Below are 560,773 nucleotides of genomic sequence, written 5' to 3'. Positions count from 1 at the left end.
GGTAAAAAGATTCAAGTGTAAAAGTGTCTCAGGGGTAAAAAAGGTCTATCGTTTAAAAAAAGTCTCATGGCTAAAAAAAGTATCACAGGTAAAAAAAGTCTCATAGTTATAGAAAGTCTCATAGGTTCTAAAATTCTCACAGGTAAAAAAAGTGTCATGGGCAAAAAAGGTCTGACAGGTAAGAAAAGTCTTATGAGCAAAAAAGGTCTCAAGTGTAAAAAGTCTTACGGGTAAAAAAGTCTCATGGGTAAAAACATTCTCACGGGTAAAAAAGGTGTCAGGTGTTGTAAGTCTAGCAGGTATAAAAAGTCTCACGGATAAAAATTTTCCTTGGTAAACAGTCTATTGGGTAAAATGTCTAGATGTATAAAAAAAGTCTCATGGGCAAAAAAGGTCTCACAGGTAAGAAAAGTCTTATGGGCAAAAAAGGTCTCACGTGTAAAAAGTCTTACGGGTAAAAAAGTCTCATGGGTAAAAAAAGTCTCACAGGTAAAAGATCTCACTGGTAAAAAAATTCTCATGGGCAAAAAAGGTCTCACAGGTAAGAAAAGTCTTATGAGCAAAAAAGGTCTCAAGTGTAAAAAGTCTTACGGGTAAAAATGTCTCATGGGTAAAAAAGGTCTGACAGGTAAGAAAAGTCTCATGGGCAAAAAGGTCTCACAGGTAAGAAAAGTCTCATGCGTAAAAAAAGACTCACAGGTAAAAATTCTCAGTGGTAAAAAAATTCTCATGGGCAAAAAAGGTCTCACAGGTAAGAAAAGTCTTATGAGCAAAAAAGGTCTCAAGTGTAAAAAGTCTTACGGGTAAAAAAGTCTCATGGGTAAAAACATTCTCACGGGTAAAAAAGGTGTCAGGTGTTGTAAGTCTAGCAGGTATAAAAAGTCTCACGGATAAAAATTTTCCTTGGTAAACAGTCTATTGGGTAAAATGTCGGACGGGTAAAAAAAGTCTCATGGGCAAAAAAGGTCTCACAGGTAAGAAAAGTCTCATTTGTAAAAAAAGTCTCACAGGTAAAAATTCTCACAGGTAAAAAAATTGTCATGGGCAAAAAAGGTCTCACAGGTAAGAAAAGTCTTATGAGCAAAAAAGGTCTCAAGTGTAAAAAGCCTTACGGGTAAAAAAGTCTCATGGGTAAAAAAAGTCTCATGGGTAAAAAAATTCTCACGGCTAAAAAAGGTGTCAGGTGTTGTAAGTCTAACAGGTATAAAAAGTCTCACGGCTAAAACTTTTCCTTGGTAAAAAGTGTATTGGATAAAATGCCTGACAAGTAAAAAAGGTCTGACGGGTAAAAAAAGTCTCGTGGGTGAAAAAGTCTCATGGGTAAAAAGATTCAAGTGTAAAAGTGTCTCAGGGGTAAAAAAGGTCTATCGTTTAAAAAAAGTCTCATGGCTAAAAAAAGTATCACAGGTAAAAAAAGTCTCATAGTTATAGAAAGTCTCATAGGTTCTAAAATTCTCACAGGTAAAAAAAGTATCATGGGCAAAAAAGGTCTCACAGGTAAGAAAAGTCTTATGAGCAAAAAAGGTCTCAAGTGTAAAAAGTCTTACAGGTAAAAAAGTCTCATGGGTAAAAACATTCTCACGGGTAAAAAAGGTGTCAGGTGTTGTAAGTCTAGCAGGTATAAAAAGTCTCACGGATAAAAATTTTCCTTGGTAAAAAGTCTATTGGGTAAAATGTCTGACGGGTAAAAAAAGTCTCATGGGCAAAAAAGGTCTGACAGGTAAGAAAAGTCTTATGGGCAAAAAAGGTCTCACGTGTAAAAAGTCTTACAGGTAAAAAACTCTTATGGGTAAAAAAAGTCTCACAGGTAAGAAAAGTCTTATGAGCAAAAAAGGTCTCAAGTGTAAAAAGTCTTACGGGTAAAAAAGTCTCATGGGTAAAAAAAGTCTCACAGGTAAAAGATCTCACTGGTTAAAAAATTCTCGGGCAAAAAAGGTCTCACAGGTAAGAAAAGTCTTATGAGCAAAAAAGGTCTCAAGTGTAAAAAGTCTTACGGGTAAAAAAGTCTCATGGGTAGAAAAAATCTCACGGGTAAAAAAGGTGTCAGGTGTTGTAAGTCTAACAGGTATAAAAAGTCTCACGGCTAAAACTTTTCCTTGGTAAACAGTCTATTGGGTAAAATGTCTGACGGATAAAAAAAGTCTCATGGGCAAAAAAGGTCTGACAGGTAAGAAAAGTCTTATGGGCAAAAAAGGTCTCACGTGTAAAAAGTCTTACAGGTAAAAAACTCTTATGGGTAAAAAAAGTCTCACAGGTAAGAAAAGTCTTATGAGCAAAAAAGGTCTCAAGTGTAAAAAGTCTTACGGGTAAAAAAGTCTCATGGGTAAAAAAAGTCTCACAGGTAAAAGATCTCACTGGTAAAAAAATTGTCGGGCAAAAAAGGTCTCACAGGTAAGAAAAGTCTTATGAGCAAAAAAGGTCTCAAGTGTAAAAAGTCTTACGGGTAAAAAAGTCTCATGGGTAAAAAAATTCTCACGGGTAAAAAAGGTGTCAGGTGTTGTAAGTCTAACAGGTATAAAAGGTCTCACGGATAAAAATTTTCCTTGGTAAACAGTCTATTGGGTAAAATGTCTGACGGGTAAAAAAAGTCTCATGGGCAAAAAAGGTCTGACAGGTAAGAAAAGTCTCACGGGCAAAAAAGGTCTCACAGGTAAGAAAAGTCTCATGCGTAAAAAAAGTCTCACAGGTAAAAGATCTCACAGGTAAAAAAAGTCTCATGGGCAAAAAAGGTCTGACAGGTAAGAAAAGTCTTATGAGCAAAAAAGGTCTCAAGTGTAAAAAGTCTTACGGGTAAAAAAGTCTCATGGGTAAAAAAAGTCTCATGGGTAAAAAAATTCTCACGGCTAAAAAAGGTGTCAGGTGTTGTAAGTCTAACAGGTATAAAAAGTCTCACGGCTAAAACTTTTCCTTGGTAAAAAGTGTATTGGGTAAAATGCCTGACAAGTAAAAAAGGTCTGACGGGTAAAAAAAGTCTCGTGGGTGAAAAAGTCTCATGGGTAAAAAGATTCAAGTGTAAAAGTGTCTCAGGGGTAAAAAAGGTCTATCGTTTAAAAAAAGTCTCATGGCTAAAAAAAGTATCACAGGTAAAAAAAATCTCATAGTTATAGAAAGTCTTATAGGTTCTAAAATTCTCAGTGGTAAAAAAAGTCTCATGGGCAAAAAAGGTCTGACAGGTAAGAAAAGTCTTATGAGCAAAAAAGGTCTCAAGTGTAAAAAGTCTTACGGGTAAAAAAGTCTCATGGGTAAAAAAATCTCATGGGTAAAAAAATTCTCACGGGTAAAAAAGGTGTCAGGTGTTGTAAGTCCAGGAGGTATAAAAAGTCTCACGGATAAAAATTTTCCTTGGTAAAAAGTCTATTGGGTAAAATGTCTGACGGGTAAAAAAAGTCTCATGGGCAAAAAAGGTCTGACAGGTAAGAAAAGTCTCATGGGCAAAAAAGGTCTGACAGGTAAGAAAAGTGTTATGAGCAAAAAAGGTCTCACGTGTAAAAAGTCTTACGGGTAAAAAAGTCTCATGGGTAAAAAAAGTCTCATGGGTAAAAAAATTCTCACGGCTAAAAAAGGTGTCAGGTGTTGTAAGTCTAACAGGTATAAAAAGACTCACGGCTAAAATTTTTCCTTGGTAAAAAGTGTATTGGGTAAAATGCCTGACAAGTAAAAAAGGTCTGACGGGTAAAAAAAGTCTCGTGGGTGAAAAAGTCTCATGGGTAAAAAGTTTCAAGTGTAAAAGTGTCTCAGGGGTAAAAAAGGTCTATCGTTTTAAAAAAGTCTCATGGCTAAAAAAAGTATCACAGGTAAAAAAAAGTCTCATAGTTATAGAAAGTCTCATAGGTTCTAAAATTCTCACAGGTAAAAAAATTGTCATGGGCAAAAAAGGTCTGACAGGTAAGAAAAGTCTTATGAGCAAAAAAGGTCTCAAGTGTAAAAAGTCTTACGGGTAAAAAAGTCTCATGGGTAAAAAAATTCTCACGGGTAAAAAAGGTGTCAGGTGTTGTAAGTCTAGCAGGTATAAAAAGTTTCACGGATAAATATTTTCCTTGGTAAACAGTCTATTGGGTAAAATGTCTGACGGGTAAAAAAAGTCTCATGGGTAAAAAAGGTCTCACAGGTAAGAAAAGTCTTATGGGCAAAAAAGGTCTCACGTGTAAAAAGTCTTACGGGTAAAAAAGTCTCATGGGTAAAAAAAGTCTCACAGGTAAAAGATCTCACAGGTAAAAAAATTGTCGGGCAAAAAAGGTCTCACAGGTAAGAAAAGTCTTATGAGCAAAAAAGGTCTCAAGTGTAAAAAGTCTTACGGGTAAAAAAGTCTCATGGGTAAAAAAATTCTCACGGGTAAAAAAGGTGTCAGGTTTTTTAAGTCTAGCAGGTATAAAAAGTCTCACGGATAAAAATTTTCCTTGGTAATCAGTCTATTGGGTAAAATGTCTGACGGGTAAAAAAAGTCTCATGGGCAAAAAAGGTCTCACAGGTAAGAAAAGTCTCATGGGCAAAAAAGGTCTGACAGGTAAGAAAAGTGTTATGAGCAAAAAAGGTCTCAAGTGTAAAAAGTCTTACGGGTAAAAAAGTCTCATGGGTAAAAAAATTCTCATGGGTAAAAAAGGTGTCAGGTGTTGTAAGTCTAACAGGTATAAAAAGTCTCACGGATAAAAATTTGCCTTGGTAAACAGTCTATTGGGTAAAATGTCTGACGGATAAAAAAAGTCTCATGGGCAAAAAAGGTCTGACAGGTAAGAAAAGTCTTATGGGCAAAAAAGGTCTCACGTGTAAAAAGTCTTACGGGTAAAAAAGTCTCATGGGTAAAAAAAGTCTCATGGGTAAAAAAATTCTCACGGCTAAAAAAGGTGTCAGGTGTTGTAAGTCTAACAGGTATAAAAAGTCTCACGGCTAAAACTTTTCCTTGGTAAAAAGTGTATTGGGTAAAATGCCTGACAAGTAAAAAAGGTCTGACGGGTAAAAAAAGTCTCGTGGGTGAAAAAGTCTCATGGGTAAAAAGTTTCAAGTGTAAAACTGTCTCAGGGGTAAAAAAGGTCTATCGTTTTAAAAAAGTCTCATGGCTAAAAAAAGTATCACAGGTAAAAAAAAGTCTCATAGTTATAGAAAGTCTCATAGGTTCTAAAATTCTCACAGGTAAAAAAAGTCTCATGGGCAAAAAAGGTCTCACAGGTAAGAAAAGTCTCATGGGTAAAAAAATTCTCACGGGTAAAAAAGGTGTCAGGTGTTGTAAGTCTAACAGGTATAAAAAGTCTCACGGATAAAAATTTGCCTTGGTAAACAGTCTATTGGGTAAAATGTCTGACGGGTAAAAAAAGTCTCATGGGCAAAAAAGGTCTGACAGGTAAGAAAAGTCTCACGGGCAAAAAAGGTCTCACAGGTAAGAAAAGTCTCATGCGTAAAAAAAGTCTCATGGGTAAAAAAAGTCTCACAGGTAAAAAAATTCTCATGGGCAAAAAAGATCTGACAGGTAAGAAAAGTCTTATGAGCAAAAAAGGTCTCAAGTGTAAAAAGTCTTACGGGTAAAAAAGTCTCATGGGTAAAAAAATTCTCACGGGTAAAAAAGGTGTCAGGTGTTGTAAGTCTAACAGGTATAAAAAGTCTCACGGATAAAAATTTTCCTTGGTAAACAGTGTATTGGGTAAAATGTCTGACGGATAAAAAAAGTCTCATGGGCAAAAAAGGTCCCACAGGTAAGAAAAGTCTTATGGGCAAAAAAGGTCTCACGTGTAAAAAGTCTTACGGGTAAAAAAGTCTCATGGGTAAAAAAAGTCTCATGGGTAAAAAAATTCTCACGGCTAAAAAAGGTGTCAGGTGTTGTAAGTCTAACAGGTATAATAAGTCCCACGGCTAAAACTTTTCCTTGGTAAAATGTGTATTGGGTAAAATGCCTGACAAGTAAAAAAGGTCTGACGGGTAAAAAAAGTCTCGTGGGTGAAAAAGTCTCATGGGTAAAAAGTTTCAAGTGTAAAAGTGTCTCAGGGGTAAAAAAGGTCTATCGTTTAAAAAAAGTATCATGGCTAAAAAAAGTATCACAGGTAAAAAAAATCTCATAGTTATAGAAAGTCTTATAGGTTCTAAAATTCTCACAGGTAAAAAAAGTCTCATGGGCAAAAAAGGTCTGACAGGTAAGAAAAGTCTTATGAGCAAAAAAGGTCTCAAGTGTAAAAAGTCTTACGGGTAAAAAAGTCTCATGCGTAAAAAAATCTCATGGGTAAAAAAATTCTCACGGGTAAAAAAGGTGTCAGGTGTTGTAAGTCTAGCAGGTATGAAAAGTCTCAAGGATAAAAATTTTCCTTGGTAAACAGTCTATTGGGTAAAATGTCTGACGGATAAAAAAAGTCTCATGGGCAAAAAAGGTCTGACAGGTAAGAAAAGTCTCATGGGCAAAAAAGGTCTCACAGGTAAGAAAAGTCTCATGCGTAAAAAAAGTCTCACAGGTAAAAATTCTCAGTGGTAAAAAAATTGTCATGGGCAAAAAAGGTCTCACAGGTAAGAAAAGTCTTATGAGCAAAAAAGGTCTCAAGTGTAAAAAGTCTTACGGGTAAAAAAGTCTCATGGGTAAAAACATTCTCACGGGTAAAAAAGGTGTCAGGTGTTGTAAGTCTAGCAGGTATAAAAAGTCTCACGGATAAAACTTTTCCTTGGTAACCAGTCTATTGGGTAAAATGTCTGACGGATAAAAAAAGTCTCATGGGCAAAAAAGGTCTCACAGGTAAGAAAAGTCTCATGGGCAAAAAAGGTCTCACAGGTAAGAAAAGTCTCATGCGTAAAAAAAGTCTCACAGGTAAAAATTCTCACAGGTAAAAAAATTCTCATGGGCAAAAAAGGTCTCACAGGTAAGAAAAGTCTTATGAGCAAAAAAGGTCTCAAGTGTAAAAAGTCTTACGGGTAAAAAACTCTCATGGGTAGAAAAAATCTCACGGGTAAAAAAGGTGTCAGGTGTTGTAAGTCTAGCAGGTATAAAAAGTCTCACGGATAAAAATTTTCCTTGGTAAACAGTCTATTGGGTAAAATGTCTGACGGATAAAAAAAGTCTCATGGGCAAAAAAGGTCTGACAGGTAAGAAAAGTCTCATGGGCAAAAAAGGTCTCACAGGTAAGAAAATCTCATGCATAAAAAAAGTCTCACAGGTAAAAATTCTCAGTGGTAAAAAAATTCTCATGGGCAAAAAAGGTCTCACAGGTAAGAAAAGTCTTATGAGCAAAAAAGGTCTCAAGTGTAAAAAGTCTTACGGGTAAAAAAGTCTCATGGGTAAAAAAATTCTCACGGCTAAAAAAATTCTCACGGCTAAAAAAGGTGTCAGGTGTTGTAAGTCTAGCAGGTATAAAAAGTCTCACGGATAAAAATTTTCCTTGGTAAAAAGTCTCTCGCGTAAAAACTCTGACAAGTGAAAAAGGTCTGACGGATAAAAAAAGTCTCATGGGTGAAAAAGTCTCATGGGTAAAAAGTTTCAAGTGTAAAAGTGTCTCAGGGGTAAAAAAGGTCTATCGTTTAAAAAAAGTCTCATGGCTAAAAAAAGTATCACAGGTAAAAAAAAGTCTCATAGTTATAGAAAGCCTCATAGGTTCTAAAATTCTCACAGGTAAAAAAAGTCTCATGGGCAAAAAAGGTCTCACAGGTAAGAAAAGTCTTATGAGCAAAAAAGGTCTCAAGTGTAAAAAGTCTTACGGGTAAAAAAGTCTCATGGGTAGAAAAAATCTCACGGGTAAAAAAGGTGTCAGGTGTTGTAAGTCTAGCAGGTATAAAAAGTCTCACGGATAAAAATTTTCCTTGGTAAACAGTCTATTGGGTAAAATGTCTGACGGGTAAAAAAAGTCTCATGGGCAAAAAAGGTCTCACAGGTAAGAAAAGTCTCATGGGCAAAAAAGGTCTCACAGGTAAGAAAAGTCTCATGCGTAAAAAAAGTCTCACAGGTAAAAATTCTCAGTGGTAAAAAAATTGTCATGGGCAAAAAAGGTCTCACAGGTAAGAAAAGTCTTATGAGCAAAAAAGGTCTCAAGTGTAAAAAGTCTTACGGGTAAAAAAGTCTCATGGGTAAAAAAAGTCTCATGGGTAAAAAAATTCTCACGGCTAAAAAAGGTGTCAGGTGTTGTAGGTCTAACAGGTATGAAAAGTCTCACGGCTAAAACTTTTCCTTGGTAAAAAGTGTATTGGGTAAAATGCCTGACAAGTAAAAAAGGTCTGACGGGTAAAAAAAGTCTCGTGGGTGAAAAAGTCTCATGGGTAAAAAGTTTCAAGTGTAAAAGTGTCTCGGGGTAAAAAAGGTCTATCGTTTAAAAAAAGTCTCATGACTAAAAAAAGTATCACAGGTAAAAAAAGTCTCATAGTTATAGAAAGTCTCATAGGTTCTAAAATTCTCACAGGTAAGAAAAGTCTCATGGGCAAAAAAGGTCTCACAGGTAAAAAAATTCTCGGGCAAATAAGGTCTCACAGGTAAGAAAAGTCTTATGAGCAAAAAAGGTCTCAAGTGTAAAAAGTCTTACGGGTAAAAAAGTCTCATGGGTAAAAACATTCTCACGGGTAAAAAAGGTGTCAGGTGTTGTAAGTCTAGCAGGTATAAAAAGTCTCACGGATAAAACTTTTCCTTGGTAACCAGTCTATTGGGTAAAATGTCTGACGGATAAAAAAAGTCTCATGGGCAAAAAAGGTCTCACAGGTAAGAAAAGTCTCATGGGCAAAAAAGGTCTCACAGGTAAGAAAAGTCTCATGCGTAAAAAAAGTCTCACAGGTAAAAATTCTCACAGGTAAAAAAATTCTCATGGGCAAAAAAGGTCTCACAGGTAAGAAAAGTCTTATGAGCAAAAAAGGTCTCAAGTGTAAAAAGTCTTACGGGTAAAAAACTCTCATGGGTAGAAAAAATCTCACGGGTAAAAAAGGTGTCAGGTGTTGTAAGTCTAGCAGGTATAAAAAGTCTCACGGATAAAAATTTTCCTTGGTAAACAGTCTATTGGGTAAAATGTCTGACGGATAAAAAAAGTCTCATGGGCAAAAAAGGTCTGACAGGTAAGAAAAGTCTCATGGGCAAAAAAGGTCTCACAGGTAAGAAAATCTCATGCATAAAAAAAGTCTCACAGGTAAAAATTCTCAGTGGTAAAAAAATTCTCATGGGCAAAAAAGGTCTCACAGGTAAGAAAAGTCTTATGAGCAAAAAAGGTCTCAAGTGTAAAAAGTCTTACGGGTAAAAAAGTCTCATGGGTAAAAAAATTCTCACGGCTAAAAAAATTCTCACGGCTAAAAAAGGTGTCAGGTGTTGTAAGTCTAGCAGGTATAAAAAGTCTCACGGATAAAAATTTTCCTTGGTAAAAAGTCTCTCGCGTAAAAACTCTGACAAGTGAAAAAGGTCTGACGGATAAAAAAAGTCTCATGGGTGAAAAAGTCTCATGGGTAAAAAGTTTCAAGTGTAAAAGTGTCTCAGGGGTAAAAAAGGTCTATCGTTTAAAAAAAGTCTCATGGCTAAAAAAAGTATCACAGGTAAAAAAAAGTCTCATAGTTATAGAAAGCCTCATAGGTTCTAAAATTCTCACAGGTAAAAAAAGTCTCATGGGCAAAAAAGGTCTCACAGGTAAGAAAAGTCTTATGAGCAAAAAAGGTCTCAAGTGTAAAAAGTCTTACGGGTAAAAAAGTCTCATGGGTAGAAAAAATCTCACGGGTAAAAAAGGTGTCAGGTGTTGTAAGTCTAGCAGGTATAAAAAGTCTCACGGATAAAAATTTTCCTTGGTAAACAGTCTATTGGGTAAAATGTCTGACGGGTAAAAAAAGTCTCATGGGCAAAAAAGGTCTCACAGGTAAGAAAAGTCTCATGGGCAAAAAAGGTCTGACAGGTAAGAAAAGTGTTATGAGCAAAAAAGGTCTCAAGTGTAAAAAGTCTTACGGGTAAAAAAGTCTCATGGGTAAAAAAATTCTCATGGGTAAAAAAGGTGTCAGGTGTTGTAAGTCTAACAGGTATAAAAAGTCTCACGGATAAAAATTTGCCTTGGTAAACAGTCTATTGGGTAAAATGTCTGACGGATAAAAAAAGTCTCATGGGCAAAAAAGGTCTGACAGGTAAGAAAAGTCTCATGGGCAAAAAAGGTCTCACAGGTAAGAAAATCTCATGCATAAAAAAAGTCTCACAGGTAAAAATTCTCAGTGGTAAAAAAATTCTCATGGGCAAAAAAGGTCTCACAGGTAAGAAAAGTCTTATGAGCAAAAAAGGTCTCAAGTGTAAAAAGTCTTACGGGTAAAAAAGTCTCATGGGTAAAAAAATTCTCACGGCTAAAAAAATTCTCACGGCTAAAAAAGGTGTCAGGTGTTGTAAGTCTAGCAGGTATAAAAAGTCTCACGGATAAAAATTTTCCTTGGTAAAAAGTCTCTCGCGTAAAAACTCTGACAAGTGAAAAAGGTCTGACGGATAAAAAAAGTCTCATGGGTGAAAAAGTCTCATGGGTAAAAAGTTTCAAGTGTAAAAGTGTCTCAGGGGTAAAAAAGGTCTATCGTTTAAAAAAAGTCTCATGGCTAAAAAAAGTATCACAGGTAAAAAAAAGTCTCATAGTTATAGAAAGCCTCATAGGTTCTAAAATTCTCACAGGTAAAAAAAGTCTCATGGGCAAAAAAGGTCTCACAGGTAAGAAAAGTCTTATGAGCAAAAAAGGTCTCAAGTGTAAAAAGTCTTACGGGTAAAAAAGTCTCATGGGTAGAAAAAATCTCACGGGTAAAAAAGGTGTCAGGTGTTGTAAGTCTAGCAGGTATAAAAAGTCTCACGGATAAAAATTTTCCTTGGTAAACAGTCTATTGGGTAAAATGTCTGACGGGTAAAAAAAGTCTCATGGGCAAAAAAGGTCTCACAGGTAAGAAAAGTCTCATGCGTAAAAAAAGTCTCACAGGTATAAATTCTCAGTGGTAAAAAAATTCTCATGGGCAAAAAAGGTCTCACAGGTAGGAAAAGTCTTATGAGCAAAAAAGGTCTCAATTGTAAAAACTCTTACGGGTAAAAAAGTCTCATGGGTAGAAAAAATCTCATGGGTAAAAAAGGTGTCAGGTGTTGTAAGTCTAACAGGTATAAAAAGTCTCACGGATAAAAATTTTCCTTGGTAAACAGTCTATTGGGTAAAATGTCTAGACGGATAAAAAAAGTCTCATGGGCAAAAAAGGTCTCACAGGTAAGAAAAGTCTTATGGGCAAAAAAGGTCTCACGTGTAAAAAGTCTTACGGGTAAAAAAGTCTCATGGGTAAAAAAAGTCTCACAGGTAAAAGATCTCACAGGTAAAAAAATTGTCGGGCAAAAAAGGTCTCACAGGTAAGAAAAGTCTTATGAGCAAAAAAGGTCTCAAGTGTAAAAAGTCTTACGGGTAAAAAAGTCTCATGGGTAAAAACATTCTCATGGGTAAAAAAGGTGTCAGGTGTTGTAAGTCTAGCAGGTATAAAAAGTCTCATGGATAAAAATTTTCCTTGGTAAACAGTCTATTGGGTAAAATGTCTGACGGGTAAAAAAAGTCTCATGGGCAAAAAAGGTCTCACAGGTAAGAAAAGTCTCATGGGCAAAAAAGGTCTCACAGGTAAGAAAAGTCTCATGCGTAAAAAAAGTCTCACAGGTATAAATTCTCAGTGGTAAAAAAATTCTAATGGGCAAAAAAGGTCTCACAGGTAAGAAAAGTCTTATGAGCAAAAAAGGTCTCAAGTGTAAAAAGTCTTACGGGTAAAAAAGTCTCATGGGTAAAAAAATTCTCACGGGTAAAAAAGGTGTCAGGTGTTGTAAGTCTAACAGGTATAAAAAGTCTCACGGATAAAAATTTTCCTTGGTAAACAGTCTATTGGGTAAAATGTCTGACGGATAAAAAAAGTCTCATGGGCAAAAAAGGTCCCACAGGTAAGAAAAGTCTTATGGGCAAAAAAGGTCTCACGTGTAAAAAGTCTTACAGGTAAAAAACTCTTATGGGTAAAAAAAGTCTCACAGGTAAGAAAAGTCTTATGAGCAAAAAAGGTCTCAAGTGTAAAAAGTCTTACGGGTAAAAAAGTCTCATGGGTAAAAAAAGTCTCACAGGTAAAAGATCTCACTGGTAAAAAAATTGTCGGGCAAAAAAGGTCTCACAGGTAAGAAAAGTCTTATGAGCAAAAAAGGTCTCAAGTGTAAAAAGTCTTACGGGTAAAAAAGTCTCATGGGTAAAAAAATTCTCACGGGTAAAAAAGGTGTCAGGTGTTGTAAGTCTAACAGGTATAAAAAGTCTCACGGATAAAAATTTTCCTTGGTAAACAGTCTATTGGGTAAAATGTCTGACGGGTAAAAAAAGTCTCATGGGCAAAAAAGGTCTGACAGGTAAGAAAAGTCTCACGGGCAAAAAAGGTCTCACAGGTAAGAAAAGTCTCATGCGTAAAAAAAGTCTCACAGGTAAAAGATCTCACAGGTAAAAAAATTCTCATGGGCAAAAAAGGTCTGACAGGTAAGAAAAGTGTTATGAGCAAAAAAGGTCTCAAGTGTAAAAAGTCTTACGGGTAAAAAAGTCTCATGGGTAAAAAAATTCTCACGGGTAAAAAAGGTGTCAGGTGTTGTAAGTTTAACAGGTATAAAAAGTCTCACGGATAAAAATTTTCCTTGGTAAACAGTCTATTGGGTAAAATGTCTGACGGATAAAAAAAGTCTCATGGGCAAAAGAGATCCCACAGGTAAGAAAAGTCTTATGGGCAGAAAAGGTCTCACGTGTAAAAAGTCTTACGGGTAAAAAAGTCTCATGGGTAAAAAAAGTCTCATGGGTAAAAAAATTCTCACGGCTAAAAAAGGTGTCAGGTGTTGTAAGTCTAACAGGTATAAAAAGTCTCACGGCTAAAACTTTTCCTTGGTAAAAAGTGTATTGGGTAAAATGCCTGACAAGTAAAAAAGGTCTGACGGGTAAAAAAAGTCTCGTGGGTGAAAAAGTCTCATGGGTAAAAAGTTTCAAGTGTAAAAGTGTCTCAGGGGTAAAAAAGGTCTATCGTTTAAAAAAAGTCTCATGGCTAAAAAAAGTATCACAGGTAAAAAAAGTCTCATAGTTATAGAAAGTCTCATAGGTTCTAAAATTCTCAGTGGTAAAAAAAGTCTCATGGGCAAAAAAGGTCTGAGAGGTAAGAAAAGTCTTATGAGCAAAAAAGGTCTCAAGTGTAAAAAGTCTTACGGGTAAAAAAGTCTCATGGGTAAAAAAATCTCATGGGTAAAAAAATTCTCACGGGTAAAAAAGGTGTCAGGTGTTGTAAGTCTAGGAGGTATAAAAAGTCTCACGGATAAAAATTTTCCTTGGTAAAAAGTCTATTGGGTAAAATGTCTGACGGATAAAAAAAGTCTCATGGGCAAAAAAGGTCTGACAGGTAAGAAAAGTCTCATGGGCAAAAAAGGTCCCACAGGTAAGAAAAGTCTTATGAGCAAAAAAGGTCTCACGTGTAAAAAGTCTTACGGGTAAAAAAGTCTCATGGGTAAAAAAAGTCTCATGGGTAAAAAAATTCTCACGGCTAAAAAAGGTGTCAGGTGTTGTAAGTCTAACAGGTATAAAAAGACTCACAGCTAAAACTTTTCCTTGGTAAAAAGTGTATTGGGTAAAATGCCTGACAAGTAAAAAAGGTCTGACGGGTAAAAAAAGTCTCGTGGGTGAAAAAGTCTCATGGGTAAAAAGTTTCAAGTGTAAAAGTGTCTCAGGGGTAAAAAAGGTCTATCGTTTTAAAAAAGTCTCATGGCTAAAAAAAGTATCACAGGTAAAAAAAAGTCTCATAGTTATAGAAAGTCTCATAGGTTCTAAAATTCTCACAGGTAAAAAAAGTCTCATGGGCAAAAAAGGTCTGACAGGTAAGAAAAGTCTTATGAGCAAGAAAGGTCTCAAGTGTAAAAAGTCTTACGGGTAAAAAAGTCTCATGGGTAAAAACATTCTCACGGGTAAAAAAGGTGTCAGGTGTTGTAAGTCTAGCAGGTATAAAAAGTCTCACGGATAATTATTTTCCTTGGTAAACAGTCTATTGGGTAAAATGTCTGACGGGTAAAAAAAGTCTCATGGGTAAAAAAGGTCTCACAGGTAAGAAAAGTCTTATGGGCAAAAAAGGTCTCACGTGTAAAAAGTCTTACGGGTAAAAAAGTCTCATGGGTAAAAAAAGTCTCACAGGTAAAAGATCTCACAGGTAAAAAAATTCTCGGGCAAAAAAGGTCTCACAGGTAAGAAAAGTCTTATGAGCAAAAAAGGTCTCAAGTGTAAAAAGTCTTACGGGTAAAAAAGTCTCATGGGTAAAAAAATTCTCACGGGTAAAAAAGGTGTCAGGTTTTTTAAGTCTAGCAGGTATAAAAAGTCTCACGGATAAAAATTTTCCTTGGTAATCAGTCTATTGGGTAAAATGTCTGACGGGTAAAAAAAGTCTCATGGGCAAAAAAGGTCTGACAGGTAAGAAAAGTCTCATGGGCAAAAAAGGTCTCACAGGTAAGAAAAGTCTTATGAGCAAAAAAGGTCTCAAGTGTAAAAACTCTTACGGGTAAAAAAGTCTCATGGGTAAAAAAATTCTCATGGGTAAAAAAGGTGTCAGGTGTTGTAAGTCTAACAGGTATAAAAAGTCTCACGGATAAAAATTTGCCTTGGTAAACAGTCTATTGGGTAAAATGTCTGACGGATAAAAAAAGTCTCATGGGCAAAAAAGGTCTGACAGGTAAGAAAAGTCTTATGGGCAAAAAAGGTCTCACGTGTAAAAAGTCTTACGGGTAAAAAAGTCTCATGGGTAAAAAAAGTCTCATGGGTAAAAAAATTCTCACGGCTAAAAAAGGTGTCAGGTGTTGTAAGTCTAACAGGTATAAAAAGTCTCATGGCTAAAACTTTTCCTTGGTAAAAAGTGTATTGGGTAAAATGCCTGACAAGTAAAAAAGGTCTGACGGGTAAAAAAAGTCTCGTGGGTGAAAAAGTCTCATGGGTAAAAAGTTTCAAGTGTAAAACTGTCTCAGGGGTAAAAAAGGTCTATCGTTTTAAAAAAGTCTCATGGCTAAAAAAAGTATCACAGGTAAAAAAAAGTCTCATAGTTATAGAAAGTCTCATAGGTTCTAAAATTCTCACAGGTAAAAAAAGTCTCATGGGCAAAAAAGGTCTCACAGGTAAGAAAAGTCTTATGAGCAAAAAAGGTCTCAAGTGTAAAAAGTCTTACGGGTAAAAAAGTCTCATGGGTAAAAAAATTCTCACGGGTAAAAAAGGTGTCAGGTGTTGTAAGTCTAGCAGGTATAAAAAGTCTCACGGATAATTATTTTCCTTGGTAAACAGTCTATTGGGTAAAATGTCTGACGGGTAAAAAAAGTCTCATGGGCAAAAAAGGTCTGACAGGTAAGAAAAGTCTTATGGGCAAAAAAGGTCTCACGTGTAAAAAGTCTTACGGGTAAAAAGGTCTCATGGGTAAAAAAAGTCTCACAGGTAAAAGATCTCACAGGTAAAAAAATTGTCGGGCAAAAAAGGTCTCACAGGTAAGAAAAGTCTTATGAGCAAAAAAGGTCTCAAGTGTAAAAAGTCTTACGGGTAAAAAAGTCTCATGGGTAAAAAAATTCTCACGGGTAAAAAAGGTGTCAGGTGTTGTAAGTCTAACAGGTATAAAAAGTCTCACGGATAAAAATTTGCCTTGGTAAACAGTCTATTGGGTAAAATGTCTGACGGGTAAAAAAAGTCTCATGGGCAAAAAAGGTCTGACAGGTAAGAAAAGTCTCACGGGCAAAAAAGGTCTCACAGGTAAGAAAAGTCTCATGCGTAAAAAAAGTCTCATGGGTAAAAAAAGTCTCACAGGTAAAAAAATTCTCATGGGCAAAAAAGATCTGACAGGTAAGAAAAGTCTTATGAGCAAAAAAGGTCTCAAGTGTAAAAAGTCTTACGGGTAAAAAAGTCTCATGGGTAAAAAAAGTCTCATGGGTAAAAAAATTCTCACGGCTAAAAAAGGTGTCAGGTGTTGTAAGTCTAACAGGTATAATAAGTCCCACGGCTAAAACTTTTCCTTGGTAAAATGTGTATTGGGTAAAATGCCTGACAAGTAAAAAGGTCTGACGGGTAAAAAAAGTCTCGTGGGTGAAAAAGTCTCATGGGTAAAAAGTTTCAAGTGTAAAAGTGTCTCAGGGGTAAAAAAGGTCTATCGTTTAAAAAAAGTATCATGGCTAAAAAAAGTATCACAGGTAAAAAAAATCTCATAGTTATAGAAAGTCTTATAGGTTCTAAAATTCTCACAGGTAAAAAAAGTCTCATGGGCAAAAAAGGTCTGACAGGTAAGAAAAGTCTTATGAGCAAAAAAGGTCTCAAGTGTAAAAAGTCTTACGGGTAAAAAAGTCTCATGCGTAAAAAAATCTCATGGGTAAAAAAATTCTCACGGGTAAAAAAGGTGTCAGGTGTTGTAAGTCTAGCAGGTATGAAAAGTCTCAAGGATAAAAATTTTCCTTGGTAAACAGTCTATTGGGTAAAATGTCTGACGGATAAAAAAAGTCTCATGGGCAAAAAAGGTCTGACAGGTAAGAAAAGTCTCATGGGCAAAAAAGGTCTCACAGGTAAGAAAAGTCTCATGCGTAAAAAAAGTCTCACAGGTAAAAATTCTCAGTGGTAAAAAAATTGTCATGGGCAAAAAAGGTCTCACAGGTAAGAAAAGTCTTATGAGCAAAAAAGGTCTCAAGTGTAAAAAGTCTTACGGGTAAAAAAGTCTCATGGGTAAAAAAAGTCTCATGGGTAAAAAAATTCTCACGGCTAAAAAAGGTGTCAGGTGCTGTAGGTCTAACAGGTATGAAAAGTCTCACGGCTAAAACTTTTCCTTGGTAAAAAGTGTATTGGGTAAAATGCCTGACAAGTAAAAAAGGTCTGACGGGTAAAAAAAGTCTCGTGGGTGAAAAAGTCTCATGGGTAAAAAGTTTCAAGTGTAAAAGTGTCTCAGGGGTAAAAAAGGTCTATCGTTTAAAAAAAGTCTCATGGCTAAAAAAAGTATCACAGGTAAAAAAAGTCTCATAGTTATAGAAAGTCTCATAGGTTCTAAAATTCTCACAGGTAAGAAAAGTCTCATGGGCAAAAAAGGTCTCACAGGTAAAAAAATTCTCGGGCAAATAAGGTCTCACAGGTAAGAAAAGTCTTATGAGCAAAAAAGGTCTCAAGTGTAAAAAGTCTTACGGGTAAAAAAGTCTCATGGGTAAAAAAAGTCTCATGGGTAAAAAAATTCTCACGGGTAAAAAAGGTGTCAGGTGTTGTAAGTCTAACAGGTATAAAAAGTCTCACGGATAAAAATTTGCCTTGGTAAACAGTCTATTGGGTAAAATGTCTGACGGGTAAAAAAAGTCTCATGGGCAAAAAAGGTCTGACAGGTAAGAAAAGTCTCACGGGCAAAAAAGGTCTCACAGGTAAGAAAAGTCTCATGCGTAAAAAAAGTCTCATGGGTAAAAAAAGTCTCACAGGTAAAAAAATTCTCATGGGCAAAAAAGATCTGACAGGTAATAAAAGTCTTATGAGCAAAAAAGGTCTCAAGTGTAAAAAGTCTTACGGGTAAAAAAGTCTCATGGGTAAAAAAAGTCTCATGGGTAAAAAAATTCTCACGGCTAAAAAAGGTGTCAGGTGTTGTAAGTCTAACAGGTATAATAAGTCCCACGGCTAAAACTTTTCCTTGGTAAAATGTGTATTGGGTAAAATGCCTGACAAGTAAAAAAGGTCTGACGGGTAAAAAAAGTCTCGTGGGTGAAAAAGTCTCATGGGTAAAAAGTTTCAAGTGTAAAAGTGTCTCAGGGGTAAAAAAGGTCTATCGTTTAAAAAAAGTATCATGGCTAAAAAAAGTATCACAGGTAAAAAAAATCTCATAGTTATAGAAAGTCTTATAGGTTCTAAAATTCTCACAGGTAAAAAAAGTCTCATGGGCAAAAAAGGTCTGACAGGTAAGAAAAGTCTTATGAGCAAAAAAGGTCTCAAGTGTAAAAAGTCTTACGGGTAAAAAAGTCTCATGCGTAAAAAAATCTCATGGGTAAAAAAATTCTCACGGGTAAAAAAGGTGTCAGGTGTTGTAAGTCTAGCAGGTATGAAAAGTCTCAAGGATAAAAATTTTCCTTGGTAAACAGTCTATTGGGTAAAATGTCTGACGGATAAAAAAAGTCTCATGGGCAAAAAAGGTCTGACAGGTAAGAAAAGTCTCATGGGCAAAAAAGGTCTCACAGGTAAGAAAAGTCTCATGCGTAAAAAAAGTCTCACAGGTAAAAATTCTCAGTGGTAAAAAAATTGTCATGGGCAAAAAAGGTCTCACAGGTAAGAAAAGTCTTATGAGCAAAAAAGGTCTCAAGTGTAAAAAGTCTTACGGGTAAAAAAGTCTCATGGGTAAAAAAAGTCTCATGGGTAAAAAAATTCTCACGGCTAAAAAAGGTGTCAGGTGCTGTAGGTCTAACAGGTATGAAAAGTCTCACGGCTAAAAGTTTTCCTTGGTAAAAAGTGTATTGGGTAAAATGCCTGACAAGTAAAAAAGGTCTGACGGGTAAAAAAAGTCTCGTGGGTGAAAAAGTCTCATGGGTAAAAAGTTTCAAGTGTAAAAGTGTCTCAGGGGTAAAAAAGGTCTATCGTTTAAAAAAAGTCTCATGGCTAAAAAAAGTATCACAGGTAAAAAAAGTCTCATAGTTATAGAAAGTCTCATAGGTTCTAAAATTCTCACAGGTAAGAAAAGTCTCATGGGCAAAAAAGGTCTCACAGGTAAAAAAATTCTCGGGCAAATAAGGTCTCACAGGTAAGAAAAGTCTTATGAGCAAAAAAGGTCTCAAGTGTAAAAAGTCTTACGGGTAAAAAAGTCTCATGGGTAAAAACATTCTCACGGGTAAAAAAGGTGTCAGGGGTTCTAAGTCTAGCAGGTATAAAAAGTCTCACGGATAAAACTTTTCCTTGGTAAACAGTCTATTGGGTAAAATGTCTGACGGATAAAAAAAGTCTCATGGGCAAAAAAGGTCTCACAGGTAAGAAAAGTCTCATGGGCAAAAAAGGTCTCACAGGTAAGAAAAGTCTCATGCGTAAAAAAAGTCTCACAGGTAAAAATTCTCACAGGTAAAAAAATTCTCATGGGCAAAAAAGGTCTCACAGGTAAGAAAAGTCTTATGAGCAAAAAAGGTCTCAAGTGTAAAAAGTCTTACGGGTAAAAAACTCTCATGGGTAGAAAAAATCTCATGGGTAAAAAAGGTGTCAGGTGTTGTAAGTCTAGCAGGTATAAAAAGTCTCACGGATAAAAATTTTCCTTGGTAAACAGTCTATTGGGTAAAATGTCTGACGGATAAAAAAAGTCTCATGGGCAAAAAAGGTCTGACAGGTAAGAAAAGTCTCATGGGCAAAAAAGGTCTCACAGGTAAGAAAATCTCATGCATAAAAAAAGTCTCACAGGTAAAAATTCTCAGTGGTAAAAAAATTCTCATGGGCAAAAAAGGTCTCACAGGTAAGAAAAGTCTTATGAGCAAAAAAGGTCTCAAGTGTAAAAAGTCTTACGGGTAAAAAAGTCTCATGGGTAAAAAAATTCTCACGGCTAAAAAAATTCTCACGGCTAAAAAAGGTGTCAGGTGTTGTAAGTCTAGCAGGTATAAAAAGTCTCACGGATAAAAATTTTCCTTGGTAAAAAGTCTCTCGCGTAAAAACTCTGACAAGTGAAAAAGGTCTGACGGATAAAAAAAGTCTCATGGGTGAAAAAGTCTCATGGGTAAAAAGTTTCAAGTGTAAAAGTGTCTCAGGGGTAAAAAAGGTCTATCGTTTAAAAAAAGTCTCATGGCTAAAAAAAGTATCACAGGTAAAAAAAAGTCTCATAGTTATAGAAAGCCTCATAGGTTCTAAAATTCTCACAGGTAAAAAAAGTCTCATGGGCAAAAAAGGTCTCACAGGTAAGAAAAGTCTTATGAGCAAAAAAGGTCTCAAGTGTAAAAAGTCTTACGGGTAAAAAAGTCTCATGGGTAGAAAAAATCTCACGGGTAAAAAAGGTGTCAGGTGTTGTAAGTCTAGCAGGTATAAAAAGTCTCACGGATAAAAATTTTCCTTGGTAAACAGTCTATTGGGTAAAATGTCTGACGGGTAAAAAAAGTCTCATGGGCAAAAAAGGTCTCACAGGTAAGAAAAGTCTCATGGGCAAAAAAGGTCTGACAGGTAAGAAAAGTGTTATGAGCAAAAAAGGTCTCAAGTGTAAAAAGTCTTACGGGTAAAAAAGTCTCATGGGTAAAAAAATTCTCATGGGTAAAAAAGGTGTCAGGTGTTGTAAGTCTAACAGGTATAAAAAGTCTCACGGATAAAAATTTTCCTTGGTAAACAGTCTATTGGGTAAAATGTCTGACGGATAAAAAAAGTCTCATGGGCAAAAAAGGTCTGACAGGTAAGAAAAGTCTCATGGGCAAAAAAGGTCTCACAGGTAAGAAAATCTCATGCATAAAAAAAGTCTCACAGGTAAAAATTCTCAGTGGTAAAAAAATTCTCATGGGCAAAAAAGGTCTCACAGGTAAGAAAAGTCTTATGAGCAAAAAAGGTCTCAAGTGTAAAAAGTCTTACGGGTAAAAAAGTCTCATGGGTAAAAAAATTCTCACGGCTAAAAAAATTCTCACGGCTAAAAAAGGTGTCAGGTGTTGTAAGTCTAGCAGGTATAAAAAGTCTCACGGATAAAAATTTTCCTTGGTAAAAAGTCTCTCGCGTAAAAACTCTGACAAGTGAAAAAGGTCTGACGGATAAAAAAAGTCTCATGGGTGAAAAAGTCTCATGGGTAAAAAGTTTCAAGTGTAAAAGTGTCTCAGGGGTAAAAAAGGTCTATCGTTTAAAAAAAGTCTCATGGCTAAAAAAAGTATCACAGGTAAAAAAAAGTCTCATAGTTATAGAAAGCCTCATAGGTTCTAAAATTCTCACAGGTAAAAAAAGTCTCATGGGCAAAAAAGGTCTCACAGGTAAGAAAAGTCTTATGAGCAAAAAAGGTCTCAAGTGTAAAAAGTCTTACGGGTAAAAAAGTCTCATGGGTAGAAAAAATCTCACGGGTAAAAAAGGTGTCAGGTGTTGTAAGTCTAGCAGGTATAAAAAGTCTCACGGATAAAAATTTTCCTTGGTAAACAGTCTATTGGGTAAAATGTCTGACGGGTAAAAAAAGTCTCATGGGCAAAAAAGGTCTCACAGGTAAGAAAAGTCTCATGCGTAAAAAAAGTCTCACAGGTATAAATTCTCAGTGGTAAAAAAATTCTCATGGGCAAAAAAGGTCTCACAGGTAGGAAAAGTCTTATGAGCAAAAAAGGTCTCAATTGTAAAAAGTCTTACGGGTAAAAAAGTCTCATGGGTAGAAAAAATCTCATGGGTAAAAAAGGTGTCAGGTGTTGTAAGTCTAACAGGTATAAAAAGTCTCACGGATAAAAATTTTCCTTGGTAAACAGTCTATTGGGTAAAATGTCTAGACGGATAAAAAAAGTCTCATGGGCAAAAAAGGTCTCACAGGTAAGAAAAGTCTTATGGGCAAAAAAGGTCTCACGTGTAAAAAGTCTTACGGGTAAAAAAGTCTCATGGGTAAAAAAAGTCTCACAGGTAAAAGATCTCACTGGTAAAAAAATTGTCGGGCAAAAAAGGTCTCACAGGTAAGAAAAGTCTTATGAGCAAAAAAGGTCTCAAGTGTAAAAAGTCTTACGGGTAAAAAAGTCTCATGGGTAAAAACATTCTCATGGGTAAAAAAGGTGTCAGGTGTTGTAAGTCTAGCAGGTATAAAAAGTCTCACGGATAAAAATTTTCCTTGGTAAACAGTCTATTGGGTAAAATGTCTGACGGATAAAAAAAGTCTCATGGGCAAAAAAGGTCCCACAGGTAAGAAAAGTCTATGGGCAAAAAAGGTCTCACAGGTAAGAAAATCTCATGCATAAAAAAAGTCTCACAGGTAAAAATTCTCAGTGGTAAAAAAATTCTCATGGGCAAAAAAGGTCTCACAGGTAAGAAAAGTCTTATGAGCAAAAAAGGTCTCAAGTGTAAAAAGTCTTACGGGTAAAAAAGTCTCATGGGTAAAAAAATTCTCACGGCTAAAAAAATTCTCACGGCTAAAAAAGGTGTCAGGTGTTGTAAGTCTAGCAGGTATAAAAAGTCTCACGGATAAAAATTTTCCTTGGTAAAAAGTCTCTCGCGTAAAAACTCTGACAAGTGAAAAAGGTCTGACGGATAAAAAAAGTCTCATGGGTGAAAAAGTCTCATGGGTAAAAAGTTTCAAGTGTAAAAGTGTCTCAGGGGTAAAAAAGGTCTATCGTTTAAAAAAAGTCTCATGGCTAAAAAAAGTATCACAGGTAAAAAAAAGTCTCATAGTTATAGAAAGCCTCATAGGTTCTAAAATTCTCACAGGTAAAAAAAGTCTCATGGGCAAAAAAGGTCTCACAGGTAAGAAAAGTCTTATGAGCAAAAAAGGTCTCAAGTGTAAAAAGTCTTACGGGTAAAAAAGTCTCATGGGTAGAAAAAATCTCACGGGTAAAAAAGGTGTCAGGTGTTGTAAGTCTAGCAGGTATAAAAAGTCTCACGGATAAAAATTTTCCTTGGTAAACAGTCTATTGGGTAAAATGTCTGACGGGTAAAAAAAGTCTCATGGGCAAAAAAGGTCTCACAGGTAAGAAAAGTCTCATGCGTAAAAAAAGTCTCACAGGTATAAATTCTCAGTGGTAAAAAAATTCTCATGGGCAAAAAAGGTCTCACAGGTAGGAAAAGTCTTATGAGCAAAAAAGGTCTCAATTGTAAAAAGTCTTACGGGTAAAAAAGTCTCATGGGTAGAAAAAATCTCATGGGTAAAAAAGGTGTCAGGTGTTGTAAGTCTAACAGGTATAAAAAGTCTCACGGATAAAAATTTTCCTTGGTAAACAGTCTATTGGGTAAAATGTCTAGACGGATAAAAAAAGTCTCATGGGCAAAAAAGGTCTCACAGGTAAGAAAAGTCTTATGGGCAAAAAAGGTCTCACGTGTAAAAAGTCTTACGGGTAAAAAAGTCTCATGGGTAAAAAAAGTCTCACAGGTAAAAGATCTCACTGGTAAAAAAATTGTCGGGCAAAAAAGGTCTCACAGGTAAGAAAAGTCTTATGAGCAAAAAAGGTCTCAAGTGTAAAAAGTCTTACGGGTAAAAAAGTCTCATGGGTAAAAACATTCTCATGGGTAAAAAAGGTGTCAGGTGTTGTAAGTCTAGCAGGTATAAAAAGTCTCACGGATAAAAATTTTCCTTGGTAAACAGTCTATTGGGTAAAATGTCTGACGGATAAAAAAAGTCTCATGGGCAAAAAAGGTCCCACAGGTAAGAAAAGTCTATGGGCAAAAAAGGTCTCACGTGTAAAAAGTCTTACGGGTAAAAAAGTCTCATGGATAGAATAAGTCTCACGGGTAAAAAAATTCTCACGGGTAAAAAAGGTGTCAGGTGTTGTAAGTCTAACAGTTATAAAAAGTCTAACAGCTAAAAATTTTCCTTGGTAAAGGTGTATTGGGTAAAATGCCTGACAAGTAAAAAAGGTCTGACGGGTAAAAAAAGTCTCGTGGTTGAAAAAGTCTCATGGGTAAAAAGTTTCAAGTGTAAAAGTGTCTCAGGGGTAAAAAAGGTCTATCGTTTAAAAAAAGTCCCATGGCTAAAAAAAGTATCACAGGTAAAAAAAATCTCATAGTTATAGAAAGTCTTATAGGTTCTAAAATTCTCACAGGTAAAAAAAGTGTCATGGGCAAAAAAGGTCTGAGAGGTAAGAAAAGTCTTATGAGCAAAAAAGGTCTCAAGTGTAAAAAGTCTTACGGGTAAAAAAGTCTCATGGGTAAAAAAATTCTCACGGGTAAAAAAGGTGTCAGGTGTTGTAACTCTAGCAGGTATAAAAAGTCTCACGGATAAAAATTTTCCTTGGTAAACAGTCTATTGCGTAAAATGTCTGACGGGTAAAAAAAGTCTCATGGGCAAAAAAGGTCTCACAGGTAAGAAAAGTCTCATGCATAAAAAAAGTCTCACAGGCATAAATTCTCACAGGTAAAAAAATTGTCATTGGCAAAAAAGGTCTCACAGGTAAGAAAAGTCTTATGAGCAAAAAAGGTCTCAAGTGTAAAAAGTCTTACGGGTAAAAAAGTCTCACGGGTAAAAAAAGTCTCATGGGTAAAAAAATTCTCACGGCTAAAAAAGGTGTCAGGTGTTGTAAGTCTAACAGGTATAAAAAGTCTCACGGATAAAAATGTTCCTTGGTAAAAAGTCTCTCGCGTAAAATGTCTGACAAGTGAAAAAGGTCTGACGGATAAAAAAAGTCTCATTGGTGAAAAAGTCTCATGGGTAAAAAGTTTCAAGTGTAAAAGTGTCTCAGGGGTAAAAAAGGTCTATCGTTTAAAAAAAGTCTCATGGCTAAAAAAAGTATCACAGGTAAAAACAAGTCTCATAGTTATAGAAAGTCTCATAGGTTCTAAAATTCTCACAGGTAAAAAAAGTCTCATGGGGAAAAAGGTCTGACAGGTAAGAAAAGTCTTATGAGCAAAAAAGGTCTCAAGTGTAAAAAGTCTTACGGGTAAAAAAGTCTCATGGATAGAATAAGTCTCACGGGTAAAAAAGGTGTCAGGTGTTGTAAGTCTAGCAGGTATAAAAAGTCTCACGGATAAAAATTTTCCTTGGTAAACAGTCTATTGGGTAAAATGTCTGACGGATAAAAGAAGTCTCATGGGTAAAAAAAGTCTCTCAGGTAAAAGATCTCACTGGTAAAAAAATTGTCGGGCAAAAAAGGTCTCACAGGTAAGAAAAGTCTTATGGGCAAAAAAGGCCTCACGTGTAAAAAGTCTTACGAGTAAAAAAGTCTCATGGGTAAAAAAATTCTCACGGGTAAAAAAGGTGTCAGGTGTTGTAAGTCTAGCAGGTATAAAAAGTCTCACAGATAAAAATTTTCCTTGGTAAACAGTCTATTGGGTATAATGTCTGACGGATAAAAAAAGTCTCATGGGCAAAAAAGGTCTGACAGGTAAGAAAAGTCTCATGGGCAAAAAAGGTCTCACAGGTAAGAAAAGTCTCATGCATAAAAAAAGTCTCACAGGTAAAAAAATTCTCATGGGCAAAAAAGGTCTCACAGGTAAGAAAAGTCTTATGAGCAAAAAAGGTCTCAAGTGTAAAAAGTCTTACGGGTAAAAAAGTCTCATGGGTAAAAAAAGTCTCATGGGTAAAAAAATTCTCACGGCTAAAAAAGGTGTCAGGTGCTGTAGGTCTAACAGGTATGAAAAGTCTCACGGCTAAAACTTTTCCTTGGTAAAAAGTGTATTGGGTAAAATGCCTGACAAGTAAAAAAGGTCTGACGGGTAAAAAAAGTCTCGTGGGTGAAAAAGTCTCATGGGTAAAAAGTTTCAAGTGTAAAAGTGTCTCAGGGGTAAAAAAGGTCTATCGTTTAAAAAAAGTCTCATGGCTAAAAAAAGTATCACAGGTAAAAAAAGTCTCATAGTTATAGAAAGTCTCATAGGTTCTAAAATTCTCACAGGTAAAAAAAGTCTCATGGGCAAAAAAGGTCTCACAGGTAAAAAAATTCTCGGGCAAATAAGGTCTCACAGGTAAGAAAAGTCTTATGAGCAAAAAAGGTCTCAAGTGTAAAAAGTCTTACGGGTAAAAAAGTCTCATGGGTAAAAACATTCTCACGGGTAAAAAAGGTGTCAGGGGTTGTAAGTCTAGCAGGTATAAAAAGTCTCACGGATAAAAATTTTCCTTGGTAAACAGTCTATTGGGTAAAATGTCTGACGGGTAAAAAAAGTCTCATGGGCAAAAAAGGTCTGACAGGTAAGAAAAGTCTCATGGGCAAAAAAGGTCTCACAGGTAAGAAAAGTCTCATGGGTAAAAAAAGTCTCACAGGTAAAAAAATTCTCATGGGCAAAAAAGGTCTCACAGGTAAGAAAAGTCTCATGGGCAAAAAAGGTCTGACAGGTAAGAAAAGTGTTATGAGCAAAAAAGGTCTCAAGTGTAAAAAGTCTTACGGGTAAAAAAGTCTCATGGGTAAAAAAATTCTCATGGGTAAAAAAGGTGTCAGGTGTTGTAAGTCTAACAGGTATAAAAAGTCTCACGGATAAAAATTTTCCTTGGTAAACAGTCTATTGGGTAAAATGTCTGACGGATAAAAAAAGTCTCATGGGCAAAAAAGGTCTCACAGGTAAGAAAAGTCTTATGGGCAAAAAAGGTCTCACAGGTAAGAAAAGTCTCATGCGTAAAAAAAGTCTCACAGGTAAAAATTCTCACAAGTAAGAAAATTCTCATGGGCAAAATAGGTATCACAGGTAAGAAAAGTCTTATGAGCAAAAAAGGTCTCAAGTGTAAAAAGTCTTACGGGTAAAAAAGTCTCATGGGTAAAAATATTCTCATGGGTAAAAAAGGTGTCAGGTGTTGTAAGTCTAGCAGGTATAAAAAGTCTCACGGCTAAAAATTTTCCTTGGTAAACAGTCTATTGGGTAAAATGTCTGACGGGTAAAAAAAGTCTCATGGGCAAAAAAGGTCTGACACGTAACAAAAGTCTCATGGGCAAAAAAGGTCTCACAGGTAAGAAAAGTCTCATGCGTAAAAAAAGTCTCACAGGTAAAAATTCTCAGTGGTAAAAAAATTCTCATGGGCAAAAAAGGTCTCACAGGTAAGAAAAGTCTTATGAGCAAAAAAGGTCTCAAGTGTAAAAAGTCTTACGGGTAAAAAAGTCTCATGGGTAGAAAAAATCTCACCGGTAAAAAAGGTGTCAGGTGTTGTAAGTCTAGCAGGTATAAAAAGTCTCACGGATAAAAATTTTCCTTGGTAAACAGTCTATTGGGTAAAATGTCTGACGGATAAAAAAAGTCTCATGGGCAAAAAAGGTCTCACAGGTAAGAAAAGTCTCATGCGTAAAAAAAGTCTCACGTGTAAAAAGTCTTACAGGTAAAAAACTCTTATGGGTAAAAAAAGTCTCACAGGTAAGAAAAGTCTTATGAGCAAAAAAGGTCTCAAGTGTAAAAAGTCTCGCAGGTAAAAAAGTCTCATGGGTAAAAAAATTCTCATGGGTAAAAAAGGTGTCAGGTGTTGTAAGTCTAACAGGTATAAAAAGTCTCACGGATAAAAATTTTCCTTGGTAAACAGTCTATTGGGTAAAATGTCTAGACGGATAAAAAAAGTCTCATGGGCAAAAAAGGTCTCACAGGTAAGAAAAGTCTTATGGGCAAAAAAGGTCTCAAGTGTAAAAAGTCTTACAGGTAAAAAAGTCTCATGGGTAAAAAAAGTCTCATGGGTAAAAAAATTCTCACAGCTAAAAAAGGTGTCAGGTGTTGTAAGTCTAGCAGGTATAAAAAGTCTCACGGATAAAAATTTTCCTTGGTAAAAAGTCTCTCGCGTAAAAAATCTGACAAGTGAAAAAGGTCTGACGGATAAAAAAAGTCTCATGGGTGAAAAAGTCTCATGGGTAAAAAGTTTCAAGTGTAAAAGTGTCTCAGGGGTAAAAAAGGTCTATCGTTTAAAAAAAGTCTCATGGCTAAAAAAAGTATCACAGGTAAAAAAAAGTCTCATAGTTATAGAAAGCCTCATAGGTTCTAAAATTCTCACAGGTAAAAAAAGTCTCATGGGCAAAAAAGGTCTGACAGGTAAGAAAAGTCTTATGAGCAAAAAAGGTCTCAAGTGTAAAAAGTCTTACGGGTAAAAAAGTCTCATGGGTAAAAAAATTCTCACGGGTAAAAAAGGTGTCAGGTGTTGTAAGTCTAGCAGGTATAAAAAGTCTCACGGATAAAAATTTTCCTTGGTAAACAGTCTATTGGGTAAAATGTCTGACGGGTAAAAAAAGTCTCATGGGCAAAAAAGGTCTCACAGGTAAGAAAAGTCTCATGCGTAAAAAAAGTCTCACAGGTATAAATTCTCACAGGTAAAAAAATTGTCATGGGCAAAAAAGGTCTCACAGGTAAGAAAAGTCTTATGAGCAAAAAAGCTCTCACGTGTAAAAAGTCTTACGGGTAAAAAAGTCTCATGGGTAAAAAAAGTCTCTCAGGTAAACGTTCTCACAGGTAAAAAAATTCTCGGGCAAAAAAGGTCTCACAGGTAAGAAAAGTCTTATGAGCAAAAAAGGTCTCAAGTGTAAAAAGTCTTACGGGTAAAAAAGTCTCATGGGTAAAAAAATTCTCACGGCTAAAAAAGGTGTCAGGTGTTGTAAGTCTAACAGGTATGAAAAGTCTCACGGCTAAAACTTTTCCTTGGTAAAAAGTGTATTGGGTAAAATGCCTGACAAGTAAAAAAGGTCTGACGGGTAAAAAAAGTCTCGTGGGTGAAAAAGTCTCATGGGTAAAAAGTTTCAAGTGTAAAAGTGTCTCAGGGGTAAAAAAGGTCTATCGTTTAAAAAAAGTCTCATGGCTAAAAAAAGTATCACAGGTAAAAAAAGTCTCATAGTTATAGAAAGTCTCATAGGTTCTAAAATTCTCACAGGTAAAAAAAGTCTCATGGGCAAAAAAGGTCTCACAGGTAAAAAAATTCTCGGGCAAATAAGGTCTCACAGGTAAGAAAAGTCTTATGAGCAAAAAAGGTCTCAAGTGTAAAAAGTCTTACGGGTAAAAAAGTCTCATGGGTAAAAAAATTCTCACGGGTAAAAAAGGTGTCAGGTGTTGTAAGTCTAGCAGGTATAAAAAGTCTCACGGATAAAAATTTTCCTTGGTAACCAGTCTATTGGGTAAAATGTCTGACGGGTAAAAAAAGTCTCATGGGCAAAAAAGGTCTGACAGGTAAGAAAAGTCTCATGGGCAAAAAAGGTCTCACAGGTAAGAAAAGTCTCATGGGTAAAAAAAGTCTCACAGGTAAAAAAATTCTCATGGGCAAAAAAGGTCTCACAGGTAAGAAAAGTCTCATGGGCAAAAAAGGTCTGACAGGTAAGAAAAGTGTTATGAGCAAAAAAGGTCTCAAGTGTAAAAAGTCTTACGGGTAAAAAAGTCTCATGGGTAAAAAAATTCTCATGGGTAAAAAAGGTGTCAGGTGTTGTAAGTCTAACAGGTATAAAAAGTCTCACGGATAAAAATTTTCCTTGGTAAACAGTCTATTGGGTAAAATGTCTGACGGGTAAAAAAAGTCTCATGGGCAAAAAAGGTCTGACACGTAACAAAAGTCTCATGGGCAAAAAAGGTCTCACAGGTAAGAAAAGTCTCATGCGTAAAAAAAGTCTCACAGGTAAAAATTCTCACAGGTAAAAAAATTCTCATGGGCAAAAAAGGTCTCACAGGTAAGAAAAGTCTTATGAGCAAAAAAGGTCTCAAGTGTAAAAAGTCTTACGGGTAAAAAAGTCTCATGGGTAGAAAAAATCTCACGGGTAAAAAAGGTGTCAGGTGTTGTAAGTCTAGCAGGTATAAAAAGTCTCACGGATAAAAATTTTCCTTGGTAAACAGTCTATTGGGTAAAATGTCTGACGGGTAAGAAAAGTCTCATGGGCAAAAAAGGTCTCACAGGTAAGAAAAGTCTCATGCGTAAAAAAAGTCTCACAGGTAAAAATTCTCAGTGGTAAAAAAATTGTCATGGGCAAAAAAGGTCTCACAGGTAAGAAAAGTCTCATGGGTAAAAAAAGTCTCACAGGTAAAAAAATTCTCATGGGCAAAAAAGGTCTCACAGGTAAGAAAAGTCTCATGGGCAAAAAAGGTCTGACAGGTAAGAAAAGTGTTATGAGCAAAAAAGGTCTCAAGTGTAAAAAGTCTTACGGGTAAAAAAGTCTCATGGGTAAAAAAATTCTCACGGCTAAAAAAGGTGTCAGGTTTTGTAAGTCTAACAGGTATAAAAAGTCTCACGGATAAAAATTTTCCTTGGTAAACGGTCTATTGGGTAAAATGTCTGACGGATAAAAAAAGTCTCATGGGCAAAAAAGGTCTCACAGGTAAGAAAAGTCTTATGGGCAAAAAAGGTCTCACAGGTAAGAAAAGTCTCATGCGTAAAAAAAGTCTCACAGGTAAAAATTCTCACAAGTAAGAAAATTCTCATGGGCAAAAAAGGTCTCACAGGTAAGAAAAGTCTTGTGAGCAAAAAAGGTCTCAAGTGTAAAAAGTCTTACGGGTAAAAAAGTCTCATGGGTAAAAAAATTCTCACGGCTAAAAAAGGTGTCAGGTGTTGTAAGTCTAACAGGTATGAAAAGTCTCACGGCTAAAACTTTTCCTTGGTAAAAAGTGTATTGGGTAAAATGCCTGACAAGTAAAAAAGGTCTGACGGGTAAAAAAAGTCTCGTGGGTGAAAAAGTCTCATGGGTAAAAAGTTTCAAGTGTAAAAGTGTCTCAGGGGTAAAAAAGGTCTATCGTTTAAAAAAAGTCTCATGGCTAAAAAAAGCATCACAGGTAAAAAAAGTCTCATAGTTATAGAAAGTCTCATAGGTTCTAAAATTCTCACAGGTAAAAAAAGTCTCATGGGCAAAAAAGGTCTCACAGGTAAAAAAATTCTCGGGCAAATAAGGTCTCACAGGTAAGAAAAGTCTTATGAGCAAAAAAGGTCTCAAGTGTAAAAAGTCTTACAGGTAAAAAAGTCTCATGGGTAAAAAAATTCTCACGGGTAAAAAAGGTGTCAGGGGTTGTAAGTCTAGCAGGTATAAAAAGTCTCACGGATAAAAATTTTCCTTGGTAAACAGTCTATTGGGTAAAATGTCTGACGGGTAAAAAAAGTCTCATGGGCAAAAAAGGTCTGACAGGTAAGAAAAGTCTCATGGGCAAAAAAGGTCTCACAGGTAAGAAAAGTCTCATGGGTAAAAAAAGTCTCACAGGTAAAAAAATTCTCATGGGCAAAAAAGGTCTCACAGGTAAGAAAAGTCTCATGGGCAAAAAAGGTCTGACAGGTAAGAAAAGTGTTATGAGCAAAAAAGGTCTCAAGTGTAAAAAGTCTTACGGGTAAAAAAGTCTCATGGGTAAAAAAATTCTCATGGGTAAAAAAGGTGTCAGGTGTTGTAAGTCTAACAGGTATAAAAAGTCTCACGGATAAAAATTTTCCTTGGTAAACAGTCTATTGGGTAAAATGTCTGACGGATAAAAAAAGTCTAATGGGCAAAAAAGGTCTCACAGGTAAGAAAAGTCTTATGGGCAAAAAAGGTCTCACAGGTAAGAAAAGTCTCATGCGTAAAAAAAGTCTCACAGGTAAAAATTCTCACAAGTAAGAAAATTCTCATGGGCAAAAAAGGTCTCACAGGTAAGAAAAGTCTTGTGAGCAAAAAAGGTCTCAAGTGTAAAAAGTCTTACGGGTAAAAAAGTCTCATGGGTAAAAAAATTCTCATGGGTAAAAAAGGTGTCAGGTGTTGTAAGTCTAGCAGGTATAAAAAGTCTCACGGATAAAAATTTTCCTTGGTAAACAGTCTATTGGGTAAAATGTCTGACGGGTAAAAAAAGTCTCATGGGCAAAAAAGGTCTGACAGGTAAGAAAAGTCTCATGGGCAAAAAAGGTCTCACAGGTAAGAAAAGTCTCATGGGTAAAAAATGTCTCACAGGTAAAAAAATTCTCATGGGCAAAAAAGGTCTCACAGGTAAGAAAAGTCTCATGGGCAAAAAAGGTCTCACAGGTAAGAAAAGTGTTATGAGCAAAAAAGGTCTCAAGTGTAAAAAGTCTTACGGGTAAAAAAGTCTCATGGGTAAAAAAATTCTCATGGGTAAAAAAGGTGTCAGGTGTTGTAAGTCTAACAGGTATAAAAAGTCTCACGGATAAAAATTTTCCTTGGTAAACAGTCTATTGGGTAAAATGTCTGACGGATAAAAAAAGTCTCATGGGCAAAAAAGGTCTCACAGGTAAGAAAAGTCTTATGGGCAAAAAAGGTCTCACAGGTAAGAAAAGTCTCATGCGTAAAAAAAGTCTCACATGTAAAAATTCTCACAAGTAAGAAAATTCTCATGGGCAAAAAAGGTCTCACAGGTAAGAAAAGTCTTGTGAGCAAAAAAGGTCTCAAGTGTAAAAAGTCTTACGGGTAAAAAAGTCTCATGGGTAAAAAAATTCTCATGGGTAAAAAAGGTGTCAGGTGTTGTAAGTCTAGCAGGTATAAAAAGTCTCACGGATAAAAATTTTCCTTGGTAAACAGTCTATTGGGTAAAATGTCTGACGGGTAAAAAAAGTCTCATGGGCAAAAAAGGTCTGACAGGTAAGAAAAGTCTCATGGGCAAAAAAGGTCTCACAGGTAAGAAAAGTCTCATGGGTAAAAAAAGTCTCACAGGTAAAAAAATTCTCATGGGCAAAAAAGGTCTCACAGGTAAGAAAAGTCTCATGGGCAAAAAAGGTCTGACAGGTAAGAAAAGTGTTATGAGCAAAAAAGGTCTCAAGTGTAAAAAGTCTTACGGGTAAAAAAGTCTCATGGGTAAAAAAATTCTCATGGGTAAAAAAGGTGTCAGGTGTTGTAAGTCTAACAGGTATAAAAAGTCTCACGGATAAAAATTTTCCTTGGTAAACAGTCTATTGGGTAAAATGTCTGACGGATAAAAAAAGTCTCATGGGCAAAAAAGGTCTCACAGGTAAGAAAAGTCTTATGGGCAAAAAAGGTCTCACAGGTAAGAAAAGTCTCATGCGTAAAAAAAGTCTCACAGGTAAAAATTCTCACAAGTAAGAAAATTCTCATGGGCAAAAAAGGTCTCACAGGTAAGAAAAGTCTTGTGAGCAAAAAAGGTCTCAAGTGTAAAAAGTCTTACGGGTAAAAAAGTCTCATGGGTAAAAAAATTCTCATGGGTAAAAAAGGTGTCAGGTGTTGTAAGTCTAGCAGGTATAAAAAGTCTCACGGATAAAAATTTTCCTTGGTAAACAGTCTATTGGGTAAAATGTCTGACGGGTAAAGAAAGTCTCATGGGCAAAAAAGGTCTGACAGGTAAGAAAAGTCTCATGGGCAAAAAAGGTCTCACAGGTAAGAAAAGTCTCATGGGTAAAAAAAGTCTCACAGGTAAAAAAATTCTCATGGGCAAAAAAGGTCTCACAGGTAAGAAAAGTCTCATGGGCAAAAAAGGTCTGACAGGTAAGAAAAGTGTTATGAGCAAAAAAGGTCTCAAGTGTAAAAAGTCTTACGGGTAAAAAAGTCTCATGGGTAAAAAAATTCTCATGGGTAAAAAAGGTGTCAGGTGTTGTAAGTCTAACAGGTATAAAAAGTCTCACGGATAAAAATTTTCCTTGGTAAACAGTCTATAGGGTAAAATGTCTGACGGATAAAAAAAGTCTCATGGGCAAAAAAGGTCTCACAGGTAAGAAAAGTCTTATGGGCAAAAAAGGTCTCACAGGTAAGAAAAGTCTCATGCGTAAAAAAAGTCTCACAGGTAAAAATTCTCACAAGTAAGAAAATTCTCATGGGCAAAAAAGGTCTCACAGGTAAGAAAAGTCTTGTGAGCAAAAAAGGTCTCAAGTGTAAAAAGTCTTACGGGTAAAAAAGTCTCATGGGTAAAAAAATTCTCACGGCTAAAAAAGGTGTCAGGTGTTGTAAGTCTAACAGGTATGAAAAGTCTCACGGCTAAAACTTTTCCTTGGTAAAAAGTGTATTGGGTAAAATGCCTGACAAGTAAAAAAGGTCTGACGGGTAAAAAAAGTCTCGTGGGTGAAAAAGTCTCATGGGTAAAAAGTTTCAAGTGTAAAAGTGTCTCAGGGGTAAAAAAGGTCTATCGTTTAAAAAAAGTCTCATGGCTAAAAAAAGTATCACAGGTAAAAAAAGTCTCATAGTTATAGAAAGTCTCATAGGTTCTAAAATTCTCACAGGTAAAAAAAGTCTCATGGGCAAAAAAGGTCTCACAGGTAAAAAAATTCTCGGGCAAATAAGGTCTCACAGGTAAGAAAAGTCTTATGAGCAAAAAAGGTCTCAAGTGTAAAAAGTCTTACGGGTAAAAAAGTCTCATGGGTAAAAAAATTCTCACGGGTAAAAAAGGTGTCAGGTGTTGTAAGTCTAGCAGGTATAAAAAGTCTCACGGATAAAAATTTTCCTTGGTAAACAGTCTATTGGGTAAAATGTCTGACGGATAAAAATGTCTCATGGGCAAAAAAGGTCTGACAGGTAAGAAAAGTCTTATGGGCAAAAAAGGTCTCACAGGTAAGAAAAGTCTCATGCGTAAAAAAAGTCTCACAGGTAAAAATTCTCACAAGTAAGAAAATTCTCATGGGCAAAAAAGGTCTCACAGGTAAGAAAAGTCTTGTGAGCAAAAAAGGTCTCAAGTGTAAAAAGTCTTACGGGTAAAAAAGTCTCATGGGTAAAAAAATTCTCATGGGTAAAAAAGGTGTCAGGTGTTGTAAGTCTAGCAGGTATAAAAAGTCTCACGGATAAAAATTTTCCTTGGTAAACAGTCTATTGGGTAAAATGTCTGACGGGTAAAAAAAGTCTCATGGGCAAAAAAGGTCTGACAGGTAAGAAAAGTCTCATGGGCAAAAAAGGTCTCACAGGTAAGAAAAGTCTCATGGGTAAAAAAAGTCTCACAGGTAAAAAAATTCTCATGGGCAAAAAAGGTCTCACAGGTAAGAAAAGTCTCATGGGCAAAAAAGGTCTGACAGGTAAGAAAAGTGTTATGAGCAAAAAAGGTCTCAAGTGTAAAAAGTCTTACGGGTAAAAAAGTCTCATGGGTAAAAAAATTCTCATGGGTAAAAAAGGTGTCAGGTGTTGTAAGTCTAACAGGTATAAAAAGTCTCACGGATAAAAATTTTCCTTGGTAAACAGTCTATTGGGTAAAATGTCTGACGGATAAAAAAAGTCTCATGGGCAAAAAAGGTCTCACAGGTAAGAAAAGTCTTATGGGCAAAAAAGGTCTCACAGGTAAGAAAAGTCTCATGCGTAAAAAAAGTCTCACAGGTAAAAATTCTCACAAGTAAGAAAATTCTCATGGGCAAAAAAGGTCTCACAGGTAAGAAAAGTCTTGTGAGCAAAAAAGGTCTCAAGTGTAAAAAGTCTTACGGGTAAAAAAGTCTCATGGGTAAAAAAATTCTCATGGGTAAAAAAGGTGTCAGGTGTTGTAAGTCTAGCAGGTATAAAAAGTCTCACGGATAAAAATTTTCCTTGGTAAACAGTCTATTGGGTAAAATGTCTGACGGGTAAAAAAAGTCTCATGGGCAAAAAAGGTCTGACAGGTAAGAAAAGTCTCATGGGCAAAAAAGGTCTCACAGGTAAGAAAAGTCTCATGGGTAAAAAAAGTCTCACAGGTAAAAAAATTCTCATGGGCAAAAAAGGTCTCACAGGTAAGAAAAGTCTCATGGGCAAAAAAGGTCTGACAGGTAAGAAAAGTGTTATGAGCAAAAAAGGTCTCAAGTGTAAAAAGTCTTACGGGTAAAAAAGTCTCATGGGTAAAAAAATTCTCATGGGTAAAAAAGGTGTCAGGTGTTGTAAGTCTAACAGGTATAAAAAGTCTCACGGATAAAAATTTTCCTTGGTAAACAGTCTATTGGGTAAAATGTCTGACGGGTAAAAAAAGTCTCATGGGCAAAAAAGGTCTCACAGGTAAGAAAAGTCTTATGGGCAAAAAAGGTCTCACAGGTAAGAAAAGTCTCATGCGTAAAAAAAGTCTCACAGGTAAAAATTCTCACAAGTAAGAAAATTCTCATGGGCAAAAAAGGTCTCACAGGTAAGAAAAGTCTTGTGAGCAAAAAAGGTCTCAAGTGTAAAAAGTCTTACGGGTAAAAAAGTCTCATGGGTAAAAAAATTCTCATGGGTAAAAAAGGTGTCAGGTGTTGTAAGTCTAGCAGGTATAAAAAGTCTCACGGATAAAAATTTTCCTTGGTAAACAGTCTATTGGGTAAAATGTCTGACGGGTAAAAAAAGTCTCATGGGCAAAAAAGGTCTGACAGGTAAGAAAAGTCTCATGGGCAAAAAAGGTCTCACAGGTAAGAAAAGTCTCATGGGTAAAAAAAGTCTCACAGGTAAAAAAATTCTCATGGGCAAAAAAGGTCTCACAGGTAAGAAAAGTCTCATGGGCAAAAAAGGTCTGACAGGTAAGAAAAGTGTTATGAGCAAAAAAGGTCTCAAGTGTAAAAAGTCTTACGGGTAAAAAAGTCTCATGGGTAAAAAAATTCTCATGGGTAAAAAAGGTGTCAGGTGTTGTAAGTCTAACAGGTATAAAAAGTCTCACGGATAAAAATTTTCCTTGGTAAACAGTCTATTGGGTAAAATGTCTGACGGATAAAAAAAGTCTCATGGGCAAAAAAGGTCTCACAGGTAAGAAAAGTCTTATAGGCAAAAAAGGTCTCACAGGTAAGAAAAGTCTCATGCGTAAAAAAAGTCTCACAGGTAAAAATTCTCACAAGTAAGAAAATTCTCATGGGCAAAAAAGGTCTCACAGGTAAGAAAAGTCTTGTGAGCAAAAAAGGTCTCAAGTGTAAAAAGTCTTACGGGTAAAAAAGTCTCATGGGTAAAAAAATTCTCATGGGTAAAAAAGGTGTCAGGTGTTGTAAGTCTAGCAGGTATAAAAAGTCTCACGGATAAAAATTTTCCTTGGTAAACAGTCTATTGGGTAAAATGTCTGACGGGTAAAGAAAGTCTCATGGGCAAAAAAGGTCTGACAGGTAAGAAAAGTCTCATGGGCAAAAAAGGTCTCACAGGTAAAAAAATTCTCATGGGCAAAAAAGGTCTCACAGGTAAGAAAAGTCTCATGGGCAAAAAAGGTCTGACAGGTAAGAAAAGTGTTATGAGCAAAAAAGGTCTCAAGTGTAAAAAGTCTTACGGGTAAAAAAGTCTCATGGGTAAAAAAATTCTCATGGGTAAAAAAGGTGTCAGGTGTTGTAAGTCTAACAGGTATAAAAAGTCTCACGGATAAAAATTTTCCTTGGTAAACAGTCTATTGGGTAAAATGTCTGACGGATAAAAAAAGTCTCATGGGCAAAAAAGGTCTCACAGGTAAGAAAAGTCTTATGGGCAAAAAAGGTCTCACAGGTAAGAAAAGTCTCATGGCTAAAAAAAGTCTCACAGGTAAAAATTCTCACAAGTAAGAAAATTCTCATGGGCAAAAAAGGTCTCACAGGTAAGAAAAGTCTTGTGAGCAAAAAAGGTCTCAAGTGTAAAAAGTCTTACGGGTAAAAAAGTCTCATGGGTAAAAAAATTCTCACGGCTAAAAAAGGTGTCAGGTGTTGTAAGTCTAACAGGTATGAAAAGTCTCACGGCTAAAACTTTTCCTTGGTAAAAAGTGTATTGGGTAAAATGCCTGACAAGTAAAAAAGGTCTGACGGGTAAAAAAAGTCTCGTGGGTGAAAAAGTCTCATGGGTAAAAAGTTTCAAGTGTAAAAGTGTCTCAGGGGTAAAAAAGGTCTATCGTTTAAAAAAAGTCTCATGGCTAAAAAAAGTATCACAGGTAAAAAAAGTCTCATAGTTATAGAAAGTCTCATAGGTTCTAAAATTCTCACAGGTAAAAAAAGTCTCATGGGCAAAAAAGGTCTCACAGGTAAAAAAATTCTCGGGCAAATAAGGTCTCACAGGTAAGAAAAGTCTTATGAGCAAAAAAGGTCTCAAGTGTAAAAAGTCTTACGGGTAAAAAAGTCTCATGGGTAAAAAAATTCTCACGGGTAAAAAAGGTGTCAGGGGTTGTAAGTCTAGCAGGTATAAAAAGTCTCACGGATAAAAATTTTCCTTGGTAAACAGTGTATTGGGTAAAATGTCTGACGGGTAAAAAAAGTCTCATGGGCAAAAAAGGTCTGACAGGTAAGAAAAGTCTCATGGGCAAAAAAGGTCTCACAGGTAAGAAAAGTCTCATGGGTAAAAAAAGTCTCACAGGTAAAAAAATTCTCATGGGCAAAAAAGGTCTGACAGGTAAGAAAAGTGTTATGAGCAAAAAAGGTCTCAAGTGTAAAAAGTCTTACGGGTAAAAAAGTCTCATGGGTAAAAAAATTCTCATGGGTAAAAAAGGTGTCAGGTGTTGTAAGTCTAGCAGGTATAAAAAGTCTCACGGATAAAAATTTTCCTTGGTAAACAGTCTATTGGGTAAAATGTCTGACGGGTAAAAAAAGTCTCATGGGCAAAAAAGGTCTGACAGGTAAGAAAAGTCTCATGGGCAAAAAAGGTCTCACAGGTAAGAAAAGTCTCATGGGTAAAAAAAGTCTCACAGGTAAAAAAATTCTCATGGGCAAAAAAGGTCTCACAGGTAAGAAAAGTCTCATGGGCAAAAAAGGTCTGACAGGTAAGAAAAGTGTTATGAGCAAAAAAGGTCTCAAGTGTAAAAAGTCTTACGGGTAAAAAAGTCTCATGGGTAAAAAAATTCTCATGGGTAAAAAAGGTGTCAGGTGTTGTAAGTCTAACAGGTATAAAAAGTCTCACGGATAAAAATTTTCCTTGGTAAACGGTCTATTGGGTAAAATGTCTGACGGATAAAAAAAGTCTCATGGGCAAAAAAGGTCTCACAGGTAAGAAAAGTCTTATGGGCAAAAAAGGTCTCACAGGTAAGAAAAGTCTCATGCGTAAAAAAAGTCTCACAGGTAAAAATTCTCACAAGTAAGAAAATTCTCATGGGCAAAAAAGGTCTCACAGGTAAGAAAAGTCTTGTGAGCAAAAAAGGTCTCAAGTGTAAAAAGTCTTACGGGTAAAAAAGTCTCATGGGTAAAAAAATTCTCACGGGTAAAAAAGGTGTCAGGTGTTGTAAGTCTAGCAGGTATAAAAAGTCTCACGGATAAAAATTTTCCTTGGTAAACAGTCTATTGGGTAAAATGTCTGACGGATAAAAAAAGTCTCATGGGCAAAAAAGGTCTCACAGGTAAGAAAAGTCTCATGCGTAAAAAAAGTCTCACAGGTATAAATTCTCACAGGTAAAAAAATTGTCATGGGCAAAAAAGGTCTCACAGGTAAGAAAAGTCTTATGGGCAAAAAAGGTCTCAAGTGTAAAAAGTCTTACGGGTAAAAAAGTCTCATGGGTAAAAAAATCTCATGGGTAAAAAAATTCTCACGGGTAAAAAAGGTGTCAGGTGTTGTAAGTCTAGCAGGTATAAAAAGTCTCACGGATAAAAATTTTCCTTGGTAAAAAGTCTATTGGGTAAAATGTCTGACGGATAAAAAAAGTCTCATGGGCAAAAAAGGTATCACAGGTAAGAAAAGTCTCATGGGCAAAAAAGGTCTCACAGGTAAGAAAAGTCTTATGGGCAAAAAAGGTCTCACGTGTAAAAAGTCTTACGGGTAAAAAGGTCTCATGGGTAAAAAAAGTCTCACAGGTAAAAGGTCTCACAGGTAAAAAAATTCTCGGGCAAAAAAGGTCTCATAGGTAAGAAAAGTCTTATGAGCAAAAAAGGTCTCAAGTGTAAAAAGTCTTACGGGTAAAAAAGTCTTACGGGTAAAAAAAGTCTCATGGGTAAAAAAATTCTCACGGCTAAAAAAGGTGTCAGGTGTTGTAAGTCTAACAGGTATAAAAAGTCTCACGGCTAAAACTTTTCCTTGGTAAAAAGTGTATTGGGTAAAATGCCTGACAAGTAAAAAAGGTCTGACGGGTAAAAAAAGTCTCGTGGGTGAAAAAGTCTCATGGTTAAAAAGTTTCAAGTGTAAAAGTGTCTCAGGGGTAAAAAAGGTCTATCGTTTAAAAAAAGTCTCATGGCTAAAAAAAGTATCACAGGTAAAAAAAAGTCTCATAGTTATAGAAAGTCTCATAGGTTCTAAAATTCTCACAGGTAAAAAAAGTCTCATGGGCAAAAAAGGTCTCAAAGGTAAAAAAAGTCTTATGAGCAAAAAAGGTCTCAAGTGTAAAAAGTCTTACGGGTAAAAAAGTCTCATGGGTAAAAAAATTCTCACGGGTAAAAAAGGTGTCAGGTGTTGTAAGTCTAACAGGTATAAAAAGTCTCACGGATAAAAATTTTCCTTGGTAAAAAGTCTATTGGGTAAAATGCCTGACAAGTAAAAACGGTCTGATGGTTAAAAAAAGTCTCATGGGCAAAAAAGGTCTCACAGGTAAGAAAAGTCTTATGAGCAAAAAAAGTCTCAAGTGTAAAAAGTCTTACGGGTAAAAAAGTCTCATGGGTAAAAAACGTCTCATGGGTAAAAATTCTCACGGGTAAAAAATTCTCACGGGTAAAAAAATACACGTGTTATAAGTGTGACGGGTAGAAAAAATCTCACGGGTAAAATGTCTGACCAGTAATAAGTCTCATGTGTAAAAAGTCTGATGGGTAAAAAAGTCTCAGGGGTAAAAAAGTGTCATGGGCAAAAAAGGTCTCACGGGTAAAAAAAGTCTCATGGGTAAAAAAGGTCTCACGGGTAAAAAAAGTGTCACAGGTAAAAAACGTCTCGGTAAAAATTCTCACGGGTAGAAAAGTGTCATGGGCAAAAAAGGTCTCACGGGTAAAAACAATTTCAGGGGTACAAAAAAGTCTCACGGATAAAAAATTCTCAAGGGTAAAAAAAGTGTCACATGTTGTTAGTCTGACGGGTAAAAAAAGTCTCACGTATAAAAATTCTGACCGGTAAAAAGTCTCTCTGGTAAAAAGTCTCATGGGTAAAAAGTCTGACAGGTAAAAAAGGTCTCAGGGGTACAAAAAGTCTCAGGGGTAAAAAACTTCTCTCGCGTAAAAAGTCTCACGGGTAAAAATTCTCGCGGGTAAAAAAGTCTCAAGCGTAAAAAAGGTGTCATGGGTAAAAAGTGTCATGGTTAAAAAAAGTCTCATTGGTGAAAAAGTCTCATGGGTAAAAATTCTCACAGGTAAAAAAAGTCTCACGGGTTAAAATGTCTCAGGGGAAAAGAAGTGTCACGGGTAAAAAGTGTCATGGTTAAAAAAAGTCTCGTGGGTATAAAAGACTCATGGGTAAAAATTGTCTTGGGTAAAAAAATTCTCACAGGTAAAAAATTCTCACGGATATAAAAAGTCTCACGGATAAAAATGTCATAGGGTAAAAAAAGTCTCAAGTAAAAAGTCTCACGGGTAAAAAACATCTCGGTAAAAAGTGTCACAGGTAAAAAAAGTCTCATGGGCAAAAAAGGTCTTACCGGTAAAAAAAGTCTTATGGGCAAAAAAGGTCTCATGTGTAAAAAGTCTTACAGGTAAATAAGTCTCACAGGTAAAAAAAGACTCACGGGTGAAAAAGTCTCAAGGGTAAAAAAAGTCGCAGGGGTAAAAAATGTCTCGGTAACAAGTCTCACGGGTAAAAAAGTCTCAGGGGAAAAGAAGTGTCACGGGTAAAAAGTGTCATGGTTAAAAAAAGTCTCGTGGGTATAAAAGACTGATGGGTAAAAATTGTCTCGGGTAAAAAAGTTCTCACAGGTAAAAAATTCTCACGGATAAAAAAAGTCTCACAGATAAAAATGTCATAGGGTAAAAAAAGTCTCAAGTAAAAAGTCTCACGGGTAAAAAACATCTCGGTAAAAAGTGTCACAGGTAAAAAAAGTCTCATGGGCAAAAAAGGTCTTACAGGTAAAAAAAGTCTTATGGGCAAAAAAGGTCTTACAGGTAAAAAAAGTCTTACAGGTAAATAAGTATCTCAGGTAAAAAAAGACTCACGGGTAAAAAAGTCTCAAGGGTAAAAAAAGTCGCAGGGGTAAAAAATGTCTCGGTAACAAGTCTCACGGGTAAAAAAGTCTCATGGACAAAAAGGGTCTCATGGGTAAAAAAAGTCTCTGGGGAAAAAATTCTCACGGGTAAAAAGTCTCATGGGTAAAAAAAAAAGTCTCACAGGTAAAAAAGTCTCAGGGTTAAAAACGGTCTCATGGTAAAAAGGTCTCACAGGTAAAAAAGTCTCATGGGCAAAAAAGGTCTCACGGGTAAAAAAAACGGGGCACCCGTTCCCGATGCGCACGACCGACGGGAGGTCCTTTGTTGCGGCCGCCGTCCCTTCTGTCCTCGATGGCTATCGCCTCGTGGAACTGGAATTGGGCAGCATGCCCTCTCCTCTCCTCTGCCCTGCCCGACACGGCCCAGCTCGACACGGCCCGGCTCGGCCAGGCTCGACTCGGCTCCGCTCGACTCCGCTTGTCTCTGCTCGGCTCGGCCCGGCTCGGCTCCACTCGGCTTGGCTCCGCTCGGCCCTGCTCGGCCCGGCTCAAATGCCTGCTCGTCGCTCTCGTGCGGCTCAGAGGCTATACGCTCCATCCCCGGGACACTGTGCCTCCACGGCATGCGGATAGGTAGGTCAGACCAGGCCGTTTCTGACCTGGCGCCCAGCCCGCCTCTCCATACGCCTCCCCACCCCCCCCACCCCCCCCCACCCCCGCCCCCTGCAGTGGTAAGGTCCCGGTGGGCTCTTTTCTTTGCGGAGGAGCCTTCCGGAATGCCATGCAGAGCAGCCGAGACCAATGCCCTCGCGGCCGGGCCGCCGATGGGGAGGGGGGGGCGTGGCCAGGGGCGGAGGCCAGGTGTACCTGGCAGCGGTAGGTGGTAGAGGCAGAGGCCAGGTCTACCCAGATGCGGTAGGCGGCAGAGGCGGAGGCCAGGTCTACCTTGGCACAGGTTGCGCGTCCTCTAAGAGGCGGTGGCGGTCGCCGGCTCTCCGCGCGCCCTGCTATTGGCCAGTGACAATATCCTGGAACCGACGGATGGACGGACGGACCCGGCAGACGGGGACGGCCTCAGTCAGCCTCGCTGACCGTCAAGAAACGGGCCCAAGAAAGCCCCACCTTTGGGTGGTCGAACCGGAGCGAACGGGGCACCCATTCGCGACACGCACGACCGACAGGAGGTCCTTTGTTGCCGCCACCGTCCCTTCTGTCCTCGATGGCGATCACCCCGTGGAATGGGAATTGGGCGGCATGTCCTCTCCTCTCCTCTGCCATGCCTGTCCTGCCCCGGCCTGGCTCGCCTTGGCTCCGCTCGGCTCGGCTTGGCTCGGCATAGCACGGCTCAGCTCGGCCTGTATCAGCCCGGCTTGGCTCGGCTGCCTGCTTGTCGCTCTCGTGCTGCTCAGAGAGCTGTGCCTCCGCGGCAGGCAGATAGGTAGGTGAGACGAGGCCATTCCAGACAGGGCGCCTGGCCCACCTCTCCATTCGCCCCCCCCCCCCCCCCCGCTCCTGCAGCGGTAAGGTCCCAGCAGGCTCTTTCCTTTGCTGGGGAGCTTCCCGGGATGCCGCACAGCACGGACGAGACCAATGCCCTCACGGCCGGGTCCCCCATGGGGGCGTGGGTGGAGGTGCACGTGGCCAGAGGCGGAGGCCAGGTGTATCTGGCAGCGGTAGGTGGTAGAGGCGGAGGCCAGGTCTACGTTGACACAGGGCATGAGTCCTCTAATAGGCGGTGGCTCTCACTGACTCTCCGCGTGCCCTAATATTGGCCAGTGACCATCGCCTGGAACCAACGGACGGACGGACGAACCCGGTGGACGGGGATGGCCTCAGTCAGCCTTGCTGGCCGTCAAGAAAGGGGCCCAAGAAAGCCCCAACTTTGGGCGGTCGAACCGGCGCGAACGGGGCACCCGTTCCCGATGCGCAAGACCGACGGGAGATCCTTTGTTGCCGCCACCATCCCTTCTGTCCTCGATGGCCATCGCCCCGTGGAACGGGAATTGGGCGGCATGCCCTCTCCTCTCCTCTGCCCTGCCCACCCCGGCCCGGCCCGGCTCGGCCCGGCTCGGCTCCACTCGGCTTGGCTTGGCTCGGCCCTTCTCAGCTCGGCTCAGATGCCTGCTCGTCGCTCTTGTGCAGCTCAGAGGCTATACGCTCCATCCCTGGGATGCTGTGCCACTGCGGCAGGCGGATAGGTAGGTCAGACCAGGCCATTTCTGACCTGGCGCCCAGCCCGCCTCTCCATACGCGCCCCCACCCCACCCCCCCACCCCACCCCCCCCGCAGCGGTAAGGTCCCGGTGGGCTCTTTTCTTTGCGGAGGAGCCTCCCGGAATGCCATGCAGAGCAGCCGAGACCAATGCCCTCGCGGCCGGGCCGCTGATAGGGAGGGGGGGGCGTTGCCAGAGGCGGAGGCCAGGTGTACCTGGCAGCGGTAGGTGGTAGAGGCAGAGGCCAGGTCTACCTCGGCACAGGGTGTGCATCCTCTTAAGAGGCGGTGGCAGTCGCCGGCTCTCCACGCGCCCTGCTATTGGCCAGTGACAATATCCTGGAACCGACGGATGGACGGACGGACCCGGCAGACGGGGACGGCCTCAGTCAGCCTCGCTGACCGTCAAGAAACAGGCCCAAGAAAGCCCCACCTTCGGGCAGTCGAACCGGAGCGAACGGGGCACCTGTTCCCGAAGCGCATGACCGACGGGAGGTCCTTTGTTGCCGCCATCGTCCCTTCTGTCCTCAATGGTGATCGCCCCATGGAACGGGAATTGGGCGGCATGCCCTCTCCTCTCCTCTGCCCTGCCCGCCCCGTCCAGGCCCGGCCTGGCTCATCTCGGCTCGTATCACCCCGGCTCGTCTCGGCCCGGCTCAGCACGGCTCCACTCTGAGACTCGGCTCAGCTGCCTGCTCGTCACTCTCGTGCGGTTCAGAGGCTATACACTCCCTCCCCGGGACACTGTGCCACCGTAGCAGGTGGTTACATAGGTCAGACCAGGCCATTTCTGATCGGGTGCCCGACCCACCTCTCCATTCGCACCCCCCCCTCCCCTGCAGCGGTAAGATCCCAGCGGGCTCTTTCCTTTGCCAGGGAGCCTCCCGGGATGCCGCATGGAGCAGCTGAAACCAGTACCCTCGCGTCCGGGATGCTTTTGGGGGGGGAGGAGCGCTTGGCCAGAGGCGGAAGCCAGTTCTACCTCGGCACAGGGGGCACATCCTCCAAGAGGCGGTGGTGGTCACCAGCTCTCCGCGTGCCCTGCAATTGGCCGGTGACAATCGCCTGGAACCGATGGACGGACCCGGCGTACAGGGAGGACCTCAGTCAGCCTCGCTGGCCGTCAAGAAACGGGCTCGAGAAATTCCTGCCTTTGGGCGGTCGAACCGGCGCGAACGGGGCACCCGTACCTGACGCACATGACTTAACCTAAACCCAAACATAACCGTAACCATAACTATAACCATAACCCTAAGCTAACCCTAACCCTAACCCGAACCGTAACCCTAAACACAACCATAACCCTAACTGTAACCGTAACCGTAACCGCAACCGTAAAACTAACCCAAAGCTTCTAACCGTTACCCTAATGCTAACCCTAACACTAACCATAACCCTAAGCGTCTAACCGTAACCATAACACAAAACGTAACCCTAACACTAACCCTAACCCTAGCCCTAGCCCTAACTCTACACGTCTAACCGTAACCCTAACCCAAACCCTTCATGCCCTGTGCTGAGGTAGACCTGGCCTTCGATTCTGCCGCCTTTCGCAGCTGGGTAGACCTGGCCTCGGCCTGCCACTTAGCGCTAAGGGGCACAGCTGGCCTATGCCTTCCGGCATCTTCTCTGGTGGAAGTGTGCATAGGGTGTGCCGTGGAGCATTTTGGCTCCGGCCGAGCGCAAAAGTCAGCGGTTCCCCATTTCAGCCCAGAAAGCAGGTAGCACAACTTTTGTGGTGTGCTTCACATGACTGCCATTGCAAAATGAGAACTACCAACAGAAATCCCTGCTGGAACCTTCTCTGGTCGAGCTGTGCATGGCATGTACCTAACATTAACCCAAACCCTAACACAAACCCTAAGCGACTAACCCTATCCCTTTACCTTAATCGTCTAACACTAACCCTAACGTTAAATTTAACCGTAAACCTAACGCAAACCCTAATCCTAACCCTAACCCTAAACGTCTAACCCTAACCCTAACGCTAACCCTAACCCTTTACCCTAATCGTCTAACCCTAACCCTAACGTTAAACCTAACCCTAATCCTAACACAAACCCTAATCCTAACCCTAACCCTAAGCGTCTAACCCTAACCCTAACCTAAACGCGAAGCGTCTAACCATAACCCTAACGCTAACACTAACCCTAAACCTAACACAAACCTTAACCTTAACCCTAAGCGTCTAACCGTAACCCTAACCCTAAACATAACCCTAACCCTGACCCAAACATTTTACCCTAAGCGTCTGACCCTTACGCTAAACATAACCCTATCCCTAATGCTAACCCGAACCCTAACCCTTTACCCTAAGCTTCTAACAGTAAACCTAACCCTAACAGTAACCCTAAACACAACCCTAACCGTAACCGTAACTGTTACCATAAACCTAACCCTAACCCTAAACCTAACGCTAACCCTAGCGCTAAGCCTAACCCTTATGTGGATAACTGGCTAGCTGAAAAAGTTCACATAGACATAGTCCAGCTGGCTGGACAAAAATGCACATAGCTCTCAGCTTATCTGAAGTAAAGCAAAAATACAACAGGAAGATTTTGGTGGGAAAAGAATGTTGCAGGTGGGAACAGATAACTACGGAAGAGAAACTAGGGGCAGGCTTGGTATTTAGGCAACTAACCAATAATGAGCTTAACTTTTGTAATATGTATGAGCTAATTATAAGAAGGCATAAAAGGTGACTGTAAGGTACAATAAATGAAGTCTGCTGATCACTCATATTGAGTGACTGTGTCTTCCCTCCGTCGCGACACCCTTACCCTAACACTAACCATAAACCTAACCCTAACCCTAACCCAAAGCATCTAACCCTAACCCTAACCCTAACCCTAACCCCTAACCCTAAGCGTCTAACCATAACCCTAACCCTAACCGTAACCCTAAACCCAAACACTAACCATAACTGTAACTCTAACCCTAACCCTAACCCTAACCCTAACCATAAGCTTCTAACCGTAACCCTAACTCTAACCCTAACACTTACCCCAACGCTAAGCATCTAAACGTAACCATAACCCTAACCCTAACCCTTTACCCTAAGCGTCTAACGCTAACCCTATCCCTAACCCTAACACTAACCCTAACCCTAAGCATCTAACCATAACCCTAAACCTAACACTAATCATAAAACGAAACCTAACCCTAAACCTAACACTAAGCGTCTAACCGTAACCCTAACAATAACAGTAGCCCTAAACCCAACCATAACTGTTAACCATAACTGTAACCCTAAACCTAACCTTAACCCTAAACCTAACCCTAACCCTAAGCGTCTAACCATAACCCTAATGCTAACCATAACCCTAACCTCTAACCCTAAACCCTAACCCTAACCGCAAGCGTCTAACCATAACCCTAACCCTAACCGTAACTCTAAACCCAACCGTAACCCTAACCGTATCCATAACCGTAATTCTAACTCTAACCCTAAGCGTCTAACCCTAACCCTAAGCGTCTAACCATAACCCTAAGGCTAACCCTAACCCTGACCCTGACCCTAACCCTAACCCTAAACCTAAACCTAAACCTAAACCTAATCCTAACCATAGGCATCTAACCACAACCCTAATCCTAACTGTAACCCTAAACCCAACTGTAACCATAACTGTAACCGTAACCGTAACCGTAACCCTAACCCTAACCTTAACCCTAACCCTAACACTAAGCATAACCGTCTAACCATAACCTTTTACCCTAAGTATCTAACCCTAACACGAATGCTAACTCTAACCCCAACGCTACCCCTAATGCTAACCCTAACCCTGACCCTAAAGCCTAAGTGTCTAACCTTAACCCTAACCCTAAGCGTCTAACCATAACACTAACGCAAACCCTAACACTAACCCTAACCCTAAGCATCTAACTGTAACCGTAATCCTAAACCTAACCCTAAAACTAACCCTAACCCTAAGCGTCTAACCGTAACCCTAACCTTAACTCTTCCTGCTCAGTGCTGAGGTAGACCTGGCCTCCACCTCTGCCGCCTTTCGCTGCCGGGTAGACCTGGCCTCAGCATGCCGCTTAGCGCTAAGGGGTTGAGCTGGCCTCTGGCATCTTCTCCGGTGGAAGTGTGCATGGGGTGTGCCGTGGAGCATTTTGGCTCCGGACGAGCGCAAAAGTCAGCCGTTCCCCATGTCAGCCCAGAAAGCAGGTAGCACAACTTTTGTGGTGTGCTTCACATGACTGCCATGGCAGAATGAGAACTACCAACAGAAATTCTTGCTGGAACCTCCTCTGGTCGAGCCGTGCATGGCATGTACCTAACATTAACCCAAACCCTAACCCTAAACCTAACCATTTACCCTAAGCGTCTAAGCCTAACCCTAACCCTAACCCTAACCTTAACCCTAACCCTAAGCGTCTAACCGTAACCCTAACGCTAACTCTAACACTAGCCCTAACCCTAAGGGTCTAACCGTAACCCTAACGCTAACTCTAACACTAGCCCTAACCCTAAGGGTCTAACCGTAACCCTAACGCTAAACCTAACCCTAACCCTAACTCTAAGCGTCTAACAATTACCCTAACCTTAACCCTTCCTGCCCTGTACTGAGGTAGACTTGGCCTCTGCCTCTGCCGCCTATCGCAGCTGGGTAGACCTGGCCTCGGCCTGCCGCTTAGCGCAAAGGGGCACAGCTGGCCTCTTCCTCTGGCATCTTCTCCGGTGGAGGTGTGCATGGGGTGTGCCGTGGAGCATTTTGGCTCCGGCCGAGTGCAAAAGTCAGCGGTTCCCCATCTCAGCCCAGAAAGCAGGTAGCACAACTTTTGTGGTGTGCTTCACATGATTGCTATTGCCAAATGAGAGCAACCAACAGAAAATCTTGCTGGAACCTTCTCTGGTCGAGCTGTGCATAGAATGTACCTAACCCTAACCCTAACGCTAAGAAAGCCTAAGAAACCCTAACCCTAACCCTTTACCCTAAGCGTCTAACCCTAACCCTATCCTTAACGCTAATACTAACCCTAACCCTAACGCTAACTCTAACCCTAACCCTAACGCTAACCCTAACCCTAACCCTAACCCTAACCCTAACCCTAACCCTAGTACGCATGCACAGTAGCGTTATTGGCAAACTAAGGGCAGCACATGCGCAGAATTGGCTTGATGCCGTGGGGCGTGGTTTCCATCGGCGCATGCGTATTATGAAATCAGCTTTCACGCATGTGCCGTTGGTTTTCTGGCAAAAGTAAGTGCAGCACATGCGAAGACTCAGTTTGACACCGTGAGGCGTGGTTTCTGGTAGCGCATGCGCATTATGAAATCGGCTTTTACGCATGCACAGTCAGATTTCTGGCAAAACTAAGGGCACCGCATGCGCATAATGGGCTTGACGCCTAGAGGCATGGTTTCCCGTGACGCATGCGCATTATGAAATCAGCTTTTACGCATGCACAGTTGAGTTTCTGGCAAAGCTATGGGCAGCGCATGCGCAGAATTGGCTTGACGCAGCGGGGCGTGGTTTGCTGCGGCGCATGCACATTACAAAAGAACCTTTTAAGCATGCACAGTGGTGTTTTTGGCAAAAGTAAGGGCACCGCATGTGCAGTATGGGCTTGAAGCCGCGAGGCGTGGTTTCTGGCAGCACATGTGCATTACAAAATCACTTTTTATGCATGCGGACTGGGGTTTCAGGCAAAACTAAGGGCAGCGCATGCACAGAATCAGCTTGACACCACGGGGCAGGGTTTGTGGCTACATATGCATATTACGAAACCCACTTTCACGCATGCATAGTAGCATTTCTGGCAAATCTAAGGGCAGCTCATGAGCAGACTCGGCTTGATGCCTAGGGTCGGGGTTTGTGGCTATGTATTTGTATTACGAAATCTGCTTTTTCACACGTGTAGTAGCCCTTCTGACAAAACTAAGGGCAGCGCATGCTCGATGCCGTGGGGCGGGGTTTGTGGCTACATATGCGTATTATGAAATCCGCTTTCATGCATGCGTAGTAGCGTTTCTAGCAAACTAAGGGCAGCGCATGCGTAGAAGTGGCTCGAATGCAATGACCCAGGTTCGCGTCACGCCGTCGGTAGAATCTTTCCCGCACAGAGGCCACGCGTTCGAGCCCCGTGGTCTGGTACCAATTTTTGTTCGCCAGAGCCCTCAACCGTGCGGCTGCAGTACCCAAATCTTTTCGCTAGATGGCAGCAGCGTTCCACCAACCGGGTGACTGCAGTACCCAAATTTTTTCGCCACGTAACAGCAAGCGCTTTACCAACCGGGCGGCTGCAGTACCCAATGTTTTCGCCGGATGGCAGCAGCGCTCCACCAATCCTATCTGAGCACTGGTACGGTGAGCACGGTCCGAGATCCCAGCCCAGTTTACACCACCGGAACACGGGAGCTGCTCGCTGCGGCTTCAGGGTTCACATAGCTCTGCCCTTTCCCCACTCGCAGCCCAGGCATTAATACTTATTGCCTCCATATACAAATGCACCCACGTGGCTCAAGCTGTTAAATCCTTTCTGTATGACATTCCATTTTGCTGTGGGAAATAGGGGTGCATTTGCTCTGTTTGCATTACGAAGCATGTTAGTAACAGCGATTTTAAATATATTTTTTTCAAATAGAAGAGATTTTGCAGGAGTGCACTTTCTGAGTTGGAAAAAACGAGTGGTGTGAATGTGTTGCTTGGGAAAAGCTCATACAAGTCTTCCCCTGCACAAGTAAGCCATTATGAGCTGTTGCACGGTTTAACCTCTTGAGCTCATAGCCGTTCCCTGTGACGGGAAAATGAGGTGTTACAAGAATGAAGGGGTGCAGCGTACGCGGCAGGGCTGGAAGGTGGGACAAAGGAGCGGGGTCTTTCCTCCGCCTGCCTCTCCCCGCCCCCCCCTTCCCCAGGTAGCCGTACTCGGCACAGCCCGCACCCCGCCGGTGGCCCCCGCAGAGCCCCGGGGGCCGGCAGGCTCAGAGAAGCCCGCGGCAGCACCGAACCCCTGCCCGCCCCGGCGCAGAACGGGAGCCCCAGCCCCTCCTCGGCCGGCTCCGGGCCGGGCCGCGCTGCCCGGCGGGGCGGGGCCGGAGCCGGGGCCGGCGGGCGTGGGCGGGGCCGGCGGCGGGCCCGGCCCGGCCCCTGAAGGTGGGTTTATTTCCGGCCCGCGCGGCACCCTGGGGCGGCCTTGGCGGGGCGGGGCCTTCGCTGGGAGCCTGGAAGACTTTCGGGTCGGGACGTGTAGCGGCGTGCTGCGTGAGCGGTCGGGCTGAGGGCGGGCGGGGGCCGGTGGGCGACCCGGGCGTGGCCGCCGGGCAGCGGCCGGCTGGGGGGGACGTGGCGGGCAAGCGCTCGGACGCGGCAGGGAGCGCCTGCTGGCGGCGGCGGGCGGACTGAGGCGGGCGGCCCGGCCCGGGGCCGGAGGGGCTGCCGGCGGTTCGCGTCTCCCCGGCAGTGACGGTGGTCAGCGGGCTCCTCACGGTGCTGCCTTTTTTTTTTTTCTTGGAGCTGCGCTGCTACCTCAGCGAGGAGGTGAGGAGCGGCGGTGGGGCGGCCCCGGTGCTCCCTTGTGGCCGCGGGGCCCGGGGGGGGGTCGGCCCGCGGCGTCCTGCCGCCCCCCCGCCGCCTCCGGGCTGCCCGAGCAGCCGTTGCAGCCGCCGCAGCTCTGCGCGGGGCGTTGTCTTTCCCCTGGCCGGGGCCGTGGCAGCGGGCAGGGGCTGCCGGCCCCCGCGGGCCGCAGAGGCTGCCTTGGGGCCTGCTGTAACGCTGTCGCAGGGGGGCGGCTCAGGAGCCTCTTCCCGCCCCTGCGAGCGGGCAAGAGAAGGAAAAGACAGGCGGCGGTGGAATCCCCACCCCTCGCCCCCGACTGCTGATTTCCCGAAGTATTACAAAGCGCAAGCGTTGAACTACCGGGGAGGGTTGGGAGGCAGCAGCTCTGGTGTCTCGCTGATCCTGTGTCTTTACAGTCAGCTCCTGGGCCAGAGCAGCCGAGGGGAAGAGGCCTTTGGATTTACTTCCCAGTGAAACGGGGCTCTTTTGTTTTTTCTTTGTACCTAGGTTCATCTGGAATTGTACATTGACAAATCAAGGGGAGCTAAACTGAAGGTCAGTCTAGATGTTACTTTTCCACTGTTGGGGCTCTTGCTGTGTTGAACGATTATACTGAACTCTGAAGCAAGTGGAAAAATACTGAAGAAATAGGACGAGGTCACGACCAGAACAGTGGAATGAAGAAAGAGAAACAGATTGCAGATGTTTGCACAAAACCAAGGCCAACAGGACGTGATAAGAGGAACTAGGAAACCGCAGAAAGGAGCCTACGTGCCAGAATAAGCAGAAGCAGAAATCTTGCCAATAAACAATTGTTAACCAATCATATTATTATACGCTTGTAAGATAGCCAATCATATTATAACACGCTTATAGAATGCCTTATAAAAGTTTACTTGGTTTGTATAATAAACGGATCAGATCTTGAACTCCATGAGTATTCGTATCTGACTCCCGCTCGCCCGAAATGCCCGCAGCATTCCACATATGCCTTGTGCTTGTGAGTCGGACTGCTGACTACGGAGGGATAACTTTTGTACTTGCCGAGGGCCCACGAGGCTCCGTGTGCCCGCTGCTTCTGAGTGCTGCGCTGCTGCTTGGGCAACAGCCAGGGAGGAGTTGGTGATACCTCGTGGTTACGCAGCCAGGCCTGCTGGGCGCTTAAACCAGTGCGTCCAGTCAGGCAGTATTATTTTTCTAGATCTTAAATGAGCCTGAGGTATAAACCCACTTACACTTCTGTATGGCGGTGTACTTTGTCAGAGAGCTCAGTCACACTGATGGAGCTGGCACAGCTCTCTTGTGACTCCAGATTTGACTATCTTGTTGAAAGGCTCGAGAGCCTGCTTTGGAAGTCACTTGACAAGGTATAGCTTTGCTGTGATTTTTGTACTTGAATTCTGACTAATGCCAATGCCACTTGTTAGCTTTTCTCCAGCAGTTATAAAAGCAGAATGAGCGTTAAGAATCTGATTACCTTTTAACTAAATTCAAAACCAAGTTGAGGGATGAAGTGACTGGAAGTCCTGCAAGTCTGGCTGGGTATTACTGCCATGCATGTTATCTGCCTGTCTACTGATCGTTCCTGCCTCTTGTTCTGTTGTGGTAATTCCTTTGGGTAATGCATTGGGCTCTAGATGTAGTGCATCTTGACTTCCTCCTGAACCCCCAAGATGTTATCGGTCTTTGCCTTCCTCACATTTCACAGGGTGTGGGAAGGCCAGAGAGACGAAGCCCCGGCTGTTCTGTGCGGAGAAGCTATCAGCCTTCTAAGAGAGCATGTAGCCAGCAAGCGCATCATGGTGCTTTGGTACCAAGCTGATACCACAGGCCTTCATCTTTTTTTGTAAAAAGGGATCACAAGGAAATGTGCTGATGTTGAAGGGGGAAAGGTGGTGGGGGAAGAAGTAGGAGGCAGCTTTCAACCAATTTTAGCCTTAACCCCTGTGTTCCTAAAAATGGTTCTGGTCTTTGAGGGGTTTGCTTTTGGCTTTTTGCCTTAAGCGCGTGTACCTTTCAGGGTAATGTTTTCTTGGAAGTTGGAAACGGTTCTTCTGGGACACCAAACCAAACCCCATACCTGGGAAGGCCATTTAGCCATTTATTCCCTGTTGGTCACTTGGCCCTAGCTGTACACGCTCTCCCGGTATGGCACATTCTTACCCTGCTGGCTGAAAAATTCTGTCTTTTCGTTTCCTCAGCTTGCCACAGGCCATAACACTTGTGTGTTCATAGACTGCTTTCCTTGCTCGCTGCTTTCAGATTTGAGCGTCGATGCCATGGATATAACAGGAGAGCAGCAGCAGGATGTAGAGCACAAGCCATTTAAACGATGCTTGGATAAAGCTGCCCATCGTGTGACTCCAGAAGTCGACAGACATGGTAAGATGCTATTCTGCCATTCTTGGATGGATGCTCTCATAGCCTTTCCATCACTGTATGCCTGCTATGAGATTTGTGGGAACAAGGGACGGTTGAATTCACAGCATTTTAAACACCACAGACTCTTGAAGAGTTTATAGGACACAAATCTATTACACTGGCAGATCAGACAAGCTCCTCTGTGTGTGTGTGTATATATATTATACTCGGTACTTTTGTGAGGCAAGTCCCTCTGAAATTGGGACAAGGACTCATTGATGCATTTCAGGAGCAAAGCTGCTGAGTGAACAGGCTTTTCCTACTAGAAATCAAGCAGCTGCTCTGGCAAAACTTGACTTCGGTTGCATCTTTAAATCCTAGGAGGCTGACAAATGGGACGAGCTGGTTAAAGAGCCTCTCTCCAAGGAAAGCTCTGCTGACTTGACCCTTAAGCCTAAACTTGCATCTTACTATGTTTGCTGTGTGTGTGTTAATGCATACCTGATAAATCAACTGAAATCTATTAATCAGTTACAAGTTGGAGTAAGTGGTCCTTGGCTACATAAACCTCTCCTCTGCCTTTTTTTGCATGTTATGACTTACTGTTGTACTTCAGTACAAACCGGGAACGATTCTGGTAGTGTTGCAATCTAACAGTAATGCTGTCCCGACTTCGTCTTTCTAACATGTGAGGTCCTTATTATCTGTTCTGGGAGATAGTGTAGTTCTGTGTATTGGCATGAACTAAACTTGCTGATTTGTTGTAACTCAGATTTAACTTTTCTGTTCTTAAAAGCTGAAAGGCTAAACTAAGCCAAGAGCTGAATAGTGGGTAGGTACGAGAGCTTCTCCTGTTGTCACAGAATTGAGGTGATACCGTTCTTACTGTTGTGTCATTTAGCAGTCTTTCTGTATTCAGAGGCTGTGGCATGACGAATGTAATGTCTGGGGTCAAACCCTGCTTTTCTGTATCTAATTCTTTGTTATCACATGTAGGCCTCCTGCCTTACTTGTGTTGCTAGCCTCCACTGGGATTACTCGGTCTGAACCGGTTGTTCTCACTTCTTATATTATCAACGGAGAGGAAGAGAAACTTGCAAGGAGCAAACAGTCTCATCCAGGAGAGGCATTTTGAAAGCAATCAAATTACATTGCATGCAACGAGCAATTTCTTCTGCTGTTTGGAAAAAGTATATAGCTAGTTTGATTTCTACCACATGTGTGGTAAGTTAGATTGGAAGTGTCCACCCACCTTTGTGAAACTCTATGATTATCAGTTTCTGTTAGTAACACTTGATGTTCAGTCAGTTATTCAAATGGCAACTATAGCCATAGTGTGATAAAGGAAAAATCCACACAGACATGGTTACCGCTGGGCTTGCTTTAGTCACAACTCAGAGCTGAGCCACCACCCCAGCGAGTGGCAGAGAACCAAGGAATACAGCACAGCTTATATACACTTATCAGATCATTAGTCAATGTCTGAAGTTTTTAGGAGTTTCCTTTGGTCCTGTTGGTTCTGTGAATCCATCACCTGACTTTGTCCCAGTTGATTCACCTGCTCAGTTCCAGTCTATGCCTTGGTTCCAAGCTCCTCCTTGGATCGTGATCTTCTTTCTGCCTGCTTTAAGTCACACACTCCTTCAAGCATGCTTAATCTTTGAACAGGCAGCTCCTATTCACATATACCAATTTTTCTAAAAACACCTGTGTTTCTGAGAGCACCTGTGTCCACAAATTGAACATCTGTTGCTTCTCTGTTCTCCCACCGATTAACTGGAGTTGGTTTTAAACCAGCCTTGGATTAGGGCTATGCTAGGGATGAGGCCTGGTTCTGCCACTTAGCTGCTTCAGCACTTTAAATTTCTTATTTAAAAATACATTTTCTTTAACATTAACCTTAAATTTAGCAAAGCATACCTAAATATTATGGAGTAGTATGTGGAGGCTTTTTCTGATCATAGTTACATTAAAATAGTTAATAGCTTAATGATTTCTATGGTAGGTTGCATTCTGTGCTGGGATGTCATCTCATTAATTTCCATTGGATGGCGATAGAGGATTGAATTTTTAATTTTTTTAGTATTATTATTTTTATTTCCTGTTTCCTTCCTTTTAACATGGGTCGAGTTTTCCAGTGTCATGTGTCATATCTGTATGCAAATCGAGGACCATGTTAACAGCACTAAACTTTGCATGTGGAGTTTTATGTACTGCAGTTTCTTTATTGTATATAAGCTGTGTGCAGTACCTCTGGGTGCTCTCTGAGACAACTTGACAGGCAGCTACTGATTACATTCAGAAAGCTGTTACTAGTTGCTGTATCTTGAAAGACTCCATGTGTTGTACAGGTGTTCTTCTTCAAATGGCAGGAATCATGGCTTTGACAAAGCATAGGAATTAAGCTGCATTCTTCCTGACACTATCTTTTAGTGTAATTACAGGATCAAAACTCATACTAGTTGAATTCTTAAGTGTACTCTCAACTTGTTTGAATGTTATAAGCTGTAGAAAGTAAGTCTCATACAGTGGTTTAAGAATGGGTATATTTTCCTAAAAGTTTTTATTTGCTTGATCATAACTAAACTACCATAAAGAAGCGAGGTTAATGATTGATTTTCATGCATATTTCATACTTTCTAATTAAAATCTCTTTTTTTCTGTGGCTAATACAGATGTCTTTAATACTCACTTCTGTCCACCTGTTGAGACTGGGAGGTATAACAAAGAGGGTCCCGATAACATTTTGTCCCCTCAGCAGTGTCTGACTTATCACCTGCCCTGGCCTTTTTGAGGCTCTTAAGAGGGTAGTGTGGCAGTGCCTAGACAGTGAGCCTTAGAGGGCTTTTGTAATCCAGCAGACTTGGTCCTGTCCTTCAGGATTTGTGAGTGAAACAGCCTGGTTTTAAGGGGCCTCTTCTAATAAGAACCCATGTTTTTGAAAATTTTAGACATGCAGTTCCTTGGCTCATTTATTCCGAACTCCAAAGTTTGCAGACCTTTGGTATTTTTTTTTTGGTTTTTGGGAAAACCAAGGTCCTGTTTGAGTTTTCTGGAGGCATGTCTTGCCCTTTGGCAGGTTTCAGCTGTCACCAGCTCTCATCTCCTCTGTTACAAGTTCCTCTGCAGCCTTCTGCACTTAAGAACATAAAACTCCATGAGTTTGTGCCCCAGCTGTACTGCAGCTGCACGTTCAACACACAGAGAGCGAGAGCTCTCTGACTCCTTGGCGGCTGTGGTCTGGGAGCCAGTAACGCTACTGGGCATGCACCAATACAGGCTGGGAGGTGAAGGGAGCCACAGCAGGCCTGCAGAGGGGGACTTGGGGGGTACCGGTGGGTCAAAAAATGGACACGAGCCAGCAACCTGTGCTCACAGGGCAGAAAGCTGACCATATCCTGGGCTGCATCCAACGAAGCGTGACCAGCAGGTCAAGGGAAGTGATTCTGCCTCTTTGCTCTCGTGAGACCCACCTGGAATATTGCATCTGGCTCCAGAGTCCTTGGCAAAGCAGGTCCAGAGGAGAGCCACAAAAATGATCAGAGGGCTGGAGCACCTCTACTAAGACAGGCTGAGAGAACTGGGGTTGCTCAGCCCGGAGGAGAGGCTCTGTGGAGACCTTATTGTGGCCTTTCAGTACTTAAAGGGGGCTTGTAAGAAAGATGGGGACAAATGTTTTAGTGCAGCCTGTAACAATAGGACAAGGCTTAGTGGTTTTAAACTAAAAGAGGGTAGATTCAGACTAGATATAAAGAAGAAATTTTTATTAAGAAACTTTCATTGTAATGGGCTTCTGCTCAGCATTGCCTTCGATAACACAATCCTCAAGGGCAAAACTGGCCTGACCTGAAATGGAGAATTGCTATGCTCCCTTTTAAGCACAATTTTTCCTAATTATTTCCAGCGTGTCCTTTGACATGCTGGGATGTAAGTACATCTACACTCATTCTCAGTTTAAATGCCACCAGCCAACATCTACCACTGAACAGTTTCTAAATCTGCAACTGAACCGGCCTGTTGGGTTTTCCCTGCTGCCTTTGGAGGAGCCATGCTTCTTTGGATGCCTCCGTTACCAGTGAGGCCTATTGTGGGATTGCAGTCTCTCTTTTGGCCACAGCAAACTATATACTGAAGGAGGAACCCCTACAACATGGATGTGCAGTATAACGTATGTGGTATGGGACCTTTATAGGCATTAAAGAAAAAAAAGACCATTTGTAGCTAACTGAGCCCGCTTCAGGGAGTTTTGTTCCTCCTAAATCTTCTCATATCTCCTCTGCCACTGTATCTCTGATAACTTGTCTTTGATTCTTAGCCATTCTCCAACCCCCTTCCTATAGTATTGGTTGCTTTCTGAGAAATACAGATTATTAAAAACAAATAAACAAGTACATAATGTGGGATAGAGGTCTAACTATTGAGCTAATGGTAAATCATTAGTAACAGTAATAATCAGAAGGCGCTTTCTAAAGCATGATACATTCATTACCAAGCTTCAAGCAACTAAATACATTGATCTGGAATTTGCTCTATTTCCAGCAAAACAAAACATGTTCAAGTGAGAAATTCAGCTACACCCTCAGAATGTAATTAATATATGATTTTTCAGATTGTATTTAATTTATAAATATGAAATTTGCATCTGGGAAACAGCATGCTCATTTGCATGTGATAACCATACCAGAATCCCAAACAACACTTCTGCAATATATGCATCAAGAGGGGAAAAAAAAACCCCAAACAACCAAAACGGTGAGATCAGCCCTCAGGACTACTCCACAGTCATCAAATGAGCCAGCGTTCATCAATCAAGGGCATTCAGTTTTGCTACAATTTATTACACAGGCTTGTGTTCTGCAACATAAATCCTATCTATTAAAGCTAAAAGGTTGGGGCAGCAACTGCTGGGGAATACCATCATAATGAATTGCTGTTGAATTTATGTTTTAAATTTCATCCAGTCTTATGTTCCAGGCCCATAAATATTCAACGAGTCTTGTAAGTCCTTGGAAAGAAAATATTAGACCCATACAAGCAATTTTAGGTATAATTATCTTTCAAGCAACTTCACTCAAATTGTTTTGCATTTAAGACTAATCCTTCTGTTGTCCTGCAGCCCTAATTATAGTATTTATCTTCCCCCTTCAAAGCCCTATTTCTTATCCTAGCAGCTTTTTAAGCAAGGCACACCTCGATGAAATACAGATAAAGCTCCAAAAACAGCACTTGTTCTGTTTGCAGGAAAAACCTGCATTGTGCACTTACCCTGCGGCTAATTCTGTATTTCAGGATCTTGAAATGTACTGTTAATTAATGCAGTTACACGCATTTTATTTTGCAATTAATTCTGCCATTGAATCCACAGGAACTGAATGAAAGAAGTGGACCTGTACAATGGGTATACTATGCTCTTTCTTTTCTTGGCACGATTGCTTCAGAAGTGGAGGCAGTTTGGTAGTGTGTGGCAAAACCCAGCTAGAGCCTGTGGTGCGTAGAATGAGAGCTTCCTGAATTAGGATTTAATTTTAATTAGCCCTAAAGCATACATATTACAATTTTTAGAGTTAGTTTCTACATTCCCATTTACAGACTTAACAGTGTATTCTCTATGAACACTGATTCTGAGTTAAGTCTTCCCATTTTTGTGTGGTCCCACGCAAAAAGACCAGCAAGAATTCACCAGTCTTGGCTCTGCTGTTCTCCCCAGCAAGGAGAGCCAGCACTGCACTTCCTGCCTCTGCTTCTGCCCTGCCATGGAGAGCATTAACAGGTGACTGCTCTTACCCCTTACAGAGGGTCTCAGTAGGAAGCAGGGGGGATCTTTGCTCCCTAGAGTGAACAGAAAATTTGTGAGACTCTTGTCCTTTGCCGAACGCACAATCAACAGCTGGCTCTGAACACCAGCCTTTGGAAAACTGTTTGTACTGAAGTTGCTTACCTTAGCAACAACCAGAGTACCTTAGAGGTGGACTATACAGTGTTTGGAGGGACATAACGTAGCTTGATAGAACTGGGGAAAGGATTTAGTTATATCTCTCGAAGGATTTAAGGAAAGCAATAGTCAGGCTTTTCTCTTTGGACCCATTACAGCTAATTTTAGAAATGGAGAGGGTTTCAGACTTACGAAGTTGCAAATGAAAGAAACAGCAGCGGAGGGAGGAACCGGAGGATGACTGTGGCAGTAAGGGTATTGGCACATTCTTTCAATATTTTAGAGTGATATATCAGAAGATTTAAAAGTATTTGTGCTCCTAATGCAATTCATTTACTGTCAACTTAGCCTGAGTATTAAGCAACCCAATCATCTGCAAATGCTACCTTCATGTTTAATGAATACACAAGCACTTCAGTCTTCTGTTTCAACATATTTTCTCTTGTCTGTTGGGCTCATAACCTAACCTGTCCTGTCCCTTTGTCCCCTCAGTCTTTTTAATCTTTTGGTCAAGAGCCATTCCACATGAAAATAAAGAAACAGTTTTGTCAAAGGCTTGTCAGCAGAGATGGGTGCTTCCATGTGGAAATCAGTCGTTTAATGGCTCAGTGGGATCTGAGCATTTTTTTTTTTTTTGTTAAGTTGCCCAAAGTAATTTCATCACCTCAGGATTTATTTCACTTCCACCCTTTTCTGCCTGGTTGGTCCAAGCCCAGTTGCTTTAATGTCTGAAACTTAACCCCATCTAAGAGCAGGGCTCTACAGCCTTGCACATGTCCCAGTATTCCTAGATGCCACAGGTACCTTTAATTCTGTCTGACGTAGCCAAAGGAAAGTCTTGATCTTCCAAAATCTTGATTGCGTTTAGAATTTTAGAGTAAAGGATACTATAAAAAAAAAAAAAAGACACATGGTCCCCAATATAAGAGCAAACTGTAAGATAAAACCAGGATTTCAGATTTTTTAAAGACAGTCTACATTTTCTAGAGAGCTAGATAATTTTAATGTACAATTTAATCCTCTTCAAATGAACCATATTTTCATCTAATAACTATTCCATGTCATTCCTATGACATCTGATTTTAGGTATTGAGGCCACTTGAAATCTCTCATCCTTTCCAAAAATGTAGGCCAGCATTTCTTTTGTCCAGTGCCTGAAAAATGGTTCTAGAAATTCATTTTGCCTAGAGCATTGCCTTTAAGTTAATTTAAAACATTTGTTTAAAATTAAACAATATATTTTAATAAGAACAGCAGAGAACATCTGGTTACTGAGGAATTTTAGTTGTGGACACATGACCTGAAACAGCGTATAGAAAGAAATCCCTACAGCACCTTTTAACCCTTCCTTCTCCAGAAGCAAGTCATATAACCTCTTTATGATATTTATGATTCTTGCATTGCAATTTCCATTGTTGTGTATTTCAGCACAAATCTTCTTAAGGCATAAGTCCTGCTATAACTATAACCTTGCTAGATAGAGGTCTCGTACTTCATTTATTTGATGCAATCATGTTACCTCAGGCACTGAAACTAAAAGCCCCTCTACTGCCTCAGAAATTAATCCCTGCCATTGAAAAGCTGTGCTGTTATTTTAGAGGCTTTAATGAAGTGAAATGATCTACAGAATCTTTAATTTAATTTGAGTAATATATCACAAGGTTATATGCTTGGAGCATAGCCTTTGCCATCCCTTACAACCTCCTAGCTTCTTCCCTATTTTTTTTTCTTTTAAAAATAAATTTAACAGTAGGAGTTACCTGAAATCAAATTAAAACAAATATAAACTCCTGCTTAACTTGTACAAGTGTTCACAACTTACCTCACCCACTGCAATGCATGGCCAAATCACTTTGCTGTTTGTGAACCGCCATGCTTGCCAGGGGCAGTGCCTACCCATCCCCTTCACTAGCCCTTGCTCTCGTGGGTCCATCTGGTGAACACAGCTACAGATGAGGAGCAGCAGAAGTGTTCCCCAGGCTTTAGCCACAGTCCAGCTTGCATTTTCCCCCCTCAACAGCACTTTGTTTCTTTGTTACCAATTTTTCTTTATTTAAATACATTTAAAAGTATTAAGTAATGCATCATTTTTGCTCTGCTGTCTTGAGAAGGAAATGTAACTTGGTTATTCTATAAAAATTAACATTAGGTAACCTTCCTTTAATTGAATAAAAGTTTGTTTCCTGAATCACAGCAAACCAGGTTTCTACTTTAAGCAAAGACAACATGATGGCTTGATCTCAAATCCCACAGAAAACTGTATCCATCCTTAACTTTGCACAGTGTAGGTGTGTAAGAATCAGTATGTTTATTGGGACCTTCCTAAGGTGTCACACTGGATCACCTGATGTAAAATGTGTTCCTGAACCAGTACAGTTTTCACACAAACAAATAACATGCATGCAAGGACTTCCATTAATGTGTCTTAATATTAGAAGTTTTCTGGGAAGACAGAAATTCAATGATGGGAAGCAGGGAAAAACCAATGAAAGATAGGAGATGAAATGGGCATTTCCACGATGCTCTTGCAGCAGGTGTCACATAATATAGATGCTATTCTCCCAAACGTCCTCTTAGTTTTGCCTGGAAATGCATGTGTTCCTGTTCCCATCTATTTTTGGGAAGGCCAGAAGTGCCCCAGAGCACTATAATTATCTCCGTCAGAAATGTCAGAAGAGTTTACAGCTGAAGTAGGTGTCTGCCCAAACAGGAAAATCAGGTACAGCCTCGGCTGTTGAAGAGGTATGACAATCAAGTTGCTGCACACAGTTATCAGGGGAAGATCTGGGAATCTGGCTGTACTAGCAGAAGAGATTTGTGTAGCATCTCTGCTTTAGAAAATGAGTCATATTATCCCTCTGGGCTTTAGCTTCAAGCTATTAAAGGCCGAGAAGATAAACTTATTTTAACCAAAACCTTCTTGCTTCATCTGTTGGAAGGAGGAAAAGCAGACAAGCCCTTCAACATAAATGCAGTAATGAGGATACACTTGTGATGCTTTCCCTGCTTTTCTCTTTATTTATTTCCAGTCTTCCCTGCAACACATTCCAAGGTTAGAACCTTTCTAGTGAGTAGCCTGATATAAGTGGTTTTAACAAGCAAAGTCAAATTCTGTTATGGCAGCGTTAAAATTTAATTACTTTGAGTTTTATGTGTGACTGAGTATCCATATATGGCAAGAAGTGAAAACTACATTTTCAACAACATATTTCAACTGGCAGTATCTTGTTGAGAAATGCAAAAAAACCCCAAAACATTATTAAAGAGAGTAAGCCTTGCAAAGACATTTTGGAAGGACTAATGGCTTAGACCTTGAGTTCAGATTTGGGGAATGCTGAATACCAAATAGATGCCCAGCTACAAGCAGCTTTCATGTGTGTCTTTCCCCTGACACACCAGGGCCTGATATTCACTGGAATTCCCATCTCCCATTGATTTTATTAGGAATATTGGCTGTGCGGTACAGCTTTGAAATCAGACTTTTGTGTCATAATCCAGGCACTCAACACTAACTACTGCTTTAAAACTGAGGATTTAAAGTGTTCCATCTTGTTAGTTCACCTGTATTTTTCAGAGAAACAGAAAATTCTGAGAAATCCAGATTTTGCAGAGTTTGCGACAACACGCTGCACATAATCTCAGAGCGAAAGGCTCCTTCTCTGGCCTTGGGTACACCAGCTTCCTCCTTGGAGTGAGGGATAGTTGTGGGCTGATATGAAAGCTGCAAGTATCCATTTGCAGAGCAAGCAGATTAACACCGTAAGCCACCGAATCATTTCCACTGTGTATATAGGCAACTGCATAAGCAAAACACCCATGTTTTGCTGCATATTATACTCCTTTATTTTTGAATACAACAGTTCCCTTGGCATTGGTAGTAAATGAACAGTAAGTTCATTTCATCTGAAAGACTAAACAAACAGGCACTATCAATGAGAATAAATCAGATTGCAGCAGTACTTTCAGGTAGCTGGTAAAAATAATATTTTAATCTAACTCAGCTGTAACTGCCATGAACTACTGGGAAGGTTAAGGCTGTGGCTCAGTATCCTAGTGAGAAAACACACAGAATTATTCAAAGCATGCAATTTAGTTGCCAGTCACTTGACTGGGATTAAAAGCAGAAGATGGCAGAGCTGCTACCCCTGCCACCAACAAAACAAAGATTAATGGAATATTCTGAAAGACCAGCCATTTAGCAAATTTAATTTATTTTTTTCTTATTATTGTTTAGTCCAAAATGAGGAGTAAGCCCACTTTTAAGACTCTGGACTAGGGTTTGTGAGATGTGAGTTCAGTTCTCAGCTGCAGCATGGACTGCCTGGTGTGGACAAGCTTGCACAGGAGATGACCGGCCCCATTTCATGGGACTCCTTGTAAGGCAAAAGTAATGGGAAAGTTTGAGCTGCTCAAATGCTCTGACTCTAAAACCACAGTGATTGCTGCAGGTAGCACTATTTGGATGTGCTCTGCTGTAGCTAAAATTAGAATCTAGCTCTGAAGGATTTAGTGCTCAGTGAAGTCTGTGGGAACTGTATTTCAGTGAACTCTGTCAGGCCTTTTCAGGGGCAATGAGCAATATACAGTTTGAAATGTATTCTTTGTTAATCTCAGTGAAATGAGAAATAACATGACTGCAGTCTGTGCACTTGCACCAGATTAAAACCAGTCCTTAGCATGCCTTAGATGTAACACAGTTCCTATTCAAAGGAATAAGAGCAGAGAACGTTATTTTTTGCCTTTTCTTCCACAGAGAGCCTTACCCAGAGACTGCCGCCTTATTTTTTTGACGCCAACATGGTCATCTAATTCAAACTTATGCAGAGCAGAGACCTTCTCACTTCCTACGTCCAGGCTGGTGGCAGCACCTGAACCAGAACATTGCTTCCAGAAAAACATCTGAAACCACAAGTGACAAACCTGTTGCAATCCTTGATGACTTGTTCCCTCACTACAAGAAATTAGTTTCTGGTTCTGCATTGTAGAGCTACAGCTTCATACCCTGATGGTCATGTCTTTGCCTATGGATTAAAGAATCTGTTAAATTTATGATTCCCACCTGAGTGCTTAGGGGTTGTGATCAAAGCACCACGAAAGTTCCCTTTGATACATGGCATGGATTGCACTCTTCGACTCTCTCTCCAAGATGCTTTCCAGTCTTTCAATCATTCCCCTTTCTGAATCCTCATCAGTTCCTGAGCCAGTGTGTGTGTGAGACAACAGCTGGTGCAAAGAGGAAGGTTAAGTCCTACGCTTCTGAAAATGTTTCACTTGTCTATTTTGCTGCCCAATACCTGCTAGACCTGACAATTCAGCACAGCTATGCTGACTACATGGGTCTGTTGAGGACATCAGCTTTGCCAGCTGTTCAAGGATTGGACACCCACTCTACCTCTGCTTTCCGAGCTGCAGGACTGGTGGGCTGGGCTGACAGCCAGCTTGTAACTCCATCCATCCTCATGAGCTCCACTTTCCAGGCAGCTACTGGGGACCAAGTCCTCTCTCCAGTTCATCAGTGCATGGCCACTAACCCTAATGTTGCAGCTCCAAAACCAAGAGGAGAATTAGCTCCCCAGCAAGTTTTAAGAACACAAAACTTGTCCATTTGTGATAGAAATGCACAGCCCAGCCCTGTGCCTTTGAGAACTGGATCTGCAGCAGAGGTGTAGAGAGCTTTATGGCAAGTGCTGGAGGCCACAATGCCTGTGAAGGACCTTGAAGGGTAAAGAAGAAAGAAAGTAAGATAAGGTTGGCTGAACACCTGAAGAAAAACGGGATATGAAGCAAGGCCCGAGTGGATGTGCAATGCCATGTCTCAGCCGCTGGCTGAAAACATGAGACTCACAGAGATAAGAAGAGAGGAAAAATATGCAAGAAGTTCAGTGCATTTGTAGCTTAGTAATTAACTGTAATTATATGTAGCCAAGAAGTGTGTGAACAGTATTGATTAACCAGTTTTAATATGTTGCATGTGAACAATGAATGAGGATATGTAAGCATGGGGTTTAGACTAATAAAGGGTCTTCTGGTCGGATTCTGGAGTCCATGTCTTAATCTCCTCACAGAGGTAGCGCACAGGGTGCTCTCAGAGGTCTTTTAAGTCTTAACAACCTGAACTCTTTGCTAGAGAATATCTGATGCCAACTAGACCAAACTTATCAAAAGGATATGGTAATAAAAGGCCGATTTTGATTGTGGATGTCAGCACAGGGTTGGAGGGTTCTAATAACAGTGATAACAGGTATACTACCAGCAACTGTGTTGGTAGTCATTAAAAAAAAAAAGAATAAAATAAGAAAAACTTAATAAAATAGTGTTTTCTAGGCAAGAGACCAGTTGGGAGTGTTGCACTTTTCTGTAAAAATTGAAAGAGACTATCCCCCAAATCAAACTGCTTTGCAACTGAAATAGGCATTTGTAATTAAAAGGAAAAATAGCAGGAAAATCGATTGCCATGTACATGGCTGCCTTCCCCCCAGCAGTAAGCTGCCCACCCTCACTGGGCTGGGGGTGGGTGTGGGGCTGCCCTGGGACAGAGTTTGGCTGTGCATCCCCCCCTGCAGCCCCCAGCCTGGCCCAGCCCCAGGGCTCCCACCCCTGCTCGCCTGTCTGTCTCATAGCCTGACCTGGGGAGCAGCTGTTTGCTGCAGCCACAGCTCAGAGCACGTGGATGAAAGATGTTCTGGGCACAAATCAGTGTGATCACAGCTTGGTGAGGGTAAAAGATGCACAGGCTCAGGAGGGCCAGGGAGCCCAAGCAAACCTGTAAGAAAACATATGGAAATCACAATTTTTTATTAGCGCTACTATCACAGAAAATAATAAACAGCCTTCACCTCTCCCATCACAATTAGTTCTTTCTGTCTCACGTTTGTAGTAGTAGTTGTCCCAAAGGTTCACAAGAATATTGCTTGAAGCAGCTCCTTTTGGACTGGCCTGAGGTCTCCTTCCTCACCTCTGTGGGTCTGCTTGAGGCCCACTGGCTTAACTGCTACAAGAGTTAAGAGCCTGACTCCTCCACTGCAACTCTTTACTCCCAGGGACAGTCCAAGAAAGCATATTCTCCAGCAATAAAATTATAGCGTTGTGTTTTGAATTCATTGAAGCCTAGCGTTACCTCCAGATTGCTATTTATCTTCCAGTCCAAACAAGTACATACCTTTCCTTGGGTATTTTGGCTTTAGATGATGAACAGTAAAGATAAATATAAGGACAAATGGATGAAACCTACTATCTGTTTATACAGGATGGGTAAACATAGGACTAGCTCTATTACTGCAAGAAGCTTAACTATGTACCTGTCGCAGCACTCTCCAAACTATCAAGCTGCAACAAGGTCTTTTACCATCACATACCAGCACACTCTTCATGCCAGCCCCTCTGCTGTCTTCTAGTCTCTCCTCATCCAGGGCACTCACATGCTCTCTCTCTTCTCTCTGCTTTTTCCTCCTCTCTCTTCCTTGGCTGCTCTCTCTTCATTGGCTGCCCAACCACTTAACCAGCCACAGCTGCATCTTATCTACACTGGCCAACCTGCCACCCCTGAAGCCAGCCCACAGTTGTGTATTATCAATGCTAATTAACCCAGCTTCATTCCTCTACATGTACCTACATTGAAAAGCACATGTGGTTGCAGAGCCAGAGCCTAATCTGGAGACATAGTTCACTCCTGAGTGTCCTGGCCAAGACAATGCTCAAGACACCACCACAGCCCCATAGATCCAATGTATTTATTTGTTCTTGGTGGTGTTGTATTTATTGCTTTTTATCCAGACAACCATCCACAGAAGTCCGGACTCTTAATTCCCAAGCAGCTGACATACACTCCATCAGCTGTGGATGCCCCCAGAATCACAATGTTCTGACATTTTAATGTTGAATTGCCAGAAAGCATTCTCTGTGGCATAATTCAAGGAGCAGCATGGGCTTCTCTGCAGCACAGCTAGGCTTCATGGAGGCTCCTGCCCATCACTCTCTCTCCACTTACATGGACTGAACACTTCTTAACCCTGAAAAGTTTTGGCTTAATTGACTGCTCTTTCTGAATCTTTTTGGAATTACTTTGCATTTGTTTCCTCACTTCTTCTAGCTGCTGCTGTTTTACACTGTAATACCCTGCTCACAACGGCAGGGTTTCTAGCAGCACCCCCAAACGGGAGGCTGGACTCCTTGCAGTGTGACAGGAGTTCCAAAAACCTGCAAGATCTGATCGCTTGGGTCTTGCCCACACCAGAAGCGATGCCACTTGTGACTGACACAGCTGTGCGCCGCCTTGGTGCAAACACAGACAGACTGGACCACAGGGACTTCACACACACGGGGTTATTCACATATGGGAAAGGAAATCATTCAGTAGTGTAAGTCCTTATAACGTTATAGCTGTTCATAACAGGGACTGAAGAGCTGAAAACACATTGCGCATTCCTCCAAATCTAAACTGGTGTGGAGAGCACCCTGTGGCTGAGTTAAATGCTGCTTATTAGGTCTGACACTATCAGGTTCCCACATTATCACTATCAGAACCCCCAGTCTCTGAAAGATCACGTCAGTTGATGCTTTGCTGCTCCCCAGCATCGTCAGTCTACATCTGTGAAGCCCCTCTAGGAGTTACCATGAGTTTCCCCTTTCAGAAGTGTGTGCTGGGGCAGCTGGAGGCTGCTGCCTTCACTGTGCCATAATGACAAGGTGTATGAGGAGAGCTGGGAGGAAAGGGAAGGAAGGACACAAGTAATCTTGTAAAGCTGCTTAAAACTTAGCCAAACAACCAGCGCACGGGAGCCCTTATGATTTTGCATCTTAAATATTGTGTGGACTGTTGTTCTGAGGAGGCAGGATAGAAATCCTAGGAAAAAAATAACCTGGGAAGAATTGTAGTGGGTTCATTTTTTGAGCTCCATTGTACAAACTCGTTTCTTTAACATCCATCCTGTCAATGGAGAGTTTGAACAGCTGAGCCAAAGTCTACCCCTTCCCTTGGAGCAATTTGCAAGCCACACCTGGGAGGAACACTCCCCGACATCCCTAGCAGCTCTGACAAATTTTGCAATGCCAGGTAAACAGCAGGACCCGAGCAAATGGAGAGGCTGTGTTACATCAGTCTCTTCTCAGATCACAAGCACTTGGAGCATTAAAAAGAAAAAACAAAATAATTCATGAGACTGATCTGTTGCATCTATGAAAACACTAAAAGCTGCGAGGGACTGTAGTTCGTTTTTCAGTGCCAGTAAATAGGTGTGTTTGTATCTCCTGTCTTCTACATACAGGTGGGGAATCAGCAGCAAAAGCCATTACCACTGTTACCTTTGCTTGTAAATGCCCCGTGTGCTGCTGCTCTAATTTTCTCTATTTCCCTGTAGGTCTGACAGAGAGAAAACAAGTGGCTGGCGCTTACCCTACGCCCCACCCCACCCCCCCAGCTCTGCCACCACAGCAGGCTCAACAAGTGTCCTTCCCACCTCAGGAGACAGATCCTGCACCCATCGGTGCTGTTCGTCAAGCCTCTCCTAACCCAATTGCAATTCACTGACAGCTTTACTTGCAAATTCCCTCTCTGCACAGCTCATACTAAGAACCTTAACATTCCTGCAGATTCAGAAAGGGGATTTCCAACAAGCATTAGGAAAATTAAACTTCTCAAGAGCTGTCTCAATCTGACAAGGTATTTCTAGCTCTTCAAAGTATGGTAAATGAAAATATTAAGATGAGGATGGGTAAGTTTGTAGTAAGAAAATTATGAATTACGGCTAGAAACAGGTACAGTATAAGTCTATTTCGCATACATGTAAGGCATACATATATGTATATATACATACAAACACATGAGTATGTATTGTTTAAGGCTTCCTTCTGGCCTATAATACAAAATTATAATCTCCCACCCTTTGCTTCCATCCAAAGCCAAAGCAGCAGGTAAGACTAATGAGTGAGGCATTTCCTTCAGAGATTCGTGCTTTGCAACCGCATTATATACGCCCAACACCAGCCCCATTGGGAGCAGACCAGGAGCTCGTGATTAAACCAGCAACCTTTCACCAAGGACACGTACTGTGCTGGTGGGAGCCCGAGCCAGCCCAGGCTGGGCTGAGGCAGGCAGAAGGCAGGTGAGGCACAGCCCAGGCCCTCCCAGGCTGAGCTGGTGAAACCCAGAGCCCTGCAAATCCTACTACAGACCGCACTGCTCCTGACAGCTCAGGTCTGCTTTCAGGGGTAGCTGGGCACTCTGCAGTACACAGACAGGCTGTTGACACCCCCTGAAGCCCAGAAATGGCAGTGTTTATTGCTGTTCCCCTTCCCAACAGGTCAGGCCTCCCTTGTCCCAGCTTAGCTAAGTCCCCTTTTGCTCCTTTCCCCCCCTCTGCCACTTTCTTTTTCTCCATCCTCTACAGAGCTTCCAAGCCTATGTCCCACATGGAGGAGAGGCCATTCATAGCCCAGGCCATTGCTGGGGGGTAGTGATGAGAAGCTGAGCCAGGCTTTCAAGATGTAAGGGCGTGACTCCAAAGAGGAGAGGGTAATGTTATGTTTTTAGGAGCATCAAAGCAGCGCAATTCAGCTGTTAGCAAATTTTTCTGCACTCTGGCACATCTCTTGCTTCAAAACCTTGAAATTCCCCTGGGTTAAGACCTGATTTGAGTAATGGTGCTCAGATTGTCTGTCTGTCCTCTCTGTCTGCTGTTGCTTTGCAGCCATCATTCCCAGTAGCCTCACAAATCATTATAATTAGGTTGGAAGAGCATCCTCTTCAGTTACAGTCCCTCATCACTGATGCTTTAGGAGTGGGGGACACTGGTGCTATACTAGACCAGGGAACAAAACAAAAAAATCCTCTTGGCTCTTCAGGGGCCGGCATGACTGTGTGGGGGCTATGCAGTGTAATGAAAAAAGTATTTCTGAGCTTGCACCTGCAGCCTGCCAAAAATGCCTCTTTAGGCTGTATGAATTGGTCTTGCAAAAGACACGTTATTGAGTGCTGTATTAAAGCTACCATCAAGCCTGTGCAGAGAGCTAGGTACAGAACTAGGTCTAATCAATACTTGGGATTTTTCAATATTACAAAATATTTTGTGTTAGGACATGGCAGCCTGACACTATTTATTTAAGGGAGAAACACAAAAGCAATTGATTTGACCTTGATATTCTGACTGGCAGAACAGAATGGAATGCCAAACACTAAGAGCAAAGGTATTGATGAGGCCTGAGAGGGAGGACTGAGAAAAATACCCTGCAAAAATTATTAATGGCAGAGAGGAGCACAGTGATTTGGGTTTTTGGCTTGATGACAACAAGATGGAAAATGGGTGTCTGCAGTCAGTCAGACAAAGGATTTGCTGGAGAAACAGGGGCACATGGGATTGTGCAATAGCACTTTCCACCAAACAACATGGCCCTGCTTGTGCAGCAGCACAGGCAGGGCACAGTCCTGCAGACTTTAATCTAAGCAAACAATCCAGAAGGCGCAATAGAGGAAGCAGAGGCACATGGATTGTCAGTGCTGGGAGAAGAACTAAAGCTCTTGGGGACCCACTTAGCACCTGCTCTTAAGCCCACACTTCTCCATTAATACCCAGTGAGATACCGAAGAGGTTGGGCAGCCCTGAACGCTCACACAGGCAGAGGCAATTGGTGGGTGATACCTGTCAGTTCTGCAGTGGGGCCTCATGGCATAGCACAAGGGGTGAGCTGCTCAGAGAAAACTTGTGATTTTGATGGCTCACTGAAAGAAAGTTGCTCTGTGCTTTTCTCCTGAGCACGGCCACACAGGGATGCAGCTGGGGCTCCCAGGACCAGCTCCTGGAACTGGCCTCTGTATAAGCAGGCCAAGATGCTAATATGCAGGAGCAGATGGGGGATAAGCTGCAGTGAAAATCTGTAGCTACCACTGCACCCATGCTTCTGCTACAGGCGGCTAGACACATCCAGCATGTGCTAAAGAAAGCAGTGCTCATGGAGAGTATAGCTGCCTTACTTCTATCCTTATTTCTCCTCCGTTCTGTTCATCTGTGCTTACTGAGCGAAATATTGAAAATGGGACTCTTAAATCATCTTTGCAGTCTCCTGTCATCTGGGCTGAACAGTGAACCTCTCTGGTTTTTAGGTCATTAATATATTAACTGACTGTAGAAAGCGCTAGTTTAATTATTAGGAACAAAGGTCTGAACATGAATAAGCAGAGTCTCTGTTACACTTGAAAATTGCAAAATTTCTGTGCTCGTAATACTGGTTTGAGTTCTGCCACTGAATTCAGGAACCAAATAGGTAATATCCAGCCACTGTCGGTGTGCTGGCACAGCATCAGAGTTAGAGAAGTGTCTGTGATTGCAGAAGGGGAATTCAACAGGTGGCCTCATTTGCACCCACCAAAACAAGGAGCAAGTGAGTTCTGGTAGATGGTGCAAACAAATGTGGTTCAGTACTGAACATGTCCCTCCAGGCTCTGGGGGCTGTCTTAAGGAGACAGATGCATGAACTTGTCGTATGTAATCTACCAGCCATCCTTCCAATGTGACAGGAATTTTTTAATGAGCATTAGCAGTACATACAAACAGAGTAGCAGTGCTGCTTCTCCAGCCATTAATATTACATATGTGGGCTGCTTAATTTGCTGTTCCTTCCAGAGCTGGAGCAGGAAGTCTGCATAATGAAGGATTCGTTGACAGAGGTCTTCATATCAAATCAGCAAAAAGGTTGAAAATTATACAGTTTCAGGCATACTTGCTTGACTCATGTAACCCTGGCCCTCCTAACACTCCTGATTACAGGCACAATATAGCAGGTGCTGTGCTCTGCTCTTCTCAGGCCATTATTGCTGCCATTTTTGAACTTCATCTATTAAAGTTCTCACTAAGCCGCCAACCAGTACACTCACTAATGTCACAGGAAAGAGGCATTATTTATGCACGAGGAAGATGATGGCTGTTGGAGACCAAACATCCATTCAGAAAAGTGCTTAAACATATGCCTGATGTTAAGTGCATAAGCAGCCCCTCCTACGAGTTTTCAAACAGTGAGAAATTAACTGGAAGCAAAGCACCAATCCCATCTCCTCAGCACTTTGCAAGTGGTATCCTACCTTGTTTTAGAGCTCTCCTGGTCTCCTACCTGTCCCCAGGAGGCAGCTCATTCTGAGGCCAGACGTGGCAGCGAAGAACAGTTAGTTCTGCTGCCCCTGTGTAAGGAGCTCAGGTTGGCACCATGTAACTCTCCTGCAGGACACAAAACTCTCCTACTACAAGACAGGTACGCTGTTGTTGCAGCATAAACAAGCTATCAGGCTGCAACAAGGCTTTATCATCAGCCAGATTCTACTGCACATCTGTCTCTCCTTCCTCCAGAGACCAGACTACACTGCTCCTCCTCCATCCAGCCACCTCTCCTACACTCCTCAGGGCTATTTAACTACTTAGCAGGAATGAGCTACAGCTGCACATCATCCGTGTCAATCAACCCTCTGCCTTCATTCCTCTACACACTGTACTTCTGACAGTGTGGGCTGGTAGAACTGATTTTCTATGGTAGGCATTGTACCATACGCAGTTAGCATGTGTTGCTGCAGTGCTCTAATGCTGTGCATGGATCGGATATAGTACTATGATAAACATACAGAATGATGTGACAGAGTTCCTGGGCTTTCAAGGACTAAATAAATTCATCTCTGAGAGGTTGGGGGTTTTTTTAAATGCTTGTGCCGTGTCCTAAACACAATATTTGGCAGCAATAGCTCCTTGCATGAGTTAATTCCTCAGTGATGCTTACTGGACTCTGCTTGATCAATACATACGTGAGCCCAACCAACACTCTCTCCTAAGTGACACACCTGAAACACTTGGAAGTTGTAGTACATGAGTCTTTAGCTCTCACTAAGGATCTTCCCCAATGAAGCAGCCCCTCAGACCACAGGGGAATGAGAGCAGCCAGTCTTAGAGAAGCTGAGCATACACTGAGCAGAAGTGTTTCCAGTGTGCTCATTTCATTTACATCTCATTTGTCATGGAAATGAGGTGTGAAAGTAGTTTCTAGAGCTACTTAGTGCAGGCTGCACATCGATTTAAAACCTATTCTGTTTTTTCAAGTCACTTAACTCTGTAGAACTATTGTTTCAAAACAATTATTTAGCTGCGTTGCTCAGACTTTGAATTCCCTGGTGTATTAATGCAGCTTGGTGTAAACCACTACATATTTTAGACTGCTGAAGGGGAAGCTTTTAAAATGAAGGAAGACAGTAAAGAACCAGCTTACCTGATTTATAGGACAATCGAGTTTCTACTCCTGATTGTATTAATACATAAAGAAAAGCCAAACTGCATCAGCTATATTCTCTTCTGTTAACATGCCTGTATCGGTCTAGCTACTCACATGAAAAGAGACTTAAACACGAACATAAGAAGGCAACAGCAAAAAAAAAAAAAAATTAATTAACACACAGAGAAGACCTATCGCTATTAGCAGGGCTCCTTATCAGGCTCAAGAGATTGCCAGTGGGAGCCGCAGCAAAATGTTATACGCATGCAGCATCTAAACACCATCACTGTTTTTATGAAGGGGAACAGAATGTAGCCCCCTTCAAGTGCCAAATGGGCATCTCATATGATTGCCTGAAACACAAGCTTTCCCTCTCAAGATACTCCATGATGCAGAAACTCACTCAAAAATATGGGCCCTGCACTGTGAAAAAAGTGAACATACCCACACCCCAACAGATACATTAAAAAAATTTCTATAGGAAGTTGATTTATTGTGCTACTAGGAGATTAGTTAAGAGTGTTTGCTTGTATACAGATGGCCACAATCCACTCTGGCTTCTCCTTGAGCAGAGCTCAGGATGCTCAGTGACTGAAACATTAAAGGAGGGGTGGGGAGAAGTGATGTCTCTATGCCCTGGTTTTGCCATAGATTTTCTGTAACTTTGGGCAAATCACTTAACCTTGGTGTTCTCCATGTCAATAAGGAATCCATCTGGCTCAGAGCACTCCATACTATTAATTATAGTCCTCCATGGATAATAGCAAGCTACAGCTGTGGAAGACAGCAGGGATCTCTGAGCAAGCAGAAAGGCATGAATCTGAATGTCAGTACCCTTAGCATCATAGCTGGTGGCTGTTTTGTCCTAGCTTATTTTGGCGGATTGTGCTACCAGATGAACTTGCTGTTAGTTATTCATGTTCCCCAGAGGCAGCTAATGCAGAAATCTGGGTTTACCATAGCAACTCACTGGTAAAGCAATTCTGACAGCCTCCTCCCAGCACGGCTTGTGCCTGCTCTTTCTGAAGGAGAAAGACTGGCCGTGCAGTGACACTTTTGCAAGACAATCTTTCCTGCATGCACACATCTGATCTGCACAGACTGCCTGCTGAGATTTGGCCACTTTTACCCTGACCTCCACATCGCTGAGGGTAACTCTGTGAATACAATGTAGCGATGTGTAAAAAACACCCAAAAGAGGGGGCTAGACCACCGTTGAAACTGCTGGGAGGCTGCTTGTGCTTTGATACACCACCAAGGCTGCTTCCCTCACCTGAGCGCTCATCCAGAGCTAGTCTGGGCCCTGCGCTGCAGCTGTCCTTACTGTTGCACTTTGTCCTTGAGCTTGCACAGGAGTAGTCCAGGCCATGATGAGAGGTACTGAAAAAAAGCAAAAACCATCTGATGTGCAAATATTGCTATCCAAAATTTTGGGCACACTTTATTCACACCAACTTACTTTTTTTAAAGTGTGTTTAAAACGTATTTAGCCAAATGCAGATCTTCCCAACAGCTCCAAAATCAGAAATATAACAGGCTTTCAGGTTAGAAATATGCATGTGGATTTATTTGCAAATAGTTTCAAATCTTGGAAGGGTGACTTGGTGCAAATACATCTGTAGCAAAACATGTTGTTGATGTTTTACCTTCTCCCCCTAACATTGCACAACGTAAAACTTTTGAGACTAGATGGTGCCCTAAGCCTTAATTCAGCATTCCATCAAAGGTCAAGTCTCCATATTGCTGCCAGTCTCTTTTAGGATAAACGTTCAGACAGTACAAGGGAAGAGGCATTCAGAGTAGGAAAAAAGATGAAACCACTAAAATGCAAATTTTATTCACAGCTGGCATGTTTATAAATATATATATTACATTCTTACAATCTACAGTACATTCTAAATATAGAGGGATTCAATCTAAGTGTTTGTGGGAGGGCGGATGTGTATTAAACTCAGCAACCTAGATGCAATGACAGAAAGAGACTTACTAATAAAAGAAGGGCGAGGACTCACTCTGGAAAATACAGGAAAACTTCAAATACAGGCTGGATTTTAGTTACTGCTTTGGCACTTTGCCACTGGTCGTTGGAGATTGCTTTTGGACCTCACAAAAAATGTCATGGTTTTAGGGCTGGAGGGCACAACGGATTCAAAGGATAATCTCTGAAATCCTACCGTATGTACATCCTTATCAGGGGAAAACAAAAGATAATCATCACCTCTGGGAGAAAAAAAAAAAGTTATCCACCGCATTTAGCTGTTCAGGTTTCAATGCTGAATGTGCAGCATTCCTGTGACCTTCAAATGCCCTCTAAACGTGTTGAGTAGGGGTCTAGAGAAGCACAAGCAGAAGGACCTGAAAAACTTGACTTCTCCCAGGGAAGGGGACAGACGAAGAGGCAGGTGCTGTTGGTGTCTGAGTTCAGCACAAGTTACACTTACCCAAGAGAGTGGCCAAGTTTGGTAATTGACAGCATGTAAAGCAAGTAACAGCGTGGTACCAACCGTATCTGCGCTTGGCAACAGCACACCGTAGAGAAGCGAGTGCGCATGGAAGGGAAGGAGGAAACCACATGCTTCCGAGGTTGACTGATGCTCGTAAGTGCCCTCAGGTTACCAAATGGGTATTGCTCCAGGGAAATGGCTGGGAATACAAATCTGAAACAGGACAATCAAAGTGGACTTTTAAAAATAGCTTGCTCTCTCAAACTTTCCAGAACAGACCTTCCTTTATATGAGTGATATTCTAAGTCTAGATTACACCTTCTCCTATTTTACAAATTATGAAATACTGAAAATTGGCTGGCAAAATTTATTACCTTGGCATCTACTTAAAAAGAGAGTTTCAGTCTTAACTGTGTGTATTTATCTATTCTCAGTGCTTGGGAGGCAAACATGCTGGTTAGTCAACAGCCCTGTTACTCCTTGTCCCCCCCCCTCCAGAATCTTTGGAAACTCGTGACTTTTCAGCTCTGGGAGCTCTTTGCTAACACTGTTGGGTTTTGTCAGCTTTAAATTAATGTTCTTGGAGGCATATTCTCTGCCTATGGATTGAGTGATAAGCTCTCTTCATGGATCTATTTATTCTGACACCATTTTTGCTTTTAACTAAACCTTGCAATATTGAACAGTACAGCTGTGCGAACTTTGTAATATCCACACTGCACTGGAGTTTGTTATATTTATTGATCTCCTGGGAAAGCTCACAGAATGCAACCATATTATTTTGCTAAGTTGGGTTTTTTTTCCATGTTATCATGCATCAAAAAGCTACACACATCTCTCACTTCCAACTCTGAGCACAGAGAAGACTTGACTTTTAAGAGCTGTCCAGGATCTCTGCTCTCCCAGCTGCTTTTGGATGGCTTCTTGGGGCTCCATTGAGTTAGTATTCACTAGCTGATTCTTGTTTTCAATACAGTGTTTTGCCCCACTACCCGAAATTAAAGGCAGAAGGTGAGTGAAAAACAAACAAACGAACGAACCAACCAAAAAGGTCTTTTGTGTCTCATTACACATTTTCATGTAATCTCTCCATATAGTTTTTACGCTCTTTGCACTCCCCCAGGTCCATATCCTGGCAGGACCCATTTAATGTCATCCTCACTCCTCATCAAGATCGAGTTGACAGTTGGACACCCATCATCAGAGGAGATGGTGGTAAAGGTGGTGAATTTAACCCGTTTCCTCTTAGAGGTAGGAAAAGTAGTTGGTTCACTTTTCTGTTCTTTCCCTTCAGTAAACGTGGACTCAGTAGACCTAAAAGACTGTCCATTAATATTTTGGGGGGCATTTGTGTTGAGGAGATATTTGCTCTCTTCGTAGTCCACTCCTCTGTCAATGGCTGTGATACGTTCATCCTGTTGGGTTGAGAAATTCACGTGATTCTCCAGAGGTTCTGTCCTGTTGCTTAGCCCAACCCAGTCACAAGAGTGGCTCATGCCTTCTTGCTCTTCAAAGGGAGCTTGTTTGTTTCTGTACTTCAAAGCAAAAGCGACACAATTGATAAGGAAGACCAGAATTGCCAGGCAAAAGACTCCCAGAAGAGCATACATTCCTACCTCCAGATCGCTCAGTCCCCTAGGCGCCTGGACTAGGTCATTCTCTTCAAAATCTCCATTGTTTCTTGGCAGATCCACCTGTGCAGGGAAACTAGTGAAGTCTATTGGGATGTTCTGCAGGTGACTGTCATCATCCAGGAGGCTTTCTCTGTCTTCTTTTTTGTTTAAAATAGACCTTTGAGTGGTGGTTCCTTTGCCTCGCTCAAGGCCCATTGAGGAGCTGTAGTACTGGCCATCTAGCCCAGGTCTTTCCTGCAAACTGTTTTTTTGATGCCAGTCACTGGCACGATTATCTAGGTGGACACCAGCACCCCTGTGTTTACTGTCACTGATGTTAGCATTAGCATCACCCTGTCCAAACTTGACTCTAATGCTACCACTTCCAACAGCTAGGATGCTCTTTCTTTTGGATTTCTGGCATGACTCACTGATCACCATCTCTACCTTCACCAGTGTCCCCTGGCCTTCTGTCTCAGCAGCAATCACAGGCCACTTGGGGTCATGGTGAATGGAAATTACCTTCTCATCCAGAGATGTAACTGACAAGGAGAAGTCTTTGGAGTCAAAAATATCCAGGGGCATGACGGATCCATCACTGAACTGGATCCAGCAGCTCATGGCTGCTTCCTGTAATACATAAAACAAATACACTCAGAAAGAACATTGAGGGAAATATATTCTGTCTTGGTCTACTCCATTCTCCTCACGAGATCCATATACCATTTATAACCAGAAAAGAAATAAAAGGGAGAGCAATAAAATTAGTATCTTGCCAAGATACAGAGAAATACTAGTTTAAAACACCCACTGATAGTAAGATTTGTTCCCCCAAAGGTCCTTAAAGGAGGTGTATCCCCTGGGCTCTGCAGAATCTACTTTCGGACCATAATAAATTGCATATCAGAAAGCATTACTAGTGACTAAGATCACTTATTGTTGTATACTTCAATGAAAAAAACCCAACAACATGATTTCTAAACTGACTATAATACAAAGGCTACTCTTGTTACAGACAACACATGTTAAAAAATACCCGCTATAGCAAGTTGGTCCATACATGGCTTCACACCTCCAGTCCTTGATTTTTGGCTCTCAATTTCAATATGCATTTTGTACAACCAGAGAAAACCAATCAGTTCCTTCTTTAGGAAACAGCCAGGGTAATTTTCATGCTTGTTAGCAATTAAAAGCAAGACAATAATAAACATTTAATCTCATGTCACAGCAATGCAGACTGTATACTTCAGAATGCATGGAAGCTTACTGAATGTAAATGGGTCACACCTGAGTACTAATTCTGTACTTGCATGTGTGTAATGATGCAACATTCCTGGGAATTTTGACTTTTGGTTTCTAACTTGAAATATTTTAAAGTATTCTTAGATTTTCAGTGCTTGCCCATTTCTGAAAGTCATGTCCTCTAAGGACTCTCAAATGGCTCTTGAAAATTGTGCTACCTGAAAAAATCTTGGCATTCACACATCAATCATTTACAGACAAAATTCAGATTGCTCTCCTGGAATCTAATTCCTGTTTCTGATGGTCTGACTTGCTCTGTTTCTGCTGGCATCTTTGCAGCATATTAGACACTGAAGAATCCACACCAGACAGACTCCTGGCTGGATGAGCAGATTCTTTGCTATCTAAAATAAGGTGAGCTCTTGCATGGTAAGAGTTGGGATCACTCGGCTCTGAGAGAAAGCCTGACAGACAGACAAACACCCAACCAACAGATTAATAACTGTACTTGCGGGAAGTGTGATTCTAAAAGTCTTGTTTCTTTAAATAAGTAGTTTTTCAAACAGATGATATTTACATTCTAATTCAACATATAAACAGAGAATAAATACATATGATTATCTTTTAAATTGTTTCTAGCACATAGTCATTCACCTGTTCAGATCACGGAGAATAAGCCTCCCATCTTTTTGGATTGTATCATGCATAATCTGCTGGCCTGATTCTGAAATCCTTACAGCCATAAAGCTCCCCATGCTTCAATGGGAGATTTGCTTCTGTCTCAGGACAGAGCCCTAAGACTTTGCTGACACAATCATAAATCCTGGCTTTGTATTTATTAATCTTTGGATGTTTCTTGAAGGCCGCATAGAATTTATGTCATCAGCTCTCACCCTCCCACCATGTTGCTTAAACCTGCATCATCATGAAATAATTTTGCAATGCTTTGCTTATAGAGATTGTCCTCAAAAATCACGTACTAAGCAATGGAAGGAATCAGATGCCTTTCACAATGGTATCAGTCCTTTAAGGCTGGAGCATGCACACCTTCCTCACTGGTTTAATGGTGATCCAATGTTGTTCTGACTGTACCCCCGCATTGAGAGGGGTACTCATCTAGACTCCATTTCTGGGAACTGAAATGCTGAAATGCCAGTGCTGGGCAGCATATGGGAACTAAATGCCAGCACCACCAGCTTTTGGGCTGATTTCAAGATAGTTTGTTTAACTCCCCATGTCAGCAATGGATTAGCTCACTGGCCTTATTTCTTGCTGCCCGGTATTGATTTCTGAACTCCAGGAAGACTATGGGAGCCTGATTTTGATCACTCCATAAAGACAGTGGTACCGCATTATTTCTCATCTTGCATCCCAGGGGTAAGACCCTATGATGAAGTAAAGCATCTCAACAGTTGGCCAGCTTGTAAAAGTGCACGTCCCGACCATTTACCTTTACAGCTCAGAACATGGTTAAGTGTGAAGAGCCCAGTGCATCCTTGTTGTAAGACCAAGACTGATGGATTTTGGTTGAAAAAAGAAGTTTAAATTTCAAATGTAGACAGAAACACAGAGACAAATATCAAGCACGGACTGATGAGGACAAGACAAAGTCCAAAAGCCCTTGGTAACTGTTGATTCCCCAATACAGGACTAAGAATAATGGGGGTGGGGGGGAAGATTTGGTTCATGAAATCATGAATCAGGAAATGAGTCACTGATGCTGATTCATATTCTAGTAATGAATCAGAATGAAAGGGATGTTCCCCAACCGCTTAAAATGCTCACAGAAAGTTAAATAAAGGAACAACTGTTTGGCATAACGCAAAACCCTTTCTCCTTTACAGATAGACTTAAAGGGTTGATTTGGATACCTGTGGTGGTAGGCTGAACTTGGCAACCTGGTTGGCAATATGTCCTGTGATCTAGTAGGTGCTGGATGGGACAGAAAGGGATGGGTTGTGGATGGGTGTGTGTAAGGGGACTGCTGCTGCTTAGTTACAATGCATCGTTGGGTTGCATGTGTTATTTACAGGATGCAGCCACGACAGATGGAGTATGTCTGTTTGTTGACGAGTAGTTTAGACACAGTGCCATGTTTATGAGCAATTTGGTTTTCTGTTAGGGCACCTGGTGGTGGCCTTCAGAAAAAAAGTGCCATAAAGAAAATGTATTATCAGCATATTACTAATAAAAATCCGCTTGATTCCATCAGCTAGTAGGGCCACATGTCATGAACCAGAGTGGTATCCTTCCACAACACAGTACATGTGGGCAATAATACCTGCTTCGGAGACCGGAGCAGCTCTTGTGCTACTGCTGTAGCAAAGATGGCCTTATTGCTTCCTGGACTAAGCTGCAGGGAAAGCGACAATCCAGTCACCAGCTGCACCCCCAGGTCAGTTATTGTCACCTTCTCATCCAGAACTGTCACTGTCTTCTCGGCCAAGATAGCATCTGAAAGGGGGGACAAGATCTGAAAAGAAAAACTGAAGTTAGCAACAGCCATTTTGCATAGTACAAAGCAAAACAGCTACACGAAGCCACCGTAATACAGATAAGTGATATTTATGTTGATGGGTGAAATTAATCTTAGCAGATTAAAAAAAGGCTAGTCATATTTTATAATTCTTCTGTAATAAGAGGGTGCTTCTAAAATCTTTTACCAGTGTAATTGTGATCAGGTATGCCATTCACCTCTGTGACAGGCTAACCACATCTGCTTCAGGTGTATTAACTATTTGTAAATATAATCTTTATGTGAAATGCAATTATTTTATTAATGATCATTTTTAGGTAGCATATATATATAATGCAGTCTGTAGATTTCTATAAAATCCATCGAATAAACAGCATTTATTTTTATCCTATAGAAAGAAAGGCTAATGTAGTACTATAATAACCACTCATGGTACTGTATACAAAGTAGATGGTGAAAACTTGTTTTGGTTAAAAGATTGCATGGAGGTCAGTGCACTGATACGCGCCATTCAAAAATGCTAATTAGCAAGCAAGTTGAATTTAATGATCCATATAGAGTACAGAGCATTTTTCAACCAGTTTATAAGAGGGATTCTTTAAATCTAACTTGCTCTCACCTTTTTTCTTTGGATTTTTATTTCCTCAGTTTTGTGGGCATTTGTTGGAGTACTGTAAGTCCCACAGCTTTGGAAAGTCATTCAGAAAATCTTTATAGATTTTACAGGAAGTCACAAATCTCAAATCCCATTTCTCCAGCCCTGACAACCTGTGTTATGCATAGGCATGGTGGCTATTTTATGGTCTGACAGTTTAGGGTGATGAGCAGGTTTAGAGAGCTTGATTTTTTTGTCCTGTTCCAGTGCTTGTTAGCATGTTTTCTACTTCACAGTATCACTGAATTAATATATATCTCTCTCTCTCTTCTATTTTTCTTTCCTTTTTTTTTTTTTTTTCTTCTTTTCCCCTTCTGGGACCCCATTTCCTAGGCCATCATTTCTCTGCACTGCAGGAAGAACTATATGTGAAAAGCTGCCAGTGAGATGATGCATAGGTTTAGGTGAGTGACTTCAGAGCGGGAACACTAAGGCACAGCCACATATACAGCAGGCATATTGGCTGAAACTAATGAAGCTAAATCTGCACCGCTGGAGAACGTTGCTTAGTTGTCGCTAATCAGTCAGTCTTCTAACATCATTTTGTAAGTGCCAATTATTATTATTGCTTTGTGCATCTTCTGAAATATACCCTAACATTTATATTTTCTAACATGCTCCTTGAGCTTGCAAGGCATGCAGGAGTTTGATCCCATGGGACTTAGATTCCAGCATCAGCTCCTCAAAGAAGCACGAGTTAACTTTTACTTTACCCTTCACTCTGTCAATGTAGGCTTTGAGAAGACCAAGCTGTTTCACCAGCTGCATGCCTTGTGATAGCCCATATACTAGCTCATCGTTCAAAAAAAGCCTTAGACAAAAACAATCAGAAAAAGCCTTCAAGATTACAGGTTGGACTAAATTTCCTAAAACTGCAATCTACATTACTTCAGGGCACAAGATAATAAGAAGAAACCATCTCTTCTGTGTCTTCCAGTCCTTGCTGCAATTCTGCTCCATTCAAAAATTGTAGCTCCAACTTCTGTTGCTAATGCAAGAAGCTGCTATACACCTCATCGAGTACCTCAGTACCCAAGGTGGTGGGTGGGTTAATGGAGGAAAAGGAGTAAGTAATTAATTTTCCCTACCTGAATTGTTGTCATTCTGAGCTCCTGCCCAATCAAAACCTGTCCGTCCTGCAGCTTAGCAATTCTTGGCTTCTCCACCTGCATGAAGTCACTCACCAGATCGGCAATGTCAATCTGCCAGTCAGAACCCAGTAAATAGCTCAGCTGGCCACCAGAGTCTGAGGCTTCGGCCACAAACTGTGTGAGGACTTGCACCATTGCATGTTGGTACTGAAGGGTACAGCCTCTTCCCTTACATTCATCCTCTTCCTCATCATCACTGTCCCTGGCTGGTCTGGTAGAACACCAAGAACAAAAAAAATAATTTAAACTGATGCTGGGAGAGCTTGCAACAGGAGAGCTATTGCTGATGTAAGTCTGCAGCATAGTTACTGGAACAAGGGGGCCTCTGCCCCCTTCTGTTGCTCTGCTGATGCTGCTCCATTCAGTGCATTTCTGAAATCAGTGGTGTTCCCCCAATTCTATCGTGTTTCCCTTGTCCATAACTGAGGCCCCCAGGCTGCTCAGATGTCCAAAACAGCTGCTGAAATCACCAACTGGCCTGCTAGCTTCTCTACCACATTGTCCACTCCAAATATCGCTCATTATTTTTCACATTAGTCCTTACTTTGAAGACCTTTCCTTGAAGGCCTTTTCTTTTCTTTGAAGACTTTTTTCTTTATGGACATTCTTTGTGTTGCCACAGAAATCTCCTTTGTATGCACATCTGCACACATGCATTGTCTCTTTCTGTATGGCATTTAGGTTGAAATCACATGTGCACCAAAATCCCCATCTCTTTGCTGTGATACTAACAGAATCACAGAATCATACCTGGTAATAAATGATGTCTTCAACAGCGGGTGGGAATAGCAAGTATCTACTTTATCAGTTTGTTCTTGTTCTTAGTGACACTGGCAACAGATACAAACAGTCTAGATATGCCTACATCTGTGCTCTGTCCTGTCATTCACATGCCACTGATGTATGGGCACAGACAGAATTTTTAAAGCTGTCATGCATCAGTGTCTTGGATCAGTGCCACTGTACACTACAGTGGTACGAAACAACTACGTACTAATTGTGACCACTGACAATAAATAAATGAACTGGCAGGACCTGTGAACCAGGCTGGAGAATGACCAGCCTTGCCAGGGCCAGTCATTGTTGATGTCTTCCTGCTGCCTCATCGCTGATCCCGCCTAACTCAACCAACTGGCTCTTTCCACCTCAGTCCTTAGCACTACAGAAGAGAATTTATTTCCAATGTAGGATCACGCAACCTGCAGTTTCCATTTCCCTCCTAATTCCAGTGCAGGAGTCTGTTGAATAAATGTCCAGTGACCTTCAAGTTTACACGCGAATTGCATTAAGGCCAAATGAGCATGTTCAGATTCGCTGGCTCTTACCGGTCTTTGGCAAGTGCACAGCCTGTAATGAGCATCCTCTAATGAAACCTACCTCTTATTAGAGATGATGGGGACTCACCACCCCTTGATCTGATTTAGTTCTGTGTCAGAGACCTCTATCTGCAGCAGGAGACGAGGAACCCAGACTGTCATTTCTAAAGGGGCACTCAGATGCTGGTAAGTAAAATTAACTACGACATTCACTTTGCCTTTCATTTCCTTCCCATTGACAAAGACATAGTCACATCTATCAGAAACCTGAAAAAAGGAGAAAGGAAAAAAAAATAATGAGCCTCTTCACAAATTATAAAGTATACCACATGCTGGGAAAGTGAGTGGGAGAAAGAGGCAGGATAAAGTTTTAAACTAGCTCTGAGTTCAGGGGACAGCTAGGAATAGCAAGATAGGTACCTAGTATGCCCTTAATAGCCTGTATAATTTGGCATAATTTTACCAGGCAGGCTTTTTGTGCTGTAAACATTTCCAATAGAATCTAAGATAAAAGAACAGCTTCTTTCTGTCCTTCATTCCCACTCCAGCACTAGGATTGTCCCAGTATAATGGCACTGACAGAGCATTCTTGTCTTCTTCCCAGAGCTCAGTCAGACTCTGCTATCCTTCTCTACTTTGTGTGCAGCCCCACATACTGCAGGGAGGAACAGGTAACTGCCTGCACGAAGAACTGAGTAGGGGACAAAATTATCTAGTCAATCCCAAATTGGGACAGTATTCTTCAGGAGTCCTATTACAGGTGCCAGGGCTTGGGGTGGTCACATCAACCAAAAACTGATCACAGGGAAGAGCTCACTGAGGCCCAGTGGTGTTCACTGGGGCCAAACAGCCTCATCTCTGCTGCAAGCCTCGCAAAGGTCTTACACAATGTTCTGCTCAAGCTGGTCCTGATGTCATTTAATTTATTACCTGCAGCTCTGAACATCACTATTGCTGAGTTACTAAATCTCACTCTAGCAATTTAGCAGCCATTGCAAGGATCCAGGTGACCTGGCAGGACCTGTTCGTTACAGCTAGTTAAAATATGTAAGTACATGTCAAATAATTTATTAACTACCACTTTACCATTCTGAAGATCTCAAGGAATGATCTACTAAAACCCTGAACTCTTTTCACAATCTATTACCAGGCAGGCCTGCCAAGTCTCATCCTCATCTGAATTCAATGCCATTGTTTACTTTTCTGTTTAAATGCTAAATTAATTTAAGTCGTATTTAAATATCACCAGCTTTTGTAGCATAATCTGCATTCCTAATATTATTATCTTCAAACAACAACCCCCCCTTAGAGACAGATCCATAGCAAATCCATTGCCATCCTTGCTTGTCTGAGCCTAGGTAATGTACCAAAAATGTATCACTATGACTCTTGCAGTATCTTTCTGGTAAGCAATGTCCATTTTGAGGGCAAAAATCTTATAGTTGCCATTGGTTTCAGCAGGAAAGGAAGGAGTTTATTTGCAGGCAGAATTACATTTCTTGGGATATTCTCATGTTAGCATGTTTTACAGTAGTTCTTAACAGCTCCTGTCAGGATCCAATCTCATTGTGCTGCAGAGCAACAGAACCTAGTTGCTGTCAAAAAGGCCTCAAAGCATGGGGGTATGCAACACAAGGGAAGGACCTCACTGCAGGCAGCTGAGCACAGACAAGTCCCGGCTGTGGCACTGATATAATATGCACTTCACCATAATGCTGATTCAAACTGGGCTGAGCTGAGGAAGAGGAGACTGCAAAACTCTGGGAAAAACTTCATGTGAGCCTGCTGAAATGGCTATAGGAAAGGCTGGAAGCATAAGCACATTCCCCTTCTGGGAGCAGCGCATCTAGGCAGCAGCAAGATTGCAGACATTATTCCTGCATCCCTGCAGAAGGCACAGCAATGTGAGCATAATATTTTCAGGGTGAGAAGTACATCATACTTCCTACCTTCAATGTCAAACACCCTGTCTGACAAGCAGCAACTCAGAAGACCTTTGGGCAGTACCTGATGCATCTGCTCCTTCTCTCACACCACACGTACCTTGCTTCTCTAAGTGGAAAGTTGTAGTGGAATGAAGCTGGGTTAATTAGCATTGATAATATACAGCTGCGGGCTGGCTTCAGGGGCGGAGGGTTAGCCAATGTAGATAAGATGCAGCTGTGGCTGGTTAAGTGGTTGGGCAGCCAATGAAGAGAGAGCAGCCAAGGAAGAAGCAAGAGAGCAAAGAGTGTGCCCTGGATGAGGCTAGGCCAAGCTAAGCTAAGCCAAGCCAAGCCAGCAGAGAGGCTGGCATGAAGAGTGTGCTGGTATGTGATGGTAAAAGACCTTGTTGCAGCTTGATAGTTTGGAGAGTGCTGTGACAGAAAGTGTCTACACCTTGCTGGCATTGCACTTACCCCTGTTGCATTTTTGTAATTTAAGTGCTCTTCTCAAACCAGACAACTCTCCCATGTGTTAGTAAGCTTGCTTTGCTGCTTTCCACCTTTGTTCTTTTTCTGTGGGATGCCAGTGAGAAGAAAAACTGGACAGAGTCTCAAAGTGCTGACTTCTGCCTGAGAGGCAACAGATCAAGGCTGAAGTGGCTCCAAGGAAAACATTCAGCCTGGGAGCTAATGGCCCTGAGGTCCTTCCCTTGTCTTTGTGCTCTGCAGGCTGGACTATAAATACAAGCAAACAGCCTGAAGGCAAGGATTTTCTTTAGTAGCACATGGGGCCAGGTAATAGCTTTCCATGTGATTTCCTCACCACCTCTGCTTCCAGCTAGCAACACCTCATACTTGTGAATCTTTGCTAATTAGCACATCAGGCAACCAAATTTCCCACTGGGTGATCAACCTAGGACTGAAACACTTCCTGGTGATTTAAGGTAACAGGTAAATTTCTGAAGTCATAGTTGAAGGATGTTTCCAAACCACCCACAGTGTCCTCTGCTGAGCAGAGTGCTGAGCTGAGTGCTGAGCTCCTGCCCACTGCTCTACACTTGCAACAGGGCTTCTCGCCGGGGACCTGCCAAACGTCCTCCTACTGGCTTCACTGTCTGAGCAGTGGCTTTGGAAGCACAGATAGATAACGCAGGTGGGGTATTGCTGTTATTTTTATTACTCTCTGTGTGTGTGAAGAGCAACAGGGGATGGAACAAGGCTGAAAGTCTCCCAGGCAATAGGGGTAACTGCTGAATTATGCTAGTAAGAGATGGGAATCACACTCTCAGATTTTAAATTCATTAATGCTCAAGCAATAAAAAGGGAAAGAAAATTTGGCAGGCAAACAGACCTCAGTTCCAACTTTATCAGGGTTTACTAGAGAGAGTTATAAAAAGAATCCATCCCTAAAAGCCTATTATATGAATGATTAAATACATACCATGACCTTGTGCTTTCAAGATTATGATTTATAAAACAAACTGATGGTCAGGAGAAGAATGACTACACTTGGGATACCCACTTTCTCCCATTTTCCTTTCTGTAAGTGAAGACAGCAACAACTATGAGCTCATTCAGTTCCCAGCCAACCCTTCACTGTTGGAATGAATAAGCATCACTGTTCTGCTGCAGTTTGCATGCAGTCCTAACAAAACAACATCAAAACATCATGCAAAGTACAGTACATTTTCATAAATCAGGCCAGGACATTCAGAAACAGGTCATCAATAAAAAGGCAGATTAGGCATGTCTGTGTTACTGCAGACACATCCGAACCATCCATCTTCCAACACAGGAGGACTAAAAAGATGTCAAGAAAGAAGACAAATTGAGCTTCTCTGCCTCTTTTTTGAGATTAGTTCTCTAAGCTGTTTGTTGGAAATGAGTGGCTATTTTGTGAAATTAGTTTGATGGGACTCAGCTGAGCATCTGCAGGACAAATATACACATGAGCAAAGACCCATCAAATGCAGCATAGCAGCTGGCAGCCTCGAGGTGGAGAGAGTGACCGGGTACCCCCTCACATGGCTTCCCCCTGTTAACATTGATGGGGAAAGCACAGAGGAGCTTCTGCTGCCACTGCCTGTTCTGAGCCCACGTCTCCTTTTCAATCTGTAAGGGATTTCAATTCCTCAGTCTGTCAAGCAGCTCCTTTTCTTTAGTATTAATTCTTATAAACAGCCTTTAACTACCAACCCTCCTTCCTGTACTACTGTTCTTGCTTTACACGCCTCGCCACATACAACAGAAATGGCTGCGGCTCCCAGTTTATTAAATGCATGAATGGAGTGACTGCACATACCCTCAGATGTGCGTGCAAGAGTCTGCAAACGGAAGAGAGTGTCTGTACTAAATCGGCCAAGAGCTACCCAACAGTTAGGTATTAAGGAACCTATGAGGTTGCAAAAGCTTGGTCCCAAAACACAGATTTCTGAAAATTATTAAACATATCATAAAATGCAATAGGAACTACAAAGGGGCTGGGCAGTTTGGGAGGGAAACCCCATTTGTTTTCTTTCCAAAACCTGGGAACTCTCACCCATATCTCTTTTTCCTTTCCTCCTGCCTTTGAGTTTTGGTATCTCAGGGATGGCAACTTCAGTTTTCAGTAGAGGTGACAAGGAAGGGCTTAGGAGAGACAGAGTAGTTTTTCTTTTACTATTAACGTACTGCTGGAATATATGTCTCTGTGTTGTGGCCACCGTAATTCAAGGACATTATAAGGCCATTAAACCCTTCTGGTGCTGTGCTCCCTTGCTAAAACCTTTCTGGGCTTTGTGTCACTGGAGCTTTTCACACATCTATGCTGCGCTGAATTACGTTAATTAAGGGAGGCTGTACTTGGTGCTCACAAGATGCTCTAGAAATTCAATACAGCGGACTTTTATCTCTTGAGGGGACTGGGGTCTGAATGGCTTTTTTGGGCATGAGCTTGGTAGGTTACAGAAGTGCTTTGTGTTTCATTCAGCTCCTGCAGCTCCACCTTTTCCTGACATTTGTGAACAACTAAGGCAGCTTCCTCTGCATCGTGCACGCACATTTAATCCGTGTGCCAGGGCAGCTGAGGTCAGAGGTCCGTCCCTTATTGCCAGCACAGCACAGAATTAGGAATGAGATTTCTAAGTGCGCCAGGTACATACCAAACACATGGCTTCTGGCAAGCTGGATGTCGAGTTTAACCGTCAGTGCTACAAAATGTGCAGGGTGGAATATTTCAAATGTGCCCATCATTGCATTTAATCCAAAGCCCTAGCCCTACTGTCAGAAACAGGAATAAAGTCACTGCTGCTTCCTACCACAAAATCCATGCTGTACATACACATTCCTCAGCCCCACGTGCAGCTCTGTACGTCAGGTACCCCAAAACTGAGCCCAAAACTCAGGTGGTAGCCTTGCAACTGTGAAGGTAATGCTGCTGTGCCACTTCAACCCAGGTCTGTTTGCTTGGCAAACACATATTGACCAGAAAAGGAGGGGGGCATTGCTGGTCCAAGGCGCTTCTTTTTTACATTTACCTAAAAAGCCTGTGTTGTTTGAAAAGAAGTCACTGCTGTCTGTTAAAACACCCCACATTCTGTATGCTCTTCAGGTGTGATCAAAAGCAAAAGAAATTAAGTTTTTCTTAATTTATCTTACTTTATTTCACAGTTTGCCAGACTATCTGTGGAAGGAAACACTAGACTCTTCGAAGCCTTGTAGTAGCAGGACTTCAGCCAGCCTGGGAAAGCCATGGAAAGAAGCAAGAGGCCCCCTCAAATCACACATGATCCCTATCACTGACCTCCTGTATCCAGTTCTCCAGAGAATATTGTTCCCATCCCTTTCCTAAAAGGATCTTACTGCTTTTCTCATTACTTTTTTGCAGAGGCTGTCTAGGGTAGATAAATATTTGTGTGGCTGACCATTTCTCTGGTCCCATAAAATCCATGTTAGCTTTGGGCTGAGAAGAATCCAAAGATCTAATGGGAGGGAGGGAAAGGGGAATGTACATCGTAACTCCCAGAAGAGGTACCCAGCATTTCACTGTTAATTCTCAGAAACAGCTGTAACAGTCTTTCCCCAACTCATTACCATTATTAAATCCCCATGGGATAACAGTAAAATCCTCACAGGAAACTGCTTTTCACAAAGTCACAGCTAGTAAGTCTTTGAAAATAAGATGTACCTAGACCAGTTCTAGTTTAGAAATTTCAAGGGTGGTCAATTAGGAAAGTAAGTCTCTGATACTTCTACATAACATCTGTATTTAGGAAACACTCTAGGACTCTGTCCCCAGTCCATGTTCCTGTAAGTGATCCTTCCCCCATACAAGCACTCTCTACTTACAGTATACACTTTAAACACAGCCCTGCCACCTGGGCAAGCTCATGGGATCTCTTCAGCACTGCACACATTTTTCCTTGGTCTACCAGCATAAATGGTTATATTTAGTAATGCAAGTTATGTTCATGAGTCCTGCCTAAATCACTACTGTCAGAATAAGAATGGAGGAGTCTCTTATAACCATTAAAAATGAATGAGGAAGAAAATAACCAAGCAAAAGCAGCTCATTTGAGCTATAAAAGACTCCAGAACACAAGCTGTGTACCAGGGTACATAAGGATGACGCTGTTATTAGCTCTGTAAGTCATAAGTCACTCAGGGAAGGTGGAGTCATCTTTAATCACCTATGCTTAACCTGAAGTGTTGGAGTGAGATTTGTTACCATGATAACTGAATCCTGCCTGAAAGTATGGAAGGCAGAGGTAAGTGAATATAATGAAGAAGTAGCACAGCGGGTAGATCAGCACCAAACTCACTATCCACCTCAAGAAGGGACCTGTCCTAGTTTGGGATTCTCTGAGGACCCTGAGGTTAAGAAATCACCATCCTCAGATCTGATGACAGCAACTGATGTGTTAACCACTCTGGATGCTGCTGGAATTAGGAAAAACCACTGAACAGCTGCTCTTGAGGAATAAATAATTAAAGCACCTCCTGTGTGGCAGAGAAAGATTTATTTATTTTATTTTCCCAGAAAGAAACAGTAAAGGCAAATGGCTATCACATCAAGTTCAGGGATGCTCTTCCTGTTCCTCAGTTACTCAGGGACTTACACTTTCAGCAGGGTAAATATCCCATGCTGGGCTGCTCCACACCTGCTAGAAGAAGAATGACTTGGCTTGAACCCTAGCGACTGGATTCCAGTCAGATTTTAAATCTAGCATCACCTTGACAGCTTTCTCCATTCGGGGGATTTACACTGCATAAGGTCTTCTTAATTTTAGATATTTTGAATTTTGACTGTGAGTCTTAAAGTATCTGCCAAAGTCTGAAAAAACTCTTTCAAGGTTGGTAAATGATGAGCTGTGTTTACAAGGCTTCATACCTCATAATTCCTCCGCACCTGGTTCTCTGCCCTGTGCAGAAAGGTTGTGCCTTTTTCAGAGGAGGTGACACATCTGAACTCCGCAGATTCAGAAAAACCAGCGGGTGCTCTGAACTTCGAAGGCCCACATCTTCAGAGTGTCCATGCTTTTCTGCTGTGGTTTTCCTACTGCAGCATGACACCAAAAATACTGCAACCCACAACCGTATCTGCTTTTTCACTCAAACATCCCCCTTGCTTTCTAAGGGTCTTAGGAGCTTGTTTCCTGCCAGGCATCTCCAAAGTGTCACGATGGAAGCACACCTAGCACTGCTTCAGAGGAAGTTCAGCAATAGACAGATATTAACAGAGACCTGTGCAAATGAAAAATGTTTTTTACTGCACTAATCCACCTGAAGCCCATCATAGAGCACATCAGTTAAGAGAACTGTGATACCAATTGATTTCTAAGATAATTCTTCGTTTGTTCCACATCTTTGTGGCAAACATCAATATATTATCCTCAGCAAAATATGCCTGAGTGAAATATGCAATGGCATATTTTAAGAGGACTTACAATTCTGGGCAAGCATCCAATCCTAGCTGCAAGTTTAATACTTCCTTAGTGAACGTTATGGATCTGACACAATGTTTGCAGCATGTTGGTGTTACTAACTGATAAATCCCCCCCTAAAAGTCACTTCTCAGGAATCACCTTTTGGTTTATTAAATCAAGATTTGGTGTATAAGATTTTGGTGGATTTTTCCCTTCCATGTTGCTTTTGCACCTGCTTCCACTACCAAGAACAGTCAAATTTATCCCTATGCAGGGATTTGCACAGAATCTATACATTTTTCAAAGACGTAGTGAGAGAAGAGCAGCTGCCACACAGTCACTTGTGGACACATTACTAAGCCACTGTACATGCTGTCCTCGCCTATGACTTAGTGCCTGCCTATGGGCTACCCGTGGTCTACAAAGAGCTTCTTTCTTGTCCCCACTCAGCCACCATGCTCAGGACAGCCAGGAGCCACCTGGGGATGATGTGTTCCCAGTGCTGAGTGGCTCCTCTCCCATGGGACTGGCAGTAGAGCTGCCTGGGGGGTGAATGCTTCACTTCATGAGGGCTTTCAAGACACCTACATGTGGTTTCATTTTGGGGTCATGAAATTCCATTTAATTTCAATTTCAAATGATTAACATCATGTAAAAATACCATAACATCAAGAAAAAAGTTATTTTAAAATGAAAAATCAAAACATTTCATTTTGTAAATGTCAAAACAAGCTGTTTCTTTGAGACAACAGGAAGCTGCTAGCATCCTTTTCTTCCTTGTTCTGTCAGATGACATTCCAAGTAAATTAGCATAACTTCATGAAGCTGTTTTACAGAACTACAAATTCTGACTGAATACAGTCTGCCAAATTTTCCCCAGTAAGCTGTGATCAGCTGGGGCCACAAATCAAAACAAAACCATCACAATGAAACTCCGCTCAATTAAAATCCAATCATATGAAATCTGCAGTACCTTCAGTGCAATGAATAGTGCTATTCTCATTTGCAGGAAGGAAAGCAAAGGCACAGAACAACCTTTCCGAAAGTGTGGGATTAATTCACAACTCCATCACACACTTACTAGATGACTATGTGTCATTTATTGAGATCCATACTCTCAAGGATATTGAAGTGTTAACTCCCACTGAGCTCAAGGTGAGTTTTGTGGCCAAATCTCCTTAAAAAATCTGGCCTTTAATCTCCCTTTGCTGTATTTGTAAAACAAAGATACTATCCCCTTGTTTTACAGGGATTTTGCAAAGCTTGATCTAAAAGAGACAAGAGCAAGCTCAGGTGCTAGGATTACACAGGTATGTCCTTCTGTTGATTAAAATTCATATGTAGATAGAGGACAGTCCTTCACTTTTTTCACCTGCACCAGCAGTCTATCACAGCCACACTGAGGGCACGACACAGTTCTGTAGGATGTGGCATAGACAATAACTATGTCCCTGGCAAGCAGGCAGTGCACAGAGAAATCAAATGGCTTCATTCACTCCTGCTGTTATCTACTCCTTTTGCTGCCATGGCCATCCCTCATTTGCTGTTGGCTAGGCTGCAATTCCTGCTTTCCAGCTGGAAAAGGAAGGTGGCAACTTCCTGCCCACCTGCTGCTCTTCATATTCAGTAAGCAGCTATCCTGTCAGCACAGGACAGGCAAAAGGATGACATGGCTTTGGCATCTGCTCCTCTAAATCAGTGGGACACGGAAATGTCAGCACTGTCACGTAGGAGAGCTTTAGACAGGTAAGTACTGTCTGACAACTAGCCAGAATGCTGCTGGGCTCAAGCCACCACCTCATGCCTCAGATTTTAGAAGCCACAATTGTTTGTAATGAATGTGACAAGACTTTCTCACAGACATCAAATTATGCCTTCCTATTTCTCTCTTGATCAGAAAACTACATGCACTCTGTAATCACTCACTGCAGTCATCCAAGCAAGGGGGGAGAAGAATGATAAATATAGCCAGTACCCCAAGCTTTTTATTACTAAACTGAGAATGGCATTTCTCCCCTCCTTCCAGTAAAGCTTAAAGAGGAGTAACGACAATAGAACAACTTTGCATGTGAAAAGAAAGGAGAAAAGGCTGCTTGTTTGTCTCTGGGTAATAAATATCTGACTTCCAAGTGAAGCAGAGCCAATGAAGAATGTGACAAATCAGATGGACTAAACACTGAAACCGTGCTGTAAAGGGGACGGTCAGTCTTCTGCCTTTGTCAGATCCAGTCAGTGAAGCAATGCTGTGGAGAGGAAGGTAATCAAGATGCAGACAGCCTGAAATAGCCTGTTCTAAGGGCTGCTCATACCGTATGCGGGAACCTCCACCTTCGGGAGCAGCTGAGAGGACAAGGGACAGAACTGCGTGCAATATGAATCTGACCAAATATACGGGAAGACGAAGTATGTCATACAACTCCTATATTATCCCAGGGCAGTTGAAGGACCTTAGAAGATGCTGAATCTCCCCACATGCAAAAAGGGCTGGTGGAGGAGCCCTGCCAGGCGCTGGTGTGGAGCAGTCCCACTTCTGCCTGGCTCTCACAGCATGCTGGGGCTGGAAGTGCTCCCAACAGCACACTGGCACGTTGGTTTCAGACCCAGACTGTGAAACTAAACAAGCAGCAGCATTAAGCTGCAGTCAGTAACTTTGATTTTGTCTGTACTTCTCATGACAGTAAAACTAGGTGTGTGAAGCATGTAAGTAACATATCCAGGATACTTGATACTCCCCTTGTCTATAGGAACCAGAAATCTCTGCCAACTCCTTTCTGTTCCACAGGCAATCCAGCATGCAGTTCAGCTGAAGGCATCAAATTTTTTTCACTGTTTTCTTTCATTCACAAATGGCCAAATATACGACTATTGGCTCCCATAATACTTACTGATTTTACACTTGTCTGTACTATATTAAGCAACAAATCTCTATTTGAATGAATGTACCAGGTATGTGTTTTATGCCCTCACATGCTGACCACAGAAAGCATGCATGCCATTCCCAGTTGCCTGCTAGAACAACAAACATACAGCTGGAACATCAATGTTAGAAGAAACATTTTACTGGAATGCTGCTTGTTCTGTACAAAAGCAAAAGGTTCTTTTAAGAAAAGAACCTGCATGAAAAAGAGATTTCTCATCTGTGCACCCCAGCCAGGGAGAGTGCAGCTTCCCAAAATGTCTCCTTTATTGCAGCAAGCTGTGGGCTTGTCCTCTCACAGGGACCAAGGCTTGTCCCTGTCTCATAAGGTGGAGATGTGCTGGTAGCACAGCTGGGCTACAACATCGACTGTTTACTAAGTCTTTCCTAATGGGGGAAAGTTTTCTTTCATACACGTTCAAGCCCTTGGTTACTCCCAAATTAACATCTCTCTGAATTCCCCCTCTGTGTTTGGGCTGAGTGGACTAGGGGCTCTCACTGGCATCCACCACCGAGGATCCCACATCTTGCTTTGCTGTGGCCTTGCAACAGGTTATTCCTCAGTGCAGCATGGTTTCTGCAATGTGGAGGCTATTCACCTTTGATAGTCACCACAGCCAAATACTTCTTCCTCCTAAAAATGTTTCCTTAACATATTGTAGCAGCACTTTATAGTCACAGAGGAGATGAGAACTCTGACACCCAGTAATGTTCCCTTCATAAAGCTCTTACAACATCTAACCAAGGCAGCAAACCTGACTTTAATTTACTATTTGAGATAAAGAGCTGAATCACAGAGATCAAATCACATGCCTAAGGTTCGCAGAACATTTGTGACCCAGCTAAGACAGGAATCCCAAAATCCCAGGGCTCTCCTACCACAGTACCCTGCTACTCAAAACTAGGGCAGAGCCTGGTCTCGGAGTGAGGAGTCCCCTCGACCCCACTGCCTGTGGGAGCACCATGGTTTTGCCATTGGCATGCATGCTGCTGCCACCCTCATGGCTTCTCGTGGCTTCAGTAGCCATGGTCCCTTTTATCTTTTTGGGTGATACCCTTGCAGCATAACCACATAGGCAGATATAAGGACTGAAGTGTCTGAATCTCTGCCATATTTGCATAGTACAGTATTTCCATCGGCTATGTCAAGTTTTCTTTTTTTTGGCACTGCCATCGCATATATTACATTCACATTAACAAGCCTGTCTTTCTAAAGAACTCCTGTTTTCATTATCCTGAGACACACTTCCAGTCATTTCTCATCTGTCCTTACCAGGTCATTTTTGATATACTGTACAAGTGCAAAGGACAGCTATACTTCATAAGCAAATTCAAATGACTATTACATATATGCTGCTTTTGAGGGTGTAGGTGGGCTGGAAGTGAAGCATGCGTGATGTGCTGAGTAGTAAGTATTGCAGCTCCTCTGCACACCCTGCTGCACAGACAGGGTAAGATCCCACAGCTAAGCGAGCTGTGGGATTTAGCTCTCCTACTTCAGACTGAGCTCCTAGGTCAATTCCCAGTGTCAGCCAAGATGAGAATTTTTAACAAACAGATCTTTTAATGAAGAGAAATCCCTACCTCTCCAGCCAACTAGTTTCTGCCCTGAGATATGAGTGCTAAAGGCCACTGAAAAGTCACTGTCCACCTACAAAAAATTAAAATCATATTCTGAGATCTGTATCTGCTATTCAGAACTGAGAATGCAGTATGATTCAACACTGCCTCCAATTAAATTTTTCTCTGTTAGAAAAAATAAGATCCTATTTTACAAGGTTTTCATAATTTTAATGGAAAACTACTAAAAAACTAAAAAATGAATAAAATGGAAAAATTAGCACCCTTACTGTGGCTTTAAGCATGACTGCTATGAAACTTAGCGTTGTTTTTTCCAGTAAAGAGGGAGAGAAATAGAGAAGCCAGCTTAAAATACATTTTCTTTAAGGCTCTAAGAGTAATGTAAATCCTTACAGACTGTTTTGGACTTCTAGTTAGAAAAAGGCACTGGGCTGATATATTCTCTGCCTTCTTGGATTCACTCATCTTTCATCTCCATCACTGCATTGCAGACTGGAAGCATTTCTACTTTTTTGACAACATTCTCATTTTTCCAGCTTCCAAGAAATCTTTAGACTGGGATTGTCAGTTCTAATTATGCAGCTCGTGCTGCAGCGACAGATGGTTACTGAAGACTCAGAAATGACACTTTGACATTTGTAAACGGATTATAAAGTTTGGCCCATATTCTTGACAATAAACAGCCGGAAAGGAGGGAAGACAGGAGAGTGGTGAAGGCAGTCACATGGAATTTGGAAGACCTGCTTATGTGGGCTCCTGCGCCAAGCCTTCCCAATTGCATGTCTGCAACGTGCACCTGGGCTGACGATGGGCATGCCAACCCTCAAGCTGGGAGATCAATGGAGATTTACAACCGATCTAACCAGTTGAGCACTAAAAGCAATAGTTATACATGCACAGTGCTGTGCCCATGTAATTTAGCTCCACACCTTCCTCCATAGAGTACAGTAGTGGGCAGACTCACGAGCTCGGGCTTTTCTGTGCCATAGGTGACAGTATGCCACAGACATCACAGGCACAGCAGGCACGTCTCTAGCCCTCCAGCAACAGACTGGATTGGCCACTCCAGGAGCCCGTCTTTAGTATTGCCATTTTACATCCATTAAGTGGAGACAATAGCACCTGTCATAGGATGACCTTTATGTCTGGAGGATTAAGGATGCAGTATTTCTGCTCAAGGATTTAATCCAAACCACAGACTTTTCTTTGACTCTGGTCAGCTCTAATCATCCTACCCTAAAGGGCCAGTGTTTCCACCCTCAAACAAGAAGTGTACTGCTCTTCTAATTTCTTCCTAAAGAGTCCTGGGTTATACATGAATTTTAACTAGGGACACCACTGAGAACTGATCTGACCTAAGCCAAGCGTGAGACCAGACCTCCACAGACTTAAAGGAGGCAAGAGCCACACAGGAGAAGTGAATGAAAAGACCCTGCAGTGGGAAGAGAATGCCAAGATGAAAGGAGAGGATTTTGAACTCTTCGGTGCTCTCAGACTTCAGTGTCCCACAAGTACAGATCTGCAGGAAACTCCTTGAGTTAAGCCATGTCTCAGATGGTACTTAATAGAACAATGACCAAATGCTGATGAAATTACTTGTGTAACTTAAGACACCATCCTGAGCAAGGACATTGCATTTCAGTCACTCCAACACAGGGTAAAGAAGGTTAAATACGTGTAGCAATGGCAGGCTTTAGAAGTTAAAGCTACAAGGAAAAAGAGATTTCCATCTTGGTAATAGTATGACTTCAAAGAGTCTTAAAGATTCAGTCCTCTTTCTGATACTGAGTTTGCACAGGCAAAGTCTAGTTCTATTCCTCTGGCAAATATTCAGATATCCAACATTACCACTTAGAAAAAAAAAGGAGAAAGCTGTTGCAATGTGCATATACTCATGCATGCATGCATGTCATGCTCTGGAAAGCTGGCCAACACCTTGCAGTGACTGGAGAAAAATAATCCAACAGCAAAGAATGAACAATTTCTCAGAGACCTACACCTTTTAAGCCAAAAAGCACTTTCAAAGAAGCATATATAAGCAGGATTGAGCTCAAATAGCAGAGCAGCAGCCATAATACAGAAGTACCAGTTGAAAGCTGGCATCAGCCAACACGGACAGGCTGAAATTCCAGAAAATGTTTTCCAAATAAAGCTGGCTATAAAAGTGACTACAAAGTTTGCACTGAAATGGGAGACAGCATCCTTCCGCACTGGAGTTGTGGGTGAGGATGCTGAGTAATGAGGATTTCTGTCCTCACTCAATGCACTAACATGACCATCTCTTCCTCCAGTTGCCTATTTCTGGACAACTGAAGACAAATGAGTTTCCACACTGGACTGCAAAATGGCACATGGCTGTGAGCTTGTCACCCCACAACAGGGGTAAGATGTGACACACGGAGGTTGGACTGTGACCATGCTTGCATGCGTCACAGCAGATTGGCATGGCTGGGGGGCTGACTGCCCAATACGCTTGTTTTTAAACCACTTCCCTCTGCTACTTGCTTGTTATCAACAAGGCTCCAGGCAGGGCTGTCTATCCATTTCCCCTCTGCTACGTACACGCTCTCTTTGCACTCATTTAAGGAAGATGTCAAGCCCTCAGTGCCTATTGGTTTCCTTCTAACAGGGAAACAGCAATGAAGCAAGAGGTGTGCACATGTGTGTATACACGTGCACGCACGCACAGCTACACAAGGCCAAAGCTGGCAACAGCATGGGAGTGATGCTGGCATTCCCAAGTATTCCACAGACTGGGTAGCAGCACTGTTTCCATCAGGCTTAAAGGAAAGTATCATCGTCATTCTAACACACCTCCCACCATCTGCAAACACCACTGCTACTAGTGCGTAACTTCCCTTTCACATCTCTAAGTAAGCCCCTTGCGGCAGTGCTGAGCTGAACCCAGGCCCCTCCAGCATCTCTCTGGGGACAGAAATAATCCAAAACCACTTGCTCCCCACAGTGAACAAAGGTCATTATTTTGACAAATTAGTTACATCTCTCTCAGTCAGCAACGACGACTCTGAATTATTCAGCATGCATCTGTCTTTTTCCCTTACAAAAATGGCTTGTAAAGCAATAAGTGTATTTCAACTGAACGACTTCTTAAAGATGTAAGACAGTTTATGTTCACCCTAATGCCCCTTGAAGTCAATGGGAGTCTTTCATTTATTTTCATTTATTTAGTTTCATTAAATTTGCAGATGATGCCAAGCTGGGATGAGTTGTAAGTACTTTGGAAACCAGGATTAGAATTCAAAATTATCTTGATAGTGTAGAAAATGGTCTAAAAGAAACAGATGCAGTTCAAGAAAGGTAAGAGAAAAGTATAAAGTTTGATATAAAAAATTAAGTATAGGATGGGGAAAGACTGGCCTGGTGCCAGCAGTGAACAAAAGGATTTGAAGTAGAGAGGATCAGAAACTCTCCAACTCTAGGGATCACTGAGAACTGGAAGACAGCAGGATTCGCATCTGCAGTAGTTTTTAAGACCTGCTTAGACAAATGACTGTCAGGAACGCTGTCCATAGCTGCTGGATGAATTGTTCATTTCAGCTCAGTTTGAAAATTTCAGCGATTTTTAAGCCATATATTCAGGTATGTAATATGCAACTTCTCCTGTCTGTTGTCCATGCATACTATCTACAGGAAATGCTGCTTTCAGCGTAGAAAGGGAAATGAGCATTCCATCTTTGTTCCTCAGATTCAATATTGATCACAAGAGCAAAAGCATGTCCTGATGTACTGGAAAATATATTTTGCACACTAACAGAGAACACAATGCGACCCATGTGAAAGCCACCACTTAAAGCTCTTCTGAACTTCTAAGACAGGAGACAAAAGCAGACTGCAGTGTTCAGCACCCTTTCTGATGACCTGGAGTGAACTAAAGTCTTTGTAGCAATGTAATTTATGTTGCTAGAATGCAATTAAGTAAGTTTGCAGTACAAAAAGTAAATGTTACTTCATACTTCCTTCTTTCCTTATGAGATGTGATAAAATGCTAAATGTATTATTCTCACCTGTATTTGTAGCAACAATGGTGATAATTTACATTACTTTGTGAGGTATTCTGACCCACAAGACAAGCCATTGCCTGACAATTGATTGCATTTCATTAAATCAAGAAAATTCAAGGAAAAAACATAAAGAGATGGGAGCAAAGGCATACTGTTTTCCTCATACAGCTCAACAAAGGTTTGATTTAAGGCCAGTTGAATTATTATGGATCAAAACTGTTTCATTTCTGTGTCTCTTTCTTTGTTCCGTAAAATAACATAATAACAACGATGATGATGGTGAAAATTTTATATTTGAACTTTTCCTATTATCTAATAGTGTCTCAGCATTTTGCAACCAATAACACTTTGTAAAGCACATCATAGTGAAGTCTCAGTGTTTATGATGTAAACCATATGATGTCCATGTGTGCATTTTTTCATATAAATACGTATCTATATAGTATATATATTTTTCATATAAATATGTATCTGTATAGTATAGATATTATTATCCTCATTGTGCAAATGCCAGAATGAAATGTTTATGAAGCTTTCCCATGGTCTCAAAGTGCTGGAGAATGCTATCTGCAAATGCTATCTGGGCCTAGAAAGGAAGTCTTATTACTCTAAGGTTTGAGAATAACCAACCAGACCATGAAAGCCTGCTATACTTAGCATAAATAGGAAAGGCAGGCCACAAACTATCTCCTCTCACAGACATATTCTAGAAAAAAGAAAAAAAATAATGAAACAAAATCCACACTCATGGAATAGATAAAAGTCCAGGTGAGGACAGAAGAGATGCAGCTTCTATTTCATATCTGCCCATAAAAGGTTTGTTTTCCGCTCACTTTGTTCATTCATTAATGTTTTATTCACAGCTGTTTAGACTGTCACAGGACAGTCTCTGATACAGAACTGCAGTTCCTGGTCATTGAGACTTGGTGCTGTTGGGAGATGTAGATCCTACATTAATATAAATGTACTAAAAGAGACATAATAAACATGGTAACAGTGAATGTCTGTCTCATGTCTATAGCTCTTACAATGAAGAAGACAACAGGGCAGATGTATAGGATTTAGGCTATGATGTGCTTGGGGCTAATAGTCAGCAAAGGAAAGACAGCTTTGAAAACACGCTGAGGGTCAGTGTAAGATTAGAAAAAAATTGGCTTTTCTCACCATCAACAAAGAGAATGCCAAATTGTGCTCTAGCTCTCAGCCTGTTGGGCCTGTTGCAGCTAGCAGGGTTACGCGGCAGTGCAGTCTAGGTGCCACTGGGTCTTCTGGTGAAGAGAGTTATCTTTGCTGCTAACCTGAGCCTAAACGTCTCCTTAGCTTCCTTTCACCTTCAAAGAAATGACATGAGGAACACATTCAATCAAACATTCAGAAGCTGATTTCAGTGAGGATGGGGAATCAAAGGTGGAGGATAATCTGAAAGCATTTTGTAAGATTTTAGCTGCTTGTTCCCCATTGACTCTGATGGGAGTCACACTGCTTTGCTCTTCCAAATGCTTTCACACTCTTTCCACACTTAAAAGCACTTGTACCATATATCTGTTTGCTGTTAAATCGAGGTGAGTCCTGAACTATCTTCAAACAATCAACAAGAAAGAATAGCCAGACTGGAGATTCCACCGGAATATACACTGTCCTGTTGTGTTGGTGGGTCTTGCTTGTTCTCATTGTTTAGGAACTGGTGATGTTAATAATAACTGCACAGCTGATACAGAAGTCCTGGTGCAGCTGTATTTCACATTAAGACACCAGGGTACGGAAGCTACAGGAATGAGCAGATGTGGGTCTGTGTACTCAGTAGCTGGATCTCTTGCAGCTAACTCCTATTAAAAGCCTATGATGAACCCTGGACACTCGATGGAAGAGCTGTACAAGTCAGCAGCTTGCCTCTCCCAGCCCAGGCTGGAAGAAGCAGAGCAGCTCCATGCCTGCATTCTGGATGTAGGCAACAAAGACATGAAGAGAAAACAGATGAAGTCATGAGGAAGTCTTCTAATCTGGATCTGCCCTTGTAATTGGAAAAATGGCCTAACTAGATAGCTAAATATTCCAGGTTTGCACAGCAATGCAGGGGTTCTCAAGGACACTAGAAGGACCTGGGAACAGAGGCCCCAAATGATCAGATGTGGACATCAAATTCAGCTAGTTCATGCTGAAAATCCCCCTCTGGGAGTCAGGATTACACCACAGACAAAGGGTGGGTGACTATTCTTGTGTCTAGCTCATTACAGGTTTTAAACTCAGAAGCATAAGAAAGGGACTTTTGAAGACCTGGATTTGCATCGTTCTGCAGTACCCTGGAGAAATCTCCACCTCCTTTCAAAGACAGATATACCCACCTCCAAAGAAACCCTTATGAAAATATGTAACAGAATTGTTGAGCAGCAGTGTCACTGATGCAGTGCTCAGAGACATGCTACATCTTCACTACTCCCTGAAAGAGTAGCTGCTGTTACTTACATATGAGCTGGCAGAAATAAACCTTCTAAAATAAAAGACCTCCTCTCAAAAATAGCACATATGGTATCGGGGAGCAGAAAGGGGAATTAGCAGAGTTCTACATTCAGTTATTGTTATCTATTTGAACGAGACAGGTGACAGAGCCTTAGTCCTGGACCATCTCTCATTCTGCTACAAATCACACAAATTCACAGCCACAAGCCTAAGACCAACGAATTATTACAACAAGCCTCAGGCACTGACTCCTCGTTCTTGACTGACTCATGCCTAAGTAAGCTTAGAATCAGAGCAGAGACACCTGTCCAAGGGATGCAGGCTGTTTTCTGAAAAGCAGTGCCTCCAGAAGTACTGCCACAGCACCGGCTGATCTTCAGCACTTCTCTTTGCAGGTACAGCTCAGGAGCGAGGAATAAAGCTGGCAAAGAAAGAGCATTTCATGAGGCTGGTGCTTTTTAGTACAGCAATGAGTATGCACATTTGTGAACTAGAGTAGAGGTCTGAGTCCCTCACATACACCTACGTGAAAGAACAGAGTCATTTTCCTTACTTTTTAGCAGGATGCCAAGATGACTTCTTTTCTTAAGCTTAAGAAATTCCCAGGAAGTTTAGTGGAAGTTTTTATAGCAAGGCTCTTCAGGAATTGCTAGTTCAGGAGTTAGGTGGATACATGGGTGTTTCACTTCTTTACAGGGAATGGAAGTAACACAACAGTGCAGCCTGTCAGATCTTCTCTGATATGTCACAGATAGACTTGCTCTTCTTTTGTAAAGACCTCATGGCCAAACCCCAGGAACACTCATGTATTCAGTGTCAATGCAGTGCCAGACATACTCAGCCTTTAGTGCTTCACTTGTACTGATTCGCAAGTTCCCCCACATAAGCGTACCCTGGCCTACCATGCAGACACCTGGAGCAGCTGGGCAGCTGCCCCATCTCCTCTCGGTTTCTAGACAACACGAAGAAACTGCACAGGTCCAACTATATGCAGAGTTCCCTATATTAATGCCACTGGCAGGAGCTCACGGTGGTTTCATCCTTCACACTCACCAGTGGGCTGAGTAGACAACTCATGATAAGGGCTAAATATTACTGCAATTGTACTGAGCTCAACCTGATACTGCAATTGCAACTGCTCATAAACTTACCCTGTTTTATTTATAACAGAGCAGAGACTGGGCTTATTTGGTATCTCTCGATAATCATCCACTTGTCATTGTGACTTCCAAGCAGCAGGTTGCGAAGTCCACTGGTGTCCCATCACTCTCCTCCCTTTTCCTGCTGGAAGCCCACCTGTGCCATCACTCAGCTGTGCTCAATTTCAAGACCACCTACGAAAAAAGTTGCATGTATCTGATGATTGCCACTCATCCATTCTAAGGGAGAGTAAGGCTGAGAAAGAGGGAGCACTTCTTTGTGTGGTATGGCATTCTGTGGCCTCCACAAAGCCTTCTAAACTTCTCCAAGATTTATTTACTGTGAGATTTTTAGGCGAGTTATTTAACTCCTTATTTCCCAGTCAGGTGAATAAGGGTTGTCTGCATCAGGAAGACGCTATGAGGGGCTTGCTAAGATTATTCAGAATTTTTTTCAGACACCGAGGTGATCCTCACCATGCAAAATCATGTTATAGAAAGAGAAATGCTAATTACAGCAGATGTATAGTTGCCTCCCTGGGCTCCTCTGCTGTGTCTCACCCAGTCTCTGTGTATGTATATGCATATTCCAGTGGGCTGAGATACAGCAGTTAAGAGGAGGCTCCCAGATCCTTTTTATTTGTTTGAAAAGCAGGACTCCACTTAAGAGAGGGAGAAGGAAAATGAAAGATGTAATATTTACAAAAGAACTATGACTGCTGCAAAATCTCAGTGTATAGTTGCTTATTCATGCCTACAGCACTGCTGGAGACAAAGCTGCACTTCAAGCTTCTTGGCTTCCATGGTTTTTTTCATAAAGCAGTACTAAAAAAGACTTGTTCTTTCACCCGCAGATATTGAGGGGAGATCTTAGTGCAGTTTCATCTGGATCTTTGAGTCTTCCTCCCTCAGGCATGTAAAGACAAGGCAGATTATAATTTCTTTGCACTTACAGATAGATATGTGTGGATCCTGAAAGGCTTTCACAAGCTAAAATAAATCTTTCCACATTAGCAGACACTTAGATGGAGATGTCACTCACATGGCACCTGTGTATGTCCTACCTGCTTTTTATGTACAAAACACCATCCACAGAAGTAGCCTGGCCAACTCATTTCACCAGCAGTGCTTTCTTCCAAATCCTCATAGCTGCCTAGCATGCGTATGTTGCTATTTAGGCTCTCTGGATTACAATTTCTCATTCCCATATCTATTTGTAAATCTTCTGGCAAAATTTCTGAGCAAAGATAATTTTCAAATGGATCTATGTAAGCTGCTTCCTCTTTTGCGCAGCTTCTTAATAGACTCTGTACTGCAGAAGCAAGTTCCCTTGTAATGTTATTCCTCATAGAATTAAAAATTTCATCTACTTTAAGTAAATCTGGCTGCTTCAGCTAAAAGTTGTGTAGCCTTAGGGATTCTTTATCAGATGAGCAGATTATCTTTTTTAACACCTTGAGGTTTTGACTTTCATATCTTCCATGAAATCAATCTCCCTTTCATGATTTATATTTATGCCAATGGCCAATTTTATTAAAACTCTCTCTTCTGCTTTCTCAATTTCTTCTGTTATTCTTTTTTGGGCCTATAATGTCATTTCAGTGGCTAACTCATAGGTTGTCACTTTACATTTACAAACTGAAAAATGAATGTGCATTATTTATTTTTATGAAAATCCATGATAACTAACTCACTGATTCAATTTCTACCAAAAAGCTTTATGTTTGATTCCATGATATCTGGCCTCTAAACTCCACCCCTACAAACAAACTTTTACATCTATATTTACATATTGGGGTCATTACAATTCTTTTATCTCCCTGTCCCAATGACTTCAGAAGCTATAATGGATTTAGGTGTGAGTTTGGTTAGCAACTGCTTTTTTCTGTATTTCAGACTACATTTCACATGAAAGGAAAAAATATTACTCTAACAAATGAAAGACTTGATGTAACCCCAAAAAAAGCCCTAGGCTAGCTAAATAAGTGTTTAGTGGAACAGACACTTAAGACTGGGAGACCATGGTGGTGCCCCGTTCCCTAGGAAGCTGGCATTCATTTTATCCCAGTTTATATCTTCATAACAAACCCACTCTCAGTCGTCTGCCTCTGTTTTACAATGATACCAGTGCAGGCAGAACTGGACTATTTTCAGCAGGCTTTTTCCTTATTTTCCTTCTTTGATGAGGAGGGAGTATCTCCAAGTATCATCAGAGGTATATTCAGGTCAGTTTTGGTCCGCTGGCTCTGGCCTACCTGTACTCCTGTCATGCTGTCAAGAGGAAAGCAAACATATGAGGCTTTTCCACTTACAGATAACTGGTCAATGCAGTGTCAGCTTCTGACTGAGTTGGAGGTGTTCACATGTCATGGTTTAACCCCAGCCAGCAACCAAGCACCATGCAGCTGCTTGCTCACTCCCCCTCACCCAGAAGGAAGGATGGGAAGGAGAATCGGATAGGAATGTAAAACTCGACAATGACCGGTGACCTTAAAACACATTGAAAACCTCAGCCTTACAATCTTTTTTTTTTTTCCCAATCCTTCACTGGATCCTTTTACTAAAAAAAAAAAAAATAGATGAAAAAACAGACCAGACAAAGATAATTATTACCAAATCTGGGGATGTCCATTGCAAAATAAGGGGTAACTTATGGCACTAAAGGATTGACATTGTCTTGAAATAATGTATCAACCTCTGGCAAAGGCATATGATTAAACATAACTGTTTTTAACCTACAAGTCTGTAAACAGCTGATCATTTCACTCTTGACAGTGTGTAAAGCAGATAACTCATCTTTTGCTGATGAGGTGAGTGGGAAAGAGACCAAACCCTTCCATGGTGGATCCCCCCTCCAGCAGCACAATAACAGCTTATTAATTTGTCTCCTGTGCTGTTAAGTCCTCTCCCAGCTAATGTGCTTCTGGGATCATCTTTATTCATGTCCCCTAGTAATTTCTGATCTATCTTTTCTACCGTTTTCCTGTGTTGGGCATGCTTTATGACATTCAATGTCTTATTTTATGCACTCAAGTTTTCTGAGAGCCTTGACTGCAAGCGAACAACCAACCAGCCCATGAAGGCAACTCTTATCAGTAATTAGCCCTGCTGGAGATGAGACAATAACTGTCAGATCTGGATACTACAAAGTACAAGATGAGGTTACACGTACCTACGTACAGCTATCCTAGCAGCATGAGTTCCAAAGAAGTAAGTATCAATGCATGCAGCCCAGCTGAATCTACTTAGAGGAGAGACAGCAGGAGGTGAGATTAGACACACACATTGCTTAACCTGGGAACAAAGGGCAGAATTCGGAGAACTACTTGCCAAGGTGTCTTCAAAAATTAGTATAGTACATATACAACTGTATTGCCAAAGGGGCTGCTTCTTATCCTGTCTGCAGGCCTGTTTGAATTCCTTGTGATGATATTCTCAGCCCTAGGGAAACAGTTGCTTTCAAGATTCGTTACAAGCCTGAAACTCAGCTCAGCATCATCAAAATATGTGAAGAACTTTCAAGGAAACATGGGCTGACATGGCTACGGCACTGAAACAGCTAAAATTGGCTCTGGCTGATCTTTGCTTTCACCATTAATCTGATGCCAAACTAAACCATCCAGCGATGGTTGGAGCTGTGCTTAGACACAGAAAAAAAAAAAAAAAACACCAAACCCAATAAGGAATAAACTTTCTCTTCTTTTCATCAAATAAAGTGTAGAGCAATCCTATTACCTACACTGGGTTAACTCTGGATTTTCAGTGGCAGAAATGAGATCAAATCATTAGCAGAAATTGCATGCATGCATATGAGACTGGCCCTGATTTTTTCCTTTAGTGACAGTTGAGTGCAATCAATGTAATGCTTACAGACAACGCATTAAACATACTTTAGTACACATCTATTGTGCCTTTAGATGCTTAGTCACCAGGGCAAATGATACTTTCCTTCATTACTGAAGTTTCACTTCTCCCTGTCTGGCTTTTTAGTAGAATGAAATGGAGCATGTAATAGAATGTCATGTTCACAGGTTTTGTTTTGATGTCAGCTGCAGGTCTGCACAAAATCTCAAAGACTACAACAGCTTTTCACACGCTCCCAAATGCTGAAAGAAATTGCTGAAGGCACTCAAATCCTGAAGTCTAAAGAAGATGTCCTAAATTTACTCAAAAAAATATCCTTTACAGCTGCAAAATAATTGCCTACTTGCAAATGATCAGGTTATTTTTAATAGTTATTATATGGAAGAGATTATAGAAGTTGGGAGAAAACATCAGCTTTCTATAATACCCACCTGCTCTAAATACACAGTTACACTTTCAACTAAAATTGAAGAGCCATAAAGGCCAGTTTTTGTAGGTGATTAGGTTTCTAATTCCCAATTAAATTAATTGGATTTGAATGCCCAAATAGCTTCAGAAATCAGGCTTATCATCCAATAACCAGTTAAACAAGGTGATGCTGCAAAACAAAGCTGAAACAGGAAAGCTGTTCAGCATTTCTATGGGTAGCTGATGTGGGGAAAGCAATAGCACTGGTGTCACCTACAAATACAACACGCATGCCAGTCTTAGAAAAGGCAATAGACAAGATCCTGTCACATGTAAAGCATAAGAACTACTACAGGCAAATATTTTTGTTAATAAACTGGACTCAGGTAACATCTTGTATTCTGAGATCTCAAAGAACTTTTCAGGTGTGTTTTACTTGTTTACTTTCTTAGCTCTTGGAAATCCTTCAGAAGTGCTACATCAATTTTATAAGTAACTGCAAAGAGAACAAGTAAATGGGTAGCCAAAAGTCACTATGAAAAGCTAGGGAAGAGCTGAGAGCACAAGCCAGGACTATGTTGCACTCGACAGAATGAAACAATGCAAAACCATCTGCCTCGGAACATATTCACTCTTAGGTATTTAAGGATAGCAATTTTTAAAATTTGATTATGCCACACCAAAAACATCTCTGGAAAAGGATGAATTGATCTTTCATAGGATACATTTGCTCTGCCCAAGCTGACATAGCTCCCTAAGTGGAAGTTGAGCACTTCTGCAAATCTTAAATAAGGAACTGCAGCATCTAGACATGCAACCAATGGTGTTCATAAGACATTAGGATACCACTAGATGTTTTATTTTCTCAAAGCTGTCAGAAAAGTTTAGCAATGGGACGGATATAAGAAGGCTAAAACTGGCAACCCAAAGGGTATAGTAAGGGCAGAAACACAAGAGAAAAATATTTAAGACACAGGAAGCACAGGAAAAAAGCAAAAGCAACAGCAACAGATAGTATGGAACAGCCACTACAGGAGAACCACAGGTGTGAGAGACAAGGCTGAGTTAAGATGATTTGTGTGGGCTGCATATCCACGTCGCTGAACGTTAGTGACAACGGCAGTGACAACAGCAGCTAACAGAGTCAAGCACTGGAAAGAGGAGTCTATCCAAAGGTGGACACATCACTTCCCATCCCTTGTCTTTACGTTCATTTTCCTGCACGTACATGGACGGGAAGAGAGACATGAAAACCTGCTCTGTGGATACAGATATTTCACCATTACAGCAGTAGCAGGACACTGATCTGCAAGATTCCTTGCTGAATTCAGAACTGCTCTGGCCCGCACTCAGAAATTCAAGTTCCGCTCTGCATGGTACCAAAGAAAACTTGTCACCCTCCAGATTTGTGTTTACGTTTCTTCTCTCCTTATTAATTAATCCTTGGTCTAGTAAATAGTGAGCATGATTATCAGCCTAAAGCAGAATAGAAAAATAATTTGAAAAGTACCCTGTCTCAGTGGATCAGCCACAAAGATCTGAAATTTACCTTGCCTAAGTCAATTCATTTATCCTGTGGCCTGATGTACGAAGTCCTTGCCTTTTAAGCTTCAGGCAAAGAGGGTTACATGCTCGCCTCAAGAAGGTCCTAGAAATTAATGCAAAATGGTCCAGACAGTGGATGAAAGGGAAGAAATCTTCAGTCAGCAGACCTGCACAGACTCTGTTACATAAGAAATCTAGGAATATTTCTAAATCCTTACTCAGCCACTAATACTTTATCATGATGGTAATTTTTATGTGCTGTGATTAAGTTAAATTTAACAGGAGTGCTTCCTAAAAAGTCTGTGCTCTGCCCTAGTTAGGGTTATGTTTATTATTAACAATCATAATGATGTTGCTTGGATAGTACATTTTATGTAAAGACCTCAATGCATTTATCAAGGATTTAGTGTTAATGCTCTTTATCTGTCAAGGTAATTCAGAACCATTATACATCTTATGTACGTGTCTATGCTGAGACAGATCAAATAAATGACATGCCAAAGATCACAACAGCACACCGATGTTACAGCTGAAAGCATATGCCAGAGCCCACGCTATAACCAGCACATTTCAATGCAGCATCTGTAAACCCATCCAATGGGTTATCCAGTTGTTACCCAATCTTATTAAGGCAGAGGCAAATGAAATGAAAATCAAGTGTCACACACTGTATGTATACTGAGACCTAATTAGAATATGTAACGCCCCAAACCCCAGCACAGGTTTAACCACTAGAGCATACTTCCTTTCTTCATTAGCAATGAAGAAGAGAGAATTCAACATGATTACCAGTCTGGCATCATGATGTCCTTCTGACCTCTTAGCCTCCCTAACACTCCCTTCTCCTTCATATATGTATGCCCTTTGTTCTTCCAATTGCCTCTGAGAGCTCTAGGAGTCCTCCAAGTATCCCACAGCTAAGACTCATGATATTTCAGATTTGACCAGCAGTTTCTTGACTAACACCAGATCACTAGCCTCATCTTCAGCTAATATTAACCAATATAGTACTAATACAGTCCCGATATCTAGGCATATTAAGTCAGCTGAAAATACCATCACGTGTATTTTTATTTTAATAAGACCAATCCCTTCCATAGCTAACACAGTATCTGGGAAGTCCTGCAAATGATAAGCAAAAAATAATGTAGTGGCTATGCTGTATCTGATATGTCCAGAAAAATCTTAAATTGGGCTGAGAAGACAGTAATATATATGGCCTATTGTAACTTCTTACTGTGTGGTAACAAAGCAACACAGTTTTGTGTCATGATCTGGAGGATGGCTTAGAGCAGGCACAAAGAGCTATAAATACCATATCTTCTAAAAGAAAGCAGCAGACGCCACTAGAACTGAAGACACGAAGTGCCTTAAAGCTAGAGGAACTTCTTAAGAGAAAGAATCACAATTTATAATCATTAATGCATGTCCATGTTTTGCAGACAGGTGCCATCGGATGATACAAGCCAAATTTACCTTGCCTTTATATGTATAACATGTGCTTCAGTCACATACTGCTGCCCTAGCCCAGCGGCAGAAAAAAATAATTTCCCTTTGTATTCAGCTTGTCTGTTCCTTACTTCCTCGGCACGTTTTTTCTAGACATCAGCCAGCCTCTTTTCATTGAGTTGATGGAGCGTTTCTCAATATGGGGATTCAGTGTTGGGTTTTGAAAGCAGCTGAAAACAGTAAGGTGATTTTGACATTCCTACATGGGTATCTTTTGCTGTACAAATCTGACGCTCGGAAACAGGTGAGCCACTTGGAAGATCTTCTTCACTACAGTTTCTGAGCATATTCACTAGGAAGATACACAGGCACAGGGGCCAGGATAAGCCTTTTACATGGACGGGATCAGACTAATGATGTGACAGCATGGGAATGCCTGCGCAAAGCTGTAATTTCACATGTCATTTAAGAGAATACACAACAGAAAGAAACACTCCTGGCCACCTCTCACCCCCAGCTACTGATTCCCACTCCAGTGTCACTTTCCCAGTGGTGGCATCTGAAATGAACTCAGTCAAGGAGCAATGAGCTGAGCAGGCAGACAGCTCATTCACCAAAAAAAACTGATTCATTTTCAGTCATGTGCACTCATGGCCAGCAGAAAGACAGTGATGGCAGCTCTGTATCAGTTAATTTTAAACACTTGCACAATCACACCTTAGCAATTGTTTAACGTATTAGGGGCATTAATTGGCTGGGTTCAGCAAATTATTAAATCTGCTCACTCAGATCCCCTTTGGCATCACGGTTTGGATATTCGTCAGATTTTGCCTCATTCTTTTAATGGATATAGAAATATTCCTCTCAATAAAAGAATGGAAACACTTACAGAAAGAGATTATCATCCCTGGCTCTGCAAGAACACATATTCTTTCCCATTAAACACAAAGAGACAGATTTCTGGGTATCTTCTGTAGAATTCTGGGGAAGTCTCAATTCAGGAATTATGTGATTTTTTCCATTACAGAGAAGTATTGTATCTCATAAGCTTATAGTCTTTCATAAATATAAACTGTTGTCAACAGCAACTGCAGCAGTCACACTGGGATTTTCAGTATGGATGATTACAAAGAGGAAAACAGCTCCACAAAAACCTTGTTACTTCTCAATATTCACATCAGAATTATGAATTAGCAAAATATGAAAGAGACAAATCCAGTAACTTCAACAGCTTTAGGTGAGTTTCAGATGATTCCTGGGAGATGCAGGATTGCTATATCAGTTCTACATTCAGAACTCATCTTTGCCATGCCTGCTCTTCATACCAGAGAGGGATTAAAATTGTTCCTGCTCCCTTTATAACCAACATCAACAGCACAGGGACTGAATTCAGGAGTTATTATTACAACTTTTTTTTTTTTGATAGTTCATTTTTCTGAGTTTGTCCTGTCTTCGGATTACTAGAACAGATCAGAAAAAGTATTTTCTTTTTCACTGTGGCTTCATCCTAAAGTGAAAAAGTTCAGAAAAAATCTATTATCAGGAATACTGAAACTGAGTGGAAATGACAGGACATGATTTCATCATTTTCTATCAAAAATAAATGTTTAGACACCACAGAAAATAAAAACATTTATTTGCTGACTTAAATGTTTGTTTCAAGACAGATCAAAATTATTTGGGATGGAATAAGGCAGTTCAGCTGGTGAGAGAAAGCACATTATATTGTGGAAAACCATGGCATTAACTCGATCTTCACCAAACCCTCAAGGCAGAGATTTTCTCATTATAAAATTCAGACCTACACAACCATATTCTATGTTAGCGTTCAATCTAGACAAAATCCCATTTGCTGATGGGAAAGTATTTTCTTTGAAATTGAACAAACTATGCTGACTACATCTGCTTTTTCCTTCTATTTGGATCCTCTGAACCCTGAGAGAGCAAAACCCATGTGACAACCTCACCAGAATGTGATACTGCACATTCTGGTTAGCTAGTTTAATAGAAACAGGAGCTTGCTCTTCCTTGTTCTTCCTCCTCCCCCACTTTGCTTTGCCCGCACTGCAAGATGGTTTCTCCTCCTTCTGTCCTCCTTTCTCCCTCCACTAATTCACTGGAGCAAGCACCAGGAAAGCATGAATACTTGGCTCAAATCACTCTTAGCTTGTCTTAAGCTTGAGAGACCACAGGGAAAACGGGACTCCTCATACTCCCTTGTTTCAAACTTTTGCGTATCTTTGCAGTACCTCCATTTTGGGGGCCCATGCCTTTGACCTGCAGCTGTGTTTTCTTTTCCAGTTGAAAGCTGGAACTGAAAACTAGTGTAATCACACGTACCCAAGGATGATTTGTAAAAAAAATATCAAATGGACTGCCACTAGCAATATGGTTGTGGAATCTGCAGCACTGTGAAACTGCCAATGCTAAACTAAGGAGCAGATAAAATCCTGGACTCCCAATTATCTTCTCCCTTTGAGTTTTACTCTGTCACTCCACTGACGTTAGAAGACTTCCATTTTTCCCTGAAGTGCACCAGTGTAAGGAGGAAAAGAAACAGCTGTTAAAAGTTTAATGTTTTAAAACACTGCCTGCTTCAGGCTATTTAAAATACTCTGACACTTCAGTTTTTGTAAAGTCTGTCACTTGATTAAAAATAAGTGATTTTACCACTGATAAAACCACACTAAGTGTTAATAGTCTGCAGTAATGTTTTACAAATTGCCAAGTTGCATTGTCATCCCCTCTTAGTACAACCCAAAGTGAACAGAACAAAGCAGCTACCCACCCGTCGCAGTAACTTCCTATCACATAGCTGTGGCTGGAGCAGTCTGGCTTTGCAACTCTACAGCTGCTTGATAAACAGCGAGCAGGGATAAAGCATTACTGCTTCACTGCTCACGCAGAGCCAGAAAGATGAGACTCTGCAGAGGACAAGCACAAATGCCTGGCAATCATCCCACAGCCAGAACTGGTTGCAGAGCTCTGGGAAATGGGAATTCAGAGTGAGAGGCCACGCTGTAACATCCTGCACTGCCTCTGCCTGTGGGACACTGCTCCACAGCTCTGTGGTCAGTCCTAGGATGGGCAAAGGAGACCAGAAGTAACAAGTCCCCTTTCACACCATCTGCCTCAGGAGTTCGCTTGTAATACAGACACAAGTTAGTATGCCTGCTTCTCATTTGCATTCATACCTAAGCTCTAAGAAAAGTATACAATGCTCTAGAAGTAAATAAGCTAAACGTATTCTGTTAGAAAAGTATGCAATTTTGGATAACACACAGATTCTGAACACACAATTCACAGTATAATATTAAAAAAGGGGCAGAGGAACACTGTATCCTGTTCCCTGCATTGGCACCATTCATCATGCGACTTCTGGCAAGCGGCTTCTGGACAGAGAGGAGGATATATTGGAGCTAACTGATCAAACAAAATGAACTTAAAGGTGCTTTCATCTCAGGGCAACCAAAATGCAGATTTTCAATTAACTCATCAGTTTGAAAACCCAGAGCATTGGAAGAGACTTTTAGGCTTTGTTGAGCCTTGAAAAAATGGACATTTTGAAATGGCATTGTCTTTTCAAAATGAAGGATTAAAAGATGTTGATTTTTCCTTTCCCCTCATCCTTGATTTAAATCATCTTGAGAATTTAATCCACCTCATCAGTTCATCAAAAAAAGTCTGCTCACCAATCTCCCTCTTTTTCATGAGGTCATTAGGAGTTTTAGCATCTACCTCAGTGGTCAGAACTTCTTCATAGCACTTAGGAAACCCTCACCTTACCTTTTCTGTGTCTCAGATTCCTCATTTGTGAAACAGAGCCTATAACATGCCTCCATTTTTTAGCATGGTTATTCTGTCTTGGTGGACTGAATCATTTCGATAATGATCATTCAATAAAAATATTGTTTCAATGGACTAAATTATGTCCTGACTTATTCAACCGAGTTCATGTAGACACAGCCTGGCAGAAAACAAGTTGGTGTGGATTTTGGTCCAGCTCTTTAAAGTCTTTTGAAGTCTATGATGAAAGAAGTGAGTAATAAATGTGGCTCCTGAAATTAAAAGAAGAATGAAGTATACTAATTCTGCAAGGAGAATGCGCTTAAGCTCATCATTAATCAACACCAAAAAAACAGGAGTAAAAGCTGAGCCACGAAGACATAATCAATCTGTTAGATGCTACCTGACTGATGCACTGAAAAACGGCAACAGTAAAGGCACAATGTAACCTTAATCTTTATATTTCAATGACCATTTTAAGCACACTTGTTCTTCTACTTTATATTCACCACCCTAATGCCCAGAGAACAGAATCTCTAATTACTGTTGCATGCTGAAAGCTGGCCAGTGATTATGTATCTTTATCTTCATTACATAAGATGTCTGAATAAGACTTGGTCTGAAACAGAGCAGGTAAACTGTAAACTTGAGGACACATTTTCAATTAAGATCTCACTTTAAACCGGCGACTCATTTTAATGCTGCTGAAACCTGCCTTCCTACTGCAGAAGAGTGAACTCTAGGGGGATGTTTACAGTAGCCCTGACTGTCTGACTAGCAATTTCCTATTTTGACATAGGGCCTACCATTAGCCTCACTGTGCAGCGGTGCATATATATATATATATATATGAATATATGAATATTAAATGCACAAGACTTTATTGGTATATTCATATACTTACAATTAATGACAGAGATACACTTAAGCAGTACTACCACTTTAACCTCTTTACCAGGGTTATAGCTGAGCATATTGTATACTAAACCACTGCAGATTTGTATCAGACAAAACTATTACACAAATATCCAATGAACATCCCAAATTATTCTTATAAACTAAAACTTCAGGAGACAAAACTGATCTTTTAAAATATCTTCCAAATTATAGACTGCAATAGGGAAGGGAATAAAATTATCATTGATATCTCCTGAAGTCCAGGGCATGCCATCAAATAAGAATGGACAGCTGCCTGAAAATCCATGCCATCTGGCACTCATGTAATATCCTATATTTTCCTCCTTTTTTTTCCTTTCTATTAATCATCTTGTAAGGCATTAATCCAGCATACCACCTTGAATCTTTTCACTATTTTAAAAAGGCCTACATTTTCCTCCTCTTCAGCTAGCAGCCATCTTATTTTTTCATTATCAGAGAATCCATGCTTCAGTCATGCATAACTAATTTCAAATCTTATTTAGCATCAAGTCTCAGAATTAAGAAGCTAAGTAACAGCTGTTTAATTAACTCCTTAAGCTGATTAGAAAGCATTACAGAAATCCCCCTCAAGGAAGAGTTTAACTGTCAAGAGAGCCTAAGGCCACATTAATGCTTCTGTTTAAATTTAGTAAGCTTCTAAACCAATAAAATCTAAATGCTTGACATCCTCACGGATGTGGTCAAATTCTGCTTTTTTCCTCATGTTACCACTGCAAGGACCGGAAACAAAACTAGCAACACAGAAAGGATTTCATAAGTCAGAAAGCAGCAGCTGAACAATAAAGCAAATAGATGAATCTCTCCCAAGGAGCTGCCGAGTTCACACTATCTAACACTTGATTATACTGGATTAGTACTCAATGCTGGAGTAAAGCTGAGCTTGTCCTTAAATGCAGAGTCTTCTCCCAGCTTCTGGTTGCAAGTGCAAAGGTTTGTTCATTGGTTCTTAAATCCACCTTTAATGATAAGATTATGGAAGCTGAAGTACAAGTTTTAGAAGCAGCTGGTGGAGCTAGATACATGGTGGCTCAGAGAAACTGAAAATGCTCCAAAGCAGATTTTCTCAGTTGTAGTACACTATTTTCAGAGCTCTGAGCTTGCAAACAGCTTGAAATAAATAAAATATATTTCTAATTTCTTTATTTGCCCTGTGGTTTCCAAGCCTTTAGGATGCACTGAAAAAACCTGAAAAATTAGCTGCAATTATCATAGGTCCAAAGGATTAAAAGAACTGTGGCCAGAATTAACACAAAATAATGTGTGAGTCCTTTAATATAAAGCAAGCACAAGTTGAAATACTGCAAGTATGAGAAACGATGGTGAAACCTGAATGCAAAAATGTAAAAATACTGATATGAACTTCAAAGTTAGCTGTTTGGTTTAATGTGTGCACCTTTCATTCTGAAGAGTGAAATCTGAGGTCACTGGGAATGGGAGAGAGGAGAGGGATATAAAAGCAAATTAATCACATTTGATTTAAGCACTTGCTACTTAATCAGTTCCCTTTGTTCCTCAGTACAGGCAGGAGAGCTCCACAATCAGATGTGCTGAGAGAGTTAAAAAGGAGTATCAACAGAAACCCAAATTTGTGTTTCTCTGATTGTATCTACCTGCTGACTCCTAGTCTTCCACACAGCTGCTAGAGAGGGAAAAATGGATTATTTTCCACCATATTTTATATATTATTTCCACTATATTATTTTCACACTATAAAAATGTGATTGCAAAACCATTGTTTAGAAAGAAATGGGTGGCAGAATCAATGTCTAAATAAATTTTTCATTCTTTCTTCTTCAATCTGTGATGGATTGAGAAGTTTAGACTGTCATGCAATGGAGGTGACTTATCTTCAGCCACACTCTCACGCCTCCACTGGGGCAGAATTAGTGCTTATGGAGTGAGCAGACTTGGCAAGGATGAACAGTGAAACAAAACCTCATCTTCATATAAAGCACAGCAATCACAATTTTCCAGTCAAAAACAGAGATCAGCCAATGACTGGTTTACGCTCAAGGGAAAAAGCAACAGGTTAATCACAAAGACTGACTGCCCCTCCTACTGTCACACACAAGGCATTCAGGAAAAATACCTAATTATATTTAATCTGAGAGTTAACTTCTGCAAAGCCTTTGAGCTATTTTGTATTCTTGGTAACTTTCATCTCTGCATAGACAGAATCTATCAGTTCTAAGTCTGAGGGGGGGAAAAGAAAAGCTAAATATTTAAGACAGTGCTGGGTGTATTAAATAGGGAGAGAAGAGCAATATGACAGGTAGGTGTTACAAAGGAAAACTGCGATTATTAATAAGATGACCAGCAGTGAGAGGCTTCTCATTACACAGCCTGTGATGTTCAGTAAAAAGCTCAAGAAGGAAAGAAATACATCTTTGAGGCAAAATCCAGGTGCTACTGTAGCTGCCTTGGTGAAGTGAGGCTGCCGTTCAGGCTTGTAAATTCCCTTGTTTCACATTTGTATGTTGTTACGACTAGGCAATCCTGGTTTGTGGACATCGCCAGGATGTAATTCCACGTCTTTAAGTAACAAAAAAGCCAGGAAATAAATTACCTAATCCAAAGAAAGAGAAAAATGCCTTTGCCTGTTGAAACGCTTTCCTTACCTTTGTCTGTCTCATGTATCTAGACTGGAATTGCTCAAAACTAGGATCTTCTGGTTTTGGTTTTTTTTGGGGGGGCGGGGGCGGGGTTGGTACTTGTGTAGTGTCCATTCCATGGTTCAGATCTGAGGTCAAGCTTCTGAACCAGCTAACAATAGGTAACAGTTTTCTTGAAGGTGAAACATGTCCAACACAACGACAAATGCAAGAACAAAGTCAGGATGATAGATAGGACGTTGCCTCTGTTTTCGGTGCCAGCTGCTCTTTACAGCCCCGCTGCTGTGATAAAGGCACACAAGGTTTTAATGTTCTTAACAGTGACTTCACAGAGCAGAACTGTGTCATTTTAAGCCTGTACCCTCTGCTAACGATTTCTAGGAGCAGGCAGCACACAGGCAAACTACCTAGAGAAGGTAATGAACTATTTAGCAATGGGACAGTTTGTAACGTTACCAGTAAGCTATCCAAGCCGTATGGGATCCCCTTTACACTCAGGTAGCTAAGGAGTCAAATCCTCCTATGGGAGTTTACTTTTTTCCAGCTGTAGAGTCAATGCAAATTTTAATTTGTCTCAGGTTTAAAATGACAAAGTCCCTTTACTGCTTTGATGTCTAACATTTAGGAATTGTGTTAGCATACCTTTGGCAAGCCCTCCTTTGCTGTTCTGGTGGTTTGCAGTGCTACGTAGGCTAACATGATCCCACGGAACTGTCATGCACCTTCACTCCTTATCAAATTTGGTCAGAGAGCTATGAAGTCTGTGAATTGTCAGGGTGCAGTTCTTCAGAGAAATTGCTGATTAATTCACAGGCTCCAGACTGTAACTGCATGAAGCTGCATGTGCATACTTGACTTTGGTCTCTAGACAGGCCGCTTTAGCTGATAGTCAACAAGGTTTATTCTTAAAATCAAACAAATCAACTTTGGGCAGATTTCTTCTTTGCTTTTCCTAAGCAGGCTGCCAGCACTTTTAGACATAATTGCAGGAGGGAAAGGCATGTCTGATTGTCAAAAGAAGACCTTTCAGAAAAGCAGAGCTGGGAGATCTGGCCTAAGGTACATGGATACACTGTGTCTGAGGCCACTGAATTATTGCTGTTTGCAAGCTCAGAGCTCTGAAAATAGTGTACTACAACTGAGAAAATCTGCTCATCACAGCATAATCTGTGATGTTTTTGCCCCATCTTACCTAGCTGCTCTATTATCTCCTACAATTTCCCCAGCTTTTAATGTCTACCAGTCACTTCCTTCACCAGAGACATCCACAGGGTCAGTTTCTTCACAACCCTCTTTAAAATTCAGCCCTGCCATAGTGATGATGGGATATTGCAGGTCTCGAAGAGACATATTTGTTCCTTTCCTCCCATCTCTCACAACTTTGGTTTAACTCTGTGAGATCAAGCAAGCCCTGTCAGCAAAACACGTAAATCAAGGTATACATATGGTGTTTATAAATACAGAGAGAGGTTCAGTTCCCTCCATGTCTACAAAGTGCTTCTCTGAGAGGAACGCCACTTAGCATTGTCTACAATAACAACAATCCTAATACATTTATCAACTCTAACTTCATTTTCACATCATTTTTAAAAGTTCTGCTCTCACCCCTGCCGTTTTCCAGAGATGAAAGCGGGGAAGCGGCAAGCTTGGGAGAGTTGCTTAAGCCGCCACACAGAGCCACTGGCAAAGCCAGGAGCAATCCCTGGAGCGCTACCATGCCATTTCCCCTGCTGCACATGGAAAATCCTGATAGCAACATAGATGATGCACCAAGCATGGTGGGAAGACAAGGAGGAAATGATGCAGTGGACAATGAGAAAAGAGCAGATTTGCAAGGATGAAATCTGCCCCAATGTGGCAATTAATGTAAGCTCCCATGGCAGAGCCAGAGTTCAAGGGTCAAACTAGTTTTTTGTATTTCTAAAGAGAAAAAAGAGGTTTGTAAGGAACAAAAGAACTCACGTTCTCCTGGTCACTGTGCAGAGGAGAAGTGACTGAGCTGCCCATTCAAAAGTTTCCTTAAAGACTGGCCTTTGGTAGTTTTCATAGCGCGTTCATATTTAGGAATGTCAAGCAATAAGCAGACTGAGCTAAACTGGGACCATCCCAGGGGTCCTGGAAATCTGCCTCAAACCTAAGAATTCATTCATGAGCAGACTAACAGCAGAGCAGTGGGGAAGCCTGCAGCCAATGGGCTCTGCTGGGGTAGCAATTAGCTCTTCATTTGAGCTTTGAACAGAAACACAAAAATAAACAAAAGGGACATTCAGAAAAAACACGATGTTCCAGCTCCCATATGGCAAATGGGGCCAAAGCCTGCTCTGAGACACGTGACCATGACATGTGCGAGGACATCATAATGCCCAGGACAGAATTTGGGTCACAGTATGTCCTTAGAAAAAATCCATGCAGTGACTGGATAAGGACACTGGTCCCTGCCTGTAGTGGCTGCAGAGGATGTACTACCCTCATGCCACTGGGGGTAAACTTACCCATTCGCTGTTACCGTTTGCTGAGAAGGGCATTAACACTGTATTTCTAGGAACAAAAGTAGGCAAGTGTCATTTATCCACATGTACCTTTGGTTAGAACACTGCCACACCTACAGCTGAGGAACCCAACACTTCATCTCTTTGCAAGAAAATGTAGATATGTTTTTTTTCATATAACACAGCAACCAAAATTATATTTCCAAGCACCTCCCTGATTACAGGTTCCATGCCCACAGAGGTATTTTGGTGCCTGGATTTATGTGGCACTGCTGATTCAGAACCTTTTCTGTGTGACTAGCCTGTGACAACAACTACTGCCAGATCCTTTGCAGATATAAATGGGTGCAACTTTGCTGATCTTGAAGATATGCCAAGAAATTGATCCATACATTTATTTCCTGTCATACATAAAGGCTATAGTGCTGGGCAGTATAAGAATCTGAATGAAGATAAAATCTTTTTACGTCTGATGAAGCAGGCAGAGAAAGAAAGTAGTGAGTCTGCAAGCTCTGCTTTCATCATTTAGCTTTTGCGGATTTGTGACAAACTTTTTTCTGCAGGAATCTGAACTGATACAGACTTACTAAGTAGTTAAAAATTAATACCAATTGGGAAATAAAATCCCTAACAGTACAACAGAAAAGCAATAAATTTTAAAAGTAGTGAGAGAGAAGTATGATCAGAAATGCTTTACAATAAAAAAAAAAATAATAACAGAGAAAAAGAGTGGCTGGACATTTGTAAAGCTGGTTGTAGCAGGTTGAAAACAGGGAATCCACAGAGCCATTAGAAAAAAGACATGAAGAGTCTTGTAATAATATCCTGGGGAACATGCATGCTGCAGATTCAATGCCTTTAAGATTATATTGTACATTCTGCAACTATTGTTTAATGTCTAATCCTTCTGGAACGATTGGTAGAGAACTTGCATTACTGTCAGTCCAATGTCCTCAAGAAAATAAATCTGGACTTGACATCAAATTACGTGTTTTGTACCCAGGACATTTGGAGTATTTTCCTAATCTGATGTATACAGAGATCTGAAGCCAATAATTCTTCTGATGTTGGTTTAAGAGTAACAGCCTCCTTTCCTTCCTTCAGCTTCTTCTCATTTTAAATACAAGAAAATAATCATATGAAAAAAGCACTATATTAAGAACTAGTCACTCTATAACAGTCATGCTGATAATAAATTCTGTTATTTGTAGCGTTAGATTACTAAAGGAGACTGTTTCCAAGGTCAAACATCTAGAAAGGCCTGGGACTCATACTGCATCTGATGACTTCAACAGCAAAATTCTCACCGATTTTAATGAGTGTAAACCTGACGACTAACAGACCATGTATCTTACTGACATATAATAGTCCATAACCTTAACAAAATGAGGAAAAAAAAATATCTCAAGGTCCTAGCCTTTTTTTCTAAATTTTAAAAATTAAGAAAGATATGCTTGAGGGATGAGTTTTTTCCAGATAACTTGTTCAGAGGTAAGTTTACAGTTAGGAAGGAAGGGAAAGGTACTGAACCTTTTATCAATAGTTTATAAAGCCTTGATCTGATTAATAACTGCCTCCAGATGCCAACACTGAGCCTGGTGTGACCATTTATCAGCTTGTTACCAGCTATACAGACTGCTTCTAGACATTCACTCCTGTGGGACCCAAGTCGATAAACGGCCGCAGTAGGTTAGGTACTGGTTTGTGACAAGCTTATTTTTTGGGTTAGAAAAGGAGAAAACCTTTAGATGACAGAATAAAAGCTTGGTTCTTCTTCAAGGTGCCACCAGACATAGGGGACTGAAATAATCTTACTTTTGCTTTTATTTGCTTTGGCTTTCCTGTTTGCTCAAAATTTACTACAAGCTAGGGGCCCTGCAGTCAAAAGCTGCACAAAGCTCCTGACATACCTTGATAAAACGATAGTTTTGCTCAACAAAAGCCTGTTTTCAAGAATCACAGTTAGTGTGATGGCTTGCACTGACTTCAGTGAGATCTGGTTTGAGCAGAGTTGGTAACTTACGAGTGGTTAGATGGTAACCACAATCTCCCCATCATTCAATGCTGCTTTCATGCCTTTCTGCTTTCTACATTAGGAATTTCCCCCAATGTCCCCAGCACTTCAGCTCCTTCTTCTTAAAAGCCAAATGAATCTTTTTGCTTTCCCTCTCTCTAGCCTCCTTCAACTATTTGTTGTTCATGTCTAGGACAACTGAGAAGGGCCCCAAAAGGGCCATAAAGGTGATGCAAGAAAAGATGACTGAGAGAGGCTATAAGAGAGATCCAAGCGAAGGATGATCAGTAATCTGGTGAAAGGGAGCCAAGACTGAAGATTCATAGTCTTGCACCACAAAAGGGGAAAATCATCACATGGCAGGCATCAAAACAAACAGAAGACGATGTTTTTCCACATAATGTAGCTGATTGAGGAAGTTAATTGCCATGGAAAAGAGGAAAGTTTTCATGGACTGATCTCCATGACTATTTAAAAAGCAATTAAATAAATTAATGGAAGAAAGAACTAGATGCTGAGATACACACCCTTGAAAGCAGCTCACTTTGCTCTTAGATCACTCCACAGCATCTGCCATCAGCCACTGTTGGACACGGGGAAATGGATCAGAAAAACCTTTGGCCTTAGCCAGTGTGATTCTCTAGATAGAAACCATATTCTAGTTACTGTAACTGTACTTTAAAAGCAGAATTAAAACTTCTTCCCACAGAATTGTTCTTCTATTGTCTTACTTTCAGAAACTCATTTTATGGAGTTGAGGAATTGTACTGGTTAATGGAATGGATTTGGGCATTAGTGGAAAATACAAACCCTCAATATCCAACATTAAATTATTCCTGATTAATTCTTTTATGGGCTTGGACTTGCAACTGATTTAATACTCTTGGATAATGACTTCTATTGTAACTGTGTCTTTGATTTTTAGTTAACCGTACAAAGCTTCTAATTCAAATCTAATATTACCTTTGTCAACACTGTCAACTCTGTTTAGAGATTCTGTTCACATTAAACTCTCATGCTCAGACCTAAAAGTCTGCTTTTCCGTAACTGTGTGAACAGACTTCACATGAAGTTTATTTGTTCTACATAATCATCTACAAAAATGTCGTGTTCAGCATCCTGAACACTGCTGTCTGCCAAGTAACCGCATTGTCTTAGCGCTACTGCTCTCATACCACCTCACCTAACTCACATGACTCCCCGATACCAACTTGGCAGGTCATGTCAGTAAGTCTCCTGATCTTTAGCTGCTTCACTGGAGCTACTGACATGGTTTAAGTTAGGACATGCACAGAGCTTCATCTGTTATTGGGGGCAAGAACTTCATCTCTGTTCCTGACTAATGAAAATCTGGAATAGCTCTCTCTGTAATACTTTATGATTGTGCTGAGATAATGACACTGATACAGTGATAAGTATAATAAATTTATTTTTGTTCTCTCTGGCCAGAGAGAAGCTTCTCCTGCAAGAGGCTTTATGACAAAAAATACCAATAACCTACGGACTCCATTTGCTTGGGAGCAGATGAATTTTTGACAAGACTGTGTCCTGGCTGTAGCAGCATCACACATTTGTCACAAGACTATGGGACAAGCCCAAGCACAACATTTTCAAATTTATGTGCCATTATTGACCTAAATCCATATTTATAGACCTAATGAAGTGACTTTATTCCATTAAAATTCTATATAGCTGAGCTGCCTGGGAATTGTGTGTTCAGCATTTTCAGTGATCAGGCTGGATATGACTTTAGGTGTCATACTTGAGCCATTCACACCACAATTTGATCCTTGCTTTGAAAATGTCAGTTTTTCTACTTTAACTTCTTGTAATTAGATACACATTTGCCTATGGAGAGAAGATACTGACAGTACTTAAAAACTCCCTTGAAATCATTGTTTGGATAAAGGGTGAGACATAATATGTAAATTGCAAAGTGCCAGCATCACTTTGAAAACTCTTACTTTGTGACAAATTCTATCTGCATATGCATTTTTCAAACCCCAGCCCTGTTATGTTTCAGGGATCCCTTAAAATCTGTGCATTTTCTGCCTGCTGCTAGTCAGCCTGACTGTAGCACCTCTGCCACCCATCACTGTAATTTCTAGAACAGCTCGCAGGGTCACCCAGCACTCTCTTTTTATCTTGGGGGTCAAGCACACCCCACAGTGCTCCCAGGCCAGTAACAAGGATCTGAACTGAGTCCTGAATGATCATCTACCATGTGACAACTTGTTTCACTACTGCAGCACGACCAGAGAAGCTTCACAAGAGAGGCATGTGTCACTCTTTCCGACACAGACGGGTACGGGTCTGATACCACCCAACACAGCTGCTCTGACAGGCTGCCATCTCTTTCAGCCAGAAGTTAAACAGTCCCTGCAAAATCCCAAAAGCTGTCTTTCCAGTGGTTTCCATTTGACTCCAAAAGATACAAAATCCCCTTTTAATTAGTGTAAGGCTTAATGGAAAAGGTTGGTAAAGCTACCTATAATAAAATGGAATGCTTTTTTCATTGCTTACCATTTCTACAAAGGTTTGCCTTAAGAGTATTAAACACTGTCCTGTTTGACCTGCTAGTTAAATACCAACTCTACAGAGCAAAAGCAATTGGCACCTCATCTTTTGCATTCACTATATTCAGCTCTACTAGATTTGGAAGGTTTTTCATACTAATTTTTAGGCCTTTCAGAGGACTGGGATTATACCGAAGGGCTTTTTTGCCTGTAATGCCTAATGCATTACATTAAATGGTACAGATTTTTATTTTAGAGAGGATGAATTCACAGTTTTGTAATCAATGCCATATGCTGGGATTTTCCGGTCTACTTTGCTGTTTATGATACCATCTGTCTTACAGATAGAGGTTCAGAACAAGTTTAAGGAACAGGGCAGCAATTATCAAGTGTGTAAGCAAAGGAAGAAGAGGTGACCTAGACACTGACTCCAACTTCAGCCACATATATCCTGAAAGGCCTGAGGAATGGTTATGAAGTCTAAGCTTCTCAATTCCCTGTGTTTAGCAGAAGGATCATAATTCCCTGGCCTTGTAGGGTATTATGTAACTGTAATGAAATTCACTGTGATGAGGCACATCTGAAAAATATGTATTTGATGACCTAAGTACGTAGGTGCTAGTGAAAGTCAATTCTCACAAATGTTAAACAGTTTCTGAGAATACATGAAGATCTGGCAGAATTTCTAGAGACTTTTTGAAGCTTTCAACTACTTTTCCATTAGGATTTCCAAAGGAGTTCAACTGAGAATCAAAAGCTTTGCAGAAAAGCGTAACAAAAATGAGAACACAAGAATGATGTGCTGCTGCTCTGCCTCCACTGGCTGGCACCTCAATGAACTAAAATTGGGAACATCAGGTCTCAAGCTGTGCCCTGATTCTGCCCAGTCACTGAACTGCTTCTGCACCTGCCTGCATCCCAGCGAAAAGGTTAACGAAACCAAGAAAATGGAGCCTAAGAAAATAATTATGATGTGCTTGAGGAAATATGGAAATAACCATGAGCTGCTGCATGTAACAGACTTTTTGAAATCAAATTATTTGTATTCAAATATGTGCAAAATCAATGATCATTTTTGGTTTTGATCAGCTCAGCCTGTTCTTTGGGGAAATCAATTTGATGCTCTGGGTGTAAACATTCTTTCAAAATGCTTACCATAAAGCAATGTTTTACTTCTGCTCTCCTTGGCACCAGAGCAATTTTGAAAGCATTCCCATTGATAACACAAACAAAACAGACAGACCACTTCATCAGGAGGATCAGAAATTGCAATCAGAGAAGTAACACTTAAAATACAATTTAATCTACATTCACCTTACCACCTGGTCTTTTCCAGGCCATGTGTGGGTGGTCTGCAGAGACTTTAAGAAGGAACAGATATATTTATGACTGCTAAAGATTACAGGTAGCTTTAGATAAAAGGTGGTTTGCTAAGCTACTGACCCAGACCAAAGTGAACGCAAAGATCAGTGCCAGAAGCTCATTTACAATGAACTGATTTACAGGTGTTGTATAGAGAGAGTTAACAGGAATGCCTTTGATTGTAACAGAAATAGGACTGCTTAAAATAATGTGTTGTTTCTGTGTGTAACTCTGAGATGAACCGACAGTCATTTGAAGTCCACACTGCTAATTCATCGTTGCTTGTTACCATGTTAAAAGCCTAGAGAGGTGAAGGAAGCAGGGATGGGATACCTGCCACCTCATTCAGACTCTAGGCACCACACAAATAATCATTTCATGCCTCTGTTACAAATGCCAGCTTCTTAAGGAAGGGCATGGTTGTTTCTCATCCAGCCCAAGGTGCTGGGGTGATTTAGCATCAAAGACATTTCATGAACTAGTGCCAGCCAGCGCGTCGTGGTTTAACCCCAGCCAGCAACTAAGCCCCACACAATTGTTTGCTCACTACCCTCCCAGTGGGATGGGAGAGAGAGCTGGAAGAGTAAAAGTGAGAAAACTGGTGGGCTGAGACAAAGACAGTTTAATAGGTAAAGCAGAAGCCACACACACAAGCAAAACAAAACAAGGAATCCATTCGCTACTTCCCATCAGCAGGCAGGCGTTCAGCCATCTCCACGAAAGCAGGGCTCCATCATGCAAACACACAGTTGCTGTGGAACTGATATTCTTATCTTTCATATATGTCATTTCTTGGCTGTAACATTACATCAGTGCTTAATGCAAAACTGCTGACATGCCTTGAGCTGTCACAGCAGCATGAGGAAGGCAGTGACAGTTGCTGCGTGCAACAGTATGTGCTAGTCAGGGCTTTTAAAAACTGTAATTCACCTCTGCCTATGAAATCAAACAAAGCTTGCATATTTGCTGCAGCACCTTTACTTGTTCACACGAGATTTTCAAAGTTAGCGTGAATCCCAGGGGCATGCTTCTGCTCTCCACTTCTTGGGATTTCTTCATCTAGAGAGTGCAAACAGTATGGAGTTATCAGCAGGACTGAAAAAGCCAAGATGAGTTTGGTGTTAAATAGCAGGATGGGGGACACGCGATGTGGCAGGCTGACCCTGGCTGGCCACAGCCTGACTGCACAGCAGGGCCCGCCCTGGGACATCCCTCATCAGTGACTGGATTGCTCTCCGGTGGGAGTGGAGATGTCTCTACAACCTCTTAATAAAAGCACAGCTGTGCTGAAACAAGTCAACACTTAATGTACTCACCCGTCCACCTCCCAAATGAAGGTGTATAGGCAACATGTTTCTCTGGAAATGATGTGCTCAGGGCATCAGGTTTTCTTATCCCATCCTTTCATGGCATCACCTTTAAAAACCACCAAGAAAAGGTCAGTTGTGGTGTTGGCTTGGGAGATTCCTGTGCCTGCGGGAAGTCAGGAGTTCACAGTACTAAGTACCTCTTTGGACACAGACTTTCCTGACGTCCCCCGCCTTCAGACATCTCCCAGGACCCCGAGCAGCATGTACAGGTGCAGGGAGGAAAAGAATGCCAGGGAACAGACCAGAGACACTGGGGGGAGGCAGCAGGTAGAAAAAAAGAAGAAAACCTAAAAAGAGACAGATACAGACGAGAACAGAGATGTAAAGGGAAAACCAACCCTGGGCTGCAAGACAGAAACGGAAGATGAAGAAAAGAGAAGTAGAGGGAGTAGGACAAAAGCAGAGAGAGTAAAAGAGAAGGGAACAGCAGAATGAGAGATAAAGGCAGAAATGAAGAGGGAGCAGGACAGAAGAATAGGACGGAGAGCTAGGGAATCAAAACATGATGGGTTTGTATGGCAAAGTTTGGGGAGGAGGAGGAAGAGGAGGAGAAAGAAGAAGAAATGACGTGTGATCAACTGACAGCAGCTGTCGTTCCCCATCCCCTGCGGGGAAGAGACAGGGAAATCGGGAGTAAAGTTAAGCCCAGTAGAAGTGGGGGCTGGAGGGAAGGTTTTTTGAAGATTTGCTTTTCCTGCTCATTCTCCTGCTCTGACTTGACTGCTAATCAATCGCACTGATTTCCCCAGGTTAAGTCTGGTTTGCCCACGGAGGTAACGGCGGAGTGACCTCCCCATCCTTGTGCCGACTCGTGAGCTTTTTGTTATATTCTGTTTCCCCTGTCCAGCGGAGGAGGGGGAGCGGTAAGAGCAGCTTCGGTCCAGTCCGGATCCCACACACACACACACAAAATCACAGCAGCACAGGGAAGGGGAGGCGGGGCACAGGAGGGGCAGGGGGGCCTGGGACACACAAGAGGGGAGACAGGGTCCCACGGACCAGAACTCACCACAGCTCTCGCTTTTGGTACCGCTGTGAAAATGTTCAGACGCGTCTTTCCCCCTCTCTCCTCCCTGCCTCCCGCAGAACGCCGGCCGCTCGGCTCCCCCACCCCGGTAACCCCCGGGTGTCTCACAGCTCTTCCTCGCAAGACGCGGCCTCCCGGACACGGCGCGTCGCTCCCTCGCGCACCGGGGGCCGCCCCACCCCGCGGGTGACACACGGACCCCGCGGGTGACACACGGACCCCGCTGTGCACGCTGGCACCCGGCTGCTGCGGGCTGCGGGGCTGGTCCCCCCCCACCGCAGGGCCAGGCCCTCTGTGCCCGCAGCAGGAGGCAGCTGCTGGCCGCCTGCCCTCGGGTTCCTTCTCCTTCGCCTCTCCCCGGCCGGCCCAACTGCTGCCCACAGCCGGGCCGTGCCCCCCGGTCCCCTCCCGCACCCGCGCCGCGGGGGGCGAGGCCGGGCAGGGACAACCCCCGCCAGCCCGAGGCGGCGCGGCCCCGGCAGAGGGACAGAAGCACAAGTGACCGTGACCGGCGCCGCTCGGCCCTGCCCGGAGCCGCTCCTGCCGCAGGCCCTTCCGAGCGGCAGCGGGGGTCCGGCTGCCGCCGCCACGGCAGCGCCGGGGGCACCTGGGGCTGGGGCCTGGCTGCGGGGGCGATGCGGCTGCGGGGGCGATGCGGCTGCGGGGGCGATGCTGCAGCGGGGGCAGCGGCACGGGGCGAGCGGGGCCGCGGCAGACTCGAAGGGTCTGGCGAGCTGGGGAGGCGCCGGCGCCCGGGGGGCGGCCTCCTGCTTCCCCGCCTCCCTCCCCTCAACCCCCGGACCCTCCGGGGCCGCCCGCACCCGGCGCGCCGCCATGCTGCTCCTGCACCGCGCACGCCGCGGGGGCCAGCCGAGCGCCAGTCGGCACCGTGCTCGGCGGGCGGCAGCGGCGGCTCCTCACCGGGCGGCAGCGACGGTACCGCAGTACCGGTGCTGCGGGGCGGCAGCGGGGAGCCGGGCGACGCCCGAGCTGCAGCACCGGCTACCTGCCGCTGGCGTTGTCACTAAGAGTGCGACCGTCGGAGAACTGCCGGCCTATAGAGGGCGACCTCCGGAGGACTATGTTCGGTTCTGCCCAGTCGGTCCGCTCGGCTGAGATCGGCTCTGTTCGGCTCGGTAGGGCTCTGCTCGGTTCGGCTCGGCTGAGATCGGCTCTGCTCTGTTCGGCTCGGCTCGACTGGGCTCGGCTCCTCTGTGGTCGGGTCGGATCGATTCGGCTCGGAACCGTTCGGCTAGGCTCGGCTCGTTCGGCTCCGCTCGGCTGAGATCGTTTGTGAGCGACTCTCTTCGGCTCGGCGGTAATCCACTCGTTTCGGCTGGGATCGGATCGGCTCCTTTCGGTTCGGATCGGTCGAGATCGATTCTATTCGGTGCGGCTCGATACTGTTCGACTGAGATCGGCTCTGCTCAGCTCCGCTCGACTCGGCTGGGATCGACTTGGCTCGGCTCCGTTCGACTCGGCTGAGATCGGCTCTGTTCGGCACAGCTCGGCTCCGTTCAGTAGGTCTCGGCCCGGCTCGCCTCGGCCGGGATCGGATCGTCCCCTTTCGGATCGGATCGGCTCCGACCGATTCTGTTCGGTTCTGCTCGTTTCGCTTCGGTTCGTATCCGATCGGCTTGGATCGGCTCGGCTGAGATGGCTTCGGTTGGAGTCGCTTCGGCTCGGCTCGGCTGGGATCTGTTGTCTACGGCTCGGCCGGGCCGGGCTCGGCGCAGTGCCAGGCCTCTGCGGTGTGACCGGGCTGCGGTGGCGGGACAAAGCCATCCCGCTGGGCGCAGGAAGGACAGCGGTATCGGTCCGCCCTGCCCGGGAGTGGCTGCCCGGCACGGGACTGGTGCCTCGGCCCACCCTTGCACCGGCACCGGGCAGGCTGCTAACGGTCCCCAGCTGCCGACCCCGAGCGCGCTCCCGCCGGTTCTGGGGGCTGGAAGGAGTGTTCCCCCCAGGCAGATGGGCACAGGTCCACGCGGGGCATTCACCTTCCTCTGCAGCACTGAGCACAGCTTCTTGCCAGGGCTCCTCACGGCTGCTTCTGGCCAGCGGTTCCCTGCAGTTGCAGGACCAGGAGACCAGCTGTGCCCTCCATCCCTCCGCCTCTCTTCCCTGCGCCAGGCTGGCGGGGGAACCTCAAGGACATCTGTGCATTAGGTCACCTGGGGGTCCTCTGCCCTGTGCAGAACCTGGCCTGCCTGGGAGAGCTGTGGGCATGATGCTGCATCAGGCAGGAGCTGCCGCTTGCCGCCCGGCTGTGCACGCAGTACGAGTACCGCACTGGGCTCCTCTGCCAGAGCTGCTGTGTGTGCCCCAGTGACCACCCACAGCTAAGGACCTGGCCTCTCAGATAGTGCACTGTCACTGACGGAAACATGAGTGAAATAAGAACTATGCCTTGTCACAACTGCTCCACATTTGAATAGTAAGGTTTGTGCAATAGAAATTAGGAAGACCACACCAGTACATAACCCTGACTTACATCTGTGCAGGATGGAGGTGTGCTGCAATGCTCATGGGGCTCCTCCCGGGTTTTCTTTTGTGCTTCCCAGAAAAAATAGCCAGCTCTGCTTTGACAATGGTGTGAATCCAAGAGAGACCTATGGAAATCTGACCTTGATCCTGCCTGCCTGGAGAACCTTTGGCACAGAGCACAGAAGACATGACCATCGGCCCCAGAGGGTGGGAGGTTACAGGGTGACTGTGTGTGGTCTGGCCACAGTGCTAAAGGCAGTCCCAAGGTTTAAGAGCTTGTGAAACTGCCCTGGCCCTTCAAGTTGACTGACATGAACACCAGGATGAATTAAAGCAACATTGCTGGTGCTGTGAGTATCCAAAATACAAACATGCCACTTTCGGAGCAGCACTTGCCCTTTCTTCTGGGATTACTCCAACAGCACATTTCTGAAAGATCAGCTGCATTTGCTGCCCTGTAACTCCAGTTTTCTAGGCCATGTCACTCCCCGTCCACGGGCTCCCTCTGCTGCTCACAACATTTTGGTGCTACTGCAGAGTCACCATCCCTGACAGCAGCACAAGCACAGGACACCATCTTTGGCCAGGGACAATGAAGCTCTGGAGTCCCAGTCCCCTTCATGCAATCCCTTGTGTTGGCCTTGTCTCCAGGCCCTAGGGCTCACTCCATAAATAGCTGCTCTGTGTTACTGCCCTGCTCTGTCACTGCTGTCACTCTTTAACACCCTTGGACACAGCTGGCCTCATCCTGCTGCTGGTGAACATCTGCAGCTTCTTCTCTGGAGGCTCCATGTTGTGGCTGTTCCTGACACTCACCCTCTGTAGAAAGTGCTGTAGAGATTGTGTGCCTGTGTCTATCTGCCTTGTTTCTAGGCTGGACCTACAAATGGGAACCACAACAATCATTTTGTTGGACTAAGCCAGGAGAAGCCCAGGGTCTGGTTGCACCTGACTCAGCTCTAGTGGGAAGGAGAAATCCCCTGGGGCCCAAGGCCAATTGCATTTGGCTCCTTCCTTTACCAAAACTAGGGAAACTACTTTTATCAGGAGCTATGCAGGGTTCAAGGAGGAAATCTCAAGTCTTTAGGCTTGCTCTGCACTTGCTGCCCCTTTGCTGAGCCATATGATGATGTTGATGTGACATGGATGGCTGTGGTCCAGGGCAGACAGGCTGCAGCCTTGCCAGCAGAAGGACCAGACAGGGCTGCTCTGCTCCAGGTGGATCTGGCTGCACCAGGGCAGTTGGGGTTGGCCCTAGTTCTGTCCATGCTGGGAGTAATGCAGACACACATGCTGTGACTTGTTAGCCTTATTCTGCAAATTAATGATTCACCTAGCACAATACAACACAAAGCTGTAGGTACCCAAACCTCCCCATCAGTTGTGGAGGCTCGCAGTCAGAGCCAACATGCACAATGTTAAGCAAACCTGAAGCATGCAGAATTTTTTTTTTCTTGTCAGGCTGCTTTGGTCCTTCATGTCATTTCCAAAAAGATGAAAATACCATCACATGGTTTACTTTGGACAGCAAAAAAAGGGAAACTTTCCAGAAATGCCCCAACTCTGTGACCTTTTCTACTATCCAGCTTGCCAGCCCACGTGATTTCAGCCAAGCCTCAACACATGCTGACAAGTGGGTCCCTGCTTCTGAGCTGCTGTTCCTTATGTTGTCGGTCAACCCAGGTCCTGCTGACTCATCACTTACTCGACCTTCACCTGGAAGTGCAGTGATATGTATCAGCCAGGTACTAGATCCTGCTTGCAGACCTGCTTCCTTCTAGGTAGTTCCCATAATTTAAAGGCAGGCATTCACCAGGGCAGTAAAACCAGCTGCCTCCCAGATACACAATGGCACTGAGAATTGCCTAGGGGTTCAGGGAAAACAGAAAATGGTGGGAATTTCCTCCTAGCATCAGTATCTGACCTCTTACAAAGAACTTGTGTGTGTTGGGGATGTTTTGGGGTAGTTTCCATCTTTGTTTTTCTTGTGCCTTGGGTCTTTCTGTATTTTGTTCTAGCCATGGCTGTTTAACAGAGAGCATAGCTGGTTATTGCTGGAAGCCACTCCAGAAGCCCAGCACACCTCCTTGCTGAGGGTGGAGATTGTCTAGTCCCCAGCTCAAGCAAGGTCGCTTAGACCAGGCTGCCCAGGACCTTCAGGGTGCTCCTTAACCCTTGAGAAAGACCTCAAGGAGGTTGCACTCTCAGCTGGAGACCTGGGGCAGGAGAGGATTCCTGTGAGCTGCAGGACCCGCAGATGACCATGGAGCCTGATCTGACTCCCCATCATCTCCGCAGCCAAGACCTTCACTGAAAATAGCTGATAGAGCCAGCCCAGCTTCTGCACTGAGAGCAATTGCAAGAGGGAAGATATTTCCCTCTCTTTAACCCCTTCCCCCATAAACTTATATTAGAAAATATATTCTAGAGGGATGGCCCTTTCCTTAAGGAGCTCCAGGTACATGCCACATCCCGACCTCAGCGCAGCCTCCCCAGGGTGTGGAGCTGGGCATGTGGGCCTGGCTGTGCAGGCAGAGTGTGCCCTACCTTTCCTCGCCCAGGGTGGGCTGAGCACCCATGGACACCAGTGCAACTCTAGCCTGAATCACTGCTCTCCCATAGAACCAGGGCTGCAGGGCACCTGAAAGGCAAGCCCACCACCTTGGCCTCTTGTCCCAGGTGGCAGCCAGGGAGCAGACAGATGCCAAACAGCCTGACTCCATAAGCCAGTGCTGCTGGCTGATGGAAAGACTGAGCTCTGCTCCTGCCAGCCCAGTCTTTCTGATCCAGCAGGCTGGGGAAGAGGTGCTGGGGGAAATCCTGGCTGCTGTGTGCTGAGGGTGCCCACAGGAGTGTGACAGGGTGGACTTGGCATGGGGTCTCTGTTCCAAAAAAGGGGACCCAGGTAGGACAAAGATGTGACATGGAGGCATGGCTTGACCCAGGCTCTCCTATGTAGAGGCAGGTGACAGATGTGGTGGCACCCAGGCAGAGGCCATGTCAGCTGCCAACTGGGGAGTACCAATCCACCATATCTTGTCAGGGGATGGAGGGACTTGTGGGTGCATGGCAGAGTCCACATCAGCCCTCCAGAGTCTCCCATGGGTCTGCAAGCCTAGCCGAATTTATAACCTCAGCTCAGGTGTGAAGTAACCACATCATCCCTTTACTCACTCCAAGTCTTGTTTTGTCTTCCAGCCTTTGCAAGAATTTTTTTTGCATAAAGAAGTTGTTTCCCTGTTCTGCCTTCTGTGTCCAGAACCATGGATGTCCTGGATGCCCTATTGAACAGGATTGACATGTGTTCATCCTTTCTTCTTTGTACCTCCACAAAGTTGTAAGTTCCATCTTAGAGTAGTAGAAGGCAGAAAGACTCATATCCAGTACTGCACCAATTCCTAATGCAATACCATCATGGATGCGGCACATGTCCCATGGAAGTCCTTGAGCCACTCGGTGTTTACATGCGGGACCTGGCTGGGGTTGTCCAGGGCTCTGCAGAACCAGCTCCCTTCCCTGCTTGCACTGTGAAAAGTTCAGGTTCCTCTGGCTCTGCTCCATGCAGAGTAACAGCCCCTTCTCCGGAGAGGGAGACCTGTGTCCCCCTTCCACTGGTGCCTCTCCTGCAGGGACACAAGCAGGACAGAGCTGGCAGCATGCACAGTATACACGCTTGCATGCTTGCATGCCTGTGAGGAGCCAGTGCTGCTGTCTGGCTGGGGCGAAGGGCAAGGCTGGATGTGGGGGCAGCCAGAAATGTGTCAGCTGTGGGACATGGATGAGGCCACAGGTCTGGTGGTCACCCACACAGTCTGGACATCCAACCCCTGCTTGCAGGACATCCCCGTAGGAGGCATCACCCCAATGCCCGTGCTGGCCTGGCAGTGCAAAGGGAGAAGGAACAAGCCCTGCGCAAAGGGAGAAGGAACAAGCCCTGCTGTGACCCAAAGTTTAGGGCAGATAAGGTCCCACTTCTCCCCTCCTCCAGCCCAAGGAAGCCCAGCTCCATCCACGACCAGCTCAGTAGCCTCCACTGGCCTCGGTCCAGTATAGATGTCTTTCCCAATGGAAATGTCTTGCCCCATATGGAAAGTGGTGTGCAGAGCAGGGGGGTAGAATCACTTCACCAGCCCATCCCTGTACTCCTGCCAACCAGCCGGGGACCTGCTGGCCACTCTCACCACACGGGACTGTGGCTGCTGGCATTTCTTCCAGAGCCCAGTGCTCCCCCACTGCAGGCTCAGTGGTGCCCCAAGCACTGCAGCAGCACAGGCAGAGCAAGCCCTTGGCATCGCAGCCCTACGCTGGCCTTGCCTGCAACCTTGAGCCACATCAGCAGAGCCATGCGTGGGGCTGCATGGTGCTGCCATCAGGGCAGGCAGTGCAGGGCTCAGCCCCACACCCTGGCTGGCTGGACCCCAGCCTCACCTCAGCAGCCAGCAGCAGGGCAGAAGTCACCTGGTTAGACAGTGAGGTGCTGTGTGGCATGGGGCCAGCCATGCCCCCACCACCAGCTGCTTGGAGGGTGAAGGCCAAAGCACTGGGTGTCCCTCCTTGTCCCCTGTTATCTTCCAGACAAACCTAAACTGGATTCTGAGCCTGTGATGCACTCACACACTTGGCAGCCAAGGCTGCACTGTGCTGCTAGTGTGGGGCTCTCCCCGCGGGGCCCCCATGGGGCTGCAAGCACAGCCCTATAGCATGGGGCAGCCCCAAGTGTGCTGGGGGTGCAAGGGCACAGCCCGGGCATGGGGCAGCTCTAGGACACACTGGGAGTGCAATGGATAGCACAGTGCAGTGTGGCAGAGCCTGCAGCAGGATGCCAGTGTGGTTCCCAGTGGAGTGGCTCAAGGCTGGTTCTCTCCTGGGGCTGGGGTATCCCCTAGCAAAGCCCTTTCCCAGTGCTGGCATGCCAGCCCCCATCCCACTTGGTGAACAAAGCCTCCAGGGTGGAAATGTCCTTCCATGGGAAGGGGCCACACAAGCCTAGAGGTGGCCCCCACAAGGTGACACAGCAGCTGGGAGATCTTTGTGACACCTCAGGTGATGTCATGGGTGGCACATACCAGCCATATCACAGCTGCAGAGTGGACTTTGCACTGTCTCTGGCATTGGCCTCTGTCCACGCTGTTAGGGAAATCCTGATGAGGTGAAATAAGGCTCCACTGCTGAACCCTGTCTGCCAGCTCCTGGCTGCCCTGCAGCACTCCTGGGGGTGTGGGGCTCCACAAACTGTCCCCCCTGACCCTCTGACATGCAGAACCCCAGCAGGGCAGAGCATCATCCTGAGCAAGTAAATAAAGCCCAGGGTGGTTCTGGAAGCATGAGTTGCACCAGAGGAATCACAGAATCATGGAATGGTCAGGGTTGGAAGGGACCTCTAGAGATCCTCTAGTCCAAGGGTCCTCAAACTACGGCCCGCAGGCCGGATATGGCCCCCAGGGTCCTCAATCCAGCCCCCCAGTATTTACAGAACCCCTCCACCCCCACCCCCCGCCGGGGGTTGTGGGGGGAAACCACGCAGCCACAGATAACCTCCTGCCACTTCATCCATGCGCCAGCCCCCTGTTTAAAAAGTTTGAGGACCCCTGCTGTAGTCCAACCCCCTGCTAAAGTAGGTTCACCTGGAGCAGGTTGCACAGAGTCATGTCCAGGCTGATTTTGAATGTCTCCAGGGAAGGAGACTCCACAGCCTCTCTGGGCAGCCTGTCCCCGTGCTCTGTCACTCTCAAAGGAAATAAGTTCTTCATACTTGGAACGAACTTCCTGTTTTTCAATTTGTGCCCATTGTCCCTTGTCCTGTCACAGGTCACCACTGAAAAGAGCCAGGCCCCATTCTCAACACTCGCCCTTAGGATACTTTTATATATTGACAAGATCCCCTCTCAGTCTTCTCCAGGCTAAACAGCCCCAGTTCTCTCAGGCTTTCCTCACAAGGGAGATGCTCCAGTCCCTCCATCATCTTCATAGCCTTCGCTGGGCCCTCTCCAGTAGCTCCCTGTCTCTCTTGAACTGGGGAGCCCAGCACTGAACACAGCACTCCAGATGTGGCCTCACCAGGGCAGAGTAGAGGTGGAGGATCACCTCCCTCAACCTGCTGGCCACACTCCTCCACATGCCCCCCAGGATCCCATTGGCCACCTTGGCCCCGAGGGCACACTGCTGGCCCATGGGCAACTGGCTACCCACCAGCATTCCCAGGTCCTTCTCCTCAGAGCTTCCCCCCAGCAGGCCAGCCCCAGCCTGTGCTGGTTCAGGGGGCTATTCCTCCCTGGGTGCAGGACCCTACACTGGCCTTTGCTGAACTTTGCGAGGTTTCTCTCAGCCAAACTCTCCAGCCTGCACAGGTCTGGCTGAACGACAGCGCAGCCTCTGGTGCACCAGCCGCTCCTCCCAGTTCTGTATCATCTGCAGACTTGCTGGGGGCACACTCTGTGCCTTCAGCCAGGTCAGTGATGAATAAGTTGAACAGGACTGGACCCAGAACTGACCCTGGGGAACACCGTGAGATACAGGCCTCCAGGCAGGCTCTGCACTGCTGATCGCAGCCCTCTGAGCTCTGCCATTCTGCCAGGTCTCAACCCACCTCACTGTCCTCTCATGCAACCCACCCTTCCTGAGCTTACCTATGAGGATGTTATGGGAGACAGTGTCAAAAGCCTTGCTCAGGTCAAAGTAGACGACATCCACTGCTCTCCCCTCATCTACCCAGCCAGTCATTCCATCACAAAAGGCTATCAGGTTGGTCAGGTGTGATTTCCCCTTGGTGAATCCATGTTGACTGTTCCTGATGTCTTTCTTTTCCTCCACATTCTTCGAGATGACCTCCAGCATGAGCTGTTCCATCACCTTTCCAGGGATGGAAGTGTGGCTGCCTGGCTTGTAGTTACCTGGGTCTTCCCCCTTGCCTTTTTTAAGACTGGAGTGACACTGGCTTTCCTCCTGTGCTCAGGCACCTCTCCTATTCTCCATGACCTTTCAAAGATGATGGAGATTGGTTTGGCAATAACACCTGCCAGGTCCCTCAGCGCTCGGGGGTGCATCCCATCAGGGCCCATGGATTTGTGGGTGTCAGGTTTACTTAAGTGATCTCTAACCTGTTCCTCCCTGGCCAAGAGAAAGTCTGCCTTTCTGCAGGCTTTCGCTCTTGCCTCCAGGCTCTGGGAAACCTGAAGGCCAGCCTTGGCAGTGAACACTGAAGCAAAGAAAGCATTCAGCAACTCCACCTTCTCTGTATCCTTGATCAGCAGGGCACCCACCTCATTCAGCAGTGGGCCCACATTTTCCCTACTCATCCTTTTCCTGACAATGTACTTGAAGAAGTCCTTCTTGTTGTCCTTTACATCCTTCACCAGATTTAATTCCAAACAGATCAGTGCGTGGACAGAGGGTGCGCGGGACGGTGTGCCCGCGGCAGGGGGCAAACAGATACCGCGGTGCGGGGTGCTCAGGCGGAGCAGCCGGGGCAAGGAGCGCACAGGAAGCGGGTGCCCGGCTGGGAGGTCCCGGCTGTTACCGCGCGGGGCGGGGCCGGCGCGACCCAATCAGCGCCGGGTGCGGACTTAAAGGCGGGGCGGGGCGGGGCGGGGCGGTACCGGCACCGGCACCGGCACCGGCATCGGCATCGGCATCGGCATCGGCATCGGCATCGGCATCGGCACCGGCACCGGCACGCTGTGGTGCGGAGCCGGAGACTCGGCGGGGAGCGCCAGCGAGCTGTGTACGGTAGCGGTCGCGGGCGGTCGCGCTGTATCCCGGCGGGCGGGCCGTGCTGCCCGGTGCTGCCCGCAGGTCTCTTCCGCGGCCCCGACCGGTGCTGCCGGGAGCGCTGCCGGGAGCACGACCGGTGCTCGGCACAGATCGCGGCGCTGCCCGCAGCTATCATCTGCACATCGTCTCGCGCTGCGATGCCAGGTGCGCCGGCGGCCGGGCGGGAGGCAGTCATGGGGGGCTGCTGCGCTGCTCGCCGCCTCCGGCCGCCCCGAAGGCTCCGGCAGTGCCTGCGGGCCCTCAGCGACACCGTTTCCAACATCATCGGCGTCACCTTCTTCAACCTGATGGAGGTGTCGTGCTTCGTGCTGGAGGAGAGCGAGGCGTGTTTCCAGTGGCACTGGTGGGGAGGGTGAGTGTCCCAGGGGGTGTTTCTCCCCACCCACCCACCCCCGCCTCAGCTTGCTGTTGCAGCCCTGTGGCTTGGTACTGTCTACTGCTGTGCAGCCCTGAGCATGCCCTGCCTGGCTGCAGGGGAGTGCAGCTTGACCACTGCAGGGCCTCATGGCTTGTGGTGTCCCCAGGTGTGAGTGTTATGGTACAGTACCCCGGGCCAGGATGGTGCAGCAGAGTCGGTACCACTACAGCCTGCCCACGGAGGAGATGTACAGCCCTGCTGGGCAGCCCCCAGGCAAGGGAAGGAAGTCTTCTAGAGCAGGGCTAAAGCTGCTGCGACAGCGACTGGGGCAAAACTCCAAGTTCTGCCAGGCACAGAGACCTGCTACAGGCCAGCAGTTGTGGGGCCCAGGTATCTCGGCCCCTGCCATGGACAAAGCTGAGCTCACAACCAGGTACCTAGCAGCTAAGTGGGGGCTGGCGCGCAGCTCCGCAACAGCAATGACCATGTTGGAACAGGACCTTGCTGGAGGAAGATGAGCACCAGGAGGAGCACAGCAAGGGGCTGGGGGCTCAGCACACCCTGCCTGCATGGCCTGCCCTCAAGATGGTACCATCCAATCCCACCCGGCCACAGAGCAGCATGGCACCACCCTGGTGTCTGCTGTGGGGGCACATGGGCAGCAGGGTGATTCTGTGCTGGGGGCAGAGTGTGCACCACAGTCAAGGTGTCCTGAGGCCTCAGCCTGCTGAGGTTGTGTGCTGGGGATGCCCCTCACAGCCCTGCTGTCCTCAAACCCAGGCAGCATCTGCAGGTGCTACAAGCACCTGGATAAGTGTGAGTACCAGATCACACCCTGCCAGGTGAAGTACCAGCTGCATAACATGGACACCCAGACACTCTTCCACTGCAACTGCACTCGCATGTCCAGGAGGAAAAGGCAGGGCTTTTCCCACCATCACAGGGCACTGTGTGCAGACAGGTTGGGGTCAGATGAGGTGGGACCGCTCCCCCTCCTGTGCCTGCAGGCTGGCACGGTTCCTGTGCAGGGCAAGTAACCTAAGCGACGTGGAGGTCCCTGTCTTGGCTGACCACATTGCCATGGACTGCTTTGTTCTGGAGCCACCCACTGCCTGCAGCCTGGGTGAGGAGGGGTCACAGCACAAGTGTGGAGTGTCAAAGGTATGTGGCCTGTGTGGGGCTTCCTACCCTACATGGGCAGGAGGGTATGCCCTGGCAGGGCTGGGTGCTGACCCGCAAGCTTCACATGAAGCTGGCATTGCAAGCACTACCCCCTGCCCTGCTGTGCCATGAGCAGGGCTGGCATGGAAGGCAGTGGATGCTAGTGCTGTGGTGGTAATGCTGATGCTGACAGCTTTGCTTCTCTGGCAGCTGTATCACAGCAACCCAGGCTGTGCTAGTAGCTGCACAGCATCTCAAAAAGACCTTGAGGTGCTGGGGTCCTCTACATGTGACCTCCAAGGCTGAGCATCTAGGCTGGAAGACACAGGACAGCGGTGGCACACTCTATAAGCGATGCCTGCAGCTGGCCTTGGAACAGAAGCTGGCCACTTGGCACCATGCAGTGCCTCAATGACACCCAAAAAGCTCTGCCTTATGTGGGGAGGAAGACTTGCTGTGGAGCTGCATGATGTCTGGTCCTTGAGACAAAGGATGGCACTGAGCATGGCTGCTGGCACGAGTGTGTGGAGCTGGAAGGCCATAGCTGGAGTGGGTGGAGGCAGAGGAACTAAAGGGACTGAAGCTTCTTGAGGAGCTGTGGCTGCTGTAAGCGTCAAAGCAAGGAGAAAGGAATAGGAGACCCTGGGAAAGGCAAAACCTCACCCTCTTCCTTCCCTGTTGTAGGAGGGGATGCTCTGAGCATTGGACCCCCCAGTCCCCACAAGTCACTTCTGAATTTGTGACCCTTCAGCGGGGGGGGGGGGGGGGAGGTGTACGACACACTGAGGAGTGATCCTGACACCCTTCCCTAGGGAGGCCTGGTGTCAGCCCTGGAGTGAGGTGGGGGACAGCAGCCAGGGACAGGCCCAGGACCCTGCCCTGGGAGTCAGTCACTAGGTGTAGCAGAAGATAAATAAAGGGTGGTCTGAGCATGGTCTGTGTGGTGCTGGCCCTGCTGGCCCCAGTTCATGCTGGACCCCCACCCCCTGCAGTAAGCACAGTGCAGCTGAGGTGGGCAGGATGGTTTATTCTGTTGCTTGCACTACATCCAAGGCTGAGGCACAGTGATAGCAGCAGGGAATGAGCAAGCTTCAGTCTCAGGGGTACCATGGGGTGGTCCTGACTATGCCCATCACCATTGCTGCCAGAGCTCTGGCCTGGCCTCCTGTCCCCCCTCAGGTGCAAGGCCAGCACTCCTCCCATAGGCCTGAAGGGTCCTGCACTTTCAGTTTCACAAGGGGGCCCCTGCCCTGTGCTCAGCCAGCCTTGCCCTCCCCTGCGCACCTCTCAGCCCTACCAGGTCCAGGGCAGCAGCTCAGGCTGGGGGAGGGGAGGCCCCTAGCTGCCAGGCACACAACAGGGGTGAGGAGAGATTGCAATAAATAAGGCAGAGGGGTGTCTCAGCAGAAGAGGGGCAAAGGAAAGCACACAACAAGCACACTACGGGGAGGTGAGAAGGGGGCCACAGCCTCAACGGCCCATGGTAGAGCTACAGCTGTCCAGCTCCTGGGGGCTGCTCCCCTCCTTTGGGGAGGTGCTGCAGCCTGGAGGGCTGGTGGGGCTCATCCTCTGGCAGGGGTAGCCCTGGTCCACACTCTCCCTTCGCCGACCCATGGCCTGGTCGATCATCTCCAGGCGAAGTGCAGGCAGCAGGCCTAGGTTCCTGGGATCAGCCCTGGCCAGGGGGTTGTCAGCAGAGAAACACCAGGGGCCACCCTGCTCCCGCACAGTCTGGTAGAAGGAGCTGCTCTCCTGGCTGTCAGCTGCCCGCCCTAGCTCCTTGGCTTTGGCTCCACGGCAGCCCCGCTCCTCCTGGGGCAGGTGGATGGTAGGGACGTCCCCAGGGAGGCCGTGGCGGCTCTGGGGTGAGGGGCTGCGGCTTGTACCCCTGTCCCGGCTTGATGGCCGCAGGATGAGGCCCTGGAACTTGGCCAAGCTAGGGCTTCGGCTCCGGTGCCGTTTCATCTTGCCCGGGCTAGGGCTACGGGATTTGGGGGCCAGTAGGACAAGCGTGCTGTCATCTTCCTCTTCTGAGCTGCTGCCTGAGCTGTCCGTGGGGCTGCTGCCCTCCTCTGACCTGGGCAGGGAGATCTGCACCCCTGTATCAGCACAACTGGCTGATCCTCACAGGGGTGAGGGGCACTACAGCAGCTGGCCTCCTCTAGCCAAGCATCCCTATACCCATTCCCCCCCGCCTCCCTCACCCTTGCCTCTTGGCTGTGCTGACCTGGAAAGGCTCAGTTACACCAGCAATGCTGCTGGAGGCGTTGCTGTAGTATCCAAGGATGTACTCGCCCTTCCCCTTGGGCAGCGCTTCCTCTGAGAAGATCACCTGCAGCACAGACTGCTGATGGGTACCAGGGCTGGGCACTAGGGTACCACCTCCCAGCAGAGCACCCCAGGCCCAGCCAAGAGCTGAAATCTCTGACACCAGCACATCAGGCCTGCCCAAGGCTCAGCCCAAAGCAGTAAGGAAGAAGCCTCCTGACCCATCAGGGGCAGCAAAAGGGCCATTGTCCCCCCCACACTGGGGCATGCATGCCCAGTGAGACAGCAGGGCTGGCCCCAGCTCACCTGTGCACACAGCTGCTTCTCTAGACAACGCTCTCCATCATCACTCCTGGCCCAGACATATGACACATAGTCTTTAGGATGCCGAAAGCCCACCTGTGTGCATGTACATGGGAGAGCACAGTTGAGTAGTGCTGAGCAGGGCTAATGTTCCCCCATCACCCACACCCAGCCTTAGCTATCCTCTCACTCAACCCCCTCTCCTTGCACAGGGAAACCAAGAGCTGCCTCACACCCACCCAGCAGTGCCAGGCTTGGGACCCAGAGAGTAGGGGGAAAAGGGAACTGCTGGATCTGAGCCTCCTGAAACAGGGCCAAGCCCTGCTAACTGCCAGGGCTTCCCAGGGGAAGAGAGAGTGCAGAGCAGAGGTCCGTGCCACGCACTCCTGTCTGCTGGTGAAGGGTAGCTCAGAAAGGGCCCTACAGTGTTGTGTGACACCCCACACTCCCTCCAGCCCCAGAAGCCCCCAAGCTCCTACCCGATAGAGTCCTATCCAGTCCCAGGAGCTCCGGTGGAAGCCAGCAGCCATCTTGTACCTGACAACTGCTTGCTCAGGCCTGCTCCATTCATCAGCCACATAAATCTCAACTGGGGGCTTGTCTGCCTTGGAAGCAAACTGTCAGAGACGTACATGGTGAGCAAGGGCATGCCAAAGAGAGCTGCCCCTGCTGTCCAGGGCACCAGTATAAGGTTAGGCCCTCAGGCGGACACCAACAGCAGCCCCCAGCCACAGTGGCAAGACAGCCAAGCTTGCCAAACAAAAATAAAATAAGCCCTGCACACACTAGCTGGACATCTCACCCTTGTAGCTCCTGTCTTGTGTGCCCATTGGCCCTGGACAGCACTCACCTGCACTGCAAAGATGGCAGCTACTGGCTTGTGGTCACTGACTGTGTATTCCATGTGGCTGCAGTAGCAGAGCTGGCTCACTGACAGGACACCCCGGCTGGGCCGGCGCCCGCCTGCACCAAGCCCAACACCAGGAGATTTGATCTTCCAGAGGATGCGGTCAGTCCAGGCAGGTTTTCGTTTCTTGGCACTGCAGGGCACAGAGGGGCATCTCTTGCCTGGCAGGGGGCAGTGGGCTCCACCCCAAGCTGCCTCCCCCTGCACTACGGCACGCACGGGCAGGGGATGCGGCTCATCTTGGCACACAGCTCAGTGTGGCTGCAGGGACAGACCTGCACTAGCACCAGCACAACAGTTGCATCTCAGCCTGCTGTCCCCAGTCCAGCCCAGGCCCATCCCAACACTGCTCCTCCCATCCACCTGCACTGGCATAAGCCCCTGCCCTGCTGGCACCAGCACCCACCCTGGCTCTGAGCCCCACCACTCCCACATCCCTCAGCCATGCCACCCACATGCTTGAACTCTGCTTTCCTACCTGCTGTCATACTTGTTGGTGCCCACATCAAACTTGAAGGTGGGTGGAAAGTTCAGGGGTCCCTCCTGAAAGCCACTGAGGACAGGCCAAGTGCTCTTGGCAATGTTCAACTGCGGGAAAGACAGCAGGTTGGGGAACAGACCAGCCTCCAAGGCTAGAGGCCTCTGCAAGCCTCTGAGGCCCCTCCATCCCCAGCACACAGTCATCCCTGCCCCACTGCTACCAGCCCCACACTGCTCGCAGGGTTTGTCCATGCCATGCCAACAGTTAAGTGCATGGACCAAATAACCCCAGCTCTTTCTAGCACAGTAATAAAGGAAGTGTGTGCCCAGCTCTCATGAAGACCATCCTGGGACTGCACTGCCCCTTCCCCACAAAGCCAGGGCCCTTTTTGCCCCATGGGCAGCAAGGGGACATGCCCTGTCCCACAGCTGCATGGGCAGTTTTGGCAAGAGCCAAATGCCATTCAGGGCTTGACCAAGGTTTGGCTTGGCCCAGCCCTCTCACCTGGTCCTTCTCCCAGAGCTGGCTCAGGATGTTGCTGTCAATGGCATACTTCACAAAGCGGATGTCCAGGCTCTCGATGCGGAAGTTGAGGTCTCCAAACCAGAACACGAGGCTGGGGATGAAAGGGAGGGTGACAGGGTAGAAGAGCTAAGGCTACTGGAGCCAGGCAGCACAGGAGGGGGAAAACCATCCTCAGCCTGTGGATGGCCTCAGCCTACAGCTGAGTGCTCTCAGGAGCACCAGTGCAGGTCAGCATTCAGCCAACAGCCCTGCCAGCTGCCAGCCCTGCCTAAATTCCTCAGGTAGGACCAAGCACCATTAACCCAATGGGCCTGACTTCCCTGGGCAGAAACTGAGGGTGGAAGTTTCCACTGTGAGGTACCTACTGGAGATAGAACTGCACAGCCAAGACACTGGGGCAGACCCAGGCCCTCCACCTCACCAGTCCCAAACCCCAACAGCACCAGTACGGCAGGAGTTGCACCAGGCCTGGGTATGCCCCAGGGGAGACCAAGGAACCCTCTTAACACCTGTTCCACCATGCTGGGTACCCCACTGCGTCACAGGACAATTTTGCTGCTCTGCAGGCAAGACCCCATCTCCAAGCTGTGCTGGGATTTGGGGGACAGAACCCAGACCCATCTGGAGGGGGTCAAGGACTGAGGCTGGCACTAGAGCCCTGGCCCAGACTGGGGAGGAAAGTGGTGAGGTACGCACTCATGGTCCAGGATGCCGCTGGCCGCATGCCCCTCAAACTGCTGCATATGCAGTATGGTGGCAAAGTCCTCCTTGCGCTGCTCCGCCTTCTCCAGATGTGCTGGCAGGTGGCAGTTCAGGAAGCAGACCATGTGGCCGAAGATGGAGAGACGAATGCTCACCCCACCCTTGTTGCCCTGCACCAAGAGGATCCCATGACTCCTTGGGAAGCCAACCCCTTGCCACCTCCCCCGGGGCCACACTCACCCAGTAGCCTCCTAGCCCTGTCCTTGTGCAGTCTGTCTGGATGTCCTGGAGGAAGGGGAGGTGGTAGTACTTGGCAAATACCAGTAGTATCACACCTTGCATCCGCACCGTGCTGACCTGGAATAGGAGCAGAGGCTGAAGCAAAAACCTGTAGGTACAGGGACAGCTCCCCCAACCTGCAGGCCACAGGGGCACCACCACCATCCTCTGCACAACACCCACCTTGCAGATGACTAACAGCACATTTAGTTCAGAGATCTATGCACACCCTCTCAAATACTGAGAGCTGAGGTAAGCCCAGCAGTGCTAAGGCTCACCTATAGTCTGGGACAAGTGCCCTAGGGAGCAGAACCTGCCCTGGAACCCGCAAACTACTGCCAAGAGCACAGTCTTGTGACAACCCACATTCACCTCCTCACCCTGGTGCAATGCAGCAAGCAACAAGAAACATCCCCAAAGCACCACAGGGAAAGCCTAAGGTCAGGAAAGGGAGCAGTGTGGCATAAGCTAGACAGCATGCTGATAAGACATACCACTAGCCCTCAGGTCAGCTCCTACACACTGGATGGCTGCAGGCTGCCCCTCCGGCAGTCTGTCCCTGCAGCTGGCTCTCCCACCACACCTCCTCCCTCTGTCCTTGCAGTCCAGCTCTCTCATCCTGTGGGGTCCACCTGCCTGGCAGGCAGGGGGAACACCAGCTGCCCAGTCCCTTTGGGACCTCCTTACCAGGATGAAGTGGAAGGGGCTCAGCACATCCATGAAGAGCTCACTCCACTGATCTGTGAAGAGGGCATCCTTCAGGCGCTTGTTTATCTTTGAGTTCACTTCTTGCAGCCTGGGAGGAAAAGAACAGGTCCCTCAGCCACACCAGGAAGCGTCTGTGTCCCAGCCAGCAAGAGCTCCCTGGGAGAGGTGCCAAAGCACAGTGCTGGGGAGCGGGGCCAGGGCAGAAAGGTTCAAGGGAGGACCCTGGGTTTAGAACACAAACCAGCCATACCTTTGCTTCAGTGATGCTGGGCCATGTGCTAGCAGAAGGCACAAGTAGCCCTGAACCCATGAGGCCTTGGCCCTTTTTAAAGCAGGAGCAGTTGAGCTGCACAGGGGCTGGGCAGCAGTCTAAAGCCTATCTGCAGGTGCAAGAGGGGCTTACAGGACATTTCGGCTGCACTGGTCTCTACAGAGAAGCAAGTCTCACTGGTACTTCAGCACAGGGTGTCCAGATGCATCCTAGCCATCAAGCTCAGAGCAGCAGCAAACAGAAGGTTAATAGTGCTCCTCCCAGCTCAGCAATTAGTGAAGAGAGGGAAGGAGAACATCCACAGAGAATGGCAGAATCAGGAAATTTCTTGCCCAAAAATACCAAGTGTGAAGGGCACAAAAACACAGGTCAGAGGAAGCACACAGCCAGGCAGAGATGCCCTGGAGGTGGGGAGCAGCAGGACACCCTGCCCCAGCAAGTCCCTTGCTGTTGGCTGTACCCCCTACCCCATACATCCAGGCTCAGGTCTGCCTCCACAGCCCCATCCTGCTTGCCCACAAGGCCAAGGGGACCAGGACACTGATCCCAACAAAGCATTGTAGCTCCAGCTTTAGCTTCAGCCTTACACCACTTTCTCCCAGCAGCAAGGAGCACTGGCGAAGTCCCTGGGAGCCTCCTGGAGGCAGATCAAGCTCTCTTACCTCACACCCACAAGCAGAGGCTGCTTCTCACTCCCCATACAAAGGCAGCACACCCCTGGTCCTTAGCAGGAATACACACACACCACAGCAAGCCTCGAGGGACCAGTCTGCCTTTAGACTCTGGCAGAGCTTGCCTTGCCAGCAACACCAATAAAGCCTTACCGCACCAATGTGGCTCTGCCTTGCCAGCAAGTAAGTATTGCCAGGGGCACAGAGCCAATACAGCTGTGAAAGAACAGCAGATCAGTGCCCTTGAGGCCTGCATACCATGGGCAAAAGCCAAGATGAGGAAAACACTCTCAGGAGACTCTGGCAGGCAAGTTAAATGCTTCTACAGACCTGACCCCAGGACTACCAGGGCTCATGGCAAAAGCAGCACTTGCCAAGCCTGGCTCTGCATGGCATAGCCAGCTACAGGCTCTTCCAGGGTTCAAGGCTATTCAGGATTCAAGGGTTTCGGTCCTTCTTAGCACTCCCATCTTACTAGGAGCCAACTCTTCATTGCCTTTTGTGATGTTTTACTGTTTGCAACGCACACATGTCTCAGGGAGGCTGGGGCTGCAGCTCTTCTATTCCCCACCCCCCAGGGCTATGGGCATCCCCCAAAAAAGGATGTGGTGGGGCAGGGGAGGGGGCCCTGCACCTCACCCTCTTACCCAATGGCGATCATGTCTGCATCATTTGTCTCGCCCGTGTTGAGGTGCAGCAAAGATGTTACATCATTCGGGGGCATGGCTGTGCCCACATTCCAGGTGACCACTGTGATGCTTGGGAGGACAAAAGAAGAACAAGCTAACACTGGGGCTCAGAGGGTTCCCTGTCCCTCCCATTCAGCCTCCAGCTGCACAAAGCAAGCTTTCTGCCTGCAACAGAAGCAGCCACAGCTAAAGCTTAGACAGGGCACGTACACCAGGTCCTTAACTTCCATTTGAGGGAGACAGGCCCTTGCCTTGGAATTCTCCCAGGGTCTGCACTCCAGCACATGACAAGCCCCGCTGTAACTCAAGCCCCAGTGAAGTTCTAGAAACCAGCACAAAGAGCCCTCATTTTCATCACCACCAACTGACACAGGCAGGCTGGCACAGCAGGCAGCCTGCGAGACAAGGTGTCCCCAGAAAACCACTTCCCCTCCCTTCCCCAGGAATCGTGCATCCCTTGGGCTCCTGGGGAAAACAACCCAGACCTCAGCCCCCAGACTCTGCCCTAAAGCACAGCCAGCCTCAAAGGCCACAGACGGCACTGCATGTGACAGCAGCTCTGCAAGCCCCAGCGGCACTGTCCTTCACCAGTGCAAAACCATCATCAGTCACAACACATTAATGCTGTTATGCAGCATGCACCAGCAGCCCGCGGGCTCTTTCAGCAGCACTAGGACAGGTCTTGGTCACAGAGGGCACGTTTCAACAGCAAGGGCCAGCAGTGCCACATCATTTCCAGAGCTTGATGACAGCGGGGGCAGATGGCACCTGCTTCACAGCCCGCACCTCCGCCACACCACTTCGCACAGCGCCCACTGCCCTCAGCACTGCCTGCACAGGCAGCAGGCACCGCTCGCCCTCCCCTCCACCTCGAGCCCCGTTTGTTCCCAGCCCCTCACCCCTGACCTCCTCCAGCTGAGCACCATCCGCAGCAGAAAGGAAGGATGGATGGAGCAACCCCTGCCCACAAGAGGCTTCACAGCAAGGCCAGCCTCAGCCCGGCATTGCTCCCCCCGCTCCCCCGCGCAGCGACAACCGCTCACCGGAACGAGTCGTCCTCCGGGGCTCCCGCCGAGCAGCCGAGGGGCGCGCCGCAGGGCTGGCTGGGGCCCGGCAGGCCGAGCGACCGCCCGAGGTGGGACAGCTCGTCCGGCTCGGGCTTGGGCAGGGCTGCCCAGCCGCCGGCGATGAACTCGCTGGAGACGGCTTTGGGCAGGCCGGCAGCCCGGGGCGAGGAGCCCGCCCAGGCCGAGATGTGGTCGCTAGACTCGGCCTTGGGGAGCATCTCCCTCCGCTCGGCGGGCGGCGGCTTCCCGGGGCCGGGGTGCTCCGGGGCGCGGAGCTCGGGGAAGGCGGGCCGGCTAGGCGCCGGGCCGGAGGCTGCCGGGGACGGCGCGCCAGGGCGGGCCGAGGGGGCTCCCGGGCTGGGGGGCAGCAGGGCTGGCAGCGGGAAGGCGAGGGGCCCACCGTGCGCCTCAGCCTGGGCCCGGCCCACCTCCAGCGGCAGGGGCTGGGCCGCCCGGCCCGGGACCCGGTCCTCGGGCCCACCGCGCTGAGCGCCCCCGGACCGCGGGCAGCCGAAGGGGAAGGGGTCGCAGCCGGCGTCCGGCCGGGAGCTCCTGCGGGCTGCAGGGACGCTGCTGCCGCCGCCAAGGAAAAGCGGCGCCGCCGGAGCCCCGCCGTCGGGCGAGGGCCGGACCGACCCCCGGGGGCCGAAGGGCACCGGCCGCACAGGGGGGGAGGTAGCGGGCGTGGGGCTCCGCGGGGGGCCGGGCCGGGGCCCCGAGGCAGCGGCTGAGCCCTGGTCTGCGCTGCCGCGCCGGGCCGGCTCCATAGGCAGGAGGCTCAAAGGCGCAGCCGCGGCGCCAGCCCGGCCCCGCCCGCACTCACCTTGCGCCGCGCCCCGGCCCGGCCCGGCCCGGCCCCGCCCCGCCCCGCCCTGTCCGGCCACGCCCCCCACGCCCCCGCCACCTGCGCCGCACCTTAAAGGCGCAGGAGCGGCGAGTGCGATGGCGCCGCCTCGCACGCGCGCACCTGCCGCCGCCCCGCCTTGCGCACGTGACGGCCTGTGCCCCGCCTCCTCCTCGCCCCCCCCCCCCCCTCCCCGCGCCGGCGCCGGGACTGGAGCGTGCGGCGACACCGGGCGCTGGGGGGAGGGGAGGGGAGGGGAGGGGACGCCCCTGCGCGTGCACGACGGCCCTTGCAAGTGCGTATCTGCCCTTTTGCGTGCACGTCTAGCCGTGCATGTGCATACCTACCCTTGCCACGTGCACACCTGGCCTTTCACGTGTGCATCTTCACTTCTGCGTGCACACCTGCTCTCCTGCGTGTGTGCATAGGTGTGGTTTTGTGTGCGCAACTGTGTCCACTCCAGTGTGACTGTTGTGTCATCGTGCACATGTGCACTGTTGTGGGTGTGTTTGTAGTTGTCAGTGCACATGCACACTCGGGGCAGCTGCGTCAGGTGCTGCCTGTGCAGCTGCAGGTGTACCTGTGCACAGTGCTGCACCTGTGTGCAGCGCTGCTGGCTGCTCAGGTGCAGCTGTTTGTGCAGGCAGGTGTGACAGTGTGCAGGGGTGTGCTTTGGGTGCATACACACCTGTGTGTGCCTGAAGGAGAGGGGGGACCTGATGACACAGGGCATGGTGAGGACGAGGGTCCCAGACCCCTCCTACACCTCAGCCTCTGCCAGCAGGACTGGCCCTGAGGAGCTGCCAAGCCCAGGGAAGGACGGAGCACGATGGCAAGTGGATCTTGGCAGAAGAGCACCAGGTCCCTGGGCCCTGATGGGATGGTGTCACTGTCCACTCAGTGGACTCGTGATGGTTCATTAACTATGATCTCAAAGCGCAAAAATCAAGGCGACCACGCCAAGGGGTTATGCTTCAATTAAACAGCACAATTTTATTGTTTGCCTGTAAAGCGGCGTGCGATAGGTAGAAAGACAGAAAGTGAATAAAAGGTAAAGTAAAAAGAAAAGGAAAGAGGATTATAGCTACCACCACGGGTCCAAGGCATCCCTATGGTCCCAGGTCCAGGCAGCATCCCGCCGGTCCTTCCAATTGTTGTGATCCTTGGTGGGGAAGATCTCCAAAGTTCAGTTTCTAAGAAGGCATCTTTTTATGCCAAGCAACACACCTTGCTCATCCTCTGGTCCATGGACTTCCGCCAGTCTCCGCCCTCTCGAGCCAGGTTATCTTGCCCCAGAGGCAGGTGGCTTCAGACCAGGAGGCGTGCTCTTGTATTATTCTCAATAACCTGTCATTAATCGTGGCAACTGGGAGAGGACTGGAGGAGAGCAAATGTCACTCCTCTCTTCAGGAAGGGCTCAAGGGAGCAGCTGGGGAACTAGAGGTGGGTCACCCTCACTCCCTGCCTGGGAAGGGGATGGAGCAGCCAGCCCTGGGAACCATTGTCAGGCACACGGACAACATGAAACTGATCGTGAGGAGTCAGCACAGCTTCACTGAGGGGAAGTCCTGCTTGGCCAACCTGGCCACCTTCTGTGATGAAGCGAGTGGCCTGGCAGATGAAGGGAGAGCAGTGGCCGTTGTCTACCTGGACTTCAGGAAGGCCTTTGACACCGCTTCCCATCAGATCCACCTAGAGAAGTTGCTGATGTATGGGCTGGATGAGCAAATGTTGAGGTGATCTGAAAACTGCCTGAATGGCTGGATCCAGAGGGTGGTGGTCAGTGTCGTAAGGTCTAGTCGGAGGCCAGTAACTAGTGGTGTACACCAGGGGTCAGTACTGGGTCCAGTCCTGTTTAACATCGCCATTACTGACGTGGATGATGGGACAGAGTGCACCCTCAGCAAGATGACACCCAACTGGGAGGAGCAGTTGATATACCAGGAGGTTGTGCATCCATCCAGAGGGACCCAGACAGGCTGGAGAAATGGACTGGCAGGAACCTTATGAAGTTCAACCAGGCAAAGTGCAAAGTCCTTCCCCTGGGGAGGAACAAACCCTGGCACCAGGACGTGCTGGGGGCTGCCTGGCTGGAAAGCAGCTCTGCAGAAAAGGCCCTGGGGATCCTGGTGGACACCATTCAGTGTGTTCATGGGTCACAGAAGGTGAATGATGTCCTTGGCTGTTGCAGCAGTGTTGTCAGCAGGTCAAGGTAGGTCAAGGAGGCACCAATGAGGCTACCCCTGGAGTCCTGTGTCCAGTGCTGGGCTCCCAAGAGCAAGTCCAAGAGGCATGGGCCTACTGGAGGGAGTCCAATAAAAGGCCACAAAGGTGATGGACTTTTCCCATGAGGAAAGTAGGAGAACTGGGACTCTCCAGCCTGGAGCAGAGGAAGCTCAGGGTGGGGACCTCATAAATCTACATAAACACCTGCAGGGAGGGTGCAGAGAGGACAGACCCTGGCTCTTGTCATTGGTGCCCAGTGGCAGGACCAGAGGCCATAGGTACAGACTCGAACACAGGAGGTTCCCTTTGCACATCAGGAAACACTTTTTCCCTGTGAAGGTGACAAAGCCCTGGCACAGGTTGCCCAGGGAGGTTGTGGAGTCTCATACCTTGGGGATACTCAGCACCTGACTGGACACGGACCGGGGCAACCAGCCACAGCATGGACCAGCTGGGCCCCAGAGCTACCCCAGCCTCAGCCAGGTTGACATCCTGTGGTTCTCTAACCAGTGGCATGTGCAAGTGTGCAGGTGTTTTGCATGTAGGGGGGGTGGGGTGTGCAGGGGTGCACACAATTTTGTGCACACATAGCCGTATGCGCATTCAGTTGCATGTGCATGCTGTCAGGGTGCACAGCATGTGCGTGTGCATGCTGGGCAGATGTGTAGAGCTTTGTGTGTGCGCGCACACTGTTGCATGTGACTGCATGCTGGTGTATGTGTGTTTCTGTGTGCTGCTGTGTATGCTGATGTACCTGGGCGTAGGCATGCTGTGAGCAGTTGTGTGGGGGTAGCTGTGTACATGCATTTGCACTGTGTATAGCTGTGTGTACGTAGAGCTCTGTGCATGCAGTTGTACATGCAGAAGAGTGCATGAGTGTGCACAGCTATGTGTGTGTGCAGCTGCGTGCCATTGTGTGCATGCACAACAGACAGCTGTACATGCATGCACTGTCCTGAATGTCACCGTGTTTGCAGTGTCTGCCTATGCTCATGTTTGCATTCTGTGCAGGGGTGGGGGGGGCGGGGGGGGGCGGGCGTGTTTGCAGTTCGCGGAGGGGGCTGCAGCCTGTGTGTGCATTCACAGTCTGCGATGCGCATGTTTGCAGTGCAGTGCGCACGTGTGCCCACCAGTGTGTGTTTGCAGTGTGCATGCGCATGTCTGTGGTGCGGGTGGGTTTGCGGCATTCACGGCACGCGTGTGTGCAGCATGTGTGTGCGCTATGTGCACTCGTGGCACGTGTGTGCGGTGTCAGTGTGCGTGCCATGGTGCGCGCAGGGCGTGTGTGCGCACGGGGCGTTTGTGATGCGCTCACGGTGCCTGTGCGGCCGGTGCATGCCCATGGCGCGTGAGACGCGGTGCACGCGTGCCGCAGGGGGCGCGCGTGTACGCGGCGCGTGTGCCTGGGCGTGCCGTCGCGCTGCGCCTGCGCGGGTGCGCACATCTCGTGGGTGCGCAGCGTGCTCGCGCTCGACTGCGGCCGCCCGCCGTGCGCGCGCCCGCGGGGGCGGGGCGGGGCGGGGGTCCCCGCGCGCGAGGCCCGTGACGTGGCGGCGCGATGCTGCGGGCGCTGGCGCTGGCGCTGCTGGCGGCGGCGCTGGCGGCGGGGGGCGGCCCGGGACCCCCCCGGCTCCGCGGGGCCGAGCTGCGGGACCTGGCGCGGGGCAAGGTGGAGGTGAGCACAGGGCGGGCGGCGGGGGCTGCGCGCGCGGCGGGACGGCGCCGGACTGACGGGGTGTCTCCTCCCGCAGACCTGCGGCGGGTGACGGCTGAACCGCCTGCGAGAGGTAGGTGCTGGGGGCCGGGGCCGGGCCGGGGGCGGCGGCGGCGGCGGCGGGGGCCGCCCCGCCGCTGAGCCGGGACGGGCCGCGCCGCCCGCTGTGCCCGCAGGTGAAGGCCTTCGTCACCCAGGACATCCCCCTCTAGTACCCGCCAGCAGCCCGCGGCAGCCCCCTCGGTGCGCATCCCGGGGTGGGCGGGATAGGACGGGACAGGGTGGGGGGCAGGGCGGGACGGGCTGGGGGACAGGGCAGGACGGGTCGGGACACGAGATACGGCGGGACGGGCTGGGGGACGGCGGGACGGGCTGGGGGACAGGGCAGGACGGGACGGGACACGAGATAGGATGGGACGGGCTGGGGGACGGCGGGGCGGGCTGGAGGACAAGACAGGATGGGACGGGACACGAGATAGGATGGGATGGGCTGGGGGATGGCGGGACAGGCTGGGGGACAGGGCAGGACGGGATGGGACACGAGATAGGACGGGATGGGCTGGGGGACAGGGCAGCTGGGGGACAGGGTGGGGCAGGCGAGGATGGGGACAGAGGATGCAATAGGATGGGACTGGGCGGGATGGGGCGGAGGACAGGATGGGATGCAGTGAAGGGCAGGGTGAAACAGGATGAGGGATGAAAGGGGATTGGATGAGGCATGGAGGACAGGGTGGTTGGGATGTGATGGAGGATGAGATGGGATGGGAGGGAATGGGATGTGACAGAGGACAGAATGAGATGGGGGACTGCATAGGCCTGCCCGGTACTGTCTGCTCCTTAATGCACCACCCAGCCATAACCTGGAGATGAAGCACTTGCCTGGTGCTGACCCCGAGCTTGTGCTCCTCAGTCACCGATACAAGGAACTGGAGGTGAATGGGCAACATGGCACACACTGCCACAGCAGGGTCTGGGTGGCTTGTGGCCCACAGGCACCAGGCTGCAATCCCTGTCTGTGTGCAGAGAATCCCCCTGAGTGACATGACCCGGGAGGAGATCAACCAGCTGGTGCAGGAGCTGGGCTTCTACCGCAAGGAGACACCTGATGCCCCCGTGCCTGAGGAGTTCCAGTTTGCCCCTGCCAGGCCTCTGCCCACACTGCCACCCCCCCAACCTTCTGCTGTTGACAGTAAGACTTCACCCGAACGTGACATGGGAGAACACCCAGACCTCTAGCAAGGGGTGCTGTGCCCAGGAGAGGGTCCCGCAGCCATTCCTCAGCATACGGAGACAAGGGCATTACAGCACCAGGGCACAGCGCTATGGACTGGTGAAGGTGCCCCTGCAGTTGCTTGGTGCTGTGTAGCCTCTGCCCCAAGGATGCCCTGAGCAGCTCCAGCCTTGAGCAGGGGCTTCCTGGGCATTGCAGACATCCTAGGGGTCCCGTGTGCCTGTTTTTGTCCTCCCTCCCCTGCAGCCCAGCATCCCTGGCTGGTCAGGGGAAGCAGTGTTCTCTGTGCTCCCTCACCATGCCCCAAGGTTTAGCTGATTCCTGGTGCTGGGCAGCGGTATCCTACCTGTGTGGACAGGATGAAACCCTCAGCAGAAAGCCACAGGTGCTGAGGGTAGATGTGCTGAGTCCTGGAGGTGGGAGAGCTGCCCCCAGGGGGCCTTTACATCCCAGCAGGGTCATCTCGTATTGAGCCTCCATTAAAGCCCTTGAGTACAACTGGCTGCACTGTGTTCTTTCCAGGGAGTCCTTGGTGGGGTCTATTCCACACTGCTCTGTACTGGGAGGAGCTAGGTGCTCCAATGCTGCTTGCAGAGGCAAGAGCAGATGGCAGGGTGACAGCCGCCACTGGTGAGCCAATAAACCATCCCACAGACCATCCGTGCTATTGCTGTGCCACCCCCCTCCCTGGTGTGATGGCTGGGCCACCACCTGGTGGGTTAGCCTGGGATGAGCCACTCTTGCAGGGCATGGGAACTGGTGCAAGCCCACAAGGGGGTCCTGCAGCAGCGAGGCCAAGCCCAGTGGCTGCACTGGCCCAGTGAGGACATCCAGTCCTCGGCTGGGGAAGGGAGCAGGGTGCAGCTGCACTGTCTGCAGACCTGGCTCTGTGCAGCCTTGGTGGCAGCATGGGGTCTTCTTGTGCCAGGACTGAGGGTTGCAAACCAACAGCCCTTGGTCAGGGTTGGATGCTGATAGTGCTCCTTGGCTCTGGGCATCCTTCCTGAGCAGGAGAAACAGCATGTGCCTGGCATCCTCCCAGGCTGGGTGAGCAGCAGGCCTGCAGGCAGAGGGGTCCAGGAGCGGGCAGGGCTGCCAGCACTCCCCCAGGCACCGTGGTGCACACTGCACCGGTGGCACAAAGTAGCAACGTGGCTGGGGAGAAGAACCTGAGGCAGAGACATTAACCTATAGAATAAACCTTTATTGTCTGGCTGGTGTTGGTACATGTGTCAACGCAGGTGTAGAGATGGTGACAGAGCAGGGAGCAGCGCTGAGCACGCGGTGCCAAGCTGGGGAGGAGAGCAGGGGCTGCTGTCCCAGCTCGCTCTTTGGGCTCCTTGCTCCCCTGGGAATCTCTTACCTCCCCACCTGCTCTCCAGCACACGGGTACTGCAGCCCCCCAGGGTGCATGAGTGCAGTGGGAAGCAGGGTGTCAGCACATGGCCATGAAGTTGTCCCCAGGGAGGTGGCACCAAGCAGGGCCAGCTATGGGGAGAGGGACTTCCTTACAGGGGGCCAAGGAGAACCGCTCACAGGTGCGCTACCTGTAGGATGCACTGTGACACTGGCTGAGGCTCAGCCCTTGAGCCATGCCAGCCCTGGGCCCAAGGACACAGCCCTGCCTGAGCCTCCCCAGAGACCCAGGGGTGCTGCCCGTGGGACAAACAACTCCTGGAGAACAAATAACTTAACACACTGGAGCACAGGAGGCAAGCCAAGCTGGGGAGCATCCCTGGCAGTGCCAGCCTTGCCCTGCCTTGTCCTGCCCACAGGGTCAGTCCACAGCCAGTAAGGGCAGAGGGAGCTTCAGCAAGGCAGAGGCGTGGGGTTGCCCCAGTGGCAGAGCCCACCCCTCCACCCCACCCCCCCCCCCAGCGCTGGTACTGTGGCCCCCCCAGGACCCTCCCAGGGCAGGCAGCTCCCCACCTGCTGGCAACCCTGAGGGCAGGGGGCAGCAGGATGGCAGGCAGGGCAGGCTCTAGCACTCTTTCTGCCGCATGCGCAACTCATGGCGACGCAGGTGGTTGTAGAGGGACTGCACATAGGTGAAGACGCACTTGGAGTCCGGCTTCTTCCCCATGATCATCATGTCTTCCACCTCCACCAGGGGCACGCAGTCCACCAGCGTCCTGCAGAGACGCAGTCCTCAGCACGGCCCTGGGCGGGCTGCCCTGCTGCAGGGACTGGGATAGGGGACATACGCTGCCCAGGGCCTGCTGGTACCAAGCACTGCTGCCCTCAGTCCCGGTCAGCTCCTGCCCAGCCCTTGGCACCCACAGTCCTGGGAAGAGCACATGCTGCCTGCAACAGGGGCTGCCTGCATTTCTTGCCACCCTTGGTGCTCTCTGCCCCAGCTCTTGGTGCTGGCAGTCACCCACTACTGCTCAGGCTGTGCCCACCATCCTCCTCCTCCAGCTGATGCCAGTGCATTGCAGGGAGAAACCTGCCTGCCTGCCTGCCGGCATACATCCATGCTGTGGCCCCAACACAAACCCCACTAGCTGGTCCAGGGAAGGACAAGGGGGGTCACAGTCACATGCTGCCCATCACTCCTGCTGCAAGCCCCAGCCCTGCTCTCCTGCATCCCGCCAGCCTACCAGCCCAGTTCCCATTCTCATCCTGGACCAGAGCCTGGGGGGTGCCTGCCCCAAGCACAGGATAGCACCACTGGCAGGGTGGGCACTGCCCAGGTCCGACCAGCTCAGTGGTGGCCTGTGCCTACCAGCTTCCAGTGCTAGGGTCTAGCCAGGGCCATGGCCAGCAGGTGCCAACCGTGGGGGGCCCTGACAGAGCAGCCATGGCTGCCCCCTGATCCCTGCAGCCTCTGGGCTCTGCAGTCACCCCTTCAGCAGAATGGCAGCCCTGCCCTCACTCTGCCTGCACCACCAACTCAGCGTCCTGGGCTACACATGCCATCTCTCCCCCAACTTGCGGGAGCTGCCAGCACAGCTTGGGTAGTCACTGCTACAGCCCAAGCGGGCATGGAAGGGAACTGGCCACCTCCATCCACCAAACTGGCCCCACCACCTTTCTGCTGGGGGCTAGTGGTAGTGGGGGTCCACAAGCTACCCTGCCACTGCTGCCACCCCTCCAACCTGGGTGCCTGCACCCCTGCCAGGCTGTGTGGCAGGTGTCAGCACCTATCAGGGGACAGACAGCACCAGAGCATCCCAGGCTGCTGTTGCCAAAAATGGCTGATGCAGCTCTAAGTGCTTGGGGCAGGGGCTGTGCCAGCACCTGGGGGCTGCTTGGCTCAAACTGGCAGCCCCCACTGATACCATGGCTGGTGCAGCTGCCACCCTCTGGCAGGGGCTCCGCCTCAGTGACAGGGTGCACTGGGCAGCTCTGAGCGCAAACAGGATCAGAAGCCCAGGCTGCCACCCACCACCACCACACCCCCACAAGCCCTCTTCCCTGTCTCCCCAGGCTGCAGTAACCCCGCTGCACACCTTGGCCCTCCAGCACAGCCCACCCAACTGCACAGCTGAGAAGGAACCCTCCACAGCTGGTGCCAGCCCCCTGGGGAGCACCAGGTCCAAGGAGAGCACCCCAGCCTAGGGCTCTGATGGGACCCTGCTCCTGTGCCCCACTGTCCCAGCTCTCCCACAGGGCCCCTGTTGCACTGAAGTTGATGGGCTCTGAGCCCACAGCCTGGTTGGCCCTGGCCCCACCTCGTGATTTGGCTGCCCTGAGAAGGCAGGAGGCTGTGTTCAGGGCCTTAGGAAAGCCCCCGCCTGAGCTCGAGAGGCCCCCTGCCAGCCCTGACTCAGGGAGCGATGGCAAAGCAACAGCAGCGCAAGGAGAGCGGCTCTGTCCTTATAAAGCCAGCATTTGGGCCCCGGTGTGCTGGTGCTGCGTGGAGCCCAGGGGAGCAATGGCTCCAGCGCCAGCTAGGATGCCCCTGAAGACAGACACAAACACTGCAAGACGAGGCAGGACCCAAGCCTTGAGTCACACTTTCCAGGCTCCCCGCTCCTGCCCATATATGAGCAGGCAGCACCGTGTGGGCAGGTCACCATCGCCCATGCCTGGCCCTGCAGCAGCAGCTGCTGCTCCCCTCCCGCAGCCAGGGCTGGCAACCCGCACACACCCCAGGGTGGGGGCAAGGAGACAGCAAGTGCAAGCAGTGATGCCAGGGCATCCTGGGGAGGGGCTCACTCACACCCAGGCAGCACAGCTCAGGCTGCTGCAGAGCACCCAGAGCGGCATCCCCCGCAGCTAACCCCCTGGGTCAGGCTCAGCCAACGGGGAGGAAGAAGCCACAGCAGCACCGCTCCTGCTAGCGCTCTCCCTGTGGCTACAGAGCCAACAGCCCCGCAGGGTGACACAGCCCCCCCTTCCCCAAATCCCCATGGGCGCTATTCTGGAACCTCTACCCCTCTCCTGACAACACCTTGGCCTCACTGGTTGACACCGCCAGGACTCGCCCCTCACCCACCGGCATTCCCCAGCCTCTTGCCCCAGCTGCAGCAGCTGCTCCCTGACCAAGCAGCAGCTCTGAGGCACGGGGAGATATTTGGAGGGGAAGGTTCTCACCATCGCTCCCAGGGGGGTGAAAATGGGCTACGACTTTTTGGTTTTTACCAGCCCCTTCTGGACCAGGCAGCGATAGAATTCCTGAATGTATGTGTACACACACTTCCAATCTGGCTCGCGCATCCGGACCATGTCCTCCACGTCCAGCAACTGCGGACAGTCCGCGTGCTTCCTGGGGGCAGGGAGAGAGAGGGGCAAGCCAGTGACCGCAGCCCAGTCGGGGAGGGGAGGAAGAGAGAAAACAAGAGACACAGATCAATGCAGTTCCCGTCCCTCCCCCGGGCAGATGCTGCTCTGCTCTTGCATGCTCTGGGGTGCGCAATGCGGGGGCAGGAGGGCTCCAGGCACCGCCACGCCAAGGCCATTCAGTGACATTGGGGGGGCACAAGCAAGGGAGGGGGAGGGCGGGTGAGCAGCGTGGAGAGGCGTGAGGTCCAGAGAGAAGGACAGACAAAGGCAGAGGAGGAGTGAAGTGTCTGGTGCGCCAGGTGCTCAGGGAGCGGGTTCCAGAGCAGAGTGGCGCTCTATATAGCCCCTATATAGACCTGCTGGGAGGATGGGGTGGCAAGCCCAGTCCTCCTGCCCAGCTCCACTTGGAACCCCACAGCACAGTCCTGGTGCAGGAAGCTCGGGAGAAGACGCTCACAAGAGCTGGAGGAGGAGGAGGGACAAGAGGGCACCTGGCTTCCAGGCCGGAGGGATCAACGGCGCTCTCAAGTCCATGCCAGGTTCCCCAATTAAGGCAAAAAGTCCATTATCGGGAGCACCAAGAGCCAGGCACATGGCCCCTTCTTGCTCCACTGTTCAGCACCACAGCACCCAGGGAGCTTGCAGGAGCTCCCAGCTCACACCACCACCCTGGGCACCGGCTAGGTTGGGATCCCCACCTGCCCAGCCCTGCCCCTGGGCAGGGTGCAGGAGGGGAGGAGGAGGGGGGGGGGGGGAAGAGAGACAGAAGGAAGGAGAGAGGGGCTGGCTGCCAGCCCTCCAGCTGGATGCGCTCCCATCTCTCAGCACCCAGGAAAACCAGAAGCAAAAGGGGAAGGGAAGAGACTGAAGAAGCTGCAACGGCATTTGAGCCCCTACAACTGCAAAGGGAGGCACCTAGTACAAACAAACCCCACTCCCCAGGGGCTGTGGTCCCACACCCAGCACCCCAGGAGGGGATGTACGGCCTGTGGCTGGGTGGGCTTGGGAGACTGCTGCCCTGCCTTTGGGTGGTTGCTCTGCCCCACACCCAGGAAGCCCAGACCCCCATGCCCACCCTTGCCACCCAACTGGGCTGCACTGGCCTCGTGGCCCTGTCCACATAGCCACTGCTTTCCCATGGTGTCCAAACCTTGTTGCACAACACAAAGGGAGCGATACTGATGGGCACCCACCTCCAGCACCATCACCCTGCCCGTGCCCCTCCCTCACCCCGGGCAATGAGCAGGAGAGCTGCCCCAAGCCTGTGTGACTGCACAAGAGCTACATACTCTGCGGAGGAGAAGGCCACCTCAAAGTTGTGGCGGCGGTTCTGGGGTGTCAGCTGGCTGTAGTCAAACGCTTCAGGAAAGAAGTTGTGGACCAAGGCGCAGAAGGCCATGCCGTCACTCCAGCTGGACGAGAAGTTCTGGATGTCCACATGCTGCAGGAGCAGGAGAGTTAGTGAGGGGCAGATCGACCGGCCCCGGGGAGGGGGACTGAAGGTGGCACTCACCTCATAGCCCCGGGTCTTGGCTCTGCACCAGTCCAGCAACATCTGCTTGATGCTGTTGGCATTGGGCACGCCAAAGCTGGAGGACCGCTGCACAGCGGTACGTGCTGCCACAGGGTTTGGTGAGCTGCAGCAGAAGATGTGGGGTGTTATCTACGTGGCGCTCACTGCCCTGGCTGGCCTGTCCCCAGCCCAGCCTCACCTCCCACCCTCCTTCTGCAGCTTCTCCATCATGGCCTTGCGTGCCTGTGAGGCCGATGTCTTTGGCAGGCTCTGAGCTTTCATCAGCTCCTTCTTCTTCTCAGCCTGACGCCGCTCCAATGCGGCCAGGCTGCTCTGCCTGGAGGCACTCTCGTCTTCACGGTCAAAGATACTGGGAGAGAAACAGATGAAGTTAAGAGGGGCTGCAGGCAGCCCAGGGAAGGGCATATGGTGGCCTTGGCCCATTGCCAGTCCTAGCACTTTGGAGACCTCCATGTCCCTGGGAGAGAAGGGGGGTGGGCTTAGTGTCCCCGGCTGGCAGACAAGTCTCCAGGCCCATGGGGACCACTGGAGACAGCGAATGTGCCCCAGTGACCAGGAGCTTTGCAGACATCCCCACACAGGGACACTGCAAGCTGGGCAGAGAGGGTTTGTGCAAGCAGATGGCTGACAGGGACCATTTGGGGCTGGTTCTGGGGAGGCACCACCACTCACCTGCCAGTCTTCTTGGAAGAGGAGCTGTAGGATGATTTGGTTTGAACAAATGTGCTGTTGCCACCTATAGAGAGAGAAAGAGAGAGGCCTTGGGAGGGAGCCAAGGGAGGCAGCACCAGGCAGGTGTGGGGGGCTCTTCCCATGCCACAGGCAGCGACAGCTCAGCAGCAGTAGTGCCCCTGGGGTTACACCCCGAGGATGCCACAGGGAAAGGGCAGCAAAAGCTCTTACCATCTGATCTCTTCACGTAACTTGACTCCATGGTTGTGGTACGGGAGGTCTTGGTGCCATCATCTGCAGGGGGCAAGGCTATGGGATCAGCTGGGGCAGGGGGGCATCAGTACTCATTGACACCCACTGCTGCCAAGCACCCTCACATCAACGTAGTGCAACAGGGAGAAGTCCCACCAGGGTAGACAGAGGGGTACAGTTGGCACAGGCCCCGCCAGGCAGAGCAAGGAGCAGGGAGCTGGAGCATCCTTCAGCTCCCTACAGTGACTCTTGGCTTGAGCCACCCAGAGACTGGGAGAGCAAAGGTGTAGGGGACCAAGGTGCAGACAAGGCTCCTGCTACCCCAAGAGGATGGAGGATCAGGTGGGAAGAACCAGAGCAGATCCCTTAAAAGTTCCCCAGGCAGGCTCTGGACAAGCCAGAAGAGATACAGCAAAACACAGCCCTCAACCACAGTCCTACTTCTAGCACAGTCAAGCCAGACCCAGGACAAGCAGCAAAAGTAGCAGAGAGAAGCTGAGATGGTAGAGCACCAGGAAAGACTCTGCATGGCCTCCCGAAGGGCCAGCACACCAGCCATGCTGGGCAAGCAAACCCTGTGCCCCCCAGCCCAGCCCATACTAGACTGGACGAGACGCTCGGTCTTGGTGACGGTGCTGCGTGCCGAGCCATCGGCTGACTGTGTGCTCTGCGTGGTGGTGGTCTCTGTAGCATGGCCAGTCCTCCCTGCTGTAGCCTGGTTCCTCATCTCCTGCAGCTGCTGGTCCCGCTCCTTCTCCCGCTGGTCTGCAAAGGCAGGTGGGAGATGGTATCAGCAGTGAGAAGCAAGGGGGGTGGGCACAGTCCCTGCCACACCAGGGGTCCTGCCAGCTGCTGCCAGTCCACAACCAGTTCATAGGAAGGATGATGCCTTCAGCCTGGCACAACCAGGGATGCAGCAGAAGACTCAACACACCCTCCTGCTTCACCACAGCTGAATAGCCCTGCTCGAGCACCCTGCCAGCTTTACCTACAATGCCATTGCCAGAGGCCCAACTTCTGCTGGGTTCACCATACTAAGTACCTCGCTTGCGCTGGCGCAGCTCCCGCATGGCATTTCGGATCAGTCGCCGCTCCTCAAAGTCTGTTGTCTGATCCAGCTGCAGGAGGAGGAGGTGGTCAGCATCACCCCTCTGCCACCAGCTCAGGGTCCCACCGCCTTCCCCCAGGAGCCCAGTGGCAGAGGAGGTACCATCTTATCCAGAACATCCTCATCCTCGATCCTGTTCAGCTCCTCGATGTTCAGCTTGCGCCTTCTCTCCAGCTCCCTCACTTGGACCTTCTCCATGCCATTGGGCAGCTCTGGCTCCAGCCTTGGTGCCTGGGGCTGCTCCACCACCTCTGGCTCCATCTACAAGGATAGGACTGTGCAACTGAACCTGCACCAGCTTGGCCACCCTGCACGCAGCTCAGGGTCCAGGGTCCCCATCACCCTGACACTTGCCCAGTGCCGCTTGCAGCAGGGACCCTGGAGAAGACATGCCACATGCGACAAAACAGCTCACAGCCAGTGGGGCACCATGGGCAACTGCAGCGACCAGGATAGGCAGGGAAATGCAATGTGCCCCCCTGCAGCACTGCCTGCCCCAGGAGGGCATGACAGTGTCTGACCTGCTCCCAGTCTGGTTGCTTAAACATCCCCAGGTACTCCCCACACCCCATCACCACAGCCGCCGGGGCCCTCCAGCAGGCAGGGTCTGCTCTGGTGCTGCAGGCTGGGCAGCACCTGGTGCCCAGCAGCAGGAAAGGTGCTGGCAAGGCCAGTGTGTGCTGTTAGCGGCACAAGGGATTTCCAGGGAATTAAGGGACTTAGCAGAGAAAAGATCTTGCGCAGGAGATCAAGAGCCTCCCCCGCGTCCCTGCTCAGGATCTAGGCCAGCCTGGCCCCTAACAGAGCAAAGCCAGGACACCAAGTCCTTTTCAGCACGACCCCCCAGCAATGCACAGCAGGCAGTGGGCCAGGCCCGGAATAGGGCACGGAGGCAGCAGAGAGGCGGTGCCAGCATGGGACTGCAGCAACCCTGCCACGCACCTGGCCCCATCCTCTGTCCTGCTGCCCTGGCTCTGCATCTGGTCCACCACAAAGCTGCTGGCCGGTGACACTGGCCATGTGCCACCACCTGCACCTCACCATTGCTGTGTGCGGGCGGGGGTGGGACAGCTGCGGGAAGCCCGCCTGCCGGGCCAGCGTGCCAGCAGCACAGAACAGGTGGGTGCCGTTTGCAGCAAGCCCAAATGGCAGCAGATCCCAGTGACACTGCATCACCATGCACCGCAGCCACAGTTCCACCTTGTGCCAGCAGCTTCACCTTAGCTCCAGGCACCCTCAGGACCCCTATGGGCCGGTACCAGCCTCTCGCCCCCCTGCCAGGCGCTGCCGTGGGGCAGAGCTGCCTGCACTCACGCCACTGTCGCTCTGGGAGAGGTGTGGGGCCGATTGCTGGCGCATGCTGGAAAAAGCAGGCGGATGAGCCACGGGGTCACCAGGCTCCTCAATGCCCTCAAAGGATGTGCAAGGGTCCAGTGCTTCCAGGAAGAGGGTGCTGAGGTCCTCCCCGGAGGGCTCCTGCAGCCGCAGCCACAGCACCAGCAGGTCGAGGCGGTGGCTCAGGCGTGCCAGCTCTGCCCGCAGCTCCAGGTGCTCCTCCTCCAGCGCCCGCAGCGCCAGCACCAGAGGCTGCACCCGCCGCAGCACCTGCTCCAGCTGCCCCTCCACCACCACCCAGAAAGCCCCCAGCTCCTGCCGCAGCTCCACCAGCTCAGCCGCTCTGGCCTGCGCCAGCCTCTCCAGGCTAACCCCTGGCATGGCGGCAGTGCCGGTCCAGCAGGCGTTGTGGCAAGCCCCTCAGCTGTCCTCCACCCTTTATAGGGGCTCTGGGTGCACCACCCCCATCTGGAGGCCGGCACAGCAGGGCTCCACGCCTGCTGGGCTATTCTTGTCACAGTGGCTGGGGGTCCTGTGCAGGGGTACCGAGGCAGGCACAGACACTTGGCAGCATTTCCAGCCCTGGAGCCAGGTGGCTCAGTGAGGGGGAGCCCTGACAAGCGGCCCCCCCAGCCCCAGATGGCTGCCAGTGCCCCCGAGTGCCAGCTTAGCATGGCCGGGGGGCACAGCGCATGGGTTAGAGCCCCCATGTGGGATCAGCCCAAGGACATCATTGTGTCAGATGTGCTCCAGGGCTGGGGACCACTCACGCCATGTGCGCTTTCGTCCAAGCGCCCTCCTGCTCCTGGCTTGCATCACCCACAACACACCAACATCTCCAGCCCCAAGCTGGCACCAGGGCCCCAGCCACCAGCCATGATTTTTGGGGGCCTCCATCCCATTCCCCCTGTGCTGCCTGATGAGTACCTCAGGGGTGCAGATCCCTGCACAATGGGCACAGGCAGCACCCCACCAGTGAGAGGACATGCCACAGCAGTCACTGTCCCCAGATCCCACACCCCACTGGTCCCTCTGACCAAGCCCTACCTGGCAGGGCTGCCAGCACCACTACCGCTGCTGCTGCCGCCTCCTCGTCCTCCCTGCCCGCTGGGATCACACCTGGAGGCTGTGTCTCCCGCTGGGCAGCTGATGGGTCCCAATGCCCCCACCCCACCAGGCAGCACCGCTAATACCTTAATGAGAGCTGACGGGCTGCTCAGGCCAAGCCTGCCCAAGCACATTAATGCGGGGAAGTCACCCCTCTGCAGGCAGCGAGCTGCCCGCGGGCAGCAGGGCCTGCCAATTAGTGCAGGCAGCACTTGAAAGCAGACTTGCCAGGCTGTGGGTGCTACCTGCTTCATGCCAGTAAGGGCTGAGCCGAGGACGGAGCAAGACAGCGGAGCCAGGGCTACCAGTGGTGCCATGCCACTGGCAATGTCACGTAGGTAGAGGCAGCTGGGAGAGCCAAGCGCATGCAGGGCCACAAGCAAGGCAGCGCTGCACTTGACATCCCTGCTCCTGCCAAGGCTGCATGCATGAGCGCCTCGCATTACCCTAGATGGCCAGGAGCAGATAAAAGCACTTGAAGGGCTGCAGGCACGGGGCTGCCTCCTGTGTACACCCAGCTCCACCACCCGGGGGGGGGGGGGGCTGCGTGTGCATCCCTCTCCCCCCCCAAAACAGAGCAGAAGGTTTCAGTTTGGGGGTTTTCTTTGTTGTTGTTTTTGTTGGGTTTTTTGGTTGGTGGGTTTTTTTTTCCAGTCACACCCAAGAATCCCACCTGGGCCAGGCGGGCTGGGGCTGCTGCTGACTGCAGTGCAGGAGGAGGCAGGACCCCAGCCCACAGCTCCAGGGTAGATCAGAGACTCTCAGGGAACTTCCCCTGGGGCAGGGACCCCAGCGCCATGACCAAGGTCCATTGCCAGGAGGGAAAATAGAGGGATGGGTGGCAATTGATTTTTCCCCGAGCTGCTCCCACACTAAAGGGAGTTTAAAACAGAGGGAGACCCACAAATGGCTCCCAGCCCACCTCTCCCCCTGGCACCCCGAGAGTCTGCATACATGGCACAGTCCAGGGCACTGGGGACTCACGTGGCTAGGACTGTGGGTATACACATGGACCTCAGGGTCTCTTTGTAAAAAGGAAAACAGGCACAGCTTCCAGACTGTACCGCCAGTGCCAACCCACCCAACTTAGTCACTGCTCCCCCACCCCAAGCCCAGAAGCCCCCAAGTATGACCCCATGGCACCCAGCCCTTCTGGGCACTCACCTTGGTGACATTGCTGCTGATGCTGCAGAGGCTGCTGACGCTGCTGGGGACAGTGGTGATGCGGATAGGGGTGCTGCGCAGCCCCAGGGTCACCTCTACAAGAGGAATGAGAGGCACACAGGGTTTGCCCCAGCCCCAGCCTGGCAGGTTCAGCTCCACACCTGGGGAGCGGCTCTGGACAGGCTGCCTGGCTGCAGCACGCACCCTGCCTCAGCAGTGGGCATTGAACTCCGGCACAGGGGAAGGGCTCAGAATACAACCAAGGGACAAGGAAACCAGGCCACTTTCCCACCCTGGCTCATCCTCCTCCCCCCATGAAAGGGTACTTTCCAGTGCTCCAGCTGGAGCCAAGACCCCCTTGGTGCAAGGGATGGGCCCAGCATCCTGAGCCAGCCACATCCACAGGCAGGCAGGGCCAGATCAGACACTGCGCAGCAGCAGGGATGGGACAGTGCAGGACAGCATGGAATCCCCTGGACCAGCAGGTCAGTGGGGACAGTGGATGGGGCAGGCCTGCAGGGGTTGGGCAGGGGGCTGGGAAAGGACCCAGAGCATGAATGTGGCAGGAGAGCAGGGAGAGTGACAGGCTGCAGGGCCAGTACTGAGATGCCCCGAGCAGGCTGAGTGTCCCTGCCAAAGGGTGAGGGCTGCCAGGCACACTTCTGCCCATGGTCCCTGCTCTTCTGGCAGTGCAGATGCTCAGCCTCCAGCACCCAAATGCCAGCGCTTCTGCTCACATGTCCCATCAATGCCTGCCTGGCCTATCACTACCCAACCTGCTCATTGCTGCTCATCTCCCTGCTGGTCTCCACCTGCTCACTGGTGCCTGTCGCTCTGCCAGTGCCCAACTGCCCACTGGCACCCATTTACTCCACTGCCCACATCATCCTGCTGGGAGCACTGTCCCACATTGCTTATGGCTCTGCCAGTGTCCACCTGCCTGCTGTTGCCCACTGTCCCTATGGTGCCTGCCTCCCAAATGTGGGCCCACCCGCCCACCTTTCCCAGTCCTACCTCCCACCTTTCCCAGTCCTACCTCCCTGAGTGATGCCACTCAGGCCCGCCATCCCTACAGCGCACTGCTGCGCAGCTCATCTTCCCCACCCCGTCCTCAAAACGGGGGCTCTCTGCCCCTGCCACCCACCCCCCCGCTGTCTCCCGAGGGACACCACCTGCCTGCACCACCCCGTCTCCCCCGCCCCACCCACCCACCCGGTGCCCCAGCCGCTGGTCGCCCCTGCACGGTGCCCACCTGCCCGCTGGCTGCCGGGGGTGCCTCTGCCGCTGGTCGCCCCTGCGCGGTGCCCACCTGCCCGCTGGCTGCCGGGGGTGGCCACGACGCAGGGTGCGAGGGGCCGCACGCGCCCATCCTTGATCTCGATGGTGAAGCAGGTCTTCATGCCGTCGAGGCCGGGGCGAGGACTGGCAGAGACCGTGGCCGGACGCCGCTCTGCGCCTCTGCCGCCGCTGCCCCGCGCGTTTTGAGCGGTCCCCGGCGGTGCCGTGCGGGGCCCCCGCTGCCATTGGCCGGGCCCGGCCCGCCCCCCCGCGCCGCCCGCCCCCGCCGGGGTGAAGCGCTGGGCGCGTTCCCGCACCGAGGCGGCCCGCGGCAGGGACGCGGCGGGGCTGGGCTCTGGGGGGGGGGGGACACGGGACAAGCACGGTGGGGTCACCGGTGGTGCGGCGACCCCACCAGGCACGCTGCGCCCCAGGGTGCCCAGACCGTGCGTGGGGGCGCAACCCCCCTCCAGTGCCCTGCCACCACGCACATGCCTCGGTGCTAACGCAATGCATGCTGCCCGCCCCCCCCGCCCCCCATGCTGCCCTTCCCTCCAAGCTCCGGCCCCCCTGCTTCCACTGGGGCCTTGGGTGCTTGTGCACACGGGTGGGGAAGGGTGGATGCTGGGGAGGGGAGGGGGGACAGGGGCAAGAAAGCAGGTGGGCAGCCAGCACTGCTCAGCCAGCAGCAGCCAGCAGTGTCCTGCCACTGCAGAGCTCCGTGCCTGCCCAGGCTCTCCCACCACTGGGAAGCAGAGAGAGCAGAGGCAGCTCCCACTGGGACCTTACCTGTGCGGCCAGCCAAACGCAGACAGGAGGGCGCTTGCTCCAGCTGGTGAGTGTTCAGGCAGACCGGGGTCCCTGCTACATCCTGGGTGGTCACTGCTACTTGGGAAGGGACAGGCCAGATATGCAAGGGGAGCAGAGGGTGAGCAAGGCACAGGGTGCTGTTGCCATCCCTGCCCTCTACCCCATCCCCCCTCCAAGTCTCTGGGGCCCCTCTCCCTGTCATCCCACACTGCCCAGAGCACAATGCCAACATCCACCACTGCTCAGAGGCTACCGTGCACCGCAGGCAGCTGGTTCTGCCCTGCAGTGCCAAACTACACTGCAGAGGAGGGCAAGGCAGATGTTGGGGTACCCACACCCCAGCATGTCAGTGAGTGGTACCTGGGGTCTGTGCTGGAAGATTGGGGTCGCTCTTGCACCCACCAGGCCCTGGCATAGCAGGGCCAGCCCTGCATTGCCTCGGGAGGGGAAGGTGAGGGGGCCCAGTGGCTCAGCCCCTGCCTGGGGGCACCCAGGGTGCAGGCAGGCACTGAGCAGGCAGTGCTCTGGCCTGGGGCCAGAGATGCTGATACCTGAGTTTGCAAGGGGCAGGGGGGGGGCTCAGCCTCTCCCCAGTACCCAGGTTTCAGCCCCTAGGTGAGACAAGGAGAGTCAGATACTGTATGTTTCCCTCTGCCCTGGTGCTGCAGCCCACCACCCACCAGCATCTCCCCAAGGTTTCTGCCTTCCCAGATGCCAGCAGCCCCTCAGGGCTTCTTGGAAGAAGAGGATCTCCACCTGCAAGGGTGGCTGCAAGTGGGAACCCTGACCCTGGGGACAAAGAGCTGCCTTCTGGCCCTCCCCCCCCCACCCCCCTGTTCTCCCAGCACAGCCATGGGGATGGTTTTCCCAGCAGTAGGAAGATGGCAGCTGCTGGCCACTGTGATCCCTCAAGGCTCCAGGGAGGAGTAAGGTGCTTGGCCCTGGCCGGGCCAGTGAGCATAGCTCCAGGGGGGTCAGGGTCAGCAGACGCATGACTCCTAGCCTTATTGGGACAAAGAATGCAAAAGGCCAGGGTTTGCTGCCTGCACGGATTCCCTTTCATGGCCCTGCTGCTGCCCAGCCTGGAGCTGAAGGATTGGTAAACAGCCCGCCTGGCACCCTGCTCTTCCGGCACCCAGCTGGGGCAGGCACTGTCACTGCACAGCTGGGTGGCAAATGGCCACTGGCTGTGGATGGCCCTTGGCCTGGCCATGTCCTGCCCTCACATTCCTGTCCCAGTTGCATAGACTTAAATCACATCCCCAGGGCTGACTCCTTTTCCTGCACTTTTCCATCCCGGCGGATGCATGCGCCACAGGGCAGGGGGGCAGTGGAGGTGGACATGACACAGGCACAGCCCCAGTACTCCCTCCCTGTGGGGCTGCACTTACCCACTGATGCCTCCCCACACCTTCTGGTTGGCTCTGGCACCTGACCACGCACCCCAACACCGAGCTGCAGGGACTGAAAGGGGCAAAGCAGTCAGCTGAGGAGAGCACACCCTCCCCCCCAGCCTTCCCTCCCACCACCCGGCTGCCTTCACCTGCAGGGCTGCCAGCCCCTAGTGAAGAGGGCAGTGGCAGCCCTGGACCGTGCTGCCAGCTCCGTACCTGGCTGCCAGCACTGGGCTGCTCCACCTGGTGGCTTTGCCCTCCACCGGGCTCCTGGGCTGTGGCAGGGCTGCCGGGGCTCCCTTCCTTCCAAGCTGCCTGGTGCTGCCCCTTGGGCTGGGCTGCATCCAGGGAGCACGGCTGGCCCTGCGCCGGCTCCTTGCCACCATCTTCAGGCTCCAGACCAGGCTCCTGGGCCGGCTGCAGCTCCAGGACCACAAGGGTCCCCAAGACCACAGCTGCAGGAGAGAGAAGAGGCTCTGCATGGGGAGAAGCCTGTGGCTACCTGCAGGAGATCCCTGTGGCTACCTGCAGAGCATCGCGGCTCCCATGGCCCCGCCAGGTGCTCGGCTCCCCTGCCCACACCTTTGGGAGATGTGGTACTGCCCTCTCCATCCTCCTGCCCGCAGCTGGCCCTGGCACTGCTCCAGCCCCAGGCACGCACCCAGACAGAGCTTTGGCACTGGCATTCACAGGGACTCACCCTGGGTGCTGGGTTTCTGGGGGTCTCCCGCCTGCTGTCTGCATAGCTCCTGCATCCCAGCTGGGACATGCTCCCGCTCCACCATGTCGTCTTGCCTGTGGGCCTGGAGAAAAGCAGGGTGTGAGCGGGGCCAGCCCCACTCTGGTCTCTAACCAGGTCACCCTGTCCCACCCCTGCCACCCAGCCAGGGATATGCTGCAGGCCGTGGCCTCTTCCCATGCCACCCAGGTCCCTACTGGCATGTTGCCAGGGATGGACAAACCGCTCCCTGCACAGGGTTCGCTGCAGGAGGCTGGTAGTGAGACGAGTGTCCCCACACCCTGCTGCCTCCACCAGGCAGGGAGATGCTGTATCCACTGAAGTAGGGGCCCAAACCCTGTGCAACACTGCAGCTCCTGGTACTCCTCTGCATGGGGCTGATAAGCACCAGGGCATGGAGCAAGGAGCTGGCTCTGGGGTCCCTCTGTGGCCCCGGCCACAAGTACACCAGCCTTGTCCAGCATGGCTGCCAGGAGGGGAAAACAGACCCTGTCTAGTGCCCCTGAGGCAGGGATCACCCAGTTTTGCATCACCCTGTCCCTGCCCCGCAGCACCAGCAGCTCTGCTCAGCAAATGATGCGATCCTCTGTGCACAGGACCACATGCAGGTGACAGGCATGTCCCCAACATATGCTTGAGCAGGACCAGGCACGGTGTTCTGTTGTCACCAGCCAGACCACAGGGTGCCACAGTCCTGGCTGTGCCAGTGCCTCTAGGAACACTGTGGGCTCCAGGCACCGATGGCCCTGGAGTCAGAGTGAGAGGTTGAGAGCAACCCATACCCTGAAAAAGCACAGGGAAACCAAGACCCAAACCCAGGCACCACTGCAGCCGCCGTTTAAGGGAAATGGCCTTGGGTTTGGATCAATCAGCCAGAGTGCAACAGCCCCGCCAGCTGCTCGGGAGATGTCCCAGCACAGCCAGGACTGGGGGCAACATGCCAGCACATCCGGATGGGGAAGGCAGACAGTGCTGAAAGGTGGCACAGGGCCATGGTCCTCCCTGCAGCCACTTGCCATGGCCCCAGGGTAGGCAGAAGTGGAAGCTGGGGTGAATGGAGGCAGATGTGGGGACCTACACCTTCCTGCTTAGCTGTGGTTATAACCAATTCTTCTCCCTTCCCCACCCTCTCCTGCAAAGGGCAACCTCACATGGTGTCCCTGCAGCAATTGCCTACCACCACAAGAGCCACAGTCCCCTGTGGGGTCACCACTGCTGCATAGGAAACCCAGGCATGTGCCATTCCTTTCAGCCCTGCACACCAGCTCAGCTTTCCCCCACCCAGCGAGCCCCCACCATGGCTGGTGGGCACCAGCCTTGCTCCAGAGTGAGCCCCAGCACCTCAAGAGCCAGCAGGAACAACCAGCATGGGGAGGGGGATGGGGGGATCATGGTTTCTGCCTGTGCAAGGGGATTGATGCAGGCAGCTGCTTGCATGCAGGATGAGTGGCTGACATCTCCAAAGAGCACCATCGCCAGAGCCACAGCAGGAAGGGGTGCACCAAGCACACTGAGGGGTCTCACAGACCACTCCCCCACAGCACTCACACCCAGGCTGCATCCTCAGGGAGAAGCCTGGACACCCAGACTTGAGCCCCCAGCTTACCACCACTGCAGCCACACTGGCACAGCCCAGCTGCATCCCCCAAGCCCCCAGCTCCACCTCCCCAGTTCCCTCAGGTGGTGTGCCTGACATGCCTGGGAGTTTGTGCCACAGGCAGGCTGGCACAAGAGCCCAGGGAGGTTTTCAGTAGTTCTATCCCCCCAGCAGCACCCTGCACACTCACCACTGAGCCTTTGGCCTCCTGGGCAGGGGGCTGCTCTGCAGCACCCCTGTGGCCACTGTCTTCTGGCCCAGCCAGCACCGGCTGCTCTGCATCATCCTGCTGGCTGGTGTCCCCACTCCTAGATGTAGCCAGGGGCTCAGCACTGCCCTTGTCATGGCTCTCCCCACTCACATCCAGGGCTGGCAGCTCAGTATCACCCCTCTGGCTGTTCTTCCCACTGTCAGCTAGGGCTGGTGTTTCAGCATCATCCCTCCGGCTGCTTTTTGCATCCCCAGGCACTGCAGGAGGCTCTCTGCTGTCCCTTCGGCTGCTCTGCGTGTTCCCAGCCAGGGTTGCAGCTGGATTGGAAGCAAAGGCAGTGTTTAGGAAGCTGCCCATGTCACAGGCTCACCAGTGCAGCTGCTCTGGGACCCAAGGATGGTGCCTCACCTTCAATCTCCTCAGCCCGCAGCTTGCGGATGGCAGCTCGAATCAGCTTGCGCTCCTCATACTCACCTGCTGCCCGCAGCTGCAAGAAGGAAAGACCCAGGAGAGAAGCAGGGTCAGCCCCGGCACACAGTCAGCCCCGGCACACAGTCAGCCCCGGCACACAGTCAGCCCCGGCACACAGTCGCTCACCAGTTTTGTCAGTTCCTCCACATCAGTGATGGCTTCAAGCTGCTGGGACAAGGCAGCCAGGGCTGCCTGCTGCTCCTCCTCCAGGCACTGGGACCTGCGCAGGGGCGAGAACAGCCAGAAGGGAGCTGCCATGGGTACTCAGAAGCAAAGTCCTCTCGTAGGCAGCCAGCAAATACAGGCAATGGGCACCTCCCACGCACCAAACAGCTTGGCGCCGGGCTGCTCCCACCCTCACACCCACCCAACTCTGTTCAAGCCACAGTGGGGCCAAGCATTGTCCCCTGGAGCAAAGTGAGACCCCGGCCCCAGTTCATAAACTCACCGCGGCCAGTTCTCTTTGTCGTCCTGTCGGTGGCTGCCACGCTCCGGGCGGAAGCGTTTGGATGCCAGCGCCTCCTCGTCCCGCTCCAGCTCCTGCCGCTGCAGCTCCCTGATGGCTGAGCGGATGCGGCGCCGCTCAGTCAGGTCCAGCGTTGCCTCCAGCTGGGTGTGACAGGGCAGGGCTCAGCACTGGCACCAGTGGCTGTGGCCCCCCAGTTCAGTCGTGGTACCGCCCTCCGCTGGGCTGCTGTGGCTGCCCACACACCATACAATGGGGCCGTCTGTCTGTCAGGGCCCACGCATACACTGCCCGGCACTGCCTGGCCCTGCAGGGAGCGGGCACAGCTCCCCCCGGGGGGCAGGATGCTGAGACCAGCCATGGCAAAGAGGGGCTGTCATGGTGGCATCCAGACCTCTAGGCATGCGAGGGGCAAGGAGACGGGGCACATGGCATAAATGCCCATTGGTGGTCCATGCAGCCTCCATGGGTTGGTTCGCTGCAGCTCTGCCTCCCAATGCCACCAGCACAGGGATGAGCCGCTCCACGCAAGGTGGGTGAGACAGCAGAGTGGGACAGCAGAGTCTGTTCCCCTCCCACCCCCACAGCCCCCAGGAGGTGTTGATTTGGAGGGTCCCAGCACCCCACTGAGGAGAGGTGCCCCTCAACCCCCCTGCAGCCCTCCCTACCCTCACCCAGTACTAGGGTATGGCAGGCAGCTCTCAGAGCCAATCCATGAGCAGGATCTGTCCTAAACCAAAGTCCAACCCTCTGTATGTAGGAAGCGTGGCCACGACCCCCCCTACAGCCCACCCATGAACATCTCATGGGTGCTTCTCAGCCCACACAAGGCCACGTGCCAGGACCTGGCACAGGCACCCTGAGCTGCTTCCCCTCTTCCAGATCAGGTCCCCAGCCCCCGTCCTGCCACAGGCCCAAATGCTTTGAGGGGGCCATGCACAGGCCCCTCCCAAGCTGAAGAGGGGCAGAAGGCAGCCAAATCTGCGGGGAAAGGCCAGCCAGGGCAGGCACAGCCCCACTGTCCTCCCATCATCCTGCTGTGGGACATCAGGACCGAGCCCAGGAGGCAATTTCCCATGGAGCTCATTAAAAATAAACCCTGTGACCCCCAGCAGCTGCTGTCAGCAACAAGCCCCAGCATGCTGGGAGCAGCTGCAGCTACGCCATGGCACAAGAACATCAGTCCCCTCCCTCCCAGTCCCACAGGCCACCACCAGGCCACCCATCCGGGCTCTTCAGGTTCCACTGCAGTGGGAATCCAGGGCTGGTCCCTCAGCTGTACCCAGGCTGAAGAGTGCTGAGGGCCCCAATCCACCACCCACCCACAGAACCCCCCTTCACAGAGCCCCCACAAAGACATTGCCTTTCACCTTGCCTGCTTGGGGTTTGGGGACCAGGGGAGGATATTTCCATCCCAGTGAACCCAGCCCCTGCCAGCCAGGGGCATTATCCTTCCCCAGATGGATGCTTGGCAGGAAACCCTAGCACAGGGGTCCTCAAACTACGGCCCACGGGCCGGATACAGCCCCCCAGGGTCCTCAATCCGGCCCCCAGTATTTACAGACCCCCCCCACCAGGGGTTGGTGGGGGGAAACCAAGCAGCCACAGATAACCTCCTGCCACTTCATCCACGCGCCGGCCCCCTGTTTAAAAAGTTTGAGGACCCCTGCCCTAGCAGGATGCTTGGCAGCTGGGACCACCGACCCCTGGGGCAGCTCCTCCATGCCAACCCAGCACTGAAAATGCATGCAACTGCAGGGGCATGCTCCCTCCCACTCTGGCAGCCCCCACCCCCCCACCCCCCTGGCTGGCAGTGCCATGCGCCACTTTTCACATCCCGCAGCAGCATGTGTCTGCCTCCTGGCCAGAGCTGGGGCTGCAGGCCCCCGAGCTCTTATCCAGAGCTGGCACCTCTGCCAGTGCAAGGGCAAGGAAGCAGCTGGGAAGAGCAGGAGCCACTGCATTGCCAGGGCAGGGGGATGTCAGGAAGGAAACCAGCCCCTTCGTCCACATGGGCCTCCCATTTCCCGTTTGCACTGGGCCTGCCTGCCCGGGGCAGCCATCTGCACCCTGGGGATGCTGCCACAGGCAGGGATGCTGGCTTCCAGGAGAAAGGCATAAGATGGGGCCCTTCCTGATCCAGCAGAGACAGTGGACACCCTGGCTGACCGGGAAGCCCAGCTCCACAGTGCACGATGGTGGCAGCAATGGGGGTGGCAGCAACGGGCTGGGGGAGCAACAGAACCTGGTCCAGCCCAAAACAAGGGGCTGGAGGTGGAGGCCCCATGGCAAGCACGGCTCTCCCCACAGCCATGCAAAGGCCTTGAGGACAGAAAAACACTACTCTGTCACATGCTAGGAGGCCAAAGCCCTGGTCCTTCCCTAAATAAGCTGCTGGTGTTGCATGGCTTGTCTCCAGCAGCTGGGTCAGAGCAATGAGGAGGGGGGCAGCAGCTGCAGAAGCCAGAAGTGCAAGGAAGGGGGGGGGGGGGGGAGCAGGCATGATGGGGCACCCACCCCACACATCCCAGAGCAGGGGGAACCCTGGCACCCCCGTGCTACATGACACCTGTCTATTAGCTCCAAGGTCTGCCCTGCGCAGGAGGCTCCAGCTGGGACCTGACCTGCACCCAGGTCCTGGAAGTCTTCTCCCCACAGGAGAAATGGCAGCAGAGCGGGAGAAAGAGCCTTGTCCCAAGCCCACGTCAGCAGGGAGCCAGGATGAGGCAAATGAGTGGCTTTGGAGGCTCCATGGCCAGCAGCAAGGGGAAGTGTGCCGGAAACCACAGCTGGATTCAGGGGTGGGGAGGGTCCGAGAGGCCCAACCCTGCCGGCATGGGCAGGCCCAGGGATCAGCACATGCCAGAGCCCCACCAGCCCTGCCCAGCCAACGGCAAATTAGTGGTTATGAGCAAACGCCTGCCTCAGCACACACACAACATGGCTTTGTGAAAAGGGTGCTGGCAAGGCACCCATCAGCTGCTTTCCTGATGATGCTCAAGCAGAGCAGTGTTCAGAGCCCCAGCACAGCTGGCAGATCCTCCAGGAGGGCTAATTACTGCCCTGCATCCATTTGGTTCCCAGAGCAGCTGAGCACAGAGCACTTGGGAAGGCTGGAGCCCGGCCACTGGCAAACTGCTCTGGGAACAGGAACCAGGCACATCAAACACCTCCTGCAGCCCTAGACTTTGCTGTCACTTTTGGAAGGAGCCACAGAGTGTGGCTTCCTCCTGAGCAGAGGAAAGCAGGAAGGATTGCTGGGTGACAGGGACATAGCAGAGATGCAATGCTCCTTGGGGTCATTGAAGCCTTTCCCAAAGGCCACCAGGTATAAGAAGGGGAGCTCATGGCTGTGACTTTCCTAGCTCAAGCCTGCCCTGTCTCTGCCTGCAAGGGGATTTGCATCCTGCCTGTCTAATTAACCACACTGAGAACTGGAGGGGCTGGGAGAGGCAAGCACTCCCCAGCCTGGGCCAGCAGAACACAGCCTGGAGCTCGGCACAGCCCTGAGCAAATAATCCCCTGCTTCCAGACAGTCAGCTAAGGGCCACCTGGCAGCAGCACCCAACCCACATTGTCCACTGCAGCTCCCCCCCTGGGCTCCTCCAGGCCTTTGGTCATCTTCATGCTGCATCACAAGTTCATCCCAACTGGTCTCCCCAGGACTGGGGTAGCAGCAGGCAGCTGGGGGGTGAAACCACGTGGATGCCTGTGTGAGGCAGATGGGGGGCAGAGGCTCACCAGTAGCTCTCAGCCCAGCCACAGTTCTGACAAGGGGGCTGCAGGAACCTGCTCACATCCCCCAGCCTCCTACCTCCAGGACCCGCAGGGATCTCACATACTGTTGCCAAGGTCTCACTTGCTGGGAGAGAGGAGGAGAAGCAACCTGGAGCAGAAGGCTGCAGAGAGCAGAGGGAAAGGGAGGAAGCAGTGGGAGAGGCAGTTTTCCCTTATATGGGCTAATCCTCTTCCAGCTGAGTGGAGCCAAAACCTAACCAGAAAGAAAAATAATTCCTTCCCTGCCTCACGTCATCTTGGAGCAGGCTTTCCCCAGCCCATGCCACAGAGGCACAGGGAGATCCGAGCCATGAGACGGGTGCTTTGGGGACACAAAGCCCCAGTGGGTCAAAGACAAAGCCCTGGGGAGAAGCGGTGCTTGCTGCACGGGTGAGATCCACCTTTCCAGGCTGCTGGAGACCCAACCGCACTACAGACCTGGCACCCACCCCATCACTGCTCCTGGGGCTCCTTCTCAGTCCAGGAACAGCTGCTGGGACATGACTGAGCTAAAGCACTGGCCGGACAGGGAGAAACCCAGACCACCCATCCCCACACTCCAGGGCCCTCCATTGACCCCAAGAGGACCTCACAGAGAGCGGTGGGCTCCTCGGGCCACCACCAACGGGCAGGTCTGTGCACTGCCACCCAGAGCGGGCTGAAGGTGGCCCATCGAGGGGCTCTGGCAGCCCCGTGCAGACCCCCTGCCCATGGCACAGCGCCGCTCCCGCCCCCCGCCCGCGCCGCGGCACCCCGACTCTTTCCTGTTCCCGCAGACGTGCCTTCCCGGCTGACTCAGCTTCCTGCCGCAGCCCTTCCCAGCCGGGCCAGACCACCCCGCGCTCAGCCCCGGCACCCAGCAAGCCCCCCGCCCCGACCCCCGGGGCTGGGGGCAGGCAGGAGGGCTGCCCGAAGCAGGGCAAGCGTTTTGTAGGTCTTGCCGGTGCAAAAGCCCTGACTGAGCAGGTCACAGTCCAACACCCGGGTTCCCACCTTTGGGACACAAAGGCGCTCGTCGTCCCCCCCCCCGAGCCTACGCAGCCCCGGCAGCCGCGAGGCCGGGCTCGGCTCTGACTCCCGAAGAACTAAACGGAGCAGGAAAGCGGCTCGACCGTCGCTGCAGCAGCCGCCACACACGGAGATGCTCAGCCACGCGGGCAGGGCACGGGGCGCAGCTGCTGGCACAGGCCAGCCCCGGGCAGCACGGCAGCGGAGAGCCGGGGCAGAGGCAGCCGGCACCGGTAGCGCGGTGAGCTGTTAACGGAGGCGGCCGGAGAGAACGTCCCGGGCGGGAGCCGCCGGCCAAGGGGACGGGGCCAACACGCTCAGTTGCAGCCTGAGCGCGGGTGCGAGCGCAGCGCCGAGGCCACCAAGCAGCGGGGCCAGAGCCTGCGGCGTCCCTGGGCAGGACGGGGCCGTGCTAGAGCTGCCCTGCGCCCAGAGCTCCGGCCCAAGACAGCTCGGGCCCCTCCGGTGCTGCTCTCCGGCCCCACCAAGCACTGCGGCGGGTCCTGGCCAGCGGCCCCCGTCATCCCCCAGGCTGAGGGGCGGCGGCAGCTCCAGCACCTACGGAAGGCGCGGCCTGGCCCACGATACGGCTAAGCCCCCGGGGCCAGCCCGGCTGCCCGCCCTGCCCGCGCCCCAGCCAGCCACCTCTCGCCCGGCCTCGACGGGGCGCCGGGCACCGCCGGGCACACTCCGGCCCGTGCCCCCGGGAGCCGCCACGAGCCAGCAAAGGCTGCGGGCAGCCCACCCGCCGCGGGGACTCACCAGCTTCCGCAGCGCTCCCTCGTCCATGCCGAGAAGGTTCTCCTGGGACATCCCGGGGCCGTGTCACCGCCGCCGGCCGGGACTCGGCAGCCAGCCAAGACAACAAAGAGGGCTCGGCTCGGCTCCCCTCGCTTTAGGTCCGGCCCGGCCCGGCCCGCGCTCCCCACAACCCCGCGGCCGCCCGCGGATTCCCGCCAACGCGCCCCGCCCCGCCCGGCGCCCGCCGCCACCATTGGCTCTCCGCGCCGGGCGGGACGGCACGGCCCCACCCCCGCTCCGCCCCCCCGCGCAGGGGTAGCGCCACCCCCGTGGCCGCCGAGAGGGGTTCCGGGCCGGGGTGGGGGGCTCGGGGGGGCCCCGGGCCCGTGCGGCCGGGTCGCTGCACCGGGCACTCCGGGCTTCTCCCCACGCAGCCGCGGGTGCACCCCTGTCCGCGCCGGTCCCGTGCGGAGAGCCCGGGCCTGGGCCGGCGCGGGGTCACGGTGCAGCGGACTGCTCCCCCGGCGCTCCCTGTCGCGACAGCGTCCGGCAACACCTGTACGTGCGTGTCGCGTGGGCCGGCACGGCGGCCCTGCGCGCGCAGCCCTTCCTGCCGGTGCGGAGGGGCCGGGGCTGGGGGAGGGCGGCCCCCCCACCCTGGGCCAGCTTGGCAGAGCCTGCAGCCCAGGCCGGCTCCATCCATCCACCCCCCAGTCTGTCTGTGCCCCTGCCCGCAGGAGAAGGGGCCGCACCCCCTCCAGCTCGCGAGGTGCCGGGGGGGGGGGCGGAGAGCTGCCCTGGGGGAGGCTGCACCATGAGGGGCACCCCTGCACTTCTGAGTGGCTTGCTTTAGCCTTTTCCTGACGCCTCCACAAGATTAATTTCCAGGGTACTGCCAGAGCCCCCCACCCTGCAAGAGCTGCTTGGGGACATGGTTGTGTTGCCTTCCATGGTCTGTCCCAGTGCTCGCTTGCACTCAGGAGCTGCTGTCGGTGTCCTCAGCCCTTCCTGGCCCTACACCATCCTGCAGGACGCCGGTTTGGCCCTTGACCTCTCAGCCCGACCTCTGCTGCCACTCACTCACAGTGAGCTCCCTCTCCCAGCCAGGGGTGGGAGCAACAGGGGATATAGGGGTTTAGGGCTGTACAGGTATAATATATATGCTCCTCTGGGCAACCATCCAGTCCCAGATGGCAGTGCCATAAGGGTGGCCAAGCCTGTGTGTCAGGGCGAAGGAAGGATCCCATGGAGACCCTGAGCTCCCCACCTGTGAGGCTGCAGCCCCACTCGTCTTTGTGGGGCTTAGTCTGGTTTCTGGACAAAGGCCAGGAGCACTCCCTGGAAAGGACCAAGCCTGGCTTGCTCCTGCGATCGCCTGGAGGTGGGTGGTGTGGGTGCTGCAGAGCAGGCAAGCCGCCACCTGCTTCCAGCTTCTGGGAGAGGGGGCAAGGAGCTGCCTCCCTGCTCTGCCCAGCAGCCCGGAAACCAATGGGCTTCCCCAGAGCAGGTCACTGAGATCCAGTTCACTGCTCTCCTGGGAGTTTCCAGCTCTCTGGAGAGGTGCATGGGATGGAGCAGGACTGCAGCCTCCTCTGCCACGAGGGAAGACCCACCACTGTAGGCCAGAAAAATGGGGCATGGTGGAGGTGCCTAGAGGCTCCAGCAGTTTCCATGCCAGGGTACAGCTGGTTCAGACGTCCTACTCCAGGCCTGTTTGATAGTGTGGGTCTCCAGCTGGGCTGGCATCCCAGAACCCTCTGCTCCCTGCTCCACTTGACTCCCTGGCAGCTCTCTGCTCTCCAACCCTGAGCAGCATTGGGCTCTGCTGGAGCACAAAGGCATCTTCCCAAGTAACTGTGCTAAAGCCAACACTTACAAGCACTGTGCTGCCCAACAGGTCCTTCCTATCCCTCTGCTAGCCTCAGGAGTGACACAACATCCCCTTGCTGGATGAGCCCTCTGCTGCTGCTGGGCTGCTGCGCACTGCACAGAGGTTTCCACTGCCTGCAGCTCTGCTCATTATTACACAGCCCTTTGGCTGAGGTTGTGGCTGGGGAGCAGGTACCAGGCAAACACCCAGCCCTGGGCAATCAGGCAGCACAGCTGGCAGAAGCTCTCCTTCCTTTGGGGGGTGTGTGGGGCCCCAACTGGCAACCTTGAGCTGGTGGGTATGCAACTGGTTTGCCCCCCAGCCCCTCTGCCAGTGGGCTGGCAGCATTGATGTTGGGCTTCCTGCACAAAGCACCCAGCTGCAGAGGCATACTGAGCCATGCTGATAAAGCAGCTTTGGATGCACAGCTGTCAGCATGTGCAGTGGTATTTATCCTGCCACTGCTCCTGCAGGTATTCACTTCTACTGGTTTCCTTTACCCCAGGTGATGACCTAGCCACATCCTCGCAGACCCACCTCAAAGCACCAGTGCAGCAGGGGGCCACAGCCCTGCTCTGCTCCACGCAGCATCCTGCTGGGGCTCCCCAGGGTGGTGAGGTGTGTGTGCACCCAGCCAAGCACAGCCTTGGGAAAGCAGACCTCCTTATTCCTTTGAAAGTGGAGCGAGGAGAGATTTACAAAACCCTCAGGGAGCACAGGGACTTGGGCTCCAGGCCTGGCTCTGAGGAGAGCAAGGAGGGCTGTGGGCATGCACAGGTGAGGGTGTGATCTCACCCACTTGCAGAAATCACAGGGTCGCTGTCATGTGCCAGTGTAGGTGGGCAGATTGCCAAGCAGGCGGGACAAACCTGCACCAGGGACCAGGGGCCTGGGGCTCCCTGACCTTTGGGTTCCCTTTGCAGATATGTAATGGTAGATACCAGTGATGGAATTTTATTGTACCAGCTTGTGTCTGGGACTGGTCTGGCCCAGAGTTGGGGACACCTGCCTGACTTAAGGGTAGGACAATGCACACCAGGGTGGGGACCTGGCTGCAGCACCAGGGAAGGAGAGTTCAGTTTCTTTTGAGCCTGTGGCCTTTCCCCTGGGCATGGCAGCAGAGAGAAGTACAGGGGCAGTCATTACCACCCTGCTGTCCTGCCAGTGCCACCCTGGCAGTGCAGGGCTGCACAGGCTGCTGGAGACCTGGCCACATGTTGAGGAGGGTCCTGGGACCCCTCTCTCCACCCTCCTTCCACTTGCTTCAGCAACACGGAGTTTTCCCAGCCTTGTCCCTCCTCTCCTAGGAACACCTGACACTCACAAACCTGTGTTGCTCCTGCTCACCCCACACCCAGCACTTTGTGACCACTCCCAAGGTCACAGATCAGCTGGACCTGCTGGCCCCATCTCCTGGAGGAAGTCAGGGAGATGAGACCTGCCACCCCAGGGGGATGCTTCGTCCAGGCACACACGCCTGGCTGACAAAAACAGCTGGACATGCTCAGGGAGGAGGAGGGGGGGAGGAGGAGGAGGATAGCTGCACCATGCTGTTTGCCCATGGCAAGCACACGTGTAGCCTGACGCTGCCACTCCTCTGTGTGCTGACACCAGGGCAGCTCCTGTGGAGCACCCTGCTATTATAAACAGTGATGTCATGCTGGCTGATTTTTGGGGCTCCCAGACCCGCTACCCAGGGCACTCCATGGTGGAGGGCCCTGGTGGCACCCAGCTCCCAGGCAGGGGAAAAGCTCCTCTGAATCCCTGGGTTGCGAAAGCAGCAGGGGTCTCAGTGCCTCCTCCTCCTCCTCCTCCTCCTCTCCCTCCTGGGGACTACAGCATTGGTTATGAGGATGTGCCAAGATCTCTCCAGTCAGCAAGTCCCTGGGCACCACGTAGCTGGGTTAGGGCTGAGACTGGCATAAAGACAGGCAGCAGGACCTGGGGGTGGATGTAGTGCTGTTCCCCCATCCCCCAGAGAGGGCGCAGGACCTGGTGGGTGCATCCTACAGAGATGTGGCAGGACAAGGGATGGGTGGAGGGCTGCCCCCCAGCTCCCCCCCTGGAGTGTGGATGGAGACTGGGCAGGGCAGGGTGGATGGCACGGACACACACATGGGAGGGTGCCTGTGAAGTGGTGGGACAAGCAGTGCAGTCAGAGCTGGGAGATGGCAGCAGCATGGCAGCTCTGCCGCGGCCAGACCAGCCCTAGGACCATCCGCCTGCACAGAACTGGTGAACTGTTGCTATTTGCTTAGGACAGTGCACTTGTGCCTAAGCATGTGTCCCCATTTCTCAGCTGTGACTCACATCCTGCTGGAAGCCAGGGCAGGATCAGGTGTGATGGATTCCTCACATCCTCTGCTGGCATGGGCACTGGGCAACCTCCTGCCTGCCCTGGGGGTGCTGCATCACTTGGGATGGAAAGGAGCCCTGTGACAAGGAAAATCTCACTTCTGGCATGCCACACTGCCTGTGGAGGAGCAATGCTGTTGCAGGCACCAAGGACACCAGCTGTCATACCTGGATGGCACATACAGGAACCAGCATGCAGAAAGCATGCGCTGCTTCTCTATGAACTAGAAGCAATTTGCGCTAATTGTGGATCTCCAGAGCTGTATCTGTTGTGTCTCTCTACCTGCACACAATGGGCAGGTTGGTCCATGTGTCTCCAGGCTCTGGTCTGTCTGCTCATGCTGCCCACAGAGGTGTGTGTGCACTGGCCTAAGGTTGGGTGTGCGTGGCAGGGGGCTGTGGAGTGAGGGCATGGTGAGGGTTGGCATGTGCTGCACATCTTGCTGTGCCAGGGGCCTCACTCTGCACTGGTGCCACACTGCAAATGTAAGCAACTGCTGGCAAGTGCCCAGGGGGCTCAGCCTGCACAGGCCACACACCCGCACTCCTTGGCAGGAGCCTCTTGCAGAGGGAGGACCTTGTGCTGCACACGCACGTGCTAAGTCAGCCAGTGTGCCCTCTGCCTGCACAGTGCCTGCCCTGGTCCGACTCATGTCCTGCTGCAGGGGCTGCAGCACCCGGGCACTGAGCTTCTTCCCTGCCACAGCCTTGGCTAGCAGGAGTTAAACCCCATATGAGTGAATCCATTGCCTGGATTTTTCCCTCTGCTCACCTTTGGCCCTTGCCCTGTGCAGAGTCCCCTGGGGATCCTGTGAAGTAAGCACAGCCTGTCCCACTCCATGATCTGCCAAAGGAGCCAGAAAAGGGCGCAGCAGAATTGTGTGGACCGCTCTACCAGGGCGTCCTGCAGCACCACATCCAGCATGGCAGCCTGGTTCTGCCCTCTGCTGCAGTGCCTCTGACGCTGACTGTTCCTCTCTGGGGACCTCTTGGTGATGAATCCACCTTGCCTATGTCCCCAGGAAGGAGAGGTGAGGGAAACGCTGTCAGTCTCCAGTGCTGCAGGGGCCCAGCAGCCCAGGGATGGATGACGGCACTGCACAGCACCCTGCAGTGCAGGATGCAGCCTCAGGAAGGACACAATGTCTGTTGGGAGCAGATGGAGCTCAGAGGCAGAGACTGGAGCAGAGCTGGCATCTGCTCAGGACACGGCCCCTGAGGTTGCAGCCTACTCCCTGGAAGTGGGCCTCGGGTCTGTGGTGCTTAAGAATGGTCAGGGCCTTGGTGTCAGCATCTCCAGTGCTGGCAGGACCACCAGCCTGTGAGGAAGTGTGGGCATCTCCTTTCCCTGCTCTATGTTGGCATTTCCAGAGAGATCTGCCCATGGCAACACAACATGCCCAGGCTGAGCACATTCTCTGTTCTGACTGCAAAGCTGCCACTGCTGGGTGTCCGCAGAAGCCCTCTGTGGCCTTGCTCCCCGCAGTGCTGGCATTTGAGCTTGCTGCGGAGCTGCAGCCTTGCACAGCCAGTGCTGCTAGGCTGCAGAGCTTCCCCCTCCAGCCTGCACAGAACCCCAAATGTCACTTGTCTGCCTTTCCTCCTTCCTCCAAGGGGTTGTAGTCCTCCCAGAGTACGGGGGCACTGACCCACAGTGTCTCTCACCCTGCTGTGCCTTGCACTTAGAGCAGCTGTAGGAACCAGGACCCAGGGAGACCATGGCTCCTGGCCATCTCACAAGCCCTGCTTGGAGCTGGAAACACCTCAGTGCTTTCAGACCAGAGGAAGGCTCCAGCGCTGGGAGCTTGCATGAGGTGCTGGCTGTGTGTGGCAGGGAGGGAGGGAGGCTGCTTCAGTATTTCCACAGGCAGGACATTCCTATGAGGTGACCGATCCCTCCCCAGCACCAGCACCAGCACCCGCACCCCTGGCTTTCCAGTGTCTTTGTCACAGAGTGAACATAGCTATTTTTTCCCTTTTTGGGACACCTCTAGAACCCATAAATCACAATGCTGAGATCTGCTGTGGCCAAGAAAGGAGGGGTTTGGAAAAAGGATGGGGGTTCAGGAAAGATGCCCCTCCTGGTAACTTGTCGCTAAAACCCAGGCTCCAGACACCCCCAAACATGGCAGTCCTTCCAGGGGCTTCCAAGAAGACCTCACAGCAGCCACCTGCATCTCCGAGGTCCTTGCCTGTCAGTTAGGGGTTTTGGACATCACAATGCTGAATCAGTTCTTCAAACTGCCCCAAAAACTGGCTTAATTCACAAGCTGTGTGCAAAGAACAGGATGACTCTTACTGCAGGGATGGGTTTGGGGAAGGTCCTCAGGGTCACTGGGACTACAGGAGAGACACAAAAGCAGCTCTGCTGTGCCACAGGCAAGGCCAAACAGTCCTGCGCAGGGGTGGCCAAACCGCCTGGATTCCCCAAGTCCTCTCTGCAGCCTTGTACCACAGCAAACAGACCACTTGTCTGAGAGCAGCAAAACTGCCTGTGCCAAGAAAGACAGAGTACCAAGCCCACGGCTAATCTGGGGGTCCTGCACAGCTCACTCTCACAGGCAGGCTGCAGACAGCCTCAACAAGGGGCACAACGTCTCCTCCAGGATTGGGGAGCTGGAGACAAGCCTACTCCTGCAAACAGCCCCAGAGGGACTGCGGGTAGGTGCACAGCCCAGGCAGGTCCCCTTGTGCCTCATCGCTCAGTGGCTGCTCTCTTGTGGGCCCCTGGCAGTGTGGAAACAGCATCACAAGCACCAGTGCCACGTTGCTCAAAGAACTCTGGAAGCTTTAACGTTATGGAAAACCTGTAAGAGACCAGTCCTGGTATTTGCTAATGTGCTGACAGAGGGTTGTTGGGTGTGCTGTACCCAGTAGGTCATGTCCTGCCACTTGGTGCAAGGCTTGGTTGTGCACCACATCTCTGGGCTTCCCTCAGCCTGCCAGTCTGTGATGGCTGACCCACAGCCCAGGACTATCATGTCCTTAAGGACCAAGAGGATAGGCCTTGTTGCTCTGCTGCTCTCTGGTGACAGCTCTGGTTGCTTCAGCACCTGTTGCAGCCTGTCCCAGGCCCTTCTGTCTCATTCACCATTGTCTCGTTTGTCAAATTATTTCAATACCAGGCTCTTTTCTGATCATATTTTCTCCTTACATTCATTTGGTTCTCCACTAGGACAGTCACAAGGAATTAAGAAAACTTGGCATAATATTTCTGACTGTGCGCATGCTCTTCAGGGCCACTCCTCCCCAGAACCATCCTCCCCCGCTCCTGCAGCTTGGTGCTTCTTGCACTACATGTGTCTCACAGGCTCACTGGGAAGAGACGTTTCTTGGCAACACTGTACCTGCTGTGTGCAAAACATCAAATGTTTTCCTAGTTGTAATAAATCTCACTAGTTACTATTCTTTTTTATTATTTTTATAGTTGCTCATAGACTTTTCTCTGATGCATAGCTGGCTTGACTACTAACATCCTTCTGTTCACCCCCTTGCTTTGCACAAGCTCAAATATGAAAGCTGTAGGTTGGAGACCAGGATGGAGACCATCTGTGCAGGGAGCAAACAGTCTTTATGCCAGGGTTGGCTTTGTTTCTACTTGTCTGGTCTAGACAGCTTACATAAGAAAGAACTGAATAGCTGCCTGGTCAGGAGTCTTCCCTGCCCAGCTGTGGCTCTGCCAAGTCTTGCACTGGACTCTTAATCCTTGTCTGTATGTCTAGTCTGCTGCAGGCAGGCTGAGCTATGTTGCATTGAAATGCCCTGTCCACACACAAAAATATTGCTAGCACACCACTTTGTATTTCATAAATGGTCTCAAATTCACTTTGGAGATGGAAGGTCAATTTATCTACTGCAAAGCTGGTACGAACAGATCCTTATCCCCCAGCAATGCTCCCACCAGCACCCCATGTGGCTCTGCTGGCTCCCTGGCTCGCTACGACATGCTTTCCTACCCTTTCCTTTTCTGGAGATCATTCTTCTAAGTTCCCGCTTCAGTTGCTAAATTGGGGTCATCTGCAGCTCCAGTGTGTGTGGATGTTCCAAACCAGTGCTGTACTCCTTGTGACTCAGTTACAGCTGACTGTTGTACTCCAGTCCAAGAGCAGATCCTGCGCTTCAGGGACTGCTGAGCTTCTGTTCCATTTACTCAGGCTGTAAACAACTCAGATGCAGATGAGCACATGAGTTCTTCACTGCCACTGCACTGCATGTGGTTGCAGCCAGCTGCTGGTGCCCCAACAGCACTGCAGCCAACTGCGTGCTCTCCAGCTCAGCTAGTGACATGAACATTGGCTGCAGAGTGCATCCAGTGGTCCTGAGGCTGGCCATGCTGCTGGGGCTTCGATCCCGTCCTGGCTGGACCCCCTGGGCTTCCTGCTCTTGAGTCTCGGGGGCTCTTCACTCTCCTTCAATATAGAGGCTCTGCCCAGAAGGGTACCGTTTCTCCATCCTTTTTCACCATACCGTGGGAATGGAAGAGCAGCTGCCTCCTGTTTGTGGCATTCTGCAGTCTCTCTGACTTCCTGCCTCTGCCACCATCACCTTTCAAAGATCCAGTGCCAAAAGCCTTAGTGAGGAGAGACTGTTACATGCAATAGATCTCCCTTAAATAAGTTACTGGAGGTGACTGTGAAGTAATTTAAAAATGTATCTTCCATCCAAAGCAAAAGAGTGAGAAGGGTTTCTCTGGCACTGGGCAGAGGAGCAACAAACTTCCCTGCAGGAACACCAGCCTTCCCAGCATCAGATGACTCACAGCACCCTCCAAGGCCGATGGACTTCTCCTAGGTGTATTTCCAGTTTTACTCGCAAAAGCCACTGGGGATTTTACATTCATAGTTTTAAATGTTGCAGTTTGCTCTTTTGAGGAGTTTTGCTATCTTGACAGCCCCACAGATACCTCTTGAACACCAACGACCTTTCACAGCAAAATGCACTGTAGCAAGAAATGTGTGACTGACAGCTATCATCCACCACTACACAATTTCTTCTATCTGCTCATTGGCATAATGGCACATGCAGAAATCTTACAATAACTGTAGGGAACAGAGACAGTGGATTGTTTTGACATTGATAATGTGCAGGTGTGGCCTTACTTTGAATATGTGCAGCTGTGATCCTGCAGCAAAGAGGTAAATAACTTTGAGGGATTATGAGAAGAAACCCAGATGAGACAGAAACAAAGGAGAAATGTGATCTCACCTCTAGAAGATAAGGAAACAGCGTGAACAGCAGAGAGTAGCCTATAGTGAACAGCGGCTGGGTGTATGGACAATGCAGTTTGACCAATAGTAAAGCTTTTAGCAGGGTGCATACAGAGTATGAACTTAGAAAAGCTGTAACTAACTAACAATAAATGTCTTTGCTTCACAATCCTTGCAAAATCTGTGCCTTGTATGCCACAAATAACCTTTCACAAAAGCTCTGACATTTCTCACAAGTTGTGCCCACATTTGGAGGCTCCTCATGCAGTGTCTGGTCCCTCAGGGCAGCTGCTCTGCCAGCCACCCAAAATATGGCCTGTTCCTGTCTCCACTGTAGCAACTGTGATGCAAGATACAAAAAACCAGCCCTCACAAAGCAAAGCTTCTCCTGATTCCTTTGCAGTGTTTACCATTCATTCTTACACATGTACATGCCTTTGCCATCCTGCAAATCAACAGGTTGCTGTTACAAGCTTCTTTCTCTTCCCCCAGTACCTGTTACAGTTTCCTGGGCCCAGGCACACATGGAAAAGTGAACCTAGCAGAATGATGAAAGCTATCAGCAACAGTAATTGAGACCATAATATGCATCAAAGTCTCCAGCCGATGTTACAAAACCTCTTCCACAATTCTTAAGATGCTATGGACTTTCCTACCCACCCCATTTAAATACAGTGGGTACTTCCAGATGAGTCACTTAAGAGGCATCACAGAACAAATACCGCCCTATACTTTTGGTCCTGCTGGAAGCAATGAAAGTAGGCAGCTAGTTCCACCAACCACCACATGCAATTAAGGACACCATCACTCCAGATCCCCTTAACAACTACACACCATGCCTAGCCTGGTGGCCCTATGAAGGACATGGCCCCTCAGGGGCAGCAGGGATCTCTAGCTAGTCCAAAATTCATTAGCTACAGCTCAGCAGCAGGCTGGGATGGTGGACTCTTAGCTGAGTGTGCTTCTTTGTTCTGGGCAAAGGTTGCCCCAACACACTGCACACTGCTGCTCCAATGCCTGAACCGTCAGGCCTCCTGTCCCTGCATCTTTCTCCTTGTTTCAGGGAAGAGCTCGCCCAAAAGATGTCCAACTCCTATCAGCTATCAGTACTCCTAAAAGCAAGCTGTCCTTCACTTGTCTGCATGCCTGGGAGCTGGTGCCTGCTCATTCCAAGAGCCACAGCCTGGCACCCTGACCTCAACTCTGCCATGGGCTCAGGAGAGGGGAGAGCAGGGCCAGCCCCACATATGCTCCAATGGGAGTCCTGCAAAAGTGGGGCCCTCAGCACCCTCGGCACAGGCTTGCATACATCTCTGCCTGGTATCTCTGGACCATGAAACCAGCACACAGCAGATCCCTGGGTGTAGGGTAGGATTATTTCTCCGCAGCAAGAATCATGCCTGAAATCCTTTCAGCTCTACAAAATCGCTGACACCCTTGTCAAACCAGAGGGAAGGCAAGAACCCTCCACAAGCTGTTCAGCTTTGCAGAGCCTCAAGCCCCAGATGTGGCACACAGTCCACACTGCCTGCTCCCCACCACTCTGTGGTCTCCTCATGCTGCATGAGCTCTGAGATTGTGTAGCCTCTCTTGCAGGGGCACCTTGTACCTGGCAAATACCCTGTCCCTGCACAGCCAGCACAGGTGGGACAGGGAAGCTCAGCTTTTGCCACCAAGTTGTCCCATCCTCATGTGCACACTCATCTTCCTTGCCATCAGTGGAAAAGCCTGTCAGATGAAAAGCTATCTTTCAGGATTAACCAAGGATAAATTGTAGTTTCTCCCCCTTGCTAGGCAGTAGCTGGATTAAGGCCTTAGTCATGTGTAAACAGATGGCAGAGTAGGGGGAAGCCCTCACCATGCCCAGAGCTTGAACTGCGTAATCAGCAAAGAATCAGATCTCTGCGAGTGGGGGAAGATTGTCTGTCTGAGAGCAAAATATTTAGATTCTGTGGAATATTGGCCAATTACAATATTTTTCTTCAAATAAAACATTAGAATACTGAAATAAATATTTGAAAACACAGTATACCAAAGCCTTGAGTCATTCCTGATGCAAAAGTCTTCCCTCATTTTTGTGGCAGCTTCCTCACGTAGGGTTTTGAGCCAGGATGGCTTCTGGTGGTGCTGAGGCACTGGCAGGTCTGGTGGCACATATGCTTGCTGTCTGGAAATGCTGAAGCTCCTCCTGGCAAGGGTCAACTCCCAGTTTGAGCCGAATGCCTGCATGTGCTGTGGAATCTGTTGTGGGGTCTGTGAGGAGAAGTACTGCCTTGAATTCAAAAAGACACTGCCAGCAGCAGCCTGGGGAAGGGCCTGTGGGCAGCTCTCTCTGAGGCGTGAGGAGCAGGCATTCTGTGACGTTCTCTGTTCTCCAGTTCTTTGTATGGAAGACTGCAGACAATGTGGACACCAGTGAGATTCCTTAGGTCTTTTCCGAGATTCAGATGAACTGAGATGCTAATTTGAGACACACCTGCTGTGGACATCATTAAAGAACTTGTTCAGTGATGCTGGGGGCTGCATCCTGTCCCCCTGGCTGCAGAAGCAAGGCAAGCCCACCTATAATATCACAGCAGATTTACTGTCCTTCTGACTGCATCTGATCTGATGTCCACCCTGGCCTCGAACAGCCCTAACCACATTGTTTGCTTTGTCCTCTATTTTGCCCCCATTTCCCCCTGCCATATGAACAACACTGCATCCCAGTTCTTTCCCCCTCCTACCTGCTCACCCACAGGCTCAAGTTTTGGTGATTTTGCACCCTTGTTCAGCAACCACAGCCTTGGTGAGCAATCCCACTCAGGCAGCACTGCCTTTAGGTACTCCCCATCCAGCGAAGGTCTGACACTACCTCTCAACCCTTTGGTTGTTTCTTGCTCTGTTTGCTTAGCCTGCGGTGAGGGCTGGCCCCACTTTAGCCTCTCCACTCTCTGCAGCACCAGGCAATCACCCCTCCACTCAACCTCAGGCCAGGGCCAGCCATCTGCCCGAAACTTTGCATTGATGTCATTAATGCTGCATTTTCCTGCATTTCAACTGCTGCCACAGCTGCTGCAGCATCTAAGCTGTCTTTCAGTGCAGACTGGAGGCAAGTCTCTTTTACACTGGTTTTCACATACCCACTACCCCACATGCCTGTAGGAAACGTGCCACTACCACACTCCTTGTAAGTCTATGGATACTTTGCTCTTCCTTGTCAGGTCAGGTTAGGTGGGAAGTGGAGAGAGAAAGGGAGTTTGGGAGAGGCACACAGGCAAAGCCACCTTTACTGAGAAAAGGTCTTTATCTTTTTAAAATATTTAGGCTCATGTGAAAAAAGAACACGTACTACCCAAATGATCATTACTGCAGGACAGAGCCAGACCCCATGAAGAAGGGGAGCTGAGGATGCATTGAACAGGCATAGTGACGTCTCCACACATGCTCCAAATTCGGCACTGATGGGGTTACATGACTGCTGAGGACTGGTCAAACCATCACATGAGATGATCCTGATATGTGCTGATAAAACCCTTCCCAAGTTGTTTTCTCTTAATGAAAATAATGATGTCTGGATGAAAGATCTGAACAACAAGAACAAACAACTTCAGGGTGAAGTTGCTGAAAAAAATGCCATTGCTCCACAGCTTCATTTTTTTTCTGCCTCCCAAGAACCGCTCCTGACAGCCCCTGCTCAGGCTAGGGACAGTCTCTGGAGCTGTGTACTGACACAGTGCTGACTGACAGCTTTCTGCTACAGTCTGCTGCTACAGTACTTTTGCTCCTCACAACATCTCTTGCCTTAACGTTTGCAACTGTCAGACTGATGAGCTTCCTGCAAACCATCACATGCCAGAGAAGATGCTATGCATCTGTGAAGTTCCCCTCGTTCTCTCCCACCAAGGCAGCCGAGCCTGTCTTCTTTGCTGTCAACTTCACATAATGCAGAAGGGCAGTCCAGGGTTCTGGTGTACCTTGTGTATGTCTACACCTAAAGTTAGGGAAGATGAACACCTCCAGAGATGACAAAAGATGTTTAACATATGGTAGCATTCACAGCACATACTAGAGAGGCAGTTATCTATTGCCAGTCATCACTGAGAGATATTTTAATGGGAAGAATCTGTAGAGCCTTGCTCCCTCCCTAGCACTTCCCAAGCGTGTTCTGTACCAGATGTAGCCATAGAGCTGTTTATCTCTTCATTCATGTCACAATTGCATCTACTCAGATGCTACTTCTCAGAGGAACCCACACGTGAGACTTCTATAAGCTTTTCACTACAAGATCATGTTTCCAGTTGCTTGCAAGTCTGCCAAACTGAAACTACTTGAGCTGCCCATGTTAGGCACATCCACCAGGCTGGTTGACAAATACAGTCTGAACAAAACCACACAGGTAACATAGTCCACACATTTCAAATAATGAGACATGGAAATCTATTTACTCTTGAACAAAAATAAATTCTGCTACTTTAGTCACCTTGTTAAGCCACCTGCATGGCTTCTCCTGTTAGTAGAGGCCACTAAAACCGTCATGCAATCACAGCTTAGAAAGAAAGAAGCCTCCAGGCGTGGGTCCTTTTCAGCATCCCTGTGGAAAACTATCCAACTTAGGATGTTCATGCCATTTGTAACTCTTCCGAGTTTGTCAGCTAAATTCTTTAAAGAAGACACCATCACTCCTCTCCTACTAGCTTCTCATGGGCTCTTCTTGCTCACAAAGACAGAAAGTATTTTCTGCCTTAGGCCTGAGGTGGTGAAGTAATGTTATACTTGATATTTTGTATTTTTTTCATTTATTTTTCATTCCATTCTTTGCTTAGTTCACTAATCAAAGCTGGACTCAGGACAGGGGAAGCCTGACTGACAGTGGAGGATCCTCACCATCCACCATTCTGCTGACAGTTTCATGGTTCTCACTTCAAGATGTCTCCTTGCTCTCATCTATTCTTACCCTTTCCATTCTCCTGCAAATTCATTTACAAAGTCACTTCTGACAGCCAGTATCTCACTGAGAATGGTATCTAGACCAAAATAATGAATTCAAATCCATGGTGTGGCCTTCCCTGGAGACAAAGAAGCAAGAGGTTGACACGTGGCACTATGGAAAATGTGCCTGAACTTTTATGCCAGTGACTCCCATACATGTTTAGGTACTCACATTTGAACATCTCAGTCTGCATGTCTTGTAAGGACGGACTCACTGACTGCTCATTAAATAACTGCTCCAGAGAGAAGAAAGGTGGGATTTAGGTCTCCTAGCACAGGAGAAAAAGACACTTCATGAAGAGCGGTTTCATTTAATGACTCTTTTGCATTTAGTCAGCAAATTGCTCTGCTACTTTACATGAATGACGGAGAGACTGAACAGATGTGACTGTGAAGACAAGAAACAAGTCTACCCCAGGTCACATAAGACAGAACTTCTTACCAGGAAGCCCCAGGGGGGAAACAAGTCCTTCTAAATTCTTTATGGCTTGTATTCTTGTATTGTATTGAGTCAACCCTGAGAGTCAACTCACACCCAAGAAAAGGCAGAATGTTTTGATGAATAATGCAGCTCTTCTCTGTGACTGAGGCAGGCATGCTCCACCTAAAGAAGAAACCTTAAGTTTTTTTGGAAGAAGTAGCGTATTTCATGGCAGGGAGTTTCCATTCTGTACAAGGAGCTAACTGGAGTACTTCATGTAGCACAGCCAGTGAGTGGCACAATGCGAAGGAATGAACCAAAAATCTGTGAGCCAACATAATGATTTCACAGGGAAGGTACTCTGAAACTCCTTCTATAAATTCAGGGCAATGGAAAAGAGATCCATGCCACTTAGGTTACTGGGGCCTGTAATTGCCCAGCAATTTTTAAAGAAAAGTATCTCTAAAGTGAATGCTCAGACCTAGAACTTCAGCAACTTCTGTCACAACGTGTACAGAAGACCTTGTACCCAAAGACAGTGTTGGATGCTATTTTAAGGAAGGACTAGTAAGCCATTGAGGATTTATTTTCCACCACCTGCAGTGATTATTTCACTCTGATAGTGAAAACCTCATTTATACAATGCAAAGGTTTACATTTCCATAAACACAGAATACAGCTACTAACAGTTAAATCAGGAAACCTCACAGAAGTGTGGAAAAGACACTTTGCTACACTCATGGCACTTGTCTGGTGCAGAATATTGTAGTCCTTAACAATATGGTGACCCACTGGCTTGGAAGTTCAGCTTCTTAAAAATCATGAGAGAAAAAGAGTAGTCGTTGATTCAAGGCCCACACAGGTGGTAGCAGCAGTCATCTCCCAATTTTCAGAACAAGGGCCACAAACTCTTCAACAACCTCAGGCTATGGCCCAGACTCCAGTGGAAAAAGGCTTAGCAAAATACTACACTAGACTAAGGACCCAGCAAACACTACAGAGGACTGCATGGGAACTGTCACTCCCCAACCTAGAAACACAAAATTTGACCCGTATGCAATCGAAAGACTAGATTTACAAGGGGATTTGTGGATTATTTCAGAGTAAGAAACTCAGCATTGTGCTAAAGAAGAGCAGAACAGTTTGCCTGAAGCTCCACATGGGCTGGCTGGACAAACCACTAATTCAAAGGTAATTTATCAGGAAAGTTAAGTGCACCAGCGCAAACTGCTGCTTTCTGCTGCAACAAGAGCCCCTCAAGAGTGAACAGGTATTGCCTCTGACACTTAAGAAGTCAGACTTGTTCACATAAGATGGCTGCAGAGACCCTGGTGCTGAACAGGAACTCAGGGAAAATGGTGCAGGTAGCAGATGGGGGCTTGGGGGGGGGGGGGTGGGGAAGGAAGGAAGTTGCCTATCATAATCAATATAACAGAGATTTAGAACAATTAAAACAAGTTTAGAGAGTTTCCAAGACAAAAAAAAAATGCCCCAAAAGAAGGTAAATGTCAATCTGCAGCAGGAAGACTTCCATCTCAAAAGCACTGAGGAATTCAGAGGTTTGCACCACCAGCACACACGCAAAAAGAGTGTATCATATCTCCATCCACTGACACAGACAGGTTCCCTCCAAAGAATAGCTCTGCTGTGGCCAAGGCAGAGCTGTGGCATGAAGCTGTTTTTCAAAAGGTAAATTAATTTTATTACTCCTTGGGATAATGTCTGGCAGCTCAGAGGGCCGGTGAACAATGACATAATCCTTTCAAGACCTGGGCAAGAGAGACCAAAGAGCAGAAGTCAGAAACAAATCTGAAACCTACTTCAGAACGGCTATGGAAAGAGTAAGAATTAAATTTTCATTTCACTTTTGTCAAAGAAAATGAAAAAGACATGGAATTCACCACCACCAAATAGTGAGATGGAAAAAAATAATTTCCTGTCTGGGAATGGCCAAATAAAATGAAACTACAATGTACTGGTCTTCTCTGAAGGGCCAGATGGAAAGGAGTGGCATTCAGCCAGCCAGTGCTAGGAGCAGGTCAGATCCTATGGAAGGAGCAGGTCAGATCCCATGGAAGGAGCAGGTCAGATCCCATGGAAGGAGCAGGAAGGTGTCCAACTGCTCTGTTCCAGCGCAGTGCAGTACTCTGCTGATGTTGTCAACCTCCCCAATGTCAGGAAAGGAATACTGGTTCCTCCATGAAGCTAAGACGATGAGACAAAGTTCCTGTTAGGAAAAGAGGAGATGCCCAGAATACTGAAGAGGGGGCAAGGCTAATACGTTGCACAAGTTCAGGTTCATGTTCCTTAGGAACACATATCTAGGTAGTTACTTTGCCTTTACACTGATGGGATTTATATTGCTTTTGAACTTCTGATACTGACTGCAATATGATGAAATAAAAGCTGAGCACAATAGATGATGCTACAACCTTTGGAAGACTCAAGTAGATAGGTTAGATTCTGCCATAAAATGTAATGACACCTTAACACAGGTGCTCCCAGTAATTTTTCTAATTCTTTCATGCAGCTTTGATGTTCTACTGTTCATAGCTTCTCAGAGATAAGGCCTAAAAGAGTCACTGCACATGTATGCGCAGTGACTTGATGACTACATATGTACACAGAGCAATTCCCGTCAGCAGGAACGATGTGACTTGCTGGCTTGAAGGAATCTTTAGACCTGAACAGTTGAACTGAGGATACACAAAACTAAATGTGTGAAATGGGTCCCCAGTGGTATGCAAGCCAGAGCTGATGAGTCTGCAGATCTGACCTGAGAACTTCACTTCCCAGCACAGCAAACACATGGACCAGAAGGTACTGCAAACAAAATGGGAGGCGAGCAACTCAAATATGAAGCTCAGATTTTAGCCATTCACCAATCACAATTAACAGATTATTGAATTTGACTTTTCACTGCATAGCTTGGATACACCACATCAGTTTCTGCACAGACTGGATTCCTTCAGATTTCGGATCCTTAGTTCAGATTCCTATTATCTGAGACACAGGAGATGCAGCCATCCTGTTTTAAAGTCCATTTCAGGAGAATTTGGTATGCTTTTCCATCAGGCAACTCCAGTGTTTGGCAAAGTATTTCTGACCTTCGGGATTCCTGGGTTCAGCCTGTGGTTTGGAGAGGGCCAATGTGTGCGCAGAAAACAAGGACAGCCCCACTTCACTCAGTCCCTCCGGATTTCAAGAAGAGTCAAAGGCACGGGGCTGAAGTGAGAATATTCCTGATTTTATATACCCTCTCTGTTAACGCGTTTTAGTAAGTTATGGGCACGTTCAGCCGCTTCTCCTCAGTGACTCGCCAGGGCTTTCCCCAGGGGTCACGGCCGCCGCTGATGGTCGCACGCTCCAGGCCGGAAGCCGAGGGGCTTCCGCGGCAGGTCCCCCCAGCGGGCCACCTCCCTCGGGCGGAGCGGCGGACCCCGCACGGCGCCCACCGCCGCCGCCGCCGCCGTGACTCCGGGGGACGGGGAGGCCGCTCCTGCTCCGCTCCGCCGCCTCGGGATTTGCCGTCAGCCGGGCCGTCCGAGTCCCGCTCGCCGCGGCCACCTCCCCAGCCCGAGGGGCCGCGCCGGGCCCCGGTGCCCGCCCTCCCCGCTCGCCGCCCGCGCCCGCGCACACCGTTGCGGCGGCATTTCCTCAGGAGGCGGCGGGCCGGGCGCGGCAGCTGCTCCCGCGGCGCCGGGGGCGGGAGGGGCCCAGGGGCGGGTCTCGCGGACGGCCGGCCACCGCTCGCGGCCCGCGGCCGCCTCTCACCGGCCAACGCGCCCGTCACGCGGCGGCAGCGAAGCCGCGGCGGCCCGCGCCATGGCTCTGCCGTCACGTGCCGCGGCCCGGCCAATGGGCGGTGAGCACCCGGCCCCGCCCCGCTGGGAAGGGGCGGCTGCGGGCGACAGCGGCGGCGGCGGCGGTGGGGCGCGATCGTAGCCGCGGCGGAGACAAAGAGGGGCCGGCGGGAGCTGCCGGCGATCGCGGCCCGGTGCTGGCCTCTCGGCGGGGGCGGTAACCGGCGGCGGGGGTGGGGAGCGGGCGGCGGGCGAGGAGGCCTCGAGGCGCGCGGGGCCGCCGGTGCACGCGGAGCGCGGCCCAGGCCCGGCCGTCGCCATGGCCCTGGCTAATTACAGCAGCCTGAACCGGGCCCAGCTTACCTTCGAGTACCTGCACACAAACTCGTGAGTACCGGGCCGCGCCGCGGCCACCGGGCAGGGCCGCGGTGGGGTGGTGCCGCTGCCTGCGCCCCCGGGCTGCCTTCCTGCGTGCCCGCGGTGGCGGGCGAGCATGGCTGGAGGCCGGGCCGTGGGCTGAACCGCCCCGGCCGGCCCCAGCGCCGCCGGCTCGCATGCCCCAGGTGCTTTGTTGGCCGCGGCCGGACACGCCCGGGCGGGACTGCCGTCGTGCGGGGGATGGGCCTGCGGTTCGCAGAGAATCACTTGCGGGCACTGGACAGGTGCCAGGGCTGCGGGAGGCAGCGGATGCGGCATGCTGGCCGGGTGCCCTCCTGCGGCCCTGCGCTCCCCGCAGAAGGTAGGCCACTGTCCCTCTGCTGCATCATGCCGCCTTCGCACCTGGGTGCTTTGTGCTGGTCTGTTTCGAGCAGGAGCATGACATCCTTCTTTTGGTCGGCTCTTTGAAGCTGCTGTGGCTTTTGCACATCACCGAGGAATGCCCCAAAATAAAATCTGAGAAGAGGCAAAGCTCTTGTTTAAAGTGAATTACCTCTGAGTGCGTGTCTAGAAAATGGGAAGCGCCACCAGGAATCGGTGCTTTGCAGGGTTAAGCACCCATCTGAGACCTGCTTGTTGGACCTTGTGGTACTGTGCACAGAAGGGTTTAAAAGAAGGTTTTGTTCTGGCTGAGCCGCCTTGGAAGAACAACATGGAATGACACTTGGCGTTTCTTCTTTTTGATCAACTGGTCACCGGTGTAAGGTTGTCATCTAATGTTTTTTGGAAGAGTTGAGTCTTATTGTTACCATCAATAGAAGAAGAAGTAAAAGTGCAGGCTTATCTTTTAATTTCCCTTTTCAGTGTGTGCAGGCAAGCTTAGAGTGAGGGGCAGCAGTGGTCTGCAGCAATCTAAAGGCTTCTCATGCACAGAAATATGAGTGACTTGATTTCAAAGTAGATCTGTCTGGCTTTGTTGGTAACATGATACATCTGCAAAAGCAAGTAAGACTAATCTCACCTACACATGTGCCAAGAGCATTATGATCTGGTTTTTGTTCAAGATCAGGAAGGTAGTGAGTTATTGCACAGGAGAAGAAACCTAGTAACAGCCTGGTGTCGCCTTTGGGTCCATGACCTGTGGCTTTGTTTTCTGGCTTGGCTGATGGCAGTTGCACACAGAGTGCAGTCTAGTGCCTGAAGATGATGGACAATACTGAACCATGTTCCTGGTCTGTGATTGATCTGTGAAATTTGCATGTGCAGCTGCAGGAAACAAACATTTTTATGGATTAGAAGACTATGTCAGAGCTCTATCAGCAGTTTGTGTTTGCCTGCAGAACACCAGAACTCGCCATCTTATTAAGAAGATAATGTCTGTGCTGCAGAAAAGGCTGATGTGTTGTTGCTGCTCTGGAGTATTAAATATTAAAGCTACTTCATGTTGCCACCTTACTTTCTGTTCTGCGTATGCTGCTGGTCTACTTCTGGTGTGCTACATGTCTGCAGTGCATAACTGCATTACGGAATTGTTAGAGGGAGCTGGAAGCTAAAGCATATGAATAAGCCAAAGCCAGGGCTTCTTGTCCATCGTGAATGAAGAGCCTTTCGAAGATCAACGCCCAGGCTAAATGCTTCCCTAAGAATGGGAATGGAAACAATGGAAATAATTTTAAAAGCAAAAAATAGCCAAACCAACCTCCCTACCAACCCATGACAAATAAAGAATTGCCCTGCTCCCCTGAGAAAAAAACAACAACAACAAAAACCTCAAAACCAACCAAAGAACAGCATAAGACTTCTGATAATAGAGACTCTTGTCTTCTGGACTATTCTCTGTTGCTGAGGAAAACCATACCATCTCAGAAAAAATTTCATTTCAGTGCTAAAGATGTTCTTATGGTCATGGAGGTAGAAGTACTTTAAAATAGCCATTAAAAATCATCCATCTAACTGTTGAGGTGCAGAAGGAAACCATGGCTTACTTTTTTCTCCTTTTGTGAGACTTACTTTAGGAAAAGTTTTAGTATGTCTAACAGAGACTACTCGGTCTGAAGTGCTTTACAGAAGACAGTTTATCTGGTCCCTGAACTTGAGGACTTGCTGTAGATCTTTCCAACAACTTCTTAAAGCTTCCATGCCTGACGGCAAATTTCACAGCAAGTACCTGAATCACTTCTGTTGCCATTTTGTAAAAAAATAAAAATACCACTGTGCTTTTCCAAGTTTTCCAGTGCTTTTCTTGATGAGTAGTTGACTGGGAGCAGACTTCTTAGTAGGGCCTGTAGTGAAAGGACAAGGGATAGTGGCTTTCAACTAAGAGTAGATTCAGACTAGATAGAAGGAAGAATTTTTTTATGAAGGTGGTGAGGTGCTGGCAGAGATTGTGCAGAGAGGTGGTAGATTCCCCATCCTTGGAAGCATTCAGGGTCAGGTTGGGCAGGGCTCTGAGCAGCCTAATCCAGTTGAAGGTGTCCCTGCTCATTGCAGCTGTGGGTTGGACTAGATGGCTTTTACAGGTCCCTTCCAATCCAAACCATTCTATGTTTCTATGTGAAAGTTCTTTTAGATCCTAGAATGAAAATCACTGTGTGTAAGCATGTGCAAATTACCTGTGCATTGTTTTTATGACTTCCAGAGCCATCTACTTGCCTTCCCATTAGTTTTTCTTAAAATTGAATTGCTGTAGCTTTAAGATGCTTCCAAAGCCATTCATTGAGATGCTTACAAAACCACACCTGAGCCCAACCAACTTGTTTTTGCATATTTTGGATATTTGTAATGCAAGATGGAAGGAATTTGTTGAAAGTTGAACAGCTGAAATTGTCTCCTGCCAGTAGGAAGGATTTAGCTTGTGATTGAACTTGAGTATTTTTTCTGTAACTAGAATTGTCCTGTTCAATACAGCTCAAGTGGAAGAAGATCACTGAAACAGAAAGACTTCAAAATGACTGAATGGTGGACTTGAGGAATACTAGTAATAACAGACCAGCAAGCTCCCACCCCCTAAGCTCTCCCATTTCTTCTTGTGCATGTTTTCTGTTCTGGCCTGAAATCATGCAGTGCTGAGAGGATAGCTATTGTTTCTGATGCAGAGGCCACACTTGAACATTTTCCTAGATGTAGCCTTCTTCAGAACAAATATGAAGTCCTACATCTTTCATTAGTAATTAGGTACTTGTCTGACTATGCAGGATCAGGAGTTCAACTGGGTTCAAACAAGGATGATCCTCCAAGAACTGCTCACAAAACAAGCTTTTCTTCCCAAATGGTTACTCCAAATGGTTGTTTGTGGAGGTGTTTGAAATCAGTCATGTTCTACAGAATTGTCTGACTTGACCTTTTGTAATCCAAATTTCAATAAATTGGTAGCATTGCACTTCCCTGTTCTGTTTCTTGTCAAGCCTGGAGCTGTCTCAAATGAAAGTTGGAAGTTTAGGAAGGTCTAAACCAGAGTGCTTCCGCCAAGATGAGTTGTCACTGAGACTCAGATTTTGATAACACTCCCCCCCCCCCCCCCCCCCCCCCCCCCATATCTTATCATCAGTTGTATGATCAGTAGTAGTTGTATTTCAAGTGCTCTGACTGATAGAGGTATGTTACCTCTGATGATGTGCACCTAGCTCATGCTTAGGTGTTTCCAGGTTATGTGCAAGCTCTAATAGTCTCCATTTTGTCAACAGCTTGCCTTGTGTTTTTTGTTGTTTTTTTTTTTAAACTTATATTGTAAGTAAAATCTCAAGTGGTTTTTTGGGAGGTGAGGGAACACTGTCACCAATTGGATGTTAAGTATTTCAGGTACTTCTGATTGTAAAAGTCAAAACCATGGTTTTTGTTTAAGCTGAGCTGATTGAATCGGGCCAAAACCCTTTGATATTGACAAGTTCAGTGTAAGTGTTGAGATTAATATACTGAAGAGAAGGTATTAGTGTGTATACACTTTTGTTAGTGATAAATAATAGCTGGACTGGATTTCACTTGCCTGTAGCAAGGTTCCACTTTGCCTGTGTCAGCACAAGAGGTTCCAGTTTTGGTACATCTTCAAGTTGAGTGTGGTGTCAGGCTGTTTTTTTTCTCCTGCCTCTTGTTATATGCAGCTATGTTTTCAGCTATTTTGTTCCAATATCTTTCTTTGGAAGTCCCTATTTGTATCTTATTTGCACCTTTTCCTTAAGTTGAAGCATTCTTTAAATTCTAGAGTAAAAGCTGCTAGCAAAGCACAGTTACTAGTGCTAAAGCATGCATTTGCTTATGGATTTTTCCTGACATGGGTTACTTCCTAAATAAACTGCTGGGATGTTGATTTTTGGAACTGAATAGGTGCTTGTAGGCTTGAGAGAGCACTTGAAACCTGTGCACAGGAAATTGTGCTCAAAGGAAAGAATACCAGGTTTGAGCTTCTGTGGAAGCTTTGTGATTGGGAAGGTAGTCTTCAAAAACCATTCCCTTCTGTCTCTTGTCTCTGCTTAGGCAAGTGGGAGCTTGTAGAGATGGAAATCTCCATTCTCGTGGTTCTAGTTATAATTGTGAAATCTAATGTGTTTTACTTCTGATTGGAGCTGCATTGATGAGCTAGGTGTCATGACAGTGGCGATGGATATGAAAGTTTATTTTGTGATTATTAGCATTATGGACAGCTATATGTTTTGTGTGGGGGAAGTACCTATGTATCAGTTCTTAAGAAGCTGAAAATATGAGTAAGTCACTTTCTGTTTGGTCACTTGGCCTTTTTCTGTAGTAGTGAAAACACATTATATGTGAAGAGGTTTCATGTAAACTGAAACATGTTGATAAAAACGTTTCTCAGGATTTGATCTCTTCATCAAGCATCTTAGAGAAGCAACAATTTGCACTATCTGTTTTTCCAGGTCTTGTAGCTGCTGTTAGTATTGGGGTTGATGTGGCTTATTGAGATTTGAAACAATTGTTAGATTTTGAAGATAGGTCACTAAGTTGAGCACTCCGTGGAGATACTACATCTTGGCAGATAACGTATTGTAATGACTTTATTACCTCTTTAAGGTTTTCTCACCATGTATCTTCTTTCAAGGTTGAGGCACTAACTAATGACTTTCGAACAGGTGGTGCTTATAAAAGGTGACAGTTAAGAGGCTGGAAACTAAACATGGCTTTTGAGATTGTGCTGAAGGGGCACCCAGCTAGATGATTTTAGTGTTGAGTTTGGGTATCATACAGTGGTGGAAGAAGACTGTACTCCTCTGGATTAGGAACAGTTGCAGCTATTGGAAGTCTCCCAGGATCTGGAAGCATCTCCCTGTCAGAAATAACTTCTGCAAAGTGAATATGTGCATGGGGGAGATGAACATTGTGCATAATCCTTATTTGTCTGTGTTTCACATATAGGCAGTGTTTAGTTGCCACGAGCAGACCTGTCACTGGTGAATAATTAAGATTTTATGTGAATTGATGGGTGGTTCATATAGGTTGGTTCATTAGGTCAATATTTTTTCTCTGCTGTGTTTGTTCACTGTGCAGTGCGTTTTAGACCATAGTGAGCAGCGGTTTGTCAAATCAGACTCCACGGGGCAGCTTGTCTGCTGCATGTCTGCCTCTGGTAGATAGTAGAAGGCTCATTTCTAGTCTTCTGTCAGTGGCAGACATTAGCATTGGAGAGGTACAATTGCATTTGTTTAAAATGTGATTGAGGTTTTTCTTTATTTAAAGGCCTCTCTTTTTGAGTGTCTGTGTTAACCCTGCTGATCCTGTGTTTCATTGCAGAACTACCCATGAGTTCTTGTTTGGTGCCCTTGCTGAACTTGTAGATAATGCCAGGTATGTACCTGAAAGTGCCTAATTCCCAACGTGAATTCAGTTAAGATTTAATTAGCCTGTCTGTCTATTGAGCTTGAACAATTTTCACTTCTAGTAGACTTAACGAAAAATATAAAATAGAAGACTTCTGTGTAGCTTAGTATGAATATTTCCCTTGGTCCTTATATCACCATATCTACCCCCTGGGGGGAAAAAAAAGTATTATTCCTGAAAAGATAAGTTTGACTTGGTCATAGAACAACTCATATTGGAAGGGAGATTGTTAGAAGTCACACAAAATAAGTCTGCCTTTTTGTTTAAAGAAATTGGTAAAATAATAATTGCTGGAGCTCTCAAGATACCTTAGATAATCCATGACTCTTACTATCAAGTATGGTGGTAGGATGAAAATGAAATAGAAGCAGGATGCTGAAAAATAAAGCAGGAACGGTTAGAGCTATTGTGATGCTGGAGAGGAGGCTTGATATTTGGAAGCTGAATTTTTTAGGCCACATTTCTCAGGTTTGCGTTTGGGAAGCCTTGCATACTTATCTCTTGAGCTGCACAAAATGTTCTGATGAGGCATTATGGAAATATTTTGAGATAACTTTCTATGAAGCATCACAAAATGTTCTGATGAGGCATTATGGAAATATTTTGAGATAATTTTCTATCACACATGAATTGTCACACTATGTGGTTTGTAATGTAAGGAGTTGAAACTGGAAGATTTCTGTGTAGGAAAAAACAGCCATGTGTGCGCCTGCACTGTTGCCGTTCTCTTAACAGCAGCATCCTTGAGATCGGTGGGTGGTTTTCTCTTCAACCTCTTGGTTCCTTCTCTGACAAAAGAGAGGTTGGCCTTCTGGGAAGAAGGTAGTGGTACTTGGCTGGAGATACAAAGAAAAAGTGACTTTGGAATTTGGGAAACAAGGTTTTGTTATAACATGACAACTGCACTCTTCTGATCAGCAAACGAAGGGTATGTGACAATCTACATGAAAAATAAATTTTAAAATGGTTTTGAGAAGAGGGCAGTAGTGTTGTATATGCTGCTTTTTCAAACACAGAGGAGGGTGCACAGTGTATGAAGAGCTTTACTTAAATGATCTTGTAACAACATGAAAGTTTCCTATGACAACCTTGAATGTATTTGGATGGAGTTTTATGTGAGTTCTTAAACTTCCCATCAGCAGCTTGACAGAAAAAATGTCAGTATTGTTTGTTTCATACAGGAGGGAGCTCAGAAGTGTGTGCTTATTTGACACCCCCGCCCCCCTCTTGTTAAAAATCCAGTGATACTGTAGTTGTGTGGCAGTAATGTCTTGTGCTGGAGTTTGAGTTCAAGTAGGAAAAAATAGAACAATATGTCTTTTAACTTGTCTGTTAGTGCTGACTGTGGGGCCTTTGTGGATTTTGATCTGTGCAACCAGTGCATTTTGGAAAGTATTGCATGTGTCTGGATTTTAACATATTTACTATTTGACATTTGTATACTGATAGTGTTTTTATTGCTTTGTAGAGATGCAGATGCCACGAGAATAGATATTTATACTGGTAAGTAACTCCTGCTGTTTCCTTGCATGTCAGCAGTTAAGTCAGTAGTTAACGTAGATTTAGGCTGCATATGTGTCTTGTACTTGGTAAAATAAGAGTGAGGGTGTTTGAACACAGCGTTGTGCATAGCTTTGGGCCCCTCACCAGACAGACATTGAGGTGCTGGAGCATGTCAAAAGAATGGCACTGGTGAAAGCTGCTACAAAGAACCTGGTGAAAGGTCTGGAGAACAAGTCTTACAAGGAGTGGCTGAGGGAACTGGAGTTTTTTAGTCTGGAGAAAAGGAGGCTTGGGAGACCTTATTCCTCTCCACAACTGCCTGAAAGGAGGTTGCAGTGAGGTGGGAGTCGGTCTCTTTTCCCAAGTAATGAGCAATAGGACAAGGAGAAATGGCCTCAAGTTGTGCCAGGGGAGGTTTAGTTTGGCTATTAGGAAACATTTCTTCACTGAAAGGGTGGTTGGGCATTGGAACAGGCTGCCCAGGCAGATGGTTGAGTCGCCCTCTACATGTATTTAGAAGATGGGTAGATGGGGTGCTTAGGGACATATTTTAGTGGTGAAATTGGCAGTATTAGGTTTATCGTTGGACTCAATGATCTAAAAGGTCTTTTCCAACCTAAATTATTATTCTACTGTCTGTCCTGTGCAAGGTGCCTGTTGTCTTTCAAAAAATAGTACCTTTACAAATAACTTGGGCAAGCACTTAGATCAGCCTTCAGCTGAGGTCTGGTAAAGTGAGTAGTTGTTTATACTGGATGCTGAAGAAACCTGCTTTTACAATATACTCTTGTAGCATATACTTAGATACAGATTAAAGTACAGGAGAAATTCTAGTTATTCTGTAACAAAAATCTGGTGCTTCTTCTTACAGCTTAGCCATATTGGGGTTGTGAAAGTCCTCTTTGTTGTGTTACTTCTGTCATGAACCCTGATTCCATTTTATGGAACTTTCAACTTTTGCTTGTGGGAGTAGTGAATAACTCCTCTCTTGTAGAGCGACGGGAAGACCTACGAGGTGGATTCATGCTATGTTTTTTGGATGATGGAACGGGAATGGATTCAAGTAAGTGACAGGAAGTTACACTTGCATTTTCAAGCTGAGGTTTCATGTTATGGCTTAAGCTGAATTAACAACTTGGTTCTGTTGAAAGGGGCATGTTCCGTGCCTGGATACATGTTCCTGCCTCTCCACTGGCTCTTTCACACTGTATCATATATCACCTGTTCAGTTGCAGAAAACTAATCTGGCCAAAAGAAAACTGTTTTGCTCCATTGTAGAGTTCAGTCAGCCTGGCCTGTGGTCTTCCAGTGCACCAAAGTTGGCCTTGGGGATGGAGGGAGAATAGTGTAGCCAGAAAAGGGAACACACACAAGCTTTGATGGACATAAGCCATTGTCCCATTAGAGGTTCCCAAGCAGTTAGTGTATTTCCGCTCTAATAAAAAAGTGTGCCATGGCTGAAACGGAAAGCTTTGAAAGCATTTTGCCTTTTTTTCATCATTGGCATTGTGATTGAAATCAATACTTTACAATATAAAATCTCCTAAGATTTTAGGACACTTTTTAAGTGTGAGAAGAATGTAAGAAATGTAATTCTGCCTTGTCATAAGAATTGATGTAAATCCATGTTGTACCTAGCAGGAGAAGAACCTTCTTGCTTTGCTTTAACATCATTGAACAGCACTGTCAAGCCATGACACTTTCTTTCTGTCTTAAAGTTGGGTAAATCCTGTGAGGAGCTCTCTACTGGGCAGAAAAGTCGGGTTTAATTGGAAGGTTTTGGAGAAGGTGGGGCAGATGGGTAAATAAGCATTGGCTAACATTTTTGTTCTGATCCCTCGGTACTTTAAGATCCTGTGGTATTGTTGTGGTTTAATGCAGGCAACTAAGCCCCACACAGCTGCTCACTCAGCCCTCCACTGGGATGGGGGAGAGAACTGGAAGGGTAAAAGTGAGAAAACTCATGGGTTGAGATAAAGACAATTTATTAGGAAAAGCAAAAGCTGTGCACACAATCAAAGCAAAACAAGGAATTCATTCACTGCTTCCCATTGGCAGGCAGGTGCTCAGCTATCCCCAGGAGAGCAGGGCTCCATCAGTTGTAACTGTTACTTGGGAAGACAAACTCAATCAGTCTGAATGTCCCCCCCTTCCTCATTCTTTACCCCCAGCTTTTATTGCTGAGCCTGACGTTATATGGTCTGGACTATCCCTTGGGTCAGTTGGGGTCGGGCATCCTGGCTGTATCCCCTCCCAGCTCTTTTTGCCCCCCAGACTGCTTGCTGGGGTGGGGTGAGGAGCAGACATGGCTCTGACTCTGTGTAAGTGCTGGTCGTCAGTAACTAAAACATCCCTGTGTTATCAATGCTGTTTACAACACAAATCCAAAACACAGCCATGTACAAGCTACTGTGAAGAAATTTAACTCTATTCCAGCCCAGACCAGTACATTCTCAACCCCTTATTCCATACCATTTACATCATGCTCAGGTCACATATTATCCAATACATCCTCATTAACCACTCCCTCCCTCTTCACATTCTTTGATATATACACAGATATCATTCCCTTAGTATATGGACCACCCCTGTGAAATGTCTGTTAAATGTCCATAAATGTCCACAAATGCCCACTGAGTTCATTTAGTCCATGAATTTGGGCTCGATCTGTTACAGTGATTGCTCAGGACACAAGAGGTAGTGTGTTACATGGAGTTAGTGGGCACCGAAGCCCAGGTCAGGTCACTGCTGCATTTGCACTGCTTCTTGGTGGTTCCTACTATAGTAATTGCATGACATGTAACTCAAATCATGTGTTACAACAATTTAAAGGTATTTCCATTACAGTCTTTACCCCGGTCCCTTTGGGCCAGGTCATAGGGTTTAACATTGCAATGAACTCCCCTTGCCCCTGCTTCAGCTTGGATTTATCCATGGACTGCAGTCCCTGAGGGTTGTAACTGCTCCAAGTGGAGCCTTATCTATGAGTCTCTTCAGGGGCATACCTGCTGTGGTGTAGGCTTATCCACAGCCACAGTTGCTTTGAGGTGCATGTGCTCCAGCACAGTCTTATCCATGGGCCACAATGCCTTCAGAGATACTCCTGCTCCAGCGTGGCCTTGCCTTCAGCGACAGTTCCTTCAGGAAGGTACCTGCTCCAACGTGGCCTTATCCATGGCCACAGTTCCTCCAGGGGTGTACCTGCTCTGTTGTGGGCTTATCTGTAGCTTTGAGGTATTCCAGCATGACCTCATTCACAGCCACTGATGCTTCAAGCTGTACTTGCTGCAGCACGGATTTATCCTCAGGTCACAATTCCTTCAGAAGTATACCTGCTGCAGCACAGACATAACCATGGCCACAGACACTTTGAGATGTACTTACTCCGGCATGGACTTGTCCATGACCGCAGACGCTTCGGGGTGTTCTGCTTCTGTGTGGACTCATGCACAGGTCAGAGTCCCTTCGATTCAGGTTCACGCTGGAGTTCCAGCCTGTCCAGTATAGCAGCATAGGAACAGCAGCCATGCCCTGGCCATCTGCCAGCCCAGGCATATCAGCACTGCTGTTGTCAAAATGTTCCCAGGCACAGCAGAGTCAGATTATAAGCAGTACAGCAAGCAATGAAAGCAAAAGGCAGCCGCTAACAAGCACTAGATTCTACCATACAGTAAGGCAAGCAGAGGAGCCTGCCAGTTAGAGTTTATACTGGTTATTGCTGTTCAGCTACTATCTAGCATATGCAATCAAATCTGTCATAATCTCAAACCCTTTGAGCTCCATGTTGGGCGCCAAAAAGGGTTGTCGTGGTTTAACCCCAGCCGGAAACAGCGGCTCGCTCAGTCCTCCACTGGGATGGGAGAGAGAACTGGAAGGGTAAAAGTGAGAAAACTCATGGGTTGAGATAAAGACAATTTATTAGGAAAAGCAAAAGCTGTGCACACAATCAAAGCAAAACAAGGAATTCATTCACTGCTTCCCATTGGCAGGCAGGTGCTCAGCTGTCCCCAGGAGAGCAGGGCTCCATCAGTTGTAACTGTTACTTGGGAAGACAAACTCAATCAGTCTGAATGTCCCCCCCTTCCTCATTCTTTACCCCCAGCTTTTATTGCTGAGCCTGACGTTATATGGTCTGGACTATCCCTTGGGTCAGTTGGGGTCGGGCATCCTGGCTGTATCCCCTCCCAGCTCTTTTTGCCCCCCAGACTGCTTGCTGGGGTGGGGTGAGGAGCAGACATGGCTCTGACTCTGTGTAAGTGCTGGTCGTCAGTAACTAAAACATCCCTGTGTTATCAATGCTGTTTACAACACAAATCCAAAACACAGCCATGTACAAGCTACTGTGAAGAAATTTAACTCTATCCAAGCCAAAACCAGTACAAAGTTTAATTCTGTTTATTAATGCTATAAAAATACATTAACATTTTTGATATAAAGGTTTGAGACCTGCATGAAGGAATTTATTTTGAGCTCTAGATGCTTTCTGTATATTCTCAGGAATGCAATTAATGATGCTAAACAGGTCTTCTGAGAGTGCTTTTCTGTCCACCAGTGGAACTGAAGGAAGCAATTAAGCCTCATCCATAAAACAAGTTCAGAGGCTTAACTGTGGCCTTCTCACAAGCCTTTGGATCAGGGGAAAGAAATACAACCTTTGCTGCATGTCTTGAAAACTACATGTTTCTCTCTGGATCAAGAGTGGAAGGTGACTAATGTCTGTTCTAATGCTGCAGAGTCTAACAGCAGCTTTTATGCTGTTATTTCTCCCATGTTATTGATTTTGTGACAAAGTGGGATTTAAGTGTTGCCTAAGTATTAAGTTGCTTCTTTTGACTGATCTTTCTGCTAAATCTTGAAGGATCTTATCCTGAGTTTAGTAGTCTGAGTTACTCTGTAAAGGAGATTGGCATGTACTGTGGGTTGTAGCACTATACATCATATACATCAAATATCATATAATTTCTGTCATTTGCCTGTCTGGATGCTTGCATCAGTGTGGTTCATTCTGTGTATGAAAAAAAACATTTTTTTAACTAATTTTAAATAGGCTATGAAGTTCTCTTTTCCCCTTTCCAGGACATTGCTTTTCAGAATGTAAAACCTGTATACAACTTTGTTTAGTACTTTCAAAAAAAATTACTTCTTAATTTTCAGTAGTCTGAGACGTTGTTTTGATGCAGATGCATGACTTTTAACACTCAGTTGTCATAGTAAGCTTGATATGCATTTGAAAGTGTCATGGTTTAACCCCAGCTGGTAGTTAAGTGCCACGCAGCTGCTAGCTCGCTACCCTCTCACTCAGAGGGGTGGGGAGGAGAATTGAGAAGGAATGTAAAACTTGAGGGTTGAGATAAGAACAATTTAATAAACGAGATAAAATAAACCGAGGAGGACAAAATAATAACAATAACAGTTATAATGAAAAGGAGGGAGAAGGGGAGAGGAATGAAATCCAAAGGGAAGGGAGAAAATAAAACGGGTGATGTACCAACTGCTCACCACCCACTGACCGATGCCCAGACAGTCCCTGAGCAGCAATCGGCAGCTCCAGCCACCCCACGCCCACCCCCTAGTTTATGTACCAAGTATGATGTCCCATGGTGTGGAATACCTCTCTGGCTAGTTGGCTAGTTTGGGTCAGCTGTCCTGGCTGTGTCCGCTCCCAGCTCCCTGTGGCCCTCCAGCCCTCTTCTGGCAGGGCCCAAAAAACTAGAAGGTCCTTGACCTAGTAAAACACCACCCAGCAACAACTGAAACCATCCATGTGCCATCAACATTGTTTTTACACCAAATCCAAAACACAGCACTGCACTGGCTACTAAGAAGAAAACTAATTCTATCACAGCCAAAATCAGGACAGTATGTCACTTGACCAAGGGCAGCCAGGTAGAAACTTGATTTCCTGTACTGTTTGCCTGTCAACATGGACAAAATTGGCTGGGGAGAGTCTGTAATTCTAACTCCCTACATGGGCCTCTCTCTGTTTCTGTCTCTGGCTGTAGGGGTTTGAGTTTTGATTTCCCATAATGCAGGATCTACCAGTTTAAAAACATCTTGAAGATCTCTTATCTGAAAGTTGATTTTAGGAGATATCAGCAGAAAACCTTTTATTGGACTTTTCTCCCTTCTTATTTTGAAAACAGCATCAACATCCATACAGACCTTCCTTTCACAGAGATCAGAGCTTGGGAATGTTTTCTTTTTCTGCATAATAGTTTTAATTAAGGATTATTTTTATTGTACATAAAGCTGACATTGAAAAGAATAACTAGGTGACTTGCTGTAGTGCTCTTGGAGCCCCAACTAACATGATCTTCCTGAGCACACTGAAAGGACAGCTTAGAAGGCTGGGTGAGACATCATCTGGGAGCATGAGTAAACGAATCCAGGTATCTCTGGGTGCTTTCACACAGAGGGAAGAGCTGAATGGCTTAAATGAACAGTTCCATTAACACATCCTCTGTGTTACTCTGTCCTGTTGCTGTTCTCTCATTGGTCTTGTCCTGTGTTGGACAGCTAGATCTGTCTGGTAAGCTGTGAAAACAGAGGAGAGTATAGCAAGGCAAGGCAATAGGCCAAATTTGAGTCCTCTGATAGCTCCTGAGCGTCAAGCCAAATGGCAGCTCCTCAACTAAAATTAGCGGAAAGTATAAGTGATTAGCATTTCTAAAAACTAGTCGTGTTTGTCAAGTAACTCCTACTACAGTTCCATTGAGAACTTGCTGCATTGGCTCTCTTAATGGTCACTAAGGATTGTGTGGTTTGAAAATTAAAATAGGTTTGTATTCAAGCTGCAAACATCTTATGTAGTAAAGTCATGTTATCAAAAGATCTGAGGATTCAGTGAGGCTGCAGTACTGGTCTTTTCTATAAAAGTATTGTGTCCCATAGGGAGATATTAGGTCCAGAAGTTTGGCTTTTTCATAAGGAACTAAATAGGAGTCAGTTAGAAAAACAAACAACAGATCTCATGCAGCACATCTTAGGTCGGGATTTTCTATGCTGTCAGTGGTATCACTACTGAGGATACTTAGGCTTGAGAATTTTATCTGCTGCTTGGGCTCTGAAGGTGCTGCATGAATTTAATGAATCAACTTGTGGGTTGAAAAAGTATAACAACTTAATTTAGGAAGTGATCTGTAATTGTGTTCTTCAAGGATTGAAGAAAAGTCTTTAAGCTGCATTTTAGAATCAGAACCATAGAACAGCCCAGGTTGGAAGGGACCTCAAAGATCATCTGTTCCAACCTTTCGTCAGAAAGGGAGCCTAGATGAGATGATTTTGTACCCTGTCCCATCTCATCTTGAAAACCTCCAGCGATGGCAACTCTACCACGTCCCTGGTGAGGTTTGTGATTGATTGTTCTCACTCTGTAATTTTTCTTTCTTATATTGAGTTGAAACCTCTCCCAGTGCAACTTGTACCCGTTGCCCCTTGTCTTTTCCGTGTGGCTCCTTGTGAAGGGAGAGCCTTCATCCGCTTTGTAGCCACCCTGTAAGTACTGGAATACTGTGATGAGATTCCCCCAGACTCCTCTTTTCTCCAAGAAGAGACCTAGCTCCTTCAGTCTTTTTGCATAGGGCAGGTTCTTCGCACATTTGATCGTCTCCTTTGGACCCTGTCCAGTCTGTCTGCATCTTTCTTGAATTGAGGAGACCAGAACTGGACACAGTACTCCTGGTGTGGCAGGAGGGATAATTTTCTGTACTTGAATCGGGACTCCTCTAGTGTATTCTGAGCTGGAGAACTTGAAAATAAAGAGAGGACTCTCCTGGATGGGTGAAGCCAGGTGACTTCAGTGGCTATTTTGTGACCCATAGTGGGGGAGCGGGCAGCTGCCTGCAGGACTGTCAGCAGTGTGTTGTGTGTCAGCCAGCCTGTGCTGCAGCAGCCTGGCTGTCGCTCAGGAGGATGCTCTGTTGCTGTCCTGGAGGACCAACAGTCAGGGATTAAACAGCTCTGCCTCCCAGTTCTTCATCCCAGGCATCTGATGTTTCTGACCAGGAGAAGTTTTATCTGTGCCCTTGATTCCTTTTCTTGGGCTCTGAAGATCAATCTGCCATCTTGGGGCAAATTCCTTCAGATTGTTTTTTCTCTTGTCTGTTTGGCATAGAACACATCACCCCCCATTTTTGTTGCCAGGGAGTTTGGGTTTTTTTAAAATCAGTAACTCAGACACTACAAAATGAAAACGGTGTGACTAAAATAGCCTTAAGTGAAATTCCCTCCAGAGTGCTAACTCAAAACAGCTGGAAAAAATTTGTTTGTACCTTGATTCTTGGGAGGAGGTAAGGATTAAATCTCTTCCAAAGACCACAAGCCTGGAGCAGACAGAGATGATCCCAAGTAGTCCCCTCTGCTCAGCATCATCTTTGTCCCTCTGCCCAGAAAGAAGAATCTTTATAGGGTGCTTTCGGACGTCTAACATTGAGTGATAAACCATATGGTCACCATTTCTGAGAGAGGAATTGCTTTGGACAATTTACCCTTTTTAGGCTTCTCAAAGTTTTCTTAAAACCAGTTGCTGATACAACTTTTTGTATAGCAGAAGGGTTCCACTAGCCTTCTCAACCCCACCCCTTTTCTGACCAGGCTTTAAAACTGACACAGTAGTAGGAATAATACTGTTATCATCATCAATATCCTTACCCAGATCTCAAATATGAAGGAATCTAACATTTACTTTGTTTAGCTAGAGAACACTATAGTAGGTTGAAGGAAAGGAAGAGGTGCTGCCATGCAGTGAAAGGTTAGGTTTGAAATAGTTATAGACCTCTGTTATGAACATACTGAATTGAGGCAGCGAGGTGCTTGCACAGTTGTTCTCCTGTGTTTTCACCCTTGTAATTTGTGGCTTTAAATCTGAGTGTCATTTCAATGGAAAAGGGCATTCTGACACCCACCTCAGTGATTCTGTGTTAGACCAGTGGTTTAGTGCTGAACGTCTTACTGTAAAAACTCCGCACTAGTGGAGCGGGGTGAGTCTCCTGTATGCTTAAATCCAGCTTTTCTACCGGCTCAGCCTCCGCATAGCTGGCTGGTGGCGTGAGTGATGTCCTGTGCTCACAGCTTGTGTACGCATTTGAGGACTGTAATTGTTGTTAGCCTTCCTGTTAAGGCACTTTGTGTTCCTTGTCTGGAATTGCATTTCATTTCTCCCAGCAAACTCCATGGTGAAATGATTGCTATCTCTTGGGGGAAGGGAGAGGAATTGTTCTGTCTTACGGATGATATTAAAAGGCTTTATGCCTTGAACAATAGAAAGGCTTGGACTAAAAATGACAGACTGTGTCAACTGTAGAGCCATCATCTAATTTTGTCCTCTGCTAATAAAATACGCCATTAATTGCTGTGGTACTTGATAGTACTGCCTTTTTGTCCACAGTTGTCCTGCTGTCAGTAGTCCAGCAATCTTCTGCAAAAATTAGCTTTTGTCTTATTGGTGTATTCATTAATCACAGCGTTCGGTTCAATGCCATGAAGAAAAAGTAATGTTTATCCCAAATTCAAGACCTTTTTTGCAGTAATGACTTAAGCTCTAGTGCCAATAGTTTTGAATCTGTGGTGTCAGCAGTGCAGCAGACCTGCAGTGTCCCAGGGTGTGTTTTGGTTTATGAGCACGTTGATAATTGCAGTGGACACAACAGATCATCTTGTGGACATTTTTTTTTTTATTATTATAAATGTCTTCGTACAGGGCACTGGACTAGTCTGGAACTTGAAACTCTTTTTGTCAGCATGATGGCATCTGTACAAAGCTTTTGATAATGTAAATGCAATTGAACAGTGTGTATCTTACAGGCCTGTATGGTGGAGCTTCAGGATGAGACCTTGGCTTGGGCTTCTGGCCTCTTCCATGCTATAGTATTTGTGCTAATTACAGTGGTGAATAAGTAGTGAAAAGATATGTGTGTGCATCTGTATATTAAAATCTTTTTTTGTTCCCTGTCTCTCCTTCTAGATGAAGCTGCCAGTGTTATCCAATTCGGTAAATCAGCCAAGCGATCACCTGAGTCAACTCAAATTGGGCAGTATGGGAATGGCTTGAAATCGTACGTATAACAAGGCCAGCCTCCTTAGATTATGGAGGTTAGGGTTGAGATAGTAAATGTATTTTTTGCTGGGAGGTATATATCTTTTTTTCCAGAAAAAAAAAAGAAGCAGATGAAGTCTAAATAAAGATACCATGGTTTGGTAGCCAGGAACTCTGTGAACATCTGCTGTAGTTCTTCAGTGATTGAGAAGTCTGTCCAAAGCTGATTACAGTGTTTTGCCATTGTGTTTGCATGATGCAGAGGATACAGATAAGAGCTGGGGAAAAAAAATGAAAGAGCAGGAAACAGAACCTTAATATGGCTATGGCAGCCAGATGGTAAAATTGGAGCAAAATAGTGCTGCAGCCTCTCAGTAGGAAGGTTGTCTGGTGCAAGTCAGATGGATTTAAACCTTTTCTGTTTCTCTTAAATCAAACAAATGCATGGAGAAGACAGGGAATGATGGAAGGAATGAAAGGAGTGGGATTAAGTGGCAGAGGAACAGAGACGAAAGGAGATCTTACTGGTTGAAGTGGATTTGCTAGGAAAGAGAAGGGTGTGTGCTGTGGTGAACTGATGTCTTTGAGAAAGTTAAAGGGCTTTTGTGGCTTGCTCTGACTGGCTGTTCTCCTTTACGTTGTTCCATGTGGCTTGATTATTTATGTGCAACCTACAGGGAAATCTGTGCGCCTCTATTATCTAGGGGAAAGAAAAAAAGGGGATGTGAGGGATCCTGAGATACTATTGATCCAGCTTCAGTGCAGAACAGATCCCAGATCCTTCCTGTGCACTTCTAGGACAGATCTCTGCCCTTCTTAACCTTGAGCAAGAAGCATACTGTATGACAGCTGAGAAATACAGACTAAAGCCTAAACGTGCAAAAGGTGGGCTTTGGTATTGAATTAAGCCAATTAAAGAAAACTGAACTGACAGAACGCTAACCCTGCTTTTAATGCAATGTTAACTTTTCTCTGTTAAAGTTTTTTGGATGAGTTGGGTTAGAAGAGTGGGGAGGAAGATGGGACTGTCCCTTTTCATGACAACTAGCTGCTAAGTTGCACTAGCCGAAGTGTCAGTGAATCTTTCAAGTGAGACATTGGAAAATAAATTGTCTGTCTCCCAGAAACTTGTCTGCTGCTATTCATTCTGTGTACAGCAAAATTAAGTGTGCATTTGCTTTCTCACTCACATTCCTGCTCATATATTTGAAGGCTATTGTCACATCTCACCTTAGTAATTTTTTTTAGATTTAGAAAAAAGCCAACTTTGTTGGTATTTTTAAACTTTCTACATGGTGTGAGCCTGGAACGCTGCACTGTACTTCTGCACCTTTTAATTGTGACTAGTGTTAAATGTTTTGAAATGTTATGAAATTGTCCAGAGTGAGATGCCTTTTGAAAGGAATGTGATGTTCAGTTAGAAATGGTGGTTGCTGTTTAGGCCCTCTTCTTCTGCCTTACCTGGTTTTGGCATCTTATAGTTGAACATAATGGCAAGAAAACTCAGCAATGTGGTCTGCTTTCTAGAAAGTGTTGTGCATCAGGTGTAACATGCAGCCTGAAATCTTTCCAGGGGTTCCATGCGGATTGGGAAGGATTTTATCCTGTTCACAAAGAAAAACAACACCATGACTTGCCTTCTCTTGTCACGGACGTTCCATGAGGAAGAAGGCATTGATGAGGTTTGCATGTACTTTGTCATAATGAATTAATAATGGTGAATGCTCTCTCAACTGAACTTCCCCAGCTCTCACAGGAGAAGAGTCTATGTCAGTGCCAGTTGCCACTGTGGTTGCATCAGTGTATGGTTTTCTCTCAGCGATACAATTGTGTAGGTTCTGCAAAGTCATCAAAGATTTTTTCCTTTTGGTTTTAATTCTCTTTGAGAAGTCTCTCTAAACTACAAGTTTGAAGGGCTTGTGACAATCGCTTAAAGTTGCTTATGCTGAGTTCAGGACAAGCCCAGACTTCCTGCAGTTTCCTTTTCCCACAAAATTTGAATTTGAGATGTATTTAAATTTATTGCTTTGATTTGATTTTCTGTAAAGAATTAAAGGTGTGATTGAAGTTGCTACTCGTAGGTCATAAACTCCAGGCATGTCTCTTCTTTTGGATCCTTATTTTCTTTTAAATAAAATAATCAGTGTGGTTCTACCTATTGAAATTTTTTATATCTTAATAGATAATTCAGGCATTGTTGTTCTGTATCCAGACTCTTAACATGGAAGTATTTTTGTGCTTGAGTACAAGCATTTTCCAGGCAAAGCCAATAGTGAAAAGTTTTGCATTTGCACTGGGATAGTATCTAAGAAAGCATTTTCCATTGTGATAATGAGGGATCTCTACAAAGAAGCTGCTGAGGGAGCAATGCTTGCTAGTGGCCAGCTGATGGTTGAAGCAAACTGGGAACAGCGATACAGTTCCCACAGTGGCTCTGGAGACAGAAATTTTGGCTTAACCTCAATTTTAAAGTGAGGACAAGAGTCCCTGTCCTTAATAGGCAGCTTCAGTCTATAATTCTTTGGTTTTGTTCTATATGACATAAAACACCAATAACCTTGCTAGAATCCTATAAAAATAATAGTGAGTTCAGGATAAATATGAGTGACGGATATTTGAGTTCAAGAGAGAAGTTAAGCACAGAGGTTGACAGTTTTAAAGAAGCGATGTCCGGGTGTTTTTTTAGTGTTATGACAATTGTTACAAAAGGAGGGGGAAAAAATGACATTGAGTGTGTGAGTAGGCAGTACCATACAGGTTATTTGGGAATGGTGCAGTGTAAGACTAGATGTTGTGGGAAGGCAGCGCGGAGGCTGGCAGAGAGGGTTCCTTGAGCATTTGACAGAATTGCAAACCACTGAAAAGCTAGAAAGGACTCTTGCAGTGACTTAGGGGGCTGTCGGAAGGGGTAAGTCTCTCTATGATGTGCAGAAGGGGCTGACTAGAGTCGGTGAGCCTGAGTTGCTTTTGGTACGTTGTGATGTGCAGGTTATTGTTCCCCTGCCAACCTGGAACGCACGAAGCCGGGAGTCTGTGACTGACAACATGGAGAAGTTTGCTATTGAGACGGAGCTAATTTATAAGTATTCACCTTTCAAATCAGAACAGGAAGTGATGGAGCAGTTTAGTAAGATACGTGGTGAGAAAGGTACGTATGGACGATGCTGGTTACAGCCAAGGTGTTTGGGGTTTGGCTGGGATTCACCTGATCAACTTGTTACTTGCTCAGGCACCCTGGTGATCATCTTTAACCTCAAACTAATGGATAATGGAGAGCCAGAGCTGGATGTGACTTCTGATCCCCGAGACATTCAGATGGCAGAAACACCTCCAGAAGGAACGTAAGTGTGATAGGTGTTACAGGCTCTTGGGCTCAGATTAAATTATGTGTAGGGTTTGGCTATATACTGTGTGCATGTGCTTTTTAAAAGCTTCCCTTTCTATGGGAAACTGGAGAATTCAGAAAATCTTTAGCTTGTTCTTTAGCAGTTGGAATTCATGCATGTAAATGGCCTGCGTGGGTTATGGTAGTGTTTGATGTGAATGCCTGCATTGGCTTGTCTCAGCTTAGTCAAAGCAGCAAACTCAACACCCTTCTTTAAGGACCTTAAAACAAAGGAGCCCTAAGCTATAAGTTTAATTTTCTCCGCTCAACAAAGATGTATCTGTTGGAATGACAGCCGTCCATGAGTCTGTGCAGTTCTCAAACTGATACTCAGCTTTGTGATTAAATTAATGCTGTCAAAATGCAAAGTTCATCCTCCATGAGTGAATGGTATGGGTGGGTGCAGGTGGGATGTATCGCCATGTCTTTCTGGGAGCAGGGACAGCTCCTCAGCTCCTGGACTTCTTCCCTGCAGAGGAGGAAGGATGTACTCAGAGGGCAGCTGGAGGAGCAGAGGGTCCTGTTCAGGGAGAGCTGGGTGTTTGCTGAGTTGTTCTCTTGTAGCCTGAAAAGGAAAAACTGAGCAGAATTGAGCCAGATGCTTTATTAAACCCCAGAACTCCATGGGCACAACTAGCATGCTTCACCTTTTTTATGAGATTACATGCTTCTACCCTGAAGCGCTTGAATTTCCTCTAGAAATACAGTTTCGAACACTGTAAACCTCGCTATTTCTGTTGTATTAGCTTGATGCTATGGAGAACACAGACGCAGCAAACTACTTGGGGATCTCCATGGATTTTACAGGCTTCTCAGTTTCTTTGGTGCCTGCTGGTGAGCTCTCGTGATTATCATTGATCACTGGAAAGAGCTTCTTCCTCCTGACCTTGTGATACCATTTCTGTGTGTGATGAGTGCAGTTTCTGTCAGAGCCTACTCCTGACTAACCGAAGGGCAACAGAACGCACTAGCAAGTGGGGCACACAGTGTTAAGTGGTCCAGTTTATGGGTTTGACCTTTATTATTCAGCTGTATACAAAACATCCTTCTCATGCTACAGTAATATGTGCATCAGTGTTTTGTAACAGTATTTAAAATGTACAGCTCAATAGAAAATGTCTGTAGAAGACATTGGTAGAAAAAAATTAAAAGAAAAGCCTCACTCAGTGTAGCTGCACGGTAATTAAAATAGAAAGGTCTTCCCTTTTACCTAGGTTTTTTGCAGAAGATTGTCTCTTTGGTGTGTTTTGAAGTAGATGGCTGTGAGTGGAGATGGTAAAATTAACAGTTGCACGAGGTGTGAATCCTGCTGTAGGTGCTTAAAATACATCAGGGGTAGTACAGAGAAGTGTGGGGAGGTGCTTCTGTTGGTCCCTTGGCTCCTAGGTAGCAGTTTACTGGGAAATTAGAGTCTTAGAAGCTTTGTCCATGGAGAAATTTCTTCATTTGGTTTGGATGGGGGAGGAGGCTCTGTGACAGTAGTATGTAATGGCTCTTCTTAATTGGAGGGGAATGAAGGGGGAAAAACTGTGAAGGAAAGAGGAAGCAGAACACAGACTGAAAGAGACTCCAAGAGGAGCACTGACTGAAGAGACACTGATTACTCAGGGGGTGAATTGGTGGAGTCATCTCTGGGCTATGTCGGCCAGACTGGGAGCTGGTAGTCCTACCAGGAAATGCTAAACAAACTGCTCAGTCTCTGTAAGCATCCCTCTCTTGCAGAAAGCCTGAGCGCCGCTCATTCCGTGCCTATGCTGCTGTGCTTTATATTGATCCCAGGATGAGGATCTTCATAAATGGACACAAAGTACAAACCAAACGACTTTCATGCTGCCTGTACAAACCAAGGTGAGTGTTGGACGCAAATTCCGCAAATGTGTGGGACCTTTTGGATTTTCCTTACAGAAGAGGTTTAGCATTTTGCTGTCCAGGTGTATCCTGCATAATTCCATGTTAAAGCAACAGAAACAGATCGTAATAGAATGGGATGTGGGATTGACATTGTGGAAAAAGAGGTAGGTAGTAGAAAATCTAAGCCTTTGAAAATTGAATGAGTAATTTGTGCAATATTACCCCCTTTCAGAGCAAACAAAGCAATGAAGATACCTGTTGTTCAAAATGCCATAACCATACAAAACTGTTGGGTAACTTTTTTAAGTAGGACAAGGAAATAGGTATGGTAGGTGTTAGAGTTATTACTGAAAAGAAACTAGACTGAGCACTTTGAAACAGTTGCTTTGAAAATTAACTTTTATGTGTAGCTGATCTGGGTTGGAATAGAGATTTGGAAATACCTTTCCCTGTCTTCCTTTTAAATTCCCTTAAACAAAAAATGTGAAATGAGCTGAGGTGTGCTGCCAGTTGGTTTAGCAGGAACTAGAAAAGGTTGTAAGGGTGGGAGGGGAAAGAAAAACATGTATTTAAATCTGCTTGAGGCAATAGTGTTCTTCTGTCTTTAGGAGCACACAGGCTGCATTCTAGATACTTTAACATGGTTTGTCTTAATAAAATAGTAGTAGTTTTATAGAATATTTGTGGATTGTTTTAATATAGCATTTCAGATTGCAGTAGTCTTTCAATAGTATGGGCCTGCTATCAACCCAGCAGATTCTTTTACTAACCACAATCTGATATCACACCACTGATTGCTGCCCTAAGAGCCTGGCCAGTTTTCAACTTCCAGCATGGTTTGTCTGTCAAGCTCATACTTCTTCAGCTTATTAAATGAAAATGTGTGAAATGGTGTCAGAAACTTGCTTAAAGTCAAGAGAGATTACATCCATTGCTCTTCCCTTGTTGACCAAGCCAGTCATTTCATTGTAGAAGGCAGTCAGGAGGTACCGCTTGACTTGCCACTGAAAATCCTGATTTGCTGGGTAGAGAATCTGAATTTCTGACTGGGTTTTACTTACATGTGAGTGCCATGTGCTGCTTCCTTTTATGCCACAGTCCAGCAGAAGTACTATGGAGAAAAAGCAGAGGAGGAGGGCACAGGTTTTTATCTCATCAGAAACCATCTTCTTACAAGACTCAAAGGCAGAATGCCAACACTGCTGATAGTGCTAGCATTGTCATGATAATACGACATGGACTAGGTCACCCCATGTGTTCATCTGCCTCATTATCTTCTATTCCAAGTGGTCAGTAGTTGATGCCTGGGGAGGGGTATGAGAATTTTGTTCTATACCATAGGACTGTTTTCTGTTGAAAAGAGGCTGTGTTTTCAGACAATTTAGACAGCAGCTCTTCTGGATCCCTATCACCAATTCTGTATCAGCTTTTCATTGGTTTTAGGGAATAGCTGCAGCTGTAGAAGGGGAAATTCGAACTATAACTGATCAGCAATGATAATTCATGACCAATAAATGGTCTGGCTTGGAGGGCAGGAAGGCCCAGCCACAGAAGGAGGGTTACACTGGCTGATGAGATGAGAAATGCTGCAATATTGTCTCATGCCAATGCTCAGGGGACAGTTGTGGTAAATGGAGCTGGTACTGGTGCTGGGGGACTAAGGTGTGCTCCATACTGACACTCATAGGATCAGTGCTGGTGCAGGAGTATCTAAGAAATCTGCTTGTGCTGCATGTTTGCAGACTCCTTGTAGATCTGCTTATGGTGGTAGGCCAATAAAAATTCCCCAACACTGTAAAAGCAATTTACATTTAAAATCCTCACTTCTGCAGCAGAGTAGTAAAGACTGTGCAAACAAGGCCTTCCTGTAGAGCACAGTGTAGCCCTTCCTGGACTCGAGGCAATCATTGTAGCCTTACTGGGTCTTTCTGGAGAGTGTCCAGACTGCTTCCTTCTGGTCTCAGACTCCTGATGCCAGATTTGGGCTCCAGAAGCTGTGTGGCCATTGGGACGAGCCATTGAAGCCTTCACTGTGGGTTCTAAGAGCCAGCATAGCCCTTGGGGTAGGTGCCTACACTGTGCCCTGGTTGTGGAAACTCGATCTTTTACCTTCAGACACCTGAGCAGAGCTTAGCCTGCCCTGGGTGGCTCCTTCCCAAGGGAAAACCAGTAAATCAGTCCATTCTGAGAGTGGACTTACTCTTCTGCTACAGAACCTGCTGAGAATCTTCTCCCTGAACCTGCTGAAAAGTATTGCTTATGCCCTGGATTTTCCCTTTAGAGTTGGAGCCAGAGCTCACACATCCCCATGTAGCTGCTGGGCTTTGAGGGCGCTGCAGGTTAATACTATTCCACTGCACTTGACCAGGGACTCCAGTTTGTATGGGGGTGCACGGGAGAAGTGTACCACCATTAGAGGTGTTTCTTTAGAGGACAACTGATACAGCAGCAATGCTCAGCTCTTCAACACAGCTGGTTTTTTGCAGAGCCTCAGTAGCCTAGGCCAGGTAACTGTTGAATTTTCCTGGTCCACGAAAGGAATGGGTAGCAGGCAGTGAAGGTTCTCCTCTCTTACAGCCCAAGTGGATGGTATGCTGCATGTGGTATGTATTTAAGGCTCTTTGCTAGTGTTTGGGAAAGTGTCATGATGACTGAACATAAACAGTTTTTGATTTTATTCATATCCTCCTGGTAAAGGTCAGTGAACTACTGTAAGGGAATGCCATTCATCTGTCAGTATGGAGACACCTCTGTGCATCCATATTGTTTGGTTTTTTTAAGAAAGTCTGTTATAAGCCAGCCAGGCATGCAAAGGGCAAGGAATTATCTGATGATGAGCTGACAAATATCTCCTGATTGTGGTCTTTTTACGTACTTCTTGGTGAACTTTGGGCCTGATGTCTTTCTGTTTGAAGTGATGCTTTCATGCCTTATGTTGGGCATTGGTAGGTGCAGCCATTGGCTTGTCTCTCTGCCCTCTGGTCTGCTTTCAAGATCTGTTCAGGAGTATTGCCTTCAGGAGGTGGTGGCTCCCCTCCTACAGTAGGGCTGTAAGGCAGATTGCCACCTTCTCTGAAGGAAAAGCTTGTGCAGTGGCTTGTCTGCAGGTTAATGTATTGGTGTTAGAGAACAAAGAATGGAAGTTCAGGGTATTGAAGTGCCTCTACTGAAAACTGAGATTTTGCAGCTGTTCTACTGTTTGTCAGGAATAACAGCTTGTCTCCTGGGTAGGGCACTCATTTTCCTTTGGTCACCTGCCCTTTCTGGAAGCTGTGTTTCTGTGGGTAGAAGCTTCTCCACGCCTTTCTGGAGCCTGTGACGTTCCAGGGGCAGGCTGGGTTTGTGCAGATCCTTTGCCAGTGTTTGCAGGTGTGATACCATGGTACCAGCCTCCCTGGGAATGGTTTTTGTCTCCTGAAGGATTGCTTCCATCTGTTCCTTTCCACAGTAACTTTTTGAGCTTGCTTAGCAGTGTGGGCCATACAGACAGAAGTAACCAGGCCACGTGCAAGGGTGTCCTTTCATGAGGGCACTCCATGGCAGTTGTAATGAACATCTGAAAGCTGGGAGAGGGTGTTTTACTATTCCGTCCTGTGGACTTGTTGCCTGTCTGACCTGTTTCTGTATGTCTTTGCTAGATGGGGCTGTTCCAGGACACTTCAATAGAGGTTTTCCTGGCTATGGCTGAAGTCTTTTGGTGTTGGAAAAGAAACAGGAGGGCAGGCATGGCGATGGCTCATGATGCCTGTCTGGGACACCCTACAATTGCTTGCACTGCACCCTGTTGCAAAGGGAGTGCTGTCCATAAGGTCCCCTTCAGGTACTGCCTTGCCTCACAAGCTGGGCATGTTAAGATAATTCAGCTTCATTCTGCTGTTTTTTGGGGTTTTTTTTTTGTCAGTAAAGTCAGGCGGGATGTGGATGAGGTAATTTAATTATGCCACTGTGTTGAAAGCAGTCTGGTTTTCAGAATGTGTTCTTTCTCTTGGCCCCAGGTAGCTTTAATTGCCCTTAAGTAGATTTGAGGAGATGGCACCACCAAAAACCTGAGTCTGCATCTCGTAACGTGGTTACTCGGTGATTTCTGGAAGAGTTAGCACTTGCCTGCTTTTTCCCCAGTGAAAAGATCCTTTTGAATAGCAGAAAATCAGTTTAGTAAACACAGAGTTGTATTTAAGTGGACTGTGCTTGTGGCGTGAATTTTCTGGATCTGAGACAAAGGGATTTCTGTTGGTGAAATTGCTTCTGACATCAGTATCAACATCCATGTGTGCTCACCCACAGAAACATACCTAAATGAAATTTTTCATCTGTGCAAGGTGATTTCTCATGGATCCTGATAGATTATCTGTTATTTCAGGGTACCTTGTCTCTCACTGGGATATAAACGTGTTTCCTCCTACATTAGTTAATGAGTTGGTCAATCAAGTCTTACATCATTATGTGTTTCTGCCTCTCTCTGTAAAAACGGCATTTCTAGTGGCTTTGGCTTTGGTAAATGCTGAAGAGGCTTATTTTTTCATGAAAAAGTTATTTGGGATGGGATTTTCCTCTCAATACATCCAAAACCTTGTGTCTTAAGGCAGTTTGAGTTCCTGCAGGCTCTGATCATCCTTCTTGGTGTTGTCATCTCTTCCCCAATTATGTGCCTCTGCACAGAGGTGACAGGCTCTGTAGCAATCAGACTGTGATCGGCATTTGGCATATTATGATATAGGGAAGGTGAAACAAGCCACTACAGCTCAAGCACAGTTTACAAAGTTGTGAGTCAGATGTGTAGCATACAGAAATGTCGTGAGAGCTTACAAATGAAACTTGAAGCTCCATTCAGAGAGTTGCTCTGCTACTTAGAGGCTTTCAGCTAGCCCTGCATGGAGGTGGGCACTGTCAGACTGCACCTGTGGACAGCTGTTTGCAGGAGAAAAGAAGGGTTGTTTATCAGTAGTGGGAGATTTTTGAGAAGCTTTCCATATGTATTCACTCCTCCTTTCTACTTCTGAAGAAGTTATTCCTGTAAACTTTGGTATTTCCTCCAAGAATATGGATATATTTTGCCCCTGCTGGTTAAAGCAGAAGAGGGTATTGTGGTTGTAGCTACTATTAAAGCATCTTTGACTTAAAATTTTTTGCATAACTGCATCCAAAAACGCCCAGTTCCTGATATGTATACCTCCTTTTCTGTATATTGAATCTATCGAGAAGAGTAGAGTAGTAAGCGGACACCTTATTCTCTCATACAGTGATGAAACTATGGTTTGACCTTACTGCTGAGCTTGCTGATTAATAAGTTTTGATTATCACAGGATGTACAAGTATACTTCAAACCGTTTCAAGACCCGTGCAGAGCAAGAGGTGAAGAAAGCAGAGCACATGGCGAGGATAGGTGAGTCTTCGGGGTATGCATGCATCCTCATTTTACTGTAGTGAAGGAAAGGACTGAAAGAGTCTGCCTTGCTGATTATGACCTGAAAATGCTTGCTTCTGTGGTCATTATGATTGCTCAAGAAATTTGTTATTAGACCGACTGTAGATGACCCAGACTTACTTCCATGTAATGGAAGGAATGCATTGTTCCCTAAGACCACTTCCTCTGGGAAATACATGTACAGAATAACCCTTAGAGTCACAGCTGTCCACCCTTTTCTCCATCAGAAGCCTGGCTAAACCGTCACACTGTTACCCTGCAGTTCTGCTCCCACCTTTTGCATATCATTAGCTTTTGGTCCTGTTCTCCTTCTGCTCCTTTCCTGTTGAGGCAGTTGTTCAAAAAACAGATTTTTATTCTGTCGCTTGATGTAAAGTGATGGGTCTGGGTGTATAGGGGAGTCCTGGTTTGTTTCTTGGGTCTTTCTCACCTTCAGGACTTGCCTTTTGTCCATCTAGTCTTCCCTTCCTATGAAGTCTTGTAGTTCTCAGGAGAAACCCAATTTGACATTTGGATAGTCAGCATATAGAAATTGTATAGACATACAAATATAGCGTATAACTTCATTAAATTTGCACAAATTTACCATACAAAGTGGTCTCAGTAACCCCTGATGGGGAAACGCTGTAGTGAAGGATGAATCTTGGAAGTTGTAAGACATGTTGACCCGTATCTTCTGATAGGTTTCACAATTCTCCTTCATAAATAATCAGAGGCATGTGTCCTCTCCCTGTGTAAGAGCTACTCCAGGCACATATGTATGTGTGTGCAGGTCAGCTCTACAAGTGATGGTGCAACATTCAGCCTGTGCAGTCATTAAGGGCAGTGTGATTTTGACCCTGCCCAAAGCAAAGCAGAAAAATTAAATTGTGTAAATTGCTATGTTCCCTGTTCCTCCTTTATGAAGTACAGCCTCACAAGATAGACTTGAAACTATGAAGTTTAACCAGATTTTATCCTGTGCCTCAGTCCTCATAGATGAATTTATTTTTTAGATTAAGTCCTATAGCCAAAGCAGGCATTCAGCACACACTTGCATTGCCTTTCAAGAAGGTGCAAATAGCATGATTTAGAGAGTCTTCTTTCTTGCAGCAGTCCATGAGGCCTTTGTGATGCTTACAAGGTGAGCTTTAATGATTTGACAGAGAACACCACTGTCATTCGGTGTGCCAGTGCTAAGTAAGAACAGGTACCATTGGCATGGAAACATAAACTCATCTTCATCTCCAAAGCTAGCCCACTGCCTCCGGTGGTGAAGTGGGTGCTGAGCAAATGGCTTTGAACATGGTGGCAAAAACTCACAGCAGACCTCAGACTGTTTTCTGCAAGATTTGGTCACATGAAGCCTCCAGGAATAAAATGTTTTTGTAGCATTGACCTCAGCTTCAATGGCACAGATGTCGTTTCTTTGCTTCTAGGAAAATGAATTTAATCTGTAACAACCAAGTTCTCTTGTTCGGCTGTTGATAGCAAAGATTAATTTCTTGTCATCTCCAGCATATGCTTTCTCTTGAGGGTGCACACCACTTTTTGGAGGCATCATCTCCAGGGAATGATTTAGTTTTCTCTTTCAAAACTAGGGGTGCGTTGTGAGAGTTTGTGGGTCTCAGCTGATGTAACCACAGTTCCAATATGCCATGGCTGCCTGCCAGGGATCTGTTGGAATCCACCATACTGTAGAACTCTACTGAGGGATTGATAAGTCTCTGGAAGTAGCTTATGAGCTTGTTGAACCAAAACTTATGATAACTGAAAAATACCTGTGGCAGGGGAAGGGGCAAAGAAAAGGGGAAAAAAAAAGATGTATGGGCAGCTGTGACTATTGGTGAAATGGCTTGGGCATAGCCAGAAAGAGCCATGGTTCAAGCGTGAAGACATACGTATTTTTTAAGATGAAGAGAGGCCACTCTTCATTCCCTGGAAACTGACTTCCTGCCTCATGTGATAAGCTGTAGCGTCCAGATCCCTAAGTGAGCAGATGGACTCAAAAAAGTACCATTCCTGGGCAAGGTAGTTGTGAAAGTCATCAGCTGCGTTCCATCTGTTTCTGAACCAAGACTGAATGCTGCACCAAGGCATCTTGGTATTGCCATTGTTTAGTTTCAAGAAATCCTCTTACAAAGACTGAAAAGCAAACAAACAGAAAAGGTGAAGATTTACATGGGTGTCCAGCACTGAAAGCCATTAAGAGCTATGTTCTGCACTGGATGTTCGTCCAGAGTATTTTAGGGTGTCCAGTGACTTGCTTGGCAGTACCGTGGGTATGTCCAGTACCGTCCCCTGGGAGGACATGAATGTGGATTCTAGCTGCTGTATGCTCATTGTCCTGCTGAGGGCATGCATTTTGCCCATTAGAGCCTCAGCCCTCAGACTCTGAGTTGTTCCCTGTCAGCCATGCCCTCTCAGTTATCATTGTGTTAGCAGAGCAAGTTTAACCTGTGCCTTTTGTGGGTCACTGCTGTGTTCTTCCCTCCAGACACAGTTGCATTTAGCCTACCAGCTCCTATGGTACAAGCTTCAATTTAAATGGACCAAGTGTTTTAAAGAGTCTCCAAACTCCTGTGTTTTCACGTTTAGCCAAGCTGACTCTTGATGATGAAGTCCGTCGCACAGTGCAGTTGTGCTGTGACTTGCTTGGTAAGCTGCTGTGAACCTCAGAGCATGCTGCTGTGGGAACTGGTGGAAAAAAACTCAAATAGAACACTGCCTTGAAAGGAAAAGTGATTTTTACTGTAATAGTGTAAGTTGACTGTGCGCAGTTGCATTTCTGTACCTGCACACACCAAAAATCTGCATTTCCCAAGTAACGCTGACCATGGATGGCATGGGGGACGGTGGATACAGGTTATCAAACACTGGCTACAGCATCTGGATTCCTTCTGGCTGGCAACTGAGGGCTGCTTTTTGGGGAGGTGCTTGGTAATTTCTGAGAGCCAGTTGCTATCCTGCCATCTTCTTGCTTACCTCATCCTCCATAAACCTTAAGCAAGGTCACTCCTCCACTGTTGTATTTCCTTGTTTTGGGTGTCTCACAGCTGCAGTTTGTCTGCCTGTTGGGAGAGCATGGAGGGAGATAGCTCCTAGGGTGTGCTGCAGCCATGCTGCTGCCTGCCGGCTGTGGGGGTGCAGGCCTGCTGCTTGCCTTGGTGTAAGCCACACCATCCCTCACTGCGTTCCAGTTGTATTTCCAAAATCATAGAATCATGGAACAGTGTGGGCTAGAAGGGACCCTAAAGACCACCCAGTTCCCACCCCCTGCCGTGGGCAGGGACACCTTACACCAGCCCAGGCTGCTCCCAGCCCCGTCCAGCCTGGCCTTGAGCCCAGCCAGGGATGGGGCACCCACAGCTGCCCTGGGCAGCCTGGGCCAGCGCCTCGATGCCCTCACTGTAAAACATTTCTTCCTTATGGTCAGTCTATGTCGATCCTCTTTCAGGCTAAAGCCATTGCCTCTTGTCCTGTAACTACAAACCATCATAAAAAGTCTCTCCAGCTTTCTTGTAAGCCCCCGTCAGGCACTGGCAGGCTGCTCCAAGGTCTCCCCGCAGCCTTCTCTTCTGCAGGGTGAACCGCCCCAGCTCTCAGCCTGTCCCCACAGGAGGGGGGCTCCAGCCCTCTGATATGTGTCCCACCTCTGGACTCACTCCTGCCCTTCTGATGTTGGGGACCCCAGAGCTGGGCGCAGCGCTGCAGGCGGGGTCTCACGAGAGCAGAGCAGAGGGGCAGCATCCCCTCCCTCGCCCTGCTGGCCACGCTGCTGGGGATGCAGCCCAGGACATGGTTGGCTTTCTGGGCTGCAAGTGCACATTGCTGGGTCATGTTGAGTTTCTTGTCCACTAGCATGCCCAAGTCCTCTGCAGGGCTGCTTTCAATCCATTCTCATCCCAGCGTGTATTTGTGCTTGGTATTGCCCCAACCCATGTTCAAGACCATGCACTTGGCCTTGTTGAACTTTCTGAGGTTCGCAAGGGCCCACCTTTCAAGCCTGTCAGGGTCCCTCTGGATGGCATCCCGTCCCTCAAGCATGTTGACCACACACGCTTGGTGTTGTCAGCAAACTTGCTGGGGGTGCACTTGATCCCACTGTCCATGTTGCCAACAAAAATGTTAAACAGCACCAGTCCCAATACTGACCCCATAGGAGCGCTGCTCATCACGGATCTCCACTTGGCTGTTGAGTTGTTGACTGCAACTCTTTGAGTGTAACTGTCCAGCCAATTCCTTATCCACCGAGTGGTCCATCTGTCAAATCCATGTCTCCAATTTAGAGCTAAGGATCTCATGCAAGACAGTGTCAAATACTTTGCACAAGTCCAGGTAGATGACATCAGTTGGTCTTCCCTTATCCACCAATGCTGTAACCCTGTTGTAGAAGGCCACCAGATTCGTCAGGCATGGTTTGCCCTTAATGAAGCCATGTTGGCTGTCACCTGTTGCCTCCTTATTTTTCATGCGCCTTAGCACAGTTTCCAGGAGGATCTGCTCCATGATCTTACCAAGCCACGGTGGTGAGACTGAACAGCCTGTAGTTCTCAGAGTCTTACGTTTTCCCCTTTTTAAAAATAGGCGTTGTTTCCCCTTTTCCAGTCAGTGGGGACTTCACCAGACTGTCAGAACTTCTCATATATGATGGATAATGGCACAAGTTGTGACACAAATCATGTCTGTGCCTGTCAGCACATGCCAGCCTTTTAACCCATGCGTTATTGTTTCTTCTAGTCATCTTGCATGTAAACATTTCTGTTCATACTTTATTTATAGCAGTCTATTTCTGTTAGAAATCTTTGCAGTTCATGAAAGCTGCCATGTTGCTGCTTCCTGTTTCAGAAGTGAGTGCGGAGAGCATTGCAGCGCAGGGCTGCATCTGCAGCACACGTGCCCAAGGCAGGTGCTTGCAGGTGGCAGCTGCAGTTCTGGCTTTCGCTGCTCAAGCAGGACATTACTTGCCAGACAGTGTTTACCCCTGTGGACCCCGTAGCCCAGGGGTCCTCAAACTTTTTAAACAGGGGGCCAGCACGTAGATGAAGTGGCAGGAGGTCATCTGCGGCTGCTTGGTTTCCGCCCCCAGCCCCCGGCGGGGGGAGTCTGTAAATACCGGGGGCCAGATTGAGGACCCTGCGGGGCTGTATCTGGCCCGTGGGCTGTAGTTTGAGGACCCCTGCCGTAGCCTGTGGGATGGAGCAAGATTACTCATCCATCTAGTTCTTGTACTGCTGTGAGCAGAACAGGCTTCTGACCTGAAAGGGAACATGAGCCAGTGTGCTTTTGGAGAGCATACAGGTGCAAGACACATGGTGCTAATTTACCAAAGCCCATTGCGTCTCAATTTTAGGAAGGGACCTCCTTGCTGAAAATTAAATTTATTGAATGAATCTTAAGCAATACTAGGGTGATGTATACCTATTGCCAGGCAGTCTTGGTAATAGCCTGGGAGAGAAGCAAAAAGGGGAGTTTCTTTTAAGTGGTAAACTTGGTGCGGGCAAAGATCAGGTGTAGTGATAGGTTTTCAGAACACTGTCCTGTTTTATGTGTAGCACAGATTTGTCTTTTTCCAGGCAAAATTTAGCAGTTACCAAAGATAAAAGCATGTCTGAGAGTAGTCCTTTCCCTTCATCTCTGCAAGAAAATGACCTTTCTGACTCCTTTTCAAGCCTGAACTAGGTCTTTGTATTGTGAGAGCCTTTCTCTGCCTTCATGCTTCTGGACAGAGGAGGCAGGGCCACTTGCATCCTCACTCTTTCGAGTTCCTTACTAGCTTCTCCTGGATCTTTCCTTTAAACATGCTTTTGCAGAGTTTAGATCTGCTGTTATGACAGTGTTGACTGTGACCTCTGAGCAAGTTTAAGATGGCGTGTTGGTGTCGCCCGCTCATATATAAGGTTCTATTTTGTACCTTTTTGGGTTACCTTTGTACGTTTGTACATGTCAGTGCAGCAAAGCCTCTCTGGAAATCAGTCTCCTCAGGTGAATGCTTTACGATACACTGTCTTTACTGAACAGTTGACAACATTCTTTCCCCCTGTGTGTTTCAGCGGAGGAGAAGGCTCGTGAGGCGGAGAGTAAAGCCCGTGCCCTTGAGCTGCGCCTAGGAGGTGATCTTACGTGGGAGTCCAGGGTGAGCCTTGTGCTTCGGCAGCATGTCACATTTAGGCACTGAGGGATGGTTCAGAGTGGTGCCTTTGGAGCAACGCCAGCTTGGGAGCAGTGCTGGCTGGTCAGCACCCAGTGGTAGCACCTGGTGTGTAGGTTAAGCAGGTGGCAACTTCAGTCAGTGGTGAATTGCCAGCGCTGTTCAGGCAGCTTTGTGGTCTCATCGCTGCTGGATGTGCTTCAGTGTCTACACGTGGTTTCCAGCTCAAGTGGGAAGTGTGCTGATGTTTCCCTGCCCACAACCTCCAATATATCCTGAGCAGAGAGGCAAGCCCCAGCCCCCAGGCACTTCGTTTGATGTCAGCCTCTGCAGAAGAGGCCAAGGGAACATGAGGTATTTGAGCAGAAGTAAAATTGGGTGCTTTTTTTAACAGTTCCCTCACCCTACCTGCGCAGCTGGCTCTGAAGCATTTGAGCAGGATCTTTTGGAGATGGGCTGTTTGCTTTCTCCCAGGGGGGCTGTGGCTCTTGATGGGGTCAATGCTGAGACCCAACCTGCTGCTGGGTGGGAAGAGGGCTTGCAAGGATGCCAGGTGGGGTCAGCAAGTGACACCAGCTTACAATCACTGTGCTTCCTGTTCGCATCTAATGGAAACAACAGTACGCAAGTGCCCTGGAGATTTCCCTGTGCCTCCATTACCCTTTGGTTTCAGTTACCTTAGGTGTTTAGTTATATTTAGACATTTTCTTCCAAGCAGCTGTGTAGCTACTTAACAACCCAGCACCAAGTGCTGCCTCAAATGTAAAGGCGTGCTGATTGTCACCCTCCACCGTTTGTGAATTCTTTACATTTAAAATATTTCTGATATCTTCTTGAAGAGGGAAAAAATCATAGAAGTGAGTTAATTTCATGAATTTCACAGCAGCAGTTTTACTGTGCGATGCCTCATTGCAGGTGACGCTACGTCAAGTCCAGAACTCTGCAATAACCATGCGCCGAGAGGCCGATGTGAAGAAAAGGATCAAGGATGCGAAGCAGCGGTGAGTGCAAGGTGGTTCAGAGTTCTGATTTTCCCAAGCTGTTCACTCCACATGCACAGGTATCTCCTGCTTTCTTGTTTGGTGGAGGGAGCCCTCCTGCTCCACACTTAAATGTCTGTGGCCATCCTGTATGCCCTGGTGGTTAAACCAAGGGGATTGAGTTTGGTATTCTGGTTTCTTCTGCTATCCGCCTCTTGCTGAAAGACATCTTTGGATTTGGCTTGTTCTCCCAAGACATTGTTCTAACTTAGCTCTGGTTGCAATTAATTTCACTATTGATATATTCACAGGAATATTTCACTCTCTGTATGCATTTTTTTTGCAAATTTGTCATATGCATTTCACAAATGAAGTTGTAATGAAAAACAAACGCTCTTAAAACAAATGCCGAGTCTGAGAAAGTTAGGGATTTGTATATACCAAGTCTCTCTTCCCACCTAGTTGTTTTGCATGCTAGTTTACATGGATGCTTAGGTCAGAACTATCCCAGACTTGTTGCCAGAGATAGATCTAATGCATCTTAAGATGCTAAAGATAAATAAATAAATACAGCTTTAATTTAAAAGTGCTAGAGCTGTGATCTGAAGAATGCAGAAACTCTTGGGAGAAACTATTTTTTTCAGCTTCCATGCACTTTTCCATGTACAACTTGTCTTTTAATTCTTGGTTTTGATGACATTAGTGCACAAAGTGAAATTTTGTGAATGGTCTGGCCTTCCTACCAATGGGAAAAATACTTTTTCCTTTTAGAAAGCTGAACAACAAACAAAGAACTTGGACAATACAAGTTTGTTTGAAAATGCCCTTTGTTGACTAGTTGGAACTGGGAGATTCCAAGTTTTCTTCAGCAGTTCTTTCCGTTTGTATCTTAAGAGGGTTTGTAGGCCACACAATGTAAACCAGTTCAGCTGGTTTGGAAGAGTACCCCAATTGTAGATACATCAGAAGGTTATCTCTAGTCAGGTTTCAAACGTGATGATGAGGAAAATAGATGTATGTAACAGCTAACCAGAGGAAAAGGCCTCTTTTCCAGGTTTCTGTACAGACTCAGCCACACATTCTCCCGGGAGAGCTGCTGCGTGCTCTGCCGGCTCTGGGCGGGTATATGAATTTCCCTATGTCCCTGCATTCATTACCAGTGATCAGAGGCAGCTCAGAGGGTCAGGCTTTTCCATAATCATGCACTTTATCCAGAAAACAGAAGAAACACCTGAAAAATGTGTATAACAGGAAACCTTCTATATGAAACAATTTCTGTAGCCTCAGTTATAGAGTATGTCCTAGGACAGTTTTCTGCTGTGTCTCTGGTGCAGGGTGCATCAAGGAAAGAAATGTTTTCTGGTTTCCAAAGCCTGCATAGGGTCAGGTTATCCAGCAGATAGGACAGATTCCAAAGTCTTAGTAATAAAATCCTGGCCCACCACTTGGATGACAATTAGACTTCATGTCCTCTTTGATAAAAATGAGGAGATGCCCTTAATGTTTTGTAGGTGAGTGCACATTGTTACTTGAAATTTAAGGCTATACACCCTTTTCCAGAAGTTAGAAAATTAATCCCTGAGATGGGTGTTTTGCCATACCTACTGACGCTCTCAACTCACAGGCATCCACCTAGATGAGCTGAGACAAAGAGGGTAACGTTCTAGCCTGGTTTCTATGTTGGCAGTGTTCAGAATACCTCTTGGCAAATGTTTAGGTTTAAAATTACTGAAGGCTGCTATTCCAGGTGTTTTCCTAGTAACTTTAGAGTCATCTTTTAAAGGAAGGTGTTTTATGGAGTACCTATACATCTGTGTGGGGAAGAGGATGGCTTTAAACAGAAAGTGAACCTGAAATGAATCTATTTCAGGGATTTATTTTGCAATGCTTGACCATTAAGACAGAGTTACATCTTACTTATATCTGCAGATTATTATTGTACAGTCCTCATGCATGCACAGCTCAGGTTCTTTTAATCTGATATTAGTAGACAGTCAACAGATCATTTTAAAGAATTCCACTATCTTCAACTGATCACTTAAGCAGAAGCAAAATTCCTAATTGGGATAAAGCACATAAGTGCTAAGAACTTGATGTGGGAAGAAAAATATGGGAGGTCAGAAATGAGAGGTGTGGGTAGGACAAAGGTATAGACTGTGCTTTGCAATAATTAAAAGTTAGGAGCTCACATCTGATGATACCATCAGCCTGAAACTGAGGATCCTCATTATGAAAATCCTCAGTATGGTTTTCATGGAAGCTGTGGAACCTACTTAATTTAGTCTGTTAAAGAGCAGTAGTTCTGTTTGTGAGACATAGGGGTTTGGGTTGATTTATAGGCAAAGAGATCTAAATCTCTTGAGGCTTTCTGCATTGCGGGAGATACAATTCCTGATTATGAGAGATTCAGATTCAGAAATCTGTATGTGCTCACAAACATACCTGAGGCCAACTTTTGTTGAAGTCATCTGCTGTACAGATAAAGTAACAATCATGCAAATTGCTCTACTGTCATTTCCAGGAAAAATGCTCTGCTTGGGCTGTGTGTTATGTCCTCCAGCTTTTGAACTTAGACTAATGGTGTTGTAAATCTTAATGATGAGAACTTTCCCAGAATCTGAATATCAAGACTGTATTTTCAGATCAAAGTCTTAATTTCCATGCTTTATCTAGCATAGAGATCTACATCTGGAAGATACAAACCAAAATAACATTGGAGAGGACCAGTCTGTACTTAACAGTACTTTTGTAAAACTAGGTAACTGTAAGTTTTTTGAACAAGCAGATCTGAAATAGAAACAAGAATCCATTCCTGAAGGAGGAAACATATCCAAATGAGTAATTAAATTATTTGAACAGATACTGTCCAGCCTAAATTGGTGTCTGTATTGCGAAGATTTTGTATTTTGTTCATTGTTTAGTTGTAATGCACATTCAACAAGTGCTTCATGTGTTTTAGAAATAGTAGATACAGGGCAGTTGTTAGTAAACCCGTAACACTCAAAGGTGCTGGATGCCTGTACCGTCTGTCTAATGATGGCAAAAAATAGTTTTATTTTCAACATCTCTGAGGCTCTGTTTCATACTCTTACAGAGCACTGAAGGAACCCAAAGAACTGAATTTTATCTTTGGTGTGAATATTGAGCAGCGCGAATTGGATGGCATGTTCATTTATAACTGCAGTCGCCTGATAAAGATGTATGAGAAGGTTGGCCCACAGCTGGAGGGTGGCATGTGAGTTCCTGGAGATTTTGCAACAACCCTTTTGCTTAAGCCTGGCATGTTCCTACGTATAACTTAGGCTGTGCAATAACCTTGTTCTGCATTAATCTATCTTCATGAGCATGAGGCTACTCATTTTGTCAGCTTTTAGTTTGTATTCTGACAAATAAATTATATTTAATATTGCCCAGTATTTCCCTGATTTCATGATAGAGAGTTCTCTGCACAGATTTTGGTCATACCTGCAGCTGTATGAGGCTTTTGTTCTCAATGCTGGCATCTGGGGCTGATGATTCCAGGCAGGGTAGGTCTTGAAAGCAAATACAGATAAGTGAGCCTACCTAACTTTTTGCGTGCTGGCTCAAAGCTGATAAACTAAAACCAGTACTGCTGCAGGAATGGGTAAGTGAGTGAGTGTCTGTGTAACCCACTATTTTCAATACTATTTCTCTGAACAACCACCTGGTCATAGTTTAATGATGTTTGTGACTGTGTGTCCCTCTTCCAGGGCATGTGGTGGAGTGGTAGGTGTGGTGGATGTGCCCTATTTAGTTCTGGAGCCAACCCATAATAAACAAGACTTTGCTGATGCCAAAGAGTATCGACACTTGCTGAAGGCCATGGGAGAGCATTTGGCTCAGTATTGGAAGGATGTTGCCATAGGTAACGAAGCTTCACGATTACCAGGGGCTGGAATGGGAAGCTTTGGTGGCTGGCAGGCAGTTAAGGGGGAGAGCAGCCAAGGGTGCAGGTGGTGATTTTTGTGGAAATGGCTCCATACTGAGCGGGGGCTTGTTTGTTTTCCAGCCCAGAGAGGTATCATCAAGTTCTGGGATGAGTTTGGTTATTTGTCAGCAAACTGGAACCAGCCTCCATCTAGTGAACTGCGTTACAAGCGCCGGAGAGCCATGGAGATCCCTACCACGATTCAGTGCGGTGCGTCTAACCAGGCTGTGATTAGGAGGCTGGTCCTTCCTGGGGAAGGGAGGAGGGACTCCTGGCTGTAGTTAGGGAGCAGCTAATTGGGTAGCAGATTTGACGCAAGCTTCACTATCATTATCCCCTTCTAGGGCTTGTCTCCTTCTGTGAGTTGCCTTTGTCAGCACTTGATGGTACACTTGGACATCTTGGTGTAAGGTTCCTTTCCTGCACAGTTTACTAACCATGATATTCTTCAGGTGCCCTAACAGAACAGGGCAGGTGTGGCCAATAGTGGTGTTGAGAATGGGCTTAGAAATGGCATATGAACTGGAACTGCCCAAAGCCACCCATTCCAGCACTAGAGTAAGATCTGAAACTTTCCCATAGGCCAGGGGTCCTCAAACTTTTTAACCAGGGGGCCAGCGCATGGATGAAGTGGCAGGCAGTCAACTACGGCTGCTTGGTTTCCCCCCCCAACCCCCGGCGGTGGGTGTGTGTGTGTGTCTAAATACCGGGGGCCGGATTGAGGACCCTGGGGGGCCATATCTGGCCCGCGGGCCGTAGTTTGGGGACCCCTGCCATGGGGTAACTTGTAACTTGTGTTCTGACGCACTGGCTTGCTAATTGGTAGTGGGTGTGAGCATAGAAGAGAACCATGTACAGCTGACTTTCAAATTTAATTCGAGTTCTCTTCTGTGCACCTCTAAACAGCTCTGGTTGAGCACTTACTTGCGGGAAGGGAGATCTTCAACACTTTGTCTCCTAGTAGAGTGACACCAAACTCCCTCAGCTTCATTATTCCCACAGGACAGGACGTAGCAAGGGCTCTGAGGCCAGTCTTGTGGAATTATTTTGTTAGGCTCTCCTGCCTTGACAGTTTCCTCAATCCTTTCCAAGTTCCTCCCAAAGAGGAGAGGCTTTCCTGTCATTATGCATGTCCTCTGATGTCATTTTTCTTGTCCATCCTTCCAGAGCCTGATTTAAGAATGTTTGCATTTTCTTGGCATAATGTGGTTTTTGTAAGCTGTTGATTTCATGGTAGGCCAGCAATGCTCTGGAAGCCAAATTCCTGGTTCATCTAAAATCTATTATATTATTATTATAACTTTTTTTTTTTTTAGTGAGTAAATCTCTGACTTGTTTTGTGTTCATATCAGTAAGAGACAGCCTGACTTCTGAGTAGTGATTTGAGGACTGGCTGTTCAGTTTGGTTCATCGTGCTGTCACTGCCGCAGTGAGAGGCCCTGTAGTATCTGTTGATGCCAGACTTCATCAGATTCTCATTATGGATGCCTTGTACAAGATTTGAGATCTTCCTCCTAGTATTTTGTGAGCGTGAAGCAAGAATTGATGTGGTCCTTGGGCATTAAATGAGCTTGAGAAATGCTATGGAAAAAAAAAGGGGTTTTGGCTCAGGCTGTATATTCCTGACTTGCAAAGTGTTTGTCTGACAGATGTATGTCTGAAATGGCGGACTCTCCCATTCCAGCTGAGTTCAGTGGAGAAGAATTACCCTGATAGCTGGGTATGCTCTATGAACCCTGATCCTGAACAAGACAGGTAAGAATCAGTTAATATAAAAACTTTATCTACACTTTTTTTTTTTTTTTTTTTTTTTCATTTTTCTGGTCATCTGTTCTTTGAGAATAATTGGAGGGATAGGCAGTGATTTTGTCCCTTTAAGCTGTGCTCACGGTCTGTGAGAAAGTAGTGATGACATATGTATTTGGAGCTGACATGTTGGTGAGCATTTGTGAAATATATAAATTTCAGAGTGCACCCTCAGCAAATCTCTATGTGATACCAAATTGGGAGGAGTGGCTGATAGTGCCAGAGTTTCATGCATCCATCCAGGGGGACCGGGATGGGCTGGAGAAATGGGCCAACAGGAGTCTCATGAGGTTCAACAAGGAGAACTGTAAAGTGCTGCCCCTGATGAGGAACAATGCCAGGCACCAGGATGTGCTGTTCAGCCTGGAGCAGAGAAGGCTGAAGGGGATCTCAATATATATAAACACCTGGAGGCACACTGCAAAGAGGACAGAGCCTGGCTCTTCTCAGTGGTGCCCAGCGGCAGGACTGGAGACCGTGGGCACAAACCAGAATGCAGGAGGTTCCTCTGGAACATCAGGAAACTTTCCCTGTGAGTGAGGGTTACCAAGCACTCTCACAGGTTGCCCAGGGAGGCTGGGCAACCAGTTCCAAGTCACCCTGCTTGAGCAGAGAGTTGAACCAGATGACCTCCAAAGGCCCCTCCAATCTCAACCAGTGATTTGATGAAATTAAGTTCCTTTATGTTTTTTCTGCACTGTCACTAGAAATATGATTGTAGCTTTAGTTTCTGCATGTTAATTTTAATGTAGGTAGCATAGATAGACAACGATTGAAGAACAGTCATAAGTGCAGGCTGGTAGCAATGTATGTTCAGTGGGGTCTTTGCAATTGTCTTCATTGCTACTATTGCTCCAACCCATTAGACACGCAAACTGCAGCAACACCTCTGAGTTGCATTGAGCCCAAGAATGACATTTTGCACACTTGAGGGAGCAACACATTAATTAATTTCCCAGCGGTTTTACTGCTGCATTTGGGATGGGATATGGGGATAGTGCTGTGTGTGTGAGACAGTGCAGGTTTGCTGTCATTGCTGAGGTTGTCGTGCATTCCCTTCATGCTAGGTGTGAAGCTGCAGAGCAGAAGCAGAAGGTACCATTGGGAACTCTGAAGAAAGACTTGAAATCACAGGAGGAAAAGCAGAAACAACTAACAGAGAAAATCCGCCAGCAGCAGGAAAAGCTGGAAGCTCTGCAGGTGAATCTAGAGGTCTCAAGCTAAGCACAGCAGGTTTGAGGGACCTCCTAGTGCAGTGGCTGATGCCAAGTCACATCTGTCTCAGCCTCTAATGCCACCTGTGCTCCTTCGTATGGGGTAGGGGTTGTTTTAATGACAGAAAACAAGCATCTCAGCTTGCATTTGATTTTCTGCTAAGAAAATGGGAGCAACTGCTGTGTTCTTCTGAAGGGATGCCTCTTGAAGGACACAGAGCATGCCTTATAATTCTTGATTTTAAACTGGAAAACTGTTTGCTGGGCTGGGTTCAGGCAGGCCCTGACAGCTTTTTAGAGATGGCCTTTCTGATTTTTTTTTTTTTTTTTTTTGGTAATAGAAAACCACTCCAATTCGGTCTCAAGCTGACTTAAAGAAACTGCCTCTGGAAGTGACCACACGGCCTGCAGGGGAGGTAAATGGGATATGGCTGTAGGCTTTATACTCTTCTGTGCTGTCCTTAACTGCTCTGAAAAACAGTGCCTGACTCTTCTGTCCTTTCTCTGTGCCCTCATTTATTTCAGGACACCCAGTCGCAAACCCGACCTCAGCGCCCACGATCTCCTCCTTTACCTGATGTAATCAAGAACGCTCCAAGCAGACCACCGCCATCACCCACACCTCTTCCCAAGTCCATCAGTCAGCTGAAAAGGAGCTCTTCAGCCTGGCCGAATATCAGCACTCCCAAACTGGCAAGCATGCTCTCCAAGGAGGAGGCAAGCACTTCCAAGACACAACAGCAGACTGTGACAGCTGGAAAGTCTAACAGCACTTTAAAAACTGTTGCCAAACCAGGTACAACAATGAAGCCACCCTGTGCTGTCCTGCAGAACCCCAAAAGCTCACATGAGGCACCCAGTCCAAAAGCTGCTAAGGTGCCTGCACTAAAGAAATCTGCCACTGTCAAATGCCCACAGGTGAGATTCTATGGGATGAAAACTGTCATCTCCTTACCTTCTTTTCTGCATAGCCTGTCTTGCTCTGTTGCATGGGATTTGCACTGTAATCCCTGCACAGGACAAAACTTTTACTTTACTCTTGGGTTAGGGAGCCATTCTGCATCCTTCCTGAAGACTTGTTTCATCTCTTTCCTGTTAGACCAGACTGTTTCCCCAGAAAAAAAATAATGTGGAGTGGCAGGGTGAGCATTTGCATGATCACGTAATGCCTGCTAAAACCTTCTGGAAAAGCTAATTAATTATCAAATGAAATACTGAGTGTTGAAATTTTTTTTTAACTTGGTTGAAAAAGTTTTTGTTGGTAGCATGCTGGAATTACGGCTAGAGCTTGTTTGCTTCCTGCAGGCGTCTTCCACTCGGAAGAGGACCTTGAACACCGCAGAGGATGGGTCTGAGGAGGAGGGGGAGCACAAGAAGGAGAAAACAAAACGGGGCAAGTTTGTGGGAGTGAAAGAAGAAAAGAAGGATTCCAGTGAGGTGGTGGTAGAGGTGAGAGTGCACTGGTTTCCCCAGCAGAAAGTATTTGTCAAGTGTTTATAATCTTGGTGGGAGGCAGCTAATCTGATCTCTCCCTGCTCACAGCTTACAGACAGTGCTGGGGAAGAAGAGCTGGCAGAACTGAAGAAAGCTCAGAAAGGTGAGAAATGAACCCATGAACTGCCTCCGGTATCTAACAGTGGAAAAGGACTTTTGCAGAACTAGACTCACTGGTTAAACGTGTGATTTCATTAATGAGCTTTTTAAAACAAGAATGTGTAAATTTGGGTCACAAACTACGAGATGACTCTAACTTGCATGAAACATTTTGGCCAGGAACACCTTGATTAGGCAAGAGGCAGTTGTGGTGTGGGAAGATCTGTAATCTGAGGGCTGCGTGACGTTAATGGGTGATGCTTGGCTGTGTGGTGTAGACTGATGTCATTCTCACTTTTCCTAAACTGAATGGATCGTGGAGTTACGTTAGCTGGGAAATGCTGAGGACTGTATCTAGACCTGCTGCGTTGCTGTGAGAGAAGAGGAGCTGAGGGGCCCCCAGGAAAGATGATAGCCAGTGTGGTATTGCACCTTCTGCCAGAGCAGGGCATTTCTTGAGCTTGTTCCCAAGGAGCTGTCTGGAAGGTGACCCACTAGGAACACATGGCAAATTGTCCTAGTGGCCACACAAGCCTGGAAAGCCCGTGTGAAACAGCCCAGAGTACAGTTCTGTCTGAAAACGCTGTATAATTTCCTTGCATCTTAATGTTTCTAAGGAGGACTTGAACTGTGTACAGTGGTTTTATGGTTTACGTACCATTTGAAGGAATTGTCACAGGTTTAGGTTTGCTCCCTGCTGAGGGTGGCTGTTTTCTCTACAGCTCATGCAGAACATGCTCTCTGGCATATGAATGTTTGCAAACATCTTTACTGTCACCCTCCTTGCAGATAAAGGGATGCATGTGGAAGTACGTGTGAACAAGGAGTGGTTCACAGGCCGTGTCACAGCTGTGGAAATGGGCAAGCATGCAGTACGGTGGAAGGTGAAGTTTGATTATGTTCCTACAGACACCACACCAAGGGATCGCTGGTAACTATCTCTAGCTGCTGGTTTTTGGAGACTTGTTTTGCTTTTAGGAGGAATACCCCATTTTACTTCCATAGATGCTGAAAACAAGTATGTTGCTGTCATGTCAGGAAGCGTGTGTGCGCTCACGACTGTCCAGCTGCTTCTTAAGGAATGAGCATGACAGGCTCCCTACAGTCTGCCCATCACTTTGATGTGATGTTTCTGTGGAGGTAGCTGTTGTGTAATCTGGAGGTCTCAGACTGACACCTGGATATAGGTTCTGATGAAGCTGTTAACAGTGTTTCAGGTATGGCCAGTATAGAAAAAGATATCTGACTTTCCCATAATACTTTTTTTCCAGGGTAAAGAAGGGCAGTGAGGATGTGAGATTGATGAAGCCTCCCTCTCCTGAGTACCAGGCTCCAGATACACAGCAGGAAGAGCAGGTTGTTGTGGCTGAACCTTCTACCTCAGACTGTGTCAGAATTGAGCCAGACACCACTGGTCCCAGCAGCAGCCAAGAAACAGTAGACTTATTAGTCCACATCCTTCGGTGGGTTCACTGCAGGTCTTGTGAGCTGCTGCAGTCTGATTGCTTTAGTCTTTTAAACTCCCAATTCTGGCTTTGTGTTTTTCTTTCCTGCATAGAAATTTTTTGCGGTACTTCCTACCTCCGAACTTTCCTATCTCCAAGAAGGAGCTGAGTTCCATGAGCTCAGAAGGGTTGCTGGCATTTCCCTTGGTGAGTTCAGTGTTTCTAGAAAAGTTTGGGGTTTTTCCACACACATTCCATTCCTACAGCAAGTGTGCATCCTGTTGGTGCAAGATCACACTCTCAAAAGGTTATTTGGATCCTTAACAGACTAATGTAGCTGAGAAAAAAAAATGAGAGCCTCTGAAACATGTTTTAGGTCTTCTGGCAGTTGTTGCTGAGGATTTTTGTAATTACCATACAGCTGTGTGGGAAGGCTGTTGACTTGTCCATTGGTGTTAAGCTTTTAAAAAAGAGAGGCCAGGTTAGAGGTTTGTAGAAATAGGATGTAGGCATACCTGTTCGTTTTGCCCTCAGCCTTATAAACTTAAAAATGGGGGAGAACAAGGAATCCAACTCCCCTCACACTTCTGCAGGTGAGCAGGCTGATCACCTGTGACTCAGCTTTACATCTTAAGGCTTTTGGGGTGGCCTTTGTTTATTTGAGCAAGGAACAATTGGGGCTGAGCCTACACCCGTATCTGCATGCTGGTGTTGGAAGGACCAGTGCAGGCTGAAACGTGGAGAAATTGTACTGGCTTCTCTGACTTCTTTCTTCTCTGACATATGACAAAAGGAGGCCTTTTCAGGAGGCATCTGTAGGTGAGCAGTGTAAGCCTTACTTGGTAGTCTACAAAGTGCCCAGCTCCCTTACTCACCATCTGTTTATTGGCAGTCTCTCCTGTCTCTTCCTCTTTGTTAATTCAGACGTCTTCTTGCGTTACTGGTCCTCTGCTGCTTCCACAGGACGCGCAGATCTTGTCTGGAGTTTTCTGCAAGGGTAGATGTTCCTGCCTTGCAGTAATAAACTTTGTTGTCTGGGTGGTCTATACTGAGGAAACTCACTGTGTACAGAGGCTGTCAGATCTTTCTAACAGCATAACTGTGGTTTTAGGCTTTTTAAAACATGCTGCATCCTTAATCTGCATTCAGGCAGCTTTTGTTGCAGTTCTGGTCTTTGAGGTATGTAAAAACCGTTGTGATTTTTGTGCTGCCTGCAGTAGGCAAATCAGAAATGCAAATGTGAGCATGGTTAACTACTCTGGCGGGGCGTGCAGGGGCATGATGTTAGGCTGGTGGTGGTTGGTCACAGGGTGCCAGTAGCTGGGCTTTTCTACAAGCTGCAACTGCTGACTGCGACTGTTGGCATTTTCTTGATGCTCAGTGCTTTTTCTTAACATGTCATCTGTTATGTTTTGTCTTCTACAGAAAGAATATTTCAAACAGTATGAGATAGGTCTGCAGAACCTGTGCAATTCATATCAGACACGTGCTGACGCCCGGGCCAAAGCCTGTGAAGAAAACCTCCACAACTTGGAGAGAAAGCTGAAGGAAACAGAGGAGAAACTGCAGAAGCTGAGGACCAACATCGTGGCCCTTCTGCAGAAAGTGCAGGAGGTGGGTGAGGAAGGGGTGCAAAACCACAACGTTGCAAAACCACTAGTAGCAACCTTCCCCAGAGCCAGGCCTCTCCAGGCACTTGAGATGTTTTAGTCCAGCATTTAACTGGGCTTCAGTTCTTCCTCAGTTGGGTGCAACTTGGCTTAGAATTTCAGAAGCAGCTGAGCGTGCAGTGCTGACACTACCCACCTTTTAGAATCCAGGTCTTGGGTTCCTGATGAGTGTTAATTTTTTGCAGATGGATTTTTCATGGCATGTAAATAGAGCACAGTTTCTATTTGTTTTCTGCTTTCTGCTATGAAACATAGGGACTGCGGGAGAATTTCCCTGGGCGTAGGTAGTGTTCTGCAGGGGTTTTCTGCCCCATTCTTAGGCACAGAGGTGGTGTTAGATTCTGAACCCCATCCATTAAACAAATAAAATTACAAAAAATTGTATGGTAAGTTCTATTAATTATACTATTAAATATTAAATTTAAATAGCAAATATATATTTAAATAAAAGCTTTTTAAATAAATCAACTTTAAATGCAAAACTACTTTCAATAAAATTAAGAGCACCAAATAGAGAAGCTAGTGAAAGCAGATGGAAGTAGTTGCTCTCTGTTAGGAAAATGTGTGTTAAAGCTAAAAGAAACCCCAACTGACTTGACCCAGATCAGCCCAGTAAATGTGTTGCTTGAGTGCATTGTTTGAGCATCAGGTGCCAACTGGCTTCCAGGTGTTTTCTGTCAGACTCTGACAAGGAAAGCTGGTGATGCTTTCAGAGCAGATGCCAGCACCTGGAGAGTGTAGTAAAGGCTGACCAAGACAGATGTTGTAGAGCAGGGGTCCTCAAACTGTGGCCCGCGGGCTGGATACAGCCCCCCAGGGTCCTCAGTCCGGCCCCCCAGTATTTACAGAACAACCCCCTACTCCATAGCCAGGGGTTGGGGGGGGAAACCAAGCAGCCACAGATGACATCCTGCCACTTCATCTGCACGCCGGCCCCCTGTTTAAAAAGTTTGAGGACCCCTGCTGTAGAGGATACTGTGCCGCTCTGTCTTGTCTGTCCTTGCACTGTTCTTCAGGATTCACTTTTCACTGGTATTTCTTGTGCCTTTGGTTTTAGGACATTGATATTAATACAGATGATGAACTGGATGCATATATCGAGGACTTGATCACGAAAGGAGATTGAGCAGCCCTGGTACAAGTCCTAGAGAAGTACAGAGGAGCTGGTTGCTGCGATGGGAGATGTGGTTTCCTGCAGTGGAGGACTATGGCAGCTGACGAGCAGAGAGCGCTTTTAGACAGTTACTTGTGTTGGTGTTCAACTTGTTCTTGTGACTTCACATGAAAAAGACATTTGTGCTGTTGGCAAGAAAACGTTTAACGTTGTAGTTATCTGAATATCTTCCTTTTGTTTATAAATATTTATTTTTAAAAGAAATAGGAACTGTGCCTGATATGATGAGAGGGTTGCTATGGGTTTTTAGTGAGGTAAAAGTGTGAGTACCCTCTTTGCATCTGGGGTGTATTCATGTGCAAAACCTGGAAGACCAGAGCATCCTGCCTAGCAGGTTGTCTTAGTTAAGAACCTAGCAGCAACTTAAAAATAAGCCTTGACTTATTTAAGAGGTGATCAGTACTTGGAGTTCAAAGATACTGAACTTGGGCTAGAGAAAACCAAGTCAGGAGTTTGAGCTGCACAGAGGAGATCAAAACACAGTCCCTGTGTGAGTGTGAGAGAGAATGAAATCTTGGTGGTTCTGAGGGGGTTGAAGGTAGGGGATTGGCACTTGCCAGTGCCGTGAGGTTCCTGAATACGAGGTCTCTGTAAGCAGGTGGAATTGTCACCATGCTAGCAGTCAGAGGCTGAGGATACTTTTAGAAGATGATGGCCTCCTATGCTGCTTGCAGTGGATTGTGATCATCAGGGGTAGAAAGCTGGAATTCAGATTCTTTGTTAGCAGTCACCCTATTCCACACTTTTGCTGCTATTTCTTTGAGACATAATTACAACAGCAGAAAAACTCCTCAACCAGATGAAAATAAAGTGACCCTCTATTCTGTTGTCACTCTCTCAGGTTTGTGTTGCTTTGATCAACTTGCTCTTCCATCCAGGTAGTTTATTATTAAGAGTGCTGGAATTTGGAGCTTTTGGAGCCCTGCATTGCTGAGTCACATCTGGCCCTGGGTCAGCAGCAGGGACAATGCCTTTCCCTCATCCTCCCAGCTGGAGACTGCACTACAGCTCCTAGCAGACTGCTTTTGGCCAAGGTGACTCGGTTTGAGTTCGCTGGCTAGCCAGCTTCTCCAGTCTGCTAGGGCAAGATGTCCCATGAACTTGGTGCTCAGAAAGCCGAAGTCCCCTACAGCCTGGTGGTTTGAAGAAATGCAGTGTGACTGAGAGGTGCCCAACTTGAGGAACATCAAATGAAATAGATCATTGGGGTTCTTTTGACGGCGGAATGTGTAATAGATGTTTGTGGGGGGGAAAAAAAATCCAAATTAAATATCTGTTGCACAGAAAATCTTAAGCAGTAATGGTTTGTAGTCCTGGAGAACTCCCAAGAACTCCCAAGTCCTCCCAAGAACTGCAGAAGAGAGGGAAGACTTTTGCTTATTACCTGAATTCCAGCTCCTTTAGCAGCACACGGTGAAACTGACTGCATTTGTTCAGAATCTGGGCCTGGACATCCTGGTATAAATGTAGGTAAGGGAGTGGCAGCATCCTTTCAATGCAGAAGCAAGCTCTGCCAGTCTTCTCAATTTTCTTACACCTAGTGGAGGTTTTGTTAATTGTGATGGCACATGGTGCTTCAGATGAAAATTATCCTTCTGTAGAAGCTGAATTTTATATTAAGACGAAGAAATCTTTTTCCTTTCCAGCTGGCCAGCAGAAATTCTGAAGAACCAGATTTCATTAAAATACAGTTCAGAGATGGTGCTGCTTGCAAGCTTTCATTTGTAACACCCGGAGTATACCAATGTGGGATAAATAGCTCTTACATGTTTCCTGGGCTTCCGCACATAGTTTGATCCCCTACTGCTCTCCTGTTAGGAAGGTGTTACTCAGTGTTCCTCCTCTATTCTCTGGAAACGTCTCATTTCTAGGTTTTTGGGGTTTTGGGTGTTTTTTTTTAATGGCATTTCATTTTTTTGATCTTGTACCAAATTTTTTTTGAGTTACATTTCTTCCCTGCATTACTTTCATCAGTAAAATTGATGTGTCCTCTCTAAACTTCCATTTTTCTTGGAAATGCAAACCAAGAACTTCTAAGTGCCAATAAACCAAGTTTTTAATTCTCAAAACCTTTCTGGTAGTCCAGAAAAACCATGGGAACGAAATGAGCTCTGGAGGTTATTTAAATAGCCTGCTGCAAGCAAGGTGCACTCAAAAGCTGTATCTTGTTGTTCAGGACCTTTTCCACTTGAGGTCTTAAAGTCTTCAAGGGGGAGGGTTGCACCACTTTCCTGCATCACACACCTCTCCAGTGAGTGTGTTTGTCCCTTGCATCTAACAAGGATGTCCCTGTTGCAGCCTTGGAGGCCGTTACAACTGCCCTATTGAAGGTCTCTCGCCTGCTACAGCCTTGGCAGTTAGACCTTTATGCTACAGTTGAGCCTGTTGATACCATGTCTGTGCTCAGTTTCCTCAGCCTTCCTCTACGCTTCCAGCTGTTTCTTACGCTAGCAATACTAAGAAGTACATGAGTTGCATTTTGTACAGCATCCCCTCTGTAAGACCACCTTAAGTCAATCCTTTATGCCTGTCATTACAGTCATCCATTTTGGAAACTCCTTCCACAGCTGTCACCTAGATACTTTGTAGCATACATATTTCTGTTGGTAAGGTTGTTAATTTATGTATTTAATAATTGTATTGGGTCTGGCTGAGCCCCACGGCACCCTCATAGCGCTGTGCTTGTGTTGGCAGCTAGAAGGGTGGTGATAACACGCCGCTGCTTTGGCTGCTGAGCAGGGCTGGCACAGCGTCAGCGCTGTCCCTCCAACCTCCCCCCCACATTCACCAGCAGGTTGGGAGTGGGCAAGATCTTGGGAGGGAACAAAGCCAGGACAGCTGGACCAAAGTGGCCAAAGGCGTATTCCATACCATATGATGTCTGCTCAGATATAAAAGCTAAGAGAAAGGAGGAGGAAGGGGGGCATTTATTATTTACATTTGTCTTCCGGAGCAACAGCTATGTGCACTGAAGCTCTGCTTGCCAGGAAGTGGCCGCACATCACCTGCTGCTGGGAGGTAAAGAATAACATCTTTTGTTTTATCTTCACTTCTACGCATGCAACTTTGGCTATTGCTTCATTAAACTGCCTTTATCTTGACCCGTGAGTTTCTTTTCATCTTATTCCCCACCTTGTCCCCATTCTGCTGAGCAGGGGAGTGACAGAGCAGCTTGGTGGGCACCTGGTGTCCAGCCGAGGTCAACCCATCACAATAATGAGGGGAAAAATAACTTTTTGAGCATGAACTTTCAGGTCTTGTGATGATTATTGTTCCAGGCTGACTGCCTCAGCTTCTTCCCTGCTGTAGCACACGGCCTTTTGGGGCTTCTGTCAGCAGGACCATGATTGTCCTTTCCTGCTTCCCTCGCTGAAGTGCCAGCCTTAACCTGGAACCAGGGTTCTCTGTCGGTGATCCTCCGCCATGTACGGATTTGCCCAGTTTCTCTTGCAGAGTGGAACAAGAACACCTGAGCTTGTGGCAATTGGTCCCTCTCCCAGTACACGGGACACAGTCCTGCTTGCACATTTTTGAGGGGTCGTGTATTGCTGCTGTTCCTTAAACGGAGGCTTGAAACTCCACATCACCAGCATCAGATCCAGGGTTTGATTTTATAGCAACGGCGTCAATATTTCCTGGTTTTTTGCAAGTTGTTCCTGCAGCCCGTAGCCCAAAGATCAGCTGGGCTTTGGGGTGCCACTTGCTTTCAGCTACCCTACAGGGCTATTCTTTCTGATGCAGTGGGGCACGGCCAGTCTCCTGCCACTGCCTTACCTGAAAGGCACAGCAGACTTCTCTGCCAAGAAGGTCTTGCTGGTCTCCAGGCCCCACAGTATCTTGATCTACTCAGAAGAGCACCAGGTATCTTGAAATCCCTCTTAGCAGCATCTGAATTTGTTCATGGCCTCACCAGTCCTGGTCACACATGGCCTAACTTGACCAGTGCCTGCTCTGTGGGGTGAGACCAGACAGGCAGCTCTTGAATGATCTTGCTATTATACCCTTTCTCATCAGCAAAGCTGCAGCTGCACAGCAGCTGCAGAGGAGACCCTCCTCTTAGGCTTGCACTGGAGGGAAGGCTCCAAGAAAGATCTTCAGCACGCCTTGGGAGGCCTGGAGGACTCTGGGCACCTGCCACATTAGTGGCATAAGAGACCAGGTTCCTGGGGACCTCTGTGAGCCCAGGCTGCATGTCCAGGGGTCCCTGCCATGCGGTTTCACTGCATGCAGAAACCAGGTGCTTTGGGCCACTGTAGCCCCAAAATGCTCCCTCTTCTCCCTGGGCTGCAGCCTGTTGAGCAGAACAAATCATAAATACACTGTCCCCTCATCCTGCTGGGAGCTCCTCTCTGCGGGGTGCTACCACTGGCTGCTCCAGAAGGAGGAAGGGGTTGGGGATATTAAGGCCTTCTAAGGCTGCTGTTACTTCAGCACAGCGAGCAAAGCATCTGAGCAGGGCAGGACATGCTGAGTTAGACAAGTACAGCAGGAGCGTGGTGCTGCAGAGCCCATCATGCTCTTTGGGAAGGAGAAGCCTGACTCCCAGTGACACGGGCAGCTGGGACTGGAAGAAGAAACCTCAGTAGCCTTGGCTCAGCCTGGAAGGGAGGCTGGATACCAGTCCAGGGTGTTTGCATGGTGTACCGAGCCCACAGCCTTTGTCTTCCCTGTCTCTCCTTTCTGAGAAGCTGTGTCTGCCTGCAGCAAGCAGTGATGGTGCTGCAATGCCGTGTGCAGGGCTGCCATGCCTGGGGCTGGGTGCCTGAGTGAGCTGATGCTGCGTGCGCTGACGGTGAGGTGTGCTCTGGTCTGGCTGGCCTCTGCAAAACAGCTGCTGAGAAGCCAGGCTAAGGACCAGTGCCACCATGCTGGCTCCTGCATCCCTGGGTGTTCTCGGAGTAAGTGGCTTTTGTTTTGCTTGCCAAGGCAGGCATGGGCAGCTGTGGTGCTGCAGATCTGGTGGCCTCATGCCCTCCTTGCCCAGCATGGCCCTGGCACCAGGGCCATTCCCCTTCTGCCTCCTTTGGGCCACAGTCAGCCAGGCTGAGGTGAAGCTGCCAGCTCAGCTGCCAGGAGTGGGCTGCATGGCGGGACCCCTTGAGCGAGGGCACTGCCACCAGCTCATCAAGTGCTTCTTTGTGCAGGAGCCACCAGCGCCTGGGAACACAGGACACGTGTGGAGGCATCAGCCCCTGGTGCTGCCCTGTCTCCAGGGAAACATCCCCCAGGGGGACAGGCATCCCCGTCCCCTGCCAGGGCACCCCCACCCTGCCTTTGTTGGCTCTGTCACATTTCTTTGGGAGACAAGGGGACAAAGTCTTCCTTTTCCTGCCAGCCGCCAACTCCTGCTGCAGCTGCCTGGAAGCGGCTTCCCTCACCCTGAAAGGGTCAGCTGGCATCTCCCCAGAGGAGTGAAGGCAGGCACTCAGCACCAGAGCCAGCCCTGGGACAAGGTGTGGCAGTGCCCAGGGCTGCCGGCGGCTAAGCACACAGTGGGGCCCTTGTCTGAGCACTGGGAGCCGCCAGCAGCTCCTTGTCCTGGGCCCTGCAGGCAGCTGGGCATCCTCTGCACAGCCGCTCCAGCCTGGGAAGGAGTAGCTGCTGGGGCAGAGCAGTGATGCTGGTGCTGCTTCACCCATGGCGCAGCACAGTGGGTGCTAAGGTGCAGGTGCTGGCCCTGGGCTGCTGACACTTCCACATGCCTTTGTTTCCCCTCTCTTGCCTCTGGCCTGCCTGGCACAAGCCACCATCCCATGTACCCATCCAGGGGATGGCTGGAGCAGGCTGGGTTGTTGGCTTTTTTTTAAAACCTCTTCCACCCTGCAGCACCTGAGCATGACTACAGAAGGTTTCTCACATCCCCCTTACCCCACTGTCAGCCCAGCTCCCTCCTGGAGTGCCATGGCACAGGCATGTCTCTCTGGGGTGTGTGTCAGGAGGCAGCTGCAGTGAGATGGAGAGGATGTGATTGAGCATTCAACGTAGGGAGCAGTGCTGGGGAGGAAGCCCTGCTCCTACATTTGCAGCCACCCTGGGGCTCATGGGGTGCTTTGGGTCCAGTGCCCAACTGCTCCTCCCAGATCCTGCTCTTGCCTTGCTGTCCTTTGGCTTAGGTGGGTCCATGGGCTCAGCACTGTCTGCTCCTAGCAGCCCTCTCCTCCCCAGAGCTGCTTGTCTGCCTTCAGGCAAAGTGGAGCTGGAGAGGAGAGCTGCTCTGCCCCATGGCATGGGCAGGACCAGCCCCACCACTGCTCAGTTGCCCCCAAACCCATCCTGCAGCATGCTGTAGGTCCAAACCAACCACTGCCCAGACAGCCTGAGCTTTGAGAGCTGGTTTTGAAGCTGGATGCAGCACTCACGGGCAGCAGGAGCATGGATGCATCTTGCTAGTACACAGCAGTGGACACACGGAGCAGAAACCCTGGAAGGCTGCAGAGTGGTCTCTGCTCCTTCTCTGGACAGGGGCTTGCATGCCAGAGCAGGGAAGGCAGGTGCCCTGGCTGGTGTGATTACGCCTTGCGTGGCCCCATCCCATCCCCATGTTTACCCTGTGCCTGACCAGCCAGCGCTCAGGGTTTGTGTGGCCACCAGCCTGGAGGACAGATGGGTCTGACACGGCTTCACCTAGGACAGGGGCTGTGATAGCTGTGGGAGCACAGTGGGGCTGGTCCCAGTTGCCTCTGCATGGGCTCCGGCCCTGAGCATCACTCTGACCTTTCCCCAGGGGAAGCCCCAAAGGGTGGTAAGGCTGACCGCACAGCCCTCTGTCCCTGGAGTGCAGGAGGAGGCCTGGCAGCCCACAGGGCTGGTGTGGAGCAGGTGCCTTGGGGCCAAGGACAGCAGGCATATCTTGCACTGTTGTAGGACGCAGACAGTGGGGCTTCCAGAGAGCGTCTGGGGACAGAGCGGGTTACTGGTGTAAATTCAAGCATGTGGGGCCACCTGAAGGGCAGGTGGGCTGTGAACTTTCCCCCTTCTGGCCTTCCTTCCAGGGGAAGCAGTGCCTGCAATGGGATGGTTCCCACCTGCCAGCCCCATTGTCACCATCTCCTCTCTGCTGTGCTTTTGCAGAGGAAGGGGGCTGTGGTGAGTGGCTGCCCCTCCTGGGATCCCCCCTGCACCCTCAGCCTTTCCTCAAGGGCTCTCCTTACCTGTATTCATGCTCCCCTCATGTGGTCTGGAGCCATGTCTGCAGCTGCCCTGGCAGATGTCCCAAGCGTTCTGGTTCAAGCATTTCACAAGGAAAGAAAAGTCCACAGCCTTATGGAAGCAAGGCTTGGGCAGAAGGAAGGACAAATAGCATCTGAGGGTTTTTTACCTTGCTGATGGTTAGGTAGAGCTGCCCAGCTGAGCTGAAGGGGAAGGAGAGGCAGTTGGAGGCTGTGGACCATGAGCCTGTCCCGGTTTGATGCTGGTGCCCTGGGCTGGCATGGGGATGGAGGGATAGCAGCGCCCCAGGAGAGCAGCAGCAGGGAGGGAATGCTACAGGGTACCTGGGAGGTACAGTGCTTACAGCCCGTATTACACTGCCCTGATGTCCTGTCCAGACCAGTGGGGCTGAGGACGTCCCACCTACGTCTGTGCTGCCTGACACTCCTCTGTGCCCCTGTGTACACGGCTTCACCTTGTCACTCCGCACAGCTGTGACCCACTTTGGTCTGGGCTTGGAAGACAGTACATCTGGGTACTGAGACAAGGCAGCAAAAACTTCAGCCAGGATTTGCAGGGGCAGGGGAGGAAGAAAGCACATTGTCCCCCACATGCAGTGCTGCTATGTGGGGTGTCTGCTCAGCTCAGACCCAGCTTTCTCTAGCGCAGCTTCGCTGGTGAGGCAGCGTCCTCACCACAAGGTTTGGTTGGTCCTGTCCCAGCACCCACAGCGGTACCATCAGGAGCCCGCACCCTCTGAGGGGCTCAGCCCTCGGAGGGGGCCATTAGGCTCCACAGAAGGGCTGCCTGTTGCCAGCTGGAAAGGGGCAATGCATCCATGGAGTTCCAGAAATGAGAGACCACCACAGCCCGCACCAGGGCAGGCTCACCCTGGGCAGTGTGGGATCGGCAACTCTTCTACTCAATGCAACGCTCCAAAGACCTGGTGCTGCCCGCCTGGCACCAGCTCAGCAGGCAGACACCCAGGGGCCCAGGCGTCACCCCTTGGACATGGGAAGGGTTTGCCTGGAGGACACTTCCAGCGCCAGATGGTGCCTGGAGAAAGGCTGGCTCGCCTGAGCTCAAGGAAAACCCACCCAGCTGCTGGAGCACAGGGTCCAGTGGTCTGCAGGGCCCCGCTGGGACAGCCCTGTCCGGGGGGGCGGCAGCACGCCCGCGCCCTCCCAGCTCTTGGCAGCCCCCTGGGCGCCGCTGGCTCCAAGCAGCCCCCAGGCACGGCTTACACGGGCTGGCCGGGCCCCGAGGGCACACAGGGCACAGGACACTGCCTGGCTGACCCCGACGGAGCTGTGGCTTGGCTGGGTGATGGCGGCTGAGCCAGCGCCCCCCGGCCCGCCGCGGGGGAGGGAGCCACGTCCCCGGGCGGGGTGGGCACAGGGGCTGCCCCCGGCTTGGCAAGAGCGGCGGCCCCGGGGCCAGACGGGAGGCCCAGAGCCGTCCCTGGCGCTGTGGCGGGGGCCGGGGCGCCCGCAGGTGACCGGAGCCGCGAGGCCCGGGCCCCCCCCCCCGGATTCCGCCTGCCCTCCCAGCCCGGGCGGGGGCCGCCGCGCCGACCGCAGCCGGAGGAAGGAGGCAGCGGGCTCCGGCGGCGGAAAGGGCGTTTATTGTGGCCGCGGGCGCTACAGCTTGGTGCCGGCCGGGGGCAGCTCCGAGCGCTGCGTGGGGCCGCTGGGCGTGGAGGAGGCGGCGGCGGCGGCGGCCGGGCGGCGCTGCCCCAGCAGCAGGCGGCAGCGGGCGCGGAACCGCCCGTCGAGGAAGGCGTAGAGCAGCGGGTTGAGGCAGCTGTTGAGGTAGGCCAGGCAGGTGGCGTAGGGGTGCAGGCGGGCGATGAGCCCCAGCAGCGCGCAGGGCAGCTCCAGCAGCCCGGCTGCCGCCAACGCGAAGAGGCTCTTGAGCAGGTGGAAGGGCAGCCAGCAGCCGGCAAATACGGCCACCAGCGCCGCCATCAGCCGCAGCAGCCGCCGGCGCGGGCGGAGGTGGCGGCGGACGGCGGCGCCCACGCAGCAGTAGCAGACGGCCATCAGCAGCAGCGGCGCGGCGAAGCCCACCGCCGTGGCGCCCAAGCTCAGCGCCGCCGCCCGCCCCGCGCCGCCCGCCGCCAGCTCGCACAGCGTCCGGTTGCGCGGGCCGCGCCGCGCCTCCCGCAGCAGCAGCGCCGGCAGCGCCGCCGCCGCCGCCGCCGCCCAGAGCGCGGCCAGCGGGCCCAGCCCGGCGGGGCGGCGGCGGGGGACGGCGCGGGGCGGCGGGGCGGCGGCGCGGCAGCGCTCGGCGCTGAGGCCGCCCAGGCAGAAGGCGGAGGCGAACATGCTGAGCAGCACCAGGAAACTGCTGAGCTTGCAGAGCGCTGCGCCGAAGGGCCAGTGGAAGCGCAGCGCCGTGTAGGCGGCCCACAGCGGCAGCGTGGCCACGAAGGCCAGGTCGGCCAGCGCCAGGTTGCCGATGTAGGCGTCGGCGGAGCGGCGCCGCTCCCGCGGGCCGCGCCACACCGTCAGCAGCACCAGCCCGTTGCCCGACAGCCCCAGGGCGAAAACCAGCAGGTACAGCAGCGGCAGCAGCGAGAAGGACGCCTCCCAGTCCGCCTGCCACTCGCACGCCTCCCCCGTCGCGTTGCCCGCCACCTCCTCCCCGTAGTAGTACTCCTCCGCCTCCGCGTACTCCATTGCGGCCGGCAGCCCCCAGCCCCGGCGCACCGCTATAAGCGGCCGGCGGCCCCGCCTCCGCCGCGGGACAGCCCGGGGACCGTCGCTCCGCCCCGGCGCACCATCTCCCCCGCCCCGACCCCGACCCCCTCGTTGGGAGCTGCCCAGCAGCCCCCCGCCCCGTCCGCCCCCGGTATCCGCGCCGGGAGCAGGGCACGGCCCGCGGGGCAGCGAGCGCCATGGGCGGGGGACGACGGCAGCGGGCGCGGGAGGATTTTGGTATAAACTCCACGATGCCACCTGCGGTGCCCCTGAGGGCTTGCGGTGCCCCTGAGGGGTTGTGGTGCCAGCGCACCCGAAATGCGCATCCCCGCAGCCTTTGAAGGCGAGCGGATGCCCGGCACGGTGCCGGGGGCTGAAGGTGGGAGCCGAGCGCCGGCATCGCGCAGGACGAGCCGTCGAGGATGCAGCGAGCAACGGGTGCAAAACCCTCCCGGTGAGCACGGCAGGGAAGCAGAGCAGCAGCACTCGGCGTGGGGAGCCTGTGGGCTTCCCAGCTCCGGGTGCGTCAGCGCTGCGTTGTAGAACTAGGTGCTCCTTGGTGTTGCCGTGCTGGTGCGTAGCCTTGGCCGAGTGGGATGTGGAGGTCTGGTGGAAGGAGGTGAAGCAAGCCCCAGGGCATCCTGGCCTCGTGAAGCGCCACCCTCCACCTCCCCACTAGCACCTCATGCCTCCTTCCAGCTGCTCCCTCCAGCACCAGACCTGCTCCTGCCTCCTGGTTCGAGTGCAGAGGAATGGAGGTGAGGTGGTGGGTGGGGTGTCCTTCCCACTGTTTTCTGCAGAGACCTGCACTTTTAGTGTGTTTTCTCAAAGGCAGAAGCGAGTTTGTTCATCCCGGCCGGTGTGTTGTAAGAGCTGTCAGGTCCTTGTTCCCACTGGAGCTGGTGATGGGGAGAAGGTGGCCACTGCCTGCAAAGCAATCTCTGTATGCCAAGCATAGGGGGAGAGTGAGTCTGCACTGGAGGAGGGGCAGGGGCTTTTAGCATCGCTCGGTTCAGACAAGGGGGAAGGAGAGGCTGATGCTGCAGTTGAGAGTGCGGACTTCATTTTGAAACTGCAGCTGGGTTAGCTGCACATTCTGGGCAGCACCCTGGTTTGCAGCAGCTGGTGGCAGCAGGGCCCCTTGTCAAGTGTTTACACATTCCTGGAGAGACTGCACCCACTAAGCATCCTTATTCTCCCCTTCCCCAGCCACACTGAGGGTGAGGAACAGACAGGATTGTCAGCAGACCCAGAGCCAACAGCACCTGTGAGGTCTCTCCAGTGGGCTGGTTTCCTACAGATCCTGGTCTCTGTATTTCAGATAAATTTTCTTTTCTTTCTTGTCCTCCTCAGACACACCATAAAAACATCCTTGTTTGAGGAGAGCCTTGCAGAAGACACTTTCCCTGTATCGGTCCCGAGGTGGCGGGTGGCCAGCTGCAGCATTGCCAGGAGCAGGGAGGGAGTGCTGGGCTGTGGTGGGCCGCTTGCTCCCAGCAGAGGTTTTTCCTTCACTGGGAGGGGAGTGGTTCCTGTCCCACAGTGGAAAGTGGGCAAACTGAACCCTGGACCATGGTCGGTAAGTACCTGGGAGCTAGACAAGAGGACCTCCCTGGGCAGCAGGGACATTTCTCGGTCTTCCTCATCTTCTGTATCGTGTGCCTAATGCTGGATAGCCTTTCCTCAGCCTCAGCTGCCATGCTGCATGAAGCTTGGGGTCTCAGGGGGCTGCAGGGTGAGCAGGAAGGGTGCCCCATGCCTGCTGCAGCTTGTGAGTGGGCAGTGGTGTCTGTGCTGGGGCACTGGTGGCAGTGAGGACATGTTGGTGCCTCTGAGGACATCCTGGGGCTGTACTGCACATGCACACAGGAGGGCTCCGCAAGTCTTTGTGGCCGTGGGCTGATGAGGTGGACCGGAGAAGATGGAGATAGCTCTGATCACCACCTGGAGCTGTGACAGGTGCAGGGGAGGTGATGCTCTGAGGAGGTGAAGCGTTTCACACTGCCCCAGCCCTACCACCCAGGACAGGGTTGTGTTGTTTCCAGGCCCTACCCACTGTCTTTGACACCAACCAGGTGCAGGTGAGGTCCCCAGATGGAGCTTGAGACACCCCATAGAGCCAGGCTTGGGCAGGGGGGCTTGTCTTGCCTGGCGGCAAGGGAGGCCCCGACAAGCTGCCTCATCTCTTGTCTGGGCCCCCTGTGTCCCTTTGCACTGGCTGTGGCTGAACTGAAAGCGCCACCTTGACTGTGGGTGGCTTTTTCCTGCTTGAAGAATGATGGAGGATTCCTGAGAGCCACCATCTCTGCTGGGTGACCCATGCAGTGGGTGCGTGACACCACCTGCTTGCTCCTGTGGCCACATGCCGTCCTTTTGGGAAGCCTAAAATTGCACTTGAGGGGAACCAGAGCCATGCCATGGAGCTGCCCATGCCACGGCTGTGTGCGTCCCAGCAGGATGGAGGCTATGAGGCTTCTGGGGAGGATTTGGGCTGTGCTGCTGGCCCTGGTGGGCTCCACCAGCCAGAGCACCCTTGCAGCCTTCCCCTAGGTGAGCACCCAGCTGGTGCCTCCTCAGCAGGGTTGCTGCACTTGGTGGCAGTTCGGTGGGTTTCAGTGCAAATTCTTAAGCTGCAAGGAAGAGACTCCAAATTAGTCTAACAGAAGAAATCAGCTTGTCTCCTAACCTGGACCATGGGCTGGTGGTGCCGTTCCTCACACCAATGCCACCCCTCTGTGATGGCACCCCAGAATAGCCAAGGACTTCTGGGGGGTCTAACCTTGCTAGTTCAGATGGTGATTGAAGAAGCTTTGGATGTCTACTGCCAGGTTTTACTAGAAGAGAAACTGCAACAATTTCCTCTTTCAGACTCAGAATAATGAGCTGAATGGAGATCACAGCAAATCTCCCCATGCCTATGCTGTGGAGGTGGAAGATTCCTCTTGGCATCCTGCTTGTGTGCTTTCCAGGGCCATAGCCTCTCCAGAGGGGTCAAGGACCAGGCAGGGAAATTTTATACTGCCAGCAGTCCCTGCTGCAGTGTTCAGGCTGTTCACACTGATGGTGTTTCAATACGAGTATGTGGCTAATATTTTCTCAGCTACTTGTCACTAATCTTTTCTTAGTTACGGGCAACACTACAACCTGGACAGGATGGAGAAGTAGACCCCTGTGAAATAGGCCAAGCGCCAGGTCCTGCACCTGGGCCAGGGCACTCACCAGTATCAATACAGGCTGGGGGATGAAGGGACTCGAGAGCAGCCCTGCTGAGAAGGACTTGGGGGTACTGGTGGATGAAAAGCCAGACATGACCCGGCAGGGTTTGCTGGCAGCCCAGAAAACCACCCGTGTCCTGGGCTGCATCCCCAGCAGCGTGGCCAGCAGGGCGAGGGAGGGGATGCTGCCCCTCTGCTCTGCTCTCGTGAGACCCCACCTGCAGCGCTGCGCCCAGCTCTGGGGTCCCCAACATCCCATCGGAAGACATGGACCTGTTGGAGCGAGTCCAGAGGTAGGATACAAAACTGGGGGGCTGGAGCCCCCCTCCTGTGGGGACAGGCTGGGGCGGTTCACCCTGCAGAAGAGAAGGCTGCGGGGAGACCTTGGAGCAGCCTGCCAGTGCCTGACGGGGGCTTACAAGAAAGCTGGAGAGACTTTTTGCAAGGAAACGTAGGGATAGGACAAGGGGGAAAGACTTCGAACTGAAAGAGGGTAGATTTAGATAAGAAATTAGGAAAAAAAATTCTTCCCCGTGAGTGCGGCGAGGCCCTGGGACAGGCTGCCCAGAGCAGCTGCGGGTGCCCCATCCCTGGCTGGACGGGGCTGGGAGGAGCCTGGGCTGGGGGCCGGGGGGATGGGGGTGGGTGGTGTCCCTGCCTGCAGCAGAAGAGGTTGGACAAGGTGATCTTTAAAGATCCTCTCCAACACAAACCATCCTGTGATTCAGTAGGTGGTGGTTCATATTTGGTTCTTTTCAGGTTACAACAGAAATTGTTAAGGAAGGGCCCGTGTGCAGTGGCGGTCTTAAAATTGCTGTCACATGGGGAAATTGCAGTGGCAACTTCCTCCAAAAGAGGAAAAGCTTCTCAGGTAGCATCCCTGGAGGAGTCTGGGGCTGCTACTCGGCATCTCAGGTCCCTGTAAGATGTCAAAAGACTGCGATGTGCCTGGGAACAGTCTCAGGTGGGTCCCCGAGGAGGCAGTTTCCTCCAAAAGAGCCCCCAACAACTGAGGCAGCTGGAGGAGATCTTAGTGGCTACTTGGGATGAGAGAAACCTACTAGAAGGAGAAAACTGTTTCAGATGTCCATGCTGGGGAGCCTCTGAGGTGCCTCCAGGGGAGGGAGGGAGGGAGGTGGTTGGGCAGCGCTGGTGTCCCCTGGAGCTATGGCAGCCCTAGGTGGGCCAGGCCACAAGTCTTCTTACATGCTCAGGGAACAGTGGATTGCCAGTTCTGGGGGCTGGAAGGAGTGTTCCCCCCAGGCAGATGGGCACAGGTCCCCGCGGGGCGTTCACCTTCCTCTGCAGCACTGAGCACAGCTTCTTGCCAGGGCTCCTCACGGCTGCTTCTGGCCAGCGGTTCCCTGCAGTTGCAGGACCAGGAGACCAGCTGTGCCCTCCATCCCTCCGCCTCTCTTCCCTGCGCCAGGCTGGCGGGGGAACCTCAAGGACATCTGTGCATTAGGTCACCTGGGGGTCCTCTGCCCTGTGCAGAACCTGGCCTGCCTGGGAGAGCTGTGGGCATGATGCTGCATCAGGCAGGAGCTGCCGCTTGCCGCCCGGCTGTGCACGCAGTACGAGTACCGCACTGGGCTCCTCTGCCAGAGCTGCTGTGTGTGTCTGATTTGTCCTGATGGCAGCTGAGAGCATCTCCAGGCGCCTGGGCCTGCACCCCCTGGCCCTTCCACAGGGGTCTGGCTGCCCCTGCCCTGCCAGCAGCCTGGGTTGCCCAGGGCGTCCCTGTGGGCAGGGATGGGACAGGAGCCTGTTGCCAGAGCCCAAGTTCTTCTCTGGGTCCCCACTTCCCAGCAGGCAGCCCAGGGCCTGCTGCACTGCCAGAGCCCTGCCCCCACCGTACCCAGGGTCTCCAGAAGGGCTGCAGGGTGGGAGGGGAGCATCTCTGACACCCCAGCCTGGCCAGCACCCAGCCCTTTCCTCCGGGGAGCCGCAGGGTCTGCCATGGCTGTGCCAGCGTCCAGCATGGAGGGCCGACAGCAGCAGGAGGAACAGCTCTCGGGGAGAGCGCTCGTGCCCTGCACCCAGTCCGGGGGCACCCTGGGCACGCCTGCTATGCCTGCTCTAGCTGGGACCTGCTCACGGACCTGGTCTGCTGCTTCTGCCCCTCGGACCCTGCCAGTACCTCCGTGGGTTCCCACAGGGCAAGTCCCACCCGCTCCCTGCCCCCCCGCAGCCAGGAGCTCCCTGCTTCTGCTGTGACCCGCTCCCCTCCCACTGCTCCACAGCAGCCCAGGTCTCACTGCAGGGCAAGAGCTCTGGGCTCAGCTCGCCCCCCGCCCACGTGGCCCTGCCCCCTGCCCCCCGCTCCCACGGCTCCCTGCCAGACGGGCCACAGACCCTGCTTCCCAACCCCCAGAAACCACACCTGCCTTCTACAATCCATTTATTTATAGAAGTACAACATTAAAACCACACCTGGGGGCCAGCACAGACCTGCGGAGCACAGTTCCAGCCCCTCCTGCCCCCACAGCAGTCCCTGGCACAGCTCTTGCCTTCCCTCCCTCACCGCAGGAGGGGTGTGCAGCTTCTTGGAGGTCTGGCTCATGGCCAAGTGGGTCCATGACTGTTCTCCCACAGCGAGATGCACGGTGCAGGCAGGAAGAGCAGCCCACCACCTCACTGGAGCTGGGCATTGTTGCACAGTAGCCACTCGATGGTTTCCAGCAGGTAGGCCATGTTGTAGTGCCGGGCAATGTTCTGGAAAACGTTGACGTGGTCCATGAAAGTCTGGGGAGAAAGGAGCAGAGAGGGAGGCTTCCTGGCACTCCTGGGCAGCAAGGGGCTCCAGGGGGATGGGCCAGGCGGGGCTGGTAGGGCAGAGGGCAGCACAGCAGGTCCCAGGGGATAAGCAGTTAGAAAAGAGGCAGAGGAGAAACGGGGCACTGCGGGACTCCTTGGCGTCTCCCTAAGAGCTGCTGGCACAGGGCTGGGCCAGGCAAGAGGGTGCAGGCATACCTGGGAGGAGATGGTGAGGGCAAAGTCTCCCGCACAGCTGCAGTGCACGGGCATGTGTGTCTCCTTCACACCATGACACTTCTTGCACACCTGGTGGCCAAAGAGTTTTTGGTGTGACAGGAGACGAGGCCAAGCCCCTCTGCCAGGGGCAAAGTGAATGTGTCCAGCCTCAACCAGCCAGGGGGAGGGGCAGAGTAGAGAAGCCCTACACTCACCAGGTCCTGCAGCACGAAGGCCATCAGCTTCTTCTGCAGGGCTTCCACCAGCGCTGTTTCGATGGCATCGAAGTCATACTGTGCCTGGCAGTTGGGGCAGACCCAGCCAGGCAGCACCAACCGATCCTAAGGGCAAAGAGGAAGGAGCTGAGCACCAAGAGTCCCAAGCACTGAGATGTTGTGTCTAGTTTCTGGAGAGGACAGAGCATCAGCCAAAGCCACAGGTGCTCAGCTCAGACCTGAGCTGCTAGAAAAGGAGGTGAACAGAAGACAGCCTTTAGGTGAAGCTGGTCACCAGCAGCAAGCAGAGCTGCAACTCTGGTGTTGAGAAGATGGGGAATGTGACTGACCCGCCTCCAGCATTGCCATGCTGGGGCCTCTGGTGTCCCCACGAAAAGAGGCTGCACCTGGGAGATGGCAGGGTCCTTGCACAGGTCCAAGTCCCTGCAGAAGTTGCAGTTCCTGCAGATAACTTCAGGGAGTACATAGGAGCGGCAAGGGTCCCGAAACTGGGCTTCTTCTGAGAACTCGCCCACCTCGATGAGGCGCAGCAGGTCCCGGCGCAGTTTGTTCACCTGGTTGGTTATGTTGGCATCCAGGGATAGGACCTACAAGAATAAGAGCCAGATGAGCCTACCAGCAGAGGAGAGTGTCCTCACTGGGACAGCTCATATCCTCGTGACCTCATATGGATGGGCAAGACAAACTGGTTGTAGATCACTCCTGGATGGAAGCTGTGGCAAATCTGAGCCATAGCCAAGGACCAGAATTTGAGCCCTGGCTGCAAACCCTTAGAAAGGGGGCCTGGCCCACCATGCTGACCTTGCAAACATATTTGATGAACTCCAGAGCTGGATTGTTGAGTGGCAAGTAGGAGCCAGGCAGCACCGGGAACAAGTGTGATGGCTCACTGGTGTTACGAGAACCAGCCATCTTCTTCTGGATCTTCTGGGTGATGGTAAAGAAGCTCTGGGTGAGCTCATTGGCCACGTAGTCCTGCGAGAAAGCGATCATGCCTAGAGAGACCGAGAAGACAGTGCTTCAGCCGTATGATGGTATATCGGGACAGTAAGGTGAGTGGCTCTGCCAGCACCAGGACTACCCCCATGGTTCAGCACTCACCAGGCATGGCCCCCATCTCCCCCAGTGCCTCCTGGGACACCTGGCTGGTGCTCCTCCTCTTGATGGGGGTGCTCCCAGGGGCATTGCGTCGCAGCTCCTCCTTCATGCTGTGGTACACAGCCACAGTGTAGGCTGGGGAGAAACAGGCAAGGCTCCAGCTCCAGCTCACACCAGCAGCCACCTTGCTGCAGGCTCTCCCTGGCACCGGAGAGGCACGAGCAACCCCATCCCCTTGTCCCCTCGCTGGGACAGCTCACCTGACACGATCATCAGGAAGTAGCTCTGGCAGGAGGCAGCCTGGGGCAGGAACTGTGCGATGTTCCAGCTGTTCTCCAGCTGCTCTTCCACGTTCGGCTCCCCTTCCTCCTCCTCTTCTTCCTCCACTGCCACCTCTTCCTCTTCCTCGCTGTCTTCCTCCTCCGATGCTTGCCTCTTGCTGCTGTCCTTCTGGAGGAGCCAGTGACATCACAGTAGTTCCTCATGCCCAGCCAGCACCTCCCTACTCAGCTCAGCCCCCAGCACCCTGCTTCTGGGAGGACTGACCGCTTTCTGTCTCTTACCTCCCCATAGTGGATGCAAGAATTCACTTTTCCTTTGATACCTCCATAATTTGCTGGATCCATCCAGAGCAGGAACTCCCAGCAGCGGGAGAAGGAGATTGTCAGGGAGTGGAAGATCTCCTTGGAATGGATGCTGGAGGAAAGAGACTGGTCAGCCACAGCGTTGGCATTGTCCCTAGTAGTTCGGAGCCTTCTGTGTGGAACAGCCTGGGAAGGAGGTGGCTGGCAAGGAGAAAGGGGGTTCCCCTCTCCCATCCACTGTTGGGCACCCCAGGGGAAGCCATGCCCAAGGAATCTTGGGTCCCTATTCTAGTGCCTGCACCATGGCTGGGATGCCGAGAGCCAGCTAGGGGATGAGGTACTGGGCACCTTAGGTTCTCTTGAAGGTCTCTTCTGGATTGAATCCTATGGGTATTCTTGGAATATTACCTATAGAGGACAGCTAAGGGACAGTTCCCTACTCCAGGCATGACAGCAAGAAAACTGGGAAGCTTTGTCCCTTCAGTAGCTTCACCAAAGAAAAAAAAAAACCCATCAGTTCAGTGCCGAGGCACATCAGAAGGCAAAAAAATCAGCATCTTCCTTCCTGGCCCCAAGCCCCGCCTCAGCTCCATCATCTGAAAGCCTTCACCTCCAGGCCAAGCTAGGCAAGCACATCCCACCTGTTGATGATGTACTCCATGTAGCTGATAGCATCCTCGATGCGCCGTTTCTTGGTGCACAGAATGATCCGGTTGAAGTTGGCATAAACCACCGAGGAGCCCAGACGCTTGAACTCAGCCACCAGCCTGCAGGCAGGGCACAATAGCACGAGTCAGCAGGCAGGAAAGCAAAGACCGAGGAGCAGATGCAACCTCTGGAGGACATGCTGATCCAGCCCAGTCAGGCGTCATGCATATCAGTGATGGCATGCACAGGAGCTCACCAAACAGTATGGGAGGCCCAGCCTACCGCCCACCTCTCTGGAGGCTGTGGCAGAGAGTGATTGTGGGTGCCAACAGCACCCTGGTCACTAATGCCACACCTGTCCCTTCCGTGTTGACCAGCCTGGCATGCTCCAGGTCTCACTTACTGCAGGAAAAGCTTCTTCATCATGTTGTGGAGTGTGCGGTGCAGCGCGGGGTCATACAGCAGGGAAGAAGGAGAGCGGAGCCAGCGGTAAAAGTGGATGACCTGGTTGTCTGCATAGATGTTGTGATATTGCGTGATCTCCTTCACCCAGCTCACCACCATGCTCTTCAGGATCCTGCCAGGGAGCAGCAACCAGCGTCACCCCACCAGCCATGAGCAACCCCTTCCCCCTTCCAGACAGGAACATGTTTTCAGTATGCTGGAGGATCCAGAGCAGGAACTCTGCCAGAGCAGAGATATGTGAGCCCTTGGCCCACGAGCCACAGGGTAAATATGTGCCTCTGTAACCTGGTGGAGCATGAAGAAAGGAGAAACAAGAAAGGACAAAGTCTTCACCAAGATCCCTGTACATCTGCTGGCTGAGCCACCAAGCAGTTCTGAGCCCAGGATCTTCAAAAGCCTGTTGGAGAAGATGCCTGCCCTGCCCTCGAGATCTGAATTTATACTTGGGAGCACTCCACAAGCCCCATTGCTGGCATAAGTCTGGAGGGAATGAGAGACAGGACCCTGGAAAAGGACCTGCCAGGATGGAGACCAGGTGTTCCATCTCCTGATAGCTTCTAGAGCCATACCTGAATGTGTTGGAGCACAGGGCAGTTTCATCATAGCTAGCTGGGATGTTGGCAGCTTGGTTCCCTGTCACCATGTCTTCTAGGGATGCCTGCTGAATCACGTCAAAGCTGATGCTCATGCTGGAGCCTCCTTCCATGTCATTTATGTGGTGGGACTGCAACACTGTGTTTACAGCCAGGCTCTGGATGTCCAGCTCCAGACACACTAACAGCAAACACAACCTCTCAGCAGGCAGGGCAAACAACAAACGAGGACATCCTCCCTGCCCCTCTGCCAGAAGCGCTTTTCACAGTTATAAGGGTAATCTATAGGTGTTGCTGTAGCAAGTGGGGAGATGCTTTCACAGGTTAGACTGTGTTGACCAGCACTTGTCTTTCAACAAGATCCACTAACCCTCTGGGTTTTTTTCTGGAAGCTGCAGCAGAGGAGCTCAGAAGAACTGACTACCACTCAAGCTGCTTCTCCCTTTGAGAGAGACCTGTCCTAGGGTCAACCAGGTATTACCAGCTGAGCTAGTCTGTCCTTGGGCTGACACACTGCAGGTGGTCTTTGTGTTGCTGTCCGTGGCCATGAACTGGGAAAAAGCGTGTATTCAGGTGCCTGCACACAATTGCAGGTGAGACCTCCCTGCCCCCAGGACATGCCCCTTGCCCACATCACTGCTGCAACTTTAAAGCTGCTGGGGACCACTGTCAACACAGAGACTCTTTAGAGACTGCATCCATCCCTCCACAGGGCTTGCAGAGCAGGATCCAGCTCTGCCCCTACTCAGTGCTACCACCCTACTTCCTCCTCACCTGTGGAGTAGCAGCCAGGGTTGTTTATCTCCACGGAGGCTCTTTCATCAAACTCCATGACTAGGCGGTTGTCATCAGCCTCCTTACCCCCCAGGTCCGGGCGGGCCGTGGGCGAGAGCCACAGCAAGTGGTTGTGACGACGAAGGTGGCGTGAGAAGAACAGGTCAGAGCCAAAGGTAGAGATGTCATCGGGGAGGTTCCCAACGGGGATGTGGTAGTACCTGGGGCACAGGTCAAATGGTCATCGGGCTTAGCGCTGCTGCAAAGACAGGGGCCCCCGTCTGTCCTCTCCAGGAATGAGGCAGCCTCCTGTGGTCCCACCAAGGGCACAGCAGCCCCAGGGAAACGTGGCCACCCCAGGCACCTGCTCATCTCGAAAGCCTGGGAGAGGCAGGTGTCCAGGTTGAGGTAGTGGCGGATCATGCGGCGGGCAGCATGGCGCTGCCAGTCCAGGACCGAGTAGTTGATGTCATCTACCAGCCGGATGGGGACCAGAGGGAACTCCTTGATGATGGGGATTCCACTTGCCAGCCGTTTCAGGTCCCAGTTAGACTGCACAGCAACCAGTGTGGGGCCCCGGCGCTCGTCCTGCATGAAGGAGGACATGTCCTGGTGCACTTCTCCAGCGAGTGTCTCTGCTCAGCAGGAAACCGGCAGTGCCAGGCACCCTGTCCCCAACAGCAGGTCCCCATGGTGGGGACAGCACAACCCAGCACTCCTGAAGCACCCACCTCCATGCAACCAGCTCTCCAGCTGAGCACAGGGATGAGGGGAGATGCTGAGGTAACCTCACTGCTGGCACTACCCTAGGCAAGCCAGCCCAAGCAAGGCAAAGCCCTTGAGCAACACCCACTTCTAACCTTGACCTTCGGGCCAGCAGCTACATACAGGCGCTGTAGGAAATGGTGCACCAGTGCCTTCCACAGCATTCTCCCCTTCCCACATGCCTGCGTGGACAAGGTCCCATGGGGATCTTCCTCACGCCTTCATCTCACCTTGTAGCCCAGCAGCAGCCGCTGGATGGCTCTGTAGATGGCCTTGGGGTCGGTCTCGGCACGCACTTCAAAGGTGTGCTTGTCTGGGGGCAGCAGGTCTTCACCCACCTTTTCCAGCAGTGCACTGCGCTCCGCTGAGAACAGGGTGGTGAGATTCGGCATCTGGTTGCTGCGCACCTGCACCCAAGGGGGACCAGGTTGGAGCTGGGGGAGAGGGACCCCAGCCTGCGCAGTCCTCTCCCCTCTGTATATCATGTGATGCCTTCCACTAGTCCTGCCAAACTGCAGCAGGGATGTGCGATGCGTGGAGAAATCTCCTGCTGCCTGACCCCCAGGGTAGAATCATAGGATGGTTTGGGTCGGAAGGGACCTTTAAAGGCCATCTAGTCCAACCCCCTGCAACGAGCAGGAACATCTGCAACTAGATCAGGCTGCTCAGAGCTCCCCCCGTCCGGCCTGGCCTTGAGCCCTTCCAGGGATGGGACACCTACAACCTCCCTGGGCAACCTGTGCCAGTGTTCCACTATCTCGCAGTAGAACATTTCTTCCTTTTATCTCACCTGAATCTACACCCTCTTTTAGTTTAAAACCATTAACCCATGTCAGATTGCTACAGCCCCTACTAAAAAGTCTGTCCCCATCTTTCTCATAAGCCCCCGTCAGGCACTGGCAGGCTGCTCTAAGGTCTCCCCGGAGCCTTCTCTTCTCCAGGCTGGACAACCCCAAATCTCTCAGCCTGTCCTCACAGGAGGTGTCCCTCCTCTAACAGGTCCACATCCTTCCTGTGACGGGAACCCCAGAGCTGGGCGCAGCGCTGCAGGCGGGGTCTCACGAGAGCAGAGCAGAGGGGCAGCATCCCCTCCCTCGCTCTGCTGGCCACGCTGCTGGGGATGCAGCCCAGGACATGGTTGGCTTTCTGGGCTGCCAGCAAACCCTGCCGGGTCATGTCTGGCTTTTCATCCACCAGCATCCCGAGTCCCCCAGCCTCTGGAGTCCCACCTTACCTTGTCCATCACAAAGACAGCAGCCTTGCGCTGCGAGGGGATGAAGAGACCCAAGAGTGCCTTGCTGCCCTGGAAGCTGTGGTAGAGGTAGATGTGACGAATACTCCCTAGAGGGACACAGCATAGAGTGTCAGTGGTACCCGTGGGCACCAGGTCCCAGGTGTGCCAGGAGCATCTCTCCCAGGGTGCCTCACCTGGCTCCAGGTAAGTGAATTGGGCCAGTGAGCGCATCTCCAGGTGCTCAATGTCAAAAGTTTCAGTCTCTCGCCCTGCCAGGTGCCCAACCAGCTGCCTGCTGACTGTGCACACACAGCCCAAGTGGATCAGGGCACGGAGGAGGAGTGGCACCTGTAACAACGGGGAGAGACATGGTGGAACAACATTGCACTACCAAAGTCCTTTTGGGTGTTTCAAGCCTAGAATGACACAGCTTAAAAGCCACAGGTAGGACATACCAGAGGTGCCTCCAGCATGAGTTTGGTATTATCACCCTTGTCAGCGCTGGAGACACAGAACAGGCTTCTTAATTCACCTGCATTCCTACCTAGCTTCGGATCCCACCATCAAGGGCAGCAGCAGGTACTTTGGAGGATGTGTGGATATCTGGGCAATCTCACAGATCTGCAACTTGTGTTTTGGCTCTCCTTTGAGACAAAACCTTCACCTGAACCACCAAATAATTGGCACAGAGGGAGATCCACCACTGATTTGCCCTGTTTAATTAACCCTACAGCTGCAAACTCCACTGCTGCAGAAGGCACCTGAATGACTTGCTGTAAGAAGCCATAAACGCTCCTCACCTAATCACGCTTCCCTCATGCCAGTTTTGACTTTATAGACCCCTAGAGTACACCCCCCATTTTCAGATCTCTTTAGCAAGCCAAAGCATTCCCATGTCCTTAAGCTCCACCCCTGCAAGGAAGCTGTTCCCATCCTCGCATCCTCCTCACCATTCTCCTCTGTTAATCCCACTACATTTTTTGGAGACTGTGTTCAGAATTGCACTGCAGATGTTTAAAGATCAAGACGGGTCTTTCCTTGCCCAGGTCTGTGTCCATCTGGGTTCTCTGTATCTCCTTCTGGGCTACCTGCCTGACCACCATCGCAGAAGTTTTTTCTGATGCTTACACAGAGTTTCACACATTTCAGTTTGTGCCTACTGCCTGCCACTCCTTCCCTGTGCACCACCAAGAAGAGTCTGGCTCCACTTCTTTATTCCTCCCATGAAGAAGGTCCCCTGAGCATCTTCCCCTCCACAGCAAACAGCCCCAGCTTGCTCAGCCTCCCCCTGCAAGACATGCTGCAGCCCCTCAATCATCTTGCTCCCTTTTACATGTTTAAAATATCTTCATGCTCCTTGTTTTACTTCAGTTGATAATTTTAATTTCCTCTTAGCTAGCTGCTGCTTGATTTTACTTAGCCCCACTTGCTAAACACTATGGTAGTGGAGAGGACTTGGGTTTGCTACCAGAAGATCTCCTGCAGGTATGATGAATTGGTGTACATGTCACTTTGGCAGAGTAGTTTGAAATAAATTTTGGGCACTGCTTACTAAACTAAGAGTTGTGCCTTGCCTTGTGGGACATTTATCCACATTTTCTAAAAGCAGTAAAGTGCTAAAAAGGGTTTCTTTCACCATGCCCCACTGTAACACTTCCCAGGTTATACCACTAACTTTGGTAGCTGGTCTTCCAACTTTATGTTATTTTTGCCCTTGCAGCCTCTTGCATCTCAGAAAGCATTTTGTAGCTAATAGCAGCACCATTCACACCAAGCTTGTCCCACTTAGGCAAAGACTTTTGATCCATAATAATTTTAAGTTTCAATTCAGTAGCGAATTTACTTGTCATGCTTCCTTTAACATATAGCTCCACTCTTAAAATGGTGTGCAACCTACTCCGCCACTTCCATGTATGTCAGATCCTGGCACTACAATGTCATCTTGATTAAATTCCTGTCACCAGGATTTTCTGAGCTGCTGAACAAACCAGTGTCCTCATTAGAAGCAGGTACTCCAGTTTCCCACTCTCATTTTCAGGGTTTCAGCATTAATAGCCCTGGTAAATTTAATTTTGGCTTGATTGCTTTGTGCTGAACTTTGTTTAGGTTGTTCTTGCTCTTCCCAAACTTTCAAGTTTTATCCTGTTCTTCTTTCTAAAGCTTTTATAACTTCATCTTAGGGGACAGGGCACCCGATCTAGGTATGACTCCACACATGTTGGGTTTTCCCCTATCTATACTCTAAATATCCCTTATCTTTTCTGGTTCAAACACCAGCAGCATGGTGCAGCTTTGGTTTGGAGGAAGATCACTCTTTCTGCTTAAATCCCTGCCGTCCCCCAAATTTACTGACTCCAAATAAACCGACCCCCCTTTCCCTGACATGCCTTAAGCCACATGCTGATACGCGGTATCTCTGCCCATGCAAACGTGAGTATATTCCCCAGTACTCTGCTGTGCAGGGTCTTTGATTCTTGGTATCTCACCAAGTTGTTGAATTTTTAAGTGCCAGGTATCCTCCCGCACCACTGGCACTCAGGCTAATGAGCTGCCACTCAGCAACCCTTAAAGACAAGCACCTGGAAGAGTTACCTGTGTTTCATACACTCCCTCAATGTCCGGAGCAGAGAGGTCCGCATTGATTTCATTGATGTGCTCTTGGTACATGTCTTCTGGGACAGAGTATTCATACAGGTTGTAAACGATGTTTGAGCGTGGCAGGATCCTGTTCACCTGCCAAGGCGAGGGAGACGCTTAGCAGGGCATGTCACACCATGCGGCACCACTGCCAGGAGCTGGGGTACTTCTAAAGGCTGCAAGGAGCAGGGGTCTGAGCCAGCCCAGCTCCTGGTGCTCCCTTCTAAGGAAATCAGTGGTTTACACTCATGCATGTAACAAATTCCCACAACCTGCCTTCTGGGCAGGCTGGGTTTAGCAGGGGGACTGGATGAGGTACATCTGTGGAGAGGGAGAGTGAGGCCTTCCAAGGCAGATGCTTGTAGTATCTGCTCGCAGCAGAGGTGAAACACCTTATCTCATCACAGGTGGCTGTCTCCCCTTCCAGAAGGGGCAGGTCCTCACCCGCCTATAGGCTGCTCCCTCCTGTGGCTTTGGGACACGCTGGTTGACGTAGAAGACACGGGGGATGCTCAGCCTGATGCAGTGCAGGTTGCTCCCAATTATCGCCCACAGCCTGAAGAGCCCAGGCTGGCTGGTCTCAGCAATCTGCAGGATATGGGGGTACAAAGTTAAGAGTTAGCAGGGAGCTCCGATGCCAGTGCTTACATCTAAGCTGTGGAACACTTTGTGGATTTATATGGCCACTGGTGGCCACAAAGACAGCAGGCAGCTTAAAGAGTCATTGATCTCAGTGCTGGAGTCCCTGTGTCCTGCTACTATCCCAGGCTAAAGCTGGCCCAGCCAACTCAAGCTGACCCTTGATGTCAGCCAAGTCAGCCACGCCACCTCAGGCTCCTGCCTGCACAAGAGCTGCCTGCAGCTCTGAAGGCCCTTCTGGAAGATGAAGTGAGTGACAAGGGGCTGGGATCAGATGGCCATGCGTAACGAGGATTTGTGAAAACGCCTGGATGGCATCACCCTACCTCTGCGTTTGTACATTGGCTGCTTCCAGACATCACTGGAATCCTAGGTCCATCACAGGCACACTGTGCCCAGTGCTAGACTCCCCAGTACAGGAGGGACATGGGCATGGTGAAGAGTTCAGTGAAGGGTCACAAAGACGAAGAAGGGACTGGAGCATTTTTCATAAGAGGAAAGCCTGGAGCAGAGGAAGCTCAGGTGGGACGAATCTCATCAATCTACATAACCTACATGAACACCTGCAGGGAGGGTGCAGAGAGGACAGACCCTGGCTCTTGTCATTGGTGCCCAGTGGCAGGACCAGAGGCCATAGGTACAGACTCGAACACAGGAGGTTCCCTCTGCCCTTGCACAGGTTGCCCAGGGAAGTTGTGGAGCCTCATACCTTGGACGTACTCAAAAGCCATCTGGACACTGTCTAGGGCAACTGGCTCTAGGTAGCCCTGCTTGAGCAGGGGGTTCAGCCAGATGAACCCCAGAGCTGCTTCCAACCTCAGCTGGTGTTTTTGTGGTTCTGTGACTACTGCATAGTGCTGTCCACGGGCTGAACCAGAGCTGCCCCACTGACAGATCTACGCACACGTCCTAGATTCACCCCAAGAATGACCATGTGGGCTCCATACAGACATGCGTGAGCCTGAGGCTTTGCCGCCCCAGCTGGGTTAACACCAGAGTGGCATTGGGGTCAGCAGTCCTTGAACTTCACCGTTTGGCCACACAGTGTAAACTCAGGGCTTAAGCCCCGAGGGTGTCCTCTGCGGTAGGTCCCCTCCCCAGTACCTGCACGATCTGCCAGGGCAAATCCAGGATGCTGCGTGCCGTCCTACGCAGGTAGCTACTCAGCCCTTTGGAGAGAGCATCGCGGACCACTCCTCCACCTGCTGTCACCCCACTGTCCTCCAGCCGCTGCTTCTTCCGCCGCTCCCGCCGCTGCCGCGCCTGCAGCTCCCACTTCTTCTGGTGGTAACGCAGCCAGACCAGCTGCTCGTCCTGAGCAGGGTGACAGCATGCAGGAGTTGAGCCAGAAACCAACACAGGCTTCCCAGCCCCACTGTACTATGTCATACAACTGAGCCCTCCATCCCCCACTCCCACATCACATTCCTGCCCTAGCTGTGAAGCCACCCCCACCCGCCTTTTCTCCATCAGTGGTTATATTTCTCCATCTCCTGGTCATATTTCTTGTAGCCCTGGGCCATGTGCCTGCAGAAGGTTTCAGCAGACCCACATCTTGTTCCTGGCAGCAGCCAAGTTGCTTGGGTGGGCAAGCACAGCCCCATCTGCACATCTCCTCCCCAGTCTGCTTCACCTACCTTGGTTGTGCCCAAGGGCGGAGGTGGACCCAGGATCTCTCGCCAGGACTGGGACATCTCCAGGTACTGAGACATCTGTTGGCTTTCCTCTGCTTCAGGGACTCGCTTCCGCTTATTTGTGATGGGAACCAGTGGTTGACAGGTCTTGGCAGCCCCAAAGTCCTCTATGTCACCCACCTGTGAGCTGGGCGTCCCCTCCGGGGCCTGGTTGGCAAGGACCTGAGGGAGCAAGGACAAAAGGAGGAGGACATGGGTTGCAGGAGAAGAACCCCACCAGCACAGCCAGCACATTTCTGTTGCCTTCTTTACCTGTCTCTTGCCTTCGGAAGTGAAGAGTTCGTTGATTTTTTTCTGTTTGTACACATCGTTCTTCTCCAGGAGTTTCTTGTGGAGCCAGTCTGGGTGCCGGACCCGTGGCACTGGATTCTTTACCTGGAGAGCATCTCCAAATCACACTGAGCCCCCTGACCAAAGCCGCCCTCCTGCCCCCTCACATCCTTGTACCTGCTGCAGGGCTGCGGGAATAGTAATGATTTTTTGGATGGTGCTGCCCAGTCTCTCAATGTAGTAGTCCCAGTCCAGGATCTGTGAAGAGGGCAGAGCAGCAGGTAGCAAAGAAAGCTGAGCAGGCCACTAGACACGGGATCCAGCATCTCCCTGGGACCCCCAGCCCCAGCACCCCACTTCACAAGCATGAGTAGCCTCTGCCCTGGTTGGGCCCCTGAAGGGATGAGCCCTTGTCCTGGAGCAGGGGCCACCTGCAGGGATGCCCCACTCACTGCACGGATGTTGAAGTCCTGCAGCGAAGGGCTCTTCAGCCATTTTCGGAGGTAGTGTTTGCGCACGCTGGGCTCAGCTTGGAAGATGGCAAGAGGGATGGCCCTGGGGAAGGCAGTGAAGCACTTATTACCCACCCAGAGCAAGGTCCTGGCAGCACATTATCCCTTCTCCCAGCCTGCAGAGACCCTCCAAAGCTTCTCTTCCTAGCCCTGTGAGGCCACCACGCAGTGGTCGTAACAGCAGTACTCATCACTAGCCCTGCTCAGTCTGAGATGGCAGCCGGGTGATTACTTGGCCATGCCACCCTGGCTCACTCGCCTCCTGCTACTCTGCCCTTCCCCTTTTGCTTGCACCCACACTCAAAAATCCTGGGCCCTTCAAGACTGAGTTACCTCTCAGTGACTGGAGACCCTTCTGGTCTCTTGGAAATGATGAACCGGCAGCTCAGCCCTGCATCCTTCACCATCTGGTCCCCCAGGAACTCTGCCAGGCGCTTGGCAGTACTGATGGAGGTGGACTTCTGCTCCCCGTAGTCCTCCAGCTTGCGTGACATAGACCGGTTCTCTGAGATCAGCTCAAACAGCTCCGAATCAGGCATGTTGGCAGCCTGAGAGGGAGGAAAAAACCACAAAGCTAGTGAGAACCTAATGATTGAACCTTGCTGCTGTCAGATATGGGGAGTGCTTGCACCCAGCTAATGTGGCTCTTTACGGGGAACCTGGGAATTGCTCCCTGTTGCAGCTGCCGACATGACGTGACCTACTGAGAAGGGAGAGCATGGATCCTAGGCTTGCATCGGTTTATGCCACAGGGGTGGCAGCGCTGCTTTATGCAGCACACACAAGTTAGGCTCACCAAGAACTTGTACAAGGTCACTGCAAAATGGAAGGACCCAGCCACGCTCTCAGTCTCTCTCACCCCCCCAGTTTCTTACATTTTCTTTGCTCTCCCCAGTTATTGTATAGCTGATGGCTCCATGCTTCTCATAAAACACTCCCCAGGCAAGTGGCTCCGTCATTCCCTGCCTCAGCAAATGCTCTCAGCCAGTGTCCGAGGGGTATGAGGGCCACCAAACCAGCTCCATTAAGGAGACAACTGCAGAAGGACGCTGCTCACCCACAGTTACACCCGAACGAAGCACCCTCGCACTGAAAGACGGCAGCCCTAGAGAACCAAAGCAGCAGGAGTATGATGGAATTGACCATCAGAGGCACAGCGGACCACCACTCTGCACAAGTGAAGTCCACCCTCCCCAACAGTGCCTGACTAGCTCTGCCACTTCTTCTCTGGCTCCACCTTGGGAGCACAGACATGCTGAACTGCGCTTACCTTGCTGTAGAGCACATCCAGCCAGTAATCGGCCACCTTGGCCACAGAAGCGTAGACCTCCTCCAGGGTGCTGCCTTTGAGAAAGGCTTCAAATACAGAAGACTGGAATATCTTCACCAGCTGGAGCTCGCCCCGGCGCTTCACCTCAAATCCCTTCAGCTCGGCCAGGGACCCATCCTCATTGAATACTGCATACCTAGGGGACAGAGCCTGGGCAAAACCTGGCCTGCACCAAGGGACACATACTCCAGGATGCCACTGGTGCCCCTCCTGCCAGGATGCTTCTCCCCATGCCACCATGCTGCCACCTGGCGCGTTCAGCAGAGCTGCACTGCTCAGCACTAGGATCATCTTGGAACATCTAGAGGTGGTGCTCTACCCACTCTTACAACTTGGTCTGCAAAAGCATGCCAGCTTGTGCCCCAGCTCATCCATACACATTGGGAGAATGACCCTATTGCATGCAATTAAAGGACGGGAGGCGAGACCCCAGGTGGGGAAATGGATGGAGGAAGACATTAGGAAGAGGTTTAGAGAGAAGGAGGAAACTTTGTCAGCTCACACACTGGCAAAGGAGTTCAGAGGAAACTGGATGTAGCCATGACATGACTACAGGAACACTACACCCTCTCTCCTTTTATCTCCCCCCCCCCCTTTTTTTTTTCCCCTTTAATTTCCCAGCTCTCCCAAATATTTGTACATCTCAAGAAAAAATGCATGGGAGCACCAGCTAAGAGAAGAGAAGGGATACTCAAGCCTGCATCACTTAGCCAGCCCTTCTCCCACCCGACCACATTCCTGTGAGCACAGCCTTTTCTTCCCTCACTGACCATGGTGCCTGCTAGCCACCTCCAGGCTGTTTTGGTTGGAGAGTGACCAAGAAATAAATGTACTTGCTATCATCCCCACACTAAAAGAAACCAACGGGCCCCGAGAGAACATTCCTAAGAACAGAGCTCGCTCAGCTCTTGGCATGACCTCAACTCCTGTGGCAGGGACTCGCTGCCTGCAGAAAGGCACCGACAGGAGATGGTGGGTGCTGAAGCTCATCCAAGGGGGCATTAAGCACAAGGCTGTAAGGACAGAGGGTGCAGGAGGGCAGAGACAGCATTTCTGGGAGCCAGACCCAGGTCTGTGGGCACCCTTCCAGCTAGTGGTTGCTACTGCTCTAGCTTGTGTTCCCATTTAGGAGGAAATCAGTGAAGTTTGAGTACAACCACCCAGTAAATTGACAATAATGGCAGGACCTGTTCCTTCTTCCAGACAGAGAAGGGGAAACATCTAGAGAAGCATTACTGGAGGTCTGTGAACTCCTGAGAGCTGGGAAGGCAGGAATTGGTGAATTTAAACGGATTCACTTGAATATAAACAGCATTGGAAGTCCTCAGAAGGAAAGTCAAAGTTCTCCGGCACACCTCAGACCCAAACAAGGAGATCATGTCTGGTCACCAATTTGGAGAAACGTTGGTTTGCTGTTATCTTCTAGAATTTATTGCCATAGCATGGCACTGGAGGCAAGTGTATAACTGGATTCAAAGACAATCTAGTGTAAGGAACTTCCCATTTAAAGCCAGCAAATCAAGCATGTTGCCAGCTCCAGATGCAAGGACCAACGTGCCCTGCGTGCATGAAGGGAAACAGACCCTCAATCTGTTACCTGGGGAAACCGATAATATTTCAAGCTTGAAGTCTCACCTTTTCTTCAGCTTCTTGCCCTCCTCCTTGGAAGCTGGGAGGATCATGGCCAGGTACGGTCCATCCACTTCAAAAAAGATGCTGTTCTCCGACCGTGTGACATAGGTGAGAGAGGCTGGGTCCTGTAGTTCCTGGTACTGATCATTTGTGAAGCCTTCCTATGGGCACAGCCCCAGGAGAACAGCTTCACTCAACAGCTGGGCTGGTTACACCAGGAGATGCCCCTTGGGCACACCCTGCCCAAAAGGGAACACTGACCACCCCTCTGAAAGCTACAGCACAGTTTGGGACTCAAATCAAGACATCTAACCTGCCTGTTGAAAAGAAAAATGCTTTGGACCCTAAAATTATGTTATTTTGTCTTAAAGAACCTGGAGCAAGCAGAGGATGGGTTTGGACCTTGCTCTAGTCTGGATTCCCCGCCTGCACAGGTGAGCATGCATCAGCCCTGGCCTCTTACACACCACCCTCTCTGCTGCAGGGACATCAGAGCCTCTCCCTCTGCTGTCAGGTGGTCTCTGGGGCAGAGAGCAGCTGTGCAGCAAGCAGAACCATCAGCCCCAACGTCCCACTCACTACACAGGGTGCAGAGATGGGAGAGGCCCTCCTCCATCATCAGCCCTCCACCTCCTTTTTCCCCAGACTGAGAGCTGGCCGGGATGGGTACAAAGCTCACCTTCACCAGGATGTTCAGCATGGCACCTGGGTAGGAGATTGTCACCTTTGGCTTCTTGGCATTGGTTGACTTGATGACAAAGTTCTCTGGGAAACTGTTGGGGAGGACACACCAAATCCCATCGGTATCCAGTTCCAGAGGTCTCCTAAAGAAGGAAGGTCACTGTCAGGAGAGCGTATGATGGGTGAGGATCAGCTCTGTGTCCCACATAAAGGCAAAAGCAGCCTGTTTCATCCACTTGGTCCCTTCTGCAAAGCAAACCCTCACGATACAACAGAATAACCACACCACTGCCACATATCTGAATCTTCAACATTGACTGATAAAAGCTCAGTGTGCTCCCAGATCTGTCCCAGATGCAAACAGACCTTTCTTCCCCAGCTCAGCACATACTCACCCAATCTGCTCGATCAGTTCCCTGGCCTGAGTGATGATATTCGCTCCTGTGAAGCATACGATGCCAGCCATTTCCATGGAGTACCAGCGAGCTCTGTGAGCAGAGGAATGAAGAGCATGAAGCACTCCCTCCCAAACCCAGCTATGGAAAGGGCAGGAGGACCTCCAGAGTAAGAAGGGCAAGAAACCCATCAACACTGGCCCTTAGTATATAGTTCTCCTTGGCCTAGTTATGATGCTTCAGAAAAGCTGGACACCCACTAACAGACAGGATTCCCATCACTTATGCCCAACACTTAATGTCTGGCAGGAGTCTCTAGGATGAGAAGTCATCGGCAGAAGCGAGAAGAGTGTTGCAGGCAGCACTCACCTTCATCCTGGTGCTGCAGAAGCAGAAGCAGCAAGTGATAGTCTCCCTAGAACAATCCCAGTTTCCAAGGGTCCTCTCCAGAGGACCCCAGCATCACCCAGCGGGGAGACTCACCCTTTCCGCATGACGTAGCCATAGAAAGAGTTGAGGATGCACTTGTGGGCCAGCTGCAGGGAGTCATACAGGATTTCCATGTTCTTGCAGCGCTTCACTTCAGAGGCATCTCCTGTCTCCACCGCAGCAGACAGTTTCTTCTTCCACACCTGCAAGCCACAGGCAGTCAGGATGATCCCACACATCGCTACTGGTGGTATCCAACCGGCTCCCCCTCTGTCCCAGTATAGCATGACAACTCTAGAATGGTATCTTTGCCAAAGATCAGTAGCATGAGCTGAACATTCCCTTTTCTTTTGCAGCAGAGCAGGAGCTGGCCAGAGGCACTTTGCCACACAGTAGGAGGAACCTGCAGCACCAACTGTAATCTGACTGTGATCAGAGTTCAATCAGCACCAGCAGCGCTGCCTGTCTGCACCAGCTGTGCTGCGCCATGTGCACAGGCCAGAACTGAACACGCTGCCTGCAGCAGCCCATGATGTTCTGGCTAAATAGCAAAACCACCTGTGCAGAAAAAGCCTCTTGGCCAGCTCCATGATTCATGGCAGAAGAGGCATCGGTGAGTAACCACAAAGCAAATGGCTCGTTAATTAACTCCACCAGAGTCCTAGGGCCTTGTCATTGCCTCCAACACACTCCAAGAATAATGTGCCCTGGTCTCCTCTAGCATGAACCTAAATCAGCAGAGAACTAGAACATCCTCCTGGAATCAACTGTTCCTTAACGCAAGGTCTAGGCCTTTCTTCCTACATGAAGAGACAAGCCGAGAAGCCAGGTCTAGACTGAACCCAGCCAGATCAGATATATCACAACAGAGACTAGATGAGGATTTGCTAAACCCAGTGAAAACTGGAGATGCAGCTTTGTTTCTGACAGCACCACGGAGGCAGTAAATGCCATGGCAGCAGCCACTACAGATTCAGCAGCAAGCAGCCACAGCTGTCAGGAGCTCCACCATGTACTTCGCAAAGACGAAGGCTGAATAGAGCAATCCTTTAGGGCTTGGATCTTGGGTGAGAGGTAAGAGGTCCCCAGCCTTAGCAAGACAAGTTAAACCAGAGACTGAGCTTGCTACCTTGTGCAGCCCCTTGAACTCGTAGCGGCGGTCCCTGAAAGCTCGTACTGTGTCCACATAGAAAGAGTTCTCTCGCTGGCAGATGGTGGTGACTCGTTCCTCCACCTTGGTGACATGGATCTTCTTGTACGCCTTGCGGCAGTAATCTAGTCAAGGGAAAAGGCAGAGGGAGCTTCTCAAGGATGGGCACAGTATGAACAGGGAGACATCTAAGCATCAGGCACAGGTAATCAGGGAGATGGTCCTGCTCCAAAGGGAGCGGAAGGAAGGCACCAGCACAGAGGAAAACAGTACCTCCTTACGGAGAAACAGGGACAGGTGGGGGAAAAACTCATGATGCATGTATGGCCCAGCCACAAACCCAGGCTCTGCCCCCAGCCAGCAAGATGGTTCTGCTGAAGAGCAGCACGCCAGGTGATGGGATAACGTTATGTTTCCCTTTCATTAACAGGCTTAAACTAGCAGCCTTCCAAAAAAAATTAAAAAAATAAAAATTGAAGTCATTCACGTTTCAGCTCTCAACAGGAGAGCTCCACAGCTCTCAACAGACAAAAGGAGAAAAACTGACACAGGCACCAGTGCCTGACCTCTCTTTGGGAAGCACACAGGAGCCTGCCAGCATCCTTGAGAAGGGCTGCCTGAGAGCAGACCCAGTCTGAACCCACCCCACAGCTGTAAGAGAGGTAATCAATGGTAAGCACCACTCAGTCTAGGTTGCAAAACTGCTCCAGATCGTGAGCTTGATTATTTTTTTTTTTTTTTACCTGCCAGCCGCTTTTTCTCATATTTGGCCTGTTCTTCCCGGGAGAGCTCGTGGAAGGCGCGGGGTGCTCCCTCAGGGGACAGGGCGGGGAACTTCTCCGACTCCAGCTGCTGCTGGATGCGGTGATACTCACTGCGGCTGGCAGGCACTGCGGAGGAGGGCAGCCATCAGTTTCCCAAGGGAGAAGCAGGAATTAGTCTCCATCTTTGTAGGCTGGACTGCACGGTCCTTACTGTACTTACTGAACTCTCCTCTCCACTGCCAAGTCATCCGGCGCTGACAGTTGGCACCTGGTTTGTTGAAGTCACAGGCAGCACATGTGGCCTCATCCACCACAGCTGAGGGCTAGACATGAGCAAGAGACACAAAGGTGTTAGAGGGGACAGCTCTCCAAATGACAACTCATGCCAGCACAGGTGCTGGGTGGCACTAGAGCACAGACATAAACATCAGAGATGGTACTCGGTGAGCACTCCTTTCCAGAACCTTTCAGGAACACAACACCCACAAAAACAATAGCTCAGCCTCAGCACAGCTGGCATCACGGCAGCCTGAGTGAATTTCGCACCCAGCCTTATAGGATCCCTCTGCCCTGAGCCAAAAGTTCAGGCCTCGCTGCTAAGGGGATCCGATCAGAGGGATCACTAAGGTCATCTGAAAGACAAATTAGGAGAGATGAGGTTGATGTTACCCACTTGCAGCCTGTTGGTCAGAATGATGTTGGGGTACATGGCCCCCACATCTAGATGGTAGATAAGGGGACACTCAATTCTGTTCGGAACATCCTTCAGGGAATTCAGTTTGACCTTGATTTCATCACAAACCTGTGGCGAGACAAAAAGTCAAATAATTGTTGAATTTGGTCCTTTACTCCTGGACAGGGACAGACTCTGGGGAAGGATTTAAAGGACCAGAGGAGCAGCATTAAGGAAGGACTCCTTGATCACCAACCAGTACTTTAGGTTTGGTTTTGGACCTCCAAGGTAGGCTTTACCTGTGAAAGGTGAGAGCAACTACTTCCTAAAGGTTACTCGGATCAAGGACCTTTTCAGTACAAATGGGTTAAAGGAGACAACAGCAAAGACCAGAAGTCCTCAGTCACTAACTGATGATGCCCCCCAAGAAACTCCAGGCTCAGCTTTGGAGAGGGGTGACCTGCGCTTTGTAGCCATTAAGAAGTCATGAATGAGAGGAACATAAGTATTTGGGATATCTGAGGGGTCTGTCTTCTCACTAAATCCTGTCTCACAGCTTTGCTCCTGGTTGAGCATGCAAAGGGGAAAGCAGGAACCGCATCCCTCAGCCAGGACAGAGACCCTGCATCCCCGGGGTGTGCTCCAGCACCTGGGCAGGGGTGTCCTGGCTAGGGCTGCTGGAGGTGGTGGCTGCTTACAACATCCCTTAACACCATCTACTCTGCAGGTGTCCATAGATAAGCTTCTTGGTCTCTCTCAGTAGAGCACAAAATGAAGATGAACAGGCACTTTAAAGCTGCAACTCAGCCCTCCCTGCCAAGCCCAGCCAAGCCACAGGCAATGTACCTCCTGGAAGTTGGTGACTTGATCCAGCGGCAAACGCTCCTCCTCCTCGATGGCGTGCCGCAGCGTCTTCTCCACACGCTGCACCAGGAAGTCAAAGGCAGCAGGATTCTGCAGGGGCATGGGAATGGTACCGAGACCATGGGCAGCCATCCCCAGCTGCAGGCTGGCAGCTCCTGCCCTGCTGCTCATGTCTCTGCCTGACTTGAGGAGCTCTAAGCACAGCCCTTCAGCGTAGGGCATCATACTGAGACACAGGCAGGGCTGAGACCACCGACACCAGGTCAGATTTAAAAAAAAAAGCAACAAAAGGAAGAGATGAGGGCAGCTAATGAGCAGCCAGTTGCATTTGTGTTTGGTAGTGCTGCACCTCTCACAGCTGCATGCTGGCTGGTGCAAGGGTCCTAAGAATCAGACTTAGTCTAGATCCTTTTATACACCCAGTATGTGCTCCCCCATGATCATTCACTAGATCATATCCACCATCCACCAAAGCGTCTCACACTAAGTGTGACGCATCTCACAGCAGAGAGTGAAACCACATCTGAAAACTTATAAGAGTCCATGAACACAAGATAGCAGTGAAGCAGGGCAAGGGGGAGGTTGCAGAGACAGCAGCATGAACCAGAAAGAGATGAAAGACTCCCAGGAAGGGTTCAGAAGAAGCTTAGTTTGGGTGGAAGGACAGAGGGAGGACAAGACAGGGGACAGAGGCATATTTTCCAGGAACCACTGGCTCAAAACCTCCACTTCGCTGGTCTCCCTTGCTGTCAACAAGGTCTGGCTTGCTTTCAGTACGTGACACATATGACACCTGCTCTCCCAGTGAAGCACAGACAGCCACTTGGAGGCCTCCTCCACATCCTCCCCAGCCCAGCTCCGTGCAGCTTCAGGTGCTCAAGGTCTGCCCAAGCCCAGCAGGGACACGTGGGAGATGTTAACACCAGCAGAATGTTATTCCTCACTGCCACATTCCGTGAGGACAGTAGTTGGCTGCATTGGCCCCTTACCATTTTGAAGCGGCAGGGGATGTCACTGCGGAAGACCCCAGATTCCAGTGCTTCCACGTGACCTCCCACATATGTCTCTGAGTCCAGCACATGGCCATCTTCTGTAAGTTTGTTGAATTCCTGCTCCTGCTTGTTAGGGAAGATTATGTTGGCATGGTAGGCCTGAACCATCAGCAGTGCCTCACACAGTGTCCCAGATCCTTTTCTTAACACCTGAAGGAGAGACATCAAAGCTGGTTTTAAACTCAAGAAGAGTAGATTTAGATATAAGGAAGAAATGTTTTACACAGAGTGTGGCGAGGCGCTGGGACAGGCTGCCCAGGGCAGCTGTGGGTGCCCCATCCCTGGCTGGGCTCAAGGCCAGGCTGGACGGGGCGGGGAGCAGCCTGGGCTGGGGGGGGTGTCCCTGCCTGTGGCAGGGAGCTGGACTAGGCGATCTCTGAAGGTCCTTTCCAACCCAAACTCGATTCAGCAAGCAGTGCTGTACCACCACTGGTGGGACCGGATGGGCCTTACAGCCACATCAGCAAGCCAGACTGTTTCAGCTGGTGACACACGTGCGACCATGCAGCAGATAGTACTGCAGCCCATGGCAAACGTGATGGGAGCAAGTGAGAAACCAACACAGACTCCTTTGTGTCGGCTGGGAGGAGAGCAGGCAAAGACCTCCAGTCTTTGCATTGTCTCCAAATGGACAGTGCAAAGACCTCCAGACCCCTGCTGCCATCATCTCCTGATGCTACTCCACTGTCAAGTGCCTTTTGTAAGCTAAACCGGATGGCAGGAGAGGGACATTTCCTACATGCTTAGCACATCCTCCCAACAGCTGACAACAGCCACCAGGAGACCCAGCTTTGCATGACTACAAGTAATCCTGGCTGAGCATGTAGCACCAACCATACATTCTTGCTCCAGCCTTTACTGTGGACCCTCAGGTCTCTTGTTCTTAGACACATCTCTCAAAACACATTGGGGCTATGGAGAGAAAGGAGTAGCTTCCAAATCCATCCTCCTCCCTGACACAGATGGGAAAGTGCCCAGGCAGTGGGAGTCGGGTCCATGGCTTAGCCATGCGGTGTGGGAGATGTGGCTCTTCACCCAGCAAAGAAATCGTCATTTCAGGAGTACACCCACCTCGTCAGGCTCCATGGGAATGATGGTACACAAAGCAAAAATGAACGGATGCACATACTTCATATACATGTAATAGGTGGCAACTGCATCAGACACCGAATAGGTGGCCAGGGTCTGTTGGGGAAGGGTATGAGGCAAATTAATCCCAATCACACATGATGGAGTAGCTCAATGACAATCTTTCATTGCTTCCTGCTGGACACGATTGTTATCGGCAGGAAGAAGGGAAAGGTGCATTTCTACATATCCTAGGTAGTAAAGAATAATCTGTTTGCTTCAGAGGACATCCTGCTCTAGCTCTAATTACACCATGATACATCAGCTTTGTATGAGAAGAAATGGGGAGGATAAGCTCATGGCACATACACCGCTCATATGGGAATCAGGAGGCTGCTCCAGCAGAAATCCCCTGCCCACGACACCTTGAGTGCTAAACCTATTCCTTGTCCCTCCAGCAAGTCATGGCTCTTTGTGACATTTCCGATTTAGGTGGTGCCTGCCACTTTGCCTTGATGTAAATAAATACAGAAAATACACAGCTCAATGCCAGTGCTAGAAACACTTCAAGAAATCCCTTTCTCCCCACAAGCTTAACTGCTTCTAAGGCATTGGCAATTGGGGAGGCAGGCAGTTAATTTCGCAAAACCCACTGCATTAAGCAAAAACATTTTGTAACACTTTAACAATACAATCATATTGCAGTTGCTCTAGGCTTGCTTTCTAATTGCTCAGAGGAGATACAGCACTTGGAGGGAATACCTGAGGCTCCTCCATAGCCATCCGGCACATCTCTTCAGGGTCCAGCTCCACTGGATCATAACCCAGTTTTGCTTTAGCTGCTGCTTTCAGGTTGTGACTTCCCACTGGGAGGTAACTGTCTCTCTTCACCCACCTGGACAGAACCACGAAAATACCAGTTCGTGCAAAGAAACCAGCCCTGCCCTTCAAAAAGGGGTTCAGGCTTGCAAACAGGACCTCAGTTGCAAAAGGGACCTCTCACCAAGAACAGCCGAGAGCTGAGCATCCAAGCACAGATGAGTAAGAGGCTGCTCAGCTTCAGATATCCTGCATTTCTACCAATGCACTTAAATCCCAACCAGGACAAACCCCGCTATCCGTACCATCATCACTGCTCAGAATTACCACATTCCAGCTCCCTCACTGGCTCTAAGTTAAACATTTAGCCACTGGAGGAGACACTACCAGGACTGCAAGGACAGCCAGCCACTCTCCAAAGTCCAGACACTGCTCCAGTGGAGGAAACCCACACAAACCCCCCAGCTTCTCTCTGCCCCATGCACCCACAAAGTGTCTTTCCTCTTCTAGCTGTAGTGGGGGTTGGGTTAGGATATAATCCTTTCCCTACTCCAATGGCTTGATCTTATCCCACCCTTTTTCCACTCCCCCAAACCTGACCTCAAACACCAAAGGACAGCCACCAGCAGGCTGCAGGGAGAGAGTCAGCCCTGACAGCCCTTCACAGGGAAGGCTTAGCAGCTTCTGCAGTAGACTGCCAAGGGAAAGTAGGACATGAAATGGACTATCACACCAGCCTAGGGAGGTGCGAAACAGGAAGGCTTCCAACAAGGCAGGAGGACCGTATTCAAATACAAGTGCAGGTATTTTATACAAATTCAAGAAATAAAGACACAGTTATAGAGTAGAGGAGCAGCATTTGGTACCTTAGACAGTCCATGTGGATACACTGGGATGCTTTGTACTCTCCCTGGCTGTCCTTCTGAAATCCAATTTCCTGATACATATTAATTCCATGAGCTGCTGCTCTTGATTCTACAAAGGGCCTGGGGAAAGAGGCAGCATGAAAAAAAGGAACAGAACAGCCATTTCCCTTCACCTCCAACAACGGTTTCACAACTGCTTTGCTAGAAACTATCTAAAGAATTTTTCTTGTGATTTATCCATGCCATCTGGCCACTGACAAAACTTCCTGCAGGACAGAATTGCAGCATGACCCAAGAAGCAAAACTGCTTGCTTACATCCTGCACCAGGAGGTAGAGGCACGTGGTCGCTCTCCCCTCACCTCCCCAAGGCTTGCCTGCACCCCCCTCCCCAATATCCTCCGGGTCTCTTTTGACCCTCTCCCTGCTCTCCCAAGGCTGGGGTCATCTGTTACACCAACATTGCCACCTCGACAAGGGTTTAAGGCAGCCCAGCCAAGCAGATGGGATGCTACAGAAGCTCATATTTCCAAGCCAATGACCACAGGATTTTGTGAGATGCTCAAACTGACCAGACAGGTGGTATGGACCATACATTATCACCACTGTGTGAACTATGGAAGGATGTTGAGGCTGGTCCCTGACCCTGCCCCACAGCTCAGATGACACCTTGCCAGCTTAGTTTTCATTCCTGATCTTACCAGTCAAAGAAGTCTCCGTTGTATGTGACAATGATGGTGGGCTTGGTCTCCTGGACATGTTCAAACCACCTCTGGATTAAATGAGCCTAGGTTGAAACAGAAGAGTGGAAGAAATACATATATAAAGTAACTTCATCTCCTCCACGGACAGGTCATGGATACCATACAGTTTACTCCACCCTTCCCTTTTCCTCCACACCCAGCCCAAGCCTGACCTCTATCACCCTTATTACCAAGAAAAGAAAGCATGACCAGCCCTGCCGGACCCACCGTGTTTCCCAGCAAGGGAGCCTACCAAATGATTTGTTCTTTTTGGCCAACAAGAGCCCCAGGCAAGTAAAAGTCTGCTGGGCAGAACATACTTACTTCATCTGGTTCATTAAAGACACAAAATGGACCCTCATACTCTGGCTTGGGAGTAAACTCAAAGTCTTCGATATCCTCCGAGACGATCTCCCTGTTTGTGATCAGGTAGCCCTAGGGAGGTGACAAGGAGGCAGTTAGGAGGACTTGGCTTGCAGGCAACCCGAAAATGCTGTCCAAACAATGGGACATTTTCCTCTTGAAAGCCAGAGCTCTGTCAAGGGGGAACAACTGTTTGGGAGTCATCTGCTGAACCATTGCTGACCATTGGCTAAGGAGGCCATGGGGAGACAACACAGGACATGACTGTCCCTGTGGTCTCCAGGTTACAACTGCTCCCTCAGAGGAACACCAGCAACCTGAACTGGTATCACAAAACTAATTATCTTATGCATCATTCAGACTTTAATTTCATTTCCACAGCCACACACCAAGCACTGGCAGCAAGGCAAACCTGGAGCAAGCTGGGTTGGAGGCGAAACACTGGCCTGCTCCCCAGCTTTGCTGCTGGCTGCAGCGTGGAGGAAACCACTCTGCTCTCCCTTACCTGCCCATCAATCATGTAGGAGATCATCATGATCTGGTCTGTCTCTGCATCAGGAAACTTCAAAGGCAGTTTGGTAGTTTCAATGTCAAAGGCGAGAACAACAGGATCCTGAACAGGACCAAATCCATTAGAAAATATTCTAAAAATGACTTGAATGTAAAGAGCAATTCCCATCAAGCCCAGTGCTAGCCTAGCAAGCAAACCATGTCTTCTAGACATGTCATTTGTCTTCTTTATCAACCCCTAAATCACTACTCAAGCCCAGAAACAAATCTTTCCCCCTGCGCACCACAGTGACTCCAGCAGCACATCGGAAACCAGACACAGCAGCCGTGCACCTGGTCAGACCGATGCCTGCCTGACCAATGCTCACCGGTCGCTCCACAAGGTCATCTCGGCAGGTGATTTCAGGGGGGTAAGTGCTGCCCCGGTATCGCACGTTGTACCAGTGAGCCTGTCAAGAGATGAGGGCGGGCAGTGCCTGACTGTGGGGCCAGCTCCTCGCATCGCTTTGGCTGCTAGGGACAGTCCTGCATGAATTAAATGCAGCCCAGAAGAAAGGCTCAAACTGCAGTGGTGCATCAATCATTTGACTTTTCTGCATGTCATTAACTGAGGAGAAGGCCCAGCAGTACAGGACTAAGCTTTACACATGAACTTATTGTCACCAACGCCTTTACAAAGATCCTGGAAAGAAAACATTTCCAACCTGCCTGCACTTCAGGAGTAGAGCAGCAGGAAAGTGAAGCTCTTTCAGCTTCCCTATTCCTTACTCACCACATGGATCTTCAGGTCAATGGAGACACGAACGTGGTAGGGTACATCATACTCCCGCATATCCACAATGTTGTCCATCTGGGTGGCAACCTTTCTGGAGATCCCCTCCTCATCTGTGCTCAGGCTGCCTCCGCTCAGAGTGCTGCAAGGAGCAGAGCGAGGCAGCTGCCTTACTGAAGCACACAACTTCACATGCTTGGCTGCGAGGGACAGCCATGTGGCACTGGTGACACCCAGCAGCAGGAGTCAGTGACAGGAGAGAACAGGAAACTGTTCCCCACCATGCAATCACACCCTGCTTGCAGAGGTGTCCCCGGAACAGACAGCAGACGCAGTCCTGTCACTCCCATCTCAATTCACCTTTTCTCATGTTTGTGAGCTGTGTCTGCTCAGATGCACAGCCAGACAAACCCCTGGGTGATCGTGTAGTGAATCGTTCTGCCAGCACTAGATTTATAAGTAAGGTAATGAGTCTAAGCATAACAAGGCAACCTGGGAAGCACTTTGAACAGGGATGGCATGCCTTCCAGGTGAGCAAGGAGTGCTTGTCGCTCAATTCTTCTTCCTCAAGTTTCAGCTGAAATCAGACTGCACGGCCAGGAAACCAGAGGGGCAAATTTTTCATGTGTATGTTCTGGTTGACTTAAAAAACAAAGTTTATTTTTTTTTCATATCTGCAACTGTGTTTCCAATCTTGTAAACAAGTGCCTGGCTTTTATTCAGATAGAAAATGTTTGTTGGGGTTTTTTTCCACTTTAGTCACAGCTAGAAGGTTGCCCGGTGCCTCTCGGTATCCCTTCTCAGGGACAGGGCATCTGTTCAACCGGAAGGCAGAGGTACCACCACAGCACATCACATCCCAGAGGCTCTTGGGCCTCTTGATGTGCAGCACTGAGCTAGAAGAACCATCTCAGAGATGGGTGGCAGAGAGGCATAGCTGGGGTCAGACCTCAAGCAGGACAACGCCTCTCTGAGGACAGCTAAGAAACAGTTAAGGGAATCCAATTATTAACACAAAGGACTGACCAGTCACCCTAAGCAGAGCTCCCACCTTGACAGCATGGCCACGTAGACATCGCTCGCCTGGTCTCGCTCTCTGTTTTTCCTCACAGCAGGAGAGATCTCTTTCCGCACTTTCACCAAGTCATCCACTGTGTAGAAGGACAGCTTGATGTAGTTCCTCTTCAGGCCCACCAAATGGTTTGGCTGCAAAGCAGCAAGACACCAGCTCAGGGAAGATGAGTACTGAGGGATGGTCAGCATAAGGGGGGTGGGGAAGGCAGATTAGACTGATGCAGGTGCAAGAACTGGCCAAAAAAAGGTGCCAGTGGGTGGGAGAGTCAAGCACCAAGAAGAGACCCTGGTGGGCATGTCAGGGAAGAATTCAAGAGCTGCACAGCAAGGGCCCAGCCAGCCCTGCTGCCCATGCAGGCAGGCCCACAAGCAGGATTCAACCCAGGGAAGAGAAGTCAAGAATGAGCATCCTCCTCTTCCCACAGTACCCTCTCCTCCTCCAATCATTAATTCCTGTAAATAAACCTCTTGAACACACAGTGAAACAGCTGATGTGCTCAAGGAAAGTAATTACTACCAATCAGCAACTAGCCTTAATTAACCCATTTCTGATAAGCACCACAAACAGCACTAAGAGGCTGAAGTCAAGCATGGTTTCCCTTCACTAGTCAGTCCCTTCCTACTTCAGGTCCAAAAGAAAACCCCCACTACTCAAGAGCACAAAGGGCAGAGTAATACCGACCAGGTCCAAGTCTTCTTTGGGGATGGTTTCCAGCTTTGCAATCTTTCCTTGGAACTTCTTGGAGAGGAAGGAGGACACTTCTCGCTCACAGCCCTGATGAGAGACGGAGGCTGAGCAGCATGGCTCTGTCTCTCAAAAGACTATGGTCCCAAAGCAGCTTGCCCAGGTCCTGAGCTCCCCAGCGACCTGCTTGCCCTGTACCCTGGAGACCTCAGCCCTCCCAGGGTCCCCTCCTCACCTTCCGGGTGGCGATGTAGAAGTAGGGCTTGTAGGGCAGGGCCACCTAGGAAACAGCAGATGGGTGATGGTGGCAGGTCCACTCGTGGGACCCTGTACCCCACCCAGCCTCCCCAGGGACCCACCTTGAAGCGGCTCCCATCCTCCTGGATGAAGTAGTAGTCCACAGCACTCACTGACCGCCGGTCCTCGTCCAGCACCTCTGTCTGCCCATAGACACCATGGACTCAGTGGAGTTCCTCCTGCGAGACCTCTCAGGCCTCCCCCGTCCCTCCGTGGGCCTCCCCTCCCCCGGGCCCCCCCTCCCCTCGTGGGACTCCCTTCCCCCCGTGGGACTCGACTCCCCCGGGCCCCCCGTGGGACGGCCCCCTCCACCGTGGGACTCCATTCCGTCGGATGCCCGCCCCCCCGGTCCGCACCGGGTGCATGTTGATAAGCCATCCCGTCCGCTCGCCGGGCTCCGCTGGCCGCTCGAAACCGAACAGCGCGTCCAGCCGGTCCGTGCGCTGCGATCGCTCTAGGCGCTTGAGAGCGGACAGCGCGGGTCCATCGTCCCTGCCGGCCGCCGCGCCTTCAGCCCCCTCCGCCGGCTCCCGGCGCCCCCACCGCGCTGCCCCGGGGTGCCCGCTGCCGCCGCCCCGCGCCATCCCGCCCGCCCCGCGCAGCGTTTCCCGCGCTGCGCTCGCGCTGCGCTCCGTTCCCGCGAGAGCACAGCCACCCCGCCCCGCGGCCGGAGCGCAAATCAGAGAGCGGCCCCACCGGCACCTCCCGCCAATGCCGCGTGCAGCGCCCCGCCCCGCGGTGCCGCCCGCTGCGGGGCTGCGGCGGAGGGTGGGCGCCCCCTGCCCCCGCGGCGGAGCTGCCGCCCCTTGGCCGGCGAAGGTCCCTCCCGCCCCCGAGAGGCGGAGGAGCTGCCCAGGGGACCGGGCGTACACGCCGAGACGCCGGGAGCCCTGCCCGGCGCGGGACTCCGGGGCCTGCCCAGGCCGGGGCGTGCGGCTGCCTCCTTCGCCTCCGCGGAGCCGGCCCGCAGCGGGGCACGGGTCCTCGGGACACGCGCGTGGACACAGCGACACGGGACACAGACGTGGGACGCATCGACACCGGAGACACCGATGCAGGACACAGAGACATGGGACACGGAGATGGGACACACACAGGATGCACAGACGCGGCATGCACAGGGATGGGACACAGACGCAGGTCACACGCAGGATACACAGACGCAGGACACACAGACAGGACACAAAGACACGGGACACACAGACACAGGTCACAGACGGGGGACTCAGGCACGGGACATACGCAGGACACACTGACGGGACTCAGCTGGCTACAGGCAAGGTGCTGCCGTCATCAGCACCCATGCGCAGGACCCAAATCACACACCAGCCCCAGCCCCTCCTCCTCCGGGGTGGCAGGGGCGGGGCAGGTCACTGGTGTTGGCACACACACGCTCGGGGTTCACAAGCACGTGCGCTCTCGGGTCCCCTGAGCACCAGCGTGGCCCCTCTGTCTCCCCGGCACCCCTGCCTGGACCCCAGCCCCACCCCGTGGGTCCTTCACTCAGCAGCTGGTCCAGCTCCAATTTTGCTGGTGAATACACAGGCACACCCCACCCCCACGGTTTTGGGAGATACTCTCGCCCCCCCACCAGACACGCAGGCTGTGACACAGGGTCCAGCTCCTGCTACGCAGAGCCCCTCCTTCACCTCGCACTGGTGTGTGTCCCCAGTACCTAGATTTGGGGACACCATCCCCACCCCATGACTGGAGGTTAAAGACCCCGCTTACTCCAGTAGCTGCACTGGGACACCACTCACTCCAGGCAGTGACACCAGGTCCCCTGAATCAGACCCAGGTCTCACCAGCAGTTGGCTCTTGGCCCTTGCAGCACACCCTCGCACTGGGCAGAGTGAGGCAAGGCAGACAAATAGTTAAAAAAAACATTTAATAAGGAAATATAAAACGATAGGACAGACTGTGGTGATCAGGCACAGGGCCCAGCCAAACCAGCCCTGGTTTATACCTGAATGGCCCCTTTTGTACCACTTTCTGCCTCCCCTTGCTTTGTTCCTCCTGCTTCCCCTTCCCATGCCCACAGGTCCTTTCCTGCACCCCTCCCAGCCCATGTCCAGGGTCTCCCTGGATCATACACTCAGCAGCTGGGAAGCCCAGGCGGATCATCCTGGAAGGGCCAGCCCCAGCGTGGTTTCTGGATAGCCAAGGAATTAGTGTGAGTGGTGATGTCTGGTCCCCTTCACTGCCTCCCTTGTCATCTGCTGGTCAGGTCTGTGTCCCTGCATGGTCTTGTTCCCAGCTTCCTCCTTTTCATACTATCCCTAGTTGCATTGAAGAGCGTCAACCCTTAACGGGGCAGAGACACACTCAGCATTATTCAGCAGCGATGTGCTCCAGGTTCAAGAGGAGGAATAAATATAAAGCAATACTTAAGACAGCAGTCTCATGGAGCATACGGTGAGGACTCCAGCTTCACTCAACGCTCCCTGGAAGCTCCTTTGTGTTGCTGTTTCCACTTAGGCAAGTCTGAATTGCACTTGAGCTTGACCAAAAAAAACCTCTTAGATACTGGACACCAGAGCAGACTGCTGCTGCCCTGACTGGCGTGTTCAACAGCAGGAGGATGCCATCAGTGAAGGCATCTACATGATCCAGAAAGGAAGTGACTTTATGGATGCAAAGAATGGGATATAAAAATAATCTGCTGATTTTCTTTTGGAAGTAAAGTGGCTGCCATTGAGTCGGAGTTTCCCTGAGGATGCATGAACCTTTATGTAGTATCTGTGCTCTTTTTTGTGGCTTCTTTGGGAGGAGCTCCTTCACACAGCTGCTGCTGCTGGAGTCAGGATGTTTGTTTGCTCCTTCAGTGAGTTTTAGTCATTTGGGTAAATGAGACTGCAGAACGAGGGGAAGGTTTAATGTTAATATGGGTTCACATCAACATCTCTGGCTTGCTGTGGCTGGCACATGAGAAGAAGCCTTTGCAGACAGCTCTGCCTGGTAAAGCAGCTCCTCTCTTCCAGCTGTGAGAGGTGCCCGTGGACACTGAGGACAGGGAGGCTGAGCTGGAGGGATCTGTTGCGATGGGATCTCCTCTGCTAGCAGCTGCATGGAGCTTCTGGAGAGGCAGAGGCCCTGTCTCATGGAAGTAGACAGGTCCAAGGTGTTGGCACTGGACTAGGAATCAAAGTGTCTTGTTCCAGAAGCTTCTCACCAGTCTCTGGCATGACACTGGTTGTCCAGTGCTGGCAGCTGAGTCAGCCAAGGAAGGCAGGCTTGAGACCGGACAGTTCAGACAGCTTATCGCTGCTTTGCACTGTGGATTTTGCCTTGAAAAGTCAGGATCCACATGCTGTTAAACCTGACTGCCCTTCTGTTGCTCCCGTAAGCTGAGAAATGGGAGCAAAAGCGGCCTGCCTTCCCAGGCCTAGTTGGACTTCTCCAGGTCTGCAATGAGGTATGGGTCTTTCTTCTGGAGGATACAGTAGAGCTGTTCCTGGGCCTCCAGCCCTTTCTTCTCAATAAGCTCCAGCAAAACCTGGTTCCTCCTTTGATGTGTAACTTGACTTTGCACCTCCTCTTCTTCTTCACTGTTGATGACGTTTACATCCCGTAAGTGTAGCAGAATGGTAGACAGCTGGCTCATCCTGGAGCAAAGCTCAGTCTTGTGCTTCTTCATGAAGGCTGTACCTAGCCGATACCAAACTCATGTTGCTGTGCTGCACATGGCCAGGCAGCCACAGCTGAGTGCCACGCTGCAGGATGTGGCATCCTAAGACAGTGGACACCATGGCTGTACACCCTGCCCCACAGCCACGTGTCTCCATTCCTCCACCAAGAAGGATGGGCACCCACTGCACCGGTGGTGGGAGCACTGGAGACACAGCAAGGAAGGGGGCGGGAGCTGAGGGAGGTGAGGTGGGTGGCAGCTCCCATCAGCTGGATTCCTACAGTGTCTGGGCATGAAGTTACTGTGCTTCCCCTGGCCCTGCAAGGTGAGGAGCTCCTAACTCAGAGCACAAGGTTGCTCAAGGCTCTGAAATCTCACAGGACTGCAAGCAGTTTGTAAAGAAACAGAGCCCAGAAAGGCAGCCAATGCCAGCGGGGCACTGAGCAAGCTGCAGGTCAGTGCAGCGGGCAGTGCTGCTTGGCTTCTCCTCCCAAACCTCCACCCAGTCCTCCTACACAAGGCTGAAGTGGGCACACAGACAGGCATCTCCTTGTAGAATCACAGCATGGCTTGGGTTGGAAGGGACCGTTAAAGATCTCCTAGTCCAACCCCCAGCCATGGGCAGGGACATCTTTCACCAGACCAGGTTGCTCCAAGCCCCATCCAGCCTGGCCTTGAACGTGTCCAGGGATGGGGCACCCACAGCTTCCCTGGGCAACCCGATCCAGCATCTTACCACTCTCAGTGTAAAAGATTTCTTCCTTATGCCCGACCTAAACCTGCCCTCTTTCAGTTTAAAACCATTGTCCCTTGTCCTGCCCTTGCTCTTGTCTGCCACCGTACTCTCCTGGTGCTCTTGGGCAGATTGTAGGCCAATGTGGTGACTGCATGCATGGCCAGCAAAAAGAAGTAACACTGAAATGTCCAAATTTGTGTCTATCTGAGCCTATCTGCCTCAACCTGTGACTTAGCTGCCTGGGTGTCCTCTTGGATCTGGCCTTTCATTAGTAAGATGTGATGCAAGGGGTAATGATGAAGTGTTGTGGCCATGGAGAAATTAGGCTGGGAGAATACCTGTAGAACTGCTGGGCAGCATGTTGTTGTTACTGTATTTGAAGCAGGTGGAAAGCAAAGCCCCTTGGCCAGAAACTCCTGGAGTTGCTGTAAAGGTGGCCCTGCTGTCCCCTCTGCCAATGCCTGGTCGCAGGCTCCTTCCCAGGGACATCAGTCCCTTGGAAAATGCTCCCATTCGGCACAGGGGCCATCAGCCGCCAGGCTGGCTGTATGGGATACAGCAGCTGTACCACCTGCTAGAACACTGATGAAATAGTGTTTGTGGACCATGAACTGTACTAGCTGCAGTCATTCTCTGTATCAACAGCATGTCTGTCCCCAAAGAAGGCAAACCAGTTTGGAAGGCCACCAGCACCATGCCACTTTACCCACCCACGTGGCACAGAGCATGCTGCCAGTAATGGGGGAGCAAAAGTTTGAGGCTGCAGCTTTCAAGGCTTTTTGTCTAGAAACTATCATAAGGATGGGAAAAGAGGCTGATATCTGCTTTAAACCAGAGGCTGGTGAGCTCCAAAGAAATAGATTCAAACTCTAGGAATGCAGCTCTGAAACACTGTACTGACCTGACAAGGTCTTGGAGACAGAGGCAGGAAGATTAATATCACCTGGAAGAGAGAGAGATCACTGAATATGCCGCCACTGAACTGACCGTGCCTAATCTTCCACGACATCTTCCCGAGGTGCCTAATTCTTCATGAAGCCTTTAGGTGTTCCTCCTGCTGTTCCTGCCCACCTGTGGAGAACTCAATAGAAGGTCCTGGGTTCTGCATGGCTGTAGGTGTTACTTTTAGGGGGTGCTGCATTAGACTAACTATGAAGAGGTCTCAAGGCGTACTGAGCAGTACCATACCCTGTGCCTGTGAGATGCTGCTGCCTGCAGCTCCTCTGCCAAGCTTTCCCACAGGGGACCCCACCGGTGGGTGCTGCTGCCTGAAGTTAACAGTATGTGTGGTGGCTGCTGAGCTGGCCCAGCAGCAGCTGGGCAGAGAGGCGTGGAAGTGAGGTGCCTGCAGCTCTGGAGCTGGGTGCACCTCTGTCCTCCCCGAGGACACGTGAACACGAGTCTTGGCACCCACCATTCCTAACCCTGCTCCTGCCTCCATCGTCTGCTGTCCTGACTGAAGTTCTGCATGGGACCCAAGCCAGCACAGCCAGCCCTAAAGCAGAATAGCTGTAAGCAATGGTTTCTCGCTGCCACAAGAGAGCAGTCCCCACACCATCAGCAGGCTTGCTGGGTGCCATGTTTGTGATGTTGCTGTGAGCAGAGACACATGATGAAGGCACTCTGGTCCACCTGGCCTTGCCCTGATCCTGTATGCTCTGGGCGTTGTTTCACACACTGCTGTTGCACTTAGCAAATCTAGAAGAGTAGTGCTGGCTGGAACATGTAGGTTTTAAAGATGCTGATTTTCACTAACATTTTGGTATTCTCCTTGCCTTGTCTGCATCACAGAGTGTTTGCACTAGCACATCCATGGGTGTTCATTACATTAACAGGCTTTTAAAAATAAGTTAGATTTCTATGCAAACATTAACCAAGAGAACAGAGAGACACCAATAGTGCTGTCACGCTCTCTTAAACCCCAGCATCTGAAACTCTACATTAAATCTGAAGCTCCAGCCTGCTGACATTGGGGTATCCTTTCAGATCCCTGTTCTTCAGTGGCCAGTTGCTGTACACACATGGTTTGCTTTCCCTGCAGGACAGGTGGATGATGACCACAAAATGGGTGAGGTCTGCTTGAGTGGTGCACCTCTGCTTTTGCTAAGGTGAATGAGCACCTGTAGGGACCTGCTGTTCCTACCTGATCTCAGTGATGCCCTCCAGACCACAGCGCCATTGCGTGTGTCTGTCATAAGGAGTCCAATTTCCTCTGCCATGTTCCTGATGTAGATCTCAACAAAGAGCTGCTGCTCCTTTGGACTCTTGTAGCAAAACGGCAAGTGTGCCTGTAATGGTAAAGAAACAAGTTGAGCCTCTCACTGTGGGGAGCTGCGGTGAATTCACACACATCATCCTATGTTTCTTGGCCTTACCAGCAAGAAAAAAAGGAAGATGTACGTCAGGACTCTGCTGTTCTGCCAATATCTCAAATTTTGGTTGGAAGGGACCTCTGGAGTGTCTTATCTGATGTAACTCTCAAAGACAGACCAATGTCAAGTCTAGATCTGCTCAGCCAGCGCTTTATCTAGCTGTGTACTCAAAAGCTCAAAGAGCAGAGATTCACCACCTTCTAACCTTCTCTGATGGCTGCATCTCCACCAAGTGATAAATTTTTTCCTAACGTTCAGCCTTAAATTCCCAGGTTGCAACTTCACAGCTGTTACTGCTTTTGCCTGACACTGCCAAGAGCCTGGGTCTGTCATCTTCACAACTGCTCTTCAAGGCAGAGTGACCAGTTACCACTTGGTCAGTCCAGGAAGTGGGAAACCCAAACACTACCTTGTGGCTCATGGGTTTAAGACTCTCTCGCAATTAACCTGAAGGCCCTGCCTGTCTGGGGCTGTGCTCAGCTCAGCAGCAGGTTTGTAGCTGCAAGGGGGAGTGATGAATAAGCTGGAGGGAGGGATGCCTTTCAGAGGAACCTGGAAAGGCTGGAGAACTTAGCTGGCAGGAAGGTCATGCAATTTGGCAAAGGTAAATGTAGAGTCCTGTGTCTGGGATGGAATAGCCTCACACCAGACAAGAGCCTGAGCTCTGGGTGGACACAGAAAGCAGCTTCACAGGGAAGAACTGATGGGAGTCCTCGTGCGCATGCAAGTTGAACAGGAGTCAGTGGTGTGCCCTGGCAGCAAAGGCAGTCTGCATCCCCAGGCTGTATTAACAAGACCACAGCCAGCACAATGACGTCAGGGATTCTTTCCCTCTGTTCAGTGCTTGTAAGACCACATTTGGGCGCCAGCTCCAGTTTGGAGCTTCCCAGTACAAGAAAGACATGGACACCCTGGAGCAAGACCAGCTCCAGGCTGGAATGCATGATATGCAAGCAGAAGCAGAGGGAACTGGGTTTGTTCAACACAGAGAAAAGAAAGTCACGGGGAGGACTGATCACTGTCTCTAACTGTGTGAAGGGGGACTAAAGAAAAGACAGAGCCAGCCTCCCGGAGGTGCACAGTGATGTGACAAGAGGCAGCAGGCACAGGCAAACAGAGCACAGCAAAGGAAATTCCAATTAGATAACAGGGGAAAAAAAACACAAGGAAGGTGTTACAACACTGGACCAGAGACTCAGAGAGGCTGTAGTATCTTCATCCTGCGAGATATTCAACCTTGACTGGACATGGCCTTGAGCACCTTGATCTAACTTCAAAACTCACATGCTTTGAGCAAAAGGTTGGACCAGAGACCTCCTGAGGTCCCATCCGACCTAAGTTTCTGATTCCCTTTTCATGGTGGAGTGCAGACCTATGAAAGGAGATTTTCATAACCAGCCATGAGCATGCCATTGGACTGTCAATCAGCTGCTCTCAGGATGTCACAAGTTTCTGTCTAAAAGAAGTAACCACAAGGACTAAATGGCCAAATCTTCCCAGATTTTCCCAGCCATTGCAGTCTGATTGCCAGAGGGCGTGGTGCTCAAAGTCAGAAATTCTCAAATGGAGTTTCAACAGAGAAAGAAATCATGTCACATCCTCATGGCATAGAGAGAAAATGTCTTTCCAGTTCTGCTGCTAAGCTAAAGGAAACTCACTGCAGAGGAGAGGAAGATGAAGGACTTGGGACCACACCTGAGTCAACACCTCTGAAATTTCTTCTTGGTATGCAGCTGTGGTAAGTCCAACAAGTCCTACATCATGCTTTCTGCCCTAAGGGAAAACAAATGCAGCCCCTTTTGGGCTTTGGTGTGTGCTCCCTGCTCTTTCTGGGGATGCGTATCGTGAAATACCTTTGCCACTTGTAAACAGTACAGCTGCCTGCACCTCTGGCTCTGGGGCCTCATGAGACAGATTCTGGTAGCAGAATATGACTGAAGACAGAGACTTCTATTTTCTATTTCACTTTAAAAAAACAAAAGGGAACAATCCCACTTACTTCAGGCGTTATCACCACAAATTTTGTACTGATCACCTGGTAAACGCAGCCAAAGAACAGAGGGTTGAGTGGAGGAGGCTTGGGAATAAACTTTGAATTCCAATTCCTCTCTTGTTTTTCAATGGCCTGTAAACATCAAGCATTGTTTTTCAGGAAGGAAAAAAGAAAACAAAACAACCAGAGCTGTGAATTTGGGATAGCCCTTGGAAAGTCAAGAAGAGAGTAGCCCAGTCAGAGCAGACTACTGGGTGTGCATCACAGGCAGTGCTGTGCCACAGGGGTTGGCAGCTCCCGCTAGCGCAGGCAGGAGCCTACCGTGTGCAGACAGGAACATGGGCAGTGTAAAGCACTGCCACTCTGAAAGAGGGTAAGGGCTTGCACACAGCAGAGAGCCACTGGTGTGCAGCCACCTATTGTCATGCCTGGCAGTCACCAGCAAGTCCTACGTCCGCTCTGTGTGGCAGAGCAGCCCGTGCCATGGCTTCGCTCGTGCTAGGACATGCAGTCCTGGACAAAAACACAGAGATTCCTGGAGGCATCCATTAAAGAGGAGAGTGGAGGAGGCAGGAGCAAGGATGCTGTCCTGTGGTGGGAGATGGGGGACACAGGACCATATGTGAATCAGAGGCTGGTGGCAGAAAAACTGGGAGGCATCTCTGCTTATCAAATACAGTCCCCGCTACTGCAGCCACCCTAGATATCCTTTTTTAACCCAGAAAAGCTCCCTCTGTCTTACCTGCTTCACAGAGTTGTCATCTGGGATCAGGTAGAGGTGAAGAGTTGTATTTGCAGCATTGAGCTGCTGAAAGATCAGCACCAAGGAGTGCATAGGGAGTGAATTTAAGTTTGAACGTAACTTCCTCCAAAGCACCCCAAGCAGCGAGAAGCTGGGATTCTTCAGGACTGCAGAGAAAGCGATCAGTCTGGTTGGTCTCTTCAGGGTCATCCTCCCAGATTCAAAATGGGCAATGGAGCATAGGCTGGTATTTACACCTTCTGCAAGAGACAGCAAAGGCACTGAGGTTCTGGTTAGTCGTCCTGGTACCCCCTCAGGCTGCCTCCTCTTTAAGGCTTTAGCAGCAGAAAGAAGACATATGTCATACACGATGACATGCTCTGCTTTAAGTCCCATGTGTGTCCTGGGCTTTTGGGGTCTGGCAGGGAGCTGCAGGCCTTTGGCAATCTTCCTGCAGGCTCAGAAAACTTCGTATCTGGAGGTGACAGCTTGGGACCGTGAAAACTGTCAGACTGCATCCATGCAGCATCCTGTATACAAGCATCACACCACCACACGCCAGGGAGGCAGATGGTTGCTGTGTGATGATTCACTCCAGTTGTTGGTCACCAGAACAGCCCAAACATCCTGAGGTGACATCCCTAGGGATGACTGGGTCAGAGAGCTCTGCTGACAGCTGGTCACCTGGATTATCTCTGGAGCACACTTAGCTGTTAACCTGACAGATTAATATAATTACATTTTGCTTAGCACAGCGGTGTCAGTGAAGAGTGTGTAGAGCCACTTCTTGGCTGACATGGCTGCTTGCTAGGCCCTGAGTGGGAGACAGAGCCATGGAACAAGAAGCATGCTCTGTTTCGGAAGAGGACATGGATTTGCCATAAGAGTCCCTCAGCCAGCACACCCAGTGCCTGTGTCAGGGCCCCCCAGCACAGGGGACTGGGACTCCTCTGCACACTCTGCAGCCCAGCCGTGGGTGCTGGTGCTCCTCCTCCACTCATTAACAGTGGTTCATTAAAAGCACTAGAGTGCAGAGAACTCAGATCCAAGCCTTGTGACTCCTCATGTTGCCTGAGTGAAAATGGACAATTTCATTCCACTTGCTGTTCTGCCTGGGCCAGCTCTGACCTGTTGCATCCCACCCCAGAGTGGTCCAGCCTGTGAGTGGGCACAGCCGGCCAGCTCCTGTCCCAGTGGAGCCAAGCAGAGACGGACATTGCCATCCACAGCTGCCATAGATGCAGAGGGCTGAGAAACTCTCCAGGAAAGCCTGGGGGCTGATCTACAGTTGGGTTGGGGTAGTGTATGGGGGTCGTCACAGTAGCTGGGAGGAGAGGGCAGGCAAGGAGGAGCTGGTGGTGTGGAGCAGGAGCGGGGGAAGAGACCACTGGAAAAGCTTGATAGAAAGTGAGAGAAGAATGAAGGATACCTTCAAGGCAAAACAGAGGAACACAAGGGAGTACAGGGGACCTCAGAGGGAAGGGAGAATTTGGCCCTGTCTGGAGACACATCTATAAGGAGCTGGATATGTCGCCGGGGTGGGGAGACCCAGGTCCCTGCAGCTGTTGTACCTGCCAGGCAGATGAAGTGGGGGAGATACACCGTCTGCACGACCCTGGGCTGCACCTCAATGTGGAAGAGGGGTCCAGCAGGCATCCATGTTTCCTGGTCAGCCTTGCTCAGGTGCTCAGTCCAGGTGTCATATCTGTAGGTGATGGTCACTTCTGAATTCACTTCAAAGCCGAGGCCGGTGATGGAGCACTGGAAGATGCCTGCACCAGGGAGGTAAGCTCTGCAGGTGGGAGAGAAGACAGGCTTATGCCACCTGAGACAGGGCTTTTGAAAGGTGCTCCCACTACCCGACAGCTCTTACCGGTACCCAGTGTGGAACTTGGAAAAGTCTTTGATTATCTCCGGCATCACTTTTGGAAGATTCTGCAACAAAAGTGTGGACAGTTTGGGACTGAATAGGGTGTTCTGCACTGGGTGCTGCTTGCAGGAGACACGCTGGGATTTACCATGAAGCACAGTGTAGCTTGGCATGGGAGATTGGAGCCTCGCAAGCAGCAGCAGGGGATCAGTAGCAGCTGCCCGCTGCCCAGAATGCCATCACTCTCATCAGTGAAGAGGCCAGAAAAATCATTGACTGGCAGCTCCTCTGCCCTGGGATCCAAAACAAGCATTGGCCATGTCTGAGGCTCGTGACCCCTTTTACATGGATCCCCATAGCAGTGCCCAAAAGTACCCTGCACACAGGCACAGCAAAGAGGACTGATTAAGTAGATGCCACTGGGGTGGTGAAGGCATCAGTTAGTCCATACATCCCCCAAGCATCTGTAGGAAAGATAACAGGTGGACACACAGCAGCTCGAGAGTCCCAAACTACATGTTGCACCTACTCATTTTTAGGATTTATTTTGCAAGTGGGAATTCCAGATAGGAAAGTTTCCATTTCCTGAGGGAAAAAATGTTGTTGGCTGCTGACTTTCTTGTGAGTGAAGCCTGGTCTATCCCCCCTCTGCCATGGTATATCAGCAGAGAGGACAATGGCCACAGGCAGATGAAATTCAGCAGCGAGAATAAAATGTGGGATGCAAGGAAGTGGAATTTGTCTTCCCACAAACTTGAAAACTGGGGCAGCCTGTGCTGAGTTAGCATAGCAAATGGGACCGGACTTTTCCAGAGGATGCAGAATTCCTGTGAATAACAGGTTTTGAAGGCACATCCAACCTCCCAGGTGACAGCCAGGGTCAGTCCCAGGTATCCTGCTGTGCCGTTTCCTTTGGGTGTGACAGTGCCCTGCCAGGACCAGCAAAGCCCTTACCTCTACCGTGCAGCAGCAGAACTTTGCCGGCCGTGGTGAGGCCAGGTTCACGCAGCGATAGCTCTTCTGCAGAGGGAAACATAGGGGAAAGCCCTCGCAAGTTTTATTTCTCTCCTCCAGCTGTGCTTGACTGCTGGAGTCAGGAGGAGGGGTCTTTTAAGAGCAGGAGCAATATCCCGGGCATCAAGTGTAGCACTGGCCCTGCTCCCCACTCCTGCAGGGGGGAAATAGGCTGGTGCAGGAGCTGTGCCTGCCAGACCTGCCGGCATGGTGGGATCCCCATCCTGGGACTGAGGGCAGTGTCGACCAGCTCCTACCACCCAGAGAGGTGCTGTAGTGGCAGTGGGCAATGTCAAGCCTGCCATCCGCAGGGGGGTTGCAGACTGTGAGCCCACATGCTACAGCTGTGCTTTCCTCCCCAGCCCTGTGGTGCAGCGCTCCTTGCTCAGGCACCCCAGCCTCAGGAATTGTGTCTTGCAAGACCTCACCTCTGTGCTCCTCGAGGCCTCGTCTGTCAGAGGTTTGTGAAAGCCTACCAACAGCGCCTCTGGGGCTAAGCCTGTGACCAGAACAACAAGAAGATGTCATTTTTGCCTCATATTTGGGAGAAGAAGCCATCCTCAAGCAGCCTTCACCCACCCTTCCTGACCACCTTAGCCACACCGGTCCCCTCATGTACCACTGCATGCTCCCACATCTACCACAACTTCCATGTTCTCCTCCACGAACTGTAGCTGGGACACGCTCACCACCATGCACTGAGCTGGGGTCCTACGCTCATCACTGTGCAGCTCCACCAGCCCTGATGCACCAGGTTGTCAGTGAGGACCAGGGCATGACCTTACCTGAAGGTGCAGATGCATAGTCAAAATACCCACCACCACCTCGCACTGCAACAGCAAGACAAAGCAGAGGAGACCTCAGGAGACAGGTCATGTCCAGAGGAGTATCCCAGCCTCTGCCCACCCTCTCCCTCTTCTTCACGCCTTTGCTGTGAAACCTTTTGCCGCTGGTTTGTGCCACTTGCACTAAGCTGCCAGTGCCAGGAATCCCACCCAGCTGCCCATCCCAGGAAAGCAGCACACTGTGGGGCTGAGAACACGCTCCCAGCTTCCACCTCTCCATCCCTCCCCACTGCCATGCAGAAAGCAGATTTCTTGCTCAGCTTCCAGGTCCAAAGTCCTTCCTTTCCCTCCTGCCTTCCTCCCACCTTCCAGTGCAAGTACACTCTGGTAGCTCCCAGGTGCACACACAGCTGCAGCTGCCTTGCCCCTTCCCTCCTGCCTGCGGTCCTGGCCAGGGGTCCTTCCTCAGGAGACACCCCAGTCTGCACCCACCCCCCGCTCTTCACCCACCTCCCCCAGGCCACCCTGCACTTACATCTTTTTATACAGAACAAAGAGCTGTCAGGTGTGATGTTATACTGTCGCAGGGTCATGTCATCCACCATAGGTTGGCCATTGTAAATCAGCCTCACTTGGTCGGGGGTCAGGGAGGAGTCCCATGCACTCAGCTTGGCCTTAAGCTCATGCACACTGTCGTCCAGAGACACTGGCACTGCAAAAGATTTGCTATTCTGAAACCTAATTATGACGGAGAACTTGCCGGGGCTGTCAGCTGTGGGCTGCTGCTCAGCCATGGTGTCTCTTCCAGCTATTGCAGAAGATCTGAGTTCCGGGTCTGTCATTTCCTAAGAAACCGAAAGCTCTGGATGACGTCAGGGCTGGCCTGCTGTCAAAACATTTTCGCGCCTCAGCTAAGCACTCCTCCTCCTGCCCACAGCTCCTGCCTGCACCTGGCTTTCTTCCTTGCCTGCACTGGTCTTTCTGCCCTGCCTGCTTGGGCTTTTTTCCCTGCCTGCACCAGGCTTTCTCCCCTGGGCTGCTCCATTCACACAACCTCCTTCCCTTGTTACCTCCTCTTTCCCCTTCTTTCCCACCCGGCTCCTCTTCCAGAATTTCCTTCCCAGGGGAAGGCGGGGAAAGGCAGGCTAGGGCTGTGCAGGCAAGGGCAGAGCTTTTTCCCAAGGGAATGGTGCAGCAGTGGCTTGGATCCAGCCTAGAAAGCAGGTCTGGGGGTGCCAGAGAGTCGCCTGCTGGGTTACAGGGTCACACCAGTGCCTGTCCTTCACCTTCTCCCCAGCACATCCCTGCCCTCCCTTTCCTGCCAGCTCCGTGTGTGTCTGGGCTGGGCAGGACACAGCTCTGCCAGCCCCAGGCTGTGTGTGGGACCAGCCTGTCCCCGTTCCTGCAGTGCTGGTGGTGGTGGGGTTTAATTTGGGGGTGGTGAGAGGAGCACGGCTGCAGGTTGTTGTCTCCCTGATCCCTGCAGAGCTGGCAGGGAGCTGATGGCAGGCAATGTGGTGTGCAGCTGCCTGGCACTGCTGGCATGGCCCTGTCAGCCCCCCTCAGTGAGTACCGCACCGCCCCCACTGCCCCCACCAGCAGCCCCAGATGGCTGAGCACTCTGCCACGTGCCCCAGGGTCCCCAGGGCAGCCCAGGAACCAAGCAGGAGGGGCAGGACCTGCCAGCAACCTTAAGGGTTCCCTCTGCCTTGGCAGAGAGGGAACGAGGACATTTCAGCAGCTGACGCTGTGGTCCAGGCAGTGCTCAATGTAGGAGCGGTGTAAGGGTGATGGAGCCAGTGCCCAGAGCGCAAGGCTGCCCTCCAGGAGATGGCAATGATGGGGTCACACACTGCCCAACAGCTCTGTGGTATTTATGGGGAAGGGAGGGCCCACAGCCATCCCTCAGGACTAAGGCTGCCCACACACCCTGCCATTATGGGTCCCTGTTCTAGCCCAGTCACCCCATTGCAGTCATAGCTGCGTCTCCTGCTGTTCCTGGGGCAGTACAGCCCCACAGTGCTGCTGGTGTCTCACCGTCCCACCCCTGGGTGCAGTGAAACAGCCCCAAATCTTGTACGCCTGTAGTGTCAGGCAAGCCTGGCCGCCTGTGGCCCACCAACAGAGCTCCCTGTTGGGATAATTCCCTGCAAAGCAATTTAATGACTCCTTCCAAGGCCAAATCCTTGTTGTTTGCTTGGCAGCTGCATGGGAGTGCTTTTCTACACCAGAGGTCAAAAATCCTGCATGCTGGTTAGGGAAACAGAGGTGGCTGTGGGCTGCCACAGGTCTCTGCCGCCAGCAGCAGTGAATCTTGTGGGATGAGCTCTGCACCATGCCCCAGCCAGGCGCAGCACCAGGTGTGGAGATGCTCCTGCTCCACTGCCTGCAGACGTACCCAGACCTGATGTCCTTTCTCCTGCCTTAAAATGGAGGCAGCTCCACGAGGATGCACAGCTGCTGTTGCAAAGCTGTGGAGGCATGTGGCTCCCTGGAGCTCTTGCATCTGCAGGCTCCATCCGTGGGTAGTTTTTTTAACAGCAGTGAAACCCACAGCAGAACAGCCTAGTTCAGCCTCTTGTCTCGTTTGGAGCATGGAGCAAGGAACTAAAGCCACACATCGGAAGGCAGTGAACAACCTGGGCAACCTCAGGGGGTCTTACAGTCAGGGTGTAAGACAGCAGTGACCCAAGACAATCTCTGAGGGAGAAAAGACCTTCCTCTGTAGCCAGGGTGGTCTCAAAAGTCATAGAAGAAAAATAAAGGACATAATTGGGGCACACAATAAGATAAGGCTCACAGAGGTGCAGACACTCTGCTGGAGAGAGATGATGGAGAAGGAAAATAGTTTACTGGGGAGAACAGAAAGGTGCCAGGCAGGCAAGAGGAGGAAGAGATCCCTGCCTCCAAGGGGAGAGCAGAGGAGTGTAAAACCAGAAGGAAAATGTGAAACAAGTGATCTGGGAAAGGATGAGGCAGGTTATTTCCAAGCGGGCAGGGATGACCGCGGCTGCCGGCGGCGATGCCCGTCCCTGCTTGACCAGGTGGGAGCAGAAACGCCTCTTTGGTGCCCGGGGCCACCACGGCCACCCACGCCACGTGTGCCCTGGCCGTGGGACGGGCCGGCGGGGACCCCCGCGCTCCGCTGCTGCTACCGCTGCCGGGCCCCGCCCCTCCGCTCCCCCGCCCCGTCCCTCCGCACCCCCGTCGCCCCGCCCTGGCCCGCCGCCCCGCCCCTCCCCGCCCCGCCTCTCCGGCCTCCGTCGCCCCGCCCCGGCCCGCCCCCCCGCCCCGCCCCGGCTCGCCCCTCCGCCCCCCTCGTCGCCCCGCCCCTCCCCGCCCCGGGGCGGCCGCGCTCCCGCCCACCGCCCGCCCCTGCCGTTACGGCCCAGGTAAGCGGGGGGGGCGGCAGGGACCCGTCCCGGGGGTTGTCCCCGGGGGGGATAGAGCGGTGGTTGGAGCGGTCCCGGTGTGGGGCCGCTGCCCGTAGCCTGCCCAGGACCGCATCCGCGCCTCCGAGCAGAGCGAGCCGCCGCTGCCCCCCGGCGTGGGGGTACCGGGGGTGCCGGGGGCGAGGGGCGCCGGAGCGGACCCGGAGGCTCGTCTGCAGCGGGAGCTGCCGGTAAGGCCGGGGCTGGGGGCGAGGGGGCCGTGGGCCGCCGCAGCGGCGCGGCAGCGCTGCTTGTTTTCGCATCTCTTGGGATGCAGCGATTGCTTAGGGATTCCAAGGGGGAAGAAAAAAAACCCCAGGGGCTGCGATTGCTGTAGGGGAACAGCCGCGTTTCTTCTGAACCTCCGGTTTTGGGGTCCCTGTCCCCCTCCCCCAGCGTGTATTCCAAGTTTGTTTGTCCTAGTTTTAGGGGACTGTCATCCCACCGGGGCAAACGGCCCCGGTTTCACAGCCCAGCAGCCGCGGGGGCTGGCAAGATGCCGGCAGCCCGAGCGGTTACAGTGCAGGTGCAGATCTGCCTTCGCGTGAGTGCGTGGGTAAACGGGATCAGCAAAAGTGTGGGTAACTGCACGGTCTCCTTTGAGAGGGAACATCCAATTCTGAGTGCGGTGAATAGAAGCTGAAATTCGGTGGTGGTGTTCTTTAGCTCTTAGTCTTGGAAAGCATTGCTGTGATAAACTTCTTTTGCACTGCGTGCAGCTTCCGTAGGGAACACGGTTTTCTCTTGTGCCGTCATGAAGTGGCAGTGAGAACCAGCAAGAGGAGGACTTGGCTGCCCATAATAGAGCAAATGAGAATTAAAACTCGTTTGTGTTGTGAAATGTTTTGATTTTTGCATCAAGCAGTCTGCACCTGGGGTGAATTTTCAGCATTTGCCCTTTTTATTGCTATAACTTTGAGATCTGAATAAAATCTCATGTTTAATTATTTCCAATCGAGCTTGCAGAGGACGTGTTTGGAGGGGTGGCAATGACAGCGCTGCTGGGTGAGCCTTTAACCTGGAGCCTGTGAACTGCTGAAGCAGCAGCCAGTAAAGCAATAGTGGCTAATTGTAGGCTGACAGTGTTCCTGCTGCGCTTCTTCGGGAGCTGGCGGGGCACGTTAAATGGCAGCTTTGTAGCTCTCTGTGCTGCTGCTGACACAAACTCCTGGTGACAAGGTGACAAAGTGAAGTGTGCCAGGACGCATCCCTCTCTGTCCTCCGTGAGAGTGAGCTATGCAGCTCACTGGCGGGGCTGTGAGCGGCTCTCAGCTTCCTGCAGCTCCTGCAGCAAAAAGTGAGTTTTGTTTCTGTTTCTTGAGGCCATCCAAAAGCAAATCACCTGGCAAAGCCAAACCCACTGTTTGCACCAGGGGAGTGCAAAGCAGATCTTGGTCCTCGCCAGAAAGCAGCTGAAGAGGTAAAGGTTTGGTGAGGAGGGGTGTGCTGAGGAGTGGGCAAGGGCTGAGGACTCCCAAGGAAGCAACGTGGTGGAAGGAGCAGTAGGGGAAGGAGGAGAGCGGTGGGGCACTGGTGGTGTCAGAGTCGCTGGGTGTCAGCAGCTGGGGGACCCCCAGAGTGGGGTCCAGGCAGCAGAGTTGGGTTGGGTGTGGAAATGGCAGGAACCTGAGAGCAGGAGGGGTGGGCAGAGGGTAGGGGGAACTGGCTGGAGAGCTGTCCAGGGGGAAAAGGGGGAGTGAAGACCTTGATAGGTAAAGGGGAGGCTGGGGTGCTGGGGGGGGGGGAGAGAAGGGGGTTCCTGTGCAGCAGTGTGACAGTGTGGGTGCAGCATTCTCGAGGTGGAGGGATGGGAGGCAGCTACAGTAAGGAGGGTGTTTTCCTCCCTGCAGGGCACCCCGTGCTGGGCGGCCAGTCTGTGCAGGTGCTGGGAGCCAGTGTTGGGGGAGTTTTGGGAGCCCCGTGTTCATCCTTTGTAGTGCAGTTCCTTAAAAAAATGATAGCTTCAGGATGGACACCCATCTATTTTCACCCCAAAATTATTTTAAAAATACAAGTTTTCCCTGCCCTGAAAACATCATCCTCTGTCATGCTCTCTTTTGTGTGACTTGGGTGTCTTCCCAATGACTCTTTCCAGGCTTTTCTTGTGGTGGGCGAACGCTGTGCACCTCCCCCGGGTCAGGGCCACTGCATTTTGCCCTGATAACAAAGAGCACACAGCACGGTCCGTGGGGTGCGGGGAAGAGTCTTGGGGACCCTAGATGCTCCGGCTACGCCTGAGCTGTGCTCAGAGTCTCGCATCCAGAGGAGAGACCTGCTTTCCTTGGCAGCAGAGCCCAGTTTATCCTGGAGATGGGGCAGTTTGACTCTGCTGAGCCAGACCTCGCAGGGAACTGGAACTCCTGATGCTAAACTGGGGAGTTTCTCCTTGTTGTGGGCTGTGGCAGCTTGGCTGTGCCCAGGGTGGTGCAGCAGGTGGAGAATGAACGTGGGCAGAAAGGGACACTGCAGACAGCTCAGGGTGTCAGCAGGACTTTGTGCCAGCAGCTGCCTTGGATTTTACTGGAGTTGCTCTCTGCAGGTCGGTGGAGATGGCAGGAAGGTGCCTGTAGGCTGGGTGACACTGTAGGTGCGGCTGTGCTCAGGCAACAACCAGACCACAAATGCTGTCTCACCACTGCCTGCTCTGTGCTGTGGTGAACGCAGTCTGTGCACTGTGGAGTCTGCGCTGGCTCCTGCTCTGCCAACCTGTGCTGGGATGCACTGGGACTGTTTCCAACCGGTGGCCCATGAAGACTGGCCGCTTTTGTGGAGGGAAGCATGTCAGCTGTGGGAAGGTGCTGTTAGGCTGGAGCCTGGTCCCTGGCGTGGCTAGGGAAGCATGGCAGGGGTACTGAGGGTCATGCCAGGGGTACAGGGGGCCAGGAAGGTACTGGAGCAGAGGCAGGTGTGCTGGCCACTGGGCTGGAGGGACTCTTGGGATCCACCTTAGATATTTTTATTAATGGCCTCAGCCCACAAAGCAGCAGATGCTGCTGAAACTTGCTGAGGGGGCAGAGGTGAGATGCATCGCTGGTGACTGGAGTTGCCCCACTGAGTACAGATGGAGAAGTGGAGCATGAGGCTGTGCACAGGAGGACAGAGAGTGAAACAGGAGTTGATCTTCAAGAGATGATGGAAGAGAACAGTCTGGATGTACTCATCAGACACAGGGGGACATGCAGTCACCACTCTTAAATATTTCTAAGATTGCTGCACCAGGCATGGGAAGATGTGGTGGAGGCTGGTGGCCCACTGCATAGTTCTGACAATCACCAGTGGGAATCAAACTAGAACAAATCCCCAGAAAAGAGAAACAGGCAGCCCTTGCCATAGGAGGACACCAGGAGTGTGATGTGGGGGGGCGGCTGGTGGGGTGGGGGGCGGCTGGCGGGGTGGGGGGCGGTATGTGGTGAGCCAGGGTGAGTATGTACCTGGCTGGGATGGAGCCAGACAGGGTGATGCATGGTGCAGTGATGGGGCTGGGAGTCGGGTCTGCTGCTGGCTGTCCATGCCCGGGGTGAGGAGGTGGGTGGGAAATAAGGGCTCTGGGTCCCAGGGAAGTTCAGGACCCAGTGGGCAGGGGAGGTGCTGTGCGCCCAAGGGGTGGCTCTGTGGGGGCTGTGCTTTGTGGGACCTGCCAAAGAGGCTGTGGTGGGGTTTGTGCTTCACTTTGTAGGGTGTGTCCGAAATAGGTCTGTTGCTGGGACTGCTCCATGGCTCCTGCTGGGCCTCATGTTAAAGACAATATTTTGCATGTAAGGAGAACTGGCAGGGAGGCAGCTCTGCGGTAGATAGGGTACGTTTTTAGGATCAAGCGTTGTTTTTTTCCACAGCGGGACCAGAGCCGGAGCCAGCTCTTCCCTGCAAGTATGGAGAGTGCCACCAGATGCTCTGAGCCTGCAGCCGCCCCCTCCCCTTGTGCTCCTGCTCGGGAAGCGCAGCCTGCAGAGCCAGGTCTCACTGGCTAGAAAAGGCCCACGGTCCTCCTTGCTCTGCAGAGCAGGCGAGGCTCTGTGCAGGCAAGCAAGCCTTCCAGGAGATGCGGAGCTGCTGTGTGTCCTCTGTTCCCTGGCATGCCTGGTGTACATGGCATTGCATGCTGGTAGGTGAGAAACCAAGGAGCACAGGGCAGATTGTGACCAGGCTTGCAGATAGGAGAGTTTTGTTTTCTTATTTTTGAAGATAGATTCTGTCCAGGATGAAGCGTTCAGATGGATAACCAGCCATGTGCGACAACCAGCCAGAATCTCTCACCTGAGCAGTAAGTGTGTTAGAAAAAGGCTGTTATTGATAGACATCAGGGACCTTCCTAAAACTCCAGGTGTCTGGTTGGGATGGTATCCCCGAGTACAGGTGCCTCCATTGATGTCGTTCTCCTGCCCATAGGGCCTTCTCTCAGACCTGGGTGCATTGCGGCAGCTGGTGCCATCTAAGTGTGCAGAGAGCACAAGGGTTTTGGTGAGGCCTATTTTAGGAAAGAAATGACTCTGACATGGACTCTTCAGAAACATCCGTGAAGGATGTCCTGAGAAGAAAGTGATGAGTTCTTCAAACAGTGATAACATTGTTGTAAGTCCCAAAAATATCTGCAGTAATTGATAATGCTTCTGAAGGACAAGGTTCTTGAGGCAGAAATAGGCATATATTTGCAGATGACAAAACTTGAGATACAATGAAAAGAAAATTTTATTGTATGCAGGGGCAGTTAAAAAACAACAGCTCCTGTTGAGAGTGGAGCTGTAGGACATTGCCTTAGAAGACCTACACTACAAATGTCCAAAAACTAGAAAAACAAAGCTGCCACAGAGGAGAAGTGGGAAGATCATGGACACAGCTGGACTCCTGGTCCTGCAACAGCAGGGAATCTCTGGCAAGAAATGGCCCTGAGGAGCCCTGGCAAGGGGCCATGCTCAATGCTACAGAGGAAGGGGAAAAAAAATCCCAGGGACCTGTGCCAGTCTGCCCAGGGCAAAAAATTCCTCCTTGACCTCAGAACTGGGTATCAGCTGTTTCCTGAGCATGTGAGCAAGACCTGCTGCCCAGACCCCAGGGTTGCTGTGGCTCCACAGGACACCAGCACTGCTCAGCCCCTTCCCTCCCTCCCCTGGAGGCATCTCAGGGGCTTCCAGGCATGGCAAAATACCGAGAAGTGACAGGCCTGGGAGAAAAGATGTCATTCCCAGTCCCTGCAGGAGACCATTGGGTGCTCCAAACTGTTGAGAGAGTGAACATCTCTGAACATTTCCACTTCTCATTTCTAATGGGTGCTGCATCTGGCAATGGGAAAGGTGTGGATGGGGAGATCTGGGGTGGTCTTCAGCTGCCAAGAATGGATTTTCTTGTTCTTTATAGACCACCATGTCTCAGCTTTTTCCACTGATACTCATTTTAAAAGGCCTGGTACCATTCCGGACCCTCAAATGTTAGTGGGTTTTATCATGTCATGAATGGCATTGGGTCCATTCTCCAAAGCTTAGGGCAGGATTAATGTTAGATCCAGGTTGGTATCACACCCTGTGCAGAGCTGGAATTGGATTAGATGACCACTGGTGACCTTTTCCAGCCTAAACTCTTCCATGATTCTGTGGCTACACAACAGCTCTTCAGTGCAGTGCTCTCAGGTGTGGGATTCAGCCTATTGCCTGCAAGGCTGAAATGCAGCCTCTGATGCCTGTTATTAACAGCTGCAGGACCTCCTGCTGCAGGCACATCAGCCTCCCAACCTCTTCCCAAGTGTCTTGGTGCCCTTTTGGTGAATGCTGGACATGCCGTGTGTATGGCAAGGAGGACATCTTTGAATGGCAGAGGAGTGACATGCAGCTGCCTGGGCAGAAGGTGCAGAGCAAGAGGTGCCATCCTGATAGGAGATGAAGGCCAGTGGGGTCATGACCACAACCATATTGGGGCTGCCATATTGCCCTCCCCGTGTTAAAAGCTGCCGAGTGGGGTCAGGTCTCTTTGGTAGGTCTTTTATCCCACTTTTCTTGGGAAGCAGGCATCCCAGGGGCCCATCGTTCCTGCCTTCTCCATTGTGGGTTTATTCAGTCCTCTAAACTAAGTTCTTCCTCGACCTTGGGGAAGGTCTCTTCCTCATCCTGAGGAAATTGCTTCCTTAGGAGGTAACTCTTGCTGACATCTGCTTTGAGATCCTGGTGTGTGTCCTGGAAGAGATCTTCTGCATCCTCACTCATGTGAACTTTGGCTTTCCATGAACATGCAGCCCTTTTCCTCCAGACTGCTGATGTCAATGTAGAGACAGAAGTCACCTCCTTGGGAACAGAGTGAGTCCCAGACATCCCACTTGGTCACTGTGAATTCCAGTGGCTAATCAGAAATCTCCTCAGAGATCTTCCAGGCACTCGCCCAGGTTTCATCCTAGGGCTCCCTCCAGGTTTCCTGCAGAGCACTGCAAAGAAAGCAGAGTTGAGCTGTGATGGAGATCTGTGTGGAGCAGAGAAGCCTGTTGATCCCTGCCAGCACACAGGCCTTGGAGCCTGGTTTGCTGGACCCACAGCAGACATCATGCAGGCATTTCCAGCTGTGGGAAGGAACAAGTCCAGGCAGTGGTACCTGGTGAACCTGTCCCCAGCAGAAATCAAGAGAGGAGGAAGTCTGGCTGAGCACGTGATCCTGAACTGCCTGGGAGACTGGAGGCTGGTTGCTGGTGGTGGCAGGATGCTCCCATTGTTGCCTGGCTGCCTTGGATGGATGGTCATATTCTTGAGCTCTTAGAACTTGGGAACCTGAGCTGTGCCCCCAGCAGCCCCAGGGTTGTCTTGAGTCTAGCCCAAGAGGAGGATAGGGCAGTGGAGGAGATGCAGCTGTGGGAGGACTGGGGGCTGTGCCCCTGCAAAGCCTTGAGGACCTGGGATTCTAAGACCCAGAGGTCAAGATGTTTCTTGTTCTGGTAGCCACAACCAGTATCCTTGGGAGCTGTCAGCTGCTCTAGCATCTTTGACTCCTCCATCCTCAGGCCCTGTGGGCCCATGGTGGAGCCCTAGTGCAGGCTCCTTTCCCTGGGAGCAAGCGGTGAGTCAGCACCACAGCCCTTGCCTTCTCTGGCCTCACACCACCAGTCCCTTGTGCAAGGACATCACATCAGTTTTCTTGCTGACATTGTGAGCCCTCACATCACTGAGGAGAGAAGATGGGATATGATATGGGGAGGCAAGATGTGGGGGCCAGGGCTTGAGAGCAGGGGATCAGTAGGGTGAGGAGGGGGTAAAGCTGCCCTTGGAGGTGGCAGGACCCCCCTCTCAAAAGATTGGCCAGGGTGCTGGGGAGGACACCAATGGGCCAGGGGTGGGGGCTTGTGCTGAGCAAGTGGGAAAAGGATGAGAAGCAGCCCTCTCTCCCCACTTCTCCCTCTGGTGGCATGCGGGGCTGACTTGGCCAGGGTCAGCCGGCAAGGGGCAACTCTGCTCAGAACAACATCCATAAAAATTTGAGGGCGCAGCTAAAAGCTCAGTGTGGAGATCTGGAGGAGCCAGGAGGGGCCACAGTGGCAGTTGGTGTCCGCATGTACCAGGGCCTCCTTCCATAGCAGGTGAATCATGGCTGAGGTGACCCTGTGACCAGTGTCGTGTGCTAAGTGCTCCAGGTGGGGAGGTCTCCAGCTGACACACCCAGCCGGAGCTAGCTTGGATTGCAAACTGGTATGTCTGGGAGATGCCCATGTCACTGGGCACAGCTCAGTGCTCAGACATGTGCCAGATCTCCAGGCAGGCAATACAGAATTAGTCACAGCAGCAAAGCAGATGCTGACTATGAGATGTTGCAGTTGAGTATGATGGACCTTGGTAGCCAGGTGATAAAATGGCACTGTTGCAATAAACACAAACTAATGCTCAGGGGAAAAATACTAGTTTTACCTGTGACATATTGTATACTTACATGCTTAACCATGTTACCATTTGGAAAAGATTTTGGAGTCACAGCAGAACATTCAATTGAAATAGGAGCCTGGGGCTTTAGCAGCGAGCAGCGAGTAAATACAGCGCTGTTAATAGCACCGTCAGTACTGCGCTGTCTTTAAAAAACTGTGCAAGCTCTGGATCCTGATCTGTGCATGGGTTGCCTGAACCTGGCAGGAAACATGGGCTAGAGTCACCATGTGTCTGCCTTCTTCTTGCCTGCTTGTGGCACTGTCAGAGTGCTGCTGGCCATTGCCAGAGAGGTGGACATCTGGGCTCAGCTGCGTGGTCCTTCTGGTTTTACGTCCCTTACCTGCAGTGAGAACTTGATGTTGCAATATTGCAGTTTTACTGCCTTGCAGTGGAAGCGCTCGGGGTTAGTAGCTCTGGATTGTTTTCTACATTTCTCATGTTGGATCGGTTTCCATGTTTCTTCTGTGTGGGAGCAGGGTGTATGCTCATAGGCAGTGCTCTCTGGGGGTGATGCTGGAGCCCTGTTTGCATACAGCCTGTTGCAAGGCTGATTCCCCATTCACGCAGGAGTTTTTAGAGATGGGATAGTATGTTCCTCAGCACCACAACTGTTGCCTCATATTTTGATGAATAGCTCCTTGTTGCCCAATTTGAGCAGATGCTGAAAGTGTTCTTGTACAGCTGTGAAGCACAGATCAATTTGTTCAGGGGACAGATTATGAACTGGTTTACTGAGGCATGAGCATGACCTTGTATAGGTCAATCCATTACCCTTCAAGAGCTAGCAAGGTTTTACAGGTGATCCTGGGTTCAGTTACATCACATTGTGTATGAGCTTTTTTCCCTTTCCTAGCAAAGGGGGGATTTTGGCTATGACTCTGGCAGGATCCAGCTCCAGATCAGTATCTCTGGATGCCGCTAGTGGTGACATGATCCCGTTGTGTCTCGTGAGTCAGTCTGGCAGGTCAGCTTGGTGCCTTTCTGCAACCAGCTGAGTCTTGAGTGACTTTCTGAAACGTCTCTATGTGCTTTCTGGGACTGAGGCTGTGGGCAGCCAGACAGCTTCTCCTTGGGTAGCAGCAGCTGAAATTCTACCAAGAACCTTTTGGCTTTTGCCTGGTTAACTCCAGGAGCAGAGGAGGGACACCCAGAAACTGTCCACCATGCTCTGCTCTGCTCTGCCCTGCTCTAGGGGGTTGTGGGTGGCTCAGTCTATAGGAGCACACTGGGCAGGCATCACCTTCAATACTCGTTAGGCTGAAGGCTATGTTTTTGGTAAACAGTCGGGCCTTGTACTTGCTAAGTTCCTTTTACAGATTTAAATCTTTCTGGTGGGCGCACCTGGGTTAGGTTAACAGGGTCTATTGGAATGTTTGGTCTTGTTGGAGATCGGACATTAGTTCGTCTGTTAATAATGTTTGGATGTAAGCTTGTACCCGAGAGGGAGTGGGCTACCTAGTTAGTCATTTTAGCATTAATTCTTCTATTGTTGATAGATTAACCTGCTAGGTTGTAAGGGATTCATGTTGGTTTGGGATTTTTTTGTATGAAGCTTTGATGCATTCATTGTTGGTGGCTGCTTGAAGGCCCAGGGGGACCATCAGTGGGGAAAGTAAGAGATGGGAAGTGGGCCTGAGGGAATGGCTTCAGATTGCCGTCTTTAAGGTCCAAACAAAGCAAAGGCATCTCAGGGAGGGAGCTTTGGCATCCCTCCAGAGTCCCTTGTAAAACCAGCCAGACCAGCTGGAAACCAGTCCCAGGGCCATCGGACTGCACATGAGCATCTCTGGGGGGTCTGGAGAAGATCTAGGCATCCTCTGGTGAGGCGCATTTGGGAGCAGCCCTTCTGCCATCTACCACACTGCCTGCCCAGGTAGTTAGGGGTCCTTGCTGTGCCTCCCCTACGTGTGCAGCATCCCCAGGGCTTGCTCCAGTGCTGCTTGGGCACTGCCTGCCTGAAGAATAGCCCCATCCTGCTGGCACAGCGTTCTCGTTCTGCTGCAGGAAACCCACTGCCAACGGCTGCTGCAGCTTAGCAGGGGGTTTGGTTGGCTCCTGGGCTATCGTGGACCTCGGAGCAGGCTGGTTGCCTTCCAGAAGAAAGCCCAGCCCCTGTGTAGGTGATAGTATCTTCATTTCAACTTACTCTTCACTCTCCTTTGTGTGGCTCATGCTGTCTCATTGGCACGTTCCTCTCACAGCGGCACCTGATTTTAGTATGGACTTACATAGGTGCAGGTTTACCTTCCCTTTTGGCTTGAGGCTGAGAATTTCCTGGATGTGCCCTCCAACTCATCCCCCCTCCCCCACCTGCTCCTTTTTGGCTCTCACCTCCCACCTCCCTTTTTGCCAGTCTTTGCATGGTTTTTTATTGTATGTTTTACACTAAATTATTGTCCTGTATCACTGACACATCAATGGCTTGAGATTCTGTTTTTCTGATACAAAGCTGTTTTTCTTCCTGCCAGTTTTGGCAAAGGGCCATACAGCAGTTACTGCATGTGACTCCTCTGCTCCATTTTCCCCCTGCGCTCCTAAATCTCCCTCTGCATTTGTGCACCTTCTTACATGGCATTTTTTTTTGCATTTGCTCTTGCCTAAATTTTGGCGTGCTGCTTTCCTTGGATGCTCTTGTGAGAAGAGTTCTTGGCTCTTCCCTGCTGCATTTAATTTTCCCCCTTTGCAAATAAGCTTGTTTGGCAGCTCCACACACATCTCATCACTCTTTGTAGTCTGCAGGCAAGCCTGTGTGGTTTTTGTCCTCTTAATGTATTGTCTGTCCCAGACTGGTACCCCTCAGTGGCCATTATCAAATGGCAGGTGTCTGGTTTACAAGATGTGGTGAGGCACCACTCTCCTGTTCCTCTGTAGCCTGGGGTACTTATTCCACATGCTTCAGGCTTTGAAGGTGATCCTGCGATTCACCTGGGACTTGGTGCAGGTCACGCCATATGCAGCAGAAGGGGAGGTTGAAGGTGTGTGGGAAGGAGTGTGTGTGTTTTGGAGGGATGTAGTTGAAAACGGGGATGTGTCCGGATGCTTTGCATTGGTGCTTAAGTAAATGGGAGGAACTGCAGTGTCTGGTGTCTGCTTGCTGGCAGTTGTTTTTCCTTCTCATCAGAAAGATCTTGAGGCACTTTCTAAGCTGCAGAAAAGCCTACTTTGCCTGTGTTAAAATATCCTTTGGAAACGGTTTTAACTTCCTGCCCAGATCAGAAGGCTTTGTGAAAAATATACGACAAAACCATAGTAAATTGATTCGAGTACAAGTATGAATGGGTAAAATTAATTAAACATTCTATTTTGTTGCCAGTTGTGTTGTATGAATCTTTGCAGTTTTCAGTCAAGGAATATAACCAAAAAGGTTTATCCTAATTCTTGGTCTGTGCCAAAGCGGAGAGCACTACTGGTCAAAGCTTATGAGATAAACAGTTTGAAGTGGACCGTTTGCCTGTCCCACTTAAACATAAAAGAATCTTGTCTTAATAGTATAAAAAAATTGCATTTTGGTACAAAATGGCCTGACAAAACCCTTTCTCAAATCAGTAATTGTTCCAAATCGAATGGGGTTTCTGCAGGAATGAGCATCACTGGAAAGGGGGAACTTGCAGGACTGCGCAATACAGTAGGTTTCTTTTTTTCCATCACCTAATAATAGAAGCAAAAAACCTGACAGAAATGTATTTACAGTTTAATCGTCACATTTGGGCCGTGACCTGTGTGCTCAGATTCCATTCCCAAAGGCAGGGCGCTGGGAAGTTACGAGAGTCCGAACACGAATGACAGGAGGGTTTCTGTCATTTTAAACTCTGAAAGGCCGATTGCGTTTATAAACTTCACAACTGCATTTACCAGCGCCTCCCGAGCACGGTTACCCCAGCGTCACGTTTTCCCCTCGGTGTTACCGGGGGGTGCGAGGGGCCCGGCGGCCCTTACCCCCACCCCCACCCCCCCCAACCCCCGCCGGCGCGCGCTGCTGCCCGCCGCCTCCCCCCGCCCCGCGGCGCCCCCCCGCCCCCCGCCCGCCTCTCACCGAGCTGTTTCTGCCCGGCGCAGGTCGCCAACGACGCCTGGAGCCCGCGGCGGGGGCGCCACGCCGGGATGTGCCCCCGCTGACCTGCCCGCAGCCCCCCGCCCGCCCCGGCGCCATGGGAGGATGCTTCTCCAAGCCCAAACCAGGTGATGCTCCCGGTGCCGAGCCCCCTCCCGCCGCCCCCGGGGGGAGAAGTAGGTCAGAGCGGGAATGTTAATGCTGGGCTCCCGCAGGGAGGATTACCGGCCCGTTAATCCCCCCCGAGTCCCCGGCGCTCTCGCTCCCAGGCAGGGAGTTGTGCGGGGCTGCGGGGGGGGGGGGGGGGGGGGGGGGGGGGGGAGGAGGAGAGGGAGGAGGGGGAAGGAGAGGCGGGGGGCTGCGGTGCCGGGGGGGGCGGGTGGGAGGTGATCCCAGCCTGCACCCCACAGCCCGAGCCGAACACTCGCTGCCGGTTCTTTCCCGTCCCGTCTTCTCATGCCGCCCCTCCCAGCAGAACTGCTCCCATGGCGCCCCATGGCAGGTCTGCACAGCTCCAGCACCTTCCTTACTGCTGCGGCTTTGCCACTCGCTGGCCAGCACTTAACTTGGTCCCTGCCAGAAGGGAACGACCAGGGCAGGAGCAAGATCACCTACTGCTTGGTCTGTCCCAGCTCCACCACCCAGGCCGGGTCCTGGGGCCACTCCACTCTCTGGATTCTATTTCCTTCATGAAGCTCGTCCACGCGTGCTGCCTCCGGTGGGGAAAGCAGCTGCTGGCCCCTGACCATCAAGGATGCTCCCCCAGCCCTGCGCGCTCCCACCACAGCTGGGCTGGGCAGGCTCCCTGCGCTTTGCCTTTGGCAAGGGTGGGTGCGCAGAGGAGAGGAAGGGGCTGCACAGGCAAACCGGTTGATGGAGGGAGGTCTGGTGTGAAAGTGTCAATGTTAAGCCTTGTCCTGAGCTCCTGCCGGCTGCGTGGGTGCGAGCAGGCACCACTCGCCATAGCTGGCAGCACCCGCATCGCCCCAGCCCTAGTCCCCAGGGCCCGGTGCTGGTGCACGAGGGGCTGGTGCTTCGGTGTTGCTGAACTGCCTTCCAGGAGCTGCCATCCTGCGGCTTGTTTTGGGCATCTAGCAGGGAGCTGGGGTATGACCCTGGCCTTGTTCCGTGCTCGTGCCCACAGGCAAGGGGAATCAGATAGTCGTGCTGATCTATCAGATCAGTCAGCATCCACAGCTGCGTGGAAAAATGTCTTTTCGGGACCTTTTATTGTCAATTTATCTTCATTGTCTCAGGCAATGGGGATTTCAGGTTGAGGAGGGACCTGAAAGGTCAGAGGGGACATACAAGTCCAGTCGGTGACCCACAGAGCATCCACTGAGTGAGGTCCTCTGTCTTTGCTTTGCAAGGCACAAAGAAGAAATAAAGGTGGTTTTCTACCCTTGACCTGTACTGGATTATTTTAAGGTCATTGCAGTGCCAGGGTGATATGGCATTGAACGCTGTGAACTGCAAGTTTTCTTTTGTGAAAACCCACGCTGTTTATATCCTTCCTTGAAATGTTTAAGGAGTGAAAATGCATCCAGGATTAAATGTCTTTGTTGACTAAACTTGTAACAAACTGCTGGCAGTTCCACTTTATTTTGTATACCATCAGCAGAATTGTGTTTAATCTTGGACCGGTGGAGGAATAAAAACGCTCTGCAGGCGTATTTCCTGAACTGCAGATGTAGAGTTGCATTTGCATAGCAAGGCCAAATGACTGAAAATGCCATCCTGCAATGTAGCACTCTCTCTTCAGCTCTGGTTTTGATTAGCAGTCTTCAAAGGCTTTTGACAAGCCTTTCCTCAGCCCCTGGTTAGCACATCACTGACTGTGGTGTTTCATCTCAGTGGTTATAAACCTTGCAAATGCAGTGACATAAACAGATGCATTTGCAGGTACCAATTGTTCTGGCAAAGAGGTTTCACAGTCTTTTTATGGCATTTGTCATTCCCATTTCTTGTGGGAGCTGTGCACCATCAGAGCTAAATAGTGGACTTTCCTGTTTTGAAGAATACACCTATCCTCTCTATGACTGAGAAAAGAATCGTGCAGGGACAAAACAGAGCTATTTTCTCCATCAGTGCTGTTTCAAAATGAAGGGAGTCTTTACATGCAGCTTGAAGTCAATAGAATTTCTTTAGACACTTTTGAAAGATGTATACAAACGAGGTCCTTATCTGCTCCATCATCTTATATGCAAGAGAGACCCTCAATCCTCCTGAGCACCCTCAGCATTTCTCCAGATAACCTTGACATTGCACATGCATTGCTGTGTGCTAGGAAAGCCTTCTGATGAGCAGATCCCCTCTACAAGAGCTTTGGGGACTGGAGTCCTGCAACAGTAAATAACTGTGCTGGTTGTACCGGAGACCAGCCCTGAAGTCTGGCTGCTGCTGCAATGCCCAACCCCATTCTGATATTTAAGAGTTTAATTAAGAACTTACATTCAAGCAGTGAAGTGATTGTCTGTTATCTCTAGTGCTGCAGTCCTGTGATGCTGGATCCTCTTCTGAAGGCCCAGTTCTCAATCTCCGCATAATTTTTTTCTCCTGGTGCATGATGCATATGCGATGAGCTGCCAGCTGGCAGTCTGTGTGGGATCCCAGCACGCTCTCCAGGAGCAGCAGCCAGGTCAGGATGATGGGGAAAGGGAACCATCGTGCACCAGTGACTGCTTGGTGTGAGCTGCAGCAGCACCATCTCCGCACCAAGTGTGGGAGAGCAGCTTGCAAAACCTATAAAGTTGTGATTATCTTTCTTTGCACGCTCAGCTGTGCTCAGTGCTTGATGGTGGGGCAGGGCAGCAGCTCCGGCACAGGACGGCATGTCTGTGAGTGAGCTTTGCCCTTGCGCAGTGGGTGCATTTGGCTCTGAGCACCCTGTGTCCCCTTTGCAGGGATGCTGCTCACTGCTGGAGGGGGTACCATGGGCTGTGTGTCCTTCTGAGCTTGGCTCTGAGGGTGCCCCCAGGCTTGGCTGGCAAGTCCTACCTCCTGGTTTGTGGGAGCGTGGCATATGCTGAATGGGGCATCTGGAGAAGGAGGGTAGAGCTGGGCACGTTTGATGCAGCGGTTTTGTCATTAGCTCTTGTCATCTTTAATGGAAATGGTTTGGTGTCTCTGAGACCACCTACAGTAGTTGTCATGGAGGTCTGCAGTTATGAGGCAGCATGGGCGAGCCTGGGCGGTGCCTGGAGAGTGCAGCTCTGGCAGGGCAAAGCGAGACCCCAAGACATGTCCTGCAGCAGTCAATTTACTTAGTGCTGCCTGCAGGGAAATAATCCCTGATGGGGTAAACCAGGCCTTCTGGCTGTGCTCACCAGCAGGGTATGGTGAACACATCATCCTCCATCATTGCCACCCTTGATGCTTTTCTGGTTTCCACTGCTCTTGGAACTGTACAGCCAGTACAAGGCTGTTCCCTGCCCTCAGTGTTCATTTGCCCTGTGCCTGCAGCCCCTGTGCAGCAAACCCTGAGGCATCGCAGGACTTTGTGGTTGGAGAAGCTCTCCCCTCCGCCAGCCCAGCTCCTGTGGCCAGGTGTCTTCATCTTACCCAGATTTCCCCAGATTCAGGCTAGCTCTTGGCTCATGCCAATTCTCTCTTCTCCTGCACTGCCATATTAACTTAGTATTTTCCTTGTTTCTACCATTTTAAGTATTATACTTTAAATGGCCTGAAACCCATAGTTTAAATTTAGCCTCTGGAAGGGCACTGAGCCATACTGGGAACCTAATCCTGTGGTAAAGAAGCCTTGGGTCATTTAATTGCCCTAATTTTTTAAAATAATGAGCATGGCCCTGCACTGCAGCCCAGCCACCCTCCACCTGCCAGCACCCTGCCCAGGGGTTGATGTCAACATTTCCAGCCTCGTGTCTCAGGTACCTGTCTAAAAGCAGGCAGGGGCTTTGACTTGTCCCACAGGGCTGTGAATAGTGGTGGAGAAGGAATAAATTTACAGGAGGTGTAATGGGGTGTTAATGACTGACTGCCAGGGGTTAATGACATGAGGCAAAGCACAAGAGCATCATTACCACGGTGTGAAAAATTAACCTGAGCCAAACTGATAAGTGGGGCTGGGACACGGTCCCTGGGTATGCATGTGGGAGTCCTGGCAGTGCTCCAACCTAAAGGCTGAAAACCTGGGAGAAAAAAAAAAGGGTCAAAATGTATAGTCTTGTCAAGAGTCTGTATTTTAGCAGTTCTATGATTTTGGGGAGCTGAGTCAGGATTTTTGAACACTAAGAGCTGGCAGTGCTGAGGTGTACGTGGATGTGTGGTATCAGCACCTGGTAATGTTCAACTCTTTCATCTTCTTTTTTTTTTTTTTTTTTTTATATTCTTATAAAATACTTCCAGCCCTGACCTCCTGGTCCTTCATACATATGTATTTGTGTATATAAATAGAGAAAAAATACATGTATATTAAAAATGTACATGAACACACAAAACCACATACATACACATATATCATAAAATCATGGAATGGCTTGGGTTGGAAGGGGCCTTAAAGACCATGAAGTTTCAAACCCCCCTGCCCCGGGCAGGGACACCTTCCCCCCCCAGCCCAGGCTGCTCCCAGCCCCGTCCAGCCTGGCCTTGAGCCCAGCCAGGGATGGGGCACCCACAGCTGCCCTGGGCAGCCTGTCCCAGCGCCCCGCCACCCTCACAGTGGAGAATTTCTTCCAGATATCTCATCTAAATCTACTCTCTTCAGTTCGAAGTCTTTCCCCCTTGTCCTATCCTTATGTTTCCTTGCAAAAAGTCTCTCCAGCTTTCTTGTAAGCCCCCGTCAGGCACTGGCAGGCTGCTCTAAGGTCTCCCCGCAGCCTTCTCTTCCCCACGCTGAACCGCCCCAGCTCTCAGCCTGTCCCCCCAGGAGGGGGGCTCCAGCCCCCTGATATGTGTCCCACTTCTGGCCCTGCTCCAACAGGTCCGTGTCCTTATTTTGGGGCCCCAGAGCTAATGTATGTAAGTGATGTTGGTCGCACAGGGCAAGCAGGCATATCTATCTCTATCTCTTATCTCCATCTTTATATCATCATCTATATCTATCTATAGATGCATACATATATGTGCTCAGAGCGCAGCGGTTGTTCTGCTGTGGAAGCTACAACCATCACCCTTGTTCCCACCAGCCATGGCCAGGGCAGTGCTGCTGTGTGACAGTGGTGGCCTTGGCCAGTGCCCGAGGAGTTAGCCACCGCACAGATTAGTAGGCATGTGCCTAAAACTTTCCAGTTTGCTCTAAGGTCAGGAACCTTTCCTAGCAGTTAGAGAAAATGACTGTCAAAGGGATGGAGTGTGCTGGACCCAACCACACTGTGCCAATCGGATTTCAGAATTAAACTTGGGTTTATAAATATTTCATTTAAATGTCATTTTCCCTGATGAGAATTGAAACAGTTTGCTGGATCAGCTCAGGTGCCTCTGAGCCCTGGATTCTTGGAGGGATCATCCTTTGGGAATGCAGGTCTCTGGCCAGAGGGACACCTCATGCGGGGCTGGAGGGGAAGGAGGAGGAGGAGAAGGGGGGATTAAAGGGCTGGGGAGAAGCGAATGGGAATTGCCCCCCACAGAGGCAAGGGGTGAAGTGTGGGGCCTGACACAGGAGAGGGGGAAGATTTTATACCTTTTTCTGTTCCTCTGGACGTTTGTCCAGCAGTGTTGGTGAGTGCTGAGTGGGGACGGCTGGGCATGCTGGCACACACTGGTGCCAGAGACCTGCTGCTTTTTTGCATATGTTTTTCTGACCGAGAAAGAACTAAAGAGCTCAGAGTTAAATTTCTGTCTTCATCTCCTCAGGTTCATACACCCGTGGATCAGCCAGCACTCCAGGTGCCCACCTGACCCAAATGCAGTTTGGAAAACAGAGCTCTGGGGCATTGGGCCAAGTGGGAGATGTGGGTTGTTCCCTGCAGGGTGAATTCACCGGCATCAGTGTCACCATCAGGGCTTGGAGCTGCCAGCTTTGCCAGTGCCAGCCTGGGCTTGTCCTGCACCATGTCGGCAGCGGCAGCAGCACATTGCCCAGCGCCGGGTCTGCATGCAAGGATGTGCAGCAGCGTTTGCTCCAGATAAATGTCGATTGACTGCATAATTGTATGAAACAATCCTCCTGTTTCTTTGTATTTTGCAGGGACTGGCATAAATTAACATTTCCTAACTCTGTCCTTGGAAAATCCATGTCTGCTTTTCCAAATGCCATAGGAAAACAGTGCTTACGGAAAGCAGCCTCTTTGCTGGGTACCTGCAGGGAGCTGGGCTGCTTCTGTAGAGCTCCGGTAACAAATTTGCTCATGGCAACTTTATTATTTTTTAATGCAGGGTGCTAGGCCTATTAGTTTGCAGTAATTCCTGCAGCTGGCAGCTGCAATAATGCAACAGAAGGTCACATTTTATGTTGATTCAGCATGGATACATAGCAAATTGCTTTACTGGATCTGTCTGTCCGAGCCTATGGTAAATTCTGCTCCTGGTGAGTCTGAGGATTTGGCACTTTGGCAAAAAGCCACCCCGTCCCCTGCTCTGCTGAGCTGGCACAAAAAGCAGGAACTCGCAGGACCCCTGAAACAACTGCCTGCCTCCAGTGCCTGCATGACCATGGCCACTTGCTTTTCTCCCTTCCTAAATGAACAGCTGTCCCCCTGACCTCTTCTTCTGTCCTCCTCTCAATGGACTGTCAATAAAAGGTGTGTGGCAACAGGTGAAGCTGGGAAGACTCAGCACCCTTCTCTTGCTGCGTGGCTCATCCCGCTCTTCCGGGGCACATTGTTCCCCTCTCTTTGCCTTTCTTTAGCCTGTTTAGGTTGTGAGCTTTTATTTTTATCTTCTGCACAGCTTTTCCTGTTCATGACATTTATAAGATGGGGAGATCTCGGCAATCTCCCATTTGCTTGAAATACTTATTCAGTCTCTGGCACTTACACCCTGGCTTGCTACAGAACTCTCCTGGAGCTTATTATAAATATTAATGGCTTTACTTTCATGAAGTCCCTAGGAGCTAAAGTGGTGTTTTCCACTTTATGATGTGAAAGATCATCGCTGGCTTCCTCTGGTGCTCTTGTGTCCAGCCTGCTCCCCCTGGGCATGGTGCGGTGGGTGGGGGTGTGGGTGCATGGCGAGGCTGGGTGAGTGCTGCCCTTCGGGGGGCTCAGAGGAACATCTTCAGGTGGCCAAGGAGAGCCCCTGTGTTCCCCCTCCGTCTCTGCATGGGGAGGACAGGACTGGCAACACATCCCAGTTGAGGCAGGAGGAGCAGGGGGACACATGGTGGGGCAGCGCCCTGGATGTGCTGGGCTGGGGGCTACCTTGCTCCATCACTGCCCCATGACAGCACCCATGGTGGCAGTGGGGCGGGGGGACACACTGGCTCCGATGTCCCCTCTGATGGTCGGGGGATGCACTGTGCTGGCACAAGCAGCTCCTGCGTGTCCCTGGGTCCCGTGGTCCCCAGGCCAGGGATGCTTTCATTGTTAAACCTGTTCAGTGGTGTACACCTAGGTAAAATGGACAATCCTTGCTTTTCTCAATGTGGAAGATTCACTTTAGGCTGAAAACCTCGTGCCGAAAGAATTTTGGATATTTCTAGTTCCATATTAATTGGTCTTCATGTAATCCGTCTTTCATCTAACGTAGCAGCTTTATACACCATGCAGTGTTGGCCTTCTCTTTCAGTTAATGTTATCGACAAACAATTACTGGGTTTTTTGAAGTCTGCCTGAGTCCTGGAGGCCTTGGCATGCCTCACATCTAGCTGTCTGAAGCTGTTTTCCACTAAACAGGACAGCAACTGTGACTGAGGGGTTCTTTTTCACTGATGACTAAGGTCTGCTTGCAAGAGTATGTACATCATGCAGAGATGCCCAATGGAGAAAGAACAGTGCAATAATGGGCTTGGATAATTAAGCCAAGTTTCATATTAAGTGTTTTTTATCTTCCCCAGCAAGCCAACAAAAAATGTCTCTTCTGATGTCTGTCAGCCCCTTTCAAAGTCCAGGGAACGAGGGAGAGGCAGAATGGCAGCAACAGCTCCAGCTTCATTTTAATGAAGATTTCTCTGTTCCTGCAGTTGAAGTGAAAATTGAAGTTGTGATACCCGAGAAGGAGAGAAGCAAGGAGGAGATGTCGCCCAACGGGAAAGCCAGCCCCCTGATCTACAAAGTCAATGGAACTGCCCGGCATTATCATCTTGAAGAGCATCCCATTGCTAGCAATCCCTACCACAACCCAAAGGATGTGGTGGAAGCGTCTGTGTGCCATGTGAAGGACCTGGAAAATGGACAGTAAGTGCCTAGAATTTTTGCAGGTGAAACTTGAGAGACCTTATAACCTAAACCAAACCCCCTATCTTATTCTTCAGAGTTTCTGGAGAGGATAATTTAACTTAATAAAATATTAATTTGTTTTTAATCTTTAAAAATTGCTTCATGGACAAGTGACAACTGTTTTTTTACCAGAAGGTCTGCTGTTCCCTGCACAGTCTGCCCTGGGACTCATCTTAGAAAAATGTGACGTTCTGTGGCAGAATTTCTCAACAGGCTCTACTCAGCTTGCATTAGACAACCCCGACAATTTTTTATGAATTTATAGCCTTAGTAGTTTTAGTAGTGCATGGGTGGAGCTGATGGGGCAGATAGTGTGGTAAGCCTCTTCTGCAGTGCCTTGCTCTTCTAGCCGAGTTCATCTCTTTCAATTTGCTCTTTCACCAGGGATGCAGTTTTCCAAATTTTTTGCTAACTGCAACACACTTCAGCTGTATACAGTTTCGCTACTCTGATTTAAAAGTTTTCTGAAGTCTGAGAAGTGCCTGTCCTGGCCACCATGCTTTACAGGCTGGTGTTTCTTTTCTGGGGTAGATGTGCATTTCCTGCAGCATGTTCCGCTGGCCTGATGGCCGGGATCTCAGTGGGCTCTGTCCTTGTGTGAAAGAAAACATAATTTGAAATAGCTTTTATTCCAGTGAGAGAGTATGTCAGGTGTGTGGGACACAGGAGTCTGGCAGCTATTTGCTTTAAATTGAATTATTGCTTGTAATAATATTCTAGAATAATCCATGTACTATAAGCTAAACCTAAGGGGCTTCCTGGGCTATAGATTCTTCTCATAAGGTAAGTTCATGCAGGAAAAAACTTTTTTTCATTGTGATGGGAATTTTTGTGTTAGACCGTTCTACAAAAGGATGCACCAGATTGCTGAATTAAATCTTCACATGATGAGATGTGGCTGACGCTGCAAGCTCTGCTGCAGCTCAGAGTAGTGCTGGGGGGACTTCAGGACCTGGAGGCAGATGGCCTCCTCCAGTGAGAGATGGGGGTGAGGAGTCAGTAGAGATGCACTGGATTGGAAGGCAAGCACAGTGGCTGCAGGGGGGCTTCTAGGAGATGATGGGCAACCCACTACCTCCTGCGCAGTAAGCAGCAGCAGCAAGGCTGGGGAAGAGGGAACCTGAGACAGAGCACAGGCAGTGGCCTTGAAGCTGGAGTGAAGTAGAAAGGGGAGACGATGCTGGGAAATACTGGTTGCACAAGAAGGGTCCTCCTCCAGTGTCATGGCTGAACACTAAGTGTTCCTGGAGGCAGCTTCTGCTGACTTCATGTTTGAGATGTTACTAGAAGAGTGTGCTCTGCTTCAGTGCCCCAGCGCAAGAAGGACGTTGGAAAATTAGGGCTGCAGTAGATACATTGACTGGAAAGCATGCAATATGGATGGAAAGATCCAAAGAGCTCTGCTGGTCATGAGGAAGGTGAGGAGGGATCTCGCTGCAGTCTGTGAGAACATACCTGGCTGCAGGTGGCTGTGGCAGGGAGTTCCTCAGCTAAAGCCAGGGCTAGAAACTGGCATTGGTCTGGAAACTGACCTCATGCTTCAGCCATGTGTGCATTCAGCTACTGAAACACGCTACCGAGTATGGCAATGGACTTGCCATCACTAGACATTTTAAGTTGAGAATAACTTTTTTTCTGGCAGGCTAAGTCTAGCTGAAAAGAGAGGTGCTGCGAGAAGGGCCTGTGGCTCATGTAAGCAATGTGCCAGACCAAAGGAGTCCCTTCTCACTCTGATACCCAGAGGGATTTTCTAGGATGCTTCTCTCAAGGAGTGTGCTGGGCACGGATGTGCGTGGACACAGCAGCAGTGCAGCCACTGGCACAAGAGTTTGGGCACTTCCACGTTGTGTTAGTGGAGTCTGCAAGCACAAGGTACTCTTTCTGCCCACCCTTTCTATCCTTCTGGTACCAAGATGGTCTCAGCAGAACCAGTAATAGATAATGGAAGATAAGCTCTGGTGCTGCTGTACCCAGCCAGCCTCCCAGCAGGCTAACTGGGGGAGGTCAATGAGCTGCAGACAGAAAACAGCCCCAGTGCTCCCTCAACTCCTGAGCAAAGGTCTTTTGCAGGCCAGAGCTGAATTCTAGCTGGTGCTTCTGAAGTGGGGAGTGGAGTGGGGCAACAGGGCAAATTCCCAACTGAGTAAATAGCTCAGTGGGGAGCAGTGCAGCATAAATCATCCTCTTGCTTGCTGTGGAGCGAGTGTGGGATTGGGAGCCTTGCAGGTGGCTGTGTGCTGCCTTGAAGACATCAGGTCTTGTTTTTGACTCTCTCAGATCACACAGTTCCTTGGGTAAGTTGTAAACTCTTCCACTTATCTTATCTTCCCATAGAGTTATGGTTGTCATTTAACCACAGGTTTTATCTGAAGTGCTGCACAGCTGAGGAATGCAGTAGGACTTGTACTGCTCTATTCCCTTTGTGCTGATGGAAGAACCTCCAAGTGCCAAGTGTCCTACACCGGGAGGGAGCGGAGCTGCATCACTTGGGTGTGGGGCTGCCAATTTACTGGGACAAAACAGCTCCCAGGGGCAGGCATTGCAAGCTTTGCTGCTGTTTTCACCTGAGGTAGCAAGGAAATTGAGCATTTGCCCTTACTCTAGTGGGACAGTTGATGCAGGTGGAGCAGGCGCCCGCACGAAATCTTGCCCAGGGTGAGTCTGGAGGTGTTACAGGGATGCTGGTGGACTAAGCCCTGGTCTCAGCTGTGTTGCTGTGATGCAGCGAGTGGGACAGGTGTCTCTATAGGGATAGAGTTGATCTGTCCTAAAGAGCAATGAGCATGCAAGGTGAGTGCCATTCTTCTCAGACCCTGGGACCTATTGTGCATGAACAGCATTCAGGGATCACATGTGCTCAGTAGCTTTCTTGAGCGCATGGGGTTTGCTGTGTGCACAGTGGTGTATTTGGTACACAAGATGCAACATGCCAGGTTTGCTGTAGAGATGGTCCACTTCATGCAATGGGAACAACCAGGATTTCCAGATAAACATCAAATTGTGCAGGGACATGCTTTCTGGCTGGTAGAGGGGATCTTTCCATGCAACAGCAGCTCTGTGCTCTGCACCCAGCTCCCTGCAAAACCAGGGCTCACTTGTCTCTCTACTTTCCTCCATGGTTAGCTGGAAGGCTCTACTGTAAGGAAGCAGCTGCTGCTAACTGCATTGGGTCATGGATTGCACAGGGTGTATCCGGGCTGTTGGCTGGAAAGAGAGCATCTGATTGGGGAGAAAAGGAGGTGTGGACAGGACATGTTGGGATGAAGATCTGGTGGAGGCATAGTGAAAGAGCAGAGAGTAAACATCTGCTCAGTGCAGAGCAACATCAGGCTCACTCAACAATGCCTGAACAGCCTGCAGTGCCCCTATGGTTGGAAATCTGCGGAAATCCGCTTGGCAAAGATCTGGGCAGGTGGAGGAGTGGGGGTCTCAGCACTGAAGCCTCTTGCATTCTAATCTCCACACTCTGCAGAGAGGGGCAATGCGGGCAGCCTCTTGGAAATGGTGAATGGTTGAAAGACGTATTTCAGTGGATAGTGCAACTGCCCAGTGTAATGCAACTGCCTAAACACCAGTTCTGTATATGGTCTGCAGGGCTTCGAAACTCTTGCAAATAAAAGCACGTTTTTGCATTGCGAAACCTGTGCCAGGCCAGCCTGCAGCAAGCAGAGCAAGGGGGCACAGCTGGCTGTGTGCCACTGAGCACTGGGGAGGCTGCACGCCATTCCCGGGGAGACCTGGGCAGCCAGCTGCTGTGGGAAAATGCACCCATGGGAATGGGTGGGATGTGGGAAAATTTGGGATGCTGCACCCACACTGCAGCCAGTGCAGGGGTGTGTATCTCTCAGCACAGCCCTGCTGAGCCAGAAGGCTGCAGATCTGCTCTCAGCCAAGCCAAGGGAGTTAGGAAGGATTTTCTAAAATGCTGCTTTCCAGTACTAATGGCATCATTAATCACTCATTTAGCAGATGGGGATGCAGACAAGGTGCATGATCGGCAAGGAGATGCTTTTGGCCAGGACAGGGCTGGCTGGTGCCTCAGGACCTCAAGACTGGCTTGGCCAGTCAAGGACCAGGTGACTGCAGCTGGGGAGTTGTGACCTGGAGAGCCTAAAAATTTCAAAGCTTTGTGTGCAAAGGATTCCTGCTGTGCTAATCATGCTTTTGTCCAGGGTACCACACAAGCAGCTGCGGTCTTTCAAAGAGCACCTGAATCTCTCCAGGGGAACGGCTCAAGGGTTAAGTTGGCTTCTAGGCAAATGCAGGGCTGAGTGCCAGCAGTGGCAGGGAGGCAAAGCCCCTCTGTGATGCAGGGCTTGGGCCAGCAGCCTGGAGCAGACGGGCAGGTCCCTGTGTGAGCTTTACTCTGCAAAAACAGCTGAGGGAAACAGCAAGGTCACGGGTAGGTGCTCCTACTACATGCTGAAAGGATTTATTCTGACCCCCTGGACCTGGGTGGAAATGACCAGCTGCCTCCTGAGCAGCTGAGGAGTTGGTTTGGGCCACCTCTTGTCACAGGGATGGATGAAGAAGCTGCCATCAGTGGCCCAGCTTGGATGTGCCTCAAGCTGGGACCAGTAGAGACACCTCCAAAGCTGGCTTGGTGGCAGGAGTGTCCCAAACCTGTAAGTCACCTGGAGCCAGTGGTGAGCAAGTTGAAGGAGGGGGAGCCTGGTGGGACCAGAGCGGGGGTGCAGGGCAAGTGTGCAGTGTTTGCTGCCAGGCAGGTGCTCTGCCATGTGTTTTCCTTGCTCCTCCTCCCCAGGATGCGGGAAGTGGACCTGGGCTGTGGGAAGGCTCTGCTCATCAAGGAGAGTGGTGAGTTCCACGCCGTGGGACACAAGTGTCCCCACTATGGGGCTCCGTTGGTCAAAGGTCAGTCTGCATCACATCCTAGGAGACTAATCGAGGGTATCAGTGTTGGCAAAAGACAGCTCGATGTTCATCCGGCTGTGCTGTGGGGCATGGGGCAGTGCCAGGCTGCACACTCAGCATCATCTTGGCATGTTCCTTGGGGGAAGGCATGGGCAGAAAGCTGGGGGTGCTCCTGGGAGCCCTTTGCCACGTGTCTGGTTTGCTGGTGACCCCAGCTTGCCACTGCTGGTCACAGGGCCGGGGCTTCTTTGGGTGAGTTTAAAGAACAAAACAGCATGGGCACCATTGAATTCGGCTCTGCTTCATTCCTCAGCTGGAGCTGAACTTGTGTTGGGTGGCATGAAGCAGCTGCAGCTTGCTGTCCCCATGCAAAGCCTGGTTTTATGTGGCTTTTCATATTGTTCTGTTTATCAGTTCCCAGCCACAAAGGAATTAAAAAAAAAAGTCTTAAAGGGGGGGCAGGGAGGGGAAAGGAAATCACCTTATGATTTTTCAGGCCACTCAGTCTTCAAAAAACCCACAAACCCACAAACCCACAGCTCCTTTCAAATCAAAATCCTGTTTGTGGGGGAAGGAGGAAGCTCTTTGGGCTGATGGGATCCTTTCAGTAGCAAAAAGAAGTGTTGCTGGTGTTACTGATTGAAGTGGGATGAGGTACAGTGGTTTCCTATCTTGGCACTTTGCTGGAGGTGGGATCCTGGAGAAGACAGCAGAGGATCCTGCTGAGTATGCTCTGGCCGCTGCTGGCCCAGCAGCAGTGCTGGGTGCAGACAGCTGTGCTCTCTGCCCCTTGCCTGGGGCTAGCAGCCTGCTGAGCAGGGCAGAAGAGCCCCGTGCTGCTTCAGTGGCCACAGAGGTGAGAACCTGCCTGCCTTTAAGAGACCTGTGGGTGCACCCCTGAGACTGGCCACCCGCAGGGATCTCACTGGGGAATACAGGCTTTGCTGCAGAGGTAAGTGCAGGGGCTGCCCCTGTGTCCCCACGTGTGGTGGGTGATGAGATGCGGCACTGCTGTGCCTCGGCAAGTGAAGGCAGAAGCTCAGGACCGGCCTGGCATGACTGAATTGTAGCTGTTCACTCTGCCCTGGTGGTGTGAGCCAGCTCCTTCAGGCAGGGAAAGCCAAAGTCCAAGGTAGCAGCCTCTGAGCAAACACTTGCAAGGAGTGAACTCATGACTTTGGGCATGCCCCACGCTTTCCCGACTCCTTGCTGTGACAGGATCAGGTCTGAAACACACTTGCTCTAAATTAGTGATGCTCTGCTTGAGGCATTGCTTGCTCGGGGTGCTACTGGGGCTTGTGGAAGTGACTACGAGACCCTGGGGACTGCAGCCCCAGGCCCTGCTGGAGAGCAAGACTATATCCCAGGCAGAGCAGGCAGCTTTGGAGCTGTGCTCAGAGGCACTGGAAGGGCACTGTCAGCGAGGACATTTTAGATGGGATCCCTCATGCGGGATGGGATCAAACCCCAGTTGGTAACTGTGTTTATCCTCTATCCCAAATGGCTGGACCATCCCATGTGCAAGTTAAGAGAACTCCACATCAAGTAGCCAAGATGCTGTTGACCATCCAGGCCCACAACAGCTGCCATGTGTCCTGTAGGAGAAGTGACACCTCTGGGTGAAGAAGGAGTGTCACGGGGGCATGCTCACAGAGTTCGAACTTTGAGGTGGCTCTGTGTGGAGCGGCACAGCTCCTGCTGGCTGCTGCAAGAGGCTCTGGGCAGCAACCTGCAGCCTTCAGGAGGTCAGCCTCGCTCAGATTGTGAAGAAGCCGAGAAGCCCACCGTCACCATCACCTGCCTGGCCAGGTCATGGCAGCTTGATCTCAGCGGGCTGCAGGCAGGGATGGAGGGCAACTGTAGGGCAAAACCAACTCTGCTCTGCCATGTTCACTGTAGGGGTTTTGTCCAAAGGAAGAGTCCGCTGTCCCTGGCATGGAGCTTGCTTCAACATCGGCACAGGTGACATAGAGGACTTTCCTGGCTTGGACAGCTTACCCAGGTTCCAGGTGAGAACTTTGTTCTTGAAGCAGCAGAGGAAATCACAGAATCACAGCATGGCTTGTGTTGTAAGGGACCTTTAAAGATCTCCTAGTCCAACCCCCAGCCATGGGCAGGGACACCTTTCACCAGCCCAGGCTGCTCCCAGCCCCGTCCAGCCTGGCCTTGGACACTGCCAGGGATGGGGCACCCACAGCTTCTCTGGGCAGCCTGATCCAGTGTCTCACCACCCTCATTATAAAACATTTCTTCCTTATGTCCAATCTAAATCTCCCCTCTTTTAGTTTAAAACGGTTACCCTTTGTCCTATTGCTACAGGCCCTACTAAAAAGTCTCTCCAGCTTTCTTGTAAGCCCCCGTCAGGCACTGGCAGGCTGCTCTAAGGTCTCCCCGCAGCCTTCTCTTCCCCACGCTGAACCGCCCCAGCTCTCAGCCTGTCCCCACAGGAGGGGGGCTCCAGCCCCCTGATCAGTTTTGTATCCCACCTCTGGACTCGCTCCAACAGGTCCATGTCTTCTGATGGGATGTTGGGGACCCCAGAGCTGGGCGCAGCGCTGCAGGCGGGGTCTCACGAGAGCAGAGCAGAGGGGCAGCATCCCCTCCCTCGCCCTGCTGGCCACGCTGCTGGGGATGCAGCCCAGGACACGGGTGGTTTTCTGGGCTGCCAGCAAACCCTGCCGGGTCATGTCTGGCTTTTCATCCACCAGTACCCCCAAGTCCTTCTCAGCAGGGCTGCTCTCGAGTCCCTTCATCCCCCAGCCCGTATTGATACTGGTGAGTGCCCTGGCCCAGGTGCAGGACCTTGTGCTTGGCCTGCTTGAACTTTTTGAGGTTCGCAGGGGCCCACTTCTCCAGCCTGCCCGGGTCCCCCTGGACGGCATCCCTTCTCTAGAGTATCAGCTGCACCGCTCAGCTTGATGCCATCTGCAAAATGGCTGTTTGCACTGGAATAAGCATGTCTTTGAAGGTGTGGAGCACACATTTTCCTAGCAGATGCTGGGGTGGCCAGTGGTGAGCAGCACCTTACCCAGCTGTCCTTCCTCCCCTGCAGCTCCCCTTGCCACCCACTCACAGGCATCAGATGCCTCCTGGGAGCCTGACAGTGGAGGTGCGCGCTCGGAGGTCTCTTGAGCAGGAGTGGGGTGGGACTGAGAAACCAGCCATAAGCCTGAGAGAGAAATCAGGTTTTACATTGACCATCAGTGTTCAGCTGGGGTGAGCTCTGCCGCCTGGGCCACTCTTGCAGGGGACCTGGTGAGACCTGTTCATTAGTTGCAGAGGGTGTAATCAACCTCTGCACGCCAGAGACTCTCACTGTCCTACGAACCGCTGCTCTTCTGTCACCCTCAGGTGAAGATTGAGAAGGAGAAGGTGTACATCCGAGCAAGCAAGCAGGTGAGGGACCACTGGCATCCCAAAATCAAGGCCCATGCTTTTGTGTTTTGCTCTGTGTGCGTGGGGGTGGGGAAATGCTTTTCTTTTGGTTCTCTGGTAGGGGCAGCAGTGCCTGAACAGAGTGATGTGTGAGCATCCAACACGGGTAAACCAAAGGTCGGCCTGCCCTAGTCCTGTCTCAAGCAACAGCCCAAAGTCTGTACAGAGGCACAAGTGGAGCAGGGCAGAGGTGGTGTGTTCCCCTCCTGCCCTGCTTGTGCACCCCAGCCTCCCTGCAGCTGCCACACACCTGAGCTGGGGTGTCCGTGGATTCAGGTCTCACTAGCTGTTTGTCCTGAACTTGTCCTATGTTTCCTTAAGCTCACAGCAACTTTTCATTCAGTTGGCCCATGGAAACAGGTCTCTTCCACCAGCCTTCTGGCCTTGTCTGTTGGGTCTGAATGTGGCACAGCGATGACAGAGGTTATTGTGCTTCGTCTTGAGCCCAGACATCAGCTCTTTGCTGGAGAGGAACCTGGTGCATGGGCAGGGAGGGCTCTCATCCCCCCAGGCAGCATGCAGAATGAGGCCCATTCAGGCCACTGCCATCTTTCTTTCCATGAAGAGCTGCCTTCTGATGCACATTCGCCTGTATGCGTGTGTGAATTCAGTGGCTCAGAGCCAGCTAGACCCTTATAGCACTTGGTTTAGATCCAGAGAGGTCACCTGAATGGCAGAACTTCTACTCCAGCTGATTAGGGTGGAATATGATAAAAAGGGTTGAGCCTGTTCCCTCTACCAGAAACAGATTTTGGCCTCAGATGCCTGGTGACAGGGGGTCTGTGCAGCAGGGCTACAACAGCATACGTCCTCGGGTGTGCTCTGGTTGGTTGGACAAGTCCATCAGCTTCTCTGGGTATCAGAGATATACAGGCTTTGCTCAGGTGCAGGATGAAGTTCCTGATGGGACTTATGCATTTCCATCTCACCTGTTGGTTGCAGAGTTGCGCAATGACACACCTGAGCTGCTTTTTTCATTTTTTTCCCAGCTCTGTGTACCTGGATGAGTTTGCAGAAGACAATGGATTTATTTTTCTTTTGCACCTTGTAAGGGGGTGGTGGACTGGATGGTGGAGAGGTATTTGGTTGAGCGTGGGTTTGGGGTCCTTGTTGGGCACAAGGGTGCAGTTGTTCCCTTTCTATCCAAGCTGGTTTATGACAATAGTGTAGTTGTCCCCATTCCTGCCTGGCTACCCAAGTTAAAGCTGAGAAAAAATAATGACTTTTCTTCTTGTTGTTGTTGGCATAGGCTCTTCAGACACAGAGGAGGACAAAGATGATGGCAAAGTGCATCTCCTTGAGTAACTATAACCTGAGCAGTACCAACGTGCTGATCATCGGTGCAGGTATTGGGTGGCATGTGCTGGCATTGCCATGTGTCCTCTCCCAGGCGAGTGTGCAGAAAGCAGGGTGTCTGTGTGCTGTGCACCTTCTGTCACCCCTCCTGTGTCCCTCCCTGTGCAAAGGGTCAGACCAGAGGATCTTCCTGAGCCTTGTCCTACACACTGATGGTCCAAAGGTGACCTGTACCTCTGGTCTGTAGGGATTTGTAGTTCCCTGTCACAGTCCTTTGCAGTGGGTACCCTGAACCTTCTTCCCTCTACACCCTACCCAGATAGATCAGTAACCCCTGATTTCCACAACTGATAAGTGTAAAGTCCTCTCAGTCTTGTGATGTGAATATACCTTTTCCTCTTGGAGCCTGCACATCTCTATCTCATCCCCTTGCAGCTGCCTGCAGCTCCGAAGTTCTTACCTCAAGGTGCTTCTTTGAGCATAAACTCTTCCATTTTTCCAGAAAACATCAAATCCCTGCATGAAATAGCAAAACTGCCAACCTATCTTTTCTTATCTCTTGTCCCAGATCCATTTGTGTAGTGCATTTTTTGTAGAAAGCCTGATGGAGTGAATCCCATCTACCAAGTTTGCCTGTTTCTGGAATGGGTTGGATGCCAGGCTGGACCATGTGGTGGTGAAATGGAGGGTGGGAGGAAGACACAACCCATCTGGTGTTGGACATGGGACTCGGAGGGAATGGCTGCTCTTGGCACATGTGTTCATACTTGATTAAAGCCCCCAGGTCACCAGATCTAAGTTGTGGAGATGGGGAGCACACTGCTATCTCTTGCTCCTGCCATATAAGTTGCAGCTCACAGCCTGAGCAGGGGGGAAAACCAGCCTGGCTGGCTTTTCCCTTGCTGCTGGGTAACATTTTTTCCCTTCCTTGTGCCCCTGCTGTTTGTTGACTGAAAGCCAGAGTGTGACACTGCTGCTCCCTGAGGTCAGCTGATCTGTCCTAGTGTTCAGCAGGGCTGGACAGTCATCAAAGTCCTCAGCAAGGTCACGCCATAGGCAATGTTAGCCATTGCTGAAGGAACTTTCTCAGGCTGGACCAGCTAAATTTAGCAGTCTATTGAAGACCAAGGTCTGTTCTGGTGGATGGGAAAGGAGATTTCAAAGCTGGGGTTGTGAGGAAGAGGTGTTGGGAAGAGACTACATATCCAGCCCTGCATCAAGGACCAAGATCCACAGAGCTGAAGCGCAAATGTCCACAGCCCCTTCCTCATGTGAGGTCTATCCTGGCATCTGTGCAGCATCAGTCCTGGCTCAGAATGCCCCAGGCAGCATGCACAGGATGTCAACCCACCTGTGTCTTCTTCCACTGTCCCCCTCCTCCATCAACAGGAGCATTTTGCTGACAGACCAAACCATGCTACTGTCCAGGTCCATCTTCTTTATTGATATCACAGAAACTGTGGCCCTTAAAACATTCATCATTGAGCAGGGCTTCCTTCGTTGAGAAGAGGCTCAGGACTTCTCACTTGAGCTCTCAAATTGCACCAGTCTGGCCAGGGAAGAAGAGACATGCCCATCAGGCTGCCTGGTTGCAGGGACGCAGCATGCCCCAAGACAGGTTCTTGTTTGATTTATCCTTTTTTTTGTGGTTAAAACCAAGCAAACAAACAAACAAAAAAACCTCAAAGAAATTGCATGCAAAATACTCTACAGTGAAGCACGCAACCAACACTTCAGCCATGAAGGACTCCCTGCCCTCCTTGTTTGGCTGTAAATTCACCAGGAGGTGGTCGAATGTGCAGGGGGGAAACTGCGAGACCCTTCCCTGACTAGAGGAGTGCAAGAGTCTGAGTGGCTGCCCGTGCCCCTGAGCTTGTGAGAGGTGTGTAGGCATTGGCAGCACTCCTCAGGTGTGCCCTTTGTGGGTTGTGCGAGTTAAGGACAGGCAAGTCCCGCAGGGTCTTGATGTCATGCCCCACAGACAGAGGGTCCCTCCTGCTGCCTGATGTGCCCACCCCAGCTGGCTTCCCATGCAAGCTGCTTGGCTTGGGAAGGGCTGTAAAAGTAAGGCCAGGGCTAGCAGAGATTGTGATTTTGGAGTCAGCCCTGCCTGATGGGTTTTAGGAGCCAAGTGTGCAGACCTTGAAATGCCCCATACACATGGCTGCGGCTGGTCTTCCTTCTCCTTTAGGGGCAGCTGGACTGGTGTGTGCAGAGACCTTGCGCCAGGAGGGTTTCTCGGACAGGATTGTGATGTGCACGATGGACAGACACTTGCCCTATGACAGACCAAAGCTCAGTAAGGTTTGTATCACTTTGGGTATGTCACATTCCTCTCCTGTTTTAAAATTTGCTCTAGGACCTTTCCCCATTGTTACTCATTGCAGAGGCATGTTTGTTCCTTAATTGTCCTGTCTCTGTTTTCCCTTGAATTTTCTTTTGTGTTGATGACTGAAATATGAAACACAACAGAGGAGTCGTTCAAACTCTGAACTAAGAGCACTCCAGCACAGAAACAAGGGCGTTCTTCCCTGTGAGGGCGGCGAGGCGCTGGGACAGGCTGCCCAGGGCAGCTGTGGGTGCCCCATCCCTGGCTGGGCTCAAGGCCAGGCTGGACGAGGCTGGGAGCAGCCTGGGCTGGGGGGGTTGTCCCTGCCCGGGGCAGGGGGCTGGAACTCGATGGTCTTTATGGTCCTTTCCAACCCAAATCATTCTATGATTCTGTGATTCTTCATACATCTAGCAATAGCTGTCTTGGCCAGCTCATACCTTCTTGTTATGTTTCTGGATCAAAATCTTTAGGGCAATGAAATGGGGCATGTGAAAAAACTGTATTGTCTACCAGCTTTTTTATTAGTGCATGGTTCTTACTGCCCAGTGATGCTCCATGCCATAATTACTGTGATTATCAGTCATAATCACAACTCGGTAACTTGATCTCAGTGCAAAGATCACCTTTTCTGGTACACAGCCCATTTTGCATTCCAATTTGTAGACACAGGATGATCTTCTAATAACATTTTTTATTGCTGACCCCTGACCCTTACTTGACACCAAACAGCAACTCAGGTTGGACAGCAGCATTTAATCTTGAAGCTTGGGGATAACGTAAGAACAGGTGGTATATGTATTCCCCTTTATGTCAGGGATGCTTATATATGGGGGCTGGTACTTTACAATCGCAGCACCTAACTCTGCTTCCAGTCCCAAGGCAAAGTGATTTTCAAAGGAAGGCAAGTATACATGCAGCTTTTTGAGAGTGTTCAAGTCATTTCTGTGCTTGGACAAGACCTGCTTGAAGTTGGGGTGAGGAGCAGCTGGCTGAAACCTACATCCAAGAGTCACAGAGGTTGTGCTGGGGAGCTTGGAGAAGCTTGCAGTCCCTGTCCCAGCCAGGCAGCTCTCCGAAACACTTACCTCTGCCGTGTGAGTCTTAGACTGCCTTTTCCACTCTGTTAAATAATAACAAGCCGGAGATGTTATGTGTGGTTTGTTAAACCTCCACTAATCACCTCTGGCTGTGGTTGCTTTTAAAAGGTGCACAAAGCCCATGGAAGAGAAGGCAGAATTTTTGGGAACAGGCTAGAAAAAAAGGCGATTTTTCTTATTCATATTGTGAGTGGGACTAACCCTGGAAACAGTCATTAGAGGAGGAGCACACAAAGCTGTAAGCAGCAGGCTTCTTGCCTCCTGAAACTGCAGCTTTGTGCTTCCTCTGCCTTGTTGAACACCTGTTCACGTGTTCTCCATCTGTCCCGAGGTCCTGCTGGACTGTTCCTCTTTGTCCTCTTTGGAGCATGACCCGCTCCCTGGTGAGCTGCAATGTCTCCATTATCATAGCTGGAGCACTGAGCAGCAGCCAGACCCGTGGTGGTTGTGTACTGCTCTGCGCTGCCCTCCCTGTGCCCTGATGTGGGGGCCGCCGCTTCCAAGCCGTGGAGTCAGACATTCCTCTCTGTAAATGTTGGGTGTTTAAATAATTTGCAGTAAAACCTGTATGGCTCTGCACGTGCCTTCAGTCCTAAGGCATGAGTCTCTTCTGAGCACAGCATTATCTGAAGTCACGCTAAGGGAGTGTCCTGCAAGGCTCATCCCAGCCCCTGACTGAGCCTCCTCCGCCGAGAAGGACCTTGCACATCCGTCCCCAGGGGCAGTTGGTGAAGCCCTTGATTCCTGCAGCCCCTGTCCCCCTTGTGTCAAGCCCGAGTGCTATGCCTGTGTGGCACGGGTAGGTGTTGCTGTTGCTCAGTGCAGTGCGATATGTTGTAGGGCTTGACCGTGGCATGCGTGTGGCCGTGCCTGTCCCTGCTGCACTGCAGGCACGGAGCATGCAGCAGCCTGCACACAGGTCACTTGATGCTCAGCTTGTCCTCAGCCTATGTCTGAGCTTGTGTGCACAGGTTTAGGAGGACAGATGAACTTGGGCTCAAATGTGAGGTCAACCTTGCGTGTAAAGATGATGTAGGTCTCACCCAAGTGACCAGGGAAGGCTGAGAAGAGCAAGAACCTTTATCTTGCAGCTAAAGATGAGCAGATACGGGCCACATGCCCCTGCATCAGCCTTTGAGGGAACTTGTGCTGCGTTAACTTGGGTGCTTTTGAAAGTGTTGCCCTTGCTGTGTTAACGCTGATTGTTCTTGTTGCTCTTTTAGCTTTCATTTCCCCTGGCAACTGATTGCTTTCCAAATGACTTGGCTTTTCTTTTGCTCCTATGAAATTGTGTGTGTTATGAGGAGCTGCAGGTACAGCTGCTTTGCAGACACTCTGAAGCACTCGCTGTGGTCCTGCCTTAGCCGGTGAGCACCAGCCCCATGCTGAGCAGGCAGAGAAGGAACCAGAGCCCAGTCCGGTGTCTTGTGATGACTGTGACTTGAACAGGCTTTGATTCCAGCTCCTGTAGGGCAACTCTCTTAACCCATGCTGTAAGGACTGACTTCAGACTACCGCTGGCTTGTGTTGGTGACAGGCATTTCTTCATTCTCCTGTTCAAACAACAGCGGTTGGCAAAAAAAATGGCTTTTTTTGCAGTCAATGGATTCCCACCCGGAGCAGATCACCCTGCGCCCCAAGGAGTTCTTCCGAACCTATGACATCGAAGTCTTAACTGAAATGCAGGTAAGGAGAGACCTGTGTATACTTATAGGCTGTCTCCTGCAAGTGCTAGTACTCAGAGGCGGTGTTTAGCCATTGTGGCAGCTCTTTCTGTTCTTGGCTCACTGGATGCCATTGCAGAAACCATGCAGCTCCCCCAGCCCCTCTGCTTTGTGCTGCAGCGTGCAGGTTGCTGGTGTTTGTTCAAAACCACAGTTAATGCAATTCCTCCTGTGGCAGGAAGGAATCCCTGTGCAAACTGTCATTTCTTACCTGCCATTTGTGAGCATCCTCATGTGGATCTGGAGTGACCGGTTGGCCTCTGATTAGGATGATGAGCTGGCAAGCAGTGCAGACAATAATGGTTTAAACATTTCTCCTCGTTATTTTATTTATACTGGGAGATCTTCAAGGGTTTGTGAAAAGGCAACTAGGAACACCCAAGCTCTGGGTTGGCTAAGCTGTGGACAGAAACGCAAGGAGCTAAAACCTAACAGACAAGTTGGTTGGGCTGGGAGCTCGGTGAACGTCTGGGATTTCATCCCTTAACGTTATCTAGGAATGATTTCAGGTTGCGGCTGTGGATATCAAGAACAAGACAGCTGTGTTCAAGGATGGATTTAAGATGGAATACAACAAGTTGCTGATAGCGACTGGGAACACGTAAGCTATGAACAAACATTTTAAAGATCAAGAGGAACTATTTCGCCTGAGAATGTGAAGAGCTTGTGCCTGGGGATAAAGGGTCAAATATGGCAGTTGAATTCAGACACTGGATTTGTTTGCAATGGTGTTTGCCGAAAAGGCAAAGAACACCTATTGGATACATCTGTATATATCTATATCAGTCTATATCTATATCTGTCTATATCTATGTCATATATATCTATAAAACTGTGCTAAGTGTGTCTGCTCAGCCAAAGCTGGAAAGCCTCAGCATCATTCAAGAGTCATCCAGAAAGCAGGTATCCATCAGACATAGGAGCTGGCAGGACGGCTGCAGGATTTGCTACCTGGGGTGTTTCATGGTCAGCATCAAGGTCAAAAGGGTGTTAACAAAAAGCAGTCGGGATGCATGGACTGTTTGATGTTAAAGATATTGATAGAAAACTGAGATTTGAAAAGGTGGAGCCAGCAGCACCCTATTGCTGCGCTGTTCCCTGGGGGCTGGCTTGAGACTGTGTGGGAGAGACTCGGGAAATTCCCAAGGTGTTCATCATCTTAGGATACGGAAATTAATGCCCAGGACCTTGAACATATTTGTTTTAACAAAAGTCTCCAAAATAGTCTGAATTGTTGCCACACTGCTCTTCTTTTCACCCCTCAATAATACTCAACCCTGACAATCTGATAATTCATCCATCCAAATTTCCATCTTTCATTTCCTGCCAACCTTTTAAGATCTTTCTCAACAATGAAAGCTTAATATTTCTCTGTTGCAGCCTTAAGGTGTTGCTGTTGACCCAACCTAACAGATCCCTTTGTGAGGCTTGCTTCCAGGAGGGAAGTTTTCAAGACTGAAACCTGGTCCAGCCCTAGGGAAAGGCAGTAGCAATGTGCCTGTCCTGCTCCACACAGCTGCTGCTGGGGCACAGAGCATCACCTGAGATTGGCATCATCCCTAGCACCCTGGAAGTAGTGGGTCGGTTTGTTTTCAATAGCAGATTTGTCAACACTGGCACTTTAAAATGAGGCATCCTTGTTCCCTTTCCCTGGGCTCTAACACCAAGGCACAAAATGAAGTAGGAGGAATGCAGCCCTGGCAAAATTTATCATCTGGGGAAGGGATGTTGTAGAACAATCCCTTTGCAACCCTGTGTGCCACTTATAACAGCAACAGCCCCACCAGCGATAACTGCTGGTGCTGGGGTGTGCAGTGCCACAGCCAAAATACCATCTGCACCAGCCACCTAAATTAGGTTCAAAAGAGGATTAAGCCTTTGGCAATAATTTCAAAATCCTTATGCACAATCTCCAGGATCACTGAGTAAATGTTTTTAAGGTACCTAAATTATTTAGGCTAATCTGTCCCATTTCCAGATGTGAGCTGGGTATGCAGAGGCCAGATATTTAATAATACGTAGGCTCCAGTAAGTGCCCAGGGAGGAGATGATTAAACTGGTACAGCATGCCCCTAGGAACAGGTAGTAGAACCTGCATCTCCGAAGGTTTATGAAAGTCCAAATGGCTCCAAAGCATCTGCTGGAGGACAGAGTGAGTTTTCTGTGTCCCATTAAGCTTCTGAAAATTTTACAACATGCCAGCAGTTAAGCACAAGCTTGCAAAGCAGTACCTGTCCTGCACTGTGCTGTGTTGCTCCAGAAGGGAGCTCAGGCCCACGGGTACTTTGGTGCATGGATGGGGTTGGGGTTGGCCACCGAGCAGACCCTGCTGTGCTCTGTGTTTGTGGCTGTGCTCTGGCCATTGTGCACCAACATTTGGGTTTTTCCACGTTATGTCTCCAGCGAAGAGAAAAGTGAAAAAAGGAAAGGCTGAGGTGCTGCTGGAGCCCAGGAAAGGGGGTCTGTGGTCCCAGTTGCCACCACAGGGTTAAGAAAAGTACCTGTTCACCCTCAACATGTTTTTTCAGGCCCAAAGCTCTCAGCTGCAAAGGCAAGGAGGTAGAAAATGTTTTCAACATCCGAACACCCGAAGATGCCAACCGTGTTGTGAAGCTGGCCACGAGCAAGAATGTGGTTATCGTGGGAGCATCCTTCCTGGGTGAGTGCTCATTCTGCGGGTGTCCTCATCTCAGCTGTCCACATCTTCCTGCAGATCAACCCAGTCCCTTGCCCAGTTTTTCACTGCCTGCTTAGAGGTAACCCCCCTACCAAAGTGGACCTTGGGGTAGTCCAGCCTCCAGCTCCAGGGTGGGTGATAAGGACATCTTCTTGCTAAAAAAATTGATTTTACTGAAGAGGCTGAGCTGTTAAGCTTGCATGGACACAGATATTGCTGTCCCAGTCTGAAAAATGTACAGCAAGTTGAGTACTGGTGCTTGGGTGGTTTTAAATCCAGTGTGCCTAGATTTGGCTTCAATTGGGAGAGTCTTGTTCATAGGTGAAAGCCTGTGGGTTTATTTCCCTTTTTAGCAGGGTGGTGAATTTTTAAAATACACAGGAAAAATCTTAGAGTTTCTTTGATGGTCATTCTTTTTGCTTTATATTCTTCTAACAAAATTATTGTGGGCCTGCAAGCCTTAAGCTCAAATGGTTATTAGTCAGGGAATTTATTATAAAATGTTGGTATTTGTTTTTCTTCTTTTTTTTAAAAAAAAAAATCCTGGTTTAATCGTTCAATCAATCCCATCTACAGAAAAGCATGTGGTGTTGGGGGGGCAGCTGCAAAATGCAGGTCATTGAAAAGATCCATTTCCAAAACAAACCCCATAGATAGAAAGTGTCTTGGTGAAGGTTCCCATGCACTTGCCAGCACCAAAATTCTCCCATTCAGATCAAAGAAGATAACTGGTCACAAGGGCTGGTTTCAGCCCGCAGCTCATTACCTCTGCTGAGACAGTCCCAGATGTAAGAGGAAGGTTTCCCTCATCTGAGGTCCACTGCTCCAAGTGCTACGGCTTCCTGGGCACTTTGGGACTTCGTCAGGGCTGATTCCTCCTTTCAGTCTTTGAAACCTGCATCTAAGAACAAATTGCCATAAATCATAAATCTCCCTGAAATGGTGTGGCCCCTTGCGGCCACCAGGTCTGGTGGCACCCCAGATCTCGAGATGCTTCTGTTCCCCAGGGATGGAGGTGGCTGCCTACCTCGCGGAGAGGGCCCACTCAGTGTCCCTGGTGGAGCTGGAGGAAGTCCCCTTCAAGAAGTTCTTTGGGGAGAGGGTTGGCCGCGCTGTCATGAAGGTGACCTCTCTTTTCCATCTGGGAAGTGGTTTAGGTGACAGAGTGGGGGGGTCTGCTTGTTTCGCTTAATGCGCTAATTCATTTGTTACTGGGCATTTATTGACTAAGCTGTGATGGTAGCATTCACTAGAAAGAAAGAATGGGCTGCGTCTTCCCACTCGTGGTCCGTGTGCTGGGACTCACCTTCTTCTGCTGGAGTCGAGCCCAGAGGGTAGGCAGGGCAGTGCAGGGGGCACAGGGACACCAGGAGCAGGGATGGTTCAGGGTCCTGATGTCCCCTGCTCTGTCCCATGTCCCCCCTCCAGATGTTCGAGAGCAACAGGGTGAAGTTCTACATGCAGACAGAGGTGTCGGAGCTGCGGGAGCAGGAGGGCAAGGTAGGGTGTGGGCAGAGGCTCCCCAGGGGCACCACCGCAGCATCCCCCCAGGCTGCCATTCCCTTCACCGCCGGGGTTTTGCCCTCCACTCTTTCCTAGCTTCTGAAATTTAAATTCCTGGACTTGGCAAACCCAGGAGCTCCCAGGAGCAAGGCACTCCAGGCAGTGTGCGGTGGTTTCATGGCTCCCACCCTCCTCCTCCTGCCTGCATAAGGAGTTACAGGCAACCGGCATGGCAGCAATGACTCGAGCTCCAGCGCGGCTTGCTGCCGAGACAGGGTGTCGGGGGGTTTGTCCCTGAAATAACACTGATGCCCCCCTGTGTCTCACGCAGCTGAAGGAGGTGGTGCTGAAGAGCGGGAAGGTCCTGCGGGCCGACGTGTGTGTCGTGGGTGTCGGTAAGGGGCTGCCGCGGGCGGTGCGGAGCGTGGGGACGTGGCACCAATGCGTCCCCGGGGCCAGGTAGCTTGAGGTGCTAGTGCTGATGTGCCACCCCTGCTTGGTTGTCACACATGAGTCTGCGTAGCAAAGCTGAAAAAGGCCTTTCTAGAGCCCCCACCCCAAAATGCAACCGAAAATATATTTGGAAAATAGTAATGGTTTTGATTTTTCCAGAAAAAACCCCCATTCAAATCAATTTCTTCCTCTCAAGTTGTTTTTTTTTAAATCCTCCCCAGTGTGATTTTTTTCCTGTTTTTTTGTTTGTTTGTTTTTTTTTATTATTTTTGGTTGTTTGTTTTTTTTTTTTTTTTAAATTGCTGCCACTGCCATAGAAGAGGGTGGTTTTCTCCTTTACATTTGGGGAAAAAAAGATCCCTTTCTCACTTTCTAACTTTTAAAAATGTTGTGGACCAGAAGAGTCACAAAATTAGCTTAATCTGCTTTTGTTGTTCTGTTGACTACTCTGATTCGTGAAGGCTAGAGGAAAAAAAAAAAGATCAAAAAAGGAAAATGAAAGCTGAAGAAAAGGTAGAGGTTGTGAAGGAGGCAGAAGAGCCCTTTCTGGAATTCTGAGGGCTCCCTTTTAACTATTTCCAACCCCCCCTGCCCCCCTCCCAAATTTAAGAAGTGGATTGAAAATTATCTTCAAGCATAAAAGGTGATGGGCAGATTGCAGCGGTGCACTGATGGCTCGGAGAGCGGTAGGGACCCAAGGGGTGTAGAGGGTGATGTAGTGGGAGTAGTGGGGACTCTTTAGGGTGCTCCTTGCTCCGGGAGCAACCCACTGCCTTTCCCTGGGACAGACAGGTGGCCTGGGCAGGGGGAGATCTGCTGGCCTCAGGGTCAGTCCGCTGGGGCTGTGGGGACACCCAGCTACCACAGCTGCAGCCCTTGCTTTCTCCTGCAGGTGCAGTCCCAGCAACAGGCTTTCTCAAGCAGAGCGGCATCAACATTGACTCCAAAGGCTTCATTGTGGTCAACAAGGTGGGCCTGGGGGGCAGCTCCTGTCAGGGGGGAGAGCAGGAGGAGCTGAGTCTGCTGTCCTCCGAGATGAGCTTCCCTGGGGCTCCAAACTGCTGTTGCACAGGCTTTTCATCTGCCAGGATGCTGAGATGCTGGGAGCATCACACCAGAGTGCCTGGGACCCCCCTGCAAGTGAGGGGTTTGTAAATCCCAGCCCTGGACGCCGTGGCTTGGGTCTAGCTCTGAGCTGTCCTGGAACGGCATGGATATTTTGGGGGAAAGAAATGCAGAAAGATCCATCTTTTCAAGGATCCCAAAGGATCTCTTCCTTCCTCGCCACCAGCTGTGACTCCAGTGGGAGCAGTGTTGGTGCTGATGGGTGGTGTGTGTTGGGGAGGCTGGGCTCCTTGCCACCCACCCCTGTGCTTGTTGCTCATACGTGCAATAAGCCAAGCTCTATTTGCAAACACTGACAGACCCCAGTCTTCTAAGGAGGGGCTCCAGGACACCAGCCCGTGTCTCTTTTTACCAGGTAACCCACCGGCAGAGGGATGATACAGGTCCCTGCCTGCATGGTCTGCTTTGAAAGTGAAGAATCCTAAATCAAATCCCACCTGGGAGTCCTGCGGCCAAGCAGAGGTTGTCCATGGGTTTCTGGGGAACGTGGCAGTTCTAGAGCAGTTCCCTGTTTCTGTTCGTGTAGGGTGCAAACCCCACTGACACACACTTCTGCTTCCCCCTGCAGATGATGCAAACCAATGTCCCCGGAGTCTTTGCGGCTGGTGATGCTGTCACGTTCCCGCTGGCCTTGAGGAATAACAAGAAGGTGAATGTCCCGCACTGGCAGATGGCCCATATGCACGGTAGGTACTTTTCAGTCCCTTCATTTTGCAACAGCAAATTGGTGAAAAGAGCCTTTTCTAGATTGCCAGGAAATTTCTGAGCCTTCTGGTGAGAGAATGAGATAACTGTCAACTACAGGGTAGTTGCATTAAACATTTTGAAGCACGTATATTTTATCCTGTTCAATACGATTTCGTTTGTCAGCCTTCTTGATGTGCATGGCCTAACAACACCTCGTTACAAACACAGAGGTGCCCAAGGACAGGCTTTCCTATACAACACTGTGTACTCCCTGGCATCTGCGGTTGCTGCAGGAGCCTTATCTCCTTGCCCTGGGACACTTAGGAGCTCACATCCTAGTGTTAGCTTGGGCACAGGTCCTAACTTGGGTAGGACCCCGAGCCCAGCCTCAGATGATGCAGTGTGTTTCCTTGCTGGTGCTTGTTGCTCTATGTTTGGGTTTTTAGCCTAAGCACAAGTCCTGGTTTCCCTCTGCTCTGGGACTAGAGATGTCGCTGCACTGTGACCTGAGGGCAGGCCACAACACTTGCCCCAGCGTGGAGCTTCCTTGCTTATTCTGCTGCTTCTCTTTTCCAGGCCGTATAGCTGCGCTCAACATGCTGGCCCACGGCATGGAGATCAGCACAGTCCCGTATTTGTGGACCGCTATGTTCGGGAAGAGCATCCGATATGCAGGTAAGGGGCTCCCCACGTCTGCTGTAGAGTTTGTGCCAGTGGAGGTGTCCTGTGGTAGAGAGGCCACAGTCAGCCCCCTTTGCTGCGGACCCTCCACACCAGCCTCTGCCTTGGTCTGCTTCCCTTCCTGGCTCCTGAGGGTATTGGTATCTCCTCCAAATCCTGCCTGCTCATGGGCGTGGGGTGCATGGCCAGGGGAATGTCTTTGGTCACAAGGAATGGCCCAGCATGAACAGTCTCCCTGAACTTGCACTTCTCTGAACAAGAAATGTGCTCTTTGGTACCCTCATCTTCTGGTGCTGGTCTCTTGGTGACTGCAGGATGCTCTTTGTGTAGCTCTGGACTGAAACACTCCGGTTTAGGGGCTAGAGCTGGATCCAGGGGAATTGTTGCTGAATCCACTTCTTCTCTGCCTTCCAGGCCATGGGGAAGGATTCGACGATGTTGTCATTCAGGGAGATTTAGATGAATTGAAGTTTGTTGCATTTTATACCAAGTAAGTGTTTCTCTTCTCCATGTTCCTACACAAGCATTTGTCCAAGCTTGTTCCGCTAGGCTGGAAAATATTTTTGCCAGAGCTTCTGTCAGTCAGTCCCTCTCTGGACACTGAGGTTGTAGGACATTAATGAAAGGCCCTAGAGAAACCATGTGCTAAGCATAAAGCAAGTTAAACTGGTGTTTGGACCTAATGTCTCTGCCAGATGTAAGCACTTTGTCTATTCACGTATTATCTGAGAGCAGATAATGGCTTCTATTAATTTGTCGCTGGCAATTCCCATCAAAGATTTCCTCCCCCACCTCATTGCTGCGTTAATGATTTGTGACCAGGGCTGGACTGGGAGCATCACTGTCTCTGCTTCTGGTTTGACAAATTAAGCTCAAAAAAGCGGTGAAGGTTAGCAAGAGTTCAGGAGCTTTCATCATACCTGTCCTGAACCAAGCTCTCCCCCGAGCTGGGAGCCTATCTGGGAATATTTTCCTGAGGTGTGTTGACAGCCCAGGGTGTGTTGCCTCTGCTGTTCTTGAGCCATGCTGGCTGTTTAGACCAGCAAGACCATGCACTGTGAATTTCTCCCAGAAATATTTGTGGCTGTTTATTCTTTTGTTGCCTTAGTTCCATCCCATCCTGAAATCAATGGCCACAGAGCCTCCTCACGCCTGGAGACGGAGGGGATCTCTTGAAGTGCTTTCTAATATTAAGGATGGGGAGAATGAAACCAGGGAAGCGAAGGTCTGCCTGGCTCAGCAATCGAACTACTTGGCAGCAGCGTTCAGGCAGGGACCGGGAGATGATCTGCAGAGATCTTCTTACCAGGGCTCGCTGTGCCTCTGTCCCCTGCCCAATGTCCCTCACAGCCTCCCCTCCACATCCCCCTCCCCGAGGGTGGCCACTTGCCCCCATTGCTCCCAGATGGAGCCTGGCATTAGATGTATCCATCGGGCTTGCAGAGGCACAGGGCTCGCTTTATCATCCCGTGGTGCAAGCTAGCCAGGTCCCCAGTGCTCACCCTCCTCCTGGTGCCTGTGTACCCCAGATAAAAACCTGCTGCAGGCGCTAAGGCTCCAGCATCTGCCGGGACCCAGGGGCCCTTTGCATGTGGATGCACCTCTGAGCTCACTGGCACTTCGGCCAAAATTGCCTACAAGGGTGGGTTTGTGCCAAGGCACCACCTGTGCTGGGCAGAGCTGCTGCAGGGGGACATTCCCCTTCCACAGCTGCAGCCACAGGGCTCTCCCTCCCGCCCCAACACCCCCCCCCCCAAGGTTCTGAAGTGCATTCAAATCACTTAACTGCCAAAGCAGCATTTTAAAATACACAGTTTGCTCAGTGAGTGTCAGCCAGTGGAAGATAAAAACCTGGTTGTGGTGGGTTTGCTGCAGTGGTTTGCAGAGTTGTGTGCACTTTTGCTGCTGCATCCCCTGCGAAGCCGCTCTGCAGCCATCGCATTGCCCCGTCTCAGGTCCCCTGGCCTTGCTAGCAGTCCCTGGCGTGCAGCACGTGCAGCAAGATGGGGCTGAGCATCCACGAGCCGCACTGACATGCATTTCTTTCCAGCATCTAATCTTCTTTGAAACCTCTATTCTTCCTTTCCATACCCGAGCATTTAGCTATTTGTCCCAACCCTAATTAGAAAGGAAATGTCAGATTGCTTTAATTAAGTGTCTGTAGAGCCTGTTCAAAAGGAAAGCCCTGAGCAAGGTGCATAATCCCTGTTCTGTGCAGTGGCCTGACGCTCAGCACGCCACAGTGGCTGCCTAGGCAGACCGCCCAGCATGCAGGGAAGCCAGGCTCCGTGGGCAGCAGCACACCAGTGGGTGGGCGTCCGGGGTCTGCTGTTAAGCATTGTGTTGTTCTGCCATCCAGGAGAGGCTCCTGGAGATGGTGTCTGGGTACCAGGATGGCATCCTGCGCTGAGAGCCAGAGGTACTGGAGGAGCACCGGCTGGCAAGGGGCCGGCCAGTGCATCTCCCAATGTTTTGCTTGACTGTAATCAAGTCCCCATCTTGGCTTTGGTGGGACACCACTGGGAACAGTTCTTTTTCTTGTTTGGTGGTAGTTCTTCTAGTTGGTGCTAATGCTTTTGGACTGAGGACACTGTCCCAAGTCGACCATCCCCTTCTGCTTCCTTCTGCCATGCCCACCCAATGGTTTGGACTCTTCTGGTGCGCACTGTCTTGGTTGTTGCATGAATTGCTAGTGGTTCCCACTCCTGGAGCCTGTCCTCAGCACTGACTTTCACAATAACACTCTTCTTTCCTCAGAGTTTGAAGAAAGCTGTTTACTTATCCCCATTCAGAGCTGTGAGCTGTGGAGGGGTCAGTGTGAGGCCCTGTGCCAGGAGGTGTATGGGATGGTGCTCTGCAGATATCCTCATGGGACACTGCATTCACTGCAGCACCTCAGCCAAAATAGACCAAAGTCATCCCACCCCTAAGATCTTGGAGATCTTGGGAGATCCAGGAAGTTGCTGTGGTTGTCTTCTTCATGGTGCCCTACTTCCATTGCGTTGCACCCTCCAGAGGAAAGGAAGACCCTGCAGACACAGTGCTTGTCCACAGTGCTCCATCTTCCCTCAGCCTTTACACCAAGACTTTTGATGGCTCCAAATCCCAGGTGCAGGAAGAGCACTCCTGTTTCCTCTGAAGACCTTTCGAAAAAAAAAGAGGGGTTCCTCCTGGCTTCCCCATTTGTCAGAATAAATGTTTAAAAGGCACTGCTGATATGGGATAAGGCTCCAGCTCACCAGTGCCCCATGAGTTATTTTGTAGAAGGACCACCTACCCTATGTCTTGCTGATGGAAGTGTTTGGGCTGCATCCACCTTCCCAGCTGGTTGTGTCGGGCACTGGCTGGGCTTGAGGCTGAGTTGGTGGGCAGCTGGTGGGATTGCATCTCCCTTTCCTTTCCCTTACACCCCTTGGTTTTTCATTCCCTTGGAACAGCACATCTCCCCCTGGTTTTGATGGATAGGTCTCTCCAACCACTTTGTGTTTCCCAGCTGGGAGCTGACTGTACCCAGGAAACCAAACACAGAGGAAACCACTGAAGTTTCAAGACTGTGGTGTGTGGTGTGAAGCTGGTACAGAGCCCCGCAGGACTTGTGAAGCCTCAGACCCTGTTGTGTGCTGAGCATCAAGCAATGGTGAAGTAGCCAAGGCTGAGGCCCTGTGCGATGGAAACAAATGCCTGTAGGATCTCCCCAGGCTGTGGTTCATGTTGGGATGGGGTTATCATTGGCTGTTTGTGTTTCTGAGCTTGGGACAACAGGAGAAGAGGAAATCTGCACTGCAGTGCCTTCAGGTACTGCTGCAAGCATCTTGGGAGGAGGCTGGCTGTCTTTTGTAAAGAAAACTCATGAGTCCTTGCACATATAATTGGAGTTACACCCGTAGGGAATGGGATCCTGTCCTGGGGAGGGTGGAGGACCTTCTTTACATGAGGCAGGATGTCAAGTGTGACAGCAGAGAAGATGCAGGCTCAGAAAGTGAAGAGCTTTTCTATATCACAGCAGCAGCTCTGAAAGGTGACAGCCCAGCAGGCAGTTCAGCTGAACACATACATGCTTTGTAATCTTCTCGGGTGGTTAATTACCCTCGCTGCCTGCCACAGACACCTGCTTTCCAGTGAGAATGTATTGCCCATCAACATCTGTATGTTACTCCTTATGCTCACCTCACCTGCTGGATGGAAGAGCTGCAGGCTATCAGAAATCCCCTCTGCTGTAGGTACACATCTCTGCAGTGAGCTAAGGATGCTTGAGATGGGATTTCCAATGGCAACCAAGTCTTGCTCTGCAGCTCCTGGCAGTGCAGCGGTTCCCCCCTTCCTGTGACTGCTCCCATGAAGCAGCAGCTGGTGCTGGAGCTGGTGTCGGCCCGTCTCTGGGTCTGGGTGGTATGGACTAACCAAGCTGTGGACAAGCTCTAGTGGTTCCAGAGAAGATTCTGGGCTCCTGGTCTGCTCTGCACGCCTGTGCTCACCCATGGGATGAGGAAGCCAGACCGCTGCTGTTTCTGACTTGCTCTCCCTTATTTGTAGTGAGCTTATTTAGGAATCGGAGCCTTTTGAAATAGTTAGTCTTCTGAGATGGAGTTACCCTGTGGCTTTTTGAGGCAGCTACGAGAGATTACTTCAGCTGTTCCACAGAGCTCAGCATGGCTCCACAGAGATGAAATGTCTTCTGAAACATGGCCTCTGCTCTCTTCCTCCCAGGAATGAGGCATATGTTCCCCCTGCCTCCCCACCTCTCCCCTCCGCCCAGCTGCTCTTTGCTGTGTTGGTCGCAGAGCTCTTTGGCAGTGGATTGAAGAGCAGATCTTGATTTGCTGAGTGCCTCTGCTCTGCAACTTACTCAGCAACATCACCAGTGTTTAATATCTTATGCACCTTCTCTGATCTTTGCATTGTCTATTCTGTTATCTATTTGTGAGTCATCTCCTGGGTTCAGTCTTCGAGGATTTACACTCACATTGGTCTCTGCAAACATCAAAGCAGAAGACCCCTTCTTGTTTGCCTTGTGACTTTTAGCCAAAGCTCCTCCAGCATTTTTGCATCCTCTTCCCTTCTGCTTCATTTGTTTCCCATTCAGCCTTTGAGGTTGCATTGTGCCACCAGCATCCTGGTGGGTGATGGTCAGCCAGACTGGGATGCACTGCTGGACATCCCATAGACACAGGGGTTTCGTCACTGGGGCTGATGGGACTCTGGCATTGGACACCCCAGATGTCCCAGTGCTTTGGGGAGGAGCATGCCTGTGATGCAGCTTGGGGGTGGGCACTCTCCCCCCCCGCTTGGAGGTGGGGATCAGGAATGAGATGTGGAGCAGCACAACTGAGTGTCCCACAGGGAAATCTTGACCACCCATTTCTTCACTTCCTCAGTACAGGGCAGCAGCGCAGGGATCGCCTGCCTGGACGGCAGCACCCATTGGGCATGCCTGCTGTTGTCTAGGTTTTTACCCACCATCAGATCCACCATTGTTGTTTTCCCACAGATCCCACAGATGCTGTCTCTGTGCCCTGGGCACCCCAGTGATGCTCACCATGCCAGCATGTGAGCGTTGGTTAGAGCACAGTGGGACCAGCCTGCAGTGCCAGCTCTGAGCCCTCTCCTGTCCCTTGTCCCACACCACTAGCGCAGTCCCCATGGTGCTCATGCCTTGGGACGGGTCCTGACCCTGGAGTGGGTGTTTATCTTTGCTTCCTGCTTCTCTCCAGCATGTTGCTTTTTGGGTGATGGAGCTGTGGCCACCTGGGCTTGTCCTAACCACTCTGTTCTGCCTGGCCCTAGGAGCGATGAGGTGGTGGCTGTGGCGAGCATGAACTACGACCCTATTGTATCCAAGGTGGCTGAGGTTCTGGCTGCTGGCAGGAGCATCCGAAAGCGTGATGTGGAGTAAGTAGACATATTGCAGGAACTGTCAAGCGCAGCAGTGGGGTACAGGGCAGGGCTGAACACCCCAAGGGAGGACCCTGATGGGCGTTGGGCAACTCTTTCTTGCTGCTCCCCACTCCATACCCTTCTCGTATCTCCCTTCCTGCCTCACTCACTCCATCCTCGCAGTGCTGCCTCCCAACCACCTCCAGGTCTGGCCGCACACAGGAGGTTTATCTTAAACACCAGGATCCAAATCCTTGCACAGACTTGATGGGACAGTGGTGCTCACTGCCACCGGGTGCTGGCACATCACCAAGGCAGCACTGCCTGATGCTGGGGTGCCCCTGGGCACCCTGTCAGTTGAGAGGACCCACAGAGAGAGGCTGAGTGTGCAGCCTGTGCACAACTCTCTGCAAGAGCAAAGCCTGGAGAGCTTGCAGTGCCAGGACACCGGCCCTCAGTGTCTCAGCCTCTTCTTGGTTCACTAGAGTGTAGCTCATAGGCAAAGTGCATTTCTCTCCCTTTGCTTTGTGTTTAAGACTTTCAACAGGAGAGCGTGTATCCCTGCATGCAGAGAGGGAGGACAGAACATGCTGTGCTGGAAGGCAAATGCCAGGGAAGTGATAACAGCTGGGAAGGAGCCTTTAGAGTGGGAGTCACAGCTGAGGGGGAAATGTGGGTTCCTGTCCCTGGGGTGTTTCCACATCTGGAATAAAAGCAGACTTCTTCAAAAGCTCAGGGAGAAAAGCACTCCTAGCACCCAGGCAGCCCAAGCCAGCTCAGACACCCTGGGCATCCCTGGGATGGGGAGCATGCTGAGTGTCCACCCAGCCACCAGTGACTGGGGCAGGGCTGTGTCCATCATCTCCAGCACATCAGGAAATGGTTGCTGGCTGCCTGGTTTTCCGCTGGGAGGGATGTGGCATCTGCTGGGCAGCCCAGCTGCGAGGGGAGCTGCTGGCCCCCATGGTGGGGTTTGGTGAGCCTGGAGAAAGCCAGACTGCCTAAACTTGAATGTCTTTTCTCTCTCTGTCTCCTGCTGCTTTCGTACCTTTTAGGCTGTTTGTCCGTCATGGCAAGTACGTTCAATTTGGGGTCTCGGGTGCGCTGGGGGTGAAGGTCTGGCAGGAGGGACAGCCAGCTCCCTGCTTGGACCATGTCCCTAATTCCAGTGTGAGGACACTGGTTATGGCTGCGTGCTTGTTTTGCAGCCCCTCCCTGCAGGGGTGCGATGCCGCAGTGCTGGGTGGTGGGGCTGGGGGTGACAGGGGCCACACCGGGGGTGGGCGGGATGGCTGCTGTGTCCCCTTTGCAGGGTGCTGGTGCACAGATCTGCTGGGAGCAGGCAGCTGCCTTTGGGCTGGGACATCACTCAGATGGGAAGGCGCCTGCTGTTTGGTGGCTTTCCCTGAATTTTCAGCTGAATGCCAGAAGGGCTTGTTTTAAGTTAAAAAAATAGTTTGAACTCAGTTTTACATGGAATTGAGGATCCATATGTGACTTTTTGGACAATTTTATTGACATGTGAGTGAGGGCGGAGGAAGGCACACTGCTGTCCTGCCTGGGCTGGCTGTGCCTCTACGCAGAGCAGCACAGGTGCTGGGATGGGGACCAATGACCAGACTAGCGCCAAGGGCAGTGCCCAGGCACACCGAGAACGTTTGCTTGCGCGTGCTGGGAAACATCTTACAGCACTGCTGTTTTAAAATCTTTTTTAGAACTGGAGATATGTCCTGGCTAACTGGGAAAGGCTCCTAACGCCGCTGGTGGCTGCACCCTCCTGATGCTGCACTTGCTGTGGGGAGACAGGATGACAGCTCCACGGACAAGCAGGACCACAGCTGAGCCATTTCCCTTTGAGACTTGGATGAACCCAGTGCCTGTCACTGCACACTTACCTTCCCGGCAGACTGCCAACAGCTCCTCTGCCCCAGTGCCTGCTGGGCTGGAGCTCTGCTGTTGCAATTCCTGTAGGATGCTGGAAAAGCAGCCCCCATAGAGAGCGGGGTTTGGCACTGGCAGCGGCCACAGGTGCCACGTGGCTGCAGATGCTGCTGATGGGCTGGGGGGGCCCCAGGCGGGTCTGCCCTAAGCACGTCCCTTGCCCCTGTAAACAGCATGAGTGCCTTTTGTTGCTCCCTGTGCTTTCAAGCATGTTGCCCCTTCCCAAATCCTTTTTGCTTCTGGCAGACCTCTGATGCACATCCCTGTGGAGCCTGACATCTGCTCCCTCTCCGCATGGCTGCAGCACTTGCCACATCTCTCCCTGTGCCCACCCACCCCAGGGAGCACCTGGGGGGGGCAGGGAGACAGGGTCATGCCGGATGGTCTCTGTACAGCCTGTATTTGTGTTTTGCATTCTCCTTTCTCCAGGCTGGTTGCCCCATCCAGCCCCCCTCAGTAGAGGTGGGTCTCTGCCCAAGCCGAGGGCTCTGGAGCTCATCGGTCCCCATCCCAGCACCCAGAGCGTCTCCCCATCCCGGAGCAGAGAAGGGGCTGGAGTGCTGCTCCCCATCCCCTGGGGCTTGGTTTGGGTTTGGGTACTGGCAGCTCTCAATCCTGGGGTGCAGAGCAGAGGCTTCCTGGAGAGATGCAACAGCCGGACTGCAGCCCTGGGCTTGGTCCGTCCAGTCAGCCTTGTGATGTCTTTTTCCTTAATGATTATTGTGGCATTAGTGCTGCTGCTGCTGCATTTCTCAAGGAAAAGTAGCCAGAGGAGTATTTCTGGCTGTCCTCCAGCCTTCATCACTCATTCCTCCTGTCACCTAGTGACAAGGCTACATTTCTCATCTCCAGGTGTCATGTTTTTTGCCCCTTGCTGGAAGAAGAGCTTTATACACCTCAGAAGTGGACAGGGCCAGTCCACAGCCCGGTGTCCATCAGCCCAGCAGAGTTGGAAGGCAAGAAGCCCCCTTGGAGAGCCTCCAGCGCTCTGTCCTGGGGGAGGTTTCTTCCCCAGCAGTCAATGTATTACCATAAGTCCAAAGCAAGAGGATTTATATTTTTTATTTGATTCACTCCCTCTATGAATTAAAGCAGTACTATTCTTGGATCTGGGCCATCTCTGATTCCTTCCAAGGCGTTGGGTCATCTCTGCAGGTCAGCCGGATGATGCAAGCACCTCTTCTGTGCAGGCTTCCTACTTGTGTCCAGCTCACCTGTATTCCGGATTTTCTGATCTTTGCTGGGTAGAAATGACACCAGTTGTCTGTCACATCTTCGGTTGGTCTCTTATGGTTTCACTGCAAGGTTTTTCCCAGGCAGCATGGCCAGAGGGGATGGTAAGCAGGGATGTGCATGCTTCAGCACACAGCAATGAAGAGGGGCCTCTCCTTGAGCCATTACATCTATCTGCCAGATCCACAAAGGGATGTGAACTTGCAAGTCTCATCTTAGGTCCCAAAAGGCAAACATTTATGTCCCTGTCCCCAGTGCAGTGTGGGTGAGGGCTTTCTCTGCGGGCAGGGGTGGCTGCGGCTGCTCAGCTCCTGGTGGCCCAGGCAGGGCTCTTGCTGTGCACGCTGGCCAGGGAGATGTGGCTTTGCATCCCGTGTCTTGCTGGTGGGATGGTTGGATTTTGCTTTGGCAGATTCTGCGGGCACCAGGCTGGGGATGCTGGGGCATCACATAGTGGCATTCCCTGGAGCTCTGTGGTTTTCACCCTGGGATCTCCAGCACATCTTCTATGCTGTGTGAGACTGGCAGCCCTTGTGCCACACCTGCTCCCCTAGCACAGCTTGGCTGAGCTTTTCCGAGGCCTTTGTCTCTCTGCTGACCTGAAATCTTGGCACTTTCTGGAGTCCTGGGCACACCAGCAGGGTGCTTCATTTTTCAGGAAGATGCCCTTTGAGTCCTTTGCCTCGGCTGGGACCTCACCCAGTGTCAGCCATGAGCTGTGCACAGCAAGCATCACCCCCATGTTCTTGGGGCTGAAGGCCGTGCAGGGGCTGAGGAAGGATCTTCTGCCCTAGCTTACAGCTGAAGTGTGGGGAACAAGTTGCATTCCCCCTTTTTACAGAGAAGCTGTTTCAGCCAGGGCTGGGAATGTCACCTCATGACATGAGAAATCCCAGTCACCACTGTGGCTTTCCTTAGGACATGTGCCGGGTCACGGGCAGGATTGCCAACAGAGCTGGGCATCCTGACGCTGACCTGCAGGCATCGCTCCTCCACATGGATGTGGGCACTTCTTGCAACCTCCCATGCCAGGACAGAAAGTTTCCAGCTCTTAAGAAACCACCTGTTCTCATTGGGAGTGAGCACCATCAGCTAAGCCCAGCTGGCATACATGCACCTTGTTAGTGATCACTGGCTGCATTGCCCCATCACATTTAGATTCACCAGATTGCCCAGGTATCTTCTAGGTTGCTTACCTGGGTTACCCACGCAGACTTGATGCCCCCAAACCCCGAGCTCTCCACTGCCTCCTGCTCCTTGGATGCTGGGCTTTGCGTATTGCCCTGCCCCCATCTCACCTTGTGTGCTGGCAGGACCCAGGGAGCTGTGTGTTGAGCACAGCACACCTCCCCTTCCCACACACCTGAGAACCCATCTGGACAGCTTGTGGCATCACACCAGGTGACAGGTTTATTTTCAGTTTCTTCACGCCCTAAGCCTTTGTTTAAAAAAATCAGTGCTCCTTCACAAGTTGGTTTCTCAGCTACTAAGTGTGGCCTCACCCTTTGTCTGTCCAGCTCTGCCCTTACTTTTGCACCTTGCATGTTGCTTGGGTGAACATTGCCTCTTCATGTACTGGCATTTACTCCTCGCTTTGCTCTTTTTTATAGCCCCCAAGGATGTGGTGGCAACACAAATAGCTTCAACATCTTCCTTTCCTGCAGTGGCACACTTGTCCCCCTGTCCCTTGGGCTGGCTGCCCTTGTCTCGGCTAGAGCTGGTCTGAGCTGAATGGTGGTGGCCAGCCATCTCCAGGCAAGCCTTCCCAGTGTCACTTCTGAGGCTGGGAGGTGTTCAGTGTTAAGGTGTTTACCGATAAACACCCTCCCTGATCAGCAGTGGAGACTCTTCTCACCAGTGGCATCTTCAGGTGACTTGTCCAGTCATGGCCAAAGAGACCAGAAGACTTGATGAGCCTTTCTGCTCGTCCATCGTCCTCCCTTAGCTCGCTTAACTAAACCATCTTCTTTCTCTTGTTCATATAACTTTAAGCATCTTTGTCCTATATCACAAGCAGAGCAGCACCTTTTCAAAGACCTGTTCTTACCCTTTTCCAAAGGCAAGACAAAAGGATCACCAGGAGGTAAATTTATACCACACTTTTTGCCATTCAGGCTGGTTCTTTGAAGTGAAAAACATATCAGTGTATAAAACTTTGTCCTATTACTTTCCCCCCCTTAAAATCAACATCAGCTGTAACACTGCATTATAATTCAAAGTGCCATTCATTGGCCATTTTTCCTCATCATCCAGTTTATACAAACGGCCACCACTGATTACAGTATTTAACTACGTTGCTTTTAGTTACGTTTCTCACAGAACCAGCCCCTGTTTGTTTCCAGTGTCCCAAAAACACATCCCAACAAGAGATTTCTCTGAAATGTCCCTCCACTTAGACTGACTAGTGCCCGTTTTCTTTTAGTGCGCCTAAGATTTTGTAACAATATACATGTATATAAGCATGTTCAGAAGTTCAGAGTGCACTATACCAGATAGAAATCTATATCTATATCTATACTTGAGTATGTCAGGCGGAAATTTTACCAGATTGTTTCCAGGAGAGCCCTCAGTAACCCAGGCTGGTGGGGCTTTTGCCTGGACTTACGGGCAGGTTTCCCAGAGCCAAAAGGATGCCTTACATCTGACCAGGGGAACTTTACTTTGGAGCCTTTGGTCTGGGGATCAGAGGTCTTCCCCAAGAATCCCTCAGTGCTGGCTGGAATTCCTGCAATCCCACAGATCCACTGACACTCAATAGCAGTGTCCCACCTGGGTTGCCAGAAAACAATACTGTAAAGTTGGTCACGGAGAAAAACCCTCTAAGACTTGCTTGGAAGTTTCAGAAGGCCGGCATTCTTTATGGCAGTGCTGGGAGCACGGGGGAATGTTTCCTCTGAGCGTGCTCACCCAGTTGCTCGAGGGTACGCACCACGGACAGCAGAGCACTTGCACACTCATAGCGCATTACACATGCATTTTCAGTCAGGCACAGGATGGGTTACAAGTTTCTTGCTTTAATGCAAACGAGCACACACCCTCAGACAGCACTGCTGAGGTTTTTTACTAGCTCCCCACACTCCCCAAGCGGGGCCTTGCCCTCTCTCGGGGGGCTATCTGAGTCAGAGGTCGTGATTTCCCCCCACAACAATTACCTTTGTCCGACTTCCAACCAACATTCTGTGGATCGCAGCACTCTATCGGCTTGTCTCCTCCTGCGGCCACAACGTCCTCACCCAGAGGCTCTTTCTGCATCACTGAAGAGAACGGAGATCTTTTCCCCATCCATTCTTTGTTCCCCATCCTTCCCAAGGCTGACTCCCTGGATGAGAGGTCCCTTAATTTGTCAGTTCTAACAGCTTTAGAGAGTCAGCTTGGCCTAACCTTTGTGCGCAGGTGTGTTTAACGTAGAGCTAAACACCAAATCAGAGCGTGGTAACTGGGGAGCTCAGACATCTTGTCCCTTCTATGGCAAAAGTCTTTCAACAGATAAAGGTGAAGGCCTTTTGCTGAGCCAGCCACCTTCCCTTACTCTGTCATAAATGTGTATGTAATGGTATCTATACCTCATCCCCAGCCCCACGTGCCCCCCCAGCCTTGTATGTCCCTGCATGCCCATGTGCCCCCCCAGCCCTGTGTGCATCCCCCCAGACCCATATGTCCCCCCCATTCCCATGTGCTCCCCCAGCCCTGTGTGTCCCTGCACCCCTGTGTGCCTCCTAGCCCTGTGTGCATCCCCTCAGCCTCATATGCTCCCCCAGCCCTGTGTTTCCCCTGCCAGCCCCACGTGTCCCTGCACCTCCATGTGCCCCCGCAGTGCTATGTGTCCCCCCAGCACTGTGTGCATGTCTCCTCACCCCATGTGCCCTTTCAGCCCCATGCGCCCTCCCAGCCCCATGTGTCCCCCACCAGCCGTGTGTCCCTGCACCCCCTGTGTGCACACCAGCCCATGTGTATCCCTCCCAGCCCCTATATGCTCTCCCCCTCCGTGTACCCCCCCCCCCATCCCTGCATACACCCCCAGCTCTTGGCTGCACTCTCCTGGTCGGTTCTGCATCACCCCAAAGGAAAGCAGGAGCCGCCAGGAGGGCACGGTGAGGGGCACCACAGTAAAACCAGCACATGGCTGAGGCATGGGGCAGGAGCTGCTGTTCCACCTCCACTGAGCTGGACCGGCTGCTGGAACACATTCGATGGGCTAACAACTGTGGAGAAATGGCGAGAGCATCGGAAGCAGCGCAATGTTATTGGGAAACTGCGACAGGTGGACAGTGGGTGGTTTACACCAGCGCCGGGGCTGCTTCACCCTGAGCCTGTTTGTTTCTAAAATGATGTATGTGTAGGTCTTCTTCAAGATGACCTTCAAGATGACGGGATGGGGTGGCAGGAGGGACCGACCTGTCTTGCCGCAGCAGTATGTACCCGAGGGGCCACACAGTTTCTCTCCCAGACTTTTGATCTTTGCAATGGAACAAGGTATTTGTGTGTCAGGACAGTGGCAGCCCCCCACCTCCCCCAGCCCAGCCCAGCCCTGTGCTCTCAGCCGCACCACAGTACTGCATCAGCACGGCACAGTGAGCTCTGGCTCCTCTCCCTCGTCCGATCTCTTAACAATTGATAGCAGCTTTATTTTCCACATCACTCACGGCACGGCTAAAGGCATGCACTACTCGCGCCAAGCAGGTTTGCACAGCAAGGATGCGAGTGTCTCCAAGCAAGGCGTGTTCACAGCTTGTACAGTCGGACAGCAATCCCTCTGCAGCGGCACTCCTCCGTCTTCACCAGGAGTCAGGGTTCACCTCCAAACCGGAGGAGTTTGGCCCCTTCCAGCCCACGGGACTCAGCGGCAGGTCCCATTCTCCCTGCTGGGGATCAGGTTTTCCTGCCTGCAGGGAGAACGGGCTCCGCGCCGCTTCCGACGAGATGCTCTGACACAACAGGAGCCGGTAGCCGGGGAGCTGCTGCCAGCATGTGCAGCCACCAGGGGAGATGCGGGGGGCAGTTGGCTGTGAGGAAGGTGATGGCAGCTTCTCTTCTGCCTGCCCCAGTGCTTTGTCAGGGCACGGGCAGGAAGCTGAAGCAGTCTGTGTCCCCTGGACATCCCACTGGGCTACAGGACAGGTGATGCGCACGCCACTTCTGCTTGCAGGTCTCGTGTTATTTTCTCTGGCCAAATGCAGACAGCAAGGCGCTGGAGAGTGTAAGCAGGTAGAGAAAAAAAGACAATGGGTTTCCTTCCTGCACTGGTGCCATGTGCAGGGCTGCCTGCCCAGGGTGCCGAAAGCCATCCCCACTGGAATCTCGCTCACTGGGGGGCTAGAGCTCTGTCAGTCTGCAGCAGAGCACTGCAGGCAGGATGTGTCCCTAAAGTGGGCTGCAAGGAGGGGTGACAACTGGAGATGGTCCCCTGCCTACAGGACTGTGCTGACTTAGCCCCGCTGCCTCCTGGCACAGCCAAAGTCACAGCTTCAGAAATATAACTTAAAATGATCAGGTCATCGAGCCTCAAAGAGCCTCTGAGCCCTTTTCCAAGTGGCTCTTCAGGTGTGATTTAATTGCAATGTGAACAAAGATGCTGAGGATGCATAAACCATCTGCCCAGCTCACTGGCCCTGGTCTCAGGCTGACCCAAGCAGGGGTCCCTGCCCACCCATGGCTCTGCTCCTAACCTGCTTGAAGGACCCTGGCGTCCAGACGAGCTTGTACACCATGTAGAAGGGGATGCAGATGAAGGACGATGCTCCTATGAGGTACCCCACCAAGATACTCCACTCAGGGTACTGATAGTCAAAGAGTGTCAGAGGTGGCTGGTCCAGGAGGGAGCTGATAACTATGAACTGTATCGAATGAAGTGGAGCCTGTTAGGGAAGGATGCTCATGGGGCCAGACCGTGGCAGGACATGCCCTGCTGCTGCTCACAAGCAGGCACAGGGCAATAGCAGGGCCATACAGCTCGCAAAACCCACGTGCACGTGACATGGGTGCCAGGAAAGCTCTTCCATTATGGCCAAGCATAGCCAGCAGACCAGACCCATTGGCTCCCCATGGAGAGCATATCAGCTGTGACATCTCCACAGCCCCGGCGCTGATGCCAGCTCATCCCAAAGGTTAACAACATCCACGTCCCACTGCCACTGCTGCTTTCCTAACCATGAAAGGTCAGTGTGGACATCACAGTGACATTTCCCAGACTGCTGCCTCTCACTAGGTGTGGGCTAGAAGGTCTTCGTCTAACAAACCCACTGAGACAGTGGCTTGCAAAGGCTGCACGTCCCCATGCTGAAATGAAATCATCTGCTGTCTGCTTTGATGATAATACTTCTCTCTTAATAACCAGGGCAAAGCGCTTGGAGCTGTAATTAATCCTCACAAGGCCTCTTCTCCTGGAGATCCATCGAGATTAGACCCCTCTGCCTCTTGCAAACGGCAGCCTTTGAAGTGCTGGGGGAGCTGGCATTTCAAAGGGGATGGATCCAGCCTGGTGCACAGTGCCACAGTGCTGTCAAGAGATGTACCTATGCCTGGCCATGCCAGTGCAAGCGTGGGATACTGCCAACCAGGAGGATAAAACAAGGCTGCACTTGCATCCATGTGAGCACCCAGCTGCTGGCTCCCAGCTTTGCCCCGGAGCTGCAGAAGAGGCTAGAAAATCTACTTCCAGATCCCTTTCGTGGTGAAACCCTCTGTCCCAGGGGCTGTGGGCAGCTTGTCATTGCCTGTGGCTGGAGGAGTAGTACGGGGAGCCGGTAGGGCAGGCTGGCACAAGGTCCTACAACCTCAGCCAGGACCCCGGTCTACCCTCCCAGCAGCTTGTTCACCTCATGTGAGCAAGAGGGGAGTAACCAGCACCGTGGTTGCCCAGGGAGCTGGGCAGCAGCAGCAGCCAGTGAGGGAAGAGCAGCTCCTCTGCAGGGCACTCAGGGGGAGGCTGGCATCTGTCTTTAATCTGGGCTGTAATACTCACCGCTAACAAGGCAGGGCTGATGGCGACCCAGCACACCTTCCAGAACATCCCTGGCGTGAAGCCCAGCATGGCTTTCACATCGTGGGAGAACCTCTGTATCCCTGTCAGTGGAGAGACCTGTCATGGCCCCAGAGACCCGCGGAGGATGTGGGTACAGGGAGATTTATGGCTACATGGCCACAACACCCTCTGTGGCCCATCCCAGCCTTGCCAGGAGTCACACGCTTCTGCCCCTGAATGCCCTGGCATATACTCATGAGCATAAGGTTAAACACCCACGTAGGTACCTGCAGGATGATTTTTATGAAACAGGCAGTTTCTTACCATAAAACCAGGAGACAGCTATTGTTTCCAGTAGCACCACTGCCAGGATTGAGCAGCCAGCACCAAACTCCTCCAGCAGCTTCACCACGTAGGCTCCCCCCTGGAACAGTACAAGAGAGGAGAGGGAAGCTGCAGACCTTGCAGGAATGCGAGGCAGGTTTTTGGCACCAGCAGTTGTTGGAGATATGAGCAGATGTGTGGTGGGCATGGGAGCGGAGTAGTGCCCGGTACTCACGTAGGTGAGGGTGCTCAGGGAGCCCAGGAAACAGACTGTGATGAGGCCGAGGACAAAGAGCTCCCGTCGCCCAGCCAGGACCTGGGGGTACTCATCCATCACAGCTGTGATGACGGCCTCCAAGCCCCCAAACTGCAAAGGAAATACAGTGTGGGGTGGAAAAATGAGACATGGGGATGGTTCTGCTCCCCCCATAGCCCCCTCTGCCTGTGAGCAGAGTGGGGACATCCCATCCCCTCCCTCCCTCCCTGCGCTAGCCATGCTCAGAGGGCTTGGCAGGCAGCCCTCCTTCCCGAGGCCATAGCTCCCCTTGTCACCCCACTATTAGCCATTCAGACACAGCCATCCCCAGTAACTGCTGGGGACACAGCCCCAGGCTCCACTGAGGTGCCTACCGTGCTGTCCAGCCCCAGCGTTATCATCATCAGGAAGAATATGATGGCGAAGAAGGTGGATCCCACCATGTTGGCGATTGCTTCAGGGTAGGTGATAAAGAGGAGGCTTGGTCCTAGGAGAGTACACTGGTTTGGTTTGCCATTCCCTGCTCTGGCACAGCTCTGGGCACTGGGGAATGCTCTTGGGGAAGATGCCCCAAAGCCAGAGTGGCCGTGCCTGGTCCCAGCTGTGATACAGGGGCTGGACACCTCACTGCTCTCCGCCCCTGGGAATGGCTCCTGGACACAAGCCCCCATGCCCCAGCAGACCTCAGGGCTGGCCATCACCCCGGCCTCCCTCAGTCATGATGGGCTAGGGGGGGCTAGGGCAGCTGGGCACCACAGGCTGGGACTGGGCAGTTGCACTGGAGGGGGGCGAACCTTTATCTCTCGCGACATCCTCCACTTCCACATCCCTCATCTCAGCCATGTAGCCCAGCACAGTGAAGATGACAAAGCCTGAGAGGAAGCTGGTGAGGCAGTTCACTGCACTGGTGACGAGTGCATCCCTGGAATGCCGAAAGCAGAGACATGTCCTGCAGCAGAATTCCCCCTCCAGCTCAGCTCTCACCCTGGGTCAGCTGCCCTGGTTGCCCGCACCCTTGCCAGTTCCCTCTCCTGGCCCTGCACATCAAAACCGCCAGTAAAATGGGGAAAGATGCTCAGCACATGGCTATGGGGCACAGGAGCTATTGGGATGTGGCTCCACTGCAGCCATGCTTGGTGTAGCCCCCATGCCCGCAGGCTGCAGCCCCCATGCCCAGCACAGCCCCTGTGCCCACAGGGACCCATGGCTGGGAGCTCACCGGTAGCAGTTGTTGTGGAAATGGTTGTAACTGGCCAGAGCAAGAAGTACACCAAATCCAGGGCCCAAGGAGAAGAAAATCTGTGCAGCAGCATCAACCCAAACCTGGCATGAGAAGCAACAAGCAGGCTGGAGAATGGGCAGGGCAGGGGTTCCCTGGGGCAAGGATGGGGCTGGGAGGTGCCCCACAGTGTGCCCACCCCATGGTGTGCCCACCCCATGGCACAGAGATGGGGTCTGTGCTGGCACATGCTGCCAGACCTCCTCTCTTGCCTGCCCCATCCCCCCTTGAGAGGTCCCTGGAGCATGGGACCTGCTGCAGGATGAAGGGAGCTTGTTTCCACCCTCACATCCTGCAGCCAGAATTAAGCAACAGCATCTGTGTTTGCCCATGCCCAGTGTGGGGACAAAGTCAAAGGGAGCCCCAAGAGCCGCATCCCACCCCTGCCTGGGCAGGTTCAGTGCTGGCAACATGGTCCTTATTACCTTTAATGAGAATTCTCAAGTGCTGCCTGGTAATTACCCACAGAAAGCCTATTGTCAGGCCAGGGTGAGAACATGGCACAAACAAAACCCAGCAGCAATGAGATGGGTGATTCAATTATAGATTTACATTTCCAAGAGCCTGTCTGGGATGTCTTGTTTCTGTAGGAACTAGGGCCCCATCGCCCTGAAGCACTTCGGCAGGGCCAGACCTGGGCAGGGGTGTGTGTGTGTCCTGGGGAGGGGGTCTGGGTGCTGCCACCCCCACACTGGGAGGCAGCCAGCGCCAGGGTGGTGTGTCCCACCGCACACTCACCGCGGTGCTCAGGAGCTTGCTCCAGTCCGGGCGCAGGTAGAAGACGACTCCCCTCCAGGCGCCGGGCAGGGTGGCCCCCCGGACCAGAAGCATGAGCAGGACAATGTAGGGCAGCGTGGCTGTCACCCACACCACCTGGAGAGAGGCAGCTGTCAGCCCGCAGCACCGGCAAAGCTGCTGCACCAAGAGCTCAAACCCGCCGGTCGGGCATGGCCAGCTCGCTTCTGGCTGCTTGGGGTGGCTCAGGGGGGGTGGAGGCAATATCCTGTGTTTAAGCAGCCAGGTGAGCTGCAAGACCCCACCAAGGCTCGGTCCCTCCTGCCATGGAGGGGAAGCGGCATGCCAGGCTGCGAGCCTCTCCATGCTGGGGGCTCCGGCATGTCTGTGCCCGGGCAGGGCTGGCGCCAGAGCCCTCTTTCTTACCTTCCCAGAGGTTTTCACCCCTTTCCAGAGGCTGAAGTACACAATCGTGAAGATGAGGAAGAGGCAGAGGAGCAGCTGCCAGTGGATCCCCCCCACGTCGTACAGACCCCCAGACTTCTGGATCTCCAGGACTTTCCTCCTGCAGGCAGGGATCCCCACGGCCGGGGAGGGGTCTCAGGCCAGCGTGGTGCTGCTGGCTCTGCCCTTGCAGGCAGCCGGGGAGCTGGGTCAGCTCTGAGCAGGCAGTCCCATGCTTACCTCTCCCCAGCACACCAAGAACAGGGACAGCTCCCCAAGAGCATCCCCCTGTGAAAGCCTGCGCTCAGGCACCCCGGTCCTGCTCCCCATGCAGCAGACCCAAGTGCCTCCATGGCGATGTGCCCCAGCTTAAACACATCATCCACGTATGTGCACTTACGTATAAAACTCCTCAGCAGGGGACCTGGAGAAGTTGGTCCAGGTCACGTTGCTCCTCCCAAAGTAGTTGGTGCAGTTGGGTGTGTTCCAGGGGTTATCGCAGCTTGCCCAGGGCAAGGTGCCCGAGAAGGACGAACAGAAGTAGTAGAGAGCCCAGGCGATGATGGTGTTGTAGTAGAAGGAGACGTACAGGCCAATGATGCAAATGGCAAAGCCAATGCCTGGCGAAAGAGGGGGACAGACTCAGCAGACCATGCTGGTCCAGCCCTCTTGCTGCCCCCCGGGACGTGGCTGTGGGGACCTGCACTGCCTGCATGGCCCCGCTCACCAACACCGCGGGTCCCCAGGTGTGCAGCAGTGGCCCTTACCTTTAAAGATGGGGCAGATGCGCTTCCAGATGGGGATGGCACCCATCCTGTGGAACTGCCCCAGGGCCAGCTCCATGTAGAAGAGGGGCACCCCTCCAAAAACAGCCATCAGTGTGTATGGGATGAGAAAGGCTCCTGTGGGACAAGGAGCAGAGCGGCTGTGAGCACTGCAGTCCCATGCAGCACAGGCAGGCTGCAGGTGGAGGTCCACTACAGCTGTCCCTCCCAGTGCTGCGGGGATGTGTCCCAGAGCAACATGTTTGGGTTTGGTTGTGTGTTTGCAAGATGCTTCGCAAATTATCTCCTCAGAGGGGCTCACAGATGTGAGGACCCCACTTGGTGCCCCAGCTTCCTGGGCTGCTGCATCAGTCCCTGCTGGCATCCCAGCCTTCGTGGGAAGGGATCGTTTGGCTGGGATGGTACAAAGATCAATACAAACCATCAGGGTGCAGGAGATGGGGCACGAAGCACCTCTCAGATCTAGAAGAGTTTTGGAGAAAATCCTGCTGAATATGCACAGCGGCCCCAAGACACAAATAATTAACGCTGTAATCTGCATTATTCATAACAATGTCATCTTTACCAGGACTGTGCTTGTACCCCATGGAGGTTTTGGAACTGGAGTTGCTCTCTGCACTCATCAGAACAGCCTTGCTGGGATTAGTTTGTTTAACCCCCATGGCTCCTCTCTCTGAGAGCCCTACATGTGCTGGGGCAGGCGTGCGGGATGGCATCCCCAGCATCCTCCCACAGCCCCCCATTTGCCTGACAAGGCTGCTGGCCCAGAGGTGCTACGTTCCTGTTAACAGGACTGCCTTGAGGATTTCTCTTCTAGGAGCAGCTCCAGCTGATGGGTGAGCCCACCATCAGCCTGGATCAGCGCTCCTGCTTGTGTGGCTCATGGCTGTGCTTTCCAAGAGCTGCGATGGAAACTCCTCACCTCCTGTGTGCATGGGGCTGGAGAGGAAACCATCTGCCTGAACCACATCAGTGAAGAGTGGCTAAAGTTTGCTCCTGGTCCCACAGGAGTAAATCGCAAATAACTGTGCTTCAGTGTGGGCACCTGGGATCCACAGTTTAGCCTTGAGTATGGTACTAATTATCTCTTCCTCATTTTCCCAAGCAGTAGAGGACGTTACCCAAATGCCAACTTTGGCAATTAAATCCACTGTGCTTTTGCGAACAGCACGAAATTTTCATTCCTCATTTTTAATTTCCATGCAAGAGGCTTTTCTGCTCTGCTCTATTTAAAGCAATTTATTTAGGCGTCTTTTACTCAAGGTTTTCTCCTTCATACATCTTTTGTATCTTAACTTTCTGTTGATCACTCACAGGATTGAACACCCTGAGCCCTGTGCGGCACTGAGCTGCACGTCCCGGGGAGCCAGGATTGCTCCGCAGGGTCCGGCACTGCTGGCTGCATGGCTGGGATCTGCGGCAGGCAGATGGGATGCTTGTGAGGGTTATTTTAAATAATCAGAAAGGGTTTTCACAAAGTCACAAGATCATGAAGTGTATGAACCTCCCACCCCAAATTTACGGATTCTTAATCCTTTCATGCAGTTTGGACCACACTAGTTTTGTCTTTGTGATCCCAGAGCTGCTAATGCACTTCTAACTACACCAGGGAAGGAGTGAATGATGCCGGGGAAGGAGCAGGTGGAGGAGGATTTCGAATGAAGAAAGACACAAAACAGAAAAGAGACAAATGTCAGGAGAAGTTGGGTTGGTCTCTAAACTGCCCTGTCTGGAGAGGAGCAGCTAGAGACAAAGAAAGAAAAGAAAAACCAGTTTTTTCAGCATTGGAAAGATGGAAACCAGGTTTCTTTTCACCGAAAGAGGACTTAAATAACCCTAGTGTGTCCTTACCCCCTCCGTTTTGGTAGCAGATGTAAGGGAACCGCCAGACGTTGCCCAGATCGACAGCAAATCCGATGACCGAGAGGAGGAAATCCATTTTCTTGCTCCACTTGTCCCTGGGGTGGGTTTGGAGCCCCAAGGGTGTGGGGCCAGCCAGGGGACCTGGGGCCATGCCCTGCTGGGGAGGGCTGGTGGCAGGTGCTGGGCAGGGCTGCTCTGCCATCCTGCTGCCCTGGAAAATCCTGCAGAATTCAAGCTGAGTAACTTGGGGCCGTGAAGGATTTTTCTGTTGCTGATGACAGATCCAAGGAGGGGAGGGTCAGGCTGATGCTTCCCCACCTCCCACTGGAAACCCACAGCACTGAGAACAGCCGGCGGAGAAACCCATCCTCTGATCAAAGGCAGGAGGGGGGAGAGCAGTTTTCTCAGCACAGGGCTGAGGCGTGGGGACCAGCCTCACTGCACAGCTTTCTGTCCCCTCTGCTCCCTGGGTCTGCACCCGGGCAGCTGCATGTTGAGGCTGGGGTGGAGTGGGTGAAATGGAACCGTATTTGCACACAGAGGTGGTGCTCCATCCTCCCGACAAAGAGTTCTTTCTTTTTCCTTGGTGTATTTTGCAATTACTGCTCTGCGAATGGTGACCCACCGAAGGGGGTGACTGCTCATTCTTGCAAAGGATGCTCTGCGGAGTGAGCGGTGCCTGGAAATCTCCACTGGCCAGGAGGCAAACGCCAGGCATGAACTTGACTGGTGCTCGCCGTGAGCCCACTGGCCTCTCGTGGGCTGGGGCCATCTCAGTGTTCTGCCAGAAGCCAGCACAACTCAACAGAGCCACCCAGTTTAAGTAATCTTGCATCACCCTATCTGTCCTTATGGACTTGCTGGGTCTTTCAAAGCACAGGGGTGAGAGCTGTTGCAAATAAACCACTTGAAAGTGAAATAATTTTTGCAGCTCAGATATGATCAGGGAGGGAATGGCAGTGTACCATTGATCTCTCCAGCTGGACAATTTAACAGCAAGTTTCATTGCAAATGAAATGTGCCTGTGGCAGGCTCACATCCAGGCCAGGTCCCTGCATCTTGCCCTGGGCCATGACACAGGGACCAGTTCAGAGCGAGCCCTTGTCTGGGGCCACCGAGTGCTGCCAGGGCTCCAGGGTGCTCCAGCACCGGCTTTTGCAGGCACCCTCATCTGTAATTAAAGGAAACTACAGAAGAGATCAAACCAGGAACTGCGGTTCTTAGGGCCATGGTTAGCAGGTTGCTGTGACGACGTGACGCAGCTGCTGGGTGTCTGCCACTGGACACTGTTAATCCTTCAGGCACACGCATGGAGACCTGTTAGAAATGTCCAGTTAAAAACACTTATTTTGGTTTTTTTTTGGTGTATTTGGCCCTGGCTGTCCAGGCTGTCAGATTGGAGCCACTCGGGGTTGATGCCGGTCCCTGGTGCTGATGTCCTGGTGCTCTGGCTGGCTGTGGCAATGCATGCAGGACAGGCTGTGCCTGGTGGGTTTAGCCCAGGCATGGTAGCACAGCCACCGCGGGGCAGGGACACAGCTGAGGACACCAACCCACCGGCTCCTCACCTGCACTGCACGAGCATGAGAGCCCTGGCAACAGGATACTTGTGTCTTAACCAGCTACGCCTCCTTGCCCTCCTGCATTTGCCTGCCCCCCTCCCCCCCCCACCCCCACACTGTGTGCCCCAGGTGTTCCCTGGCCAGGTGTGGGGATCACAGCAATGGACAGCTGAACTGGAGTGCCCAGCCCCAAGCTGCCCCCTCCCAGGGATGGGTAGTGGATCTGCTCCTGCCACCCACCTGCTGCTGGTCCCTGCACAGGCTGCGCTCAGCGTGGCTTCTCATTCTCTGCTTGTGGAACATGAAATTATTGTTCCTTTTAACACCTCTCCTCTGAAAATGCAACAATTTTCTGCATGGGTTTGTGAGGACCAACTGGTATCAGCTCTCTGCACTGGCTTTTCTCCGAGCAAAGGGGTTTAGTTGGAGTGTGTCAGGGTGGTCCCACGCAGGTGGGTGGGGAGTGAGTGGAGACTGGGGGTGTCCCACCACAGCCAGGCAGAGCCCCTGCTCCGTGAGTCCCCATGCACGTGGCCCTGCCAGGCTTTGCCAGTGTGGCTCTCCCGCAAGCCAAGGCCTGGCACACAGGTGAGGGACAATTAATCTCCTGCAGATTTATACAGGATTTGTGTCACTCCTGGGACTTCACAAAGCCCTGAATTTCAGTTGCAGTCCTTGCAATATGGGTATGGGCGCAGCTGTCGGGAATTAAAGACAAGGCTGTACTCAGCTGCTGGGGCTGTGGGGGGCTGGCAGTGGGGCTGCAGCTGGCCCTTGAAGGGCTGAGGGTTTGAAATCCTGGCTGCTGGTGCAACCTGTCTGAGAAGTGTGCTGGGGGGAGCAAGGTTTAATCCCCCTGACCAAAGACCACCTTAAGGGCATAAAAGACAGAACAGAGACAGTTGGCACCATAGCAACCATGAAAAAATGATAGCTCTTTCTCCGTAGCTGACCCTTTTTCAGGTAGTTTACTTGCAACAGCTCGGCGTGTCAAGTATGGAGACCCTGCTGCATGCCAGTCCTGCTCCCTGCTTGGGAAGCCTCAGCAGATGGGCTCGGAGTTACCCCCAGCCTGAACAGAATGAGCTGGCCATGCTGGCAGGGGGTGAGAGGTGGTCTGCGGTGGTCTGTGGGGAGCAGGTCCCGCCACAGCATCCCTCAGTGCAGGGTGTCAGGCTGAGATCACTTCCCAGATGTAAAGCAGCAGCTGTTCAAACACCAGCATCTTTTTAAAACCAAGCTACTTGCTCTCCTGAAGACTCTTTTTTTTCTCCACATTGATCTTTTAGATTATATGAGGTGGCTTTGTACTCTGCACCTTGGGCAGAGCTGGGCATGCAGGACTGGCACTAGCCAGGCACAGCTATAACTATTTCCACAGCTCCAAGCCAGAGCTGCATGGTGGTTTTGCAATACTGGGACGTGCAGCCTGCACGTTGCTGTCTGAAAGCTCCCTACTCCCTGCCAGTATCAGTTTCCCAGCACACAGACGCTGCTCTGCTCCAGCTGAGCCGATGTGCCACCCCGTCGGTTTGATGCCACTGCTGCCATTCCAGCAGCCTCCATCCCTGACAGATCGCACCCCCGGGGTCCTCGCTGGTGAATGAGCTGTGAATGCACCCAGCGCTTCCATCCCGCTCCTCCAGCTCCCACCTTCTCCTTGGGCACCTGATCACCCACCCATGCCTACTGCCTCTCTACACAAACCCGCTCATGCGGCTGCCTCTTCTCCAGCATTGTGTCAAGGCTGCCGCTGTCAAGTCAATGAGAAGAGAGCTTTGAAATCTCAATTTTTTTTAGAAGCTGCAAGCTGGATAAACTGTTGCAGGTTCTCAGGGCTGCTGGAGATGGGAGGAGGGCAGAGGGAGAGGTGTCTTTGGGAGATGGTCTTCATTGTGAGGAGTTGTGGTCCCCAGACTCAGATCCGGTGTTTTGGGGCCCTGCAAGCACCAGCCTTCCAGTGTGATCCCAGCTCTGCAACCTGCTGGAGAGACAAGTTTTCCCCAGAGCTTTGTTTATTCTGGCCCCTGTGTAAGGAACTGTGTGTGGCTCCAGCCTGGCCCATCAGCTGTACTGTGTGAGGCTCAGCGTGCTCACCAGTGACATGCCAGACAGGGGTGTTTTCTGGATAAAACACTATTATTTCGCCAATTGTAGCCAAGTATTTTTGTCCATCATTTGACATTCAATTAGAAACATTTCAGAGAGGATGCTCTGGGGGCTATGTAGTATTTGAAATAATACACAGCTGAAGTCAGGGGTGCTGGATCTGAGCATTCATTTTGGCCCGTGATGAGGAAGGGGTAGCTGGCAGGCAGCTATGACAGGATTCTCTGCCTTTTCTTTACTGCAGCTCATGTTCTGAAAGCCAGCTGGTCCCCTGAGCATCACCTATGATGCTGTCTAAATCCCTGCAATATCATAGTCAGATGTACTCTCTGTGCTCCCTTCATCAGTTTACTTTTGCTGCTGTTTTCTTTACTCAAAGCACAAATCACTTTAGATTTAAAATGCAGAGTTTAAATCTAGATCAAACCAGATTTAAATTTGAATTTTCACCAAGTCAGAAGTTGTTTCTAAGCAATACGATTATTTGATTAGCAGATTGCTTTTATCCTACCTGCTCATCCATGCAATGAAATGCAGAGGAGTGAAATGTGGTCTTAAAGCAACTATCCTGTTTAAGCCACAGAGGCAGCAATAGGAAGTTTAATTTAATTAGCATGATACTCAGAGATGTAACTTAATCACATTAAGTATAGATCAACGTGCTCTCATTTAAGCTCTCCAGACTTCAGAAAACAGGGGCCAATCATCTGCCACCCATCTTTAATCCAGGGAGAAGCAAAATTTTCCAAGGAAAAGAAGACAGCAAGGCTTACAGAGAGCTTGTCACTGTGCTTGTTCCAGCTAATTTCTCCCCAAAGGAAGGTAATAAATTAGTAATAGCTCCCACTCCCTGTATAGCGCCATTGTTCCTGGGGAGAAAGCAGCCAGGCAAACTACTCATCCCCCGTTGCCTTACTTGGTACATGGTCCCACAGAAGTGCTGGCACCACCAGCCACCTGAATGTCTCTGGGTTCATTTGGTGCGTGGATGCTGCCTACCCCATGTCAGTTGGCCTGGAGTATTGCAGAGATTGACAGGACTGAAGATTGTACAAAACCAGCACGGTTCATTAACAGGAATCAAAATGATCTTCTTCCTCTGGGCTTCTGTCTGCCAGTGCTGTGCGTTTGAGTCAAACTCACCAGCTGGTTGTCGCTCCCTCGAGCTCGGCAGAGCCCAAAAGTGGGTCCCCTCAGCATCACCCCTCGGCAGCATCCTGCCAGCACAGGTGAGGGGGAAACCGGGCAGTGCTTGGCAGAGCACAAATGCTACGGCAGAGTTGCTAAGGTATTCTGGGTGCTGCAAAAGTTGCTTGGGCTCATTTTGGCCCTTAAAATAACTGGGGTTTGTTTGTTTGTTGTCGAAGTCCTAAAAGTTGTTCCTAGCTTGGCTTGGACAGGCTTGTTTTCCTGACAAAGGTGCCGAACTGAACACTTCCTGATGTCCCCTGCCAATCAGGAGGCAGGTTGATGTCTCCAGCATCATTTTCACAACAGCAGAAGTGAGAAACGGGCAGAACCTTGCCTGCCTGCCTGTTGCCAGGTTCAAAATTTTGTCAGGCAGCCCAGGCTTTCCTGGCTGGCAGATGCTGTTGGCTTGAGTCAGGTAGTCTCATCCTGGTCTGAAGAAGCTTTACAGAGACCAGTGCTGTGCAAGGTGCTGCGCGTGACACATTCATGCTGCGCCCTGGCTCCTCGGGAACCTGGCACCTTCTCAGTTTCAGCATCTGCGTGTATGCAGAGCCACAGCTCTACGCTGTCCCAGTGACAGCTCAGGGTCAGAGGAGTGAGTAGGCTGTCTCTGCCCTTGGTAATCGAATTCACTGTTGATATTTGATGGTGCTCCTACATGGTGTTTTATGAGGCTTCGATGCCTTCATTATGAGTGTTTATTAGCCTGTCTTAATTGCCCAGTCAAGAGTGTAGGACCTGCGGTCATCAATAAATGACAGGCAGGGTTGCAGAGCAGCAGAGCTGGATACAAGCCGCCTGGGCTGACTGGGAGTGCAGGAGGAGCCCCTTGGGCAGGGCCGTGCTGCAGCCTGGCTCCTGGCCAGCTGTGCAGGTCTCAGGTCAGACCCCAAAAGCCCTGGGCTCCTGCCTCTTAGCACCTTTGGTCCTTCTCCTGCACCCAGGGACCCCATCCACAGGGCTCTCCACAGACAGACCCCTGGCACAGGCTGCTGGGCAGAAAAGATGCACTGGTGCCCACTGGTGAGACTGGACAACCGGGCTTGCTGCCTTGGGGGACTGCAGATGGTGGTTGTGGGGAGCAGAGCTGCAGCCCTATGAACAAAGCAGGCGTGGAATTCCCGACTTGGCACACTAAGTGCTGTGTCACTCGCTGGGGGCCCAACCTGAGGCCACGGGTGACTCCCTGGGTGGGAATCTGAATCCTGAGGGTCAAGTCAACACTCACTGACTGCAGACAGTTGTGACCCTCACCAGCACATCCAGAGCCGCCCAGGCTAGATTCCCATGAAGCCCAGAATCTTTCTGGGATCCATCTGGATCAGCAATCACATACACCCCAGCAAGCCAGCCCTAATGCTGCAGTTCAGCAACATTTGCGCTGCCACCACTTCTGTTCACAGGGTATTTAGCAAGCAAGTAAACAGTCACAAGAAATAGCGTACAAGGGAACAGGTTTTCTCTACAACAGATATGGCACAACTATTCTCCTCGCCCCTGTGCCAGTGGTGAAGTACAGAAGGGACTGGATTCTGATTAATCCCAAATCCAGAGCTCCCTGGCAGGCAAATGCCCAGGCCAGGCACCAGAAAGGAACTGTTGGGATGGATGGTTTCTGCCATCTTCAGGGCCGCTGAGCATCAGCAGGGAGCGAAGGCAGCTGTTCCGACGCAGAGGATGCAGCCCAGGTCCAGGTGTAGCAGAGGAGCAATGCCCAGGGTTGTGGAGCTGGCAGGCTAGCGAGCATTTCCCTGCTCTCCGTGCCAGGACCGAGTCCTCTCCCAAGCAATGGCAGCAAGGGCCAGCTGGGGCCGTGGCAGTGCCCTCACTCTAATGTGGTTTGTAGTTATTGGAAACCAGACTGCGAAGGAGCCGGGATCCTGTTTCTATGGAAATGTCCTGGAACAGCAAACGAGGAAACAGAAAAACAGAAGATACGTTAATGGCAGCTGCTAGGCAGGGCTTTCTCTGAAGCAGTTGTGATTTTGATGGGAGGTGTCTTGGGTCCCCTATGAATAGGTCTTCTCAGCTCATGTATCGCCTTCCCAGTGCAGAAGAGCCCACAGGAGCATGCCTGGATGGTGCACGGCTGTGAGGATGTTGCTTCTTCGCACCAAACGGTGCCTGTTGCGCCACATCCCCGTGCGCGGGGACACACCAAGGGCTCGCCCCAGGCTGCGGCCTTCGCCCCGGCCCCATGTCAGTCACCCAGCCTGGGGGCACCTTGGCCCCAGGTCGGGGGTGCTGGGGCCTGGGCTGGAGGGGGTCCGACCTGGGGGCCCTGGGAGCTGGGGGTCCTGGCTGTACTCCTCACCGAGTGGCCCGGCCTAGGTGGGACCCCCGCACTGAGGACCCGGGCCTGGTTGAGGACCCCCGGCCCGTCTGGGGTTGCCCCGCTGAGGGCCCGTGCTCGGCTGAGGTCCCCCTGAGAGTCTGGGTTTGGCCGCGGCCCCCCGAGGGCCTGGCACGGGCTGAGCCCCACCCTCGCCCCCCGCTCCCGAGGGGCTCCTCGGGGTCGCCCCCCGAGGGCCCGGGCCCAACCGAGGCGCCCCCGAGCGCGGCCCGTTGCCGGGGGCGGCCGTGGCCGTGCCGGCGGCGGGCGCGGATTGGCGGCGGCGGCGGCGGCCCCACCTCGGCGGGCGCGGGTGGGCGGTGCGGCCCGGTGGGCCCGGCCCGGCCCCGCCGCCACTCTGCCGGCGCTGCGGAGCGGAGGAGCGCGGCCATGGCGGCGGCCTCGGCGGGTAGGGCGGGCGGCGGGCCGGGGGCGCGGGCGGCGGGGCCGGGCCACACTACACTAACGGGCCTCTCCCCCTTCCCCCCACAGAGGCGGAGACCCGGCAGCGGCTGCTGCGCACCGTCAAGAAGGAGGTGGGTGCCGGAGCGCGGCGGCCCCCGCGGGAGCAGCCCCGGAGCCCCGGTCCCAGCTCGGTGACCCCCTGCCGGGAGGGGAGCCCCGGGCCGCGGCATCCCGCTGGCTCCTGCCGGTGCTGGGGCGGCCGATTTCACAGTCCCCCCCCATCACCCCCGACGCCGGGCAGGGCTGGGGACCGAGCGTGAGCCCGCGGGGGCGGTGCGGGCTGCAGGCGCCGGACGAAGCGGGGCCGCCCGGTCCCCGGGTAGGCGGAGGAGTATCCCTGCAGCACCGGCGAATTTTGGCACCCCAGTGCCCCGTGTTTTTTGAAAATCGCCCTTCGCTGGTGGCAGAGCCGCGCTCACAAGTTATGGTTTTCTGCGGGGGAGGAAGGGGCGACCCCCGGCGCTGCTGCCGCCGGGAGCCGGGCCGGGCCGGGCCGCCCGCAGGGCCCTTGCGCAGAGCCGGGGCCCGCACACCTGTGTGCCCCCGTGTCCTGTGCGAGCGGTGCCGTTTGACATCTGATGGCGCTGATCTCTCCTCTCAGGCTTCTTTAACTCTTAGTTTATACTGTGTTTTATGCTGAGCTGACTCAGGCTCCTTCTGTCCGCGCAGCACTTGGTGTTTATAATGTGTGTGGCATTAACACAGTGAGCTAGACGGGGAGCTAAGAGTCCCAGTGCTCTGCCGCGGAGTTGGTGTGTTGCCTGTGTGTGGAGGTGGGCTGCATGAGCCAGCAGGGCCGCCTCTGCCACCCATCTGCAGCTGTAGAGCTGTCTGAAGCAGCTGAATGTCGTGGGACCCCCTGCAGAGCCTGGACTTGCTCTGCTCTGTGGTGGAGTGCTGGGTTGCCAGGAGCTGTTGTCATTTCTTGCCTGTGGCCTGTCCCTGCAGGTCACCTCCCCTGGGATTTTGGAGGGTATGATGTGGGACATTTTGTTTCTGGTTTTATGAGCATCTTGATCTCCAGCTTACCAGCTCCAGAAAGTGGAATGTCCCTATGGGAGACACTGCTCGGAGTAGGGTGAAGGAGACCGTGGGTGGTAGGGCTGAGGAGGGTGACAGCGCAGTGCGTTTGACTGTTCATCGAGACTGCTTCCCACCTTTAATCCTGTGCTGGGTGTGGTGGTAAGGAATACTACTTGTTGCCTTGGCAACAGCTATTAAACCAGAAAAAGGGTATGACATTTATTTAGCATCCTGGATAAAGCTGGCATCTCATTATTACTGTCTGTCTGCTACGCCTCCCGAGTGGAGAGAGACAAAACAACAGACTGCACATCAACTGCCGCTGCAGGGTGGTAGGCAGGGATTGCCCATCAGTGTGCTGGTTAAACCGCTCGGCCAGTGGACAGGAGCTTCCTTCCAGAGACCGCTGTGGCTTCTGCAGGCTGTCACTGCACATGAGCATCTTCTGCACTGGCGTCTAGTATGGGCTTCTCTCCCTTTGCCCTTCCTCCAGGGGATATGTGCTTGAAGAAAGTGCAGCTTGTGCCTAGGGGAGGAGAGCCAAGGGTTGTGACATGCCCTTCTGCTGTTTATTGGTAAAATAAACGTATTGTATGAGGGTTTGGTGAATGCAAGTAAAGACTGAAGGAGAGAGGTGATGTAAGGGGAAGCCCTTCTGCCCTGGTGAAAAGCTACCAGCCAACGTGGCATGGTGCTGTAATGTGGGTGTTTGACACAGTCTAGTATCTCTCCAGCAGCCCTTTAGTAAGGGCAGTGCAGGTGCAGAGCAGAGATTGTTTTCTGGTGGGTCTCATTGCTCGGGGCTCTGCTTCAGGATGTTGGTGCAGGTGTGGGTTCTTTGCCTGCACAGGCACTAGGTGGTTGCACTTCAGGTTTCTCCCAGCTGGAAGCAGTAAGACCTGGCAGGGACCCTGGTCCTGTGAGAAGGGGCTGTCTGTGCACTGCTGTGCAGGTGGGGATGCTCCATGGCAGACCCGTGCTGTGTGCTCTCTCCACCTGGGCTTTGCTCTGTTAGGATTTAAAAAAAACCTGGGGAAACATGATTCCATGCATTATATAGTTAATTATTTAGCAGCATGTCTGAAATTGGGAGCTGGTGGGGCATTCTTCTGCCTGTTGCTCCCTGCTCGCTAGGCCCATTTTGTTCATGGTTTTGTCTTTTCTTCCTCTCCTAAACTGACTTCAGGTTAAGTCCAGTGCTTGTGCAGACTTCAGGGAGTAGTAGAAGGGGCTAACTGCAGAAGTCTCCCCCACTCCCCCCACCCCAGAATTTTTACCTTTCACAAAACTGTGTGTTCTCATTTCATTAGACCATTATCTGATGTTGCTTCAGCCATGGCTCTGTGTGATCTGCTGGGGTCCTCAAGTGCAGGTGAGCTCCACTGAGACTGGGGGCAGCTATGGATCGTACTCTGGAAGCCACGCCACATCTGTCATCCTACTGGAATAACTGAACAAATAAAATATTGTGAAGATGAGGTATGATTAGAGAAGGTAGATAAAACAATAGATCAAAATTACTGAAAGCACTGCAGTGAGCAAATGGGCTTTAATATTTGGTTGTTGCCACGGTTAATGCATTTTTATTTTTAAGAAGTCCTGCTCTGCAGTAGATTTACAAGTTGAAATGAGTTGTGCTATCACCATCATATTCCGCCCCCTTTTCCCCCCCCACCCCCCCGGTCATAGCAAAATTGACTATTTGTCAGCTGACTGCAAGGGAAGGAGTGGAAGTATGTCTTTCTGAGGAATCCTGTTTCCTGTTATGCAAGATAAGAAGCATAACCAAATCTTCCCTGATTTTTTTTTTTGTTGTTTAGAGCTATTATCAGTTGGAATGAGGCTTCTTTAAAAACCCACAGCCTGAAATATCCATGTTTAAAATGGCTTTGGATTTTCAACTAAAAATATTCTTGCAACCCATGCCTCTCCCCTTCTTTTGCACATTTCAGTTTTAATAGAGGAGAATTCTGAGGTATGTTTTTGACTGCCTCCAGGTAATTGCACTGCATAGAAAAATAGGTGGGGAAGCAGGTGTTACCCGTGAAATACAGGCTGTACTATACTGTGCCTGGAAAATGAGTTGTGTGAAAAGCTGAATGGAATAGGGGGAGTAATCAGTTGTCTTGTTTATTCTTCTGCAGAAACGTAGTTTATATTTTAACCTTCCACTCGGCAAGCAGCTTTAACTCTTTTACTCATCAACAGCTGCTGTGCCTGTATAGAACATGTTGCTGCCTGTTCCTAGAATTGTTTTAAAAAACTATTGTTGACTGACCACAGGCTGCTTGCTTGCTGATGTCCCATGATCTTCTATCGGATATAAGATTTATTTTTAATAGCTTGTATGGTTGTCACTGTGTAGCTGTTGACTAATTGCATCATCATGTATCATAGGGACAATAGTCAGTCTCTCTTCCTCCCACCCTTTAAATGATGTGCCCCCGCTATGCAGCCATATTGTCTAGTTCGTGGCTAAGTAACACAGAGTGACCGGTAAGAGCAATATTTTTGCAGCTTGAGTTTGTTTTTCTGGAGCACGTACATATGCCCATAGTTCCAAAATATCAGATTGCAGCTGTCACTGCCAGCTATTTCATTCTGGATTGGTAGAAAATTGTAAATTAATTTAATGTTATTAGGATTTGAAAAATTAATGTTGATAGCTTTAAATGTTCTCAAGGCCAATTTTTTTTAAAAAAGGCCTTTGTGTAGCCATCAAAACTGTTCAGGCAAAATGAAGATGAGTATGATAAGCTGAAGGTTTGTAATGAAAGCTTCTATTTGCAGAGGGACCTTCTGACGTCTCTCAAGCACCCAGGTCAGCCTTTTTCAAACGTTCCTATATTAAAAGTAAACAGATGGCTTTAATGCAGCATTTCTCGATTGCCTGCACCAATCTCTTCTGAAAAGAGTATTACTAATCGCTGGGGACCATTTTCTCTTCTTTTGAAGATAAAAGCAGTGGTGTGCAGAAGTGCTTTCACACTCCAGAACCCCTGGCTTGATGTTTTGTACCCAGAAGAGGTTTCATGCAGCTTTCCTCCTTCCTTCATCTTCCTTCTCAGCATTCAAGGAGACGAGATCTGTATGCCAGAGGAGCCTCCTTCCTCCCCATCCAGCCTCTCCTCTCTGCTCCCAAAAGGTCATCCTCTTCTGGTATCCTGGCCGTTGCCATGGAAATACCTGGTTTTGCACAGATTTAGGACTTCAAAGCAATTCGAGGCTGGAAGTTCCACCTAGTTTCAGTGCAGGTAGTGTCAGTCTTTGCCATGTTTGCTAATTGAATCCAAACTGCTTGTCAGTGTAGCGTTTAGCACCTCAGAAAACCGCAGCTTCGTGGCATGATGGGTGCAGAACAAAGCAGGGTAAAGCTTTGAGATCAGACGTTGGAAACAGAGAAATGACTAAAGTTTTTCCTAAAATGTTTCAGTGCCTTTATTGAGCATCTTACAGCTAGTGGTACCAGCAGTGCCAACAGATGGTAGGGAAATTTGCGTTTGACAAACACAACAGGAATAGAACCAGCTATAACATGATCTTAAATTAGTGTTGTATGTATGGATTTTTGGCCAAAAGTTGATGCCCTATGAAGAAGGTCTGTTGAAAAATACTGTCAGCAAATATGCATCACTGGGATCGTTCCCATTTCTCCCAAGGTACAATGTTGCTTTATGGACCCTTCAATGTAATGCCTTTTACATTTCTTTTTCCAGCTAACTGCCCAAATATTCAGAGTTCTGCTTCCGCCTTACCCCCCAAGGAGACTCAGCCCAGTTCCCAGCCATGAGTACACGTGGTTCCTGGGGAAGGTCTGCTGGCTGGCCTGAAAATCCCACGTGTATCACATGGATGATATCCTAGCTGCAGAAGGTGCTGTGTTTTATTTAGTAAGCGATGATGAATAATTAAATAAGACTTTTAGAAAAGCCAAAGGTCTTAGTTGGTAGGATTGAGATCAATGTTTCTGTGGCAGCAAGAATATGGAGCTGACAAATGGCTTTAAAGGCTAGTGCATGTAAAGTGCGTGGTGCCATTAGAGCTGTCCCGGTGCTGTCCTCCTGTGGTGCAAGGGGACCGTAATCTCTCTTGGTCCATTGAAATGGCTGGTGAGAGTCCTTGAAGTCTGTGCGTATAAATAGTGCATGTACTCTGAAGCTAGCAGTATTTTAACTGACCGGAGCACAATTAATTTGAATTATTTAGTGGTCAGCTAATAAACTCTTAGGTAAGTGGCAGAGCTTGGCTGCAACTTGTGATGGTGCTGGAAAAGTCTGGCACCTGCTTTTGGAAGATAAACTGTCTTGCAACACTGAGTTTGATAATGTGAATTCTGTAAACAAGTCTGCTAAAAAAAGGATGTTGTAGCAACAAGACAGACAATAGGCAGACATTTCAAATGAGAGGATAAATCTGGTTTGTGAGAGGTATCGGACTGAGAAGTTCCACTTTAGCTTAAAAAGTGGCTTTTAGCTGCAGCGCAGGCAGTGTGATGGAAAGTGCTGTTTTTTCTATCCACCCAGCACACAGAGAGCTCTGGGGGCACTGGAGCGCACAGTCCATACACAAGTAGAGGACCTGGGGTTTGTGTCCTAGAGCTGAACAGCGATTCTGCACTTGCTTTGTCTTGAACACTGAACCACCTTTAGAATCATAGAATCACAGAGTCATTTAGGTTGGAAAAGACCTTTGAGATCAAGTCCAACTGTTTGGTACAAGTCAGCCTGAGAGCCAGAGGCTGGCATTTCTGCTGGGCAGTGTGGGCTGGCTGACCTGGTGGCAAAGCCCTGCAGCATGACTGTTGGAGCTGTGGTGCAAGTGAATCACATTTGTCCTTGCAGATACGAATGTGTCTAGGGTTGTCTTAATATTGCATCTGCTTCACCAAGTGATCCTTTGGCATATTATAATACCTGAGAAATGGTAACACTGTAGCACTGCATGGAAAGTCTTGCACGTGTATGGGAAGCTGCTTCCTGTGGAGCTGAACCAGAGCTTATTCCTGGAAAGAGATCTTGATTTGGAGAAGCAATTAAAGAAACGCTCAGATTACCGCAAGGAGTGCCCACATGGACATGTTGCACCAAAAATGACATGTAAAATGGGATTTTTAAGTGCTAGAGTTAACTTCCAAACACATAATCAAAGCAGCACTTGGAGACTGCAATGAGAATGAGGAAACACCAGCTCATAAAAGAATTGGAAGAACAAACAGACAAAAGCAAGTTTAAAGCCTGTATCATCAATGTGGGAGATATTTGTTAATTTTTTGTTTGTTTGTTTAGTTTTGTGAGGTTTTTTAACATAGAAGAGCAGATTAAACAAGTTTGTGGAAAAGAAACCCATTGAGATTTAGTGAAGAGACTTCACTGACAAACAGCAGTTGTGGATCCTGAACACAGTGCTTGTTTGTGCTGGATGCTTATAGGGATGCTTTTTCCTGATTCCCTGCATATTTACTTGAGGCAAGAGTCATCTTCCTGCAGTCTTGAAAAGAGTTGGGAAGGAAGAGAGATTTTTCAGGGCTACTCCTGTATCTGCTGGGGTTTTTCAGAGCTATTGCAGTGCTGCTGGTGGGCAGGCTAATTTTGTCTGGCACCATGATAGTCAGTGCTTGATTGCCCTCCTAGGCAAGGTAGATTCTGAGAGGATACAGGCAGTGCAGCTTTTCTGGCTCTGGTGTTGCATCATCTCATCCCACCCAAATCCTTGGCATCCCACGCAGAGGTGGATGTTCAAAGGTAGCAGAAGACACCTCAATTTCCACTATGTTTTTTACTATGAATCTTTTGTTTTCAGAATGCGGGCTATGTGAACATTCAGCAGCAGGTCTTGCTGTTTCTGACCAGACCTGATCAATAGCAGTTTCTAAAAACACTTCTGCAAAGACCAACTCAATCACTGAAGGCATTTATCTTATTGTAGCTTTTATTTATATGAAGTGTCTCTCATTGTGGGAGGTCCCACTACAAGGGCAGAAATCAGACCTGGTTCTGTTCTCCCACTGTGTCACAACACTCTCAAAACTAGCCAGCTGCAACAAGGTCTTTCACCGTCACATACCAACGTACTCTTCATGCCAGTCCCTCTGCTGCCTTCTCTTAGTCTCTCCTCATCCAGGGCATATGTTCTCTTCTCTTGCTTCTTCCTTGGCTGCTCTCTCTTCATTGACTCTCAAGCACTTAACAGAACCAGCTACAGCCGCACCTTATCTACACTGGCCAACCCTCTGCCCCTGAAGCCAGCCCACAGCTGTATATTATCAATGCTAATTAACCCAGCTTCATTCCTCTACACCACTGCTCTGGATGTACATGTTTCGGTGTCTGGCTGCTTTGCCCCTTTGGAGTGGGACAAAAGAGTCTGAGCACCTGGCTGTTGGCCTCACTGCTCAGTGACTTGTGTGTCTCCCTATCAGAGGCTGTCTTCCAGAACCCCGTCTCCGGGAGCCACGAGCAGGGTCTAGCAAACAGGCCCACGCCTGGGGGTGTCATCACAGCTGTATTGCACAGAGCTCGCTGTTCTGCAGCCCTTTTGGCAAAGTGACCAAGCTTCACCTTGAAACAGGACTGGGAAAAGGATGAAGCTGGCCACTCTGCATCTGCATTGCTAGAAACAATTTCACAGAGTTACGAGCACAGCCAAGTACATGGGAGATGCTGTGCTTCAATACAAATGCCTTAATAACCAGCGAAGGACTTTGCAAGAAGCATGGCAGGGAAAATTGTGACTGTAAACATCACTGGATAATCTAGAGTACAGGTTGTATGGTGACTTGCCTGGAAAAATCCAGCCAGGTGAAACAGAGTTCTGAGTCAATATTGCCTCAGACTAATTAAACCCAGGGTTACTGGTTTGCTTCTGATCTCTGCAGCTCGGTGGTTATTGCAACTGCTGTAATACTTGGTTTGCTCCACCGATGTGAATGGCGGCTGGGACTGGGTACAGTTAAGAAGCACTGTTGCGGGAACATTGGATTTTGAGTTGAAGTCTAACCCTGGGAATTTTGTAGCAGAGAGACACAAGCCTCCATCCCTCTTTGGGGTCTGGGGGTTGTTGGATAGGTAAGGTTTTGGTTTTGTTCTTGAAGGGGGAAGAAAAAGTGGTTAGTCAAACAAAATTTTAATAGCAATGTTTTGACTGTGATGGAGCGGGCCAGGCCAAGGAGAACCAAAGGGAAGGCTGAGACATCTGCGATCAGGAGCCTCGCTGCAGGTATGGGGATGCAAGCTCAAATCGCTGGTCTGAAGTGGGTGTGCTGGGATTGCTGTTGCCCCTGGTGAATGCCATAACTCGGTTTTCTCAATGCCTGTGGCTTTTGGATCTGGCTTTGGAGGTGGGACAAGGAGGAAAAAAAAATGTTTTCCTTGTAATTCAGACGTGCACATGAAGCCAAGGACTAGCTCACTTGTTCACGAATCAGTGATTCAGATGGTAATGTCAGGACTAGCTTGTCTTCTGTTGTATTTTTGGAACTGCAATTAATGCTGTTGTGTTTGGGTGGAGACCTTGTTGTGAGGTGTCCCTGTGACCCCGCTCTCCTGGCAGGGGGTGACTTGTGCTGTGCTCACAGTTGGAGCCAGGAGGAGTGTTTTTATTGTTGTGTAATACTTTATAATATTCCTCTCGAGTTTACCTACAGCTAAATTATTAGTTGCTGTTTTAATTTCCTTTCTAATAGAAGAAGAGCAAACATCTCATTTTCCTTAGGCTGGCTCTAGATAAAGAGTGGGCAGCCTCATTTGTTGAGATTGTTCTGGCTACAATATGAGAATTAGCATTAAAATGCTGGAATGCAGCATGTTTAAAGGCTGTTCAAGTCTTCTCTATAGAGTGAGCCAAACATGGGTTAGCTGGCATTCTCCATCCCTGCAGTGTCACAAACACGCTTCGCTTTCCAGAGAGGATCTGGGAGCACCGTGGCAGATGGCTGCTGCGGCATTTGTGATCCCAGCTGGCTGTGGAGGGGCTGGGGTCCAGGTGGAAGAGTCCTTTGGGACCTGCAGACAACAGCACAGGAGACCCATCAAGAGTTTTGGGGTTGTCTGGGCTGGAGCTGTCCTACAGATGCCAGCTGTGTCTGTTTATGGGCAAATGTAAGATTGTTTTGTTTGAAAACTCATTTTCTGTTACAAGACTGTATCCATCTGTCTAGCCCTTACCTGTTGGGGCTTTGTTTTTGTTGTTTAGCTGCTCCCGTTCTGCTCTAGCCCTTCATGCCCTTCTTGCAATCCGCTTTCCATTTCTATTTCTTCATGTATCTTTGATTTTAGTGTGATAACCTCAGTCAATACAGTGCATTGTTTGTTTTTCTTTTTTTCTTTTAATGAGTAATTTTCCATTAAACTGTCTCTCTTGAAAGGTTGTTTTTTTGTGTGCCATGAGAGTGCAGGTTGTTTGTGCTGTGTTGGCACCAAGATGCCTGGTCAGAGTTGGAGTCCCGCTGTGCTGGTTGCTCCACAGGCACTGAGTAACCAGATGGTCGCTGCCCCACAGAAGGCAGTCCTGCAGTAGCTGCGACTGCAGGCATTGCATCAGAGCAGTGAGACGATGGCTTACGTGAAAGGTGGCTGGCAAATATTTGAATATACCGCTTAAATTTGAATATGTTCCTGTTTTAATCGGAAGCTGGTAATCGTGCATTGATTCTCAAGTGTATTTTGAGCGGGGGTTAAAATATAGACAATAGCAGTGTTGCCATGAGGGTACATTTGGTAGCGATGTGTTCATCATTTTCTAGTAGGTGAGTTGTCTAGTGAGACAAGTGTCTGTGAACCGCTGACAGAGGAAGCTCATCCCGGGCAGGTGAGGGCTGTGAGCCATCTGGACAAAGGCAGCCCAGCCTGCTGGGAGAGCCTAATCTTGGAACATCCCTGAAGGCTCTGAGGTGTGCATCACTGGGCCTCCCTGCCAGGGCTGCAATGAGGGTGTGATCGGTGATGGTTCTTGGACTGATTAGTGTTTCAGAAGGAGGGATTGGCATGTCTTCGTTGGACACTTGTATGTCAGGTGGAGGAAAAGGAGGAGCTCTTCTTTTGGTGTGTACCTGGGCACTGGTCACTGGTGGACATGAGGTGTGTGCTGTGTCTCTACTTCGCCCCTGCAGCTGAGGTCAAGGGATATGTCTCACTATAACACAGCAAATAGAAGAGAAGGACTCCTTTCCTGTCACCGGGACTTGCTCTGTCCCCATTTCTGTTTCGCAGTGTTCCTTCTGTTGTTGAAGTTTAAAATAAAACACTGCTGGAACTGTGAAGCCCAAATGAGGATTGCAGCTGTCCCCTTTTGTGGTGCTCAGCACTTTTCAATGGTACAAGGGGCAAAACTATGTTGGGCATAGTGAGAGGAAGGGCTTGCTAACCTCACCTGCCTCACCCTGCTGGAAGGTGCCCTGATAAGGGACAGCTGCAATTTTTGGCCACTTGCCACAGTGGTGAGGTAGAAGAAGGAGCTTTCTTGCAGGTCTCTGGAAGCAGAGCCCTCTGCGCCTGGGGCATTCTTGCAGCTGGAGTCGCTGCTCCAGGCACAGAGTCGGGATGTAGGAGCTGTATTGTGCTGTGCCAAGGGCAATTTCCCAGCACTCTGAGCCACCGCCGGTCCCAAGGTCCTCACCTCACTGTCAGCTCATCTGATCTTCCAGATACAGGTGGAATCACTGCGCAAGTCCTGCTCCTCCTGGGTTCACAAGCAGGCTCTGTTAGTCACCCAGCACACTGGAGCAGAGCAGTACTGGGAGCTGACCTGATTGCTTTGACATGCAGTGAGATGCTTCTGGCTTTAGATATGACATTTTCTTAATCCATATTCGTAAAAGGATTTCCTTTATTGAGCTGTCAGCTTTGCATAATTGACCTTGATTTTATCTTGCAAAGGAGTTTAATTCCCCAAATGATGCCATTAAAGGTCTTTCATACATGCAGGGTTTGCTTGGCCAAGTCTTGACCTGTGCTTTTTTCCTCCTCTCTGTGCCTTCAGAGAGAGCATCTTGATAAGCAGAACCTCTCTTATGCGCACATCTCTGCACTGTGAACCCTTTCCCCTGCATTTTTTGAAACCGAAGAGTGAAAAGCAAGATGTTATACAGGCACTAGAAGATGAAATCCGGGCACGCTGACAGCTTTGTATTTAAAAGGAAAACCAGTGAGGAACTGGACGTTTAAGGACCAAACATTCAGCTGGACTTTCGCTGATTTCAGCAGGATTAGGGAGGGTGACAGCAGGGGATGGAAATCACCGCCACTCTGAGCAGGGTAGGACAGGCTGGCTGTAAGAGGCACAGCACCTTGTGAGCAGAACAGCTGGGATCTGCCTGGAAAGGCTGCAGTGTTTGTACCAGGGCTGTGGAGTGATGTGGGGACAGGTGGAGGGACAGCAGATCCTGTGGTCTGATGATGAGAGCTGGCAGGGCTTAGCCGGTGAGGCTCAGCGGGCATGGTGCCGAGGAAGCAGGCTGGATTGTGCCAGAGGGCAGCTTCCAGGGCTAGGGCAGTTCATGGGGCCATCAGGCTAGGTCTGCCTCCTTCATTAATAACACCTACTTCTCTAGCACTTTCTGAGCAAGGCTCCAAATTCCTTGAGCACTAAACTCCCCATCTCACGTGCAGTGCCTGTGTCCTACAGAGGTGTGGGGACAAAGGGAGATGATGTTGCTTGAGAGCTGAGGCAGCCCTCAGACCTGCTCTGTGTTCCCTGATCTGCTCTGCCCTGATCACAGGACCATACTCCCCCACGTCATCCAGCTTGAAGGGCATTTCATGCCAAATCCCACCCTGAAGGTCAGAGCACCCTGAGCAGTATTCCCCCAACTGGTGGACACTGGGAGAAGTCATTTCTGCTGAGAGTGCAAGTTTGCATTACTGGTGAGCAGCAGCATGTGTTTTGGTGTTCCCTTCAGTGTCCTTCTTTTGGAGGACAAGGGAGTTCAGCACATCAGCAAGGTGGCTCCCAGGAGCAGTGGGAGGCACACAGGCAGGACAACACACTTCAAACAGGAGACATTCAGCAAAGGGAGGGGACAGCAGTTTGATGGCAGTGCTGGAAGCTCACCATCAGAAATAGGAAGTCAAGGCACTTAAAAAAATCCTCTCCTTTGATAGTGAGTCAAGTTTGTAACTTAGTTTCTGTGAAGGGTTGAATCAAAGCTTGCTCTAGCCCAGCTTTCTAGCTCCAAAACACCAAGCAAACAGCACAGGCTGCACGGGAAGGTGGGCTGGAGAGCAGGGAGCTGGCTCAGGTGCATCTGTGGAGACTGAAGGCACGGTGGGAAGTGCTTCGTATTGGAAGGGTGAGGATGAGCTCTGCAGGGTAATCCTGTTCAGGCTGCTCAAGCTGAGCCATGGGGAGCCAGTCTCGTAGCAGCGGTTGCAGCTGCCGGCTCTGAGGGGGTGTGTAACAGCTTTAATGCACCACAAGTTCATGAGCACTTAGGTACAGGGTGACCCTGCCCTATCTCCAAAACAGGGCTGAGGGGTCTGTATGCTATGAAAGGGATGTTCTCAGTGGGACGGAAAGAGCTGGGCACTGTCAGTGCTGACAGCAACAGGTACACAGGAAGAGCAGCAGTGCTAGGGGTACTTTGATTTCTTGCTCTGGTAGTCCTTGACTCCTCAGGCTCCTCTGACCTACTGCTGTGGATGAGCCAGGCAGTCCTGGGAGCTTCTCCAAGGCTACAGTCTGTCCTCTGCAGCCTGCTTACCTGGCAGGCCTGACCTTCCATCTTGTGTCTGCAAAAATTACACTCCTAATTTATGTGGGTTCCTATTTATGTTCTTCCCCTGATGTGCAACCTGTGTGACAGCTTCCTTTTGATTAATTGCACTGAAATGAGTGCCAGTAATGTGTCATAGACAGTAGAGGCTCAGTCAGTCAGAGGGCAGTGCTGATTGCATCGCTATGCAAATGGCATTCCTGGTCACATTTGGTGCCAGGTGATCCTTGAATTTGGCATTGACAGATGGTTGGAGTCATTTGGGACAGCAATGTCACATGAAATTTGTCAAATCCTCATAAAATGAAAGAACATAAAAATACTGTAAAAGCATTAAATATGAGATTTGGTTACCCTTATTAAGATCTCTTTTATGTAAATGGTACTTGATTCCTGAAGTTAATTCTCTGCTCATAGTTTTCCTACTTTGAAGTTTCTCAACAACAAAACCACATTTATTTTTTTTTATACCTGACTTGTTGAAATAGCCAGTGGTGCTCAGCAGCCAGAGGTGCATTGATTCTCTGTGAGACCTCATGTGCTATTAGCAGCAATTAGAAAACTCAGAGAGCAGAGGAGTGTCCTTACAGACACAAAGTGAGCAGAGCATCTCGCCCACTCCTCTGCAGGTCTCCCCATTCTGCTCCATGGCTGAAATGCAGCGTTTTCTCTAACTGGGCCTCTGTTCCACAGGTGAAGCAGATCATGGAGGAGGCAGTGACAAGGAAGTTTGTGCATGAGGACAGCAGCCACATCATCTCCTTCTGTGGTGAGTCTCTGGTGGGAAGTTGACTTGAAATGGGGGCAGGAACACCCTCTTCATGTTGGGCTTTTCCCTGCCTGGCGCTGGGGCTGTGGTATGTGGCTTTCCTGGGGACACACTGTGGGGTGTGTGCTGGGGCTGGGGAGGTGGTTAGTGCCAGAGGATGAGTTGTTCTGGCAGTGGTCTGAGTCCCTGAGGCCTTTGCTCTGTGCTTAAAATATAGAGATGTGTTAAAAGTAGTAGGGGTGTTGGCAGTGTATAGTCACTTAAGAAATACCAAAAATAATCTATTATTTTTAATTCCCTTGAGAACTGATTCAACAGAAAGTCTGTCAAATCCAAATATTTCCTTGCTATTATGAAACAGGAATTTATGGAAAGGAGTCTTCAGTCTGCCTGAGAGCAGGAGCAGAGGCTGGAGGCTGCTAAAGAATTCTAAATGGAATTTGTGGAAGATTTGCTCTGATACTATGCTGCTTTTGGGCTTGTTTTCTCGCAGCTGTGCTTTTCACTTAACCTTCTTTTTTCACTTGGTTTTTTTCCACTGGTGTGACAGCTTTATAAGTGTGGAAGTGTTTCAGAATGGGTCCATCAAAATCTTGGCAAAGCATTTTATAAAAACCTTCCTGAAAAGCTGTTGTCTTTTATCTATGGTATGTGGCAGGAGGACTTTGGGCAGGGACTGTGGAGCAGTAGAGGAGTATTTGTATCTCAAAGGTATACGGAGCAGGAGAGAGCAGCCGTGTTCTGGGTGGAACAAGTCATGAGTTTGAGGCCAGCTCTCAGCACCCCACCTGCTGTAGGGCTCAGCAGGCCAGCGCATCCTGGGAGGAGCATTCAGGGCAGCCCACCAGCTCCCATGGAGCAGCACGGTTTGTGGCAGCCCAAACTGCAACCACCGTGTGATAACACACAGTGTGGCTGGCGAGCTCACTTGGCGGCGGTGCCCAGGCTTGTCTTGGCAACTGCTCTACACTGGAGAAGTTTCTGGGGGCTGCAGCAGCCCACGGAGTGGTGCTGATGGTCCAGCATGTTGGCTCCCCATCTCTCCTCTGACAGAAGAAAACATAATTTTGCCCTTTAATGAGATCACTGCTGATTGTTGGGGAGAATTTGCCATCAGGGTGGTGAAATGAGATTATTTCTATTCTTTTGACCCTTTTGTGCTGCTTTCGTCACCCATTCAAAGTGGAGAGTAGTGTCTGCCGTGGACACAGTTAATGCCAAGATAAAGCAGTTTCTTCAGCAGCTTCAGCTGTCCAGTCTGCCAGGTGCTGCCAGGGTTAGTGTTTGCAAAAGTGGGGAGACCTGGCTGGTGGACTAGGGGGTGTTTGATGAATTTCAAACCTAGGCAGAAAGCAATTAGTCGGTTCATAGCAGGGCAAACATATCAGGCTATTGGATGAGTGAGGTGGTTGTAGCCCAGGAGCCCTGGGCATGGAACAGGCCCTTTGTGCTAGGTGCTGCATGGATAAGAAAATTTCTCAGCCCCTTGGGGATGCAGGTGGGATAGAGCTGGAGCCAGATGGGGAGCTTCAAGGAAACAAAGGAACAGCGTTATTCAGGTGTGTGAACTGTGATTTTCATACCCTGCCAGCCCTGTCAGTGTCAAGTGTTTACCCACTCACCCAGAGCTTGAGAGTGTGCTTTGGCAAGGCATCTGGTGCCCTCCATCTGCTTCTGTCTCCTCACTAGCAACTGTCTGAGAGATGGATACTGGTTTGGGGAGACACCAGTGACCGCTGTGGAAGAAGAGCAAGTTCCTTGCTGTCCTCTGGCTTGGTAGTAGGCTTGCACAATGGTGGTTTTCCCAGGTGCCTTTGTTTTTGAATCTGTTCATAGCCCCTTCCCTTGGCAGCGTTACATAGAGTAGCAGTCAGCTTTGCAATGGACCGTTCCGCCAGATTCCTGCCAGACACTGTGGTTGTCCTTCCGGGTGCTGCTCTCAGGGCAGTGTGGATGAGAAAGCTGTCACTGCTGGTCACTGGCAGCACTGGGCAAATGGTGGAGGTAGTTTGCTGAAAGTGACTTGCTGAGGGCTAGTGAATCTGTCAGGCATCTTACCCTGTTGTGCTTACCCAATTGCATGTGTGAGATGAAGCTCATCTACCAAGATCGGCAGAATTGCCCTCTTTGGGATGCTCCCTGAATTTTGCAAGGCAAAGTTCCTACACTTGGACTCCTGATGGAAGTGGTTAGAGTTCCCTCTGCCTGCTGACTCCTGGGGCAGGATGGCTTGTCCTAGGGCGCAGCATGGGGTTTTTGGGAGGCGTGGTATGCGTGCCTGTGCCTCTGGCATGGGTAGAGGTTCCATCGGCAAGGTGGGTGCTGCCCTTTCTCCTGGCTCAGTCTGATCTCACACACTGCCTGACCATGCACCGCTGCCGAGGAAGCGCTGCCTCCCCTGCCGTTTAGCAGCCTGTGATGCTTGCCTGCTGCCTGCTGCGTTTCACGGATTTCTACTGAGATGACAGACAGAAGAGGCATCATCGTAGTTCTGCTGGAGGAAGCTATGCTCCCTGTCTGCCCACTCACCAATTTTGCAGCCCTGGTGCCAGTGCTATACGCCACGTGCTGGCTCTGCCCCCAGCTGCCGTGGCAGTGTCTATGGCAACAGGCAGGGTGATGCCAGGCTGCAGCGCCAGCAGCACAGAACCGGAGTCTGGGCCCAGCTATGCCGCGCAGTGGAGGTGATGTGGGCTCCCTTGGCCTGAGCCTTCCTAACAGCCACGGCCTTCCTGTTCATCACGGTCCTGGGGCTCTGTGGAGAATTGCTGGGGGGGATCCTGCTCTGCAGTGTGCCTGGGTGCTCCTGGGGCAGATCTCAGCCACCTCCCTGTCGCTTGCTGCTGTGCAGTGGTGAACCCCTGAGACCAGGGGTTCCCAGGCCAGCAGTTGCCTCCGCAAAGCACTTAAATGGCAGAAACAAACTGTATCCCTTTCTGCAGGGCACAGAGCTGCTTTCCAAAGAGAGGCAGTGTTAGGGACGGGATGCTAGCTGTCCCCTCTAAATGGTATGGCAGAAAGGACCTTGGGAGAGACCACTGCCAGCTGCTGGGAAAGCTATCCGCTGCTTTTTTCTGTGCCTTGCTGTTTGCTGCCACGTGTCCTCCCCAGGTGACAGCTAGCCAGCCCTGTGGTCCCTGCTTAAAGCCCAGCATAGCTGCAAGGGGAAGCGTTGCTCCTGCAAATGAAGGGGCCTGGGCAAGGGCAGCCAGGCTCTGCTGCTGTGGGTGTCTGCTCAGCATTGCTGCTGCCAGGGATTTGAGACAGGGATGTGGATGGACCTCGCAGGGTCCCTGGCCAAGCAAGTTTCTTTAAAGGGCAAAGGAAGAAACTCCCCTGTTGTCCTGTGGCTCAGCCCTGGGACTGAAGCTGCCAGGGAACCTCTTCACTGCTCTGCTCCAAAACCACGAGCCCTGGCTTCCAGGTAAGGGGGTGGCAGCCTGTGCCTGCTCGGAGCCTGGTCTGCTTGCTGTGCCTGTTGCTCTCAGCAGGGGTGTTTGCCAAGTTACAGTCAGCTGTGCTTCCAGCATGCCAGGCTGGGGCCATGTGTCTGCTGCTGAGCAAACGGTGCAGGCAGTGTGTGGAGGGGGAGCAGCTCTCCTCAATTTACAAATAGCTGAAGGGCAGCTTGCTAATTTGGAGGCTGGGAAGAAAATGACAGAAGTGATGACAACTAGCTTTTGAAGAAGTTGCTCCAAGAAGGCTCGTGCAGCACTGTTACCGCTGAGTAAGACTAGTATCCACAGACAGAGGCACAAAAAAGAAGGAGAATGGAGCTGCGAGGTCTCCTTTTCTGCTCTGAAGAGCAAAGAAGCTGCCTTCTTCCTTTTCTCCTGGGCCCTTGCATAATAGACACGCTGGTGCTGGTTTCAGGCCTATGTGCCTTTGTACACTGCTGACCAAATGGCATCGAAAGAGCAGAACAGACTTCAAGGTGTGACTCATTCTCTGCTTTTCTGTGCAGCACGAGGCTTCACAGCCTGCAATTATTTATAGGCTCCTGTGACATGGACCTGAGGCATCCAGGCACGAAGGGTTCGTTGGATCCTTCTGGCTTCTTAATGATGCTGCTGCACTTTCACTGGCTTCTGGTGTTGCCTTCTGGTCTGTCTGCTGTTGCTTTCTCATTTGAATAGTATGCGCACCTTCCTCTGTTGTGGCTCTCTGTGAGACAGGTGAGCTTATAGAGCTTATAAATAACCTCTTTCCCTGACAAGCGGAGTGTGCTGCAAGCCTGGCTCTGGCTGGGCAGAGCTGCCCTTTTCTCTGGGGAGATCCACTCACAAGAGCCTTCCTTGTCAAGCCCTCCTCACCCTCTGCGTAGCCAGTGTACCGCAAACCCCCTCTGATGAAACCAGTGGTCTGGCAGGAAAAGGCAGCTGCCCCCGGCTGCCCTGCTTTGCCTGTAAGGGAAGGGTTTGAAGCAGACAAACGCGAGTTGGCATCTGTCACGTTACGCTGCCCTGGGAGGCTGATGGAGAGCTGGCGGCAGGGCTGGGGGCCTGCGTGAGCTGAGGGGTTTGTTGTCCACATCAGTGCTGAGACTGCTTTCATGCTCAACCCCTGAGTGGTTTGAATCATGCCAGGCCAGAGAGCTCTCAAGATCTTGGAAATACCTTTAGTCTTTTGCCAAGAAACAGAACTCCTACCTTACCTGGGTGTAGCTGCACAAAGCCCCTGTACCACGCTGTAGATCATATCCTTGGGGATGGAGAGAATCTCTTCACAGTGTCTGTTTGCAGTGGTGACAGTAAGTTATGAACTGGGCTCAAAAATTCATAAGGTTAAAAAAGAAACTGCCATTACCCTTGCATGTAGTGTGGACAAGGCACTCTTAGCGTGCTCAAGCCTCCGAGCCCTTGGGAGGGCACAGGGAGAGTTTTTCCTGTGGAGGCTGCACATTTGTGTGTAGTTTTGCCTGCAGGACTTGTGTTTTGGAGACATCCAGGCTACAGCATTGACGGATGCTGATGCCCATTCTGTCATGCTGGAGCGCGCTGGGAGGCTTTTCAGCAGTCCGGGTGTTCTCCCGCGTGCTGCTCACTGGTTGGCAGGGAGGTGCGATGCACTGGCCGTGACATGAGCAGCATGATGTGCTGCTCTCCTGCAAGACCATGAGCGCTCTTGCTTATCTGCTGGAAATTCAGAATGGAACTGATGGCACACTGAGCATCTGGTGCCCAGCAGAAGTTGCCTTTGTGCGAGGGCTGCAGGGAGGCAGCCCTGGCTGCTGGTCCGCCGTGGTGCTGTGAGCTGCAGCTGCCCCTCAGCTGTGCTGCTTTGCACAGCCCTGTGCTTGCTGGGGTGGGCTGTTGTCTCCTGGCTTGGTACTGTAAGGCACCCTGGGGACTGGCAGGGGCAGAGATGCATTTTGATGGGCAGCAGAGTCAGGGACACCTCATCTGCCTGCCTCAGGCTTGCTTGCATGGCTTTTCTCTCTGGTATACGAGGGTGGGTGTGAGGCACAGAGGGGCTTTTTGGGCTCATTGCCTTGCTGGCCTCTTGTCACCACACGCAGCTGTCAGGTAACTGGGCCCTGATAAGTTGCTGCTTGGCAGCATAATTGATTTGACAGCTGCGAATGCCACAGATCCAGCATTGCTCTTGCGCTGTGTCCGGCAGCTCTGGCACCAAGCTGCACCGGGTGAGCACTGGAGCCCAGCCAGGCTGGCACTCACTGCGGAGGCTGAGGTCACCTCTGAAGAGCTGGAGATGGCTGCTTGAGACCAGAGAAATCCCCCAAAAATACAAATTGGAGGAGGGGGTGATGGTGCCCTGCCAATGTTGGCAACAGACTTCAGGGGCTGAAGTCCAGCTCCATCAGTAGAGAGCTAATGTTGGCAGCGTGGTGCCACCGAGAGCTCACCCTTGGCTTGGTCTTGGTGGAGAGGGGAGGGGGGACTTCTCCCCAGATTTTGAAGGTGCTGCTGTGGTTTCTAGTTCAGCTCTATGTCAGTATAACCTTACATTCCAAAAAACAAAACTGTGGGTTTTTTGCTTGCAATTCCACTTCAGCTGGCTCCTGACCTCACTTAGCTGGGGCCGACTCCACTGTGGGGGGCTAGCAGTGGAGACCTGCCGGAGCTTTCCATGGCTGGGCACTCTGAAACGGGCATGGCTGGGTGCAGCCTCAGGCAGATAGGGTTGTTTGTGTCTGTCGCTTTTATGTTAGTCTTGGAGCATGGAAGAAATGAATGAAGCGATGTGGGGTGGGGTGATTTGAGTGTGTGTGAGGGAGGTGTGGGTCTTCTTGCATTTGGTCCCAAAGCCATGAAGCAGTCTGGTCTTATTTTGCAGCTGCAGATAATCCTCTGGGACGGGTAGGAAGACCCATCCACGCATGGGCTCTGCTATTTGCAGCATGTCTGGGCTTCAGGAGGGTTTGTGCAGGGCTTTGTGTAAAAACTACCTATCTATCCAGTGGCTCTGAATGGCTGGTATTGGGTGAGCAGGACTGGGCTCACCCAAATGTGTTGCTTTTCTGCTGTTAGCACAGGACATGTCTCACAGCACCTCAGATGCTGCATGCCCACCGTGTCTGCTCGGCGGTGAACTCAGGCATGGCACTAAGCAGGGCAGAGATAATGAGAGCTTCTCTCAGTCCTGGGAGCTGATGTTGATGGGTCTGCATGAAATGTCTTTTTAAATGTCTCCATAGAGTTGTTCAGCTGTAGGAAAAAATGCCTTTCCAGGCAAGAGGCAAATCAGCATCTGCTGGGCTGCCGCAGGGAAGGCTCACCGTGGCTGGCTCTGCAGCATTGGGTGGTTGGGGAAGGCGGGGTGCTGGTGCACCAGAAAGCTTGTTGTCAGACCCGGATCAATAGCCTGCAGAACTGTGGGTCCGTGTAATTTTCCAGTGCTTTGATGAGCCTGTTTAATAAGTCTGTGTTTGACACTAGACATCCATCCTGAGCCCTCCCAGGGGATTCTGGCAAACAGATTGCCAGTGGAGCCTGTGCGTGTGTGTATCTTTCTGTGGAGTCATTGCCATCTCCCGCTGCCAGCAGAGCCAGCTCCCCGCTCACTGCGTGCCCAGGCAGGGAGCCTGGCAGGAGAGGGCAGGAGGCCAGCGCGTTCTGGGCACTCGCTCTGGTCCCGTGAGTGCCTGGTGCTGCCTTTCGGCAGGGCCCAGTGCAGGGAGTTAGGTGAAGCTTTGCACGGGGACTTAACTGCCAAATACCAGCTGCAAGGAGCCAACTGAGTCACCACCAGGCTGGAAGGGTCTCTGAAGCCAGACTGAGCTGCTGGCATTGCCTGTGGTTTATTGCCAGGTTCTCTATTGCCTTTAGGTTTTTCAGGAAACGGTTGCGTGGACACAGATTTTTTTTAATTATTTTTTTTGTGAAAAAATTGCCCCATTTCATCTGCTGCTTTAGAATTCCTCAGTGTGCCTGTCTCTTGCTCCCAGGCTTTCTCCTTCTCGCTTGGACCATCCCAGCACAGGGGGCCAGGAGGTGAAATCTGTTCCAGCTGCACCCATCGCTCAGACTGGGCCAAAGGGAAAACTTCAGGGAGTTGTTTGGTTTCTCTACAATCTGCAAGAAACCTGTGAGGAGAATGTCAGCCTGTTTGTCTGCCTAGCAAAGCAATTATCCTACCTGGAGAAGAGGCGACGTGCTTGCTTGTTAGCTGTTGCATGTCTGATGAGGACATTTTCCTCAGGCCAGGTGGGGATGTTCTCTGCTCTAAAATACAATCTGAGAAGTTTTACCTCCCATCCTTCCATCTAGCCCAATGATTAGTGATGGTGGCCGGACTGATGAGCACGCTGGAGAGAGAGTGACTCGTGCGCTGAGCTTGCGGAGGGACCCCAAGTCCTGAACTGATGGCAGTGCCCTGCAAAAGCCTGCTCTCTGTCCCAGGCTTGGCTGTGGTGGCTGCTGGCCCCGTAGATGGTCTGGTCACCTGAAATGGTTTCAAACCTGTTTAGCCAGGGGACCACAGCATCACTGTGCGGTGTACAGCCACACTTAGCTTCGTGCTGTTAAACCACAGATTAAACTCCCACAGGCTTAACCTGAGTGACTCTGTATGAGTGGGCTCTTGGCAGCTCCTGATCCATGTGATTAGTGTCACGCCATGAACCGGTTGCTATTGTGCTGGGAAAATCACCTCTCTGATAACAGCCATCATGCCGGCACAGACCTGGAAGCAGGATACAACCTCCGTGCATGCTGAGAGTTTCCAGCATTAGCATCAATTTACTTGCATTCAGGATATCGTGTAGCAGAGCTGTATCCTGGCATTTTCAGAACAAAGGACTGCAAGCACAGTGGGCCCAGTCCTTTCTCCCGCTCTGTTTTTATGAATGAGCAAAGTGCCCTGAGAAATCCTAATCCAGGCTGCGAGCTTGGCACGTCAGTGCAGACCGCTCACTGTTGGTGGCACAGAGGTACCACCTCTGCGGTTCGAAAGCTGCGTGTTCCCATTTCACTGCCAGTCTAGTAAGGTCTCTTTAGGCTGCCGGTTGGTCAGCTAAGCGAGTGCAAGACAAGTTAGTCTGCCTGACTAGTCCCTCTCAGGTGATTTTGGGGAGACTGTGGATCTACTTTAGCAGGCACAAGTTGACTCTCTTTTGCAGTACTTGCGTCTTGGCACACCCATGGTTCGTGTTTACTTCCATCGAGCTAGTCATTTGGTTCGGATGAGCTGAACTTCTAATAAGCTTCACCAACCTCAGTCTTTCTTCTGTTTTGCAAAACTAAAATTGTACCTCTATATAGTCAGCAGATCTGATGACTGTGCGGGCAGCAAAGCTGTACCGCTGTCTGCTGTTTTGGGTCAAAAGACATCTAGGTTCCCTGATCTCTTGTCTGCTTAGGTGGAAGTAGAACATGGTGCTGGTTTCCTCTTGGGAGACATTTCTCCTGTGGAGTAAGGTCATGGATGCAGCAGGAGACCGGCTGTTGTGACGTGAGCTCCGAGTTCTCCTGCCGCTTCAGTAACGACTTTGCTCTGTTGCAGCTGCGGTGGAAGCCTGTGTCTTATACGGCTTGAAGCGGAGGGCAGCAGGATTCCTGCGCAGCAACAAGATAGCAGCTCTGTTTATGAAGGTGGGAAAGAGCTTTCCTCTGGCAGAGGAGCTTTGCAAGAAAGTGCAAGACCTGGAGCAGCTCATTGAGAATGCGTAAGGCACTAGCATTGCTGTTATCCCGCAGGTCACTTGTGTTTTGGTGTGGGTGTGTAGTTCGAGTTTGGCTGTGGATCGCGATGTCCAGCTTGAGCTTCTACAGGGGGAATTAATTGCTCTTCCAGTGGAGCAGGGTCCTGTCCCGGGCTTTTGGTGTGTTGACCGACTGGTTGCTTTTATAGGAGACCATGGGTTGCAGTTTAAGCTAGGTTGGACAAGTTCTTACTTCCTCTGCCCCTTGTCTCATGCTTCAGGGACAGCCAAGCGTGTTTGCTTCCAAGCTGTCACAGTTTATGAGCCAGGGCACTAAGCCAACTGGAACCAAATTTGGTCTGCCTCAGTGTGCAGGGCTTGAACCTGCAGTAATTCAAGTTCTGTCTGAGTGGCTTACTCATCCTTGGGCAGGAACCAGGGCAATGGATCAAGCAGCTACCTGGGGGCAGGAATCTTTATGCTGTCCTAAGACAAGCTGCATTGCTTGTGAACTGCTGTCCTCAGGCACCAGTGGAAAAGGTGTGTGGGCTGGAGGACTCTGCTGAGGCAGAGGGTTGTTCTAGGGTGCCTTTACAGTGGGAAACTGATTCGGAGAAGTCAGTTTTGAAATGCGGATGTGCGCCTTCTGGAGCAGGGGGTGGAACAGATGAAGGGAGCAGTCTCCAGAGCCCTGTCCCCGTGTACTTCCCTGTGCATCCCCCAGCCACCACAGCCACCACCACTGAAACCCTGGCCTTATGCCCCACAAAGTGCTGTGAGTGCCCTGGGCTCCTGCGGTGCTCAGCAGTGAGCCAGTGATGATGTTATTTTTGCCTTGTACTTCTAAAAGACGAAATCAAGTCCAGAGCATCCCAGAGAATGCGCGCAAGATGCCGAAGCTGCCCAACCTGTCTCCTCAAGCCATCAAGCACCTCTGGATCCGCACAGCCCTCTTTGAAAAGGTCTTGGATAAAATCGTGCATTACTTGGTAGAAAACAGCAGGTGAGTGCTGGCACAGGCCAACCCTTTGCCTGTCCTAACTTGCTACCAGCATCTGCCCCTTCTGAAGGTGCTGGAGGTGTTGCTGGCTGAGCTGCATCCAAGTGGGCCAGAGAAAGCCCTGGATGGCACAGGCCAGTTGTGCTGCTCTGTGCCCATCACGGGGACTGTGATTGATACCCTGCTGCTGGTGGCCCCTGTACACGCCCTAAAACAAAGAGAGGCCACTCTTGCTCTGCTGATGGGTTGTCAGGGTTGATGCTCTGCTGGGTTGTCAGGGACTGCGTTGCCCTCGTCTTCTGGAAACTGCATGCTGAGGTGTCCTGTCCTGGGGATGTTTTGTTAGGAGATGGTGATGCTTCCGATGTGCTGCAGGAGGGCATCTATTCCCCAGGAAATTTACAGCTAGCAGAAACAGCCTGTTAAGGGCTTTTTGCCTTCTTACCATCAAGAAGTGATACAGAAAGAGCAGGGCATTACAGTGATTTAAAACCACTGTCCCAGGGGGTTGACATGCTACAGCATTCTGCTGTCTTTCATTTCTTCTAGTAAGTACTATGAGAAAGAAGCTCTCCTGATGGATCCTGTGGATGGGCCAATTCTTGCATCGTTATTGGGTAACACTGTCCTCTTACCCTACTTTGATATTTGATAGCTTGCTTTGCAAACCTGTGTTCCCAGTTCTGTGATCTGGGATGATAAATGCAGTTATTTTCCAGTAAGAACTTCAGAAAACTTCATAGCCCTGGACAGGTAGCACTTAAAAAGATCACATGATGTGCTGCTGCTGAGCAATGCACAGAGATGGAGAGTTTCATGGCTGAGCTTGGAGATTTCCTTTTCTTGCACAGGCTTCATTAATACTGACGGGCATAAACCAGGCCAGGCTCTGGGAGGCAGTGTGGTGCTGCAACGCAGGGCTCTGCATGCATGTGGCTGGTCAGGCAGTGGGTTATCTGCTCACTGCCAGGGCTGGCTGACCCCTCTGGATTCTTCGCTGCTGTTATACAGTGCAGCAGTGGGTGCTGAGCCTGGTGCCTGCTGCCTGCTGTCCTGCCCATCCCTGCCCTGAGATGCTGAGCTCTGCAGATCTGAGAGGTGACCACAGTCATCGGAACAACAGCGATGACCTCCTTATGTTTGTGACTTTCTTCTCGGCACAGTGGGGCCCTGTGCGCTGGAGTACACAAAGATGAAGACCGCTGACCACTTCTGGACAGATCCCTCCGCTGACGAGCTGGTTCAGAGGCACCGGATCCACAGCTCGCACTGTCGCCAGGACTCACCCACCAAGCGCCCGGCGCTCTGCGTGAGTCGGGGGGGGGCAGCCCTGCGGTGCTCCTCCTGCAGCACACAGGCAGCGCTTGCTCGGAGGCTCCGTTTGTTTGAAAAGGGCTGTGAAAGCCCTCTGATGAGGGAAGGCAGAAGAGTGTAGTTACTTGAAGTCTTCAGCCAGGAGTGCTGGGAACTTAGGCTGTGGGGACTGCAGGCATGCTGGACTGACGTGGCACTGTGTCATGTGGTCTCTGCCCTTTGAGAGCAACATGTATGGATGAAAAGCCAAGGCAGCTGAAGTCTGCTTTGTTTATTGCAAACAAAGCACACTCCTGGGGCTTCTCTAAGTGCAGAATTGAGCTTGGCCTGAGCCAGGAATCCTCTTAGAGGACACAGAGGGAAAGATTTCTAGTAGTGACTCTTTTAAGTGGAGGAGGGAATGAGCTTCCAAGAGAAGCTTGTTGAAAGCAAGAGCTGTCTGTGCTCACCTCATATTTGTAGGTGGATCTCTTCCAGATTCAGAAAAGGCATTCGAGTGGCAGTATGGATGACCGGCCATCACTGTCTGCCAGGGACTACGTGGAATCGCTGCACCAGAACTCCCGAGCCACGCTCCTCTATGGCAAGAACAACGTCCTGGTGCAGCCAGTAAGTACCTACTGGGGTACCTGGGCTTTAAAATACTGCTCTGCTCCCCACCAGGTAAATCTATACCATATTTCCCTTTGATGGAGAAAAGCACAGGCTCATTTTTAATCTGGGAAGGCAGTGACTGGACTTTGGTCGTTGAGGTGTTGGTGATACAGATCCTCCCAGTGGAATGGAAGAGCTCAGCTTCTGAGTAGAAACAGGCTGCTCTCCCTGCCCACTCTTAACCAGAGGCCACAAAACACATCTTCCTTTCCCTTCTTGCTTGTTACAGTCAAATAATGAAGTGCAAACTGCTTAGGTGGAGTTGTTAAGTTAGCCTCAGCTGGACAGCTGCTCTCGGCCCTCTTCCAAGCTGGTGAAGTGTCCTCTTGTCTCTGCTGGGAGGTTTTGCAGGGCCCCTGAGGGTTTCTCACTGTTGGTGGGTGGTGGGCTCAGGGGTAGCAGGCAGGGCTGTGTTATGGTCCAGTACTGTGCTTTGGGGGCATGGCTCAGCCTCGGGTAGCCTGAGGTGGCACTTCATGCTTCTGGTGTCTTCTTGCCTACTCTCCCCAGCTCACTCTCTCCCTGCGTTTCTCTTATCAAGCGAGATGACATGGAGGCAATCCCCGGATACCTGTCCCTTCACCAGACTGCCGACATCATGGCACTGAAGTGGACGCCCAACCAGCTGATGAACGGCTCTGTGGGGGATCTGGACTATGAGAAGAGGTGAGGCAAATGTTCCCCAGGTTCAGAGTTTGGATCTGGTGTCCAAGGCCATCGGTGAGTTTTCCCACTTACTACAGAGCAACAGTCATCCTTGGGTCTGTAACGGGGGAAGGGACAGGGAAGGAGGCCTGAGGTGGTGGGAGAGGTGGGCTGCAGGAGATAGTGTGAGATGCATTGCTGTTGCCCATCTCTGCTAGGAAGTGTTCAGCAGGGGAACTGCGGGGGTGCTTGTTCTGAAAGATGCAAAGTGGCTCAATTTATTGCCCTCAGGGTTTTCTCAGGAGAATGCCCTCTCTATATACTACACAGTGCTTTCAGGTTTATCATCGTTACTTTAATCTGGAGAATTGAGGAGCTTATTAACAGAGGAAGAGTACCTGCAGAGAGAGGGAGCATGAGCAGTTCCTGGATCATACCTCGGTAACAGAGTGCTTGCCATTCTGTGGTGCTGTTTTGGTCCAGTCTGCAGCTGATCCTACATACAGGTATTCAGGAGTCCCTTGGATTTAACGAAGTCCCTGGAGCTTGTTCGTCCAGGAGGCCTGAAATCTGCTTAATTTGCTTGGCAGTGTGTATCACCATACCCTTTTGCCTGGGATTGCCTTATGGACTGCTGGCATTTCTTTTGATAGCTGAATTCCTTTTAGCAAACTACAGAATCATGCCAGGTCCTGATTTGCCGGAGAAACGAAACAAAGCAAACAAAATCCCTTTACGCCAGCAAATGCTCCAGGAAAGCTGGGGCATTTAGGACACTGATCCTTTGACCTAGGGTAAAGATCTTCAGCAAAAGTTGTCCTCAGTTTTATTTATTCTCAATTGTAGTTTTGGGGGTTTTGTTTACCTGTGTTCTTCTCATCTCCCCTTTCTTCATGGCCCCTGAGCCATTCAGTTATGCCTGGTACCCTCCCCCTAAAATGCTATTTTAATATCTATGTTACTTTTCTGGGTTCTTGACTTGGGCATCAGCCTAAGCTCTAAAGCTTCCCAGTGTCAAGATGTGACCAAGGAAGAGAGGAGTCAGATGACGAAGTCAGTATGAATCTGGAAGGAGTGACTTACGCGCCCCTTCCCATCCTTATCTGCCTTCATGAACCATTTTATAATGCCTTTATTTTTAAGTGCTGTTTTTGTGAAGTGGCACAAAATGCTGCTCAGACTCTGGAAATTTGCTTTGTTACAAAGTAGGATGTTATTAAATGCTGATACCCTCAGAGAGCAGTGCTTTTGTTAGGCTCTCTGCAGAAACGAAACCATGCGTGAGGCCACATGTCTCCTGGAGACATCCTCTTCCCTGGCTTCCTCCTGTCATCTCTCTGGCCCTCTGCCCTGCCTGATGAACAGCAGCTCTCTAGCATTTTCTAGATTTGCTCAGCACCTCGAGGTGCTTGTGCTGAGGCAGTGCAGTTCTCGAACAGAAGCAATGCAGACCAAATCTATTTTCATCTTTGAAAAGAACCCACAAACTGCAAGGGTTTGTTTCCCCATCTGCTGGGGACAGGAGCTCAGCCCAGCAGCAGCCCAGGCTCGGGCTGCACTGCGTATTCCCTTGGGGCTCCAGGGCTGCTCCTGCCAGGTTCGTGGGGTTCTCCTAGGTCTACATCGGGGCAGGGAGCTCTTTCTGGGGTGCCCAGAGGAGAGTGCTCAGCTCTGCAGGGCTCCACATCCCTCCCTGCCATTGCCAGGATCTGTGGGCACGCTGTCTGTGTCTGGGAACAGTGTGAGGGCAGAGGAATGGGCCCAGGGCAACGTGGGACTGGACTTGCATCGATTGAGCTGTGATGGCAGGGGCAGTTGCTGGTTCTGGAGGGATGTTGTCATTTACGCAGGCTGACTTCATGCCAGTCACACTGCTGCTGGGACCTCATCCTTTCTGTAGCTTCCCCTGGTGCCAGGATAGCTGGAGGCGGGATCTGGAGCAGATGTGAACCAAAGCAGAGCCTTTTGCTCACAACCTCCTCTCTCTCTGTTCCAGCGTGTACTGGGATTATGCCATGACTATTCACCTGGAGGAGATAGTCTATTTGCACTGTCACCAGCAAGGTAAGGCCAGAGTGGGGGGCAGATGGAGGGTGTTACTGCCCTGACACTTGCTTCCTTAGCTTTGGGGAGTGCGCATATGGGGATGTTTTGATTCAGCTCCAGGGCAGATGTCCAGAGCTCTGGGTGGTCACTACTATGTAAGTGCTTCTAGGAAAACCTTTAAACCAGCTCTTGGCTGTGGTGCTTGGCTGGGGAGTGCTCCTTGCAGAGCAATGCTTGGCGGTTTTCAAGGCTGTGATCTCCCAGGCAAGCCGCCTCCAGGGCCCCAGACTTGTAATGGGTTTACAGAAGAATCCAAATGAGGGAGAAAATATTTCTTTTCCATACCAGAAATACAATTCCCTGAGCTTTCTTGCCTGCCCTCTGCGTTTTTGGTGCTCATGTTTCCCTCATTCATGTCTGTCTTCTTTCTGCTGTCACTGTTGCTAATAGTAGACAGCGGTGGGACGGTTGTCTTGGTGAGCCAGGATGGGATTCAGAGGCCCCCGCTGCGGTTCCCCAGAGGAGGGCACTTACTGCAGTTCCTGTCCTGCCTGGAGAACGGCCTCCTGCCCCATGGGCAGCTGGATCCACCCCTCTGGTCACAGCGGGGAAAGGTAGGTGCCCTGAAACTGGGCTTGTTCCTGAGCCCACAGCCCTGTGGGCTCTTGCTGGTGTGCCCCTGTGGAGTGTCACAGAGCAGAGCTGATGGGGAAGACCCTCTGCCCAATGTTAGTAGCTGCTGCATTTTAAACAATTCTCCCAAAACTAAGAAGGAAGGTGGACTTGAAATATGGCAGTTTGGTTTAAAGGTCATGGTCTTGACCAGCTACACAGCCCCCTCTGGGCAAATCGTGAGGGAGGTGGTATGGGAGCGCTGGCCATGAGGCATGACAGGTTTGGTTCTCATGGACCTGGCCATGCTGCGTGGGTTATACACACCCTGCGTGCTAACAGCGTTCTGTATTCGCTGTGTAATTGAAAGCTTAATCCAAAAGCTGCTCCATCACAGAGAACACACAAACATCATCCAGGCTGAAAAAACACATGCTCTTGTTGGGCAGAAGTTCGGCAAGCGAGGCAGCAAGCCCGCTGGCCTGCGTGGCCGAGCGTGGGGCCGCTTGTGAAGGGCAGGTTTTGTTCATCTAGGGGAAAGTGTTTCCCAAGCTGAGGAAGCGAAGTCCCCAGGGCTCCTCTGAGTCTGCATCTGACAAGGAAGATGATGAAGCCACAGATTACGTTTTCAGAATAATCTACCCAGGGACACAGTCTGAATTCGGTGAGTGCATTGGCAGAGTTGTTTCAGGTGGGTTTTCATGAGGTGTATGAGCAGCTGGGAATGCAGCACCGGCAGGCACATGGCACATCATGCCAGAAAGTGGTTCCAGAGAAATAGGCTTTGCTGGTAACAGTACTGCCTTTTATTCAATGTCACGTATGAGTTACGGTTTGATTTTTTTGTTTTAACCTTTCACTTGCTACTGTGTCCTTCGTTTCTGCAGCTGCACAAAGGCTGTGACTGTCTTAATGGTTGGAAAAAAAAATTCTTACACATAATTTCAGTAGTAAGGTTCACTTTGGTCATGTTCTTTGGGGGTCACTTTTCACCATCACAAGCCTCCCGGACTGATTCTTCTCTTTCTATCACTAGACCACCTCAACAAGTGCTGCATTAACTCCAGCTATATTCCTCCGCGTTGCTTCTGCAGTGCAAAGGAGATGTTACAGCACCCTTCTCTGTGTACTGCCAAGCTTGACCCCTGTGTCTCCGCTCCCTAGCTCACAGGGCAAGAGAGTGGATGCCGCTGGATTCACCAAACCAGAAATCTTTCTTAGTGTCCAGTTGTAAATGATCTGAACAATGTGCTTGGCTGAAACGACTGTAAATTTGTCCTCAAGATCTTCTGTGGGTACCAAGAACAATTTTTTGACCTCTGGGAACATCATAGATTACTTTAGAAGGGGTAAAACCAAAAGTATAATAGAAGACTTGTGGAGTGTTTTTTTGAAAAAGCTATTAAATTTGATTAAAAACTTGTTCCTGTATTTTTGAGGCTAGAGGGGGTCAATCACATCTCCTATGACTCCTCCATAACATCAATAAAGATTATACTTAGTTCTCCCTGACTTTAGCTGATTAACACAATTCAGTGAGTCAGACAAAAATCTGATTGAGGCTAAAATAGCAGATAGAAATGCTTCTTTCTGTAGCTTTCTTTTGATCTCCCCCTTAAAATTCCATGCTGGGGGCCAAATTTTCAGTGAAATTAATTGCTGCAGTCTCCTCAGCTGGCACCATCAAAGCCTGTGGGATTCCTGTGGACCTTCCCAGAGGAAGGTGGGACCGCATTAGTTTGTTCTTCTCTACAGATTCTTCCTTTCACCCTTTTCATTTGTGTCCTTGTCCTCTCTCTGTGTCTCTAGTTACCATTAATGGTAATTTTCATCCATTCCTTGCATCTGTCATCTCCATCACTGCCGTGAGAGGGAAGATTGCAAGGACTCCAGCTGCAAGCAAGATGGTGGTGATCCCTAAATGGTTTCCGAGTCTCCTCATCACATCCCAACCTCCCCTTGCTGTTCTGGGGGCTGCTCGGCATCAGTGTAATGCGGCTGTCGTATCTGTCTGGTACTACTGCTTGCCTGTGTTGTCACTTAACAATTCCTGCACAGGCATCCCCTGTCGCTGCTGACTGTAACTGACCCATCAGCACCTGCTCAGTATGAGGGAAAGCGAAGAGGCTTTAATAGGAATATTTCAACTTTTTCTTGCCAATATCAGTTATTCAATATCACAAGCAGGGAGAGTCAGTGAGACCAAGGGTGAATGAGAAAGCCCTCTCCCAGCTGGAAGATGGAATTTCTACCACAATTTAATTTCCAAGGAGGAATAATTAGGATTATTCTTTATTAATCTTTTTTGCATCCCAGTTTACCTTTATCATGATGGCCTTTTCCTAGGGAGGCCCAAGACTGAGGGGCAGGGGCTGTTCCAGGCCCAGAGAGAGTAGCCAAGCTGCTCAGCACGGGGCATCTCAGCTCTCGGGGCTGCACGTGCCTCCTGCATGGGCTCTGTGCCTGGCCAGTTTGCAGGGTGGCACCGGCGCAGGATCCAAGGCCGTTGCAATAGCACTTCTGAGTTTAAGCAGGGATTTAGCAAGTGACAACATGAAAAGCTACTTGTTCCTGCTGTCCCTTTCAACCTCTTCATCAAAGTCTTTCTCTCCTGTCCTTTGATTTGGATGCTCCCTTCTTTCCCTGAATCTTGGATGGGATCCTAATGTTTGAGAGGTGGGGGCTTTTCCCTTCCAGTGATCCACCCTTCCTGGGACAACAGTTGATTTCAGTCATGTTTTTTCTCATCTGTGTGGCAGTCTGTTGCAGGCCCTTCACTCAAGTTGGATGGGTTTTTTCTGCCTTGGTCGACACTCAGCAGTTTAAAATTAGCTTGCTGAAGGTGCTGTCGTTAATTAGCAGATGGTTCTCTCGCGCTCACTCTCATCAATGCTCTTTGTTTCCTTTCCTTTCTCTGGATCTCACCAGTGCTGGTGCTGTGATTACCTGGTGTGGGCCCTACGTGGTTTCTGAAGTCTCCTTGGGAAGAGCGTGGGATGCTGTATTTGCTAATCAAACTCAATTCTCTCTTGACCTCCTGTGGCTCACCTGACCCCAGGGGCAGTGCCAGACGGTGGCTGATGCTCCTCTCTCTGTCCTCCTACAGTGCCCCAGGATCTGATGGACACACCGGGTGCTGGCCTGCCTCCCATGTGGCAACCCAGCACCCGCAAGTCCTCCTGCTCCTCCTGCTCTCAGAGCGGCTCCTCTGATGGTGGGCCATCCAACGGCTGCAGCCATGAAAGGTACGATGGCTGTGCTGCTGCTTGCTTTGAGAAATACAGGTAAAATAGAACAAGGCTTACAGGTGAAGGCCCAGCTGGATGGCTGAACGAGAGCAATTATGGGTGCCAGTGGTGTCTTCAGCTTCACACTCAGCTGGGTTGTCCAGGGACCATTTGCAGGGGCTAGTGGGGTGTGTCCAGGCCAAAGTGAGGTTTGTCCCCTTATCTGGGACATCTGAGCTACTCTGTGGCCGTGTCCTGGCAGCAAGAATTGCTGCTCTTGAGCTGAGCAGAGGGCTGGTAGTGCACCTCTGAAAGCAAAGCTGGAACAGTCAGATCAAAGCAGGGGCTGAGGGAATGCATGGGAGCGTTTCCTCTCCTCGCACCGGGTATGTTTTTATTGGCAGAGCTCCGTTGAAGCTCCTGTGTGACAATATGAAGTACCAAATCCTCTCCCGGGCCTTCTACGGCTGTGAGTACTTGTCACATCCATGATGCCTTGAGATGTGTGATGGGCAAGGGATAAGGTCCTGGGCTTTGGGCTAGGAGTGTGCTGAGGCAGCAGGGCAGTGGCCAGGGGTACTGGGACCAGTCTGTTGTATGCAAGGCACTATGTACACGTGCTCAGGATTGGGAGCAAACATCTGAACTCTGATCTTTGGACTTCAGCCCAGTGAGCAGCAGTGCTGTGGTACAAGGCAATGAGATACTGACCTGTCCCAGGAGACTCCCCGTTTTGCCGCTTAGGCTGGATGTGGCTTTAGAGGGTCTCCTTCAGGGACCAGATTCATAGAACTTTCTCCTGCGCTTCATCCCTGTGGCTCAGAGTTCTGCAGCTGAATGTTTGCTTCTGCTTGATGCAGGGCTGGCCTATTGCAGACACCTCTCCACGGTGCGAACCCACTTATCTGCGCTGGTTAACCACAACATTGTGTCTCCTGACGTGCCCTGCAATGCCAGCTCAGGACTGACTGTGGACATATGGCAGAGATACCTGCAGGACAGCACGGTAGGGCCAGTACTTTCAGGACGTGCCAGTTGTGGTGGGCTTGGGATGTCCAGGGCAGTGTCACTTAAGCAGTTGTAGCATGGTAAGATAAAGCACGTTGTGAAGTTCCCCAAAAAGAGAAGTCAGACAGCCTGCCCCAGGCTGCACAGACCCCAGGGCTCCTAATCCTCGACATGTGGAAGCTGGGGATTGATGGCTGCTCTCCGTAATGTGCTTCTATTCAGAGCCTGCCTGTGGCAGCATCTTGAGTGCCGTGGTCTTGAGCAGGGTCCCAGCATGCTGTTACGGGAGGACAGCTGGAGAGCTGCGACCAGCGCCGCAGTCCTGACATGCTGCCAGGGCTCTGAGGCGCAGCAGTGAGCCTGAGTGATTTTAGTAGGCCACTTTCTGGCTGTGGTGAGCCCGTGTTTCCCCAAATGTCCACCTGCAGGGGCCTCTGGCTCTACTTCAGGCCAAGCAGAGATCTGAGAGATCATCTGCAATGAATGGGCAGCGAGTTTGCAGGAGGTCAATGTCTGGACACTAAAAGGAGGCATAGCCGGGCTGGGGTTGCCCTTCCTTCTGCCAGCTTATGGGCTATGATCCTGGCTGCATCTGTGCGCTGACTCGAAGCTCTTCCCACAGAGTTATGAGGACCAGGAGCTGCTGCGGCTGATCTACTATGGCGGGATCCAGCATGAGATCAGGAAGGCTGTCTGGCCCTTCCTTTTGGGCCATTATCAGTTTGGGATGACTGAGGCAGAAAGGAAAGAGGTTGGTATGGGTGTTCTGCCAGCTCAGCAGCCTGGTGTATGGCATTGATGTGCCCTGGATATTTCACAGCTTGAAGTGTCTGTATGCCAGAGTCCACCCTGTGAACTCACTGGGCATTGTGTCCCCTTTGCTCAGCAGCTTTGGCTAGGAGATGGGAGAAGGATTCAGGTAAGCAGGGATTGATAGGACTAAGCTCAGTGCTCCTCCCATGCAGCTTCTGGTTACTTATGTTCGGTGCCTTGCACACCTCCAGAAGGCAGGAAGGAGATGAATGGTTGTTCTTCCATCCTAATTTTTGCAAGGTTTTGTGGGTCAGGCTCTGGCTGGCACTGTGCAGGAGATGAGTGACTTTATGTCCCATCTAGACATAGTTAATAGGAGCGGCACTTCTCTGTGCAGGGCTGTGTGGGGGGATGCAGGAGATGCTGGTTTCTGGGCTTTTCCAGGGACAGCTGTTCAAAGACCCTCTGTCTCTAAACACCACAGGCCGACGACCAGATCCGCACCTGCTACGAGCACACCATGGCAGAGTGGCTGGGCTGCGAGGCCATCGTCCGGCAGCGGGAGAAGGAGTTGCATGCAGCAGCTCTGGCCAAATGCTCCTCTGGGGCCAGTCTGGATTCCCACATTCAGAGGATGATGCACAGGGACTCGACGATCAGCAATGAGGTGAGGGTGTGGGGGCGTGGGGAGGGCTGTGCCCACCCAGGCGCTGTGTTGGCCTGTGCTACAAGGAGAGATGGAGACACAACTCTTGCTCACCCCCCTTCCCTGACCTCTGCCTGCCTCTGTGCCTCCTTGCTCACTGTAATCCATGTGGAGCTGGAGCTTTCTTACCCGTTTTCTTTCATCTGCCTTTCCAGAGTGCTTAGCAGTAGGAGCAGGCATCTCCTGCAGCATGGCCCCAGTTCCCATACTGTGTGGTACTGCACTGACCAAGAGGTTTTGGTCTGCAGGCCGTGACATATTGGAGATCTAACAAATTTTCTTTGGTTCTTGCAGCTGCAGTATCCACAGCAGCACTGAACAGCTCTACATCCGTAACCCTGGGTGGGGGTGCTGGGCATAGGAGCAGCAGGGAGAGGGCAGGGGGTCCTGGCAGAGGGCAGTGGGGCAGCCAGGACCCCAGAACTCGTTTAGGGAGCCATGTGTCCAAATCCAGACACTCACCAGTCCTGTGAAATGTTCCTTGTGAATATTGCTGGAGAAAAAAGATGTTCGTTACCTGGTTTTGCACTCCTGATGCACATCAGGATTAGCTCCATGGAAGTTGGTGTTGAAGCAGGGGGAGGAAGACCATGTTTCTGGCACTGGCAGGCTGTGAAGCAGGTCAGTGGGTCTCTTGGCTCCCTTTTCCATCAGCTGCTCAGCACAGAGGAAGCCTGGGCCACTGCCTGTGGGCAGGAGGAGCTGGGTGGCTCTAGGAGGCTGCTAGGTGGCTCACAGCTCTGGCTGTGAAGGAGTCTGCCAGGCTCAGGGCAGCCTCCGTACGTCGTGCCATCATGGGACAGAGCTGGGCCCCAGCACCCGGGTACGTGGGCCTGGCTTTTGGCAGTGCAGCGAGGAGTTAGAGCCACAGCCCAAACCAGAGGGTGTGCAGGAAAAAGCCTGTTAAAGGAAAGGCAGTCCTTGGAACAGAGGCCAGGGAGTGTTTCCGTGTGGGCTTTGTCCCTGGAGAGGAGAACAGCTCGGCACAGCAGAGCAAGCAGTGCTGGCTTGTCTGACCTTGAGCTGCCACACCAGAGGAGAATGGAGGCCAAACCGAACGGGGCCTGCGAGGTGTGGCACGGGAGCCTGCCTTCATCGTCCTGTGCAGAGTTTGGGTGCTTTGGGAAAGAGATGAGCTCAGCCCCAACCGTGCGGCTGTGTGTGTGCAGAGAGGGAGAGATGCAGGGAAGGCGAGTCTGTGTGAAAGAGCTGGACGACGCAGCTCTTGCAGGGGATGAGCGGAGGTGGGCTGCGCAGTCGGCGTTGCTGACGCCCTAGGAATCATTCCCATCCCCACAGTATCTCCACTGTGGTGGTCCTTCTGTATCCACGTCTGCCTGTTCTGAGAACATGTGCTGGGAGGGGAGCTGGCAGAGTCAATACATGCGGAGGTTCACCCTTTTCCCATCTCAACCTGAAATTTCCTGTTATGAAATGCTCCCATGGTAATGGAGGAAAACCGTCCCCCTTCCTCGCTCCATCAGAGCCCTGCCCAGCAAACACCCACAGTATTAGGGTGGGGACAACTGCTGCTATTCTGAAAGTGCTGTGTTTTCTTAAAACGCTATTGTTTGTGTGTGATGTCATTGCAATGCTCTGTACATCCTGGCTTGTGTGCAGCGGCAGCAGCCACAGGCTCCTGTGCTATGATCCGCCTGGTGCCGGGGCGGCTCACGTCCCCAGGAGGCTGCTCTGAAGGGAGGCTGCTTGCTTAGAGGGAGTCCATGAGGCAGAGCACCGAACTGGCTGCTGCAGAGCCCAGTGCTCCTTTTGTGCTTCAGCTGGAAGCCAGGAAAAGGGTGCTGTTGACTTTTAGAAGCACTGCCTTGACTGAGTCTGGCTTAAAACATCAATATTTGTCCTTTAAGAAAAGGAAAAAAAAATAACATTAAAACATTAATAGGCTTGGAGGGATTGTTTTATAGCTTGTGACTTCATTGTTTATGTAAACGAAGATGCAGTGAGCTGCATTGCTGCCAAATTAGGACAGAGATTTGTAGAAATTTGCAATCCAAGGAGACAGCGTGACCTCTCCAAAGGCCAGAAGAAAGCAGTTCCTTTCAGACCCAGATGTACAGTGTTTGAACAACTGGATTGGCCTGGGACTTTGTTTTTGTCGTCTTCTCCAGCAGTAAATGTCAGTGCAGGCTAAGGCAGGGTCCTGCACTATGTGACAGATCTCCGTGACAGAGATGATGTGATGGGAACATCTTTCATGGGTCAAATATGAGAATTTTGTTGGATGCATTTTCTCCTTGTTCTTTACATGCAGATGTGCCTACCTGTGATAGCATGGTATGAGTCTTCCCTCCCGGTCCAGACACCATGCTCTTTGCCTTTTCACTGTCCTTTTCCCTCTCTCTTGCAGTCTTCACAGAGCTGCAGCTCTGGCCGACAAAATCATGCCCGGCTGCAGAGTGACTCCAGCTCCAGCACACAGGTGAGCAGCAGTGCTGTGCTTTGTCTCCTCTTGCTCGTTCAGACACCGGCCACCCAACAGCATATGGCTCTCTGCCCCGGGCTGTTCGCTATTTGATAACTGTAATGATTTCTGTCAAACAGAAGCAGTAGTTGGAGGAGGTAAATGACTCGCAAACCTGCCTCTGGAGCCACTAATGTCAGAACTGCACACTGCTTGGCGATGTTTAATATTCACCAGCCTGCTCTGCCCAGGCTTGAATGACCAGCCCCTGTATGGCCTTCACACTTGAGGGCCCATGGATGCTCCGTATGTTGGTAGCCATGTGTTTAACCAACCTGTTTAAATGATGTTCTGCCCAGTACATTATGCTGAGTAAAAGCATAGTCCTTTGGAGCAGGCACTGTGGGCTCAGAGTTGTGCAAATGACCAGGCACTGACCTGCCAAATGCAGGCAGGGGAACCTAAATGCTGAGAATTGTGCCCAGAAATTCCTCCAAGAGTCTGGTCAAAATGAGGCAGAGAGCTAGATGCTCAGCTGAAGCTGTCTCTCACTATAGTAAACAAGTGGAGCCACAGCCAGACATAGCACTAGTAAGTTAAAATGCCCTCAAGTCCTCTGAGCTTTCTTCCACTGGTTTGAGCTTGTTTGAGCCCTGCACATGTAGAACAGATCTTTCTCCCTCCCCACCATGGGGGAACACGGACATTCTTGCCCCAAGAGCTGCGTTCAGCTGTTAACTTTGCTGAATGCAGGGCATTTGCTCACTGTCACACAACTCTTTGCTTTGCAGGTGTTTGAATCTGTTGATGAAGTGGAACAGACTGAAGCGGATGCTCAGCTGGAAGATGGCAAACAAAGCAAGATCCCCAATGGGACGGTTCCCAATGGCACGTGTTCCCCTGATTCTGGCCACCCCTCTTCCCAAAACTTCTCCATCACATCGGGGTTCTCAGAGCGCAGCTTCAGCAATGAGGACAGTGCCCTGGAAACCAACAAATCCTTGGCCACCTCTCAGGGAAAGGCTGGTGGGTCTGACGTGCCAGCCCCACAGGACCTGGAGGGTGCCCAACAGGAGGAGAAGCTGCAGGGGCAAGGCAGCCTGGAGGGTGAATTTTCCACCGGTGGAAGCATGGACTTTGTTCCTGTGGTTGAGAGCGCAGCCAGGGTCCTGCATGATCGTGATGCTGTGGCCCTGACTGTGGTAGAGAGCTGGGCAGACAGTGAAGCTGAAAAGCAGAGCTTGGTGGAGAGTGAAGATAACCTCTCTGAGGAGCCAGAGATGGAGAGTTTGTACCCACAGCTGGATTCTCTGACTGTAGCTGATCTGGCCAACAGTGAAACATCTGCTGTCTCCTCCATGGGCGTCACCTACTCTGTAAGTGCAGACTTGTTCACTGGGTGGGTTTCTTCCCAAGTGCCTCACTATTTACCTGCATTTGCCCTGTGCCAATCCTGAAGTTGAATGTACTACTCCCTTCCACCCAAACTGCCCTGTCGCTCTGTTGCCCTTGCAACTTTCCTTTTGTTTTTTATTTGAAAACAAATCGGCTTTGCTTTTGTTTTGGGCAGCCAGAGCTGCTGGACATGTACACGGTGAATCTGCACCGCATTGAGAAGGATGTGCAGCGGTGTGACCGCAACTACTGGTACTTCACCCCTGCCAACCTGGAGAAACTCCGCAACATCATGTGCAGGTAGGAGCTGTGGGGGTGAGGGTGGGGGCCTTCCGACCCTCCCTGCGATGGGAGCAGGCTCCCGATGCTGCTGGGTGGTTTCCCTGAATTCGCCTTGAGGCTGGAGCCTCAAACTTTGTTGTGGTTACTGAGTTTTGCCTCCTTGCCTTCCTCCCCCAAATCCTCTCGTCATCCCCGAACTGGGGCCACAGCTCCGAGGGCCTCACACTTGGCAGTCTGAGGAGTCTGGCCATCCTGCCTTGTGCTGCTCTGCCCCGTGACTGCTGTCTGTCTGGGTTGTTGGACAAAGCAGAGGGCTCCCTGGGGCTGCCCAGGCACACTGCCTTGTGCTCTGAACCCAGTGCAGCCCACCTGCTCTCTGGAATATGTCTGGAAAATGCTTTAATGAGGATCAGCCCGCAGAGCTGTAGTGCTAATGAGGAAGTGCCTGAAGCAACCAAGTGGTTAGTGCCTCCCCACGAACCCAGGAGACGGCAATACCTGGGTGCATTTCTCATTCTCTTTGCTTAGTCCCTGTACTAAGAGGTTGCTGTGTGACATTCACTGACTCAAATCAGCCCCAGCTCAGCAGCTGTGGCTGTTTCAGGGGCAGCGAAAGCTAAAATAATACTGCCCATATTGCAGATACGAGGAGAAGCTGCTATTTCATTAGAGCTGTCACTTTATCTGACAGCCAGCATTGGAGATCTCTGCTGAGATAAGACCTACAACACAGCAGATTTTGGAAAACTAGTGGGCAGGATGGAAAAGATTGTTCCCTTGTGCCAGCAGTGGATCTGAGTCCTTTCTGAACACGTTTTGACTTGCTACCAAATATGGGAAGATATCTCTGCAGGGCTGCCTGCTTCCTGGGACGCTGGGTCCAGGGAGGCAAAGCAGGCGATACCGTGCAAAGTGCACCAAGAGGATGAATTGAGGGGGAAGGGTGAAAATGAGAGACGAATTAACAAACTCTTTTCAGTCTCTGCCCTTTGACCAACTACCCTGCCTTGCTGTGCTTTCCACCCTGCACTGATTTCCGTGCAATGGCCATGGCACAGCCCTGGATCAACACCCTGCCATGGCCATCCAAGACTGTGCTATGCGTGGCTTACCTAAAAGCCACCACAGGAGCCTAAGCATTTACAGGCCAGCTATAGAGGAATGGAGCACAGGTATAACAGAGTAAAGAAATCTGATTTTCCCTGCTTGCTGCCATGCACTGGTGGCAGCATGTAGGAAGTGCCAGCATCCCTGGAACAGAGGCAGGGCATGGACAAGCAAGGCTGTGGCACTCATGCCTGGCACAGGGAGGGCTCACGGGCCACCTTTCCCGCTCTCTCACACAGCTACATCTGGCAGCACATTGAGATTGGCTATGTGCAGGGGATGTGTGACCTGCTAGCCCCTCTCCTGGTCATCCTGGATGATGGTGAGTGGGTGGCTCTGCTCCGCTTTCCCCATGCCTTTGTGGGAGCATGTGGGGGGATCTGCTGGGATGCTGGTGGCCCTTTGTAGTGGGAGGGTCCCATGCTCAGAGGTGTGGAGCAGCTGCTGGAAGGGTCCCATTGGGCCTTGATGCTGTCTGACTCCCAGGAGCCCAGCCTGGGGACAATGGGTATTTTTTGCAGTGTGAGCTGTCTTTCCAAGGCTGGTCCCTACCGTATGCCCCTGACCGTGTGTGGAGTGGGGTGGAATATTCCTGCTGCGGGGGGGTGGCAGGGTATGGAGATACAGGTGCAGATGCAGCAGTGTCTGTACAGCCGAGCAATGACCGTCTCTCCTTTCTGTGCAGAGGCTCTGGCTTTCAGCTGTTTCACTGAGCTTATGAAGAGGATGAATCAGAACTTCCCCCACGGAGGAGCCATGGACACCCACTTTGCCAACATGAGATCTCTGATCCAGGTACGGGGGTCCTGGCACAGTGATGGCAGCCTCTCAAACCAGAGGGGGAAAGCTGTTCTAGGGGTGGGGTCTCAGAGGGGCTGAGAGGAGCTTTCAGTGGTGGGAAGCAGGAGGGAGAGCAGGGGACTGTAAAGACAGCCTGGAGTAATGTGTGCTAGAATTGCAAAGGAGGGAGAAGCTGAGTGGAAGGTGGTGTGGTATGTGGAAGGAGAACGGTGGGAATGGAGGAAAGCAGGCAAAGGGAAGTCTGGTGCCTCTGGTGTGTACTTCTGAGTTTCCTTTTGCTTTTCTTGACAGATTCTGGACTCTGAGCTCTTTGAGCTGATGCACCAGAATGGTGATTACACTCATTTCTACTTCTGCTACCGATGGTTTCTCCTGGACTTCAAGAGAGGTGTGTGCTGAGACCAGCAAATGGGGAGGGAAGGCAAGGTCTGCCATGCTTCTCAATACACTCTGCAACTTCAGCTGTTTGAAGTTAACTTTTTACCATGTGTCCCTGTTTTGCTTTTCCCTGGTAGATTTGTGGCTGACTCTTTTTGTCTAGATACAGGACCTGTTGTTCCAGAGCTGCTGGTGAGCCTTTGCCAGGTTTGCATCCTGAAACCTGTGCCACCTGCTGCAGGCCAGAATATTTATCTCTGCAGATGACTGACTTACTGCTTCCAAGTGGAACAAGTTCTTGTGGGAAGAAACCACCCAGTGTGTCTTCCCCCTGCTGCTGTGAAGTCTGAGTCAGGATGGTTGTAAACCCATGGCTGGTGTAGTGACTGCTGGGCTTTTTCCTCTGTTAACAGAGCTGGTGTATGATGACGTGTTCGCCGTCTGGGAAACCATCTGGGCAGCTGCACATGTTTCCTCTGCACACTATGTGCTCTTCATCGCCCTGGCTTTGGTGGAAATGTACCGGGACATAATCTTGGAGAACAACATGGATTTTACGGACATCATCAAGTTTTTCAACGGTAAAGCTTGTGTTCTTGGGCTGAATTTGTGGCAGGTGCAGACATAGGCGGCACATGTCTGTCTGACTACAGACAGCCATATCTGGGCTATACTGGTAAATCTTTAAAACAAGTAGAGCAGTATGTGGTTGTGTGATGCTGATACTTGGAACACGATGGTAAAGAGCCCCCTTGCCCCGGACTAGGCTCTGGGGGGGACTGGTGATGCCTGGGGGAAGCCAGCCTGCCAGCCTTGGCAACAGCCCACCTTGCTGTGCTTGAAGGGAGCTGTGAGTGTAGGTTGTGCTTCCTGCTGGCTGTAATCATGCTGAGAGGAGCTGGATAACAATGGCTCTTCAGAGTCAGATGTCTCTGCGAGGGATGGTGCTTGGGAACTTGGGCAGGAGTTCACAGCTTTGTCTCCCGCACAGAGCTTGGCTGAGCAGCAGGGAGCTGTGAGGCGGGGGGCACTCCTCAAGATGTGGGACTGCTCAGGTCTAGCCCCTTTGTGGGTTCCTTCTGTCTGTTCCAGAAATGGCTGAGCGGCACAACACCAAGCAGATCCTGAAGCTGGCTCGGGACCTTGTCTATAAAGTCCAGACTCTGATCGAGAACAAATGAAGGATGTGGGGAGGAAGATGAGGCATCCAGACAAAGAGCCAGAACTCCCCTTCAATGCTTCCTCCCCTTCTCCTTTATCTTGAAGTGCCACACCTGTGGAAATAAGGTAGTTGGACACATGCTGCTGTCTAAACTGGAAGTACCCTTAGCTCTCCGAGTGCTGTGTTCAGTGTTAGGCCCAAGGGCCCCGGCTCAGATCTTTGCAGCCTTCTTCAGTGACTTAACCAAAGATCCGTACAATTGCATTTCACTGCTACGGACTTGCTTTGGAAGCAGGACCCAGGCAGTCGCTTCCTTGCCTTGCTGCAGGAGAAGGGCAGCAAGTGTTGTTACTACCACGACTGCTGAGGCAGTTGCCAGCATCCCAGGTCGGAGCTCGGGGTTTGGGAGAGCAGAGCTGCCAGCCCTCCTCGGGGCTGACTCGGGCTCGACAGCCTTTGTTGGAAGGGAACAAAGCTGCTTGCTTGGACAGCCATTACCCTGTGGCATGGGGAAGCCAGCCAGCCCAGCCAGCCTGAGCAATACAGGGATGCTGCCAGTACTCGGTTTCTTACTGTCATTATGAGGTTCTGCCAGTAACAGAGAGAGACTTTGATCACAGAAATTTTTCTTTTGATCTTGTCCCTTGATGCATAGCATCCCCTTTAGTATTTTTTTAGGGCTCTGTTCTCTCCCTGGGATTTTTACATTGTTTGATACTACAGCATCTGAGCACACAAGAGTTTCATATCTGGATGGGTTTTCAGAAAAGCTCCAAATTCAACATGGGGTTTTTCTTTCAAATTCCGGCCTCTGTAGTGCGCTCTGAACACTGGAAAATCTGGTCCTAACCTCCTCTGGGAACTCTAGACTTGAGGTTTTCTTACCTGCCTTACTCTAGTTGCTTCTGTTAGGAGTCTGGTCTCCCTGTCATTCTCTGCAACCCCTGTTAGGAGGAGCTCCTTGGAAGGCAAGTCAGAGCTCCCAGCTTTGGTGGCTGTCCTGACTTTCCCTCTGAAGGTGCCTCTCTCTTCCTCTGTTAATTTAAAGACCAGCTCCTCAAAGCTAGACAGTGCAAACAGTCCCCGTGGTGCCTGCAGGTTTTCTGTGTGCTTCTGGGGCTGGCTGCAAAGTCCCCTAAGTCCACTGAAAGTCTCCAGTTAGGTCTTGGTGGGCTTCTTTCCCAGGCCTGTGAAGAGGAAAATAGCCCAAGGTCCCTGAGTGGTCTTTGCTTTTGGAAGATGCACTTCTGTGGCCACTTTTCCTGTAGTGGTTCTCCAGCGTTGCAGCTCCTGGAGCACACTGCATGAAGTGCCTCTCCAGCACTACCAGCGTCAGAGCTGAGCTGCTGTGTCATGCTAAGGCTGCGCTATGGAGGGTTTGGATTCATTTTTCAACTCAGGTAAAAACAATAAAGGAAAAGGAGAGGTGTAGGTTTTTGGTTTAGTTCAGCCAGGGAGGGCTTTGTCCTGGCCACAGAAAGCTGCCATGAAGGTGTGCTTCCATCAGCAGGGAAGACACTGGGTTGTAGCTTTCTATAAGGGTACTTTCTCTCAAGTTTTGCTGCAAAAATTTGTGTTCCCCCTCCATGCAATGTGTGATGTGTGTGCGCGCTCTCCTCCTCCCCTCTGCAAGATAAGGCACTGCTCTTCTCTTGCTGTTGGAGCGCTGCTCACCAGAAGGGAAAAGGGGCCCTTCCCTTCTGTGGAACATCTGTCCGTGCTGACTGTGTTTTGTATTTACTTGTGGCGTGTGTCAGGTGTTGCTTGCAGAAAAAAGACGCAAATCTGCAGAAGAGAAAACTGCTGTTTCAGAGAAGTTCTGCAGAGCGTGGTGGAGCAATGTGCAGTTTCTGAGCAAATCGGCTAGTCTTTCTGCAGTACAGGGATGTGGAGGCTGCAGCTAGAAAAACCAGGGAGCAGTAGTGCATCCAGAACCCTTTAGGGAAGAGGACTGCAGCAGGGGGCGAGAGCAATGGGGCGCCTTTCATGTCTCAGAAACCCAACAAGCAAATGTGTACCAACAATCTAGGAAATTATTTGAAGCAATTTTCTGCATGAAATCTCTAAAGAGTGCTTGGTCTGTAGTAGCACAGGAAACAACAGCATTTGAGCTTCAAATCTGCCAGTTTACATGTGAATCTTTTATCTTTCCACAAAGCAGAGTGAAAACCTTGTGCCCTCCTTACCAGGTTGTTCCTGTTCCCTCTCTAGGACAGGCCATAGTCTGCCTCTATCACCTTCTACAAAGGGGGAGGGAAGCACTCTGTCCTTCCCTTTCTGAGGGACAAGAACCAACAGGTCAACTGAAATACAGTCTTATCAAGCAACGTCACTGACACTTTATCTTTCAAGCTTCTGTTTTTCTTTCCTTGGTTTTTAAACAAAAACAGCCAAGAAATTCTGCACAATATTTGCTGTCTGTGTTAATTGAGAGTGTCTTTGGGCCGCTCAATAGCAGTGTATTTTGAATAACTTCTGGGGGAAAAGAAGTATTTATTTATTGATTGTACATTCCTGTGTGTCCTTGTATACTGAAGTATGTGAGCGTGTGTTGTTATGCAGATGGAGATATATCTTTTCAATGTTCTTTACGATATCTTGTAAATGTTTACCAGAAAATTGTGTCTATATATATAACATATATATATATATATACAGTATAGACAGAAAATGTGAATTAAGCGGGTTATTTTTTGAGAAGGGGGGAGAAGAAATCTTTTGCTTCTAAGAACTGTGTGGTTTCTATAGCACCTATTCCATGATGTGCCAATCTGTCACTGTCCCTGTGCTGTGAGAATCGTTCTGGTACGGCTGACAGGAAGCTCAGAGCAGAACCACCATCATGACCTCAGCTTGGCTTCATTTTAGTTCTGAATTTAAAACTGGAAAAGAACAAAAAAAGGAGGAAGATATTTTATAAAAAGCTTTGTTCTGGCTATGGTGCTGATTAGAGCCAGCAGGAGCGGACCTCTGCCAGGGTTTTGTCCCTGCCTTGGGATCAGCGTGGGTAAGAAGAGTTGCAGAGCTGAGGCTTGGTGTGGGTTGCAAAGAAATTGGATAGTTGAAAGGTATGTTATGCCATTTAAATTGGAACTAAAGTCATTCACCTTTGCAGCTGATCATGCTGTTTGGTTAGGAAGGGAGTGTTACATGACCTGTACAGAGAGTATTTGTGGAGCTGATCCACTCTCCGAACTAGCACCTGTCCAGACTAGCTCTGTGGCAGGCAGTGCTCCCCACGCGCTGCTCTACCCCGATTCGTACAAAAGTCAGCAAAAACCATCTGCCCCCAAATACTCCTGGGAGAACTCAAGTCTGAACTTGGAGGTCTAGCTTTGTGTTCCCATGCAGATCTGAGACAGAAGGCGCGAATGGTGTGCAGCCCCTGCACTGGTGGATGGTGCTGTTCGCTGGCTGCCCGCCCTGCCAGACCCTTGCCGTGCTGCTGGCAGGGGAGCGCGCAGGGCAGCAGCTGCTGGAGGTCAGAAACAGGCTGCGATAGCCCCTGTGCTCTGCCCTTCCGCAGCCCCTGTCCACTCGGGGTCCCAGCTCAGTTTTGAGCATCTTCCCAGCACTCGCAGTGGGTAGCAGCTGTGCTCCTTGCGGAGCCCTCTGGGGCAGCTGTTGTCTGACCCACAGGTTTATGTGCTTGTGGGGACCCACAGTGAAGCACCACCAGGAGTCTGGGGCTCAAGATCTATTCGATGGTTAAAAGCTACTAAAATGTAAGCAAAGGTTTCTGTTACGCAGTTGTTTGTAGGCCGCCTTTGGCCTCAGCCTCTCCTGCCTGGCACTGCCCGGCTCTACCCCTCGGCTAGATTGCCCTGAGAGAAAAGCATTATTCGGGGTGTCGAGACATCAGAGATCTCCCATCTGTGCAGCCAGAGGATCGCCTGTTTGCCGCAAAGGGAGAGGCTTGTTGCAGGGGAATGCTTGCCCATATACAGTAATCTCGTCTGGCTCCCTGGAGGAGAGGAATGTCTCATCCCAGCAGCTCCGTGCAGCTGAAATCCACCCCATGACTGTCTTTAGCCTGCTGTTGTTCGCTCTGTAGGAGCAGGGACTCAAGTTGCTCTGCCTTCTGGCTTGAGACTGCTGCATCCCTCCCCTGGCTGCAGCAAGGTTTGCATCCCGCTTGCCCCCAGCCCACGCTGTCTGCTCTGGGTCACTTGGAGCTGAGCCTGAGCAAAGGACTGACTCCCCGGGCTGAGCATCCGCGGAGGTGTGGGGCTTTCGCTTTAGCTTTTGTTAGGGCTGCTCAGCTAGCAGATAATCTGGGTATGCATAAATACAGTTAATGTTTGTGTCTCGGCCCCATGTTCCCTCCAGGGAATTACTAATGGATTCTCTTTCTGTATTTGAGCTTTCTGCTAACGCAACCTACCAAATAACTCTTGGTACCCATCTCTTTTAGTGTCACCCATATAAACACTTTAGAAGTTGTCTTTGTTCCTAAATGTGTGTGTTTTATAGGAGTTTTACTGTGTTGAGTCTCTGAATTGCTTTGCTATTAACACTCTTCATGAAGACTGAGAGGTGGTTGTTTTGCATGGGAACTTGCTGCTCTCATCCAGCCTCTTAAGTTTTGAAATCGCTTGACATACCCACATCTACCTTTTATTGTAACAAGGGCCAGCAGCAGAAACGCAGGTATCGACCATCGTCCCTGCTTAGTGAAAAACAGATCAAGAGAAGTGACTATGCTTGATGTGGTCCTTGGAATCGCAGTTCTGCTGGGGACCCACCCATGGGCAAGCTGAGCCCATCCCAGAATCTCACCTTGGAGACACAAGCCTTGTGGCCAAGAGCAGTTTATGGGATGAGATTCTTATTTGTTCTTTATTTATTCATTCACTTACTTTAATCTGGCTGGCTAGTTTTGCTTTCTTTCCTCATTTACTTTGAGTAGCTGGCTAATCCTCTGCACTGGGAGCCACTGTGGCAAACAGTCCTCAAAACAAGTGTGGGACCAGTGTCAGGATTCTCATCATGTAAATTTGCTTTTAGAAATCTCTTAAAATATCTTAAATTGCTGCTCTCTACTGTGGCACTGCTGTTGAGCTAGTGGTAGCCTCTGAGCCCATTATCAATAGGACCAAAATAAATGTCATTTCATCATAACTGTTCGGGAATTTTCATGAGTACTGAGCAGTTCTGGGCACATTTTCAGTATTTTACTATCACATGAGCGCAAACTGAAAGTGAAAGAGCACAACTTAGAGGTGAAGTGACAATTTTCTAGCAATAGGGAAGGGTTGTAACTCTCACCAGAACCAGTTTTCAGAAATTCTTATAAAACTTTTTCAGATACCCTGAAGTAGATAAAATGCCGTTTACTGTTGCCAGCTATTTCAGGCACTCCAGTGATCTTCACTCAAGGTCATTATTGTTGTTGCCTGCCATGAGGTGAACACATACTGCTGATTAAGGCACCTGAAGCCTTTGTGGTCCCCAGCGACACCACATTTATGTTTTACGGTGGCAGCGTGGGCCAAAGTTAAGGCTGTTCTGGTGCCGTAGCCATGCATTTCTACAGCCTAGAGTGTTTGCCTTTCTTCTAAACTTTGTCCGAATCCTGAATTTCCTGGAGAATGTACATTGTTGGAATAGTCATAGCAGTCTTTTAATATATGTCTAATTTTAGATTACTGATAAGCATATTCAACCTTAATTTCTCATTCAGTTGTTCAATAACTTCCTTTTTAAAATTGATTTTGCACAATGGAAACTGAACAGGGAGCCCAAAGACGGAGCTGCAGGTGACAGCTTCTGGTCCGTGGCTGGGTGCAATGGCTCCTGAGCTGCTGGCACACGAAGGGTCTGTGGCCCCATCGGCTCTGGGACCAGTCCGGCACACACAGCAGTGTCTGGAGCAGGCAGGTTGTGTCCCAGCCTCTGTCCCACCAGACAGGTCTGCTGCTGGCCTCAGTGGAGGCTCTCGGGTCTCTTGCAGAAAGCCCCTGTTTTCCTCTGCCCGGCAAGAGCTGCTGAGAACCCCGAGGAGCTTGGCATGTGGCAAGGGATGGGTATTAAGTGCCGCTCAAGTGGGAGATGACTGGAGGAAGGCCACTTCTCATCAACTTTTTTGTAAGGAGTAAAAAGCACCATTTGTCTTTTTTTTTTTTTTTTTTTTAACATATCAATGCTAAAATTTAAACTATGCACAGGATCTCAAAAAGTACATGGAAGTTTTAAGAATCAGTGTGGCTTCACTACTAAGGAAGATAAAGAATTGAAAATCCTAATACTGGAAACTGAGATACATAGTCATGAAAATGAATTTTTACTATGATCTCCTTAAATTCTCAGAAATTCAGTCTCTTCTTGGACAGTAATTCCCAGGAGCCAGGGAAGGAGAAAGCTGTTTTTTACAAACAGAATTAATTGTGGAATCATATAATGGGTTTGGGTTGGAAGGGACCTTAAAGGTCGTGTAGTTCCAAGCCCCCTGCGATGTGCAGGGACACCTTCCACTAGACCAGGTTGCTCCAAGCCCCATCCAGCCTGGCCTTTGTAATGAATACCTTTGTTGCAAATCCGACTCAGATGTAACCTTAGACCCATGATTGTCACCTCCCTAGTGCTAAGGTGTCTTCTGGAGAGCTTGGCAGGGTGAATGCGTGACCCTGGGCTGTCACCCTGCTGCAGCCGCTGTGGAGATGACAGGTTCCAATCCCAAGCTCTGTGGGACACGGGATTACCTCTCAACAGCAGGGTTATGAATGTATCTGATGTACTGGCATTGGACTTTTTTGTTGCCCTACACTGAATTGCTGCTTTTATATGTTGGACGCCATTTTGGTCTCTGGGAGTTGCTCTATCTGAGCTTAATGAGCACTATAGCTTTTAATATATTTGTAGAAGTGCTGCTAATGTTCTTAGATTATTTGAATTCCACACTGTGGTATAAGATCTGTTTTATATTATTTTACCCATGCTTTTGGTTTTTATGTAAACTGTTCCTTATTGTTGTTCAGAAAGAAAAATTAAAGCTCTATTCTCTATGGTTAATGTATTTTCAAATCAATAAAATCCTGGTTGTTCTTTACAGTTGCCCAGTCCCTGGTAAGACTGCAAACGTGGACTACCCTGAAAAGGCAGCGCTGACACCTTCAGAAATGCTGCTTCCGAGAGCACTGGGGGTTATCTGTGCTGCACCCAAAAACACTTTCATCTCTGGGGGAACAGTGGGATGCTCAGGTGCTTCTATCCGTGCTTTGAGGACAGACATGAAGAACCTGTGCAGACCAGGGGCAGAGCTGGTAGGTGAAACCCGGCTCCTTTCTGTCTGATCAAGGCATGCAGTGGAAAGGGAAACCTTCCTTTGTGGACTCGGGGTTGAGTCCCATGGGTCCAGATATGTGCAGCATGTGTGGGACAGGTGGTACCAGGCTTTGTATCTTCCAGTGTGCCCAGTGAGGCTGCCCAGTGATGCTGCTTTCTTCCATTTTACCTGGCTGAAGCACAGCCCTTGGGGGGATGCATCTTGGAAAAACACTTCCAGGAAAAAATAGTGTTAAGCACAAAGTTTGAAAAACTTGGTATCATCTGCTTTGTCGGGCTCCTTGTCACCATATCCAAGCTGTTCTGCTCCAGGCACTGCTGCTTTCACAATCTTGAGCACTGTAAACAGGCTGCGGTGGTCCTGTAGATCCTGTGTCCGAGTTCCACCTTGCCGCATGGTCGCAGCTGCGGCTGCAGCTCAGCTGTGGGCTCGCAGTGTGTCTGCAGCGAGCTGCTGAGCCCGGCTGCGTCTGCCCTGCCTTGCAGAGGTGAGGCTCCTGGGGTCCCAGGATAATGTTTCTCCTACCAATATAATCCGGGTGCTCTTTGCAGGACTTCTGCTTCCCTCCTCAGAATACCTGCTCCTTGTTGCTAGAAAAACTGCTGCTAATTTTTAATGAGCATTCAAACCCACAGAAAAATAACTGGTCAACAACTGTAATAACTTTGGCCTGGGTAAAGCTCCTCTCATTGCTGAATGCACGTTGGTAAATGCTCATTGGTGCCATTAATGAAACAGTAATTCCAATTAAGTTAATCTGCACCAAGCTATTTTTGTGCTTTCTGAGCTGCTGACAAGGAATTTTTCAAAGCAAGAATCAGTGTTGGCCTGAGATCTTCTAGGGCAGAATCTTTTGCTTGCCCTCCGCCCACCTCCAGCATTTCTGTAGCAGGGAAGGCAGTTTTGTAAAGTTAAGAGAGCACTCTGTGCAGCACTGCGATTGTTTGGTTTGTGCTGTGTAGGAGCTTCTCTTGTTTCCTTGCAGCACCGGCGAGGGGAAGGACTGGGAGCCAGTGGTGGCTCTTGGGAACGAGCAGCCGTGGAGGAGGTTGTCACAGGGCAGGCGGAGGTGTGCTGGGTTTGTTCCCCAGGGTGCTGTGGAGCTGTGGCTGGGCAGCTCCCCGGGCAGCAGCTGCAGCTGGGGCACAGGCAGCTTGGCTGGAGACCTGCCTGCATTTTGGTAAAGGTCCCTCAGCGCCAGAGTCTGGCGGGGGAGGGGTGAGAAGGCTCCTGGGCTGCAGGCTGACTTGTGCAGGGAGTCCCAGTGCGGCTGTGGGGAGTGGGATGGGTAACAGCTCTGGGGATGTGCTGAGAAGCCTGGCTGCCTGCTGCTGTTCGCCAGAGCTCCAGGTCTCTGCCCGTGTGGGTGATGCCAGGCTCCACGTGGTGCTGGGGGTCGTGCGTGTCTTGGCCAAGCGTTTCCTTCCCAAAATATCTCCAAGGAGAGTGCCATCTTGGACGGGCTGTGCAGCAGTCTGCTGGGAGCTACACGTGAGCAAGGCAAGATGCTCCTCAGCATCCCGTTAGGCTGGCCTCCAGCAGGGCAGATGGAGCAGGGCAGAGCTGCTGCTCCTTCATTCCCAGGTGAATGGTGAGAGGCTCCTGGCTGTTTCCAGGCCCCTGGTTGTGCTGGCGCGTGACCAGCTGCACCACGGTCATCTGCGTGCCCGTCCCAGCACACAGGGCTGCAGTCAGCTCCACTTGCTTGCTAGCCCAGTGATTCGTTTGGGGCCAAGGCCAAGATTCACCAAGACCCTGAGAATCACAGCATGTGGGATGGGGGAGCTGAAATGAGCTGGGCCTGGGGGAGGGGGAGGTTGGAGTGCTGTGCTAATAAATCGGAGGGGTTGGAGGAGTGCTGGGAAAGGTCTGCACTGGGCCAGCGCATGCTCTGCCACAGCCCAGCCCTGCTCTGCAGCTGGGGACCTGGGGCACGGAGCAAGTGGCAGCATGGCTGGCTGGGGGGAGCTGGGGGTTGCAGCCGGGCTGGGGAAACACAACCCAGTGCTGAGAAACTGCAGCCGTCTGCATCCCACCACCCGGAACTCGCCTGTGATTGCCCTTTCTCAAACTCAGACATTGTGGCAGCTCCATGTCCACCCAGTCCCATTCCAGAGCTAGTCTGTTCCTTCACAGGAGGCAGAGAACAGCTTTGCTCTGCATCACTGAGGGCTGGGTCCTGGGATCCCAGAGGCAGAGGCAGCCAGGTGAGAGGCACGCAGCACAGGAATCTCAGCAGCCAGAGGGATGATATTACAACTGTGTTTTGGAGGTTTGTATTTTCACATCGCTTCCAGCTTTCAGAGCTCTCCTTCGCTTTTGTTGAGTCCCTCCTCTCCCCAGGACCTTGCTGTTGCTTTGTGTCCTTTTTGCACTTCTCCCTTCTTGCCCTTTTGCAATGCTTGTTTTGACCTGCATCGTGGTCTTTGCTTTCCCCAGTTGCATCTCTTGGCTGCGTCTGTCCAGCCAGCACACGGCCTTGCTGCCTGACCCTGTCCCTCCCTGGGCAGATGCTGTGTGCAGCCAGGCAGTAACATCTCCTTGCCTCTGCTGCCTGCTGCTCTTCAGCCCACGGATACTGTCACCTCCATCCTTCCTCTTGCCATAACTCCCCTGGTAGTGTGAACTTAAACTGATGACTGTTAAGGTGAAACAGAGCAGGAGGAGAAAAAAGTTGCCAATTTCTAAGGAACAGCTGGGCCAGATCCTTGGCTGCTGCATGGAGTGAGTGAATTGCACCAATGTCCAGCTGATGGAGAGGTGACAGAGGGCCCTGGTGCGAGGGCAGCCCCAAGCCAGGACACAGTAGTGATTTTTTGTATCTGCATATAATCCTCTGCTAACACAGACAGGGTGTGCAGAAGGTGAGGGAGCGCTCTCTGTAATAGCTCATAAAATGACCTTGGACTTGATCTTGTTAGCTTGCCTCATGTTTCCTGGATCTATGTCTAGACCTTTAAACTGGTGGTGATATGACAGGCTGCAGTGCCTTTCTTATTGCAGGTAAGTGGGTAACAGGAGTTTAAGGAAACCTGACAAGTTTTTCATTAAAAATCAAGGAGGATGAGAGTGGGAGGATGAGCCACTCATGGGTCCCTGCCAGTGCTCCGGGCTGGCACTTGTCATCCCTATAGAGTCCAGAAGGTCTTTGGGTGGGCTTGCAGCACTCCCTGGGAAGTGAATGTTGACCCTGGAAGTGCTTGGTGCCATCAGCCACCCTTTAATGATGTGCTTGTCTGTCCCTGGGCTGGCACTGGGAAGGCAGAACAGATTTGCATCAGCCTGAATGTCTTTTTTAAACAGCACCAATCAAGTTTAAATGCATTTCTAAAAATGGGAGTGAAAGCAAGATTGGATGCTAGCTCCAGATTCCTGCTTCTGCATACTTACGAGAAGAGGCTTAATTAAATAAACCCTGGTATTTAATTAATCCTTAATATGTTTGCTTCTTGGGGCACGTTTGCTCTAATGGCACAGCACCAGTTTTTAGTGCAGGCTAATTGATTGCCAGGGAGCAAGTTAAGAACTTCAAAGGGCTGATGAAGACACTCCCCAAACATGCACAGTTTGCAAAATGTCGGTGGGATTCAACCAGCCCTTGTGAATGTATTAATTACCTGATATTAATTGGCAATCTAATCACTAGAGGCCAGGTCCCCAGTGTGCAAAAGTAGAAATGCTCTGCATTCATGGTGTGGAGAGACCGGCAAAAATCTTGCTGTTTAGATGGAGGAAAGTAAATGATCCTAAAAGTGGATTTCATTAATTTTTAACTCTGGATACTTTCTCATAAAAGCAGTTATCCTGAGCTTGTGCTTTGAAGTGCACTTACGTTGGTACAGCCACTGAAATTTCCATCAGTAATGCCACCTCCATGCACTGGAGGAGACAACAGCCTGCAAAGCAGCTCTTGACTGGTGGCAGCTTCCTATCTGGTGCCAGAAGAAAAACTGTTCCCGATGTTGTGCACTGGGCTGCAAACAAGGGCACTTCAGGAGACCAGGAGATGGTTCACCATCCGCTGGAGTTGGAGGGTGGCAGCTCCTCGGGGGGTGGGAGGGGTGGTGGCAGCCCCAGTTTTTTCTGTGATCTATTTTGATTCTCTGTTGCATGAGTCTGAGCCCTTAGGCAGCCTTCGTGATACTGCGGCTGACAAACCAGTTTTATGTGGCGGCACATGCCCAGGGCAGCCCAAGGCTGTGGCTGAAGGAGGGTGAGGGGGCAACCGAGAGGCTGTGTTGGTAAGCCCAGCAGTGTGGCTGCAAGCATTTGTCCTAGTGCACCCTCCCCACAGTGCTGCAGTACATGGCACCTGTGCAGCGCCTCGGCCATGGCTGCAGCGCTGGGAAGGACCAGGCGTATTTATAGTGCTTTGTTAACATGCATGAATGAACATGTTAAATCTCAGTGCAAACAAAGTACTTCTAGTCTAAACACCTACTTCTATTAAGGTCTCCTCTGTCCTGTTAACACCTCTAGCTACATCTGACTTGTTAAGGTGTTCTAACATGTATTTCAGAGGTGCCTTTTTTTGAAGGAAAATAAAGCTATTATACAAAGGCTTACCCACAACTGGGTGTAGCAATACCTAGGCTTTGGAGAACCCCAGTTTGCACCAACCAGTACAGCATGGTTTGCACAGACGCCACTAACTTACCCTGATGCCAGGGTAAGGTACACTAGTACAGATGGTAGCAACAGCGTTGGCTCCTCAGCTTGCCCAGCAGTATCAAGAGATGGAGGTCTGGACAACAGGGACAGGCTTTGCCAGGCTGGGATTTGGAGTCTGCTTTTGCTAGATTTTTGTGTGGTGGCTGTGGTGGAGCAATTTGTGCTGTGGTATTTCCAATGAGCTGTGGATGTACCTCAAAGCCATGAAAAACAAGCTCAGATAGAGGAGACAAAAGAGCTGGGATGTGTTGAGCCATTTCTTAAGCACAAGGCAGTAGAGTGCTTTTTCCTGGAGCATTTCTCAAATGAAAGCATTTCTGCAACACTTAGCAGCTGCATTACAATGACATGTAAGCGTTCATGATATTTATCAGAAAGCTCTCAACTATGTTAATGCACAAACTGAGGTCATCTGTGCTGGTTTAGACAGAAGGGTATTTTCTGAGTAGTGCCCAGCAGTGCAGGGAGGCTGTTTGGGAGCAAGATGCTGTTGTCACTGTGAGGGTGCTCAGGGTTCAGCCCATGGTCTCTGGTTTAGTGACTGAGCTGGCTGTTGGGTGGACAAGTTTGAGCTTTTATGAGTTCAGCAAATGGAACAAAGATACTTGCCTTTATCACTTTGACTAACAACATGTTGTTGTTGGCTGAGTTACAGGAGTGCGAGCTGAAATCTGAGTCACTCTTCTGCTTGGGAAAACAAAAACAGACTCCCAGGAAATCTGCTTCCCTTTGTTCTCCCCACAGTCCCCACACATCTGACCATGTGCTCTTTGCTGATAGCACAGGGCAGGCCTCCCACCAGGATGGGTACTGTGTGCTCCCCCAAACCATTGAAGGCAAAACTGCCGGAGATTATATAATTGGCAAAAATTCCACACCCACCAGTTTTTCACTCTGATGCAATAAAACCTCCACTACAGTTCAATCTTAACAACTCCTTCCTACTGAACAGCATTATACATACAAATGTGATGCCCAGTTATCCTTGGGTTTTTGTTAGGATTTCTGGCTATACCTGCTTTCAGCAGCTGAGGTTTGACTACCCCTGCCTCCTTGAATTTCGCCTTTCTGGAGGAAGAAGTATTTTGTATATATTGTGGGATAATCCTGCAAGCAGTGTGCACCCACTGGATGGGTGATGCCCTTTCCAGGCCTGCAGCCAGGGCTGCTTAGCACCCTGACAGAGCTCAACCTTTGCAAGGCCATGAGTGATGGCCAAAGTGAGCCAGCTGACATGGGACTGTGTTTTACAGACCCTTCCCCTTACACCAGGACTCCCTCTCCTGCATTCCTTCTCCCAGCCCCGCTCCTGTTTAAATCAGGAGTCAAACTTGGGGGTGGGAGAGGAAGCAATGGGGAGTCCTGTGGCCAGTGGGGCTTTTATCAGGAAGGCTATGCCAGGGCTATGGCCTCTGCTGTGCTCTGAGCCAGGCACTTGCCGTTCTCTGTGTAGCTCTGCACTGATTTTCATGGTGGATGAACACAAAGAGGTGAGGAAGGAGCTTTTAAGGACTGTTACCATGATGGTGATGGGGAGTAGAAGGATTTTCTGCCTTCCTTTTTGCAGATTATCTGTAGTCAGCAGTGGAGCACCTTCCTGCAGTACTTAATGCCTGAGAAGCACAGGGACCTCCTGGCTAGTTCCTCCTAGGGCCTCATCCTGAACCTTCACTGATAGTTTTGGCTTTCACAGGAGCACTAACTTCACAGAGGATTGCAAGATAGGACATGGAAGTGCTTCACTGCTCAGGACCAGAGCTTTTCAAACCCATGTGGACCTGAAAAGAGCAGAGGCTTGTTCCCCAGATCCAGATGAAGTGGTTTTGCATACATCTCCACCTCTTCATAACAGGAGCAACTTGCTCAGCAGGAGGAGATGGATGGAGATTGTTAATGGCTAGAACAAAGGAGGGAACCTTGCCCTTGCACCCAGTGACTTTGGGCAGAGTCTGGCTGCCGCTATGGCAGAGCTGATGCAGGAGCAGACTTTTGGCCCCGTGGAGGCCCAAGGCAGCTGCTGTTGTGCAGCGGTGATGGTGTTTGCCTGGGATCTCCCCACCGGCTCCTGTGGCCTGACCTCGGGTTTGCGGGAGTGTAACAGAGGTTTGGCAGTCGCTCCATGTGGCGTATGCAATTAACCCATTTCTCCACTATAGGGCACTGACAGACTATGGGAGAAGAACCAGATCACCCGAGCAGCCCTGCCGGTACATGAAACATTTGCTGGTTTTCACTGTTTCACACAATTTTTAGTTTAATTCTGAAAAGGTCCCACCCTGGAAGTTAGTTGTATGATGGAGAGGAGAAACATTGGCATTACCCATCTGAGAAGTGGAGCTGCTGGTAAGCTGGTGCATCAGCCTGGCAGAGCCTTTTGTCAGTTTGATGGCAAAGAATGTTTGTGTTTAAAAAATGGAGACTTCTCATAGATAAAGGGACCTGTCATTTTTTCCCCAAGTACAAGCACTTTTTCACTTTATATTGCTTGCACATCATCGCACTGATGGTTCTGGTGAAATCATAAACCAAAGGTTCAAAGCTCAAATGTCTGTGTGAGATGGGTCTAGCAGTGTCTGTTTGCTATTGCCATCCACACCGCAGGGTGGAATTACAGCTCTAATTTATATACATGAGGTGATAGAACAGAACTCTGCATTTAACTCTGCCCCTAGATTGCAGTTAACTATAGTCCAATACTGGCTAATAAACACAGCAGTAGCAAGGTTCATGTGGGGTCTCAGGCAAGGAGAGAGCACGGGGGAAGAAACCCTTCCTGGAGCCAGGGCTGTGTGCCAGGCGCTAGGTCCTGTACTTGCCCAAGGAGCTGCAGCAGTTGGGTGGCGATGGGGTGGTGGTTCTCCTGCCTGGCGCCAGAGCTGGGCTGCAAGGGCTGAGTGTGACCACCGGTGGGGTACCCGGCTCCCCGCAGCAGCACTGCAGGTCCCACGGTTTCCCGCTCTGCGCTGAACCCACGCTACTACAGCCGTTCCCTTTTCCACGCAGTCAGGGTGTCCCCGGGGCAGCAGGGTCTGACTGAGGGTGAGGATACGGCCCCTGCAGCTTTGCACTGGAGGCTTGTCGAGACCAGGCCTGCTCTGCGGCACTGGATCTACCCTGCAGCTCTGCAATCCCGCAGGTGCAGCTGCTGCCTCTGGCCTGCCGGGGCTTGAAGCATCAAGAGTTTTTGTGGCTACTTTGAAGCTCACAAGGTCTCATCTCCCTGGGCATTTGCAAAGGCACACGCTGAGGTTCCTCCTCAGACAGTGGGAAACAAGGCAGCAGCTTCTTGGGAATGCATCTGCTCTTCTTGAAGTCATCTATTTGAATGCAGCCTCCCAGAGGCTACATACCCTCCAGAGCCCGGCTTGGCCAGTTCTCTCATCTCTGGCTATGTCGCCGCATGTAGGTGTTTTAGTGGAGGGTGCTGCCATTAGAGTGGCTCCTGAATAACTGATCAGACGATTTCATTGTTTGGTATTACTTGCTGAATGCCCCATGTACTAGAGCAGGGGTTCCCAAGCCATGGGTGGAACAAGAACCACTTCAAAGAGGTGTGCAGTAACACCCTCTTTGCAGGGGCACTGATCTAAGCCACGGATCAGCCTTTTCCATATGGGCAGGTACCAGTCACCAGCAACAGCCTGAGCTGCAGAGTGGGTGCTGGTGCAGAGGTTGCAGCTGCTAGTTTGCTGGGGAAGGGTGCTGGGGGGGATGGATGAATGAGGGGATGGGTTATGTCTTGGTTTCTGGAGACGAGAAAGGCAAATGAATCATGAAATTGGGATCCCTTTGTGTTTGCTTGTGTGGTGAAGATAAAAGGATTGCTAAGGTGGGGAAAACACATATATTATCCTGATTTGGGAGCAGGGGGGGTGTCTGTGGGAAAGGGATCTTAATTTAAATGGCATGTGGGCGTGTACAACAAGGGTGGGGACAGAGGAGGTGAGGCATGCTGCTTTATTCCTGCAGCTGATGCAGAGCTGGGTGCTTTTGCCCTGAAACCCATCCATGCACCTGCTAAGAGGCAGCTACTGTGCACCCATATAGCTAAGGCTTGCCAAGAAATGCCACCTCCCTTGTGCAGTTTGGGAATGCGTCACAGACAGATCAATCAGCTTGATTTGCTCAGGACCCCCAACAACTGCAAAGAAGGTGGGATCTGAATTGTCTCCTTCCCTCGAGGGCTGGTTAATGTTAGAATAGCAAGTTCCCCACTGGTGGCAGGGACGCGGGACCTGCTGCCTGACCTTTCAAGGTGCTGCTGAGAGCTGGGGTGAGGATGTGTGGCACTGCCCTCTCCCCTGTGCCGCACAGCATGAGCCCTCGGGCCTGCTGCTGTCGTACCCACTGCGGTTCTGCCAGGCCCTCCTTTCGCTCACTGCCCGCCTGTCGCGAGTCACCAGCCTCTGCACCGGCCCTGCCTCAGAAGCTGACTTTGGACTCCTTTGTCACACAACCACACCTTTTGTAATGAGGAAAAGCAGCATTTGGAACATCTGAATTGCTACAGCTGTGGCACAGTCTTGGAGGCTGTGGACGGGCCACCGAGGGGCCGGCAAGCAGATTTAGTGACTTGGGTGCCATTTGAGAAGGAGGGGGGGGGGGAAGCTGAGGAGAAACGCTCCCTGGTCTGAGGAGAAATGTGCCCCAGTCTGGAGAGAAACGCACCCCAGTCTAAGGAGGCATGTTCCCTGGATGGGCCCCTGTACCTTCCAGGCCACCATTTGTGCACCCTGCAAAGGCTGCGGCCACCGGTCTGACAGGGGGAACGGGGAGGCTCTCACAGTGTCCCTCGCTGCTGCCCCAGGCAGAGGGCCCGAACCATGGCGGCACAAAGCTCAGTCGGAAGGGCTGCCGTGGCCGGGGCGCCTCCCACCGGCACCCGCACGGGGGGAACGAGAGGTGCCGGAGGGCTGCGGGAGGCTGGGCGTAGGGGCGGGGGGTCGTGCCGTCCGGAGGGTAAGGAAGCAGAGCGGCGGCGCGCTGAGGGGCGGCTGTCCTCATCGCGGCCTTCTTCAGGGGACTGGCGGCGGAGGCCGCAGCCGGGACGCGAATCCGCGCCCCGCGCCCGTGCCCACCGGGGAGCAGGTGGAGGGAGGGAAGGGGAGGAGCCGCCTGTGAGGGGCACCGGGCGGCGCGCGGGAGGCCCCGCCCACCCCGGCGGAGCCGCCCGGTCGCCATGGCAACAGCAGAGGCGCTTCCCGCGGGGTCGGGCCGGGCTGCGCGCGCGCCGCGCCCGGCGGCTCCTGGCACCGGGGCGAAGGGCCGCCCCCCCCCCCTGCGGCGCGGCGGGGCCGGCAGCGCCCGCAGCCCGGCAAGCGGCGGGGCCGGGGCGGGGCGGGGCGGCCTGGCGCGGCCCTCCCCTCTCCGCCGCGGCCCGCCCGCTGCCCCCGGCAGCCCCTCGTCCCGGGGAGCGTGGAGGGGGCGGCCCCCGCTCCGCCCCGCCCCCGGGTGGGGGTGTCCGGCCGTGCCCGGCCGCCGATCACCTCAGCCGGGCAGGCCGCTGGGCTCCGCCGCGCTCAAACTTAGTTAGCAACTTCCCCGTTGCGGCCGAGCCGGCGCCGTCCCGCGCCGGCTCCCCTGAGAGACGAGCCGGTGCGCCTCCCCCTCCCGTTCCCGGTGAGGGTAAGTGCCGGCGGTGGGTCCCGGTGAGTGCCGGGGCGTGGGACCGCGCTGGGGGCGGCGGGACAAAGGCGGCCCAGCCCGCTGAGGCACCGGGCGGGTCCGGCTCTCTCGCCCTGAGGGGAGCGGCGGCCCGGGCCGCCCTCCGAGCCGGCTGTGGGGAAGCGGAGGGGGGCCGGGGCGGCGCTGCCCCTCCCGCGGCTGGCGGTTCCCGGCGGGCGGCGCACACGGGGAGCCGGGGGGCAGCGCAGCCCGGGGCTCGGCCTGCGGGGGGGTCCCGCGGTCCGTCCCGGTGGCGCTGGGCTCGCCGGGCGGCTGGTTTTTCACTGCGTCAGAGCCAAGGGCGCGGGGAGAAGTTGGGTCCTCGTGTGCCCGTGCTGCGCCCCGAGGCACAAAGGAGGTGCCCTGGGTGCTCCCGGCTCGGTGTCGGGGGGGCGGCTGCAGGTACTTCTCGTGGTGATTTTGATGGCTCATGGGTGTAATGCTCTGCTGGCGAACACTGCAGGTTAGAGCCTTATTTTGTAATCCAAGATGACTTTTGTAAGCGCTGCAATTATCTGTTCCCCTCAGGATTAGTGATGATAATGTGCTTGACATTCTTAAACGGCCAAATAAAGATGCTCCAACACCCCCCCACACCCCCCTTCCCCTCCCCTTAAGAGTTTACAGCCGTTCCGACTGCTGCTTGGGTTGACAGCAGCCTGCAGAAGGGACACGGGCGTTCAGAAGCGCGGTATGTGGTGACTCTCTCATGCCTTGGTCTCTTCGGAAATGTATCTGCTCTCTAGAGTTAAGTTTTAAGTGCCATCACGCTGGTTCTTTTTAATTGCAGCTACACATACCTTCGTTGGCATTTCAGCCCGTGCATGTCTGTATGTTTTTATTTTAGAAGCGTCTCTGACATTTGGGTGGACAGATTTGTATTGCTGTCTTCTGTTATGCAACTCATTTGTCCATTTTTCTTCTGAACTCCAAATGTGATTTATGTGTGGATGGAGGGATGAGGAGCTCCGTTTATGGGTAGAAACAGTTGATCCAAAAGATCACACTGAAGGTCAGTTCCTGATTGCCTGAATTTGCATGGAGTTCTGCGCTTGGATTTGGGAGGGAGCAAAATCGGGATTCTGAAAGGGTGAAGCTAATCTGTGAAATCATTGTATTTCCTGTGTGGTATTCATGTAAAAGGCTTTATCTTCCTTAGTCTCTTTGCAGCATTTTTACTGTTCTTGCATTTCTCCCGTCTCAAGGTAGGAGGTTAATCTTGCGGATTCAGGTATTGACTTGACTTCTATTTCTGTGGCGTAATCCGTGTGATTTTGATTTGTGTGTGAGGAATGGGATTAAGGGAAATCACACTTGGCAGATGGCAGAGGTCTTCTATACCATTATGAGCTATCGTAACCTTTTATTATACCTACAGATTTGGTTCTTCAGCGGCTAGTAATATAATTCTATTCAAGATGAAGTATTGCTCATCATAAAATACTGGTACTGCATTAAATTGCAGCATATAGCAATTGATATTTTGTCAAAACTGATGCTTTATTCCATTGTGGTAATTGCAGGCAATTTTCATGGTAGGCTGAAGAGGTAAACTATGTTTCCAGGGCAACTGTGAAGTAGTTTAGCTGCTTCAGAGGTACTTTTTGCCAGAATTGAAGGTTGTTTGTATTTTCTTTTTCTTGTCCTTGTCTCCCTTCCATAAATTAGAAGGCTTTGCATCTTTTTAAGGACCCCTGTTTTTCTCTCTTTTCCTGTGAAATCTTTCAAGAATTTATAAACTTTTTGGTAGGATTTTCTTCACTGTATGCTATGCCTTTTTCTGTAAAAAAAAAAAAAATGTCAAAGGTATTTATTAGCAAGTAAATCTATAAAGCCTTTCTGCTTTAGAGTAATTAAAGATGTAGGAATCCTGTTTAAATAGAAGATGTAAATCACTTTTGATAGGTGTATAGTTTTGAAGATGTAAACTTTAGGCTCTTCTTTTTCAGACGATGCTCTGAACTAATTCTGAACTAAATGTTTTTTTTCCAATATATATAAGACATAGAACAAAGTGACTTTAGAATGTCATGGAAAATTCCTATAAGAAGTCAAAATCTAGGACTGTCTTCTAATTTAGATACTTGTATTTGTCATTTTTTACTATTTCATTTTATATATGGTAGTAAACAATGTGAATGTCACTAATCCAAGGTTTGTACTCACCTGCGGTTCTAGAGGCTGCCTGTCTTAACGGCCAGAGGAGAAAGGGCAGAGTACCCATCTACCTGGGCTTTTAACTGTCTAGATACCAATGTATTAGGAAAATGTTAATGTCTGATGATGAAAAAACTCATTACCTCTGATCATTGCCAGTCTGGGAGCTATGTGTAGTGATGATTGTGTTGTGTGTTTATTTTAAAAAAAAGTTTTTAATACTGTTTCCAACCAGGTGTAGCACTGTCACCTTGGACGCTACTTGAGCAAGGGTGTCTGCAGACACCTCTGAAAGTAGTAATACACTGTGTGCCTGATCTCTCCCACAGGAAAAAAACACAAACCAGTTACAACTTGGAAATAAATTTTATTGAAAGAAATTCAGATTCTAAGCTCTATGTTTGAAAAGTTTGCTGGCCCTTACTGCTCCATGGACTGAAGGTAAAATTTAGACCACACATGAAAGAAGTGAGTCCTGACCAGCAGGTCCCAGGTGGAAGGTAGAGCTCAGGTATTATACCTCCTGGGCTTCTTCACAGGGCTCTGATTTTGCTTGGGTGTTGCCCTGGACTCTGCTCCATTCATTGCTTCTGTTTCTCTGGCTACTAGATAATTTTGAAACCAGTCTCAACGCCTCCCTTCTCAGAGTGTTTTGGTTATTGTAAAGTAAAAAGTGAGCTTGCTCTCCTTGGTGAAGAATGTGTTGCTGCATTTGCTGCCTAGTCTTTTCCTTGGGATTAGTCTTTGTTTGATCTTTGGTCGTGGAGTTTTCTGTCTTCTGGTGGGTTTTCCAAGTATCGTCAGAATCAAGTTGATAGAACTCCTGGTGATTTTTCTCCTGTCCTTGATTTTTTAAAATAGTAGTAAGAAAACTTTCCATAGTTTTGACAGTTTCAGTATAGACCACAGTGCTTGTGAGGAATACTCTGCAGATCAGGAGCACAGGACTCAGGATCATATTTGAGAGGATTACTCTTAAGCATGTCAGTTAGGGACACAGTATGGTTGTGGTTGCAGAAAACTGCTTCTCCTCCTAATTTTGGCTGCTCATGTATTTAAAAGTTGTACTGGTTTGTTATTGAGGAGTCTCATATGTTAAGATTTTTGTCTAAGACTTGGTATGTTTTCTGAAATTGATAGTACATAAAAGTTGATAACTTGGTGCTGGTCACTAGGCGGGGGAAGTTTCCTTTGACAAATGAGCTTGTCATGCTGTGTAGTTATTTAAAAATTTCACTAGTAAAAGAGGTGTGTGTGTATGTGCGTGTCTAAATGCAAGTTTTTAATGTTCTGCATCCAGTAACATGTAATGTCACTATTCTTTTCTTATTTTCAAGCTATTTCTGCTTAGAGGATGTCTTGCTGCAAGAGGATATGAATAATGCTAGTTGGAAGTCTTTCTTTCACTTCTGTAGCTTGGGAGATGTACACAATGCTGTTGGTTGTAGGGAGGTATTCAGTGTCTTAGGTTTTCTGCTAGTTTATGTTATTAATTTATTTCTTGATGCAGGCACAGCCTTTTGGGACTCCTTGTTCAATTCTCAAGTAGCAGGTAGCTTTTGGGAGGAAAATATTATGTCTATTCAATACTTTAAAGAGACATTCATGGAATAGGAGATCATACTGTATTCACTGAGCTGTTTGTAAAACCAAGACTGAAGTAAACTACTTAATCCTGCAAGCCCAGGCATGAAGCTTGCAGTGATGCTGTGAGCACAATCTGTATCACTACTTTGTGTTTGATGCACAAAGGTGACTAGAATCTGAGAATGTTGCAATGTGTTAGGTGTGTTTTTTGTTCTCTGTGTAGGAATCACTCAAAGACATCATATGGAAGAAGCCACAAACATTTTGCTTTTGCCTCTGAAAGCTATTTAAATGGAGACTCCCCTGGTTGCAGAGGTAGCCTTTGTGGTATAAACAGCCGCGTGGTTGTCTTGGGTTTGCAGCCAAAGAGGCTGGAATAATGGGGTCAGGAGAGCTGTGGGATTCCCTCTGTGGCAAACTAGTCTTGAATCCTAACCACAACCTTCTGAACGACCATGGACCTGGTAGATGTAATACTTTAACTGAAAGACATCATGCTTGATAAACTAGATTCACCTATGCAGTTGAATGTACAGACTTCTCCTAATAATGAACATGAATTTGCTGTTGGATTGCCTGTATACGTGCTTCCAGTGAGACATGACTGTGAAGAGCTGCTTCTGAGGAGATGCTGCACTTGTTGAAGGAGATGAAAGTTGTCTGCTTTCTTTTCCTTGATTGGCTTTCAGTAAGTTTGAAGGGCATATGTAAACTTCTGTCTGAACTCTGGCCTTTCTTTTGAAGCTGTGTTCTAGTAATACTTTTTAAAAAAGTAAGAAATAAAAAACATTGCAAGTCAATTACTGTTTGCCTTCAATGGGCTTCTGTGGGTGGTTTTACGCACAGTGGAGTTTCCATATCTTGGGTTCTGTTAAGTGACAGGAAAACCAAATTCTTAAGAAAACCTGGGTACTGAGATTTGGCAAAACACACTGAATTCAGTAGGACGATTATTCTAACGTTTTGCAGCTATTGGCTAAAAAAAAATTAGTAATGTTTCCTTTTTTTCTCATGAATGGATATCAATTTATGCTAGTATGACCTGAATGTCTGATCAGAAAGGGATATATGTAGGTCTACTGGGTGATGATTTTCTTCAGGCCTAGGCATAAATAATCTAGCTGTAAACAGCTTAATCTTTAGATCCTTTTCTTAAACAAAGGTGGCCTATTTTGTTGCTTAACACTGTCTTTGGTTTGTTCTGAGTATATGTAATGCTGGAACCTCTGCAGACAAGGAAGCCTTCAAACAGCTTTCCAAGCTGGGGTTATTTTTCAATGCATCTGTATAAATAGGCGATCGTTGGTTACATGTTTTCACAATTCCTGAGTACCTTACAATTACCTTGAAACAATGGGAGTTGATTTTTTTTTTTTTATACTCTTCATTTCTACAAAACATACTTGAGGAGAGAAAATTAATTTTTTCTTAGGCTTGTGTGATTGTGGTGGTGCAGTCTGAGCAGTCTAGGACTACAGAGGTTTATTATCCAAAACATTGCTTGTTTTTGTTTTAGAGTCATGTCCTATGAACATGCACTTAAACATTGGGGCGGGTGGTGGTGGGGAGGAATCTGGGCTTTTTTAAAGCTGCTTACAGAGCCATTCATTAAAAGTTCTTATCGGAATTAAGTGCCAAAACTTTCAGTTTTGGCCTATAATAAAGCTGTTGCATGCCTGAAAGAAGATAAGTGTTGGTCTTGCAGGAGTAGGAGAACTGAAAGCTTCTTACTATTGTAGTAATTATGAGTCAGGATGGTCATTAGCCTGCTGTAACAAGTAGAGAAAGATAACAATTCAGCTGCTGAAGGTTTGGTTATCTGCACAGTTTTCACTTAGAGGGAAAAAGCGTGCATGTGCGTTCCCACAGTTTCTTCAAAGAGTGTATGTATGCAGCGTACAAATGGCTCTAGCTTTGGTGTAATTCTTACTTATTTTACATAACTGGTGTAAACTTCAATGTGGAGTAACAGGGAGATCCAAGTGTTTTTTTTTCCAGGTCAGAATACCCCTTTAATTTGGTTGGGGGCTGGGGAGAGAATTGCTGTGAGCAGAGTGGCCTGTTAACTCCAGCCACCGGCTTGACCCAGTTACAGTTCGGCAGTGGAGTCTGCAGAGCTCTGGCATTGCTGGGAAGCATGTGTGCTCTTTGAGCTAGGCCAGGCCAGGAATAGACAACTTTAACTTTGCCGCAGAAGCGGCACTTGGGTGCAGATGAGATAGATGGCAAAAATAGAAGAAAAATAAATTAGCTGCATTTTGTGGTTTAAATCTAAAATACATGGGTTTGGCACATTGAAGAAGAGGTGAAGAAGTGAAGATGCTAATCTTTTTGTTTTGTTATTTTTCTTTAATTCTAGTAGTTTAAAACAATTTTACCCTTCATAGTTTCTAATAGTTAAAAAGCTGCCAGTATTTCAGCGTATGGGAATATGAGTGTTTGTATGTGCTTTTGCTGATGCAAACAATGTTGTTGCCATACACATCAGCCCCTTCTGTTTATGTTTTCATAGTGACTGTTTTTTCTGGTCTTAGTATTGATTAAATACATGCTTTCTGTGCCTTTCAACAAGTGCTATTAATAAATGTGTTATAGAACTTGTTATTCCTCCTGTTGTAAAACTAGGGTGATCTTTATTGTACAGTGATGATGAGAATTTGAAAGACATAAACAGGAATGGGCTTTAGTTTGTCTTTATTCCGTTCTTTTAATGAGCTCAGACTTCAGCCTGGATTAAGCCTGGTTGCTTTTTCAATTCAGCCATAGCATCAGTAACTCTTAGTAGGGAGTGAGTTGTGCCAAAATTTAAGAGGGTTGTGTATCTGCTGCAAGTATGTTCAACCATACAAGGCTTTCAATGAACAAAGCTGTCTCATCTGTAAGGAAAGCATTCGGCCCAGCAAAGCCATGATACATTTTAAACAGGGTTGGAATTTTTGGCCGCCATAATTGGTGTTTGATATTTCATGAGAACACTCAGAATTCTTCATTGAACAAAACGAGCACAGATGCCTTTCTAAAACAGGCATTTATGCTCAAGTTGCGCAGCTTAGCTGGCTTGTTCTTTTACTTAGAGACCTTACAAGAAATGTTACTTTTATTATTTGTTGTCAAACAGTGCTCTTACTGTGTTGGCTCTGTAAAATGTCAGATGTTAGTATAATCTGCCCTTAAAATATTTTAAGTGATATGATGGTTGCAGAGTATATCATCCTATTCTTGCAGTACGCATGTACAAACGATACAGGGTTTTTCTTTTGCATATTCAAGCATAACAATTATGTCCAAGAAAATATGTAACTTTATGCAAATAATGTTAAGTATTTCTAAAACATGTTTGAATTTATGTATCTTGTAATTCTTACAAGTCATAATGTTCGGTTTGTGTTCTTCACAAAATGAGTATTTTAAAAATTTACTGTGTTTACTGCTTGCAAAGGAGAGATTAAATGAACTGTTTTGATTACAGTAGAGTTTTTAATACAACTTAAGTTCTTTTCTTACTCTCCTAAGTAGAATTTTACCTAGTAGGAGAGAGATGCTCACTATAGCTACACGGTTCTGTGAGGCTGCGGGAGAGGTTCCGCGTGTCTGACCTATTGTCACTAAACTTGATGGGGAAACAGATGTTTTCCTGACTTCTTCATTAACATCATTGAATCACAGTACACATAGGAAGGACTCATCGGTAGTTGCAGGTTGGCATTTCAAGAAGGTCAGGGAAACTGGTTTCTGCATGGTGAGCATTATGCTAATTCAGTTGTTAAACATATTGGAATTGTGCTTCCTTTTGCTTCTGCAGTGCTTGCAGATTCCATCAGAGCCTTTGCTCTGCGCTTGGAGTACAGAGGGTTAGTTTTGGACAGGAGAAGCTTTCTTGTGTGCTGTGTTGTAATCACATGCAAGAAACATGTCTGCAGATGTCAGTTTGGATTGAGTGCTTTACATGAAGTACTTGCTGTCATGTTGGTGCTTACACATGAAGATGAAATCCAGGGAGGTGGATGGGGAGGCTGAAGCCTTATTTAAGATGAAATACATATTTCCTTCTCCCTAAGGCACTCTATATTGGGGTAAAAGGCTAGGGTAGACTAGCAGCTGTAATGATTGAATTCACTGTTTATGTGCATGCAAAAATGAAATGAGAGTGTGTATTAGGCCCTGTTATTGACACCTCTTACAAAAAAATAGGAGGCCTTTTCTCTCATACTTGGCCTTGAATATTAGGAATGTGTATTGGTATTCTTTCCTAAACCAGCATGTAGTATCTTTAGAGATTATTTGTGATACATTAAAGAATATGTGAAATACATGTAAAGCAATGATCACACATTGTGTCATGTTTGTTTACATTGGACTGTTGCACACAATGTAGAAAACAGTTAAATTTCAATCAGTTTTTTTTTGTACTGTAGATGTATGGTTGACTAAGGCACTTTTTGCACAGGCTTGGCTCTGGGGGCAGCAGTGTAGTATATTTTTCAAATTGTCTCCAAAAGTCTCATCTCAGCTCCACTGAGTTTCTTTTCTTTTTGCTTTTGAAATGTAAGAGCTGTAGTTCTAGTTTAATACATCTTCAAAATGCTGAAAATGGTAACTTCAAGGTTAAAGGTCTTCCTATCTTTTCTGTACAGCTTGGCTCTAGAAATGCTTGTCTCTTATGTCTGTTATGACCTTTCTAGTAACACTGTAAAGTTGAGCTCTGTGGTATTGCTCCTGATGAGTTAGAAGCATCATCATACCTCGGGACAGTTGGAGCCTTCCCACAGGTTCTCAGGGCAGGGCGACTTCAGCTTTCCTGCCTACCTCATGCTCAGGGCTGCTGTAGTCTGGATTTTTCTTGCTGCTTTAAAACCTTTGTAAACTGTGGCCTGCTCCATTTTCTGCTTATGTTGGCTCCCTCAAATACTGTGAGGCAGCTCTGTTCTGGAGACCTGCATCTCAGCATTTTGTTAATTACACTGGTTCCACCACAACTCAGTTGCTGATGGGAGTGTGGAAAAAGCCTGTGAATATGGAAGGGGCACCTAAACTCGGCATTTTGAGAACATCTTAAGGAGTGTGGAGAAGGAGGTGATGAAACAGATGGCAGGTTAGCATCTGGAGAGCTTTAAAACTGATAACAGCACAAGTTGGAAGGCAAAAGGATGCCATTTGGGCACTTGGCTGTCTGGCAGCTTCCTGCTCAGCTGCTCCTGCTGGGGGGTCAGTCCACGTCCCTGGCATTGCTTGGAGTGTGATGGCCACTTGATGCTTGATGGACTGTGGTTGTGGAGCTGTCGAACATGTTTGAGATCAGGGGTAGTAATTTCTAAGAAGTTGGAGAGAGTGTCAATACTGGAACTTGACTTTGAAGAGTAGTGAGACAATTGGCCACTGTTGGCCAGGTCCAATGGCTGTGCTCTTGGTTACATCTGGAGAGCATACTGGAGAGGAGGCTGGAGTAAAAAAAAACTTTTTAAGGCATGAGTGTATATTTTTAAACAATCTAATTAACAGAAGGTAATTTATCACTGTTTAACCAATACTGGCTTTAAACCAATGTGCAGGACAGTTTATAATAAGTTGAACTGGCTTTTATTAGGCATCAAAATCTGTAGGGTTGGTCATCTTGCTGTGAAACAAACAGGCCATGCGCTGCCTAAACACTGGGCAGTTTTGGTCAGGTCTCTTCTCCCATCCTATATATCTGGTTTTTGTTCACCCTGATTTTTATCCCTTTGGCTCTTGAATCCAAAGACTTCTTGGGGAGGGGAATTCAGGTTGATCAGTGTGATTCCTGTGCAGAGTATGTATCCAGTAGTTCAGATGTATTTTTTTTCCATGGTATGCTAGTTGGTTTGTATGCAATGAAACCAAAGAAAAAATCACCCAGTCATCTTCACTGAGTAGGCATCTGATCTTCTGTTGGTTAATCAAGTCACTAAACCACAGATTACTGGACACTGAAAAGAAATGATATTTTGTGCCTATGTCATTCCTGAAGCATCTTCCACTGGCTGCTGTCTCATGGAAGTTACTGGGATGTATGGATTTTTGATTTAACTTGCCAAGTTTGCCACTGACTTGAGGAAGCTGAAGACACATTTGGCCTTACATTCAGCTTCTTGGATTGGCATTTCTCCTGTTCTGTAAATGATTTGGTTCAGATGGGATTCCTCCTCCAGAAATTCTGGATCCAGTGCCAGTTACCTGTTGTTTTTATGACAGCGTTGTGCCACTATTTGAACTTGCAGATATGCAACAAAAAGGCCAGTGATGGAGTCAGCTCAGCAGATTTCCCAGTAGCTGCAGAACTTACTGTGCCTCTTGAAGTCAGTGAATGTGTCTTGTGCCTTCCAGGGGCACACAGTTGCTGTGTGATATTCTGGGGGCAAGAATGGTCAGAGGTGGGGAATTGGGAGAACTCTGTGTTCTGGTTTTGTTTTGGATCAGATTGCAGTCAAAGGAACCTTCTTTGTAATAACTTTGGAAAGGCGATGTTTCTAAGTTCACTGTGAGATCATTCTCAGGTTACTAAAATACTGTTAAAATCCCTTCTTTGGATATGCCCTGAGAAATATGGAGCAGGCACTGGGACTGCTGTAATACTGGTGTGAGTGTGGTTAGGTGGGTGTGACTTGAGGCAAGGTTCTCGGTCTGGATGCTCGCAGGCGGGTGCTCATGCCTAGGTTCTCAGGTCTGGAGTAGCTGTTAAGAACATACCTGTGATCTTTCATTCCTTCTCATTTTTGTGTCAGCTGCCTGTACCATATATTCGTCGACACTGTCTGCATTTTTTTTAAATGTGTTTATTTTACTGTTTTATCTTCATTTTGATGTGTTCTATGGCTTCTGTCCTTGAAACTTACCAGAAAATTAAAAAACCTGCACTGTTCATTTGTGGTTAAAAATACACTTCTGTGCTAAAGCTTGTGAATGTCACTTTAAGCAGCCACATAACACTTTCCTTCACCTCCCCTCTGCGTCCCTGCTAGCGTGGCGGCGTGCTGGACCTGGGGGTGTGTTCCACATGAGTGTTTGTTCACAGGCAGGAGCTTCCACGTTCTTGGTGTCTCCACTGTTTGGGTTTTGGTCCTGCTTTTTTTTGCACTGCTATATTTTTCTTCCACCCCCCTTAATAATAAGTGTTAACATTTTAAGTGTCTGAACTGTTGCCTTTCAGTTAAGAGGCATTTTTTTCTTTTCTGTGCTTTCTCAAGATCATAGGAAGATGGAGGGCATTGATTTGTAGTCATAAAGTTTCTAGATAGTGTGTTGACCAATCATCGCAGTCCTTGATTTTGCTGAATGACATCGTGTTTCTGAAGAACAAGTTAGTAAATGATGGCTAATATGCATGCGTGGGCTTTGTGCTGTCAGAGTTCTTGGCTTAAACATGCTTTTCTTCAGAAATGGTAAGAAATGTAGTGTCACTGCTTTGATTCCTCTTAGTCCTACAGAACCATCTGATACTCTGTTCAATTTGTATCACCTTCGGAGGAAGAGGAAACACTTTTTGTGGGTTGCTGATAACAGTAACCTGCTACCAGGTAACAAAAGAAACATGAATTAGCAAAACCAGCCAGTGTTTCTGAAACGAGTAATTGCATTGGTGGAGGAAAAAAACTTAAGACTATTTCCTGCATATGAGAAAAGCTAGACGTGACCGCTGAAGGAAAAATGGGAGCCTTGTCATCGAGTTAACAGCAGTAGCTCCTCTGGCAAGTAAAACATTCTTGGCATAGCAGCTTTTTTATGGGTATGCAGCTTGGGGCAGGTTATTGATGCCTGACAGGAGACAGCACCCTGCTGCAGTAACATATCCTATCCAAATTAATGCTCTGTTGGCTATACAAGGAAGAGATCAAAGAACTGTCTGAAAATTGTAACAACCTGAGAGGCAAAAAGATTAATTCCAAAGTATATAATTGTTTTGTAGAGCAGAGGGTGACATAAGGGTTTTTGGCCCAGAGAATGATAAATACCACCAAGTATTTTGCTTTTGTAACAATATTTTATTTGACTCAAGACAGAACCACCCAACTCTCACTAGTCTAGTAATTTTTTCAGTATTTATGGGATCTGAGTGGAAATTGCAAATCTGATGGTCATGTCCGTTTGAATTTGAATGAGTTTTAGTGGCTCCATCTGTATACTCAAAAGCATAAACAGAATAAAATTAATCCAGTTCAAGATTGTTAATAATTGGCTTGTTCAAAATTGGGTCATCTTTTATGTAAAGCATTTGAATTGTTGCTGTAGGAGCAAGAGCTTGGGCAAACAAGGGTTTTTATCAGATAACTTTCCCTGTGTCATATATAGTGCTAGGTAAAACAGCTGAGGCAGGTATTTTTTGTGCTGTGCGGTGTTGGCCTACCAGAACTGGTGCCAAAGTTGGATTTTCAATGTGGTTTGGCTGTTACTGAGTACACAGGAAAATTTCTCCGAGTTGATGCCAATGACATGTCAACCCAAGTCCAATGTAAATTCTACTATTCCCTCCATTTTGCCTTAAGTACGTTTCGGTTATGGGGACCACACATAAGAAAAGGATCAGTCATAATAACTCCTCTGTATTCACATGTCCCAGAGGGATGTGTTGGGATGCGCTTCTGCCAGCGCACAAAAAGAAGCTTGTCGGTGAGCTGGGGTTTGCCTTGGTGATGCCAGCCAGCCCTGCACCTGCAGACCTGCAGCTTGGGGAGGTGCTTCCCCCTTTCCGGGCAATTCAAAGTTATGTGCGCTGCCACCGTTGTTATTGTCAGCTGTTAAGAATGTCGTTAGTTAAAATTTGCCAGATAGTGCCTATGGTGCTTTTTTAATGTTTGTACCCAGTGCACTGAGTTGCATCCAGTGGCAGTTCTGAGCCGAGTCTTGGAGAAGTGAAGCTTTGTGCAAGGCCTTGTTCTAGTGTCAGCCCTTGGCAGCCCTGCTGGCAGTGCCTTTTTGGAAGCTGCTCCATGGGACCACCTGCCCGTATTGGCATGCAAGCGCAGGGAAGTGAGATAAAATTGTATGGTTTATTAATGCTGACTCAGTCAGTCTGTTGTCATAGTGTTTGTCTTTTCCAACGGTAACAGGGAGATAGCATTATTGTCCACCTCAGATATTGCTGCAGTGTGGTGCTGTGGTAAGCTTGCTACAGCTTAGAGGAGCAGGCTTAGAAATTGTGCATTTGTTCATGGAAGAGATCTGTTCTTGGAAATCATCTGGTCCTGTTCAGAGCAGGGCCAGTTCAGAGTGTCTTTTCTCCCATTGTGCTGCAGGTCATTTCTAGAGTAGTGCTTGGGACAAGTATTTTGGGCTTGAGTATAGTTGCTTGTTGACCAAGCTAGACTACATGCTTCTGTTATGACTAACGCCAGTATTTGAAAGGTAGAATGGTAAACTGAATGGAGAAATTGCTGCTAGACAACCCCGGCTGTCTGTATTGAAAGAAAATGTGTCATTAGCAGCAAAATCCAACGCTGCTGAGCACTGAACTTTTTAGTGTATGATTTTTTTTTTTAAGGAAGCAAGTGAAAAATTAGCCAGTGAAGACATCAGATCGTATAGCTGTAAGAGCTGAAGCAGACATAAACATTTGTAACAAGAATACACAACAACAAATTTCTTTTCAGCTAGATGAAAACTTCGAAGCAGCATAATCTATTACAACATCTTTGCTCTAAGTATTTTATCTGTAGGTGGCACTTGCTTTTTATGAATGAGTCTTTTAGCTAGCAATTGAAGGATAGATTCTGAAGCTGCACAAGACAAGTACAGGTATAAAACTAATAAAGTATAAATCCTGTTTCTTCCTATGGTGTGGAGCAGGCACTGGCCTGTACCTGGGTCTCTGCACCTCTGCATTATTATATAGAGGGATGATGCTCTCCTGACAGGTCTGGCTCTGCTCTGCCTTGTGAGCAAGCTGTGTTTTCCCAAGAGACATTTTCCCAGGGTCAGTTAGTAGTTGCTCTTTAATGATTGTTGGCAGTGGCTATATAGTGGCCTGAGACAGCTGTCTTTGAACCTTCATGGTGAGAACAAATCCTGAGGATTAGAACAGGAGGAAAGCTGTCATCCTTATAGAAACCATGCAGTTTAGCTTGCCCAGGTGTTCTGCTTTTGAGAAGATGCATGTGTAGATATATATACACACACACATATATAAAATTTTTAATCTGTCACGATTCTTTTTGGTCTTTGCTCCCATCACTCTGTTTTCTTTATCCTCTGTTTTATGGGTACAGATTTTCTTCGGATGATTAAACTGTTGAAATCATCTCCTAGCATGTTGAAGGTAGCGCTCCAAGGCTGGTAGTCTCAGGTTTTCTTAAAGTCTTGATGAAACTACTTTCTTTTTTCCATCTGGGAATACTGCAATCTCTTTTTCATCAATCAGATGCATGTATAAAAGACACAGCATTTATAAATTAGTACTACTGATTCCAAGGCAATCACAGAATGATGCGAGCTTGTTATACTTTCTGAAGGTGGTTTACTGCACCAGGCCACAAATGGGTTTTCCAGTGCTGGAAATCCTGTTAGAATTTGAAGAGGAAGGTCAGAGGATTATAGGCTTTGTCCTTTCTTACAGTCCCTTCTGACACAAAAGCACCTGCTGTGTATAAAGGCAAGCAGGAAATGTCTTCTCACATCATGCTATTTCTGTAATGCAGTGACCTTCAGAAGATCAGTTTATATGAAATGATCTGTTCCCCCTGATTCCTTCCTGGGTGCAGAGGGTGATGTGTCAGGTTTATTTCTGATGGCTTCATAGTCTTCACTTGCAAGCAGTTCTGTGAAGGCACTTACCTATTTTTGTAACAAGTAGGTGTTTATTTATTTATTTATTTTTAAATAAGCCAAAGCCTACAGATCTGTTTCACTTGATACTTTGACTTGTGTGCCACTTCAGGTCAGAAGAAGACCCATATCTCTTAAGAAACACAAAAGGTGCAACACTCCCATTCCTCATGAGCTTTGCTTGTTTCCATGTGGGCTGGCAAGCTTAGCAAGGTGTTTCATTGCAGGGGTTTTCTGAGGGGTGTTTTAACTTCACATTTTCTCCATGAAGTAAATGGTTTCAACGTCAGTGTTCGTGTAGTTCTCACCAGTGTTTTGGGAGGAAGCTGTACCAATGATATTGTTGCTGCTTATAAAGCATTTACATCAGCTGGCAGCTCTGAAGGCAGTGAGCACGGTGAGTGAAACAGAAAATCCAGTGGTGATATCTGTGTCCTGTCAGCTCTGGGATCGGAGACAGTTGTCCTTTGTCTTCCCTTACTACCAAGAGGATGAGAAGTATGTGCAATTACAGTAAGTATTTCCAGGTGTGGGTGGTGTCTAAGCTCCTTTTACTGTTGAAACATGGTACTGAGCATGGTATTCTGTAGGGGAGTTACAAATGGAAGAACGCCAAAGCTGGTTTTTTTTTTTTCAGTCCTGTATTTCTATCTGTGCTGCAGACAGCTGGCTCGTCCACCTCCATGTTATCCTTCAGCCATGTCCATGGTGTGCCTGTCAAATAAAGAGTGTTCACACTCAAAGCTGGAGCATCTAGAGAAAATGCAGCTCTGCCTCATCTCTGTGGGCTTTTGGCTAGAAAGGGATGGTAGAAAGTGCTGTTTGCTTGAGGTCAGAGGGATGCGTAGCTCTTTGATGTATTTCTGAACTAATAACGAACCAAATTTCATCTCTCCTAAAGCAAGGTCATGGAGACCATACTAATTTATTTATACCTCCTTTGAGAGTATGTGATTAATTTCATCATATTCATGATGTACAGCATAAGAGTACGAAAAAGTCAGGGCCAGGGATTTAACCGTGTTCCTTTAGAATCTATGCAGAAAAACATAGTCTAATCAAAATTATTTTAAATACAGTTAAAAATGAAGTTAAGCTTCCTGCAATGAGAAGACAGTGTTGTCCCTACAAATTAACCAGATGGAAGTTTTATAATGATTCTGAAAAGGTTTGAGGAGAAATTTGCCAGGTTGCAAATTAAAGTGTCCACCATCCGTTGTGTCAGGGGTGTAACCCTGCTGACATTTGGGAACTGCAGATTTTTATCTGAAACAACTGAACGTCTTTCTGTAAGAGCCTTAGTTTGACTTATTTTTCTTTTTCCAGTTCCACAGTCAATTATTCTTGCTTGTAGCCAAACCTGATTATTAATATTTTATCTGGCATGCAATGCAATTATTTCTGGAATATCTTTTTTTTTTTTTTTCCCCCCATGCTAAACTGCATATAGTAGGGGGAAGTTATTTGCAGGTCTTGTTTGTGGGTGAAACACACTTATGAGGATGAAACCTAAAAGGATATTAACAGGAGTTAAAGCTGTCCACAAAAGCAAATGTTGATGACATAAGCAAACAAAACATTGCTTTCTGAGGCCTGCTGGGAATACTGTCCTTCTGCACAAATATGCTTTTAGCCTGACTTCAGCCTTGCCCAGTAATCTGTTTTACTCCTGCTGAATGTTACCCTTCGTTGGCAGAAATCAAGATTTTGCTTTTGTTCTCTATTTCAGCTGCCAAAAGATTTGGACTTCCTGAAAATACCCACCCACTAACGAGGCAGGCGGAATCCCTCGTGCAGAATGCTAGCTGGAAATAAAAGATGGTTCACTCAGGAGGGTGAGGATGTGCAGTATCTGGTACCAAAAAATGATGATTCACCAACATTTCAAAGAATTTTTGCTTCGGTTAGGGTTTGATCTAGCTTGGTCTCATGAGACTTTCAAAACAAATTAGACCCTCTGTGAAACTTGGAAGGCAAAAGAGTTACTCTGAAACTGTCAATGAGAGGGTTGTGAAGAATGGAATTATGGAAGAATGAGATGTAATGAGGTAGTTGTGCAGGTCAGAGGAAATTCCTAACATGCTCTTTCAGTCTGTGTGCTCTTGATGGGTCCCTCTCTTGATGAGAACACGCTAGCAATGGTGTAGGAAAAGGAAAAACTAACCAAGAGTCTGTTTTTGAGAAGTAGTTGCCCTTAATTGTCTATAGAAAGGTGGTAATTCCCCCAAAACTTGAGAGTGCAGATATTTTAGGAGGTCTTTTCAGAGCTGAACACCCTGAAAATGGGTAAATGATAATGAATGTAGTGGCCATGCAGGTGAAAGTATGGTTGCAGTTGATGTTTGGAAGGATCTATCTCTTTTTGCTAGGAAGAATCACAGATTCTTCCTTTAAAACTGTTTGGCACTACAGAGAAGAGTGTTTTGTTGGGCAGGAAGGGTGCTGGGCACTGTCTGTCAGTGCTGTGTGATGGAAGCTGGGCTGCTTGAGGGGGAAGAGCCGTAGAACAAGCAGGCTGATAATCCAGAATCAACCCTTTTTAAAGTCTGAAATTGTGAAACCCTTTTCTAGAAATAACTGGAGGCAAACCCCTCCAGTTCCAGATCTGCTCCACTATCTTTTCTTTCTGAACAGAGTGCAGACATGCTGCCAGACAGACATGGGCCAGGGATGTTATTGCTTGCTAGTGGTGACAGATTTTTGTAGATTAATGCCATTTAATCGCTTCTTATGTGGGACACACAAACATTGTTATGAAAACTCTATAGAACTGACAACTGTGGAAACAATTACAGACAATTTTTTTCGCAAGTCATTCCCTCCAGACTGATCTTTCTCTCAGAAATTCAAGGGCATTTGGAGAATGATGACTCCTGCCCCACAGCTGTCACTGTGCGTTCCATCTCGGTTATGGACAGTTGCATTTTTCTTTTGAATCCTCTTTTAACATAAATTAATGTGTTTTCCTGAATACATGTTTCAGTTGATTGTCCTGCTACATCAAGAATGTAGTCTTAGATTTATGCTGTCCATTACATGGATGTGCCAGTGTATTTAACATTGAATTTTTGGTTTGCTAGAAATGTTATGGCCTCTGTGGGGCCACTCTGAATTACTGAAGCTACTTGCTTGTAGTGCTTTATAATTTGTTACCCTTTTAATTGCCTTACATTTGTAACATGGATATTAAAATACAAGGTATAAGGTTCTCAGTCTAGTACTGACGTGGCAGCACGTAATGGAAAGGATTGTTGAAAATATTTCTGTTCTTTAGTGCACGTGTAGGTCTCAGTGAAGCTCTAACAAGTGATGATAGTTATGCAATTGTACTGGCAGTAGCAATTAGAGATTTATAAGTGCTTGTAAATGCTGCTATTTATAGTATGGGCACTTTATTTAACAAAATGCTAATCTTTCTCTGCAGTGGGAGAAAATGTCAGAGTGGAGTATTTCATCCTTGTGATGAGACTGGACTGTAATATCCAAGAGAACAGTACTTTTTTCTTCCACTGCCCGCCCCCCCCAGTTAAAAAAACGTAAACACCCAAGAGACTTCAAATAGGCTTGCATGTGGAGAATGGAGAGACAATATTTTAAATTTTGCAGTGCTTTGGAATATTATTAGTATGGCACTTTGCAGGTCATAAGATCGGTCTTGTGAGTTTTGGAATATGTATTTTTAGTTCTCAACCTGTTAATTTTGATTATTGAGAAGCAGAACAAGTGCCTTGTTCTACTAAACTTCTCACTGTGAGTCTGGGAAAAGATATCTAAATGCGTTTTATTACTCGTTCTTAGTTAGTTTGTCCAGGGATATTTTTAAAAATTACAGCCAGTATGACAGTGTTTTTTTTTAATCTTTCACTTTAAGAGACCCTGTATGTCCTCTTAAATACAATTGATAGATCCCATTTCAGTGAATGACGGTACTAATAACATGAATCAGGCTTAAATCCAAGAATAGAAAAAGCCTTTTTTTAACTGAATTAGTTGCATGAGCTGTTTAGTTATAAAAGTTTCGGGAAAATTGCAGGGTTTTTTTTCCCCTCTGTTATTTTGATTGTGCTATAGTAAATCTTCTGTTCTTGACAGTGTTCACACACATGGTTAAGTTATTCTTTTCTTCATACGTGCACAGTAAGTGATAGGATTAAATAAGACTTAACAGAGCAGATCCTATCAGCAACTCTCCCAGTGCTGTAGGAAGCAGCAGAAGGATGATTGCTTAGGATAACTGACACGAATTGCTGTAGACTGGTGCCAATATATGGTCAGTGAGGAGAGGAAGGGAAAAAAAAATGTATGTTTGTTTTTTTAAGACTGAAACATTTAAGACAGTGGGGAAGCCTTTTGTAGAAGGAATGAATTAAATCTTACTTTGTCTGTGCAGCATGTATGGGCATTGGGTTTATTTTCAGTAGCCCCTGTGGCTCGGTGTACCAGTGTAAACCTGCAGGACAGATGACTATAGCTTACTGGCAAAGCTGTGTTTTCAGAAGCTGCTAATATATGTCATTATACAAAGCTCTTCCTGTATTTACGCATTAAGGAAGTTATTTTTTTTTATATTGGTAGCAGATTTGCTGGTAAAGTTATGTCTAAAGAAGGAAAACCTTGTATTTATTTGGTAGTTTTCTATTGGAGTATTATTGTAAACAGGCATGGATATTCACTGTTGGAGCTATGCTTTCTCACTGTTTTTAATTTTATAAACTGGAGTTTTGTGTTTGGCTTTGTTTGTTTTATAGCAGAGATATTTTTCTCTGCAAAATTTTTATGCTTTCCATCCTTACAAAAGGCAGATGGACTTGTTTATCTGCTGTGAGGTTCAGGGACAGATCATAGATTATTTGTGTCATTTAAAACATTCTTATTTATGAGCAAGGAAGTTGGCAATAATCACGTGATTCATGGTGGAAAAATTATCTGCAGGCTGCTGCTCCTGTTGTCCTAATAGGCTTAAAGGAATTACCACTGATGTAAATAATAGTTCTGTGTGCTGCTGCTGTGTGCTGCTGCTGTTGGGCAGGGCAGGCAAACACTAAATATAAAGGGTGTGTTTTGAGTAAAGCCCTTCCCGTGTGATTTTTGCAGAAACAACACTGTCAAGTGAATAACCCGTTTTGATTTCTAATGAGCAATCTTAATAATCTTTGTAAACATAGATTGTTTAATTAAAAATCCAGACAACACCTCAAGACATTAAGATTTTAAGACTCTGTTTGAGCCTGGAGCAGTGTTTGTGTGTGCATCTCTAACACCCTGTGGTTGTTCAGCTTAGCCCAGGAAAAAGAAGAGTTGCAGTTGTTTTGAAGCTGAGGAAGAAGAGCAGTGGGGGAAGAGCCAGACCTTTTATGTGCTGTTCTTTTCATTAAAAGCAGGAAGAATTTCAAAAGATATTTCAGTGCCATTTATTATTTCATTTGTGCATGCAGAATGCACCCCAGAACAGCCAAGGGGAGCGTGACTGAAGCTTAAGGAGCACAAAGAAAAATAGGGCCCAGAAAAGGTGACAGGGTGGCTCGGGCGCTTTGCTGAATGGAGAGGGACTCGTTGAGGACAGTGTGGCAGCCACAGCAGCACGTGCATGGTGGCCAGCTGTCCCTCAGCAGAGGCAGGTCAGGGAAGGGAATGACATCTTGTAGCTGACGATGAGGGATTTACAGTTGTAATGGTACAATTACAGTAGTCATACTAAATTTTAATAGTATGTAAAATCCTCATGCAATGTAATTTACAATTGACTTTTTTAAATCACCCAAAATTCTGTACATTGCACATTTCACTAGATAAACATGCTTTTCTCCAGTAAAACATTATCTAAACCAAGGTGTGTATTTCAGAACCGACACACAGTGTTTAGTGTATGTATAAGTGGCATTGATAACATGATGCCTCTTTATCAAATGTAGAACTTTTTGAAGTTCAAAATTGGGTGGTAGGTTTTTTCCCCCCAAAATATTTTGTTCTCCTTTTTTGAATACTGTCTGTTTTGGGCCACATGTCTGTTGTAGGGTATCTGAGTAGTAAGAATTTGAAACCTGAAGACTGACTTTGCTAGATCGTGTAGAAAAGAATGGGATCCTGTAAAGCTGAAATGTAGTGTAATAAAACTAAGGAACAAATATCATTGGAATGGGTAAATTGTGGTTTAGGAATGTTGGCTGGAGAAATGAGTTGTACACTGTTAGCAAGGATTATGGCCTGCATTGTATACGCACTGCCTTGCGTTCCGTTGAGGATCAAGTTTTATTCCATTTAAGAAGCTCTGTGCTGCCTTCTTTTCCAAAGAAAAAGAACTATGATAGGAGGAAACGTATTCTCAAGTACTGCAAGACAGATGCTTTTTTTTACAGGATAATTTTTTGCTTTGTGGTATTTCCTGTTAGCATCACCCTTATTTCAGCAAGTGTTAATATTTTACTTTTGGAGCGCAACTGCTCTTCACAAAACCTTTGCATCCTTGGAATGTGAGAGCATTTTAATCGGATTTTGATGGTGTTTCTTAGAATAAGGAGTGGGAGAAGGAGGAAGATTTCGTTAAGATCTGTGAGATTGTGGAAGGGGCAGATTGATTCTGATAAGCTGATTGGGCTAGTGATTATTTTGGAAAGGAGAGGTCGTGGACTCGAAGGGAACTAGCACAGTGTGTAAGTAGTTGAGACAGAATTTCAAGTGGATTGAAAGATGAAAGGGAACGGGCAAGGTGAACAGAGTTCATTAGCCTGCTTGAAAGAGGAAGGCATAAATGCAAAGGTCAAAAATAAATCTCTGCAATTTATGGTGCCAGCGTGATGTTAGTCTAGTTAAGGGAAACTGAAGGTGAAATAACTCTTTTTCCAGACTGCAGATTCAGGAAGACAAATATTCCGTTTTTTGGGGTCTTTCTTTAATATTCATACACAGAGGGCTCCATATTCCACAGAATCTATGAATAGTCATATTTGTAGGGTAAATACACACACAAAAAAAATCAGGTGCGAGGAGTCCAAAGACTGCCCCTTCAGAGGCTGCCCAAAAGTAGGCAAGAGGGTGGCAGCACAAATATGAACCCCTGAATGAAAGACTGTGAAATACAGTATGAATTCCCTAAAAATTAGAAGTATGACAGCTTTCTTGAAAGAAAGAAAGAAAAAGAAAAAAAAGCCATCTAAACTTACATAGCCACCTGCATCTGCTACAAAGTTTAAGTATACTTTTTATTCGGAAAAATTCAGGTTGCTTCTTGTAGTTGAAATCCTAATTACTACTGGGTTTTCTTCAGCTCTGCTGTAGGAATATAATTAATTCCAAAGCTGCTAATCTGCCTTTGTTGGCGAGATATTGGAAAAACTGCTTTGTCATGGTAGAAGTGATATTTTGTTTGAAAATCAGCCATTTGAAGGTCAGCTGCTCAGGTGGCACTTCACATGCTGCTGTCACAGAAAGGAGATACACAACAGAAAGTAAATTACAGCAACTGAGATGACAGTAATACAGAGCTCTGTGTTTAACCAGGGATTGACAAAACAGTAAGTACTGAATGTGGGTTTAACTATGTTTCAGTTTGGTCTGTCTGTTGTGCAGACCAAGTTATTTGCCCTTCACCTTTCAGCTTTAGGTGATAATTTCTTACTGATTCTTTTAATAACTGTTTGACAAGTAAACATGCTTTTGCTTTATACAGTTAAATCGGGTGACATTATACTTCAAAATGGGAGCCAGCCTTTTCTCCTTAAAATGCTCAGGATTTTTGTCTCATGTGGTATTACCTGTGTAGATTTGGGTATGTGCCATACTTGAATCTAAACACCCTTTGTTTATTTGCAGGAGAGGTCTGATCAGTGTGGCTGAAGTGATCACTTTCCCCTGTTATTAATGTTATCTTGGCTGAGATCTTTTCACTATGAGAAGTGATTCGGGTTGTATGGATTGGTTGCAGCAGAGAATGCAGATTATGGTAAGTGGTAGCAAAGCTTTTGGAGATTTGTAGAATGTGCATTTATTTCCATTGCTTAGTTGTAGGCCTTAGTTAATAGATAACAAATAATACTTTTGGTCACACCAGTCTTAGTACTTTTGAAAGTACACACTCAATGTGTGTAAATGCCCAGCTATTTAAATTGTAAAAAGGAGTTGATGTTTGTATGTCGACGTTGAGAGGTCTGCTTCAAAAAAAATTTTTTAAAGTATCTCAGCCCTTGAATCTTACTCAACTAATGGGAACTCAGTTCTGTGCAGATGCTTCTGTAGGTTTGATGATGTATTCTTTGGTTATTAGGCCTAATCAATGAATAATGGTGCTTCTTGCTGTTTTTTTTAGAGGAGGAGGAACAGTGTGTCTTTCATTGTGATACACTCTGTGAACAGCATATCTGAAAGGCATCTTAAGCCGAGTTTAGCTACCTTATATGAATTCAAATTAGGATGATGTTATTTGATGTTCATGCTGACTGTGCATCAATATTTACATTTTCTTTCTTTTTTTTTTTTTTACCCCCCAGATTCTTTCTCCTTGTTGGATTTTTTCAGTTCTGTTGAGTGTGTAATTACAACTATGGCAACAAGAGTAGAAATAAATTCTACTTTGGCGTCTTTGACAACAGTGCCTGACTTAAATGAAATCAGAAATGAGGATAAATCACGTGTGTATGTAAGTGTGCTTTCAGATGCAAGTAATAAGGCAAAGGAAGCTTCAGCATCACTAACTCTTGAAGAGAAAAACAAGTTTGGGAGTACTTACAGATCTGCAACAATGCCATCACTAGGATCAAGGCCAAGACTTTTCCCAAAGCCTTTTTCTAAAGAGAAAACTTCAGATACTTTTTCAAATGTAAAACCACCTATTCCAGCTTTCAGATCAAGTAGTCTTATTAGAAGGGCCGCTGAGGAAACATCGTCTGTTAAGGTATTAAGTGGAAATGTTCCTCCATTAGTAGATCAGAAAGTAATTGAAAATGAAAGTAAAGCTGGCAGTGAAGTAGTCACAAACATGACTTTTTATACTGGTCCTAGTGCGAATACTGTCATTCTTTTTGAGACAGCAGGCACAGAGCAATCAAAGGTAAGCCTGGCCCAAGAAAAAAGGGCTGCTGATGACCGTGGAGTATTCAGTACTATGCAAACAAAAGAGCTTCAGTGCAGTGCAAAGCTGGAGAAGCCATCTCAGGCGTCTGAGACATCCAGGAATCCTGAAGGGTCCCTTCATAGGCAGATATCTCTTTCCTCCAGTCTTAGACCAGTCTCTTGGCACTCCCTCAAAACTGGTGAAAAAAAAGATGCTTATGAAGTTCCAGGGGAGAAAAACGATGATGATGCAAATAATACCAACAGTAGAGTTGATTTCTCTATTGATGTGCAGCAAAAGCCAAAACATAGGCCAGTATCTGCTATTTTTCTGGAATCGTTACGAGATCAAAAGCATCGCACCGTGGAAGCTTCTGAGGAAAAATCTCCTACAGACAAATCCTGGGTTAGAAAACCAAGGCCTTTATCCATGGACCTGACAGCTAAGTTTGAACATAAAGATCTTTCTTCTTGCAAGATGACTAGTTCATCTCATGAAAGCAAGGAGAATGTATCGATAACTTCTTTTACTGACATGGGCTGTCACGGTCAGTCTGAAATTGGGCCAAAACCTGAAGAAACTGAATTTGATAAAGGCAATTCTTCTAAATCAAATTTGAAATGCAGTAGTCAGGACATTGGCATCCTAAGTAATGGAAAATACATATGGGAAACAAAGCTTAAATCTAAAAATGAACAAATTGAGACAAAGCCAGAAATAATGACGAACTTGCATGATTCTGAAAGAAGCCATGAAACCAGTAGTGAGAGCAGAACTAATAAGGGGGGGAAAAGACCAGAACAAAAGGAAATGTTTATGTTTCTAGGCTGTGAAAGCCCTGCAGCTTCCTCAGAAAAAGAGAATAATGTTGTAAGAGGTAGTGTTAAAAAACAGATTAGTTTGTTTACTTCAGAAAATCCTGGTACCTCAATGGATACAGAGCTTCTCCCATCAACTGCTGAGAAGGAAAACAGATGTATGAACATCCAACAGAGAATCAAAGAACTGACAACAGAAAATGCTGATGTTAAGCCAGGAAATCTACGCAAGTCACTTCAATCACGACCACTTTCTGCAGACTTAACAAAGATGTAGGTTGCAGAGAAATTCTATTTAATCCTCCTAGTTTCATCTAATTCAGTAAAACTTGTTCTCTCAGTACAGTAAAATAACTGATCATTTTGGTAGCACTAAATGTAATTACTCTCTATACTATTATTCTTGAGCCTCTTTCCCACCTTTTCCTTCCCAAAAAAGAGAAAATGTAATGAAATAGACCCTGACAACAGCTGCCAAAAAAAACCTACCGACCTGTCAGTATTTTGGCCTTTGCGTGTCACTGTAAGTGTGTATCTATTATTAAAATTTCATGTATTTTGAAATCTTGAGGTAGACAATGTAGACTGCAAGCTTATATATTTGTGAGAAAGCAAAAGAATGATTACCATGTATTTCACAGCAATGTAGCATATCAGGTTTCCAGCCAGCCAGGAATCTTATTTCACTATCGTATTAAAACCTAAAGATATATGATATGTATTCTGCTTGAGCTGTGGCAGTGAGCAGTTTGATAGAACAATGAGATCTGCTAATTTTTACATACCAAAGCAAAAAAACCCCACCAAACTTCTCCAGTAAAAAGAGGTTCAATCCAAGATAAAATACGTTCTCTTAGTACAGTGTTGGGTAATTGATTATTCAAAAGTATAAAGATTTGTGACATGAATGAGACTGCGGTTTATGCATTTTGCAGTACCGCCTGAGGCCATATTGCAAGGCCTGGAACTCGTCGGAATAGTTCATGTTCTGTGCATGTTGACAAGGGATAAGTAAAGAAGGCTAATGATTTTTGGTAGTGTAAAGAAAGCATGCTTCATATAAGCACAGTAGTTACTCAGCTAACAGGACCTGCTTTATGGACAGTGGAATAGTAGAATTTTTCAGCAAACCTTGGTCTTTTGACACTGTGATCTTATACTATGCAATAAGCTGTGTAACTAACCATTGTTTTGGAAACAACAATCTTTTGGTCTAGATACAATTCAACCACCAAATACAGTGACTTCCTATGAAATACCAATGTTTCTCCTTTAAGAAGTAGAATTTATTGGATAATTTCTACCAGTCTGCTTTGGTAGGAAAGTGTACCTGCTGACTTAACTCCCTGGACTAAAAGAAGTAACATAAGTCTTTTGTCTTAGGTTTTCAAGTCCGACATTAAGCACCGAAGCAAAGCCTGAGAAACCTGCCGAAACTAGAAATGACTCTATCTATGAAACACAAGAAAATCAAAAAGTAAGAAAATGGCATTAGCTGATGTGGTCTCCAGCTAGGTTTGCATTTAGAAGGCAGAGAGCACTGTGTCCTGTGTGTCTTTATCAATCAATGACTTGAAAATGGGTATTGAGAGTATTAAGAAGGACATAATCCTAATATGTTTACTTGTGTAAGTCTGTCTTTAGGACGTGCTGATAAAGTATGGGAGTATCATACCTGTTACAGAGTTTTTAGAAGTTAAATATGTATGCTGTTCAGTGCATGCAGTGATATAGAGTGAAAAGTGTTCTATGTACTGTTTTAAAGGGACTTTTATTGCATGAAAGCCCACAGTGAATTGACTATGGTTGTTACGGTTTTGTGCACAACAAAATCCATTATTTTCTCTAAGCATAGCATTAGTGTAGTATGTTTCTACATCTAAGTCACAACTCCTTATTCAATGTACGCTCTATGTTTTGTGTCGATCTCCTAAATATCATTTAACTTAGAAGTTTTGACAATAAGGTATTATACAGAAAATTCTGATTTGCTGTAAAAGTTGTTAGACTGTCTTTGTTTCTAAGCAATGCTTTGCTGTTGCAAAACGTTTTCTGCTGATACTTCTAACTATTGGAGGTTTAATGTTTTAAGGGTATTTCTTGTGAGTTGTCATGGCTGTGCTTTTTTCCTGTTTAGGTTTAAGATAAGAATATATGTAAGGAAACTAGCAGTTACATACGACATTTCTGTAGTTTAATATAATTTTATAGAGGATCAGTTTGCTTTTGAAAGAAAATCTTTCATTAATGTAAGTGCTGTTTTTAGAATCTGATAATAAATTCCTTTGAATTCCTAGAAGAATATAGATGAGATTTAAAACCTTTGTGTATAAATGTCTTCAGTGTTAATTTTCTGACATTCTTCAGCTTTTTTTTTTTTAAGAGATTAAGTCAGTTCCAAGTTTTAAATTTTAAAACTTGAAAAAAGATTGAGCTCTTGTAGGACTGGGCGGTATTCTTTTAGTCTGTTTATTATTTGCATGCTATGCTTTTTTTCAATGAATGTTATTAAAAATAACAGCTAGTTATATTTTCTGCAGGTAGATAAGAGTAAAGAATTGACAATAAATATTGATTCCCACTTTCTCTTTTTTGCTTCAGCTCAACCTTTAATGTTCTTAGCTGAATAGCTCTAGCTGTGATATTTACTCAGATATTCATGTTCCTTGCAGTTACTGATCATGTAACTATTTAGTTAGTGAATAGCTCAATTTGAAGACAGTTTAGTTTTGACAAAATACAGTATATCTGGTGTCTCCCAGGAGTTTAGACTTCCTCTGAAGGTGCCTGCATCTGTGTGGTGCTTTCTATGCTTTGCTTTCAAACTTGAATTTCTGTAGGGCTTGCAACATAAATGTTTGTAAGTGTTTCTGTGGTAGCTGTGGTTATTAACCTTTGAAAGTTTTGTACTATTTTTGTATGTGTTGCCTTCAGTGGAGTGTGATGTGGGTATAAATTCACTGCAGAATAAACAGTTTTGTGAAATCTGAGCTCAGGGACTAAGTCATGCATATCCCATGCATCAACACTATACATTTTTCCTTTTTTGTATTAAAAGTGAAAAATCAAGCTATGAGTTAATTTTATTACAATCAAGATTCAGGAGCTGGAGCTACACATTTGCTTAGATTACCTTGGTCTCAGTTGATTGTGTGTTCAGAGAATGTGCATGTGTTTAATTTGTACAGGCTGTGTGGCACAGCGTAGGTGCAAGCAAGTTGTAAAATAAACTTCATTACACATCTTTTAAATAACCAGTCTTAACTGTTGGATTTTCTTGTTCCAGAGTAAGGAGGTCAAGCTTGCACATGGCACAGACTTCATGGAAGCGCATGTTACTGGGACGCCTTGGAAACCCCGTCAGATTTTAAAAATAACAAATGAACCTGATCATATAGAGAGAAAAGGAAGCTTCCTTGGAGATGTTCAGCATTTTTCTCAGCAAAGTGAAAATTCATTCACAAGTGACTTTGAAAAAAAATTTAAACCAACCACACTTATGGAAAAGACCTACATTAAAACTGTCCGAGCCACCATGTTTGACCATAATGTTCAGAGGCATAACATTGCTGCTGATCATCCTGGAACTGATTCTGCACTGAAAATGAATAATGAACTTGAGGCAAAGCACGATGTGGTGACTTTGGGGCACAACAGGCGATCATGGATGGGAGAAGAAGAAACCACTATTATAAAGAAGGAGTATCACAAGCAGTCTGATTCATCAAAACCAATAGTAGATGTAGAGAAAAGTGGAAAAGCAGCTTGTTCAAGTGAAGACAAGAAAATGACTCCAGGAATTCTGTTAGAGAAATCTTTGGTTGAGAAAAGTAAAAAACCCACTCCTAAAAATGCAGATGATTCTCTAATTTACCAAAGAGTAGAGCCGAGATACGAAATCTTTCAGACCTGTGGTGAAAGAGCTCTTAGTGAAACCATTACAATGGCTCCTGAAAAAAAGGCCATGACACTCAGAACTAGAAAATCGTCAGTGAAAGAGAATAAAAATGATGAGGTGGTTTTACAGACTGGTCAGTCAGCTAGGGCAAACAGTAAAACTCTCTACCTGAAAGAAGATAAGATTATATCAGAAGCTAGAGATGCAGAAGTTTTTACAAGCAAGTCTGCGTTGAGAGGACCTAATGATTTTTTCTCCAGTGAATGCACTTCACCTGAACAGAAAAAGGACTCTATAGCTGAGAGAATACCTTATTCTACAAACAAAAGTAAATGTTTGGGAATTAATGAAAACCTAAACAACCTACATTCTGAAATTAAAAATGAGAAGAGTGAAGTCTCCTCCGTGGATAAAACAGGGAGCTCTAATGTGATGAAATGCTCTTCTGAGAAAAGGAGTCTTAGACTAGGTGGGACAGACAGCTATGAATTCAGAACCAACTTAGATCATGAAGTTACTTCAACAAGTGTAAATAAACATGGGGCCCAGTCTTCTTCAGTGCTTTCGAGTGGACAATTTTGTAAGTCTTCTAGTAGCCACCATCCTGATACAAAAGTTCTACCCGTTAATAAAGAGGAATCTAGGGCCTTTGGTTTCAGGAAAAGTCTAGGTGTAAATTGCAAAGAACAACACTTCGGCTTTGATGGTACAGCTCATGAAAACAGTGAAAAAAACAGGGTAATAGATCCAGAAGAAAAAATCAGGAGAACCAGAAGTAGTGTTTCTGACTTGAAGATTTCTGAAAGGTGGAGAAGGAGGACCTTGCCTCAGGATTCTACTAAGACGGAAGAAGTTGCCTGGCTCACCCCTGAAAATATCAAAAGGCTCAGTCGGACAGATTCGTTGCAATTGGATGAAGGCTTAGTTAAAAAGAGAAGCAAAAAAAGCAAAGAAGAGTTGGAAGGGAATGAAGTAAACCAAACTGTTCCTGGCAGCCCTGATGATTACTTGAAAAATCAGAGTTCTGCCTTTGAGCCAAAGGCAACTTATTTTGCAGTGACTTACCAGGTTCCTGGTAACAAAAAAGAGAAAAGCTTTGTTGGCACTCCTAGTGCAAGTGAAACCAATACAATTTCTAGCTCATGTCAGGCAGCAACAATTAATCTGGACCCTGTTTTTCCTGGAAGGTCCAAACCTCTATTGCAGCAACCAAATAAAACTTTGACGAGTACACATTGTAGAGAAGACTCACGGGAAGTGCGTATTAACAAGGATTGGGTCAGAGAAGATAAGGATCATATTTTTTCCAAAAATATTGCATTTAGTAATTTTCATGCATCTAGGAAAGATAACCAACAGTACCATGAAAGAGGTCTGGATTATTCTAAAGAGAAAATTATAGATGTTGATGCTTTCCTGTTAAAACAAGATCTGGAAAATACAGCTCAAACTGATCTCAAAAGTAGCAGAAGAAAAGTATCCTCTTACCCTGAACCCAGATCCCCCCTGCGTTTTGCACAGTTACATAAAGACAGTGAACTAGTCACCCAGAAAAAGAGTGAAAATAACTGTGATTTATTTGGAAGGAAGGCTGAGGATGGTTACAGATCCCAAATTCTAGATATTGATGCACTTATGGCAGAATATAAAGAAGAATCAGTGAAAGCCAGTAACGTCCAAGAAAAGCTCTCTGAAGATCACAGTGCATTTAGTAGGGAGAAATCAAAGAACAAAAGAAATGTGTCAGATAGGATGACATCTTCCTATAGCTGGAAAGAGTGGAAGGGATCAGATCACTATTCTGTTAATAACAAACAAAGTGACTGTGCAGAAGAGTACCACAGGCCAGAGAAATTAATTCTAAATGAAAAGAGCAAAGAGAAACTGGAATCATGTAGCCCTGAATTTGATAAACAAAAGTCCAAAGACAGAAGGTTCAGTCCTCCTTACTGGGGAAATCCTGGCAGCTTTTTTTCAGATAAATTTGTAAATTCACCTGTGGATGTCACTAGGAAGAAAACTTTCATCGTTGATGAGGATGAAGAAGTGAACTTAACTTCCAGGAATCAAAGTTCAAAATTTCTAATTGATAAGGTACAACCTATAAATGCAATTGGTACAGACCAAAGGTTGGAAGTTAATATTGCTTCCAAGTCATCCATAAAGGCAGATGATGGCCTTTTACAGAAGAAGTTGGTCGCAAAAGAACAGTTCTTGGGGCTGTCTCCAGAAGGCGATTGGAGCAAAAATGTAGCAGGGAGCTCTATAACAAGGATCAAAGACAATGCAAATAAGACAACACGTGAAAGTGGCTCTTCCAATGTGAAAAGTAAAACTGATTGGAAGAACTATACACCTGGTTTAGGAATTACACCCCCAGATTTAAGACGATCCTATTCAGAAAAGAGCTGCCACGGAAAAAGCAATCTCCCAGTTGTGCAAGAAGTAAAGGGAAGAAAGGATCTACACCGATCCAGGCAAAGCTCCCTGTTGGAAAGTGTGGATAATGGGTGGAAACACAAGATGTCATCTCAGTCAGAATCATTCTTTCATGAGGATAAAAAGGTATTGCCAAATGGTGTTTAAGTGTTTCCTGCAACTAAAATTGCTAGTGAGGAAAAACTTTTAATATGCCTCTATACCACTTTTCAGCGTTAGCTGTGACTTCGCAGCAAGTGAGCAGATACATACTTTTCAATAGAGTTCATTTCCTTTTGGGTTGTGTTTTCATGAGGAATTTGTGTTGTACTAGATGACTAGATTTTTGTTTCAAGTGTATAAATATTGATCGATGTTTCCATTCAAGAAAGCCTTAAAATATTAATAATATAAAAATAGAATATATATACAAAATATATATTTTATTTTTATTTTATATTTTTTATATGATTTTGTTAATGCTATGAACATAGGATATTAAATTGTTGGCTCTGCAATTTAATGATTATTTGAAAAAAAGTAGTTTGGGTTTATTTTATAAGTTATCAACAATCATCTTTTTGGAGTACTTTTTCTGAAGGAAGCAAATTATTATTACTTTTTTGAACTGGGTGAATGGCCCTCATTTGTATGTGAAACTTCACTGCAGATATTGACTTTGGTGAAATGCACATGATTCACTTAACACAGTGATGCGTTAAGGCATTTATCCATAGCCAGATAGCCAGTTGGACATTGATGGCTATAATGCTTTTCCATTTTGCATTGTCAGCTTTCAACCTCCTGATTTTGGTTTGTGGTGGATTGGGTTTTGGTTTGGCTTCCCCCCCCCCCCCCCCCCCCCCCCGTTTTGGGTTTTTTTTTTGGTTTTTTTTGTTTGGTTTTTTTTGTTGTTGTTGTTGAAAGAGCATTTTATGTCTGTATGCGTGTGGTTACATATACATGCACACACTTTATTTTAACAGGCTTCTAGGAAAGAGTGCACCAAGCAGAGATCAGACAAAACAGATGGAACAGACTTTTTGTTGGTCTCTACCCAGAGAAGCCGCCACAGTTTTTGTAAGGACAGAAGGGCAGATAATGGGATGGTATGTGATTTTTGGAGGAGGTTCTTTGGCAGGGGCTAGGGGAGAGATAAGGGAGGCGCTGCCTGCCTTACTCCATTCAGCACTCTTTTCCTTTTTGCCTATAGCTGTGACAGAAAGTGTATGTCTTCCTAGCAGCAGGAGCAAATGCACTTGCTGTGGAATTTAACTGGCAGAGAACGCTTCTCCCTAGGACGTCACCACACTGGTCTATGCCAGATCTTCAAACGCAAAGCAGTAACCGTGCAGCTTGTTTGTTTTTCTTTCTAAGCGAGTAATTTTCATCCGGAACTCTAAAGATGAGTCTAGATCTTTATACTTTTTGTTTGTTTCTCAGCTTAGATGATGAAAATGGGTTAGATTCCTGAAAATCTTTTCTGGAAAATTGTGCAGAAAAATAGAACCGTGCCATAGCCTCAGAAACGATGGGTTTAATTTTCTTTCTGTAGGCAACACACCGAGAACTGTTTATGTGAAGAGTCACAGCTGACTTTTTTGGTAGTTTGGTTTGTCTCTAATATGCATAATTCTAGGGTAAATTTCCCCTTAAACTTATTGGGTAATCTTTTAAGTTGCAGAGGGATGTCCTGACTTCTGACTTTAGTCCACAGATGAATTTGATGTTGGGGAAAAAACATCCTGTGTCCAGATGATGTTCTGAAATACAAAGCAAAGATCTGGATCTTCCAAAAGTTATAAAATACGTAAAATCATTTGTTTCTGTGGAAAATATAGGCTTTGAAAACCACATCGACAGCACAGAATTCTACAATTTTGAGAGACATTGCTTCTGCCACTGAAATCCTTCCTTACTGGAAGTGGTTAGTGGTTGTTTTGAACCACTCAGTGCTGTGGGTTTTGGGGTTTTTTTAACCTTGTGCGTGCAAATGGATTCGATACACTGGAATAATACTGTAGTCACTTCAGAATGCATTCTTTTATAACTCTATACATACATATTTGCATTTTTTTAAAATCTGGATGTCCCACATATTTTCAAAATTCTTCCACTTGTATGGAAAAGGGGTGACTGAAAGATGTTACCAGACTGTCCCAAGGGCAAACCTCATCTGTCCTCTTAGTCTGCGAGCACACTCGTGTGGTGACCGAATGTATTGCCCTCAGCAGAGATGCTGGTTTTGTAGTTATTCACTCTGTTACTTACAGCCCTTAGAGAATAGACAAAAAGATAAAAAAGGGAAAGGAACTGAGTGAGTTATTTTTTAGTGAAGAAAAAGAAAACAGCCGAACCTATAAGGATTTTGTGAACAAGTTTCCTAATAAAAGCTTTGGGAACAGGTTCATATTGTTCCAATTCTAGTCTTAAAGCTTCATGGAAGGTATCCAGGGGCTGATATCCCCGTGTGTTTCCCATTCTTAGCATGGATTGCAGGTTGAATGCTCATCTTGGGAGGAGTTTGATTTATTTACAGAATTAGCAATTATCATTCAATCCCTAAAAGTTGTTATATGCCATCAGTTTACAATGCAGATACGTAAAGATGTCGTTGACAAGGTAGAATATGGGGGAGAAGAGTGCTGTCAAAAATAGTGCTGGGCTAATTGAACTATTTGGGTAGTGTATCCAGATAAATATGACTACTGTTGTCCAACTTGGTTGTTAAATGTGAGGTTACTTAGAATAAGCCTTTGACTTCATCAAGTGTAGCCTGAGACAGGAAAGGAAGGCTGTCAGCCCTACTGAAAGAGAAAACTCACATGTCCAGCATCCGCTGGGATTCATCAGGGTCCAAGTGCTTTACTCCTTTGTATTGCTGTGAAAAGCCTAATAGTGGTGTATTTGTTGTTCTGCAGTGCCATGGTAGCAAAAAGGGCAGTCTGCCCTTTCTGTGTATAAATTGTGAGTGAGCAGGTGCAGAGAAGTGATTTTTACATGTGTTCAGGAGATTGAAACCTTGCCATACTTTCATATTCTCCAATGCCCCACGTAGATTTCACAGAGGATTATGTAAAACTGAACTGCTTCTTTTGGCACCGAGGTTAATACCTTTTGTTTTCATTTGGAGAAAATACAAAGGCTTTCGCTGTGTGATCGCTGTTCTCATCGGCGCATTTCAATACTTCCCTCTGGTGGACAGACACATTGTAGTTGTGCTGCTGCAGTTGGAGTGTTGTGAGAGGTGGATAGATCTGCAGAGTCACGGTTAAGTGATCCATCTCCTCTGAATTTGAATCAACCTGCGTTTCACTTAATACACCTTTTAAAGAGGATTAGAAGGAAAGCCGCTGTTTTGTTTGAATGGTTTCTAGTCTGTTTAGTTGTGAAGTTATTTGCTTTTCCTTGTGACACAGTGACAAAAAAAATGCTACAGTACATATGACTGGTCACTCAAGATACCTAATGAGACTGTAGTGCTCAAAGTGACAAGTTGCTACTTTTATTGTAGAATAAAAATTCATTTTCATTCACATTGGTTTGACAAGTATCAAAGAAAACGGGACAGTTCATCACGCCATTTTAGTAGTCAATGTCAATTAACATGCGTTTGTTGCATTATTTCCCATCTGCCTATGATAATAAGCAACTACTTGAATGAAATTTTCCAGGACAGCTAATGAGCTAGATTCTTATGGATGAACAGAATCCTAAATGGAAGCAAGGTACAATTGTATAATTTTACTTCTGGAGAAATCACTTCTTGGTGATCATATTCTAGGAAATCTACTTCCAATTAGGTTCTTTTTCTAAATGTTACATAGGACTTCTTTGAAATAGAATCACTGCAATATAGAATTGATCATATGGGATTGGTGGTTGAAATTGTGAAGGATGATATTCTTTGAGATTTAACACTCATCTAGATTGCATTTTTTAGCTATTTTGAGTTTGTATTGCTTGAACACAAGAGTAAGGCTTGTGTAAAGATTCCAGTGTCATTGCTAGTGTTTTTACTACAGGTGGTACTTTTCTCCCTATGTCTTTTACAAAGAAAATCTTCAGTGCTCTTTACCAGCGTTATAAGGCTGGGTAAAGATCACAGCACTCACAGAGGTGATGTTCCTGGTGGGAAGTGTTCTATACTGGCAGCAGTAGCTTTCAGACTTCACCACTTTCAAAGACTGTGGTGAATTAATGACTGAAGGCATTGTACTACCAGTGGCTTATATGCTGGAGTTTGAGGAAGAGTTGGACTACAATGTCTCTATGTACTTTAAAAAAAAAAAAAAAATTTAAAAATCATATATTCTACAGCTTGAAAAGATGGTTTCTTTTCCCATGAATAATAGAAATACCACAGTTTGCAACTGCCCCCTTGTTTGTTTGGGCTGTTCCAGGATAGAGTTTAAGTCTGGATTTTAACGTGGTGGTCTTTGAGACTGCGGAGGTGTCATAGTTTAAAACCTTCAAACTGTATCTTTGAAGACTGACAGATTTTCTTAGAGTATATTTTTCTCTGAGATCAGTAGCATTACATGTCTTGTGTACTGGAGAACATGTTATGATCTGCAAAACTATTCCTGCTGCTGTGTGGCTTGATGTTTTAGTGTTCTCTTGGTGGTCTTTTGTTGAGACATTCCAAAAGTGACTGGTGCCGCAGGAGTCAGCTGATAGCCATGTCCTTGGGGTTAGGACTGGAGATGGACTTCTGCTTTCTGGGATGCATGAGTGACAAAGATGCAGTGAGCAGCAAGGCAAATTCTTCTAATTTGTGATTTCTGTGTGAATATTTTGACCTTTCTTCCTGTTTCTTGGAGGTTAGAATAGTGTATTCGTGGAAGCGTTGTTGTTAGTATTTTTTAACAAGTCACTGTTACAACTATTACTAATTATAGCTTAGTGCTTGAACATTCTATTCCAATGTGATCTTTTTTCCTTTCCCTTTTCATTCTGATATAGCCTGATTCTAGTAAAGAAAGAAATAGCTTCAGATTTAAAGGCATTCATGTAGTAGAGAATTAAGAAAAATAATAGATTTTATGTGAATAAATAATTTCCTGTTTGCTTTGCTAGAGCTAACAATATCGAGAAGACAAAATTTTTTCCTGCCAATGTAAAAAATTTTCACTTCTTCATGATGTCAGGTAATTTGCATGTTATGCTTTAGCCCTGCTTGCATCACAGTATAGGCACAAACCCAAAATTGTTCTTATGTTTGCTCTGGACAACTGGGATTTAACTCCCAGAATTAGCTGCAAATTTCTTAGACTCTTTAGCAGGCAGGGAGCTCATCTGCATGGCACAGTAGGTTCGTAGTAGCAGCTATTGCAGGGGTCTTTTCCTTTACAACTTGAATGCAGTTTGAGGGCCTGCAAGCCTCTGGTGTGGCGACCTGTAAAATGAAAATGGCCTCTGGTTTTTGTAGCCTGTTGTAAGACTTAAGGTTATTATGCATGCTGTGCTCCCTTGGTAGGCACTATAATGCAACGTGCTATGGTAAACCACTTGAATTTCAGAAGATGTTTTCAAGTATCGTCTTTCATAATTCGAACTGATTTCATCACAGCTGACACAGGTCTTGAATTCTCTGATGTTCGGTCACAAACCTCAGCTCCTGATTAGGTCATCAAGACTGATAGGAGTCTTACGAATTAAAAACTGAGGAGTGTGTGATGTGGCTCACCCCCCAGATAGAAGTAACTGCGCTCGCTCTGTCGGGCTGAAGGGACTGTGCCTTCATCTGGGAACAGAGCAGCTTTAAATGCAGCTATGGTTAATAAGAGAAATTACTGCTTTATGTAGCTAAAACAGAGCGCTCTGCTACTAGAACTGGTGAGGCATGAACTATTTTTAAGCCTCTGGTTACGTATTTTATTTGGTGTAGGCGTGAATTATTTTGAAGCCCCTGGTTATATGGTTTATTTATTTATTTATTTCATATTAAGCTTTTTTGTCCTTTGAGGAAAATCTGGTATCCATATAAAGATGCACTTACTTGAGACTGTGGTGTGTGGGTGGAGAAGGATTTGTTTAAGAAAATCATGAGCTGACTCTTAAAAATATTTTGGAAATGAACTGCAAGGGAGAGAAGATACATATTTTATAAACATGTGCAAATGAATTTATAGTTTGGCTTGTCACAGTTCACCAGTTGTTTCCAGTTCTGCCCATGATAAGTCTCTCTCCTGCCCACCGAAAAGCAAGCCTTCCCATCTTCTGATTGTATAAAGCCTGTAATATTGCAGCTTCATTCCTTCCCAGACGGAAACAGATGTACTATAAAAACCATTGTGTGTGGATTGTTCTGTTAGCCTAAAAGCAGAATCAGCCTGGAAGGAAATCGGAAGAATTTGTCAGCTCTATAAGATCTTATAGGTGGCGATTAGAAAAGCGAGGGCAATTTTTCTTAAACATCCAGAACCAAAATGTCAGGTGAAGGAAGCTGTGGCATGCTGGAATCTGTTTTGTGTCACCTCTATATTGTCCCTTCCCTGCAAAGGTAAGTGCTGGGAGGGAGAAGGGCAGTTGGGGTCCTCCCTGGACTGGCTCCTGTCACTTACCTGTCCTTTTTGCATCAAAAAAAGGACATAGGTACAAAAAGTAGGAACAGATGGAGATGTTACAATGCCCATTTTTGCTCTTCACAAAATACCTAGCACTGTTTGATCATTTAGCTCTGCTTCCTATTTCTAAAAACAGCCCGCAGGAGGATGACCCAGTGTTGGTTAATAGCTCGGTTTGCCCAGGCTTTCTTCCTTTTTTGGTAGTATTCGTTTGCTGGGAACATTCTCGTGGTATATAAAAAAACCACTTTGTTGTGTCTATTTCTCCTTGTTCACAAAAGACATTTTTATATTAAAAGCAGGAGCTTCTCTTTCATGTGTGGTTCTTTTATTTTTCTTATATGTTACCAAAAAATAAGGTCAACTAGCAACCACAACTGCAGTGGGATTAGTAGTGTTTCATAACACAGCCTGCAAAACAGAGTAGGTTTAGAAGCTTCTCTTTCCTTCCAGATGAAGGGCTTTTTAGCGTGAAACCCCAAGTACTATTATTAATTCTAGACTAACACGTTGTGGATTACTGAAATGGAAGAAGTCTGAGCAGTTAGATGCTAAATAACAAGTGGTTAGGTCACATGGTGCCGGTAGCTCAGCTACTGCTTATAAGTAGCCACAGCATCTGTTAAAGGCACAGAGCTCAGTGCGGTGATGTGGGGCCGGATAAACAGACACTGTACATTATTCATGTTGCTTTTAATTGCTCTGGTCTGCTTTTAACTTCTGCTGGAGGTGGGGAAGACGGGGGAGGCTGACTAATGAAGATGGTTTTGCGTTAACTTTGTGCTTTGGAAGATGGAGTATTACTACTGTCCACGTTTGCTAAAGTTCCTGCAATATTTGTGGGTAAGTGTGCTCTTTTATGTAATTGTGCTTAACAAGTTGGATGTTTTAAACTGTTTTCAGAAATCCTGAGACTTTTCATATTTAGCAACAGCTTTACTTTGAAGTTTCTTTCTGATCTTTCTGAATAGTAACATTAAACTTGGGATTTATTTTGGGTGAGAGAGGCTATTTTATCTTTAATACTCATTTAAGACAAAGAGACTGTAGACAACTTGAATGTGCCTCAGAAAACCCTCTTAGTAATTGGAATTTCTTCCCCTTTTATGTCTAATCATAAGAATTATTAGAAATATTCTTCCCAGTTTGTTTAAAAGCTACCCTTGAACTCTGGAGATTGCTGCTTCCAGAAGCATTCCTTCCCCTGCTTCTAGCTAGAGCTGCTCCCTGCCATTTAAGTAAAATGACCAGTACTAATGGCTTTAAAGTGTGTATTTTTACAATTCCTTGCTTATTTTTAATTTGTCTGTGTTAATAGGTTTTGCTTGTCTCTGTGAGCACTTCCTCTTCAAACAATCCTTAGGGCCCTCTTCAATGAAAAGCTCTTTTTAACAGGCTGTATTTACTGTGCTAGTCTGCCAGCTTTGAAAGGTTACTTTTGCACAGTGATTGCTATTTGTCTGATATTTCTACATTTATAAAAGATTAATATGTTTTTTAAAGCCTTTCTGAATAGATACTATATTAGTTTGAACCTGATTACTTAATGTTTTAATTTTTCCTGTACTAATCAAACATCAATTTTCATTTGTTTGTGGTACCATCTGCGTTAATCTAGCAATTTTTACAGCTGTAAATTCAGCATCTAATCAGCACTGACACTTTAAACCTTTTAATGTTAGCTGTTTGCTAGTGCATTTTGAAACTACAGAGAGTTGGCTTCTCTTATGTAGAGTTTAATTTTACAATCCTTGTATGTGCTTTGATCATTAGTAGAGATGAGATTGTCTACTGTAAATTTTTTTGTAGCTGGGAGAGAAAATAGTACTTGAAGAACTGGGCATTTTCTTAAAAATCTTTTCCTGTTGGAGACTGTAGTATTGAAAAACATGGAAGTCTTTGGACACTTCTTAATGTTTTTGGTTTGTTTGTTGGTTTTTGTTTTATTTGATTGGTTAGACTTTTAAGAGGCAAGCTTTCATTAAATTGCACATTAAAAAAAGTTAGCATGGTATTATCAGACCTCAATATGATGAGGGGGCGGATGTCCTTCGTGGTTTGCCAGGGTGAGAAGTCTCAGAGATCTCTGAATGCTTTTGCTATCACATGTATCTGATGGTTTTTCTTTAAGGCCAGGAAAAAAAAACCCAAACCAAAACAAATTTTTGATTGGTCCAGAAGATCACTGGGGTGATACCTAATATTGTGCAGGTTTAGTCTGTAACAGAACAGGTATGTTACATTTTCTGTATATGCCCTTTTAGAGGCCTTTAAGTAATTCTTAGGCATTTTCATTGTTGTACACTGTCTTGAGATGTTGCAAGAAAATATTGGAAGGACAATTGTGATATTCATGGTACTAAATGTATATTAAAAACAAAAAAATGGAAAACCACAGCTGTACTTTTTGTCACTTTATGTGTTGATGTTACAGCTGGAGGGTACTAAGGAGATGTTTATCGGTTCTCTCAATTTATAATCAGGAGTAATCAGAGATGTTGGGATTAGTTGTCAGGTGTTGTGTTATTTAATCTATCTTGGGGAACTAAGATATTTTATTCATTAGGTAGATATACCTGAAGAAGCTGTAACTCTTAATTAAAAAATATTATAATAAAAAAATCGGTATTTTAAAACTACAATTTTGAGTTACTGATAGTTTGTATCTCTCCTGTTATGTATTTGTTTTATTCCTACACAGTGGTGGAGCTGTTGGACATCAGTGGCCCTACTCAGTGCCAGCTATCTGCTAATTACTTGCTGATTCGTCTTCTGATCTTTGACTAGGATATGTATTAGTGCGATGTGTAGGAAAGTTGTCAAAAGAAATCCTCATAGCATTTTTTTTGAGCACGGCGTAGTTTGTGGTCTGCCCAAATGTGCCTGAAATGATGACTGACCACCAAGAAATCTTCGTCTTGTAGGCAGGGGTATTGAGCCACAGCTGTAAGTTTCTGAAAAGTAGTCTTTGTGTCTGGCAATAGGTTTTGTTCACTAGGTTGTATTAGATGCAGGCAGAGTTCTGTTCAGTAATTCAACCCAGAGCTCCCTTTTCAATTTGAGTTATAATAATGAGGAGAAGAGCAAGCTTATCAAACCTGGATCATTTGCACTTTTAATGGGGCATGCTGCAGGACTCTGAAATGCTGCAGCTCACTTTTAGTTGGTGTTTTCTTTAGTGTGATGTGTAACACTAAAACAGGAATTACTGAGAAGCAGGTTCCTAGGGAAGACTGAGCATCGGGCTTCCTGATGACAGAAGATGGAGTCACAAGAGCTACTGAGAACTATTGCTGCAACTGTACCAACTAACAAAAAGCCGCCCCCCGCCCCCCCCCCCCCCCCAAAAGAGGAGAGCCAAGAGTGCTGACAGAGCCTTGCAGGTTGCTGAATAAGGCTATTACGAGTCTTTAGGGTGGCAGTTCAAGAATCCAGAAGTTTGCTGGCTGGTGTGATTAACATGATTAACATGGTGGTCTGGTTTTAGTCAAAGTAGTTGGTGTTTCTTTGAGAGGGTGAAGAGCGGGACTCTTAAACACCACTCTGGTTCACCCTCAGTAGGTTGTCTCTTTATACTCTAGATGTGTGTGTTGTTGGGAGAAATTTCTCAGAAGCTTGTGATTTTGTGACTCCAGCAGTATATTAATCCTTCTTTGATTTCGACCATTCAGATTATAGGTAGTGTGAGATATAACCTATATGGCACACAGTTGAGCTTGTGCTGGTGATAGGGGAAAAAGGGTCCAGGCTGCCTCTTAGGTCTGTCTGCAGCACCTTGGTAGGACCACCTGTGGGTGGTTCTGCCTTAGCCTGTGGTTTTTTGCTGTCTTTTCCATCAACCTGGAACCCAAACTCTCTTGAGCTGCTTGCAGTGATAGCTACAGTAACAGACTGTATTTGTCATTTGGACCCCTTCAGTCAAATGCTCAGATAAGGAGAAAGCAGAGCACTGTGCACCAACCGCCACATGCATTGTGGTTGTCTGTAGTTCAGCTCCTGAAATTCAGAGGCTGAATCATAACTCTCTGTACTCCATCACTTCCTTCTCTGCTCTGCCATGTACCTTCCTCCTAGCTGTGATCTTTTCATCATCTGCAATTGGTTAATTGTTGTCATTATGTATGCAATTGCCAGTCTTTCAGTGACCATGTGCTACACAATATATTTGAATATTTTCCAGGGTACATGGGGTATTCGTCATCCCTTTTCCAGTTGGTAAGGAGCTTTGCTGGAGCTGATGCAAGACATCTTTAGGTCTGACTTGCCTAAGAAGTCCTTTAGGTGCAGCTCAGTAGTCTGTTGTCCAGCAGCTTGCATCAGTCACACTGTCGAGCTGGTCAGCATATAGGTATGCAGGCACAGTAATGAGGTTTCCTGTTCTTTTGTAATATCCTTTGTCCGATAACTGGCTTTTTTGGCTTGCTTGTGGACACAGCCACTAGTGGAGTGCTCTCAGTTGGTTCTGTTCCTGTCCTTAGCCATCTCAAAGTTATGAGCAATTCTTGCTCTGCCCCAGGGCATTTTGGGGGATGCTGTAATTCAAATGATGTAATCTCTTTTTTAATATATCTGAGGCTTACTGTAGGCATGCACTGATAAACTATGATCTGTGTCAGAAGTAGGACCTGGTAACATAAACCAGCTTGGTGAGTGGAGGCCAGACTTCATGCAGTGGAGGCAGAGCTGGCAAGAGATGGGAAAGCTCTGGATCTGTTCCAGAATAGGTGCTGAAGGAAAGGAATTGGAGCCCTGGCTGATTTGGAACAGGTGCTGCAGTACTCATGGGGGGGAAGAGAGCTGGTGTCAGGACATGAACTGAGCCACCTTCAGCATAGTCCTGGTTGGTTTGGTGGGTAGTGAGGGACCTGGCTCAGAGTGCTGGCTGAGCCTCCAGTAGTGCTGCTGGGGTATCGGAGACAGTATCTTGGGGCTCAATGGAGAGCTATGTGATTGCTGTTCAGTCCAGGTAAGACAAAGTAGGTAAGAGAATACAACTGAAGAGCAGCTACCAGTCTACGCCCTTATATGAGAAAGCACTGTGATTTCTAGTGAATATCACAGAATCATTTATGTGGTCTTTCTGTTGACAGCCAGGTGTTGGCCTGATCTGGTTCCCCCCCCCCGAGTGCTTGTGGTAGATCTATAAATCCTGACACCTCATTAAATAGATAGTTTTGTTAGTTTCAGATGGGCACGACAGGAAAATCTGGGATGGGTGAGTGGCTGTAGATGCTTTGAAAACACTATGGATATGATCTAAGGGTGGCCTTGGCTCCTCTGTAATAAAATGAAGGTCCAAAGAGCCTGTGGGAAACCAGTGTCCTATAAAGAGTAGAGAATGTCTCTTAAATCTTGTAGCTCTGTGTTATACATTTGTAATACTGTGATACACAGGTGAAATGAAAGTCAGCTCCAGATTCATTGCTCAGTTTTGGCCTTCTGGTATGGGTGGTGGTGGTACGGCTCAGGTGTCTCCTGAGCATACTAGGTATCATTGAGGGCTTGTTTCTTCTTGGTCTGGCACTTGTCTTTGTTCAAATAGCAGACAAATGCTACATCCTGAAAGTGTTCAAAAGAAAATGGCATGTTTTAAATAAAATATTACCCTGCAGCACTGTGATGGCTTAAAGACCTTCTTGTTCTTTATTGACAGTCATTAAACAATAATTACAAAATCAAAAGAAAATTGGGCTATTTAAGAAGTAAGATCTAAGGTTTGTTTTGACAAGATTTTCGTTGCTACCTTTTAAGAGTGGTTTTGATACCTCTTTATTGGGTGACTCCAAAGGAAGTGGCAGCTCATTAATAACCGTGCTATCACGGCATGTCACTGCAATAGTATTTTGATGGGTGATGGAAGGGAACCTTAATCCTTGGCCGGCGTGCCACGGGTGGTGGTTGTGGCTGCCTTAAGGGAGGGAAGGCACTCAGTGTTGGTGTCGTGTGGCTCCCCTTTGTGCGTGCTGCCTGGGGTTCCCTGTGGACAGTGTCTGCTTGCTATTCTGTTACAGGGTTTGCTTTTGGTGATGGGGAAGTCCTGTTTCAGGCGTACATTTTTTTTCCCCCACAAACTTAAAAATCCCTCGTGCCCAGGTAATGTCAGAGGTGTACCTGCTGTGCTGGTGTCAACAGCTAAATCTTCCTTTTCAGATAATTTGAGTAAATACAGCTCTGTTGCAGAAAGGCATTTTCCTAATTCCTGAATGCTGCTGTAGAAGGGGAATTCTGACTTTTGTGTCATTGCTAAGAGCAGGCAGACAGAACAAAACCTGGCAGAGGAAGCCCGTTCCCTGTGGGGACGCGAGAGAGTGCTGTTCAGCTGCAGGAGACCGGCATGCTGGCCCAGGGCCACCCGTCCTCCTGCAGCTTTGCACAGGGGAAACAGTGCAGAATCCAAGTCAGTTTGTTATAATTAGGTGTGGTATTCAATTTAATTTACCATAAAATGCTTTCATGAAATAGCGCATTCTAGGTTAACTCGGTGCAATAAGGTTTACGTTCAGTAAGATGAAACTATTGGTAAACCTAGTAATTTTATTTTTTTTCCCTTGTTGTAATGACTGTGTCATTTTGGGCTTGGAGCAGCTGGAACTGTGGGACTGTCTGCCCCTGCCCCCCTCCCCTTTAATTTGTGTCTAAAGTAGCGAGTACGCTTCTGGTACAAGGCTAAAGTGGATTGTTAAACCTCATTTATACATACAAAGCAGAGGTAACTTTGCTGCCTCCCTACTAATATTTTGATCTAAACTTGTTTTGACTCAGTTCCTGCTTTCCCATGCTGTTGTCCGTGTCACTAATGCTGGGAGACAGCCAAGTTCCCACTATTGTTCCTGTTCTTTCAGCACTTGTGGGTTGTTCATACAGCCAGTGCGTGTTTACTGTACTGAAAGGAAATGACATTTTAGAGAGCAACTTGAGCATGGTGAAAGTAGTTCTTTGTAGCGGACTTTCCTCAAGATATGGCAGGACTTTGTACTGCAGTGCAAAGCTTCTCCCAAAAAGTAACTGAAGGTAAATCTTAAGTCTGAATGAAGCTTTGAAAAAATGCAGTATTTAGTTTAGTGATTCATGACTGAGGCTAATAAATACCTGCCACATTAAGGAAGGCAGTACAGATTATTTGCTAACCAAAGTACATATTTGGCAAGTTTTGATTGCTGGGGTTGGAGAATGCAATTGTCAGATGAAACTGGGTTTACTTCTGAATTTGTCCTATAGTTCAGCAGTATTTCACAGTTCAGGGCAGGAAACACAGCAAATCAAGTTGAGAACGCAGAAGGAATTTCAGCAAATCAACCTTTTAGCTCCACAAAGTTCCAGACCCAGCAGGAAATAATGCACTTAAAAATGTAAACAAAGGCCACACCTGTAACTCTGACCCTGATAAGCAATTTTAAGATGTAGCCCTCTGCAGCATCATGGGGGTACTCTTGTACCATGCCACTGCTCTGGGCTCCAGAAGAGTGTGTTGGCTGGGTGCAACCATGGGACCAGCTGGCTTGTGGTCCCCACCAGTGCACTAACTGTGTCCCGGGAGGTGTGGGAGCACTGGGCTGCTTGTTGTGGCGCTGGGCTGTGCAGCCCTTCTCCCGTTGGGTGACGTGGGCCTGACATGCTGTGCCTGGAAGGAGAACAAAGCAGTAAGAGCAAAGAGCCCAAGAAATAATGGAACCATGTATGCATGCAGGGTTACATGGAAATGGCAAATAAATGCCATTGCTTTTTTCATAAAAATGGCATGTTGCAAGATAAAACGGATGAAGGAGATGTTGTGTAACCTTATACCTAGTATTTGTTCTACTTGCAGTGATCAAGAAGTGGCTGATGTAAATGAAAGGTGCACGGAATAGTGTTTTGTAGGGAGAAAAAATGGAAGGAACAATCAGCCACTCAGTGCTTCCCAGCTGTGCAGTGGGAAGGTAGTTTAGACAGTTGTTAGGCAGTGTGTGATTATGCTGAGAACAGCTAGAATGATTTAAGATGCAGCTTTACCTTCCAACTTCTTATTACTACTCTTTGAAGAAGGAAAGCCCTTGCACAAAAAAGCATGCCCTTTGCAGTGTTTCCTGAATTTTGAAAGTCATATTTGAACCTTCAGTAGTTGGAGATTACCTGAGCACCCTCTGTGAGAAGGAGAAATACTACCAAATTTCTCCAGGCGGATGATAATAAAAAGTTCTGTATTTTATCCCTTTGAAAAGGATGATAGAAATGCGCTATCTGAGAAATAGTAAACTTGGCATTTATCGACTGATGTAAGAGAGCAGCATGCTTTGGACCAAATCTGACTCTTCAGAGGACGTACTGTTCCCCAGTACAGCATGTAGTCTGTCACTTCTTGAAACTGGCCTGCCTGTGTTTGCTGTGTTCTGAATGGGAGCACACTGAAATGGACCCTGACTTTAGGTATAGTGTTACCAATCAACACCAAAACTTGTGAGTTTTGAGGAAACATTTTCCAACCGCTAGAACCTGCTTAGTAAATGTAATGTGTGTGGGCCAAGTCCTGCTTCCGAAAAGCTCAGCTGTGCACGAGAAAAGAGCTCTTCTCACGTAAGGGGGTTCCTGCTGCTACAGGGTGGGGATGACAGACCCCATCCAGCCTACGTACTGGGGCTGACTGCCGCTGATGAAAAGTGAGATGCTGGCTGAGCTGTAATGCTACAAAACTGCTCAGACCGCATGTAGTGAGATAAATCAGAATGTCATGTCAAAATGTGAAAGAGATGGTATGAAACTGGTGAATCTGGCGTTATCCCTGAAGTTGTATTTTGATGCCTTTGCAGACAGGTGTTGGTGAGGAGGGATTTCGATGATTGCTCATACGGAGGTCTAAATTGACAGTAAAACTTCTATCAGTCGAAGTTTAATATCCCTTCATAGCGGGGATTGTTCTTTCTCATTTGCACGTAATTTGACTCACTCTTACAGCAACAGGAGATTTCCCAACCTCTCATCTTGCCGTTACTTTTTTGAGCAGAAGTGGCATGTTCCCATACTTTTTTTTCTTTTGTTTCGCTTGGTGTCTTTGCCCTGTGAGAAAGGTTTAGCAGTTGGAGATATTTTAGGCCACATTCCGTCCTCAGGAAGTCTCTGTTACAGATGTTTCACAGTTACCTGTGCTTAACATGTGAGAGTCTGTTGAGTTCAGCGACAGAGAATTAACTGTTCCTATGTTGGACTTAATAATGTAAGAGCCCTGGCTGTGGCACTGCTTGCGTTGGCCTCCCTGGTGCCAGGGGATCTTCTGCAGGCTGAAGCTTTTGCCCTATGGCTGCCTGGCACACTGGGAAGATTCCTGAACCAAAGATTGGGACCTTGGGGGAAAATGGAATCACTGGCAATGTTGAGATCATGTAGTCGATCAAAACAACAGAACTGCTCCTGAGAACAATTGGGCATGTTTGCAGGGAGCATGTGGTGTTCACCCTGCTTTGTATTTATTTACATGCTCATATTTTCATTTCACTGTGCAAATAGCTCCTTTTTCTTACAGATATGTTTCATATTGTGTTTCTTGTTGACATTAGATATCTCCTCAACTAAGACAGCTCCTGGTTTTCCATAGCATCTTTCCTTAGGTGATACAAAAGCTAATGCATAGCTTATTGCTAAGCTTGTAGCTAATTTGTTTGTAATTTTCAACCCACATTGGAGGGGTTATCTAGTATTTGTATGGTAATGTTTATCAACAAAAACCTTTCCTCGTGGTGGATTTTTATTTGTATAAATGGAAAAATCCATAATTATCTGTCTTTTGCTTGGCTTGATCCTTTTGACATAAACAAATGTAAAGAAAATGTTTTTAGTACCTTCCAGTATCTTTGTACTGTAGGAATTTCCTGTTTCTCCTTTGTTTTTCAGTTTTTCCTCTTCCATTGAGGTGGAAGGGAAGTGCTGAATGATTATGTACGTGTGCTTTCAAACAACTTATATTTTTAGTGTGTTCCCTCAGCTTTAACACTGATAACTTTGTTTTATACTGAAACAATTCAAGGTACAAAACCTATGCATGTTCAGGATGTTTAACTATTTTGAACCTTTCTGAAGTTCAATATAAACACAGTTTGGGGGACAAAAGAATTAACATTTTCCAGAAAACTGTTTTGGCACTCTAGTTGTTAAAATTATTACTGGTAATTGCATTTAAACATAAATTGTTTAAAAACGTACATTAAAAGTAATGTATTTCACAATTGCCTTTGTTTACAGATTTTTATTAATCTTGAAATAATTACATACTGCTGTAAAAGTGCACAGAATTTTGTATGGAGAAAAGGATGGCTGACTTTCTGCTGGGATTACAAATGAAATGGGAAAACAGTTTTTCACTGATCCCGTCAAGGGTGTCCATGGTAGTAGAATGATAAAATTATTTTGGCAGGTATAAATAAAGTATGTAGAGTGCTGAGCCATGGAAATTTATTAATGCTTTATTTTATCACAAGTGTAGTTCTGGAAGGAAAACAAGGAATGCAAATCAAATTATTTTTTCTTCTTACCTGGTTTCTCTAATATTGGTTAATTCAGAGGAAAGCGCAGCTTTCAAGTGCGTTTAGAACTTTGTACAACTTACTCTGTGCCTCTGCTTTCCCCTGTTCTTTCCCCTTCTGTTATATATTTTTAATTTAAATCCATAAGAAGTGTAATTATTATACTTGAACATGACTTTTCTTAAATGAGACCATGAGTTGCAGAATTTTACTTAGGTGATAGTGGTGCAATTTTGTGGTTGGTTTTTTGTTGTTACAATGTAAATGAATGTTACAGATCTTATGCAAAGACAAATCTACCCTCAAAGGCTGATAATCGAAGAGTGGATATAAGCCACATGGTATCATGAAACATGTCGGGAAGGGTCGTGGTAGGAGAGACAGGGGACGTGGATTGGAGCTTGCAGAAGTGGGCAGAGGAGGGGGTGTGGTGGCTGGGGACCAAGTGTTCCTAGCGAGAAGAGTCAGGCTGTGGGGTGGACTTGCAGGCAGATCAGATGCCTTCAGTATATGACCTTCTTTAGCAAACATTGCAAAACGTTTCTCTGTGATAAAAACTTTGTTTCATGTGCTTCTTGCATGAGAGGGAAAAGGTGATGTCCCAGCAAAATTTCTTATCTTTTTCTTGTCTCGTTTGAAGTGCAAGGATGTCTTAACTACATGATTCAAATTTGTTGATCAGATTGGGTCACTCTGTTTTTTTTATTTTTAATTTTTTTTAAGATTGAAGAAGAAAATATGTTAAAAGTGGTAGCTTTTTGTATGTAAAAATGGTTTGGAACTTTGCATAATGGAAGTTTAATCAGTTGCCCACCTAACACTTCAACAGCTTTTTGCTGTTTTCACAGTGTTACGTTGGACAGTTCTCACTCATTGTGTGCCCCAGAGAATATTTTTTGTCAGATGATGTGGGTGAGACAGGGATCCATGTTCAAGCATAAGCTTCAGCTTTAATAAATTACCACTAGGTAGGTATGAGACATTTGCTCCTTCAATCCTCCTGCCACCTTGCTGGGTTACAGCGTTAAGGATGTCCCCCGTACTTGCTTTCCAGTCCTCTAGTTCTCTTCAGAGCTGGCCATTTTAACCCTTACTTCCTGAGCACCAGATGTGGTGGTCTGCTTGTTTTCCTGCTTCTAACTCAAAGTAATTCTTACTGCAGATAAACATATACAGAGTGGGAAGGTTGAAAAGCCCGCAGTCAAGACAAATCATACAAAATAGGTTGAAAAAAAATTTTCTTCCTGCTGCCCAGACAGGCGATAAGCTGCTTGCAGAGACCTTTGGAAACAAAACTCCCTTTCTGCAATGGGGGACAGAGGGGAGAGGACTTGGACTGTGGGCGAGGAAGGAGGCCCTGCCTAATGTCAGCTGTTTTTATCAGCCCTGAGCTTGGCTCCACTTGTCAGCAGTGCTCAGCCAGTGCCAAGCCCAAGGAACGGTGTCCCCACTATATCCCTTTGCACGCTGATCTGGGAATGGCTCATACCTGTTCCTTTGCCTGGCCAGGGATGTTCCACTGATGCTGCAAGACGGCAGTGTACCTAGGAAATGTGGGGGTTTGCTGCTTCTTTCACTTTTTTTTTTTTTTTTTAATTTCACTGCCTTTTGGTCTTCCCTGTGGTCTAACCAAGTCTGTTTCTGTACAAGACCTGGAGAAAGGATGTGTTTCTCTTGTTTTGTCTTTCTTTGTTCCTTTTTATTGTCCTCTCTTAGCCAATATTCAAGAAGGTACGTGCAGTGACTGAGCTATTTGGTTGGTTGTGGAACCTTGGCAGAGTATATTCATTTGTACTAGGGAAGTGGCAAAACCTGTGCCATCGGTCTGCTGGAATGCTGCTAGTTTCCTCCCTGAAGTCACTTTCTGTGGCAGGGAATGTTCTTGTTGCTTTTCTGTCCCTGTATGAGGGGACTCTGTTGTGCTTGCCATAAAACATGGTTATTTTTATAATTTTTGTGCTTTGAGAGGATTGTCACATTAGCACACAGCAAGGCAGCGAGTAAAGCCTTCCCCTATCCTTCTGTGTCTGGGACTTGGGCTGTTGTGAATCATCATTTTCTCCTTAGCCTGGACGTTCCAGCTGGAGTAGGCAGGATAACATGATGGCAGCCAAGTGCAGCTCTGTTATTTATCAAATAAAAGCAGTAATACCATGGCTGAACTTCAAGAATAAGGTAGTTGTGGAATAAGGAAGCGGCAGCATGCGCGTGGTATCATTTCTGTTTTCAACGGTTGGCTGTCATGATTCAGTCTTCTCGAGCTTGCGCTGCCACCATTCTGTTACATTGCAGGGTAGGAGATGACACTATGGTGATAGTTTGTCATAATGTGACATGGTCTGTGTGGACACTTGTGTACTGGGGAATGTGATGTCTTCAAGGGGACACAAATAAATTCCTTAGCGAAGGTTGTCCTGAAGCAAATTTGACTGGATGATAAATAAAGAATTCTTGTGTCCTGTTCCAGATCAGACAAGACTCAGATTTCAGAAGCAAACTGCAAAGACCGTTTTATTACATAGGCATTTTTGCAGTTACAGTGAATAATTATTAAGAAACTTCATATTGCTTTTCAGTCTGGAGGAATACATTAAAAGTATTTGTCTCTAAAGCCACTGGCACTGAATTTTAAATGTAATTGTTTCCCACCTTTGAAATGCATTTAAGAAATCAGTGTAATTCTGAGGTTATTACCTCTCTTAAAAATAAAGATTTTAAACGTAGCTGTGGACTACATTGATGGCATTATGATGGCTATGTACGTGGACATTATGAAGTGCTTTAGCACCTTTCTTTAAAAATATCTTGTATTAACGTGTGCCTGTGTAAACTTTCCAAGCATTGATCCAGAACCTGTTGTTACTGCCGTCTGTCCTTGCTCACAGTTTGTGAGGCCTTTGCAGGCTTTTAAAATAATCTAGTATAAAAAAAAAATCTGGAAATGAAATTTCAGTCTCTTTTGTAGTTGGCTGTATGTACAAGGGGAACACCTTTAATACCAAGTTCTTTGCAAGTTGTCTTAAATTCTGAAGAAGCATAAATTAAAACTGTATACATGACCTTAGTTTACTTCCAGTAAATATTGAGATGCCCAGTGTGTCAGGTTACAAAAGAGATTTCACTGTACAAAGTCCTTGTGCTAAAACACTCATCCATCTGACTCTTCGCTCCCTCCCATCGTGTCATCCGTGTTGTTGCCCTCCCCACCCCCTCCCCGCCCCCCTTTTGACCATAGAGTGCTTATGGGACTGTGGCAGGTGAAACAGTCTAGGCATCTGTACGAATTGTATTATCAAACCACCATGAAAAAGAAAAAAACCAAACCAAAACAGAAAAACCACCATGCCCTTTCATCTTTGGTTGTGTTAAGTTTCATGGGGAATCTTGAACTTGGGGGATGGGAAAGCTGGGTACAGCAAATGGGAAAAGTATGGAGTAAGAAGCAAACTTACCTCAATGATTTGCTTAGAGTCCCTGTCATGTCAGTTATTTTGTGGTGGTGTACGTGATACTGCGTAAAAAATCAAAGCAGAAGCAAGGTTTTTGTTGCCTTCAGAGTACCTGTGCAGCAGTGTTGGTTTTGTTGGGGCCCATGTCATAAACTTCTTCCAGTATGGGTGTGCTGAGCACCTGTGTCACAGATACCCAGTGTGTCGGAGGCATGTGGGAAGGTGTGAGTCCGAAGGATGCTGAGCTGTAGATGAGGTGCCTAGGCGGCTGCAGATGATTAACCGGACTGCTGGCTTAGAGCTAGAGAAGGATGCTGCGGTGTGAATCGTATCACCTCTTTCTCCTCTCGCAGAACAGCTCTTGATTGGGCCAAGGGATTTGTTTGTTTCCCCTAGATGATGTATGTCACAGCCATCTTCTGCACCCATGCACCTTGTTATGGTTTTGAAATTATGCCAGGTTTTAACTCGGCTGAGTACAAGCAAGTGCAGCAGCCTGAACAGTTCCAGTCCTTTGTTCATAGACCTAAATGTTAGACTTTTGTTTAACTTAAGCTCTGTATTTTTATTTTTTTTTAGCTTAAATGAAAAAGATCATTATGTGCTATGAACAAAGGACAAAATTAAAGACTTTGTGCAGAAAGACTGTTCTATGAGAACAGCAGTGACAGCTCACTGGCAGTAATGGAGGAAGTACCTTTTAATTCTGTATGTCCGACTTTTTCCTGGTGAAGTGAGATTTAACCTGGCAGACAAACTTAGATAGCTTTTACCCATAAATCTGATAACCTGATTGAAACTTGTGCGTTTTTTGGATTTCCCCAAATCCAGGTATTCTACAAAATGTACCCAGGGGATCTGGTTTTGTTTGTGTAATAGCAAGTCATTTTTGAAAAAAAAAGGGGGCGTGTGAGCTGGCAAGAAGATAGGAGCATTTTAAGGAAACCAGCTTGATACAGTTTTGTTCTTTGTATGTGGAAAGCAAAACATGTTATATCTGCCCAAGCTCTTATCAGATTATGTGTTTTCCCAAGTTAAGACTGTTCTAAAGCAGTTCAGTTGGTCTTGGTTTGGCAGGAAAGCAAAAAAACAGAACCTTTGCTCCAGCTGTTAGGCTTTTAATTCTCTACCAGATGTGTGGCCAGGGCCCTACTGAGTGGCTGGGGCAGTGTGGCTACTGGGAAACCCTTTGTGGGGGAAGCAGGACTGTTGTGAACTGGTAGATCATTGGGAAGCCTTTAGAATATTGCTTGGCATTTCAGATGACTGAGTACTGAAGCATTGCTTTATTTTAACTGAGAATTTGGAGGTGTCGTGGTAAAAACATTTGTTATGGGATGTGACATGTAAGAAATTCAGCCTGTAATTAGGAATGCTTGCTAGTCCTTCGAACATGACAGTTCGGATGGCAAAATAGAGAATACTAAGGCAAAAATAAGAAGCATGTACAAAACTTAAGCTGTTCTGTAGTGTCTGAGGAACCCGAGGAGTAATTGAGTCTGGAGCCGTGCAGCTAAGCTCAGCACAGTGCTGTGTCTTTAAATAGTCTGTCATGTCAAACACAACAGGTTAAATTAAGTTCTCTTACTAATAAAATGGAAAGAGAGTCGGTGTGGAATGCAAGACCAGAACAGCCTTACAAGGGCAGGCTTTGCTCCTCTGGTCGCTGAAGGCTGAGCGTAATTGAGATGGACAAACTAAGGCCCGAGATAGAATTGAAGCTGTCATGATCTTTGCAAGTATGTGGTCATGTTGTTTGTTTGTACATGGGATGATGACTCGTGGAAAACACTTAAGAAATGCATGAATTATTACTAATTGCTAACTTAAGTGGAGTGATGGGGCGTGAGGCAAGTAAGCATTGGGACAATGGGTTTCTGACTGGGGGTCCCCAAAGGGAAAAGCAGAGACTGTTTTCACATTTAGTTTAAACTGATGTTGCCCATCCTTCTGTCACATCTGCTTTGCTGACAAAGGATCATTCAGGGATCCCGTCTGGGTGAAAACTAATCCCCAGTGTCCTGAGGTCTTCAGCTGAATTGCCTTCCTGGTTCTGTGCATACCAGTGCTGCCAGAAGGGAGGTCGTGGTGGGGGACCCAGTCATCGCTGCAGACCCTGTGGGCCCATGGGTCACGCGCTTATTATCATCATGAGGCTGTGTTGCAAGTTCCACCTGCCTCTCATGGTGTGTGAATTATGTGCTGTACTACATGCAGGCCTGTTTTTAATTTGACCTTCCAATACTATCTAGTTGTTAGCATAATTATATGCATTTGAGAACAGTTAAAGCTCAAAATGAGCTGAAAGAAGTTTTGGGAAAATATAATGTAACGATAGAATGTTTTCTACTGAATGAGGGAAAAAATAGGGATTGCTACTTTGCTGTGCAGAGTTGCATTTTGCAGTTGTAGGTGGAATAGATGTTAATAATAAAAGTATCCAGCAATGTTTGAATAACAAGGTCCCATTTGCTACTGTGGTAATTAGTCATGCAGTACTGGTTAGCAGTGTGCGCGCTGTTTTCTCAAACTGCAGACCCTTCACAGATCCAGAGTGGCTGCAGTGTGAGATAACCACCAGTATTTTTCAAGGACAGATGATCGTCTTGTGCTGTTCTTGTTTAGAAACAAACCCTTACTCAGCCAGAAAGGCTGCTGGACTGAAGTGGCTGGGAGACAATTATAGAACATCTGTATGGTTTGAGCTATGTTCTGTAGGCTGTTGGTTACAAAAAGGTATGTGGATTCACCAGAGAAGTTATACATGGGCATGGGCTCTATTTACAACCCACATGCTGTTATTTAATGAAAATACAGTTGTAAGCTTTCACCAGCTGGGAGGTTTGTGTGGAGTGCTACAGAGCATCATATTCTGGGGAGCCTTAGAAAAGAAATGAAGAGAACAAGTTTGTGTGCTCCCCAGGGAGCCCAGGCTTTCTTGGTCTATTGTGTGCATGCCCACAGGCAGGATTGTCTGTGGCAGCGTGCTCTTGCTCTTTGAAACTGGTACTCTTCTATGACTAATATAGTCCTTAATCTATTGTGAAGTTGATTTACATCTTCTAAAATTATTTTTAATAGTGGCTTATGTTTTTCATACAGGTGAAATCGCATTTGAATCAGAAAAGCCCCAAATGTGATTTGCTACTTAGTTTCTTACAGCTTTTGAAAACTCCATCCTTCAGACTTTTCAAGTGTTCTCCAGCTTTGCTTGCTGATGTAATGGGGTCCTCTGAGGTTTCGGTGGATTATTTTACTTATCAGAATACAAGAGCTAAAACCAGTCCTTTTTAATAAAATAGAATAATAACCACCCCACCCCACCCACCCATACACAACTCCACACAGGTCAGCATATTCAGCTTTTGATGGGGAGGGGCAAAAATAAAAAGATAAAAGTGTGAAATAATCTATCCAGTTCTTGCAGTATCCAGTGAGGGGTATTTTTGAGGAAGTTTCTTCTTCGTAATTGCTCTGCAAATGCATTTTAATAAAGCAACATTCCTACAGATTTTCTTAACTTAATCCATTTTGTTCAGACCTCAGTTATTTTTAGATGGATTTTCTGAGGAAACTCAAGTTTGACTGCCTAGTCTGTCAGTCTCCTGGCAGCTGCTGAACTCAGCCGGTTTTGGTATGGAGCTCAAGCAGGAGAACATGTAGTCACTTACTGCATTTCAGATGAAGGGGTGGAAAAATCTTCAACCATTGGAATTTAGTGGTGAAAGTGCATCTGGTTATCTTCTAAAACATTTTGCCATGATGCTAATTGAAGTGTAAATCTAAGCAATAATTCAGATGCTGAGTCTACTTGAATGCATAGCAGTATGCTCATGTGGTAGCCAGAAGATACTAAATTTAGTATTGCAGATAGACTCAAATCAGCAGTTTTACGATCATCTACGGATGAAAATGGTAAATTGGGCATAACATCTTTTTTCAGGGGAAATCTAATAAAAAAGGAAATATATTCCCTAGGGAATTTCCAGATCATTCAAGACACGTACATGTGTGAGAAGTTCCTGCAGCAAGCTTTAAGAAAGCTGCCTTCTGTGGATCTTGAGTTGAATCTGGTCCTGCGTCTCCTCCCTTTTTGTGATAGGCGATATACCAGAAGGTTGGTTATATTTCAGTTCTGCTCTGCCCGTCCTGTTTAGGTGAAGGGACTGCTGACTAACTTGCATGGCAGCTACAACCCAGAGCAACCTGATTGCTATTTCAGATGGTTTCAGGCTCTGTCTGATTCTGTAGCCCCCCAAAATAGCAAAGTGCCTTGTGAAGAATCCCTGTACTGCAGCAAGCACAGAGCTGCGCTTGCAAATGCAGTGATGTTTGAAATACAGAGCTTAGATTAAACAGCATAAAAATGTGTAGTAAGTCTTAAATTTCATTCTTGGATGCAGGATGTCCATTGTTCATGAAGCATTATCATAACTGTCAGAATAAATATAATTTTTTTCTATTTCTTCAAAAATGTATGAAACACCCAGCTCTTGGGGCATCGGATCAGAAGTATCTCTTTCAGTGCAAAAACAACTCTGTAGCTTTTTAAAAGAAAGCTGTGTGAGGAAAAAAGATTTTTCTCTGTTGATTGGATTTCCTTTTAACACTGACGTTTTTGTTAGACTGCTGATTTAAGAATGTTCAAAACAAATATAAAATACTCAAATTAAGAATAAGATATGGAATACTGCATTATGTCACCAGAGTTCTTTTGGAGATGAGTTACAGGTTGGTGGAGTTCAACTCTTAAAAGGCAAGGCACCCCATTTCCTCAGAACATCTTATGCTTTTATGCATGTTTGTAAGTAGCATTTCTGATACAACAAAACTTTACTATCTATTTCTAGATAAATGTTATCTAGAAGTCACTCATTCCATTAAATCTTTTCCTGAATGGTTTAGAGGAAGAGAGGATGATGCAAGACATGGTATTTTGTATGGCGAATTAAGCAACAGCAACACAAAAACCTTTGAATAAACAAGAAAATGAGTAGCTTTCAACACGCCTTTCTTACCTTCACACCTATATCTCTCTTGTCCCTCAGTTCTGAGCTAGTCAGGTCTTGAGTTTGGACACCTACTTATGCTTATTGATTTTAAAACCTTGGTTTTTCACTCTGTGTCTTCCCAAATGGGCTGTTCCCAGAAATTCCATGACCACTGCTATCTGACTGTTCAGTGCTTTTATCGGTGGAGTCCTCTCAGTACTCCGCCAGTGTCAGGTTTGCAGTGGCAGTACTGACCCTGTGGTCTCCCAGCTGCTGGGGAGGGAGCAGAGTGGGGGAATGACAGCGAGCCCTGGCTTACACAAGTTAGCAGTGTGTGAAAGCTGGGGGGGGGGCAGGTCTGCTTCAAACGGTCAGACCTGTTCAGCTTTGTTTGGAGCTTCTAGCTTAATCATTACCTTGCACTGTGATGTAGTCTGTAACTTGGAAGTACCTTGTTTGAGTTTGTAAATCACGTAATAGAACAGTTCTAGATGGTGGCGCTGCCTGAGCACCCCATAAGCAACAGGAATGAGGTGTGGGCGTCCTCCCAGCCTGCCCCGACGGACTGGGAAGCCTTTGGATGCTGGTGTGAAACATTCCCTAGCAGAGGTGTGGCTCGTGCTTTCCCAAGGAAGGGTTAACATCAGTAAGTACATGTGACATATGCAAACTATGAATCATTCCAATAGATCTGTGCAACTCCTGCCTGCTTAGGCAGCAAGCAGATGCTGTTCCCTGTGGTCGCCATGGTAACCCTGCCTGTACTATAATAAAGCCCAGCCCAGATCCTTCCTTAGGCAGACCTCTGCGGCTGTTCCACCTAGCTCATTGTTCCCGCTCCGGAGAAGAGGCAAGGCAGGGACAGGGAGGAGGGAATGGGATACCAGAGGCAGCGGCAGCTTTCGCCTGCTTGTAACCTCTTGCGCCTGATTCGGGGATCGCCCAGAGCACTGCAAACCTTGCTTGGGAGACAGAGACGGGCTTGCGAACAGCTGTGATATCCAACAGCTTCCTCGGAGCGCATCCCCAGGTTGTGGGAGAGGAGCTGGTGTGTGCAGCGACTTCAATAGGCGTGGGGAAAGTCTCGATGCTGGCTGCTGGTACAGCGTTCTACCATTCCCAGCTACATTCCTCTGTTATGAAGCCCCCCTTGAAGCAGAGGAGCTGATGTCATTCAGAAGAGCTTTTGGCAGGCATTGTGGAGCCAGCAAGTCCGGTCTTGAAGGCAGCAGGCTTGACACGGTTCCCCTTCAGCCTCACTGTGCCTCATGAGCCTGTGATCTGCATTTCTGGAAGTGAAAATCTTGAGAATGGTCCTGGAGATGGGAAGACTGGTGAGGAGGGCGTTCTGCCGATGCTGATACCTTCCTGCAGAGTTTTTTTGGGAGGAAAATAATTTGGATTTATTGTTCAGAAGATCTAATAATTTTGCTGCTAAATGGATTGTATAGAAGCACCAGAACTTTGTTTAATGTGCTGTTACCTGAAAAGCTGCCAAGCCAGAATAATACAATTTTTTTTATCCTTCTGATATTTCCAGCAAAACAAAAACTTGGCTTAAAAAGGGAGTTACTTTTACAGCTCTGAAATGAGACAATAAGGGACTAATTCTGTGCTTGTAAATGGACTAATTTCGAGGGACTGTGTCAGGATTTAAACCTTGATTTCTCTGTTTAACATGGCTGAATTAAACATATTTTGATGGAACTCTGGAAATCTGATTGTAAGTAGGAAGAGTCTTTTATTTTTTCCTACTTGACAAATACCAGTCTTCAACCTCACATATCTTTTGTTATTTAAGTATAGAAATATTATGGTGGTTATAGTGTAGTGCTATTTACCTTACCTGACAAAATATTTTGTAAGTGGAGTCTTTTTTGTGAAATACAATCAGGGCTGTTAAGGAGAATATATTTTACAGTAATTGCAACTGAATATTGATTTCTCATCTCTGCTGGAAAAATGGATTACCTTGGAGACAAACTGACAGTGGCACAAACTCACATGACCCAGTGGATGGGTACAGTGCGGAGATCCTTACAGGAAGCACTAAATTTAGTCACTACTGCGGTTGCTCATGAGCGGACTAGCGGGGAAGGTGGAAGCAGGACTCCCTTCAAGCGGACCTCCTCCTTCAGGCACTTTGCATCCCGGAGCAGAGAGTCCTTCCGAAGGTTTTCAGTGCGGAGTCAGCAGAGGTTTTCCTCTTTGAGGAAGAGGCAGACCAGTTCAGAGCCACCTGAGCTTGTAAGCTATACACCTTTTTGAGACTCTCGAGGTAGATAATGCAAAGCAAAACACTTGGTTTTGTTGCAGCGTTTTATCTAATAACAAAACCTATGTCGTGTCCACTTTTCAGTGTGAAAATAGCCCCTAAACCACATCCAGGTAGTGGTGTCTGTCTGTCTGCTCCCAGCTGGTTTCTTTCTGCAGCGCAGGTGGATATTTTCATTTGCCAGGGAACACAGTTAACCAAGGTTTTGGGAATGGGGAAGAATGTTGTTGATCTTTTTTAAAGCAGCACGGTAAGGTAGGACTAATACTTGTCTAAAGTTAGAAAAAGAAAGTTAGTCTGAAACTGCGCTTGTGTCAGTTGTTTCAATGCCACAGGTCAGCATGACTTTGAATGTACGTTGGTACTTGTAATTTTTCAGTAAAAATATGCCTGAGGCTAATTTTTTAAAAGGACTGAAGTGCTGTCACTCTGCAGTCAATGGTAAATAATCATTATTCTCCTCTTTTATTGAAAAAGAGGTGTTTTTCCTCAGTATAATTGCTGCCTTGTCATGAAATAGAAGTTATACTACCAGCGTGACTTGTGAGAACCATAGTGGGGTGGAGGCAGGTTGTAATTTCATGGAAGCAAAGGAAAGGTGAAGAGCTGTTGGTTAACAACTGTGTGCCACGCAGACCCCCCTCCCTTTTTCATTAAATGCCTTTCCTAGTTTCTAGGTTATTTTCAGGAGGGACGGTCTGTGTTAAATAGTGTGGCAAAGTGGTAGAGGAAAGGTGGTTGTGCAGAGAAAGCCCTTCCTTGGGCAAAAGGGGTGCGGGCTCTTGCAGCTGGGCAGGGGTCTGCGACGCTCCTTGTAGCCGTTATTTGACATCCCCCTGTTTCTAGTACCAGTAAATAATGCAAAGCAGCAGTTGTTTTTAGGTGATGGTGTGAGAAGTAAACAAATTGGGTTTATTCTGTTTTACTTCATGCAGAGTAGCCTAAACTAGTGATTTAAGTTTTACCTGAAACTGATGATTTAAGACTGACGCTTGTACTACAGGCAGTGGGTGTACTGTGTTGACTTGAGTGGGATCAGGACCAAAGCTTTGGTACCAGTATGTTGGTAAAGCCTGAACAGTTTGCGCTCTGAAGTGGCTGAAATATTTTGGCTTGTTTGTTTGTTTTCCTTAAAAAAAAAAAACACAACCCCCCCACACACACACAACAAAACAACCCAAGGTAGTAGTGGTTCATTGTAAAGTGTAAATACGTAAAGTTCTGGTGTGGCCTCATGTAGTTTTTGTTCACTGGATGATTGAAGGTAAAGTTGCATTCCTTGGGCAGGTGTGGTGTTTGTGTACAGGCTATTTCCAGTACTTTTTATCAGTTATGGTTACAGCATTTTTGTCCTAGCTTGCTATTAATCTCCTGTTTGGCTGCACTGCAAAAGAAAATATTGTCCAGTGAGCACAAAAGAATGACGAGGAAAATATTTGGTAACCACTGTTACCCTGTTAGCATGGTGAGGTTGTGTTGATTTCTTTTTTAAGCTGGTATTTTAGATTTATTAGAATCATCTGAACAAAAAACTTGTTTAAAAGAAGTGAAGACTTAAAAGTGGAAACGTGGAACCTACAGAGGACGGCTGTACTACTTTCTTTACACTAAACTGCTTATAGAGCAGAAATTGTGAGACACGGGATGACCTCTTCACTTAATTCACTGGTGACAGCCACTGGAGCTGCTGTTCCTCTGTTTCAGCAGTAATTTTGCATGTGCTTGGTGTATGCGTTAATTTGGTGTAACTTGTGCACAACTCTTGTGGTCAGCCTTAAGGTCTCAGCACTTGTGAAAGTTTGCAGTTTGTGCCGTTGCGTCTTTGCAGAACAACTTGTGAATACAGACCATGAGCTATTATTTCTTTTTTTATTTTTTTTTTAAATCTGGCTGGAACAGGGTCCTGGTTGTACTTAGTCCTTGGAGCTACTGACATTTTTTTACAGAACAACTATGGAATTAGTATAAAGCATGTAGTCCATCATAAACTGACCTCTTGTTTTAGGGATGTAATGTCAAGTAGTCACTTGGCACTGATAGTTCAGTGATGCAATTTTTAAACAAGGAGCAGCTGAGCCCTCTGCCTTGTGAGCCAGCTGCTGCCATGAGCCCGACACAGCAAGGGCCAGTGGCTTTCAGCTCCCATCCCTGCTGTCATGGGTGGCTGCTGGCAGAGAACTTTGCATTGTACGAGGCTGAGAAACCTGGCAAAACTCAAGTCAAACAACACAATTTAAGATAGCATGAGTAAACTTAACCGATAAATGCCTTGCTGCTGGGGTTGAAGGTAGTGGAGGTGTGAAAGTGCATTCCACTGCATCAGTGTAGCTCTCTGTCCCCTTTCATGACTTTGGTGGACTTCCAGCTTAGATACCAAGGGAAATAATAGGTTACAGCTTGTATGGATCTCCTGTCACTGATTCAGGTATCTTTTAGAGGAATTAAGGGTATTTAGAGGAATTAAGAACACTCATCCATTTATATGTGTATCTGTGGCTTTTTAAAAAAATGCTTGGGCTCAAAAATTGTCTTGTTTTCTGTTTAGTGCTGTACTTAAGTTGCTATCCTGCGTTTGTAGTAGCTTTTATGGCAAAGGGCTAATGTTCTGCATGCTGTCTGCTGGATCCCACAGTGGGAAAACTTGGGGCTGTTCTGTTGGGAACTGCACCTGGGTCAGACCTGTCTTTTTAAATGTGGGGAAACCACATACCATGATGTGTTTTGGTTGGTAACTACTCCAAGCTGTGTAGCTGGGAAAAGGCTCATGGATATCGCTTTGCTTTTTTCTGGGTTGCAAGAGAGATTTTTATCCTCTACAGAGGAGCTTTAGGACTGGAGTGAAAGGGAGTTGCCGTAATTGGTTATTTCCTTGCTGGAGGTCATAAATGTAGGAATGGGGCTGTGAGAGAGGGGAAATAATTTTCTTTTCAAACACTTCTCTTTAACAGGTCAGGGATTATGTATTCACTTTGTTTTTCTGTTCGTACCTTGTCATATTTTCCTATTCCATGTCTGGCAGGGCTGACTTTCTACCCAATCCCATCTCTGACGTTGGGTGTTTCTCTGTGGCGCCGCAAAGAGGAGGTTCTGCAGCAGACTCCTCAGGAGGGGAGGCTGGGTGGATATACCTTATTTAAAATGTAATCCTCTAGTTTTTCTGTGGGAACTGGTCTTTATACAGAGGACATTGTGAATTTAGTTTGTGTCTTAATCTCTTCTAACATTTTTTTTTTTAAATTAAATTCATTTGCCTTGAATTACACTCTTAACTCAGGGCAATCTGATTCTGCATCTAGAGAAAGTACAGCCACGTTTTAAGGAATTACTTAAAAGCTGGGACGGTCAAGGGATAAAATGCCCCTGAGAGCTAAAACTAATTCTTGTGGTTCTCAAACCCAACAGTTGATCTGTCAGAGGTTAATATATGCAGATCTGCAAATCACAAACAGGAGTGCAGGAATAATTCTTATTTTAAATATCTTCACTGGTATATTCAAAGGCAGACTGTTTATTTTTCCCTGTAGTACTCCTATTAATGTCTTCATTGAAATGGACTACTTTGTCATTTGTCCTGCTTTCATTCATAACACAAACCCCTGAGCACACTGTTTTTCTCATCAATTCCTGTTGCCCAGCAAGCTTTTCCTTCCTCTCCTTTGCTTTGTGATAGCCTGTTCATGTAGCCATGTCTTCAAAGCTAGTCACTGTCCTTTTTGTTTCCACTGAAACTGAATTTAATTGGTCTGAGAATATTTTCTACAAATAGATGCAATATAGTGTTCTTATATTTAATTTAAGGGAAAAAGGTGTCACCATGGAGTGAAGAAACTTAGTGACTGCTGCACCCCTGAATGCCTGGGCCCTGGTATGCTATTAAAGGTCACCTGTGTTAAAACTGGCTGCACATAATGACACAGGACCGATTTTAATTGCATTGTTATTCTGGCTTATTAGTATCAGATCTGGGAATCTGTAGCTGATCTTGCAGAATTTTTCACTTTACAGAGAAATCTTTTAAATGGAAGTTGATTTTTTTTTTTTTTTCCCCTGACATTTTTATTGAGGCTTTTTTTCCATTTTTCATCTCATGTCACCAGCTCAGTGCCTTTGATGTAATAGGAACAGACGTACTTTCTTTAAACGTTGCCTCTGTTTCACTCATGATAATATCAGTCATGTTTCAATTACAGGTATGCTGTCTGGTTTCACAGCCAACACTATTAGTCCTAGATCTGAAAGTTTGTTGCCATACAATAAAAACTGCATAGTTGTTTAATACCCTCAGTTCCTTAGCTAGCCCCTTACACCGCTACTAAAAAAGTGTGGCAGTTTGTTTCTGTGTTGGCAGTTCAACTGCATTCAGACTGCAAGTGTGAACAACAAAGCTGTGGAAGATCTCAGAGGTGTTTCAGATTCTTCGGGAGAAGATTTTGAAATAGAATGGGAAAGATTAATTCTGTGGCTCTTTGGGCTGTTAAGTAGTTGATGTGTTTTATGTGAGTTGATCTGATATGTACGAAAAATAATACTGAAGTGTGTTTAAGTGTGGTTTGCTTTCTGGTGTACTGGTCAGTTGATGAAAACGATCTTTTCATTCAAGCTGATCTGACAGCATCACAGTTATTTTGTTTGAATTCAGTTTTAATATAATTAAATACTATAATTAAAAAATATTTAATATAATTAAATAAGGATGCAAGTAGAGTATGTTGTTTGCCTGCATGTGTCCCACATGCTGGGAGGGCACTTGGCGCCTCAGAGGGGTTTTGTTGCATCCTGCAGCCCTTTCACTATCATCCTCTCTGCCAGAGGCTGAAATTCCTATCTTGGTTTTTTCTGATCTTCTCAGATGTTTCTTTCTAAGCCAATATAAGCTTGTGCATTCAGCTTGTTTCTTGGAAAAGTTGCTGGATGACTTTTTCTGTTTGAGTAGGATCCTGCTGAGGAGCGGGTGAGGGACGAAGAGCACTGTTAAAACCTGGTTTGAATTATACACATGCCATTCACCTGCACATCACCTGGGATTGTATCTCTGCTTTTAAAAGAGCATTGATCTGTACTATCAGTTTTGATTTTACCCAAGATCTGACTGCAAATGTTTGTCCTATATCGGAAGCATCCTTCACAAACTATTTCTAAAAAGGAAGTAATACAAGTTGGCATTTTTATTCTGAGCTTGACTATTTTGATACAGACCCTACAACAAATAGCTGAGCTATTTTTTTCCTAATATTCTCTGAAAGCAGAATGACTTTCTTTCAAAAATACTGGTTTTGGTACTATCAATGAATAGAACTTTATCTTTAAGTTTCCAGAGAGCTGTTATGGTAGTGTGAAGCATGTTTGCAGAGAGCATGCTATTAAAAATGAGTTGTTTGTCTCGTTTCAGAGTGGGGGTGAGGAGTAAAGCTGTTCACTTTAATTAATGAAGATACAAGGGCCAATGCTGAAACAGTGCATGCTTTTGCATTCTTAATAACTTTTCTTTGGTTTAACAAGCCATGAACATAGCTGGCAGCATAAATCTGGGCCATAAAACCATAGTGATGGACATCTAGTATACTGCCTTTGTTGTTCCCATGTTATTTTGACAGGAATAATCACTTAAACGACTTTACTCTGTGATTTTGTTTAGACTGGCTGCAAGGAGTTGATTTTTGTTGTGTTCTTAAAGCATAAGAAAAGAACATAAATATATTTAGAGCTGTTAATTCTGTGCTCATTCACCTTGCGCTTTTTTTTTTTTTCCCCTCCCCCCTAAACACTTAAGTTTGCTTTCAGGGAGCAGTAAATTGCATTAAACAAAACCATCACTGAACACAACTGTTAACACTGGCAATCCATTTTTATTGACATCTTGTAACATTGTGATAGTTTCAGGAAATACTAGTGGTGTTCACTGGTGTGTGTGTGTGTGTGTGTGTGTGTTTTGACTGCTCTCTTCTAAAACATCTTCTGAGTTGTCTGAGATTTTTGTTTAAAGGAGCAGTGCACAGTCTCCAAATTCTGCATGTTTGTTATTCACTTGTTGTCAAGAAATCCTGTCACTTTCTGTACATCTTTAAATCTAGACTTTAAACTAAAGAGCACTTTTTCCCAGGAATGTTTGTTTGGAGTTTAACCTATGTCTTAAGTGGAAAAACATTAACTGTGCAGAAGAGCTGTGAAATAAAATACTTCAAGTAGGAGGTGTTGATTTCAAGTATGTAGCTTTTCAAAAAAAGCAAATATATTCACTTCCTAGCATAACAGTATAAAATTGTCTTGTTCTGGCTTGTGTCTCTTGTGATGTTGAAGATGAGGGATCCTGTTCAACTCCTGGTGCCAACTTTTATTAATGCTGATAAGTTACGCATGCCCTCTGGGAGAGAGTGGATTCCTCTGTCTAGATAGGACAGCACTATTCTGCTCAAAATCTTCCTGATGGACAGGCTGGCATGCCTCTGGCTCTGATCCTGCTGGGTTTGGTTTCTTGGGGTTTTATTTCTTTTTAGCTTGACTGCCTAAGGCTGAAAAGGAAAGTGTTGTTATAGAAGGCATTTTAAAGATGTTCCCAACTATTCCCTGTGCTCTGCTTTGGTTTTCTGCTTGCCCACTTCTCAGAGGAAGTTGCCATGGCTCACTCAGCCCTAGCAAGGTATATATTTAGAATTTGGTTCTTTTCTGCTTTTCTCACATAAGTCAACCTCTGCTCTATCTTCAGCCTTACACTGAAACCACATGGTACGTGTGTGGTGAGTGTTTGCAGCAAGTCATAGCAGTTCTATTTTCAGGGTATAAAAAATGACAAACGCTAAAATGTCTTTGAAATCCTCAATGAAGCCAGGAGGTTACCTTCACCGAGAGTCACTGGAAAAGCAGTGAGTAAATTTCATTGCATGATGGTAACCAGATTCCTGGTGAAACTTCAGATTACTTTGGCCACATTTCTGTTGTGGTCAGACTGCTGTGCATAGACTTTGGGTCTCTCTGTGGTGCTGCTGCCTTTCAAACCGTGAGTCTGTCAGCTGGACCTGGCTCCTGGGAGGCACAGCAGAGCTGGGGCTCATGAGTGAAAGATCCATTAATAGAGAAGAAGCGATTAGCTGAAGACTGGCAAGCAGGGGAAGTAATTTTGTATGTTCAAAAGGTGTGGGAGATGCTGGGATTTGGAGAGCTGTGATAGACTCTTGGGGGTTCAAGTTTAGGCTGGAAAGGTGTTGCTGGGAAATGCTTTTTGAACTTGAGTAAATTATTGAACTTGCTGGCAATGATTTCCTCTGGCTGCTTTGCCACTGTGTGCAATGAACATTTTGTGCTGGTGTGGCCAGGAGGATCCCTGTCAGCTCTGCACTAACACACTTGTTAAATCATTTGTTGTGTTTAGATCTGCACCGTTTGTGTGTTTTGATTAGGGTGAAAATATTTGTACTGTAGCACAAGGCATATACACGTTTCAAAGGGATATACGTTAAATACAGTGGATTAGGTTTGGTTCAATTCAGTTCAAATACAGGACTGTGAAGCAAAGTTTTGCTTCTAAGGTTAAGACTGGCTTTCCTATTAGCAAGGCCATAAGACTAGTGATAAGGGCTGTTGTAGGTGTAGTATAAAGCTTTTTAAAGGAGAGCAGCTGAGCTAACACTATACATGGGATATGTAGCAGCTTGGGATGTTCTTTGCCCTCTCCACTCAGTTGCTGTCTGGTACCAGCTGTTCACAACTTACTCTTCCTTCCGTTTTCTTCCTTGGGGTTAGGGGCTGGGAGGAACACTTAGCAATCTCCTTATGTCTGCTTTTCTGCAATTTTTGCTATGCCTTTCCATGGAAAAGGGGCTGGGATTCAGGCTTGTGCATCAAGGTGGGAAGCTATGAAAAGGTGGAGAATTAAACCAGTCACCCTCTAAAAACAACCCATCTATCATAAGGTAAATGCTGTCAGCTTTTAACATTAGGGGTATAATTGGTTGTTGGTTATCATATCCTACTGGAAGATATGGCCGAGACAGCCCTAGGTTGCATAGCAACAGCAAGGATGTAGTGGCTGATATCATTTATGAGAATGTTTTATACCATGGGACTTGGTATGTACTCCACTGCACACGGAAAAATTAAACATTTATTATGTAAAGGTTTGTTGAGTCGAGCAGTATAGAACCTTAGGATGTAACAGTGCTAAATACATTGTGTGAGCGCTTGCAGATGCAGGTGGGGGCAGCTGGGGCATGCCCTGTGTTTCCCCAGGTGTATGCTCATGCACCCCTGCTGCAGCTGTGGTTTGCCACGTTAAACCAGCTTGTCCTCTCCAGGCCAGAAAGACACTGGAGCCAGTGGGACATGGCTCTTGAGCAGACATCGAGGCTGCTCACTGCAGTCTCCTTCCCTGCTGGCAGTGGTGGAGGTGGCCTGTGTAACAATGTAAAGACCTTGAGGTTATGAGATTAATACAATTACTTTTGTCACTGCTCTTAGGCTTGGTCTCCAGTGTTTGTAAAGTGCTTCCTTGGTTTGAACATACTGTGCTGAACTGGGTATTGGGAGGGCTGGTGAAGTCATCACGTATGATGCCTGTGGGTGGAGCCTGCACTGGAGGTCTCTAAACTTTCCTCATCAGTGAGATCAGAAAGAAAATGTACAGTTCCTGGAACTGTTTATCTGTCGCTGCAGCATGGAGGGTGGGGTGGGAGGCAGAAAGTGCTGCCTTCTGCCTGGGACACTACACTAAGGCAGTTACTCCTTTCAACAACTTATTTAAATGCTGAGTTGGTAAATCTCCTCACCTGATTGCTTGGAACTAACTGGAGTGTTGGTCTTGAACCATGACTTACTACCTGTGGGCACCACTAGTTCGCTGGCTAGTAAGTATATATGGAAATCCTGGGATGCTGATGCCACAAAGTTCAATTTCCCACTTGCTGTGTTGATGTTTGGATACTTAGAAAAAACACATGGGTTGTGAAATGTTGTATAGTTCCTAAGGCCCTTGTGCTGGGTTTGGGTTTTTTGGTGTTGGTTCATTGGTTTTGATGTGGTGTTATGTTTGTGATAATTCTGTTGGTGGTCGAAAATACATAGTTGACTTTTTAGTAATAAACCTTGAAATCATTAGAATAATCATAGAATAATTCAGGTTAGAAAGGAGCTCTGGAGGTCTCTAGCCCAGTATCCGACTCAAAGCAGAGTCAACTATAAAATGATGGAATTTTTTTTTAATAGAATAAGGTATATTGCCATCTTCCTGATATATTGCAAGGGGAACAACTGGGACTGCGTTCTGGGTTTGTAAGGACTTGTAAACTCTCCTTAAGTGCACTGTTGCACTTAAGGGGCAGGCGAGTTCTGAATATGGGCAATTTGACCAAACATCTGACTACTTTTCATTAAAAAGAGAAGAGAGGAAAAAAAAAAGGAGGGGGCAGGGGGAAGATTTTCAAGAAATCAGCAAGAATTTTTCTTTTTGAGTTTTGTGTTAATGAGGCAGATGGTCAAAACTTCATTCCATTGTGCAATTACCTATTCATATTCAATTTATGCCAGTAGATTTTAACTTTTAATTTTTTCACGTCAAGCTGTGGGGTGTCATTTTGGCTGTCTGATGTCTCTGTCTCTTTTGCAAACAAAGATATTTTTGAAACTGTCTGTGAGGATTCTGACTCATGAGATCTCTTTCAACTGGCATTCTTCATATGCCAGGTCTTTATTTCACATCAGCGCAGAAGTGTTTTTCACATAAATGTATGCATTCTTTCTTAGTTACGGTTAATTTTTGTGCTGGTAGGACCAATATTGTATGTGCATCATTTTCAGGAACTGGAAATTGCAGGAGTAATCAGCTCTGGACTGCTGCCAAACCCAGCTTAATTCCAAGGGAGTACTGAAAGAGGCATAATCATAATGTCTCATTTTAGAAGAAGAACTAGAGGCAGATCAGTATACAACTCGGCTGTTTTATTTCATGTGAAAATTAAGTTGATTTTGTTCCTGGCTACTGATGTAAGTGTTTTAAGTTAAAGATTGAGGCGTGGAGAATTACAGCATTTGAATGCTGGATTGAGAGCAGTATTTATTTGATTGGGGAGATTTTTCTGTGCTTACAAATAAGAGAATTCCTAATTTCGGTTTATCTTGTGCTCTAAGAAGACACCAGACCCCTCTTTTTATTGCTTTTTCCTTGATATGTCTGTTACAGCCATTTCCTCAATAAACAGAATATTCATAATACAGTATCTGGCCTAGCTTCACACGTTGTACACCACCTCTTTTGGACTTTGGGTTGGATAGAGAAAGAGAACGGCTCACACATATTAGCACAGGTTTGTTGAGTTAATAGTGGGTAGTTGTCTCTTACAGAAGAAAAGGTTTTCTGTTCAGAGCAGATATGTTCTTAAGGGCAACAAAAGTCAAAGCCAGATGTGTCAGTTCTTTATCTTGCAGGATCTCTTGCTCTATAGTACTTACACATTTAAAAAAGGAAAATACTGTTTTCATCCATCTGAAGAAGTGAGCTTTAAGTTAGGATTTAGGCTAGGGAACTAAGTATGAAGCAGAATCTGGTCATGTTTGGGAACAGTACATGTTGGAAAGTATTTTGTTCTTTCTTGTCCCAATACTTGGGTAAAAACTGGCACCTTATTGTGCCATGGAATGCATTGCAAGGGGCTACTAGGCAGCAGGCAGGGTACTTTGATCTGTCTTCTGTGGTTTTATGCAAATTAATGTGATATAGGGCACTGTGGGATGTGTGATATAATGGGCTTGTGACAGACCTGAAAATTGTCACTCTAGTACATTCAGTAAAGCTTACATTATTTTTGCATCTGTCATATGTTTTAAAGCTCCCAATTTGTAATCCCAGTTTGTTCTTCATTCATGGTCTTTGTAACACCAGGTTGTTACAAGTAAAATGTTAATGCCAGAAAATGCAAATGTATCTGTATGATCTAATCTGAGTTGCTTGCGTCTAAAAGCATCTCAGCCATAAAATGCAATGGTACGTATGTATAGTTCTCAGAGAAATTGTGTAATTTTGACTGGTATTTAAAAAACCAAAAGTTTAATAGCAACTATCAAGTGCTACCCAAGGATTATAAAGGCTGAAGGAGGATGGAGGTAGAGAAAGTTATCACTCTGGGTTTTTATTTTACTTTTTTGACTAGCCTCTACTGTGTTTTAGAAATAAGCTTATAGTTACTGAAGGAAAACAAAGGGAATGGACTTTTCCCAGGCACGTCCAAGGTCCCAATGGCCAGTGCTTCTGTATTACCAGATTGCCTTTAGTCTTTCTGGAGGGCAGTGAAGATAATGCAAGAGAGATCTTCAAAAGAAAACCTAAACCTTATCATTCTTATGCTTGATAGTAATCACATACTGTCAAGAATAATCTTTATAGTTTGTTGTCCCTTTCTTCTTCAACATATACTACCTACTCCAGGATGCACAGGCTATAAATTGCTTTTCTGTGTCACCCTCGGATACCTCCTCCACAAGCTGGGGATGGGATCGGCTCCTCTTACTTCTCCCTATTTCAGTCGTAGTTGGAACCTTTCCTCTCTCAGCTAGCTGGCCAGGTTATTACACCTCATCAAATTATCTGTGGTTCTTCTCAGCTGGTAGAAGCCAGAGTCTTTAAATAGTTGAGGCCTAAGGAATGGTTTGTAGACTTCAAAGAACACTTGTTTTTTCCAGCTAGTCATTGGGTCAGTTAAAAAGCGTGGACTGAAAGGGATCATCAGGGAAAGATTGTGCAGCTGCCTTCTGAAGTAGCTTCCTCCAGAAGCAAAATGCAATAGCATTACTCAATGTAACAAAGTAATCTGCTAGAATTTGGAGTGTCATATTCTTGACTTCTCAGTTTGTTTTACTGAATTTATGTTCACAATGTCTACAGAAGTAGCAATTTTATTTCTTTTTCAGGCTTGTTTTGGCTTTAGCATAGAGAATTGGTATCTGAGTGTTAATTGTGTCATTTTGGCTATAAAACCACATCTTAAAGTTCAAATATATATCACATCAAGTAAAATGTTGCCTGAAATGGAAGAATATGTGCTGATCAGTTTGCAATGTAAAATTTTAGTAAGAATTACTGAGCCTTCAGATGAGCAATATATTTGCATCTAATTTTTTTCCTGTAGCTGCCAAAATGGTATTATCTGGATTGTCCATGCTTTCTTCTTACAAACATCACAGTCGTGATAACACAACACTTTTTGTAAACAATGTCTCCCCAATGCAATAAAATGAAGTTGTTTTTCAGCTGCTTCCATTCCTGTTTCTAAGCTTTTTAGACTGTTTCTAGCTAGAAACAAGTAACAATGTAATACATACCATGCACAGAGGTAATTGACCTTAGTCGTAGCAGGTGGAAAACACTGACTTCCAACAAAAAAGAAGAGGTGGTTGTGTCTGTTGGGTCATATTCTGTTGGGGCAGCAAGTGTCCCCCTGGGGTGCTGAGCAAGGGCTGTGGAGGCTGAGTGTGCTGCCACTAAGGCTGCCAGGTGCTGCAGCTACAGTGCTTGATACAGCTGCAACTGTTTCTGTGCAGAAAGTGGCAAAAGTTGATAAATACTTTGTGTGCATTGATTATAAAAATGTGGTAACCTGTAATGTGAGATTGGGATTGAAAAAAATTCATAACAAGCATCAGGTTGGAAAAAAAAAACAACAAAACAACCACAAACAAACCGCCAACCTGAACTAGGATAGACAGTGGGGAGGAAAGCAAGAATAATGATTTGCATTTGTTAGTGCCTTTCCTAGAAGTGAATCAAGTGGCCACCAAGTAACAGCAGAAGGCTGAGCCCAGGAGTGTTAGCTTAACCCCTGGTGCAGAGCATGAAATCATGAAGCTACGGAAGGACTCTGGAAAGCAAAACATATGCCTGAGCCAAGCAGTAGGAAATGCCCTGTGGTTTCTGAGCTGTACAGGACTATTTCCCTGCTACTCGCCTAGCTGTTAAGAGGTGTGTGCAGTGCTCATTGCTAAAAGCTGGTATGGAATGGGCTGAAAAATGTTAACAACTCAGCTTGCCTCTGGGCGTTACAGGTATGTGTCTCTATATAAAGTGTAAGAGTTACTACCAGGGAATTATTAGGCAATGGGAACATCTGGAAGATGAAAAACAGGAAACTTGGGTTTCTTGCAACACACAACCCGAGCCTTACTTGAGTATTGCAAACTGGAATTTTAGACTGTCTAGTAATGGTGCATTGTAATAGTTGGAATAAATGGTGGAGCCTTTTGGTGTTTATTTCATTCAGCATTAAAATAGAGCGCTGTCAGCAGCGAAGAGCATAACAGAGCTAGAGGGTGGCAACGGCTGGTAGTATGGTTGGGGAAATAAGCAACTTGTAGCAGAAGATGCAAGCATTGTAGGATTCAGTAGCCAAGTATCAGTATTGGTGAATTATTCTTAATGTCAGTATTTTTATAGTTTTAAGATAGTATTCTTTAGGTTTACAAAATTAAGGACGCAAGAAAACATGCAATCTCTTTTTTTTTTTTTTCTTGTTTTTTTTCTTGTTTTCTTCTTTTCCCTGGTAATATTAAGGAATGCCAGTTCACTGAGTATGGTTGTTACTTTGTGTGTGCTGCCTGAAGTGAAATAGGTGTGTTGGTAGTTTCCACCAGCATGTTCTGCTAGGTGGGTTTGAGGTGGTGGGCAGGTGTTTTGATGGGTTGGTTGTGTTTTTTCCTTTTTTTATATAAAGAGAAAAAGCTTAGGACATGTAGAAAACAGTGCAATGTGCTGTTAGATGAGATCTTCATAAGCAAAGTTGATACAGCACTGAAAGCCATACTTGCATTTGTTTGGGATAATGAATGCAAAAGGGACCAACATTTAATTATCTACACACAATGTATTATTTCAGTAACTGTTGAACTTCAGTATGTAACTCAATACAATGGTAAAACAAAAGGTGCAGCAGTGTTATGTTCTGGAGCATGTTAACATAGATCTGCTGCAAATCTAGGGTGCCAGCAGCAGCAGCTGACCCACTTCTCTCCCCTGAAAGGGAAGGGTCTTCAGATGCAATGTTCTCTCTTAGAAAGTAACATATCTGTGAAATAAAAATACTTAGGAAATGAGAGGACAGAGTAGAACACAGGAAAAAACCACTGGAGTCTGTCCTTCTATGTTGTACATAGTGTTTGAAATTTACATTAGCACACGTCAATTTGTCAAAGGCTTTCTAGTGTCTGGCACTATGCTTACTTATTTATGCTTTATTATTTTGAATGTCTTCCCAAGAAAGCCGGGGAGGGGTAGGGGGGTGCGGGGGAAGTCCTTTTATTAGATCCAGGAAAAGAGCAGTAGAGTTGATGGGAGATGTATGCTTGGGGAGATTAAATGTAGTTCCCAGCAGAATTCTTCGTGTTTGCATAGGTGCTTCTAAAAACCTTGTGCAACCTGGGATAAGGATAATGTTAAAGCAATATGGAGTTACTAAAACCAGGGAGTCAGTTCTGGCCTCTAGAACTGGTGATTTGCCCGGGAAAATAGTGCTTATTTTATAGAGAATCATTGCTCCAAGTTCATAGCAGTTTTCCTTGTTTAAGTTTATTCCCTGTTTTGTGTTGACCAAGCTTAACTGGTAGATTCAAAACCAGTATTGCAAATACAACCTGTTAATCATTTAGCTAAAGGATAAAAGACTGATGAAATGTTTCAATTGTTTCCCTGCAGGATCAGCTGAAGCAATGCTTCTCCAGGCAGCCCTCAGGAGCGAAGGACACGGACACGCTTGTGCAGGAGCCCGACAGCCAGTATGGCACCTGGAACGAGCAGCGGCACAGTGGGGACAGGTGAGGCTGAGCAAGGTCCCCTCTGCCATGCGTACAAGCTTTTCCTTCGTAATGAGAAGAAAAATTTGGGTGTATGTGTGTGACATGGGTGCACATGTATGTTTCTTCTAAAGTTGCATGTTCATTTTCTTTAGTCTATAGGTGTGGAAATGTTTCTTTAATATCTACAAATTGCAATAAGTTTTGAAATGTAAACTCAATCCTCCGGTGAGAATGCAGTATCATCACTTTCATAAGCAATGACAAAACCTGCTTGGACTGGAATAGGATTAACAAGTCTGCTAGTGATTGAAACACAAGTTAGATGTTATTTTTTTTTAGTGCTAAAATGGTAGAAGAGACATGAGAATAACAGTTTTTCTTGAGAAATACACCAAATGGCTTTGATGAGATTAGCAGAGGTAGTAAAACTTCTTTTATTCTTTGTATTTTTATGTTTGTAATTACAGTTAGAAATGTACGTTTTCACATTTAGAAAGTGATAACCTGCTTGTGCCTCTGGTGGGCAGAAGTAGGGTTCTGGGAAGATTTTGCTAAAACTGTCTTGATTTCCTCCCTCTCAGGTAGGTAAGGAAGTGTCTGATTATGATTAGACAGGGTACGCTAACAGTCTTGGGGTTTGTTTTAAATATTTTTATAAATTTGGTCCTCTTCCATACCAATCAGCACTGCCTTTAAGAGCTGTGCTACCAGATGGGCTGAATGGCAAAATCCGTTTGAAACGGGTGCTCTGAATGCCAGGTAGCTGCTCCAACAGCAGGATGACACGCAGTGCACTGCCAGATAAATCCTGGGGTACAATGTCCCCATCTCACTGACTCTGAAGCATTTTAGTGTGGTGAAATGGAGGATGTAATGGAATGTCAGTTGAATGAAAGATAATATTACTGATGCTTTTTTGTTAGTAAAATGATTTAATGAAATTAACCTGGAGTATTGAAGTATGAGGGTTTTTATAATTTACACCTCTTGTGTAAAGTACAGCTTGATCTTTGCTGTTTGAGCCAATATCTGCTCCGTGTAGTATGAAAATAGCATTTTATCTGGGTTTTTTAATGTTACACATGTTGAGATCATACAGCAGACATTAGTGTCAGTTATGTTTGGTGTGTTCTGCACTTGAGAACTGTGTTCTATAAATATTTTATTGCTTATGAAATCAGGGTAGGTTTCAGCTTGAAGTTCAGTGAACTATGTGACATGCCAACAGTGACATCCAAACCTTCTGTAAAATAACTTTGATTTCAGTATGTTATAGACAGTTTCTGAAATCTGTTTTGTAACAAACGTGCTTGTCTTGGCTCCAAAACAGACAGTGCTGGAATGTTATTTCAAACCTGGAGAATTCTTCCTAATTAGAAAAGCTCCACCTAAAAATTCTGGTTTATTGAAGTATTGAACTCAATCCCTGTGTCTTGGAATTTTGTTTCCACTGTAAGAAATGTTAAGTTTTGGGGTCTTTTTATAGCATGACAATGACAGTATAGTAACTTTGTGGCATTTTGCAACCCCCTTTTTCTGCTTTATTTTGACTTCCAGTTCATTGTCGGGAATGACTGGTATATTCAATTCAGGCACTTGGAAAGGAATAAGAGTAACATGCTTTTAAACATTAAACTAATAAGGGAAATCTTCCTGGAATATATTGAAACTGCATTTTGTTTGCAGTTTATTTTTTATCAAGTAGAAGGCCTCTGCCAGGACAAGTGCAGGCATTCTCTTCCTCTTGCCATGGGTGATTCGAACACGCCTCTGCATTCAGCCCAGAGGCAGGAACTTACAGGATACTCTGATAATTCAACTTTCCTGTTTTGCCTTACTCACTTCCCTTAAGACTTTACGTGTTGTTGTATTCCTCACGCACCCCATACGCCTTTCGGCCACCAGCTGAACCCATGGCTGAGGGAGCGCTGGGAGCAGGGTACCCAGGGAGCAAATGGGAACACTGCAGCAGTAGGGACAGAACAGTGTCACCAGCCTGCTGGTGGTGTGTTGGAGGAACTTCCAGTTTCTGGCATTTTCCAGTATTTGAGTCGTGGAGTGATTATTTTAGCCCCTTTAGGAGTGTTTCATGAACGCATCAGTGAATGAGCTCCTTCTCTCTGAGAGAGGAAGGGAATTTTAAAATAAAAAGTCATAACGTGGCAACAGGATAAACATGGTCCTGCTCCTAGATAAGCTTCTAAGAAGGTGAAGGAAGGATCATTTTCAGCTAAACTTAATCACTGGTAGAATAAACAGAAGGGGCTGCTCTTGGCTGGTGGCAACAGGCTTTGGCAAATAACTTTTCAGAATGAAAGGAGATGGTTTAATTTGGAGACATTAATTGGATTTTTCTTAGCTTATCGAAAAGGTTTTATTTTTATTTTTCTCAAGTGCTTTAGTAAGCTTTTCCAAGTTGACACCATAGAAAATTCTTACTTTTAGATTGCAGCAGTCTTCATAAGGAAAAATGATTCTTTTTTACAGAAAAGGAACCGTGTTTTTAGGTGATGGATGTATACAGCTCTGACTTCATAAGATTTTAGTTATTTGTTTCTTCAAATTCTTGAAGCTAGGCTACAACAAAGTTTCAGAAACAAAGACCTACTATAGTATCAGCTACCTGTAATAAATGGGAATCTGTAGTTATGGAATACAAAAGGTCATTTCTGAATTGATGTTATTTCTTGTGTGATGCCCTAGGCAAAGTGACAGCTGCCTTTTGATTCTAACTTTTCAGCAGCATAAAAAACAGCATTCCTTTACTTTTTCACTCCTAATTTCATATAATGAAGCAACACATTCTTTATGGCCTCTTAGCACTGTCTTGCTAAAACTAAATAAATTTAATTGCAATTGAAAGTGAAGATTGATCTTAGTATATTGCATATTTGTGATAACCATTCTACTGAAATTTGTGTCCACTACGATAATTTTTCAGAGAAGCAAGCGTCTGTAAATGACCTGTTAAACATTGTTAGTAGCTTACGGATATGCTCATACAACTTGAAATCTTAATGAATTAATAGAAGAAGATGCACAGTAGCTCTCAGTAATGAGAACTGAAAATATGTTTTAAGTTGCAATATTTGACCATTATTATGAAGGGCGTTTCCCCCCTAATTTGTGGTTCAGATGGAAAGAAGCCACTGTGCATGACAGTGTGTGTACTCAAGTCATGCTTGCCATGTTTGGTGATTAGCTGTGTCACAGTGTTTAATGTGTAACGATGCTGTAATTGTGCGAGAACAGTAAAGGAGAATCTATTAGAAAGGTTAGTGAATTACAAACCACTGATCAGTGTAAATTCATCTATATTTTTCAAATATTAATTTGAAAAACTGCACTGCTGTGTTAGCTGAAGCCCTACATGTAGAAGGGGAGAGGCTTTCCAGAGATGTGCAAATCAGACAGGATCCTTTTAATATATATTTTTCATTTCCATGAAAGGTGATAAGCGTGCAGATTGTCTTTCGTCTCTACATTCTTCCCCATTCTAATGGATCTGAAGCCTAATGCTGCAGATACCAAATATCATTTGAAGCAAAAATACTAGACAAAACCTTCCCCCTGGAGCTCATTAGTACCAGTTCTTAATTATCCTGGGGCCCACTGCTGAAGGAGGGAAGAAGCATTCACACTACTCATGTGCTGGAAAAACCCTCTGTGCAGCATTTGCTCTGCCAGACTGGAAATTAGAACTGCTGCTTCACAGAAAGTTGTTATTCAACAGTAGACTCCTGAGTGTTTTCCTCCCAAGACTGCTGTCGTTGTGGACTGTACCAAATACTGAGGTCTATTGTTTAAAAACTGTGTATATGTTCATACGTGTTCAGATTTTTTTGGATTTAGAACACTTTACCTAGATATTTGCTCAACAAAGGTGCTTAGTAACAAAAGACTCTTAAGAAGAGGAAAAAACCCATAACTCCTTAAATACTTTTAGATTTTGGTTTTTAAACTAGGAACTCCTAAAATTAGAAGCAAGACAGCCCTATTTTTACTGACAGTAGAGTCTTACAGTGTTTCCTACAATCTCCTGCTGTTCGAAGGAATGCTCCAACCTATGTGACAAAGGGAGACACACAACTCTATACAGCTTTCAGTCCTGACACTACTTTCTGTTAATCTAAGCAAGGGGAAAATTTCTAGGAATACGCTGGGAGCATCACAGTGCTGGGGTGCAGGTCCCGCTGCCCTCGGTGCTATCCCTGAGGCACCCCGAAAGCTTCTGCTTGTGGAGCCCTGCCTTAGGGTGCCACCTGCTGCCCACCTCCTGAGAGAAAACAACCTGTGGCTGGACGGGCAGCTCTCTCCAAAATATGCCCCAAGATAAAAGAGAAGCTCTTAAGGAAGGAGTTGGTTCAGAGAACCACTTCTGCAGTCAGGTGGGCATATCTCTGGTTAGTGTCCATGCTGTGAATGAGCATGGTGGAGGAGCACAGGGCATTTGTGCTCCAGTCCAGTGACACTGCCTAGTCTCTCTCCCCTGCAGAGCTTTCTCTAGTGATTTCCAGCCCTGATCTTGCCCTTTTCCAGTCCCCTTCCCTGCCAGTTCACTCTTTGCATGCTTTAAAGTCACCTACTCTGAGGCCAGCAGACCTCCTGCCTGGCAAGAGTGAATCGATGAGCCCGTAGCACTTCTGCGCGATCACGTTGTTGCTTCCAAACTTCCCAATGGGATATGGGATCGGATCCACCTAAACAAGCAACGTCCTCTCTCCTCTTTCATATCTTGGCAATTGCCGTTGACTGGGTTACAGCTGCTTGTGTTCCTTGTCTCTTACAGACCAGAACTAGAGGCAATGAGAGAACCAAAATCTACTACAGCTCAAGTGGAGGAGCTGTTGGTCTTGGGATAGCACCAATGGAGACGCTTCTTTCTGTCGGAACACGAGGGATACAATTCTTTTTTTTTTAAATCCAATGTCTATTAGCATCTAAAAAATGCTTCCAAAGTGTTTAAATGCTCTGCACTGCTTAAGATGCTTCAGTTTCTTTCCTTGGAGTCATGTGAAATGGAGTTACTCACACCCGGAGCATGAACTGTGTTGCAGGAGCTGCCGTGGTGGCCAGGGCCATTCCCATTGCACTCGCATTTTCTTCAGGTCCAGATGTGTATATGCAGTCTTCTTGTGTTTCAGAAAGTGTGCACACAACTTTTGCATCTACCATATATTAAAAAATTACATACTATATGTTATTATTTAGAATAGATTAATATTAATTAGGTATAATACATATCTCAAATATATATATATGTGTCTCTGTGTGTGTATATATATATGTGTGCCTTCCTAGGGAAAAGGTGGGAACGTGAACAACAGAGGTGTTTGTAAGGATTGTTCTTGAAAGACCTGCAAGTAGCTTGTAGTGTTCTGCAGGAATTCACTTAGAGTAAAAGAGTATTTGTTGTTTCATATTTATACGTATTTAAGATAGTTTTGGATGAGCACAGAGAAGAATCTTTTAACAGTTACTCTTTGTCAGAGGCCTGCAAACAGGGTATTACCCTTCAGTGTTTTCAAGTGTATACAGTGCCAAAGTGTAAGGTCTGCTGATGCGTATGTCAAATGGGCAAATTGCTTAGGGCTTTTAAGCACTTTGCTCTTTCCCTCATCTCATTCACATGCATGCATTTGAAGGGGCCTTTGTGCTTGGGAAAAGAAACCCCGAGCAATAAAAGCATATTGCAATCAAATTATTACAATTTATCTGCATACTTGCATTATTTGATACACTGTAAATCCATATGGGTAAAAAGCTGTGCTAATGAAAGTGATCTGCACCCTTGCTGTTGGTATCTGCTGCCTCCAAAGATGCCTTTGTTACTTGTAGCCATAGCTTCAGTTCTACCTTTATCGTCTGTGTGATCCCAACTATCCTTGCATGCATTTCCTTACCCTGAAGTCTCATAAATTTCATTTTCTTAATTTACAGCTTTGTGCCCGAATCTCCTTCCTTGGAAAATGATGTTATTTCAACGAGAAAGCAACCCCCAAATAGCCACCCATCTTCACTGTCCTCTCAAACAGAACCTGCCTCCCTGGTAGATCACCATGACATCTCAAAAGACCAAAGGAGCATAAGTTTTGACCGTTCCAGCACTGACATAGACTCTACTGACGGGACTGATTTACCTCCTCCAGGAGACGCCTACCCTGATGAAAAGACCACTGATTTCTCTTTCATTGATGTAAGTTACCATAATGGGAAACGTAAGTTCTCCTTCTATGTTAACTGTATTGTTACCTGTGTTAATCACTGTGAAGCAGTATCTTCTGGAAACTTTGCACTCAATCTTCCTCTGCCTTTTATTTATCGCATTGAATTTTCCCAACTGACTTCCTGCCTGAAAATTTTAAGATCAAAGCTACAAAGTTTTTCTAGTTCCTGTAACACTTAGGTTCTGAGAGACTGCAAAAAGCTATTGGCCTTGGATAGTGTCTGCCAGTCGCTTGATAAAACTGCTGGTTTTCTTATAGCTCGCTGAGGAGCAGAATGCAAGGAGTTAAACGGCTTTATGAACATTGGGAACATAATTAAATGACACAAATACCTAGTGCTATCAGCCAAGCAGCTTTAAGGCTATAAAGACATTTTCTGTTGTTTCTCTTATTCACGATTGGTCTCTTTCTGTAGTAGCTTACAACTACATTTTAAAGGAATTTTTCATACTTAATCTTGCGGCTGTAAGAAAAGTAATTTTTGGCCATACACAGTTAATGAGGCTTAGTGTTCTTTGAAAGCACCGATGCAACTGTAGTTTTTCAGTACAGCTCCCAGGAAGTACTGGATTTTCTTTAGTAAGAGTTGGTGCACCTTTTTTTATTATACAGTATCTAATGGCAGATATATTGGTAAGTGCAAGATTCCCAACTTGAAGGCATTGTGCAGCTGCTAGGAAGGTCTTGGTTGCACTGCCTTGCTTGTCAAAGTGCCATCACACCTTCTGAACTGAGTAGACTGCTCTGTAAAATGTAGGAAGGATGCAAGCAGGTTTGTGCTGGAGGCAGTTTGATCTGGTGCGGCAGAATTGACTGTTAAAATCACAGCTGCTTCCTGCGTAGGCTGTGCGAAAGTGCCTCCAGCCAGCTCTGTTCTCTGCTGGTGTTGCCATCCGTGGGGAGCTGCAGAAACCAGTGTTTTGCCAAAGTAGGTGCTGCTCTCATCTTCCAGCCCACCCCAGCTCTGAAGCAGAGGCCATGTTCCGTGTTCCATTGCTTTGAGATCTCTAACCACATGTGCCTTGGCCATGGTAGCAGTTCCTAACGCTTTGGCAGAATATACCAAGTGCACTTTTTGCTCTGTAAAGGAAGTGTTAGTCACTCGTAACAGCACGGATGGTGGTTAGTCTCTGTCTGTCAGTGGTTCTGCAGGTAGTGGAGATGGTCCTACGTTGTACTGTTCCCTGGACGGCTAGGGGTGTCTCTTTAAAACATGAATAGCTACAAGTACAGGTGGCAATACGCTGCTTTAATCGGTAGTTTTTCTGACCTGAAATCTCTTGAAAAGAGACAAAACCACGTCTTCTGAAGAGAAACAGGAGGCTCAGTACTGATTACAGGCAAGTCTCTAACAAGTTGCTTTAAATAAATAAATTACGGCTCTTTCTTTTGCTCTCTAAATGTTACTACCTTACCGTCAAGCACAGAGGTGCATGTGTGTGTTTGAGTGGTATGACACTTAACTTGCAGTCTCCTTGTTGCTGATGAGTGGCTTGAAATTACTGTAGATGCAACCCTTCAGAACAATGAAATTACAGCACTCTACTACAAGAGAATTTTGTGTAGTTGCTCTTTTTAGATCCTAGTCATCTTACTGGCCCTCAGCTGTTACTAGCTAGTAAGGCCTCTTCTTCTTCTATTCTTAAAATACACCAGGAACCAAAATCCAATTTATTGCAGTTATTTTTTATTAATTTAGTGAAAACAATTCATGCAGTTCAGACATCCACAGCCAAGAGAGATCAAAGAACCAGCACTCCACCTAGTTAGCCACAATGTAGCATATCCTCATCATAAATTCTCTTTAATATAGCTTTAAGTAACTACAAGAATAATAATCAGGCAAATATATATAGCTTAATTAAACTGAATGGGTTAATGTGTTAAAGTAGGTTGGGAAATCATTATAGAGGAGATGGCTTCTTTTCAGGCTGGTTGAAAGTAAAGACTTTGTTTCTTTTTATAGCAAACCACTATTCTGGACTCCAGTGCACTGAAAACTCGTGTACAGCTCAGCAAAAAGAGACGCCGCCGGGCTCCTATTTCCCACTCTCTTAGAAGAAGCAGAGGGCTGGAGTTTGAAAACAGATTTTCTCTGACAGAAGAACCAGATAATACCTGGATGTTTAAAGATTCCACAGGTATCCCTCAACTCTCTGAAACAATTAGCAGTAATTGTCTTGGTTGTAAGGGCAGGAATTTCTAAACAGTGTAACATACCTGAAGTTGCATCAAGGTTTAACAGCAGCTTCCTTTTCTCACCTCTGGCTGATCCTTTAAGTCAGGTCTTCCCTTCCATTTTTTGGAGCCTTTGGAGTGAGGGAAGCCACAGTAGCCAGACCTGCAGAAGACCAGGGTGAAGGAGAGCTTTGATTCAGTTTCCCTTAGTTTCTGGCTGCTGACTTAAGAGAATTTTGCTCACTGAGAAAATACTGAGTTTAGAAACTGCTGCGGTAGGATGCACATTCTTTATATCTAGACCTGTGGTTGCCTGATAAGAGCAACTGTAATTGTTCATATTCTACAAGCACTCATAAATATTCTTTCTTTCTAGCATCTATAAGCACTATAGGACTAAAGAGGCCTAGTTAAGGATAAATCAACTCCTTAATTCATTCTATGAAAAATGTCCCCCCTCCTGGCCTGTCCTATTACTTAGGATGCAATAAGGAAATGCATCAGACATTGAAAATCCTTGCTTGTGGAAGTGAATGAATGGCTTATTGCACGCGCTCGTTATAGATCCGTGATTTTGCAGCATTACAGTGCTATGGTGATAGATACTGCAGATATCCTTTAGATATTCCCTGAGTGGAGGAATTATTGGTGTTGCAGCCTGTTCTTTAGAGAGGCTGGTGATATTTTTGTAGCTGAGGGGACCTATTTAAAAAGTCAGTTTTGTGACCCACAGTTTCAGCTTTCCCTTAAAGCCTGTGAATACAGGAAAGAAAATGTGATCAAACTGATCTCTTCTATAGCCTCCTAATCAATGGAAAGACTGTTGTCTGTGTGATGGTTACTTTGGTGTGGGTTTAACAGACCTAAAAAATTTTGAAGGCTTTCCTTGATAAGAAGTGCTGTTCTGGAAGCTGACATGTAGTTAGCGCCTTCCCTTGGGTGTGCAGACTTCGGCTCCTCAGCCTCTTGGAATCAAAGCCCTGCTTTGAGCGGGAGGTAGACCTGATGACTTCAGATGTTTCTCTGCCAGTTCTAAATTAATCTCATGTCCTGTGATCAACGGAGATATTTAGAAGCATCAACATTCATGAAATTAGGAGTACCTTCTGCTCCCTCATCTCTGTCAGCAAGAAATCTTTCTAGTGCTGTGTACTTAGTATGTTTGCTTTGATCTCTGTTGAAGCATTGAACTCAGTCCTGTGGTATGTTAATATTACTCTTAATGTGTTTCTGAATGGAAGAAGAGATCTAGAACAAGGTGCAGATGAAAAGCCTGCTAATTCCAACACCCCCCCACCCCCAACCCCGCTTTTTTTTTTTTTTTTTTTAAACAATTAGAAGAGAAGAAAACTACGCAACAGGAAGATACTGATGAGGAAGAAAAGATACAGCATACTGTGAGATCATCGTCTGTACAAGCACAGAGACTTCCCGTATTTCCAGGACTAGACCACTCTGTTCTCAAGGTGAACACAGGCAGAGCGTGTCAGATAAGAGTTAAACCGTTTCAGTAGCTGCAGATGATATCTAGGAACAGATCTAGGGAGTTTTGCTGAAGATGACAATGTTGTCATTGTGGGGCCGGTGCGAGGGCAGGGGGCATATGTGTAGAAAACCCTCACAGTTATGTTACTCACTTTTAACTGTTGGCTAGAAATACTAAGTGATTTGGGAAAAAAAACAGCTTTGCAATAGCAAGCATGCTTTCAAAAAGAAAGAATCCCTGCACTGATTTCAGGAATGGATTTTTTTGTTTTTATAAATCTGAGTGATGTGGTTTGCATTCCAAAAAAAAAGTTTGAATGCTGGCTTAAAAAAGGAGCCCTTTTCTTTATTCTTCTATTTAGGCCCAACTGCGAAAAAGACAAGAGTCTGAGAGTCCTGGTGAAGTGAATTCTCAGTTGTTCAAATCCGCTAAACCGCAACTGCAGCTTGGAACTCCTGGTAGCAGACTGCTGCCCTCCAGTGTGGAGAAGCAGGACAGGTGAGAGACTTCCAGTGTCAGAAAGATGCTAATACTCATTTTGGTGAAAGAAAAAAATAATGCAAGTATGCTTCCCAAGGCTGTAGGGGAAATTGTATATTTCTTTTTCTGTAGTGAGTTTTCATAAGTAAATAACAATATTTTTTTTCTATATCTTAGGTCAGAAGAAAAGTCTCCTCAGTGGCTGAAGGAGCTGAAATCAAAGAAGAGACAGAGCCATTATGAGAATCAGGTTTGAAAAGGTATATCCCTACAGGAAGAGGGGCTTTGCTGAGTGAAAGTGATAAAAACACACATGAAAAATGTTTCCTTAATGTGTTAGTATGGTTACTCTGAAAGCATAAACACTGAAGCATACTTGGCATGAAGTGTGCACCCAGGAATGTAAAGTAATTGTGTTAATTCAGAGCAGGTTTTTGTAGAAGTGAAGTTTTCATTCACAGGTGATACAGTTTCCCTGATTCTCTGCAGATAATTCCCTTTTTTAACAACACTTGGACTGGTTGTGCTGCAATTTCATAGTGCTTCCATCAAGCAAGAATGGTCAAGTCACCGAATAACTGAGGCTTGCACACATTTTGCAAACCTTGGTGTGTGTTGTTTCAGCCGTGTTCTGGGTAACTCTTGAGTGTTTAGGACATTAAATAGGACAAGACCAAGATGACACTAGGACAGCAGTATGCGTTTGTAGGGGCTTTCTGTAACAGACACGGTTTGTGTGTGAGACAAAGCAGACACAGCAGGGTGTGACTGCTCTCCTGACCATGTCATATCGTTACTTCAGTTGTTTCTGTTTTTTTCTTTCCAGATAGCGATTCTAACTAGAAGAAGATAAAGAAGTTTAACAGAAGCCTTAACTCATCTGAACCTAAAATTCACGTCATGTTGCTGCTGTTTGCTTCCTGCCTCAACTGCTATGTGCATGGTGCCTTCCTGTTTTGTGGAGAAAGCTGCTTAATATTCATAGTCAAATACAAAGCTGTATCTTTTCAGATATGGGAGGATAGTCACTTTAGACCTGCCTGAAAGAAGAACTGGTGGTTCACAGTTAGCACTTCAGAAAGTCTTGAAAGATAGTAATGTTTTATCTGGGAGTGCTGTGCACCAGAAAAGTCCCCTTGCTGTTGAACAAAGGCTACATTTCTACGTAGGTGTTCAGCAACTCAAAAGCGTGACTTTTGGTAGACATGTGAGGTGTAAGGCTGGGCTTTGTGTTTGCTTATGAAAATAACAATTTTAATGAAATTTATCTTTTTTTTGTGAAAAAATAGTAAGCTCCTATTTAGAATTAAGTTTGTGGAAGGTGAGAGTGAAAGAACAAATTATGTTTACTGCCATATTGAAAAAGGAAACTTGATTATTTTTTGTAAAAAGTATTTTTGATTGGCTTATATTTACATGTGATCTGCTGACCTAGCAGATGAATATAATTTTTAGATGAACAAAATGTTAACTTTTGTCACTCTTGAAATGGTATATTCTGTGTTTTGTCAGCATGTGGAATAATTGCTTCATTGGAATGAAGAGGATCAAGCAATAATGTCAACGAGTTCTCTTTAAAAGAAAAAAAAATAATAAAATATGTAAATACTGTTTTTATAACAAAAAAGGAAGCGAAGAGGGAGGATGTTACACTCATATCAGGGTTCCAGTTAACTGTTGAATGTCACTTTAATAGCAATTTGGATAGTCCCACTTCACATTTTTATTTGTTAATCTGTAAATACCAGGTTTATGTTTTTATTTTTATGCTGATTTTGTGAGATAACCTAAATGTGATCTTCAGTTTCTTAGATGATTTACTTTTTTTCTTTTGGTAAGTCTGATGTTATAGCGGTATAGGTATCTCATGCACAACACGGGTGTTACAAATACCACTAATAACTCTAATATGTTAATATCTTTGAATACAGATTCTGAAATATCAACCAAGATGTCCACTTAAGACCTACTTTATTCTTTCCCCAAATAAGTGCTCTTTTTAGTAAACCTTTTAAAATGTAGCCTGACGAGGGAGGTTATTCTGTTGTGTCAGTATTCCTCACGACTCGACTAAGAAAGCAGCAACGTGGGAAAAACAAAAGGAGACCGGAGCTGGCCCTAAAGCCACGGGGACCGTGTGACAGTGGTGGGGCTGAGTGGGAGCAGATGCTGCTCCTTGTGTTGCACTTCCCAGAGTCCTGCTGATGGGCTTTTGTAGATGTTAATGATAAAGCACCAGCACTTGAACTCATTTTCCTTTTTTTTTTTTTTTTTTTTTCCTAATGATTGGTGTTTGGAAAAGCTTGATGTATGTGGGGGGTTACCACAATGGTGCATCTGCTAGCCAGAGTGGCATGCCTGGTCTGATGTCTATCAAGCTTGTAGCTGCCAAAACCATGTGCCAATACTTCTCATGGAGGACTCACAGATGAGGTGATTTTTAGTCCCAGTCTGCTCATAGGAAATAACAGCATTATGTCAGGAGACAAGTCCCATATGTGCGTATCTCTCTCCCAGATTTAGTTCTGGGAGCAGCTCCCTGTACTTCATGGAGGTGAAATGTAAATTCTGTGATGTAAAACAAATCTTTACTTGCTGCTTTGCCCTATTTCACATCAGAGCCGTCCCTTCTAATGATTAAGAAATGATCACCCAAGATTTCTGCCAAGTGTTTCACTCTGTGTGGCTTTTAACCCTGGGCAATGGGAGATAGACTTCCATTTGAATGCAGCTGATTAAAGAGCGACTCTTGGCTAATTTTAAATGTTGCACATATTTTCTTCCCTCTTCTTTAGGTGATGGTGGAAAAGGCAACTCTTAAAGATAAGCTTTGCATATGTGTCTTTCGGGATATTTTTTATTTTTCTTATGGCAGCACTCGAGGGTACCATCAGTTGTATACCATGTGCGGCACGCGTGCTTCGGTCAGCCCTGAGCAGCAGTGTTTGCAGGTGTGAGAGAAGAATGATGATTCCTTTTCTTACTCAGATGAAGTGGGGCTTACTTTAAACAGTATGTAGAAATCAGGTAAATTCCCCCTGCTTATGAGAATATTTACACAGGCTTGATTTTTTTTAATTCAGCAGGCTGACAGTATTGCATTACCAATAGTTGGAGGATTTACTTGTTCTTGGTCTAATAAATGAAGGCCAGAAATTCTGTAACTGCAGTGTTTGCTCTGTGTTTGAGGCAACTGAGGGAATTAATACTAGGTTTCCACAAAGCCCTTTGAATGTGTATGCATTTCCACATCTGCTTGGACAATGCACTGAAACTTACTGTATTTTAGTAGTTTAACCTACTACTGAGAAATGTTTAATGCTTAAATGTCTGATTAAAAAGCATCTTTAGAATGTTGTTGAATGGGAAAGTGTTTTTTCTGCTCTATCATTTCTTTATATTGTACATGGATTAAATATCTACTTCTCTTCAGGTTATCATTATGTAATAAAAGATATATAAATATGTTATTACTTAAATGATAGAACATACTGTAATACACTTTATATAATTCTATTTTAACTCCAAATAATGCTTGTTTGAATTCTTTATGCTTTCACTTTTGTTGCCACATACTTTCTGGGTTTTTGTGCTTTTAATACAAGATGGGAGTGAGCTCTTAGCTTCAGCACTTTCTTCAGGTACGCTTTTTCATTAATTACTGAAACCTGCCTTAGAGCAGGTTCCAGCTCTTGTCCTAACAGTGTCTGAGCAATGGGGAGCATAACGGAGATCCTGGCCCTCCCTGGGAAGTGCAGTGCCCTCATCCATTCCATTACAGCTGCTCAGCTTTTTTTGCTTGCTCAAAAAGCTGCCTCAACATAATGTTTTTTGAGAGTGAAATTACATGTTTTGTGTAATTTATAAATGCTTCTTTCCTGATTGCACTTCTCTTGTCATTACCAGAAATCCTCCCTCCATTTTAGTTGGTCAGTTGAGGTTTTACACAGTGGTTGTTGGCATCTCCACTTGCGGATTTCTTCCTTTATATTTTTCTGTTTGCGAATTCACCTTTTTAAGGTCTGTGTAGCTTTAATTGGAGGCCTTCAGCTGTTGGGAGTCCTGCTGTTTTGGGTTTACTTCCTGCAGAGAAAGAGGCGCTTCTGTTCTTCAGCCTTTGAAGTCTGAAACCTTTTTATAAAGGTTATAAAGGTTAATTCCTATAGGAATTACACCCACCACCACCACCTCTTTGCTTGAACAAAAGTTTGTTTCACCTTTTTGTTTGCAGACAGTTATCAGCAAACTTAAATGCATTGTGTGTCGGATTTTAAATGCAAACTGTTAACTGGCCATTTCATCTGGAGCAGCAACATCTTTTAGTTTATAGCCTTTCATACTTGTGCAAATCCACTGAAATATGCCTCCCGTCCTAGGTGTGAAAGTGAGGGATGTGGCTTGTTGTGAAGATTTTAAATGGAGGGCTGGTATACCAAAATAGCTTGGTGGGGATCAGGGCAGCTCTAAGATAAATGTAATATAAATAGTTTAAATACAGTGCGTTAAAAGCCTGTGCCCCAGTAAAAGGCACTTTGTCTCTGTGCCTATTGCTATGAAAAAAATCTGGTGCTGATACCACAGTGTTACTGCCCTTAGCGTTGCCGCGCGTAGGAAGCGAGAGGGTCTTTGCAAAGCTTTGACCTGACCCTGTGGAGCCAGAGGAACCGTGTCTGAGCTCCCACTGCCCATGGTACCCTGCAGGCAGGCAGGGTGCGGCACCGGAGCAGAGCAGGATTGCCAGCATGGACTAGGCTGGATCTGGTCTTGGAAAAATTGTAAAGTCTGTTGAATGTGGTATTTTGGGAGGTGGCAGAGTGTTCTCCGCACGGTGTTTGCTGGTTGCTTACTGCGGACACCTAGCTTTGGAGAGTGAGGCCGCCCTCTGTCCCGGCGTGGCTGGCTCAGCGGGGAGCTGGGGGGCTGCAGCCCTTCGGCAGGGGCTGTGCCGCGGGGCAGAACCTGCGCGTTGGCCCGCCAGCCCCGGTGAATGAAATCAACTGTCCCAGTGAGAGCACGGTGCTGTCACCATAACTGCTCGCCTGAAGAAGTCACCAGCAATGGCTGCCTGTGCCTGCCTGGAGGACACCTGTGCCAGCCCGTGGTGCAGGCGCAGCGAAGCAGCCTCGGCCACCCTGGGTCCCAGGGATGTCACCCCGGACGCTGCCTCTGGGCTGAGTGCTGCGGGGCGGGGGGGTCGCTGTCCTCGAGTAGAAATGTTGTGAAGGAAAAACAGATGTTTGTTTTCTGATTGACTTGAGCTCTGCGCTCATGACAGCTGTCCATTGTCATTTTTCCTAGATCTTCATGTGAATTAAGGGAATAAAGGTGGGCTTTTTCGGGAGGACAGGGCTTCTGGGGCAGAAACCAGCCTCTGTGGAGCTTTGACCTGGATTTGGGGATACAGTGTTCTGAGACCTCTCAGCTGGCACTGCAGAGTCCAGGAGCCTCCGGTCCAACCTAGTTCTGCACTGGTACGAGCAGAGAGGGTCCATGGTGGGCATCCTTTCTGAGGTGGGGCTGGAAAAAGCTGGTCATGGTGAGCACTGTTCCTGAGCACACCCAGCTGCTCATGTCCCCTTTGCCCCCTCCTGCCACCATTCTCTTAGCTCAGAGTATTCTTGCCAAAATATCATCTGAAGTAACTTGTGATCCCTCTGGTGGGATTGGAGAAGGAGGAGAGACAAAGTCTAATGGCTTACGGAGTCTTTCTGTATTAAACATGATGGTATCATGCCTGTTTTTGAAGGAGCTATTGTATAGGTTTAAACTTTTTATCGTACCACATAGCCTTATAGAATTTGTAAATATGGGTCACAATAAATATGTTGTGCTATACAAAATACTTTGTATTACATAGTTTCCTAAGTAATAAAGATATTCTGGCTGTTGTGTATTGTACTGTACACTTACGATTCAAGTTCAGTTTTATCACATATTAAGAAAAAAATATCATTTTCTAACACTATATTGTAAGCGTTTCTCAAAGGGCTTTAGGAGGCTGACAGCAAAAGGAAATTGAGTTCTGTTAGGAAGAGAAATCAATGAGAGCTAGTGCCCCTTCTGCCGTATTTTTTTAATTGCCTTATCGATGTGCAAGCTCTGTGAGTTTGGGAGAGGAAGATTCGTGGGCACTGCAGCCACTACAGACCTCAGTGTAATGAGGACACTGGCAAGAAATGGACTGGTAAGAAAAATTCTCTATTTCTAATGCTGTTGTGTCTGTGTCTTTTACCAACTTAAGTCATTTTGTGTTCTCCTTTGAGTCCTCCTTCTATACAGAAGTGATTTTATATTCTACAGCTGAGCAGTTTCATATTCAGAGAAAAGATGAAAAGGAACTGCAATAAAAATGGACTCTATCCAACTGCTGTCTGTGCTGGGGTCTTCGTAGGTACCAGTGTCACTTGAATAATGATGACAGGTGAGCTGGCAGTTGCGCTTCAGTTTAGCTTTACGTTGCTGAAACCCTTACCCACCCCACCCCCGCTCCTGTGTGCTGGAGCCGTGCAGCATCCCACGGGCGTGCTCCGATGGAGAAGGCAGATCCTTGGGAGGCCATTTGTCTTGTCCTTCATCAGAAACTGCAGCAATGGGCAGCGGTGAAAAGAGCGGTGATGGTGGAGCGCAGCGCTGCAGCAGGCGCTGGGTGCATCGTCTCTGCCGTACTGCACTTGGTACATCACACCGGGGCTCGCCCTGCTGGGTGCTGGGGCCCAGCCTCCCCAGGAGAGCAGCCAGCCTGGCTGTACGTCAGTGGTGGGATGGGGATGAAGAGCCTCACCATAAACTGCTCCCATGCGTGGTGGGGTACAGCAAATTGCAGCAGAGGGCTCCAGCTGGGCGCTGCTGTGGATGGGACGCTTTTCTGGCCACCTGCCATTTTAGGCCAACTCCAAGTTTGTCCAGCCTGGCCAAGTGGCTTTTTGGCAATTTTGGTGGATGTTTCACGTAGTTCTTAGTTTCAAGATGAGATGTGCCCAGAGCAGGTAGAAAATCCTGCAAGAGGTAGTAAAGGGAGATGCGTGTGGTTGAACATAGCTTAGCATTCCCTGCAAAAGGGGGAATCCGGTCCACTGTGAGCCCAGTAAAAAGCTCTCGGCTTGGCATCTGCTGTGGAAGGACTGTGCTTTTCCCGTGTTAGATCACACTTTGCCTGTGAAGACGGATGAATCCCTGTGCAAGGCACTTGGCTCCCAAAAGACCTTGTTGTGCACCCCAGGGCATCCCAGGGAATGTGCAGCATAGGGAGAAGGGCTGGGGTGCAGTGAAGGAAAAGGGGTTTGATGGAGATAACCTTCCCGGTAAGGATCAAAGCTGAAGCAAGAACCCAAATCTTGAGTGCCATTTGTGCCCTTGCTGCCCCAGCCTCCCTGCCGTCCTTCCAGCAAAGCTCCAGGGAGCTGACGCTGACCCCACGTCCCATCTTGCATTCAAGCCCAAACAAACTGTAAATATTTTGCACAGTTTTTTGTTTTGCACTGTGCTTGGTTTCTAGGCTAAACCCTCCCTTTAACTGCTGATGGGAGAGTTTTCCAGAGAACCTGGCAAGAAGCAGCGTGAACGTGCTGATGTGAATTTCGATGTTAATCTTCTGTAAATCGAGTGGCACATTTTTAAGGGACAGCCGGGAGAAATCTGAATAACGTTTCCATAGCACGCTGCGAGCCCATGCTATTGAGATGAAATCTCATGGATGGAATTCAGTAGACGCAGCTGCTGTATCAGCGTCCAAATAATGTGCTGTTCTGTTCAGAAGCAACCCATAAATAGCAGGGCTGCCCGCGCTGGCCGGCAGAGCGGAACCACGCCGGGAGAGGTAGCAGCGGCACTGCTTGGACTGGAAGGGGCTTTAAAAAAGAATTAGCATGTCTGAGTCGAGGTCTCACTATAGCGAATGTTTTGCTAATGCTTGGCAAGAAGTGATGCTGCAGGGTTTTGATTAAGGACGCCGGTCAAACTTGGTTTCTTTTGTACATCTCCTATTAACCTCTCGACAACCCCTCGCGTTAGCGTGGCGAGAGCAGGCGGGGGAGGAGTGTTCGGCCGGGGTTTCCTATTTGAGTAGGAACTTTGTGAGATGTTCCTGGAGAGCAAGGAGGGGGCTCTTGCTGCTGTCCTACCAGCCAACGTGGCAGCGGCAGCTCCAGCTGCCAGGGTCTGCTGCTCCCCGGGATGCTGGGCTGCGGGAGCACTGTAGAGCCGTCAGAGTTACGTTAGCAGGGAAAGATGTCAGCAGCTGGGAGCTGAAACCCGGCAAATTCCTGCTCGAAACAAAGGACAGGCTTTTAGACATGAGTTAAATGAGCAACTGGGCGAGCTGCCCAGGGTCAGAGGGGGATCCCGTGTCACTTGGAAGATGGCTTGATTCAGTCAGGGGCTCTTTGGCCCCGCGGTGATGCCCGGGTGAGGACGCAGGGCCTGTGTGCAGGAGGGAGAGGAGGATGGATAACGGCGCTTCCTGCCTGCCTGGACATCCCTGGGGATTTATGGCTGCTGCACTCAGGGGAACTGCATTAACTTTTGCTACCTGTTCCCATGCCAGCTTCATCTTTTGTATTTTATTGACTACTTTATAATTTAAAGACTGATACCTCACTTAAAAGCGATGCTGTATTAACCTCCTACAATTTGGGTTTTGCAGGCACGATGACTGAGCAGCAAAGTCCCCCTGAGCAGATGGCGACTGGGGAGGGTGCTGGTGAGCGAGGTGGCAATTACAAGGTATACTGGGGGAACTGGTTACAGACGGACTTTGGGTGACGCTGTAGGTCACTCTGTGCTGCAGCGTGCTGGTACCAGTGCCGAAGTGTTGCAGGTCACACTGGGGAAGCTAGCGGCCTCCAGCTCTCCTTGTGCAGCCAGCCGTGTTCATGTTGCTGCTCCGATAAATCTCCTCGCCCACCAAGCCGAGCTGTGTGGGGCTGCGGGCCGGGGAGGGAGGCTTTGGTTGGGGGATTTGCTGCTGCCTGGCAATTGCTCGCTGCGTTTCTGGCTGCCAGTACATTTGCCTGCTGGTCTGGCGTGCAGCTGTGCAGCGTTTTAATCCAGGAGATCAAGTATCCTGTCACGGCGGGGACTGGCTGTAGGTCTGAGCAGTGAAAGTCCTTGGGCATATTTTTTTAAGGTTCTAATTTTTACGCTCGTAGGTTGGTTAGAGGTAAACCAGCCATGGGTGTTGCAGTGGCTGCAGTCCTTCCTGCAGCTGGGAAGCTGAGCAAAGCCGCTCCTGGATGGGGAAGGCTGGAGGTGGGAGCAGATCCTGAAAATGGGCTAATGAGGTGCCAGGAGCTTGGGCTTCTTATTGCTTTGGGGTAGAAAGAAGGTCCGAAGGACCACAGGTGTCACCTCCGTCCCTTGATACCTGCCGTCATGTGGTGTCTGCAGGAGGCTCTGCCCTTGTCCTGGGCTCAGGGGTTTCAGCTAGAACCACTTGAGGGCAGGGGCTGGGTGTGCCTGGCCACACATGTGCATAGCCTGGCTGCCGTGCTGTCCCTCCTGGTCCCCGAACTGTGCCAGGCGCCCTGGACCCTGCTCCCCGCCATGCTCGGGCTGCTGGCACTGACTCGTCCTGCAGCTCAGCCCTGAAGCTCTGCTGAGAGCAGGAGGTCTGGGGGAGGTGGTGTGGTTTCTGCACCTGGCAGGGTTTAGAGGAAAACACCAAAAAATGAGCTTGTTCCAGGCCAGGCCAGGGGAAGAAATGGATTTGGAGGGAACAGCGAGAAGGAAATGATGGGCTGTGACTGAGTGGGGGGCAGGAGACTGCAGCCCACGGCCCCGGCGGCCTTAGCACAAACTCAGCGTTTTTGATGCTGTATTTGAGCCAGTCAACTTGTTTTTTAGCCTGTCACAGACAAAAGACCAGCCTGTGTTTTACTGAGCAAACATCTCTGGCCCATACACAGCTGTGGAGCAAAGCCCAGGAGCCGTCTGTCACGGCAGACACACGTGGTGGGATCTGGCTCTGCCATGGGGGGGGAGGGACGTCGGTGTGGGGCAGCAGGGATGGAGGAGACGTGGCCAGAGCGCTTCACTCTGCTGCTGCTTGCATCGGCCAAGGAGCGGGGAGGTTCCGCACTCGTGCAGGGTGTTCACCTGGCGGTGTGGCTGCAGCAGCAGCTGATGGCATCTCTCCCCACTTTAGATCACGATCTATGAGCTGGAGAATTTCCAGGGGAAGAAATGTGAGCTGACAGAGGAGCTCCCCAACATCACCGAGAAAGAGCTGGAAAAGGTCGGCTCCATCCAGGTGGAATCTGGCCCGTAAGTCTGTGGAGTGGGGGATGGACAAACCCCGGTGTGGGGGCAGGGAGAGCATCCCCCTGCAGTGCTGCTTTGTGCTGGGGCACTCTGCCCTGTGCACAGGTGGCAGGGCCATCCCCAACCCTCTGGTCCCGCAGGTGGCTGGGCTTTGAGCGGCAAGCCTTTGCCGGGGAGCAGTTTGTGCTGGAGAAGGGGGACTACCCACGCTGGGACTCCTGGTCCAACAGCCACAACAGCGACAGCCTGATGTCCATCCGTCCCCTCCAGATCGTGAGTAGTGGCTGTGTTGGGGTGTCTGTGCCCTCATGGACAAGCAGCAGGGCCACAGTGGTGGGGACCACCAGGCTGGGAGGGTCTCAGGGGGCTGGGGGTGTACAGGACAGCCCCTGATCCGTGCCCTCCCCCAGGACAGCCCCGACCACAAGATCCACCTCTTTGAGAACGCCGGCTATACTGGGCGGAAGATGGAGATTGTGGATGATGACGTCCCCAGCCTCTGGGCCCACGGCTTCCAGGACCGCGTGGCCAGTGTCAGGGCCCTGAACGGAACGTAAGGATGGTGGCAGCGGGGGCACATCCCATGGCACCATGGCTGGTCCCCTCAGGGTGGTGACAGCAGTGCCTGCCACAGCCACCGAAGTGGGGATGGGGCAGATGTCCCCATGATGCTGCTTCTGCCCATCACTTACTTTGCTCCCTTCCCACTGCCACTCTTTCCCTGGCCCACAGGGAGTGATGAGGACCAGGGCAGTGTCCCTAGGGCCCTGTGACAGCTTCTTGCCCTGACCTCCTCCAGTACGTTGCTGCTGGAGCAGTGCAGCCAAGGTCCCTTCTCCCTGGGTTCTCCAGCCGCTCCTGGCAGGGTGGCATTTCCCACTCGTGCTCTGCCTCTCAGCCTTGCTGCAGTGGCACTCAGTGGCGATGGAGCAGCGGCCCTGGAGAGTGCCATAGAGCATCGTGTGGCTGCGTGCCGGTGCCTCTGCCTTGGCCTCTGGGGTGGTACGGGAATATTGCCCCTGCTCAGCGGTGGGGGATGTGCCCACGGGGTGGGGAGCTGCAATGGAACTGACCCTGGGGCACTGCTGAGCACTGCCTCTGTCCCCTGCAGGTGGGTGGGCTATGAGTACCCTGGCTACCGGGGCCGCCAGCACGTCTTTGAGAAGGGCGAGTACCGGCACTGGAACGAGTGGGATGCCAACCAGCCCCTCATCCAGTCTGTGCGTCGCGTGCGGGACCAGCAGTGGCACCAACGGGGCTGCTTCGAGAACAGTTGAGGGACGCCCCAGCCCCGTGCTGCCTGTGCCGGGGGTTGGCTGATGTGACGCCGCCGGCTGATGCCATGACCTTAGTGTTTTTTTGTGCAAAAACCTCAATAAAGCTCTGAGCTGGAGGCTGCCGGGGGCCTGCCTGGTCCTGGGCTGGGGTCGTGCTGGTGGGGGGTGCTGTGATTGGAGATGTGGATGGGTGCCATGGCAGTGCCCCCAGCATCTCCTGTGCACAGCAGACGCAGGAAAAGAACGAGTATTTGCAGTTACATAAAGGCTTTCCAAAAATAACCCCTGGTGGTACTGTGGCGTGGTGCTGGCGTGGCCACTGTAGTGGTGAGCCCCATGCTGGGGGCAGCCCAGCCCCGGGGGGGTGGTCTCGGGACACTTGCCTGGGGTTTTTCCCATACCTCTGCCCCTTCTCAAAGCATCACCGGAGGAGCTCTGCTCATGGCTCCTTCCCACTTTCCTCAGCCCTGCCCGCTCCGCTGCGGGAGGCTGTCCAACCCAAAGACCATGGTGGTGGCAGGGGGATCCTGGGTGACACTGGCAGCCATGGGGCCGGGGTGGCCCCAGGACCAGTGGGGATGTGGAGGACGGCTGTTCCCAGGCACTGCCAGGCTTCACGCACCCCAAAGGGGCACCCACCCCAGGCCAGGGCTGTGCCCAGACCCAGCACGCCACAGGGCATCCAGCCCGGCCCTGAGGAAGCTTCTTCCCCCGCACCCAGGTTCTTGCTCCCTGGGGATGATCTCTCTGTGTGGGGCAGCTGTTTTGGTTGCAAAGGCAGGGGCTAGAGACGCGCCCACCCCCTCCCCGCCCTGGCCCCGAGTCACGTGCTCTGAGGATGCTGGCAGGGAGCTGGGCATCCCAGCATTGAGCATCTTTGGCCATCCAGGCAGAGGTGCAGAGCCCTGCTGCGGGTCACAGCAGCCACGCTGGGGGACTGCTCGGGGCTGGTGGCAGAGACAGGAGACGGCTTCAGGCTGCTTGAGCACTTTGTGCCGGTCAACAAACAGCCATGCCAGAGCTTTTCTTCTTTGGCCTGGCTTTGCAGCTATTAAAGGACATTTTATGGCCCTGAGCCGCACTAGATGCTTCCAGGACAGTCCATGGGGCCGTGGGTGGCTGCGCCTGCCTGCAGCATCGCTGCTGCCTGTGGCTGAGATGAACTAAAACCAGCCTGGCAGAGCCAAGGGGAAGGAATCTCAGCCCAGCAGAAGCTGTGCCAAGCACTGTGTCTGCCACTTGCTGGGGTGCATGAGGGGCTGGGACGTGCCCAACAGCAGCCGCAGGGATGCACATGCCCTGCGCTGGGACCTGGGGCAGGTCCGTGGGGATCCTGGGCTGGGGACCGCTATGAATTAGCCCAGGAAGATGGGGAGGGCAGCGGCTGGATCCCTCTGTAGTGCTGTAGCTGGAGGCACAGAGAACAGAAAAGGATGGCGGCAGAGCTGGGAGCATTGTAGGGGCTTCCTCAGAAACCTACCTACCAAAACCTGTCCACGGCGTGGCGTGATTTCTTTCAGAGCCACACAGTTGCCCATGGCCCCTGCAGCCCCATGAGGCCCCATCATCCACGGCTGGGGCTGCTGCAGACCGCAGGGACCAACCCCTCAGCACATGATGGCCAGGGCAGGCTCTGGTGGCAGCACCCTGATGGGGGTGACCCTGTATGGGGGTGACCCTGTGTGTGGCTGTCCTGGGCGCTGGGGCTGAGCTAGCAGCCAGAAGTGCTGCTAGGGGAGCGGCAGCACATCATCTGTTGCAGGACCCCCATTAAATGTGTGCAAGAGAGCTGCTCTGGGCCACGTTAGCACTGTGTGACACTTGCTGGGGTGACAAGGGAGTGACCCACTCCTCTGGGAGGTGAGAGGGAGCTGTGGGAGTCTGATAGCCATGTTGTCATGCCCCCGTCCCACTGGGAAACTCACTTTGCTGCAGCAAAAGTCAGCACACAGGCCTGACGCGTCTCCCCAGGTCAGGCAGCAAGATGCCAGCGAAGGGGTTTTGCTGCTGCCCTAAACCCACAGCCCGGCTATGGGGACGTGTCCCAGGCTGTGAGCCCCTGCTGCTGACCTTGGCTCTGTCCCGCCGTGATGGAGGAGCCTCCGTGCTGCTGCTGCTGCTGCCCCGCGGGGTGGGAGCTTCTCGGGGCCCCAGAAGGGTGGGGGATACGAAGGGAGCAGCCCAGCACGCAGGTGCCCCCGCGCTCAGGCTGAGGGTGCTGCCCTGCTGCTGCCAGGACCAGCTCCTGCCCCTGGCCGTCCCCAAAGCCCCTGGTGTGGGAGGTGGCAGCGGGAAGGGGCTCCCGCGGTGCCCCCAGGCTCAGGAACCTCGCAGGGTCCCTCGGCACCGCTCCCTCGCTGGGGATGCAGACGGGCAAAGCCAGACGTTTACCAGTTATTTGAAGGCTCGTTTTATCGCGCATGGAAAGAGCCAAGTTCAGCAGTTTTCGGCCGTTCCAGCGGCGGGGTGGCTTGCTGGTTTGTTGGAGGGATAAAGTCTCTGGCTCCAAAACTCCTGAAGCAGGGCTGGCGGGCGCTTTGTTTGCAAGGGCTGGTCTGGGTCTTGGCATGCATTCGGCTGATGCATGCAAACTCCAAATCTCCTTGCCAACAAACCCAACAAAGCGGGCGACTCGAATGTGAAAGCTAATGAAATAACTCCCCGACTTGGTGTTTGGGGAGACAAAGGCTGCGGCTGATCAGCTGACCTTGGTTTTCATTGGGTTTTAATCCAGCATTCTCGCTTTGAATCATGCTTTAACTATTTTGTAAATAGTTTTGGCACCGTTCTTCTGTGGCTCGGTATAAATTCCACCTCTCGGCCCCAGCCCTTCACTGGCTCAAGCGGGTACTGGTATAACTGGTAAGACTTTTCTATTTATTGTCCTCTTTTTCGTCGTTGCCTCCTCCCAACCCCGGGTGCTGGAGCTCCCTCCCGCAGTACTGGGCAGAGGTGCGGGGGTGGCAGTGGGGTGCAGGCACACAGTGGGGTGAGCCATGGGGATGGTCCTGTCCCTGCAGCCCAAACCGGGCGGCCAAAGCAGGAGCACTGCTGCCCGGCCATGGCTCGGTTTTTGTTTTATTGGGAATGAGCCGTTTTCACCTGCTTTGTAGCCTGATCAGATACAGGGCATCCCACTGGACTTGAGGATGAGGGTCCTTCATAGGGGCGGCTGTGCCGGGCAGAGCTGGGAGGTCTTGCACCAGTGACCCTGGATGCACACGGCAGGCTGGTGGTGGGAGCCCTGGTGCTTCTCCCCATCACCTCTTTCAGGCACCTGTGTGGGACAGGGAGTCCTCAGCTGTCATTTTGTCACTTGCTGGGCAGGGACAGCACAAAAAGCCTTGACTGCAGGGGCTGGGCTCTGCTGGAAATGCCCCGGGCTCCTGGGTCCCCTTCCTCTGGGCTGGAGACCCTTTGCAGGTCCCATCACAGGTGATGCTGCCCTAGGACCATTGCCTGGGCTCCTCCATGAGCCTGGGGAGGTTTGTGGTGCCCAGCAGCCTTGAGCATGGACTGGTCCTGGTGAACCCAGCCTGTGCCCACCCTGCCGTGAGCCATAGCCCTGGCACCCCTTCTCCCTTTCCCTGCAACTCAGCAGCACGGAGCAGCCGGTGGCCGGGCGCTGGGCAAGCAGTGGGGTACGGACAGGGGGCTGTGAGCACGGTTCCGGGTGCATCCTCAGTGGCAGCTTGTAACCCACTGAGTTTTCCTCCCAAGGCAGCGGACAACCCAGCTTATGATGGCTTCCGAGCACCAAATGCCAGCCTCCAAGCAGCAGCAAGCCAGCTCTAAGGTCAGTGTGTGGCTTCTCAGCTCTGCAGTGGGGCCAGGGCACCCTCGGCCTCACCGAGTGCCCAAATCATCCCCCTGGGACACTTCTGGGGAGCAGCTGAGCTGCAACGATGCAGCCCCTTGCCAGCATCTCCCGACTGGCACCAAGCATGGCCGGCTGCGGAGCAGAGCTGTTTGCAGAGGGATGAGGGCACGGGGAGCGGGGTAGGACACGCACAGATTTTTCTGGCATCTGATGGCCCCGGTGCAGGCGGAGCGGGTGGGAACGGATCAACTCCTAATCTCCCACCACCTCTGCAGACACAGCAGATCTGCTTCCTGCCACCCCGTGACCCATGAAATCTGTGCTGAGCTGGCAGCGCTCAGTCCCCGGGACTGCCCTAGTGCCCTCCCCGTGTGTGCGGGATGTCCTGCTTACTGCATCCCACCAGCGGCAACCATGCTCAAGCCAGAGCTGGGGGTCACTCACCTGAAGCCTGGTGTGAGCGCAGGCATCCCTCTGTGAGTGGTACTAGGGCGCTGGGCCAGTGCTGGCAGAGATCACAGACATCCAGTAGTGAGAGCTGCATATTCAGAGAGCTGGAAACATTGGTCCATGCTAGAAGGCTCGTTAAAAGCTGCTGAAGTGCAGGTTTTGGAGAGCAGCACGAGGTCTGGGCTGCAGCAGGCACGGGGCTGTGCTGAGCCAGTGACCAGGGACAGTGTGTGCCCCCCGTGTCACATTGCCAGGGACAGCATGCCCTGCTCTGAGGCTCCCACTCTCTTCCAGATCGCCATCTTCGAGCAGGAGAACTTCCAGGGCCGCTGCCATGAGCTCAGTGGTGCCTGCCCCAACCTGAAGGAAGCCGGCGTGGAGAAAGTGGGCTCCATCCTCGTGCATTCCGGACCGTATGTGCCAGGGGGGCTGGGGGGTGCATGGCAATGCGTGGGAGGGAGGCAGGGGCTGGGATGTGAAGGGGATGTCGCTGCTGCTGCCGGCACCCGCACTGCACCCCAGATTTCACGTAGCCAGCGTTGCTGTGCTACTTGCCTGCCTTGCCCCTGCGGGTGCCTGGTGGTGGGGGTGCCAGCGGGTGAGCAGGGGGTGCCCAGCAGCAGGTGTCCCCCAGCCCTGCTCGGTGCGGGGGAGGCTGGCGGGGTGTGGGCATGGGTGTGGATTGTGATGTTACCCGCAGTTTGGTTTCCTTCTCTTCAGGCACAGGGACAGGCGGGGATGGCACCACCTTGGTGGTGCGTGGTGCTGCCGGTGGCACCCCCTCTCCCCACCCACCTGCTGACCCCTGCATGTGCTCGCAGAGGGAGGCTGTGGTCCCTAGGTGGGGGGCTCTGGGCAATGGGGAGCCCCTGAAAAGTGCCTGGGGAAGCGCCAGGGTAGGATCCCTGCCTGCACCCTGCAGCCAGCAGCACCCAGGAACAATGGGGCAGCTGTGGAGCACCCTGGCAGCACAGCCCCAGCCAGGACATGTGGGTGATCCTGTCCTTCTGCGGGTCCCCAGGGACCAAGAATGAGTGGCCACCGTGTCCAGAGCAGCCACGCTGGCAAGTCCTATGGTGGTGTTGTCAGCAGGGACCTGGGACTGGCTGTGCCGGGCCCCGTGCGCTGGACGCAGGCATTGCCCCACAGGCAGGGCTGCCTGCTCCCACCCTGGCGCTGCCGCCAGCCCCCCAGCTGGCACCACGGTGCTCGTTTCCATTTTCCAACAGGGAGCAGAGGGGTCTGTGCCCTGCCGGGGGGCACATCCTGAGGGTGTTTGCTGGGGTCTGTGCTGGGGTGCTGGCCCCTGCACCACTGCCCCATCTGAAGCTCATCCCCTGCTCTCTTCCAGCTGGGTGGGCTATGAGCAAGCAAGCTGCAAAGGGGAGCAGTTTGTGTTTGAGAAGGGGGAGTACCCCCGCTGGGACTCCTGGACCAACAGCCGGAGAAGCGACAGCATCACTTCCCTGAGACCCATCAAAGTGGTGAGAGCACCCAGACAGCCACTACCCACCCGCCAGACCAAGGTCTGCAGCCAGAAGTCTTCCCCAGCCTTCCCCCGCCCTCCCCAGCCCCGCGGGCAGAGGGGCACCCCCTCCTGCGCACCCTCGCCCCAGCCCTCGGGGCCCGGGGAGCCGGTGGGGGGGCGGAGGGAGCGCGGGGACAGGGGCAGTGGCAGGTGACCCCAGAGCGGAGGACATCTGCGGGTAAGTCTGGCAGTGCCCGTGCAGGTGCCGGCTCTCTGAGCTGGATGGAGGGATGTGGAGCAGCCCTGGCACTGGTGGGAGTGGTGGCATGTTGTGCCAGCCCCTCACCTCGGTTTCCCCCTAGCCCTGGGCTTTGCCCCCCTTGCCCAGCCCTGGGTGCTGGCAGCCGCTGACACCCTGTTTCTGCTCTCCCCTCTGCAGGACAGCCAGGAGCACAAGATTGTACTCTATGAAAACCCCAGCTTCACCGGCAAGAAGATTGAAATCATAGATGACGATGTACCCAGCTTCCATGCGCATGGCTACCAGGAGAAGGTCTCATCCGTGCGGGTCCAGAGTGGCACGTGAGTACCGGAGTGGTGGGAACTGGGTGATGATGGAGCATCATGTGGCCGAGTAGCCTTGGCCATGCCATGCTGTGCCATGCTGTGCCGTGGCTGCCAGGCCAGGTGACGGTGCATGACCCCCGTGCTTGCCTTGGCAGGTGGGTGGGATACCAGTACCCTGGCTACAGAGGCTACCAGTACCTGTTTGAAAAGGGGGACTACAAGGACAGCTCAGATTTCGGCGCTCAGCACCCCCAGATCCAGTCGGTCAGGCGCATCCGGGACATGCAGTGGCACCAGCGTGGCGCCTACCACCCCACCAACTAGAGCCCCCGGCCCGTGCCGGGGCGCGGGGAGCAGAGCAAGCTTTCCCCCGGCCGCCGCTGACCGCCGGTGGCCTCGCCTCTTGCCTCCCTCCGTGTGATGCACACCGCTGCTGAAGCAACTGAATAAAGCTTGGAGTTTCAAAGTCCCGGCTCTGGCCCCTTCATTCCTGGGGGACACAGAGGGACCCAACAGCGGGATGCTTGACCTGAACCCATGCTCCTGGGTGGGGAGGGGGGCCCATCGCCGCACCCCAGTGGCATTCCACCTGCTCATGGCCAGCGGCAGTGCCCTGTCCACTGCCCGGCGCTGACAGCCCACCAAAGTTCCCGGAGGGAGGTGAGCTGGGGGCTCAGCGGGAGGGACGGGAGCTGCTCACATCTCCAGCAGCCCTGGGGGAGTCCAGCCCCACTGCGGTGGCTGTGGGGCTCAGCCCTGTGCTGGGGCACATGGCCAAGGGCGAGCGGCTCCTCCTCAGCCGTGCATCCCGCTGCGGGCAGCAAAGGTGTCCCTGGGACACCGTGGTGCCAGGGCAGACGCAGTGACAGCTGGGGGATTTGCCCGGATTTGCCCTCTCCATCAGGACACCTTCAAGCCAAATAACTGCTTTATTAGGCATTGTAAAGCTTAATTAGCAATAATGCTTTTATTTAGTATTAATAGCGCTTAAGAATGCTTTAATTATTTGCATCGTAAGTCGAGCAAAGGAAGCTGTGGGACGCCAGCCCCGCAGAGGAACCGCAGCCTCACGCAGCCCGGCCGGGGGCTGGGGACAGCGGTGGCGGTGGTGGCTGCTGCGCCCGCCCGGTCCCCGCCGCCAGCAGGATGCGGCCGCGGCAGCCGCTGTGTGTCACTGCAGCTTTGCGGGCGCAGGGCGGCTGCGGTGCTGGGGCGCTGCTTCCCAGCCCCGGTGACGGGCATCTGATGGGCCACCGCGGCCACCCCCTGCGCTGGGTCCCGCTGCGCTGCCCTCCCATGCACCGCAGCTCCCGGGGAGCGGGAACCTGCTCGGCTGCAGCGCTGCGTCGTGAGCACCGGCACCACTGGGAGCCGCAGGGAGACAAGGACACGGGGTCCCCGACGAGGACACAGGACCCCCGCTCGGCCAGCTCCCACGCGCAGCCGCCCTGGCAGAGGGTGTTTTGCCCCCTGAATCCTCCGCGTTTCTGAGCCTTTTCCGCTGTGCTCAGGATGACTGAGCCTGGCATAAATCACCAGTTTGGCAAGGCCCAGCTCTCACGGGGCGATAATCTGAATTAATCATTTGCCAAATGTTGCTGCAAAATGTCAGCTCATCGGTGAGTCGTGCTTTGGCAGCATGCTGCCGTGTCGCCTCGACCGAGCCGCTTCCCTGCAAAAACCTGTGCCTTTCCCTCAACGGGGGAAATTCAGAGCGATCCCAGCCCTGAAAATTTCTCATGAAAAAAGGGGTTTTAATGGAAGGAGCGACACTCCCCGCTGTGCTGCTGATGGGCGAGCTCTGCCTTGTCTGGGCGTTTGGCTGTGAATCGTTCGTGGGAAATAGTGTCTTCTGTGGGTGCGAACGGCTAAAATCAGCAACGAGGGGGAGAGCAGAGACCCCCAGACCCCGCAGCTGGGGACCAGGGCAACCCCCTCGGGGACCACAGAGCCTGGCTGTGAGCAGCCAGCGGTGTCTTGGGGGTAAACGCACTGAAAAGCAGAAGAAAATGTGATTGAGCCCTGAGGCAGCTCATCTGGGACTTGTCAGAGGAATTTCCTCATCTGGTGGCTGGGTGCACTTGGGTGGGTGCCCTCAGAGCACCTTGGTGAAGCTTTAGCTCTGTTGAGTTGGTTTTTTCCACACTCTGACCCCAGGGTGCTCCCCAGGGTATCGGGAACCACCGCGCTGCCCCAGGTGCCTGTGGCAAGGGGACTCGGTGATGCCCCAACCACCTGGGGGATCCTGCCTGGTGGCATCACCGCCCCAGGATGGCACTCCTGGTTGCTGGCCCCAAGTTTTAGTGGCCTGAGTTGGAGATGGGACGAAATGCAGCAGCCGTGGCATGAGCAGGACCTGGCCTCCAGCCCGGCACTTTGCACCGGTGCGGGGGCTGCACCCAGCTTGCTGCAGGGCAGTGGCCATGCACCAGAGCGGTGGTTTGTGCAGGGGATCAGACAGGAGATGTGCTTTCCTGACTGTGCGAGGGTTTCTGTTATGTGGCAGCTGCTCCCATTCTGACTCACAGTTGCTTACCGGTAACCCCAGCCCCCAAACCTGCCCTGGCTGAAGGAAGTCACCTCCCGTCCTGCATACAGGCTGCTGCGTGGCTCTGTCACTCGTCGTGCCACCATGCTGTGCCACCATGCTGCCAGCTGGGACTGAGCACGGACATGCTGCTGGCAGGTCCCCAGCTCCCCTCTCAGGTGGGAGCGGCGGTTTTCCCTTGTCATCCTCCCAGCATCGCTGCTGTTCCCTGCTGCTGTGGGCAGGGATAGCTCTGGAGAGAGCCAGTTTCCATCTGGTTGCAATTTTAAGCAGAGATAATGAACACGAAGCCACCTGCCCGGCAATGCAGGCAACCCGGGCAGGGTGGGCAGATCTCCCAGGTTTGCCAGAGGCATGGTCATGGCTGAGAGAGGCAAAGAGGCTGGTGCACAGTGACAGCCCATCGCTGCAGGCCCCAGGGCAGAGCCAGGTCTCTGGTCTTGTGTCACCCTGTGCCTAACCCCAAGGCGGGAGCTGTCAGGTGCCAGCGCGTGGTCAGGACGCGGTGGGGTCTGGCTGCCACCCCGCTTGCCCAGGGCTGCCAGCAGTGCCCAGGAGGTGATGGCATGAACAAGCCCTGCACTCATCCCTGGCTGTGGCACCCACCCGTGGGGCTGCTGGGATGGGGGGGAGGAGGACAGGGACACTTACCACCCCCTGCCCTGGCAAGAGGCTGGCCACACCATGGGAGGGGGGACAGCCGGGGTTCAGCTCTTGGGAGAGCAATGCTACAGGCACTGCTGTCAGCTGCAGAGCCCTCCTGGTGCTCCTCTCACAGGGATCGTTTTTCAGCCACTTAGAGCTTTCCCAGAGGTTTGGATCCACCACCCAGGCGTGTGGGACTGGAGAAGGCAGCGTGGGCTGCCTGCTCCAGCTCTGTGTCCTCCTCCGGGATGTTTCTTCCTTCCAGCTCCCCTTTCCCCTTTGGAGAAACTATAGAAATGGAAAGACCTGAGGGGGGAGCAGAAATTTGAGAGCCTGAGGCTGTTCAGCTCAGCAGACAGCCTGGCAAGCCGAACAAACTGAGCTGAGGAGCGAGGGCTGGGTTTGGGGGTGAAGACAATTAACCTGTGCAGGAAGCACCCTTGGCTTCGGGGGAACTCACCCCCATTGCAAACATCACCATTGACCCCAGCATTTCGGGAGACGTGGTCACCCCAAAGGTGCTGCTCCTCGGCAAGCTGAGCAGACGCTGTTGCTGGCTCAGAAAGACATGTACTGGGAATTTTTTTTTCTTTTTCTTTCTTTTTTTTTTTTTTTTAATTTAAAAGAAAAATCATATTCAAAAACACAAGACCGCCTCCATCCCACGCGAGCTGTGGAGGTGCCATCTGGCACGCTGCTACCTGCCGCTCGCCTCCCGTCCCCGCCGGCAGGGCTGCCCACCGCAGCGGCTCTCTGCCCCCGGCCGCACCAAACCACATCCCTTAAACCTTCTCCCTCGCCGCTGCCCACCAGACCTCGCTGCCGGCGGGGGGAATGGCGGGCACTGTCAGCGGTGGTGGCTGGTGATATTTCAGCGGTCCCACGGCTCTGCTGGCGGGTGGGTGGTTTTGCTGTCATGCCAATAGACGGGAGAGCTAAAGCTGTTCTCCAGACTGGCAAAGTATTTCTTTTTTCACCCAGAAAATACCGGGGGGGGCTCAAACCCCAACGCCACCAGCCAGGCTGGGTTTCACCCCCCCTCGGCTGGCTGTTTCCCCCGGTGCCTGCAGTGCTGGCAGGAGCGGCAGGTGCTGTGGGGTGGTGGGCATCCCCTGGGACCCTCTGTGGGCGAACCCCCCACCACGTGCCAGCAGCCCGGGCTGTGCCCGCAGGCTGGAGGCAGGAACAGGTACTGCTTGCAGGGAAAGCCCTGCAGCAATTTGCCACGGAGCAATTCATGCAAGAATAAAGATAGTGCAAAACCCTGGGTAAATCGTATCTGAGGTTCAGGTGCCTTTTCCTTCCTGTTTTATTATTCAACTTAAGCATAGGCTATTGTCTGTCCTTGGAATGTGCCTTCATGGGGGACCATGTCCAAGGTGGGATGGACTGGCTGGCAAGGAGGAGGTAAATGCAATGAGAAGTGTGGAAAAAGTGCCCATGTGCTCACACTGGCTGTCCTTCGCCTTCCTGCAGAGCCCATGGCGGCAGCTGGGTGAAGCGCCCCTCGTGCGCAGGGTGCTGAGGCCCTGGAGACACGCCAAGGTAGGGGAAATCATTGGCAAAAGAACTTAGGAGAAATGAGAAGTGATTATTCTTAGTTATAGTGGGGTGATTTCTATCTCATCTGCAGCCTGGATGCCTTGGGTATTGAATGTGCCTTGCCAACTGTTAGAGGTTTACCGCGTGTTTCACAGATTTTTGACCTTTGAAAATGATTGTTATGTTTAATTCTGCAGCTTCTGGAGCCATAGGAGTATGTGAGATTCTTAGATTTGACTTTTTTTTTTCTTCTTTAAATTAAATTGAGCTTCTAGCCTCATGCTTGTGCATGCACGCAGACCGTAGCCACAAATACTAAAGGCTTAAGAAAGGAAGGGAAAAATAAGCAGGCATCCAGCATGTATTATTAAAATCTTGTGGTTTTCAGGGCAGATTTGTGATGTATCAGTGCTCAGCTTTGGCATGTGGAAAAGTAATCTCACCTCTGATTAATGCGAAAGCTGGGACAAGAGAGAAATAACCCGGTGTTACTTCTCCAGCCGAGAGAGGAGCCTCTCCTGCCAGCCCCGGGGCGATGGGGAGTAGCAGGGCTCAGCAGCAGGGCTGGAGGCTGAGCTCCCAATGGCTTCTGCCATCTTGTTTTCCCCCTTTTCTGATCAAAGAAAACAGCTGTGGAGAAAAAGCAGCTGCTGTGAACAAGTGGATCTGCTGTGTGGTGGGTCCCTGCCGGTGGCCAGGAGCTGGGGGAGGGTGGAGAAGCCGGGCTGGGCGCAGCAGCACTGGCATGATGCCGTGTGGCCAGCAGAACGTCCTGGCTTGGCTTGGCTTTATAAAATCACCTCTGTTTATAGTGACCAGTTTTTAATACTCTTAGATGAAGAGTGGGATGGTGTCAAGTAATTTTTCCATTTCAGGCTCTGAATGCTGGCAGCCAAAACACAGCATTAGAAGTGGAAAGGAAACAAACTAGGGCTGATGGCTGCTGAACCCTGGCTCAGGACCTGTTCACATCGCCGCACTGGTGCCAGCCTGGACTATGGCTTCTCCTGTCTTACCAGCGGCCACGCGGGTCAGCGGCGGTCATCTCTTATATTTGTAAGTAAGGGTAATACCAGGTCCTGTCCAGCAGCCAGTGAAAGAAATGCACCTTGATCACCTTGTGGTACCTGAGGCTCTGTGCTGTGCCAGGAGCAGATGACTGGAGCTGATGGATGCTTTTGTCCAGAATGCCAGGCTCCTGTTTGCTTTCCTGCTGCTTGCTTTCGTTCCTAACATTAGTGTGAAGAGGGAGAAAAAGGAAGGAAAGAAAGCTTTACAGATTCCTATGCTTCTTGCTGCAAGTAAAACCCATGTCCAGCTGAAGTACTGGAAACATCTCTTCGTCAAAGGCTAGAATTGGAAACAGCCACATGGAGTCATAATGGGATTAAAATGTATTGGGAGATTATAGCAGCAGCAAGGGCTCAGCGATGGTGCTCCTGCCCCATGCGCGACACTCAGTTGCTTGGTGTATTTTTCCCAGTGCTTGATTGTGAAACGCTCAGGAAAGAATCAAAATGCTTTAATAATATGAAAAACTAAAGGTATGTGCTGGGAAATGAGTTGGCTGCTGCACTCGGCCCCCGTCCCCACCGGCGCAGGGCTCGCAGCCACTCTTGTGCCGGACGTACTCTGCCATGGGACGGGGCTTTGCATCAGACGGCTTTACCTAAACACATCTGAAAAAAGAAAATGTTGTCTTTCCCTCCGGGCGAGTGGCCAGGGCAGCCCTGATTGCTTCCTCGTCCCGCTGCCGGAGCTGGCAATTAAACTCTGGCAATCACCAACAAACACAGTGTGACCCATCCATTGTACCCACGCACCCCCACCCCGCTGCCAGTGCTGCCGCCTTTGTAAGGAAAATAGTGGCTCAGGGTGGCTAATTGGAATATGAGCAGCCAATGCCATTATATATGATTTGAGGTAAAAGCCAATGGCGGGGTCTCGCTTTCAATGTCAACATGAAAGGCAAAGAAACTATTTTCAGTGATGTAAACTCCTGGGCAGCAGAAGTGCCAATTAGGAAACATCTGCTCCTCATAGTCCAGGCGGACTTCAAGCAAGCACATGGCAACATAATGGGATTAAAATATATCACCGAATTATGTTGGTGCTGCAAAGATCAGCTGCTGTGGATGTTCTTATGAAATTAGGGGGGGGAAAATGAAAAACAAATTTCTCTCTTCAGGATGGACGTAACCTTTTTTTTATTATTATTATTTCTTAATTTGTACCTTATGTAACATGCAGGAGCTGGTGCCATACCTTTTCTCTGTATGGTTCAGTTAATCTAAAAAGACAGCCTGTGCTGAGCTGAGTTTAAGCAATTTTAGATGAAATGGCCACATGAGCAGCTGGTCCCTCCCGGTCCCCAGGCGCTGCCTGCGTGGCTGTGGTTGCAAGGTGGGAGGCTGCAGCTCCTAAGAATCGGCTTTGCCCGGGTGTCTGGAGGTATGAAATGGTGACTGTCCCCTCTGCCAACTCTGGGCCACCTCTGTGCCTCCTCTGCTCCTGCTGGGGGGTCTGGAAGGTGCGGCGTGAGCAGGATTCAGACCCTGGGGTAGAGCAGTGCCTTCTGCAAGAGTCAGGAGTCCAGCAGCGGTGGGAGGCTTGTGCAGGAGCAGGGCTGTGTCTGCAAGCATCCCTGCAGTGCAGCAGCCAGAGGCTCTTCCCCTCAGGCTGTGCCTTCCACTTGTACATTTGGTCTGTAGAAAAACACGGAGGAAAGTGTTAGGAAAGAAGAAGTTCAAGGCAGGGAAAGATGATCAGAGCAAGAGGGAAACTTGCATTGTAGCCCACGGCCCCCAGCTTGCAGCACCAAGCCTGCTTGCCCCATCCTACACACAGGGCCACCCCACAGGTCCCCCATCGCTTGGACCCCGACTGCAGCTCAGATGGTTCAGGGGTTCCCATCCCTCCCGCACCGCAGCTAACCCAACGCAAAAGGGGTTTACGCAGTGGCAGGCAGCAATTTCCAGCCATCGGGCACTGCAAATCCAGCAGACAATAGGGACATTCTTCAGAAACCCATAGAAATAACACAGAGATGCACACACTATTTTGGGATACTCATATGCTCTAAGGCAAATGTCATTTATATGTAACATCCATTTAGGGAACGGAGTAATGAAGTCGTGCATCATAAGGAGGGAACTGCTCGCTTAGCAACCTTCCCATCGCATGACGTCTTCCTTCTGCAGGATGGGATTGCTCCTTCAACAGCCAGGAGAACAAAATGCTGCTCGCAGCTGCTGTAAGGGACATTTTCCATTGAAAGACTCACCAGCTCCCAGTAAAATCAACCTCTTGATTTGGGCTTGTGCCCCCAGTCAGATCTCAGCAGCCTTTGTGCTGCGAGGGGTGGTTTGGGTCCTGCCAGCTTCTGACTTATCACCATCAGATTTGGGGGCTGCCTTCCCGATGGCTTTCTCTTCTCTGCTATCGGTGGAAAGAAGCTGGGGCATGGCAGGGGGTGGAACAGAGCCCTTTCATTTTGGGAACCGAATGGGAGAGCTGCGATTTCAATTCCCATCGAGAGCTGCTGAGCGCCACAATGGCCTGATGTCCGACACAGCGGCATCGGTTACGGGAAGCACAGCTAAAAAAACCTCCTGGCATTTTGTACATGGAAAGCATCTTCAGAGAAGCAGATTAAAAAGCAGCCCCTGCTCTCTGCCAGTGCCACTCACGCCACTGCAGATTTTGATTGTGATGTGCCACAAGTGGAAACAAATGGGTGCAGGGGTGTACTAGGTGTGCTGGGTGCTCTGGATATGCTGGGTGCTCTGGGTGCGCTGGTTGGTGCAGGCTGGCAGCAGGATGATGGCAGGGAGGGAGAGGATGACTATATCACATAGGGGGAGTGTCTGTCCTGGCTCACTCTGAGGTTTCCGGATGATGAGCAATTAAGGGAGAGAGATTTACAGAAGATTAAGTCAGAAGGCAAAGTCCATTATCTGCTGAGACTAGCTCCAAAGGAAGAGGCCAAGCCCAACGGGGAATTAGGACGCTTTAACTATTAAAGTCCCTTTTGACATGGATCTGGTGTTTGAAGGACAGCGGCTCTCATCCCGCAGGGATGGTGGCCACTGGAAGGATGCTGGCACGTGGACGGCAGCAGCTCCATGTGCTGCCTTTCCCTTGCCACAGTAATGGCATTTTGGTACCTGAATTAGTCCCAATTCTCTCACAGCAGCCTGGCTGCATGAGAACTGTGAGCATACGTGATTTCAGAGCTTGGTTTAAGCACCCTGTACACCTGTTGTGTGCCATGTGCCTGCCACGCCGCTGCTCTCACACAGCAAAGGCAATGCGAAGGGTGTTATTTGCTGAGTTCGTGATGCATGTGCTGGCACAACAGTAATTAATAGCTTGCATTTTCCCATGTGTGGTTTAGAAGCATTTGGTCCTTCTCTGCCCTACCCGAGCAGAAAGAAGTTCATGGCTTTTAGCGTTTAATTGAAAGAAGTGTCTTTTCTACATCCCATCTGAGTTTGGTTTGCTCTTAGTACAGCGCATTGTAATGACTGCTTCTCTTGGAGGACAAACTGAATTGTCCTGTAGATGTGCTTTCCACCAGTGTCAGGGGTCAAGCTGAGCTCAAGATGCTATATCCATGTGAACGCATTTTAGCAGAAAGATGCTTTTAAGGTCACTGACAGATTATTCACTATGCTTTTTTGATATGTAACTTTCCCTGTGAATTGTCCCATTTCTTCCCAGGCAGGCTGTTTTGGGGATGCTGCAGTGATCTGCCCAGATGCACCCACAGACCCCATCCATGGAGAGTCCTGTTCCATGTGCCCCTGGGCAGAGCGGCCTCATTGGAACTGTGTTTCCTCAGCTGTGAAATGAAGATAATTTACTGGTTTGCTTTACAAGGGCACTGAGAGAGTAGATTAATTATTTGGCATATGGGGCCGCTGATAGGATGGGTTATGATCCTGAAAATCCTTCTGCTTTGTTGTTATGTGCAGCGCAGCAGGACCACAGCTTTGCTCTGCAGCCATCGTGGGCTCCTTTCCCCCGTGGACTTTTCCTGTGGTGTTGCTCCTGACCAGGCGTCAGGGAATTGCGTGCCAGCACGAGGGCTGAATCAGCATCCCGGGGATGCCATGGCCAGTGGCTCCGGTGGCCTCACACCTGGCACGCAAAGGGCAACCCAGTGTCCAGCATCTGCGTGCGAGGTGATGACGCAGCTGTCGCTGCCTACTGGAGGCACCCGCTGCTGTGTGTACCTTTGGTGTCTGGGTTAAAGCTGGCACCTAGGGCCTAAAAATCTGCTTAAGTGAAAGCTGACGTAATTCTCTGTGTTGGCAGGTCATGCGCTGCAGCGTGGGGCCAGATCCCTCCCTGCTCTCCTGCTAATCTGGAGCCAGTGCTCATGGATGGTGTGCCCATGGGATTTGCCCACAGCTGATACAGTGGGGACACCCCTTCGTGCCATCCTACAGCCAATGAGAGAATAAGGGATGATGTCAGGTGCCTGCAGATGGGCAGCAGGTGACCCTGAAATGGCCAGCCTGCCCGCAGTCCCTGGCCCTTCCCCGCAGCAGGGAGGTCCCCAGTGCCTTTGCCTTGTTAGTCCCTGGGGGTGCGGGACCGGAGCCACCTCACAGCCTTGCTCCCTGCTGGCTCCTTCCCTTGTATGGATGATTTCCCGAGCATCCCCTTGCCCTGCCACCAGCACCAGCCCCTCAGCATCCCTGCAGTAAGCTGTGCCCTCTGCTTTGCCAGTCCATCAGCTTGCTGGGGTGCAACTTTCCCTCACTCCATGCCTGTCCTGGGGATGCTTGCTGCAAAAATCTGGAACTTTTGGGGAAAAAGCAGCACACTTGCCCATGCTGGGGGCTCTCAGGGCACAGCAGCACTGCGCAGCCCCTCTGGGACCTGGGCGCTACTGACACCAAAGTAAGTTATTACCAAAGTGGAAAAGGCAGCAACTAAGGCTGCTGAGCACACACTTCTTCCAAAATTACCTCATTTACTCAGAGAATCAGATGCCGCAGTCTTTTATGGCTTCTTACAAGGCTTGGATCTTGTGGGATGCGAGGCTATTAATAGGAACCAATCTTTCCCCTTCTTCTCCTCCAGGCTAAAGGGAGAAGAATTAGAACAAGGGCCCCTTTGATGTGATAGAAGTACAAATAAACTCCATGCCATTTTGTTCCTAAGCTGACAGCACATTCCTACCACCTCACCTCGTGTTTCTGGTGGGGTTTATGTGCACGAGGGCTTGAGCCGCAGCACCTGGGGTGCCCTGGAGCAGGGCAGCCGAGGTGGAGGAGCAGCCTGTGATGATGCAGCACCATGACAGGACATGGAAAGCACCAGGTTTGTTCTGTTTCGCAGAGTTATTTTCTCTCACTGAAATAGGGAGTGATGCAGCCAAGTAGAAAAATTAACAGCATAATGGCTGGCTCAGGCAGAACAGCATGATTTCCCTTCTAGTCTTCTGAGCAGCCTTGGAGAGAGGGCTTTTCCCATGTAGGTTTCAAACACAAAGCCCAGGTAAGGGGGAAAGGAGGGCTGGGACACAGGCAGTGAGGAGCAGGTGTCTGGGACAGCCTGGCTTTCCCCTGGGTCTTACATCTTCCAGCTGCAGCCGACGGAGATAAGCCGCTTTCCATGCCTTTATTTGTGGTACAATGGTGGGTGCTGCAGGCAGAAGGCATCCCCTTCCACTGGCCAGAAGGCTCCTGCCTCCAGCAAGATGTCAGTGGGCGCAGTGAGGGCAGTGGCTGAGATGCCAGGGGGCTGCATGTGCTGGGGGATGCTGAGCCACCCGCCCTGGTTCCGCTCTGCCCAGACCGAGCCTGAGCTGCCAGACTGGACAAAAGGGGCCATCCCGACTGCAGCGCGGCCAGGGGCATGTGCGCTGGCACCAGAGCTCCGCACCCCACTGGGCGAGATGGTGATGCCTGGCTCTTGGTGCTGAGTACCTTCTGGGGATGTCAGCTCAGGGGCAGCTCGGCCATGGGGGACCACGACTTTGGCTTCTGCCACTGTGCACCTTCTGGCTGACACCGCTGTCATCTGCGGTGACATCAGGCATCCAGGGCCATCTCGGGGACCAGATGTGTAATGCTGGATCAGGTGAACGATCAGCCAGGGCAGCAAATGCCAATCTGTGTGCAAATACACTTTGAGTACAAAAAGCCAGGGAAGAGAAATAACTAGAAAGCATTTCCCACATAACTAGAATTGTTTCCAAGGAGCATATTTTAAAGGTTTTCTAGCAGGTTGGCTCGGCTGGCTCCTCACAGGCAGCCTTGCTGGCACTCGGGGGGAATTTCAGCGAAGCGGCGCTGGAGCCCTGCACCCTCCAGATGCCAACCTGCTTCCACCACGCCTGGTGCATTCGGCATCACCCTGGGGTGCTGCCGTCTGGAGAAAGCCCCACACCCTCCCACTGCCTGCCAGAGTTAATTGTGTCCTTCTGATATACACCTGCAATGGGCAGCAAAACCACCCAGGAGATGAGGTCTTTCATTTTCAGCACTGGGTGAATTACCTTCCGTAAGACGTAGTGACAGAATCTGAATTAACTTGTGCCATTTCAATATCTGCACAGTTGTTGTTTTTTTCTCTTTCTAGCCCTCAAAATTTATAGCTAAATTAGTCAAGTATTGATTTTTTTTTCCTTTATCAAGTTACACTCAAGCCAGACTATGGAACAGTGAATGCTTGATGGTTCCTGCTTGACATCTGTTTGTCTAATCAGTCTGTACAGGGAAGATGCTTCTTTAACGCCAGCTGATATTAGCTGAAGGGGGTCTCTTTTTTTAAATGCCTTAAACATTTGCTGTTACAGTCCTCATTGGGTTTATTTGTTTTAAACTGTAACAACATACTCTGTTGTTTTTCAGTCAGGGAGGTCTTGAAGACAGGTGAGTTCTGAGCTGGGTGAAGGAAGGCACAGGCAGAGGGACATGGGGAAGGTCCTCTGGGACCTCCGGAGGGGGGCTGTGAGGGTCACTGCCCCACTTCTCCTGGCTCTCATCAGGCACCTCTAACCCCACAGGCAGGGCTGCACTGAGCCTCTAGCAAGGCCTGAGCGAGGAGCTATGCCCATACTGTGATCAAGCTGTAAGGACGATCAAGGGTGGAGATTTAGGTGAAGAAATGGCTTGAACTTCTCCCTGATCCCCTCCTGCCCTGTGACACTCTGTGCAGGGCAGCCCCCCTTGCAGAGAAATGCAGGGTGGGTGCAAGGTGGCACCAGGAGATGTGGTTTGTTTAAGAGGCAGAATCAGGGCTGGGTATTAGTCTAGTCCGGGGCTATTAAGAGCCTTTCTCTGGGCTATTAACTGCCTTTCTCCTACAGCAGTGAGTGTTTTAGTACCACCAGTGTGGCCCCTGTGCCTCAGCTGCATGCTCTGCCTGGGCTGGTTTTGGCATGGTGATGACGGCTCTGCAGCCCTGGCCCATCCAGCACCTGCTCTGCACTGGGGATGCTGCTCCTGTGCTTTCTAAGCTTGCGTTGGCCAGGTCAGAGGCATGTTTCTTTTTTTAGATGTGTGCATGGTGGGGAAGAAAGCTGTTTCATTGCTATGCTCAGTTTTAGTAACGTTCCCATGCGTACTGGCAAGAGGTCACGGCCAGCTCCGGCAGCAGTGTGAGAGCATCTGGCTGTAGGGACAGCAAAAATACAGCCCGTGGGAAGGGACTTTGCACAGCAGCGGGTGTGTGTCACAGCTGGGAGGGAGAGGTTGGCTGGCACTCATGTTTTCAAGGAAAAACTCTATTTTTGTGCCATGCCTGTGGAGCTAGTGGTGGCAGTGCAGGTGCTCAGGTTGTTTTTACATTCAACCTCTGTGGGTGGCCTCAGGTGAGGGTCTCTTCCAGCACACAAATGTTCCTCTCCCCATTTACAGCTTGGTTGTCAGTAAATAAATAAATAGTCTTTAATTGCTGTTCTTCCCAGTAAATGATTTGGCTCAGCCCGCTACACTTGGATTTGAACACTCTGCTAGGAAGCCACCCAGACCACTTCTGGTCCTGACTACAAGCAAACCAGTGTGATCTCCTGCCGCGGGGAAGCCAGCAACAGGAGCTCTGTGATTTCAGTCCAGCAATGCGACGGGAGCGCTGCAATTCTGGTCAGGCCCCCGTCCCTGGGAACCCCTCAGTCCCCATCCCAGCGCTCCCTTTCCACGCTGACCTGCCCCACTGCCAGCGTTGCCCCCTGGGAGGGCAGATGCCCTCTGCTTTGGAGGTGAGTGAGAGCTGGCTTTCCCGTGCCCGGGGCTGGGGTTTCCCCATTCATCTGAAGGACAAAACCTGAGGGTTTTCCCCCCAAAAAAAACAACCTTGGAGGGATCCATGGCATGTTAGTGGTTGCTCAGGGGTGCCTGCTGGTTTGGCTTTTCTCTCTGTCTTGTTGGAGCCAGTCCCCATCATCTGTTGGGCAGGGGAAGGGCTGATTTTGTTGCTCAGCGATGGAGACATGGGAGCGGTGGGAAACTGCAGCCCACCCCAGGTCGGAGCTGCAGAAGAGGGAGCCGAACCAAGGCAGGAGGGAACCGAAGCCCCGTTTTTCTCTGTGCCATTTCTTGATCGATTTGCACCCGAGCCTGCTGGTGTTCTCCTGCGGGAACTTCTGTGCTAGTGAATAGGCGCCTACTATCTGTTTTAATTTGTCTTTAAAACCCTCTGCATTTTCTTCACAACATTCAGTGTTTTCATTTGTGTCTCTTTCCATTCCCTCACTGAAAGGAAGCAAAAGGAAATAAATAGTAGAGACTGCCTTAAAAATCTAGAGTCATACCAGAGGAGGGAACAGTATGCTTATTTACAGAAAGCAAGCATGCTTTTTTTTTTTTTTTTTTTTCCTTTTTAAAGTCTCTTTCTGAGTTTGAACTGTTTAAATTTGACCACACTGTATTCGGCCAGTTTTCAAAATACCTTAATGCAGGAATTCCTGTACATGACAATTTATTTATGCTTTATAGAAAGTTCATTTTTAAATCCCTGTGTAGACTACAAGATGGCTGTCAACTCAACTTGTGCCTTACCTCTTGCTGGCCCCCGAGTCTCGCCAACACTGGGATTGGAATAATTTTATTATCCAAAATGGAGAAATCACTCGTGTATGTAGCTTTGAACCTGCAGATTAACTTTGTGAAATTAATTGTTGAAGGTTTCAACAGTTAACACTCGAGCTGCGTGGTTTAGGTGATGCGGTCTGACCGCCTGGTTAGCCAGACATCCCAACGAAGGGCTCAACGCGCAGTAATCCAGAAGGGAAATGCCACCTGTATGAGCACACCTGAAAACACCGTTTCTGTGAGTGATCCCAAAGTACAACTCTCCCTATGGACAGCAATCCACAAGCCAAGAGAAAAGGTGCCCTACGGAGGCTTTTGGCTTCTGGTAGCTGATGCAAAGAGCAGGCAGGATTTCAGCTGGCTTCTATCAAACTGGGAGGGACCGGAGGCAAGGTGGACATGACTGGGATGCCTCTTGGTTTTGGCTTGCCTTAGGACTCTGCCTGACATCCATAGCATGTTAAAAGGCTCCAGGTACATGATGAGCCTCCCCATCTTGTGATACATGCTGGTACATAAACCATCAGTGCAGAATCTTGTCTGCAGTGGGGCACTTGGAGTCAGTCAGTAAATAGATGTTTACTATTGCTATTAATGATCATTAATGGCTATTAAAGAGAAGATACTGCCAAAGTGTCAGCCCAACAGGAAGGTAAAGGGACCAGCTCAATGACACTGTCAGGCTGGGAATGCAGGACACAAACACGCTACAGAAACACTGCTAGGAAAAAAGCGTCTGGGGTTGTGGCAAGTCGCACACCAGGAGGGTCTGAATTGTAGCATTTTGCAGAGTTGTCCTACTTCAGTTCAAAAGCCAGGATCTCTACCTATGACAGATATGGAATAGAATATTGGCCTGTAGCCCAGACAGCGCAGACATTAGTAACTGTCAGCCTGTTACAGAAGGAGATTATTACTAGAATTAGTGCTGATGTACATGGACCATTCTTTCAGGGAGAAACAAATGGAATTTGCAGAGGATCCTTCCTGCCTTCTTCTTATTCCTCACTGAATGGACAGAACAACACATCAGAGTGGTTATCGCTGGTGTCCAGCTGTGCCTTGGAGTAAGGGCACTTCCGAATGCCCAGCAGGATACGTGCTGTGCTGGATGCTTGGAGGAATGTGCTCTGCTTGGCAGCACCAGAGGCAGGCACTGCAGTTTTGGAAGCTATTTTTTTCTTCCTGTAGCCTTGCTCAGTGATTTGGGCAGGCACGACGTGTTTCTTTCTGGTCTGGTGTTGCACAGAAGCCACTTAGAAGAACTGAAAGCCCTGTGGGGTGGCGCGTGGGCAGGACAGGTCCCCGCGCTGCTCATGGAACACACGTGGCCGTTTGGCAAGCCCACGGCAGTCGGGCTGGAGGCTCCTGCAGATGGCCAGGGGAGCTGGGTCAGGCCCACAGTGAATCCATCATAAGCCACCAGCTCCTGGCCCAGGGCACTCTTGGCCTTTGCGGAGGGTGAGCATGGTGAGAGCAGAGAGGCAGGAGGGCCAGATGTCTGGGGTGCCACTGGTATTGGCTCTCCAAAGCCAGAGTAGCCACATAAACCAACATCTGCTCAAGATTTGGGCCCCAGTTTTTATGAGATGATCTGTACTGGAGAAGTTCCTGTGTGGCTGGCAATCGAATTAGTGAGGGGCCAGAAGAATGCATTCTGATGTTGCCATCATCTGAGCCAGATTTTTTATTTCTTCACAATTTATTTTGAACTAAAAATACTGCTAAAACCATTTCACTCAATTCCAGAGGAACACATATTTCCTCCTGGAGGATTAAGCCATGCCAGGGGTCCGGCCAGGCGCTGCCATTGCCCAGAGCAGAGCGGATGAGATCTCCTGCCATCCTCAGCGCAACCTCCTTCACCAGTTGCCCCTGCGACAGACAACGTGACTCTTCTAAATTGCCCCTATGGGACCATTTTGAAGTTTAAAAAAAATGGCAGGAGACTCTGAGAGCACACCTGGGGCACATCTGCCCGGCTCTCAGGTGGCCATGGAGGAAATAGCAGCCTTGGATAATGAACCAGCAGCCCGGCAAGGTGCAGACCAAGGAAGGAGAAAGCAACAGGGCTTTTCTATGTGGCATGTTGGTTTAAGAAAATGTGCAGAGGAAAATGTCCAAAAGATATTTTTATTATAGTGGTGAGAGAAATGGTGTGATGGAATCGCAAATCGAAGGACCTATACCTCTCATGCCTGTGTTTCCTCATGCAAGACTTAAGACATTGCATGACTTTCAACTCTGTTCTTATCTGTATCCCCAGAGGACATTATTATTACTAGACAGACTATTCAAGTACAAATGTCTGATGGTGAAAAATAATTTTGAGAATTGAATTGCCATTTGTTTCCTAATTAAAACTTTCCCTTCTCATCACATTGGCTAGTCAAAAAAAGGAAGAGGATGACTATCAACTACACTGAGTGCTTTACCTATCAAAGGTGGTTGAAGTACCTTTGTTAAGAGCATTCAAGAGAAAGCTGGAGGAATTTGTAGAGATGCTGAGGAGCCATGGCGTTTCTCCAGGAGGCTGGAGTTGCAGTGCTTATTCCCCTCCTGGGATTCTGGTTGCCTAATGCAATGGCACTGTGAAGGCAGAGGCTGTCTTCTGTAAAATTGCTCCTTCTGGAATAGTCAGTGAATAAAAGCAGCAGAAGAAATGGCCATTAATTACTCTATTTGTTTTCCATATTGCCTTTCACTGCTTATTAGCGTAGCATTAAGGAGATGGGATGCAACTTCAGCCTCGGTGTGGATGCTGCAGAGGAATGCCCGAGTGCTTGACCTGCTGTGCCTCCTGCCCTACTCTGCATCGAGGCCAGAGCCACTCCCGAGCCCTGAAAATCGGAGCAGCCCAACAGGCAATGGGGACAGCGTGAGGCCGTTTCCTTGGGATGCTGGGCTAAAAGCTTCCCTCTCTGCCGTGTCCCACACGGCCAAGCATGGGAGTGGTGACTCTGCACCTTTTTGCCTCCATGGCAGGGCAAGATTGGGGAAATGCAGCAGGCTGACAGGGGCTCAAGTTACCTAATTTTTATGAAGAATATTTTGCAATTTTTCGTTCTTACTGTTCTGTGGGCACTTTACTGTTGCTTACTAATGAATCCTCACACAGCCTCATTACGCAGGACCTGGTGCTCCTGTTCTTTACCTCCAGGTAACCCTGCAGTTGGAAGCTGATTTAGAAGACTTTGGCGAGAGAAGCTCGGTGGAGGCGGTGTGGGGAAGGGATTTCTGCTCTCTCCCTTTCAGCCAAGCACGTGGTCACACCCCAGACAGCACTGCTAGAAGTAAAGGAAGCAGCAAAACATAACCTCTCTGCTTGGCTATTACACAAACAAGCCACGGAGAGTCAGATCCCATCGGGATCCATCACAAATAAATGTATTATCCTCTACCAGCGCTGCTGTGGAGGAGCAAAGAATGCAGTGGGTTTCTGGCTGTTGGCTTGCTCTCTGTAGACAGCAGCATCCCACAGAGGGAACAGAGCTAAACACTGCTTAATGCCCTTAATCTCAAACTATGTGCGTTTCTGGCAATGTATGAGAAACGTTAAAAACCCCAGCATTTAATAATCTCCTATGTGAACATTTCCCTCAAGAGGTATCATTGTTAGCATTAGCCACGCACAGTAGCAGAGACCTTATTTGTTATCAGATTTGCCACAGGTTTGAGGGCAGCAGGATGAATATGCCCCTGCCCTGGTGTGCTGTTTTGCCCCATTATCTTGATGAGATGTTAGTATAAGGTGCACTAATAAATCCACTTCAGATTCATTACTCTCTGTAATATCATCTGTCAGCCTGTGAACCAGAGCAGTGCAAAATTAAACATTTAAATCTTACACAGATGGTAGGAGAAACTCACTCCTCGGAAGGAAGAAACACCAGGGAGGAGGCAGGGTTTCTTGGCTCTGCAATGGGTGCACACAAAACCCTGCACTCAAGCCCAGACAGGCCTTGAGACATGCTTAAATTGATTGAGCAGTATCAATCAGCATTCACAGAAATGTCGGGAGATGATTAAAAGCATTCAGAGTATGTGTATATCATACTCTGATTGCTGCTAACCCTGACATTAATTCAGGGTTTCCTTTACCTAGGGGAAAACACACACTGGCACAGCACACTGTTTACAAACACACACACAAATACTACATACAAACACTGAAACCAACACACAGCACATAAAACAACACACCCTCACACAAAGAGCAAACTCCACATAAAATACAAACACTAAACCCCAGACACAAACACTAAGAAAAGTGGCAGACTTGCACTTGGGGAATTGAACTTCCCTGCAAAGGATGCTAGTGCTACCTGTTCTGCTTGCTTCAGCTTCAGGGAAAAAAAAGAAATCAGGTATGCTTCCACTCCATAATTAAAAAAAAAAAAAAAAAAAAAAAAAGCCCATCCAAATGACCTGCAAAACCCCTGACTATAAAACTGCAGAACAAGTGAGTTTTACATGCTGCTATGGGTAACGATTAATAACCAGCTCTCCCCTGCTCCCATGCGGGTGCAGCACAGCTCCGGCTGGGTGGAAGAAGGGAAGTTTGGACTCTGCTAGCCAGAAGCATGTCTACCTCACCAGCTCATGCAGAGGGGTGGCTACAGGGTCACACCATCACCTCTGACTGCATTGCAAATA

The 560,773-nt window shown here is 48.4% G+C and overlaps 15 protein-coding genes and 6 long non-coding RNA genes across 72 annotated transcripts; 12 read left to right on the top strand and 9 right to left on the bottom strand.

Annotated features, from left to right (window-relative positions):
- Positions 1 to 923: 923 nt before the first annotated feature.
- On the top strand, positions 924 to 27,439 carry LOC308060184. The gene is made up of 3 exons (XR_013926641.1): positions 924 to 974; positions 23,896 to 24,127; positions 27,335 to 27,439. It is a non-coding gene; the product is annotated as an uncharacterized lncRNA (long non-coding RNA).
- A 17,710-nt stretch (positions 27,440 to 45,149) lies between these two features.
- Positions 45,150 to 46,881, bottom strand: LOC308069281. Its single transcript, XR_013930333.1, has 3 exons — positions 46,458 to 46,881; positions 45,454 to 45,633; positions 45,150 to 45,384 (listed from the first exon to the last, which is right to left on the bottom strand). It is a non-coding gene; the product is annotated as an uncharacterized lncRNA (long non-coding RNA).
- A 3,484-nt stretch (positions 46,882 to 50,365) lies between these two features.
- LOC308066062 lies at positions 50,366 to 65,247 on the top strand. Of its 8 annotated transcripts, none has more exons than XR_013929008.1 (4): positions 50,366 to 50,518; positions 51,428 to 51,475; positions 53,183 to 53,302; positions 63,967 to 65,247. It is a non-coding gene; the product is annotated as an uncharacterized lncRNA (long non-coding RNA). The 8 variants fall into 8 exon arrangements; XR_013929009.1 differs by having other exon boundaries at positions 50,500 to 50,626; XR_013929010.1 differs by lacking the exon at positions 50,366 to 50,518 and adding an exon at positions 50,610 to 50,633.
- Positions 65,248 to 76,942: 11,695 nt separating this feature from the next.
- LOC308059160 (transmembrane protein 132D-like) lies at positions 76,943 to 83,243 on the bottom strand. Its single transcript, XM_080376102.1, is given in 4 exon segments — positions 76,943 to 77,033; positions 77,035 to 78,138; positions 81,032 to 81,223; positions 82,970 to 83,243. Coding segments are annotated over 4 exon segments (1,566 nt in total). The 5' UTR covers positions 83,168 to 83,243; the 3' UTR covers positions 76,943 to 76,961.
- A 2,026-nt stretch (positions 83,244 to 85,269) lies between these two features.
- Positions 85,270 to 106,886, top strand: LOC308059166. 4 transcript variants are annotated; one of them, XR_013926150.1, is made up of 3 exons: positions 85,270 to 85,395; positions 89,922 to 93,331; positions 93,426 to 106,886. It is a non-coding gene; the product is annotated as an uncharacterized lncRNA (long non-coding RNA). The 4 variants fall into 4 exon arrangements; XR_013926151.1 differs by having other exon boundaries at positions 89,922 to 93,486; positions 97,211 to 106,886; XR_013926152.1 differs by having other exon boundaries at positions 89,922 to 99,056; positions 100,326 to 106,886.
- Positions 106,887 to 127,883: 20,997 nt separating this feature from the next.
- LOC308060155 lies at positions 127,884 to 139,734 on the bottom strand. The gene is made up of 3 exons (XR_013926623.1): positions 130,595 to 139,734; positions 128,593 to 128,692; positions 127,884 to 128,335 (listed from the first exon to the last, which is right to left on the bottom strand). It is a non-coding gene; the product is annotated as an uncharacterized lncRNA (long non-coding RNA).
- An 18-nt stretch (positions 139,735 to 139,752) lies between these two features.
- On the top strand, positions 139,753 to 142,211 carry PLA2G3 (phospholipase A2 group III; the record flags this gene model as incomplete). The annotated part of the gene is given in 6 exon segments (XM_080391750.1): positions 139,753 to 140,282; positions 140,455 to 140,803; positions 140,807 to 141,016; positions 141,020 to 141,192; positions 141,296 to 141,433; positions 141,660 to 142,211. Coding segments are annotated over 6 exon segments (1,605 nt in total), but the record flags the coding sequence as incomplete, so codon positions are not given.
- Positions 142,212 to 142,287: 76 nt separating this feature from the next.
- On the bottom strand, positions 142,288 to 154,722 carry INPP5J (inositol polyphosphate-5-phosphatase J). 3 transcript variants are annotated; one of them, XM_080395949.1, is made up of 13 exons: positions 150,297 to 154,722; positions 149,212 to 149,322; positions 147,873 to 147,944; positions 147,602 to 147,710; positions 146,876 to 146,992; positions 146,630 to 146,805; positions 145,913 to 146,024; positions 145,406 to 145,515; positions 144,871 to 145,060; positions 144,500 to 144,637; positions 144,024 to 144,116; positions 143,677 to 143,781; positions 142,288 to 143,540 (listed from the first exon to the last, which is right to left on the bottom strand). In XM_080395949.1, the coding sequence occupies exons 1-13, from the start codon at positions 151,085 to 151,087 to the stop codon at positions 142,920 to 142,922; spliced, it is 2,745 nt and encodes a 914-aa protein (XP_080252075.1). In that variant the 5' UTR covers positions 151,088 to 154,722; the 3' UTR covers positions 142,288 to 142,919. The 3 variants fall into 3 exon arrangements, with proteins under 3 accessions (XP_080252075.1, XP_080252077.1, XP_080252076.1); XM_080395951.1 differs by lacking the exon at positions 144,500 to 144,637; XM_080395950.1 differs by lacking the exon at positions 147,873 to 147,944.
- A 117-nt stretch (positions 154,723 to 154,839) lies between these two features.
- SELENOM (selenoprotein M) lies at positions 154,840 to 156,833 on the top strand. Its single transcript, XM_080395994.1, has 5 exons — positions 154,840 to 155,065; positions 155,142 to 155,177; positions 155,281 to 155,315; positions 155,958 to 156,036; positions 156,128 to 156,833. The coding sequence occupies exons 1-5, from the start codon at positions 154,949 to 154,951 to the stop codon at positions 156,338 to 156,340; spliced, it is 480 nt and encodes a 159-aa protein (XP_080252120.1). The 5' UTR covers positions 154,840 to 154,948; the 3' UTR covers positions 156,341 to 156,833.
- Positions 156,834 to 157,524: 691 nt separating this feature from the next.
- Positions 157,525 to 181,260, bottom strand: SMTN (smoothelin). Of its 4 annotated transcripts, XM_080395908.1 has the most exons (21): positions 180,749 to 181,257; positions 175,184 to 175,344; positions 174,862 to 174,955; positions 174,673 to 174,751; positions 174,244 to 174,581; positions 172,418 to 172,520; positions 171,934 to 172,172; positions 171,715 to 171,787; positions 170,303 to 170,401; positions 169,488 to 169,868; positions 168,236 to 168,330; positions 164,732 to 164,890; positions 164,564 to 164,639; positions 164,122 to 164,286; positions 163,501 to 163,563; positions 163,270 to 163,333; positions 162,776 to 162,946; positions 162,577 to 162,700; positions 162,353 to 162,504; positions 160,875 to 161,046; positions 158,328 to 158,467 (listed from the first exon to the last, which is right to left on the bottom strand). In XM_080395908.1, exons 1-20 carry the CDS (start codon positions 180,797 to 180,799, stop codon positions 160,902 to 160,904), a joined length of 2,832 nt encoding a protein of 943 aa, XP_080252034.1. In that variant the 5' UTR covers positions 180,800 to 181,257; the 3' UTR covers positions 158,328 to 158,467; positions 160,875 to 160,901. The 4 variants fall into 4 exon arrangements, with proteins under 4 accessions (XP_080252035.1, XP_080252032.1, XP_080252033.1 ...); XM_080395909.1 differs by lacking the exon at positions 160,875 to 161,046 and having other exon boundaries at positions 157,525 to 158,467; positions 169,545 to 169,868; positions 180,749 to 181,260; XM_080395906.1 differs by lacking the exon at positions 160,875 to 161,046 and having other exon boundaries at positions 157,525 to 158,467; positions 180,749 to 181,259.
- An 18,184-nt stretch (positions 181,261 to 199,444) lies between these two features.
- Positions 199,445 to 248,548, top strand: MORC2 (MORC family CW-type zinc finger 2). 4 transcript variants are annotated; one of them, XM_080395871.1, is made up of 26 exons: positions 199,445 to 199,548; positions 205,472 to 205,525; positions 207,027 to 207,061; positions 208,056 to 208,124; positions 217,023 to 217,113; positions 218,668 to 218,776; positions 220,083 to 220,242; positions 220,324 to 220,435; positions 222,202 to 222,327; positions 227,634 to 227,713; positions 233,788 to 233,870; positions 234,801 to 234,886; positions 237,960 to 238,100; positions 238,597 to 238,751; positions 238,896 to 239,024; positions 240,464 to 240,569; positions 241,688 to 241,820; positions 242,176 to 242,250; positions 242,360 to 242,752; positions 243,140 to 243,283; positions 243,377 to 243,431; positions 244,217 to 244,358; positions 244,699 to 244,890; positions 244,986 to 245,079; positions 246,298 to 246,486; positions 247,600 to 248,548. In XM_080395871.1, exons 4-26 carry the CDS (start codon positions 208,085 to 208,087, stop codon positions 247,666 to 247,668), a joined length of 2,904 nt encoding a protein of 967 aa, XP_080251997.1. In that variant the 5' UTR covers positions 199,445 to 199,548; positions 205,472 to 205,525; positions 207,027 to 207,061; positions 208,056 to 208,084; the 3' UTR covers positions 247,669 to 248,548. The 4 variants fall into 4 exon arrangements, with proteins under 4 accessions (XP_080251997.1, XP_080251994.1, XP_080251995.1 ...); XM_080395868.1 differs by lacking the exon at positions 199,445 to 199,548 and adding an exon at positions 199,581 to 199,741; XM_080395869.1 differs by lacking the exons at positions 199,445 to 199,548; positions 237,960 to 238,100 and adding an exon at positions 199,581 to 199,741.
- Positions 248,549 to 256,467: 7,919 nt separating this feature from the next.
- LOC308067322 (apelin receptor A-like) lies at positions 256,468 to 257,546 on the bottom strand (the record flags this gene model as incomplete). Its single annotated transcript, XM_080395984.1, has 1 exon — positions 256,468 to 257,546. The coding sequence occupies one exon, from the start codon at positions 257,544 to 257,546 to the stop codon at positions 256,506 to 256,508; it is 1,041 nt and encodes a 346-aa protein (XP_080252110.1). The 3' UTR covers positions 256,468 to 256,505.
- A 363-nt stretch (positions 257,547 to 257,909) lies between these two features.
- LOC308067326 lies at positions 257,910 to 260,666 on the top strand. The gene is made up of 2 exons (XR_013929532.1): positions 257,910 to 258,021; positions 258,921 to 260,666. It is a non-coding gene; the product is annotated as an uncharacterized lncRNA (long non-coding RNA).
- A 2,504-nt stretch (positions 260,667 to 263,170) lies between these two features.
- POLE (DNA polymerase epsilon, catalytic subunit) lies at positions 263,171 to 293,842 on the bottom strand. 3 transcript variants are annotated; one of them, XM_080402451.1, is made up of 48 exons: positions 292,426 to 293,842; positions 292,132 to 292,212; positions 292,008 to 292,052; positions 291,770 to 291,862; positions 291,065 to 291,219; positions 290,014 to 290,155; positions 289,610 to 289,690; positions 289,237 to 289,344; positions 288,693 to 288,803; positions 288,327 to 288,412; positions 287,628 to 287,747; positions 286,705 to 286,837; positions 285,946 to 286,059; positions 284,812 to 285,024; positions 283,805 to 283,912; positions 282,959 to 283,087; positions 282,506 to 282,608; positions 282,265 to 282,411; positions 281,501 to 281,646; positions 280,426 to 280,574; positions 279,943 to 280,035; positions 279,546 to 279,690; positions 278,870 to 279,027; positions 277,175 to 277,370; positions 276,238 to 276,452; positions 275,845 to 275,947; positions 275,570 to 275,650; positions 275,375 to 275,497; positions 275,066 to 275,284; positions 274,533 to 274,742; positions 273,234 to 273,377; positions 272,745 to 272,885; positions 270,347 to 270,500; positions 270,153 to 270,259; positions 269,149 to 269,325; positions 268,518 to 268,741; positions 268,154 to 268,374; positions 267,356 to 267,560; positions 266,725 to 266,898; positions 266,315 to 266,440; positions 265,653 to 265,785; positions 265,350 to 265,539; positions 265,093 to 265,224; positions 264,793 to 264,986; positions 264,378 to 264,578; positions 263,971 to 264,096; positions 263,756 to 263,845; positions 263,171 to 263,527 (listed from the first exon to the last, which is right to left on the bottom strand). In XM_080402451.1, exons 1-48 carry the CDS (start codon positions 293,182 to 293,184, stop codon positions 263,417 to 263,419), a joined length of 7,416 nt encoding a protein of 2,471 aa, XP_080258577.1. In that variant the 5' UTR covers positions 293,185 to 293,842; the 3' UTR covers positions 263,171 to 263,416. The 3 variants fall into 3 exon arrangements, with proteins under 3 accessions (XP_080258577.1, XP_080258578.1, XP_080258579.1); XM_080402452.1 differs by having other exon boundaries at positions 292,132 to 292,208; XM_080402453.1 differs by lacking the exons at positions 290,014 to 290,155; positions 291,065 to 291,219; positions 291,770 to 291,862; ... (1 more) ...; positions 292,132 to 292,212; positions 292,426 to 293,842 and having other exon boundaries at positions 289,575 to 289,689.
- A 96-nt stretch (positions 293,843 to 293,938) lies between these two features.
- Positions 293,939 to 307,962, bottom strand: LOC308069708 (caspase recruitment domain-containing protein 8-like). Of its 4 annotated transcripts, none has more exons than XM_080402493.1 (11): positions 305,745 to 306,836; positions 305,210 to 305,254; positions 304,853 to 304,923; positions 304,365 to 304,430; positions 303,414 to 303,475; positions 303,112 to 303,332; positions 301,541 to 301,821; positions 300,805 to 300,930; positions 298,577 to 298,721; positions 297,335 to 297,376; positions 293,939 to 295,717 (listed from the first exon to the last, which is right to left on the bottom strand). In XM_080402493.1, the coding sequence occupies exons 1-11, from the start codon at positions 306,049 to 306,051 to the stop codon at positions 295,455 to 295,457; spliced, it is 1,629 nt and encodes a 542-aa protein (XP_080258619.1). In that variant the 5' UTR covers positions 306,052 to 306,836; the 3' UTR covers positions 293,939 to 295,454. The 4 variants fall into 4 exon arrangements, with proteins under 4 accessions (XP_080258619.1, XP_080258620.1, XP_080258622.1 ...); XM_080402494.1 differs by having other exon boundaries at positions 301,541 to 301,800; positions 305,745 to 306,797; XM_080402495.1 differs by lacking the exon at positions 293,939 to 295,717 and adding an exon at positions 295,724 to 296,015 and having other exon boundaries at positions 305,745 to 307,962.
- Positions 307,963 to 308,530: 568 nt separating this feature from the next.
- On the top strand, positions 308,531 to 361,314 carry AIFM3 (AIF family member 3). 15 transcript variants are annotated; one of them, XM_080407832.1, is made up of 22 exons: positions 308,531 to 308,831; positions 320,583 to 320,705; positions 328,655 to 328,868; positions 333,676 to 333,785; positions 335,685 to 335,794; positions 337,137 to 337,181; positions 338,470 to 338,566; positions 340,708 to 340,820; positions 343,545 to 343,631; positions 344,179 to 344,270; positions 346,198 to 346,328; positions 347,354 to 347,469; positions 347,775 to 347,846; positions 348,181 to 348,244; positions 349,195 to 349,271; positions 349,996 to 350,113; positions 350,691 to 350,789; positions 351,210 to 351,285; positions 353,155 to 353,214; positions 356,580 to 356,684; positions 357,725 to 357,745; positions 358,385 to 361,314. In XM_080407832.1, exons 2-22 carry the CDS (start codon positions 320,675 to 320,677, stop codon positions 358,422 to 358,424), a joined length of 1,878 nt encoding a protein of 625 aa, XP_080263958.1. In that variant the 5' UTR covers positions 308,531 to 308,831; positions 320,583 to 320,674; the 3' UTR covers positions 358,425 to 361,314. The 15 variants fall into 15 exon arrangements, with proteins under 15 accessions (XP_080263958.1, XP_080263947.1, XP_080263946.1 ...); XM_080407827.1 differs by lacking the exons at positions 308,531 to 308,831; positions 320,583 to 320,705 and adding exons at positions 321,046 to 326,056; positions 326,389 to 326,421 and having other exon boundaries at positions 326,505 to 328,868; XM_080407821.1 differs by lacking the exon at positions 353,155 to 353,214.
- A 2,213-nt stretch (positions 361,315 to 363,527) lies between these two features.
- On the bottom strand, positions 363,528 to 379,133 carry LOC308064068 (sodium-dependent serotonin transporter-like). Its single transcript, XM_080387958.1, has 12 exons — positions 372,463 to 379,133; positions 370,610 to 370,767; positions 370,243 to 370,462; positions 369,825 to 369,963; positions 369,402 to 369,536; positions 368,604 to 368,707; positions 368,179 to 368,306; positions 367,759 to 367,871; positions 367,129 to 367,495; positions 366,805 to 366,905; positions 365,510 to 365,677; positions 363,528 to 365,031 (listed from the first exon to the last, which is right to left on the bottom strand). Exons 1-12 carry the CDS (start codon positions 372,690 to 372,692, stop codon positions 364,951 to 364,953), a joined length of 1,944 nt encoding a protein of 647 aa, XP_080244084.1. The 5' UTR covers positions 372,693 to 379,133; the 3' UTR covers positions 363,528 to 364,950.
- A 437-nt stretch (positions 379,134 to 379,570) lies between these two features.
- Positions 379,571 to 429,260, top strand: SGSM1 (small G protein signaling modulator 1). 2 transcript variants are annotated; one of them, XM_080403774.1, is made up of 25 exons: positions 379,571 to 380,093; positions 380,177 to 380,220; positions 393,573 to 393,648; positions 402,613 to 402,775; positions 403,602 to 403,754; positions 404,301 to 404,368; positions 404,915 to 405,060; positions 405,543 to 405,674; positions 406,261 to 406,385; positions 408,361 to 408,428; positions 408,864 to 409,024; positions 409,557 to 409,686; positions 412,129 to 412,267; positions 412,654 to 412,718; positions 413,110 to 413,255; positions 413,880 to 414,008; positions 414,495 to 414,677; positions 417,085 to 417,156; positions 417,930 to 418,514; positions 418,709 to 418,833; positions 420,162 to 420,244; positions 420,608 to 420,717; positions 421,015 to 421,111; positions 421,515 to 421,682; positions 422,194 to 429,260. In XM_080403774.1, the coding sequence occupies exons 1-25, from the start codon at positions 380,075 to 380,077 to the stop codon at positions 422,280 to 422,282; spliced, it is 3,276 nt and encodes a 1,091-aa protein (XP_080259900.1). In that variant the 5' UTR covers positions 379,571 to 380,074; the 3' UTR covers positions 422,283 to 429,260. The 2 variants fall into 2 exon arrangements, with proteins under 2 accessions (XP_080259900.1, XP_080259899.1); XM_080403773.1 differs by having other exon boundaries at positions 408,861 to 409,024.
- A 9,559-nt stretch (positions 429,261 to 438,819) lies between these two features.
- KIAA1671 lies at positions 438,820 to 526,851 on the top strand. Of its 7 annotated transcripts, XM_080403540.1 has the most exons (11): positions 455,930 to 462,339; positions 462,884 to 464,537; positions 465,648 to 465,741; positions 467,551 to 470,727; positions 513,023 to 513,141; positions 519,064 to 519,319; positions 521,317 to 521,491; positions 522,867 to 522,994; positions 523,376 to 523,512; positions 523,672 to 523,754; positions 524,321 to 526,851. In XM_080403540.1, the coding sequence occupies exons 2-10, from the start codon at positions 462,937 to 462,939 to the stop codon at positions 523,748 to 523,750; spliced, it is 5,766 nt and encodes a 1,921-aa protein (XP_080259666.1). In that variant the 5' UTR covers positions 455,930 to 462,339; positions 462,884 to 462,936; the 3' UTR covers positions 523,751 to 523,754; positions 524,321 to 526,851. The 7 variants fall into 7 exon arrangements, 6 of the variants coding, with proteins under 6 accessions (XP_080259666.1, XP_080259665.1, XP_080259667.1 ...); XM_080403539.1 differs by lacking the exon at positions 455,930 to 462,339 and having other exon boundaries at positions 462,515 to 464,537; XM_080403541.1 differs by lacking the exons at positions 455,930 to 462,339; positions 462,884 to 464,537 and having other exon boundaries at positions 465,631 to 465,741.
- Positions 526,852 to 529,535: 2,684 nt separating this feature from the next.
- CRYBB3 (crystallin beta B3) lies at positions 529,536 to 536,700 on the top strand. 2 transcript variants are annotated; one of them, XM_080403701.1, is made up of 6 exons: positions 529,536 to 529,915; positions 532,136 to 532,215; positions 533,636 to 533,754; positions 533,892 to 534,024; positions 534,162 to 534,304; positions 534,863 to 536,700. In XM_080403701.1, exons 1-6 carry the CDS (start codon positions 529,906 to 529,908, stop codon positions 535,026 to 535,028), a joined length of 651 nt encoding a protein of 216 aa, XP_080259827.1. In that variant the 5' UTR covers positions 529,536 to 529,905; the 3' UTR covers positions 535,029 to 536,700. The 2 variants fall into 2 exon arrangements, with proteins under 2 accessions (XP_080259827.1, XP_080259828.1); XM_080403702.1 differs by having other exon boundaries at positions 529,536 to 531,310.
- Positions 536,701 to 536,706: 6 nt separating this feature from the next.
- CRYBB2 (crystallin beta B2) lies at positions 536,707 to 555,364 on the top strand. Of its 7 annotated transcripts, none has more exons than XM_080403641.1 (6): positions 536,707 to 537,890; positions 538,749 to 538,824; positions 539,593 to 539,711; positions 540,650 to 540,824; positions 541,206 to 541,348; positions 541,489 to 555,364. In XM_080403641.1, exons 2-6 carry the CDS (start codon positions 538,768 to 538,770, stop codon positions 541,655 to 541,657), a joined length of 663 nt encoding a protein of 220 aa, XP_080259767.1. In that variant the 5' UTR covers positions 536,707 to 537,890; positions 538,749 to 538,767; the 3' UTR covers positions 541,658 to 555,364. The 7 variants fall into 7 exon arrangements, 5 of the variants coding, with proteins under 5 accessions (XP_080259767.1, XP_080259768.1, XP_080259766.1 ...); XM_080403642.1 differs by having other exon boundaries at positions 536,712 to 537,890; positions 540,650 to 540,782; positions 541,489 to 548,225; XM_080403640.1 differs by lacking the exons at positions 536,707 to 537,890; positions 538,749 to 538,824 and adding an exon at positions 538,842 to 539,324.
- Positions 555,365 to 560,773: the final 5,409 nt, after the last annotated feature.

The sequence above is a fragment of the Falco punctatus genome, assembly GCF_963210335.1.
Source record: "Falco punctatus genome assembly, chromosome: 1".
In the NCBI taxonomy this organism is placed as follows: Eukaryota; Metazoa; Chordata; class Aves; order Falconiformes; family Falconidae; genus Falco; species Falco punctatus.
This window is presented reverse-complemented; position numbering and strand designations above follow the sequence as displayed.

What these genes read in the sequence shown, in the direction of transcription:
- POLE (XM_080402451.1), bottom strand. Translation starts at nt 293,184, where the DNA reads ATGCCGCGTCTGTGCATCCTGTGTGTGTCCCATCTCCGTGTCCCATGT. An exon ending in TTGACCTGAAGATCCATGTG is followed by an intron (nt 289,691 to 290,013) that starts GTGAGTAAGGAA and finishes ATCTCTTGACAG; the next exon opens with GCTCACTGGTACAACGTGCG. An exon ending in TCTTTAATGAACCAGATGAA is followed by an intron (nt 288,413 to 288,692) that starts GTAAGTATGTTC and finishes GTTTCAACCTAG; the next exon opens with GCTCATTTAATCCAGAGGTG.
- SMTN (XM_080395906.1), bottom strand. Translation starts at nt 180,799, where the DNA reads ATGTCCCAGGAGAACCTTCTCGGCATGGACGAGGGAGCGCTGCGGAAG. An exon ending in TCAGCAGCAATGTCACCAAG is followed by an intron (nt 164,891 to 168,235) that starts GTGAGTGCCCAG and finishes CTATCCTTGTAG; the next exon opens with ATGGAGCCAGAGGTGGTGGA. An exon ending in CCAAGACCCGGGGCTATGAG is followed by an intron (nt 162,505 to 162,576) that starts GTGAGTGCCACC and finishes CTGCTCCTGCAG; the next exon opens with CATGTGGACATCCAGAACTT.
- MORC2 (XM_080395868.1), top strand. Translation starts at nt 199,674, where the DNA reads ATGGCCCTGGCTAATTACAGCAGCCTGAACCGGGCCCAGCTTACCTTC. An exon ending in TGGAACGGGAATGGATTCAA is followed by an intron (nt 208,125 to 217,022) that starts GTAAGTGACAGG and finishes CTCTCCTTCTAG; the next exon opens with ATGAAGCTGCCAGTGTTATC. An exon ending in TTGGAAGGATGTTGCCATAG is followed by an intron (nt 238,752 to 238,895) that starts GTAACGAAGCTT and finishes TTTGTTTTCCAG; the next exon opens with CCCAGAGAGGTATCATCAAG.
- CRYBB3 (XM_080403701.1), top strand. An exon ending in AGCGAGGTGGCAATTACAAG is followed by an intron (nt 532,216 to 533,635) that starts GTATACTGGGGG and finishes TCCCCACTTTAG; the next exon opens with ATCACGATCTATGAGCTGGA. An exon ending in GTCAGGGCCCTGAACGGAAC is followed by an intron (nt 534,305 to 534,862) that starts GTAAGGATGGTG and finishes TGTCCCCTGCAG; the next exon opens with GTGGGTGGGCTATGAGTACC.
- CRYBB2 (XM_080403638.1), top strand. Translation starts at nt 539,419, where the DNA reads ATGCTAGAAGGCTCGTTAAAAGCTGCTGAAGTGCAGGTTTTGGAGAGC. An exon ending in ATCCTCGTGCATTCCGGACC is followed by an intron (nt 539,712 to 540,649) that starts GTATGTGCCAGG and finishes GCTCTCTTCCAG; the next exon opens with CTGGGTGGGCTATGAGCAAG. An exon ending in GTGCGGGTCCAGAGTGGCAC is followed by an intron (nt 541,349 to 541,488) that starts GTGAGTACCGGA and finishes TTGCCTTGGCAG; the next exon opens with GTGGGTGGGATACCAGTACC.
- LOC308064068 (XM_080387958.1), bottom strand. Translation starts at nt 372,692, where the DNA reads ATGGCAGAGCAGCCCTGCCCAGCACCTGCCACCAGCCCTCCCCAGCAG. An exon ending in GGGGGTAAGGACACACTAGG is followed by an intron (nt 370,768 to 372,462) that starts GTTATTTAAGTC and finishes CAGTGCTCACAG; the next exon opens with CCGCTCTGCTCCTTGTCCCA. An exon ending in CCTGCTGAGGAGTTTTATAC is followed by an intron (nt 369,964 to 370,242) that starts GTAAGTGCACAT and finishes CCCTGCCTGCAG; the next exon opens with GAGGAAAGTCCTGGAGATCC.
- SGSM1 (XM_080403773.1), top strand. An exon ending in GAGCAGCTCATTGAGAATGC is followed by an intron (nt 402,776 to 403,601) that starts GTAAGGCACTAG and finishes TACTTCTAAAAG; the next exon opens with ACGAAATCAAGTCCAGAGCA. An exon ending in AGGGACACAGTCTGAATTCG is followed by an intron (nt 409,687 to 412,128) that starts GTGAGTGCATTG and finishes GTCCTCCTACAG; the next exon opens with TGCCCCAGGATCTGATGGAC.
- INPP5J (XM_080395949.1), bottom strand. Translation starts at nt 151,087, where the DNA reads ATGGAGCCGGCCCGGCGCGGCAGCGCAGACCAGGGCTCAGCCGCTGCC. An exon ending in CCAGCATCACTGAAGCAAAG is followed by an intron (nt 147,711 to 147,872) that starts GTATGGCTGGTT and finishes TTTTCCTCCCAG; the next exon opens with GCTGCAAGAAGTGAACTCAA. An exon ending in GCCCCTTCCACTTCATCCTG is followed by an intron (nt 146,993 to 147,601) that starts GTAAGGAGGTCC and finishes CTCCTATTCCAG; the next exon opens with GTCAGCACGGTGCGGATGCA.
- KIAA1671 (XM_080403539.1), top strand. Translation starts at nt 462,820, where the DNA reads ATGTTCATGCTGACTGTGCATCAATATTTACATTTTCTTTCTTTTTTT. An exon ending in CAGCGGCACAGTGGGGACAG is followed by an intron (nt 513,142 to 519,063) that starts GTGAGGCTGAGC and finishes CTTAATTTACAG; the next exon opens with CTTTGTGCCCGAATCTCCTT. An exon ending in CTGATTTCTCTTTCATTGAT is followed by an intron (nt 519,320 to 521,316) that starts GTAAGTTACCAT and finishes TTCTTTTTATAG; the next exon opens with CAAACCACTATTCTGGACTC.
- AIFM3 (XM_080407825.1), top strand. Translation starts at nt 328,543, where the DNA reads ATGTCTCTTCTGATGTCTGTCAGCCCCTTTCAAAGTCCAGGGAACGAG. An exon ending in CGTGCTGATCATCGGTGCAG is followed by an intron (nt 338,567 to 340,707) that starts GTATTGGGTGGC and finishes CTTCTCCTTTAG; the next exon opens with GGGCAGCTGGACTGGTGTGT. An exon ending in GCTTCATTGTGGTCAACAAG is followed by an intron (nt 349,272 to 349,995) that starts GTGGGCCTGGGG and finishes TTCCCCCTGCAG; the next exon opens with ATGATGCAAACCAATGTCCC.
- LOC308069708 (XM_080402493.1), bottom strand. Translation starts at nt 306,051, where the DNA reads ATGACAGACCCGGAACTCAGATCTTCTGCAATAGCTGGAAGAGACACC. An exon ending in TCTGCTGCTGCACGGTAGAG is followed by an intron (nt 303,476 to 304,364) that starts GTAAGGGCTTTG and finishes CTTTTGTTGCAG; the next exon opens with AATCTTCCAAAAGTGATGCC. An exon ending in GAGGGCATCACTGAGATCAG is followed by an intron (nt 297,377 to 298,576) that starts GTAGGAACAGCA and finishes TCTCTCTTCCAG; the next exon opens with GTGATATTAATCTTCCTGCC.